At 45.9% G+C, this 576,716-nt stretch overlaps 1 protein-coding gene, 1 long non-coding RNA gene and 3 pseudogenes across 7 annotated transcripts; 1 reads left to right on the top strand and 4 right to left on the bottom strand.

The window, feature by feature from the left end:
• Positions 1-68,939: 68,939 nt before the first annotated feature.
• On the bottom strand, positions 68,940-69,045 carry LOC141160306 (U2 spliceosomal RNA; annotated as a pseudogene).
• Positions 69,046-73,253: 4,208 nt separating this feature from the next.
• On the bottom strand, positions 73,254-73,351 carry LOC141160372 (U2 spliceosomal RNA; annotated as a pseudogene).
• A 905-nt stretch (positions 73,352-74,256) lies between these two features.
• On the bottom strand, positions 74,257-74,357 carry LOC141160382 (U2 spliceosomal RNA; annotated as a pseudogene).
• Positions 74,358-262,867: 188,510 nt separating this feature from the next.
• LOC141156709 (uncharacterized) lies at positions 262,868-321,676 on the top strand. Its single transcript, XR_012247704.1, has 3 exons — positions 262,868-263,007; positions 263,550-263,685; positions 321,449-321,676. It is a non-coding gene; the product is annotated as an uncharacterized lncRNA (long non-coding RNA).
• On the bottom strand, positions 294,124-507,705 carry PLA2G4A (phospholipase A2 group IVA). 6 transcript variants are annotated; one of them, XM_073642987.1, is made up of 19 exons: positions 507,516-507,705; positions 456,137-456,755; positions 405,097-405,209; positions 397,673-397,754; positions 397,209-397,357; positions 396,176-396,289; positions 395,758-395,795; positions 395,427-395,571; positions 394,523-394,659; positions 389,141-389,363; positions 381,383-381,497; positions 372,419-372,556; positions 370,565-370,654; positions 338,403-338,468; positions 337,767-338,009; positions 330,507-330,691; positions 302,843-303,038; positions 300,086-300,243; positions 294,124-294,419 (listed from the first exon to the last, which is right to left on the bottom strand). In XM_073642987.1, the coding sequence occupies exons 3-19, from the start codon at positions 405,127-405,129 to the stop codon at positions 294,297-294,299; spliced, it is 2,235 nt and encodes a 744-aa protein (XP_073499088.1). In that variant the 5' UTR covers positions 405,130-405,209; positions 456,137-456,755; positions 507,516-507,705; the 3' UTR covers positions 294,124-294,296. The 6 variants fall into 6 exon arrangements, with proteins under 6 accessions (XP_073499088.1, XP_073499089.1, XP_073499091.1 ...); XM_073642988.1 differs by lacking the exon at positions 456,137-456,755 and adding an exon at positions 446,671-446,728; XM_073642990.1 differs by lacking the exon at positions 456,137-456,755 and adding an exon at positions 405,616-405,742.
• Positions 507,706-576,716: the final 69,011 nt, after the last annotated feature.

The raw sequence follows: 576,716 nt of genomic DNA, 5'->3' as shown, positions 1-576,716 counted from the left end.
CCTTTCTTCCTTTCTGAACTCCTAGATTACTCTTTCATAGCCCCATAAAAATGTGATGCCAACAAAAGTGTCCCCCTTAACACAGTATGATACCCCGATGGTGACTTCCTCCTTTTTAGCCTCCACATGCACAGTGTAATGACCCTAATGTATCACATGAGCCATGTATGAGGGAGGTGGAGTCGGAATAATGGAAATTGAGGAGTCGGTTTGGCTTATCGACTCCGCAGCCCTGTATACCAGGATGGGAGAGCACACAGTATAATGCAGCCCACCATAGGGTAAAAGGCAGCCCCAGTCCTCCAGTATTATCAGTACTGACTGATTTACAAAAATATATAAATACATACTTACCACTCCTTATTCCCCGCTGCTTCAGTCTCTGCAGCGCGTCTCTCTCATCACGACAGCAGCTGGCAGCTCCACTGTCTGACACAGCGTGGTGCATCGTAGCAGCGTTGCCGCTGTTTGATTAACCGCCACCCACCGGCACTGTACTCAGTAATGGCTGCGTGTAGTGTGTTGTGCGGCTGTGCCTTGTAGTAATGCCGCAGCAGGGCCCACTCAAGCACAATTAAAGGTGTTGGCCATGTCTGAACACAGTGGCAGTGGGCGGCGGCGGCAATCAAACAGAGGAGCGTGGGGTACAGAATGGGGGAGACTGCTATGGGGTCCGCTGGCTCACGGGCCCCCTACGGCCACGGGCCCCATAGCAGTTATGTGGCCTGCCACCAATGGCGGTACGCCACTGTTGTACTCGTATGTATACATCCATATACACATCCATAAACACATACATATTCAGATACATAAAAATCTACACCCATATCCACACTTATATACAGATAACCAGATATACACACACATACTCACAGACACAGAAGTATACATACCTATATAAAAATATAGATACATATTTCTACATAAAACCACCTAAACACCAGTGTTCCTGTGTGACCGTCACAATAGAGACACTGCTGCGTTCTACAGATGTCACATTATCAATACAGCGTCTCTAGTCCGACACGCTAATAATTCAAGTCACAGTAGCGTTCTCTAATAAACCGCGGGTTTATTGGCAACGTTGATGCGTCGTGGGCGTGGTTACCGACGTTCATGCGTCGTGGGCGGGTCTAACGACGTAGTTGCGGCCTAGCTTATTAAGAGCATTATGGCATCCAGGGTCAGGGCATCTCCTTGGGGTGACGCTGAGGTGTGCTACCTTGTGGAGCACCTGGATGCACTTGATTATGAGTGCCATGTGCACTCTGAGCATCCAGTGCTCCATAAGCGGGCGGTGCTGCAAAGGATCGGTCGGGGCCTGGTCCAGAGATTTGGGGTGCAGCGCTCTGCGACACAAATCCGGAAAAAGCTGGCGGACCTGAAATATAGGTCTGCCGACCGAATTGTCAGCATCCGGTCACGGACCCTGCCCCGCCGTGGTGAGTGGTTTTAAAATATGTTAACACAATATATGGCAGCACATTAGTTACAACTGCAATTACCTTAGGTATCTAATGTTATTTGTTTTCCAGCGCCTGCAGCCCCAGAGCCCCCAAGGGAGTCACCTCCAGCCCTGGAGCCCCAGCAGCATTCCTCTACCAGCTCGCCAGCATCACTCCGTGATATAGGTGCAGCTTCATCTTTCGGTAATGCTTTCACATAAAATACGGTCCATACAACTTGGAAAGTATAGGGCTGTCATGTACTATTAAGTGTTGTGTCTTTCTCTAGCCGGTGGTGCCAGGGGATCCGGGTGGTCCTTAAGCTCGTCATCATCCGAGCAACCTGAAAACCGTAAGTGTTAAATACCAAACATGTACCTGATAGGCTGTGTGCCCACGATGCATTTTTTAAGGTGTTTCTGCAGCGTTTTTGCTGCTGTGGAAACGCATTAAAAGCGCATGGTAGAAGGTCTGCCATGTTCCCCAATGATAATCCGCATGTGCTGTGCACATGCTGCGGAAATTTCCGCTGCACATTATCATTGCGGAAAAAAACACAGCACTACCAATTATTTTGCATAAGGGGGTTTTTTTGCGCCGCCATTGACTTGCATTATAATGCGCCAATTCCGCAATACTGCATCTGTACTTGCGTAATTAGCGCGTTCTAATGTGTGGATGGTACCCGGGAGTGGTGCATCGTGGGCACATAGCCTTAATTTGATGAATGTACAGAATTATTGGACTTTTAAGTTTAACTATTACCTCCGTAGAAATCCCAACACTACAAGATCTCCTGGCGTCACAACGGAGACTGAGTGAAGAGATCCACCAGCACGGAGTGATGCTGGCAAGATTTGTGGCAGCCCATGACCGTCACGGCAGCCAATAAATTCTTTTTTGTTATGTAGTTGATATTATTTGGTTGGTTATATTTTTTATATTTTTATAAAAAAAAGTTAGTTTATATCCACTATTGTCTACACTTTGTTACATCTAATCCTATCCTGTGAGATACTGCCTGAAGAGTTGTGTATCTAATCCTATCCTGTGTGATACTGCCTGACGGGTTGTGTATCTAATCCTATCCTGTGTGATACTGCCTGACGGGTTGTGTATCTAATCCTATCCTGTGTGATACTGCCTAAAGGGTTGTGTATCTAATCCTATCCTGTGTGATACTGCCTGACGGGTTGTGTATCTAATCCTATCCTGTGTGATACTGCCTGACAGGTTGTGTATCTAATCCTATCCTGTGTGATACTGCCTGACAGGTTGTGTATCTAATCCTATCCTGTGTGATACTGCCTAAAGAGTTGTGTATCTAATCCTATCATGTGTGATACTGCCTGACGGGTTGTGTATCTAATCCTATCCTGTGTGATACTGCCTGACGGGTTGTGTATCTAATCCTATCCTGTGTGATACTGCCTAAAGGGTTGTGTATCTAATCCTATCCTGTGTGATACTGCCTGACGGGTTATGTATCTAATCCTATCCTGTGTGATACTGCCTGAAGAGTTGTGTATCTAATCCTATCCTGTGTGATACTGCCTGACGGGTTGTGTATCTAATCCTATCCTGTGTGATACTGCCTGACGGGTTGTGTATCTAATCCTATCCTGTGTGATACTGCAGTGCAGGGGCAGTAAAGCCCACTCAAAAGTCGGCTTTCACACCCTCCTGCTTATTGATGTTATCAGCTGAAGTTGTGTAGGGGCAGGAAAGCCGTCTGAAGTAGGCTTTCATTGCCGCCTACTTATTGATGTTATCAGCTGAAGTTGTGTGGGGGCAGGAAAGCCGTCTGAAGTCGGCTTTCATTGCCGCCTACTTATTGATATTATCAGCTGAAGTTGTGTGGGGGCAGGAAAGCCGTCTGAAGTCGGCTTTCACAGATGCCAGCTAATTCAAGAAGAAGAGAGAAGAGGAAAGAATAGGAACATAGTATGAAAACTATAAGGAAGACCTAACATGTTGATCCAGAGGAAGGCAAAAAAAAACCATGCTCCGTTTTGGGGAAAAAAATTCCTTCCTGACTCCACATACGGCAATCAGACTAGTTCCCTGGATCAACGCCCTATCAAGAATCTAGTATATACAACCTATAATCTGAGTCAGACTCATGGTGCATGGTATGGCAGATCATTGCCATACCGTGCACCATGACTATGACCCCAAAGACTAAAAGAAGGGAAGTAGGAAGAGGAGGGGAAGAAGACCAGCTGTGAAGAAGACCAGAGGACACAGGGAGAAGACAGAAGACAGGTGATAAAGCCTGGAGCCGGAGGAGGAGAAGGGGAGGAGGTGATCACCAGCGGAGAGCAGGGATGGGAATAGACGGTAGATAATGGAGGGGAGGGAACGGAGATTGGGAAGGGATCGGAGGGCAGGGGTGAGGGGTCCCACCCTCGGGAAGAGGTAAAGCAGAAAATAAGGCAACAAAAAAACATTTTTATTTCAATCAGGGTGAGATCAGAGGGCAGGGGTAAAGTTAAAAAAGAGGACAATAAACCTTTTTTTTATAAACAAACAAAAATGTGAACAATTTTAACAATTTAAATAAGTATTAAATTAACAATATTTACAAAATGATAAAAAAAAATTGAAATGAAACATCACTACAGTTCTTCATATCTATTACCTGTATTTGTGTATCCGTGCCTGGGGGAAACAAAAGAATCAGAACACATGGGATACTGTGGGGGGGGGGGGGGCAAGGCTTTGTGGATGCCGGATCCTCTGCACTGGTGTGCTGCGAAGTGGGTCCGGCATATGGGTCCAAGAATGTTGTTGAAAATGGCCAGGGTCAATCAGAGTATGTACATTAGACGTTTCATTAAGTTCACCGGCTGCCGCTTTATTTAAAGTCTCAAACATGACCCTTTCTGCATGCGCCCTCTGTCGGTCATCCAGCCTCTGTAGTCTCTCGCCAGCATATGTTGCAAAGCTGTCCCGCTTGGCCTGGGTCTGCAGAAGTAGAATCTTGTTCGCCAGAGATACTAGATCTGGCGATGGCGGCAAGCTGGCCTTTCTTTTCCTTGATTTTCTTTGTCGCCGAGGCACAAGGTCTTCACTTGTAGAGGCCATAGGGTCTTCATTCACCGATGCCATAGGTTCCTCATTCCTTGACATAACACTCGCCTCCTCCATACCACGTTCCGTAGCCGAGATGTCGTCATCTTGCCGATGGTGCTGTGGGAACACAAAATTAAAGTTAAGATTTGGTTACAACATCCAGCAGGTATGTTATGACCAGCATGGGTACACGTGCACTAAAAAACAAATATGAGGGGCGGCTAAACTATGGCATGTACATTGAAAGTATAAATGCTATTTACAGGGAAGCAAAGAAGGTACTTATATCTTCAACAGGGGAGTCAGTCCGTATGTCGGGGTCTTCTTCCGGGGTCGGCCGCATCGTACACGCCATTCGCCGAGGTAGCTCCTGGTCACGGGTGAAGGCAAGCAAGTCATAATACCATAATGTCGGCACATAAACCTCATCTGTGCCGGTACCTGACTTCTTTGATTTCTCCACCCGGTTGAGTTCTTTCTTATATACGGTGCGTAGACCCTGGATCTTTCTCTTCACCAGCTCTTCATCCACCTTCTCGTTGGGGCCATGCCTTTTAAAGAGGGAAATCAATTGCTGGTAGGCCTCCCTCTTTTTCTCTCTATTGCAGTAGTCTGTTGATTTTATTTGCCAAAGGCACGGCATGGAGCGGTAGAGGTCAATCATTTCCCTCACAAACTCTTCACTTTTGAAAGCCATCTGAAAAGGATAGCAATACAGTGAGCATACATGAAACATTTTAAAACAAAGTAAAAAGTACTACACACCATTTGCTGACTAAAAATGGCCTCCAATGTATAAGCAAATGTATACTTGTTGGGTGTGACAAAAATCCACTAAAATAACTTACCGTGGAAACAAAGCGATACAGTGCCTGAAGAACCCAAAAGTCAATGTTCAGTCACAGCTGAAGAAAATCCACAAATGAATGGAATCACAGCAGTAGAACGCAACTAGGATCCAAAAATCAGGACGCTGACAAGGCTTCAACAAATCCCAGATGGACGAAAGTTGCCCGGAGAACACTGCTACGATCCGAAAGCAGAGCGCAGATAGGAACAAGGGAGCGGAATTGCCCCAACGTCGCCTTTTTTAAACCCGGCCGCCAATCAGAACGCAGTAGCGTCCACCAATCGGAGATGAGTGGGCGCGGAAAGGTAATTTTATGCACGCCTTTCTGTCACAGTACAGTCCCTCAAAGTGTGTATCGTTGAGTGTGGATCGTTGAAATAGCTGCTGTGTGACAGCGTCCCAGCGACCAACGAGATCGTTAGTTAGATCACTGGGGCGGCCGAAATCGTTGGCAAGTAATACATGTTTGACGGCTCCCGAACGATCTCTCCAGCGATCTCAAAACTGTGACGTAGTAACGATCTCGCTAGCGATCTCGTTATGTGTGACAGGGCCTTAAGTGCCCTTAATTACATAAGAATTTTGTCTATTTGTATTCCAGATAAAATTAATGTTCCTGTTGAACATCTGATTGTTTCTCTTCCTCCCAACTGTCAACCCTCCCGTCTCCTTCTCTACTCACCCCCTCCCCTCTTAACTCCCCAAACGGTACGATCTGTTTACACAGATAGATATCTTCCGCTTCCTCCAAGGACATAGATTTCTCAAACAGCCAGAATTTTCGCTGCTTTCAGATCACCTCCACGCTCCCCATCTCCACTTAAAGTGCCTATCCAGCTGATCCAAAAACTTGTAGATCTACACTTCTGTAAGTATGGCTTGTGTTAAGATTTTGTGTTATAATGTTGGGGGAATTAACTCCCCTTCTAAACGAGACCAAGTCATTAAATAACTAAAAAAAAATAAATCTGATTTCTGCTTAATGCAAGAAACACATTTTAGAGACGAACATATACCTTCCTTTCCCAACACACCCTTCTCCAAATGGGTACATAGTCCCTCCAACTCAGGAAAGTCGAAGGGAGTTAGTATTGGTGTAAATAATCAAGTCCCATTTACTCTTCTTGATCAGCTGAGAGATAAAGATGGCAGATGCATCTTTATAAAAGGTAAAATTGGTTCCACCCCTATCACCATTGTGAACATATATGCACCAAACAATGACCAGATTAACTGGCTTATTGAAACTATCAATATTTTACAAGACTTTTCAGAAGGGATTCTTGTGCTAGGAGGAGATCTAAATATCGCCTTAGAACCAAATATTGACACTTCTTCAGGGAAATCAGCTTTCTCTCAGAAAGCGCTTACCAAGCTTAAACACAAACTTCAAAACTCACACTTAGTGGACCTCCAGAGACTTGCTAACCCCAACAAGAAGGACTATACCCATTTCTCAGCCCCTCACAACTCATATCAAAGGATAGACTATATTTTAGTCCAATCACATCATGTAGGCCAATTTTCTAATCCAAAGATAGGATCCCACATATTCTCAGATCACTCTCCGATAGAAGTCTGCCTGACTATCCCTCATCTACTGTAGAAAGAATTTAGTTGGAATCTGAATGAATATATTCTCAAAGATACAGATAATTGTATAAAAATTACCCAAAAACTAACTGAATTCTTTAAAATTAATGATAATGGAGAAGTCTCAACTCAAACAATATGGGAAGCCCATAAAGCATTCATTCGGGGTGAATTTATCTCACTGGCTGCTCACGTTAAAAAAAAGAAAGAGAAAGAACAACAAGAACTTCTTAATAAAATTCAACACATAGAAAAACAACATAAGCAATCTCTGCTTCTTTCCCAACACTCTCAACTTAGCGAACTTAGAACCAAATTATGCAACCTCCTAAACTTACAATCTGCTGAAAACTACTTATACTCTAAATCCAAGTATTACGCCCATGGCGACAGACCGACTAGGTTTATGATGGCACAGATCAAACAGAGGAAAGCAAAATCATTTATATCACGATTGAAATCCGACACTGGATCTACTGTCTTTAAAACAGAAGAGATAGCATCCGAATTTAAAAAATACTATGAGAAACTATACAACCAAGAAGCACTCTCCCAAGAACCAATTGGAGATAAAAGAACTAGAATCCAAAATTTTTTTAAAACAATTTCTCTTCCGCAGATCTCCGAGTCTCACATAAATACCCTCTGCTCCCCAATCACAGAAAAAGAAGTGACTGATATAATAATCACAGCTCCAAAGAATAAACCCCCTGGACCAGATGGTCTCTCCTCTCTCTACTACAATGAATTTGGCCAAACACTTCGACCTCATTTAATAAAACTTTTCAATGATGCCCTTAATGGTATTCCTCTCCACCCACAAACACTTTCTGCCAAAATCTCTATAATCCCAAAAGATGGTAAGGATAATACTCTATGTAGCAGTTATAGGCCCATATCCCTATTAAACACAGACCTAAAATTATCTGCTAAAATCCTTGCTAACAAGCTTAGAGCTCTACTTCCAGACATTATTAATGTTGACCAAGTTGGTTTTGTTCCTGGTAGGGAAGGTAAAGATAACATCCACCGTGTAATCCAACTAATACATCTCTCCCGGTCTACATCCTCACCTTTAATTCTGCTGGGTACGGATGCAGAAAAAGCATTCGACCGTGTTGATTGGCTGTTCATGCGTGAAGCGCTGACAGCATTCAATATCCCCAAACAATTTATAGAAGCAATCTTCTCGATGTATAGCAAACCAACTGCAAAGGTACTTGTTAATGATAACTTGTCCACATCCTTTAACATTTCAAATGGTACCAGGCATGGATTCCCACTCTCTCCACTCCTCTTTATTCTGACATTAGAACCTTTTCTACAAAAACTTAGAGAGGAAGAGAAAAGGCGTTAAATGTGCAGGTACCGAACACAAAGTTGCTGCTTACGCAGATGATCTACTTATCATGACTTCTAACCCGAAAACATCTGTTCCAGTTTTCTTGACATTGCTTAACGAGTACGGTGCGCTATCTAATTTCAAAGTGAATCTCAGCAAATCTCAAATTCTAAACATAAATATCCCAGAATCAAAAATACTCAATTGGCAATCGGGTCTCCCTTTATTTGGTCCCTCCCCTCAATTTGTTTTCTTGGGGTCGTAATCTCTCCAAAGTTACAAGAACTTTTCAAACTGAATTCTCCTCCGCTACTACAGAATATCTCGAGACTTATTCCCAACAGGAACATCTCATATATCTCCTGGTTAGGCAGGAAAAACCTACTTAAATGTATGATATGGCCTAAATTAACTTATCTAATACAGGCTTTACCAATCCATCTACCTAATTCTTTTTTCACAGACACTCGGAGACTCCTCAACCATTTTCTTTGGCACAACCAAAGACCTATACTTCCTCCACAAATACTATCCCACCCCCACTCTGAAGGAGGTATTGATCTACCAGATCTAAAAGTACTCCAACAAGCCACCCATCTTCAAAGAATCGTAGATTGGATCAGACACCCACCGCAAAAGCTATGGATTAAAGTAGAAGAAACAAATCTTAAATTCCCCCTTAGACAACTCATTTTTTCAGCTACAAATAGTATTAATCATGCGCTAATTAAAAACCCATTTACCACTACAACCTATAAAATTTGGTCGAAATCTCATATTAGACAAATAAGCTCTCCTTCCCCCCCCCCCCTTCATCAAGTAAGGGACCTTACACTCTCTCACTCTCCTGCTCATAATGCCACAATACATAATTCAATACGTAACTTAACAACACCACTTCAGGATGTTAGAGACAATGGGGTTATTCCCTCCATTGCTGAGCGTAATCAACTGTTGGACACAACCTTTTTCCACCCCTTCATTTATCAGAAATTAATTTCCAACCTTAACTTATTATTTAAGACTCCTAATTATAACAGGGAAATGACTGACTTTGAAACTCTTATTGCAACAAAGAACCCTAGAAAAAAAACGCTATCCATACTACAAAAACAATTATGCTCAGCTAGAATCTCTGATAAACTTCCATTTATCTCGAAATGGGAGCTAGACTTGAACAGATCCTTCTCCCCTTCTGAGTTAAAAAAATACTATGGGCACCCAAAACTACCTCTAGATGTATCAGAATACAAGAGAATGGCTATAAAGACCTCTCCAGGTGGTATATGACTCCGTCAAAACTCCACAAATTCAACAGAAAACTCAACCCTAACTGCTGGAGATGCTCCTCTGAAGTGGGCACCATGCTTCATATGTGGTGGAACTGTCAAAAAATTAAACCCTTCTGGATAAAAATAATCCAGGTTGTGAACAAAATTTTAAATTTACAACTTTCAGATTCACCGGAAGTCTGTCTACTTTTCCTGTTTCCACATAATATCACTAAATCAAAACAAACTCTTCTTTTTCTTTTTAAAATCTTTTTATTAACTTTTTCCAAAGGTAAAGAGTACAACAAAACCTTATCATTGTAATAATGAAACAACATCTATAGGTAATCAGTATATAGCGCAGATATACATAACAGACATTTTTAATAACTGGTTGTTATTCTTTTATAATGAAATATTAATTGATGTATCAAAGAAAGCAACAAGAATGAGAGAGTTGAGGGGATGGGGGGAGGGAGGAAGAGAAAAAAAAGGGATTACATCTTAGAACAGGATTATTAGGTTTTCAGATTTATGTTGGGTGGGTTAAATTTTTAGTTATTTGGGAATGGGTTAGTCAGTGAGTTATCTTTTGAATCCGTACGTGAGCTTAGATCAGGCGTTACTATTTCCTAGAGAATTAACGTTCTTATAATTGGACATATGGTTTTCAAACATTGTTTCTGGTTAGAGGAGGGAAGCAACAACTGCATCCTTAGTTAGGAGCATTTTTGAAAGAAGCGGTGCCTTGGGGATCATATCACCATGAAGAGAGAGTGTTTCCTAATTTCCCAGGCTGTTAATTCCTCCAGTCTATATACCTGCTCCACCTTCTGTTTCCACTGGTCCAACGTAGGGGGGGTGTCTTGATTTCCACATTGTGGGTACTGACAGTCTAGCAGAAGCCAAAAGATGCCTTAGTAGAGAGATTTCTTTTCTGGAGAGGTCATCTGGAAACAGATGGAGCAGACATATCTCCGGCAGAACAGGTAAATTAATCTTAAGGACCTGCGAAACAACTTTGAGGACATTTGTCCAGTATTTTTGGATAATGTTACAGGACCACCAAAGATGAAAATACGTGCCTGATTCCAAGAGGCATCTCCAACATCTGTGGTCATACGAATTATCAAATTTGTTGAGTTTGATCGGCGTCATGTGCCATCTAGTGAGGATTTTGTAACCACTTTCTTGCAATCTGACAAATTTAGATGAAAGTTTGGGGGCAAGAAGAATTTTTTGGGTTTCTATCTCAGAAAATGTTTCACACATATCTTTTTCCCACTTCATAATAAAGGGGTGTTTTTTTGGTACATTTAGGGAGGTTATCTGTTTGTAGGAGGTAGCTACAATCGTTTTTTGTGGCTTAACTTGGGTTAGTAGTGCCTCAAACCACATAATTTGTCTGTTAATATCCTCTTTTAGCATGATATGTTTGTATTGTGGTAAAAAACGGTGGTACAGGAGGGGTTAAGATTCTCGACGTTCAGTTTTTCACTTATTTCTTGGGTCGTGGGTATCAGTCCCGTATCCGTTAGGGTATGTAGCATGGCATCGGACTTTCGTATTGTTTGGGGTATTGTTTCGTTCAGTTCTGGTGTGTTAGATTGGAAAAGATCTCTGATTCGCATCAGCGGTGAGGGGAAGGGGGCACATGCTTCTCTAATGTGTTTTAATGACCACATTTTTTGTGTGACTGGAGTGAAAGGGTTCGATAGTTGAAAATTAAGAGACTTTTCTGGTTTGGAGAATATAATTTGTCTTTGAGGAAAGGAGACATTTTCCTCCTCTATTTGGACCCACAGCTTATTTTCTGGGCTCCTCACCCAATCAACTATTCTTTGCAAGTATATGGCTTGTTAATAGTATAATGGGGATGGGAAGTCAATGCCTCCATTTTGATGGGATAAGATGAGCACCTGCTGTGAGATTCTAGGTTTTTTCTTGTTCCAGATGAATTGCGAGAGAACTCTTCTGGTTTCCTTAAAAAAGGAGCCAGGTAAGTGTATGAGGAGAGACTGTAATAGGTACGTGATTTTTGGCCATATTATACATTTCATGAAATTTTTCTTACCCAACCAGGACAGATAGGGGGCATTCCAAGAGGACATTTGTTCATCAATTTTGGATAGTAAGGGTGGAAAATTATCTTTATATAAGTCTTTAAGGTTGGGGGAAATTTTAAAACCCAGGAATCGGATTGTAGAAGACTAGTGATGAGCGAGTATGTTCTGTTAACCCTTTCGCCGAGTATGCTCGGGCGAGCACCGAGTAGTTACAGCTGCTCGGTGTTATGTTTGAATCACTCCCATGTGCATGATTTGCGACTGTTTGACAGTTTTAATACATGTGAGGAATGTGTAAGAAATAGACATTCCTCACATGTATTAAAACTGTCAAACAGTCGCAAATCATGCACACGGGAGTGATTCAAACATAACACCGAGCAGCTATAACTACTCGGTGCTCGCCCGAGCATACTCGGCGAAAGGGTTAACAGAACATACTCGCTCATCACTATAGAAGACCAATTAAAGGGGGAGTTTTGGATTATTTTTGTTTTCACATTTTTTTTAAGCTAATATCTAAGGCTTGAGACTTGTCCATGTTAATTTTGAAGTTGGATATATCTTTGAACCTATCCAGTATATCAAATATGATTGGCAGGGCTTTTTGGGGATTGGTTATAAACAGTAGCAGGTCGTCTGCATAAGCTGCAGCTTTATGTTCCTTCTCCCCATATAACACACCTTTAAATCCCGTCTTCTCTCTTAATTTTTGTAGCAGAATTTCCATTGTGAGAATAAAGAGAAGGGGCAAGAGGGGGCATCCTTGGTGGGTGCCATTTGTGATATTCAATGGCGGGGATAGTGAACCATTAACCAGGACTCTTGCAGATGGGCTTGTATAAATTGAAAAAACAGTGGCTATGAACTGTTCAGGAAAGTGAAAAGCTTTCATAGCTTCTTGAATAAATACCCAATCGACCCTGTCAAAAGCCTTTTCGGCGTCAGTACTAAGTAGCATGAGTGGTGTAGAGGTGGACTGTGCATAATGTATTAGCTGGATAGTTCTATACATATTGTCCTTGCCTTCTCTGTTGGGTACAAAACCCACCTGGTCAGGGTGAATAATATTAGGCAGAATTTTCCTTAACCTGGAGGCCAGTATTTTTGCGTATAGTTTGAGATCCGTGTTGAGGAGAAAGATCGGCCTACAATTACCACATGAGGAAGGATCTTTATTTTCTTTTGGGATTATTGTAATGGTGGCTGCCAGGGTTTGAGTATGTAGCGGGGTGCCTTCTAGTGCTTCATTGTATAGTTTTGTCATGTAAGGTAGTAATTCTACCCTGCAGGTTTCGTAATAAAGGGGGTGAGGCCGTCAGGACCCGGACATTTATTTTTTGGGGATGAAGATATGGCTTCTGAAATCTATTGCTCTGAGATGGGTGTGTTTAAAATTTTAGCTTGGTCTTCTGAGAGAGTGGGAAGAGAGATGTTTCTCAGAAAAGAGGTTGTATTCTCTTTTTTTGAACTGTTGTTAGAGTCTGGTGATTGGCGGTCAAGGTTGTACAATCCTTCATAGAACTTTTTAAACTCAAGGGCTATATCCTCTGTCTTATACAAGGTGGCATTTGCACTGTTCTTAATTCTGTTGATAAAGGATCTTATCTTATTGCGTTTTAGTTGGGCTGTCATAAATTTAGTAGGTTTATCTCCATGAGCATAATATTTAAATTTATTGTGAAGATAGTTTTCTGCAGATTGCATATTCAGGAGGTTGCATAGTTTTGTTCGTACTGCAGTTAGTTGGGATAGATGATCAGGGTCTAGATTTTTTTATGTAATGTTTCAAGTTTATTTATTTCTTCTAGTAATAATGTTTCTTTTTCTCTTTCTTTTTTTTGGTAAGCAGATATTGCTCTGATCTCTCCTCGTATATAATATTTGTGGGCTTCCCAAAGAGTTTGGGACGAGACTTCACCATTGTCGTTGTGCCGAAAGTATTCAGTCAATTTGTCTTTTATTCTGATTATATTTTTGTCAGATTTTAGTATAATATCATTCAATCTCCAATTATTTTCTGCTTTTTGGATAGAGAGGACAGTGAACGTAATCTAAGTAGGAGAGTGGTCCGAAAATATATGGGTTTTAATTTTTGGGTTTATGCAATATTTTATATATGATGTTTGGAGCATTAGGTAGTCTGTCCTTTGGTATATTTTATGTGGGGCCGAGAAGTGTGTATAATCTCTCTCTCTAGGGTGTGCTAGTCTCCAAACGTCAAGCAGTTGGGCAGCTTGTAGTCTCTTTTTAAGTTTTATAAGTGCTTTGCCTGATATAATGGATTTTCCTGTAGAAGTATCTATCTCGGGTTCCAGAGCAACATTAAAATCTCCCCCAAGTATCAACATTCCCTCTGAGAACTCAATAAGAAGTTCCAGGGTAGCGATCAGCCAAGTGATTTGATTTGTATTCGGTGCATATATATTAACTAACGTGACACGTGTATTCCCCAAAAGTCCTTTGACAAAAATGATTCTCCCCTCTTCATCAGCGTAGCTATCTGTTAGTGTAAAGGGTGTTTGTGAGTTTATGCCTATACTTACTCCCTTTAAGTTCCCAGATGGGGATGAACTGTGAAACCAGGGAGAGAAGAAAGTCCTGGATAGATCAGAAATATGTAATTTCCTGAAATGTGTTTCTTGGAGTAGACAAATGTCGATTCTCTCCTTTTTGAAATATTTAAAAATCTGTCCTCTTTTAGAGGGAGAGTTTAAGCCTCTGACATTGTATAATATGAGTTTGACTTGGGCCATAATTAGGGAGGGGGGGTTGTACGGGCGACTCTATTAATACGCTCACTGATAGAAAGGAGATGGCGGGATTTAATCTGTAGACTCTGAAAACCCATATTGGTTGGGAGTGGGGTTAAGGGTGGAGATTTAAACAAGGGAACTTTTGGATGTAGGAGAAAAAGCAGAGAGTTGGCTAGAATATTAGATAGATTTATGAGAGCAAGGTAATTACATGGATGTAACAGGCATCCTAAAACGGAATCAAACAACATTTAGAGTTTGCGAACAAGAGGTAACATTAATTGGTAGAACTCTGCTTTATGCAAAGACAAGACTACAAGAGATGAAGAGGACCTTTTAAGGGATCCTCTTCCTCTATTCCCAGTCCTGTAACTTTTCAGGTCTATTACAAAGTAATACAAAAAGAGAAAACAGAATTAATATCTTCTTCAGTGTAGAGACTGCACACCGCATACAGTGATAACTAATTAAAGTTGTTATGTAAGTATTAAACATGATGCAGTGTTAGAGCTCGCAGTCCAAATTCCTATGGTGTGAGTCCAAAAGTCTCTACTAATGAGAAGGTAGTACTAAGAACCAAGTACAGTTTATGTAAGGATACTGGAATTCAGGTTTGGTCCGGAATTATCCGCTTTGGTGTAAGTTTGCCGACTTTTTTCTTTTGTCTTCCCTCTTTGTTTGAAGGGACCATTTCCCAGGGAGTTGGTGGAGTAATCGGCAAGGTAGTAGTTAAGTCCTAGATGGTAGACCAGTCTTCTATTTGTAGGTCTGGTAGATCAAGTATGGTCAAGACGGTTTGGAGATCTTGTTTGGTGCGAATTTGGAGCCTTTGGCCTTCAAATGTAAAGGCAATCCCAAAGGGAAAAAGCAATGAGTATATTATCTTTTTTTCTCTTAGTACCTCAGTGAGTGGTTTCATAATTCTCCTCTTTTGTAACGTGTGAGGAGATATGTCTTGGAAGATATTAATTCTGGAATCTTCAAAAAATAGTCTCTCGCTGTTTCTAGCTTTTTTGAGAATGTCTTCTTTGGTTCGGAAGCTCAGTAATCGGCAGATAATGTCTCTGGGTGATTCTGAGGGTTACGGTTTTCTTCTAAGCGCCCTGTGCGCTCTTTCAATAGTAATTTAGCCTTGGTAGTTGACCCCAAGAATTGAGATAAACAGGTTTTTAACTGTGGTGAGCAGGGATTCCGACGGGACCGACTCTGGCAGGCCTCTTATTCTGAGGTTATTACGACTGCTTCTATTTTCCTGGTCCTCCAGGGCAACATAGGCTAAATTAAGATGTTGTTGGCATTTTTTAAAGTTCTTGATTACTGCAGAAGAGAAACTACAGAGAGCTTCCTTAGTGTTCTCTAGGGATTCGACTCTTGCACCAATCTGACCCAAATCTTGTTCAATGTCCTGGACATCCTTTACAAGTGGGCTAAGGCATTTTTAAGCGATCTTTGTATAAAGTAGCGGGAAACTGGAGGCTGGTCCCCGGACATATCCTCCTGATCACTTTCATCTGTATCTTTCATAAGTACGTTAGGACGTTAGGACTCTCTGCAGTTCCTCTATTTAGGGTGTTTTTACTAATAGGAAGTTGTTGTGTAGATTTTTTGATGTATTTATCCATGTCTCTGCTAGTTGAGGACTTCTGGACATTAGAGGTGTCTTTCGATGGACCTCCACCTATCTTGACCATTTTGGTGTATAGAAGAGATATTTATACTCAGTTCAAATATATGTTGTCCTTCTTCTTTTTCCCTGTTATGTGTTATTTTTTCAGAGTGTCTACCATTTTGGTAATTTTACATTCTATTTAGTATTTTGTCCATCAGATAATGTTGTTGAGTATATATATAGCAGGTATAGGTTTAACAACGGTGTAATGATTGGACACTGTATTTCAGGGTGTATATGTGGCACCATGCTACTACAGGTACCACAGGACCCAAAAGGGTGCATGGATGGACTTCTCCACAAGTGGCCCTCACTACAAACAAACACTTCCACCCTTCCACCCCATACCACCAGAGGGAGCCCTGTTAGGGATATATATACGGAGGGTGGAGTTAGGGAGTGAAGTAGCAACACGTGAGCTGTTGTGTACCGAGGGCCGAGGCGAGGAGAGAAGAGAGAGGAGTTGAGGGGGGCAGAGGAGCATTACAGGCTCACTACAAGACACAATCCGGACACCGGGTCCGCACCTACAGGGTCCTCTATACCCAGTATGGAATACTGGCATACCAGGAGGCTTCCAGACCCCTGATCATCCTGAAGCTACCATCAAATACAGGACTAGGAGCCACGAAGGCCCCGGCGTCCAGGGATAGTGGTTGCCAAGGAAAAGTCCTACTACCAAGCGGTCAGGTGAGAGAGCAACACAACACAGAAGCTAGGCTAAGTTCCAGGCTGGCCAGAAGCTTAGGAAGAGGAAGACACAGATCAGGAGGCCTTATACCCGCTCACTGGGGAGAAGTCCAGAAGTGCACCCTTCCTAGCAAGTACCCTGGACCATACATGCCATTACACAAGTAAAGGTACTGAAGCGAATCCCCTATGTGCATGTCCATCATTCCCCCTGACCCGACCGGGCCATCTCTCACCTGCATCCCATCCATCAACCCTGCCCCGGGGGCCCGCTCCACTTGTGGGGAGCAGAAACATCCCAGCTGCCATCCCATCACCCCCGGAGGTCGGCAGCAGCGCTGGTAACTATTACCAGAAACCACAGGTGGCGTCACGAGACAAACTGTCAACACTAAAACCCCTTTTAAAGAGTGACCCAGAGGATGGGCCCAGGAGCCGACTGTCGCGACATCCCAAGGAGGTAAAGGCCTGGGTAATGAGTCTCCCCCATATATCCCCCCTGGGCGAGTCACACTCTTCCTGGTGTCACGAACAGGATTTTGTGCCCGTTGCCACCGGGTACTGTGTGCTATATTTGAACTGTGTTTGAACTGTGGTGAACATCGCCGCCATTACCGCATCGCCACGTGGGAAGAAGAGGGGTGTAACCGCGGGAACCAGAGAGGTGTGACCTTTGGTAGAGTGCGAAGCTCAAGCCCCGCCTCGCGCTCTGATTCAGCACCAGGAAGCGTCAGGTCCTGGAAGGAGACCATCGTCTGCGGAGCTGCGGCCTACCTGAATAAGAAAGAGGAGGTAGGCTACGGTTTACTAGGGGGTGCGCAACCATGGCCGACGACCAGCAAGATGCTGGAGCACCGGTTAATGCTCTCAATGCTCAACTCGGCAGGGGTCATTACCCCAGTGATACCCATGGCCCTGCCGTACGTTCCCGGAGTGAAATGGCTTCCCCAGTATGATGGCAAACCAAACACCCTGTCTGGATTCAAAAGGAAAATATGCGGTGTACTGGACATGTACTCAATGACTGGTAAACAGAGAGCAGCTGTTGTGCTGGGAAAATTGACTGGTGCCGCAGAGCGGGAAGTTGAAGCCTGGCCAGCCACAGACCAGGAATCAGTATCTATCATATTTAAGAGACTGAAAACTGTCTTTGAAAACCGCACTGAAACAGATCTTCGGATGAGGTTCTACCACTGTACCCAGAAATCTGAGGACAGTATCCGGGACTATGCCTGGCGTCTACAAGAGGCACTGCGGGTTCTGAAACAGGTTATTCCAGCCAGCATACATGATGAGAACAAAATGCTGACAGAACAATTCATCCAGGGGTTAACGTCCCAGGAGGAGAGCCGAACTGTACGGTGGTGGGCCTTGGATCATCCAAATGCCACCTTTGACACCCTGAAGGATATGGCAATTAAGGGCCTTCAGCCCCTGGAAACATCAGATAATGCTATCCATCGTTACCAGGGTGGGGCCACCCCAGTGCCCACAGCATTCACTGCCCCTTCATTAGCGGCTGAGACAAAAGTGCAAACAGCGCCCCCTAGCGAGCTTGACAGCCTGCGCTCTGAAGTGTGTCAGCTAAGTAAAACCCTGACCACTGTCCTGAGCGCCCTGCAGCTACAGATGGAGCCCGAGCCGGAAGGAAGGATCCTACTCGCCAACTGTCCTGAGGATGTCCCCTGCATGAGGAGAAGAAGGAGGACAACGAAACCCCGTGGGAGGTCCAACGACCATCGTCGCCCTCCAGGAGAACTCATCTGCTACCGTTGCCACAAGGCAGGCCACACCGCGCGGATCTGTCCTTTAAACGGGGAAACCCTGGGGCCAAGGGCCGACACCCAGGAGTAGATCAACCAGGCCCATCAAGCTGGTATGACCAGTTCATAGGAGGAAGGCCTTTCCTATCCATCATGCTGGAAGGCATAGCAACACCTGCACTACTGGACTCCGGCTCACAGGTAACCATCATAACTGATGTCCTCTACAAAAGGTACTAGTCCATAGATGACCTCCACCCGCCAGACCCAAATCTCTCTGTGTATGCCTCCAATGGCCTTCCTCTTAACCTAGTAGGGGTTAAGGACGTGACAGTGAAGGTGGGGAGAGTGGAACTAAAGGACCAAGGACTGATTGTCATAGAGTCTAACCCTGGTGATACAAATCCATATATGATACTTGGCACAAATGTTGTTGGTAACTGTTTGGGAGAAGTGTTGCTTTTACTCCAACAGATTGCTGACACTGCCAAACCAGGGCAGAGGAAGGTGCTCCAGAAGGAAATTCGCGCCCTCCTGTACCAGCAACAGGTAAAACTAACAGGTGGTGAGATTGATAATGTACGGGTGACAGACCCGATACCCATTGTGATTCCCCCAATGAGTGAAATGCTGATTTGGTGTAGGGCAGCAATAGGTCTCAAGGGACAGAACTACCAGGAGGTAGTAGAGCCCATCAACTCAGAGCACAGACCTACACTCCTAACTGCTAGAGGGGTAGATGATGTACGCAATGGGAGGGTACCCGTACATCTTCTAAATTGTGGGGAGGAGGAAGTAAAATTGCCACAATACGCCACTGTTGCCAGACTGTATACTGTGAATAATGACGCCATATACACAGTGGAATCCTTGACCTCACCGGATACAGTGGAGGACAATGACTCCGAAACTCAGCTGGAGAAATGGTGTCAACAGCTCCATGTTGGGACTGACGCCACTCCTGTCCATCAGAAACACGGTGTTTACAGAGTGGTTCAGGAATATGAACAGGTGTTTAATAAACACCCACTTGATTTTGGAAGGGTTAAAGGGGTACAACACAACATACCCACCGGTAACCATCCACCCATTAAGGAGCGTTACAGACCCATACCACCAGCACATTACCAAAAAGCCAAAGAAATGTTGCATGACATGAAAAAGGCAGGGGTAGTAAGGGATAGCTGTAGCTCCTGAGCAGCTCCCCTGGTCCTGGTCAGAAAGAAGGACGGTAGCATGAGGATGTGTGTAGATTACAGACAAATTAATCGAATAACACATAAAGATGCATACCCTTTGCCCCATATAGAGCAATCTCTGGCTGCACTAAAATCTGCCAATTATTTCTCTACATTGGATCTCACTAGCGGGTACTGGCAAGTCTCTGTTGCTGAGTAAGACCGGGAGAAGACAGCCTTCACCACTCCGATGGGATTGTGCGAATTCAACAGCATGCCATTTGGACTCTGCAATGGACCCGGAATGTTCCAGAGCTTGATGGAGTGTTGCTTCGGACACCATAACTTTGAGATAGTGCTGCTATAACTGGATGACGTTATAGTTTACTCGAGGACATATGAAGACCATCTAAAGCACCTGGCGGAGGTATTTGAGGCATTGTCCCGGTATGGGATGAAACTAAAACCTTCTAAGTGCCACCTGCTCAAACAGATGGTTCAGTACCTGGGACATGTAGTCAGCTCAGAGGGAGTAGCACCAGACCCGGAAAAGGTCACTGCCATCCAGAAGTGGCCCAAACCAAGGAACATCAAAGAAGTACGTCAATTTCTGGGACTGGTCGGGTACTACAGGAGGTTCATTAAGGACTATACCAAAAAGGTGGCACCTCTACAAGATCTCCTGGTAGGACAGTCCAAAAGAGGCAAAAGTTCCCCATTCCAGTGGGGCAAAGAGCAGACTGAGTCCTTTGCATCAATGAAGGAAGTCCTAACCGGTGAGGAAATCCTGGCTTACCCCGACTACAGCCAACCTTTCCTGTTGTACACCGACGTCAGCAATGAGGGACTGGGAGCTGTTTGTCCCAGAAGCAAAACGGCAGAGAAAAGGTAATTGCCTATGCCAGTAGGAATCTTCACCCTACTGAGAGGAACCCAGAGAATTACAGTTCCTTCAAGCTGGAGTTCCTGGTCTTGGTCTGGGCTATCACTGAAAGATTCAAGAATTAACTAGCCTCAACCAAATTCACAGCCTTAACCGACAATAATCCCTTGACACACGTGGAGACAGCCAGGTTGGGAGCCATGGAACAGTGTTGGGTGGCCAGGCTGTCGAATTATCAGTTCACAATCAAGTACTGGGCAGGTCACAAGAACACCAATGCTGATGCTCTGTCAAGAATGCCCCACCAGTCAGACACCGAGGATGAAGTGGATGACCTAAAAGAAGGTGAATTACCTGCTTTTCACAGAAGCGGAGTGGTCCACGAGCAACCCGCCTCCAGAAGACGTCATGGTAGGACGCTGAATCCTTTACCTCATCACAGCTGGAATGAGACCCAGGACAGTGACCCGGTTGTCAGCCTCATCAAAGGACTGATAACCCAAGAAGGTTCTCACCTGAAGAAGGATGCTCCTCCACAAGCCAAAACCTGTGGAATGAGAGAAGCCGGCTGTTCATCTACAGAGAAAAGCTGTACAGAAGGTATGTCAACCCCAGAGCCCATGAAATGGTGTGGCAGATTGTTGTACCCAGGACGGATATCCAGATGGTGTTAGAGGCCTACCATGACCAAGCAGGTTACTTTGGCTGGAAGAAGCTGGAAACCCTGCTGAAGGACCGGTTCTATTGGGTTGGAATGCGGAGCTCCATAGAAAGATAGTGCGGGAATTGTGGGCCCTGTAACCTCAGAAGGAAAGACTACGGCAGCCAGAAAGCACCCTTTCAGTCCATCAAAACAACTCAGCCCCTGGAGATAGTCGCTGTGGATCACGTCAAACTGTCGCCCAGCAGATCAGGCTATTCCTATGCCCTGAAGATGGAGGATCACTATTCCCGGTTCCTGGTGGTAGCCCCTGTCAAGGATCTGACAGCAGAAACTGCAGCAAGAACGTTCCAAGCCTACTTCTGCAGACCCCATGGATATCCGGACAAGATGCTAAAAGATCAAGGCCCTGCTTTTGAAGCTGAGCTATTCAAGGAATTCTGTCACCTGTATGGATGCAAGAAGATCTGGACTACACCATATCATCCGCAAACCAACGGTGTGCGAGAAAATGAATAACATCGTTATAGACCTGTTAAAAACCCTACCTTTGGAAGGGAAGAACCAGTGGCCACAAAAACTACCTGACCTAGTGGACCTGTATAACCACATACCTGTGAGTTCTACTAATTGTACCCCAGCGTACCTCATGAGAGCAAGACCTGGAAAATTGCCCATGTACCTGGAGCTCGGAGAAGTAGAACCTGCTGCAGATACGTCCACTGAAGATTGGGACACAAGTCGGCAAGAGCAGTACAGGAAAGTACAGGCCTGTGTTGAAGACAGTCTAAACAAGGTGAGGGAAAGACAAGAAGAGCAGTAAAACTAGCACGCACCAGCAGAACCCTTGGCGCCCGGAGAGATAGTGCTAAAGCGGAAAAGAAGAGGTCACAAGCTCGATGACCAGTGGGAAAGAGAGCCTTACACAGTGTTGATTTCAAAATTTGACAACACCAAAACCTGCCTGATCAGCAAGGATGGAGGTAAAACAACAGCAACAGTCTCAAGAGACCACTTGAAATTGTGCCCAGGTCTACTGAAGACATCGGAGGAAGAAGCACCTCTTGTAATACCGGAGAAACCCAAGGAAAATATACTTCATACAGTTCTAAGAGACTTCCCTGCGGACTGGACTCAACTTGATAGAGCAGTAATTATACCAGTAATACACTTCTGTCAACCACCAGAAGAGCCTCCACCACAAGACGAACCTGTGAGCGCCCTAGAAGAACCTGCTCAGGAGCAAGAAAAGTCCACAGTAAGAGGAGGATCACCCGTTAAGGCAGAGCATGAAGGCCCAGTAAACAGTGTACTTGCCAGTCCCATAGAGAGATTGAGGCAGTTTTATAATCTACCAGCACATACACCTGATTGGTTAACAGAGAATGCATGCACAGACACCAGTATCACCCCAGTGCTACGAAGGTCCACACGCAGCACACAAGGCCAAATCCCTGCCAGGTATAGGGAATAAATACAAAATGCCTATATTGTAAATAGTTACCCAGTTGGGTATTGCCTACGTTATTTATTTGTGTGAACTGAAAATATGTGCCTTTAGTTACCCGTAAGGGTATGAAGACTGTAGGTTATGGACGGTGAATAACCGAAAAACTTTCCATTGTAAATACACTGTGTTCCAAATTATTATGCAAATAATATTTTCTCAGATTTTCCCAAATTACCTATATGAATTGCAGTCATTGTAATTTTCCAGTCAAATAACTATTAGAGTACAATTGAAAGGTTTTTGTACTGACTGTAACATGGTTATTGTTATTGCTGTTATTATTATTGTTATTATTGTTACCTGTTTTAAAATGCTTCTGTCCAGAAGTATGAAATTGTACACTACAAACAAACACCTCCACCCTTCCACCTCATGCCACCAGAGGAAGCCCTGTTAGGGATATATATACGGAGGGTGGAATTAGGTAGTGAGACAGTGTGATGGCACTTAGACCAGTGAAGAAGCAACACGTGAGCTGCTGTGTTCTGAGGGCCCGGAGTGTGGCCGAGGCGAGGAGAGAGGAGTTGAGGGGGGCAGAGGAGCATTACAGGCTCACCCCAAGACACAATCCGGACACCGGGTCCGCGCCTACAGGGTCCTCTATACCCAGTAGGGAATACCGGCATACCAGGAGGCTTCCAGACCCCTGATCATCCTGAAGCTACCATCAAATACAGGACTAGGAACCATGAAGGCCCTGGCGTCCAGGGATAGTGGTTGCCAAGGAAAAGTCCTACTACCAAGCGGTCAGGTGAGAGAGCAACACAACACAGAAGCTAGGCTAAGTTCCAGGCTGGCCAGAAGCTTAGGGAGAGGAAGACACGGATCAGGAGGCCTTATACCCGCTCACTGGGGAGAAGTCCAGAAGTGCACCCTTCCTAGCAAGTACCCTGGACCATACCTGCTGTTACACCAGTAAAGGTACTGAAGCGAATCCCTTGTGTGCGTGTCCGTCATTCCCCCTGACCCGACCGGGCCATCTCTCAACTGCATCCCATCCATCAACCCTGCCCCGGGGGCCTGCTCCGCCTGTGGGGAGCAGAAACATCCCAGCTGCCATCCCATCACCCCCAGAGGTCTACTGCAGAGCAGGTAACTATTACCAGAAACCACAGGTGGCGTCACAAGACAAACTGTCAACACTAAAACCCCTTTTAAAGAGTGACCCAGAGGATGGGCCCGGGAGCCGACTGCCACGACATCCCAAGGTGGTAGAGGCCTGGGTACTGAGTCTCCCCCATATATCCCCCCCTCGGCGAGTCATATAGACACAGTTGTAATGCATGAAAACAGCCACAAGATGTCACCCTATACCTGTGTAATGTTCCTTGATGGGCAGATTGTGGACAAAGTCTGTGCTCTCCCTTTTTTTTTGTAATAAAAGGATTGAGCAGAAAAGTTGAAAGTTAGGGATTAATCCCCAGTTCAATCAGGACAGTAGCTCACTGTTTTTTTTTTAGGGATAGGTTGATGCCTGGCTATTTCTATCTCCTTTGAAGCAGAGAGTTTTTAACCCCCCAATTCCCAGTGAACAATAGGTTCCTCACTTCTTTGTGAGGGAGGTAGAGGAGGAGGTTTTACTCAGGGCTGCCTCCCTATGTCGCAGACCTCTGTGGGGTATGTGTCTTCTTGGGAGAGGAAGTAAAATGGCCATAAAATATAGATCCCTCCACCACCTGAGAGCTCACACTTCTCCCACTCACCGGGGCTTTCTGACTCCTCCGCAGGTCTCCGGAGTCGGTATCTCCCGCGATCAGCAGGAAACCTCCGTTCAACTCCTCCTGGAGGCACGTGCGGCGCCGGTCTCAGAAGAGGGGAGGAAGGACGCTGCAGGCGGGAATATAGCTGCCGTCGTCTCCAACCTCGATAGCCTTGGAGGTGAGTCCCACTGAGCCACCGGCAATATCCACCCATCGTGCGCGCTGTTGTCTGAGCTGCACCGCCCGCTTCACTAAACTTGTGGACGCAGGATAGGTGAGAGAGTGCAGTGGAGCGGGGGGGGGGGTGAATGGCGCCGGAGCACCCGCCTGTGTTCCTCACCCTCTTCACTCACCCGGTCCGCGCACCTCTATAGTGGCGTCGGTATCTGCGGTCCTCGTCCCTGGAAATCAAGGCATGGTAGTCCTGTTTTGTCGCTGGTCCAGGGAAGGCAGAGGGAAAGAGGGCCTCCGTGGAGGGAAGTAAAGGACCGCGGCTCCGTGTCTTTTACAGTTCCGACGGTTCTGTTCACGGGACCGGGGAAAAAAAGGACGAGCACCGCACAGCGATGTTAGGCTCGGTCCCTTAGTATCAGAGGGGAGGAGGGAGAGCCTTTTTTAAGATATTTAGGGCTCCAAATCAGTAAAAAAAAAAGGATGATTTTAGAGGAGCTGAGGCGACACACATCCTCTCAGCCTCAAGCTCAGGCCACGCCCCAAAACAAACTCTTCTTAAACAGCTCCTCACCTCTGTCAAAATCCTGGTGCCCTCTATGTGGAAATCTGACAAAACCCCAAATATTTTACTTTGGGAAAATAAAGTGGAGCAAATATACAGACTTGAAGAACTGGTTAGCTGGGAAGAATAAAAAGCATAAACAGTTCTCGATGTCATGGCGTCCTTGGCACAGATACATTACAGATCGCACAACATTAGCTCAGTCAACTTAAACCGTTAACTTAACCCAAGCCAACCTCTAACCTACTATTCCTTTAAAAATCCCCAAATTACCTTTGCTTTCCCTTCTTTCAGTCTCTCTCCCCCCCTTCTATCCTTTCTTGTTTTTTTCCCTACTTATTTATTCTCAGGTTTTCACATTAAATTTTCATGATATATTGTCATCATATTTGTAGCATCGTCGTCTCTGCCCCCTGCTAGGCAGAGATGCCGTTCCCCTCACCTCTCTGCTCCGTGCTCGGCGTCCTCCTCCCACGCTGCTTCCCAGGCACTGTGCTTAGGGCGCGCGCTCCCTCTCTCTTAAAGGGGCCGCGCGCGCCGTCCTAAGGAGTCCCCGGCCAATTGCCGGAGGATCTCCCATATATAAGGCACCTCCTCCAAAATGGAGGTGCCCGAGCAAAGTTGTTTGCACTGTGTCTTCCTGTGCTTCAGCCCTCAGGTCCCGCTGCTAGCCTGACTTCTCGTCCTGCCTGCCAGCCTGTTATCCGTCAGTTACCTGCCTGTCACCTGCCTTGTCTGTCAGACCGCTCACCTGGGAGCGTCCACCAGTTACCTGCCTGTCACCTGCCTCGTCTGTCAGACCGCTCACCTGGGAGCGTCCACCATTTACCTGCCTGTTACCTGCTGTCTCCGTCAACCCGCTCACCTGGGACCGCCCGCCAGCTTCCTGTCAGGTATCCGCCTCGTCTGTCTGCCCGCTCTCCTGGGAGCACCTGCTTGCTTTCTGCCAGCCTGCCTGGAGATCCTGCCGTCACTTGCTGTGACCACCTGCCTGTCTACCCAGAGACTGTCCCCGTCACTTGCCGTGACCACCTGCCTGTCTACCCAAAGACTATCCCCGTCACTTGCCATGACCACCTGCCTGTCTACCCAGAGACTGTCCCCGTCACTTGCCATGACCACCTGCCTGCTTACCCAGAGACTGTCCCCGTCACTTGCTGTGGCTACCTGCTTGCCTTCCCTGGGAGTCACCCGCTTCCTTACAAGGACTTCCCCTTTGTATTGCATCTCAGAGGTTCCACCTCCTGGCCTCGTTACAGCTTGCTCGGGCCATGGAACCCGGTGGCACCCAAGCTCCCTCACTCTCGGACCTATGCCATGAACTATCCCGTCAGAGGTCCCAACAGGAGTCCATCCTGAGTCACCTGCGTAGTGTTAACTCCCGCCTGGACACACTGACTGCCTCATCGGGAGCTGCTTCCACTCGCACAACTACAACCCCGGCAGCGTCGCTGCCCATCAATACCATGGCATCCCTTCCCGGTCCCCGCCTTTCCGCCCCGCCTCGTTTTGGTGGAGACCCCGGCCTGGCATGGGGCTTCATTAACCAGTGCACTCTGCACTTCGAACTTTTGGCACACCAGTTCACCACCGACCGGGCCAAAGTGGCCTTCATCATGTCCCATCTCACTGGGGAGGCACTGGCCTGGCTAAATCCTCTATGGGAGAGAGGAGACCCCCTGGTGTCCAACTTGCCAGCCTTTCTCACGGCTTTCCGGAAAGTCTTCGATGAACCAGGACGAAAGACCTCTTCTGCCTCCTCTCTACTACGCCTCCGCCAAGGGAGTCTCACCGTGGGCCAATATGCCATACGGTTCCATACCCTTGCTTCCGAGCTTGCCTGGGATAACGAGGCTCTGGTGTCCATCTTGTGGGAGGGCCTATCCGGCCGGATTAAGGATGAACCACCCTGCATGACTTGGTGACACTTGCTACCCGGATTGACATCCGGTTCCTGGAGCGTACCAAAGAGGTCACCCGTGAGAGGAAGTTTCCCCGCCTTGCTCCTACTTTCCAGAGACCCGTCTCTTCATCTGTAACTCCCCGGGCGCACTCGCCAGAGCCCATGCAGGTCGACCAGACCAATATAGTCAAAACCCTTCAAGAGTCACGCCGTGCCGAGGGGAGCTGTTTCTACTGTGGCAGTAAGGAGCACCGGATCCGTTCCTGCCCAGAGAGGCCGGGAAACGCCTGTGTCTAGGATCGCTCAGAGAGGTCGTCCTAGACAAGAGTAAACCCTCTCCATCTCTGATGCTGTCGGTCTCTATCATCTGCGGGGAGAACCGTTACTTTGAACTAGCTCAACTTGATTCTGGAGCTGCCGGAAATCTCATTTCTCAGTCCCTGGTAGAAAAATACCGCATTCCCACTAAACCTCTGGCTGAACCCTTATCTGTTGCCTCCGTGGATGGGGGTCTATTACCGCAAACCATCCAACTCATCACCGAACCCATAACTCTGCAGGTGGGAATGCTGCACTCTGAGAGGATCTTCTTCCATGTTCTACCTGGACTCTCTCACGTCCTTTTGTTAGGCCTACCTTGGCTCCAGAGACATGCACCTGTGCTGAATTGGCAGACCGGAGAAGTCCTACACTGGGGGCAGGACTGCCATAAGACTTTTTTAGTTCCTGTTCGTCCTGCTCATCCCTCTCCTTCTCCAGCCAATCTACCCGGCCTACCGGTCCCTTATTGGTCTTATGCTGATGTTTTCAACAAGAAAGAAGCAGAGACATTACCCCCTCATAGACCATACGATTGCCCAATCGACCTGGTACCCGGCGCTACTCCACCCCGTGGGCGTATTTACCCGTTGTCCGCTGCCGAGACCCGGGCCATGTCTGAATATATCGAGGAAAATCTGGCCCGGGGATTTATCCGGAAATCTACCTCCCCGGCGGGAGCAGGCTTCTTCTTCGTTAAAAAAAAAGGATGGTTCACTCCGTCCCTGTATTGACTATAGAGGTCTTAACCGGATCACGGTGAAGAATAAATACCCTCTTCCGCTCATTCCTAAATTATTTGACCGTCTGAGGGGTGCCAGAATCTTCACCAAGCTGGATCTCCGTGGGGCGTATAACCTGGTCCGTATCCATCGGGGGGGGATGAATGGAAGACGGCATTCAACACCCGGGACGGCCACTGTGAATACCTCGTAATGCCCTTCGGCCTCTGTAAAGCTCCCGCCGTCTTTCAAGAGTTGGTCAATGACATCTTCCGTGACCTTCTCTACTCCTGCGTGGTGGACATCTTGATCTTCTCTCCGGATCTTCCCACACACAGGAGGGACGTTCGTCAAGTCCTGCTCAGGCTCAGGCAAAACCACCTCTACGCAAAATTTGAGAAGTGCCTCTTTGAGCAGACCTCGCTTCCATTTCTGGGCTACGTCATCTCCCAGACCGGCCTACGAATGGATCCTGAGAAACTTTCTGCCATCCTGAAGTGGCCCCGACCGGAGGGGTTGAAGGCTATTCAGCGGTTCCTGGGCTTCGCCAACTACTACCGCCTCTTCATTCCGCACTTCTCTTCCCGGACTGCCCCTATCTCCGCGCTCACCCGTAAGGGCGCTAGTCCCAAAGAATGGCCGCCCGAGGCAGAGGAGGCCTTCCTTTCTTTGAAGCAAGCTTTCTCCTCCGCTTCTGTGCTGCACCGTCCAGACTGCAACAAACAATTCTTCTTAGAAGTAGATGCTTCCTCCTCCGGAGCCAGAGCGGTACTCACCCAAAAGTCGTCATCCGGGAGAATGGTAACCTGCGGCTTCTTCTCCAAACTCTTCTCCTCGTCTGAGCGCAATTATTCTATAGGAGACCGAGAATTGTTAGCCGTTAAGTTGGCACTGGAAGAGTGGCGTTACTTGCTCGAGGGGGCTCTTCATCCGGTAATCCGGTGGTCCTTGTTCTTCGCCCGCTTTTATTTCATTCTTCATTTCCGCCTGGCAGACAAAAATATCAAAGCCGATGCCTTGTCCCGATCCTTTCTGTCCTCCGATCTTGAGGAGGAGCAAAAGCACATCATCGACCCCGCCAAGGTAATGCAGGTGGCCCCCGTGGATCTGAATCATCTTCCACTCGGTAAGACGTTCGTGACAGTACCTGATCGTGAGAAGGTTCTGCACTGGGGACATTCGTCTAAGCTAGCCGGCCATGCTGGCCAAAAGAAGACCCTCCAGCTTATTACCCGGCATTACTGGTGGCCTACCCTGCGCAAGGAGGTAATAGACTTTTGTCTCGGCCTGTGCGTCCTGCGCTCCCAACAAGGTTCCTAGACATCTGCCAGCCGGCCGCCTTCTGCCTCTTCCCATACCTGCTGCCCAGTGGCAGCATATATCCATGGACTTTATAATGGATCTCCCTGTCTCTGCTGGTTGTACGGTCATTTGGGTGGTCGCTGACCGCTTCTCTAAGATGGCTCACTTCATTCCCCTGCTGGGTCTTCCGTCTGCATCTGAGTTGGCTAAGGACTTTATTCATCATATTTTCCGTCTCCATGGTCTTCCTCTCCACATCGTGTCCGATCGAGGGGTTCAGTTCACCTCTCGCTTCTGGAGAGCCACATGTAAACTGCTGGGGGTCACCTTGGACTTATCTTCTGCTTATCACACACAGTCCAATGGTCAAGTAGAGCGGGTCAACCAAATTTTAACCAGTTACCTCCGGCACTTTGTTAATGCCCACCATTCCGACTGGGTGGATCTTTTACCATGGGCCGAATTCTCCTATAATAATCACGAGAGTGAATCCTCTTCCAAATCCCCATTTTTTACAGTCTACAGTCAACATCCCCGGATCCCGTTTCCCGTCTCCACCTCCGTGGACAACCCGGCCGCGGAGTCTCTTGTTAGCAAATTCTCCTCCATTTGGGAGAGTACTAGATCCGCACTTCTTCAGTCCTCCGAGCGGATGAAGAAACAGGCTGACAAAAGACGTCTGGATCCGCCCCAATTCCGTCCTGGAGATAAAGTCTGGCTCTCGTCCAAATATGTCCGGCTCAAGATTCCTTCCTACAAGTTAGGGCCCCGGTTCATCGGCCCACTGGAAGTTATCAAGCAAATCAACCCGGTGGCCTATAAATTGAAACTCCCGGCCAACTTGCGGATCCCCAACTCCTTCCATGTATCTCTCCTCAAACCCGTGGTACTTAACTCTTTTTCCAAGTCTACAGGTACGCCTCCTGCTCCGGTCTCCGCTGAAGACGAGTTTGAGGTAGAGAACATTCTGGCCATCAAGAGGGTAAGAGGAAAGACCTTTTTTCCAGTGGATTGGAAGGGGTTTGGTCCTGAGGAGAGAACATGGGAGCCCCGGGAGAACATCCATGCCCCGCTCATCCTTGATAAATTTCTCTCTGGCCTAAGAAAGGGGGGGCCTAAAGGGGGGGTACAGTAGCATGGGAGTCTCTGCCCCCTGCTATGCAGAGACTCCGTTCCCCTCACCTCTCTGCACCGTGCTCGGCGTCCTCCTCCCGTGCTGCTGGCAGCGCGCGCTGCTTCCCAGGCACTGTGCTTAGGGCGCGCGCGCGCTCCCTCTCAAAGGGGCCACGCGCGCTCCCTCTCAAAGGGGCCGCACGCGCCGTCCTAAGGAGTCCCTGGGCAATTGCCAGAGGATCTCCCATATATAAGGCACCTCCTCCAAAATGGAGGTGCCCGAGCAAAGTTGTTTGCACTGTGTCTTCCTGTGCTTCAGCCCTCAGGTCCCGCTGCTAGCCTGACTTCTCGTCCTGCCTGCCAGCCTGTTATCCGTCAGTTACCTGCCTTTCACCTGCCTTGTACATCCCTAATTGATCCCAGTCCATACACCTATATATAAACAATTGGGTTTTGTACTTGTATATATATACTGACTGTATCCCCATATTTAGAATGACGTCCATGTTGGCTGGAGCCGTGCAGTGTACATCTTGCACAATGTATGCATTCCGTGAGCAAGCGCTCGAGGATCCATACTGCTGCGAGAGATGTGAGCATATCGTGCACTTGGAAGCCCAAATTCTGGATCTAAGTGCTCAAATAGCGATACTGAGGAGCATCGACAACATGGAACGGAGTTTGCTGCTCACCGAGCAGACACTCAATGGGTCAATACTGGGGGTGGAGCATAGAGGGGAAGTGAAGGCTGGACAGGCAGGGAGCTGGATAACAGTTAGGAGGGATAGAGGGAAGAAGTATAGGAAGGCTGGTTCAGAACCGGCATTATTGGAGCACGACAGATCCTCTGACCACCGGGGGAGTGTATGCTCCAGTAATGAGGGGGAGGGGGGAAGTGAAGGGCAGGTAAGACAGGTTCTGGTAGTGGGTGACTCTATTATTAGGGGGACAGACAGGGCAATCTGTCACAAAGACCGGGATTGCCGAACGGTGTGCTGCCTCCCTGGCGCTCGAGTCCGGCACATCGCGGATCGGGTTGACAGGTTACTGGGTGGGGCTTTCGAAGACCCAGCGGTCATGGTCCACATCGGCACCAATGACAAAGTGAGTGGTAGATGGAGGGTCCTTAAAAATGATTTCAGGGACCTAGGTAGGAAGCTTAGGGCAAGGACCTCCAAGGTAGTTTTCTCAGAAATACTACCAATCCCGCGAGCCACACAGGAGCGCCAACGGGAAGTTAGGGACGTGAATAAGTGGCTAAAGAGTTGGTGCAAGGCAGAAGGGTTTGGGTTCATGGAGAACTGGGCCGACTTCGCGGTCGGCTACAGGCTCTACCGTAGGGACGGGCTGCACCTCAATGGGGAGGGTGTAGCGGTGCTGGGGAGAAGATGGCTAATAGGTTGGAGGAGTTTTTAAACTAGAGACGGGGCGGGGAAACCAAGGAAATAGGTGGGATGTGAGGCAAGCAAGGGGGAAGGGGAGAAGTGAATATAATGAGGGTGGACAGGGGGGTGGGCATAGTACAGTTAGATCGTTAGAGAAGAATAGGATGCTAAATAAACCCAAAGTTTTATCTTGCATGCTGACCAACGCAAGAAGCCTGACCAATAAGGCGAATGAGCTGCGGGCGCTTATATCGGAGGAGAGGTATGACATCGTAGGTATAACAGAGACTTGGCTAGATGATAGCTACGACTGGGCGGTAAATTTATTAGATTATAGTTTATTTAGAATGGACCGGAAACATGGGAAAGGCGGAGGAGTCTGCTTATATGTAAAGTCATGTCTAAAACCCAGACTAAGGGAAGATGTAGGAGAGGGAGAAGAGGGGGTCGAGTCCATGTGGGTAGAGATAGAGGGGGCAAAAAATAATAATAAAATATTACTGGGGGTCTGCTATAAGCCACCAAATATAACAGAGGAGAATGAGAATCTGCTATTAGGACAAATAGACAAAGTAGCAAAACATAATGAAGTGATTGTAATGGGGGATTTCAACTACCCGGATATTGACTGGGAAACAGAAACCTGTAGATCTCAGAAAGGAAAAAGGTTCTTGACAAATATTAAGGATAATTATCTCTCCCAACTAGTGCAGGAACCAACGAGAGGGAAGGCCGTGTTGGACTTAATATTGACTAATAGGCCTGATAGAATAACTGAGGTACAGATAGGGGGGCACCTAGGTAATAGCGATCATAATATTATGGACTTCAAAATGCCCTTCAGTAGGGTTATCAATAAGGGAACAACAAAAACATTAAACTTTAGGAGGGCGAAGTTTGATCAGCTGATAGAAAACCTTCAACTTATTGACTAGGACAAAGTACTTAATCAATGGAATACGAATAGTAAATGGGAAACCTTCAAAAGAATTCTGAACACTCAGTGCGAGAGGTATATACCATATGGGAATAAAGGGGCCAGAAATAAGAGGAAACCAATATGGTTGAACAAGAACGTAAAAGGGGCGTTAAATAGCAAAAAAGAGGCATTCAAGAGATTAAAACAGGAAAACAGTAAGGAGGCACTAATGTGTTACAAGGAAAAAACGAGAACCTGTAAAAAACAAATAAAAATAGCGAAGGAGGAAACAGAGAAACGTATTGCTAGGGAAAGTAGATCAAATCCCAAACTGTTCTTTACGTATATAAATAGTAAAAGGATTAAATCGGATAATATTGGACCGATAAAAAGTGAGGAAGGCAAAATCATAGAGAAAGATGAGGATAAAGCTAATCTATAAAATAATTTTTTTTCGACAACTTTCACAAAGGAAATAGAACTAACAGGAGAAATGAGAAGTGACAAGCTTAATCCTCCACTAAGTATGACTAATCTAACCCAAGTTGAGGTACAGAAACGCCTCAGTAACATTAAAATAAACAAATCACCAGGACCTGATGGCATACACCCACGGGTACTAAGGGAACTAAGTAATGTGATAGACAGACCGTTATATCTTATATTTAAGGACTCTGTTGAGATTGGGTCTGTACCACTTGATTGGCGACAGGCGAATGTAGTGCCAATATTCAAAAAGGGAGCGAAAAGTGACGCCGGAAACTATCGGCCTGTGAGTCTGACGTCCGTTGTGGGCAAAATTTTTGAAAGCTTCATTAAAGAGGCAATTATGGAGCATCTTGATGCTAATAATCTTTTAATCCCGAACCAACATGGATTCATGAGGGATCGCTCCTGCCAAACAAACCTGATTGACTTCTACGAGGAGGTTAGCTCTCGAGTAGATCACGGGGAACCAGTGGATGTCATGTATCTCGACTTCTCAAAAGCGTTCGATAGCGTGCCACATAATAGGTTGGTATACAAAATGAGAATAATGGGGCTGGGGGAAAATGTCTGCAAATGGGTAGCTAACTGGCTAAAGGATAGAAGGCAGTGGGTGGTTATAAATGGAATATACTCAGATTGGGTAAGCGTCACTAGTGGGGTACCACAGGGGTCTGTACTAGACCCAATGTTATTTAATATCTTTATTAACGACATAGTCAACGGGATAAATAGTAAAATATCAATATTTGCAGATGACACAAAGTTATGTAAAACAATTAATACAAAAGAGGACAGTGCAGATCTACAGAGGGATTTGGATAAGCTGGGTAGGTGGAGCATTAAATGGCAAATGAGGTTTAACGAGGAGAAATGTAAGGTCATACATATGGGAAGGAAAAATGGAAGTCACCAGTACTCACTGAATGGAAAATCATTGGGGAATTCAGAGATGGAGAAGGACTTGGGCATCTTGATTGATAGCAAACTAAATTGGAGTGCCCAAAGTCAGGCCGCTGCTGTAAGGGCAAACAGGGTAATGGGATGTATCAGAAGAGGTATAGCTGCAAAGGATGAGAACATTGTTCTTCCACTGTATAAAGCACTGGTCAGACCACACTTGGAATACTGTGCTCAGTTATGGGCCCCAATATATAGAAAGGATATAAATGAGCTTTAAAAGGTACAAAGGAGGGCAACAAAATTAATAAAGGGAATGGAGGGACTGCAATACCCAGAGAGGTTGGCAAAACTAGGACTATTCAGCCTGGAAAAGAGAAGGTTGAGGGGGGACATAATAAATGTGTACAAATATGTTAGGGGACAGTATAGAGATCTTGCCCGGGATTTGTTCAAAAGGAGGGATATTACGGTAACAAGAGGGCATTCACTAAGACTGGAAGAGAAAAGGTTTCAGCACCAGCATAGGAAGGGGTTCTTTACGGTAAGAGCAGTGAGAATATGGAATTCACTGAGTGAGGAGACGGTAATGTCGGATTCACTACACCAGTTCAAGCGGGGACTGGATGCATTTCTAGATACCAGGCAGATTTCAGCGTATACTTAAAAATAAAATAAAATAGTAGGTTGATACAGGGATTTATTCTGACTGCTGGTTTCAGAGTCGGGAGGGAATTTTTCCTCAGGTGAAGATTGGCTAAATCATTTGGGGTTTTTGCCCTCCTCTGGATCAACTTTAGCAATTACAGAACTAACAGGTCGAACTTGATGGACGCAAGTCTTTATTCGGCTTTAAAAACTATGTTGTCTCTCTGACCGCTCACCTGGGAGCGTCCACCAGTTACCTACCTGTCACCTGCCTCGTCTGTCAGACCGCTCACCTTGGAGCATCCACCATTTACCTGCCTGTTACCTGCTGTCTCCGTCAACCCGCTCACCTGGGAGCGCCCGCCAGCTTCCTGTCAGTTATCTGCCTCGTCTGTCTGCCCGCTTTCCTGGGAGCACCTGCTTGCTTTCTGCCAGCCTGCCTGGAGATCCTGCCGTCACTTGCCGTGACCACCTGCCTGTCTACCCAGAGACTCTCCCCGTCCCTTGCCGTGACCACCTGCCTGTCTACCCAGAGACAGTCCCCGTCACTTGCCGTGACCACCTGCCTGTCTACCCAGAGACAGTCCCCGTCACTTGCCGTGACCACCTGCCTGTCTACCCAGAGACTGTCCCCGTCACTTGCTGTGACCACCTGCCTGCTTACCCAGAGACTGTCCCCGTCACTTGCTGTGTCTACCTGCTTGCCTTCCCTGGGAGTCACCCGCTTCCTTACAAGGACTTCCCCTTTGTATTGCAGCTCAGAGGTTCCACCTCCCGGCCTCGTTACAATATTAAGTGATCACAGTTTCGGACTATGGTATATTTAAGATAATTAACTGCTCTTCTCTATATCCATCTATATATCTGTAACCTTCTGTTGATTGTCTGAATCTGGTGAATACTGTTCAATTGTTCTTTGCATTCTATATGATAAAATTCTATTGAATTGCTTATCAAATATGTGATATTGCTCAAATTCTTAATCCTCTTTATAAAATTCTAATAAAAAGATATTTAAAAGAAAAAGAAAGGAGAGAGTCTCCCATAGTGTTGGCCTATGCAGTGAATGCAAGTGCTGCCAAAATTTGGGAAAAACCCCACTAAGAATTTAAAGACATATAGAGCAGGGTTACAGTAACAACAAATTCCCATTAGAAAGGAGAGAGTCTGCTATACAGTTATAGGGTATGCAGTGAGTCCAACTGCTGACCAATTTTAGGAAAAAAAAACACTAAGAATTTAAAGACACATAGAGCAGGGCCACAGTAACAAGGTACGACATGTTCCCATTAGAAATGAGAGAGTCTGCTATACAGTTATAGGTTATGCAGTGAGTCCAACGGCTGACCAATTTTAGGAAAAAAACCCACTAAGAATTTAAAGACACATAGAGCAGGGCCACAGTAACGACAAATTCCCATAAGAATGGAGAGAGTCTGCTATACAGTTATAGGGTATGCAGTGAGTCCAACGGCTGAATAAATTTAGGAAAAACCCCACTAAGAAATTAAAGACGCATAGAGCAGGGCCAGAGTAGCGACAAATTCCCATTAGAAAGGGGAGAGTCTGCTATACAGTTATAGGGTATGCAGTGAGTCCAGCGGCTGACCAAATTTAGGGAAAATCGCCCTAACAATTTAAAGAGACATAGAGCAGGGCCACAGTAACAACAAATTCCCATTAGAAAGGAGAAAGTCTCCCATAGTGTTGGCCTTTGCAGTGAATGCAAGGGCTGACAAAATTTTGGAGGCACTTCAATGCCCTTGGAAGAGACATGGAGGAGGGCCTCATAAAAAAATGTTCCCATTAGAAAGGAGCGGGCCTCCTATACTTGTAATGCCCGTGCACAAGTGTATAGGCTGACAAACATTTACCCCTGGGGGTTTTACATGAACATATTGTATAATTTTTTTTATTTTACGGGCATCATAAACACCCTTTAAAAAAATCATGTGTGTGTTTCATCACGGACCACAGTCACCCTGGTGATATGGTGGTGGAGGATGAGGAGAACGAGGAGGACAAGAGCAAATAGCCAAAATCAGGAAGCGTATACCCATGTGTGGGTGTGAAAAGGTGCATGGGAATATACCTCCCAAGAAAAGACACTGGATTTGAGTTTATGTTACTCTGCTATCATTCGGTGGTGTTGAGAAGTCTGGCCCAATCCAGCCCTTGTTCATTTTTATAAGAGTCAGCCTGTCAGCATTTTCAGTTGACAGGCGCATGTGCTTATCAGTTATAATTCCACCAGAGGCACTAGGGACCCGCTCTGATAAAATGCTGGCGGCAGGGCAGGCCAGGACCTCCAAGGCATAGAGAGCCAGTTCATTCCACATATCCAGCTTGGATACCCAAAAATTATAAGGTACAGAGGAATCACAGCGGATGTTGGTACGGTCGGCAAGGTACTCCCTCAGCATCTTCCAAAACTTTGCACTCATTATGAGAGTACCCCGCGCCTCAGGACCTGTGCGATGGGAGGATCTGAGAAAACTCTCCCAGAACTTTGACAGTGTTCCCCTGCCTCTGCTGGATTGAAGTTGTGTCTCTCTCGCCTGTATTCCTTGGTTGTCCAACGAAGTGTGCCCTCTGCCGTCAGCGTTTTCAGATGGGAATTTTTTTAATAGTTCTGCAACAAGGGCCTTCTGGTACATCCACATTTTTGTAGACGTGTCTGCATCAGGAATAAGAGATATAAAGTTCTCCTTGCAGCGTGGGTCTAGAAGAGTCACCAACCAGTAATGACTGTCAACCAAAAATTTGAGAACGTGAGGGTCATGGGAAAGGCAGTGTAACATAAAGTCAGCCATGCGTGCCAGACTACTAACAGGCAAGACTTCCGTATCCTCACCAAGAGGATGACTGACCATGCTCTCCTTCTCCTCCTCCTCTTCTCTGTCCTCTGGCCATCTACGCTGAACAGACGGTATGACAGCTGTGCAGGCAGTACCATCTATAGTGCATGAAACTAGCTCCTGTCCTTCCTCCTCCTCCTTCTCCTCTTCCTCATTGTCACACAATCCACATTAGGATGAGATGAGGCTTGGCTGTGTGTAATCATCCTGTATGGTTCCTTGCTCCATCTCATCGTGCTCCGCCTGCAATGCATCCTCTTTGATTGTGAGCAGAGAGCGTTTCAGAAGACAGAGAAGCGGGATGGTGACGCTAATTATGGAGTCATCGCCGCTCACCATCTTAGTGGAGTCCTCAAAGTTTTGGAGGATGGTACATATGTCTGACATCCATGTCCACTCCTGAGGTCTTATGTGTGGAGTCTGAACTGAATACCGACGGCCTTGTTGATGCTGGTACTCAACAACTGCCCTCTTCTGCTCACAAATCCTTCCCAACATCTGCAGTGTAGAGTTCCAATGCGTGGGGACATCACACACCAGTCTGTGAGCCGCAAGCTGCAAACGCTGCTGAAACACGGCAAGGGCGGCGGAAGCTGTAGCTGACTTTCTAAAATGGGTACACAGGCATCGTACTTTAACAAGCAGATCTGGCAGCTCCGGGGAGGATTTGAGAAACGTCACTAGTGTGGTGTGTGGGCGCTGGTAGGTGGACCTAGATTTACCTGCCGCAAAGGATAGTCAACCTACCACGGGTGGACGAAATTGGAAAAGATCCAATGTACAAACAAAATGGAAGTGATCCTGCGCTGGTATAGTTTGGCCGTAATAGGTGGGGTTGGAGGGGGGGTTTAGGGGGAGGGTAAAATATTCTGATGCAGAGTTCAGTTTTAAAAGATATATTTTATTTTCAATTTAGTATCACATAAAGTATCATATAAAATCATCACAGGATGTAGTAAAAGATTAAAAACTACAATTAAAATTGGTTGGTCCTTTGTGGTAGGGGTTCTTTGTGGGTACCTTGTGGTATTGGCATGTTTTGCTTATTAGCCAGTTGTGATCTGGATGTTTTCTAGGTGAAGAAAAAGATAGTTACAAGGGTTTTTTCGTGAACCTATGGTTCCTATGGCAATGGGTTAGATGTCCTCCTAGTTGGGGGGGAAGGTGATTTACCTGTTGTCGGTCCAGGTGGAATTCACGGTGAAGATGAACAGGGTTGATCTAGACGGGTATTGTTTGTGCCTTCGTTTTGGACACCAAGATTAGGAGTTGCTGTAGGTAAATGTGAAGTGTACGTTAAAATTTGGAAGTAGAGTGTCACAGGAGTCAGGGTGTATTGGTTTACCTGTAAGAGGACTTTTGTAGATTCCCAGGATGTACGTGAGAGTTTCGGCAGTGTAGGTTGTTGTTTTGCCGGTCCTGGATCATAGGCCGCTTTTTGCGCTGGGATTACCTAAAAGGTACTGGTTGAAGATAATTAATATATACCGTGGAAAGGCAAATGGTATGGGTCATAAATAATGCCGGTGGGGTAATTTAATGTTACCTCTTGAGTTTAGATGCTTGACGATATACTTTGCCTTTTTGACTCACTAATGGTAGTAGCCGTGGTCAGGAAAGCAGTGTGTGTGCTAAGGTTTTGTGCACTTGGAGTCTGCTTGTCCTTTTAGCTCACTAGTAGTAGTGGTCACAGTCAGGAAAGTGGTTACAGATGATACTGTACCCTAGGTAAAAGTATTTTGCATAGGTAGCGTTGCTGGTGTACAGTCTAGTACATATGCAGTGTGTGCACTCTATAGTTTAGTCCTTGTGGGAGTGGAGCTCCGTGACTTAAAGTTAGTTGTCTGTCAGGATGAGTCCCACTGACAGAGAGTGGTTAGCGTCTTGCAGGTAAGATCCTAGGAGTCTCCGTTGGCAGCGGAGGTAAGGAGGGCAGTAGAGGAGGGGAGAAGAGGGGGGGGGGGATGAGAGGAGCGCAGGGAGTATGACAGGGTCCCGGCCAGAGACCAGCTGTGCTCCCTTGCGCTCAGCGTCTTCCGTCGCCAGCCTGCGGAAGGCGGGAAAGACCTGTGGCAGGCGTCTCGTGATAGCACAGCAGGACCTGCATGACGTCAGAGCACGTGACGGCGCGCATGTGACCGTGGTTAGGTGGACTTTCCCGGTAACTGCGTTGTTGAGGGCACGGCTGTAGCGCCGGCGTCCCTGCCCTCTGCTAGACAGGGACGCTGTTCCCCTCACCTCTCTGCTCCTAACCCGGCGTCCTCCTCCCGCTCTGCTGGCAGCGCGCGCTCCTTCCCGGCCACTGTGCTTAGGGCGCGCGCGCTCCCTCCCTCTTAAAGGGGCCGCGCGCGCCGTCCTAAGGAGTCCCCGGCCAATGGCCGGAGGACTTCACCATATAAAAGGCACCTCCTCCAAAATGGAGGTGCCCAAGCAATGTTGTTGCACTGTTCACTACTCTGCTTCAGCCCTCAGGTCCCGTTGCCAGTTACCTGCCAGATTCCTGCCAGTTTGCTGTCTGATTCCTGCCTGATATTCTACTTACCTGCCTGCTAGCCTGAGGTCCGACGGTCTGCCCTCCAACTCCTGTCAGTCTGTCTATGGACCAGCTTGCCCGCTCACCTGGGAGCGCACATCAGCTACCTGCCTGCTAGCCTACCTGGAGGCTCCGCCGTCACGTGCTGTGACCACCTGCCATTCCAGAGACTCCTGCCCGCTCACCTGGGAGCGCACACCTGTTACCTGCCTGCTAGCCTTCCTGGAGGCTCCGCCGTCACGTGCTGTGACCACCTGCCATTCCAGAGACTCCTGCCTGCTCACCTGGGAGCGCACACCTGTTACCTGCCTGCTAGCCTACCTGGAGGCTCCGCCGTCACGTGCTGTGACCACCTGCCATTCCAGAGACTCCTGCCCGCTCACCTGGGAGCGCACACCTGTTACCTGCCTGCTAGCCTACCTGGAGGCTCCGTCGTCACGTGCTGTGACCACCTACCATTCCAGAGACTCTCGCTTGCTCACCTGGGAGCACACATCAACCATCTGCCTGCTAGCCTACCTGGAGGCTCTGCCATCACAGGTCGTACCTACCCTTTACCCAGAGACTGCCCCGGTCACTTGCTGTGACCTCCTGCCTGTTCATCCAGAGACTGCCCCGGTCACTTGCCGTGACCTCCTGCCCGTTCATCCAGAGACTGCCCCGGTCACTTGCCGTGACCTCCAGCCCGTTCTCTCAGAGACTATCCCGGTCACCTGCTGTGACTGCCTGCCCGTCTTCCCTGGTCGCCACCCGCTCCCTTACAAGGACCGCCCCCTTGTATAGTAGCTCAGAGGTTCCGCCTCCCAGACCCGTTACAGTTTGCTCGGGCCCTGGAACCCGGTGGCACCCAAGCTCCCTCGCTCTCTGACCTGTGTCATGAACTGTCCCGTCAGAGGTCCCAACAGGAGTCCATCCTGGGTCACCTGCGGAATGTCAATTCTCGCCTGGACTCTCTGACTGCTCCGCCAGCAACCTCCGCCAGTGCCATGACTCGCAATCCGGCAGCTCCGCTGCCCACCAATACTGTGGTATCCTACTCCGGACCCCGGCTTTCTGCACCTCCTCGCTTCGGAGGCGACTCCGCCCAGGCTCGGGGCTTCATAAATCAGTGCACCCTGCACTTTGAACTCCTGTCCCACCAGTTTAACTCCGACCGGGCCAAAATTGCCTTCATCATGTCCCATCTCACCGGGGAGGCCCTGGCCTGGCTAAATCCTCTATAGGAGAGAGGAGACCCCCTGGTGTCCGACTTGCCTGCCTTTCTCACGGCTTTCCGGAAAGTCTTCGACGAACCCGGACGGAAGACCTCATCCGCATCATCACTGCTACGCCTCCATCAGGGAAGTCTCACCGTGGGCCAATATGCCATACGGTTCCGTACCCTTGCCTCGGAGCTGGCCTGGGATAACGACGCTCTGGTATCCGTCTTCTGGGAGGGTCTGTCCGGCCGTATTAAAGATGAACTTGCCGGTCGGGACATTCCTACCACCTTCGATGACCTAATAACTCTTGCCACCCAGATTGACCTACGGTTCCAGGAGCGTGCCAAAGAGGTCACCCGTGAGAGGAGGTTTCCACGTCTAGCTCCTACTTTTCAGAGACCCGTCACTCCCTCCGTCTCTTCCCAGGTACACTCTCCTGAGCCTATGCAGGTCGACCAGACCAAGATGGTCAAAACCCGTCAGGACTTACGCCGTGCCGAGGGGAGCTGCTTCTACTGTGGCAGTAAGGAGCACCGGATCCGTGCCTGCCCGGAGAGGTCGGGAAACGCCTGTGTCTAGGTTCGCTCAGAGAGGTCGACCTAGACAAGAATAAATCCTCTCCATCTCTGCTGTTGTCAGTCTCAATTGTCTGCGGGGAGGAACGTTATTTCGAACTAGCCCAACTTGACTCTGGAGCAGCCGGGAATCTTATTTCACAGTCCCTGGTAGAGAAATACCACATCCCCACCAAACCTCTGTCTGTACCCTTGTCTGTTGCTGCCGTGGATGGGGGTCTCTTACAACGCCCCATCCAACTCATCACCGAATCCATTACTCTGCAGGTGGGAATGCTGCATTCTGAGAGTATCTCCTTTCATGTTCTGCCTGGACTCTCTCACGCCCTCTTGCTAGGCCTACTTTGGCTCCAGAGACATGCACCCGTGCTTGACTGGCAGACCGGAGAAGTCCTTCGCTGGGGACAGGACTGACATAAGACCTGTCTGGTTCCCGTCCATCCCGTCCGTCCTTCTCCTACCCCAGCTAATCTACCTGGACTTCCGATTCCTTATTGGTCTTATGCTGATGTCTTTAATAAAAAGGAGGCAGAGACACTACCCCCTCATAGACCATACGACTGCCCTATCGACCTGCTACCTGGTACTACTCCTCCCCGTGGGCGTATTTATCCATTATCCGCTGCTGAGACCCGGTCGATGTCCGAATATATTGAGGAGAATCTGGCCAGGGGATTCATCTGGAAATCTACCTCCCCGGCGGGAGCAGGCTTCTTTTTCGTCAAAAAGAAGGACGGCTCTCTCCGTCCCTGTATAGACTATAGAGGCCTTAACCAGATCACGGTGAAGAATAAGTACCCCCTTCCGCTCATTCCGGAGTTATTTGATCGTCTGAGGGGGGCTAGAATCTTCACCAAACTGGTCATCCGTGGGGCGTACAACCTGGTTCGTATCCGTCAGGGGGGTGAATGGAAGACGGCATTCAACACCCGGGACGGCCACTATGAATATCTGGTAATGCCCTTTGGTCTCTGTAACACTCCTGCCGTCTTTCAAGAGTTGGTCAATGACATCTTCCGGGACCTTCTCTACTCCTGCGTAGTGGTGTACCTGGACGACATCTTGGTCTTCTCTCCGGATCTCCAGACTCACCGGAGGGACGTTCGTCAGGTCCTGCTCAGGCTCAGGCAGAATCACCTCTTCGCTAAATACGAGAAGTGCCTCTTTGAGCAGACCTCGCTTCCGTTTTTGGGCTACATTATTTCTTAGACCGGCCTACGAATGGATCCAGAGAAACTGTCTGCCATCGAGAAATGGCCTCGACCGGAGGGGTTGAAGGCCATTCAGCGATTCCTGGGCTTCGCCAACTACTACCGCCTCTTCATACCACACTTCTCTTCCCGGACTGCCCCAATTTCCGCGCTCACCCGTAAGGGTACTAATCCCAAAGAGTGGCCGCCCGAAGCAGAGGAGGCCTTTCTTTCCTTAAAACAGGCCTTCTCTTCCGCCCCGGTGCTGCATCGCCCGGACGGCAACAAGCAGTTCTTCCTGGAAGTTGACGCCTCCTCCTCTGGAGCCGGAGCGGTACTTACTCAAAAATCATCTTCCGGGAGGATGGTAACTTGCGGCTTCTTCTCTAAACTCTTCTCCTCCTCAGAGCGCAATTATTCCATAGGAGACCGAGAGTTATTGGCCATCAAACTGGCATTGGAGGAGTGGCGTTACCTGCTCGAGGGGGCTCTTCACCCGTTTATAATTTACACTGACCACAAGAACTTGGCTTACCTCCAGCATGCCCAGAGACTTAACCCGCGCCAAGCCCGGTGGTCCTTGTTTTTTGCTCGCTTTGATTTTGTTCTTCATTTTCGCCTGGCTGACAAAAACGTCAAGGCGGACGCCTTGTCTCGATCCTTTCTGGTGTCTGATCTCGAGGAAGATCCGAAACACATCATCGATCCCGCCAGAGTAATGCAGGTGGCTCCCGTGAGTCTAAATCGTCTCCCTCCCGGAAAGACGTTCGTATCTGTACCTGATCGGGAGAAGATCCTTCACTGGGGTCACTCGTCTAAACTGGCTGGCCACGCGGGTCAGAAAAAGACCCTCCAGCTTATAACCCGGCACTACTGGTGGCCTACCCTGCACAAGGACGTAATAGACTTTGTTTCTGCCTGTGTGTCCTGCGCCCGCAACAAGGTTCCGAGACATCTGCCAGCCGGTCGCCTCCTTCCGCTTTCTGTACCTGCTGCCCCCTGGCAGCATATAGCAATGGACTTTATAACTGACCTCCCAGTCTCTGCCGGTTGTACGGTCATTTGGGTGGTCGCTGACCGCTTCTCCAAGATGGCTCATTTCGTTCCCCTGCCAGGCCTCCCGTCTGCACCCGAGCTAGCTAAAGACTTTATTCGTCACATCTTTCGTCTTCATGGCCTGCCCCTCCACATCGTGTCGGATCGTGGGGTACAGTTCACCTCACGCTTCTGGAGAGCCACTTGTAAACTGCTAGACGTCACCCTGGACTTCTCTTCCGCTTACCACCCACAGTCCAATGGTCAAGTGGAGCGGATCAATCAGAACCTGACCAGTTACCTCCGGCACTTCGTTAATGCCCATCATTCAGACTGGGTGGATCTCCTACCATGGGCCGAGTTCTCTTACAACAATCACGAGAGCGAATCCTCCTCCAAATCCCCGTTTTTTGTAGTCTTCGGTCAGCATCCTCGGATTCCTTTTCCTGTCTCCACCTCTGTGGACAACCCGGCTGCGGAATCTCTCGTTAGCAAATTTTCCTCCATTTGGGAGAGTACCCGATCCGCACTCCTTCAGTCGTCCGAACGGATGAAAAGACACGCTGACAAAAAACGCCTGGATCCTCCACAATTTCGTCCTGGAGATAAAGTCTGGCTCTCATCTAAATATGTCCGACTCAAGATACCTTCTTACAAGTTAGGGCCTCGGTTCATCGGTCCTTTGGAGGTCATCAGTCAGATCAACCCGGTGGCCTATAAATTGAAACGACCGGCCAACTTACGGATCCCTAACTCCTTCCATGCATCTCTCCTCAAACCTGTGGTACTTAACTCTTTTTCCAAGTCTACAGGTACGCCTCCTGCTCCGGTTTCTGCTGAGGACGAGTTTGAGGTAGAGAACATTCTTGCCACCAAAAGGGTAAGAGGAAAGACCTTTTTTCTAGTAGATTGGAAGGGGTTTGGTCCTGAGGAGAGAACGTGGGAGCCCCGGGAGAACATCCATGCCCCTCTCATCCTAGCTAAATTTCTGTCTGGCCTAAAAAAGGGGGGGCCTAAGGGGGGGGTACTGTAGCGCCGGCGTCCCTGCCCTCTGCTAGGCAGGGACGCTGTTCCCCTCACCTCTGCTAGGCAGGGACGCTGTTCCCCTCACCTCTCTGCTCCTAGCCCGGCGTCCTCCTCCCGCTCTGCTGGCAGCGCGCGCTCCTTCCCGGCCACTGTGCTTAGGGCGTGCGCGCGCGCGCTCCCTCCCTCTTAAAGGGGCCGCGCGCGCCGTCCTAAGGAGTCCCCGGCCAATGGCCGGAGGACTTCACCATATATAAGGCACCTCCTCCAAAATGGAGGTGCCCGAGCAATGTTGTTGCACTGTTCACTACTCTGCTTCAGCCCTCAGGTCCCGTTGCCCGTTACCTGCCAGATTCCTGCCAGTTTGCTGTCTGATTCCTGCCTGATATTCTACTTACCTGCCTGCTAGCCTGAGGTCCGACGGTCTGCCCTCCAACTCCTGTCAGTCTGTCTATGGACCAGCTTGCCCGCTCACCTGGGAGCGCACATCAGCTACCTGCCTGCTAGCCTACCTGGAGGCTCCGCCGTCACGTGCTGTGACCACCTGCCATTCCAGAGACTCCTGCCCGCTCACCTGGGAGCGCACACCTGTTACCTGCCTGCTAGCCTACCTGGAGGCTCCGCCGTCACGTGCTGTGACCACCTGCCATTCCAGAGACTCCTGCCCGCTCACCTGGGAGCGCACACCTGTTACCTGCCTGCTAGCCTACCTGGAGGATCCGCCGTCACGTGCTGTGACCACCTGCCATTCCAGAGACTCCTGCCCGCTCACCTGGGAGCGCACACCTGTTACCTGCCTGCTAGCCTACCTGGAGGCTCCGCCGTCACATGCTGTGACCACCTACCATTCCAGAGACTCTCGCTTGCTCACCTGGGAGCACACATCAACCATCTGCGTGCTAGCCTACCTGGAGGCTCTGCCATCACAGGTCGTACCTACCCTTTACCCAGAGACTGCCCCGGTCACTTGCCGTGACCTCCTGCCCGTTCATCCAGAGACTGCCCTGGTCACTTGCCATGACCTCCTGCCCGTTCATCCAGAGACTGCCCCGGTCACTTGCCGTGACCTCCAGCCCGTTCACTCAGAGACTGTCCCGGTCACCTGCTGTGACTGCCTGCCCGTCTTCCCTGGTCGCCACCCGCTCCCTTACAAGGACCGCCCCCTTGTATAGTAGCTCAGAGGTTCCGCCTCCCAGACCCGTTACAACGGCTAATGTTTTGGGACACGTGCTTGTGTAATGTGGGGACAGCACACCGGGAGAAATAGTGGTGGCTGGGGACCAAGTACCAATGGACGGCTGCCGCTATCAGGTTGCGGAATGCTTCAGTCTCCACCAGCCTACAAGGCAACATTTCGAGCGCAAGCAGTCGAGAAATGTGAGAATTTAGTAGTGTGGCCTGTGGGGCGTTGGCTGCATATTTGCGCTTGAGTTCCAAGGAATGGGGTATGGACAACTGAACGCTGCTCTGGGACAAGGACCTGGACATGCTTCCTGATGCTGCTACTTGAGAGTGTGCAACGACAGGTGCAGGGCAGGAGGCATCTTCGCATGCACCATGAACAGGGGATTGGCTTGCATTCACAAAAGTGGAAGAAGCAATGGTGCCACCTGCAGACACTATTCCTGGCCCCTGGGGTTCGGCCCACAAAGTCGGGTGCTTTGCTGCCATGTGCCTGATCATGCTGGTAGTGGTCAGGCTGGTCATTTTGCCACCCCTGCTGATGCTGGCCTTGCAGGTGGTGCAAATGGCCTTTTTGGGGAGATCGGCAGAGTCTTTAAAAAACAACCAGACTCGGGAAGACCTAACAGTTGTACTGGCAACTTCTTTCGTGTTGGTGTTACGGGGAACGGTAGCCTGCCTTCTGTCTGCGGCCACCACACTGCTTCTTCCTGCCTGTTGGGGTGCTCTGCCTCCCTCCCCCTGTGTGCTGCTGTTCTCACTCTGCATGTCCTCCTGCCAGATTGGGTCAGTTACTATATCATCCACCACCTCGTCTTCCACTTCTGCACCCTGGTCCTGCTCCTGCCTTTCTGGCAATTGTGTCTCATCATCATCCACCTCTTGTGACACTTTCCCACCATCGCCTTCGTGTGACCGTGGACGCTCAAATATTTGGGCATCACTACACTCGATCTCCTCTTGCCCCGCTTCAAGTGGACCAGATGAGAAGCCCGAATCTATAAATGGAAAAGTGAACAGCTCTTCAGAGTGTCCAAGTCTGGGATCAGTTGTCTCTGGGTACTCGGCATGGTGGGAGGAAGGAGGATCAGGGTGAGGAATATGTGGTCCAGACTCACGGCTACTGAGGCTTGACCGTGTGGAAGGCAGGGTGGTGGCTTAGTGACTGGAAGCATTATCCGCTATCCAACCAACAACCTTTTGCACTGCTCTGTTTTCAATAGTGGTGTGCTGCGGTCCCCTAGAAATTGGGACAGGATGGTAAGGCGAGAAGATGTGGGTGTTGTTGTGGCACAATTTCAGCTTGCCCACGGTCTAGTCCTCGGCCTCTGCATGCATCATTACCATCACGTCCAGTTCCCCAACCCTTGCCATGTGACTTGCCCATTTTAAATGGAGGACAGTATCTTCCACGCTCACTACAAATGACTGAGTTTGGAGAGAACTTATATGTGATCCGTGTGATGGAGAAAACAGATAGTTTCAAATAGCTGGCCTGTAGGTAAGTAGTTTGAACAGCAAACTGCTGTGAATTGCTTCAGTGACACACTAAAGGCAATTTTTAATGGAGGCCAGAAATGGCAGTATTTTCTGGCAACGTATATGTGATCCATGTGATGGAGAAAACAGAGTTTTAACTACCTGGCCTGTAGGTAAGTAGTTTGAACAGCAAACTGCTGTGAATTGCTTCAGTGACTCACTAAAGTACATTTTTAATAGAGGCCAGAAATGGCAGTATTTTCTGACAACCTATATGTGATCCATGTAACGGAGAAAACACAGTTTTAAATAGCTGAATTTCTAGCGCTGTAATATGGAAAGGACCTGGCTGTATTCTGCAGTGCCAACAAGCAAATGGCACAGAAAAACAGTGTTCTCTGGATTGCTTTTTAAGCAAATAATGAGGATTAAGATCCAAAGAAAAGTATTCCTGGCCCCTGAGACCTGGGCCTTTGTATAGAAATATCTAACAGCAGCAGAAGGCAGAATTGGAATGGAGCCTCTTGTGCTATATGCATTGCAGTCTGCTATATACCCTGCCTGCCTGCCTATATAAACTGCCTGCCTCATATCTCTGCAGATGGATTAGTAAGTCCTCAAAAGGCCTGTTTGTTAAGATGGATATGTGTAATGTACGGTTTTTCTCCCTACACTACCTAATACACAAGCAAATCTCTCCCTGACGCAGCAGCACCTCTCCCTACACTGTATGATTCCGGAGTGACTGTGACGAGCATGGCGGCGCCAGGTCTGATATAGACCCGATGACGCTATGTGACCAGCCAATCACTGTAATGCCACAACCAACATGGCTACAGCATTACAGTTAGTGGCAGGCAATCCCTGCATGTTCATTGGCTCTGTAAAGAGTGCCAAACATGCAGGGAGGAGACCCGAGCTCCCGCCGAGCAACCCCCGGAAATACCCGGCGAGCGCCGAGCATCTCGAGCAGTGAGATGCTCGGCGAGCACCGAGCAGTAGCGAGCATGCTCGCTCATCACTAATAGGGACAAAGACTCCCCTTAGGAACACATGTTGTTCATCAATAGACACCTTTAAAACCCACAACTTTACTGCTTGTTGCAGCTGCAGCCCACGCACGCATTTTTAATCTGCATAAGTCTGCCTATTTCTCCCCTTCCCCCTGCTGTCCCACAGGCCTCAAGACAAGGGGATGGGGAGAGGATTACTAATTAGTGAACAAACAAGCAAAGGTCCACCTCCTTCCTAGTCTGCAGGCTCCCTGCAGACTGAAGCTGACTGCAGCAGCACAGCCAGATAAAGGCCAGGAGCCCATTATGACACGTGCAATGATGTTCCATTCTTCCATTCTTGCATTATTCCATTGTTCTATTGTCCCATTCTCTTGCATTATTCCATTGTTACATTCACTCATTACATCTATTGCAAGTAATCTATCTGCCTGGGTGAAAACTAGTGTTGAGCGAGCATGCTCGACACTGCTCGGTACTCGCCCGAACATCTCACTACTCGGGATGTTCGGCGAGCACCGAGCATTTTCGCGTTACTCCGGCGGGAGCTCGGGTCTCCGCCCTGCATGTTTGGCGCTCTTTACAGAGCCAATGAACATGCAGTGATTGCCAGTCACTGTAATGCCGCAGCCATGTTGTTTGTGTGCATTACAGTGATTGGCTGGCCGCACAGCGTCACCTCGAGTATTTAAAATCGGGCGCCGCCATCTTGGACACAGTCGCCCGGGATCAGACAGTGTAGGGTCAATGCAGCTGGGTTAGGGAGAGATATAGAGTGCAAAATAGGTAGTGTAGGGTCTCTAAAGCCTGCCAAATCAAACAAACAGTCCTTCTCATGACTAATATCCATCCCAGATATCAGGCAGGCAGGCAGGCTGTATAGGAGACGCAGTGGTTATACCAACAAACAGTGCATTACAGTCCTGTGTGCTCCTGCTGGTCAAATTGCTAGACTTATCCCCCGGTCTCAGGGGCCAGGAAAAATCCTTTTTTTTTTCATCTAAATCTTGTATTTTTTTTTCCTCAGTCAGACTGTACAAATACGCGTCGTATTAACCTTTTGGTATTCCTACCACCCCCACAAAAAAAAATTGAGTGTGTCTGTGACTGTTCAGACACCAATATATCTGTTTAAAAGATTCTGGTGTAGGCCACATACATATAACTGTGGTTTTGCAGTTCCACGGTTCAAATCTGTGTATTATCCAGCTTTTGGCCTTTTTTTCCGTAAAAAAAAAACAGTAATAGTGTCTCCCTGACTGTTCAGACACAAATATATCTGTTTAAAAGATTCTGGTGTAGGCCAGATAACTAGAACTGTGGTTTTGCAGTTCCACGGTTCAAATCTCAGTATTATCCAGCTTTTGGCCTTTTTTCCGAAAAAAAAACAGTAATAGTGTCTCCCTGACTGTTCAGACACAAATATATCTGTTTAAAAGATTCTGGTGTAGGCCAGATTACTAGAACTGTGGTTTTGCAGTTCCACGGTTCAAATCTCAGTATTATCCAGCTTTTGGCCTTTTTTCCGTAAAAAAAACAGTAATAGTGTCTCGCTGACTGTTCAGACGCAAATATATCTGTTTAAAAGATTCTGGTGTAGGCCAGATAACTATAACTGTGGTTTTGCAGTTCCACGGTTCAAATCTCAGTATTATCCAGCTTTTGGCCTTTTTTCCATAAAAAAAACAGTAATAGTGTCTCCTGAGCGTTCAGACACAAATATATCTGTTTAAAAGATTCTGGTGTAGGCCACATAACTATAACTGTGGTTTTGCAGTTCCATGGTTCAAATCTCTATATTATCCACCTTTTTCCCTTTTTTACAAAAAAAAAAAAAAATTGTCTCGCTCAGTGTTCAGACACAAATATATCTGTTTAAAAGATTCTGGTGTAGGCCAGAGAAATAGAACTGTGGTTTTCCTCTTCCACGGTTCTAATCTCCTTTTTATTACCTTTTTTCCATTGATAGTGCGAGTGTAAGTTATTTTACTTCATTTACAATGGGCAAGGCGCGTGGCAAGGGACGTGGAACTTGACGTTCTGGTGATGGTGCATGTAGAGGAGGGGGCCGTGGCCAAGGTGAAAATGTGCCACAACCAACAGCCACATCTTCTCGCTCCCACTTCTTGACCGAATTACTAGGGAAGCACACTACAACACCAGTATTGCGAACTGATCAGTGTGAACAGGTCATTAATTGGATAGCAGATAATACTTCCAGTTTTCTGGGCACCACCACCTCCGGTCTGTCTTCCACACGGTCAAGTTTTAGTAGCCGTGAGTCTCGACCGCATACTCCTCCTCACCCTGATGCTCCTTCCTCCTACATTGCCGAGAGTCGTCAGACAGCAAATGATCCCACAGTTGGACACTCTGAAGAGCTGTTCACTGGTCCATTTCCATATTTGTGCCCCTCGCCTGCTCCCCTTGTAGTGGTGGGACACTAGATCCCATGTAGCGATGCCCAAATATTTGAACAGCCACGGCCACAGGAAGTTGACGCTGGCAATTTGTCACAAGAGGTGGACGATGACGAGACACAATTACCAGGAAGTGAGGAGGAGGATCGTGGTGCGCAAGTGGAAGAGGAGGAGGTGGTGGATGATCTAGTAACTGACCCAACGTGGCAGGAGGACACGCAGAGCGAGGCCAGCAGCACACAGGGGGAGGGAGGCAGAGTACCACAGCAGGCAGGAAGAAGCAGTGTGGTGGCCGCACACAGAAGGCGGGCAACAGCTCCCCGTAACACCAACATGAAGGACATTGCCAGTATAAGCGGTAGGTCTTCCAGAGTCTGGAATTTTTTTAAAGACTCTGCTGATAACCCCAAAAAGGCCATTTGTACCACCTGCCATGCCAGCATCAGCAGGGGTGACAAAACTACCAGCCTGACCACCACCAGCATGATCAGGCACATGTCAGCAAAGCACCCGACTTTGTGGGGCGAACCCCAGGGTCCACGACCAGTGTCAGCGGGTGTCACCACTGCTTCTTCCGCTGTTGTGCATGTAAGAGAACCCCATGTTGTGCGTGCAAGGCAATACCCTGTCCATACTGCTTGCAAAGATGCCCCCTCCTCTAAGTCTTCACTTGTTATGGCAGTTTCTCAAGAAACAGCATCAACGTCCACGTCCCACCGCAGGGTTCAATTGTCCATATCCCAGACCTTTGATCGAAAGCACAAATTCGTAGCCAACGCCCCACAGGCCACAGTCCTAAATTCGCACATTTCACGCCTGCTTGCATTGGAAATGATGCCTTTTAGGCTGGTGGAGACGGATTCCTTCCGCAACCTTATGGTGTTGGCCATCCCTCGGTACTCGGTCCCCAGCCGACACTATTTTCCCGGTGTGCCATCCCCGCACTACACAAGCACGTGTCCCAAAACATCTGCCGTGCCCTCAACAACGCAGTTACTGGGAGAGTCCACCTGACAACGGACATGTGGACAATTGCTTGTGGCCAGGGACGGTACATCTCCCTGACAGCACACTGGGTAAACATAGTGGAAGCCGGGACCCAGTCGGACCTTGGGACGGAACACATCCTCCCTACACCGAGGATTGCGGGCCCTATGTCAGTCAGAGTTGCCCCACAGTGTACAGCTTCTGCGCATCATCCTCCTCCTCCTCATGTTCTGCCTCCATCTCAGATATCACCACATCAGTTACAAGCTGGAAGGACTGCAGTACTGCCTCAGCCAAGTGGCAACAGGCTGTGCTGAAACTCATAAGCTTAGGTGATAAACCTCACACTGCTTATGAGTCGTGGACAGATGTGAAAGAGCAGGCAAATCTGTGGCTGAGACCGCTGAAGCTACATCCAGGCATGGTCATGTGTGACAATAGCTGTAAACTGGTGGAGGCTCTGAGGAGAGGCGAGATCACACACGTACCATGCCTGGCTCATGTGCTTAACCTCGTGGTTCAGGAGTTTCTTAAATCATACCCCGAGTTGCCAGATCTGCTCATCAAAGTACGCCGCCTGTCAGCTCATTTTCGGAAGTCGGCTACAGCTTCCTCCGCCCTTGCTGTGTTGCAGCAGCGTTTGCAGCTTCCGGCACAGCGAATGGTGTGTGATGTCCCCACACATTGGAACTCTACCCTCCACATGTTGCAAAGGATTTGTGAGCAGAAGAGAGCAGTTGTGGAGTACCAGCTGCAACAAGGCCATCGATATTCAGGTCAGACTCCACACATAAGACCTCTGGAGTGGACCTGGATGTCTGACATATGTAACATCCTGACAAACTTTGAGGAGTCCACCAAGATGGTGAGTGGCGATGAAACCATCATTAGCGTCAGCATCCCACTTGTCTGTCTTTTGCAATGCTCTCTGCAGAGAATTAAAGAGGAGGCATTGCAGCCAGAGTATGATGAGATGGATCAAGAACCCGTAACGGGTGATTACACACAGCCCAGCCTCATCTCATCCCAACGTGCATTGTGGGACAATGAGGGAGAGGAGGAGGAAGAACAGGAGCTGGTATCTTGTGCTGTAGATGGTAGTACCTGTACAGCTGTCATACAGTCGGTTCAGCATGGGTGGCTTGAGGTCAGGGGGGGGGGGGAGGAGGAAAGCATGATCAGTCGTCATCTTGGTGAGGACACGAAAGTCTTGCCCGCTACCAGTCTGGCAACCATGGCTGACTTTATGTTACGCTGCCTTAACCGTGACCCTCGAGTTGTCAAAATGTTGGGTGACAGTCATTACTGGTTGGTGACACTTTTAGACCCCTGCTACAAGGAGAACTTTCACTCTCTTATTCCTGAGTAGTGTTGAGCCACCCCCGTAGTGTTCGAGTTCGGTTCGGTTCGTCGAACACCCGTGTGTTCGCCGAACTGTTCGTCGAACTGTTCGTCGAACACCTTTGAACACCGTTAAAACCAATGGCAGGCAAACAAAAACACATAGAAACACATAGAAAACACCTTCAAAGGTGTCCAAAAGCTGATAAACTGCTCAGAAGACATAACTAACACATGGAAAAGTGACAAGTACATATAGTCATGCGAAAATAAAAGAGGTGGAGGAGTAAAAGGAGGGGGAGACACAGATATAGGCATGTCATGCCCTTCTAAAATCCAAAAAGTGAGAAGCCGACACGGCCAGTCCGCTCCTGCCCGTGCCACCTCCGTGTCGCCGGGTTTGTGCCAGAGCCGCGGTGAACCCTGACGGCCAGCCCCCCTCTCCCAATACTGGTGCCTGTCCGCTGGTGGGTCGAGCGAGCCCCCCTGTGGTGGAGGCAGCTCTAAGCTTTTTAATTTAAATTGTCTCTCTAATTTGAATGAATACACTTTAAATCCATTTACAAGGATCTATTGGAGGGCAAGTCTCATGCCAGCAGCCGCGGTAATTCCAGCTCCAGTAGCGTCCACTAAAGCTGCTGCAGTTAAAAAGCTTTTATAAGGATCGAGCTCGGCTGTCCACCGCAAGGCATCCTACTGCCAGTCCCAGCCCCTATGCCTTTGGGTGCCTCCTGATGCTCTTCACTAAGTATCCCATGGTCCCGAAGCATTTCCTTTGAAAAAATTAAGTGTCTAAACTACAGGTGGTGTAGCTTGCTTAACAGCCGGGATAATCCACTGACTAGCAGACACTGCTACTAGGCACAAAGTATTTCCTGGGCTAGATGCAGTTAAAAATTTGTAATTAGATACTCTCGTTGGATGCTGAGAAAGCATTCCATAGAGTCTCCTGGCACGCCATATATGATTCTCTTAAAAAGCTTGGGGTAGGGGTCTAGGGGACCCTTTTATAGCCAAAATCACAGCCCTGTATCGCAATACGTCACCTAGGCTGAAGATAAATGGAACTGTAGCACCCTGAGGGCTCGGTTGCTACAGACGTATTGCACCTCACCCAGAGGTGTGATATCTCACTCTCAGGTAAGGATGGAGTGTGGATCAGGACCCGACACCTGCATGCATTACACCACATTGCCGTGGGGCAGGGCGACCAATATGCCCCTGAGATGGGCACGACAGTCCCTGTCCCTGGCTGGAGTGGGGGGAGGGAACACTGAGGAAGGGGAACCCTGTAGTGCAGGAGCAGGGAGGAAGCAGTTCCTGGGTGCATTGAGAAGGGAGTATAAAAGGTGGGCACCATCTTAGTTCAGTGCAGAGAAGTCTGAGCAGAAGTGGCAGGGAGCAGGGGCTCTGCATGAGCTCTGCTCCGGAGGCGGGCCTAGTAACAGAGGCCCAGGCCTGGAAGAGGGAGAAGGAAGGAAGAGGAGCGGAGAAGGCTCCAGGAACGAGGAATGAAGGGATCCCAGGGGTGCGGACGGGCGAGTCGCCACCGCACGCCCGAATCCACCTGCGTGGAGGGGTCAGGCCAAAGGGGAGACCGGTCCCCGAACTAGTGGAGGCAGGAAACGAGCCTCAGCTAGAAACCGGAGGCTCTGACATTTTATGTGGCGCAGCCCCTCGCTACACCCGCTAGGAAGGCACCACATAGGGTCAGGGAAACTGGCGCCAAGTTTACCAAGAGGAGGCCCGAGGCAGCCGGACAGAAGTGTTGGTAAGAAAGGCCAGACAAAGGACACACAAAGGGGGTCCTGTGAAGTGCTCCAAAGTTATCTGGGAGTTGTCTGAGCCCCTCACCTGGTGAGCACAGTACGACGTGGGCAGCCGTTACCTGCAGACGTGGTCTGGATAATAAGAACTGTGAGTAAAGGCCCTGGACTGCATCACTGACTCCGTGTCGTTACTGCTGCTGCCCTGCACCATCACCCCCATCCTCCGCATACACTGCCCTGAGGCTATACTCCTCCCGTGGGGAGTTATGCTACGCTCTGCTGCACCCACAACACCAGCCTCAGCGGTCTGCCCTGTAGCGGCGGTTCACTCTGACCGCAATCCACGGGTGGCGTAGTCGGACATTTAAACATCAAAACCACATAAATAGTTCCGCCACTGGTTTGACCGCCCTGAGCCACGGAACCGGGTCGCCGCCACGAAGACTACAACCACCAGCATCCACCAAAAAGGGTCCGGCTCCGGGTGTCCCAAGGCCCAGGGGGTGCGTCAGAACATTTTCATCACCTTTCACAATCACCAATGGGACAAGGCAGGGATGTCCTCTGTCCCCTCTCTTATACATCCTAGTGACGGAGCACCTGCTCTCATCAATTCGCCATAACCCCAATATTAGGTGGATTGAGGTGGGAGGCACCGAGTACAAGTGCTCTCTATTTGCTGATAATGTCCTAGTATATATCACTCAATCACATATATCCATCCCTGCTGTTATGGCTGAAATAGATCACTTTGTTACATGGTAAAATTTTAAAATCAATGCAGCGAAGTCTGAGGCCCTCGATGTCTCCCTCCCCAAATCCATATAGGATTCCATCCAGTCCAACTTTCCCTTTGCCTGGCCCTCACAGGGTATCAAATACTTAGGAATTCCTATTCATAGAGACCTCTCCCATCTATGTTATCTTAATTTTGGGCCCTTTATTGAACAATTCCATACAGACCACGGTTGGCAAGTTAGAACTGTAAGATTCACTACGTGAACCACTGGTGTTTTGTGGAAAAGCACATGTACACTGCGTTCCAAATTATTATGCAAAAAGTGTTTAGGAGTGATAAGGGAAGAATTTGTTTGTTTGTCAGTTAAACTCACTGATGGTGATGTGTGTCAGGGCTCTTTATATCACTGTAAGCAATTGCAGACACCTGTGCTAATTAGTTTGGCAGGTGTGTCCAATGAAAGGCAAGACTACTTAAGAAGGCTCTCTCACATTATTAAGCAGCCTACATTTTCTGACAAAATGGGAAAGAAAAAGGATGTGTCGGCTGCTGAGAAGCAACAAATTGTGGAGTGTTTAGGTCAAGGCATGACTACAATCAACATTGTGCGATGATCAGGATGAAGTGTCTTGGCAATCAAGAAGTATGTAGCTGATTCACAGTACACACGTGTGCGTGCTGATAAGGGAAAATTGAGGACTCTTTCCTACAGGCAATTACGTCAGGTTAAAAGAGCAGCGGCAAGAAAGCCTTGTCATAGCAGCAGACAAGTTTTTGAAGCTGCTTGTGCCTCCAACGTCCCCCGAACAACAAGATGCAGGGTCCTTCAGAGGTTTGCAGCTGTGCATACGCCATCCTGTCGACCTCCTCTATCCACTTCACACAAGCAGAAACGGCTCCAGTGGGCCAAACATTACATGAAGACTGATTTCAAAACTGTTTTGTTCACGGATGAGTGCCGTGCAGCGCTCGATGGTCCAGATGGATGGAGTGGAGGATGGCTGGTTGATGGACACCCCACGCAAACACGGCTACAGCGCCAACAAGGAGGAGGTGGAGTAATGTTTTGGGCTGGAATCATGGGGAGAGAGATTGTCGGCCCCTTTAGGATCCCTGAAGGCGCTAAAGATGAACTCCATAATGTATGTGGATTTTCTCAAACAGCACTTCCTGCCATGGTTCAAGAAGAAGAACCGTGTATTTCACAGCAAGATCATTTTTCTGCATGATAATGCACCATCTCATGCTGCACATAAAACATCTGCATCTCTGGCTGATATAGGCATAAAAGGGGACAAACTTATGGTGTGACCCCCATGCTCCCCTGACCTCTACCCCATTCAGAACCTTTGGAGCATCATTAAAAGGAGTGTCTATGATGGCGGGAGGCAGTTCACATCTAAGCAACAGCTCTGGGAGGGTATTCTGTCCTCATGCAAAACAATTGAAGCAGAAACCATCCAAAACCTGACAAATTCAATGGACGAGAGAGTTCAGAAGCTCCTTTCAAACAAGGGGTCCTATGTGAAAATGTAACATCACCTAGAATAAAGTTTTGAGTTGAAAACTGTTTGATTTCAGTTTCTAACAACCTGCTAATGCTTATAATTTCAAAAATGACCATTTTTTTGGTCTTTATTAAAATGAAAAGGTTGATCGAAAAGTTTGGGGGATCTAAGAGTGTGGCAACCCAGTAGTCATGATTACTTCGAATTCTGACAATATGAGGGTCATGCTGCAGGTAGTGCAGCAAGAAGGCACTTATGTGTCTTGCGCATCTCGGAGCCCCAAAATTATTTTCCGGGCTAGATGCAGCTAAAATTTATTTTTAATTTTAAATCTGGTGGAGCTTATTATAGATGGCCTAATAGGATCAGTGCTGCACACTGCTACAAAGCCCAAATTATTTTCCAGTCAAGATACAGATAAACATGATTAGTAATTTGAAAGCTTAAAACGGTTGGTAGGGTGATTTTAACCAATCATCAAGCTTTTACTCTCCCCAGGATGACACAGGGGTAGAAAAGTCGTTTCGGATCCATGATTTGTTCATCTTTATGAACGTGAGTCTGTCTACATTATCAGTGGAGAGCCGCGTGCGCTTATCTGTCAGCACACCACCAGCAGCGCTGAACACACGTTCAGCCAGAACGCTGGCTGCGGGGCATGACAAGATCTCCAAGGCGTAAGTGGCTAGCTCTGGCCATTTATCCAGATTGGAAGCCCAAAAAGAGCAAGGGTCCAGTGACACAGTCGTGGCTTCAATGTTTACTTGGAGATACTCCTGTACCATCGTCTCTAGGCGTTGACTATGTGTCAGACTTCTTGTCTCCTGTGGCCTTGCAAAGGATGGGCTAAAAAAGTGGTGAAATGATTCCGCAAAATTGATGTTACCAGCAGATACTGTGGTTCTGTTACGGTTTGAGTGCTGAACACTTGACGGTCCCACGGTTGGCAAGTTGGAACTGTGAGATTCACTACGTGCACCACTGGTATTTTGTGGAAAAGCACATGTAAGATTCTGCAACAGTCTCTGCTGATACTCCTGCATGCGTGCATCCCTTTCTATGGCAGGAATAATTTCTGCAAATTTACTTTTGTACCGGGGATATAACAGTGTGGCAACCCAGTAGTCAGGATTATTTCTAATTCTCACAATTCGAGGGTCATGTTGCAGGTAGTGCAGCAAGAAGGCACTCATGTGTGTTGCGCATCCAGGAGCACCAAGTCCCTGTTGTGTTGGTGGCGAGGTAACAATCATGCTTCCTTCCTCTGTCCTCTCCCCCCAACCTCGCACAACAGAAATGTGATCAAGCTCTCCCTCATCTGATGAGTCTTCCATCAGTTCGTCCTCCACTTCTTCCTGGGCTCCTGCACCTTCCTCACTAGTTTGGCTGCTACCATGCGCCCTGGTAAAACCATCTCCCCCACCCTCACATGCCTGCCGCCTTGGTGCTGCCGACCGTCTGGACCTTGCAGATGTTAGCCCTTCCGCATACAACTCCTCCTCCTCTACTTCCTCCACCTCCACTTGTGCCACCACCTGACTCCGAATTCTGTTTAACATGTGCTCCAGCATGTAAATCACCGGAATAGTCATGCTGATAATGGCATCGTCAGCACTAAACATCTTCGTCGCCATTTCAAAACTGTGCAGAAGGGTGCATAGGTCCCTGATCTGAGACCACTCCTCCAGCGTGATTTGCCCCACCTCTGAATCTCGTTGGCCCAGGCTATACGTCAGAACGTATTGCACCAGGGCTTGTCGGTGCTGCCACAGTCGCTGCAACATGTGCAGAGTTGAATTCCACCGGGTAGGCACATCGCATTTTAGCCGGTGAAGTGGCAGGCCCAACGACTTCTGTAGAGATGTAAGTCGCTGAGCTGCGGGATGCGAACGGCGGAAGTGAGCACACAGCGACCGTGCCCTCTGCAGAAGGCCATCTAGTCTGGGATAGTGGGCTAAAAATTGCTGGACAACCAGGTTCAACACGTGAGCCATACAAGGCACGTGTGTGACATTGCCCCGGCGAAGGGCCGCACCTAGGTTTGCAGCATTGTCGCACACGGCCTTCCCTGGTTTCAGGTGCAGTGGAGACAACCATTCATGAAATTGGTTCTCCAGAGCTGACCACAACTCCTCAGCTGTGTGACTCACATTTCCCAGACATTTCAAAGTAAAAACCGCCTGATGACGTTGAGCCCTACTGCCAGCATAGTAAGGAGGTGTGCAGGATCCCTTCTGCGCAGTTAGAAAGCTTGTGGCATGACCAGACAGGCTTTGGGTGCAGGTGGAAGACCGAGAGGAGGTTGAGGAGGCAGAAGCAGTGGAGGAACTTTGACATAAAGAGGATTGACGCACAACTCGTGGGGACGGCAAGACTTGGACAGCAGCCCCTCGTCCTGCTGTCACCATAGTTACCCAGTGCCCAGTCAGCGACATGTAACGCCCCTGTCCATGCCTACTCGTCCAAGTGTCTGTGGTGAAATGCACCCTGTCACACACAGAGTTTCTCAAAGAAGCGGTGATGTTGTATGCGACATGCTGGTGGAGCGCAGGCACACCTTTCTTTGAGAAGTAGTGCCGACTGGGCATCTGGTACTGGGGCACTGCGACGGACATAAGGTCTCGAAAATCCTCTGTGTCCACCAGGCGGAAAGGCAGCATTTCTGTAGCCAAGAGCTTGCAGATGGTGAAATTCAACCTCTTAGCTTTCTCATGGCTAGGAGGAAATGGTCTTTTACTTGTCCACATCTGAGGGACCGAGGGCTGGCTATTGTGCTTAGACGGGGTTGATAAGGGTGTCCCCGGCAAACTGCCGGTCTGTGAGGAAGATGCAGGCGGACATGTTAGGTTGCCTTGATCCAAAGGTGGTGCTATCGATGTCGGACAGCGCTCAACACCAGCTGGTGTTACCACCTCCAAAGAAAATGATGACCTGCCAATCACGCTGGCTGTTGCGGGTAAAGAGGTGGCAGGTCTGCGCCCCAAAACAGGTGTGACTGCTGTCCCCCCAGTCACAGAGGATGAAGAGGCCGCGGATGCACAAGATATGGCAGACGGTGGTTGGCCCGGCCGGCTAGGCCGCATTGTAGCACACTGAGCTTCCCACTGCAACTTATGCTTCATGTCCATGTGCCGGTTCATGCATGAAGTACTCAAACTATGTATTTTTTGGCCTCTACTTAGCTTTTGCTGACAAATGTTACAGATAACACGAGTTGGGTCATCTTTATCGATCTGAAAAAATGCCCAGGCTAAGCAAGGCTTAGCACCCATGCGACCTGAAGAGCCACCACGACTTGTGGTGAGAGGCAGAGTTGTGTTTGAGGATGCAGTTGTTGACGTGCTTCCAGTACTACGTCTCTGTCCAGGAAGGCGCAACCTGACCTCGTCGTCACTAGCATCTTCCTCCACCTCCTCTGCTGACCTCATCTCTTGGCTGACTGTGGGTTGACAGTAAGTGGGATCTCCAACCTCATCATCATCACCCTGTGTATTATCACACCCGTCGTCCTCAGAGCCAACCTGTTCCTGCCCTGACAAAAAACTAAAGTTGTCGCTCCAATCAGGTATTTGAGTCTTATCATCGTCTTCCTCATTGTCTCCACCAACAGGAGTTACAGTTTGGGAATGAAGGTCTACATTATGGTCAGAACCTTCTGCGTCTGGTCCTGGATCCGACTCATAAAGATTCTGGGCATCAGTGCAGATCATTTCCTCGTCTGGATTCACAGAAGCGCTGGAGTCGACCTCTGATTCCCAGGCTATAGTATGAGTAAACAGCTCTGCAGACTCAACCATCTGTTCTACCTCATACTCAGACGGGCAGCTGGAGATTTGGGAGCTGTGAGGAAGCAAGTGCGATTTGGGTGACACCTTTGAGGACTGGAGTATTTGTGATGTTGAAGTTGATGTGGAGGAGAGCCCACTTAAAGGAGCACTTGATATCCGTTGAAGCACCTGCTGTTTTTGTGCCTCATCTGGAATTTGTAGCGATTGGCGTGGCCGTAAGAAAGGGATCTTATCACATTGTCCGCTAAAAGAAGTAGACATTTTAGTTTGGCTGGAAGATGGTCTTTCTTCTGCAGATGTTACTGTTGCTTTAACACCTACCCCACGGACACAACCTTTTTTCCCCTTCCCAACACGCCTATTCCCCTTTCCACCAGCAGCAGGCCTTTTTCCACTCATTTTGGTGGTTAACTAATTCACAACTCTGGAGTTGTTTGCACAAAAAAACAATGGATGGTAACCGAGCAGAGCTGAGTGGCCAAACTGTGGTATTAGGCCAAAACTATTGGCTGGGTTAGATGCAGAAAAAAATTATATTCAATTTGCAACCTGATGGAGGTCAGTATAGATGGACTAATACAACAAGTCCCACACACAGCTAGAAGCCCAATATTTTTTCAGAGGTAGATGCAGAAAAAAATATATTCAGTTTGCAACCTGATGGAGGTCAGTATAGATGGACTAATACAACAAGTCCCACACACAGCTAGAAGCCCAATATTTTTTTAGAGGTAGATGCAGAAAAAAATATATTCAGTTTGCAACCTGATGGAGGTCTGTATAGATGGATTAATAGAACAAGACCCACACACAGCTAGAAGCCCAATATTTTTTCAGAGGTAGATGCAGAAAAAAATATATTCAGTTTGCAACCTGATGGAGGTCAGTATAGATGGACTAATACAACAAGTCCCACACACAGCTAGAAGCCCAATATTTTTTCAGAGGTAGATGCAGAAAAAAATATATTCAGTTTGCAACCTGATGGAGGTCAGTATAGATGGACTAATACAACAAGTCCCACACACAGCTAGAAGCCCAAATATTTTTTCAGAGGTACTGTAGATGCAGATAAAAATTATTTTGAATTTGCAACCTGATGGAGGTCAGTATAGATGGACTAATAGAGAAAGTCCGACACACTGCTAGAAGGCCAAATATTTTTTCAGAGGTACTGTAGATGCAGATAAAAATTATTTTTAATTTGCAACCTGATGGAGGTCAGTATAGATGGACTAATAGAGAAAGTCCGACACACTACTAGAAGGCCAAATATTTTTTCAGAGCTAGATGCAGAAAAAAATTATATTCAGTTTGCAACCTGATGGAGGTCTGTATAGATGGACTAATACAACAAGTCCCACACACAGCTAGAAGCCCAATATTTTTTCAGAGGTAGATGCAGAAAAAAATATATTCAGTTTGCAACCTGATGGAGGTCAGTATAGATGGACTAATACAACAAGTCCCACACACAGCTAGAAGCCCAAATATTTTTTCAGAGGTACTGTAGATGCAGATAAAAATTATTTTGAATTTGCAACCTGATGGAGGTCAGTATAGATGGACTAATAGAGAAAGTCCGACACACTGCTAGAAGGCCAAATATTTTTTCAGAGGTACTGTAGATGCAGATAAAAATTATTTTTAATTTGCAACCTGATGGAGGTCAGTATAGATGGACTAATAGAGAAAGTCCGACACACTACTAGAAGGCCAAATATTTTTTCAGAGCTAGATGCAGAAAAAAATTATATTCAGTTTGCAACCTGATGGAGGTCTGTATAGATGGACTAATACAACAAGTCCCACACACAGCTAGAAGCCCAATATTTTTTCAGAGGTAGATGCAGAAAAAAATATATTCAGTTTGCAACCTGATGGAGGTCAGTATAGATGGACTAATACAACAAGTCCCACACACAGCTAGAATCCCAATATTTTTTCAGAGGTAGATGCAGAAAAAAATATATTCAGTTTGCAACCTGATGGAGGTCAGTATAGATGGACTAATACAACAAGTCCCAAACACAGCTAGAAGCCCAAATATTTTTTCAGAGGTACTGTAGATGCAGATAAAAATTATTTTGAATTTGCAACCTGATGGAGGTCAGTATAGATGGACTAATAGAGAAAGTCCGACACACTGCTAGAAGGCCAAATATTTTTTCAGAGCTAGATGCAGAAAAAAATTAGATTCAGTTTGCAACCTGATGGAGGTCAGTATAGATGGACTAATAGAATGATGCTATGCCCAAAAGATTTTACTTCACTAGGTGCAGTAAAAAAATTGGTATTCTATACACAGGTGGTATATCTTGCAACACAGATAGGCTACTCCACTGACTAACACACTCTGCAATAGGCCAAAAAGGATTAGCTTTGCTAGATTCAGCCAAATGCTGTGAAAAAAACTTGCACAGCACTGGCACAGACCTGCCTGGCAAAAACTGATAGGAACTGATGTAACCTAGTCCTGAAAAGGACTCCAATTACAATTAGTCTTTACTCCCACAACCTATCTATTTAAGAGCACAGACCTGCCTGATAAAAGTCGTAGGAAATGCTGTAACCTAGTCCTTAAAAGGACTGCAATCACAACTATTCCCTACTCCCAAGCTATCTGTATATTTGTGCGAAAATTGGCTTGAAATTAACAAGGTATAGCGCATACAGCAACAGCGGTGCCGTCTAACACGCAGCTGCAGCAGTGAGAAAATGGTGGCGACGGGGAAAATGGCTTGGTCTTATAGGGCAAGGACATGTGACATACACTGCCAATGACACATGCCCTTGCTTGTGTGAAAAAAAACACTTCGCTCCATGTGTGCGCTGCTGATAGGCTGACAGATTGCACCTCCCCACTGTAAATGCGGGAAAGAGAAAAAAAAATGGAGATCTTCATTGTTCCTGCAGAGATCCATCCCCTGCCCCTCCCCCCACCCCGCTGTACACTCAAACTGCGTATTAACATTAATTTTCATCATTACTGAGAAAAAATCCAGTTATGATTTTGGTGCACGAACAGTTATCGAACATAACCTCGAACAGCCGAATTTTTCTCAAATTGTTCGTGTTCGCCGAACGGCTCGAACACCGCCCAAAACAGCTCGAATTTGAGATTGGCGAACAGTTCGAGTAGAACAACGCTCATCTCTATTCCTGAGGTGGAGAGGTCTACAAAAATGAGGCAGTACCAGAAGGCCCTTCCTGCAGAACTGTTAAAAAAATTTCCTTCTGAACACTCTAGCGGCAGAGGTCACAGTTCGTTACCCAACCAAGGAGAAAAGGCAAGAGAGACGCAACTCCAATCCAGCAGAGGCAGGGGAACACTGTCAATGTTCTGGAACAGTTTTCTCAGACCCGCCCAGCTTACAGGCCCTGAGGCGCGGGGTACTCTCACAAGAAGTGGAAAGTTTCAAAAGATGGTGAGGGAGTACCTTGCCGACTGTACCAGTGTCCTCCGTGAATCCTCTGTGCCTTTTAATTATTGGGTATCCAAGCTGGACACTTGGAATGAACTCGCTCTGTACGTCTTGGAGGTTGTGGCCTGCCCTGCCGCTAGCGTGTTATCGGAGCATGTTTTTCGTGCCGCTGGGGGAATTAATACTGATAAGCGCACTCGCCTGTCATCTGACAATGCTGACAAGCTGACCCTTATCAAAATGAATAAGGGCTGCATTGGGCCAGACTTCTCATCACCACCAAATGACAGCAGAGTAACATAAAGTCAAATCCACTGTGTTATTTCGGGAGGTGTATTCCCATGCACAGCTTCACACCCACACATGGGTATACGCTTCCCCATTTCGGCTGTATTTTGCTCTTCTCCTTATTCTCAGCCTCCACCACCACTATACCACCAGGGTGACCTTGGTCCGTGTTTCCAGCATTGCAAGTTCCTCCCTCCTAATTTTTGGCAGCATTTGCTTGGAAGGCATAGGCAAAGACAATGGGAGACCCACTCCCCAATAATGGGAATAATGTTTTTAAGATGCTGTACTGCATGGCTCTTCCAAGGGGTATTAAAATCGTCCTGTTAAGCTACAGCGACCTCCACCATTCTTCCAAGGGGCATTAAAACCATCTTGCACTGCGACCTCCACGTCTCTTCCAAGGGGCATTAAAACCGTCTTGTTAATCTACTGCGACCTCCACGTCTCTTCCAAGGGGCATTAAAACCGTCTTGTTAAGCTACTGCGACCTCCACCTCTTCTCCAAGGGGCATTAAAACCCTCTTGTTAAGCTACTGTGACCTCCACCACTTTTCCCAGGGGCATTGATGTTGTGTTTTTATTCCACTGTGATCTCCACATGTCTTCCAAGGGGCATTAAAGCCGTCTTGTTAAGCTACTTCGAACCTCCACGTCTCTTCCAAGGGGCATTAAAACCACCAGGGTGACCGTGGTCTGTGTTGCCAGCATTGCAAGTTCCTCCTTCCTAATTTTTGGCAGCTTTTGCTTGGAAGGCATAGGCAAAGACTATGGGAGACGCACTCCCCAATAATGGGAATAATGTTTTTTAATATGCTGTACTGCATGGCTCTTGTTTGCCAGCCTTGCAAGTTCCTCTGTCCTAATTTTTGGCAGATTTTGCTTGGAAGGCATAGGCAAAGACTATGAAAGACCCACTCCCCAATAATGGGAATAATGTTTTTAATATGCTGTACTGCATGGCTCTTGTAAGGGCATGAAAACCATCTTGTTAAACCACTCTGAACTCCACAGCTCTTCCAAGGGGCATTGATATTGTCTTTTTATTCCACTGTGACCTCCACTACTCTTCCAAGGGGCATTAAAACTGTTTTGTTAAGCTACTGTGACCTCCACGTCTCTTCCAAGGGGCATTAAAACCGTCTTGTTAAACCACTCTGCACTCCACAGCTCTTCCAAGGGGCATTAAAATCATCTTGTTAAGCTACTGTGACCTCCACCACTCTTCCAAGGGGCATTGATATTGTCTTTTTATTCCACTGCGACCTCCACCACTCTTCCAAGGGGCATTAAAACTGTCTTGTTAAGCTACTGTGACCTCCACGTCTCTTCCAAGGGGCATTAAAACCGTCTTGTTAAACCACTCTGAACTCCACGACTCTTCCAATGGGCATTGCATTTCTTCCTAATTTTAGTTAGCTTTTGCTTTTCAATGCATAGGCGAACACTAAGGGAGACCCACTCCCCAATAATGGGTAGAAGGTTTTTAGTATGCTGTAATCCACGTCTGTTTCAAGGGGCATTGCATTTCCTCATAATTTTTGTAAATCCTTCCATTCACTGCTTAGGCCAACAGTGTACAGGAGACCCAGTTGCTATATATGGAAAAAACGGTTTAGTTAAGGCCCTCTGGCCTCCATGTCACTTCCAAGGGGCATTGGAGTGCCTTGAAATTTTGGTAGGCATTGCCCTATAACTGTGTAGCCGAACCGCTCCTTTTGGTACAGAAACATATCCTACAAGACATGTGTGGTTGACAGGCCTGATATTGTGAATGGTCCTTGTTCCTCCTGCTCTTTCTCCTTTGCCACCACCTCATCCATCATTCATCACCTGAAGCTTTGTTTTAACGGGAGTCTTAGAACTGGGGTAGTAGCAGGAAAACATCCAGTAATTCTCGGAGGAGGTAGGATATGCGCCAAAACGCTGACCACCTCAGGCCTATGCGCTACTACATACATGCACTTGCATTCCAAGGAACAGAAAGCTAAGGAGATGGATGGCCTCATGATCATGAATAATTTACTTGTTGTGTAGGAGGCCGACCACTGCTGCTGTCTACCTTCTGAACTTTGTGTTGAAGCCTGATTGACCCAGGACCCGCAATCCTCTATGTCTGGAGGACGTGTTGCATCCCAGTTGAACTGGGTCCTGGCTTCCACAATATTAACCCAGTGTGAAGGCGTCAGTCAGATGGACCATACCAGGCCACATTCACTTGTCCACATGTTTGTGGTTAGGCTGTCCTTCAAATAAGGGCGGCTGGGGACCATTTATGGACACCTGGCCGCCCCCAGGCGGCTGGGGACCGTGTGTGGGCACTCGGCCACGGGGCGGCTGGGGACTGAGTATGGACACCCGGCCGCCCCCTGGCGGCTGAGGACCAAGCGTGTACACTTGGCGATTGGGTGGCTGGGGACTGAGTATGGATACCAGGCCGCTGACGCAGCCATGACATGGTGGCCAGATACTGCCTCCACAAGCCTAAAAGGCCCAATTTCAAGTGCAAGCAATCAAGCAGTATGGTATTGCATCCTGAGGGTGGGTGGGTGGCAGGCTGCATACTTATGCTTGCATTGCAAGGAATGGGGGAGGTACAATTGAACACTGCCCTGGGACAAGGACTTGCACAGGGATAGTTGCAAGTCCGCATCTTCTTATGCGGCAAGGATCACTTCTGATGGGCACACTTTTAGGCAGTGACCTGGGTGTCAGAGATGCTTCCAGGGGTCTTCCCCATGCTGTTCCCATGTCTTTTCAGCACTGTACGCATGTGTCACACAGCACATGGCCAGATAAGGTTGTAAAATGTTAAAATGACATTTCCCGGTGAATGCATTTGTCACGGTTGAAAGCAATACAAAAGTGCAAAAACGCATAAAAAATGCTACTTGTGAACATAGCCCAAGGTGTGGAGGAGTATTTTTATTTTTGGTTATTTATTTTACCTTATACACAAGTCTTTACCCTAGAAAGGATGTTCCTTAACATATTTCACAGGAAAGCACTTTCAGTTTCGTTTTTGAACGTTTTATTGTGAGCCCGTAAAAGTGGCTTAATACCTCTGACCACGTTGTTGACAGCAGTGACCTGGGGGTCAGAAATACTTCCTGGGGCGATCCCCATGCTGTCCCCATGTCATTTGAACACTGTCACTATCGTTTTGGGCACTTTTTAGGCTTTCTACAGACTGCCGGGGGTGCCTCCGCAAAAATGCTCGGGTCTCCCATAGACTAACATTGGGCTCGTTGCTCGGGTCGAGCACCCGAGTATCACGGTGAGCTCAGCCCGAGCTTCGAGCACCCGAGCATTTTATTGCTCGCTCAACACTAGTGAAAACCAATAAGATGCTCTGATTGACAGACATAGGTAGCACTTTAAAACAACATCTCAGACCAAACTTTTTTATATCTTTTATTTCATCCACAGATAGAAAATGAAAGAAGTCAGTGCTCCACCAGAGGGAGCCAGCATTTCACTAAAGAAATCGTAGTGGCCCCCCAATTTTTTTTAAATGCGTGGTACTTAGCAACACCCAACTGATGGGACAGTTGTGTTATAAGAGTAGCAGCTGATAACAAGGCCACTGACTAGGTATATGGTGTGTGTGCAATGGTGTAGCAAAGGACAAATGCATTATTGCAGTTTATCTCAAGAAAGAAGGGATAGATAGATAGATAGATAGATAGATAGATAGATAGATAGATAGATAACATTACAATACAATATGTTGGTAAAAGCAAAGCACATATACTAAATGAGAACAGATACTACACTTGATGTTAGCCAAAAGGCCGAGAAGCGATAACCTGTTACCTGAATTGGTTTTGGTCTATAACGGCACCCTGGCTTCAAGATGGCACCCATTGTAGGAATAGGGACAAAGACTCCCCTTAGTAAGACATGTTGTTCATCAATAGACACCTTAAAACCCACAACTTTACTGCTTATTGCAGCTGCAGCCCACGCTCGCATTTTTAATCTGGATAAGTCTGCCAATTTTCACACATACTCCCCTCCCCCCCGCTGTCCGACGCGCCTCAAGACAAGGGGATGGGGAGAAGATAACTAATCTGTGAACTTATAAGCAGCCGCCCACCTTCCTCCTAGTCTGCAGGCTCCCTGCATACTGAAGCTGACTGCAACAGCACAGCAAGATAAAGGCCCGGAGTCCATTATGACACGTGCAATTATGTTCCATTCTTGCATTATTCCATTGTCCCATTCACTCATTACATCTATTGCAAGCAATCTATCTGTCTTGGTGAAAACCAATAGGATGCTCTGACTGACAGACATAGGTAGCACTTTATCCCATTTCCGAACTTGTCAGTAATAGTACGTAGCTGTGCCCTGGGATTTATGGACCAGCTACGTATTATTACGCGCGCTGCGATCGCGCCCGCACACAAGCGGTGCAGGGTGATCGCCGCCGGGTGTCAGCTGATTGTCACAGCTGACACCCGGTGCTATGTGCAGGGAGCGGTCCCGCACCACTCCCGGCACATTAACCCATGCAATGCTGCGATCAAAGTCGATCGCAGCATTGCGGTGGCAAGGGGGGAGGTAATCGTTATACTCACCTCTCCTGCCGGCATCCAGCAATGTCTGCGGCAGCTTCCGGATGTTGCCATGATGACCCGATGTCATCATGACAACATCCGGGTCTCCAGGAGGCAGGACGTTACTTTGGTCATGCGCAGTGCACGACCAAAGTAATGTCTCCCCTGTGTGCAGCGCTGACAAGCTGCATGGCATAGGGAGCTGCTGCTCTCTATGCCATGCAGCCGATCAGGCTGCAAAAAGTGAAAGTCCAATAGTGGGACAATGTGTAAGAGTAAAAAAAAATAGAAAAGTTAAAAAAAAAATAAAAAAAAAATTGTAAAAATATAAAACAAAAATGAAAAAAATAATCCCCAAAAAATAAAAATATATTGAACCCATAATATTTATTTATTATGAAAAAAAAAAATAAACCAATAAAAGTACACATATTTGGTATCGCCACGTCTGGAACGACCTGACCTCTAAAATTGTCCTACTAGTTAACCCCTTTAGTGAACATGGTAAAAAAATAAATAAAAAACATGCTTTATCATCATACCGCCAAACAAAAAATGGAATAACACGCGATCAAAAAGACGAATATAAATAAAAATGGTACCGCTGAAAAAGGCATCTTGTCCCGCAAAAAACAAGCCACCACTCAGCTCCATCTTCTGAAAAATAAAAAAGTTATAGCTCTCAGAATAAAGCGATACAAAAAAAAATATTTTTTCTAGAAAATTGTTTTTATTGTGTAAAAGCGCCAAAACATAAAAAAACTATATAAATGTGGTACCGCTTTAAACGTACTGACCTAAAGAATAATGCTGCATTATCAATTTTACCACACGCAGAACGGCAGAAAAAAAAGCCAAAAAACTTCCTGAATTGTTGGAATTTGTTTATTTTGCCTCCCAAAAATCAGAATAGAAAGCGATCAAAAAATGTCACGTGCCTGAAAATGGTACCAATAAAAACGTCAACTTGTCCCGCAAAAAACAAACCATCACATGACTCTGTCGGCCAAAATATGGAAAAGTTATAGCTCTCAAAATATGGTGGTGCAAAAACTAGTCTTTGCAAAAAAAACGTCTTTTAGTGTGAGAAAGCTGATATGTATCTGGTATCGCTGTAATCGCACCGAACCGAAGAATAAAGTCGTCTAATCACTAATACCACACGAGGAATGGTGTAAAAAAATAAACTCTAGGGTTAGGGTTGTGCTAGGGTTAGGGTTGTGATAGGGTTGGGGTTGGGCTAGGGTTAGGGTTGGGCTAGGGTTAGGGTTGGACTAGGGTTAGGGTTGGGCTAGGATTAGGGTTGGTGTTAGGCTAGGGTTAGGGTTGGGGTTAGGGTTGGGGTTAGGATTTCGGTTGGGGTTAGGGTTAGGGTTGGGGTTGGGGCTAGGGTTAGGGCTGTATTAGAGTTGGGGTTGGGATTTTTTCAAAAGTAAAGAAAAAAAATGATGACAATATGGCGACTAGTGTTGAGCACAAGTGCTCGCTACTTGAGTTTGCATCGGGTGCTCGGGTATGCGCTGAGCATCGCGGGTGTTCGAGTGACATGCTCGAGTCTCTGCCCCATATGCTCGCCATTTTTTTGGGGTGTCTAACAACCGTGAAACATGCAGGGCAGGGACTCAAGCATGTCACTAAAGCACCCACAATACTTGGTGCATACCCGAGTACCCGATGCAAACTCAAGTAGCGAGCAATTGCGCTCAAGACTAATGCCAACTTATTCAATATGATGACCTAATTTTATTAATTTCTGTCATACGTTTGGGTTCAAAATGTACACTATACCCCTTGATAAAATCCTTGAGGAGTCTAGTTTCCAAAATGGAGTCAATTGTGGGGGGTTTCCACTATTTTGGCACAACAGGGGCTCTCCAAACGCAACATGGCGTCTGCTAATTAATCAAGCAAATTTTACATTCAAAAAGTCAAATGGCGCTCCTTCCCTTCCGAGCCCTGCCTTGCGCCAAAACAGTGGTTTTCTCCCACATATGGGGTATCGGCTTACTCAGAAGAGATTGCACTACAAGATGCATGGTGTAATTTCTCCTGTTACCCTTATGAAAATGCAAAACTGGGGGCTGAACACATTTTTGTGGGAAAAATTAGAAAATTTTATTTTCACAGCTCCATGTTATGAACTTCTTTGAAGCACCTGGGGGTTCAAGGTGCTAACTATACATCTAGATAAGTTCCCTGAGGGGTCTAGTTTCCAAAATGGTGTCACTTGTGGGAGGTTTCCACTGTTTAGGCACATCAGGGGCTCTCCAAACGCAACATGGCGCCGCTAATTATTCAAGCAAATTTTACATTCAAAAAGTCAAATGGCGCTCCTTCCCTTCTGAGCCCTACTGTGTGCCCAAACAGTGTTTTTTCCCCACGTATGGGGTATCTGCATGCTCAGGGGAAATTGCTCAACCAATTTTGGGGTCCATTTTTTCCTGTTACCCCTGCAAAAATAAAAAAAATGGGGTCTAAAGTAACATTTTTGTGAAAAAAGTTAAATGTTCATTTTTTTCTTCCCCATTCCAAAAATTGCTGTGAAGCACGTGAAGGGTTAATAAACTTCTTGCATGTGGTTTTGAGCACCTTGAGGGGTGCAGTTTTTATAATGGTGTCACTTTTGGGTATTTTCTGTCATAAAGGCCCCTCAAAGTCACTTCAAATGTGATGTGGTCCCTAAAAAAATGGTTTTGGAAATTTTGTTGGAAAAATAAGAAATCGGTGATCAACTTTTAACCTTTATAAAAAAATACTAATAAAAAAAAATGTTGTTTCCAAAATTGTGCTGATGTAAAGTAGACATGTGGGGAATGTTATTTATTAACTGTTTTGTGTAACATATCTCTCTGATTTAATGGCATAAAAATTCAATATTTGAAAATTGTGAAATTTTCAAAATTTTTGCCAAATTTCCAATTTTTTCACAAATAAACGCAAGTGATATTAAAGAAATTTTACCACTATCATGAATTACAATATATCACGAAAAAAATATCTCAGAATCAGTGGGATCCGTTGAAGGAGTAATTACCTCATAACGTGACAGTGGTCAGAATTGTAAAAATTGGCCTGGTCATTAACGTGCAAACCACCCTGGTGGGTAAAGAGGTTAAAACAACATCTCAGACCAAACTTTTTTTTATCTTTTTTTTCATCCTCAGATACAAAAATTAAAGAAGTCAGTGCTTCACCAGAGGGAGAAAGCATTTCACTAAAGAAATCGCAGCGGACCCCACATTTTTTTTAAATGCTTTGTACTTAGCGACACCCAACTGATGGGACAGTTGAGTTAAAAGAGTAGCAGCTGATAACAAGGCCACTGACTAGGTATATGGTGTGTGTGCAATGGTGTAGCAAAGGACAAATGCATTATTGTAGCTTATCTCAGGAAGGAAGGGATAGATAGATAGATAGATAGATAGATAGATAGATAGATAGATAGATAGATAGATAGATAGATAGATAGATAGATAGATGGATAGATAACATTACAATACAATGAGAACAGATACTGCACTTGATGTTAGCCAAAAGGCCGAGAAGCGATAACCTGAATTGGTTTTGGCCTATGACTGCACCCTGGCTTCAAGAAGGCACCCATTGTAGGATAGGGACAAAGACACCCCTTTGGAAGACTTGTTGTTCATCAAGAGACACCTTAAAACCCACAAATTAACTGCTTGTTGCAGCTGCATCCCACGCATACATTTTTAATCTGCAAAGTCAGCCTATTTTCACACATTCTCCCCCCCCCCGCTCTCCCACGCGCCTCAAGACAATGGGATGGGGAGAGGATAACTAATTAGTGAACAAACAAGCAGGGGTCCACCTTCTTCCTAGTCTGCAGGCTCCCTGCAGACTGAAGCTGACTGCAGCAACACAGCCAGATAAAGGCCAGAAGCCCATTATGACACATGCAATGATGTTCCATTCTTCCATTCTTGCATTATTCCATTGTTCCATTGTCCCATTCTCTTGCAATATTCCATTGTTCCATTCACTCATTAAATTTATTGCAAGCAATCTCTCTGCCTGGGTGAAAACCAATAAGATGCTCAGATTGAAAGACATAGGTAACACTTTAAAACAACATCTCAGACCAAACTTTTTTATATCTTTTTTTTCATCCACAGATAGAAAATTAAAGTAGTCGGTGCTCCACCAGAGGGAGCCAGCATTTCACTAAAAAAATCGTAGCGGCCCCCAAATTTTTTTTAAATGCGTGGCACTCTGCAACACCCAACTGATGGGACAGTTGAGTTAAAAGTGTAGCAGCTGAGAACAAGGCCACTGACTAGGTATATGGTGTGTGTGCAGCCGTGTAGCAAACGACAAATGCATTATTGCAGCTTATCTCAGGAAGGAAGGGATAGATAGATAGATAGATAGATAGATAGATAGATAGATAGATAGATAGATAGATAGATAGATAGATAGATAGATAGATAGATAGATAGATAACGTTACAAAAAATATATTGGTAAAAGCAAAGGACATATACTAAATGAGAACAGATACTACACTTGATGTTAGCCAAAAGGCCGAGTAGCGATAACCTGAATTGGTTTTGGCCTACGACTGCACCCTGGCTTCAAGAAGGCACCCATTGTAGGGATAGGGACAAAGACTCCCCTTAGGAAGACATGTTGTTAATCAATAGACACCTTAAAACCCACAACTTTACTGCTTGTTGCAGCTGCAGCCCACGCTGGCTTTTTAAATCTGCATAAGTCAGCCTATTTTCACACATTCTCACCTTCCCCCCGCTTTCCCACGTGCCTCAAGACAAGGGGATGGGGAGAGGATAACTAATTAGTGAACAAACAAGCAGCCGTCCACCTTCTTCTTTGTCTCCAGGCTCCCTGCAGACTGAAGCTGATTGCAGCTGCACAGCCAGATGAAGGCCAGGAGCCCATTATGACACATGCAATGATGTTCCATTCTTCCATTCTTGCATTATTCCATTGTTCCATTGTCCCATTCTCTTGCATTATTCCATTGTTCCATTCACTCATTACATCTATTGCAAGCATTGTATCTGCCTGGGTGAAAGCCAATAGGATGCTCTGAGTGACAGACATAGGTAGCACTTTAAAACAACATCTCAGACCAAACTTTTTTATTTCTTTTTTTTCATCCACAGATAGAAAATTAAAGAAGTCAGTGCTCCACCAGAGGGAGCCAGCATTTCACTAATGAAATCGTAGCGGCCCCCAAAGATTTTTAAATTCGTGGTACTCAGCAATAGAGATGAGCGCTGTTCGAATCGAACTGTTCACCAATTTCAAATTCGAGCTGTTTTGGGCGGTGTTCGAGCCGTTCGAAGAACCCGAACGATTTGAAAAAAATCCGGCTGTTCGAGGTTATGTTCGATAACTGTTCGTGCACCAAAATCATAACTGGATTTTTTCACAGTAATGCTGATAATCAATGTTAATACACAGTTTGAGTGTACAGCGGGGTGGGGGGATGGGCATGGGATGGATCTCTGCAGAAATAATGAAGATCTCCATTTTTTTTTCTCTTTCCCGCTTTTACAGTGGGGAGGTGCAGTCTGTCAGCCTATCAGCAGCGCACTCACAGAGCGAAGTGCTTTTTTTCACACAAGCAAGGGCATGTGTCATTGGCTGTTTATGTCACATGTCCTTGCCCTATAAGACCCAGCCATTTTCCCCGTCGTCACCATTTTCTCACTGCTGCAGCTGAGTGTTAGACGGAACTGCTGCTGCTGTTAGCGCCATATTGTGTAACTGAATTGCAAGCAAATTTTCTCTTAAATAGACAGAAAGGTTTAGGGAGTAGGGACTAGTTTGTAAATGCAACCCTTTTGAGGGCTAGGTTACAGCAGCTCCTAGCACTTTTAGCAGGCAGGTCTGTGCTCTTAAATAGACAGATAGGTTGGGAGCAGTGACTAGTTGTAATTCCAGCCCTTTTGAGGGCTAGGTTACATCAGTTCCTATCACTTTTTGCCAGGTATGTCTGTTTTAGTGCTGTGCAAGTGTTTTTCACAGCATTTGGCTAAATCTAGCTAAGCAAATCCTTTTGGGCCTCTTGCAGTGTGTGTTAGTCAGTGGAGTAGCGTATCTGTGTTGCAAGCTACACCACCTGTGTATGTAATACAAATTTTTTACTGCACCTAGCCAAGTAAAACCTTTTGGGCATAGTAGCAGTATGTGGTACTCATTGTATTAGGCCATTTATACCAAGCCCCACCAGCTTTGAAATTAATAATAATTTTTAGCTGCATCTAGCCCGGAAAATAATTTTGAGCATAGTAGCAGTGTGTGGTACTCATTCTATTAGGCCATCTATACTAAGCTCCACCAGCTTTCAAATTCCTAATAATTTTTGGCTGCATCTTGCCTGGAAAATAATTTTGGGCATATTAGCAGTGTGTGGTACTCATTCTATTAGGCCATCTATACTAAGATCAACCAGCTTTCAAATTCCTAATAATTTTTAGCTGCATCTTGCCTGGAAAATAATTTTGGGCATATTAGCAGTGTGTGGTACTCATTCTATTAGGCCATCTATACTAAGCTCCACCAGCTTTCAAATTCCTAATAATTTTTAGCTGCATCTTGCCTGGAAAATAATTTTGGGCATATTAGCAGTGTGTGGTACTCATTCTATTAGGCCATCTATACTATGCTCCACCAGCTTTCAAGTACCTAATAATTTTTAGCTGCATCTTGCCTGGAAAATAATTTTGGGCATATTAGCAGTGTGTGGTACTCATTGTATTAGGCCATCTATACCAAGCTCCACCACCTGTGTATCTAATAAAATTGTTTTACTGCTTCTAACCAAGCCAATCCTTTTGGGCTAGTACCACAATTTGGCCACTCAGCTCTGCTCAGTTTCCATCCATCGCTTTTTGTGCAAACAACTCCAGAGTTGTCAATTAGTTAACCACCAAAATGAGTGGCAAAAGGCCTGCTGCTGGTGGGAAGGGGAATAGGCGTGCTGGGAAGGGAAAAAAAGGTTGTGTCCGTGGAGTAGGTGTTAAAGCAACAGTAACATCTGCAGAAAAGAGACCATCTTCCAGCCAAACTAAGATGTCTACTTCTTTTAGTGGACAATGTGATACGATCCCTTTCTTACGGCCACGCCCATCGCTACAAATTCCAGATGAGGCACAAAAACAGCAGGTGCTTCAACGGATATCAAGAGCTTCTTTAAGTGGGCTCTCCTCCACCTCAACTTCAACATCACAAATACTCCAGTCCTCAGAGGTGTCACCCCAATCGCACTTGCTTCCTCACAGCTCCCAAGTCTCCAGCTGCCTGTCTGAGTATGGGGTAGAACTGATGGTTGAGTCTGCAGAGCTGTTTACTCATACTATAGCCTGGGAATCAGAGGTGGGCTCCAGAGCTTCTGTGAATCCAGAAGAGGAAATTATCTGCACTGATGCCCAGAATCTTTATGAGTCGGATCCAGGACCAGATGAAGAAGGTTCTGAGCATAATGTAGACCCTCGTTCCCAAACTGTAACTCCTGTTGGTGGAGACAATGAGGAAGACGATGATGAGACTCAAACACCGGATTGGAGCGACAACTTGAGTTTTTTGTCAGGGCAGGAAGAGGTTGGCTCTGAGGACGACGGGTGTGAGAACACACAGGGTGATGATGACGAGGTTGCAGATCCCACTTACTGTCAACCCACAGTCAGCCAGTCGATGAGGTCAGCAGAGGAGGTGGAGGAGGATGCTAGTGACGACGAGGTCAGGTTGTGCCTTCCTGGACAGAGACGTAGTACTGGAAGCACGTCAACAACTGCATCCTCAAACACAACTCTGCCTCTGACCACAAGTCGTGGTGGCTCTTCAGGTTGCATGGGTTCTAAGCCTTGCATAGCCTGGGCATTTTTTCAGATCGATAAGGATGACCCAACTTGTGTTATCTGTAACATTTGTCAGCAAAAGCTAAGTAGAGGCCAAAAAATCCATAGTTTGAGTACTTGATGCATGTACCGTCACATGGATATGAAGCATAAGTTGCAGTGGGAAGCTCACTGTGCTACAATGCTGCCTAGTGGGCTGGGCCAACCACCGTCTGCCCCATCTTGTGCATCCGCGGCCTCTTCATCCTCTGTGACTGGGGGGACAGCAGTCACACCTGTTTTGAGACGCAGACCTGCCACCTCTTTACCCGCAACAGCCAGTATGATTGGCAGGTCATCATTTCATTTGGAAGTAGAAACACCAGCTGGTGTTGAGCGCTCTCCTACATCGAGAGCACCAACTTTGGATGAAGGCAACCTAACTTTTCCGCCTGCATCTTCCTCACAGACCATCAGTTTGCCAGGGACACCCTACTCAACCCCATCTAAGCACAACAGCCAGCCCTCGGTCCCTCAGATGTGGACAAGTAAAAGACCATTTCCTCCTAGCCATGAGAAAGCTAAGAGGTTGAATTTCACCATCTGCAAGCTCTTGGCTACAGAAATGCTGCCTTTCCACCTGGTGGACACAGAGGATTTTCGAGACTTTATGTCCGTCGCAGTGCCCCAGTACCAGATGCCCAGTCAGCACTACTTCTCAAAGAAAGGTGTGCCTGCGCTCCACCAGCATGTCGCACACAACATCACCACTTCTTTGAGAAACTCTGTGTGTGACAGGGTGCATTTCACCACAGACACTTGGATGAGTAGGCATGGACAGGGGCGTTACATGTCGCTGACTGGGCACTGGGTAACTATGGTGACAGCAGGACAAGGGGCTGCTGTCCAAGTCTTGCCGTCCCCACGAGTTGTGCGTCAATCCTCTTTATCTCGAAGTTCCTCCACTGCTTCTGCCTCCTCAACCTCCTCTCGGTCCTCCACCTGCACCCAAAGCCTGACTGGTCATGCCACCCGCTTTCTAACTGCGCAGAAGGGATCCTGCACATCTCCTTACTATGCTGGCAGCAGGGCTCAACGTCATCAGGCGTTTTTTACTTTGAAATGTCTGGGAAATGTGAGTCACATAGCTGAAGAGTTGTGGTCAGCTCTGGAGAACCAGTTTCATGAATGGTTGTCTCCACTGGACCTGCAACAAGGGAAGGCCGTGTGCGAAAATGCTGCAAACCTGGGTGCGGCCCTTCGTCGGGGCAATGTCACACACGTGCCTTGTATGGCTCATGTGTTGAACCTGGTTGTCCAGCAATTTTTAGCCCACTATCCCGGACTAGATGGCCTTCTGCAGAGGGCACGGTCGCTGTGTGTTCACTTCCACCGTTCGTATCCCGCAGCTCAGCAACTTACATCGCTACAAAACTCATTGGCCTGCCACTTCACCGGCTTAAATGTGATGTGCCAACACGGTGGAATTCAACTCTGCACATGTTGCAGCAACTGTGGCAGCACCGACAAGCCCTGGTGCAAAACGCTCTGACTTATAGCCTGGACCAACGAGATCCAGAGGTGGGGCAAATCACACTGGAGGAGTGGTCTCAGATCAGTGACCTATGCACCCTTCTGCACAGTTTTGAAATGGCGACGAAGATGTTTAGTGCTGACGATGCCATTATCAGCATGACTATTCCGGTGATTTACATGCTGGAGCACATGTTAAACAGAATTCGGAGTCAGGTGGTGGGACAAGAGGAGGTGGAGGAAGTAGAGGAGGAGGAGTTGTATGCGGAAGGGCTAACATCTGCAAGGTCCAGACGGTTGGCAGCACCAAGGCAGCAGGCATGGGAGGGTGGGGGAGAGGGATTAACCAGGGCGCATGGTAGCAGCAAAACTAGTGAGGAAGGTGCAGGAGCCCAGGAAGAAGTAGAGGACGAACTAGCGATGGGCATGGAAAACTCATCAGATGAGGGAGACCTTGATCACATTTCTGTTGTGCGAGTTGGGGGGAGAGGGCAGAGAAAGGAAGCATGATTCTTACCTCGCCACCAACACAACAGGGACTTGGTGCTCCTGGATGCACAAGACACATGAGTGCCTTCTTGCTGCACTACCTGCAACATGACCATCGAATTGTCAGAATTCGAAATAATCCTGACTACTGGGTAGCCACACTCTTAGATCCCTGGTACAAAAGTAAATTTGCCGAAATAATTCCTGGCACAGAAAGGGATTCAGGCATGCAGGAGTATCAGCAGAGACTGTTGCAGAATCTTACATGTGCTTTTCCACAAAACACCAGTGGTGCACGTAGTGAATCTCACAGTTCTAACTTGCCAACCGTGGGACTGTCGAGTCTTCAGCACTCAAACCGTAACAGAAACACAGTATCTACTGGTAACAGCAATTTTGTGGAATCCTTTCACCACTTTTTTAGCCCATCCTTTGCAAGGCCACAGGAGACAAGAAGTCAGACACATAGTCAACGCCTAGAGATGATGGTACAGGAGTATCTCCAAGTGAACATCGAAGCCATGACTGTGTCACTGGACCCTTGCTCTTTTTGGGCTTCCAATCTGGATAAATGGCCAGAACTCGCCACTCACACCTTGGAGATCTTGTCATGCGCCGCAGCCAGCGTTTTCTCTGAACGTGTGTTCAGCGCTGCTGGTGGTGTGCTGACAGATAAGCGCACGCAGCTGTCCACTGAGAATGTAGACATACTTGTGACACCCCAGGGGTCTGGTTGCCACAGTAATAGAGATATTATGTCTGAGAGCAAGTGGGAGGTTTCTCTGGTCAGGAGCCCTAAGCATGCAACACGGCCCACCCAGACCTGGGAGGGGAGGAATCTGCCCTTATAAACTGGGTCTGGGGCCGGATTAGGGTAGACAGAGCCTGCAGAACAAGCAGAGCAGTCAGAACCTGGAGAGGGAAAGTGACAACAGGAGCTCTGTAGGAGCAGGAGCGAGTGCCAGAGGCTGGAAGCTAGAGAGCTCGCCTTGGCTGAAGACACTAATACCGGACACGGAGTCCGAGGCTGTGGGGACATCCAAGTCCAGCAGCAGAATCCAACCGGCAGGGGATTCCATGTCCCCTGGCCTTAGAAACCCGAAGGCACGGTCACAAGCAAGGGACCAGCACCGCCATCGTGAAGTGAAGGCTAACGGAAGGCCCCAAGTCACCGGCCATACGGGTGAGCACCACACGGTATACTCAGGGACGTGGGCTACTTCTACCCGCATAGAGCAAGGTAGCCAGGAAAGAGTGCAGATAGTTGAGGAGGCCTACAACTCCACCTGGCCAGGGGAGATCCTGCTTGCTCACAGACTGACCAGGCCCCTACTGCTAACCAGTACTCCCGGGAGGGTCTGCTATATATAACATCAGTAAAGACCCTGAACTGCACCACACGTCTCTGTGATTCCTTGCCGCACCAGCACCATTACTACTGGGATGCTCACACCATCACTCCCATCAACCACATTAGCTGCCCTGAGGCAATACTTCTCCCGTGGGGAGTTATCCCATACTCGGCTGCGCAAACAACATCAGCCTCAGCGGTCGGCAGCGCAGCGGCGGTCCCCACTGACCGCAATCCACGGGTGGCATAGTCGGACATTGTTCTTACCTATAGACTGCCACTGGTTTGACCGCCCTGGGCACGGACCGGGTCACCGCCACGGAGAACTACAACCCCCAGTATCCCAGCGATCCGGCTCCGGGTATCCCCCTGCACAGCACAGGCCCAGGGGGCGCGTCAACTTTGGCGTAGTCGGCAGGATTTCGTGCCCGCAACCACCGGGTACTGCGTGCCTGAAAAAGACTTTTATACTTACCTGTAGTGAAGTTTCCCGCTGTCCGGAGCCGTTTCCCGCCATCGGACGCCATCTTGGACCGCTTCCCGCCGTCTTCTGCCTTCTTCCCGCCATCCGCAGCTGCTTCCCGCCTTCGGACGCCATCTTCGGGACGCCGCGCAGGAAGAAGAGGGGCGTGGACGACGAAAGCGCGCGAGATCCGAAGCTCCGCCCCACGCTCCGCCCCACGATCCGACGCTGCGTAAGGTCCTGGAAGGAAGGAAGAGCGACGCTGACGTCATCGGAGCGCGACGCCAGGTCCTCAACCCCGACGATCGACTGCGGAGCCACGGCCTACGGAAGAAGAGCATCGCAAGGTAGGCCACGATCCACTAGGGGGAAAGAAGGATGTCGGACACCGAGGGGAGCTCCACCGCCACACCGGCCGCCAGCGCAACCGCTGCTGCGGTCATGCCTTTCACCATGCCCTATATCCCGGGGGCAACCTGGCTACCCCAGTACTCAGGGGAGTCACATACCCTGAGTGAATTTAGGGAAAGACTTGATAGCCTCTTCCAGGTATACCCCCTCACGGAAGAGCAAAAAGTGAGCATCCTGGTGGCCCAGCTAATCGGGGCAGCCCAAAGGGAGGTAAAGTCCTGGTCACCTGGGAAGAAGAGGACTGTCAGAGAGATACTAGCCCGGCTGAAAGACACGTTTGACACCCGCACCTCAGCCGAGATAAAACTAAGATTTTATGGGCGCAAACAACGGGCACATGAAAGTATAAGAGACTATGCTCTAAACCTACAAGAGGCCCTGAGAGCCATTAAGCAGGCAGACCCTGACAGAGTGGGAAATGAAGACAAGCTGTTGGCTGAACAATTTATAGAGGGTCTACTGTGCAATGCCCACCGAACCCAGTTGCGGGCAATGGCCTTACAGGACCCTGACCTGGACTTTGCACAGTTCAAGGACAGAGCCATCCGGGTGCTCCGAGAACCGGCACCAGGTGGGGCTGTGACCCACAGGCGCCCTGCTATCACTTATCACCAGGAGACGGTGCCCTTGTCTGCAGGGCCTGTGGGAGCTGATGCGCAGGCTTTGAACAATGACCCGGCAACAGACCTGCACCACCAGGTCCAAGAGCTGACTAAGAGCGTTGCCGCGCTAACCAGAACTGTGCAGTCTTTACAGGTCTCTTCTCCAGAAAAGATCCAGCTGGCATCCGGACCGGAGGACGTCCCGTGGCGCCGACTGAGGAGGACCCCACCGGCCAGAGGAAGACCCAGCGACAGATACAACGAGGACGGACGACCCATCTGCCGCCGCTGCAATCAACCCGGACATATGGCAAGGTACTGTCATTTAAACGGGCACAACCTGGGGTAGAGGGCCAACCCCCAGGCATAAGATCATCAGGCCCATCAAACTGGCGTGACAAATACGTAGGGGGATGTCCGGTCTTGCCTGTGGTACTGGATGGCATTCCTATGAGTGCCCTACTAGACACTGGGTCACAGGTCACCACCATCCCGTACATGCTCTTCAAGCGGTACTGGAATGACTCAGACATAACCCGCTACCCAAATGACGACCTGAGCATTATAGCCAGCAATGGTCAGCCCGTGCCACAGAGAGGATTTAAGGAAATGACCATCAAGGTCGGTAAAGTTGAACTGCCGGCACAAGGACTTATCATTGTGGACATTGACCGTCGCGAGAGTCACCCAAAAATCACCCTAGGTACTAACGTAATTGAAAACTGTCTTGCAGAGGTGATTCTTATTTTTCAGCAGGTTGCCAAGAACGCCAGTTCCAGCCAGCAACGTGTGCTCCAAAAAGAGATCCTGGTGAGATAGGTAGCGTGAGAATGTGTGACCCGTTCCCTATTGCCATGCCCCCAAAAAGTGAGATGATGATTTGGTGCCGGGCAGCTATTGGTCTAAGAGGTAGAGACTACCAAGCAATGGTAGAACCCGTCTACTCAGACAGTAGGCCCACCATTTTGACAGCACGGGGGGTGGTCGATGTACGCCATGGGAGGGTGCCCGTCCGCATCATCAATATCGGGGAGAGAGAAGTATACCTGCCCCGGTATGCCACGCTAGCTAAATTGTTCACCATCAACCAGAACTCTGTACAGGCCGTGGAACCCTTGCCTCCATCTCAACCAGAGGAAGGTAACGGCTCTAAGAAACCAATGGAGGACTGGTGTCAGCAACTGCATTTGGGTACTGACTCCGCTCCCTCACACCAAAAACAGGGAGTCTATCGGGTGGTTCAAGAGTACGAGAGAGTGTTTAGCAAACACCCGTTAGACTTTGTGCGAGTAAAGGGGGTAGAACATCACATCCCCACGGGAGACTATCCTCCCATAAAGGAGAGATACCGACCCGTACCCCCTGCACACTATCAACACGCCAAGGGGATGCTAAAAGACATGAAGGAGGCTGGGGTAATTAGGGACAGCTGTAGCCCCTGGGCAGCTCCACTAGTCTTAGTGAAAAAGAAAGACAACACCATGAGAATGTGTGTAGACTACAGGAAGGTCAACCGTACCACACACAAAGATGCGTACCCATTACCAAGGATAGAAGAGTCCTTAGTTGCATTAAAATCTGCTAACTTCTTCTCTACTTTGGATCTCACTAGCGGGTACTGGCAGGTTCCTGTAGCAGAGGCGGACCGGGAGAAGACCGCATTCACCACCCCGATGGGACTCAGCGAATTTAACTGTATAACGTTCGGGCTCTGCAACGCACCAGGAACCTTCCAACGATTGATGGAATGCTGTCTGGGAAACCGGAACTTCGAGACGGTCCTATTATACCTGGACGACGTCATCGTCTATTCCAAGACCTATGAGGACCATCTGGAACACCTGGCAGAAGTGTTTGAAGCCCTGGGAACTATGGCCTAAACGTAAAACCCTCAAAGTGTCATCTACTGAAGCCAAAGGTACAATACCTGGGACACGTGGTGAGTGCTGACGGAGTAGCCCCCGACCCTGACAAGATCACCGTGATTAAGGACTGGCCAAGACCATCCAGCATAAAGGAAGTGCGGCAGTTCCTCGGGTTGGTAGGCTACTACCGAAGATTCATTCCCGGTTTTACCAAGAAGGCAGCTCCTATGCAGGACCTCCTGATAGGCCTGTCCAGGAAGGCCAAAAACCAGAAGCCACCCTTCAAATGGGAAAAGCTGGAAGAGGAGTCCTTCCGCCAGCTGAAGATGGCCCTCACGGGGGATGAAATCCTGGCGTACCCTGATTACAGCCAGCCCTTTATCCTCTACACGGACGCAAGCAACATCGGGCTAGGAGCCGTACTGTCCCAGATCCAGCAGGGGAGAGAACGGGTAATTGCTTACGCCAGCCGAAAACTGCGACCCACGGAAAGAAACCCTGAGAATTACAGCTCGTTCAAGCTAGAGTTCCTAGCAGTGGTGTGGGCAGTAACCGAACGTTTCAAGCATTACCTTGCCTCTTCCAGGTTCACCGTGTACACGGACAACAACCCGTTGACACACCTGGACACTGCAAGACTGGGTGCCCTGGAGCAGAGATGGATGGCCCGCCTGTCCAATTTTGAGTTCACCATCAAATACCGGGCAGGACGCTCCAATACCAACGCGGACGCCCTGTCCAGGATGCCAAACCTACCTGACGAAGGGGAGGATTCAGAAGAATTGGAAGAGATCGAACTCCCTGCGTTTCACCGTCATGGGATTACCCAGTATTCCCACCGTGTAAGGGGCCAGCGATCTGCTACGTTCAACCCCTTACCCGACTACAACTGGGCGGAGACGGAAGACAGTGACCCCGCAGTCCGTCTGGTGAAGGAGATGCTGACCCAGGCTGACGCCCGCCTGGACCCAGACACTCCGGAAGAGACCAAGCAACTGTGGACGGAGAAGAGCAGACTGTTTCTCTACAAGGAGAAGTTGTGCCGCAGAATGGTCAATTCCCGGACACATGAGCTGATCTGGCAGGTGGTGGTACCGAGACGGGACGCAGCTATGGTGCTGGAGGCCTACCACAATGGGGCAGGGCACTTCGGATGGAAGAAGCTGGAGTTCCTGCTGCGTGAACGGTTCTACTGGATAGGCATGAGAGGAGCCATTGAGAGGTGGTGTAGAGACTGTGGCCCGTGCAACCTAAGAAGAAGGGACCGTGCCAGCCAGAGGACTCCCCTGCAGCCCATCATCACCAGGCAGCCGCTGGAACTGGTCGCTCTGGACCATGTTAAACTGGCTCCAAGCAGAAGCGGGTATGTCTACGCCCTAACCATCGTGGATCATTACTCCCGGTTCCTGGTGGTGGTCCCTGTCAAAGACCTGACGGCTCAAACAGCAGCTAGAGCCTTCCAGCTGCACTTCTGCCGCCCACACGGGTACCCGGACCAAGTGCTGACGGACCAAGGACCAGCCTTCGAAGCAGAGGTCTTCCAGGAGTTCTGCAACCTGTATGGCTGCAAGAAGATAAGAACAACACCCTATCACCCCCAAACCAATGGACTCTGAGAGAAGATGAACCAGGTGGTGATAGATCTGCTAAAAACATTGCCCCTGGAAGAACGCAGTCTGTGGCCTGAGAAACTGCCCGATCTGGTGGACCTGTATAACCACATCCCGGTAGGTTCCACCAACTGTACCCCGGCTTACCTAATGCGAGCAAGACCTGGATATGGGAGTCCTGATACCCGAGGACACCTCGCCAGAAGCAGACTGGGATACAGAACGGCAGCAACAGTACCGGAAAGTACAAGAGAGCGTCGAGCGAAGTCTCTGTCAATCAAGAGAAAGGCAGGAGAGAACTTATAACCAACATGCTCCCGCTGTTCCCCTGGTACCTGGAGAGCAGGTCTTGAAATAAAAAGGCGGCTCCATAAGTTGGACGACCAGTGGGAAAAGGACCCATACACCGTACTGCCCTCAAGCCACCATAATCCGAAGGTGTACGTCATCAGCAAGGATGGAGGAGAGACCACAGCCACTGTCTCCAGAGACCACCTGAAAAAGTGCCCCGAGAAGTTGCAAAGCACGGATGAAGATCAGGAAGACCCTCAACCCGTAGAGGAAAAGGAGGAAATGATCACCACTGTACTCGGAGACTTTCCCCGGTCCTGGACACAAGTAAACAATGCTATTGTGGTGCCCGTCCTCACCTTTCTCCAGCCAGCCCCTCAAGTGCCTACAGAAGACCAGGTAGAGCTGGAAGAGCAGCCGGCCCAGGAGGCAGAAGAGTCCACACCAGCAGCACAGGAGGATCAACCCTCTGCTAGTAGTGAGCCTGCCGTGCCCCTAGTGAGCCAAAGAGTGTGCAGACAGCTGCCCAGCTTACCCATAACACCTTCTACACCCTGTAGTGCAGGACCAGTTAGTGAGCTCCGTAGGTCCACTAGAGTCACTAGAGGTCAAATGCCCGCTCGCTGGAGAATCTAAACTAATGCACTGTGAATTTATCTGTTTTACTGTTTATGGTTTATGTTTGTTGCCTGTTATTAATTATGTTTCTCAGTTACCCTGCAGATTTTTATGGACTAACAGGTTATGGACGCTGGATAACCGGAACATTCTTGTAGATAGTTGCACCTTGGTGCCTCTTGTGAAGACGGCCGCGGAAGAGAAAACCTGTCTGGCGTGGCCTACTTGTGGCCCAAAGTAGCTAGCTCCAGCCTTGCAGCCACGCCCAAGGACAACGCAAGGGGTTTGCTTTGGACAGGTCCCCTACTTCGCTTAAAGCTTCACCTTGGGTGATATGGACACCCGGTTGCGGACACACCGTAACCTTTAAAGAACTAAAGCTTCTTGTAAATATGTTATTGTGTTATTGTTATACCCTGTATTTATGTTTCTTTAAAAAAATGTGTTTAGTCCCGGAGTACTAAAATTTACTAGGGGGTAATGTGACACCCCAGGGGTCTGGTTGCCACAGTAATAGAGATATTATGTCTGAGAGCAAGTGGGAGGTTTCTCTGGTCAGGAGCCCTAAGCATGCAACACGGCCCACCCAGACCTGGGAGGGGAGGAATCTGCCATTATAAACTGGGTCTGGGGCGGGATTAGGGTAGACAGAGCCTGCAGAACAAGCAGAGCAGTCAGAGCCTGGAGAGGGAAAGTGCCAACAGGAGCTCTGTAGGAGCAGGAGCGAGTGCCAGAGGCTGGAAGCTAGAGAGCTCGCCTTGGCTGAAGACACTAATACCGGACACGGAGTCCGAGGCTGTGGGGACATCCAGGTCCAGCAGCAGAATCCAACCGGCAGGGGATTCCATGTCCTCTGGCCTTAGAAACCCGAAGGCACGGTCACAAGCAAGGGACCAGCACCGCCATCGTGAAGCGAAGGCTAACAGAAGGCCCCAAGTCACCGGCCATACGGGTGAGCACCACACGGTATACTCAGGGACGTGGGCTACTTCTACCCGCATAGAGCAAGGTAGCCAGGAAAGAGTGCAGATAGTTGGGGAGGCCTACAACTCCACCTGGCCAGGGGAGATTCTGCTTGCTCACAGACTGACCAGGCCCCTATTGCTAACCAGTACTCCCGGGAGGGTCTGCTTTATACCATCAGTAAAGACCCTGAACTTCACCACACGTCTCTGTGATTCCTTGCCGCACCAGCACCATTACTACTGGGACGCTCACACCATCACTCCCATCATCCACATTAGCTGTCCTGAGGCAATACTTCTCCCGTGGGGAGTTATCCCATACTCGGCTGCGCAAACAACATCAGCCTCAGCGGTCGGCAGCGCAGCGGCGGTCCCCACTCACCGCAATCCACGGGTGGCGTAGTCGGACATTGTTTTTACCTATAGACTGCCACTGGTTTGACCGCCCTGGGCACGGAACGGGTCACCGCCACGGAGAACTCCAACCCCCAGCATCCCAGCGATCCGGCTCCGGGTATCCCCCTGCACAGCACAGGCCCAGGGGGCGCGTCATACTCACGTTCATAAAGATGAACAAATCATGGATCCGCAAGGACTTTTCTACCCCTGTGTCATCCTGGGGAGAGTAAAAGCTTGAGGATTTGTTAAAATCACCTCACCAACCGTTTTAAGCTTTCAAATTAATAATAATTTTTAGCTGCATTTAGCCCGGAAAATAATTTTGGGCCTGTAGCAGTGTGTGGTACTCATTCTATTAGGCCATCTATACTAAGCTCCACAAGCTTTCAAATTAATAATAACTTTTAGCTGCATCTTGCCTGGTAAATAATTTTGGGCCTGTAGCAGTGTGTGGTACTCATTCTATTAGGCTATCTATACTAAGCTCCACCAGCTTTCAAATTAATAATAATTTTTGTTCTCTCTGAACGTGTGTTCAGCGCTGCTGGTGGTGTGCTGACAGATAAGTGTACGCGGCTGTCCACTGACAATGTAGACAGACTCACGTTCATAGAGATGAACAAATCATGGATCCGCAAGGACTTTTCTACCCCTGTGTCATCCTGGGGAGAGTAAAAGCTTGAGGATTTGATAAAATCACCTCACCAACCGTTTTAAGCAACTCTGGGGCAATTGATGCCACTTAAGTGGTATGTGTGCCACAAATTTTTGGAAAAAATGGAGATTGGCATCGTCAATTACAGGTGGGTTGGGTCTTCCCCCCCCTTTTAACCGTAAGAAACTACATACACTATGGCTTGGGGTAACACAGATGGTTGAGTCTGAAGAGCTGTTTACTCAGAGGTCTGCTCCAAAGCTTCAGTGTCTGCTAGTCAGAGTAGTAACCCAGCTGCAAAGCAATCTGCACCGCCTGTGTATCTAATAATGATTTTTAGCTGCATCAAGCCTAGGCAGACTGTGGTGACTCCCAACCAAACCCAGACGCTCAGCCCCCTACCGCCCCCCTTTCATTGACAATACAATCATGTAACTCTTACAACTGGATGGGTGAGGATTGGTCACAGCTTTATTAACTGTTTATACTCATTACATTAGAAAGGCATTTTATTTCTAAAATAATTCAGCTTGCTGCAGCATGTCCTTTGTCTCCAGTCTCCACAACGGCAAGTTGGCCAACAAGTGTTACTCTCCAACATGTCATTTCTATTTACAGGCTACGGAGGATCCTGCGCACTCATATGCAGGACTCTGACCCCCATCCATCACTCTTAACACTTCTTCCACTCCGTCCTGGAGTCCTGACAGGAATATGTCCTGTCCAATATCCATTAAGTGAACACAGTCAGGCCGTATGAGGCCTGCTTTATCTCCTTCCAGTTGTCCTTCTCTGTCGCTTATAAATTTTGGCATCCAAATATTTGTTAGCCATCTTGTCCATTCGATGGCCGTAATGTCTCGGGCACCTTGCCATACCGCGCTCGGCATAATCTCTGACTATTTTTGTGAAAAATTCTCTGAAGCGCTCAGTGTCTAGTTTCATTATTGCCATTAGTTATGCGCTCTTGTGATAACCTAGGTCGTTTCCCCCGGCCTGTATAACTAAGATGACCGGACCTCTTGCCTCTCTCCCTACCTTGATTAACTCCATTAGTACCCGTGGCCATTGCCGGCCTCTAATACCTCTCCAGTTGAAATATGTGTTATGAAACTCTAATTTCCTCTCGCCTGGTCGGACTTTCGCCATTTTTTCTGCCCAATATATATACGAGTGGCCTATCACCCACACTGTTGGCTTAGCGTCACCTGTAAAAGAAACAAACCACATTAGGATAACAAGTCCGGTCTGTACTGTATATAATAATAATCTATAAATGATCATTCATAATGATACTTCAAATCATGTCTGATGTTTAAACCCGCTGGTACACGTGTATTTAAAGTATAAATCCACAAACTTTCTCTATTAAGGAGCTTTCTCCTATAATCATCCACCAAATCTCCACCAGTCGCCACGGCCCATGGAGGGGACACCACAGTCAGTGAATCATTCCTTATTTAGTATAGAGTCTACCAATACTTTGGGCATATTAGCCCAGCTGCGAAGCAAGCTGCACCGCCTGTGTATCTAATAATAATTTTTAACTGCATCTAGCCTAGGCAGACTGTGGGGACCCCCAACCAAACCCAGACGCTCTGCATCTAACCCAGCCAATCATTTGATAGTATTGCTAGTAGCAGAGTCGCATGGGCTCTAAACCTTGCATAGCCTGTGCATTTTTCAGATAGATAAAGATGACCCAACTCGTGTTATCTGTAACATTTGTCACCAAAAGCTAAGTAGAGGCCAAAAAATCCATAGTTTGAGTACTTCATGCATGAACCGTCACACGGATATGAAGCATAAGTTGCAGTGCGAAGCTCACTGCGCTACAATGCAGCCTAGCGGGCCGGAACAACCACCATCTGCCCCACCTGTGTCATTCTGGGGAGACTAAAAGCTTGAGGATTTTGGAAAATCACCTCACCAACCATTTTAAGCAACTCTGGGACAATTGATGCCACTTAAGTGGTGTCTGTGCCACAATTTTGGGAAAAAACGGAGACTCTTTTTGGAGTCCCCTTGCTGTGTTTTACATGACGTTGCCATCGTCAATTCCAGGTGGGTCGGGTCTCCCGCCCCCCTTTTAACCGTAAGAAGCTACATACAGTACAGACCAAAAGTTTGGACATACCTTCTCATTTAAAGATTTTTCTGTATTTTCATGACAATGGAAATTGTACATTCACACTGAAGGCATCAAAACTGTGAATTAGCACATGTGGAATTATATACTTAACAAAAAAGTGTGAAACAACTGAAAGTATGTCTTATATTCTAGGTTCTTCAAAGTAGTCACCTTTTGCTTTCATGACTGCTTTGCACACTCTTAGCATTCTCTTGATGAGCTTCAAGAGGTAGTTACCGGAAATGGTCTTCCAACAATCTTGAAGGAGTTCCCAGAGATGCTTAGCACTTCTTGGCCCTTTTGCCTTCACTCTGCGGTCCAGCTCACCCCAAATCATCTCGATTGGGTTCAGGTCTGGTGACTGTGGAGGCCAGGTCATCTGGTGTAGCACCCCATCACTCTCCCTCTTGGTCAAATAGCCCTTACACAGCCTTGAGGTGTGTTTGGGGTCATTGTCCTGTTGAAAAATAAATGATGGTCCAACTAAACGCAAACCGGATGGAACAGCATGCCGCTGCAAGATGCTGTGGTATCCATGCTGGTTCAGTATGCCTTCAATTTTGAATAAATCCCCAACAGTGTCACCAGAAAAGCACCCCCACACCATCACACCTCCTCCTCCATGCTTCACGGTGGGAACCAGGCATGTAGAGTCCATCCGTTCACCTTTTCTGCGTCGCACAAAGACACGGTGGTTGGAACCAAAGATCTCAAATTTGGACTTATCAGACCAAAGCACAGATTTCCACTGGTCTAATGTCCATTCCTTGTGTTCTTTAGCCCAAACAAGTCTCTTCTGCTTGTTGCCTGTCCTTAGCCGAGGTTTCCTAGCAGCTATTTTACCATGAAGGCCTGCTGCACAAAGTCTCCTCTTAACAGTTGTTGTAGAGATGTGTCTGCTGCTAGAACTCTGTGTGGCATTGACCTGGTCTCTAATCTGAGCTGCTGTTAACCTGCAATTTCTGAGGCTGGTGACTCGGATAAACTTATCCTCAGAAGCAGAGGTGACTCTTGGTCTTCCTTTCCTTGGGCGGTCCTCATGTGAGCCAGTTTCTTTGTAGAGCTTGATGGTTTTTGCAACTGCACTTGGGGACACTTTCAAAATTTGCCCAATTTTTCGGACTGACTAACCTTCATTTCTTAAAGTAATGATGGCCACTCGTTTTTCTTTACTTAACTGCTTTTTTCTTGCCATAATACAAATTCTAACAGTCTATTCAGTAGGACTATCAGCTGTGTATCCACCTGACTTCTGCACAACACAACTGATGGCCCCAACCCCATTTATAAGGCAAGAAATACCACTTATTAAACCTGACAGGGCACACCTGTGAAGTGAAAACCATTTCCGGTGACTACCTCTTGAAGCTCATCAAGATAATGCCAAGAGTGTGCAAAGCAGTTATCAAAGCAAAAGGTGGCTACTTTGAAGAACCTAGAATATAAGACATATTTTCAGTTGTTTCACACTTTTTGTTAAGTATAAAATTCCACATGTGTTAATTCATAGTTTTGATGCCTTCAGTGTGAATGTACAATTTTCAAAGTCATGAAAATACAGAAAAATCTTTAAATGAGAAGGTGTGTCCAAACTTTTGGTCTGTACTGTACACTATGGCTTAGGGTAACACAGATGGTTGAGTCTGAATAGCTGTTTACTCATACTATAGCCTGGGAATCTGAGGTCTGCTCCAAAGCTTCAGTGTCTGCTAGTCAGCGGAGTAGCCACCGCCTGTAGATCTAATTACAATTTTTTTTTTCAAATTCAAATTTTTTTTTATTTTTGTGCTGAAAAAGTACAAGAAAATACAATATACATAGTAAAAGGGGTAGTATAACTATAAATCTATGCATAACGACAGTACATTGGGGGGTACTGGGAGGGTTTTCCATCAATATCCAGATCAAGCATGTATTTTTCCATATGAAAGATAGAGAGAGAGGGAGCGGACCACGGCAGACCACCAATCAATAGAGTGCGATTATGATCATTGTTGTGCCGACATCACGGATAACTTTAGTTGGGGGCTAGATGGTAGGCGTCAGAGTTTTGCAAATCAATCCAATGCCTCCAAATCACACAGTATCTATCAACATCAGCCGGTGAGATGGCAATCAGATGCTCCATCCTATTAAGGAGGGAGATCTCCGCAAACCATTCCTGCACAGTGGGTGGGTCTCTGCTTTTCCAGTGTCGTGGAATGACATTCTTAGCCGCCTGTATTAGGTAGCATATTGATGACCTTTTATAACTACGTTTACTTATTGGTAACATTGATAAAAGGAGGGCTTCTGGAGTATTAGGGATAGTCAAACCAGTTATTTTCTCAATCATGGGAACCACCTTTGCCCAAAATACATTTATTATAGGGCATGCCCACCATATGTGTGACATTGTCCCTTCCCCCTCCCCACATCTTCAACATCTATCTGAGACCACTGGATACCATCTATGATGGACTGCTGGTACCCGGTACCATCTAGAGATAATTTTGAAGGAGGTTTCCTGAGCTTTGGACCCTATTGAGGTTTTATGTGTTAGGAAGAAACATTTATCCCATTGTGAGTCAGAGAAGGACTTCCCCAGTTCCCTTTCCCATGCACCGCAGAATCCTGGCCTATTGTCAGTTACCTGGGCAATGAGGAGATTATACAGTAGGGAGATGGAGTGTGTAGGAGGTGACAATGATAGGCTCAATTTTTCAAAGTTTGTGAGATCTCTATGAAGATGTGTGCGCTTCTTCACAGTTGAATAGAAGTGTTGTAACTGGCTATATTCAAAATTAGCCTTCGGGGAAGTGGCTCTTTCCTGTAACAAGTCATTGAGGGGGAGCAGCGAAGTATTGGAGATAACATGAGAAAATAATATCGGATGGGATTTATTTGAACTGAGAAATCTATTTGCAGATAGTCCTGGTGGGAAATCTGGATTATCTGAAATCGGAAGCAAGGGGCTTTCGGGGTCGATTGAGGATAAGCTTTTTTTGGGGGATCTCAAAGCCAAAGCAGTGGCATAAGTACTATATGACATGAGGCCAAGAGAGGGGACAATTAAATGGGCGCACCACGGGAGAGTGGTAAGAGCTTTAGGGCAAATGGATTGAGCTATTTTAACCCACAATTTCCCCTCCGAATGATGGAAGAAGTCCAGGATTCTAGCGTGTACTGCTGCCATGTAATACCTTCTACAATGCGGAAGGTTAAGGCCCCCTTTTGTTTGTGTCTAATCAGAACATCCCCCCGAATGCGTGGACGCCCACTTGCCCAGATAAATCTGCAAAAGCTACTGCGTAGTCTTTTCCAAAAATTTGAGGGAATTACCACAGGAATGGTTTGTAAGAGGTATAAGAGTTTAGGTAGGACATCCATTTTTAGTATATTTATTCTGCCGAACCAGGAAACATCCTTCACCGGCCAAGAAGTAAGATCTCTATGGAGTTGTTCAATAAAGGGCCCAAAATTAAGATACAATTAAAATAGATGGGCGAGGTCTCTATGAATACGTATTCCTAAGTATTTGATACCCTGTGAGGGCCAGGCAAAGGGAAAGCTGGACTGGATGGAATCCTGTATGGATTTGGGGAGGGAGACATCGAGGGCCTCAGACTTCGCTGCATTGATTTTAAAATTTGACCATGTACCAAAGTGATCTATTTCAGCCATAACAGCAGTGATGGATATGACGCGCCCCTGGGCCTGTGTCGCGCTGCGTTGCGCACGCGGGAGCTTACCCGGAGCCGGATCTGTTTAGGGTTGTAGTCTCGTGGCGGTGACCCGGTCCGTACCCAGGGAGTCAAACTGGACGGCAGTCTGTTAGCGGTAGAAAATGGTTGATGACTACGCCACCCGTTGAATGCAGCCAGGGGGCTGCTGCTGCAGGGCAGACCGCTGAGGCCGGTGGAAGGATGGTGCAGCGTGATAGTATAACCCCCAACGGGAGGGGTATGGCCTCAGGGCAGCCGACGTGGATGATGGGGGTAGCAGGAACCACTCAGAGACGGTATGGTAGCGTTCAGGGTCTTTACTGGTAACAACGATAGACCCTCCCGGAGTACTTGCTAGCGAACGGGGCCTGGTCAGTCCTTGAGCAGATGGGATCTCCCCTGGCCAGGCGTAGTTGTAGGCCTCCCAAGCTGACTGTACTCTTCTGGCTACCTTGCTAGAAGCTGATGTAAGTAGCCCACGTCCCTGAGTGTACCGTGTGGTGCTCACCCGTATGGCCGGTGACTCGGGGCCTTCTAATGGCTTCCGCTCCACGATGGCGGTGCTGGTCCCACGCGTGTGACCGGGCCTTCGGGCTTCTGGGCCAGGGGACCTGAAATCCCCTGCCTGACGGATTCTGCTGCTGGGTAGAAGTTAGTCCCCACAGCCTCGGACTCCGGGTCCGGTAAAGAATCTTCTTAGTCAGGGCGAGCTCTTTAGCTGCCAGCCCCTGACTCCTTGTGACTCTGCTGCTTCCTATGCTGCTCTTGTCTCTACTCTTCCTGGACTCCCTACCCTGCCTCAGCCCCGGGTTTATACAGGGGAAGTTCTTCCCCTCCCAAGGCTGGGCAGGAGGTGTGGCATGCACAGGATCCCTGACCAAAGGACCTCCCACCTGCTCTCAGACGTAATATCTCTATCACTGTGACAACCAGACCCCTGGGGTGTCACACTCCCCCCTAGTGAAATTTAGTACTCCGGGACTAAACACTTTTTAGAAAAATATAACAAGGTATATCAAAGAACAATAAAATACAATAAGGAAACACAATAAGATGGTCACGGATGTCCGCAACCGGGTGCAGTCTTTGAAGAAAAGCAAAGGTGTCCATTTCACCAACACAGGGAGACGTAACCAGGTAGGGGTCTGTCCTACCCCGAGTCCTTAACAGTCTCTAGTCCATCCTGGGTTACGCTCCAACTATATACAAAGGATTCCCGGTAAATCCACCGAAGACTCCTAAAAACAACTAGAAACACAAAATTACACACAAGCAACAATAAACAGGTAAACATTGTAAAACAACTTAAACATTTAGATCCTCCAACGTGCGGGTAACTGGCCTCTAGTGGCCCTAGTGGACCTACGGAGCTGACTGTCTGGCCCTGAACTACAGGGTGTAGGAGCTGTCAAGGGTAAACTGGGCAGCTGTCTACCGGCTCTTTGTCTCACTAGGGGTACGGCAGGCTCACTATAAGCAGAGGGTGGATTCTCCTGTTCCGCTTGGGTGGAGTCTTCTGCCTCCTGGACCGGCTGCTCTTCCAGCTCTACCCGTTGCTCCGTAGGTTCTTGGGATGATGGTTGGAGGAAGGTGAGTACGGGTACCACAACTGCACCATTGACTTGAGTCCAAGACCGAGGGAAGTCCCCGAGCACGGTACTAACCATATCTTCCCTTTCTTCCACGGGTCGATGGTCTTCCTGTTCCTCCTCAGGGTTCCTCAGTTGTTCGGGGCACTTCTTCAGGTGGTCCCGGGATACAATGGCTGTGGTTTCCCCTCCGTCTTTACTGATGGTACAGACCTTCGGGTTCTCGTGGCTTGAGGGCAGTACGGTGTACGGGTCCTTCTCCCACTGGTCGTCCAACTTGTGGAGCCGTCTCTTCCTCTTCAAGACCTGCTCTCCGGGTACCAGGGGAACAGCGGGAGCATACTGGTTGTAAGTCTTCTCTTGTCTTTCCCTAGCCTGACAGAGACTTCGCTCCACGCTCTCCTGTACTTTCCGGTACTGCTGCTGCCTCTCTGTGTCCCAGTCCGTTTCTGGTGAAGTGTCCTCGGGCGTCAGGACTCCCATTTCCAGGTCAACAGGTAACTTACCAGGTCTTGCCCTCATTAGGTAAGCCGGGGTACAGTTGGTGGAACCTACCGGGATGTGGTTGTATAGGTCCACCAGATCGGGCAACTTCTCAGGCCACAGACTGCGTTCTTCCAGGGGCAACGTTTTTAGAAGATCCATTACCACCTGGTTCATTTTCTCACAAAGTCCATTAGTTTGCGGATGGTAGGGTGTCGTCCTTATCTTCCGGCAGCCATACAGATTGCAGAATTCCTGGAAGACCTCCGCTTCAAAGGCAGGTCCCTGGTCCGTCAGCACTTGGTCCGGGTACCCGTGTGGACGGCAAAAGTGCTGCTGGAAGGCTCTAGCTGCTGTTCGAGCCGTTAAGTCCTTGACGGGGACGACAACCAGAAACCGGGAGTAATGATCCACGATGGTTAACGCGTAGACGTAGCCACTTCTGCTGGGGGTCAGTTTTACATGATCCAAGGCTACCAGTTCCAACGGTTGCCGGGTGACGATGGACTGCAGGGGAGTCTTCTGGCTGGCCCGGTCCTTCCTTCTCAGATTGCACGGGCCACAGTCTCTGCACCACTTCTCGATGGTTCCCCTCATGCCTACCCAGTGGAACCGCTCGCGCAGCAGGAACTCCAGCTTTTTCCACCCGAAGTGTCCAGCTCCGTCGTGGTATGCCTCCATCACCATGGCTGCGTCTCTTCGTGGCACCACTACTTGCCAGAGTAGTTCATGCGTCCTGGAGTTAACCATTCTGCGGCACAACTTCCCCTTGTAAAGGAACAGTCGACTCTTCTCTGCCCATAGTTGTTTGGCTTCCTCTGGAGCGTCTGATTCCAGGCTAGCCTCCGGGCGAGTCAGCATCTCCTTCACCAGTCGGACGGCAGGGTCGCTGTCTTGCGTTTCCGCCCAGTTGTAGTGAGGTAAGGGGTTCAACGTAGCAGCCTGCTTACTCCTTACCCGGTGGGAATACTGGATAGTCCCATGACGGTGGAACGCAGGGAGTTCAACTTCTTCCAGTCCCTCCGGATCTTCTCCTCCGTCCGGCAGGTTGGGCATCCTGGACAGGGCGTCCGCGTTGGTATTGGAGCGCCCTGCCCGGTATTTAATTGTGAACTCGTAGTTGGACAGACGGGCCATCCACCTCTGCTCCAGGGCACCGAGTCTTGCCGTGTCCAGGTGTGTCAGCGGGTTGTTATCCGTGTATACGGTGAACCGGGAAGAAGCGAGGTAATGCCTAAAGCGCTCGGTGACTGCCCATACCACGGCCAGGAACTCTAGCTTAAATGAGCTGTAATTTTCGGGGTTCCTTTCGGTGGGTCGCAGTTTTCGGCTGGCATAGGAGATTACTCGTTCTCTCCCCTGCTGAATCTGGGACAGTACGGCTCCTAGCCCGATGTTACTGGCGTCGGTGTAGAGGATGAAGGGCTGGCTATAGTCCGGGTACGCCAAGATTTCATCCCCCGTGAGGGCCATCTTCAGCTGGCGGAAGGACTCTTCTTCTAGCTTTTCCCATTTGAAGGGCGGCTTCTGGTTCTTGGCCTTCCGGGACTGGCCTATCAGGAGGTCCTGCATAGGTGCTGCCTTTTTGGTGAAACCGGGAATAAACCTTCGGTAGTAGCCTACCAACCCTAGGAACTGCCGCACTTCTTTTACGCTGGAGGGGCTTGGCCATCCCTTAATTGCGGTGATCTTATCGGGGTCAGGAGCCACTCCGTCAGTGCTCACCACGTGTCCCAGGTATTGCACCTTTGGTTTCAGGAGGTGACACTTGGAGGGTTTCACCTTTAGGCCGTAACTCGCCAGAGCTTCGAACACCTCCGCCAGGTGTTTCAGGTGGTCCTCGTAAGTTTTGGAGTATACGATGACATCGTCCAGGTACAACAGGACCGTCTCGAAGTTTCTGTGGCCCAGACAGCACTCCATTAATCGTTGGAAGGTTCCTGGGGCGTTGCAGAGTCCGAACGGCATGCAGGTGAACTCGCTAAGTCCCATCGGGGTGGTGAATGCGGTCTTCTCCCGGTCCGCCTCTGCTACAGGAACCTGCCAGTACCCGCTAGTGAGATCCAAGGTAGAGAAGAAGTTAGCAGATCTTAAAGCAGCCAATGACTCCTCTATCCTTGGTAAGGGGTACGCATCCTTGTGTGTGATACGGTTGATTTTCCGGTAATCTACACACATCCTCATGGTGTTGTCTTTCTTTTTGACTAAAACTAGTGGGGCTGCCCAGGGGCTACAGCTATCCCGGATTACCCCAGCCTCCTTCATGTCTCTAAGCATCCCCTTGGCGTGTTGGTAATGTGCAGGGGGTACGGGTCGATACCTCTCTTTTATGGGAGGATGATCTCCCGTGGGGATGCGGTGTTCTACCCCCTTGACTCGCCCGAAGTCTAACGGGTGTTTACTAAACACTCTCTCATACTCTTGAACCACCCGATAGACTCCTTGTTTCTGGTGTGAGGGAGTGGAGTCAGTACCCAGATGTAGTTGCTGACACCAGTCCTCCATGTCTTTCTTAGAGCCGTTACCTTCCTCCGGGTGAGATGGAGGCAAGGGTTCCACAGATTGTATAGAATTTTGATTAGTGGTATATAATTTGGCTAGCGTGGCATACCGGGGCAGGTACACTTCCCTCTCCCCGATATTTATTATGCGAACGGGCACCCTCCCATGGCGTACATTGACCACCCCCCGTGCTGTCAAAATGGTGGGCCTACTGTCTGAGTAAACTGGTTCTACCATTGCCTGGTAATCTCTACCTCTCAGACCAATAGCTGCCCGGCACCAAATCATCATTTCACTTTTTGGGGGCATGGCAATAGGAAAAGGGTCACACATTCTTACGCTACCAATCTCACCGCCGGAGAGTTCCACTTGTTGCCGTTGCATCAGTGCCCGGATCTCTTTCTGGAGCACCCGCTGCTCGCCGGAGCTGGCATTCTTGGCAACCTGCTGTAAAAGGAAAATCACCTCTGCAAGACAATTTTCAATTACATTAGTTCCTAGAGTTATTTTTGGGTGACTCTCATGTTTGTCAATATCTACAATGATCAGTCCCTGTGCGGCCAGTTCGACTCTACCAATTTTGATGGTCACCTCTTTAAATCCGATCTGTGGCACGGGCTGACCATTGCTGGCGATGATACTCAAGTCGTCGTCAGGGTAGCGGGTAATATCCGAGTCATTCCAGTACTGCTTGAAGAGCACGTACGGGATGGTGGTGACCTGTGACCCGGTGTCCAGTAGGGCACTCATGGGAATGCCATCCAGTACCACAGGCAAGACTGGACGTCCTCCCACATATCTGTCGCGCCAGTTCGATGGGCCTGGTGATCTTTTTCCTGGGGGTTGGCCCTCTACCCCAGGTTGTGCCCGTTTAAAGAACAGTACCTTTCCATATGTCCGGGTTGATTGCAGCGGCGGCAGATGGGTCGTCCGTCCTCGCTGTATCGGTCACTGGGTCTTCCTCTGGCCGGTGGGGTCCTCCTTGGTCGACGCCACGGGATGTCCTCCGGTCCGGATGCCAGCTGGATCTTCCCTGGAGTGGAAACCTGTAAAGACTGCACAGTTCGGGTTAGCGCAGCAACGCTTTTAGCTAGCTCTTGGACCTGATGGTGTAGGTCTGGAGCCGGGTCATTGTCCAAAGCCTGCGCATCAGCTCCCACAGGCCCTGCTGACAAGGGCGCCGCCTCCTGGTAGTAAGTGGTAGTGGGGCGTCTGTGGGTCACAACGCCACCTGGTGCCGGTTCTCGGAGCACCCGGATGGCTCTGTCCTTGAACTGTGCAAATTCTAGATGAGGGTCCTGTAAGGCCATTGCCCGCAACTGGGTGCGGTGGGCATTGCAATATAAACCCTCTATAAATTGTTCGGTCAACAACCTGTCCTCGTTTCCCACTCCATTAGGGTCGGTCTGCTTAATGGCCCTCAGGGCCTCTTGTAGGTTGAGTGCATAGTCCCTTATACTCTCATGCGCTCGCTGCTTGCACCCGTAGAATCTAAGTTTAATCTCGGCTGAGGTGCGGGTATCAAAGGTGTCCTTCAGCCGGGTTAGTATCCCTGCGACAGTCTTCCTCCCAGGTGGCCAGGATTTTACTTCCCTTTTGGCTGCCCCAGTTAGTTGGGCCACCAGGATGCTCACTTTTTGCTCTTCTGTGAGGGGGTACACCTGGAAGAGGCTATCCAGCTTTTCTCTAAAGTCATGCAGGGTATGTGACTCCCCTGAGTACTGGGGTAGCCAAGCTGCTCCCGGGATATAGGGCATGGTGAAGGGCATAACTGCAACAGCGGTAGCGCTGGCGGGGGTTGAGGCAGTGGAGCTCTCCTCCGTATCCGACATCTTCCTCCCCCCTAGTGGACCGTGGCCTACCTTGCGATGATCCTGTTCCGTAGGCCGCGGCTCCGCAGTGGATCGTCAGGGTTGAGGACCTTCCGTCGCGCTCCTGTGACGTCGGCGTCTGCTGGGCTCCTTCCAGGACCTTACGCAACGTCCGGACGTGAGGCGGGGCTTCAGTTCTCGCGCGCTTTCGGAGTCCACGCCCCTCTTCTTCCCGCGCGGCGTCCTCAAGATGGCGTCCAATGGCGGGAAAACTCCACGGATGGCGGGAAGAAGGCTGAAGATGGCGCCGGATGGCGGGAAACTTCACCGATGGCGGGAAGAAGGCTGAAGATGGCGCCGGATGGCGGGAATCTTCACCGATGGCGGGAATCTTCACCACTGGTAAGTTTGAACAGTCTTTGCTTTTCAGGCACGCAGTACCCGGTGGTTGCGGGCACGTGATCCTGCCAACTACGCCAAAGTTGACGCGCCCCTGGGCCTGTGTCGCGCTGCGTTGCGCACGCGGGAGCTTACCCGGAGCCGGATCTGTTTAGGGTTGTAGTCTCGTGGCGGTGACCCGGTCCGTACCCAGGGAGTCAAACTGGACGGCAGTCTGTTAGCGGTAGAAAATGGTTGATGACTACGCCACCCGTTGAATGCAGCCAGGGGGCTGCTGCTGCAGGGCAGACCGCTGAGGCCGGTGGAAGGATGGTGCAGCGTGATAGTATAACCCCCAACGGGAGGGGTATGGCCTCAGGGCAGCCGACGTGGATGATGGGGGTAGCAGGAACCACTCAGAGACGGTATGGTAGCGTTCAGGGTCTTTACTGGTAACAACGATAGACCCTCCCGGAGTACTTGCTAGCGAACGGGGCCTGGTCAGTCCTTGAGCAGATGGGATCTCCCCTGGCCAGGCGTAGTTGTAGGCCTCCCAAGCTGACTGTACTCTTCTGGCTACCTTGCTAGAAGCTGATGTAAGTAGCCCACGTCCCTGAGTGTACCGTGTGGTGCTCACCCGTATGGCCGGTGACTCGGGGCCTTCTAATGGCTTCCGCTCCACGATGGCGGTGCTGGTCCCACGCGTGTGACCGGGCCTTCGGGCTTCTGGGCCAGGGGACCTGAAATCCCCTGCCTGACGGATTCTGCTGCTGGGTAGAAGTTAGTCCCCACAGCCTCGGACTCCGGGTCCGGTAAAGAATCTTCTTAGTCAGGGCGAGCTCTTTAGCTGCCAGCCCCTGACTCCTTGTGACTCTGCTGCTTCCTATGCTGCTCTTGTCTCTACTCTTCCTGGACTCCCTACCCTGCCTCAGCCCCGGGTTTATACAGGGGAAGTTCTTCCCCTCCCAAGGCTGGGCAGGAGGTGTGGCATGCACAGGATCCCTGACCAAAGGACCTCCCACCTGCTCTCAGACGTAATATCTCTATCACTGTGACAACCAGACCCCTGGGGTGTCACAGATATATGTGGTTGAGTGATATATACTAGGACATTATCAGCAAATGCAGAGCACTTGTACTCGGTGCCTCCCACCTCAATCCCCCTAATATTGGGGTTATCGTGAATTGATGAGAGCAGGTGCTCCATCCATCACTAGGATGTATAAGAGAGGGGACAGAGGACATCCCTGCCTTGTCCCATTGGTGATTATGAAAGGTGATGATAATGTTCCATTTATCTTCAGCCTAGCTGACGGATTGCGATACAGGGCCATTATTTTGGCTATAAAAGGGTCCCCTACCCCAAGCTTTTTAAGAGAATAATATATGGCGTGCCAGGAGACTCTATAGAATGCTTTTTCAGCATCCAACGAGAGTATCTAATTACAAATTTTTAACTGCATCTAGCCCAAGCAATACTTTGGGCCTAGTAGCAGTGTCTGCTAGTCAGCGGATTAACCCAGCTGTTAAGCAAGCTACACCACCTGTAGTTTGGACACTTAATTTTTTCAAAGGAAATGGTTCGAGCCCCCGGGACACTCAGTGAAGAGCATCGGGGAGGCACCCCAAGGCACAGGGGCTGGGACTGGCGGTAGGACGCCTTGCGGAGGACTGCCAAGCTCGATCCTTATAAAAGATTTTTAACTGCAGCAGCTTTAGTGGACGCTACTGGAGCTGGAATTACCGCCGCTGCTGGCATGAGACTTGCCCTCCAAAAGATCCTTGTAAAAGGATTTAAAGTGTACTCATTCAAATTAGAGAGACAATTTAAATGAAAAAGATTAGACCTGCCTCCACCGTAGGGGGGCTCGCTCGACCCTCCAGCGGACAGGCACCAGTATTGGGAGAGGGGGGCTGGCCGTCAGGGTCCACCGCGGCTCTGGCACAAACCCGGCGACACGGAGGTCGCACGGGCAGGAACGGACTGGCCGTGTCGGCTTCGCACTTTTTTGGTTTTTGAAGGGCATGACATGCCTATATCTGTGTCTCCCCCTCCTTTTACTCCTCCACCTTTTTTCTTTTTGCATGACTATATGTACTTGTCACTTTTCCATGTGTTAGTTGTGTCTTCTGAGCAGTTTGTCAGCTTTTGGACACCTTGGGAGTGTTTTCTTTGTGTTTCTATGTGTTTTTGTTTGCCTGCCATTGGTTTTAACGGTGTTCGAAGGTGTTCGACGAACAGTTCGACGAACATACGGGTGTTCGGCGAACCGAACCACACTCGAACACTACGGGGGTGGCTCAACACTACTCAGCAACACCCAACTGATGGGACAGTTGAGTTAAAAGAGTAGCAGCTTATAACAAGGCCAATGACTTGGTATATGGTGTGTGTGCAAAGGTGTAGCAAACGACAAATGCATTATTGCAGCTTATCTCAGGTAGGAAGGGATAGATAGATGGATAGATAAGATTGCAATACAATATATTGGTAAAAGCAAAGCACATATACTAAATGAGAACAGATCTTTTGATTTCGCTATCCCATTTGCAAGGATAAAACCGTTTATTTAAAACTTACATAAAATTGCATACATTTGCATAAATTAAATATATTCACAAAAAAATACAATATTTTATAGCATAAATCATAAATTATATAGACTTTTAAGACATAATAAAACAACAAAGATACATATCATTGTATTCCACAAATTTACATGCCATTTGTTTGATAAAATCACATTCTTTTTCTTACCCAATAAATAATAAATATACATTTCACTTAGCCAGAAACCCAAAACATCATCCACTGATAACTAGTGTTGAGCGAGCACTAAAATGCTCGGGTGCTTGAAGCTCGGTCCGAGCTCGCCGTGATACTCGGGTGTTCGACCCGAGCAACGAGCCCAATGTTAGACTATGGGAGACCCGAGCATTTTTGCGGCGGCACCCCCTGCAGTCTTTTTAAAGCCTAACAAGTGCCCAAAACGATAGTGACAGTGCTCAAATGACATGGGGACAGCATGGGGATCACCCCAGGAAGCATTTCTGACCCCCAGGTCTTTGTTGTCAATAACGTGGTCACAGGTATTAAGCCACTTTTACAGGCTCATAATAAAACGTTCAAAAACGAAAGTGAAACTTTTTTCCTGTGAAATATGTTAAGGCATTTCTTTTCCAGGGTAAAGACTTGTGTATAAGGTAAAATAAATAACCAGAAACAAAAATACTCCTCCACACCTTGGGCTATGTTCACACGTAGCATTTTTTATGCGTTTTTGCACTTTTGTATTGCTTTCAACCGTGACAAATGCATTCACCGGTTGCCACCAATCGAAATTGGGCCTTTTAGGCATGTGGAGGCAGACGAAGACCACCATGTCATGGCTGCCTTGGCTGCCCTTTTATCCATACGCAGTCCCCAGCCGCCCGGCGGCCGGGTGTCCACGCTCGGTCCCCAGCCACATGGGGGCGGCCGGGTGTCCACACTTGGTCCCCAGCCGCCCCGCGGCCGGGTGTCCACAAACGGTCCCCAGCCGCATGCGGGCGGCCGGGTGTCCATAAACGGTCCCCAGCCGCCCCTATTTCTCCTGTTACCGACCCACACACTTTTCTTAGACTGGCCTGCTTTAGGGCAGCATTGGACAAGCCCACCAGAGAACCCGACTCCTCCGGTGGGCCCTGGCTTCTCCATCAGGGGAGTTGAGAGTGCCAAGGTGAGGAGCATGTTGATGATAGAAGTTAGCATCTCCTTTGTTTTCTTGGAATGCAAGCGTAAGTGTGCAACCTGTCACCCACCCACCCCCAGGCTGCAATACCATACTGCTAGCTTGTTGCACTTGAAATTGGGCCTTTTAGGCATGTGAAGGCAGACGCCAGCCACCATGTCAAGGCTGCGTTGGCGGCCCTTTTATCCACACTCGGTCCCCAGCCGCCCTGTGGCCAGGTGTCCACACACGGTCCCCAGCCGCATGGGGGCGGCCGGGTGTCCATAAACGGTCCCCAGCCGCCCCGATTTCTCCACGGAACATCCCCACAGACTTTTCTTAGCCCGGCCTACTTTAGGGCAGCATTGGACGAGCCCACCAGAGAACCCGACTCCTCCGGTGGGCCCTGGCTTCTCCATCAGGGCAGTTGAGAGTGCCAAGTTGAGAAGCATGATGATGATGATAGAAGTTAGCATCTGCTTTGTTTTGTTGGAATGCAAGCGTAAGTGTGCAACCTGCCACCCACCCACCCTCAGGCTGCAATACCATACTGCTAGCTTGCTTGCACTTGAAATTGGGCCTTTTAGGCATGTGGAGGCAGACGACTGCCACCATGTCATGGCTGCGTTGGCGGCCCTTTTATCCATACTCAATCTCCAGCCGCCCGGCAGCCGGGTGTCCACGCTCAGTCCCCAGCCACCAGGGGGCGGCCGGGTGTCCACACTCGGTCCCCAGCCGCCCCGCGGCCGGGTGTCTACACACAGTCCCCAGCCACATGGGGGTGGCCGGGTGTCCATAAACGGTCCCCAGCCGCCCCTATTTCTCCTGTTACTGACCCACACACTTTTCTTAGACTGGCCTGCTTTAGGGCAGCATTGGACGAGCCCACTAGAGAACCCGACTCCTACGGTGGGCCCTTGCTTCTCCATCAGGGGAGTTGAGAGTGCCAAGGTGAGGAGCATGATGATGATAGAAGTTAGCATTTGCTTTGTTTTCTTGGAATGCAAGCACATGTATGTAGTAGCGGCTAGGCCTTAGGTGGTCAGCGTTTTGGTGCATATCCTACCTCCTCCGAGGATTGCTGGATGTTTTCCTGCTACTATCCAAGTTCTATGACTCCCGTTAAAACAAAGCTTCAGGTGATAAATGAAGAATGAGGTGGTGGCAAAGGAGAAAGAGCAGGGGGAACAGGGACTATTCACATCAATATCAGGCCAGTCAACCACACATGTCTTGTAGGATATGTTTCTGTAACATAAGAAGCGGTTCTGCTACACAGTTATAGGGCATACAGTGAGTGCAATGCCTACCAAACATTTCGAGGCACTCCAATGCCCCTTGGAAGTGACATGGAGGTCAGAGGGCCTTAACTAAACCGTTTTTTCCATTTATAGCAACTGGGTCTCCTGTACACTGTTGGCCTAAGCAGTGAATGGGAGGCTTTCCAAAAATTATGAGAAACTGCAATGCCCCTTGAAACAGACGTGAATTACAGCGTACTAAAAACCTTCTACCCATTATTGGGGAGTGGGTCTCCATTAGTTTTTGCTTTTGCATTGAAAAGCAAAAGCTGACTAAAATTAGGAGGAAATGCAATGCCCGTTGAAAGAGTCGTTCAGGTTAGAGGTAATTATAAACAACATTTCAATGCCCCTCGGAAGAGACGTGGAGGTCACAGTAGCTTAACAAGACGGTTTTAATGCCCCTCGGAAAAGACGTGGAGGTCGCAGTAGCATAGCAAGACGCTTTTAATGCCCCTTGGAAAAGTGGTGGAGGTCGCAGTAGCTTAACAAGACAGTTTTAATACCCCTCACAAGAGACGTGGAGGTCAGAGTGGTATAACAAGACTGTTTTAATGCCCCTTGGAAGAGATGTGGAGGTCAGAGTGGTATAACAAGACGGTTTCAATGCCCCTTGGAAAAGACATGGAGGTTGTAGTAGCTTAACAAGACGGTTTTAATGCCCCTCAGAAGAGACGTGGAGGTCCCAGTAGCTTAAAAAAATGCTTTTAATGCGTCTGAGAAGAGACTTGGAGGTCGCAGTAGCTTAACAAGACGGTTTTAATGCCCCTTATAAGAGCCATACAGTACAGCATATTACAAACATTATTCCCATTATTGGGGAGTCGGTCTCCCATAGTATTTGCTCATGCCTTCCAAGCAAAAGCTGCCAAAAATTAGGATGGAGGAACTTGCAATGCCCCTTACAAGAGCCATGCAGTACAGCATATCACAAACATTATTCCCATGATTGGGGAGTGGGTCTCCCATTGTATTTGCTTATGCCTTCCAAGCAAAAGCTGACAAAAATAAGGACTGAGGAACTTTCAATAATGGCAACACGGACCATGGTCACCCTGGTGGTATAGTGGCGGTGGAGGCTGAGGATAAGGAGAAGAACATAAAACAGCCGAAATGAGGAAGTGTATTCCTATGTGTGGGTGTGAAGCGGTGCATGTGAATACACCTCCCAAAAAAACACAGTGGATTTGACTTTATGTTACTGTGCTGTCATTTGGTGGTGATGAGAAGTCTGGCCCAATCCAGTCCTTGTTTATTGTGATAAGGGTCAGCTTGTCAGCATTGTCAGTTGACAGGCAAGCGCGCTTATCAGTTATAATTCCCCCAGCGGCACTAAAAACACGCTCCGATAACACGCTAGCGGCAGGGCAGGCCAGGACCTCCAAGGTGTACAGAGCAAGTTCATTCCAAGTGTCCAGCTTGGATACCCAATAATTAAAAGGCACAGAGGAATCACGGAGGACGCTGGTACGGTCGGCAAGGTACTCCCTCACCATCTTTTGAAACTTTCCACTCCTTGTGAGAGTACCCCATGCCTCAGGGCCTGTAAGCTGGGCGGGTCTCAGAAAACTGTCCCAAAACATTGACAGTGTTCCCCTGGCTCTGCTGGATTGGAGTTGCCTCTCTCGCTTGTACGCCGTGGTTGGTAAATGAACTGTGACCTCTGCCACTAGCGTGTTCAGATAGGAACATTTTTAACAGTTCTGCAGCAAGGGCCTCAGGAATAAGAGAGTGAAAGTTCTCCTTGTAGCGGGGGTCTAAAAGTGTCACCAACCAGTAATGACTGTCACCCAACATTTTGACAACGCGAGGGTCACGGTTAAAGCAGCGTAACATAAAGTCAGCCATGCGTGCTAGACTGGTAACGGGCAAGACGTCCGTGTCCTCACCAACATGACGACGGACCATGCTCTCCTCCTCCTCCTCCTCCTCCCCCCTGTGCTCAGGCCACCCACGCTGAACCGACGGTATGACAGTTGTACAGGTACTACCATCTACAGCGCATGACACAAGCTCCTGTTCTTCTTCCTCCTCCTCCCCCTCCTCCTCCTCTCCCTCATTGTCCCCCAATGCACGTTGGGATGAGATGAGGCTGGGCTGTGTGTAATTGACCGCTACGACTTATTGATCCATCTCATCATATTCTGGCTGCAATGCCTCCTCTTTAATTCTCTGCAGAGAGCGTTGCAAAAGACAGACAAGTGGAATGCTGACGCTAATGATGGGATCATCGCCACTCACCATCTGGGTGGACTCCTCAAAGTTTGTCAAGATGGTACAGATGTCAGACATCCAGGTCCACTCCTGAGGTCTTATGTGTGGAGTCTGATCTGAATATCGACGGCCTTGTTGCAGCTGGTACTCTACAACTGCTCTCATCTGCTCACAAATCCTTTGCAACATGTGGAGGGTAGAGTTCCAACGTGTGGGGACATCACACACCAGTCGGTGAGACGGAAGCTGCAAACGCTGCTGCAACACAGCAAGGGCAGCGGAAGCTGTAGTTGACTTGCGAAAATGAGCTGATAGGCGGCGTACTTGGACAAGCAGATCTGGCAACTTGGGGTACAATTTAAGAAACCGCTGAACCACGAGGTTAAGCTCATGAGCCAGGCATGGTACGTGTGTGATCTCGCCTCGCCTCAGAGCCGTCACCAGGTTACGGACATTGTCACACATGACCATGCCTGGATGTAGGTTCAGCGGTCTCAGCCACTGATCTGCCAGCTCTTTCACAGCTGTCCACAACTCACAAGCAGTGTGAGGTTTCTCACCTAAGCTTATGAGTTTCAGCACAGCCTGTTGCCACTTCGCGGAGGCAGTACTGCAGTGCTTCCATCTTGTAACTGATGTGTTGATATCTGAGATGGAGGCTGAACATGAGGAGGAAGATGATGCGCAGGAGCTGTACAATGTGGGGGCAACCCCAACTGACTTAGGGCCTGCAAACCTCGGTGTGGGGAGGATGTGTTCCGTCCCAAGGTCCGACTGGGTCCCGGCTTCCACTATGTTTACCCAGTGTGCCGTCAGGCAGATGTACCGTCCCTGGCCACAAGCACTTGTCCACGTGTCCGTTGTCAGGTGGACTCTCCCAGTAACTGCGTTGTTGAGGGCACGGCAGATGTTATGGGACACATGCTTGTGTAGTGCGGGGATGGCACACCGGGCAAAATAGTGTTGGCTGGGGACCGAGTACCGAGGGACGGCCACCACCATAAGGTTGTGGAAGGATTCCGTCTCCACCAGCCTAAAAGGCAGCATTCCAATGCAAGCAGTAGTGAAATGTGCGAATTTAGGACTGTGGCCTGTGGGGCGTTAGCTGCAAATTTCCGCTTTCATTCAAAGGTCTGGGATATGGACAATTGAATGCTGCGGTGGGACATGGACATGGACTTTGATGCTGTTTCTTGAGAAACTGCCATAACAAGTGAAGACTGAGAGGAGGGGGCATCTTTGCATGCAGTATGGACAGGGGATTGCCTTGCACACACAACAGGGGGTTCTATTGCATGCATAACAGCAGAAGAAGCAGTGGTAACACCCGCTGACACTGGTCGTGGACCCTGGGGTTCGCCCCACAAAGTCGGGTGCTTTGCTGCCATGTGCCTGATCATGCTGGTGGTGGTCAGGCTGGTAGTTTTGTCACCCCTGCTGATGCTGGCATGGCAGGTGGTACAAAAGGCCTTTTTGGGGTTATCAGCAGAGTCTTTAAAAAAATTCCAGACTCTGGAAGACCTACCGCTTGTACTGGCAACGTCCCTCGTGTTGGTGTTATGGGTAACGGTTGCCCGCCTTCTGTGTGCGGCCACCACACTGCTTCTTCCTGCCTGTTGGGGTACTCTGCCTCCCTCCCCCTCTGTGCTGCTGGCCTCACTCTGCATGTCCTCCTGCCACGTTGGGTCAGTTACTAGATCATCCACCACCTCCTCCTCTTCCACTTGCGCACCACGATCCTCCTCCTCACTTCCTGGCAATTGTGTCTCGTCATCATCCACCTCTTGTGACAAATTGCCAGCGTCGACTTCCTGTGGCCGTGGCTGTTCAAATATTTGTGCATCGCTACATGGGCTCTCCTCTTCCACCACTTCAAGCGGAGCAGGTGAGGGGCATAAATCTGGAAATGGACCAGTGAACAGCTCTTCAGACTGTCCCAGTGTGGGATCAGATGCTGTCTGACGACACTCGGCATGGTGGGAGAAAGGAGCATCAGGGTGAGGAGGAGTATGCGGTCGAGACGCGCGGCTACTAAGAGTCGACCGTGTGAAAGACAGGCCGGAGGTGGTGGTGCCCAGGTAACTGGAAGTATTATCTGCTATCCAATTAATAACCTGTTCACACTGATCAGTTCGCAATACTGGTGTTGTTCTGTGCTTCCCTAGTAATTCGGTCAAGAAGTGGGAGCGAGAAGATGTGGCTGTTGGTTGTGGCACATTTTCATCTTGGCCACGGCCCAGTCCTCTGCACGCACCATCACCAGAACGTCCACTTCCACGTCCCTTGCCACGCGCCTTGCCCATTGTAAATGAAGTAAAATAGCTTACACTCGCAATATCAATGGAAAAAGGGTAATAAAAAGGAGATTAGAACCGTGGAAGAGGAAAACCACAGTTCTATTTCTCTGGCCTACATCCGACTCTTTTAAACAATCTGAACAATCAAAGAGAAAATATTACTGTTTTTCTTTACGGAAAAAATACCAAAAGCTGAATAATAGAGATTTTTTACCGTGGAACAGCAAAACCACAGTTATAATTTACTGGTGTATGTATATCAGACTTTTTTAAATATATATTTGCGGCTGAACAGTGAGCGACACACTCAAACTGTTTTTTTTAGATACAGATGGCCCAAAAGTGGATAATACAGAGGTTTGAACCATGGAACTGCAAAACCACACTTGTATTTCTCGGGCCTACACCAGACTATTTTCAACAGATATATTTGTGTCTGAACAATCAGGAGACAATATTATTTATTTTTTATGGCAAAAAATGCCAAAAGCAGGATAATAGAGATTTTTTACCGTGGAACAGCAAAACCACAGTTATAATTTACTGGTGTATACCAGACTATTTTCAACAGATATATTTGTGTCTGAACAATCAGGAGACACTATTATTTTTTTTTACAGCAAAAAATGCCAAAAGCAGGATAATAGAGATTTTTTACAGTGGAACAGCAAAACCACAGTTATAATTTACTTGATTATACCAGACTTTTTAAAATATATATATATTTGCGGCTGAACAGTGAGCGACACACTCAAACTGGCTTTTTTTAGATACAAAAGCCACAAAACTGGATAATACAAAGATTTCACCCGTGGAACTGCAAAACCACACTTCTGTTTCTGTGGCCTATACCAGACTCTTTTCAACAGATATGTTTGTGTCTGAAAAATCAGAGACACATTTTTTTTGGGTGGGGTGGGGGGGACACCAATAGGTTAATAAGACGGGTATTTGTACAGTGTGAAGGAGGAAAAAAAAAAGAGGATTTAGATGAAAAAAAAGGATTTTTCCTGGCCCCCGAGACCTGGAGCTAAGTCCAGCAATTTCAGAAGCAGGAGCACACAGGACTGTAATGCAGCGTTTGCTGGTATAACCACTGCGTCTCCTATACAGCCTGCCTGCCTGCCTGATATCTGGGATGGATATTAGTCCTGAGAAGGACTGTTTGTTTGATTTGGCAGCCTTTACAGACCCTACGCTAACTATTTCGCAGGATAAATCCCTCCCTAGCTCAGCAGCGCTGTCCCTACACTGTCTGATCCCGGGTGACTGTGTCCAAGATGGCGGTGCCCGGTTTTAAATACTCGAGGTGATGCTGTGCGGCCAGCCAATCACTGTAATGCCCACAAACAACATGGCTGCGGCATTACAGTGACTGGCTGGCAATCCCTGCATGTTCATTGGCTCTGTAAAGAGCGCCAAACATGCAGGGCGGAGACCCGAGCTCCCGCCCGAGTAACCCGGAAATGCTCGGTGCTCGCCGAACATCCCGAGTAGCGTAATGCTCGGGCGAGTACCGAGCAGTGTCGAGCATGCTCGCTCAACACTACTGATAATACATCATTTTTAAAAACCAATATGTTTCGGGCCTTCCAGAGAGCGAGTTTGGCGCAATTCAGTGTCTTCCATGCCATTGTTTTTTGATCCCCTGTCGGGCATCCCATTAAGTCCATAAATGACAGCAGTATAGTCCAAGTCCTGGAGATCTGCCACTCTGCCCAGCAGGGGGAATAATCTTCACCAGAATGTCTTCGCAAAGTCACAAGTCCATAATAAAAGTCTGACTGTCTCCTCTTCTTGGCATCCGTTTCTTGGGCAAATGGCAGATCCCAAAAATCCCCTTCTGTACTGGAATGCCCGACAAGGAAGACACTGATGTGCACAGCTTCAGACCATATCTTTCAGCACATTAAAAAGATAATTTACATTAATCATTTTCCATATATTTACAGTTTGTTCATCATTATCATTCCCAATATCACATAAAACCTCCTGTTTACAAAATTCTTTAATCAATTTCTTACTATTTCTTATTTCTTCAACACTTTTTCCCTCTAGATTAAAATTTTTTACTATTTTCTCTAAAATGGCATAATGCTTTGGTAGATTAAAAGCGTATGGGGAAGATAAAACAGTCTTAAACCACCCAAACCTTCTCATAAAAAACCAGCATTAAAGCGCATAAAAAAGGACCTATAGTTATCTTTAAAAAGGGAATTAAAACAGAAACAGAAAAATTTTCTTAAAAGGAACCTGTTAAAATCTGGAAAATCTTTGCCTCCTTTGGTTTTATCACTTTCTCTCTCTTTAGTTTCTCCATTTTTGAGCTCCAGAAAAGGTAAAACAAACTAGTAATTTTTTTCAACATATTCTTTGGTGGAGGGAACACCAGACTAAGATATAAAAGGAGGAGTAAAATCACCATTTTTATAATCAACACCTTACCCTCCATGATTAATTTTCTCAAATTCCACATGCTTATTTTTGTGTTCACCTTCTGGGCTACTGATTCCCAATTGTTAAGACCATCATTTAATTCATTAAAAGAAACACCTAAAATAGTAATAGAACTTGTTACCGGAATGTTTACATTGTATAAAACCATATCACCAATATTTAAAATATTACATTTATTAAAATTAACCTTAAAACCAGATCCTACGCAGAAGGACTGAATCTGTTTAAGAGAAAATTGTAAAGATGGTGAATTACGACATAAAATTGCTACATCATCCATATAACCAATTATTTTTGTTTCTAGATTTTCCCACCAGGTAGAGGTACACCACAAATTTTCTTATCATTACGGATTGTACATAAAAGAGGTTCTAAGGCACAGATGAAAAGTAATGGTGATAAGGGGCACCCCTGCTTCACCCCAGATTTTAAAAGAACATCCTGCGTTTTAAAACCATTAACAACAATTTTTCTTGTACAATCTTTATAAAGGCTTTAAGAGACAATAAAAAACATTCTGGTATACCCAATTTCTCTAAAACCTTAAAAATATAAAAATGAGAGACCCGATCAAAAGCTTTTTCAAAATCAATAGATAAAATGGCCATCTTCCCTTTTCTGTTTTTAACATCCTCAATACAATCTTTAACCAAATTTAAATTATCCCAAATACTGCGTTCCGGTATCCCACACACTTGATTTGAGTGAATTATTTTTCCAATTACCTTCTTTAGACGATTTCCACAAATTTTTGCCATGATTTTATAATCGCTATTTAAAAGGGTTATTGGTCTCCAATTCTTCAGGTCTGTTTTATCTCCTTTCTTATACAGTAAAGAGACTTCACCTTTTTTCCAAGAAGTTAATAAAACCTTTTTTAAAAAAACTTCAGTAAAAAGATAAAACAAATCGTCTTTTAAAACATCATAAAAAGTCACATAAAATTCTATGGGGATACCATCAGAACCAGGTACTTATCCGGTTTTAAAACTCTTTATGGTTTCTAAAATTTCCTGTTCTGTTACATCCTGGGATAAAAACTCTTGTGAATCAAGGTCTAAATAGGAGGTTATTTTTTCCAGGGAATTGTGCATTATCTTTTGATCGATTATTTTATTATTAAAAAGATTTGAAAAATATTCATGGACTTCATCTAATATTTCTTTCATATTTTTTCACCATCTATATTTTCAATACAAGTTTTCTTATCTCTAATTTTATTAAAAAAAATACCTGGAGCATTTTTCATCCACTTCCACATGTCTGACTCTGGAAAGGAATATCAGCTCTTTCCCTTTTTGCTCTAGACATCTTGTAATCCCTTCTTTTAATTTTAGAATATCTATTTCCACGTCCAACTCATTTGCTTTGAGTTTATATAAGGTTTGGAGACGGATATTTAAATTATTATAAAAATCTTATTTTTCTTTGGCTTTATTTATACTTTTTTTAATAAAAAAAATCCTTAATTTTTATTTTCATTTTTTCCCACCAAAAGCTCATTGACATATTAGGATTTTTGTTTTTTTTACATTTTTTATAAAAACTAATAAAATCTGATAAAACCTGGGGATCATTTAAAAGAGATATATTCATTTTCCAAGATTTTTTTTACCACTTTTCTTATTTACACTTGTTTTTATATTAAAATATAGCATTTTATGGTCAGAGAAAATATTAGTTTGGGCCTCACATTTAACAGGCAATATATGTTCTGAACGGAAAATAAAATCTATCCTCGAGTTACAGTTTGCATTGCTCCAGGTGAAGCCGGCCTCCTCTGGAGTAGATTTATTACAATCTTTATAAATGTCTGTTAACCTGTAATCATGGATAATATTACTTAACATGCCAAAGGTCTTATCATAATTTCTATTCACAGACTTGGTGAGCCGACTTTCACCTTTTAAAATACAGCTAAAATTATCAGCTAGGATAAAAGGTTCAGATGTATTAATAAAAAGAGGTACAATCTCCAACATTTTTGCCCTTTCATTTTTATCCTGAGACCCATAAAAATTTAAAAACTGACACTTCATATCATTAATAAAAGCTTTAACCAATAAAATACGCCCTGGTAAAATTTCTTGAATAAAATCAATACGAACATCACCTTTAAAAAGCATAGCTACCCCTGCCGATCCCACAGCATTAGACCCGGACCAGACAGACGGGCCTAGCTTCCAGTCTTCCTCATATTTTTTATAGGACAAGGTATGTGGGATATTGCACTCCTGAAGAAAAAACACAGATGCCGTTAAACATGAAAGAAAATTAAAAAGCGTTATTCTTCTATTTCTGGATTTTATAACCCTCACATTTAGGAAAAAACCAAGTAGTTCAGCCATCACACAGAATAGGTTAGGATGTTATATCACAAGGAAAAAAAATTAAAACCTATCCGTTGAACCGGCCAGACCTGCCCTGTCAGGTTTAATAAGTGGGATTTTTTGGCTTATAAATGGGGTTGGGACCATCAGTTGTGTTGTGCAGAAGTCAGGTGGATACACAGCTGATAGTCCTACTGAAAAGACTGTTATAATTTGTATTATGGCAAGTAAAAAGCAGCTAAGTAAAGAAAAACGAGTGGCCATCATTACTTTAAGAAATGAAGGTCAGTCAGTCCGAAAAATTGGGCAAACTTTTAAAGTGTCCCCAAGTGCAGTTGCAAAAACCATCAAGCGGTACAAAGAAACTGGCTCATATGAGGACCGCCCCAGGAAAGGAAGACCAAGAGTCACCTCTGTTTCTGAGGATAAGTTTATCCGAGTCACCAGCCTCAGTAATAGAAGGTTAACAGCAGCTCAGATTAGATACCAGGTCAATACCACACAGAGTTCTAGCAGCAGACACATCTCTACAACAACTGTTTAGAGGAGACTTTGTGCAGCAGGGCTTCATGGTAAAATAGCTGCTAGGAAACCACTGCTGAAGACAGGCAACAAGCAGAAGATACTTGTTTGGGCTAAAGAACACAAGGAATGGATATTAGACCAGAGGAAATCTGTGCTTTGGTCTGATGTGTCCAAATTTGAGATCTTTGTTTCCAACAACCGTGTCTTTGTGCGACGCAGAAAAGGTGAATGGATGGACTCTACATGCCTGGTTCCCACCGTGAAGCATGGAGGAGGAGGTGTGATGGTGTGGGGGTGCTTTGCTGGTGACACTGTTGGGAATTTATTCAAAATTGAAGGCATACTGAACCAGCATGGCTACCACAGCATCTTGCAGCGGCATGCTATTCCATCCGGTTTGTGTTTAGCTGGACCATCATTTATTTTTCAACAGGACAATGACCCCAAACACACCTCCAGGCTGTATAAGGGCTATTTGACCAAGGAGGAGAGTGATGGGGTGCTACACCAGATGACCTGGCCTCCATAGTCACCAGACCTGAACCCAATCGAGATGGTTTGGGGTGAGCTGGACCACAGAGTGAAGGCAAAAGGGCCAACAAGTGCAAAGTATCTCTGGGAACTCCTTCAAGATTGTTGGAAGACCATTTCCGGTGACTACCTCTTGAAGCTCATCAAGAGAATGCCAAGATTGTGCAAAGCAGTCATCAAAGCAAAAGGTGGCTACTTTGAAGAACCTAGAATATAAGACATATTTTCAGTTGTTTCACACTTTTTTGTTAAGTATATAATTCCAAATGTGTTAATTCTTAGTTTTGATGCCTTCAGTGTGAATGTACAATTTTCATAGTCATGAAAATACAGAAAAATCTTTAAATGAGAAGGTGTGTCCAAACTTTTGGTCTGTACTGTATGTATATATATATATATATATATATATACACTTGTATATAGTAGAGATTGTGTATAATTGTATTTATATATATTTATAGTAATAATTAAAAGTCAATTAATTGATAAATTAGAATCTCATATATAAATTAAAGTAGCAATATTTTTAATTACATTACCACCAATATATGTATATGATATTCAAATAATTCTGTTTCTGTATGAATTTGATATTTAATATTATGTTTTATATTTCCTTAGAGTTTTCATTCCAAAGCAGGATTTCATCAAACAACTCTAAAATGGATGCATTTCTTTATTCACACAGGAAGTTGGAAAAAATTGCATGAATTTATGTGTATAACATTTTAAAATTAGTGTTGAGTGAGCATGCTCGACACTGCTCGCTACTCGCCCGAGCATCTCACTACTCGGAATGTTCGGCGAGCACCGAGCATTTCCGGGTTACTCGGGCGGGAGCTCGGGTCTCGGCCCTGCACGTTTGGCTCTCTTTACAGAGCCAATAAACATGCAGGGATGGCCAGACAGTCACTGTAATGCCGCAGCCATGTTGTTTGTGGGCATTACAGTGATTGGCTGGCCGCACAGCGTCACCTCGAGTATTTAAAACCGGGCGCCGCCATCTTGGACACAGTCGCCCGGGATCAGACAGTGTAGGGTCAGTGCTGCTGAGTTAGGGAGAGATATATAGTGCAAAATAGGTAATTTAGGGTCTCTGAAGCCGGCCAAATCAAACAAACAGTCCTTCTCAGGACTAATATCCATCCCAGATATCAGGCAGGCAGGCTGTATAGGAGACGCTGTGGTTATACCAACAAACACTGCATTACAGTCCTGTATGCTCCTGCTGGTCAAATTTCTAGACTTCTCCCACGGTCTCAGGGGCCAGGAAAAATCCTTTTTTTTTCATCTAAATCCTGTATTTTTTTTTTCCCTCAGTCAGACTGTACAAATATGCATCTTATTAAAGTTTTGGTATCTCCCCCTCCCCCAAAAAAAAAAAAATTGAGTGTGTCTGTGACTGTTCAGACACCAATATATCTGTTTAAAAGGGTCTGGTGTAGGCCAGATAACTAGATCTGTGGTTTTGCAGTTCCACGGTTCAAATCTCAGTATTATGCAGCTTTTGGCCTTTTTTACATAAAAAAAACAGTAATAGTACCTCCCTGACTGTTCAGACACAAATATATCTGTTTAAAAGATTCTGGTGTAGGCCAGATAACTAGAACTGTGGTTTTGCAGTTCCATGGTTCAAATCTCAGTATTATCCAGCTTTTGGCCCTTTTTCCATAAAAAAACAGCAATAGAGTCTCCATGACTGTTCAGACAAAAATATATCTGTTTAAAAGATTGTGGTGTAGGCTAGATAACTAGAACTGTGGTTTTGCAGTTCCACGGTTCAAATCTCAGTATTATGCAGCTTTTGGCCTTTTTTACATAAAAAAAAACAGTAATAGTACCTCCCTGACTGTTCAGACACAAATATATCTGTTTAAATGATTCTGGTGTAGGCCAGATTACTAGAACTGTGGTTTTGCAGTTCCACGGTTCAAATCTCTGTATTATCCTGCTTTTTGGCCTTTTTTCCGTAAAAAAAACAGTAATAGTGTCTCGCTGACTGTTCAGACACAAATATATCTGTTTAAAAGATTCTGGTGTAGGCCAAATAATTATAACTGTGGTTTTGCAGTTCCACGGTTCAAATCTCTGTATTATCCTGCTTTTGGCCTTTTTTCCGTAAAAAAAAAACAGTAATAGTGTCTCGCTGACTGTTGAGACAAAATATATCTGTTTAAAAGATTCTGGTGTAGGCCAGATAACTAGAACTGTGGTTTTGCAGTTCCACGGTTCAAATCTCAGTATTATCCAGCTTTTGGCCTTTTTTCCATAAAAAAAAACAATAATAGTGTCTCCCTGACTGTTCAGACACAAATATATCTGTTTAAAAGATTCTGGTGTAGGCCAGATAATTATAACTATGGTTTTGCAGTTCCACGGTTCAAATCTCTGTATTATCCTGCTTTTGGCCTTTTTTCCGTAAAAAAAAACAGCACTAGTGTCTCGCTGACTGTTGAGACTAAATATATCTTTTTAAAAGATTCTGGTGTAGGCCAGATAACTAGAACTGTGGTTTTGCAGTTCCACGGTTCAAATCTCTGTATTATCCTGCTTTTGGCCTTTTCTCCGTAAAAAAAAACAGTAATAGTGTCTCGCTGACTGTTCAGACACAAATATTTCTGTTTAAAAGATTTTGGTGTAGGCCAGATAACTAGAATTGTGGTTTTGCAGTCCCACGGTTCAAATCTCAGTATTATCCAGCTTTTGGCCTTTTTTCCATAAAAAAAAAACAGTAATAGGGTCTCCCTGACTGTTCAGACACAAATATATCTGTTTAAAAGATTCTGGTGTAGGCTAGATAACTAGAACTGTGGTTTTGCAGTTCCACGGTTCAAATCTCTGTATTATCCTGTTTTTGGCCTTTTTCCGTAAAAAAAAACAGTAATAGTGTCTCGCTGACTGTTCAGACACAAATATATCTGTTTAAAAGATTCTGGTGTAGGCCAAATAACTATAACTGTGGTTTCACAGTTCCACGGTTCAAATCTCAGTATTATTCTGCTTTTGGAATTTTTTCCAAAAAAAAACAGCAATAGTGTCTCCCTGACTGTTCAGACACAAATATATCTGTTTAAAAGATTCTGGTGTAGGCCAGATAATTCTAACTGTGGTTTTGCAGTTCCACGGTTCAAATCTCTGTATTATCCTGCTTTTGCCCTTTTTTCCGTAAAACAAAACAGTAATAGTGTCTCGCTGACTGTTCAGACACAAATATATCTGTTTAAAAGATTCTGGTGTAGGCCAGATAACTAGAACTGTGGTTTTGCAGTTCCACGGTTCAAATCTCAGTATTATCCAGCTTTTGGCCATTTTCCATAAAAAAAAACAGTAATAGTGTCTCGCTGACTGTTCAGACACAAATATATCTGTTTAAAAGATTCTGGTGTATGCCAAATAACTATAACTGTGGTTTTGCTGTTCCACGGTTCAAATCTCAGTATTATCCTGCATTTGGCATTTTTTCCATAAAAAAAAACAGTAATAGTGTCTCCCTGACTGCTCAGACACAAATATATCTGTTTAAAAGATTCTGGTGTAGGCCAGATAATTCTAACTGTGGTTTTGCAGTTCCACGGTTCAAATCTCTGTATTATCCTGCTTTTGGCCTTTTTTCTGTAAAAAAAAACAGCACTAGTGTCTCGCTGACTGTTGAGACTAAATATATCTTTTTAAAAGATTCTGGTGTAGGCCAGATAACTAGAACTGTGGTTTTGCAGTTCCACGGTTCAAATCTCTGTATTATCCTGCTTTTGGCCTTTTCTCCGTAAAAAAAAACAGTAATAGTGTCTCGCTGACTGTTCAGACACAAATATTTCTGTTTAAAAGATTTTGGTGTAGGCCAGATAACTAGAATTGTGGTTTTGCAGTCCCACGGTTCAAATCTCAGTATTATCCAGCTTTTGGCCTTTTTCCAATAAAAAAAAAAAACAGTAATAGGGTCTCCCTGACTGTTCAGACACAAATATATCTGTTTAAAAGATTCTGGTGTAGGCTAGATAACTAGAACTGTGGTTTTGCAGTTCCACGGTTCAAATCTCTGTATTATCCTGTTTTTGGCCTTTTTCCGTAAAAAAAAACAGTAATAGTGTCTCGCTGACTGTTCAGACACAAATATATCTGTTTAAAAGATTCTGGTGTAGGCCAAATAACTATAACTGTGGTTTTGCAGTTCCACGGTTCAAATCTCAGTATTATCCTGCTTTTGGAATTTTTTCCAAAAAAAAACAGCAATAGTGTCTCCCTGACTGTTCACATACAAATATATCTGTTTAAAAGATTCTGGTGTAGGCCAGATAATTCTAACTGTGGTTTTGCAGTTCCACGGTTCAAATCTCTGTATTATCCTGCTTTTGGCCTTTTTTCCGTAAAAAAAAACAGTAATAGTGTCTCGCTGACTGTTCAGACACAAATATATCTGTTTAAAAGATTCTGGTGTAGGCCAGATAACTAGAACTGTGGTTTTGCAGTTCCACGGTTCAAATCTCAGTATTATCCTGCTTTTGGAATTTTTTCCAAAAAAAAACAGCAATAGTGTCTCCCTGACTGTTCACATACAAATATATCTGTTTAAAAGATTCTGGTGTAGGCCAGATAATTTTAACTGTGGTTTTGCAGTTCCACGGTTCAAATCTCAGTATTATCCTGCATTTGGCATTTTTTCCATAAAAAAAAACAGTAATAGTGTCTCCCTGACTGCTCAGACACAAATATATCTGTTTAAAAGATTCTGGTGTAGGCCAGAAAATTCTAACTGTGGTTTTGCAGTTCCACGGTTCAAATCTCTGTATTATCCTGCTTTTGGCCTTTTTTCTGTAAAAAAAAACAGCACTAGTGTCTCGCTGACTGTTGAGACTAAATATATCTTTTTAAAAGATTCTGGTGTAGGCCAGATAACTAGAACTGTGGTTTTGCAGTTCCACGGTTCAAATCTCTGTATTATCCTGCTTTTGGCCTTTTCTCCGTAAAAAAAAACAGTAATAGTGTCTCGCTGACTGTTCAGACACAAATATTTCTGTTTAAAAGATTTTGGTGTAGGCCAGATAACTAGAATTGTGGTTTTGCAGTCCCACGGTTCAAATCTCAGTATTATCCAGCTTTTGGCCTTTTTTCCATAAAAAAAAAACAGTAATAGGGTCTCCCTGACTGTTCAGACACAAATATATCTGTTTAAAAGATTCTGGTGTAGGCTAGATAACTAGAACTGTGGTTTTGCAGTTCCACGGTTCAAATCTCTGTATTATCCTGTTTTTGGCCTTTTTCCGTAAAAAAAAACAGTAATAGTGTCTCGCTGACTGTTCAGACACAAATATATCTGTTTAAAAGATTCTGGTGTAGGCCAAATAACTATAACTGTGGTTTTGCAGTTCCACGGTTCAAATCTCAGTATTATCCTGCTTTTGGAATTTTTTCCAAAAAAAAACAGCAATAGTGTCTCCCTGACTGTTCACATACAAATATATCTGTTTAAAAGATTCTGGTGTAGGCCAGATAATTCTAACTGTGGTTTTGCAGTTCCACGGTTCAAATCTCTGTATTATCCTGCTTTTGGCCTTTTTTCCGTAAAAAAAAACAGTAATAGTGTCTCGCTGACTGTTCAGACACAAATATATCTGTTTAAAAGATTCTGGTGTAGGCCAGATAACTAGAACTGTGGTTTTGCAGTTCCACGGTTCAAATCTCAGTATTATCCAGCTTTTGGCCATTTTCCAAAAAAACAAACAGTAATAGAGTCTTCCTGACTGTTCAGACACAAATATATCTGTTTAAAAGATTCTTGTGTAGGCTAGATAACTAGAACTGTGGTTTTGCAGTTCCACGGTTCAAATCTCTGTATTATCCTGTTTTTGGCCTTTTTTCCGTAAAAAAAAACAGTAATAGTGTCTCGCTGACTGTTCAGACACAAATATATCTGTTTAAAAGATTCTGGTGTAGGCCAAATAACTATAACTGTGGTTTTGCTGTTCCACGGTTCAAATCTCAGTATTATCCTGCATTTGGCATTTTTCCATAAAAAAAAACAGTAATAGTGTCTCCCTGACTGCTCAGACACAAATATATCTGTTTAAAAGATTCTGGTGTAGGCCAGATAATTCTAACTGTGGTTTTTCAGTTCCACGGTTCAAATCTCTGTATTATCCTGCTTTTGGCCTTTTCTCCGTAAAAAAAAAAACAGTAATAGTGTCTTTCTGACTGTTCAGACACAAATATATCTGTTTAAAAGATTCTGGTGTAGGCCAGATAACTAGAACTGTGGTTTTGCATTTCCATGGTTCAAATCTCAGTATTATCCAGCTTTTGGCCCTTTTTCCATAAAAAAAGCAGGAATAGAGTCTCCATGACTGTTCAGACAAAAATATATCTGTTTAAAAGATTGTGGTGTAGGCTAGATAACTAGAACTGTGGTTTTGCAGTACCACGGTTCAAATCTCTGTATTATCCTGTTTTTGGCCTTTTTCCGTAAAAAAAAACAGTAATAGTGTCTCGCTGACTGTTCAGACACAAATATATCTGTTTAAAAGATTCTGGTGTAGGCCAAATAACTATAACTGTGGTTTTGCAGTTCCACGGTTCAAATCTCAGTATTATCCTGCTTTTGGAATTTTTTCCAAAAAAAAACAGCAATAGTGTCTCCCTGACTGTTCAGACAAAAATATATCTGTTTAAAAGATTCTGGTGTAGGCCAGATAATTCTAACTGTGGTTTTGCAGTTCAACGGTTCAAATCTCTGTATTATCCTGTTTTTGGCCTTTTTTCCGTAAAAAAAAAACTGTAATAGTGTCTCGCTGACTGTTCAGACACAAATATATCTGTTAAAAAGATTCTGGTGTAGGCCAATTAACTATAACTGTTGTTTTGCAGTTCCACGGTTCAAATCTCTGCATTATCCTGCTTTTGGCATTTTTTCGATAAAAAAAAACAGTAATAGTGTCTCCCTGACTGTTCAGACACAAATATATCTGTTTAAAAGATTCTGGTGTAGGCTAGATAACTAGAACTGTGGTTTGGCAGTTCCACGGTTCAAATCTCTGTATTATCCTGTTTTTGGCCTTTTTTCCGTAAAAAAGAACTGTAATAGTGTCTCGCTGACTGTTCAGACACAAATATATCTGTTTAAAAGATTCTGGTGTAGGCCAAATAACTATAACTGTGGTTTTGCAGTTCCACGGTTCAAATCTCTGTATTATCCTCCTTTTGGCATTTTTTCCATAAAAAAAACAGTAATGGTGTCTCCCTGACTGTTCAGACACAAATATATCTGTTTAAAAGATTCTGGTGTAGGCCAGATAATTCTAACTGTGGTTTTGCAGTTCCACGGTTCAAATCTCTGTATTATCCTGCTTTTGGCCATTTTTCCGTAAAAAAAAACAGTAATAGTGTCTCGCTGACTGTTGAGACAAAATATATCTGTTTAAAAGATTCTGGTGTAGGCCAGATAACTAGAACTGTGGTTTTGCAGTTCCACGGTTCAAATCTCAGTATTATCCAGCTTTTGGCCTTTTTCCATAAAAAAAACAGTAATAGTGTCTCCCTGACTGTTCAGACACAAATATATCTGTTTAAAAGATTCTGGTGTAGGCCAGATAATTATAACTATGGTTTTGCAGTTCCACGGTTCAAATCTCTGTATTATCCAGCTTTTGGCCTTTTTTCCATAAAAAAAAAACATTACTTGTGTCTCGCTGACTGTTGAGACTAAATATATCTTTTTAAAAGATTCTGGTGTAGGCCAGATAACTAGAACTGTGGTTTTGCAGTTCCACGGTTCAAATCTCTGTATTATCCTGCTTTTGGCCTTTTCTCCGTAAAAAAAAACAGTAATAGTGTCTCGCTGACTGTTCAGACACAAATATATCTGTTTAACAGATTCTGGTGTAGGCCAGATAACTAGAACTGTGGTTTTGCAGTTCCACGGTTCAAATCTCAGTATTATCCAGCTTTTGGCCTTTTTTCCATAAAAAAAAACAGTAATAGAGTCTCCCTGACTGTTGAGACACAAATATATCTGTTTAAAAGATTCTTGTGTAGGCTAGATAACTAGAACTGTGGTTTTGCAGTTTCTCGGTTCAAATCTCTGTATTATCCTGTTTTTGGCCTTTTTTCCGTAAAAAAAAACAGTAATAGTGTCTCGCTGACTGTTCAGACACAAATATATCTGTTTAAAAGATTCTGGTGTAGGCCAAATAACTATAACTGTGGTTTTGCAGTTCCACGGTTCAAATCTCTGTATTATCCTGCTTTTGGCATTTTTTCCATAAAAAAAAACAGTAACAGTGTCTCCCTGACTGTTCAGACACAAATATATCTGTTTAAAAGATTCTGGTGTAGGCCAGATAATTCTATGTGTGGTTTTGCAGTTCCACGGTTCAAATCTCTGTATTATCCTGCTTTTGGCCATTTTTCCGTAAAAAAAAACAGTAATAGTGTCTCGCTGACTGTTGAGACAAAATATATCTGTTTAAAAGATTCTGGTGTAGGCCAGTTAACTAGGACTGTGGTTTTGCAGTTCCACGGTTCAAATCTCAGTATTATCCAGCTTTTGGCCTTTTTTCCATAAAAAAAACAGTAATAGTGTCTCCCTGACTGTTCAGACACAAATATATCTGTTTAAAATATTCTGGTGTAGGCCAGATAATTATAACTATGGTTTTGCAGTTCCACGGTTCAAATCTCTGTATTATCCTGCTTTTGGCCTTTTTTCCGTAAAAAAAAACAGTGCTAGTGTCTCGCTGACTGTTGAGACTAAATATATATTTTTAAAAGATTCTGGTGTAGGCCAGATAACTAGAACTGTGGTTTTGCAGTTCCACGGTTCAAATCTCTGTATTATCCTGCTTTTGGCTTTTTCTCCGTAAAAAAAAACAGTAATAGTGTCTCGCTGACTGTTCAGACACAAATATATCTGTTTAAAAGATTCTGGTGTAGGCCAGATAACTTGAACTGTGGTTTTGCAGTTCTACGGTTCAAATCTCAGTATTATCCAGCTTTTGGCCTTTTTTCCATGAAAAAAAACAGTAATAGAGTCTCCCTGACTGTTCAGACACAAATATATCTGTTTAAAAGATTCTTGTGTAGGCTAGATAACTAGAACTGTGGTTTTCCAGTTCCACGGTTCAAATCTCTGTATTATCCTGTTTTTGGCCTTTTTTCCATAAAAAAAGACAGTAATAGTGTCTCGCTGACTGTTCAGACACAAATATATCTGTTTAAAAGATTCTGGTGTAGGCCAAATAACTATAACTGTGGTTTTGCAGTTCCACGGTTCAAATCTCAGTATTATCCTGCTTTTGGCATTTTTTCCATAAAAAAAAACAGTAATAGTGTCTCCCTGACTGTTCAGACACAAATATATCTGTTTAAAAGCTTCTGGTTTAGGCCAGATAATTCTATCTGTGGTTTTGCAGTTCCACGGTTCAAATCTCAGTATTATCCTGCTTTTGGCCTTTTTTCCGTAAAAAAAAACAGTAATAGTGTCTCCCTGACTGTTCAGACACAAATATATCTGTTTAAAAGATTATGGTATAGGCCAGATAACTAGAACTGTGGTTTTGCAGTTCCACGGTTCAAATCTCTGTATTATACTGCTTTTGGCCTTTTCTCCGTAAAAAAAACAGTAATAGTGTCTCGCTGACTGTTCAGACACAAATATATTTGTTAAAAAGATTCTGGTGTAGGCCAGATAACTAGAACTTTGGTTTTGCAGTTCCACGGTTCAAATCTCAGTGTTATCCAGCTTTTGGCCTTTTTTCCATAAAAAAAAACAGTAATAAAGTCTCCCTGACTGTTCAGACACAAATATATATGTTTAAAAGATTCTGGTGTAGGCTAGATAACAAGAACTGTGGTTTTGCAGTTCCACGGTTCAAATCTCAGTATTATCCAGCTTTTGGCCTTTTTTCCATAAAAAAAAACAGTAATAGAGTCTCCCTGACTGTTCAGACACAAATATATCTGTTTAAAAGATTCTGGTGTAGGCCAAAGAACTATAACTGTGGTTTTGAAGTTCCACGGTACAAATCTCAGTATTATCCTGCTTTTGGCATTTTTTCCATAAAAAAAAACAGTAATAGTGTCTCCCTGACTGTTCAGACACAAATATGTCTGTTTAAAAGGTTCTGGTGTAGGCCAGATAATTCTAACTGTGGTTTTGCAGCTCCACGGTTCAAATCTCTGTATTATCCTGCTTTTGGCCTTTTTTCCGTAAAAAAAAACAGTAATAGTGTCTCCCTGACTGTTCAGACACAAATATATCTGTTAAAAAGATTCTGGTATAGGCCAGATAACTAGAACTGTGGTTTTGCAGTTCCACGGTTGAAATATCTGTATTATCCTCCTTTTGGCCTTTTTTCCGTAAAAAAAAACAGTAATAGTGTCTCGCTGACTGTTCAGACACAAATATATCTGTTTAAAACATTCTGGTGTAGGCCAGAGAAATAGAACTGTGGTTTTCCTCTTCCACGGTTCTAATCTCCTTTTTATTACCCTTTTTCCATTGATCGTGCGAGTGTAAGCTATTTTACTTCATTTACAATGAGCAAGGCGCGTGGCAAGGGACGTGGAACTGGACGTTCTGTTGATGGTGCGTGTAGAGGATGGGGCCAAGGTGAAAATGTGCCACAACCAACAGCCACATCTTCTCGCTCCCACTTCTTGACCGAATTACTAGGGAAGCACACTACAACACCAGTATTGCGAACTGATCAGTGTGAACAGGTTATTAATTGGATAGCAGATAATACTTCCAGTTACCTGGGCACCGCCACCTCCAGTCTGTCTTCCACACGGTCAAGTTTTAGTAGCCGTGCGTCTCGACCGCATACTCCTCCTCACCCTGATGCTCCTTCCTCCCACCATGCTGAGTGTCGTCAGACAGCAACTGATCCCACAGTTGGACACTCTGAAGAGCTGTTCACTGGTCCATTTCCATATTTGTGCCCCTTGTCTGCTCCGCTTGAAGGGGTGGAAGAAGAGATCCTATGTAGCGATGCCCAAATATTTGAACAGCCACGGCCACAGGAAGTCGACGCTGGTAATTTTTCACAAGAGGTGGACGATGACGAGACACAATTGCCACGAAGTGAGAAGGAGGATCGTGGTGCGGAAGTGGAAGAGGAGGAGTTGGTGGATAATCTAGTAACTGACCCAACGTGGCAGGAGGACAGGCAGAGCGAGGCCAGCAGCACAGAGGGGGAGGGAGGCAGAGTACCCCAACAGGCAGGAAGAAGCAGTGTGGTGGCCGCACACAGAAGGCGGGCAACAGTTCCCCGTAACACCAACATGAGGGACGTTGCCAGTACAACCGGTAGGCCTTCCAGAGTCTGGAATTTTTTTAGAGACTCTGCTGATAACCCCAAAAAGGCCTTTTGTACCACCTGCCATGCCAGCATCAGCAGGGGTGACAAAACTACCAGCCTGACCACCACCAGCATGATCGGGCACATGTCAGCAAAGCACCCGACATTGTGGGGTTCTATGACCAGTGTCAGCGGATGTCACCACTGCTTCTTCCGATGTTGTGCATATAAGAGAACCCCATGTTGTGCGTGCAAGGCAATCCCCTGTCCATACTGCATGAAAAGATGCCCCCTCCTCTCAGTCTTCACTTGTTATGGCAGTTTCTCAAGAAACAGCATCAACGTCCACGTCCACGTCCCACCGCAGCGTTCAATTGTCATGGTCATGTGTGACAATGACCGTAACCTGGTGGCGGCTCTGAGGCGAGGCGAGATCACACACGTACCATGCATGGCTCATGCGCTTAACCTCGTGGTTCAGCGGTTTCTTAAATCGTACCCCGAGTTGCCAGATCTGCTCGTCAAAGTACGCCCCCTGTCAGCTCATTTTCGCAAGTCGGTTACAGCTTCCGCCACCCTTGCTGTGTTGCAGCAGCGTTTGCAGCTTCCGGCACACCGACTGGTGTGTGATGCCCCCACACATTGGAACTCTATCCTCCACATGTTGCAAAGAATTTGTGAGCAGTAGAGAGTAGTTGTGGAGTACCAGCAGCAACAAAGCCGTCAATATTCAGGTCAGACTGCACACATAAGACCTCAGGAGTAGAGATGAGCGTTGTTCTACTCGAACTGTTCGCCAATCTCAAATTCGAGCTGTTTTGGGCGGTGTTCGAGCCGGTCGGCGAACACAAACAATTTGAGAAAAATTCGGCTGTTCGAGGTTATGTTCGATAACTGTTCGTGCACCAAAATCATAACTGGATTTTTTCTCAGTAATGATGAAAATTAATGTTAATACGCAGTTTGAGTGTACAGCGGGGCGGGGGGAGGGGCAGGGGATGGATCTCTGCAGGAACAATGAAGATCTCCATTTTTTTTTCTCTTTCCCGCATTTGCAGTGGGGAGGTGCAATCTGTCAGCCTATCAGCAGCGCACACACGGAGCGAAGTGCTTTTTTTCACACAAGCAAGGGCATGTGTGATTGGCAGTGTATGTCACATGTCCTTGCCCTATAAGACCAAGCCATTTTCCCCGTCGCCACCATTTTCTCACTGCTGCAGCTGCGTGTTAGACGGCACCGCTTTTGCTGTGTGCGCTATACCTTGTTAATTTCAAGCCAATTTTCGCACAAATATACAGATAGCTTGGAAGTAGGGAATAGTTGTGATTGCAGTCCTTTTAAGGACTAGGTTACAGCATTTCCTACGACTTTTATCAGGCAGGTCTATGCTCTTAAATAGATAGATTGTGGGAGTAAAGACTAATTGTAATTGGAGTCCTTTTCAGGACTAGGTTACATCAGTTCCTATCAGTTTTTGCCAGGCAGGTCTGTGCCAGTGCTGTGCAAGTTTTTTTCACAGCATTTGGCTGAATCTAGCAAAGCTAATCCTTTTTGGCCTATTGCAGAGTGTGTTAGTCAGTGGAGTAGCCTATCTGTGTTGCAAGATATACCACCTGTGTATAGAATACCAATTTTTTTACTGCACCTAGTGAAGTAAAATCTTTTGGGCATAGCATCATTCTATTAGTCCATCTATACTGACCTCCATCAGGTTGCAAACTGAATATAATTTTTTTCTGCATCTAGCTCTGAAAAAATATTTGGGCTTCTAGCAGTGTGTGGGACTTTTTCTATTAGTCCTTCTATACTGACCTCCAGCAGGTTGCAAATTGAATATAATTTTTTTCTGCATCTAGCTCTGAAAAAATATTTGGGCTTCTAGCGGTGTGTGGGACTTGGTCTATTAGTCCATCTATACTGACCTCCATCAGGTTGCAAAATTAAAAATAATTTTTTTCTGCATCTAGCTCTGAAAAAATATTTGGACTTCTAGCAGTGTGTGGGACTTGGTCTATTAGTCCATCTATACTGACCTCCATCAGGTTGCAAATTAAAAATGATTTTTTTCTTCATTTATCTCTGAAAAAATATTTGGGCTTCTAGCAGCGTGTGGGACTTGTTCTATTAGTCCATCTATACTGACCTCCATCAGGTTGCAAATTAAAAATAATTTTTTTCTGCATCTAGCTCTGAAAAAATATTTGGGCTTCTAGCAGTGTGTGGGACTTGGTCTATTAGTCCATCTATACTGACCTCCATCAGGTTGCAAATTAAAAATAATTTTTTTCTGCATCTAGCTCTGAAAAAATATTTGGGCTTCTAGCAGTGTGTGGGACTTGGTCTATTAGTCCATCTATACTGACCTCCATCAGGTTGCAAATTGAATAAAAAAAATTTCTGCATCTAGCTCTGAAAAAATATTTGGGCTTCTAGCGGTGTGTGGGACTTGGTCTATTAGTCCATCTATACTGACCTCCATCAGGTTGCAAATTAAAAATAATTTTTTTCTGCATCTAGCTCTGAAAAAATATTTGGGCTTCTAGCAGTGTGTGGGACTTGGTCTATTAGTCCATCTATACTGACCTCCATCAGGTTGCAAATTAAAAATAATTTTTTTCTGCATCTAGCTCTGAAAAAATATTTGGGCTTCTAGCAGTGTGTGGGACTTGGTCCATTAGTCCATCTATACTGACCTCCATCAGGTTGCAAATTAAAAATAATTTTTTTCTTCATTTAGCTCTGAAAAAATATTTGGGCTTCTAGCAGTGTGTGGGACTTGTTCTATTAGTCCTTCTATACTGACCTCCAGCAGGTTGCAAATTGAATATAATTTTTTTCTGCATCTAGCTCTGAAAAAATATTTGGGCTTCTAGCGGTGTGTGGGACTTGGTCTATTAGTCCATCTATACTGACCTCCATCAGGATGCAAATTAAAAATAATTTTTTTCTGCATCTAGCTCTGAAAAAATATTTGGGCTTCTAGCGGTGTGTGGGACTTGGTCTATTAGTCCATCTATACTGACCTCCATCAGGTTGCAAATTAAAAATAATTTTTTTCTGCATCTAGCTCTGAAAAAATATTTGGGCTTCTAGCAGTGTGTGGGACTTGGTCTATTAGTCCATCTATACTGACCTCCATCAGGTTGCAAATTGAATAAAAAAAATTTCTGCATCTAGCTCTGAAAAAATATTTGGGCTTCTAGCGGTGTGTGGGACTTGGTCTATTAGTCCATCTATACTGACCTCCATCAGGTTGCAAATTAAAAATAATTTTTTTCTGCATCTAACCCAGCCAATAGTTTTGGCCTAATACCACAGTTTGGCCACTCAGCTCTGCTCGGTTACCATCCATTGTTTTTTTGTGCAAACAACTCCAGAGTTGTGAATTAGTTAACCACCAAAATGAGTGGAAAAAGGCCTGCTGCTGGTGGAAAGGGGAATAGGCGTGTTGGGAAGGGGAAAAAAGGTTGTGTCCGTGGGGTAGGTGCAGAAGAAAGACCATCTTCCAGCCAAACTAAAATGTCTACTTCTTTTAGCGGACAATGTGATAAGATCCCTTTCTTACGGCCACGCCAATCGCTACAAATTCCAGATGAGGCACAAAAACAGCAGGTGCTTCAACGGATATCAAGTGCTCCTTTAAGTGGGCTCTCCTCCACATCAACTTCAACATCACAAATACTCCAGTCCTCAAAGGTGTCACCCAAATCGCACTTGCTTCCTCACAGCTCCCAAATCTCCAGCTGCCCGTCTGAGTATGAGGTAGAACAGATGGTTGAGTCTGCAGAGCTGTTTACTCATACTATAGCCTGGGAATCAGAGGTCGACTCCAGCGCTTCTGTGAATCCAGACGAGGAAATGATCTGCACTGATGCCCAGAATCTTTATGAGTCGGATCCAGGACCAGACGCAGAAGGTTCTGACCATAATGTAGACCCTCATTCCCAAACTGTAACTCCTGTTGGTGGAGACAATGAGGAAGACGATGATAAGACTCAAATACCTGATTGGAGCGACAACTTTAGTTTTTTGTCAGGGCAGGAACAGGTTGGCTCTGAGGACGACGGGTGTGATAACGCACAGGGTGATGATGATGAGGTCGGAGATCCCACTTACTGTCAACCCACAGTCAGCCAAGAGATGAGGTCAGCAGAGGAGGTGGAGGAAGATGCTAGTGACGACGAGGTCATGTTGCGCCTTCCTGGACAGAGACGTAGTACTGGAAGCACGTCAACAACTGCATCCTCAAACACAACTCTGCCTCTCACCACAAGTCGTGGTGGCTCTTCAGGTCGCATGGGTGCTAAGCCTTGCATAGCCTGGGCATTTTTTCAGATCGATAAAGATGACCCAACTCGTGTTATCTGTAACATTTGTCAGCAAAAGCTAAGTAGAGGCCAAAAAATACATAGTTTGAGTACTTCATGCATGAACCGGCACATGGACATGAAGCATAAGTTGCAGTGGGAAGCTCAGTGTGCTACAATGCGGTCTAGCCGGCCGGGCCAACCACCGTCTGCCATATCTTGTGCATCCGCGGCCTCTTCATCCTCTGTGACTGGGGGGACAGCAGTCACACCTGTTTTGGGGCGCAGACCTGCCACCTCTTTACCCGCAACAGCCAGCGTTATTGGCAGGTCATCATTTTCTTTGGAGGTGGTAACACCAGCTGGTCTTGAGCGCTGTCCGACATCGATAGCACCACCTTTGGATCAAGGCAACCTAACATGTCCGCCTGCATCTTCCTCACAGACCGGCAGTTTGCCGGGGACACCCTTATCAACCCCGTCTAAGCACAATAGCCAGCCCTCGGTCCCTCAGATGTGGACAAGTAAAAGACCATTTCCTCCTAGCCATGAGAAAGCTAAGAGGTTGAATTTCACCATCTGCAAGCTCTTGGCTACAGAAATGCTGCCTTTCCGCCTGGTGGACACAGAGGATTTTCGAGACCTTATGTCCGTCGCAGTGCCCCAGTACCAGATGCCCAGTCGGCACTACTTCTCAAAGAAAGGTGTGCCTGCGCTCCACCAGCATGTCGCACACAACATCACCGCTTCTTTGAGAAACTCTGTGTGTGACAGGGTGCATTTCACCACAGACACTTGGACGAGTAGGCATGGACAGGGGCGTTACATGTCGCTGACTGGGCACTGGGTAACTATGGTGACAGCAGGACAAGGGGCTGCTGTCCAAGTCTTGCCGTCCCCACGAGTTGTGCGTCAATCCTCTTTATGTCATTTTTCCTCCACTGCTTCTGCCTCCTCAACCTCCTCTCGGTCTTCCACCTGCACCCAAAGCCTGTCTGGTCATGTCACAAGCTTTCTAACTGCGCAGAAGGGATCCTGCACACCTCCTTACTATGCTGGCAGTAGGGCTCAACGTCATCAGGCGGTTTTTACATTGAAATGTCTGGGAAATGTGAGTCACACAGCTGAGGAGTTGTGGTCAGCTCTGGAGAACCAATTTCATGAATGGTTGTCTCCACTGGACCTGAAACCAGGGAAGGCCGTGTGCGACAATGCTGCAAACCTGGGTGCGGCCCTTCGCCGGGGCAATGTCACACACGTGCCTTGTATGGCTCACGTGTTGAACCTGGTTGTCCAGCAATTTTTAGCCCACTATCCCAGACTAGATGGCCTTCTGCAGAGGGCACGGTCGCTGTGTGCTCACTTCCGCCGTTCGCATCCCGCAGCTCAGCGACTTACATCTCTACAGAAGTCGTTGGGCCTGCCACTTCACCGGCTAAAATGCGATGTGCCTACCCGGTGGAATTCAACTCTGCACATGTTGCAGCGACTGTGGCAGCACCGACAAGCCCTGGTGCAATACGTTCTGACGTATAGCCTGGGCCAACGAGATTCAGAGGTGGGGCAAATCACGCTGGAGGAGTGGTCTCAGATCAGGGACCTATGCACCCTTCTGCACAGTTTTGAAATGGCGACGAAGATGTTTAGTGCTGACGATGCCATTATCAGCATGACTATTCCGGTGACTTATATGCTGGAGCACATGTTAAACAGAATTCGGAGTCAGGTGGTGGCACAAGAGGAGGTGGAGGAAGTAGAGGAGGAGGAGTTGTATGCGGAAGGGCTAACATCTGCAAGGTCCAGACGGTCGGCAGCACCAGGGCGGCAGACATGTGAGGGTGGGGGAGATGATTTTACCAGGGCGCATGGTAGCAGCCAAACTAGTGAGGAAGGTGCAGGAGCCCAGGAAGAAGTGGAGGACGATCTGATGGAAGACTCATCAGATGAGGGAGACCTTGATCACATTTCTGTTGTGCGAGGTTGGGGGGAGAGGACAGAGGAAGGAAGCATGATTGTTACCTCGCCACCAACACAACAGGGACTTGGTGCTCCTGGATGCGCAACACACATGAGTGCCTTCTTGCTGCACTACCTGCAACATGACCCTCGAATTGTGAGAATTAGAAATAATCCTGACTACTGGGTTGCCACACTGTTAGATCCCCGGTACAAAAGTAAATTTGCAGAAATTATTCCTGCCATAGAAAGGGATGCACGCATGCAGGAGTATCAGCAGAGACTGTTGCAGAATCTTACATGTGCTTTTCCACAAAATACCAGTGGTGCACGTAGTGAATCTCACAGTTCCAACTTGCCAACCGTGGTCTGTATGGAATTGTTCAATAAAGGGCCCAAAATTAAGATAACATAGATGGGAGAGGTCTCTATGAATAGGAATTCCTAAGTATTTGATACCCTGTGAGGGCCAGGCAAAGGGAAAGTTGGACTGGATGGAATCCTATATGGATTTAGGGAGGGAGACATCGAGGGCCTCAGACTTCGCTGCATTGATTTTAAAATTTTACCATGTAACAAAGTGATCTATTTCAGCCATAACAGCAGGGATGGATATATGTGATTGAGTGATATATACTAGGACATCATCAGCAAATAGAGAGCACTTGTACTCGGTGCCTCCCACCTCAATCCACCTAATATTGGGGTTATGGCGAATTGATGAGAGCAGGTGCTCCGTCACTAGGATGTATAAGAGAGGGGACAGAGGACATCCCTGCCTTGTCCCATTGGTGATTGTGAAAGGTGATGAAAATGTTCTGACGCACCCCCTGGGCCTTGGGACACCCGGAGCCGGACCCTTTTTGGTGGATGCTGGTGGTTGTAGTCTTCGTGGCGGCGATCCGGTTCCGTGGCTCAGGGCGGTCAAACCAGTGGCGGAACTATTTATGTGGTTTTGATGTTTAAATGTCCGACTACGCCACCCGTGGATTGCGGTCAGAGTGAACCGCCGCTACAGGGCAGACCGCTAAGGCTGGTGTTGTGGGTGCAGCAGAGCGTAGCATAACTCCCCACGGGAGGAGTATAGCCTCAGGGCAGTGTATGCGGAGGATGGGGGTGATGGTGCAGGGCAGCAGCAGTAACGACACGGAGTCAGTGATGCAGTTCAGGGCCTTTACTCACAGTTCTTATTATCCAGACCACGTCTGCAGGTAACGGCTGCCCACGTCGTACTGTGCTCACCAGGTGAGGGGCTCAGACAACTCCCAGATAACTTTGGAGCGCTTCACAGGACCCCCTTTGTGTGTCCTTTGTCTGGCCTTTCTTACCAACACTTCTGTCCGGCTGCCTCGGGCCTCATCTTGGTAAACTTGGCGCCAGTTTCCCTGACCCTATGTGGTGCCTTCCTAGCGGGTGGAGCAAGGGGCTGCGCCACATAAAATGTCAGAGCCTCCGGTTTCTAGCTGAGGGTCGTTTCCTGCCTCCACTAGTTCGGGGACCAGTCTCCCCCTTTGGCCTGACCCCTCCACGCAGGTGGATTCGGGCGTGCGGTGGCGACTCGCCCGTCCGCACCCCTGGGATCCCTTCATTCCTCGTTCCTGGAGCCTTCTCCGCTCCTCTTCCTTCCTTCTCCCTCTTGCAGGCCTGGGCCTCTGTTACTAGGCCCGCCTCCGGAGCAGAGCTCATGCAGAGCCCCTGCTCCCTGCCACTTCTGCTCAGACTTCTCTGCACTGAACTAAGATGGTGCCCACCTTTTATACTCCCTTCTCAATGCACCCAGGAACTGCTTCCTCCCTGCTCCTGCACTGCAGGGTTCCCCTTCCTCAGTGTTCCCTCCCCCCACTCCAGCCAGGGACAGGGACTGTCGTGCCCATCTCAGGGGCATATTGGTCGCCCTGCCCCACGGCAATGTGGTGTAATGCATGCAGGTGTCGGGTCCTGATCCACACTCCATCCTTATCTGAGAGTGAGATATCACACCTCTGGGTGAGGTGCAATACGTCTGTAGCAACCGAGCCCTCGGTGCTACAGTTCCATTTATCTTCAGCCTAGGTGACGTATTGTGATACAGGGCCGTGATTTTGGCTATAAAAGGGTCCCCTAGACCCCTACCCCAAGCTTTTTAAGAGAATCATATATGGCGTGCCAGGAGACTCTATGGAATGCTTTCTCAGCATCCAACGAGAGTATCTACTTACATATTTTTAACTGCATCTAGCCCAGGAAATACTTTGTGCCTAGTAGCAGTGTCTGCTAGTCAGCGGATTATCCCGGCTGTTAAGCAAGCTACACCACCTGTAGTTTGGACACTTAATTTTTTCAAAGGAAATGCTTCGGGACCACGGGATACTTAGTGAAGAGCATCAGGAGGCACCCCAAGGCATAGGGGCTGGGACTGGCACTAGGATGCCTTGCGGTGGACAGCCGAGCTCGATCCTTATAAAAGCTTTTTAACTGCAGCAGCTTTAGTGGACGCTACTGGAGCTGGAATTACGCGGCTGCTGGCATGAGACTTGCCCTCCAATAGATCCTTGTAAATGGATTTAAAGTGTATTCATTCAAATTAGAGGGACAATTTAAATTAAAAAGCTTAGAGCTGCCTCCACCACAGGGGGGCTCTCTCGACCCACCAGCGGACAGGCACCAGTATTGGGAGAGGGGGGCTGGCCGTCAGGGTTCACCGCGGCTCTGGCACAAACCCGGCGACACGGAGGTGGCACGGGCAGGAGCGGACTGGCCGTCTCGGCTTCTCACTTTTTGGATTTTAGAAGGGCATGACATGCCTATATCTGTGTCTCCCCCTCCTTTTACTACTCCACCTCTTTTCTTTTCGCATGACTATATGTACTTGTCACTTTTCCATGTGTTAGTTGTGTCTTCTGAGCAGTTTGTCAGCTTTTGGACACCTTTGAAGGTGTTTTCTATGTGTTTCTATGTGTTTTTGTTTGCCTGCCATTGGTTTTAACGGTGTTCGAAGGTGTTCGACGAACAGTTCGACGAACAGTTCGGCGAACACACGGGTGTTCGACGAACCGAACCGAACTCGAACACTACGGGGGTGGCTCAACACTACTCAGGAGTGGACCTGGATGTCTGACATCTGTACTATCTTGACAAACCTTGAGGAGCCCACCAAGATGGTGAGTGGCGATGACACCGTCATTAGCGTCAGCATCCCTCTTGTCTGTCTTTTGCAATGCTCTCTGCAGAGAATTAAAGAGGAGGCATTGCAGCCAGAGTATGATGAGATGGATCAAGAACCCGTAACGGGCGATTACACACAGCCCAGCCTCATCTCATCCCAATGTGCATTGGGGGACAATGAGAGAGAGGAGGAGGGGGAGGAGGAGGAGGAGCATGAGGAAGAACAGGAGCTGGTGTCATGTGCTGTAGACGGTAGTACCTGTACCACTGTCATACCGTCTGTTCAGCATGGGTGGCCTGAGGACAGGGGGGAGGAGGAAGAGGAGGAGGAGAGCATGGTCAGTCATCATCTTGGTGAGGACACGGAAGTCTTGCCCGTTACCAGTCTGGCACGCATGGCTGACTTTATGTTACGCTGCCTTAAACGTGACCCTCACGTTGTCAAAATGTTAGGTGATAGTCATTACTGGTTGGTGACAATTTTAGACCCCCGCTACAAGGAGAACTTTCACTCTCTTATTCCTGAAGTGGAGAGGTCTACAAAAATGGGGCAGTACCAGAAGGCCCTTGCTGCAGAACTGTTAAAAAAATTCCCATCTGAACACTCTAGCGGCAGAGGTCACAGTTCGTTGCCCAACCAAGGCGTGCAGGCGAAAGAGACGCAACTCCAATCCAGCAGAGGCAGGGGAACACTGTCAACGTTCAGGGACAGTTTTCTGAGACCCGCCCAGCTTACAGGCCCTGAGGCGCGGGGTACTCTCACAAGGAGTGGAAAGTTTGAAAAGATGGTGAGGGAGTACCTTGCTGACAGTACAAGCATCCTCCGTGATTCCTCTGTGTCTTTTAATTATTGGGTATCCAAGCTGGACACTTGGAATGAACTCGCTCTGTACGCCTTGGAGGTCCTGGCCTGCCCTGCCGCTAGCGTGTTATCGGAGCGTGTTTTTAGTGCCTCTGGGGGAATTATAACTGATAAGCTCACTCGCCTGTCAACTGACAATGCTGACAAGCTGACCCTTATCAAAATGAACAAGGTCTGGATTGGGCCAGACTTCTCATCACCACCAAATGACAGCAGAGTAAAGTAAAGTCAAATCCACTGTGTTATTTCGGGAGGTGTATTCCCATGCACCGCTTCACACCCACACATGGGTATACATTTCCTCATTTCGGCTGTATTTTGCTCTTCTCCTTATCCTCAGCGTCCACCACCACTATACCACAAGGGTGACCGTGGTCTGTGTTGCCAGCATTGCAAGTTCCTCCATCCTAATTTTTGGCAGCTTTTGCTTGGAAGGCATAGGCAAAGACTATGGGAGACCCACTCCCCAATAATGGGAATAATGTTTTTAATATGCTGTACTGCATGGCTCTTGTTTGCCTGCATTGCAAGTTCCTCCGTCCTAATTTTTGGCAGCTTTTGCTTGGAAGGCATAGGCAAAGACTATGGGAGACCCACTCCCCAATAATGGGAATAATGTTTTTAATATGCTGTACTGCATGGCTCTTGTAAGGGGCATGAAAACCATCTTGTTAAGCTACTCTGAACTCCACGTCTCTTCCAAGGGGCATTAAAACTGTCTTGTTATACCACTCTGACCTCCACGTCTCATCCAAGGGGCATTAAAACCGTCTTGTTAAACCACTCTGAACTCCATGTCTCTTGCAAGGGGCATTAAAACCGTCTTGATAAGCTACTGTGACCTCCACCACTCTTTCAAGGGGCATTGAAATTGTCTTTTTATTCCACTTCGACCTCCACCACTCATCCAAGGGGCATTAAAACCGTCTTGTTAAGCTACTGTGACCTCCACGTCTCTTCCCAGGGGCATTAAAACCGTCTTGTTAAGCTACTGTGACCTCCTCCACTCTTCCAAGGGGCATTGATATTGTCTTTTTATTCCACTGCGACCTCCACCACTCTTTCAAGGGGCATTAAAACTGTCTTGTTAAGCTACTGTGACCTCCACGTCTCTTCCAAGGGGCATTAAAACCATCTTCTTAAGCTACTGTGACCTCCACCACTCTTCCAAGGGGCATTAAAACAGTCTTGTTAAGCTACTGTGACTCCACCACTCTTCAAAGGGGCATTGATATTGTCTTTTTATTCCACTGCGACCTCCATCACTCTTCCAAGGGGCATTAAAACCGTCTTGTTAAGCTACTGTGACCTCCACCACTTCTCCAAGGGGCATTAAAACCGTCTTGTTAAACCACTCTGAACTCCACGTCTCTTCCAAGGGGCATTAAAACCATCTTGTTAAGCTGCAGTGACATTCACCACTATTCCAAGGGGCATTAACACTGTCTTGTTAAGCTACTGTGACCTCCACGTCTCGTCCAAGGGGCATTAAAACCATCTTGTTAAGCTACTGTGAGCTCCACCACTCTTCCAAGGGGCATTAAAACTGTCTTGTTAAACTACTGGGACCTCCACGTCTCTTCTAAAGGGCATTAAATCAATCTTGTAAAACCACTCTGAACTCCACGTCTCTTCCAAGGGGCATTAAAACCGTCTTGTAAAGCTACTGTGACCTCCACAACTCTTCCAAGGGGTATTAAAACCATCTGGTTAACCTACTGTGACCTCCACCACTCTTAACAGGGGCATTAAAACCGTCTTGTTAAGCTACTGCGACCTCCATCACATTTCCAAGGGGCATTAAACCGTCTTGTTAAGCTACTGTGACCTCCACCACTCTTCCAAGGGGCATTAAAAATTTCTTGTTAAGCTTCTGTGACCTCCATGTCTCTTCCAAGGGGCATTAAAACCATCTTGTTAAACTACTGTGACCTCCATCAATCTTCCAAGGGGCATTAAAAGCATCTTGTTAAGCTACTGTGACCTCCACCACTCTTCCAAGGGGCATTAAAACCGTCTTGTTAAGCTACTGTGACCTCCACGTCTCTTCCAAGGGGCATTAGCAACGTTTTGATACGCTACTGTGACCTCCACCACTCTTCCAAGGGGCATTGATATTGTCTTTTTATTCCACTGCGACCTCCACCACTCTTCCATGGGGCATTAAAACCGTCTTGTTAAGCTACTGTGACCTCCACGTCTCTTCCAAGGGGCATTAAAATTGTCTTGTTAAACAACTCTGAACTCCACGTCTCTTCCAAGGGGCATTAAAACCGTCTAGTTAAGCTTCTGTGACCTCCACCACTCTTCCAAGGGGCATTAAAACCATCTTGTTAAGCTACTCTGACCTCCACCACTCTTCGAAGGGGCATTAAAACCGTCTTGTTAAGCTACTGTGACCTCCACTATTCTTCCAAGGGGCATTAAAAATTTCTTGTTAAGCTACTGTGACCTCCATGTCTCTTCCAAGGGGCATTAAAACCATCTTGTTAAGCTACTGTGACCTCCACCAATCTTCCACGGGGCATTAAAAGCATCTTGTTAAGCTACTGTGACCTCCACCACTCTTCCAAGGGGCATTAAAACCGTCTTGTTAAGCTACTGTGAACTCCACGTCTCTTCCAAGGGGCATTAACAACATTTTGATACGCTACTGTGACCTCCACTACTCTTCCAAGGGGCATTGATATTGTCTTGTTATTCCACTGCGACCTCCACCACTCTTCCAAGGGGCATTAAAACCGTCTTGTTAAGCCACTGTGACCTCCACGTCTCTTCCAAGGGGCATTAAAATTGTTTTGTTAAACCACTCTGAACTCCACGTCTCTTCAAAGGGGCATTAAAACCATCTAGTTAAGCTACTGTGACCTCCACCACTCTTCCAAGGGGCATTAAAACTGTCTTGTTAAGCTACTATGACCTCCACGTCTCTTCCAAGGGGCATTAAAACCATCTTGTTTCGCTACTGTGACCTCCACCACTCTTCCAAGGGGCATTGATATTGTCTTTTTATTCCACTGCGACCTCCACCACTCTTCCAAGGAGCATTAAAGCTGTCTTGTTAAGCTACTGTGACCTCCACCTCTCTTCCCAGGGGCATAAAAATCATTTTGTAAAGCTACTGCGACCTCCATCACTCTTCCAAGGGGCATTAAAGCTGTCTTGTTAAGCTACTGTGACCTCCACCACTCTTCCAAGGGGCATTAAAACCATCTTCTTAAGCAACTGTGACCTCCACCACTCTTCCAAGGGGCATTAAAACTGTCTTGTTAAGCTACTGTGACCTCCACGTCTCTTCCAAGGGGCATTAAAACCAACTTGTTTAGCTACTGTGACCTCCACCACTCTTCCAAGGGGCATTAAAGCTGTCTTGTTAAGCTACTGTGACCTCTACCACTCTTCCAAGGGGCATAAAAATCGTTTTGTAAAGCTACTGCGACCTCCACCACTCTTCCAAGGGGCACTAAAGCTGTCTTGTTAAGCTACTGTGACCTCCACCACTCTTCCAAGGGGCATTAAAACTGTCTTGTTAAGCTACTGTGACCTCCACCACTCTTGCAAATGGCATTAAAGCTGTCTTGTTAAGCTACTGTGACCTCCACGTCTCTTCCAAGGGGCATTAAAACCGTCTTTTTGAGCTACTGTGACCTCCACAACTCTTCCAAGGGGCATTAAAACTGTCTTGTTAAGCTACTGTGACCTCCACCACTCTTCCAAGGGGCATTAAAACTGTCTTGTTAAGCTACTGTGACCTCCACGTCTCTTCCAAGGGGCATTAAAACCATCTTGTTTAGCTACTGTGACCTCCACCACTCTTCCAAGGGGCATTGATATTGTCTTTTTATTCCACTGCGACCTCCACCACTCTTCCAAGGGGCATAAAAATCATCTTGTAAAGCTACTGCGACATCCACCACTCTTCCAAGGGGCATTAAAGCTGTCTTGTTAAGCTACTGTGACCTCCACGTCTCTTCCAAGGGGCATTAAAACCATCTTGTTAAGCTACTGTGACCTCCAACACTCTTCCAAGGGGCATTAAAACCGTCTTGTTAGCTACTGTGACCTCCACCACTCTACCAAGGGGCATTAAAACTCTCTTGTTCTGCTAATGTGACCTCCACGTTTCTTCCAAGGGGCATTAAAACCGTCTTCTTAAGCTACTTTGACCTCCACCACTCTTCCAAGGGGCATTGATATTGTCTTTTTATTCCACTGCGACCTCCACCACTCTTCCAAGGGGCATTAAAAAACTGTCTTGTTAAGCTACTGTGACCTCCACCACTCTTCCAAGGGGCATTAAAACCGTCTTGTAAAGCTACTGTGACCTCCACCACTCTTCCAAGGGGCATTAAAACCATTTTGTGAAGCTACTGTGACCTCCACCACTCTTCCAAGGGGCATTAAAACTGTCTTGTTAAGCTACTGTGACCTCCACCACTCTTTCAAGGGGCATTAATGCTGTCTTTTTAACTACTGTGACCTCCATGTCTCTTCCATGGAGCATTAAAACCGACTTGTTAAACCACTCTGAACTCCACGTCTCTTCCAAGGGGCATTAAACCCGTCTTGTTAAGCTACTGTGACCTCCACCACTCTTCCAAGGGGCATTAAAAGCATCTTGTTAAGCTACTGTGACCTCCACCACTCTTCCAAGTGGCATTAAAACCATCTTGTTAAGCTACTGTGACTTCCACGTCTCTTCCAAGGGGCATTAACACCGTTTTGATATGCTACTGTGACCTCCACCACTCTTCCAAGGGGCATTGATATTGTCTTTTTATTCCACTGCGACCTCCACCACTCTTCCAAGGGGCATTGATATTGTCTTTTTATTCCACTGCGACCTCCACCACTCTTCCAAGGGGCATTAAAACCATCTTGTTAAGCTACTGTGACCTCCACGTCTCTTCCAAGGGGCATTAAAACCGTCTTGTTAAACCACTCTGAACTCCATGTCTCTTCCAAGGGGTATTTGAACCGTCTAGTTAAGCTACTGTGACCTCCACCACTCTTCCAAGGGGCATTAAAACCATCTTCTTAAGCTACTGTGACCTCCACCACTCTTCCAAGGGGCATTAAAACCGTCTTGTTAAGCTACTGTGACCTCCACGTTTCTTCCAAGGGGCATTAAAACCGTCTTGTTAAGCTACTGTGACCTCCACCACTCTTCCAAGGGGCATTAAAACCATCTTGTTAAGCTACTGTTACCTCCACGTCTCTTCCAAGGGGCATTAAAACCGTCTTGTTAAACCACTCTGAACTCCACAACTTTTCCAAGGGGCATTAAAACCGTCTTGGTAAACCACTCTGAACTCCACAGATCTTCCAAGGGGCATTAAAACCATCTTGTTAAACCACTCTGAACTCCACAGCTCTTCCAAGTGGCATTGAAATGTTGTTTTTAATTACCTCTAACCTCCATGACTCTTATAACGGGCATTGCATTTCCTCCTAATCTTAGTCAGCTTTTGCTTTTCAATGCATAGGCGAACACCAAGGGAGACCCACTCCCCCGTAATGGGTAGAAGGTTTTTAATACGCTGTAATCCACTTCTGTTTCAAGGGGCATTGCAGTTCCTCATAATTTTTGGAAAGCCTTCCATTCACTACTTAGGCCAACAGTGTACAGGAGACCCAGTTGCTATAAATGTAAAAAACGGTTTAGTTAAGGTCCTCTGACCTCCATGTCACTTCCAAGGGACATTGGAGTGCCTCGAAATTTTTGGTAGGCATTGCACTCACTGTATGCCCTATAACTGTGTAGCCGAACCACTCCTTTTGGTACAGAAACATATCCTACAAGACATGTGTGGTTGACTGGCCTGATATTGATGTGAATGGTCCCTATTCCTACTGCTCTTTCTCCTTTGCCACCACCTCATCCATCATTCATCACCTGAAGCTTTGTTTTAACAGGAGTCATAGAACTGGGATAGTAGCAGGAAAACATCCAGCAATCCTCGGAGGAGGTAGGATATGCGCCAAAACGCTGACCACCTCAGGCCTAGGCGCTACTACAGACATGCGCTTGCATTCCAAGGAACTGAAAGCTAAAGAGATGGATGGCCTCATGATCATGAATTATTTACTCGTTGTGTAGGAGGCCGACCACTGCTGCTGTCTACATTCTGAACTTTGTGTTGAAGCCTGATTGACCCAGGACCCACAATCCTCTATGTCTGGATGACGTGTTGCATCCCAGTGTCCAACTGTGTCCCGACTTCCACAATAGTAATCCAGTGTGAAGGCGTCAGTCAAATGGACCATCCCTGGCCACATTCACTTGTCCACGTGTTTTTGGTTAGGCTGTCCTTCAAATAGGGGCAGCTGGGGACCATTTATGGACACCCGGCCGCCCCCTGGTGGCTGGGGACCAAGCGTAGACACCCGGCCGCCGGGCGGCTCGGGACCGAGTATGGATACCCGGCCGCCGATGCAGCCATGACGTGGTGGCCAGATTCCGCCTCCACATGCCTAAAAGGCCCAATTTCAAGTGCAAGCAAGCAAGCAGTATGGTATTGCAGCCTGGGGGTGGGTGGGTGGCAGGCTGCATACTTGCACTTGCATTGCAAGGAATGGGGGAGGTACAATCGAACACTGCCCTGGGACAAGGACTTGCAAGTGGATAGTTGCAAGTCCGCATCTTCTGATGCAGCAAGGATCACTTCTGATGGGCACACTTTTAGGCAGTGACTTGGGTGTCAGAGATGCTTCCAGGGGTCTTCTCCATGCTGTTCCCATGTCTTTTCAGCACTGTATGCATGTGTCACACAGCACATAGCCAGATAAGGTTGTAAAATGTCAAAATGACATTTCCCGGTGAATGCATTTGTCACGATTGAAAGCAATACAAAAGTGCAAAAATGCATAAAAAATGCTACTTGTGAACATAGCCCCCGGGGTGGAGGAGTATTTTTGTTTTTGGTTATTTATTTTACCTTATACACAAGTCTTTACCCTAGAAAGGATGTTCCTTAACATATTTCACAGGAAAGCACTTTCAGTTTAGTTTTTGTACGTTTTATTGTGAGCCCGTAAAAGTGGCTTAATACCTCTGACCATGTTGTTGAAAGCAGTGACCTGGGGGTCAGAAATGCTTCCTGGGGCGATCCCCCCATGTAATTTGAGCACTGTCACTATCGTTTTGGCCACTTTTTAGGCTTTCTACAGACTGCCGGTGGTGCCGCCGAAAAATTGCTCGGGTCTCCCATAGACTAGCATTGGGCTCGTTGCTCGGGTCGAGTACCCGAGTATCATGGTGAGCTCAGCCCGAGCTTCGAGCACTCGAGCATTTTAGTGCTCGCTCAACATTATTTAAAATAATAACAATATAACTAGTTGAACTATATTATGTGTAACACTTATTAATTAATTCTTTTGTGCTGCTAATATTTTCTGTGCATGGAGTGATTTGTGCTTTGTAAATAAAGTAACTTACTGCATGACGTGCGACAGCTACAGCCTTTGAACTTTGAGCAAATAGTATGAATTTCCATTCATCCTATCCAGGGGCGGAACTACCGCCCGTGCAGCCGGTTCATTGAACGGGGGCCCCGAGGGAGAGGGGGCCCCTCCAGCCTCCAGCAGGGCCGCCATCAGGGCATGTCTGCCCTGACTCCAGTGTGGGGCCCAGCCGGTAGGGGCCCCTTTGGAGCCCCGTTGGGGGACCCCTCTTGTTAGTCTCTCTCCTCATGGGGCCCCCGGCCCCATGCTAAGCGCCGGGTCCGGGACATCTCAGCGCTGCGCTGCGCTCCTGCGGCAGCTCCTTCATGATTCCCCTGATTTCCGGTCATGTGACGGCACCGTCACATGGCCGGAAGTCAGGAGAACCTGCTGTCAGCGATTTGGACGAGCGCCAGGATTCTGCAGGGATCGCATGGGGGTAAGTATAACAAGTTTTGTTTTTTTCAAAATACAATTTACTAGGAGTGGGGGGAATGGGAGGTGTGTGTGTGTGTGATAAGAGATGCACATGGGGGGAGGGGAGATGATAAAAGATGCACATGGGGTGGGGGGGATGAGAGAGGTGCACATGTGGGGGGAGGGGGATGAGAGAGGTGCATGTGGGGGGAGGGGGATGAGAGAGGTGCACGTGGGGGGGAGATGATAAAAGATGCACATGGGGTGGGGGGGATGAGAGAGGTGCACATGTGGGGGGGGGGAGATAAGAGATGCACATGGGGGGAGATAAGAGATGCACATGGGGGGGATAAGAGATGCACATGGGGGGAGATAAGAGATGCACATGGGGGAGGGGGATAAGAGATGCACATGGGGGGATGAGAGAGGTGCACATGTGGGGGAGGGGGATGAGAGATGTGCACATGTGGGGGGATGAGAGATGCACATGGGGGGGATGAGAGATGCACATGGGGGGGATGAGAGAGGGGCACATGGGGGGGAGGGGGATGAGAGAGGGGCACATGGGGGGGTGGTGAGAGCTGCACATGGGGGGGATGAGAGAGGGGCACATGTGGGGGAGGGGGATGAGAGAGGGGCACATGTGGGGGAGGGGGATGAGAGAGGGGCACATGTGGGGGAGGGGGATGAGAGATGTGCACATGGGGGGTGGTGAGAGCTGCTCATGGGGGGATGAGAGCTGCACATGGGGGAATTGGGAGTAGGGGGATAATGAGCTGCACATAATGAATGTGGGGTGGGGGAGAGTAAATGATAAATGACGATGGGGTGGGGAGAGCACGGACATGATATAATGAATTGGGGCAGGGGGTGCATGTAAATAATGAATGCAGGGAGCAGGAAGTATAGAGTAGAGGTTCTAATTAAATTATATATTAAGTGCCTATTTACAGTTAATGGGGGCACCGTGGTGGATTACAATTTATATTTGGAATGGTAGGTTGCATAATAACTAACCATATATTGATGGTGGATGCACGTCTGTATTCAGCTGCGTAATGTAGAAGTTGGGGAATGTGCTCTAGATAACTGTGTTATTTTATGCAGAGACGAGTCCTGGCTGGAAGACGTGATGGCGGTCTGTGCTGGATGAAGGAGAAAAGCGTAGCTGAAGGACTTCACCTAGAGACGTCACCAGTGAGTCAGTGCATTACATGTACACTTACACTATATACTATGTACCGGGCTCCTGTGTATAATGTCACTGGTGATCACTGTATTACCTGTACACTATATACAGAGCTCCTGTGTATAATGTCACTGGTGATCACTGTATTACCTGTACACTGACACTATATACAGAGCTCCTGTGTATAATGTCACTGGTGATCACTGTATTACCTGTACACTGACAATATATACAGAGCTCCTGTGTATAATGTCACTGGTGATCCCTGTATTACCTGTACACTATATACAGAGCTCCTGTGTATAATGTCACTGGTGATCCCTGTATTACCTGTACACTATATACAGAGCTCCTGTGTATAATGTCACTGGTGATCACTGTATTACCTGTACACTGACAATATATACGGAGCTCCTGTGTATAATGTCACTGGTGATCCCTGTATTACCTGTACACTATATACAGAGCTCCTGTGTATAATGTCACTGGTGATCCCTGTATTACCTGTACACTATATACAGAGCTCCTGTGTATAATGTCACTGGTGATCACTGTATTACCTGTACACTGACACTATATACAGAGCTCCTGTGTATAATGTCACTGGTGATCACTAGATTACCTAGACACTTACATTATACATACCATGTATAGAGCTCCCGTGTATAATGACACTTATGGTAATATTAGTAATGTGGTGGTAATATTAGTAATGTGGTGGTAATATGTGTGGCAGTTTTTCTCCCTTCTGTGTGGTATTATTCGGTCACTATGTTGTGGTAATATGTGGTCTGGTGATGGTGTGGCGGTATTCCCTGTATGTGGTATTATTGGTCATTTTAAAAAAAAATGTATATGACACATTCCCTTAAAGAAAACTAAATAAAAATATATCTAAAAAGAGTATTGGATATTTTAAGAAAATTTTAATAGGTTAGAGTAGGGCCCGCCCAGAAGAGTCTACCTTATCGTGGTGGCGGCTTTAAAAATCTTTTGGCCAAAACAAAAGCTGTTGGCTATGTATGTGGCACCGTCACATGGCCGAACGTCAGGAGAGCCTGGTGGCAGCGACGTGGACGAGCGCCAGGATTCTGCAGGGATCGCATGGGGGTAAGTATAACAAGTTTTATTTTTCTTAAATACAATTAATTAACTAGGAGTGGGGGGGATGAGAGATGCACATGGGGGGGGTGAGAGATGCACATGGGGGGGTGAGAGATGCACATGGGGGGGATGAGAGATGCACATGGGGGGATGAGAGATGCACATGGGGGGGATGAGAGATGCACATGGGGGGGTGAGAGATGCACATGGGGGGGGTGAGAGATGCACATGGGGGGGATGAGAGATGCACATGGGGGGATGAGAGATGCACATGGGGGGGATGAGAGATGCACATGGGGGGGATGAGAGATGCACATGGGGGGGATGAGAGATACACATGGGGGGGATGAGAGATGCACATGGGGGGGATGAGAGATGCACATGGGGGGGTGAGAGATGCACGGGGGGGGGTGAGAGATGCACGGGGGGGGGGATGAGAGATGCATCCGGGGGGTGAGCTGCACATGGGGGGGGTGAGAGCTGCACATGGGGGGGTTATGTTTACATAACTTTGTTGCCTTATGAAGCGCAGGGGGGGGCCCCCAAAAATTTCTTGCACAGGGGCCCACTACAGTCTGTGTCCGCCCCTGATCCTATCTTTAGTTGGTGTAATTTAAACCTGTTAGCCAGTAAAAAAAAAAGAATCTAAGACATTTCTATCTTTGCAAGTCAAGAGCATTTTTTTTTTCAAGCGTCCTAAATTTCAGAAAATCTTATATTATATTATATGTACTTGAGCAATATTCAAAGACATATTAAAATATTAAATTTAATAGTTTACAATGTGAATTGATAATTACGATACAAAAAGTTTGGGTTAAATAGATATATATCTATAACTTTATATGTGGAATGTTTGAGTTGAACTAATCTGTGAATGTCAGAGCGAAATAGCAGCTGTTCATTTACTTCATCTGCTGAGTGTGATTTGTGTGACAGAGGACTCATGTATGTTTGAAAAAAAAAACGTTTCTTTATGTGAAGGTACAAAAATACATTTAATTCTGAGAAAATTATGATACATAATTAAGTATTATCTACATAATATATATATTTCTATATTTCTTTAGTAATTATTATTTCTTGATTTAGCTAATAGTGGATAAGGACAATCACACATCAAAATGGTTTATAAAGCAAATTTATATTTAGAATAATTTTTCCAAATGATAGTCTTATAGTATTCAAGGATATTATTTTTTAATGGTTACCTAAATAGGTTCACACCTTTTCAGACAAATATATGCTACACATTGATATGAAATGTATGCAAAATATTTATAGAAGAATAATTATTGTTAATTTAGTTCTGATATATAAATTATTTTATAAAATAATATTTTTTGGTATTAAACGGGAAAATGTGTTTTTTGACCCTGATTACATAATCACTTTTGATCAATACTTATTTTTCACACATTTTAATGAAGAAGAAATATTAATAAGGTACAATGGTGTAATTAAGAAGGGTATTACATTCAAAGTCGCATAATTTAATAATTTTTTGGTAATGCAAGGTTATGACAAATATGAAATCATCCAGATAATGGAAATATAAGGGTATATTTATGGAGAATATAATTACTCTGCATTGGTCATTAACATATAAAGGCCTTTTTTTTATTTTTAGTCTTAATTTTATTTTTCAATTTTGCATTTTATTCTTACTTTTTTCTTATTTTTCCATTTTTCATTTTTAATTCTCTTTTTATTTTATTTCAGTTCAATTTCTCAATTGAGAAAACACATTAATATTTAATAAAGTAATGTCTAGTACAAGAATATTGCTTCATTAAATATAATGATATGGTTCCAATAAAGAAAAATGTTTTAATTTTCTGAGTAAACACAACAAGTCATTCTTATATTCATTCATTCATTCATATATTTATTCATGGTTCATGAGTATACATTCTTTGATATTATTGGTTTAATAAAGATATAAATATTTGTTGTTTCAAAACAAACTGACACCTACGGGTTGGAAAAGGTAATTACACCTATGACATAAAAATATTCTATCACATGAAGAACTTGATTAATAATGAATTACTATCTATTATTGTTTTATTATTCCAAACATAATTTATTTAATATTTTGATAATAATTAGATGGATAGTATTGATTGCTATGGTACGCTGTGATTTTATAGGTTAGGAAAATTGCCAGATTTGGTACCAGATTAGGGAATGAAGACTTCAATCAAGACATCGCAATTATGAATTCTGTCTTAATAAAGTCTTTTTATAAATCAAAGAGATTCTCAAAAGTTATAAGAAGAAGCAACTGATATTTGGAAGTCTCAGAAGGTAAAGGTGTTGTGAATGCTGAGTGTTATAATAGACTGTGTCAAATACATACAACGCATTCACACCACTGATAACCAGGACTTGCAGAGGACGATGATCCTATATGAACTGGGTTGTGTTCAAGTTTTCATCAGGTTCCAGTGGTTTCTTATCACCTGCAACTCTTCAATAAAAGCTGGTGAACAGGTAATTGTCAGGATTCTGCCAGCCTGACATATGTGTCCTGTACATTAAGGACTGAGTACTGGTTATGGTACTATATAAAGCAGCGAAGTGTCAAGTTAACCCTTGACACGGAGGATTCCAGAATTATCCAAAGACAATCCAACGTAAGTCCAGGTGACACTGCACAAATATTAAAGCTACATTTCATCCATGGACTTTGTTTTCTTATCAATTGACACACATGCTCTTTATAATAAAGAGTATAGTTTATGGACTGTACAACAATGAATACAATTACGGACTGTACAATATCTACACACTATAATTTATTTCAAAGGAATTTTCATCTAAAGACTGTGTTTTAAAAGAACCAAGAAGAAGAGGAGACAAAGACCCGATGACATCAGATGATGACGGTTGGATTATTGTTTCGATTTAGATTTAGGGAAGTCTAATTATACATGTTAAATGAATATTAGTCACGGCTTACCATAACATGAATTTACATCATTATGCTATTGGATACATATAACAATAATCCGATATTGATATTATTATTACTAATATTATTATTAATATTATTATGGACATTAAATATATTGCCAAGGAAGAAGAAAAGAAAAATGATCCTGTTATCCTAATGATGAACCTATTTACTTTGAGGATTTCAGTTGATGTCTGTCATCCTAAAAAGGGGAAATTGTTAAATATTAATTACAGATATTCATTTTATTCTTAATTCTGTACCATATATTGCATAAGATTGCATCAGCCATCGTGCTAGGGTTTTTAGATGACATGCGCTATTTGTGTATTTTTAGTTCAGTACCATAAGTAGAAAAGCAGCTGGTATGACCGGCTATATAACCCCATTTTACAGACGGGGGGGCGCTCTTGCCATTTTACAGGACACTGGACGCGGATCTTTGTGTGAAGGAAACAGCTGCTGATGTGGGCCCAAGGAGACATGTCCTTTACCCGGACACAGGGTGTCATCCGGACACACGTGCTGGACACAGACAGATGCAATCTACCATCCAGGATCCCAGGGAAACATGGGTGAATCTCAACAAATAAGCTAATTATGGACAAATGGACAATCACTTTGTAACTATTTAATTATTTTAAGTAACTAATGCAATCATTCTTTTTAATGGACAATCCAAGAATATATCAATACTTTTTTTATAAGAATATCGTGATATAGTCTGTAATCGATCGCATCTGATAAGAAGTCCTTGATAGAAAAAATACAGAAATAAGTATTTTTTTACAGTGGTGATGGTAGCAAACAGACTGGAAGCATTATCTGTTACCAACCAACAACTTTTTCACACTGGTCTGGCTTCAAGAATGGTGTTCCGTGGCCCCCTAGAAAATGGGACTGGAAGGTAGGTCGACATGATGTCCGTGCTTGTTGTGCTCCCTCAGAAGGCACAGTTTCACCTTGTCCATGGCCTAGGCCTCTGCATGCACCATCAGCATATAGTTCACTTCCTTGTCCCTTACCACGCAACTTACCCTTTTTAAATGGAGTATAATATTTGGCAGCTTGCAAAAAATGTCAGGATTATTACCGCAGTAACATTTGATCACGTCTGATGATCAATTTTTTATGCAGTGACGGTGTAGCGATACTATTGGTCAGTGACCAAGTGTGGATATGTTTTGAAAGCACAACTAAAAACAAATAGCGCTGTTACCCGATTAAGTAGTAAGAAAACAGAAAGAGGATTGCTCACCTTTTTGGGTTGTGAAATGCACAATACATGTAGTAGGTACACTGCTCAAAAAAATAAAGGGAACACTCAAATAACACATCCTAGATCTGAATGAATGAAATATTCTCATTGAATACTTTGTTCTGTACAAAGTTGAATGTGCTGACAACAAAACCACACAAAAATCATCAATGGAAATCAAATTTATTAACCAATAGAGGCCTGGATTTGGAGTCACCCCCAAAATTAAAGTGGAAAAACACACTACAGGCTGATCCAACTTTAATGTAATGTCCTTAAAACAAGTCAAAATGAGGCTCAGTATTGTGTGTGGCCTCAACCTGCCTGTATGACCTTCCTACAATGCCTGGGCATGCTCCTGATGAGGTTTCAGATGGTCTCCTGTGGCATCTCCTCCCAGACCTGGACTAAAGCATCTGCCAACTCCTGGACAGTCTGTGGTGCAATGTGACGTTGGTGGATGGAGTGACACTTGATGTCCCAGATGTGCTCAATTGGATTCAGGTCTGGGGAATGGGAGGGCCAGTCCATAGCTTCAATGCCTTCATCTTGCAGGAACTGCTGACACACTCCAGCCACATGAGGTCTGGCATTGTCCTGCATTAAGAAGAACCCAGTGCCATCCGCACCAGCATATGGTCTCACAAGGGGTCTGAGGATCTCATCTCGGTACCTAATGGCAGTCAGGCTACCTCTGGTGAGCACATGGAGGGCTGTGCGGCCCTCCAAAGAAATGCCACCCCACACCATTACTGACCCACTGCCAAACCGGTCATGCTGAAGGATGTTGCAGGCAGCAGATCGCTCTCCACGGCATCTCCAGACTCTGTCACGTCTGTCACATGTGCTCAGTGTGAACCTGCTTTCATCTGTAAAGAGCACAGGGCGCCAGTGGCGACTTTGCCAATCCTGGTGTTCTGTGGCAAATGACAAGCATCCTGCACGATGTTGCGCTGAGCACAACCCCCATCTGTGGACGTCGGGCCCTCATACCACCTTCATGGAGTCGGTTTCTAACCGTTTGTGCAGACACATGCACATTTGTGGCCTGCTGAAGGTCATTTTGCAGAGCTCTGGCAGTGCTCCTCTTGTTGTTCCTTGCACAAAGGCGGAGGAAGCAGTCCTGCTGCTGGGTTGTTGCCCTCCTACAGCCCCCTCCACGTCTCCTGGTGTACTGGCCTGTCTCCTTTTAGCGCATTCAGCCTCTGGACACTACGCTGACAGACACAGCAAACCTTCTTGCCACAGCTTGCATTGATGTGCCATCCTGGATGAGCTGCACTACCTGAGAAACTTCTGTGGGCTGTAGAGTCCGTCTCATGCTACCACGAGTGTGAAAGCACAACCAATATTCAAAAGTGACCAAAACATCAGCCAGAAAGCATTGGTACTGAGATGTGGTTTGTGGTCCCCACCTGCAGAACCACTCCTTTATTGAGGGTGTCTTGACAATTGCCAATAATTTCCATCTATTGTCTATCCCATTTGCACAACAGCATGTGAAATTGATTGTCAATCAGTGTTGCTTCATAAGTGGACAGTTTGATTTCACCGAAGTTTGACTTACTTGGAGTTATATTCTGTTGTTTAGGTGTTCCCTTTATTTTTTTGAACAGTGTATAAAGCAGGGCTGCAGGCAGCACTGAATCCATAGAGGGATACACAGCGGAAAGCCAGAGAGGATAGGAATGGTGCAAATTAAATCCGCACTCCTCCACACATGGATAAGGAATCAAAGGTCCAATTGGCTATATACCTGAGGAAGTGGACAGGACATTCACGAAACGCATAGTTTTTTAGTCTTAAATTAAAGATCGAATTTGATTGAACTTTTGATTCCTTATCCATGTGTGAAGGAGCGTGGATTTAATTGCCACCATTCCTATCCTCTTTGGTTTGAACGCACAACTGGCACACTTTAAATGGAGAATAATATTTGTCAACTTCCAGAAAAATTCAGGATTATTACAGAATTAATATTTGGCCACCTGAGATGATGGACAAGTTTCTCTGCTTGCACAATACAGCAATCCTATTCAAATCAACCAAATCTGGCTGTATGCTGTTAACAAGCAAATAGAGCAGTAAAAATTGTATATTAAATTGCGTTTCACCAAAATTATCAGGATTAAGAGCAAAAAGAATATTATTAGCCCTGATATCTAGGGTTATTGATATGAGTTTCAGCAGCAGAAAGAACGTGGAATGGACCCTATTCTGTAATATACTAGGTCTCCACAAACTCTCCCTAACTACTGCTATCAGCAGTATTAATATTCATCAGAATGATCCCTTAGAAGGACTGATAGTGTAGATGAAATTAATAATAGTGGTGTGGAATCCCTGTTTAAAATAAGCTCAAATTATCTCTCTTGCTCAGCATCAGCTCTCCCTACTCTGCCTGTTTGACAGGTAGACTGTGATGAGCATAGTGTCCCGGGTCTTATATAGACCCGATGACGCTATGTGGCCAGGTAATCACTGTAATGCCACAATCAACATGGCTACAGCATTATAGTGACTGTCAGCCAAACATGCGTGGTGGGGACTTGAGCTCCCGTCTGAACATTCAAAACTACTCGCCGAATGACGAGCATCTCGAGCACTTTGATGCTCGGGTGAGTAACTTTTTCACATAGGGCCCAGTAGGTTTGGATTTCTTGTTCCTTAATAATAAAGACCTTCATTTAAAAACTGAATTTTGTCTTTACTTGTGTTCTCTTTGTATAATATTTAAATTTGTTTTGTGATTTGAAACATTTAATTGTGACAAGCATACAAAATAGTAAGAAATCAGTAAGGGGGCAAACACTTTTTCACACCACTGTTTATGGCTTTTTTTGAACTGGGATTGTATATCAATATTTTTATAATCAGAAATCAATGATTTTTACACTGACCGCTTGTGATGAGCGAGCACTAAAATGCTCGGGTTGAGCAAATTATAATGCTCGGGTGCTTGAACCGAGCAACGAACCCAATGTAAGTCAATGTGAAACTCGAGCAGTTCTCCGGCGTTCCCCCCCCGAAGGTCTGCAGGGGGCCTAAAAACTGCCCAAATCGATGGGAACAGTGCTCAAATGACATGGGAACAGCATGGGGAAGGCCACTGGAAGCATCTCTGACTCCCAGGTCATTGCTGTGAACAATGTTGTTGGAGTATTACACCACTTTTACGGACTCACAATATAACATGCAAAAAACAAAACCAAAATAAATTTTCCTGGAAAAAATGTTAAAGAACATTCTTTCCAGGATAATGACTTGCATATAAGGCAAAATAAATCACCCCCTAAAAAATGATCCTCCACACCTTGGGCTAAGTTCACACGTAGCGTTTTTGATGTGTTTTTGCACTTTTGCATTGCTTTAAACTGTGAAAAATACATTCACCGTTAAATGACATTTTAACATTTTACTACCTTTTCTGCCCATGTGGTATGTGAGACATGATCAGACCCATCCTGTTTCATTTATGAAGGAGGGAACGTGAAAGTCACGAAGCCTATTTTTATAGGGCCATGAGGAGGCCCTTACTACTGTTAAAGGGCCAGTAGTCAGCCCTCATTATTGTTACAGGGCCATCAGCTGGCTATGATTTGTTGTTCCCATTATTAACCCCTTTTTGAAGTAGGGTGTAATAATACGTACCTGCGCTCTGGGCCTTAATGACCAGGTACATATTATTACGCCTCACTGATTGTGTCCGCACAGAGGCTGTGCTGGCATGATCGCCGCCAAGTATCAGCTGATTCTAACAGCTGACACCCAGTACTATGTGCCAGGAGAGGTCCTGCACCGCTCCCGGCACATTAACTCCCGAAATTCTGTGATCAAAGTCGGTCGCAGCATTGCGGGAATAGGCAGAGGTAAAAATGCCCCTCTCACCTTGGATCGGGACCCCACGCTGTGTGCGTGGGGTCCCAATCTTTGTCATGGTGACCTGATGTCATCATTACGACATTCAGGTAGATCATGTGCAGTGGACGATCTAACTTGTGCCTGCAGGGCTTACAGCCTGCATAGCACAAGGATGCTGATGCATCCCTTTGCTATACAAGCAATCAGCCTGCAAAAGCAAAAAGTCCCATAGTGGGACAAAGTGTAAACGTGTCAGAAAGTGAAAAAAAAAGTGAAAAAAATAATAAAAATATTTGAAAAAAATGAAAAAATAATTAAAAAAATAAAAATATACTGTACCCATAAATAAATATTACTATGAAAAAAAAAAAGATAAACATACACATATTTGATATCGACGAGTCCGGAGCGACCTGACCTATAAAACTGTAGCACTAGTTAACCCCTTTTCCTGGTATGCTGAGCAGCTGCTAATTTATCCACAAGCAGCTCCCACAATGCCCCTCACATTATGGTTTAGTATGCCCTATAAATTTAGAAGCAGCATAAGGGGTGCACGCGTGTGGGGTTGCATGCATGCGTCCTCTTGCGCAAAGTGTCATCTGGCGCTAAGTGGCGCTAAGTGGCAGTTACTATAGAGGCAGTTAGTGAGGGCAGGAGTCAGGTAACCCACACTTTACTGCTTACTCTCTTTAAACTATGTTTGTTTTCACTCTCTCCCCTGTAATCCTCCACTTTCTACTAACCCCCCTAATCCCTACACCTAGTAATGAACTCTTCATCTCTCCCTCTATCCTCCCCATCCAGCTCACCTCCTCCTTGGAACTCTTCCTCAATATTCACTCCTGTGTCTCCAAACACAGACAGCCACCTCATGCCCTCTCCTGCTCCAACCTGCTAACACTTTCCCTGCTACTTCTCACTGCCGGCGACATCTCTCCAAATCCTGGTCTTCCTCATCACATCCCCACAGTCACTTCCACCTCCTATCCACAAACTATCTGCTAGAACCCTCCTGTAAGTTTTTTTCTATTTTGTTGGTCACATGACTTTCTGCCTATATAATCCAGCTCCGCCCTTCTGGCCTTGCTGGACTTCAGTGTTACATTTACTCTTAAGCTAGCCCGGTGCCTTGTACCTAACTCTGTAGTTTGCTTGGTCTTTGGACCACTAGTACTTTTTGTTTGTTTGTCTTTGCTCTGCTACAATTTCTGCTAGGAGGTGTCCAACTATATCCCAGTCCTTAGTTCTTGTAGGGACCCCTCCCTTATATCTATAGGTCTGCGTTCAGACTAGCCGAGGACTTAGGCGGGTCTGTTCACAAGGAACAGGTCCCCCGCTGCATCGTATGGAATCAGCTTAGTCCTATTGTAGGGACAGTTTTCCTATCTTTCCTTAGTGCTTGTAGCAGTTCATAACAGTAAGTTCAGCCCAAAATAAAACACTCTAAGGAAAGTAATCCAGATATCAGCATGGTGTCGGTTCAGGAGTTGGCTCATCGCCTGCAGGGACTGTCTTTGGAGGTGGCCGAGCTCCAGCAACACGTGAGTAGCTGTCCTGGAGCGCATTTTGTCGAACCGAAGGTAGGACTGCCAGATATTTTTTATGGTAAACAGCAAGATTTTTTTTCCTTTAAAAACGCTTGTTTATTATATTTTCGTTTAAGAACCAGATCCTCGGGGAATGAATCACAGCGCATTGGGTTTATAATGTCACTTTTGCGTAAAGAACCACAGGGATGGGCCTTTTCTCTACAACCCAATGATCCGTGTTTTAGATCTGTGGAAGATTTTTTTTCTGCTATGGGGTTGTTGTATGATGATCCTGATCGAGTCTCATCTGCTGAAACGGAATTAAGACGTTTGAAGCAGGGATCAGGTGATGTGGAAAATTATTGCACGTACTTCAGAAGATGGTCGGCCGAAGAGAAATGGAATGGCTCAGCATTAAAATGTCTGTTTCTTGCTGGTCTAGGTGAAAGGGTTAAGGATCTGCTGATTTCCTTCCCAAAACCGGGAACCTTGCAGGAGGCAATGCAATTAGCTATACGTGTGGACAGGAGACTGCGTGCTAGGATTAATGAGGAGAAATCTACTGCTATGGCAGCTCCTAGTTTTCAGAGGGTCTGCTCAGAAGGTGGAGAACCGATGGAGATTGGGGCGATGTCACCCCACTCTCAGGAAAAAGACCACAGGTTTGCTAAGGTTTGTTTTTATTGCGGTAAATCTGACCACTTTATTAAGAACTGTGTGCTTTGTTTGAACAAAGAAAAAAAAAAAGAGGTCAGTTACGCCCGTATAGCTTGTTTAAACTCAAAAGGAGTATTTCTTTCTGGAAGCACCTCATTCCAGGAGGAGTTGATTGAATTTCGGGTATTTGTGGATTGTGGTTCTACACTCAATGTGATTGATAAGGGATTTTTGGAAAAATTTTAATTAGAATCCAAACTTTTGTCATCTCCTATTTCTGTGGTTGCTGTTGATGGCTCTCCCTTGAAATGTATTACTCACAAAGTTTTTGAATTTCCCCTCACCATTAATGGTATTCACCAAGAGAATTTGGATTTGGCGGTATTAAATAAATTGCCTTCTCCAGTGGTTTTGGGGTTACCTTGGTTAAAATTGCACAATCTTGTACTGGACTGGTCTACCAATGAAATTAAGTCTTGGAGTCCTAAGTGTTATGATAAATGTTGTAACAGTCGCATTGCTGCTGTGGAAAGAGGGGAATTACCTGTACATATTCAGGATTTTTGGAGGGTTTTTTCTGAGGAGGAGTCGCAAGTTTTGCCTCCTCATAGGGACTATGATTGTACTATTGAGTTTGTCCCTGGAGCTACTCTTCCCCAGAGTCGCTTATTTAATCTTACTATCCCTGAGAGAAAGGCCTTGGAGGAATACATACAGACAAGCTTGGCCGCCGGTCACATTAGACCTTCTAAGTCACCTGTGGCTGTTGTTTTTTTTTTTGTTAAAAAAAAGGACTGCGGTATACGTCCATGTCTGGATTTTCGCAAAATTAATAAAATTACAGTACGCAATTCCTACCCACTGCCATTAATTCCTGAATTGTTCAACCAGTTAGTGGGGGCCAAGTGGTTCTCTAAAATTGATCTCCGGGGGGCATACAATTTGTTACGTATGAAGGAAGGTGATGAGTGGAAAACAGCTTTTAACACTCCGGTGGGTCATTTTGAGAATCTGGTTATGCCTTTTGGTCTTACCAACGCACCAGCGTTTTTTCAGAACCTTATTAATGACATCCTAAGACCGTTGATCGGTAAGAATGTGGTGGTGTATTTGGATGACATTTTGATTTATTCGCCGGATCTGGAGTCTCATTGGTAGAGCGTACGTGAGGTATTGCAGTTGTTAAGTGACAATTCACTTTTTGCTAAGCTGGAGAAATGTGAGTTCGCTGTGCAGAGAATTAGTTTTTTGGGCTACATTATCTCCAGCGAGGGCTTTGAGATGGACCCGGTGAGGGTTCAGGCGGTGCAGGAATGGCCTAGGCCTATTGGTTTGAAATCGATACAGAGATTTTTGGGTTTCGCCAATTATTACAGAAAATTCATTAAGAATTTTTCTATAATTGTTAAGCCACTGACCGATCTCACCAGGAAAGGTGCGAATACGGTCCAGTGGACTACTGAGGCCATTGAAGCTTTTGTGTATCTCAAGGAGAGGTTCAGTTCTGCCCCCATCCTTATGCAGCCTGATGAGACCAAGCCTTTTTTGGTCGAGGTTGATGCTTCTTCAGTGGGGGTCGGTGCTGTTTTGTCTCAGGAAAACAAGGATGGAGTACATTCCTGTGCTTTTTTTTCAAAAAAAATTTCTGAGACCGAACTTAATTACGATGTCGGTAATCGGGAATTGCTGGCGATTAAACTCGCATTCGAACATTGGCGTCATCTCTTGGAAGGTGCTAAATTTCCCTTTCAGGTTTTCACTAATCATAAGAATCTGATCTATCTTGATACTGCCAAGCGCTTGAATGCCCGTCAGGCTTGGTGGGCACTTTTTTTTTCGCGGTTTAATTTTTCTGTTACTTATATCCCGGGTGCCAAGAATATAAAAGCTGATGCTTTATCTCGCAGTTTTTCTCCCATGGTTGGTACCGAGGAGGAGGAGAGCATTTTACAGGAAGGTGTTGTGATAGCACAATTGGACTCCATTTTGGAAGATGGGATTCTGAAAGCCCCGGAGGAAGCCCCATCTAACACTCCCCATGGGAGGTTGTTTGTGCCTAGGAACTTTAGGAGAGATTTGTTAGTGGAGTGTCGTGAGTCTCGGTTGGCAGGTCATCCAGGAATTTCGGAGACAAAGAGACTTGTCGGTCGCAGTTTTTGGTGGCCTGGGTGGCAGAAGGAAGTCATTAAGTGGGTGCGTCAATGTACTGTGTGTGCTTGATCTAAGTCTTCACATGCTCCTGCTGCGGGGTTGCTTTGCCCTCTGGAGGTTCCTAGTGCACCTTGGACGCATCTTGCTATGGATTTTATTACTGACCTTCCTGCCTCTGAGGGTTTCACTGTCATCTGGGTGGTCGTGGACCGTTTTAGCAAGATGTGTCACTTGGTTCCTTTCATCAAACTGCCCTGTGCTAAGACACTCGCTAAGGCTTTTGTTAAGGAAATTGTCAGGCTCCATGGCGTTCCAACCGACATTGTTTCCGATAGGGGACCTCAGTTCGTGGCTCGTTTTTGGCGTGCCTTTTGTGACAGGTTGGGAGTTCATTTCTCATTTTCATCTGGATATCATCCTGAGTCTAATGGACAGACAGAAAGAAAGAACCAGGAAGTTGAACAGTTTTTGCATTGTTTTGTGGCTGACAATCAAGAGGGGTGGTCTGAGTTTCTGCCACTGGCTGAATTTGCTCTTAACAACCATACATCCTCTTCTGCTGGGTGTTATTTTTTTGTTGTACTGGGAGACATCCGTCGTTTGGGTCATTCTCCAAATTGGTATCGGCTGTGCCGGAGGAGGAGAATTTTTCCGGTGATTTGGAGAGAGTTTGGACTGATGTACGTTGTAACCTTCAAGAGGCTAACAAAAAATCCAAGAGGTACTTTGACAGGAAACGTCAAGAGGTTTTGTTTACGGTTGGTGACATGGTTTGGTTGTCCTCTAAGAATCAGCAGTTGAGGATTCCTTCTAAGAAATTGGGCCCGAAGTTTGTAGGGCCGTTTAAGGTGCTTCAGGTAGTTAACCAATCTGCTGTTAGGTTGGAGGTTCCTACCTCCTGGAAGATTAATCCGGTGTTTCATGTTTCCTTATTGAAAAAAGCTGATGTTTCGGATAGGGACGCCACTGTCACAGTTCCTCCGGTGGTGGAAGGCGGTGAATATGAAATTTCTCGCATTCTTAATTCTAGATGGCATAGAGGGAGATTACAGTATCTCGTCGCTTGGAAAGGTTTCGGTCCCGAGGATAACTCCTGGGTAAGGGCGGATGATGTCTCAGCTCCTAGACTTGTCGGAGCGTTTCACAGGAGGTTTCCTTATAGACCTGGGCCTGGAGGATCCTCATAGAAGAGGGGGTACTGTTAGAACCCTCCTGTTAGTTTTTTTCTATTTTGTTGGTCACATGACTTTCTGCCTATATAATCCAGCTCCGCCCTTGTGGCCTTGCTGGACTTCAGTGTTACATTTACTCTTAAGCTAGCCAGGTGCCTTGTACCTAACTCTGTAGTTTGCTTGGTCTTTGGACCACTAGTACTTTTTGTTTGTTTGTCTTTGCTCTGTAACAATTTCTGCTAGGAGGTGTCCAACTATATCCCAGTCCTTAGTCCTTGTAGGGACCCCTCCCTTATATCTATAGGTCTGCGTTCAGACTAGCCGAGGACTTAGGCGGGTCTGTTCCCAAGGAACAGGTCCCCCGCTGCATCGTAGGGAATCAGCTTAGTCCTATTGTAGGGACAGTTTTCCTATCTTTCCTTAGTGCTTGTAGCAGTTAATAACACTATCACAAACTCTCGCAACCTTTCTAATACCCATTCACCCAGTCCCCACTTCCCTAGTCGCACTAACAGGAGCTCTATAGAACACTCGCTACGTCCGCAACAAACTTTCCTACATTCAAGATCTTTTCATCACTGACAAATTTTCCTTGCTCGCCATCAGCTAAACCTGGCTCACCCCCTCTGACACAGCCTCTCATACAGCGGATTGCACCTTCCCCACACCCCCAACCCAGCGGAAATCATGATGGAGGCATAGGTTTTCTCCAGTCCGATACCTGCGCCTTTACCCAAAATTCACTGCCGCCCTCCATTACTCTCCCCTCTTTTGAGGTGCACTGTGTGTGCATCCACTCTCCCTCCAACTGGCTGTCGTTTACCGCCTCCCATGTCCAGCCACCTCTTTCTTTGACCACTTAACCACCTGGCTGCTTCATTTCCTTTCCACTGATATCTCCACTATCATCATGGATGATTTCAACATCCCCATTGACATATCCCACTCATCTGTCTCTAAACTCCTATCCCTCACTTCCTCCTTCGGCCTTGCTCAATGGTCTTCCGCAGCCACTCACAAAGATGGCCACACCCTGGACCACGTCTTCACCTGCCTCAATTCCCTATCCAACTACTCTAACTCTCCTCTCCCTTTTTCTGACTACAACCTAATTACATTCTCTGCCCTCTCTTCTCCAGGTCCACATTCCCCACTTCACAAGCTTGCACACCCTCGCAGAAATCTCAAACACCTTGACCTACACTCATTCTCTGAATCACTCCTCCCTCTTACAGACATAAATTCCTTACACGATGCAGATGTTGCTGCTGTTTTATATAACCCCACAACAGCTGCCACTCTTGATTCGGTCGCCCATCTCACACATACCAAAGCTCGCACAATCAATAGGCAACCCTTTAACACCCACCTGACTAAAAAACTGTGACGGGCCTCCAGGGTTGCTGAGCAGAGATGGAAAAGATCCCACTCCAACGAGCACCTCATCACATTCAAACAATCTCTCACTATTTTCAAGACCTCACTCACAGCAGCAAAACAAACCTACTTCTCATCTCTCATATCCTCCCTGTCTCATAACCCCATACAGCTATTCAACACTTTCAATTCTCTCCTCCATCCCCCAGTGCCTCCTCCCTCTTCTCTCATCTCAGCTGAAGAATTTGCTTCATTCTTCAAGCAGAAGATTGGCAAAGCTTTTGCCTAAAGTCCCCCAGCCATTCCTCATATCCACTCAACCTTCCTCCTCCAAAACCAACTTCTCCACCATTACAGAAGATAACGTTTCCTCTTTACTCCCAAATCATACCTCACCACCTGTGAACTTGACCTAATACCATCCCACCTCATCCCTAACCTTACCATAGTCTTCATCCCAACGCTAACCCACCTCTTCAACCTGTCATTAACAACTGGTCTCTGCCCCTCATGTTTCAAACATGCCTCAATCACACCCATCCTCAAAAATCCTCCCTTGACCCATCCTCTCTGACTAGCTATCGCCCCGTATCACTTCTCCCCTATGCCTCAAAACTACTGGAACAACACGTCCACCTTGAACTGTCCTAACACCTCTCCTCCCGCTCCCTCTTCAACCGTTTACAATCTGGCTTCTGACCGCATCACTCCACTGAAAGTGCCCTGACTAAAGTCACCAACGACCTACTAACTGCCAAATCCAAGCAACGCTACTCCGTCCTCCTCCTCCTGGACCTGTCATCTGCCTTCCACACAGTGGACCATTTCTTCTTACTTTAGACTCTCTCATCTCTTGGCATCACAGACTTGGCCCTATCTTGGATCTCTTCATACCTAACAGACTGGATATTCAGCGTCCCCCACTCACACACCACCTCCTCATCTCGCCCCCTATCTGTCGGTGTCCCCCAATACTCAGTTTTAGGGCCCCTGCTCTTCTCCATCTACACCACTGGCCTAAGACAGCTCATAGAGTCTCACAGCTTTTGGTATCACCTCTATGCTGATGTCACACAGATCTATCTCTGGACCCGATATCAACTCCTTACTAACCAGAATCCCACAATGCCTGTCCACTATTTCATCATTCTTCTCTGCTAGATTTCTAAAACCTAACATGGATGAAACTAAATTCATCATCTTTCCCCCACCTCAGTCAACCCCCCCATCCATCAAAGTTAATGGCTGCCCCTCTCCCCAGTCCCACAAGCTCGCTGGTACTGGTAACCCTGGACTCTTATCTCTCCTTTAAAACACAAATCCAAGCCCTTTCCACTTCCTGCCGACTCCAACTCAAAAATATCTCCTGGATCCACATATTCCTCTGGAAAGACTCTGCAAAAACCATAGGGCACGCCCTCATGCTCTACCTCCTCGACTACTGCAACCTCCTGCTCTGTGGCCTCCCTTCTAACACTCTCGCGCCCCTCCAATTTACCCTAAACTCCGCTGCCCAGCTAAGCCACCTGTCACCCCGCTATTCACCGGCCACTCCCCTCCCTCAATCCCTTCACTGGCTCCCTATTGACCAGAGACTCAAGTTCAAGATGCTTATCTTGGCATACAAAGCTATCCACAACCTGTCTCCTCTATACATCTGTGACCTAGTCTTCCTGTAATTACCTACATGCAACTTCTGATCTTCACAAGATCTCCTTCTCTACTCCCCTCTTATCTCCTCTTCCAATAATTGCATACAAGATTTATCCCATGCATCCTTCCTACGCTGGAAGTCTACCCCAACATATCAGACTCTCGCCTACCGTGGAAACCTTCACAAGGAACCTGAAGACCCACCTCTTCCGACAAGCGTACAACCAGCAGTAACCACTGCTCCACCATACTGCTGCATGACCAGCTCCACCTTCACCTACTGTATCCTCACCCATCCCTTGTAGATTGTGAGCTCTCGCAGGCAGGGTCCTCTCTCTTCCTGTACCAGTCGCTGACTTTGCTCAGGATTATTGTGTTTTTTGCAATGCATAACTCCTTTTTCACATGTAAAGCATCATGGAATAAATGGCACTATATTAATAAATAATAATAACATGGTAAAAAAAACGATGCTTTATCATCATACCACCAAACAAAAAATTTAATAAAACACAATCAAAAAGACGAATGTAAATAAAAGTGGTACGACTGAAAATGTCATCTTGTTCAACAAAAAACAAGCCGCCATACAGCTCCATCAGCTGAAAAATAAAAAAAGTTATAACTCTCAGAATAAAACGATGCAAAAAAATACTTTTTTCAATAAAATTGTTTTTATTATGTAAAAGTGCCAAAACATAAAAAATATATAAATATTGTACCTTTGTAAACGTACTGACCCAAAAAATAAAGCTGCCTTAACAATTTTACCACACGTGGAACGGCATGAAAAAAAAAAAAAAACTATTCCTGAATTGTGGGTTCATGTTTATTCTGCCTTCCAAAAATTGGAATAGAAAGCGATCAATAAATGTCACGTGCCCGAAAACGGTACCAATAAAAATGTAAACTTGTCCGGCAAAAAACAAGTCCTTGCATGACTCTGTTGGCCAAAATATGGAAGAATTATTGCAAAAACTAGTCTTTGCAAAAAAGGCATCTTTTAGTGTATGACAGCTGCCAAACATAAAAACTCAATATGAATCTGGTATTACTGTAATCGCACCGTCCCGAAGAATAAATTAGTCTAATCATTTATACCGCATGAGGAATGGCGTAAAAAATTAACTCTAGGATTAGATTTATGGTTAGGGGTAGGGTTAGGGGTAGGGTTAGGGTAGAGTTAGGGCTGGGTTAGTGTAAGGTTTGGGGTTAGGGTTGTGTTAGTGTTGTGTCGGAGTTGGAATTTTTTAAAAAATAAAGAAAAAAATGCTGACAATATGGCGACTAGTGTTGAGCGCAAATGCTCGCTACTTGAAATAGGGCGAAGCCCCACGTATTTTTTTTTTAAATTATTTCATGAAATTCATGAAATAAAAAAAATTGAAGTGGGGCTTCTCCCTATTTTTGTGTCCAGCCAGGTACAGCAGGCAGGAATGGGCTGCCCCCAACCACCAGCTGCCTATTTGTACCTGGCCGGACACAACAATATAGGGAAGCCCTTTTTTTTTAATTATTTCATGAATTATTTCATGAATTTTAATGAACTCAGCTCACTCATGCACGTCACTGACAGCTTGGGAAAATTCTCCTGCTCTTGCACTTGCCGTGAGAGCAGGAGAATTCTCTCACGCTCACCGCATGCGCAGGAGAATTCTCCCACGCTGTCAGTGACGTGCATGAGGTGAGCTGAGTTCATTGGACATGAACTCGGCTCACCTGGATGCCGTCACAGCCAGACACTGAGGAGCGCAAGCATGCCTGCGCTTCTCAGTGCCTGCGGCATGGCAAGCTGGATGGCAGCTTTCAGCTGCGATGCAGCCTGTCATGTCAATGCAGCAGAGCTGGAGCCATCCTGGGAACCATGGAAAGGTAAGGATGATGTTTGTTTATTATTTTATTTTTATTGCAGGAGATCGTTGGCTTCAGCTGGAATGGAGCGTGATGGCAAGTATGGTTTAATTTAGAACAATAAAGAATTGTGTCTTTATTTCAATTAAAGGACTTTATTGGTGTTTCTAGCCTGGGAGGGGGCCAATATTCATGGCACCCTTTCTGGGCTATTAATATCAGCCCCCAGCTGTTTGCTAGCTATTAAAATAGGGGGACCCCATGTCATTTCTTTTGGGGTCCCCCATTTTAATAGCTAGTAAAGGCTAGGTATTCAGCTGGGGGCTGATATTAGTAGCCTGGGAAGCTCAGTGAGTATTACCCCCTTCCCAGGCTTCAAACATCTGCCCCAGCCGTCTGCTTAACCTCCGCTAGAGACTAAAATTACGGGGAACCCCACGCCAATTTGTTTTTTAATAAATCCTTTATTTTAACACTAAATGACAAGTACAGTAATCAACACTATCACTGTACTTATTATATATGTGACTGACATGTTTCTATCTATCTAATCTATGTGTGATGCTCTATTCTTTCTGTTCTAAATTGTCGGGTACCCATGCTGAATTGCCGGCCAGCTTTTTTAAAGAGACAGTGCATGAAAACACTATTATTTTTTTTAATAAATCCTTTAACACTAAATAACAAGTACAGTAACCAACACTGTCACTGTACTTCTTATATATGTGACAGACATGTTTCTATATATCTAATCTATGTGTGATACTCTATTCTTTCGGTTCTAAATTGTCGGGTACCGGTGTATGCCGCTGCTGAATTGCCGGCTTTTCATTTTTCACTGTGAGCACTGTTCCCGTTGATTTGGGTAACCACTGTAATGCCACAACCACCATGGCTGTGGCATTACAGTGAGTGGCAGACAATCCATGCTTGATGTGAAAAAATCCAGTTACGCTTTTGGTGCACGAACAGTTATCGAACATAACCTCGAACAGCCGAATTTTTTGCAAATCGTTCGCGTTCGTCGAACGACTCGAACACCGCCCAAAACAGCTCGAATTTGAGATTGGCGAACAGTTCGAGTCGAACACCACTCATCTCTACTGTCTACCCGGAGCACCCGTCTGGCTATCTGCTGAACCAGTCTGCTTAACTACCCGGACCACCCATCAGCCTTCCTGCCATGTTCATCCGCTGTTCCGGTCAGCTCCTGCCATCTGACCCGTGGGAGTCACCTGCTCTCACAAGGTCGGTCCCAGAGTGGCACCTGGTCCCCCTGCTTATTCCCTCCCTGGTTCACGGAGTCGATAGAGCCGCCGTGCTACCTTGGTCAGGCCGAGTAGGCACTTAGTCACGCCCCTCTGTTCCCTCCTTGCATCGAAGCACAGAGGTTCCACCATCCAGACTCATAACACAGATGAACAAATAGGTGAAAAACCTGGACCTATATAATTTAGATATAGTTGCAAAAAAATATATAATATATATCACACAAAACTCCAGCAGGTAAGTGTACAACGTCAGATGTATGAAAATCCATTAAATGTAAGTAAGTAAACAACGTTTGATACATATATGGTTCACCACATGTAAACAGCAGATATAGACAGAGCAGCATATCCAGTAATTTTATACAGGGCAATTAAATGTCAATAGTATCCTTGTGGAACCGCGTATGTTGCAATAAAAAAGCCTATACTAGAACTACCTAATATGTACATAAGAGGAGACCATATTTACCAGGGAGCGTACGTCTGAGGTCCAGGCACCCACCACACACCCGACGCGCGTTTCGCACAGGAAATGCTTCGTTCAAATACTTATTTTCCATCAAAATATGAAAAAAAATTCTTTCCAAATCAGACAATGTGATTTTCAGGATTTGTTTTCTCATTTTCTCTCTCATAGTTGAGGTCTACCTATGATATCAATTACAGGCCTCTCTCATCTTTTTAAGTGGGAGAACTTGCACAATTGGTGGCTGACAAAATACTTTTTTTCCCCACTGTATACTCATGTCTGGGTGTGAAGAGGTGCATGGGAATAGACCCCCCCCCCCCAAAAAAAAAGTCACTGGATATGTTCCGCTGCTATTATCCAGTGGTGATGAGAGGTCTGGCCCAATCCAGCCTTTGTTCATTTTGATAAGAGTCAGCCTGTCAGCATTTTCAGTTGACAGGCGGATGCTCCTATCAGTTATAATACCCCTGGTGGCACTAAAAACCTGCTCTAACAAGACGCTAGCAGCAGGGCAGGCCAGGACCTCCAAGGCTTAGAGAGCCAGTTCTTGTCATGTGTCCAGCTTGGATACCCAATAATTCTAAGGCACAGAGGAATCACGAAGGACATTGGTACAGTCGGGATGGTAATCCTTCAGCTTCTTCCGAAACTTTTCCCTCCTTGTCAGAGTACCCCATGCATCTGGGCCTGGGCGCTGGGAGGGTCTGAGAAAACTGTCCCACACCTTTGACAGTGTTCCCCTGCCTATGCTGCATCATATTTGTGTCTCCCTTGCCTGTACGCTTTCGTTGTCCAAGGAACTATGACCTCTGCTGCCAGCGTTTTCAGATGGTAAATTTTTTAATAATACCGCAACAAGGGCCTTCTAGTACTGCAACATTTTACTAGACTTCTCCGCTGCGGGAAGGAGAGATAGAAAGTTCTCCTTGTAGCGTGGGTCTAGAAGTGTGACTAACCAGTAATTACGGTCGGCCAAAATGCATACAACGCAAGGGTCTCGGGAAGGGCAGAGGAACATAAAGTTAGTCATGTGTGCCAGACTGGTAACAGCCAAGTCTTTCCTGTCCTGACCAAGAGGACGACTGTTCATGCTCTCCTCGTCATCCTTCTCTTTCTCCCTTTCCTCAGGCCATTCACGCTAAACATACGGTATGACATTTGTGTGGGTAGTATCGTCTGTAGCACAGGAAATCAACTCCTGTTCCTCCTCCTCCTCTTCCTCCTTTTCATTTTCACCCAATTCGCATTGGGATGAGATTAGGCTGCGCTGTGTGGCATCACCCTGTATGGTTCCTTGCTCCCTCTCTTCATGCGGCACCTGCAATGTCTCCTCTTTAATTGTGAGCAACAAGCGTTTCAGAAGTCAGAGAAGCGGGATGGTGACGCTAATTATGGCATCATAGTAGCTCACCATCTTGGTGGAGTCCTCAAAGTTTTGGAGGATGGGCTGTATAGTTCCTTCTCCGCCTGCAATGCCTCCTCTTTAACTGTGAGCACTTAGCATTTCAGCAGACACAGAAGCGGGATTGTGAGTCTAATAATGGCGTCATCGCCGCTCACCATCTTGGTGGAGTCCTCAAAGTTTTGGAGGACAGAACAGATGTCAGACATCCATGCACACTCATCAGCTTTTATGTGCAGAGGCTGACCTGAATAGCGACGGGTGTGTTGAAGCTGCTACTCAACAACTGCCCTCTGCTGCTCTCAAATCCTTCCCAACATCTGCAACATGGAGTTCCAATGCGCGGAGATTAGTGATGATCAAGCGTGCATTTGTAGGGACCGTGTAAAATATTATCCTCCTTTTACAGTTAGGCAGCAGTTTGTTGGTGAAGTTAAGACATTTGGTTGCTGCCAATTATAGGAAACTACAAGGCCGATATTTAAAACCGTGGGCATCCGCCAGACGTATCACATATTAACGCAGTACAAATCCAGCCATTTGTAGGGACCATGAAAAATATTATCCTCCTTTAACAGTTAGGCAGCAGTGTGTCGGTGAAGCTATTGACACATGGTCACTGCCAATAATAGGAAACTACAAGTCCGGTATTTAGAACCATGGGCGTCCATCAGACGTATCACATATTACCGTGGTACAAATCCAGCCATTTGTAGGGTGAAGCCATTGTCACGTTGTCGCTGCCAATAATACGAAACTACAAAGCCGGTATTTACCTAAGGGAGAAAAAAAGATATGCAAAAAACGGGGATCTCACATGTAAATAATTACAAATAACAATATTTTATTAGCATAAATTTGATACAGACAACATAGACAATTAAAAACAATTAAAAACAACCCAAAAATTCATTGAACCAGCCCAATGATAAGGAAGAGATTCATCCCATACCATACAACAGGTGTAATCCAATAATAAAGACAGTAATTGATCTAGATGCCAAAAAAACAATCATAGCATGTTAAACATTGCAACAGAGTCACTGGTATGATCTATGAGGGGAGGTATGTGTCGCACAGGTTGCTAGCCTGTGTGAACTGAAACCAATGGACTTTCTGCCATCATGTTATATGCTGGTGGGTCAACTCACTTAAAGGGCGTGGTTTTAGGGGAACGACATAGTGATGGGAGGGACGTCATTCCCCATACCTCCACTTCCGGGTGTGGCTGAGCAATGTTTAAATGTTCAGTCCGTTTTTTTTTCTCTGTGTTGTGTTTGGAGAGGCAAGGTCTCCAGACTGGGCAGAAATAGCTCAGGAGGGAGCTGAAGGCTGGACACAACTTGTTTGAGCGACCCGCACACACATATATGGACTGTGCTATAGTTTATCTTTTGTTTTGTTGTTTAACCAAATAAGGCTGTGTTCATTTTGCTGAAGTGCAGAGCTTTATGCTATTAATAAAGCCTGCAAAGAAAACCTGGGTTCCTGAGTCTTCTTCCGGAGGTGGCCGAGAGAGGCATCCTACTACAGTTTGTGTGAGAGTGCTGGCAAGATTCCAGGAACACGTGTACCTGCCACAAAAACATGTGGATGTCCTGGGTGAAGGCCGCCAGCTAGCCAGAGATGTCCGGCAGCATGGAGGAACTCATTAAGCACCTGGTGCAGAGCCAACAACAAATGCACCAGCAGCACTTGCAGAGCCAGCAGAGCATGAAGCAGAGCCAGCAGTGCATGCAGCAGCACCAGGAGACAACCAAGCTGTTGCTGCAACGGATCCAGTTGCAGCAAATGTCACAGCAGCAGTACCAGCAGGAGCAACAAAAGCACCAGCAGGAGCAGCAACAGCATATACAGCTTCTGACTTACGCCATCCAGGGCAGAGCAACAGCCCCACCCCCAGGGCCGACTGATGATTCCCATGTCAAGAAGGCGGTAAGACGTGCCATGCAGAAGATGACCCCCGGGGATGATGTAGAAGCCTTTCTGACAGTCTTTGAGAGGGTGGCTGATCGGGAAAGACTTCCACAAGAACAGTGGGCAGAGGTTCTGGGGCCATATTTGTCAGGTGAACCCCAAAAGGCATATTACGACTTGGCACAGCAGGATGCCAAGGAAAGACAGAGATCTTAGCATGCCTGGGAGTGAATATGGCGGTGAGAGCACAACGAGTCCACCACTGGGCGTATGCCAGCGACAAACCCCCTCGCTCGCAGATGTTTGACCTACTGCATCTTGTTCAGAAGTGGTTGCAGACAGAGTCCTCCTCTCCGGCCCAGATGGTTGAGTGGGTAGTGATTGATAGATTCGTGCACTCCCTTCCCAAGTCGATACAGACTTGGGTTGCCCAGGGCAATCCCCAGAACGCAGATGACTTCATCTGTCTGGTAGAGAGGTATCAGGTGTTTGAGAAATCCCTCGGGAAACCGGATATAGTCACTTCTCCGTACTGGGATACCCAAAAGGGGGCGGGTTCACCACAGAAGGGGTCTAGAGCCACCACTGGGGGGCGTTCTACTCCCACTGAAGGTGCCACAAGAACTGTTGTTAAAGATATAGTCTGTTAGTGGTGTCACAACCCTGGACACGTAGCCACCCGGTGTCATATGTCCCCTGAGCCCATGGACTGCAGCCTAGAAAGACGGGGTTCCTATTATGCTTATCCAGCCTGCAGTGTGGACTGTCGACCCGGCAAGGGGCCGCAGGCATTTGCCGTATCCATTAATGGAGTAAAGGTGCTTGGACAGTTGGACTCTGGGAGTCAGGTGACTATAATCAGAGCTACCCTTCCCCACCTGTTGATCCCTTCCAAAACTGTGGGCGTTCGGAGCATCCATGGCGACGCCAAGGACTATCCCCTTGCCACAGTGACAGTGGGAATAGACAATGGTGCCCAGTCCCACGAGGTTGGGGTGGTTTGGGACCTCATACATCCCGTCATACTGGGCCATGATTTTTCTTTATTTTTGGACTTGTGGGGTAAGGGAACCAGACTAAGTAGCATGGGGAAAAAACAGGTCCCGGGAGAAGAACCCCTGACGACGCCTCAAGTGGATGAGTTCCCACTGTGCATCCTTGCCGGCGATGAGGGCGAGACGGTGACCGAGGAGGCCGACCTCCCTGAGTTAGATGTGTCTGGAGAAAACTTTGGGACTGCGCAAGTTCGGGACCTGACCTTAAAGTGGGTGTTTGACCAGGTTACTGCATGTAATGGTGTTGCCCAAGAGTTGGGGGCCAATACCAAGTTCCCCCACTTTGCAGTTCAGGGGGAGTTGCTATATCGGGTGGCTAAACTAAGGGGACCAGACCATACCGACGGAGGGTACTGGATATGGTACACTCACATATTCTGGGGGGACACCTAGGGGTGGAAAAAACTCAGGAGAGAATAGTGAAGAAATTTTATTGGCCAGGATGTTACCGGGAGATCTTAAACTATTGTAGGTCTTGCCCCACCTGACAGATTACCGCGCCCACCTCCCACTTCCGTAGCCCCTTAGTTCCCTTTGAGAGGATTGCCATGGACCTCGTGGGGCCTTTAGTTAAATCGGCCCTGTGCCACCCATATATCTTGGTCATCATGGACTATGCGACCCGTTACCCTGAAGCGGTACCCTTAAGGATCTTGTCCAGTAGGAGCATAGCTCGGGAACTTGTCCACATTTTTGCCAGGACCGGCCTGCCAAAGGAAATCCTGACGTACCAAGGAACTCCATTCATGAGCAAGGTGACGAAGGAGCTGTGTAAAATGCTTCGAATTACTCAGCTGCAAACCTCCATTTACCATCCGCAGACCGATGGCCTAGTGGAGCGCTTTAATAAGACTCTGAAAGCAATGCCCATAAAGGTCGTCGAGAAGGATGGTCGAGACTGGGACTACCTGCTTCCGTTTCTACTGTTTTCCGTCAGGGAAGTTCACTAAGCCTCCACTGGCTTCTCTCCATTTGAGCTTCTTTATCGCTGGCATCCAAGGGGTCTCCTAGATATCGCCAAGGAAACCTGGGAGGCCGTGGTCACACCCCACCGGAGCATCATCGAACATGTCGCCCAGTTACAGGAGAGAATGGCGAAAGTGATGTCCATCATGAAGGAACATCTCCTCCGGGCACAAGAAGCCCAGGCGAAGGTGTATAACCGTTTGGCAAGGCTGAGACAGTTCCAGCCTGGGGATCGTGTTCTGGTTCTCATTCTGGTTCTCCTTCTCACTCTGAAGCTGTAACGGATTCTGGAAGCACGCTGGAAGGTGATCTCGGATGAGGTAAAGAGGATGTTAGACCACGGGGTAATAGAGGAGTCAAAGAATGGGTGGTCGAGCCCAATCATCCTCGTGCCAAGACCCAATGGAGAATGGAGGTTTTGTAATGACTACCACCGACTGAATGAGGTATCCAAGTGTGCCGCATACCCGATGCTCCACGTCGACAAACTCATCGAGAGGCTTGGACCAGCGAGGTACATCGCCACTCTTGACCTGATGAAGGGCTACTGGCTGATCCCCATGTCCCAGACAGCCAATGAGAAGACAGCATTCTCGACACCTGATGGGTGCTTTCAATATTCTCGGATGCCGTTTGGATTACAGGGGGCTCCAGCCACCTTCCAGAGGGCTATGGATCGTATCCTAGCCCCACATAAGAAGTATGCCGCAGCCTATCTTGACGACATTGTAGTCTTTAGCCCAGACTGAGCTAGTCACCTACCTAAGCTACAGGCTGTTCTGGATGCTCTAAGGAAGGAGGGATTTACTATAAATCCGAAAAAATGTGCCGTCGGAAAAGAGGAGGCCAAGTACTTGGGCTATGTCGTCGGGAGAGGCGAAATAAAGTCGCAAGTTAATAAAGTGGAGGCAATCCAGACCTGGCCGAAACCGCACTCTAAGAAGCAAGTGAGAGTGTTCCTGGGAATGGTGGGATATTACCTGCGGTTTATCCCAAATTTTGCCATGATGGCCGCGCCACTTACAGATCTCCTAAAAGGCACCAGATCAACTATGGTGAACTGGACGGAGATAACAGAGACCACGTTTTAACTGTTGAAGTCAGCACTGTGTAGACAGCCGGTCCTGATCGCACCAGACTTCAAGAAAGAGTTTGTGGTCCAGACAGACGCTTCAGAAGTTGGTCTAGGAGCCATACTCTCTCAACAGATAAATGGGGAAGAGCATCCCATTCTCTATCTGAGCCGGAAGCTTTCGTCCTGTGAGAAAAACTACTCAATAGTAGAAAAAGAGTGTTTAGCCATAAAGTGGGCTGTAGATACACTAAGATGCTACCTGCTAGGCTGGAAGCTTAAGTTGGTGTCAGACTACGCCCCGTTGAGATGGTTGAGGGAAAAGAGGGGTAAAAATGCTAGGGTAACTAGATGGTTCATAGCTCTTCAGGACTTCAACTTTCACGTAGAGCATAGGCCCGGAAAGTTACACGGGAATACTGATGCCCTTTATAGAATTCCCTGTCTGGTATCAGAAGGTGCACAAACCCCCGGCTTTGGGCAGAGGGGGGGAATATGTGACAGAGTCACTGGTATGATCTATGAGGGGAGGTATGTGTTGCACAGGTTGCTAGCCTGTGTGGACTGAAACCAATGGACTTTCTGCCATCATGTTATATGCTGGTGGGTTAACTCACTTAAAGGGCGTGGTTTTAGGGAAATGACATAGTGATGGGAGGGACGTCAATCCTCATACCTCCACCTCCGGATGTGGCTGTGCAACGTTTAAATGTTCAGTCCTGTTTTTTTTCACTGTGTTGTGTTTGGAGAGGCAAGGTCTTCAGACTGGGCAGCCATAGCTCAGGAGGGAGCTGAAGGCTGGACACAACTTGTTTAAGCGACCCGCACACACATATATGGACTGTGCTATAGTTTATCTTTTGTTTTGTTGTTTAGCCAAGTAAGGCTGTTAATAAAGCCTGCAAAGAAAACCCGGATTCCTGACTCTACTTCCAGAGGTGGCTGAGCAGGGCGTCTTACCGCAACATATACATAGATGATAATTCAAGGTGACTAGATGGCTAAGTGGCCAACCCTAAGCCCAATAGCATAATGAAGTATATCAGTACTAAAGGGCAAATGCATAAATAAGTATATCCGGAGCCCGTATAAAAAACCCACAGGTCCAAACAAGGTACATATGCAGAAATCAAGAAATGCAAAGCCTATAGGGGATGTACCGAGCCAAATAGGGGTGCTGCAAAGCAACAGCCCAAAAAAGCAAAAAGGCCAAACCGCAAAGCTGTAGTACTGCCAAGGGAAAAATGCTTGGAGGGTAAATGGTGAAGCAAGTTGTGTTAAAAATAGCCAAAATGAGGCCAAATACACCACCTGTGTAATGAAGTATGGTAGGGTGTAGAGAAAACCCCACGCGCATCGCTAACAACACATGTAGCTTCTTCAGGGGTTTGGGGATGAATAATATCAATGCCACTGCCCATATTTATGCTTAATAGAGAATCATTTACATGATTGTAATTATGACCTACCGTGCACGACCCAGCAAACCAGAGATGCGGCGTTCCAGGAAGTGCAAATCATGGTCACATGTTGGGCGCTCATCCAAAAAGGTGAGCGGCCCCATCAACGCAGAAGGGAGGGCTGAAGTATGTACACAGAATGTGTTTTCGCATGCGTTCCCGGTCCCTGCAGTGACCGGAAGTCACAACAAGCGGAGTGCAACACCAAAGTTGAGTCCCAAATGCTGCGCACCGGACTAAAATCAGGCAAGCACTACGCATGCGCACCCATATAATAGCTCAAAAGGCGCACACAGAGAAAAAAAAACTTAAGTAAGTGAACAGGATATACTGTGCATGCGCGCTCTGTCCATTAATACAACTATATAGAGTCAAAAAGAGAGAGCGTTATGCGCGCATACATGTCCACAAGGTGTGGCACAAAAAAATTGGGACAAATCAGGGATAAATAAGACCAGACAAACACTATGCATGTCTGCCAGGGAACTGATGCGAATTTTTACGAATAAAATGACACACATACTGTATATCAGCTCCAACATATGCTGGGAGGAATCAGTCACTAATTGAATAAACACCCCCCCAAAGATATATAAAGACGATTGCAGAAAATTCAAGTACAAACGCAACCATTGGTAAGTATAGTGTACCAGGTCAGAGTACAAAAAAAAGGGGACCCAAGACCCAATATACAGTAATTTTTAGCATATGAATGATTCCAAACCATAAGTCATATTTGATGACACCCATAAGTCATAAAACAACAATTTATTTGCTGAGTATGTGGGGGTGGCGAAGATCTTCTAATCAGAGCATAGAAATAGAGTTCCCATACAGACAGTGCTCCTATATATACCGCACAAAATATCCAGCAGTATATAGTGAGCCAAGCAAATGTTGGAGGTGCACGTCGAGCTAGCTTTGAACAAAGAAAAGGCGGGTGTTAAGGTCGGCCATCTAGACAATTCCAGTAAGCAAATAAAACGTATTAATTTCAAGTCCATGAAATGAGTTACCACCGTGATAAACGCCAAAAAATCACGGCCAGGAACTGTCGAAATCCAATGAATATTTTCTTTGCATCTGAGGTAGGCTGTTAGCAAAGGGAAGGCAATTGTGTTAACTGACTCATGTAGGAATGAAAGTAAAATAAGTGAAGAGAAGTTATATGGTCAATACAGAGCAATATTCAAGTTCAAGTCTCCCTATAGAAACCTACATATAATAATTCCTCATTAATACCAAAAGGAACCAAGGTGTTGAGATCGTAGATCCACGTGGATTCACGCCGCAACAACTCCTTTGTCACAGAACCGCCCCTGATATTAATGTTAACTATATCAATGCCCAAAACCCTAAGCCCCGTAGTGCAACCACCATGATGTTGTAAGAAGTGGGATGCCACCGGCAAAATGGCCTTACCTTTGTCCTTGTCGCTCCATGCAGTAATAATATTAGCTACTGTATATGTTGTTGGACTCGGCTCCTTGGTTCCTGTGTTGTTTGACCTATGTAGAGCTTAGCGCATGGACAGATTAATGCATAAACTATATTACGTGTGCGACAGTTAAAGTAGGCCCGCGAGCAAATGGGCTCAGAGCAAGTGGTGAGAGTAACACTTCCAGTTGCTACCATATGTTGGCACACCATACAAGCCCCACAGGGAAAGGAACCAAGGAGCTTTACCCCTCTATTTAGTGTCCTTTTTGGCCGTCCATAGTGACTACTTGTTAAATGATCTTTAAGGTTTCTTGCCCTCTTAGCTATTAATCTTGGCCTAGTCAGGATGAAAGTCGATAGTTTTGGGTCACTGAGAAGAATGCCCAATTTTTTTGTAGTATCCGGTAAATATCACCCCACTGGTTGTTATATGGGCTGATTATGTTAACAGTCCGTAGGGGTTGACGCACCCGAGGCTTCAATGCCTCTGCTCTATCAATTTCCCTCACATGTCGATATGCCTGGGAGACAATTCTACGGGGGTAGCCCCTTGCCAGGAACCTGTCCGTTAGATCCAATGCTTGTGCCTTAAAGTCCACAGATGAGCTGCTGTTACATCTTAATCTCCAAAATTGTCCTTTGGGTATACCATTCCTTTGATGTTGTGGATGGAAACTTTTGTAGTGTAATAGGCTGTTTCTAGCTGTAGATTTCCTATACAACGAGGTCGTTAATGTTGTCCCAGATTTCATCAATTTGAGATTCAAAAAGTCCACTGCAGAGGGAGAAGAGTGACACCTAAGTTTTATATTCTAGTTGTTGTTATTCAATTCCTTAAAAAATGGTCACACTCATCCAGGGCGCCAGTCCAAAGGAGAAAAATATCGGCAATGATTCGAAACCATCTACTGACAAATTTCTTAAAGTCTGGTAAGTTATAGACCACTGTCGCCTCCCAATGTCCCATATATAAATTAGCATACGCTGGCGGGCATCTGGCTCCCATTACAGTCCTTGAAGACTGCCTGTAAAACACCCGATCGAAGGTGAAATAACTCCTCTCCAGGACAAAACGTAAAAGGTCAAGGAGAAAGGAATCATGTCTCCTATGTCTCGTCGCACATTTATCAAGGAAATATGACACATCCTTCATACCTCTATCATGGTCGATGCTCGTATATAAAGCCTGTACATCCATGGTCACAAGGATGGTCTTGGTCCCAACATTCAGATTTTCTATCTTGTGGATAAGATCCGATGAATCCCTTAAATAGGAACCTTTCATAAGGACAAACGGTTGCAAAAAATAATCAAAGTATATACAAGGTCTCTCAAAGAGGCTGCCTATACCCGACACTATTTGCCTCCCCGGTGGTTGTTTAATGCATTTATGTACCTTTGGCAACATATAGAATGCAGGTGTCACTGGATGGCGCGTAGTCAAAAATTCAAGTTCTCTTTTCTTCAGAATATTATGTCGGAATGCAGCCAATAGAAGCTTGTCCAATTTGTCCTTGAAGAAAAAAGTGGGGTCAGATGGCATAACCTGGAAACAGAAGCTATCGGCAAGTTGCCGTCTCGCCTCTAAGGTATACATTCCCTTTGGCCATATAACAATGTTGCCCCTTTTGTCTGCCTCCTTGATAACAAAGGTGTCATTCCTCTTTAGATTGTTTAGTGCTTTTCTCTCCTTTGCACTCATATTGTTTTGTGTATTAGCATCCAGTTTCAAACTACGAATATCCCTACTGACATTCTCAAAGAAAATTTGCACTGGGGGAAAAAGGGTAAACACTGGTGTAGCTTGTGATGGCAATCGCAACAAAAATCTACCCTGTTACCTACAATAAATCCGCTTCATTCTCCTCCAACAGTTCAAGCAGATCACAAAAGACTTGCCTGTCATTGTCAGGCAGGGTATCGATTACTGATGGTTTGTGATAAAGCAACTTGAGCATAAGCTGTCTGCAAAATAAATAAAGATCTTTAGTCAACTCAAACTTGTTGAGGACATTCATGGGGGAAAAGGAAAATCCCCTGGAAACAACTGTAATCTCCAGGGGTGTAAGCACATAATCTGAAAGACTGATGACTTGAAGGTTACCTGATTGTGTGCTTTCTCCAGAAACAGGTCCTAGTACCTCCTGTTCCTCCTCGTATTCCTCTTGTAAGTGGAGGACCACTTCTTGAACTTCCGATCTCTCTTTTTTGCATTGATGTTGCTTTCTTCTACCCCTCCTACTGCGCCTTCGGGATCGCTTATTTCCGAGGATAAAAAATCACTTGAAGAACAATCAGTCCTGAGGTATAGGGTTGATCTGTGTGTGCGAGTCTTACCAAAGCGTCTCCTATTACAATGATGTGTCCACCTATAAGCCTTCCCATTCTCAAAATCAGCCTTGTCTCTTTTGATTTTTTTTTTGCCTAATATTAAGTCTTTTTCAAATTGTTCTATAGTCATTTTAAGACGTTGTTTGAAAGGGGTAACAACCTTCTGTGCGTCAAAGGTAGCAAGTTTGGCCTCCTTAGCCTTGATCTCCTCTTTAATGCGTCTCATGGCAGCCTGGTCATGCTCAATCAGCATGTCCAAAATGATAGTTGAACATTTCCGCAAGCCAGTTTCCCAGGTCTGTTTGAATCTATCATCAAATTCCCAAGAGGAAAAAATTTGGACCCGTAAACGCCGTGGTATAAAACCATGTTTGCCATATTTCTCCAGACTTCTAACGTTCCAACACGTTTAGTCAGATTTTTATGCAAATTTGTAATGTCAATGGAAAGTTTATAAAATCCATCATCATTACTTACACCTTCCACCACAGCACCACCTGTGCCAAATATATCAGAACACTGGTCACGCCAACGACCTTCTCTAGTCTCCAAATCCATGAAAACTATTAATCAATTGGTGTGTCTCCACTAAGAAAGGGATTGTATGGAGCAATCCCAAAAAAGACAAATGATTAAACAAGGGAGTGGGCACCACTTCGCTATAACAGGAGAGCAACCCAATGCATATGAACCATGAAAAATACCAAAGGGAGAAAAAAAGATATGCAAAAAACAGGGATCTCACATGTAAATAATTACAAATAACAATATTTTATTAGCATAAATTTGATACAGAAAACATAGACAATTAAAAAGAATTAAAAACAACCCAAAAATTCATTGAATGAGCCCAATGATAAGGCAAAGATTCATCCAACCAGCGGAAAGGACCGCGTAAAATATTATCCTCGTTTTATAGTTAGGCAGCAGGGTGTCAGTGAAGCAGTTTTCATGTGGTCGCTGCCAATAATTGGAAACTACAAGGCCGAAATTTAAAACCATGGGCGTATATCAAAAGTATCACATATTACAGCGGTACAAATCCAGCAATTTGTATGGACCGTGTAAAATATTATACTCCTTTTACAGTTAGGCAGCAGTGTGTCGTTAAAGCTATTGACACATGGTCACTGCTAATAATAGGAAACTAACAGGCTGGTATTTAAAGCCGCGGTTGGTCATCAGACATATCACATATAACTGTGGTACAAATCCAGCCATTTGTAGGGACCGTATAAAATATTATCCTCCTTTTACAGTTAGGCAGCAGTGTGTCGGTGAAGCTATTGACACATGGTCGCTGCCAATAATAGGAAACTACAAGCCCGTATTTAAATCCATGGGCATCTATCAGACGTACAGTATACCATATTACCGCAGTACAAATCCAGCAATTTGTAGGGACCATGTAAAATAGTATCCTTCTTTTACCATTAGGCAGCAGTGTGTCGGTGAAGCTATTGACACATGGTCGCTGCCAATAATAGGAAACTACAAGGCCGGTATTTAAAACCGTGGGCGTCCATCAGACAAATCACATATTACTGTGGCACAAATCCAGCACTTTGTAGGGACCGTGTAAAATGTTATCCTCCTTTTACAGTTAGGCAGCAGTGTGTCGGTGAAGCAATTGACACGTGGTCGCTGCCAATAATAGGAAACTAAAAGGCCGATATTTAAAACCGTGGGCAGCCGTCAGACATATCACATATTACCGCAGTACAAATCCAGCCATTTGTAGGGACCATGTAAAATATTATCCTCCTTTTACAGTTAGGCAGCAGTGTGTCGGTGAAGCTATTGACACGTGGCTGCTGCCAATAATAGGAAACTACATGGCCGGTATTTAAAACCGTTGGCGTCCGTCAAACGTAGCACATATTACCGTGCTACAAATGCGGCACTTTGTAGGGACCGTATAAAATATTTTCCTCCTTTTACAGTTATGCAGCAGTGTGTCGGTGAAGTTATTGACATGTGATCGCTGCCAATAATAGGAAACTACAAGGCTGGTATTTAAAGCCATGTGCACCCATTAGACGTATCACATACTACCGTGGTATAAATCCAGCCATTTGTAGGGTGAAGCCATTGTCACGTGTTCACTGCCAATAACACAGGTCTACAAAAAAGTATTTTTTGTAATCAGTGCAGTTGACCTTGTCTTTTTCTGAATCATTTTTTTGTTCTGATTTCAAAAATGTATATAGTTTTTCTGTAGCAGGCATAGTTTCCATGGAGCAGCATTATAATCATAAGGTATAGGAAATATACTGACGTCATTAAGAAAACAGTAATCTGCATATCAGAAAAAAATGCTTGACCTTAAAAAACAGTTTTTATTGAACCACAATAATTTCACATGCAAAATAGAAACCAAAATATGAGTAAAGATTAAAAGTCCTTGACATTAGACTGTCGTTGATATGATTTTTCAATGTTGTCCCTATATAACATCCAACAGTTATCTGCCATCATTGAGTCATTCCAAAATCCCCGGTAGCGATGTTCCATTACTTTAATGTCCTGGTGAAACCGCTCGCCTTGTTCATCGCCTACATCCCCAAGATTTGGAGGGAAGAAATCTAAATGTGAATGGAAAAAGTGTATTTTCAGAGACATGTAACATCCAAGACACTCGTATGCATTTTCCAGTTACTCAACACCTTCAACATATTCTGGAGATTTATTTTTTCCCAAGGAATTTTTACAGATACACTTGAAGCTTTTCCAAGCTCTCATTTCCTTATCATTTCGAATTCCTTCAAACACATCATCTCTCATAAGCGCTCTTATGTGAGGACCAACAAATACCCCTTCCTTCAGTTTTGCTGGTGAAATGCTGAAGAATTTCTGTGAAATGTACTGGAACCCTTGTGAATTTGTCTTTGCCATAGCTTTGACCAAGTTTTTAATCAATCCTAGATTTATATGTAGTGGAGGAAGAAAGATTTTTGTTGGAGCAACTAAAGGATTATGCTGTACATTGTGTCTACCTGGAGCATAGATGTTCTCTGTCCCCAATCAGATTGAACATAATGCTCTACTGCATTTCTACTGTCCCATAAACTCAAGAAGCAACAACATTTTGTGAAACCTCCTTGCATTCCCATTAGCAGACCAATCACTTTCAAATCTCCACTGATATTCCATTGATGATTCTTACCTATAATATAACGCTACAAGCGTCCCTCTGTCTGGAGCCTCTATAGACTGCGCATGCGCGACGTGCAGTCTGGCTCCAGACAGAAGAACGCATGGAGCCGTTACAGGTAAGAGGAGTGCATGGCGCTGGAGATCGCGGTATGCGTATACAATGAACGCATAACGCGATCTCCGGCGCCATAATTACATACTTACCTGACCGGGAGCAGCATTGCCGTGGTGCCTCTCTTCTCGCCGGAGACCTGGGCAGGAGTGAAGGCGTCGGAGTCGGCGCATGCGCATTGCACTATCCGGCGCCATTTTACTGAAGACACATTTGCAGAGTGTCTTCAGCAAAATGACGTCGGACAGCGCGGTATGGGCACAAGCGTACTCCGGCGCCACACTCCTCCCCTGGCCTCCAGCAGAACAGGACACCACAGCGCTGGAGCACAGGGAAGAAAGGCGAGTATAAGTGGGGTTTTTTTTGTATGTGTGCAGCATGAAAGGGATGAGGGGTGCCATACATACCAGGATTGAGGGATGAGGGGGCCACACATACCAGAATTGGGGGATGAGGGGGCCACACATACCAAGATTGGGGCATGAGGGGTACCATACATACCAGGATTGGGGGATGAGGGTTACCATACATACCAGGATTGGGGGATGATGGGTACCATACATACCAGGATTGGGGGATGAGGGGTACCATACATACCAGCATTGGGGATGAGGAGTACCATGCATACCAGGATTGGGGGATAAGGGGTACCATGCATACCAGGATTGGGGGATGAGAGGTACTGTGGTGCCCCTGAGGGTTCAGTCACCACAGAGATACTGCACCTCACCCCGAGGTATGGTGTCTCCCTTCTCTCAGGTAAGGAGGGAGTGCCGCACGGAACCCCAACCACCTACATCCAACACCACACTGCTCCAGGCCGGCTGGAAGGGCAAGACGCAATGTAGTTTTCTGCTGAGCCCTGGCCCTGGATGGAGTAGGGGGGAACCCAAAGGTAGGGGGAACCAATAGTGGGTGTGGGTGGAGGAAACAGTTACATGGAGCACATATACAGTAAGTATATAATAGGAAGCCATATTAGGTCTAGTGTTCAGTTCAGTTAGTCAGTTCAGTACTGCCTGGGAGCAGAGGCTCAGTCAGAGCTCTGCTCCACAAGTTAGGGCCCAGGATAGAGGCCCCGGAGGGGAGCAGGCTCCATTCTACTCAAAGGATCCCAGGGGGTACGGCGCGTGCAGAACGGCACCCGTACGCCCCGCTCCTGCCAGGTGATCAGGAGGGATCGGTTGCTACATTCAAAACCCCAGGGGGTCAGGCTTGTCCCGGATCCGACGTACAGGAAGGACTGCAGCATACCAGAGCGGGAATGAGAGTGAGCAGCGTAGGGCAGTGGTGAGAAGGACCGAGTCTGGAAAAGGTCAAGATCGGTACATATGAAAGTGGGGTTCCGCCAGGCATTCCTAAGTTTGCTGAGAAAGGACTGAACCCCTGCCCGGTGAATGCAGCGCGACGAGGGAGGCCTTCACCTGTGCACTTGTGAATTGCCTAGGACTGTAAGTAAAACCTTGGATGACTGCCAGGCAACTGCCTCTGTCTATCTCTTCACAGGCGCTAATATTCCTCATTGCACTACAATGCCCAGCGCATCCATCCATCTATTTATTACACCGTCCTGAGGCCTGCTCCACCTGTGGGGAGCTGTACCATCTTAGTTGCCTTGTCACCTGCCTCAGAGGACTGCTGCAGCGCTGGTGACCTTCACCAGACACCACAGGTGGCGTCACTAATTTTCAGAACTTTTATTAGCAAATGCTACCCCTTTTGTGCACTGTCCGACCTGGGCCAGCCACCGTGATATATATATACTGTCCCCAAGCAGTAAGGCCCACGGGGGCGCGACATCCCAACTGGCGTCACGAACAGGATGCGTGACCAGCCCGTACCAGCGGGTGAAGTGTGCCTAAACAGTTGTGTTGTGATACTGAATGTGGTGCCCGCCCCAGAACAATGGGCGCCATTGTCTGCATGTCAAAAGACAACAAAATGGAGCCTCCCATCGTGGGCCGGGTCCCAGAATGGCGCCGAAAGCAGGCCCTGCCCCTTGCAACAGTGACTGTCCGCATAGATTTGTCCGTCAAAGCAGGGTGGCCGTCACGGGGAGTGACCGACAGCAAGTGGCCATGGGACCAGCCCCAAAAGAAGAAAGGAGGCGGAGAGAAAGAATGGAGACAGGGGGTGGTCTCCACCTGTCTGGTCAGACCGCACAAGGCAGCCGAGATGGAAGCACGCAAAAGCCCAACCTCCGCCTCAGGCCTGCTGTTGCAGAAAGTGACCCCCCTCACCCAGGAGGGAGAGAAGATGTCCCCGGAGGACGTGGAGTTCCTAGAGAGTGAGGTTCTGGAGCTGGGCCAACAAGTCGAGCAAGCCCAGCAGGCAGCGGTCGCCCTGTGGAAAAGTGAGCTGTTGGATGTCAGACCGGATGCCAGCAGCCGCACACCAGCCCCGGCGGAGCTCGCCGAAGATCAGGAGGCCGTGCGGAGTCCAGGAGCAGGTAGGAGAGAATCCCCAGCCCCGGGCGCTGCCAGCGTCGACCTGCTCCTGGGCCTCCTTCCCCCGCCCTCGCCATTTGCCGCCGTGGCCTGGTGGGAACAAGTGTGCAGCCTGGAACCTTCACCCCCGGGCACGAAACCAAAAGGCCACCCACCTGGAGCCGTTCCGGAACTGCTGCTCCTAGGCGCTGCACCGGAAGATGACCTATATAGCACCCCTCCGGAACCTTTAGTTCGGGCCTACTATTAGAGGCCCTTCCGCCGCCTCCGCCTCCGGCCCTGGCATGGATCTATAGTGCGCCGTCTTCGATTGGTCCTCACGGTATGAAGACCAGCAGCCCTGCCCACTTCTACCAAGGCCAGCACCCCTGGTTGCCTGCCCCGGCGGAGAAGAGATATGCTGGGACAATCGGGGGGGGACCTGATGGGGTTCTTCCAGGAAACAGAGTCCGCCGCCCAGCAGAGGAAGGAGTTCTGCCGGCGGGAGCTCCGGCAGCTTGAGAGGGAGCGACGCGCGCGGGGGGAGCGCAGTGAACGCCTGGAGGCCCGAGACAAGGCCGCCAAGGCACAGACCTGTCAGGCGGAGACAGCCAACCCCAGCCCCCATGAGGAAGGCCTCATCGTTAAATTTAACCTCCAGGCTGGATGGGGCTTCATCCGAAGTCCTGAATTTAATATGGACATTTTTGTGAACCGGCAGGATGTGGAGCGCAGTTTGGAAGAAGGCCATCCCGACCGGAACCTCCACCCTGGGGATCACGTCACGTTCACCCGGCATCATGGTGAACATGGCTGGTATGCCCTGCAGGTGTACCGCGTCCCCAAAGATAGTCCCCTGCAGGAAGTCCCTCGTAACCCGGCTGGGTCAGGGAAGCATCAAGAATACCCCAGGAGGGGTCCCCAGTACTAGGCTTAGTACTGGGACTGTGCATACATATATATATATCCACCCGTTTGGGTGCTGCATTATTGTTTGTGTTTTCTAGTGTGAAAGTTAAATAAAGTTTTCTATAAATACCCGTCAGGGTACACAGGCAGAGGACTGTGAGCAGCCGGACATTGACTTTGTATATAGTTTAGCACTTCTTAAAGTGCACCCTCTTGGTTTTATACTTAAAACATAGTACCTCAGAACAAAAACCCGTTTGGCGTGGCAGAAGACGAGGTCCAGTATCTGGATCATCTATGCCCTGCAGCCAAGCCCAGGGCCTACGTTGAGGGTTTGGAGCGGGTCCCTCATGCTACTACTGTTGCACCCTGGTGCAGGAACTTTCTTGAAAAAGTGCTCTTATAATTAGAGATGAGCGTTGTTCTACTCGAACTGTTCGCCAATCTCAAATTCGAGCTGTTTTGGGCGGTGTTCGAGCCGGTCGGCGAACACGAACAATTTGAGAAAAATTCGGCTGTTCGAGGTTATGTTCGATAACTGTTCGTGCACCAAAATCATAACTGGATTTTTTCTCAGTAATGATGAAAATTAATGTTAATACGCAGTTTGAGTGTACAGCGGGGCGGGGGGAGGGGCAGGGGATGGATCTCTGCAGGAACAATGAAGATCTCCATTTTTTTTTCTCTTTCCCGCATTTGCAGTGGGGAGGTGCAATCTGTCAGCCTATCAGCAGCGCACACACGGAGCGAAGTGCTTTTTTTCACACAAGCAAGGGCATGTGTGATTGGCAGTGTATGTCACATGTCCTTGCCCTATAAGACCAAGCCATTTTCCCCGTCGCCACCATTTTCTCACTGCTGCAGCTGCGTGTTAGACGGCACCGCTGTTGCTGTGTGTGCTATACCTTGTTAATTTCAAGCCAATTTTCGCACAAATATACAGATAGCTTGGGAGTAGGGAATAGTTGTGATTGCAGTCCTTTTAAGGACTAGGTTACAGCATTTCCTACGACTTTTATCAGGCAGGTCTGTGCTCTTAAATAGATAGATTGTGGGAGTAAAGACTAATTGTAATTGGAGTCCTTTTCAGGACTAGGTTACATCAGTTCCTATCAGTTTTTGCCAGGCAGGTCTGTGCCAGTGCTGTGCAAGTTTTTTTCACAGCATTTGGCTGAATCTAGCAAAGCTAATCCTTTTTGGCCTATTGCAGAGTGTGTTAGTCAGTGGAGTAGCCTATCTGTGTTGCAAGATATACCACCTGTGTATAGAATACCAATTTTTTTACTGCACCTAGTGAAGTAAAATCTTTTGGGCATAGCATCATTCTATTAGTCCATCTATACTGACCTCCATCAGGTTGCAAACTGAATATAATTTTTTTCTGCATCTAGCTCTGAAAAAATATTTGGGCTTCTAGCAGTGTGTGGGACTTGGTCTATTAGTCCATCTATACTGACCTCCATCAGGTTGCAAATTAAAAATAATTTTTTTCTTCATTTAGCTCTGAAAAAATATTTGGGCTTCTAGCAGTGTGTGGGACTTGTTCTATTAGTCCTTCTATACTGACCTCCAGCAGGTTGCAAATTGAATATAATTTTTTTCTGCATCTAGCTCTGAAAAAATATTTGGGCTTCTAGCGGTGTGTGGGACTTGGTCTATTAGTCCATCTATACTGACCTCCATCAGGTTGCAAATTAAAAATAATTTTTTTCTGCATCTAGCTCTGAAAAAATATTTGGGCTTCTAGCAGTGTGTGGGACTTGGTCTATTAGTCCATCTATACTGACCTCCATCAGGTTGCAAATTAAAAATAATTTTTTTCTTCATTTATCTCTGAAAAAATATTTGGGCTTCTAGCAGTGTGTGGGACTTGGTCTATTAGTCCATCTATACTGACCTCCATCAGGTTGCAAATTAAAAATAATTTTTTTCTGCATCTAGCTCTGAAAAAATATTTGGGCTTCTAGCAGTGTGTGGGACTTGGTCTATTAGTCCATCTATACTGACCTCCATCAGGTTGCAAATTAAAAATAATTTTTTTCTTCATTTATCTCTGAAAAAATATTTGGGCTTCTAGCAGCGTGTGGGACTTGTTCTATTAGTCCATCTATACTGACCTCCATCAGGTTGCAAATTAAAAATAATTTTTTTCTGCATCTAGCTCTGAAAAAATATTTGGGCTTCTAGCAGTGTGTGGGACTTGGTCTATTAGTCCATCTATACTGACCTCCATCAGGTTGCAAATTAAAAATAATTTTTTTCTGCATCTAGCTCTGAAAAAATATTTGGGCTTCTAGCAGTGTGTGGGACTTGGTCTATTAGTCCATCTATACTGACCTCCATCAGGTTGCAAATTGAATAAAAAAATTTTCTGCATCTAGCTCTGAAAAAATATTTGGGCTTCTAGCGGTGTGTGGGACTTGGTCTATTAGTCCATCTATACTGACCTCCATCAGGTTGCAAATTAAAAATAATTTTTTTCTGCATCTAACCCAGCCAATAGTTTTGGCCTAATACCACAGTTTGGCCACTCAGCTCTGCTCGGTTACCATCCATTGTTTTTTTGTGCAAACAACTCCAGAGTTGTGAATTAGTTAACCACCAAAATGAGTGGAAAAAGGCCTGCTGCTGGTGGAAAGGGGAATAGGCGTGTTGGGAAGGGGAAAAAAGGTTGTGTCCGTGGGGTAGGTGCAGAAGAAAGACCATCTTCCAGCCAAACTAAAATGTCTACTTCTTTTAGCGGACAATGTGATAAGATCCCTTTCTTACGGCCACGCCAATCGCTACAAATTCCAGATGAGGCACAAAAACAGCAGGTGCTTCAACGGATATCAAGTGCTCCTTTAAGTGGGCTCTCCTCCACATCAACTTCAACATCACAAATACTCCAGTCCTCAAAGGTGTCACCCAAATCGCACTTGCTTCCTCACAGCTCCCAAATCTCCAGCTGCCCGTCTGAGTATGAGGTAGAACAGATGGTTGAGTCTGCAGAGCTGTTTACTCATACTATAGCCTGGGAATCAGAGGTCGACTTCAGCGCTTCTGTGAATCCAGACGAGGAAATTATCTGCACTGATGCCCAGAATCTTTATGAGTCGGATCCAGGACCAGACGCAGAAGGTTCTGACCATAATGTAGACCCTCATTCCCAAACTGTAACTCCTGTTGGTGGAGACAATGAGGAAGACGATGATAAGACTCAAATACCTGATTGGAGCGACAACTTTAGTTTTTTGTCAGGGCAGGAACAGGTTGGCTCTGAGGACGACGGGTGTGATAACGCACAGGGTGATGATGATGAGGTCGGAGATCCCACTTACTGTCAACCCACAGTCAGCCAAGAGATGAGGTCAGCAGAGGAGGTGGAGGAAGATGCTAGTGACGACGAGGTCAGGTTGCGCCTTCCTGGACAGAGACGTAGTACTGGAAGCACGTCAACAACTGCATCCTCAAACACAACTCTGCCTCTCACCACAAGTCGTGGTGGCTCTTCAGGTCGCATGGGTGCTAAGCCTTGCATAGCCTGGGCATTTTTTCAGATCGATAAAGATGACCCAACTCGTGTTATCTGTAACATTTGTCAGCAAAAGCTAAGTAGAGGCCAAAAAATACATAGTTTGAGTACTTCATGCATGAACCGGCACATGGACATGAAGCATAAGTTGCAGTGGGAAGCTCAGTGTGCTACAATGCGGTCTAGCCGACCGGGCCAACCACCGTCTGCCATATCTTGTGCATCCGCGGCCTCTTCATCCTCTGTGACTGGGGGGACAGCAGTCACACCTGTTTTGGGGCGCAGACCTGCCACCTCTTTACCCGCAACAGCCAGCGTGATTGGCAGGTCATCATTTTCTTTGGAGGTGGTAACACCAGCTGGTCTTGAGCGCTGTCCGACATCGATAGCACCACCTTTGGATCAAGGCAACCTAACATGTCCGCCTGCATCTTCCTCACAGACCGGCAGTTTGCCGGGGACACCCTTATCAACCCCGTCTAAGCACAATAGCCAGCCCTCGGTCCCTCAGATGTGGACAAGTAAAAGACCATTTCCTCCTAGCCATGAGAAAGCTAAGAGGTTGAATTTCACCATCTGCAAGCTCTTGGCTACAGAAATGCTGCCTTTCCGCCTGGTGGACACAGAGGATTTTCGAGACCTTATGTCCGTCGCAGTGCCCCAGTACCAGATGCCCAGTCGGCACTACTTCTCAAAGAAAGGTGTGCCTGCGCTCCACCAGCATGTCGCACACAACATCACCGCTTCTTTGAGAAACTCTGTGTGTGACATGGTGCATTTCACCACAGACACTTGGACGAGTAGGCATGGACAGGGGCGTTACATGTCGCTGACTGGGCACTGGGTAACTATGGTGACAGCAGGACAAGGGGCTGCTGTCCAAGTCTTGCCGTCCCCACGAGTTGTGCGTCAATCCTCTTTATGTCAAAGTTCCACCACTGCTTCTGCCTCCTCAACCTCCTCTCGGTCTTCCACCTGCACCCAAAGCCTGTCTGGTCATGCCACAAGCTTTTTAACTGCGCAGAAGGGATCCTGCACACCTCCTTACTATGCTGGCAGTAGGGCTCAACGTCATCAGGCGGTTTTTACATTGAAATGTCTGGGAAATGTGAGTCACACAGCTGAGGAGTTGTGGTCAGCTCTGGAGAACCAATTTCATGAATGGTTGTCTCCACTGGACCTGAAACCAGGGAAGGCCGTGTGCGACAATGCTGCAAACCTGGGTGCGGCCCTTCGCCGGGGCAATGTCACACACGTGCCTTGTATGGCTCACGTGTTGAACCTGGTTGTCCAGCAATTTTTAGCCCACTATCCCAGACTAGATGGCCTTCTGCAGAGGGCACGGTCGCTGTGTGCTCACTTCCGACGTTCGCATCCCGCAGCTCAGCGACTTACATCTCTACAGAAGTCGTTGGGCCTACCACTTCACCGGCTAAAATGCGATGTGCCTACCCGGTGGAATTCAACTCTGCACATGTTGCAGCGACTGTGGCAGCACCGACAAGCCCTGGTGCAATACGTTCTGACGTATAGCCTGGGCCAACGAGATTCAGAGGTGGGGCAAATCACGCTGGAGGAGTGGTCTCAGATCAGGGACCTATGCACCCTTCTGCACAGTTTTGAAATGGCGACGAAGATGTTTAGTGCTGACGATGCCATTATCAGCATGACTATTCCGGTGATTTACATGCTGGAGCACATGTTAAACAGAATTCGGAGTCAGGTGGTGGCACAAGAGGAGGTGGAGGAAGTAAAGGAGGAGGAGTTGTATGCGGAAGGGCTAACATCTGCAAGGTCCAGACGGTCGGCAGCACCAAGGCGGCAGGCATGTGAGGGTGGGGGAGATGGTTTAACCAGGGCGCATGGTAGCAGCCAAACTAGTGAGGAAGGTGCAGGAGCCCAGGAAGAAGTGGAGGACGAACTGATGGAAGACTCATCAGATGAGGGAGACCTTGATCACATTTCTGTTGTGCGAGGTTGGGGGGAGAGGACAGAGGAAGGAAGCATGATTGTTACCTCGCCACCAACACAACAGGGACTTGGTGCTCCTGGATGCGCAACACACATGAGTGCCTTCTTGCTGCACTACCTGCAACATGACCCTCGAATTGTGAGAATTAGAAATAATCCTGACTACTGGGTTGCCACACTGTTAGATCCCCGGTACAAAAGTAAATTTGCAGAAATTATTCCTGCCATAGAAAGGGATGCACGCATGCAGGAGTATCAGCAGAGACTGTTGCAGAATCTTACATGTGCTTTTCCACAAAATACCAGTGGTGCACGTAGTGAATCTCACAGTTCCAACTTGCCAACCGTGGGACCGTCAAGTGTTCAGCACTCAAACCGTGACAGAACCACAGTATCTGCTGGTAACATCAATTTTGCGGAATCATTTCACCACTTTTTTAGCCCATCCTTTGCAAGGCCACAGGAGACAAGAAGTCTGACACATAGTCAACGCCTAGAGACGATGGTACAGGAGTATCTCCAAGTAAACATTGAAGCCACGACTGTGTCACTGGACCCTTGCTCTTTTTGGGCTTCCAATCTGGATAAATGGCCGGAGCTAGCCACTTACGCCTTGGAGATCTTGTCATGCCCCGCAGCCAGCGTTCTGTCTGAACGTGTGTTCAGCGCTGCTGGTGGTGTGCTGACAGATAAGCGCACGCGGCTCTCCACTGATAATGTAGACAGACTCACGTTCATAAAGATGAACAAATCATGGATCCGAAACGACTTTTCTACCCCTGTGTCATCCTGGGGAGAGTAAAAGCTTGATGATTGGTTAAAATCACCCTACCAACCGTTTTAAGCTTTCAAATTACTAATCATGTTTATCTGTATCTTGACTGGAAAATAATTTGGGCTTTGTAGCAGTGTGCAGCACTGATCCTATTATGCCATCTATACTAAAGCTTCACCAGATTTAAAATTAAAAATAATTTTTAGCTGCATCTAGCCCGGAAAATAATTTTGGGGCTCCGAGATGCGCAAGGCACATAAGTGCCTTCTTGCTGCACTACCTGCAGCATGACCCTCATATTGTCAGAATTCGAAGTAATCATGACTACTGGGTTGCCACACTCTTAGATCCCCCAAACTTTTCGATCAACCTTTTCATTTTAATAAAGACCAAAAAAATGGTCATTTTTGAAATTATAAGCATTAGCAGGTTGTTAGAAACTGAAATCAAACAGTTTTCAACTCAAAACTTTATTCTAGGTGATGTTACATTTTCACATAGGACCCCTTGTTCGAAAGGAGCTTCTGAACTCTCTCGTCCATTGAATTTGTCAGGTTTTGGATGGTTTCTGCTTCAATTGTTTTGCATGAGGACAGAATACCCTCCCAGAGCTGTTGCTTAGATGTGAACTGCCTCCCGCCATCATAGACACTCCTTTTAATGATGCTCCAAAGGTTCTGAATGGGGTAGAGGTCAGGGGAGCATGGGGGTCACACCATAAGTTTGTCCCCTTTTATGCCCATATCAGCCAGAGATGCAGATGTTTTATGTGCAGCATGAGATGGTGCATTATCATGCAGAAAAATGATCTTGCTGTGAAATACACGGTTCTTCTTCTTGAACCATGGCAGGAAGTGCTGTTTGAGAAAATCCACATACATTATGGAGTTCATCTTTAGCGCCTTCAGGGATCCTAAAGGGGCCGACAATCTCTCTCCCCATGATTCCAGCCCAAAACATTACTCCACCTCCTCCTTGTTGGCGCTGTAGCCGTGTTTGCGTGGGGTGTCCATCAACCAGCCATCCTCCACTCCATCCATCTGGACCATCGAGCGCTGCACGGCACTCATCCGTGAACAAAACAGTTTTGAAATCAGTCTTCATGTAATGTTTGGCCCACTGGAGCCGTTTCTGCTTGTGTGAAGTGGATAGAGGAGGTCGACAGGATGGCGCATGCACAGCTGCAAACCTCTGAAGGACCCTGCATCTTGTTGTTCGGGGGACGTTGGAGGCACAAGCAGCTTCAAAAACTTGTCTGCTGCTATGACAAGGCTTTTTTGCCGCTGCTCTTTCAACCTGACGTAATTGCCTGTAGGAAAGAGTCCTCAATTTGCCCTTATCAGCACGCACACGTGTGTACTGTGAATCAGCTACATACTTCTTGATTGCAAAGACACTTCATCCTGATCATCGCACAATGTTGATTGTAGTCATGCCTTGACCTAAACACTCCACAATTTGTTGCTTCTCAGCAGCCGACACATCCTTTTTCTTTCCCATTTTGGCAGAAAATGTAGGCTGCTTAATAATGGGAGAGAGCCTTCTTAAGTAGTCTTGCCTTTCATTGGACACACCTGCCAAACTAATTAGCACAGGTGTCTGCAATTGCTTACAGTGATATAAAGAGCCCTGACACACATCACCATCAATGAGTTTAACTGACAAACAAACAAATTCTTCCCTTATCACTCCTAAACACTTTTTGTATAATAATTTGGAACGCAGTGTACATGTGCTTTTCCACAAAACACCAGTGGTTCACGTAGTGAATCTTACAGTTCTAACTTGCCAACCGTGGTCTGTATGGAGTTGTTCAATAAAGGGCCCAAAATTAAGATAACATAGATGGGAGAGGTCTCTATGAATAGGAATTCCTAAGTATTTGATACCCTGTGAGGGCCAGGCAAAGGGAAAGTTGGACTGGATGGAATCCTATATGGATTTGGGGAGGGAGACATCGAGGGCCTCAGACTTCGCTGCATTGATTTTAAAATTTTACCATGTAACAAAGTGATCTATTTCAGCCATAACAGCATGGATGGATATATGTGATTGAGTGATATATACTAGGACATCATCAGCAAATAGAGAGCACTTGTACTCGGTGCCTCCCACCTCAATCCACCTAATACTGGGGTTATGGCGAATTGATGAGAGCAGGTGCTCCGTCACTAGGATGTATAAGAGAGGGGACAGAGGACATCACTGCCTTGTCCCATTGGTGATTGTGAAAGGTGATGAAAATGTTCTGACGCACCCCCTGGGCCTTGGGACACCCGGAGCCGGACCCTTTTTGGTGGATGCTGGTGGTTGTAGTCTTCGTGGCGGCGACCCAGTTCCGTGGCTCAGGGCGGTCAAACCAGTGGCGGAACTATTTATGTGGTTTTCATGTTTAAATGTCCGACTACGCCACCCGTGGATTGCGGTCAGAGTGAACCGCCGCTACAGGGCAGACCACTGAGGCTGGTGTTGTGGGTGCAGCAGAGCATAGCATAACTCCCCACGGGAGGAGTATAGCCTCAGGGCAGTGTATGCGGAGGATGGGGGTGATGGTGCAGGGCAGCAGCAGTAACGACACGGAGTCAGTGATGCAGTTCAGGGCCTTTACTCACAGTTCTTATTATCCAGACCACGTCTGCAGGTAACGGCTGCCCACGTCGTACTGTGCTCACCAGGTGAGGGGCTCAGACAACTCCCAGATAACTTTGGAGCACTTCACAGGACCCACTTGTGTGTCCTTTGTCTGGCCTTTCTTACCAACACTTCTGTCCGGCTGCCTCGGGCCTCCTCTTGGTAAACTTGGCGCCAGTTTCCCTGACCCTATGTGGTGCCTTCCTAGCGGGTGTAGCGAGGGGCTGCGCCACATAAAATGTCAGAGCCTCCGGTTTCTAGCTGAGGGTCGTTTCCTGCCTCCACTAGTTCGGGGACCGGTCTCCCCCTTTGGCCTGACCCCTCCACGCAGGTGGATTCGGGCGTGCGGTGGCGACTCGCCCGTCCGCACCCCTGGGATCCCTTCATTCCTCGTTCCTGGAGCCTTCTCCGCTCCTCTTCCTTCCTTCTCCCTCTTCCAGGCCTGGGCCTCTGTTACTAGGCCCGCCTCCGGAGCAGAGCTCATGCAGAGCCCCTGCTCCCTGCCACTTCTGCTCAGACTTCTCTGCACTGAACTAAGATGGTGCCCACCTTTTATACTCCCTTCTCAATGCACCCAGGAACTGCTTCCTCCCTGCTCCTGCACTACAGGGTTCCCCTTCCTCAGTGTTCCCTCCCCCCACTCCAGCCAGGGACAGGGACTGTCGTGCCCATCTCAGGGGCATATTGGTCGCCCTGCCCCACGGCAATGTGGTGTAATGCATGCAGGTGTCGGTTCCTGATCCACACTCCATCCTTACCTGAGAGTGAGATATCACACCTCTTGGTGAGGTGCAATACGTCTTTAGCAACCGAGCCCTCAGGGTGCTACAGTTCCATTTATCTTCAGCCTAGGTGACGTATTGCGATACAGGGCCGTGATTTTGGCTATAAAAGGGTCCCCTAGACCCCTACCCCAAGCTTTTTAAGAGAATCATATATGGCGTGCCAGGAGACTCTATGGAATGCTTTCTCAGCATCCAACGAGAGTATCTAATTACAAATTTTTAACTGCATCTAGCCCAGGAAATACTTTGTGCCTAGTAGCAGTGTCTGCTAGTAAGCGGATTATCCCGGCTGTTAAGCAAGCTGCACCACCTGTAGTTTAGACACTTAATTTTTTCAAAGGAAATGCTTCGGGACCATGGGATACTTAGTGAAGAGCATCAGGAGGCACCCCAAGGCATAGGGGCTGGGACTGGCAGTAGGATGCCTTGCGGTGGACAGCCGAGCTCGATCCTTATAAAAGCTTTTTAACTGCAGCAGCTTTAGTGGACGCTACTGGAGCTGGAATTACCGCGGCTGCTGGCATGAGACTTGCCCTCCAATAGATCCTTGTAAATGGATTTAAAGTGTATTCATTCAAATTAGAGAGACAATTTAAATTAAAAAGCTTAGAGCTGCCTCCACCACAGGGGGGCTCGCTCGACCCACCAGCGGACAGGCACCAGTATTGGGAGAGGGGGGCTGGCCGTCAGGGTTCACCGCGGCTCTGGCACAAACCCGGCGACACGGAGGTGGCACGGGCAGGAGCGGACTGGCCGTGTCGGCTTCTCACTTTTTGGATTTTAGAAGGGCATGACATGCCTATATCTGTGTCTCCCCCTCCTTTTACTCCTCCACCTCTTTTATTTTCGCATGACTATATGTACTTGTCACTTTTCCATGTGTTAGTTATGTCTTCTGAGCAGTTTGTCAGCTTTTGGACACCTTTGAAGGTGTTTTCTATGTGTTTCTATGTGTTTTTGTTTGCCTGCCATTGGTTTTAACGGTGTTCGAAGGTGTTCGACGAACAGTTCGACGAACAGTTCGGCGAACACACGGGTGTTCGACGAACCGAACCGAACTCGAACACTACGGGGGTGGCTCAACACTAATCCTGAGCAAGTGCTGACGGACCAAGGCCCAGCCTTTGAAGCTGAGTTGTTCAAGGAGTTCTGCCATCTATACGGGTATAAGAAGATAAGAACTACACCGTACCACCCACAAACCAATGGTCTCTGTGAGAAGATGAATAACATCATCATCGACCTGCTAAAAACCATACCACTTGAGGAGAGAAATCAGTGGCCAGACCTACTACCTGACCTAGTAGATCTGTACAATCACATACCAGTAAGTTCCACCAACTGTACTCTGGCATATCTCATGCGAGCAAGGCCAGGAAAGCTGCCCATGGACCTGGAGCTTGGTGTTGTTGAGCCTGAAGCTGATATGACCACTGAGGACTGGGACACAACCAGACAGGAGCAGTACAGGCCTGTGTCGAGGACAGTCTCACGCGGGTGAGAGATAAGCAGGAGGCGCACTACAACAAAAACGCGCCTGCAGAAGCCTTCACACCTGGTGAAGTAGTATTGAAAAGGAAAAGACAAAACCACAAACTTGATGACCAGTGGGAGAGAGAACAATACACTGTGTTACAGTCAAGATTTGATAACAAGAAGACCTGCTTAATTAGTCGAGATGGAGGAAGAACGTCTGCAACAGTGTCCAGGGATCACCTAAAGTTGTGTCCAGACCTGCTAAAGCCTCAAGAAGTGCCTCTCGTTATCCCGGAAGAGCCTAAAGAAGCAGTGATACACACTGACTTAGGAGATTTCCCGTCAGATTGGCCCCAACTAGGAGGAGCAGTAATCATTCCAACACTCCAATTCTACGATCAGCCAGAAGACCCTCCACAGCAAGATGAACCTGTAAGTGCTGCAGAAGAGCCTAGTGCTGCAGAAGAGCCAGCTCAAGAAGTATCCCGGGACGAAGGATCCCCGGCAAGAGCAGAGCCAGAGGGCCCAGCCAATGGTACGCTTGCTAGTCCCAGAGAGAGGTTAAGGCAGTTTTACAACTTAGTCACACGCAGAACTGGTAGAGTAACTGACAATGCAGACTCTGACACCACACAGACTGCCACACTACGCAGATCAACACGTAGTACTAGAGGTAAACCGCCTGTCAGATACACTCAGTAAGATAGTTACCCCTGGGGTATTGTGTATGATTGTACAGAATTATTGTGCATTTTCATGCATATGCATATTACTTTGTGCTTTGCCTAATTACTTCCTTAATTATCTAACAACTTCGTGGCTGAAGACTGTGTGCAGCCCAAAAACTGCTTCTTGTATATAATTGCGCTCCCTGGAGTGCCCCTTTTAGGTGACCTCAGAAGCAAAACCTGTCTGGAATGGCTCTCCTGGAGGTCCAACTGGGGATCTTCATGCCCTGAAGCCACCCCAGGGCCTACGTTGAGGGTTTGGGGCAGGTCCCCCAAACCAACAAGTACTCTACCCTGTGAGATGGACATCCTGTCTGGGAACCTCACCATAAGAGACTTGAATTCTGAGGACACTTTGTACCTGTTTATGTTTTTGTTATGCAACGTTTAAGAAAAAGGCCTCCCATAAAGGGAAGAGTTATTGTATTGTTCATGTTTTACTATTGTTGTTTTAAAATGTACTTCAGCCCAGGAGTGCTGAGCTTTGCTAGGGGGGAATGTGACGCCCAGCTGCGCTTGGTATCACAGATCCTAAAAGTGTTCATTGATGGAATCCTCCACAAGAGGCCCCCATAAACATTCACACATCTCCACCTTCCACCTCAGACCAGCAGAGGGAACCTGTTAGGGATATAAAAAGGGAAGGTGGAGCCAGGCAGTTTAGTCTAGTTTAAGAGTACAGAGTGATTCAGCAGTTCCTCTGAAGAGTTCCTGCAGAAGTCTGTCTGCAGAGGTAGGCCAAGCTAGACTCAAGTATCTCATAATAGTGAGCTTTAGGTGTGCCGGCGCCATAAGATCGGTGAAGCGCGGCAAGCTGCCGTTAGTGTGAGTAGCCTAGTGAGGGCCCGAGCGTGGCCGAAGGCGAGTGGAGAGTTAGTACAAAGGGGGCAGAAGAGCTTAACCAGCTCACCCCGAAGAATTTACCAGACACCGGCTCCGAGCTTACCGGGATCTCTACGACCCAGTAAGGCATAACCGGAATCCCTGGAGAACTACAGGTCCCAGGTTCACCAGAGAGTTGATACGTATCAGAGCCAGGAGACACATAGGCTCCGTAAGCTAGGAGCGTGCACTCCAAGAAAAGGCCCTACCACAACGTCAGCTGGTGCAGGACAGAGATAAAGTTAGGCCTAGCTCCAGGCAGGTCAGAAACTTACTACGCAGAGGCAAGAAACAGGAGGCCCTACACCCGCTCATTGGGGAGGATCCTGATATGCACCCTTCACTCTACAGTGCTCCGGGATGTGCCTGAATTACCACCAGTAAAAGGTACTGAAGCGACTACCGTGTCCGTCCCCGTTCTTGCTCAGACCCAGCTGGGTCTCGCCTGTCCTGCATCCCCCTCTCCGTACGCTGCCCTGAGGCCTAGCTCTACCTGTGGGGAGCTATACCATCGAGCTGCCTTATCACCGGCCTCAGTGGACTGCCGCAGCCCTGGTGATTCTCACCAGAAACCACAGGTGGCGTCACGAACTTTCATAAAATTAATAAACAACCCCTTTTTAAAGCTGACCCCAGGGTACGGGCCCGGGAGCCGACCACTGCGACATCCCCAAGGCCCAAGTCATCCCCATCCCCTGGGCTAGTCACTTAAATGTCCATGATCGGTGTCAACACTGATTATGGCTGATGCAGCAAGTTGTCAGATAAAGTGTACAGGTGACAGTTACAGGATTGTCACCTCTTGGGGAACGCTAGTCTCTTTTATCTCAGGTCAGTAAAAAGACGTCTATTGGTCACTAAGGGGTTAATTGCATCGTATAGTAAATAATGCTAAATGAAGAGGCCTGGTGGAATGGTGGAAGCCAAAGTTGGACCATACTTACTATTGATTGGTGTTGGTCCCAGTGCCTGGGATTTCATTCATACAATATTCCACGTAATAATGACAGAAAATCCATTGTGTTTACTCATTGGCACATACACATTGTCTACAGACTCAGAACTGCATTGCAAGATTTTTCACCAACAAACTAAATAACCTTAAAGTGGGTTTCTCAAACAGTTTAGCAGCATTTTCCTTTTCATTTTTTGGAGAGTTTACTTTTTCCAATTCTAAGGAAACAGTTGGCAGTTAAAAAGGTATAATAAAGTAAGGAAAGTAAATGTTTCATATATACACATTTTTAGAGTTGGAGGCATTGTTTATCAAAACATGGTATATGCTATTTTTTTCAAAGGTTCCCAAAAAACTAGAAATTTAAATAACTAGAAATTTGAAATAATGCTTCCAGTAAAAGAGCCAGTAGATGGCACTATTGCTCCACCGGGACTTGATCTACAACACATGGTTCCAATTCAAGAGGAAGTGAAATAAAACTGTTTTTATTTCGCTATGGAGACATTTCATTCTAACACTGCTGTACATATCATTAGCCTGAGAGAAGTAGGTTTTAATCCAGAATATCCTGTTTGGAGAGGCACAGAGCCCTGCTCAGTAAAGTGGTCATATAAATCAACAGAAGACATATGCTTTTTAAATACAATGCTCTTACTTTTTAAAATAATCTGCATGTTTTCTTTGATAGAAAGTGTGAGAATACACAGCACATGGTAGCTTTCTGCACATTCGCAAATCCGTCATTATGTTTCCCCTGTCCGTCGCTGAAAGTCCCCATCATTGGCACATAACAATCAGATCTGGACCATGGATCAATGGAAGAAATTGGCAGGGTCTTCTGAGTCTCGTTTTCAATTACTACTGCCAGGATGCACAATGGGAACAGAGTCTGAGGTTGATTAGTTTGAGGTCTGGTCGATAGTCTGAATTTCTTACAGGTTTTGTCTGGAGTCCAAATGAATCTGTCATCTAAATTGATTGCGATTTTAAACTGAGGTTTTATTGACAGGTCTGGTCTTGGGTCAGATTTAATTAGAGGGTCAGCTCAGAAGTATGAATTTATTTTGGGGTCTGATGTGAAATGTTCTGCTAAGAATGTGTGTGATATCATTATTCATGGTTTTTTTCACCCCCTAGATTTTTTTCCCAGAGAGCAGCCCATGGCAATACACAGCATATTAATAAATAAACCTTAAACATACCCATATCTAAAGATACTTAATAAATACACAGAACACAACGACTTAATGAAAAATATTTGGCCAGAGTCTTTATTAAAAATTCTTTAATACATAGATAACAGAACTTCATCAAATCATGTAACAATCTACTTAATACCAAAGCCAAAGCTGAAGCCTGTTTACCCTTTACAATACGTGTTGTCCATTCAGTTCCCTGAGATCTGACTTCCCAATTAAAAAAGCAGTGGGGAGGGAGGGTGGTGAAGCGCTTCCAATATGGCAGTGTCGAGGACAGACACAGTGCCTCAGTGCTGCCATCTTTTATGCCCTTTAGCTCCCCATATTTACCAATACTTCATCCTATCAGCGGACATCGCAGGGGTAGAAACACAATCCTCCCCTGTGACGTATCGCTGACTGGCTAATATCTACAGCCAATCCATAACTTTCTTTCTTCCCATGTAAGAGTGGGAAAAATTTGGCGGGAAAAATGTTTTCCCGCTATTTAACCCTTCAGGACAATAATACAAATGCCTGGTAAAGCCATGTATTCCCCTCCTGATAGTCCGGCTCTGCTTTTACAGCAGATGAGCAGCAGGTCAGCAGCTCATAAAAAGACAAATTGCAACAAAGTAAATTGCAAGTGGAAAGAGTCTACAAGAGTGAGCATGGCAAATTATGGAGCTTTGCACTTACTCTTCTATAACATAGAGCAGGGGTATAACTAGAGGGGGCATTCGGTGCATGTGTCCTGGGTGCTGTGTGCCAGGGATAGTGCCATTATGCCATTTTGCCTTGACCACCATATTTATAAACACAGTAGAACCATCAAACTTAGAGGACCCACCTCCAGGTCTACAGTGACTAGTTTTGCTCTTAATTTATTCACCTGCTGGCCTAAGTATTTGACTTTTTAGTTTCATAAAATATGTCATATGAATCCAGAGATTTTGACCTTTTGATTTAATGTCACCAATATTCATTTTTATGGTCTATACTAAACGGGTGGCACTCACAGATTAATTTTCCAGAGCAACGGAAGGACATGTCCCCAGAAAATCCTATGAGCAAAGCCTCCTATGTGAAGACTTTAAAAATGTGCATATTAGCTGAAATTAGAAAAAGGCTCATAGCTTTACTATATGGCAGATTTTAAAAACGAAAATGCTGAACACTCTGCAGGGATATAATAAGAGCAAAAACTATGACAATGGCCGACTGCTGAGTTAGACAATGAGGGACTGGAAATCTAACAAGCATCAGAGGAAGGCTGCACCAACAGGAAACCTCTCAAAGTAAAATTGTGCCAGCTTGTGCTTGCTATACCACACGACCAGGGCCAGATTAGCAATACTGGCAACTCCTAGATGGGCTGATTCAGCAATGTGCAGCTATTCTTTTAACATTATTCTTGGATAATGGTAATAATTGCTGCGGAGCAGAGAGCTAATGGCTCCCTGATCTATCACTTATCCAAGCAGGCCATAGGCAGTTTCCAACTAGGGAGGCCAGCACCTCACATGGGACATCAGGCAGCATGGGCTGGGGACTCTAGTGAGGAGGAAGGCACCACTGCTTAGCATGGGAGTGGGGTGAGTAGATATCATATTTTTTATATTCTTTGCTGAAGCACAATGAGGGGCAATAGTGAATCAATAAAGAGGCACAAGGGGGGCTTTAGTTCTACAAAGAGGCCCACGGAGGGAAGCAATTACTGCAAGGAGGCTCAGAGAGGCATTATTAGTGTCTACCACACTGTTTATAGAAGTATTTGGTTTGTATAGAGGTAGGGGAATGTGAGGGGGGTGCTGCAAAAGTGATGAGTCAAAGGTGTTTATGTCTTAAATTTTGCAGAGATTAGTCATGTATGGAAGACGGTGTGGCATTCTGTGCTGAATTAAAAATAAAAGGGAAAATTAATGACTACAATCAGCCAGAACTGGATTTATTAGTACTGTATACATGTACACTGCATGGTCTGCAGAGCACCTATAGATCTGTTATTTACCATTTATATGGTCACTTTGTGGTTGTTGTAATATCAGTTCTAGTACAGTAGTTTTGATTAATGATCAGAATCATGGTATTATCACTACTGTATATGAAACATGGGCGAGGGACAGCCACAGGAAAAGGGGTACAGCAACAATCAGCAGACACACACAAATATTTAATAATATACTATAAATATTTACTAAACAGTTTATAGAAAAAACAAAGAAAAAGAAAAGATGGTAGGTAAACAGTGAATAAATAACAAATATGATGACATCAATTCCTCTCAATAACACTGAATAAGAGTATTCACAAGTACAGTTAACAGAATTAACAGTTATATGGCAGCAAATAATACTTGCGATTAACCCTTTCTATACATAAACCTACATAAAGTTATTTATATATGCGCATATATATATTCAGATGTAAGATGGTACCGGTACGTCCTGGGACCGAATTGGACAGTTCCTTGCTGAGCTGAGTCCTGAATAATCAGAAACACTGACTTGAATCTCTTAGAAAATGCCGATCTCCCTAACGCAGGGCTTCGCTAAGTCCTTACATCTAAGTCCTCATGTGACCTAGCCCAAGATGCTGTGTCCTTTGATGTCCTCACCAGGTCGGCTCATGTCAAGCAGAACGACGAGTCCCAGAGTCACCGAAAACAGATACAGAGTTGCACCGCTCTTTCCAGATTTTTTTCCAATGATTTGTAACTTTACTGTCCTTGAACTGCCATAGCAACAGTCACCAACTGCCAAACCTCTGTACTGCAACTCTAGCCTCTCCGCTGCCCTCTACTGGCCAGATCATATATTACAGTAGTGATAAGAGGTAAGTAGAGATGGAGATCTTGGTAGGATGGTTGCGTGCAGGTAACTAGTACAGGGAGACTAGGTCACACATGTATGGAGGAGACAGATTTTCGATGGCTTGGTATGCCAAAGTTATCCTTTCACCTGGAGTCTCTGAGAAACAGGGAGCAAACGCAGGGATTGACAGAGGGGGGAAGCTTGGGAATAGTGGGATGACAGGCCAGCACAGTTTAGGATAGATTGAAGGGGTGCGAGAAGAAAGGCCACAGAGTAAGAGCTTGTAGTAGTCGATGCGTGAAATGATGAGAGCATGCACTGGTGTTTTTCTACATCCATGGTCGAGGAATCTGTGGATCCCTGAGATACTTTGCAGTTGGAGTCAGCAGCAAGTGGAAAGGGCTTGGATCTGACGTTTGAAGGACAGATCAGAGTCAAACTTGCGGGACTGGGGAGAGTGGGCAGCCATTCACTTTGATGGATAGGTCAGTTGGGAGGGAGTGAATGAGATGGTGGAAAGATGATGAATTCTGTTTTATCTTAATTTTTACAAATCTAGCACAGAAGAAAGATGAAATAAAGGACACACATTGTGTGATTTGTTAGTAAGGAGGTGATATCAGGTCCAGAGAGGTAGATCTGTGTGTCATCAGCATAGAGGTGATACTGAAAGCTGTGAGACTATGAGCTGTTCCAGGCTGAAGGTGCAGATGGAGAAAAGCCTGATCCCTACAACTGACGCTTTGGGGACACCGACACATAGGGGGTGAGAGGAGGAGGTGGTGTGTGAGTGGGAGACACTGAATGTCCTGTCGGTTAGGTATGAAAAGATCCAAGACAGGACCAAGTCTGTGATGCCAAGAGGTGAAAGTCGGTAGTAAGAGGGTATGGTCTACTGTATCGAAGGCAGATGACAGGTCTAGGAGGAGGAAGACCGAGTGGTCTGGTTTGGATTTGGCAGTTAGTAGGTCATTGGTGACTTTAGTCAGGACAGTTTCAGTGGAATGGTGAGGTCGGAAGCCTGATTGTAAGCGGTCAAAGAGGGAGCAGGAGGAGAGATGGGAGGACAGTTCAAAATAGACGTGTTGATCCAGTAGTTTGGAGTCATAGGGGAGAAGTGAGATGGGGCGATAGCTAAACATAGGATAGGTCAAGAGAGGGCTTTTGGAGGATGGGTGTGATCGAGGTATGTTTGAATCATGAGGGGAAGACGCCAGTTGTTAGTGACAGGTAGAAGAGGAGGGTTAGGCTTGGGATGAAGACTGTGGTACATTGGGTCTTGAAGAGTAAAGATGATCTTCCGTGATGGCGGAGAAGCTGGTTTTGGAGGAGGAGAGTTGAGTCGCTATGAGAGAGAAGGGGCTGTTCGGACTTTAAGCAAAAGCTTTGACCTATGTTGTCAATCTTCTGCTTGTAGAATTAGGCTAAGTCTTCAGCTGAGATGAGAGGAGAGGAGAGAGAGGGGGAAATGGTGGACAGAGGAGGGACTTGAAAGTACTGAATAGCTGTTTAGGGTTGTGAGACTTGTATGATATGAGAAAAGAGAAGTAGGTTTGTTTTTCTGCAGTGAGCAATTGTGCAGCATTTTTAAAACTTCTGTTACTGGACTCCACTCCCTTACTTTGGCAGTCGCACAGCGGTACACCTTGTAGATGAGGGGCAGGAAGAACATATGCTCCAGTAGATGACAAGCGCTGCATCAAGTGGCTTCTGCTCCTCTTCCTCCATCATAACATCACACACAGTACAGTCCTCAGAAGTGGCATACCAATTACCCTTGTTTTCACCCACGTCACAACTCTCCAACCGGCCAACTGACTGTGGCAAGCACAGATGGCGAGTCTGCAGAACTGTTCACACAATCTATTCTGGGGAATCCGAAGTCTGATCCAAAGCTTCACACACTCAAGAGGGGGAAAGCATGTGTAGCGATGGCCAAATTTTCTTTCAGTTGATCTGGGCCCGGATGAAGTAGGGTCCGAGAAGAATCCAAACCCTCGTCACCAAACGTTAACCCCTGGTGGTGGGTATGGATGCAGTGGCGTACCGTCAATGGCGGCAGGCCATGCCACTGCTATGGGGCCCATGAACCCGGGGGGCCACGAAGCAGCAGAGGAACAAGGAGGATAGGTGAGTATTCTATTTTCCTGGGGGGGTTGCGGAGGCGGAGGAGCGGAGCACACGCAGTAGCCACTGCTGCAGCTACCACGTGTGCCCACTGCTAAACGGTAATGAATATTCCCTCTTCTCTGCTCCCATGGGTGTGGATAAGAGGGAATATTCATTCTCTTTAGTAGCGGTGCATATGTGGTAGCTGCAGCAGAGGCTCCTGCTGACAGTGTCTCCTACTAAAGAGAGTGAATATTCACTCCTCTCCATGCCCATAGTCCCGGCATGGAGAGGAGTGAATAATCCGGCAGCAGCAGCTCAAATCAGTGTCTGAGAGTGCTCACTGCTCAGATGCCAACATGAGCTGCTGGCAGACAGGACACAGCGCTGGGGAAGAGGTGGAAGGAATGTGAGTATAAGTGTTTATTTTTTTATGTGTAAAGTGATTGGGCCATACATACCAGGATTGGTGGGTGAGGGGGGCATACATACCAGGATTGGGGGATGAGGGGACCACACATACCAGGATTGGGGGATGAGGGGACCACACATACCAGGATTGGGGGATGAGGGGGCCACACATACAAGGATTGGGGGATGAGGGGGCCACACATACAAGGATTGGGGGATGAGGAGGCCCTACATACCAGGATTTGGGGATGAGGGGCCATACATACCAGGATTTGGGGATGAGGGGGCCATACGTACAAGGATTGGGGGATGAGGAGGCCATATATACCAGGATTGGGGGGATGAGGGAGTCATGCTTGCCAGGATTTGGGGTTGAAGAGGCCATGCATACCAGGATTGGGGGATGAGGGGACCATACATACCAGGATTGGTGGATGAGGGGGCCATACATGCCGGGATTGGGGGATGAGGGGGCCATACATATTAGGATTGGGGGATGAGTGGGCCATAAATACCAGGATTGGGGGATGAGGAGGCCATATATACCAGGATTGGGGGATGTGGTGGCCATGCATACCAGGATTGGGGGATAAGGGGGCCATTCATACCAGGATTGGGGATGAGGTGTGCCATGCATACTAGGATTGTGGGTGAGGGTGCCATGCATACCAGGATTGGGGGGTGAGGGGTGCCATGCATACCAGGATTGGGGGTGAGGGGTGCCATACATACCAGGACTGGGGGATGAGTGGGCCATGCGTACCAGGATTGGGGGATGAGAGTGCAATGCGTACCAGGATTGGGGGGTGAGGGGTGCCATATGTACCAGGATTGGGGGATGAGAGTGCAATGCGTACCAGGATTGGGGGGTGAGGGGTGCCAGTCGTACCAGGATTGGTGATGAGGGAGCAATATGTTTCAGGACGGGGAAATTTACCAGTAGCTGCTGCATTTCAGACCCTAGGTTTATACTTGAGTCAATATGTTTTCCCAGTTATTTGTGGTAAAATTAGGTGCCTCGGCTTATTTAAAATATACGGTATTTTAACATTAGTGAGTACGTGGTGCCCATAATAGTGCAGGACTGTGGGGTGCATTATGCTATATAGGGGCTGCATTTTACCCTATGGGATGTGTAATATGCTAGAAGAAGGACTATAGGGAGTGCATTATATTCTATGGAGGTCCATGGGAAGTTCATTATACTATATGGAGGATTAAGGGGGGCACATTATACTATATGTAGGGTTATGGGTGGCGTATTATACTATATGGAAGGCTATGTGGGGCCATTATAAAATTTTGAGGGCTATGTGGGGGGCCATTATACTGTATGAAAGCAATTAGACTGTGTGAAGGTTTGTGTGGGATCCATCATACTGTTTGGAGGGCTAGTGAGTGCCATTATACAGTGTGAAGGTTTGTGTGGGGTCCTTCATACTGTGTAAGGGCCATTATACTGTTTGGAGGGCTAGTGCGGGCCATTATACTGTATGGGGCGCTGTGTGGGAGTCACAGTTGGGGGATCATACTGTGTTGGGGTCACCATACTTTGCCTTGGGAGTTGAAGTGGTGTACAATAGGGTCATAATACTAAACATGTGGAGGCTAATGTGGAGGAATGCACCATGGGGGTATTATACTGTGTTTGGGGGGACACTTTTATTGGCATCATACATTATGGGGGCAATGAAAGAGGAATCTAAGACTTCAGCAGGAGGAAAATTACTATGTAAAGGCTGCAAAGTTGTGAGATATACTCTTCTGTGACACAGACAAATATTTTTTTTTTGTTGGGGGGGGGGGGGGGGAATTAAAGCTTCTGCTATGGGGCCCCACAAAAATTAGTGGCAGACACCAGTAAAGTGGCATCAATTTCAACAGAGTAAAAGTAGTTTAATGGAGACAGAAACCTCTTCCAGTATAGCCAACCCAATAGATGGAGACACAATCAAGAGTGTCCATATTTAAAAAAATGAGGGCCTAAAATCACCAAAGTGGCATCAATTTCACTAGAGTTTAAGTAGTATAATGGGGATCGACACAGCTTCCACTACAGCCAACCCAACAGATGGAGACTCAATCAGGATCCCCCACATTTCCAAAAAATAGTGGCAAACACCAGCAAAGTGGCATGAATTTCACTAAAGTTAAAGTAGTATAATGGAGACCAACACTGCTTCTACTACAGTCAACCCAATAGATGGAGACCCAATCAGGATTTTCCACATTTCCAAAAATTACTGGCAGACCCCAGCAAAGTGGTATTAATTTCACTACTGTTGAAATTGTAGAATTAGGAACGACACGTCTTCCCCTAAAGCCAACTCAGTAGACGGACACTCAATCAGAAGTGTTTATATTTCCCTAAATTAGGGCCTAACACCACGAAAGTGGCATGAATTTCACCAGAGTAGAAGTAGTTTAATGGAGACAGAAACCTCTTCCACTACAGCCAAACCCAATAAATGGAGACCCAATCAGAATTCTCCACATTTCCAAAAATTAGTGGCAGACACCAGCAAAGTGGCATCAATTTCACTAGAGTTTAAGTAGTACAATGGGGACCGACACCGCTTCTAATACAGCCAACCAAGCAGAACTGTTCACATTTTAAAAAAATTAGGGCCTAAGACCACCATTTCCGTGGCCTACTGATTGGAGATGGTGGAGGTCAACCTCTTAGCTTTGTCATGTGTAGCAAGAAACATTCTTTTACATGACCACAACTGCGGAACCAAGGGCTGGCTGCAGTGTTGAGAGAGGGCGGAGTACGGTGAAACGGACAAACTGCGAGACCATGAGTAAGGTGCAGGCAGAGATGTTACATTGGATTAAGAAACATGTGGTGTGCTCAAGTGAAACAAACACAGCAGGCATGTGCACTTCTGTTACAGCTGACGGGCTCTTGTCTCGCCCAGGGGGGATATAGGGGATTCGGTACCCGGGCCTTGTACCTTGTTTAGGATGTCACGGCAGTTGGCTCCCGGGCCGGTACTCTGGGGTCTCTCTTGAAAAAGGGGTTTTTGGTTGGTAACAGTTTTTGTCTCGTGACGCCACCTGTCGTTTCTGGTAACGGGTACCAGCGCTGCTGCAGACCTCCGGGGCAGGTGTTAGGGCAGCTGGGTTGGTGCGGCTCTCCACAGGCAGAGCACAGCCCCGGGGCAGTGTAGGTGCAAATGGTGATGCTGGGAGTTGTAGTGCAGAAGAGATGGCGCAGCATAAATAACTGACGGAGGCAGGGGAGTGCAATCATACGAGTTTACTCACAGTTCTGTTTTAGTTCCTCAGGTACACCGTACGGGTGTCAGCCTCCCACGTTGCACTGCGCCTACCAGACAAAGGGTTCAGCACTTTCTCAAGTATATCAGGAGCGCTTGACAGAACCCCGCTTTTGTATATTCCTTTCTAGACCGACTTCCCGCGCTGGGTCTTCTCCCTCCTGCCCTGCGCTTCCCCACACAAAGTCCGGATCGGGTACTCTGAAGTCCCTCTGGGTAACGTGGAGTTCTCGGACCTATTTGGTGCCCTTCATGGCTGCTAGGGTGAGGTTGTGGCAACTGCACCATGGAAGTGAAGATGCCTCCGGTTTTTCCAGCCGAGACCTGGAGTAACACGGCTGGTCCAGGGACCGGTTTCCTTCTTGCGGCCTGATCCCTCTGACACTTGGCAGACTCGAGCGTACGGGTGGCTTCCTGCTCCTTCCGTACCCCTGGGATCCCTTTTGTTACCGGAGCGTTTCTCCTCTGCTCCCCTCCTGGGCCTCTCTTACTAGGCCCCATTCATGGAGCAGAGCTCCTGAAGAGACTCTGTTCCCCTCCTCTCCTTACTACTCACTGACTGAACTCTCCAACTAAGATGGCTTCCCTATATATATCTCCTATAATGGTGCTTCCCTATTCTACATCCTTCACCCATACCCACTACTAGTTCCCCCTCTCTTTGGTTCCCCCCACTCCAGCCAGGGACAGGGCTGCAGAAGAAGTACATAATGCCCCTCCAGCCGGCCTGGAGTAGTGTAGTGTTGAATGTGGGTGTTGAGGTCCCGGGCAGCACTCCCTCCTTACCTGAGAGAAGGAGACAACACACCTCTGGGTGAGGTGCAGTACCTCTGTGGCGACTGAACCCCCAGGGGCGCCACACTCTCACTCAGCCTGACTGGAGCGATTATACAACCGTAGGTTCTGTGGTCGGGGACCTGCGTGACAATACTTGACACGGTAACAGAGGAGGAGGAAGACAGCTAGACAGCAAGTGTTGGAATCCCCAAGGCTTGTGGGACAAACCTCTGTATCTAGCACTTCCTCCAGATCTTCTGCATCCTCCACCTCCTTTAGGGCCTGCACTTGCGCCCTCAATCTCTGCTTTTCTGAGACACATGTTCCAGCAGTGCAGAGAGAATCCCCCCACCTCCGTACTGCGCAGCCAAGTCTCACCGCAATCAGGCAATGTTAAAATTAATTTGCCTTGGAGATCGCAGTCATACAGCTGAAAAGTTGTGGACAGCTCTCCAGGCCGAGTTTGAGCAATGGCTGTCTCCACTGAACTTGGAGCAAGGGAAGGCCGTGTGCGATAATGTTGCAAACCTGGTGGCGGCCCTACGATGAGGCAACCTCAGACACGTGCCTTGCATGGCTCGCATCCTCAACCTGATAGAACAGCAATTTCTCTGTCAATATCCGGGCCTGGATGCGCTGCTGCAGAAACCACGGTCTCTGCGTGCTCACTTAAAACTATAAAAATGAGCAGGATCTTTAGTATAAAAGCCAGACTACTAGACAACAAGCAAACTCCTTCATGATTACAGAGGCCACCATCTCCTTAGCTTGCTGATACTTTTCTGTGGGAATGAGCTTGTCTCCAATCAGCTAGGAATATCCAGTGAATGGCACACCACGGTTTGGTATTACCACCCAATACCAGAAGCAAAGCCATCCACAATTTCCGTACCTAAGGAATCTTATTTGGTAGACTGGCTAAGCAAACATTAGTTTCTCACAAAGGAGCTGAAGACACTGAGTGGCAGTAGGTGCAAGTTTCTCCAGCATGTCCAGTTTGTTATTGTTAGATATCAGAGGGAGAACATAGCTGGGCTTTGCCTAGGTGCCATATTGCATCTTAAGTCTTATAGACCCTGCACTTGTGGCCTTACATTCTACAGGATGGTGGGGAAAGAGACAGTAGGTTGTGGAGTTGCATTAGCTCCGGTGGTGTTGAGGTGAGGTGGCAGAGAGACAATGGCAGGCTGTAGGCTGTCTTGAAGAGATGGGTTTTCAGGTTGGGTCTGAAGGATCCGAATGTGGTGACTAACCGAACGGGATGAGGCACAGAATTCCAAAGGATGGGGGATATTTGGTAGAAGTATTGAAGGTGATTGGATGAGGAATAAATAAGTGTGGAAAAAAGGAGGTCTTGGGAGGACCCGATATTACGTAAGGGAATATATCGGAAGATTAGTTCAGAGATGTATGGAGAAGAAAGGTTATGGATGGCTTTGTACATCGGTGTTAGTAGTTTGAACTGGATATGCTGCGCAATTGGGAGCCAGTGAAAGGATCTTATAGATTGCTAGAGCCAGTCCACAGTAAAAAAGCAGCCATAGAGTGTCTGGGAACCTTCCCCCACACTTTTCTTAGCCAGTGATGCTTCTCGGCAGTGTTGGACGGGCCCACCACAGAACCGGAGAATCCTCCGGTGGGCCTTGGCTCCTCCTTCAGGGGAGTTCATAGTGCCGAGGTCGTGATAATGATACAGGTTGTGATGATGATAGAGGCCACCATCTCCTTAGGTTGCTGCTGGTACTTTTCTATGGGAATCAGTTTGGCTCCAGCCAGCCTGGAATATTTCCAGTGAACTACGGCACAACGCCATGGTATTAGCAGTGCCCCCATTATCAGTAGCGAAGCCATACACAATTTTCTTCTCAGGAATTTAATTTGGAAGACTGAGTGGCTGCCCAAATACATTATTTTCTCACAAAGGAGCTAAAGATACTCAATGCCAGTATGTGCAAGTTTCTGGACAGCTGCTTGCACATGAAATTTTGTCTTTTAGGCTCGTGGAGGCTGAAGCTTTTCACAACTTTATGGCGAGGGCGGCCGGGTCTCCAGCCGCTACTATTTCTCCCGGTGTTGTCCCCACCTTCCACAAGCATGGGTCCCAGAACATTATCCGTGCCCTCTCCAGTGCTCTTACTGGGAAGGATCACCTAACCACAAACACATGGGCAAGTGAATGTGGCCAGGGACGGTACGGAGCCAGTCCAAATTATAAAAGCAGCCATAGAGTGTCCGGGAACCTTCCCCCACACTTTTCTTAGCCAGTGATGCTTCTTGGCAGTGTTGGACGTGCATCATTGCCGCTCACCATCTTGGTGGAGTCCATAAAGTTTTGGAGGATGGCACAAATGTTAGACATTCATGTCCACTCATCAGTTCTTATGTGGGGAGGTTGACCTGAATACCGATGGGCATGTTGAAGCTGGTACTCAACAACTGTCCTCTGCTGCTCACAAATCCTTCCCAACATCTGCAACATTGATTTCCAACATGTAGTGATGTTGCACAACAGTCGGTGAGATGGAAGCTGCAAATGCTGCTGAAGCACTGCCAGGATGGTGGAAGTTATAGCTGACTTTCAGAAATGGGCACACACGCATTGTACTTTAACAAGCAGCTCGGGTAGATTTTGAGAAACTGCTGAACCACTAAGTTGAGCACATTTAGTGCTCTCTCATTACTAATGTGTGCCCCTGTATGGAGAACAATATCAGCACCGAAAAATTAAAAGATGAAATATAGCCTGCTTTATATACATCGGTACTATGAAAACCATTTCGATTATATCTTGTGTACCCCTGTGCCAAAAATATCTGCACCAAAGAATTTACTTCACTAGAGTAGAACTAGTATAATGGTGACCGACAACTCTTCCTGTACAGTCAAACCTAATAGATGGAGACCCAATCAGGTTTCTCCAGATTTCCAAAAATTAGTGGCAGACAGCTGTAAAGTGGCATCAATTTCACCAGAGTAAAAGTAGTTTAATGGAGACAGAAACCTCTTCCACTACAGCCAAACCCAATAGATGGAGACACAATCAGGAGTGTTCACTAGAGATGAGTGGTGTTCATCAATCTCAAATTCGAGCTGTTTCGGGCGGTGTTCAAGTCGTTCGACGAACTCGAACGATTTGCAAAAAATTTGGCTGTTCGAAGTTATGTTTGATAACTGTTCGTGTACCAAAAGCGTAACTGGATTTTTTCACAGTAATACTGTTAATCAATGTTAATAGACAGTTTCAGTGTAGAGTGGGCGGGGGGAGGGGCAGGGGATGGATCTCTGCAGAAATAATGCCGATCTCCGTTTTTTTTTTCTTTCCCGCATTTACAGTGGGGCGGTGCAGTCTGTCAGCTTATCAGCAGCGCACACACGCAGCAAAGTGCTTTTTTTTCACACAAGCAAGGGCATGTGTCATTGGCTGTGTATGTCACATGTCCTTGCCCTATAAGACCCAGCCATTTTCCCCGTCGCCACCATTTTCTCACTGCTGCAGCTGAGTGTTAGACGGCACCGCTGCTGCTATGGGCACTATACAGTATGACTGTGTGAATTGCGAGCGAATTTCCAGTTACATAGAGAGATAGGTTTAGGGAGTAGGGACTAATTCTATTTGCAGCCCTTTTGAGGGCTAGGTTACAGCAGTTCATAGCACTTTTTGCCAGGTAGGTCTGTGTCAGTGCTGTGCAAGTGTTTTTCACAGCATTTGACGAAATGTAGCTCAGCCTATCCTTTTGGGCCTGTAGCAGTGTCTGTTAGTCATTGGAGTAGCCTATCTGTGTTGCAAGCTACACCACCTGTGCATCTAATAACAATTTTTTACTGCATGTAAGCCAGCCAATCCTTTTGGGCCTGTAGCAGTGTCTGGTAGTCAGTGGAATAGCCCATCTGAAGCAAGCTACACCACCTGTGTATCTAATAACAATTTTTTACTGCATCTAAACCAGGAAATCTTTTGGGCCTAGTAGCAGTGTCTGGTAGTCAGCGGAGTAGCCCACCTGTGAAGGAAGCTACACCGTCTGTGTATCTAATAACAATTTTTTACTGCATCTAACCCAGGAAATCTTTTTAGGCCTAGTAGCAGTGTCTGTTAGTCAGCAGAGTTGCCCATCTGAAGCATGCTACACCACCTGTGTATCTAATAACAATTTTTTACTGCATCTAACCCAGTAAATCCTTTTGGGCCTAGTAGCAGTGTCTCGTAGTCAGCGGAGTAGCCCACCTGTGAAGGAAGCTACACCGCCTGTGTATCTAATTCTAATTTTTTACTGCATCTAACCCAGGAAATTCTTTTGGGCCTAGTAGCAGTGTCTGGTAGTCAGTGGAGTATCCCATCTGAAGAAAGCTACACCACCTGTGTATATAATAACAATTTTTTACTGCATCTAACCCAGTAAATCCTTTTGGGCATAGTAGCAGTGTCTCGTAGTCAGCGGAGTAGCCCATCTGTGAAGGAAGCTATACCACCTGTGTATCTAATTCTAATTTTTTACTGCATCTAACCCAGGAAATATTTTTAGGCCTAGTAGCAGTGTCTGGTAGTCAGCGGAGTAGCCCACCTGTGAAGGAAGCTAGACCGCCTCTGTATCTAATTCTAATTTTTTACTGCATCTAACCCAGGAAATCAATTTGGGCCTAGTAGCAGTGTCTGGTAGTCAGTGGAGAAGCCACCTGTGAAGGAAGCTACACCGCCTGTGTGGCTAATTCTAATTTTTTACTGCATCTAACCCAGGAAATCCTTTTGGGCCTAGTAGCAGTGTCTGGTAGTCAGTGGAGTAGCCCATCTGAAGCAAGCTACACTACCTGTGTATCTAATTCTAATTTTTTACTACATCTAACTCAGTAAATCCTTTTGGGCATAGTAGCAGTGTCTCGTAGTCAGCGGAGTACCCCACCTGTGAAGGAAGCTACACGACCTGTGTATCTAATTCTAATTTTTTACTGCATCCACCACTGCAACCTCCACCACTTTTCCCAGGGGCATTGATATTGTCTTTTTATTCCACTGCGACCTCCACATCTCTTCCAAGGGGCATTAAAATTGTCTTGTTAAGCTACTGCAACCTCCACCACTTTTCCAAGGGGCATTAAAACCGTCTTGCTAAGCTACTGCGACCTCCACCACTTTTCCCAGGGGCAATGATATTGTCTTTTTATTCTACTGCGACCTCCACCACTTTTCCAAGGGGCATTAAAACCATCTTATTAAGCTACTGCGACCTCCACGTCTCTTCCAAGGGGCATTAAAACCATCTTGTTAAGCCACTGCGACCTCCAGCACTTTTCCCAGGGGCATTGATATTGTCTTTTTATTCCACTGCGACCTCCACCACTTTTCCAAGGGGCATTAAAACCATCTTGTTAAGCTACTGCGAACTTCACGTCTCTTCCAAGGGGCATTAAAACCATCTTGTTAAGCTACTGCAACCTTCACGTATCTTCCAAGGGGCATTAAAACCGTCTTGTTAAGCTACTTCGACCTCCACTTCTCTTCCAAGGGGCATTAAAACTGTCTTGTTAAGCTAATGCGACCTTCACCTCTTTTCCAAGGGGCATTGATATTGTCTTTTTATTCCACTGCGACTTCCACCATTCTTCCAACGGGCATTGCATTTCCTCCTAATTTTAGTCAGCTTTTGCTTTTCAATGCATAAGCGAACACTAAGGGAGACCCACTCCGCAATAATGGGTAGAAGGTTTTTGGTATGCTGTAATCCACGTCTGTTTCAAGGGGCATTGCAGTTCCTCATAATTTTTGGAAAGCCTTCCATTCACTGCTTAGGCCAACAGTGCACAGGAGACCCAGTTGCTATAAATGGAAAAAACGGTTTAGTTAAGGCCCTCTGACCTCCATGTCACTTCCAAGGGGCATTGGAGTGCCTCGAAATTTTTGTTAGGCATTGCACTCACTGCATGCCCTATAACTGTGTAGCCGAACCGCTCCTTTTGGTACAAAAACATACATCCTACAAGACATGTGTGGTTGACTGGCCTGATATTGATGTGAATGGTCCCTGTTCCTCCTGCTCTTTCTCCTTTGCCACCACCTCATCCATCATTCATCACCTGAAACTTTGTTTTAATGGGAGTCATAGAATTGGGATAGTAGCAGTAAAATATCCAGCAATCCTCGGAGGAGGTAGGATATGCGCCAAAACGCTGACCACCTCAGGCCTATCCGCTACTACATACATGCGCTTGCATTCCAAGAAAACAAAGCAGACGCTAACTTCTATCTTCATCATCATGCTCCCCACCTTGGCACTCTCAAATCCCCTGATGGAGAAGCCAGGGCCCACCTGAGGAGTCTGGTTCTCTGGTGGGCTCGTCCAATGCTGCTCTAAAGCAGGCCAGGCTAGAAAAGTGTGGAAGAACTTTCAAGGAGAAATAGGGGCGGCTGGGGACCGTTTATGGACACCAGGCCACCCCCAGGCGGCTGGGGACCGTGTGTGGACACCCGGCCACGGGGTGGCTGGAGACCGAGTATGGACACCTGGTCGCCCCCTGGCGGCTGGGGACCAAGCGTGGACACCCGGCCGCCGGGCGGCTGGGGACTGAGTATGGATACCTCGCTGCCGAAGCAACCATGAGGTAGTGGCCAGCTTCGGCCTCCTCGAAACTAAAAGGTCCCATTTCAAGTGCAAGCAAGCTAGCAGTATGGTATTGCAGCCTGGGGGTGGGTGGGTGGCAGGCTGCCTACTTGCGCTTGCATTGCAAGGAATGGGGGAGGTACAATTGAACACTGCCCTGGGACAAGGACTTGCACGGGGATAGTTACAAGTCTGCATCTTCTGATGCGGAAAGGATCACTTCTGATGGGCACACTTTTAGGCAGTGACCTGGGTGTCAGAGATGCTTCCAGTGGTCTTCCCCATGCTGTTCCCATGTCTTTTCAGCACTGTATGCATGTGTCACACAGCACATGGTCAGATAAGATTGTAAAATGTTAAAATGACATTTCCCGGTGAATGCATTTGTCACGGTTGAAAGCAATACAAAAGTGCAAAAACTCATAAAAAATGCTACTTGTGAACATAGCCTAAGGTGTGGAGGAGTATTTTTGTTTTTGCTTATTTATTTTACCTTATACACAAGTCTTTACCCTGGAAAGGAAGTTCCTTAACATATTTCACAGGAAAACCGTTTCAGTTTCATTTTTGAACGTTTTATTGTGAGCCTGTAAAAGTGGCTTAATACCACTGACCACGTTGTTGACAGCAGTGACCTGGGGGTCAGAAATGCTTCCTGGGGTGATGCCCATGCTGTCCCCATGTCTTTTGAGCACTGTCACTATCGTTTTGGCCACTTTTTAGGCTTTCTACAGACTGCTGGGGGTGCCGCCACAAAAATGCTCGGGTCTCCCATAGACTAACATTGGGCTTGTTGCTCGGGTCGAGCACCCGAGTATCACGGTGAGCTCGGCCCGAGCTTCGAGCACCCGAGCATTTTAGTGCTCGCTCAACACTAATAGTAACATAGTCTTCCTTCAAACTTAAAACTAAGTCCATCTAGTTCAACCCATAACCTAACATGTTGATCCAAAGGAAGGCATAAAAAACCCATTTGGCAAACACTAAGCTCCACATTGGGAAAAAAAATCCTTCCTGACTCCATACGGCAATTAGACTAGTTCCCTGGATCAACGCCCTATCAAGGAATCTAGTATATATAACCTGTAATATAATACTTTTCAAGAAAGGCATCCATGCCCCACTTACATTTTAGTAGTGAATCACTCATTACAACATCATGTGGCAGAGAGTTCCATAGTCTCACTGCTCTTACCTCTCGTTATCCCGGAGGAGCCTAAAGAAGCAGTGATACACACTGACTTAGGAGATTTCCCGGCAGATTGGCCCCAACTAAGAGGAGCAGTAATCTTCCCTGTAATCACCTTCTACCCACAGCAAGAAGAACCAGTAAGTGCTGCAGAAGAGCCAGCTCAAGAAGTATCCCCGGACGAAGGATCCCCCGTAGGAGCAGAGCAAGAGAGCCCAGCCAATGGTGAACTTGCCAGCCCTGTAGAGAGGTCAATGCAGCCTTGTAGCCCCTCCACACCTAGTACTGACACATTGGGAGGTAGAGCACCTACTAGTGCCTCACGCATTCCAGTACCACGCAGGTCCATGCGTAGTACTAAAGGTCAACCCCCTGTCAGGTATAATCAGTAAATAGTTAGACTTCTGACAAGTGTAGATAGTTGCCCCTGGGGTACTAAATAACATTGTATTGTATTATATTGTGTACTTTCTTATATGTATGTCTTTATTAATTTGTGATTTGCCTTGCAAATGGACAATTCAAGTGATATGGACACTTTGCCTAATTATTTCCTTTGTTATACCCATACAGAACTTTGAGGCTGAGGACTATGTGCAGCCCAAAAACTATTTCTTGTAAATAATTGCACTCCCTGGAGTGCCCTTCTAGGTGACATCAGAAGTAAAACCTGTCTGGAGTGGCTCTCCTGGAGGTCCAACTCGGGATCTTCATGCCCTGCAGCCACCCCAGGGCCTACGTTGAGTGTTTGGGACAGGTCCCTCAAGCTACCAAGTACTCTGCTCTGTGAGATGGACATCCTTTCGGGGAACCTCACCAAAAGAGACTTACATTCTGAGGTTGCTTATGGTCTATATGTATATATCTGTTTATGGTTATATGCAACGTTTAAGAATGTGTAGCACCCTGAGGATTCGACTGCTACAGGGGTATTGCACCTCAACCCAGAGGTGTGATATTCCACTCCCGGGTAAGGATGGAGTGTGGAACTGAGCTCAGATAGACTGCATGCACTACACACATCCCACTTCAGAGGAGCAGGCCGACGGTACTCCCACTTAGAAATGTGCAGGTACAACCGAGCCTGTTCCTGGCTGGAGTGGGAGGGGGGTGGTACATCCCATGTAGTGTAGGGGCAGATAGGGGGAGCAGTCTGGGTAGTGTTAGGAGCTCATTGGGTGCTGGTCACCTGAGCTCACACATAGAGGGATATATAAGGAGGGCACCAACTTAGATCAGGGTCAGACGCTGAGAACAAGTCAGTTGGAGAGAGAGAAGGAAACAGCAGCCCTGGAGAGAGAGAGAGGAGAAAGAAAGAGAAAGACCCAGAGGGGGAAGACTGAAGGGACCCAAGAACCCAAATTAGAGCACCGGGTGAGGAGTCAGCACAAGGGTACCGGAACCCAAGCTGGTGGGGGCAAAAACATCCCTAGCCAGAGACCGGAGGCTGTGGGCAGCATCTGCCACGGCCACCCACTACATCCACCCTGAAGGCATACCACATGGAGGGTCAGGGAACCTAAGGCCAAGGTTTGCCCAGCAGAAGGCCCGAGGGAGCTGGACCTAGGTGGATCACTGGTGGGGACGGCTGAAGAAAGGACAGAGGGAGAGCTCAGGGCCACGCTCCGGACTTGTTTGGGGGTTGGTCGGATCCAGGACCTGGTGGACGCAGCACGGCTCGGGTGGTCACTAACAGCTGGAGTGACCGAAACATCCGCAGTAAGTAAACTCCCTTAACTGCACAACCCGAGTCTGTCTTCATTGCCGGCTGCACCGCACCACCACAACCCCCATCCTCTGCGCCTGTCCCCTCTGAGGCTATACCCCTCCCGTTGGGGGTTATCCCACCAAGCTGCACATCCACCATCAGCCTCAGCGGACCCTGCTGCAGCGGCGGCCACAGTGACCGCATTACAACGGGTGGCGTAGTCGACACAAAAGAACTCTTATAACATCAGTAAGGACTGCCACATAACACTTAGCTTGACGCCCTGGGCACGGGACCGGGTCACAGCCGCTCGGAGACTACAACCCCCCATCTGATCCGGTGCCGGGTATTCCCCTCAAAAAGGAATATGTCCCAGGGGGCGCGTCAAATGTGCCTCCCATAAAGGGAAGATTGTTAATGTTCATGTTTATTCTAAATGTACTTCAGCCCGGGAGTGCCCACAGCATACACACACCTCCACCTTCCACCTCAGACCACCAGAGGGAGCCTGATAGGGATATAAATAGGGAAGGTGGAGCTAGGCAGTTCAGTTCCTCTGAAGAGTTCCTGCAGTAGAGAAGCCTAAGAGAGGTTCAGTCTGCAGTGGAGCTCAGTCTAGTTTAGAGAACTCAGCTAATAGTTCAGCAGTGGAGCACGAGGCTCCTGCTAGCTAGATTCAGGGAACTCAGTTGGAGCTTATGGTGTGCCGACGCCATAAGAGCGGCAGAAGAAGCAGTCACCTATCTGCCAGTGTGTATAGCCTAGTGAGGGCCCCGAGTAGGGCGAAGGCTAGAGGAGTGAGTAGCATTGGGGGCAGAGAAGCTTTACCAGTTCACCCCAGAAACATATACCGGACACCGGGTCCGCGTCTACAGGGCCGTATATCCCCCCGTAGAGACAACCGGAGACCCCTGGAAGACTTCAGGTCCCAGGATCACCCAAGAGCTGATAAATAACAGAGCCAGGAGTCGCAGAGACCCCGCAAGCTGTGAGCGTGTACTCCAAGAGAAGGCCCTACCACAAGGTCAGCCGGTGCAGGACAGAAACAAAGTTAGGCCTAGCTCCAGGCAGGTCAGAAACTTACCACACAAAGGCAAGAGACAGGAGGCCCTATACCCGCTCACTGGGGAGGATCCTAATATGCACCCTTCACCCTACAGTGCTCCGGGATGTGCCTGAATTTCCATCAGTAAAAGGTACTGAAGTGACGATCGTGTCTGTCCCTGTTCTTGCTCTGACCCGGCTGGGTCTCGTCTGTCCCTGCATCCTTTCTCCACCCGCTGCCCTGAGGCCTAGCTCCACCTGTGGGGAGCTGTACCATCAAGCAGCCTTATCACCGGCTTCAGTAGACTGCCGCAGCGCTGGTGATCCTCACCAGAAACCACAGGTGGCGTCATGAACTTTTATTTAGTTGTCCACCCTTTTCAGAAAAAGAGTGACCCCAGGGTACGGGCCCGGGAGCCGACCACCGCGGCATCCCTCAAACTAACAACAAGGCCCGGGCGCCAAGTCATCCCCATCCCCTGGGCTAGTCATCTACATAATAGAATGTACCACATGTAATATAATGTATGTTGGTTCCACTACTAAGAAATTTAAAACGAGAATGAGGGAACATTTGTATGATATAATTCATCCGTCAAATAGTAGTATCTCAAATGCATCTAGACATTTTGTAAATTGTCGTAATAGACAAACAGACAGCTTTTCAACTTATGCAAACGAACATCTACCGTGACATATTCGCAGGGGCAATAGACAAAACACTTCACAACAGAGAAGCCTATTGGATTTTTGTTCTGGACTCCAGGGTCCCTTTAGGCTTAACTTTTAGAAGATAATTTATGTTACATTACTAACTTGGTATTGTTTTTCATTTAATAATGTTTCTATTATTTTACTTATTTTCATTCCTTTTTTCAATATTACCTCATGTTATATTGGAAACCCAGTATACTTTGATACACACCTGTAGCACTTCTTACTAATGGCATTATACTACACTAGCTATTGAACCACCCGTTCTACGCCCGGGTGGCTCCCCTCATCCCCGATCCCTGTATGCGTGGCTCCCCTCATCCTCGATCCCTGTATGCGTGGCTCCCCTCATCCCCGATCCCGGTATGCGTGGCTCCCCTCATCCCCGATCCCTGTATGCGTGGCTCCCCTCATCCCCGATCCCGGTATGCGTGGCTCCCCTCATCCCCGATCCCGGTATGCGTGGCTCCCCTCATCCCCGATCCCGGTAAGCGTGGCTCCCCTCATCCCCATTTCCGGTATGCGCGGCTCCCCTCATCCCCATTTCTGGTATGCGTGGCTCCCCTCATCCTCATTTCCGGTATGCGTGGCTCCCCTCATCCCCATTTCCGGTATGCGTGGCTCCCCTCATCCGCACTTCCAGTATGCGTGGCTCCCCTCACCCCCATTTCCGGTATGCGTGGCTCCCCTCATCCCCATTTCCGGTAGGCGTGGCTCCCCTCAGCCCCAATCCTGGTTTAACGTGGCACCCCTCATCCCTATCCTGGTGTGTATGGTATCCCTCATCCTGGTATGCATGGCACCCTATCCCTCATTCCCAATCACGGTATGCGTGGCACCCCTCACCCCAATCCCAGTATGCGTGGCACCCCTCACCCCCCAAATCCTGGTATGTGTGGCAACCCTCACCCCCCAATCCTTGTATGTGTGGCCTCCTCAACACCCCAATGCTGGTATGTGTGGCCTCCTCAATCCCCCATTCCTGGTATGTGTGGCATCCACAATCCCCCATTCCTGGTTTGTGTGGCCTCCTCAATCCAAGTATCCTGGTATGTGTGGCCTCCTCAATCCCCTAATCCCTAGTATGTGTGGCCTCCAGAATCCACCATCCCTGGTATGTGTGGCTTCCTCAATCCCCCATCCGTGGCATTTGTGGCCCCCTCAATCCCCTAATCCCTGGTATGTGTGGCCTCCTCAATCCCCCATCCCTGGTTTGTGTGGCCTCCTCAATCCCCCATCCCTGGTATGTGTGGCCTCCTCAATCCCCTAATCCCTGGTATGTGTTGCCTCCTCAATCCCCCATCCCTGGCATGTGTGGCCCCCTAAATCCCCTAATCCCTGGTATGTGTGGCTTCCTCATCCCCCATTCCTGGTATGTGTGGCCTCCTCAATCCCCCATTCCTGGTATGTGTTGCCTCCTCAATCCCCCATTCCTGGTATGTGTGGCCTCCACAATCCCCCATTCCTGGTATGTGTGGCCTCCTCAATCCCCCATCCCTGGTATGTGTGGCCTCCTCAATTCGCCATCCCTGGTATGTGTGGCCTCCTCAATCCCCTATTCCTGGTATGTGCGGCCTCCTCAATCCCCCATTCCTGGTATGTGTGGCCTACACAATCCCCCATTCCTGGTATGTGTGGCCTCCACAATCCCCCATTCCTGGTATGTGTGGCCTCCACAATTCCCCATTCCTGGTATGTGTGGCCTCCTCAATCCATTTATCCTGGTATGTGTGGCCTCCTCAATCCCCTAATCCCTGGTATGTGTGGCCTCCACAATCCCCCATCCCTGGTATGTGTGGCCTCCTCAATCCCCCATCCCTGGTATGTGTGGCCCCCTCAATCCCCTAATCCCTGGTATGTGTGGCCTCCTCAATCCCCCATCCCTGGTATGTGTGGCCTCCTCAATCCCCCATCCCTGGTATGTGTGGCCTCCTCAATCCCCTAATCTCTGGTATGTGTGGCCTCCTCAATCCCCTAATCCCTGGTATGTGTTACCTCCTCAATCCCCCATCCCTGGTATGTGTGGCCCCATAAATCCCCTAATCCCTGGTATGTGTGGCTTCCTCATCCCCCATTCCTGGTATGTGTGGCCTCCTCAATCCCCCATCCCTGGTATGTGTGGCCTCCTCAATCCCCCATTCCTGGTATGTGTTGCCTCCTCAATCCCCCATTCCTGGTATGTGTGGCCTTCTCAATCCCCCATTCCTGGTATGTGTGGCCTTCTCAATCCCCCATCCCTGGTATGTGTGGCCTCCTCAATCCCCCATCCCTGGTATGTGTGGCCTCCTCAATCCCCCATTCCTGGTATGTGTGGCCTCCACAATCCCCCATTCCTGGTATGTGTTGCCTCCTCAATCCCCCATTCCTGGTATGTGTGGTCTCCTCAATCCAAGTATCCTGGTATGTGTGGCCTCCTCAATCCCCCATCCCTGGTATGTGTGGCCTCCTCAATCCCCTAATCAATGGTATGTGAGGCCTCCACAATCCCCCATCCCTGGTATGTGTGGCCTCCACAATCCCCAATCCCTGGTATGTGTGGCCTCCTCAATCCCCCATCCCTGGTATGTGTGGCCCCCTCAGTCCCCTAATAGCTGGTATGTGTGGCCTCCTCAATCCCCCATCCCTGGTATGTGTGGCCTCCTCAATCCCCCATCCCTGGTATGTGTGACCTCCTCAATCCCCTAATCCCTGGTATGTGTTGCCACCTCAATCCCCCATCCCTGGTATGTGTGGCCCCCTAAATCCCCTAATCCCTGGTATTTGTGGCTTCCTCATCCCCCATTCCTGGTATGTGTGGCCTCCTCAATCCCCCATCTCTGGTATGTGTGGCCTCCTCAATCCCGCATCCCTGGTATGTGTAGCCTCTTCATTCCCCATTCCTGGTATGTGTGGCCTCCTCAATCCCCCATTCCTGGTATGTGCTGCCTCCTCAATCCCCCATTCCTGGTATGTGTGGCCTCCTCAATCCCCCATTCCTGGTATGTGTGGCCTCCTCAATCCCCCATCCCTGGTATGTGTGGCCTCCACCATCCCCCATTCCTGGTATGTGTGACTTCCACAGTCCCCCATCCCTGGTATGTGTGGCCTCCATAATCCCCCATCCCTGGTATGTGTGGCCTCCTCAATCCCCCATTCCTGGTATGTGTGGCCTCCTCAATCCCCCATTCCTGGTATGTGTGGCCTCCTCAATCCCCCATTCCTGGTATGTGTGGCCTCCTCAATCCCCCATTTCTGGTATGTGTGGCCTCCTCAATCCCCAAATCCTGGTATGTGTGGCCTCCTCAATCCCCCATCCCTGGTATATGTGGCCTCCTCAATCCCCCATCCCTGGTATGTGTGGCCTCCTCAATCACCTAATCCTGGTATGTGTGGCCTCCTCAATCCCCCATCCCTGGTATGTGTAAAGAGAGGAGAGAACAAGGCGCAATGGGTGACTCAGTATTGCAATAGTTAGAGGGGTGTGGGGATGGCTACTAACCTTATGAAGTTGTGCACCTCTGCACAACCCCAGTGTAAAGCTCCACAAGCTCCGCTCTGTTGGTGCCTGTCATCTATTTCCAGCGGCGTTCACAGATCCTGATCTCTCGGTGGTGGATCACGTGGTCAGGTTAGTAGCATGTAACGCCGAGATGGACGCCCAGCTTCACCAACACCCCCGGCAGCGTTCCGGAGGGGTTAGGGCAGCGCAGCTTGGAAAACCAGGGTGGTAATTCTAATTAAATTGCTCCCACAGGTGAAAGAACAATAGATTAAAGGCAGCTCTACTGCACCCCAACAGGGGGAAAGGGACAATCAGTGAATATGAATAGCGGTACCAGAGCGCCAATAACAGGGCAAAAATATTAAAAGGACTGATTTATTAATACACACAACGCGTTTCGGTGGGCACAGCCACCTTCATCAGGTGTGACAAGCATGGGGGATGGAGGAGGCCACACATACCAGGGATGGGGGATGGAGGAGGCCACACATACCAGGGATGGGGGATTGAGGAGGCCACACATACCAGGGATGGGGGATTGAGGAGGCCACACATACCAGGGATGGGGGATTGAGGAGGCCACACATACCAGGATACTAGGATTGAGGAGGCTACACATACCAGGATTAGGTGATTGAGGAGGCCACACATACCAGGGATGGGGGATTGAGGAGGCCACACATACCAGGGATGGGGGATTGAGGAGGCCACACATACCAGGGATGGGGGATTGAGGAGGCCACACATACCAGGGATGGGGGATTGAGGAGGCCACACATACCAGGGATGGGGGATTGAGGAGGCCACACATACCAGGGATGGGGGATTGAGGAGACCACACATACCAGGGATGGGGGATTGAGGAGACCACACATACCAGGGATGGGGGATTGAGGAGGCCACACATACCAGGGATGGAGGATTGAGGACACCACACATACCAGGGATGGGGGATTGAGGAGTCCACACATACCAGGGATGGGGGATTGAGGAGGCCACACATACCAGGGATGGGGGATTGAGGAGGCCACACATACCAGGAATGGGGGATTGAGGAGGCCACACATACCAGGGATGGGGGATTGAGGAGGCCACACATACCAGGGATGGGGGATTGAGGAGGCCACACATACCAAGGATGGGGGATTGAGGAGGCCACACATACCAAGGATGGGGGATTGAGGAGGCCACACATACCAGGATACTAGGATTGAGGAGGCTACACATACCAGGATTAGGTGATTGAGGAGGCCACACATACCAGGGTTGGGGGATTGAGGAGGCCACACATACCAGGGATAATCAGTGAATATGAATAGCGGTACCAGAGCGCCAATAACAGGGCAAAAATATTAAAAGGACTGATTTATTAATACACACAACGCGTTTCGGTGGACACAGCCACCTTCATCAGGTGTGACAAGCAGCAAACAATTGATCCTTATATACATTTGACTAGGTATACAATTACTTAAAAGGGGTGGGGCCAGATACAGAGTAATACCTCTATATTAACCCCTTGAGTTCATATATGCTCAATAGAGTAAAAAGGATTGTTATAAATTAATGCCTAATGAAGCATATAGGGTTCTTATAAAAAGGATTCGCTGTATAAAAACTTGTGAATCCTATAATCATAATACTTCATAGGATATATTGTCATCTACCACCCTATATTTTATATTATAAAAAAAAATAATAATAATTTTTACATACAACATAAAACAATGTATAAATATAAAGTTATAAAATTACAATCAGTTTCTATCATTATAATTAGGGAAAGTAGACGAAGAAAGGAAAGAGAAAAAAAAAAAAAAAAATCCCCCCCCCCCAAAAATAAATAAATAAAAAAATTTCTTAATTTTTTCTCTCATGTATTGGGTTTACAGGCAATTAAAAAATTCCTAGATGAGGACCCTAACTTACAAGATCCTCAAAAAAACTTTTTATTGAGGGGTATAACTTTCATTCTTGAGAACAATGTATTTTCTTTTGAGGGGGTGATGTATCGGCAGCTGAGGGGCTGCGCGATGGGGACGAGGTTTGCCCCCAGTTATGCAAATCTATATATGGGGGCATTCGAGTCTATCCACATCGCGCAATCCCTCGGCGCCGATAAACCCATCGCTATGTACCGCCGCTTTATAGATGATCTGTTTATCATATGGAGGGGAAATACTGTGGAGGCTGCCAAATTTATTGATGAATTAAACTCTAACGACTGGGGTCTTTCCTTTACCTCTACCATATCTGAGAGTAATATTCAATATCTTGACCTTCAGATAAATATAGACAATTCGGGTAAAATATCCACATCTACCCACTTTAAGGAAGTGGATGTGACGCGCCCCTGGGCCTGTGTCGCGCTGCGTTGCGCACGCGGGAGCTTACCCGGAGCCGGATCTGTTTAGGGTTGTAGTCTCGTGGCGGTGACCCGGTCCGTGCCCAGGGAGTCAAACTGGACGGCAGTCTGTTAGCGGTAGAAAATGGTTGATGACTACGCCACCCGTTGAATGCAGCCAGGGGGCTGCTGCTGCAGGGCAGACCGCTGAGGCCGGTGGAAGGATGGTGCAGCGTGATAGTATAACCCCCAACGGGAGGGGTATGGCCTCAGGGCAGCCGACGTGGATGATGGGGGTAGCAGGAACCACTCAGAGACGGTATGGTAGCGTTCAGGGTCTTTACTGGTAACAACGATAGACCCTCCCGGAGTACTTGCTAGCGAACGGGGCCTGGTCAGTCCTTGAGCAGATGGGATCTCCCCTGGCCAGGCGTAGTTGTAGGCCTCCCAAGCTGACTGTACTCTTCTGGCTACCTTGCTAGAAGCTGATGTAAGTAGCCCACGTCCCTGAGTGTACCGTGTGGTGCTCACCCGTATGGCCGGTGACTCGGGGCCTTCTAAAGGCTTCCGCTCCACGATGGCAGTGCTGGTCCCACGCGTGTGACCGGGCCTTCGGGCTTCTGGGCCAGGGGACCTGAAATCCCCTGCCTGACGGATTCTGCTGCTGGGTAGAAGTTAGTCCCCACAGCCTCGGACTCCGGGTCCGGTAAAGAATCTTCTTAGTCAGGGCGAGCTCTTTAGCTGCCAGCCCCTGACTCCTTGTGACTCTGCTGCTTCCTATGCTGCTCTTGTCTCTACTCTTCCTGGACTCACTAACCCTGCCTCAGCCCCGGGTTTATACAGGGGAAGTTCTTCCCCTCCCAAGGCTGGGCAGGAGGTGTGGCATGCACAGGATCCCTGACCAAAGGACCTCCCACCTGCTCTCAGACGTAATATCTCTATCACTGTGACAACCAGACCCCTGGGGTGTCACACTCCCCCCTAGTGAAATTTAGTACTCCGGGACTAAACACTTTTTAGAAAAATATAACAAGGTATATCAAAGAACAATAAAATACAATAAGGAAACACAATAAGATGGTCACGGATGTCCGCAACCGGGTGCAGTCTTTGAAGAAAAGCAAAGGTGTCCATTTCACCAACACAGGGAGACGTAACCAGGTAGGGGTCTGTCCTACCCCGAGTCCTTAACAGTCTCTAGTCCATCCTGGGTTACGCTCCAACTATATACAAAGGATTCCCGGTAAATCCACCGAAGACTCCTAAAAACAACTAGAAACACAAAATTACACACAAGCAACAATAAACAGGTAAACATTGTAAAACAACTTAAACATTTAGATCCTCCAACGTGCGGGTAACTGGCCTCTAGTGGCCCTAGTGGACCTACGGAGCTGACTGTCTGGCCCTGAACTACAGGGTGTAGGAGCTGTCAAGGGTAAACTGGGCAGCTGTCTACCGGCTCTTTGTCTCACTAGGGGTACGGCAGGCTCACTATAAGCAGAGGGTGGATTCTCCTGTTCCGCTTGGGTGGAGTCTTCTGCCTCCTGGACCGGCTGCTCTTCCAGCTCTACCCGTTGCTCCGTAGGTTCTTGGGATGATGGTTGGAGGAAGGTGAGTACGGGTACCACAACTGCACCATTGACTTGAGTCCAAGACCTAGGGAAGTCCCCGAGCACGGTACTAACCATATCTTCCCTTTCTTCCACGGGTCGATGGTCTTCCTGTTCCTCCTCAGGGTTCCTCAGTTGTTCGGGGCACTTCTTCAGGTGGTCCCGGGATACAATGGCTGTGGTTTCCCCTCCGTCTTTACTGATGGTACAGACCTTCGGGTTCTCGTGGCTTGAGGGCAGTACGGTGTACGGGTCCTTCTCCCACTGGTCGTCCAACTTGTGGAGCCGTCTCTTCCTCTTCAAGACCTGCTCTCCGGGTACCAGGGGAACAGCGGGAGCATACTGGTTGTAAGTCTTCTCTTGTCTTTCCCTAGCCTGACAGAGACTTCGCTCTACGCTCTCCTGTACTTTCCGGTACTGCTGCTGCCTCTCTGTGTCCCAGTCTGTTTCTGGTGAAGTGTCCTCGGGCGTCAGGACTCCCATTTCCAGGTCAACAGGTAACTTACCAGGTCTTGCCCTCATTAGGTAAGCCGGGGTACAGTTGGTGGAACCTACCGGGATGTGGTTGTATAGGTCCACCAGATCGGGCAACTTCTCAGGCCACAGACTGCGTTCTTCCAGGGGCAACGTTTTTAGAAGATCCATTACCACCTGGTTCATTTTCTCACAAAGTCCATTAGTTTGCGGATGGTAGGGTGTCGTCCTTATCTTCCGGCAGCCATACAGATTGCAGAATTCCTGGAAGACCTCCGCTTCAAAGGCAGGTCCCTGGTCCGTCAGCACTTGGTCCGGGTACCCGTGTGGACGGCAAAAGTGCTGCTGGAAGGCTCTAGCTGCTGTTCGAGCCGTTAAGTCCTTGACGGGGACGACAACCAGAAACCGGGAGTAATGATCCACGATGGTTAACGCGTAGACGTAGCCACTTCTGCTGGGGGTCAGTTTTACATGATCCAAGGCTACCAGTTCCAACGGTTGCCGGGTGACGATGGACTGCAGGGGAGTCTTCTGGCTGGCCCGGTCCTTCCTTCTCAGATTGCACGGGCCACAGTCTCTGCACCACTTCTCGATGGTTCCCCTCATGCCTACCCAGTGGAACCGCTCGCGCAGCAGGAACTCCAGCTTTTTCCACCCGAAGTGTCCAGCTCCGTCGTGGTATGCCTCCATCACCATGGCTGCATCTCTTCGTGGCACCACTACTTGCCAGAGTAGTTCATGCGTCCTGGAGTTAACCATTCTGCGGCACAACTTCCCCTTGTAAAGGAACAGTCGACTCTTCTCTGCCCATAGTTGTTTGGCTTCCTCTGGAGCGTCTGATTCCAGGCTAGCCTCCGGGCGAGTCAGCATCTCCTTCACCAGTCGGACGGCAGGGTCGCTGTCTTGCGTTTCCGCCCAGTTGTAGTGAGGTAAGGGGTTCAACGTAGCAGCCTGCTTACTCCTTACCCGGTGGGAATACTGGATAGTCCCATGACGGTGGAACGCAGGGAGTTCAACTTCTTCCAGTCCCTCCGGATCTTCTCCTCCGTCCGGCAGGTTGGGCATCCTGGACAGGGCGTCCGCGTTGGTATTGGAGCGCCCTGCCCGGTATTTAATTGTGAACTCGTAGTTGGACAGACGGGCCATCCACCTCTGCTCCAGGGCACCGAGTCTTGCCGTGTCCAGGTGTGTCAGCGGGTTGTTATCCGTGTATACGGTGAACCGGGAAGAAGCGAGGTAATGCTTAAAGCGCTCGGTGACTGCCCATACCACGGCCAGGAACTCTAGCTTAAATGAGCTATAATTCTCGGGATTCCTTTCGGTGGGTCGCAGTTTTCGGCTGGCATAGGCGATTACTCGCTCTTTCCCCTGCTGAATCTGGGACAGTACGGCTCCTAGCCCGACGTTACTGGCGTCGGTGTAGAGGATGAAGGGCTGGCTATAGTCCGGATACGCCAAGATTTCATCCCCCGTGAGGGCCATCTTCAGCTGGCGGAAGGACTCTTCCTCTAGCTCTTCCCATTTGAAGGGCGGCTTCTGGTTCTTGGCCTTCCGGGACTGGCCTATCAGGAGGTCCTGCATAGGCGCCGCCTTTTTGGTGAAACCGGGAATAAACCTTCGGTAGTAGCCTATCAACCCTAGGAACTGCCGCACTTCTTTTACGCTGGAAGGGCTTGGCCATCCTTTGATTGCGGTGATCTTATCGGGGTCGGGAGCCACTCCGTCAGCGCTCACCACGTGTCCCAGGTATTGCACCTTTGGTTTCAGGAGGTGACACTTGGAGGGTTTCACCTTTAGGCCGTAACTCGCCAGAGCTTCGAACACCTCCGCCAGGTGTTTCAGGTGGTCCTCATAAGTTTTGGAGTATACGATGACATCGTCCAGGTACAACAGGACCGTCTCGAAGTTTCTGTGGCCCAGACAGCACTCCATTAATCGTTGGAAGGTTCCTGGGGCGTTGCAGAGTCCGAACGGCATGCAGGTGAACTCGCTAAGTCCCATCGGGGTGGTGAATGCGGTCTTCTCCCGGTCCGCCTCTGCTACAGGAACCTGCCAGTACCCGCTAGTGAGATCCAAGGTAGAGAAGAAGTTAGCAGATCTTAAAGCAGCCAATGACTCCTCTATCCTTGGTAAGGGGTACGCATCCTTGTGTGTGATACGGTTGATTTTCCGGTAATCTACACACATCCTCATGGTGTTGTCTTTCTTTTTGACTAAAACTAGTGGGGCTGCCCAGGGGCTACAGCTATCCCGGATTACCCCAGCCTCCTTCATGTCTCTAAGCATCCCCTTGGCGTGTTGGTAATGTGCAGGGGGTACGGGTCGATACCTCTCTTTTATGGGAGGATGATCTCCCGTGGGGATGCGGTGTTCTACCCCCTTGACTCGCCCGAAGTCTAACGGGTGTTTACTAAACACTCTCTCATACTCTTGAACCACCCGATAGACTCCTTGTTTCTGGTGTGAGGGAGTGGAGTCAGTACCCAGATGTAGTTGCTGACACCAGTCCTCCATGTCTTTCTTAGAGCCGTTACCTTCCTCCGGGTGAGATGGAGGCAAGGGTTCCACAGATTGTATAGAATTTTGATTAGTGGTATATAATTTGGCTAGCGTGGCATACCGGGGCAGGTACACTTCCCTCTCCCCGATATTTATTATGCGAACGGGCACCCTCCCATGGCGTACATTGACCACCCCCCGTGCTGTCAAAATGGTGGGCCTACTGTCTGAGTAAACTGGTTCTACCATTGCCTGGTAATCTCTACCTCTCAGACCAATAGCTGCCCGGCACCAAATCATCATTTCACTTTTTGGGGGCATGGCAATAGGAAAAGGGTCACACATTCTTACGCTACCAATCTCACCGCCGGAGAGTTCCACTTGTTGCCGTTGCATCAGTGCCCGGATCTCTTTCTGGAGCACCCGCTGCTCGCCGGAGCTGGCATTCTTGGCAACCTGCTGTAAAAGGAAAATCACCTCTGCAAGACAATTTTCAATTACATTAGTTCCTAGAGTTATTTTTGGGTGACTCTCATGTTTGTCAATATCTACAATGATCAGTCCCTGTGCGGCCAGTTCGACTCTACCAATTTTGATGGTCACCTCTTTAAATCCGATCTGTGGCACGGGCTGACCATTGCTGGCGATGATACTCAAGTCGTCGTCAGGGTAGCGGGTAATATCCGAGTCATTCCAGTACTGCTTGAAGAGCACGTACGGGATGGTGGTGACCTGTGACCCGGTGTCCAGTAGGGCACTCATGGGAATGCCATCCAGTACCACAGGCAAGACTGGACGTCCTCCCACATATCTGTCGCGCCAGTTCGATGGGCCTGGTGATCTTTTTCCTGGGGGTTGGCCCTCTACCCCAGGTTGTGCCCGTTTAAAGAACAGTACCTTTCCATATGTCCGGGTTGATTGCAGCGGCGGCAGATGGGTCGTCCGTCCTCGCTGTATCGGTCACTGGGTCTTCCTCTGGCTGGTGGGGTCCTCCTTGGTCGACGCCACGGGATGTCCTCCGGTCCGGATGCCAGCTGGATCTTCCCTGGAGTGGAAACCTGTAAAGACTGCACAGTTCGGGTTAGCGCAGCAACGCTTTTAGCTAGCTCTTGGACCTGATGGTGTAGGTCTGGAGCCGGGTCATTGTCCAAAGCCTGCGCATCAGCTCCCACAGGCCCTGCTGACAAGGGCGCCGCCTCCTGGTAGTAAGTGGTAGTGGGGCGTCTGTGGGTCACAACGCCACCTGGTGCCGGTTCTCGGAGCACCCGGATGGCTCTGTCCTTGAACTGTGCAAATTCTAGATGAGGGTCCTGTAAGGCCATTGCCCGCAACTGGGTGCGGTGGGCATTGCAATATAAACCCTCTATAAATTGTTCGGTCAACAGCCTGTCCTCGTTTCCCACTCCATTAGGGTCGGTCTGCTTAATGGCCCTCAGGGCCTCTTGTAGGTTGAGTGCATAGTCCCTTATACTCTCATGCGCTCGCTGCTTGCACCCGTAGAATCTAAGTTTAATCTCGGCTGAGGTGCGGGTATCAAAAGTGTCCTTCAGCCGGGTTAGTATCCCTGCGACAGTCTTCCTCCCAGGTGGCCAGGATTTTACTTCCCTTTTGGCTGCCCCAGTTAGTTGGGCCACCAGGATGCTCACTTTTTGCTCTTCTGTGAGGGGGTACACCTGGAAGAGGCTATCCAGCTTTTCTCTAAAGTCATGCAGGGTATGTGACTCCCCTGAGTACTGGGGTAGCCAAGCTGCTCCCGGGATATAGGGCATGGTGAAGGGCATAACTGCAACAGCGGTAGCGCTGGCGGGGGTTGAGGCAGTGGAGCTCTCCTCCGTATCCGACATCTTCCTCCCCCCTAGTGGACCGTGGCCTACCTTGCGATGATCCTGTTCCGTAGGCCGCGGCTCCGCAGTGGATCGTCAGGGTTGAGGACCTTCCGTCGCGCTCCTGTGACGTCGGCGTCTGCTGGGCTCCTTCCAGGACCTTACGCAACGTCCGGACGTGAGGCGGGGCTTCAGTTCTCGCGCGCTTTCGGAGTCCACGCCCCTCTTCTTCCCGCGCGGCGTCCTCAAGATGGCGTCCAATGGCGGGAAAACTCCACGGATGGCGGGAAGAAGGCTGAAGATGGCGCCGGATGGCGGGAAACTTCACCGATGGCGGGAAGAAGGCTGAAGATGGCGCCGGATGGCGGGAATCTTCACCGATGGCGGGAATCTTCACCACTGGTAAGTTTGAACAGTCTTTGCTTTTCAGGCACGCAGTACCCGGTGGTTGCGGGCACGTGATCCTGCCGACTACGCCAAAATTGACGCGCCCCTGGGCCTGTGTCGCGCTGCGTTGCGCACGCGGGAGCTTACCCGGAGCCGGATCTGTTTAGGGTTGTAGTCTCGTGGCGGTGACCCGGTCCGTGCCCAGGGAGTCAAACTGGACGGCAGTCTGTTAGCGGTAGAAAATGGTTGATGACTACGCCACCCGTTGAATGCAGCCAGGGGGCTGCTGCTGCAGGGCAGACCGCTGAGGCCGGTGGAAGGATGGTGCAGCGTGATAGTATAACCCCCAACGGGAGGGGTATGGCCTCAGGGCAGCCGACGTGGATGATGGGGGTAGCAGGAACCACTCAGAGACGGTATGGTAGCGTTCAGGGTCTTTACTGGTAACAACGATAGACCCTCCCGGAGTACTTGCTAGCGAACGGGGCCTGGTCAGTCCTTGAGCAGATGGGATCTCCCCTGGCCAGGCGTAGTTGTAGGCCTCCCAAGCTGACTGTACTCTTCTGGCTACCTTGCTAGAAGCTGATGTAAGTAGCCCACGTCCCTGAGTGTACCGTGTGGTGCTCACCCGTATGGCCGGTGACTCGGGGCCTTCTAAAGGCTTCCGCTCCACGATGGCAGTGCTGGTCCCACGCGTGTGACCGGGCCTTCGGGCTTCTGGGCCAGGGGACCTGAAATCCCCTGCCTGACGGATTCTGCTGCTGGGTAGAAGTTAGTCCCCACAGCCTCGGACTCCGGGTCCGGTAAAGAATCTTCTTAGTCAGGGCGAGCTCTTTAGCTGCCAGCCCCTGACTCCTTGTGACTCTGCTGCTTCCTATGCTGCTCTTGTCTCTACTCTTCCTGGACTCACTAACCCTGCCTCAGCCCCGGGTTTATACAGGGGAAGTTCTTCCCCTCCCAAGGCTGGGCAGGAGGTGTGGCATGCACAGGATCCCTGACCAAAGGACCTCCCACCTGCTCTCAGACGTAATATCTCTATCACTGTGACAACCAGACCCCTGGGGTGTCACAGATGTAAATAGCTATCTTGAATTTGACAGTGGCCATCTACCCAGCTGGATTAGAAATATTCCATACGGTCAATATTGGCGCGTCAGAAAAAATTGTACACATGATTCGGATTTTTTTCTGGAATCTAAGGTTTTACAAAAACGTTTTAGAGCTAAGGGATACCCCCAGAAATTATTAAAGGATGCTTTCTCCAAAACTAGATCCCTATCACAGAACTTGTGTATCAACAAATCCAAGAATACCAGCCAAGAGCCATACAACGATTTCAGTTTAAATCTGATTACTACTTATGGTAAACCTACGCAAGTGTTATCCAGTTTATTAAAAAAAATACTGGTTCATTTTAAGCAATGATCCAATATTAACTGGTCATTTACCGGAATTTCCTCATATCATATATCGGAGGAGTGAAAATCTAGGAAACTATATAGCCCCTAGCAATACAACAATTGGTAGAAGACCGAACCATTTAAATTCAGCTCCTATTAGCAATAATGGATGTTATAAATGCAACGTCCCTAAATGCTTATGCTGTCAATCCATTGATAACGGAGCTAAAACATTCGTCTCTGCGGTCACTGGAGAGATATATCCCATTCGCTTTAGACTTACGTGTCAGTCCTCATATGTGATCTATCTGCTCCAGTGCACCTGCGGCCTGCAATACATTAGCCGCACTATCCAGGAAATGCACTCCAGATTAAATAAACATCGCCAAAATATTAGAAACGGCTTTCCCCTACATAGTGTTTCTAATCATTTCTTAAAAGAACATCAAAAAAATCCTAATAACCTAAAACTAACTATCATTGATCATATAGTTGATACACACCCTGATAGACTAAATCGTCTCATTACACGTGAAAATTATTGGATTTTCAAAATGGGAACCTTGTCTCCTGAAGGTTTGAACCTTAATATGGAGAAGACAACTTTTTAAATAATTGTTTTTATATTTTAGCAAATTTATTATATATATCTTTTATATGGAGGAGGAGGGGGGAGGAGAGAGAGAAGGAGGGAAGAGGGGAAAGGAGAGAGGGAGGGGAGGAGGGAGGAGAGAGAGAAAAGAGAAAAAAATTAAGAAATTTTTTTTTATTTATTTTTTTTGGGGGGGGGGGGGCGGATTTTTATTTTTTTTTTCTCTTTCCTTTCTTAGTCTACGTTCCCTAATTATAATGATAGAAACTGATTGTATTTTTATAACTTTATATTTACACATTGTTTTATGTTGTATGTAAAAATTATTATTATTTTTTTTATAATATAAAATATAGGGTGGTAGATGACAATATATCCTATGAAGTATTATGATTATAGGATTCACAAGTTTTTATACAGCGAATCCTTTTTATAAGAACCCTATATGCTTCATTAGGCATTAATTTATAACAATCCTTTTTACTCTATTGAGCATATATGAACTCAAGGGGTTAATATAGAGGTATTACTCTGTATCTGGCCCCACCCCTTTTAAGTAATTGTATACCTAGTCAAATGTATATAAGGATCAATTGTTTGCTGCTTGTCACACCTGATGAAGGTGGCTGTGTCCACCGAAACGCGTTGTGTGTATTAATAAATCAGTCCTTTTAATATTTTTGCCCTGTTATTGGCGCTCTGGTACCGCTATTCATATTCACTGATTATCCCTGGTATGTGTGGCCTCCTCAATCCCCCAACCCTGGTATGTGTGGCCTCCTCAATCCCCCAACCCTGGTATGTGTAGCCTCCTCAATCCCCCAACCCTGGTATGTGTAGCCTCCTCAATCACCTAATCCTGGTATGTGTAGCCTCCTCAATCACCTAATCCTGGTATGTGTAGCCTCCTCAATCCTAGTATCCTGGTATGTGTGGCCTCCTCAATCCCAGTATCCTGGTATGTGTGGCCTCCTCAATCCCCCATCCCTGGTATGTGTGGCCTCCTCAATCCCCCATTCCTGGTATGTGTGGCCTCCTCAATCCCCCATCCCTGGTATGTGTGGCCTCCTCAATCCCCCATCCCTGGTATGTGTGGCCTCCTCAATCCCCCATCCCTGGTATGTGTGGCCTCCTCAATCCCCCATTCCTGGTATGTGTGGCCTCCTCAATCCCCCATTCCTGGTATGTGTGGCCTCCTCAATCCCCCATCCCTGGTATGTGTGGCCTCCTCAATCCCCCATCCCTGGTATGTGTGGCCTCCTCAATCCCCCATCCCTGGTATGTGTGGCCTCCTCAATCCCCCATCCCTGGTATGTGTGGCCTCCTCAATCCCCCATCCCTGGTATGTGTGGCCTCCTCAATCCCCCATTCCTGGTATGTGTGGCCTCCTCATCCCCCCAATCACTGCACACATAAAACAATAAACACTTATACTCACCTTCCTTCCTCACCTCTGCTCCATCGCTGAGTCCCGTCTGCAGAAGCTCATGTCGGCATCTGAGCAGCGCGCGCTCTCAGACACAGAGGTGAGCTGCTGCCGACACATTCACTCCTCTGCACTGACAACAGGAGTCGGGGCTCAGCGCTCCTCCGTGGCCGCTACTAAAGAGAATGAATATTCTGTCTTCTCCACGCCCATGGGAGTGGCCTCAGAGGGAATATTCATGTCCCTTTAGCAGCGGGCACATGTGGTAGTGTGCTCCGCTCCTCCACTGCCGCAACCCGCTCCTCTGCCGCCGCCACCTCCTTCTCACCTATCCTCCTCGTTCCCACGCTGCTTGGGGCCCTCACGGGCCCCCTCCTGGCGGGCCCCATAGCATTGGCTGTCTTACCTGTAATGGCTGGATGCGGTCTTCTGTCTGGAGCCAGACTGCACGTCACGCATGCGCAGTCTATCGAGGCTTCGGACAGAGACACGCTTCTGCCGTTATATTATAGATATTAATCTTACTTTCAAAAAACCTATTATTTACCACACTCAATAAACATGACATACGCAGATTTGGTTGGAAAAATTTATGGCCACGGCCTTTATTAAAAATTCTTATACTTAAAAAGCATAACTTTAATAAAACTCTTATAACACCGCAGCTTAGCCATAAACTCAAGCCCGTTTACCTTACCAATCTGCTGTCCATTCAGTCTCCTGAACGACTAACCCCAAATGGCCATCGTGACTAAAAAGACACGCATGGCCCCGCCCCACCAAGGGCCAACTCAACCATTGCTTGTAAATTTAGGTTGAATATGTCAAGACCTACATCAGATAGGTGAACACAATCAACCTGAAAAAGGCCTGGCAATCCTCCTTCCAAATCCACGTGTCTAAATGAAAACCTACCAATTAGTGGCATGAATTTACTCAAAGACCTGTTTAACCTTTTACGCATTTTTTCACAAAACTTCAGATCCACTAACCTAACCCACAAAAGCCTGGAAATAACCTCAGAAAATATAATCTTAACATTATAAAATGACTTTAACTCTAACAAACTCTTCTTGATATGGAATAACAGGTCAATAGTGCCCAACTTCCCAATGTCTTTTCCTCCTTGGTGTACGATAATGATGTCAGGGGCCGGAGCTCGAATATCCATTAGGGTCACTTGATCCAAAAGACCGTCCCATCTTTGTCCACTAATTCCAAACCAAAAAAATCTCACTTTATCAGAAGACAATGTCTCCTCCTCTTGCTCCTGGCTCCGGCGCGCAGGATCGCGCCGCCGGATGACGTCATCAGGGCTTCCAGCTCAGCGGCGGTGATGCGCTCCTCCAGCGCTTCCTGTTCTCCGTTCAGTCTGCGGGCGGCACTCGGTCCGGGCACATCTCCCTCATCCTGTTCCAGGCATCGACGGATCCACGCCAGGGCACCTTCCTCCCCCATCTTGCGGCACAGCTCCTCCATCAGGGCGTCCATGGTGACACAGGCACGGTGAAGGCAGCAGCACTAGATGAGCAGCGTCTGAGGACTGACACTCTCCTCAGGTGCTGCCATCTTTAATACCCTGCATCACCAATGTTTAATAAATATTAGGACCCTATCAGCAGCTGTAACACAGGGAAGAAGTAGTCTTCCCCCTGCGACACCTCACTGACAGGCTGGCTACCTGAACCAATCCCCAGCATGGCGGGAAAAAACACAGCGGGAAACCATTCCAGCCACTTAACCCTTTCAGGAGAGGAAAGCAATACATAATAATGCCATGCATTCCCCTCCTGAAGGTCCAGGTCTTAACATTATGTCAGCATTTAAGGTATCCTCCCTTTTGCTTGACTCACATTCATACCAAGTCTATGAACATGGTTGACATTCAAAATGCATCTGGTAGCAACTACATTTTTATTCCCTTGTTCCCCCACCTTTTCTATTATGGACTATAGTTCCACATACTTGTAAATGTGTGCCAAGATATTTACTGTTTTTTTTTAATACAATTTTGAAATAAAGAAATCAACTCTTTTTAACCATTACCTGGCATCCTGGGAGCTGGATCATTCTTCAGCACCAAAAAACACAATAAATAGATGAATCAGACGGAGTACATTTATAGAATATATGTGTCAGGACCATAATATCGCGAAACCCAGTAAGCAGGGAAACAAAGAGGTATCATAACATGCCTATGACAGGACAAAAACCCATAACAATATTACAGAGGGCTCCTATTCCTATGTCTCCAAAAGAGAGAAAGTGTGAACCTTATTGCAAGATGATGAATTGTGAGCTGGGTTCCATGGCTGCAAGGTAACCCTATGTAAAGCCTCAGGGCGTAAAGTGCACCACAAGGCTGGTAATACTCACAAATACAGATGTCAAAATAATACACCACCTAAAAAAATAGAAAGGCAGGAGCTAAAAGAAGTTAGGTCCAAGGTTCACAAAGTAAGTTAAGGGGAGCTGTGGCACCAAAATGCTCAACGCGTGCCGCCACTAAACAGTGGCTTCCTCAGGGGCCTATGGTTTGACTGAATATGTCCAAGTATATATAGTAATCTAATTAGTACTCATATGAGGCAGGTGAACGGCTTACTGGGAGGGACTCCTGCATTCATGATCCATGAAGTAGTGCATGCATACTGAGACTCAAAGAATCTGACATTCGGCGAATATTGCATATGGGCAGTAAAAATCTATACATCGCGCAGGTGGCATCACCAGATGATACAAGTAAATGCGTGTGCACACTGGAATCTCCATCAGCACGCTTCATACCAAATCTAACGCGCATATGCTAGAGCTTATTTGAATGCCATACTACGTACGCATGATGTAAGAAAAGAAAAAAAAATGAAAATGCATAAGTTCAGCGGCACACGAGTGCATAACGAAATGTTGATGAGAGTTGTGGTATCAAAAGGGCACATACACGTATAATACGCAGACGCAACAGTGCTTTCATAATATGAATAAAGGCAAACGATCACCATGTTGAGACCAAATCACCACATGAACTTTATCACAAAGAAAATATTCCTGAAAACGAATTAAAGTAAAAAAGGGTATATCAGACCATAATTTAAAAAAGGAAGGAGACAGAAGTAAAAAGTATAAGGGTGCAAACAAACAGCCATTGATAAAAAAGGTGAGTTGGTTGTCAGACAGTGACAACACTCATATCCGTGATGATGGGATAAGCCCTATAAAAGATGCCTTGTGTCTTGAAGTGCATAAATGGAAGTTTATCAGACCATAATTCACAAAAGGAAGAGGACAGAGGTAAGGCTGTGTGCCCACGATGCGTGTTTGGTGCGGATTTGCAGCGTGGAAACACTCCAGAAATGCATTGCATGCCTTATCCCATGACTTCCTATGACATTCTGCAAGTTCTGTGCACATGGTCAGGATTTTTTCTGCACGGATTTTACTCGCAGAAAAAATCCGGACATGACCAATTCTTGTGCATTTCTGCATGTGTATTTGCCTATACAATGCATTGGAAAAACGCATGGTAAATACGTATGCAAAAACGCATCAAAAACGCGTCAAAAACGCCAAGGAGATGCAGAAATGCTCAGGAAAATTTCTGCTTCATTTCTGCATTGTGGGCACTAAGCCTAAAAAGTATAAGGGTGCAAACTAACAGCCATTGATAAGAAGGTGAGTTAGTTGTCATACAGTGACAACATTAATATATCCACGATTGTGGGATGAGCCCTATAAAAATACAGGGACATATAATGTAATCTGCACTGATAACATAGAAAAATAAATAAAACAAACAATGAGTTTAAAAATCATTTATAGTCATCAATCATATCACAAAATGGTTTAAAAAAAAGGTGCTGACCACATAAATAGACACAAGTAAGAGGAAAAAGTCCGTAATAAGGAATCCACGGCATTCAAGTGAGAGTGAAGACTGAAAAGAAAAATTCCAGAGGCGTGTCCACCGAAACTTTGAATAAAAAGAAAGCAAAAAATAAGTACAAACAAACACAAAGATATACGCAAAAATATATAAATAATTACAGCTGCTTTCTAGAAGCCTGTGAATAGAAGCTCTTCATTGAGCCCATGTGGAGCCAGGCTTTGCACATTGTGAATCCATTTGGATTCAAATCGTAAATGACAATTGGTGATGTTGTCACTCCTAACATTCAACTGAATGAACTCAAGACCAAGAATCCTTAAACCACTAGTGCAACATTGGTGCCTGTTGAGAAAATGTGAGGCTACAGAAAATCTAGTATTACCTTGATTTCTTGATCTTTTGCAGCAATAGAAATATTAGAGATATGCTGCTGAATCCTTCTCCTGTCCTGAGTTCTTGGATAGTCTGGCCCACACATATCAAGCGACACTCACAGATGATGGCATAAACCAAATTGCGAGATCTGCAATTAAAATAGCCTTTGGGCTTAATCTTGTAAGGAGAAATAGGGAGGGATACACCATCCTGACCTATGGTGTATGGACAAATAGCAAATCCACCACAAGGATACGTTACAAAGATTTTTGACTCCCTATTTAACTTCTGTGTTGGCAGTCTAATATAACTATGGCTTAAATGGTCCTTCAAATTCTTTGCACATCTAGCAACAACAATAGGTTGCGAGGAAATGTGGGGGGTCAGTTTGGGTTCACTTAAAAGTATACCCCAATTCTTTGTCAAAATATTGTGTATGTCTTTCCACTGATAATTATAAGTGGTAATTAGATTTATAGATTTTCTGCTGGTCCGAGGGCAAGTTTGAAGCAATTTTACACGATCATTTTTTTGACAAATTGGAAAGCTCTGGAGAAGTTTGTGTGGATAGTCTTGATTCTTAAACCGGGTAGTTTAATCCTTAGCTTGTACTTGAAAGTCATTTGTGGAACTACTGTTTCTTCTCAATCGAAGAAATTGACCCTTAGGAATACTGTTCTTCAAGTGACGGGGATGGAAACTGGAATAGTGTAATAAATTGTTGGCTGATGTGGGTTTTCGATGTAGAGAAGTGATAATACATCCATCTTCTGCAGGTAACTTGAGATCCAGAAACTCTCAACTGACAATGTAGAAAAGTTTGAGATTGGTACAACATTCAATGTATTCCTATTCAGTTCATCAATGAAAGTTTTGCAATCTTCGGAAGTTCCTGTCCAGACAAATAGAATATCATCAATGAATTGGAACCATTTTACCACGTTTTTGATTGGTCTACCCCTTGGAAACCTAAGTCTCCTTCCACCACCCAAGAAATAAATTATCATAAGACGGTGCGCATCGTGTGCCCATTGCGGTGCTGGATACCTGTCTGTAGACAAGAATCCAAAGACGAAATAATTCTTATACAGAACAAAATGTCGGAGGTCCAATATGAACGAGTCATATTTTCTGTCACCCGTCAAACTCTTTATGCAGTTTTGGGAGCATATAGAATGTTGGCACTACCGGTTGTAGGGTCATCAGAAATTTCACTTCTTTTTTGTCAAGAATATCACCTTGCAAGGCTTTGGTAAGAAATCGATCCAATCTAACCTTAAAAATGGAAGTGGGGTCGGATGGCAAAGGTTGATAACATAAGAAGGTTTTCAATTGACTCTTTGCCTCTTCAACATAGCGGTCAATGGGCCATAAAACAATATTACCACATTTATCAGAATCACGGATAATAAATTCATTATTGGTACTCAGTCTTCCTTTGATTTCTAGTTCGTCCCTGCTCAGATTGTTGTTTCTATGTGGGTTCAGTTTCAAGTTTGGCATGTCTCTATTAGAGATGAGCGGTGTTCGACTCGAACTGTTCGCCAATCTCAAATTCGAGCTGTTTTGGGCGGTGTTCAAGCCGTTCGGCGAACACGAACGATTTGAAAAAAATTTGGCTGTTCGAGGCTATGTTCGATAACTGTTCGTGCACCAAAATCATAACTGGATTTTTTCTCAGTAATGATGAAAATGAATGTTAATACGCAGTTTGAGTGTACAGCGGGGCGGGGGGAGGGGCAGGGGATGGATCTCTGCAGGAATAATAAAGATCTCCATTTTTTTTTCTCTTTCCCGCATTTACAGTGGGGAGGTGCAATCTGTCAGCCTATCAGCAGCGCACACACGGAGCGAAGTGCTTTTTTTCACACAAGCAAGGGCATGTGTCATTGGCAGTGTATTTCACATGTCCTTGCCCTATAAGACCAAGCCATTTTCCCCGTCGCCACCATTTTCTCACTCCTGCAGCTGCGTGTTAGACGGCACTGCTGTTGCTGTGTGAGCTATACTTTGTTAATTTCAAGCCAATTTTCGCACAAATCTACAGATAGCTTGGGAGTAGGGAAGAGTTGTGATAGCAATCCTTTTAAGGACTAGGTTACAGCATATCCTACGACTTTTAGCAGGCAGGTCTGTGCTCTTAAATAGATAGGTTGGGAGTAAAGACTAATTGTAATTGCAGTCCTTTTCAGGACTAAGTTACATCAGTTCCTATCAGTTTTTGCCAGGCAGGTCTGTGCCAGTGCTGTGCAAGTTTTTTTCACAGCATTTGGCTAAATCTAGCGAAGCTAATCCTTTTTGGCCTATTGCAGAGTGTGTTAGTCAGTGGAGTAGCCTATCTGTGTTGCAAGCTACACCACCTGTGCATAGAATAACAATTTTTTTACTGCACCTAGTGAAGCAAAACCTTTTGGGCATAGCATCATTCTATTAGTCCATCTATACTAACCTCCACCAGGTTGCAAATTGAATATAATTTTTTTCTGCATCTAGCTCTGAAAAAATATTTGGGCTTCTAACAGTGTGTGGGACTTGGTCTATTAGTCCATCTATACTGACCTCCATCAGGTTGCAAATTGAATATAATTTTTTTCTGCATCTAGCTCTGAAAAAATATTTGGGCTTCTAGCAGTGTGTGGGACTTGTTCTATTAGTCAATCTATACTGACCTCCATCCGGTTGCAAATTCAATATCATTTTTATCTGCATCTAAACCATCCAATACGTTTGGCCTAATACCACAGTTTTGCCACTCAGCTCTGCTCGGTTCCCATCCATTGTTTTTTTGTGCAAACAACTCCAGAGTTGTCAATTAGTTAACCACCAAAATGAGTGGAAAAAGGCCTGCTGCTGGTGGAAAGGGGAATAGGCGTGTTGGGAAGGGGAAAAAAGGTTGTGTCCATGGGGTAGGTGTTAAAGCAACAGTAACATCTGCAGAAGAAAGGCCATCTTCCAGCCAAACTAAAATGTCTACTTCTTTTAGCGGACAATGCGATAAGAGCCCTTTCTTATGGCCACGCCAATCGCTACAAATTCCAGATGAGGCACAAAAACAGAAGGTGCTTCAACGGATATCAAGTGCTCCTTTAAGTGGGCTCTCCTCCACCTCAACTTCAACATCACAAATACTCCAGTCCTCAGAGGTGTCACCCCATTCGCACTTGCTTCCTCACAGCTCCCAAATCTCCTGCTGCCCATCTGAGTATGGGTTAGAACAGATGGTTGAGTCTGCAGAGCTGTTTACTCATACTATAGCCTGGGAATCAGAGGTCGGCTCCAGAGCTTCTGTGAATCCAGGCAAGGAAATGATCTGCACTGATGCCCAGAATCTTTATGAGTCGGATCCAGGACCAGACGCAGAAGGTTCTGACCATAATGTAGACCCTCATTCCCAAACTGTAACTCCTGTTGGTGGAGACAATGAGGAAGACGATGATGAGACTCAAATACCTGATTGGAGCGACAACTTTAGTTTTTTGTCAGGGCAGGAACAGGTTGGCTCTGAGGACGACGGGTGTGATAACACACAGGGTGATGATGATGAGGTTGGAGATCCCACTTACTGTCAATCCACAGTCAGCCAAGAGATGAGGTCAGCAGAGGAGGTGGAGGAGGATGCTAGTGACGACGAGGTCAGGTTGCGCCTTCCTGGACAGAGACGTAGTACTGGAAGCACGTCAACAACTGCATCCTCAAACACAACTCTGCCTCTGACCACAAGTCGTGGTGGCTCTTCAGGTCACATGGGTGCTAAGCCTTGCATAGCCTGGGCATTTTTTCAGATCGATAAAGATGACCCAACTCGTGTTATCTGTAACATTTGTCAGCAAAAGCTAAGTAGAGGCCAAAAAATACATAGGTTGAGTACTTCATGCATGAACCGGCACATGGACATGAAGCATAAGTTGCAGTGGGAAGCTCACTGTGCTACAATGCGGCCTAGCCGGCCGGACCAACCACCGTCTGCCACATCTTGTGCATCCGCGGCCTCTTCATCCTCTGTGACTGAGGGGACAGCAGTCACACCTGTTTTGGGACGCAGACCAGCCACCTCTTTACCCGCAACAGCCAGCGTGATTGGCAGGTCATCATTTTCTTTGGAGGTGGTAACTGTAACGGGTCTGGGAGGCGGAACCTCTGAGCTACTATACAAGGGGGCGGTCCTTGTAAGGAAGCGGGTGGTGACCAGGGAAGACGGGCAGGTAGTCACAGCAGGTGACCGGGACAGTCTCTGGGTAAACGGGCAGGTGGTCACGGCAAGTGACCGGGACAGTCTCTGGGTAAACGGGCAGGAGGTCACAGCAAGTGACCGGGGCAGTCTCTGGGTGAACGGGCAGGAGGTCACAGCAAGTGACCGGGGCAGTCTCTGGGTGAACGGGCAGGAGGTCACAGCAAGTGACCGGGACAGTCTCTGGGTATAGGGTAGGTACGACCTGTGACGGCTGAGCCTCCAGGTAGGCTAGCAGGCGGATGACAGATGAGTGCTCCCAGGTGAGCAGGCGAGAGTCTCTGGAAAAGCAGGTGGTCACAGCATGTGATGGCGGAGCCTCCAGGTAGGCTAACAGGCGGATGCAGATGAGTGCTCCCAGGTGAGCAGGCGAGAGTCTCTGGATAAGCAGGTGGTCACAGCTTGTGACGGCGGAGCCTCCAGGTAGGCGAACAGACAGGTAGCAGATGAGCGCTCCCAGGTGAGCGGGCAAGCGGGTCCATAGACAGACTGACAGGGGTAGGAAGGCAGACCGTCAGACCTCAGGCTAGCAAGCAGGTAGGAGGAATGTCAGGCAGGAAACAGACAGCAAACTGGCAGGTTTCTGGCAGGTAACTTGCAGGTAACTGGCAACGGGACCTGAGGGCTGAAGCAGAGTAGTGAACAGTGCAACAACATTGCTCGGGCACCTCCATTTTGGAGGAGGTGCCTTATATATGGTGAAGTCCTCCGGCCATTGGCCGGGGACTCCTTAGGACGGCGCGTGCTGCCCCTTTAAGAGGGAGGGAGCGCGCGCGCGCCCTAAGCACAGTGGCCGGGAAGGAGCGCGCGCTGCCAGCAGAGCGGGAGGAGGACGCCGGGCTCGGAGCAGAGGGGTGAGGGGAACAGCGTCCCTGCCTAGCAGAGGGCAGGGACGCCGGCGCTACAGTACCCCCCCCTTTAGGCCCCCCCTTTTTTAGGCCAGAGAGAAATTTAGCTAGGATGAGAGGGGCATGGATGTTCTCCCGGGGCTCCCACGTTCTCTCTTCAGGACCAAACCCCTTCCAATCTACCAGAAAAAAGGTCTTCCCTCTTACCCTTTTGGTGGCCAGAATGTTCTCTACCTCAAATTCGTTTTCAGCGGAAACCGGAGCAGGAGGCGTACCTGTAGACTTGGAAAAAGAGTTAAGTACCACAGGTTTGAGGAGAGATACATGGAAGGAGTTAGGGATCCGCAAGTTGGCCGGGAGTTTCAATTTATAGGCCACCGGGTTGATCTGGCTGATGACCTCCAGAGGACCGATGAACCGAGGCCCTAACTTATAGGAAGGAATCTTGAGCCGGACATATTTGGACGAGAGCCAGACCTTATCCCCTGGACGGAATTGAGGAGGATCCAGACGTTTTTTGTCAGCATGTCTTTTCATACGCTCGGATGACAGAAGGAGTGCGGACCGGGTGCTCTCCCATATGGAGGAAAATTTGTTAACAAGAGATTCCGCAGCCAGATTGTCCACCGAGGTGGAGACGGGAAATGGGATCCGAGGATGCTGACCGAAGACAACAAAAAACGGGGATTTGGAGGAAGATTCGCTCTCGTGATTGTTGTAAGAAAATTCGGCCCATGGCAGGAGATCCACCCAGTCTGAATGGTGGGCATTAACGAAGTGCCGGAGGTAACTGGTCAGGTTCTGATTGATCCGCTCCACTTGACCATTAGACTGTAGGTGGTAAGCGGAGGAGAAGTCCAGGGTGACATCTAGCAGTTTACAAGTGGCTCTCCAGAAGCGTGAGGTGAACTGTACCCCACTATCCGACACTATGTGGAGGGGCAGTCCATGAAGACGGAAGATGTGGCGGATAAAGTCTTTAGCCAGCTCAGGTGCAGACGGGAGACCTGGCAGGGGAACGAAATGAGCCATCTTGGAAAAGCGGTCAGCGACCACCCAAATGACCGTACAACCGGCAGAGACGGGGAGATCAGTTATAAAGTCCATTGCTATATGCTGCCAGGGGGCAGCAGGTACTGGGAGCGGAAGGAGGTGACCGGCTGGCAGATGTCTCGGAACCTTGTTGCGGGCGCAGGACACACAGGCAGAAACAAAGTCTATTACGTCCTTGTGCAGGGTAGGCCACCAGTAGTGCCGGGTAATAAGCTGGAGGGTCTTTTTCTGACCGGCGTGGCCAGCTAGTTTAGACGAGTGACCCCAGTGTAGGATCTTCTCCCGATCAGGTACTGATACGAACGTCTTACCGGGAGGGAGACGATTTAGACACACGGGAGCCACCTGCATTACTCTGGCGGGATCGATGATGTGTTTCGGTTCTTCCTCGAGATCAGACGCCATAAAGGATCGGGATAAGGCGTCCGCCTTGATGTTTTTGTCAGCCGGGCGAAAATGAAGAACAAAATCAAAGCGAGCAAAAAACAAGGACCACCGGGCTTGGCGCGGGTTAAGTCTCTGGGCATGCTGGAGGTAAGCCAAGTTCTTGTGGTCAGTGTAAATTAATACCGGGTGAAGAGCCCCTTCGAGCAGGTAACGCCACTCCTCCAATGCCAGCTTGATGGCCAATAACTCTCGATCTCCTATGGAATAGTTGCGCTCAGAAGAGGAGAAGAGTTTGGAGAAGAAGCCACAAGTTACCATTCTCCCGGAAGACGATTTTTGGGTAAGTACCGCTCCGGCTCCAGAGGAGGAGGCGTCAACCTCCAGGAAGAACTGCTTGTTGCCATCAGGGCGATGCAGCACCGGAGCGGAAGAGAAGGCCTGTTTTAAGGAAAGAAAGGCCTCCTCTGCTTCGGGCAGCCACTCTCTGGGATTAGTGCCCTTACGGGTGAGCGCGGAAATTGGGGCAGTCCGGGAAGAGAAGTGCGGTATGAAGAGGAGGTAGTAGTTGGCGAAGCCCAGGAACCGCTGAATGGCCTTCAACCCCTCCGGTCGAGGCCACTTCTCGATGGCAGACAGTTTCTCAGGATCCATTCGTAGGCCGGACTGAGAAATTATGTAGCCCAAAAATGGAAGCGAGGTCTGCTCAAAGAGGCACTTCTCATATTTAGCGAAGAGGTGGTTCTGCCTGAGCCTGAGCAGGACCTGACGAACATCCCTCCGGTGAGTCTGGAGATCCGGAGAGAAGACCAAGATGTCGTCCAGGTACACCACCACGCAGGAGTAGAGAAGGTCCCGGTAGATGTCATTGACCAACTCTTGAAAGACGGCGGGAGCGTTACAGAGACCGAAGGGCATTACCAGATATTCGTAGTGGCCGTCCCTGGTGTTGAATGCTGTCTTCCATTCATCCCCCTGATGGATACGGACCAGGTTGTATGCCCCACGAAGGTCCAGTTTGGTGAAGATTCTAGCCCCCCTCAGACGATCAAATAATTGCGGAATGAGCGGAAGGGGGTACTTATTCTTCACCGTGATCTGGTTTAGGCCTCTATAGTCTATGCAGGGACGGAGAGAGCCGTCCTTCTTTTTAACAAAGAAGAAGCCTGCTCCCGCCGGGGAGGTAGATTTCCGGATAAATCCCAGGGCCAAATTCTCCTCAATATACTCGGACATAGACCGGGTCTCAGCAGCGGACAATGGGTAAATACGCCCACGGGGAGGAGTAGTACCGGGTAACAGGTCGATAGGGCAGTCGTATGGTCTATGAGGGGGTAGTGTCTCTGCCTCCTTTTTATTAAAGACATCAGCATATGACCAATAAGGAATCGGAAGTCCAGGTAGATTAGCTGGGGTAGGAGAAGGACGGACGGGATGAACGGGAACCAGACAAGACTTATGACAGTCCTGCCCCCAGCGAAGGACTTCTCCGGTCTGCCAGTCAAGCACGGGTGCATGTCTCTGGAGCCAAGGTAGGCCTAGCAAGAGGGCGTGAGAGAGTCCAGGCAGAACATGAAAGGAGATACTTTCAGAATGCAGCATTCCCACCTGTAGAGTAATGGATTCGGTGATGAGTTGGATGGGACGTGGTAAGAGGCCCCCATCCACGGCAGCAACAGACAAGGGTACAGCCAGAGGTTTGGTGGGGATGCGGTATTTCTCTACCGGGGACTGTGAAATAAGATTCCCGGCTGCTCCAGAGTCAAGTTGGGCTAGTTCGAAATAACGGTTCTCCCCGCAGACGATTGAGACTGACAGCAGCAGAGATGGAGAGGATTTATTCTTGTCTAGGTCGACCTCTCTGAGCGAACCTAGACACAGGCGTTTCCCGACCTCTCCGGGCAGGTACGGATCCGGTGCTCCTTACTGCCACAGTAGAAGCAGCTCCCCTCGGCACGGCGTAAGTCCTGACGGGTTTTGACCATCTTGGTCTGGTCGACCTGCATAGGCTCAGGAGGGTGTTCCTGGGGAGAAACGGAGGGAGTGACGGGTTTCTGGAAGGAAGGAGCTAGACGTGGAAACCTCCTCTCACGGGTGACCTCTTTGGCACGCTCCTGGAACCGTAGGTCAATCCGGGTGGCAAGAGTTATTAAATCATCGAGAGTGGTAGGAATGTCCCGACCGGCGAGTTCATCTTTAATACGGCCGGACAGACCCTCCCAGAAGACAGATACCAGAGCGTCGTTATCCCAGGCCAGCTCCGAGGCAAGGGTGCGGAACCGTATGGCATATTGGCCCACGGTGAGACTTCCCTGACGGAGGCGTAGCAGAGACGATGCGGATGAGGTCTTCCGTCCAGGTTCGTCGAAGACTTTCCGGAAAGCCATGAGAAAGGCAGGCAAGTCGGACACCAGGGGGTCTCCTCTCTCCCATAGAGGATTCAGCCAAGCCAGTGCCTCCCCCGTGAGATGGGACATGATGAAGGCTACTTTAGCCCGGTCGGAATTAAACTGGTGGGACAGGAGTTCAAAGTGCAGGGTGCACTGGTTTATGAAGCCCCGAGCCTGAGCGGAGTCGCCTCCGAAGCGAGGAGGTGCAGAAAGCCGGGGTCCGGAGCAGGATACCATGGTATTGGTGGGCAGCGGCGCTGCCGGGTTGCGTGTCATGACTCTAGCGGTGGTTGCTGGTGGAGCAGTCAGAGTGTCCAGGTGTGAGTTGACATTCCGCAGGTGACCCAGGATGGACTCCTGTTGGGACCTCTGACGGGACAGTTCATGACATAGGTCCGAGAGCGAGGGAGCTTGGGTACCACCGGGTTCCATGGCCCGAGCAAACTGTAACGGGTCTGGGAGGCGGAACCTCTGAGCTACTATACAAGGGGGCGGTCCTTGTAAGGAAGCGGGTGGTGACCAGGGAAGATGGGCAGGTAGTCACAGCAGGTGACCGGGACAGTCTCTAGGTAAACGGGCAGGTGGTCACGGCAAGTGACCGGGACAGTCTCTGGGTAAACGGGCAGGAGGTCACAGCAAGTGACCGGGGCAGTCTCTGGGTGAACGGGCAGGAGGTCACAGCAAGTAACCGGGGCAGTCTCTGGGTGAACGGGCAGGAGGTCACAGCAAGTGACCGGGACAGTCTCTGGGTATAGGGTAGGTACGACCTGTGACGGCTGAGCCTCCAGGTAGGCTAGCAGGCGGATGACAGATGAGTGCTCCCAGGTGAGCAGGCGAGAGTCTCTGGAAAAGCAGGTGGTCACAGCATGTGACGGCGGAGCCTCCAGGTAGGCTAACAGGCGGATGCAGATGAGTGCTCCCAGGTGAGCAGGCGAGAGTCTCTGGATAAGCAGGTGGTCACAGCATGTGACGGCGGAGCCTCCAGGTAGGCGAACAGACAGGTAGCAGATGAGCGCTCCCAGGTGAGCGGGCAAGCGGGTCCATAGACAGACTGACAGGGGTAGGAAGGCAGACCATCAGACCTCAGGCTAGCAAGCAGGTAGGAGGAATGTCAGGCAGGAAACAGACAGCAAACTGGCAGGTTTCTGGCAGGTAACTGGCAGGTAACTGGCAACGGGACCTGAGGGCTGAAGCAGAGTAGTGAACAGTGCAACAACATTGCTCGGGCACCTCCATTTTGGAGGAGGTGCCTTATATATGGTGAAGTCCTCCGGCCATTGGCCGGGGACTCCTTAGGACGGCGCGCGCGGCCCCTTTAAGAGGGAGGGAGCACGCGCGCGCCCGAAGCACAGTGGCCGGGAAGGAGCGCGCGCTGCCAGCAGAGCGGGAGGAGGACGCCGGGCTCGGAGCAGAGGGGTGAGGGGAACAGCGTCCCTGCCTAGCAGAGGGCAGGGACGCCGGTGCTACAGTAACACCAGCTGGTGTTGAGCGCTGTCCGACATCGATAGCACCACCTTTGGATCAAGGCAACCTAACGTGTCCGACTGCATATTCCTCACAGACCGGCAGTTTGCCGGGGACACCCTTATCAATACAGTCTAAGCACAACAGCCAGCCCGCGGTCCCTCAGATGTGGACAAGTAAAAGACCATTTCCTCCTAGCCATGAGAAAGCTAAGAGGTTGAATTTCACCATCTGCAAGCTCTTGGCTACAGAAATGCTGCCTTTCCGCCTGGTGGACACAGAGGATTTTCGAGACCTTATGTCCGTCGCAGTGCCCCAGTACCAGATGCCCAGTCGGCACTACTTCTCCAAGAAAGGTGTGCCTGCGCTCCACCAGCATGTCGCACACAACATCACCGCTTCTTTGAGAAACTCTGTGTGTGACAGGGTGCATTTCACCACAGACACTTGGACGAGTAGGCATGGACAGGGGCGTTACATGTCGCTGACTGGGCACTGGGTAACTATGGTGACAGCAGGACAAGGGGCTGCTGTCCAAGTCTTGCCGTCCGAACGAGTTGTGCGTCAATCCTCTTTATCTCAAAGTTCCTCCACTGCTTCTGCCTCCTCAACCTCCTCTCGGTCCTCCACCTGCACCCAAAGCCTGTCTGGTCATGCCACAAGCTTTCTAACTGCGCAGAAGGGATCCTGCACACCTCCTTACTATGCAGGCAGTAGGGCTCAACGTCATCAGGCGGTTTTTACTTTGAAATGTCTGGGAAATGTGAGTCACACAGCTGAGGAGTTGTGGTCAGCTCTGGAGACCAATTTCATGAATGGTTGTATCCACTGGACCTGAAACTAGGGAAGGCCGTGTGCGATAATGCTGCATACCTGGGTGCGGCCCTTCGCCGGGGCAACGTCACACACGTGCCTTGTATGGCTCACGTGTTGAACCTGGTTGTCCAGCAATTTTTAGCCCACTATCCCGGACTAGATGGCCTTTTGCAGAGGGCACGGTCGCTGTGTGCTCTCTTCCGCCGTTTGCATCCCGCAGCTCAGCGACTTACATCTCTACAGAAGTCGTTGGGCCTGCCACTTCACTGGCTAAAATGCGATGTGCCTACTCGGTGTAATTCAACTCTGCACATGTAGCAGCGACTGTGGCAGCACCGACAAGCCCCGGTGCAATACGTTCTGACGTATAGCCTGGGCCAACGAGATCCAGAGGTGGGGCAAATCACGCTGGAGGAGTGGTCTCAGATCAGGGACCTATGCACACTTCTGCACAGTTTTGAAATGGCGATGAAGATGTTTAGTGCTGACGATGCCATTATCAGCATGACTATTCCGGTGATTTACATGCTGGAGAACATGTTAAACAGAATTCTGAGTCAGGTGGTGGCACAAGAGGAGGTGGAGGAAGTAGAGGAGGAGGAGTTGTATACGGAAGGGCTAACATCTGCAAGGTCCAGACGGTCGGCAGCACCAAAGAGGCAGGCATGTGAGGGTGGGGGAGATGGTTTTACCAGGGCGCATGGTAGCAGCCAAACTAGTGAGGAAGGTGCAGGAGCCCAGGAAGAAGTGGAGGATGAACTGATGGAAGACTCATCAGATGAGGGACAAAGAAAATGACGGCACTTCCACTACAAAAACTAGGTGTGAACAGGTGCTTACTAAGAGCAGCTACCTCCATAAATAATGAACAAATAAAGTAGCACACTGTAACACTGAGTATATAGATATGAAATATGAATACCATAACTGCTGTAGAAAAATAGAAATAAATGAAAAAATTTTTTGAAAATTTTTTAGCGCATGTAAATATGAAGTATGGAAAATGAATAGCATTACTGCTGTAAATAAATGAGAAATCTTAGCGCATAATTTGGCCAATTCATGTGTACCTGACAGCCGCGGTAAGGCGTTTCTCGATGTCAGGACCTATCAATGTGAATACCTCTCTAAGAGACCTCCGTCTGCTCATGTGTGGGAAAGACAGATCCTGATGCATTTAAAACCACCTGCGGCATGGGGGTGGGGGTGGAGTGCTCAGGCAACGCTCAATCTAGTAACAAAGAAAATGACGGCACTTCCACTACAAAAACTAGGTGTGAACAGGTGCTTAATAAGAGCAGCTACCTCCATAAATAATGAACAAATAAAGTAGCACACTGCAACACTGAGTATATAGATATGAAATATGAAATATGAATAGCATAACTGCTGTATAAAAATAGAAATAAATGAAAAATTTTTTTTCATTTATTTGATTTGATTTCTCATTTATTTACAGCAGTAATGCTATTCATTTTCCATACTTCATATTTACATGCGCTAAAAAATTTTCAAAAACTGTTTTCATTTATTTCTATTTTTCTACAGCAGTTATGCTATTCATATTTCATATTTCATATCTATATACTCAGTGTTACAGTGTGCTACTTTATTTGTTCATTATTTATGGAGGTAGCTGCTCTTAGTAAGCACCTGTTCACACCTAGTTTTTGTAGTGGAAGTGCCGTCATTTTCTTTGTTACTAGATTCAGCGTTGGCTGAGCACTCCACCCCCACCCCCATGCCGCAGGTGGTTTTAAATGCATCAGGATCTGTCTTTCCCACACATGAGCAGACGGAGGTCTCTTAGAGAGTTATTCACATTGATAGGTCCTGACATCGAGAAACGCCTTACCGCGGCTGTCAGGTACACATGAATTGGCCAATTTATGCGCTAAGATTTCTCATTTATTTACAGCAGTAATGCTATTCATTTTCCATACTTCATATTTACATGCGCTAAAAAATTTTCAAAAAATTTTTTCATTTATTTCTATTTTTCTACAGCAGTTATGCTATTCATATTTCATATTTCATATCTATATACTCAGTGTTACAGTGTGCTACTTTATTTGTTCATTATTTATGGAGGTAGCTGCTCTTAGTAAGCACCTGTTCACACCTAGTTTTTGTAGTGGAAGTGCCGTCATTTTCTTTGTTACTAGATTCAGCGTTGACTGAGCACTCCACCCCCACACCCATGCCGCAGGTGGTTTTAAATGCATCAGGATCTGTCTTTCCCACACATGAGCAGACGGAGGTCTCTTAGAGAGGTATTCACATTGATAGGTCCTGACATCGAGAAACGCCTTACCGCGGCTGTCAGGTACACATGAATTGGCCAATTTATGCGCTAAGATTTCTCATTTATTTACAGCAGTAATGCTATTCATTTTCCATACTTCATATTTACATGCGCTAAAAAATTTTCAAAAATTTTATCATTTATTTCTATTTTTCTACAGCAGTTATGCTATTCATATTTCATATCTATATACTCAGTGTTACAGTGTGCTACTTTATTTGTTCATCAGATGAGGGAGACCTTGATCACATTTCTGTTGTGCGAGGTTGGTGGGAGAGGACAGAGGAAGGAAGCATGATTGTTACCTCGCCACCAACACAACAGGCACTTGGTGCTCCTGGATGCGCAAGACACATGAGTGCCTTCTTGCTGCACTACCTGCAACATGACCCTCGAATTGTCAGAATTCGAAATAATCCTGACTACTGGGTTGCCACAATGTTAGATCCCCGGTACAAAAGTAAATTTGCTGAAATTATTCCTGCCATAGAAAGGGATGCACGCATGCAGGAGTATCAGGAGAGACTGTTGCAGAATCTTCCATGTGCTTTTCCACAAAACACCAGTGGTGCACGTAGTGAATCTCACAGTTCCAACTTGCCAACCGTGGGACCGTCGAGTGTTCAGCACTCAAACCGTAACAGAAACACAGTATCTGCTGGTAACATCAATTTTGCGGAATCATATCACCACTTTTTTAGCCCATCCTTTGCAAGGCCACAAGAGACAAGAAGTCTGACACATAGTCAACGCCTAGAGACGATGGTACAGAAGTATCTCCAAGTAAACATTGAAGCCATGACTGTGTCACTGGACCCTTGCTCTTTTTGGGCTTCCAATCTGGATAAATGTCCGGAGCTCGCCACTTACGCCTTGGAGATCTTGTCATGCCCCGCAGTCAGCGTTCTGTCTGAACGTGTGTTCAGCGCTGCTGGTGGTGTGCTGACAGATAAGCGCACGTGGCTCTCCACTGATAAGGTAGACAGACTCACGTTCATAAAGATGAACAAATCATGGATCCGAAACGACTTTTCTACCCCTGTGTCATCCTGGGGAGAGTAAAAGCTTGATGATTGGTTAAAATCACCTCACCAACCGTTTTAAGCTTTCAAATTACTAATCATGTTTATCTGTATCTTGGCTGGAAAATAATTTGGGCCTTGTAGCAGTGTGCAGTACTGATTCTATTAGGCCATCTATACTAAGCTCCACCAGATTTAAAATTACTAATCATGTTTATCTGTATCTTGCCTGGAAAATAATTTGAGCTTTGTAGCAGTGTGCAGTACTGATTCTATTAGGCCATCTATACTAAGCTCCACCAGATTTAAAATTAATAATCATGTTTATCTGTATCTTGGCTGGAAAATTATTTGGGCTTTGTAGCAGTGTGCAGTACTGATTCTATTAGGCCATCTATACTAAGCTCCACCAGATTTAAAATGAATAATAATTTTTAGCTGCATCTAGCCCGGAAAATAATTTTGGGGCTCCTAGATGCGCAAGACACATGAGTGCCTTCTTGCTGCACTACCTGCAACATGACCCTCAGATTGTCAGAATTCAAAGTAATCCTGACTACTGGGTTACCACACTCTTAGATCCCCCACACTCTTCGATCAACATTTTCATTTTAATAAAGAACAAAAAAATGGTCATTTTTGAAATTATAAGCATTAGCAGGTTAGTAGAAACTGAAATCAAACAGTTTTCAACTCAAAACTTTATTCTAGGTGATGTTACATTTGCACATAGGACCCCTTGTTCGAAAGGAGCTTCTGAACTCTCTCGTCTATTGAATTTGTCAGGTTTTGGATGGTTTCTGCTTCAATTGTTTTGCATGAGGACAGAATACCCTCCCAGAGCTGTTGCTTAGATGTGAACTGCCTCCCGCCATCATAGACACTCCTTTTTGATGATGCTCCAGAGGTTCTGAATGGGGTAGAGGTCAGGGGAGCATGGGGGTCACACCATAAGTTTGTCCCCTTTTATGCCCATATCAGCCAGAGATGCAGATGTGTTATGTGCAGCATGAGACGGTGCATTATCATGCATGAAAATGATCTTGCTGTGGAATACACGGCTCTTCTTCTTAATCCATGGCAGGAAGTGCTGTTTGAGAAACTCCACATACATTATGGAGTTCATCTTTACCCCTTCAGGGATCCTAAAGGGGCCGACAATCTCTCTCCCCATGATTCCAGCCCAAAACATTACTCCACCTCCTCCTTGTTGGCGCTGTAGCCGTGTTTGCGTGGGGTGTCCATCAACCAGCCATCCTCCACTCCATTCATCTGGACCATCGAGCGTTGCACGGCACTCATCCGTGAACAAAACAGTTTTGAAGTCAGTCTTCATGTATTGTTTGACCCACTGGAGCAGTTTCTGCTTGTGTGCAGTGGATAGAGGAGTTCGACAGGATGGCTTACGCACAGCTGCAAACCTCTGAAGGACCCTGCATCTTGTTGTTCGGGGGACGTTGGAGGCACAAGCAGCTTCAAAAACTTGTCTGCTGCTATGACAAGGCTTTTTTGCCGCTGCTCTTTTAACCTGACGTAATTGCCTGTAGGAAAGAGTCCTCAATTTGCCCTTATCAGCACACACACGTGTGTACTGTGAATCAGCTACATACTTCTTGATTGTGCGATGATCAGCATGAAGTGTCTTGGCAATGTTGATTGTAGTCATGCCTTGACCCGAACACTCCACAATTTGTTGCTTCTCAGCAGCCGACACATCCTTTTTCTTTCCCATTTTGTCAGAAAATGTAGGCTGCTTAATAATGTGGGACAGCCTTCTTAAGTAGTCTTGTCTTTCATTGGACACACCTGCCAAACTAATTAGCACAGTTGTCTGCAATTGCTTACAGTGATATAAAGAGCCCTGACACACATCACCATCAATGAGTTTAACTGACAAACAAACAAATTCATCCCTTATCACTCCTAAACACTTTTTGCATAATAATTTGGAACACAGTGTACATGTGCTTTTCCACAAAACACCAGTGGTTCACGTAGTGAATCTTACAGTTCTAACTTGCCAACCGTGGTCTGTATGGAGTTGTTCAATAAAGGGCCAAAAATTGAGATAACATAGACGGGAGAGGTCTCTATGAATACGAATTCCTAAGTATTTGATACCCTGTGAGGGCCAGGCAAAGGGAAAGTTGGACTGGATGGAATCCTGTATGGATTTGGGGAGGGAGACATCGAGGGCCTCAGACTTCGCTGCATTGATTTTAAAATTTGACCATGTAACAAAGTGATCTATTTCAGCCATAACAGCAGAGATGGATATATGTGATTGAGTGATATATACTAGGACATCATCAGCAAATAGAGAGCACTTGTACTCGGTGCCTCCCACCTCAATCTACCTAATATTGGGGTTATGGCGAATTGATGAGAGCAGGTGCTCCGTCACTAGGATGTATAAGAGAGGGGACAGAGGACATCCCTGCCTTGTCCCATTGGTGATTATGAAAGGTGATGAAAATGTTCTGACGCGCCCACTGGGCCTTGGGACACCCGGAGCCGGACCCTTTTTGGTGGATGCTGGTGGTTGTAGTCTCTGTGGCGGCAACCCCGTTCCGTGGCTCAGGGCGGTCAAACCAGTGGCGGAACTATTTATGTGGTTTTGATGTTTAAATGTCCGACTACGCCACCCGTGGATTGCGGTCAGAGTGAACCGCCGCTGCAGGGCAGACTACTGAGGCTGGTGTTGTGGGTGCAGCAGAGCGTAGTATAACTCCCCACGGGAGGAGTATAGCCTCAGGGCAGTGTATGCGGAGGATGGGGTTGATGGTGCAGGGCAGCAGCAGTAACGACACGGAGTCAGTGATGCAGTCCAGGGCCTTTACTCACAGTTCTTATTATCCAGACCACTTCTGCAGGTAACGGCTGCCCACGTCGTACTGTGCTCACCAGGTGAGGGGCTCAGACAACTCCCAGATAACTTTGGAGCGCTTCATAGGACCCCCTTTGTGTGTCCTTTGTCTGGCCTTTCTTACCAACGCTTCTGTCCGGCTGCCTCGGGCCTCCTCTTGGTAAACTTGGCCAGTTTCCCTGACCCTATGTGGTGCCTTCCTAGCGGGTGTTGCGAGGGGCTGCGCCACATAAAATGTCACAGCCTCCGGTTTCTAGCTGAGGGTCGTTTCCCGTCTTCCCCTTTGGCCTGACCCCTCCACGCAGGTGGATTCGGGCGTGCGGTGGCGACTCGCCCGTCCGCACCCCTGGGATCCCTTCGTTCCTCGTTCCTGGAGCCTTCTCCACTCCTCTTCCTTCCTTCTCCCTCTTCCAGGCCTGGGCCTCTGTTACTAGGCCCGCCTCCGGAGCAGAGCTCATGCAGAGCCCCTGCTCCCTGCCACTTCTGCTCAGACTTCTCTGCACTGAACTAAGATGGTACCCACCTTTTATACTCCCTTCTCAATGCACCCAGGAACTGCTTCCTCCCTGCTCCTGCACTACAGGGTTCCCCTTCCTCGGTGTTCCCTCCCCCCACTCCAGCCAGGGACAGGGACTGTCGTGCCCATCTCAGGGGCATATTGGTCGCCCTGTCCCACGGCAATGTGGTGTAATGCATGCAGGTGTCGGGGTCCTGATCCACACTCCATCCTTACCTGAGAGTGAGATATCACACCTCTGGGTGAGGTGCAATACCTCTGTAGCAACCGAGCCCTCGGGGTGCTACAGTTCCATTTATCTTCAGCCTAGGTGACATATTGCGATACAGGGCCGTGATTTTGGCTATAAAAGGGTCCCCTAGACCCCTACCCCAAGCTTTTTAAGAGAATAATATATGGCGTGCCAGGAGACTCTATGGAATGCTTTCTCAGCATCCAACGAGAGTATCTAATTACAAATTTTTAACTGCATCTAGCCCAGGAAATACTTTGTGCCTAGTAGCAGTGTCTGCTCGTCAGCGGATTATCCCAGCTGTTAAGCAAGCTACACCACCTGTAGTTTGGACACTTAATTTTTTCAAAGGAAATGCTTCGGGACCCCGGGATACTCAGTGAAGAGCATCAGGAGGCACCCCAAGGCATAGGGGCTGGGACTGGCGGTAGGACGCCTTGCGGTGGACTGCCGAGCTCGATCCTTATAAAAGCTTTTTAACTGCAGCAGCTTTAGTGGATGCTACTGGAGCTGGAATTCCGCGGCTGCTGGCATCAGACTTGCCCTCCAATAGATCCTTGTAAAAGGATTTAAAGTGTATTCATTCAAATTAGAGAGACAATTTAAATTAAAAAGCTTAGAGCTGCCTCCACCACAGGGGGGCTCGCTCGACCCACCAGCGGACAGGCACCAGTATTGGGAGAGGGGGGCTGGCCGTCAGGATCCACCGCGGCTCTGACACAAACCTGGCGACACGGAGGTGGCACGGGCAGGAACGGACTGGCCGTGTCGGCTTCTCACTTTTTGGATTTTAGAAGGGCATGACCTGCCTATATCTGTGTCTCCCCCTCCTTTTACTCCTCCACCTCTTTTCTTTTCGCATGACTATATGTACTTGTCACTTTTCCATGTGTTAGTTATGTCTTCTGAGCAGTTTGTCAGCTTTTGGACACCTTTTGAAGGTGTTTTCTATGTGTTTCTATGTGTTTTTGTTTGCCTGCCATTGGTTTTAATGGTGTTCGAAGGTGTTCGACGAACCGAACCAAACTCGAACACTATGGGGGTGGCTCAACACTAGTCTCTATAGACTGGCTCAAAGAAAATCTGTATTGCTGGAAATCATGACAAGGAAGGTATTGCTTGTGAAGGCAACCTATGAGTGAATCTCCTTCTTGAAAGGTTGTGTGGTCTCTCCAACATACCAGAGACCGCACGGACATTTTATGAGATATATAACAAATGAAGAATCACATATGTGAAATCCATTTATCCAAAATCACATATGTGAAACATATGGGAACAATGTTTCCCAGCTTCTCTTTCAGGTGCTTCAAAGTGTTCCAGCACCCTAACGGGGTGGTAATCGTATTTTAAAATTAAAAGAAAGTGTCCTTCTGGATTTTCAAACTGAACACTTAAGAACCGAATAAGCTCAATAGGGAATATGAGGTTATATACTAAAGTCTCCTATTATGTTATAGGCTATTATGTTCTTTTTTGAAGTCCTTGTAAGTTTAAATATCTTAACTTAATTAGCTTGTTTTGTTATATCTACACACTGCTATAAGTATAGTCTACTAATGTGACTCATGTTCACAGGTTCGCTTAGAGCCTTCAAAGATATTTGCTCCTGTTTCCTCCCCCGCCTGTTCCCCCCCCTTTTTTTCCCTTTTATGCCTATCTTTTTCCCTTTTCTTTATATTATTTAGTTAGTCATCCTTTTCGTTTATCCCTCTTGCCCCTGTTATTTGTATTCATTTCCCCTATTTCCTGTGGTGTTCCCACCATGTGATCTTTTGTCATTTGTCTACAGCACGTCTTGGTTTTCACTGCACAGGTGCACGGTGGAACACAATCCACCCCTCGCTTTCATCGGGCACTGATGCGTCACTTCCGGTATACGGCGGTGGCGTCATTTCCGGTCTACGGTGGAACGCAGACCAAGCCTCGATCCCCGGCTGCGGTGGTGCACTGATTTGAATCACGATTTTATACACACATCACCTCCATCTGTGGCACCACTGTCCACTGTCCCCTCCCCTTCTGATGCATATAAGGTGGGATGTATTTCCCATACAAGCACACACAAACACATTTCCACTTTGCTGCACTGCATGCGTGACTGTGTGTGTGCTTATGTGCGTGACTGCATGTGCACGACCGTGTGTGTGCGTGACTGCATGTGTGTACAAGACTGCATGAGTACTGTATCTAGGAGGCTATGTGAGGGCTCATACTGTATCTAGGAGGCTATGCGGGGGTTTATACTGTATCTAGGGAGCTATGCGGGGGCTCACTGTTTCTAGGAAGCTATGTGGGGGCGCATACTGTATATAGGGGGATGTCAGCATACTTAATTGTGCTCAATATTAAGTCATACAATTATTGCAAAAAAATAAGTATAATTAATATATTAATATTGAGCAAACTTAATTTCAGACTATTGATTTGGTCTCTACAACAGTCACAGTCTCTCATGTGGCCACTTGGGAAAATTAATCTCCCACCACTGATCTATTTTAAATAGTGCTATGTTATGGATAGTGCTGTTCATAAGGGTAAAATTCGCTACCCTGTCTCTGTATTTTTCCATCTACAGATGTGCACCAGAGCACCTGTGTGTTACTCACACGACCCATCACATGATTTATCAAAGAGGATGTGTGGCGCCCCTGCGGGTTCAGTCGCCACAGTGGTGCTGCATCTCACCCAGAGGTGTGGTATCCCACTCTCAGGTAAGGATGGAGTACTGCCTGGGACCCAAACACCTGCATCCAACACTACAGTACTCCAGACCAGCAGGAGGGGCAAGATGCGCTGTTCTTCTGCTGAGCCCTGTCCCTGGCTGGAGTGGGGGGAACCAAGAGAGGGGGAACCATGTAGTGGGTGTGGGTGGAGTAAGAAGATTAGGGGAGCACTAGAGAAGAAGGATATAAAAAGGAGAAGCCATCTTGGGAGTTCACTTCAGTCAGAGGAGGAGAGTGTGTGGAGCAGGAGCTCAGCAGGAGGGCCTAGTGAGAGAGGCCCAGGACAGACTAAAGAGAGGAGAGGAGTGAGCAGAAAGGCTCCAGTAAGACATAAAGGATCCCAGGGGCACAGGCAGTGTGGATGCCACCCGTGCGCCCGAACCCACCAGGAGTGGAAGTATCAGGTCGCAGAGAGGGGAACGGCCTCTAAACTAGCAGAGTTCTTCAAGTCTCAACTAGATAACCAGAGGGTGCAGCATTTCAGGTGCTGCAGCCAAAAGCCACATCTAAATCTCCAAAAAGGTGGCCATAGAGGACCTAGGGAACAGAGAAGACGTCGCCCGACAAGGTCCTCCGTCACTGACTTAGGACACTGGGTGTGAGGTGCAGGGAGATGGCCAGCAGGAACACACAGAACGGGGTCCCTCTAAGTAAGCTGGAATTGCCTGAGGGTTTGCTGAACCCCTCCCTGAGTAAGCACAGGACGACGTGGGAAGTTACCCTGGCCCTGGTAACTTGAAGTCTAAAAATCATGAGTAAAACCCTGAAGACTGCACCCCACTGTCTCTGCGAATTCTTACGGCGCCATCATCCCCTGCACCACTCTACACACCTACTTCATCTATAACATTCCTGTAACGCCCTGGAGCTAAGCTCTACCTGTGGAGAGCTAAACTAACTCTGCTGCACTAACATCAGCGCCAGAGGACCTGCTCCGCAGCGGCGGCTCCCTTTTTCCGCACACCACAGGTGGCGTCACAAACTTTATATAAAAACTATAAATCCCCTGTAAATAACCCCTTTTATTGACCGCCCTGGGTCACGGACCGGGTCACTGCCACAGTGACATCCCCTGCACCGACCGGCCCGGCACCGAGTACCCTACGACCCAGGGGGCGCGTCAGATGATGTGACAATATCACATGATACATTGGTAGAGGGAGGGGCGGCACGCTTTCTAAATTTCCCAGGGCCCTATCTACTCTTAATCCACCTATGGTCATCTTCCACTTATCTATACTGGAAAAAAAACACTCCTAAAAAGATGCTACCAGGAATACAGGAAGAACAGCGACTTTTTTTGTGCAGCAGACTGAAGGACGAGGAGGATTAGGTGGATGTGGAGACCATTATGCCAAGCTTGGGCAGATGACGAGGATGACAGGTGTCACATTGATGCGGATGATGCTGGCTATGATGACCATTCAGTTCAGAAGGGTGCAGAAAGTGAACAAATGGTGCCCTAGGTCATGCTGGCAAGCTGTATATTTTATTGATTGTGGTATGAGGGGTGTATCATTGGGCAAAAGGCTTCCAATTAGATGCCATGCTTTTAGATCATCACTACAAAAAGAAAAATGGCAATTTTTTTTCTGGCTTCTGACAGTCAAAATTGTCACATTTCCACTATAAACTATGCTTTCAACGCTGCAAAGCTTTTCCTGAGCAAGCACCTGACACCCACACGTCTGACCGAAAAAAACCCTCTCAGTTCCATGCCTGTTCTGGTATTAGGACAACAACAAATATCTAATGAAGAAGCCATTAAACTATATACGACATGAGGGACCAGATTTTTAAGCCACTGTGTCTACCAGGCCCACATCAATAGAACAGCCAGATTGAGTCCATTCTCCTACGGACACCATAAGCCCCATGATGGACTTCTAGGTCAGCAGACTGGACTAGTGGCAAGAACGAGCCTGGTTTGCAATGAGTGTAATGTCTTTGCAGCCTTTTGTGAACGCTGAGGGGATATTGGGTTAGCACAGTGGCTCAGTGGTCAGCAATGTGGCAAGAAGTTTGTATGTTCTCATGGTGTTTCATTGGTTTTCTTACACACTCCAATAACATATTGATAGGGAATGTAGATTGTGAGCCTCGAAGGGTACAATGATGTTAATGGTTGTAAAGCGCTGTGGAATTAATGGCACTATATTAGAGAGTAAATCAAATATTCAGTACAGCAAGTAGCTTAGTCACGCAGGTGGACCAGATTGATGTCCACAATTGTGGATAATGTTACATTTGTCAAAATAAATTAGTCATGGTTTAGTGCGGATTTTTTTTCCACCCAAGTCTGATGCCAGTGATTAAATCAGCACTATCAGCCTGACTGCGGATTGTCTTTTTCCATACTGTTATGCCGCCACAAGTACTGATGTCCCTACTCAGCCAGGCATCTCCTACCTATTCATTGCAGAATATCTATATTGTAATATCTATATTTCTCATGGTCTGTTCCTTACTATTTTATATTGTGATGTTTCTGACACTGCCAATAGACACCCACATATTTCCTGCCTGTCCATTATGTGCTATAGCTGTGCTGGAGCTGCTAGTGCTGGCCTTGCACAGCGGATATCTTCTTGCCTGACCCAACATATTCGATACTGTGTGGTTGCTGTTGCCACCACAAATAGTCACACAGCTCTAGTTTCTGCTTGTCCATTGTTTTCGGCTTTTAGCTATACTGCACTGATGCTGAACACCCTTAGCCTTTATAAAAGGTGAATAAACCTAAAACTGCTCCCACAAAAAGTGATAATGACTTCGTAAAGAGCCATGGAAATATGCCTCACTTTCCAAACCGAAAACCTGTTCCTGCTCAAAAAAAGGAATACTTTTTGGAGGACTTTTTGAAAGCTACAGCTTCCTCATTTAACAACAAACCTGTGGCTACTCACACAGGGATACATTTTTAGACCATCCATTGTCAAGAAGCCATTGCTTCCTCTGTGTACACAGCTTTTATATTAATACAAGCATCTGTCCGCAAGATATTAATCTTTTTAAAGGGGTTTTCCCCACAAAGAAAAGTTGATTTTAATCAATAGAGCTTGGAATATATAATAATAATTTGCACAATTGTATGTGTTTAAAAAAAGGGTTCCTGTGCTGAGATAATCTTATAAATGTGCCCCTGCTGTGTACTGTGTAATGGCTGTGTCTGACCATACAGGGACATGGTCTGATCATACCACAGCTCCTGGGCAGGGGAGGAAGAAAAAAGAAGTATACAGCTATTATAGCACGGGGTCACAGCTGATTCTTTCTTTGAAATAAAACATTGTTTAAAAACAGGCAGTGAAATGTTTTACTTCAAAGAAAGAATCAGCTGTGACCCTGTGCTATAATATCTGTATACTTTTTTTTTTTCCTCCCCTGCCCAGGAGATGTGGTATGATCAGATCATGTTCCTGCATGGTCGGACACAGTCATTACACAGTACACAGCAGGGGCACATTTATAAGATTATCTCAGCACAGGAACATTTTATTTAAACACATACAATTGTGGAAGTTGCTAATTTTCCAAGATCTATTGATTAAAATCAACTATTGTTTGAGGAAAAATCCCTTTAACCATTTTACCTATTTAAAAAAAGTCTTGCAGTACAGAATGTTCTTAAGCAGCCTCTCAGCTGCCAAAAAGGTCCATTTATCTATAGCCATATATATTAAGGTCACTGACATTACAGCCCCGTTTGCATTAAAGAGATTGAGGTCTCCTAGGACTTAGGCTGTGTGCCCACGATGTGTTTTTTAAGCGTTTCCGCAGCGGCAAAAACGCTACAGAAATGCTTAAAAAACGCATGGTAGAAGGTCTGCCATGTTCCCCAATGATAATCCGCATGTGCTGTGCACATGCTGCGGAAATTTCCACTGCGGATTATCATTGCGGAAAAAAATGCAGCACTACCAATTATTTTGCGTAAGTGCTGCGTTTTCACCGCCATTGACTTGCATTAGATCGCATGGATTACGCATCACTGCATATGCAGATGTGCATTCCACGTGTTCCAGTGTGCGGATGGTACCCAGATCTAGTGGAGCGGAGACTCTCCTCCGGACCTGGGTATCCTAGAAACTGTAAAAAAAAAAAAGAATAAAATAAAAAATAAATATGATACTTACCTTCTGACGGCCCCCGGTGCGCTCCTCCTCCCTTGCCGGCAGATCGCAATGGACTGGAGGACCTGCGCTGACGTCATAGTCATGTGACGGGACACGCGACGCTGACGTCGGCAGGTCCTTCAGTGCAGTGTACCGCGTTCTGCCGGCAGTCAGCACCGAGCGAAGCAAGACTGCGGGGGCCATCGGAAGGTAAGTATAAATTTATTTTTTATTTTTTTACATTCTTTGACGGCCCCCGCTGTGCTTGTCTTCGTTTGCCGGCAGCTCGCGATGGACTGGAGGACCTGCGCTGACATCATAGTCATGTGACAGGTCACGCGATGCTGAAGTCGGCAGGTCCTTCAGTGTACCGCGATCTGCCGACATGGGAGAATGGAGGGAAGCAAGACACTGAGGGCCATCGGAAGGTAAGTATAGATTTATTTTTTTATTTTTTGACATTCTCTCGGTCACACTATATAAATCCATGCCGGTTGCATGGATTTATATAGTGTGACCAAGTTGTCAAGCACTTTCCAAGTGATGCTAAAATCGCTTGGAAAGTGCTTGTCAACCCGCATGTGGAAATGCATGTGAAGAACGCTTCACAAACGCTTCTACCTGGCAGGAAAAACGCATGTAAAATCCGCATGTACAATCCGCATGCGTTTTTTTCTGCCAGGGAGATGCAGAAATGCTCAGGAAAAATCCGGAGCATTTTTGCATCGTGGGCACATAGCCTAACGCTGCTTTTCAGGGCAATTGGAAGCTTTGCAGTACTTGCACTTTGTGGCAAAACAAGTCGCTGCAAGTCACTTTTTTTTAGTAAAAAGTAACAAAACATAGCTGGCAACTGCATATTTCAAAGTATCCACTCTTCTGTAATAAGTTATTTCACAAACATTAACTTATCAGCTAATAAAAGTAAACTTCATATTATGTTGACAACTTTCATGATCAAAGAATGTGATTGGGATTACTTATGGCTTTGAAGTACAACATAACCTCTAAACCCCTCAATGAAGACGATTCATTTGTGCCATTTACTATGCAAAAAAAAAAAAAAGTTTCATGTTTCTGTTATTAGTCATTCTAAACTGAGAATCCCAATGAGGAAGTCATAAACAAAGATTACGCCCTCACTAAAACACGAGGAAACTTGAGGGTTATAAGATCTTATGTTGAACTAAGAGGATTTAAAAGCATACAATCTACGTACATGTCTAAAAATAGCATACCCCACGTCACTGCAGCCTTCATCCTGAAAAGAGCAATTATTCAGACATTGTAATATAAATGACTGTTAAAACATGTCCATGAATTTACTAGGAAAAAAATATATATTTGTAAGGTGAAAGCAACGAACTCAGCTACATATAAAAGGTAAATACAATACCCTTAAAGGGAATCTGGGGCTAGACTCTTTCTGTCTGGACCATGGGCAGCATGAAGCAGAGCTTCGCTGCATAATAGCAGCCAGGTATATTTTATTCAAATGCTTCTGCGTTTGAGAAAACAGTTTGGTCTAGTCTGGTCTCTCTCTATAATCCCCAGGGTTTCAGTGTGGTCCCTGTCCAGCTTCTCCCCACCCAGCTCGAGTTCAGTGACTAGTCTCTTCCATGTGCGTACACAGGCAGAGACCGGCTTTTCAAACTATCCTTTCTCTAAAGCGCCACAGCATTTCAGAGTAAGATACACCTAGCTGCGCCATTTCAACGTAAAAAAAACACCTAGCTGCGCCATTTCAGAGTAAGATACACCTAGCTGCGCCATTTCAACGTAAAAAAAACACCTAGCTGCGCCATTTCAGAGTAAGATACACCTAGCTGCGCCATATCAGAGTAAGATACACCTAGCTGCGCCATATCAGAGTAAGATACACCTAGCTGCGCCATTTCAGCGTAAAAAAACACCTAGCTGCGCCATTTCAGGGTAAAAAAACATCTAGCTGCACCATTTCAGAGTAAAATATATGTAGATCTAAATGTGGGGAACAGAGCGCACAATAGGGTGATACCCTATGGAGGGAGATTAAGAGAGTGCTGGTTACACTCACCTGATGGAGTTGTGACAGGCAGATGATGATGATGATGATGATGGGTTTTTAAAGGCCCAAAATGGATGCCAGTTACATAGGGAACACCCACAGGAATACTTAAACCAATGGGGAAATTAGGAAGGGGAGGGACGTTCAACTGGCAATTTCAAATAGATTAAAGTTGGGGGAAAAAAAAAAGTACCATCCTTAATACTGATAAAATGTGAACAGTTGAATGATTGCAATGTGGGAGAAGTGGGATAAGAACCCAGAATGGGGCAGTGATTAGAAGCCAGTGAGTGAATATTTAACAGGGGAGCCACCGAGGTAAATGTGGGAAAGGGGACAAAGGAAAGAGGGGAAATGCACATATAAATGGTACCACATAAATAAAAGACAAATTGTTGAGGGGAAGCAATTGGAGTGTAGGAGAAATGTGATTAGAATCTGGGATTTGGCAGTGTATATGACGCGCCCCCTGGGCCGTGGGGTACTTGGCAGCCGGGCCTCTGGTTGCTGGGGGATATCACGGTAGCTGGCCCGGTCTATGACCCAGGGCGGTCAGTAAAAATGGGGTATTTATAAGGGATTTAAGTGTTCGTGACGCCACCTGTGGATTGCGGCTAGAGGGAGCCGCCGCTGCGGAGCAGTCCTCTGGAGCTGGTGTTACGGCAGCAGGGATAATGTGGCTCTCCACAGGTAGAGCTAGCTCCAGGGCAGCGTGGGGTGTAATGGATGGTGGTGCAGGGGAGAGACGGTAGGACAGTCCCGGAGGAAAGACGGACACTCACACGGGGGTAAGCTTCAGTACCTTTACTGGTGATGTTGCAGGCACGGTCCAGGGTACTCCAGGCGAAGGGCACACTTTTGGACTCTCCCCAGTGAGCGGGTATAGGGCCTCCTGATCCGTTGCTTTATTCTCTAAGCTTCTGACCTGCCTGGAGCTAGGCCTAGCTTGGTTACTGTCTCTCTTTGCACCTGCTGACCTGGTGGTAGGGCCTTCTCTTTGGAGATCACTCTCCCTGGACACTGGGACCTCCGTGACTCCTAGCCCTGGTACTGTAATCAGCGTTGGTGAACCTGGGACCTGAAGTCCTCCAAGGGTTTTGGTGGTTACTTCTGGGTATAAAGGGTCCCCGTAGACGCGGACATGGTGTCTGGTACATATATCGGGGTGAGCCTGGTATGCTCCTCTGCCCCCTCGCTACTTCTTCCTTCTCCTCTCGCCTTCGGCCCACTCAAGGCCCTCACTAGGCCTTCACACGTGCTGTAGGCCTTGGCTCGCCTAAGCACAGCAGCCAGCTTGCTGCCTCTTCGCTGCTCTCTGAGCGTCAGCACGCTCTCAGACTCTCTCAGTCTGACTCCAAACTCTAACTCAAACTGACTGAAGACTCAACTGGGCTGCCTGGCTCCACCCTCCCTATATATATCCCTAACGGGCTCCCTCTGCTGGTCTAAGGTGGTAGGGTGGAGGTGTGTGAATGTGTGAGGGCCTCTTGTGGAGAAGTCCATCCATGCACCCTTCTGGGTTCTGTGGCACCAATGCGCAGCAGGGCGCCACATATGGACATCAGAAGGGCAACATTTAACAGAGGAGCCATCTAGGTGGATGAGGGAAAGGTGATACAGAAAAGGGTATTATACTTATAAATGAATAAAAAGGACAAAAAGTGTTGTAAAGACTGCAGTTTGGAGTGCAGGAGAAACCGGATTTGAACTCAATATGAGCCATTGAATAGGGGCCAGAAAGTGCCGCGGAAGGTGTAGTGAGACTAATGGATATAAACTAACAAAAAAAAAAAAAGAGTTAAAAAGGGGGAAGAAAAATGAAATGGGGATAATAATTTTCATAAATACAAAATCATGGACAAGAATAATAAAACAATAAGCAGGGAATAATTTAAAATAAAAAAAAATTAAAAAATGAATTTTCAAGAATGGATAAATTGGATCCAAGATCATGTGCATATTGATTATTTAGGATAAGACACATTGTGATATAGAATTACCGTTTATCCCGGCATTGCGCATTGGTACACGGTAAGAATGCAACAGGCATCTCTATCACACCAATTGAATCCATTTCCCTTGATCTCCCAAACCCTATGGAACCTTGAAGAGAAAAGAAAAATATTGGATATACATGATCAGCACCCTTAAACCCTATGGACTCAATGAAATTACTGAGATTTTTATTTAATTATTTATTTTATTCTATTTTACCTCTACACAGTCATTACATATGGTCACAGATCCTTTTTCTTATGCATTTTAATACCCTTCTAATTGTTATTTTAATATTAATTTCTATTAATATTCCCATTTTTAATTCTATATCACAATGTGTCTTATCCTAAATAATCAACATACACATGATCTTGGATCCAATTTATCCATTCTCGAAAATTCATTTTTAAATTTTTTTGGTTTTAAATTATTCCCTGCTTATTGTTTTATTATTCTTGTCCATGATTTTGTATTTATGAAAATTATTATCCCCATTTCATTTTTCGTCCCCTTTTTACCTCTTTTTTTTTCCCAACTTTAATCTATTAGAAATTGCCAGCTGAACGTCCCTCCCCTTCCTAATTTCCCCATTGGTTTATGTGTTCCTGTGGGTGTTGCCTATGTAACTAGCATCCATTTTGGGTCTTTAAAAACCCATCCATTCTCATGCTGTACACATTTGTTATTTTTACTTGAAAAAGACGCCGGTACGGCATTGAAACGGGTTGTTAATAAAAAGCCTTTTCATCATCATCATCATCTCTGAAGAATTAATTTAATTCAGCAGCGCAGCCCACTTATGTGTTCATCCAACTGGATTCAATTTCAGAGTAAAACACATTTCGCTGCAGCATTTCAGAGTAAAACACATCTAGTTGCACCATTTCAGAGTAAAACACATCTAGCTGCACCATTTCAGAGTAAAACACATCTAGCTGCGCCATTTCAGAGTAAAACAGTCAACTGCGGTTGAGCAGCCAAGCTCGGATTCATTCTGCCTGTGGTTCAGGCAACAAATCTAGTGACAGGTTTCAAAAGTGTATGCCTATAATGCTCATTTAAGGGAACCTAACATTTTTGTAGAAACATTCCAGTATTGACATTGAGGAGATAAACAGCAAGGAGAATTTTAAGACCCTGTTCCTTTACTAAAGGAGGCATATGGCTATAGGCGGACCCTGGAGAAAAGGAACGCTTCTGTCAAGAGGGGACTATATGTACAGAGGGTTGTGCCATGATCAAAAGTATATTTTAATCAATAGGTCTTGGAACAATAATCAGTTCCCCAATTGGATGTGTTTAACCCCTTTAAAGCCCAAGACGTATTAATACGCGTCTGTGCCCTGGGCTTTAAGAGCCTGACCCGTATTAATATGTCATTGCGATCGCGCGCGCACACAAGATGTGCGGGCGCAATCGCCGTCGGGTGTCAGCTGATTGTCGCAGCTGACACCCGGTGCTATGTGCAGGGAGCGGTCCCGCACCACTCCCGGCACATTAACCCCCGCAATGCTGCGATCGAAGTCGATCGCAGCATTGCGGTGGCTAAGGGGAGGTGATCGGTATACTTACCTCCTCTTCCAGCCTCCAGCGCTGTCTGCCGCGGCTTCCCGGATGTTGCCATGACGACCCGATGTCGTCATGACAACATCCGGGTCACCAGACAGCAGGAAGATTTTTTGGTCGTGCGCAGTGCATGACCAAACTATCTTCTCCCTGTGCAGCGCTGACAGGCTGCATAGCACAGATATGATGCTCCATTCCTGTGCTATGCAGGCGATCAGAGTAAAAAAGTAAAAGTCCCATAGTGGGACAAAGTATAAAAGTAAAAAAACTGTCAGAAAGTGAAAGAAAAAAATAAATTGTAAAAATATTAAAAAAATAATAATAATAATAATAATCCACCAAAAATAAAAATATAATGTACCCATCAATAAATATTATTATGAAAAAAAACAAAATAATAAAAGTACACATATTTGGTATCGCCGCATCTGGAACGACCTGACCTATAAAATTGTCCCACTCGTTAACCCCTTCGGTGAACATGGTAAAAAAAAAAAAAAAAAGCAAAAAACAATGCTTTATCATCATACCGCCAAACAAAAAAATGGAATAACACGCGATCAAAAAGACGAATATAAATAAAAATGGTAACGCTGAAAATGTCATCTTGTCCTGAAAAAAACAAGCTGCCATACAGCTCCATCAGCAGAAAAATAAAAAAGTTATAGCTCTCAGAATAAAGCGATGCAAAAAAATAAATTTTTCTATAAAATTGCCTTTATTATGTAAAAGCGCCAAAACATAGAAAAACTATATAAATGTGGTACCGCTGTAAATGTACTGACCCGAAGAATAAAGCTACCTTATCAATTTTACCACACGCAGAGCAAAATAAAAAAAGAAAAAAAGAACAATTCCTGAATTGTTGGTTTTTGTTTATTCTGCCTCCCAAAAATCAGAATAGAAAGCGATCAAAAAATGTCACGTGCCTGAACATGGCACTAATAAAAATGTCAACTCATCCCGCAAAAAATAAGCCATCACATGACTCTGTCGGCCAAAATATGGAAAAATTATAGCTCTCAAAATATGGTGCTGCAAAAACTAGATTTTACAAAAAAATGCGTTTTTTAGTGTGTGACAGCTGTCAATCATAAAAACCCGATATGATTCTGGTATCTCTGTAGTCGCACCGACACGAAGAATAAAGTCGTCTAATCACTTATACCACACGAGGAACGGCGTAAAAAATAAACTCTCGGGTTAGGGTTGTGCTAGGGTTAGGGTTGGGATTGTGCTAGGGTTAGGGTTGGGCTAGGGTTAGGGTTGGGTTAGGGTTGGAGTTGGGGTTAGGGTTGGAGTTGGGGTTAGGGTTGGGGCTGGGGTTAGGGTTGGGTTAGGGTTGGGATTTATTTCAAAAGTAAAAAAAAAGATGAAGATATGGCAACTCGTGTTGAGCGCAAGTGCTCGCTACTTGAGTTTGCATCGGGTGCTCGGGTATGCATTGAGTGTCGGGGGTTCTCGAGTGACAGGCTCGAGTCTCCGCCCCATATGCTTCATGGCCAAAAAAACCTTGCCTGCCATGCATGAGCGATCCCCGCATGTCTTTTCGGGGGTGTCTAGTAACCATGAAACATGCGGGCGGGGACTCAAGCATGTCACTCGAGCACCCTTGATACATGGTGAATACCTGAGTACCCGATGCAAACTCAAGTAGCGAGCACTTGTACTCAAGACTAATGACAACTTATTCAATATGATGACCTAATGTTATCAAATTCTGTGTCGTACCTCTGGGTTCAAGATGTTCACTATACACCTTGATAAAATCCTTGAGGGATGTAGTTTCCAAAATGAGGTCACTTGTGTAGGGTTTCCACTATTTATGCACATCAGGGGCTCTCCAAACGCGACATGGCATCCACTTTCGATTCCAGACGATTTTGCGTTCAAAAAGTCACACAGTGCTCTTTCCCTTCTGAACTCTGCCGTGCGCTCAAACACTGTATTTTCCCCACATACGGGGTATTGGCATACTCAGGAGAAATTGCACAAAAGTTTTTGGGGTCCATTTTCTCCTCTTACCCTTGTGAAAATAAAAAAATTGGGGCTAAAACATAATTTTTGTGGAAAAAGTTTGATTTTTTATTTTCACGGCTCCATGTTATAAACTTCTGTAAAGGACTTGAGGGTTCAGGATGCTCACAACACATCTAGATAAGTTCCTTGAGGGGTCTAGTTTCCAAAATGGTGTCACTTGTGGGGGGTTTCCACTGTTTAGGCACATCAGGGGCTCCCCAAACGCAACATGGTGTCCGCTAATTATTCAAGCAAATTTTACATTTAAAAAGTCAAATTGTGCTCCTTCCCTTCCGAACCCTGCCATCCACCCAAACAGGGTTTTTTCCCCAGAAATGGAGTATCTGCCCAGGGGAAATTGCACAACAAATTTTGGGGTCCATTTTTTCCTGTTACCCCTGCGAAAATAAAAAAATTGGGTCTAAAGTAACATTTTTGTGAAAAAAGTTAAATGTTCATTTTTTTCTTACCCATTCCAAAAATTCCTGTGAAGCACCTGAAGGGTTAATAAACTTCTCGAATGTGGTTTTGAGCATCTTGAGGGGTGCAGTTTTTAGAATGGTGTCACTTTTGTGTATTTTCTGTCATAAAGACCCCTCAAAGTGACTTCAAATGTGATGTGGTCCCTAAAAAATGATTTTGTAAATTTTGTTGGAAAAATGAGAAATCGCTGGTCATTTTTTAACCCTTATAGCTCCCTAATAAATAAAAATTTTGGTTCCAAAATTGTGCTGATGTAAAGTAGACATGTGGGAAATGTTATTTATTAACTATTTTGTGTGACATATCTCTCTGATTTCAGGGCATAAAAATTAAAATTTTCAAAATTTTCATTTTTTTCACAAATAAACGCAAATGATATCGAAGAAATTTTACCACAATCATGAAGTACAATATGTCACGAAAAAACATTCTCAGAATCCTGGGGATCCGTTGAAGCGTTCCAGAGTTACTACATCATAAAGTGACAGTGGTCAGAATTGTAAAAATTGGCCTGGTCATTAATGTGCAAACCACCTTGGGTTGTAAAGGGGTTAAAACAAATGTCCCTGTCCCAAGATAATCATAAAAATGTCCCCCAGTTTAATGGCTGTATCCAACCATGTAAGAAAGAACAAGTTGGATATACCACATCTCCTGGGCAGGGGAGGAAGAAAAAGCATATACAGACATTACAGCCAATTCTTTCTTTGAGGTAAAATATCGTTTAAAAACAGGCAGTGAACTGTTTGCCTAACAGAAAGAATCAGTTGTGATCCAATGCTGTCCTGTCTGTATACTCTTTTGATTCCTCCCCTGCCCAGGAGCTGTGGTATGATCAGACCATGTTCCAGTACGGTCAGACACAGTCATTACACAGTACACAGCAGGGGCACATTTATAAGATTATCTCAGCACAGGAACATTTTTTTCTTTTAAACGCGTTCAATTGTGGAACTTATTATTCCAAGATCTGTTGATTAAAATGTACTTTGCTTGTGGCACAACCCCTTTAAGTGGCAGACATATTGAGCATACTGTTTATATACAAATAAATACGACTATATATCCAAAGACAAAATGTTGACCGTCTAGAAAAAAAAATCCCACCTTCCCAGTTTATCACATTAACATGTATTTTGATTTAGAAACGTATTTAAAAAATATTCAATACAAATATATTTGTTACATGAAAACTTTTATAAAACATTGTCAGAGATCTAGAGGTTAAGGGGTATTCCCATCTCCAAGATCCTATCCCAATATGTAGTAGGTGTAACAAAAAAAATATTAGCAAATACCTCCAATTAGAAATGTAGTATATTTTTTCTGATTCGCTATGTCTCTTTCCTCATGTGCAGACATCGCAGGACCTTGGGTATTATTACACCTACTACATATTGGGATAGGCTCTTGGAGATGGGAATACCCCTTTAAAGATAGGGAGATATATATAGAGTAGATAGATACAGATTATATATATATAATTTATTATTATAGCGCCATTAATTCCATGGCACTTTGCATGTGAAAAAGGGGTATACATAGCAAACAACAAGTACAATAGTTTGGACAAAGACAAGTCGCCGACTGGTACAGGAGGAGAGAGGACCCAGCCAGCGAGGGATCACAATCTAGAAATATATTATAAGTATACACTACTATATATACACTACTCAAAAAAATAAAGGGAACAGTCAAATAACACATCCTAGATCTGAATGAATGAAATATTCTCATTGAATACTTTCTTCTGTACAAAATTGAATGTGCTGACAACAAAATCATACAAAAATCATCAATGGAAATCAAATTTATTAACTAATGGAGGCCTGGATTTGGAGTCACCCTCAAAATTAAAGTGGAAAAATACACTACAGGCTGATCCAACTTTGATGTAATGTCCTTAAAACAAGTCAAAATGAGGCTCATTATTGTGTGTGGCCTCCATGTGCCTGTATGAGCTCCCTACAATGCCTGGGCATGCTCCTGATGAGGTTACGGATGGTCTCCTGTGGGATCTCCTCCCAGACCTGGACTAAAGTATCCGCCAACTCCTGGACAGTCTGTGGTGCAACGTGACGTTGGTGGATGGAGCGAGACTTGATGTCCCAGATGTGCTCAATTGGATTTAGATCTGGGGAATGGGCGGGCCAGTCCATAGCTTCAATGCCTTCATCGTGCAGGAACTGCTGACACACTCCAGCCACATGAGGTCTGGCATTGTCCTGCATTAGGAGGAACCCAGGGCCAACCGCACCAGCATATGGTCTCACCAGGGGTCTGAGGATCTCAGCTCAGTGCCTAATGGTAGTCAGGCTACCTCTGGCGAGCACATGGAGGGCTGTGCGGCCCTCCAAAGAAATGCCACCCCGCACCATTACTGACCCACTGCCAAACCGGTCATGCTGAAGGATGTTGCAGGCAGCAGATCGCTCTCCACGGTGTCTCCAGTCAGTCACATGTGCCCAGTGTGAACTTGCTTTCATCTGTGAAGAGCACAGGGCGCCAGTGGCGACTTTGCCAATCCTGGTGTTCTGTGGCAAATGTCAAGCGTCCTGCATGGTGTTGGGCTATGACCACAACCCCCATCTGTGGGCGTCAGGCCCTCATACCACCCTCATGGAGTCGGTTTCTAACCGTTTGTGCAGACACATGCATATTTGTGGCCTGCTGGATGTCATTTTGCAGTGCTCAGGCAGTGCTCCTCCTGTTCCTCCTTGCACAAAGGCGGAGGTAGCGGTCCTGCTGCTGGGTTGTTGCCCTCCTACGGCCGCCTCCACGTCTCCTGGTGTACTAGCCTGTCTCCTGGTAGCGCCTCCAGCCTCTGGACACTTCGCTAACAGACACAGCAAACCTTCTTGCCACAGCTCGCATTGATGTGCCATCCTAGATGAGCTGCACTACCTGAGCAACTTCGGTGGGTTGTTGAGTCCGTCTCATGCTACCACGAGTGTGAAAGCACAGCCAACACTCAAAAGTGACCAAAACATCAGCCAGAAAGCATTGGTACTGAGATGTTGTCTGTGGTCCCCACCTGCAGAACCACTCCTTTTTTGAGGGTGTCTTGATAATTGCCAATGATTTCCATCTATTGTCTATTCCATTTGCACAACAGCATGTGAAATTGATTGTCAATCAGTGTTGCTTCCTAAGTGGGCAGTTTGATTTCACAGAAGTTTAATTTACTTGGAGTTATATTCCGTTGTTTCAGTGTTCCCTTTGTTTTTTTGAGCAGTGTGTGTATATAATATATATATATATATATATATATATATATATATATATATATATACAGTACAGACCAAAAGCTTGGACACACCTTCTCATTTAAAGATTTTTCTGTATTTTCATGACTATGAAAATTGTACATTCACACTGAAGGCATCAAAACTATGAATTAACACATCGAATTATATAGTTAACAAAAAAGTGTGAAACAACTGAAAATATGTCTTATATTCTAGGTTCTTCAAAGTAGCCACCTTTTGCTTTAATGACTGCTTTGCACACTCTTGGCATTCTCTTGATGAGCTTCAAGAGGTAGTCACCGGAAATGGTTTTCTCTTCACAGGTGTGCCCTGTCAGGTTTAATAAGTGGGATTTCTTGCCTTATAAATGGGGTTAGGACCATCAGTTGTGTTGTGCAGAAGTCTGGTGGATACACAGCTGATAGCCCTACTGAATAGACTGTTAGAATTTGTATTATGGAAAGAAAAAAGCAGCAAAGTAAAGAAAAACGAGTGGCCATCATTACTTTAAGAAATTAAGGTCAGTCAGTGCGAAAAATTGGGAAAACTTTGAAAGTGTCCCCAAGTGCAGTTGCAAAAACCATCAAGCGCTAAAAAGAAACTGGCTCACATGAGGACTGCCCCAGGAAAGGAAGGCCAAGAGTCACATCTGCTTCTGAGGATAAGTTTATCCGAGACACCAGCCTCAGAAATCGCAGGTTAACAGCAGCTCAGATTAGAGACCAGGTCAATGCCACACAGAGTTCTAGCAGCAGACACATCTCTTCAACGACTGTTAAGAGGAGACTTTGTGCAGCAGGCCTTCATGGTAAAATAGCTGCTAAGAAACCACTGCTAAGGACAGGCAACAAGCAGAAGAGACTTCTTTGGGCTAAAGAACACAAGGAATGGACATTAGACCAGTGGAAATCTGTGCTTTGGTCAGATGAGTCCAAATTTGAGATCTTTGGTTCCAACCACCCTGTCTTTGTGCACGCAGAAAAGGTGAACGGATGGACTCTACATGCCTGGTTCCCACCGTGAAGCATGGAGGAAGAGGTGTGATGGTGTGGGGGTGCTTTGCTGGTGACACTGTTGGGGATTTATTCAAAATTGAAGGCATACTGAACCAGCATGGCTACCACAGCATCTTGCAGCGGCATGCTTTTCCATCCGGTTTGCATTTAGTTGGACCAACATTTATTTTTCAACAGGACAATGACCCCAAACACACCTCCAGGCTGTGTAAGGGCTATTTGACCAAGAAGGAGAGTGATGGGGGGCTACGCCAGATGACCTGTCCTCCACAGTCACCAGACCTGAACCCAATCGAGATGGTTTGGGGTGAGCTGGACCTCAGAGTGAAGGCAAAAGGGCCAACAAGTGCTAAGCATCTCTGGGAACTCCTTCAAGATTGTTGGAAGACCATTTCCAGTGACTACCTCTTGAAGCTCATCAAGAGAATGCCAAGAGTGTGCAAAGCAGTCATCAAAGCAAAAGGTGGCTACTTTGAAGAGCCTAGAATATAAGATATATTTTCAGTTGTTTCACACTTTTTTGTTAACTATATAATTCCACATGTGTTAATTCCTAGTTTTGATGCCTTCAGTGTGAATGTACAATTTTCATAGTCATGAAAATACAGAAAAATCTTTAAATGAAAAGGTGTGTCCAAACTTTTGGTCTGTACTGTATATATATATATATATATATATATATATATATATATATATATACACATACATACACACACATTTTTTATTGTATACCTTTTTTTTTATATATATATATACATCAATAAATGTTACATTTTATGGCACTCTAGTTCCTGTGTTGTACATGTAGGTTATATATATTCCCCAACATATACAGTCATATGAAAAAGTTTGGGCACCCCTATTAATCTTAAGCTTTATGTTTTATAAAAATTGGTGTTTTTGCAACAGCTAATTCAGTTTGATATATGTAATAACTGTCGGACACAGTAATGGTTCTGCCTTGAAATGAGGTTTATTGTACTAACAGAAAATGTGCAATCTGCATTCAAACAAAATTTGACAGGTGCATAAGTATGGGCACCTCACCAGAAAAGTGACATTAATATTTAGTAGATCCTCCTTTTGCAAAAATAACAGCCTCTAGTCGCTTCCTGTAGCTTTTAATGAGTTCCTGGATCCTGGATGAAGGTATTTTTGACCATTCCTCTTTACAAAACAATTCCAGTTCAGATAAGTTTGATGGTCGCCGAGCATGGACAGCCCTCTTCAAATGATCCCACAGATGTTCAATGATATTCAGGTCTGGGGACTGGGATGGCCATTCCAGAACATTGTAATTGTTCCTCTGCATGAATGCCTGAGTAGATTTGGAGCGGTGTTTTGGATCATTGTCTTGCTGAAAGATCCATCCCCTGCGTAACTTCAACTTTATCACTGATTGTTGAACATTATCGTCAAGAATCTGCTGATACTGAGTGGAATCCATGCGTCCCTCAACTTTAACAAGATTCCTGGTGCCGGCATTGGCCACACAGCCCCAAAGCATGATGGAACCTCCACCAAATTTTACTGTGGGTAGCAAGTGTTTTTCTTGGAATGCTGTGTTTTTTTGCCGCCATGCATAACACCTTTTTGTATGACCAAACAACTCAATCTTGGTTTCATCAATCCACAGGACCTTCTTCCAAAAAGAAATTGGCTTCTCCAAATGTGCTTTTGCATACCTCAGCCGACTCTGTTTGTGGCGTGCTTGCAGAAACGGCTTCTTTTGCATCACTCTCCCATACAGCTTCTCCTTGTGCAAAGTGCGTTGTATAGTTGACCGATGCACAGTGACACCATCTGCAGCAAGTTGATGCTGCAGCTCTCTGGAGGTGGTCTGAGGATTGTCCTTGACTGATCTCACCATTCTTCTTCTCTGCCTTTCTGATGTTTTTCTTGGCCTGCCACTTCTGGCCTTAACAAGAACTGTCCCTGTGTTCTTCCATTTCCTTACTATGTTCCTCACAGTGGAAACTGACAGGTTAAATCTCTGAGACAGCTTTTTGTATCCTTCCCCTGAACAACTATGTTGAATAACCTTTGTTTTCAGATCATTTGACAGTTGTTTTGAGGAGCCCATGATGCCACTCTTCAGAGGAGATTCAAACAGGAGAACAACTTGCAAGTGGCCACTTTAAGTAGCTTTTCTCATGATTGCATACACCTGGCTATGAAGTTCAAAGCTCAATGAGGTTACAAAACCCCAAAAAAGTGCTTTAGTAAGTCAGTAAAAAGTAGGTAGGAGTATTTAAAACAAGAAAATGATAAGGGTGCCCATACTTATGCACCTGTCAAATTTTGCTTGAATGCAGATTGCACATTTTCTGTTAGTACAATAAACCTCATTTCAAGGCAGAAACATTACTGTGTCCAACAGTTATTACATATATCAAACTGAAATAGCTGTTGCAAAAACACCAATTTTTATAAAACATTAAGCTTAAGATTAATAGGGGTGCCCAAACTTTTTCATATAACTGTATATACTTGTACATACAACTGAACTAACAGTCCCTCTGAGGACTAATCCAGCTGCATATATTCAGTGGTGATAGCAGGTGTTAAGCAGGGAGGTAGTGTATGTGGCAGACTGCAGTGAATGATACAGCACAAGATGGTCCATTGAACGTCCTGTTAGTATAGGTATTCCACAACATATATATCCATCTGAACTAACAGTCCTTCTGAGGACTAATCCAGCTGCATATAATCAGTGCTAGGCAGGCAGTCAGGTTATGTGGCAGACTGCAGTGAATGATACAGCACAAGATGGTCCATTGAACGTCCTGTTAGTATAGGTATTCCACAACATATATATCCATCTGAACTAACAGTCCTTCTGATGACTAATCCAGCTGCATATAATCAGTGCTAGGCAGGCAGTCAGGTTATGTGGCAGACTGCAGTGCATGATACAGCACAAGAGGGTCCATTGAACGTCCTGTTAGTATAATATTCCACAACATATATATCCATCTGAACTAACAGTCCTTCTGAGGACTACTCCAGGCAGTGTATGTGGCAGACTGCAGTGCATGATACAGCACAAGAGGGTCCATTGAACATCCTGTCTACTGCTCCTGTAATAATTGCAGATATTTAAGATTTTTTTTTATCTTAATCGTAGTTATTTGCTTAAAAGCAATCCGTTTGCTTGTTCTCACTGCAGAATAAAGCCAGATCTGTTCAATATTTCAGAGATAAAAATCCAGAAATTTGAACTGAACATGGAAAATATTGGCCTCCTTGTACATTCTGATTGCAGTGTGTCGGTCAAGCTATTCACACTAGGTGTCACTAGTTGTCTGTGAAGAATAGCATTATTACAGGCCTGCTATTTAAAACCGTGGTTCTCTGTCAGACATTTCACATATAAGACTGTTCTAAAATCAGTCATTTCTTCCATTTCCATTCTGTTGCAGTGTGTCGGTCAAGCTATTCACACTAGGTCTCTGTGTACAATAATATTAGTAAATTACAGGCCTGCAATTTAAAAGCGTGGTTATCTGTCAGACATATCACCTATAAGACTGTTCCAATATCAGCCATTTCTTCCATTTCCATTCTGTTGCAGTGTGTCGGTCAAGCTATTCACACTAGGTGTCTGTGAAGAATAGTATTAGTAAATTACAGGCCTGCTATTTAAAACCGTGGTTCTCTGTCAGACATATCACATATAAGTGCGGTTCAAATCCAGCCATTTGTAGTGAACATATAAAATATTGTCCTCCATTTATAGATTGTAGCAGTGTGTCAGTGTACACCATTTTACAGCTCCATTTGCTTGTTTGCAGAATGCAATTAGTTTTTTTTACTTTTAGTCATATTACTGTATTGTGGAAGCAGAGGAACTTTTTTCAAAGATCAGACGCACGTGATCCATATGACTGCTGTAATAATACAGAAATTTTGTGGAGCGTGCCAAATATTCCACTACTTTTAAAGTCAGCCACCTGTGTTTTGTTGAAGCAATTGACACTTAGTTGCTGACAAATACCATTCTATTAGGCGACTGTCTGAAACCGTGGCCATCAGACGTTATCCAATATGACTGCCCTAATAATCCAGCAATTATTGTGAGGGTGTCAAATATTACACTCCATTTAAAGTATTGCAGTTGAGGGTTTAAACCTATTCTCAGTTGGCCGCTGACAAATAGCGTATCTGTGAACAATGTTGTCAGCGTGTTACGTCACTTTTGCAGACTGACCAAAAAAAACATATACAAAGAACAAGCTAAAATGGAAAAAATGTTAAGAAACATTGTTTCCAGGGTAATGACTTGTATATAAGGCCAAAGCAATAAAAAAAAATAAAGTTATGGACTGTGGAAGATGTTTATGCGACCAGAATGAACACTCATCTGTAGCTGGTGATGATACCACCTAGCAGCAGAATCTTTTCCTATTGTAAATGCATCTAACATTGTTATCAATAGGGAATAGAATAGATTTTAAATTTTTTTTGGCAGCACCAGCAGAACGCAGTATAAGGTAATAATACCTGGCTGGATCGGTATAATACGCTATCCATACTGTGATACTTCACATGTAAAAGAATTTCAGATAAGACAGTTAATATTCTAGAATATAGAATCTATTTGAATTGTCCTTCCCATTATTAAGGAGTGTGTCTCCTATACTGTTATTGCATATGCAACAATTTCAAGGGCTGCCAAAAATTAGGACGCACTCCAATACACATTTGAAGAGACATAAAAAAAAAAAAAAAATAAAATAAAAACACAGTAGGATGTTTCTTTAGTATAAAAACCAGACTCGCCAATGTAACCTCAATGTAGTCACATTGTTCAGCTCCTGCACCTCCTCCTCCAGTTTAGCCTACATCTCCGAAATGACTACATCAGTCACAAGCTGAAAGCACTGCAGCACTGCCTTGGCCAAGCGGCAACATCCTCTGATGAAGATAACATGCTTAATGCTTAGGTGACAAACCACCCACCCCTGCAGAGTTGTTGAAAGCTGTAACACAGCAGCCTGATCTGTGGCTCTCACCGCTGAACATACAGCCAGGCATGGTCATGTGTAACAATGGGCGGGACCTGGTGGCGGAGAAATGACAGCCTGAGTAGATACAGTTTCCCTCTTTGCCAGTACTTTCACCGAGCTAAAGAATATGGCTGTGGGGAAATACAACTCTCACTGAGAAGCAGTGTCAGACTGAAAAACATTGGGCTTAGCAGAGGATTTGATTCTGAGGGCCCACCTTTTTCCCCTGCTCAAGAGCCCCATAGCAGCTGCAAAGTTTGCGCTATCATGAAATCTCCTGATGGAGAAGCCAGGGCCCACCCGAGGATTCTCTGGTGGGACCGTCCAACCCTGCCGAGAAGCAGCCCTGGCTAAGAAAAGTGTGTGGGAAGGTTCCCGGACACTCTATGGCTGCTTTTTTACTGAGGAGGAAACCCACGCAAACACAGGGAGAGCATAAAAAATCCTTGCAGATGTTGTCCTTGCTGGGATTTGAACCCAGGATCCCAGCACTGCAATGCTTCAGTGCTAACCACTGAGCCACTGTGCTGCCTTCACCCTCTGATATCTAGCAGGCTGGAGAAACTTGCACCTACTGCTACTATGTATCTTCAGCTCCTTTGTAAGAAACAAATTTATTTGGGCAGCCACTCAGTCTACCAAATAAAATTCCTGAGAAGGAAATTGTGGATGGCTTCGCTACTGGTACTGGGGGCAGTGTTAATACTATGGCGTCGTACCATAGTTCACTGGAAATATTCCAGGCTGGTAGGAGGCAAGCAGATTCCCAACAGAAAAGTACCAGCATTAATGTTCTGGGACCCATGCTTATGGAAGGCAGGGACGACAACAGGAGAAATAGTGGCGGCTGGGGAATGAGTATGGAGACCTGGCCACCGCCATGAGGTTGTGGAAAGTTTCCGCCTCCACGAGCCTAAAAGGCAATATTTCAAGTGCAAGCAAGCAGTCCAGAAATGTGACAGTTTAGTATTATGGCCTGTGGGTGCGTGTGTGCTTGGTTGGCTGCATACTTGCGCTTGCATTCCAAGTAACACAAAGCTAAGGCGATGGATGATCGGACCATCATGAATAATTTGGTCGTTGTCTAGGAGACTGAGCACAATATTAACCCAGTGACATGCGTCAGTGAGATGTATCATCCATGGCCACATTCACATGTCCACGTGTTTATGGTTAGCCGGTCTTTCTCACTTAAGTGCACTGGGGAGGGCACGGGTAATGTTCTGACACCTGCGCTTTTGGAAGGCGGAGATGATACCGGAAGAAATAGTGACAGCTGGGAACCGAGTATGGACACCCGGCCGCTGCCACCATGAGGTTTTGGAAACCTTCTGCCTCCAAGAGCCTAAAAGTCAACATTTCAAGTTAAAGCAGTTCAGAAATGTGGCAGTTTAGTATTGCAGCCTGTGGATGGGTGGTTGGCTGCATAATTGCGCTTGCATTCCAAGAACTGTGGTAGGGACAACTGAATGCTGCAAAGGGACAAGGAGGTGGACGATGATGGTTGCAAGTCTGCAATGACAGGTGCAGATCGGGAAGCATCTTTGCATGCGCCATGGACAGGGGATTGGCGTGCATATGTGACGCCCCTGAGGGTTCGGTCGGCAAAGAGGTACTGCATCTCACCCAGAGATGTGGCATCTCACTCTCAGGTAAGGAAGGAGTACAGCTCAGGACCCTAACACCTGCATCCAACACACACCACTCCAGGCCAGCAGGAGGGGCAAGATGCCTCCCACGTACTTGCTGAGCCCCTTTCCTGGCTGGAGTGGGGGGGGGAACCTAGCTGGTAAGGGGAACCACATAGTGGGTGTGGGTGGAGGAAGTAGTTAAGGGGAGCACATAGAAGGAAGGTATAAGTAGAGAAGCCATTTTAGAAAGACAGTTCAGTAGTGAGGAGGAAAGTGACAGGAGCAGAGGCTCTGCAGGAGCTCTGCTCCAGAGGTAGGCCTGGACAGTGAGACCCAGGTCAGAGAGGAAGGAGAGAAGAGAGGAGAGGGAGCAGGAAGACTCCAGGAACCAGAAGAAAGGACCCTAGGGGTACGGGCCGTGCAGAAGGCCACCCGTGCGCCCGCATCTACCGGGAGGTGGAGGGGTCAGGCTGCATACAGGGAACGGGGTCCCTCAGCTAGCAAAAGACTGTACGTCTTAACTAGAAACCGGAGACTGCAGTATTTCAAGTCCTGCAGCCAACATTCCATACCAGTCTCACCAGGAAGGTAGCTATATAGGACCCAGGGGACGGAACAGACGTCGCCCGCAAAGGCCCGCAGGTACTGGACTGGGACACTTGATATGAGGTTCAGAGAGAAGACACAGAAGGTGGTCCTGCTATGCACTCCGGAGTTACCTGGGGGTGGATTGAGCCCCTCCACTGAGTAAACGCAGCACGGCACGGGAAGTTACTTTGACGTCTGTAACTTGGACTGCAATAACCGTAAAGACCCAGAGGACTGCACCACCTTGTCTCTGTGTTTCTTGCTGCCCCATCACTCCCTGCATTATAACGCTCAGCACAACCAACAACATCTACACTGCCCTGTAGCTAGCTCTTCCTATGGAGAGCCACACCATCCCTGCTGCAGTAACATCAGCTTCAGAGGACTGCTCCGCAGCGACGGCTCCCTTTAGCCGCATTTCACAGGTGGCGTCACGAACTCTATAAAAACACTATAAATCCCCTATCCAATACCCCTATTATTGACCGCCCTGGGTCACGGACCGGGTCACCGCCACTGTGACATTCCCCCAGCATCTACCGGCCCGGCACCAGGTACCCCACGACCCAGGGGGCGCGTCACATGCACAACAGTGGAAGAGGCAGTGTTGTCACTCGCAGACACTGTTTCTGGACCTTGGTGTTCAGCCCAGCTAGTCAGGTGCTTTGCTGTCATGTGCCTGAGGATGCTGGTGGTGGTCAGGCTGGTAGTTTTGGTGCTCTTGCTGATGCTGGCCTTGCATATGTTGCAAATGGCCTTTTTGGGGTTATCTAAACAGTCTTTAAAAAATAACCATACTAAGGAAGACCTAACAGTTGTACTGGCAACTTCCGTCGTGTTGGTGTTCCAGGGAGCAGTTGCCTGTCCTGTATCTGTGGCCACCACACTGCTTGTTCCTCCCTGTTGTGGTGCTATGCCTCCCTCCCCGTGTGCTGCAGTCCTCGCTGTACATGTCCCCTTGCAAGGTTGGGTTAGTGACTTCATCGTCCACCGCTTCTGGTCCTCCTCATGACTTTCTGGTCCATAGTGTCTCATCATTATCCACCTCTTGCGACAGTATTTGCACTTTCCCGCCGTCACCTTCGGGTGACCATGGCTGCTCAAATCGCTACATATGATTTTCTGCTGCCCTGCTCAAAGCTGGCCAGTCGAGAGACCCAAATTTATTGATGGAAAAGCAAACAGCTCTTGGGGTAACCCTGGACTCTAATCTCTATTTCAAACCACATATCCAAGCTCTTTCCACTTCCGAGCGGACTGAGCGAGAGGCCAGAATCTATAAATGGAAAGATGAACAAAACAGCTCTTTGGAGTGTCCAAGTGTGGGATCAGTTGTCACAGGGCACTCGGAATGGTGGGAGGAAGGAGGATCAGGGTGCGGAAGATGCCGACTCCAAGTAAAAAATGCTCCTGGATCTGCACATTCCTCCACCACGAATCTATAAAAACACCAGTGCACGCACTTATCTCCCTTCTCGATGACTGCAACCTCCTGCTCTGTGGCCTCCTTTCTCAACACACTCTCGCATTCTTCCAATCTATCCTCAACTCTGTTGCCCAACTAATCCACCTGTCCGCTCGCTATTCCCTGGCCTGCCCTCTCTGTCAATCCCTGACTCCAGTTCAAAACCCTAACCTTGGCATGCAAAGTTATCCACAACCTGTCTCCTCCATACATCTGTGAGTCTCCCCGTACTTACCTGCACGCAATCTCCGATCCTCACAAGATCTCCTTCTCTACTCCCCACATTCGCATACAAGATTTCTCCTGTGCATTTCCCCTTATCTGGAACTCTCTATCCCACCATTTCTGACTCTCGCCTACTGTTGAAACCTTTAAAAGGAAAGCTGAAGACCCACCTCTTGCAACATGCTTACAACCTGCAATAACCCTTGCTCCACCACACCGCTGCAAGACCAGCTCTATTCTCACCTACTGTATCCTCAAACATGCCTTGTAGATTGTGAGCACTCGCGAGCAAGGTCCCCTCTCCTGTACCAGTCGCTGTGACATTTTTGTAGTTGTTTTCGTGATGCATACCCCTTTTTCACATGTAAAGCACCATGGAATAAATGGCGATAAAGTAATAATAATGTGATCCAGACTCACATCTACTGAAAATGGACCATGTGTAACACAGGGTGGTGGTGGCAAACTGACTGGAAACTATCTGCTATCCAACCAGCTACCTTTTTACACTGCTTGGGCTTCAATAGTAGTTTTCAGCGGCCCCCTAGAAATTGGGATAGGAAGGTAGTTAGACATGACGTAGGTGTTTGGTGTGCTCCCTCAGCAGGCACAGTTTCATCTTGCCCACAGCCTCTGCATGCACTATCACCATCACGTCTACTTCCCAGTCCATTGACAAACTCCATTTAAAACGAGCAAGGTGTAAGATTTGTCTATTATTACCGCAGTAATATAGGAACACGTCTGATGAGATGACCACGGTTTTATGCAGTGCCTGGGAATCAGAAATGCTTCCAGGGGTCTTCCCCATGCTGTTCCCATGTCACACACACCACATGGCCAGATAAGGTTGTAAAATGTTAAAATGACTTTTCCCGGTGAATGCATTTGTCACGGTTGAAAGTAATGAAAAACCGAATCAAAAACGCTACGTGTGAACATAGCCAAGGTGTGGAGGAGCATTTTTGTAAATTTATTTTGCCTTATATACAAGTCATTACCCTGGAAAGGATGTTCCTTAACATTTTTCCCAGGAAAATCCACTTTGATTTTGCTTTTGTATGTTTTATTGTGAGTCCGTAAAAGTGGGGTAATACCGCTGACAACATTGTTGATAGCAATGACCTGGGAGTCAAAAATGCTTCCAGGGAGTCTTCCCATGCCATATGAGCACTGTTCCCATAGATTTGGGCAATTTTTAGGCCCTCTGCAGACCGCCGGGGGGGGGGGTGGAGGAGGGGGTGTGCTGCCGGGAAAACACTCACGTTTCCCATAGACTTACATTGGGCTCGTTACTTGGACCGAGCACTCGAGCATTCCAATTTGCTCGACTCGAACAACGAGTACCCGAGCATTTTAATGCTCGCTCATCATTAATAGAGAATACATACATACAATATTTTCTCAGATTTTCCCAAATTACCTATATGAATTGCAGTCATTGTAATTTTCCAGTCAAATAACTATTAGAGTACAATTGAAAGGATTTTGTACAAACTGCCTATGATAACAGTATATTTTTAAAAAAATAAACTCAAACTGCACTCAAAATGCATGTTCCAAATTATTATGCACAGCAGAGTTTTCAACCTTTGCATTTTAATAAAGAACAAAAAAATGGTCATTTTTGAAATTATAAGCATTAGTAGGTTATTACAAACTGAAATCAAACAGTTTTCAACTCAAAACTTTATTCTAGGTGATGTTACATTTGCACATAGGACCCCTTGTTCGAAAGGAGCTTCTGAACTCTCTCATCCATTGAATTGGTCAGGTTTTGGATGGTTTCTGCTTCTATTGTTTTGCATGAGGACAGAATACCCTCCCAGAGCTGTTGCTTAGATGTGAACTGCCTCCAGCCATCATAGACACTCCTTTTGATGATGCTCCAGAGGTTCTCAATGGGGTTGAGGTCAGGGGAGCATGGGTGCCACACCATAAGTTTGTCCCCTTTTATGCCCATAGCAGCCAGAGATGCAGATGTGTTATGTGCAGCATGAGACGGGGCATTATCATGCATGAAATGATCTCGATGGTCCAGATGGATGGAGTGGAGGCTGGCTGGTTGATGGACACCCCATGCAAACACGGCTATGGCGCCAACAAGGAGGAGGTGGAGTAATGTTTTGGGCTGGAATCATGGGGAGAGAGATTGTCGGCCCTTTTAGGATCCCTGAAGGGGTAAAGATGAACTCCATAATGTATGTTGAGTTTCTCAAACAGCACTTCCTTCCATGGTTCAAGAAGAAGAACAGTGCATTCCGCAGCAAGATCATTTTCGTGTATGATAATGCCCCGTCTCATGCTGCACATAACACATCTGCATCACTGGCTGCTATGGGCATAAAAGGGGACAAACTTATGGTGTGGCACCCAAGCTCCCCTGACCTCAACCCCATTGAGAACCTCTGGAGCATCATCAAAAGGAGTGTCTATAATGGCTGGAGGCAGTTCACATCTAAGCAACAGCTCTGGGAGGGTATTCTGTCCTCATGCAAAACAATAGAAGCAGAAACCATCCAAAACCTGACAAATTCAATGGATGAGAGAGTTCAGAAGCTCCTTTCGAACAAGGGGTCCTATGTGCAAATGTAACATCACCTAGAGTAAAGTTTTGAGTTAAAAACTGTTTGATTTCAGTTTGTAATAACCTGCTAATGCTTAGAATTTCAAAAATGACAATTTTTTTGTTCTTTATTAAAATGAAAAGGTTGAAAACTCTGCTGTGCATAATAATTTGGAACGTGCATTTTGAGTGCAGTTTGAGTTTTTTATTGTTTTTTTTAAATATACTGTTATCATAGGCAGTTTGTACAAAAACCTTTCAATTGTACTCTAATAGTTATTTGACTGGAAAATTACAATGACTGCAATTCATATAGGTAATTTGGGAAAATCTGAGAAAATATTATTTGCATAATAATTTGGAACACTATATATACATACATAAATCTCTCCATCTATATCTTCAAAGCAACTGTTAACTTCAGTTGAGAAATGCATCGCCTTTAAGTACAGACACCATAATTCGGCTTGATGACATTGCTACAGAACATTATGTAGGGTACTATAGCTACATTGTCTTCAGATTGTAATATCTCCTATTTTGTAATATCTCCTATTCCAGTATTTTATTATTCAAGACTTTGTGTAATAATATCCTTGAAAAATTAAATATAAATCTGTATATAGTATACATTTTATCAGTGTTGCCTATATGAAAGATTTAAAATGGAAGCTAAAACACGTAGCTCCCAACAGTCCCGCTTTCCGTGGGACTGTCCCACGTCCCATCACAGCTCCGCTGTTCTCCCAGCTGTGGAGGGTGGTGGGGTGGTTTGTGGCTTTGGAGCAGCGGGCACAGGGAGTAGCTGGCAGCTATGTAGAACAGGATAGGGGGTCCATACATACCGGGACTGGGTCTGAGAGGGGCCACGCATACCAGGACTGGGTCTGAGAGGGGCCACGCATACCAGGACTGGGTCTGAGAGGGGCCACGCATACCAGGACTGGGTCTGAGAGGGGCCACGCATACCAGGACTGGGTCTGAGAGGGGCCACGCATATACCAGGACTGGGTCTGAGAGGGGCCACGCATATACCAGGACTGGGTCTGAGAGGGGCCACGCATATACCAGGACTGGGTCTGAGAGGGGCCACGCATATACCAGGACTGGGTCTGAGAGGGGCCACGCATATACCAGGACTGGGTCTGAGAGGGGCCACGCATATACCAGGACTGGGTCTGAGAGGGGCCACGCATACCAGGACTGGGTCTGAGAGGGGCCACGCATACCAGGACTGGGTCTGAGAGGGGCCACGCATACCAGGACTGGGTCTGAGAGGGGCCACGCATACCAGGACTGGGTCTGAGAGGGGCCACGCATACCAGGACTGGGTCTGAGAGGGGCCACGCATACCAGGACTGGGTCTGAGAGGGGCCACGCATACCAGGACTGGGTCTGAGAGGGGCCACGCATACCAGGACTGGGTCTGAGAGGGGCCATGCATACCAGGTTTGGGGATGAAGGCAGTCTGCTGAATTCCCCTCATTACCAGCGCTGCTCTGACAACTCCTCCTGCCAGGGGAGAAAGAAATATTAAATGGGCGGTTTGGCAAGTGGCCTGGGCGTGGCAAAAATTTTCAGTGGCGCGCTATACGTGCCGCATGATCAGTCCCTCTTTCTCTTCTTCAAAAGTAGGGAGGTATGGCTATTGTATTTCCCTTTCCGCAGCTTTCAGAACCTGTACTTTCTCTTATCTCTGTAAATGTTCTGTTTCATGTCCCTAGAAATATACTCCCAATCAATCAGTAAGTAGCAGATCGTGAGAAGGGGCACAAGGTACGTAGATGCAGCTTTCCTCAATCAGTGGCATTGAATGATATGAGAGGGAAGGGGCGCAAAAAAAGGGTAAATGAGCCAGATGTCAGATCAGATGGCATCCAGAGTCCTGAGCGGAGCATTACCACAAGGAAAATCCTGTTTGATCTGTAGGCATGGAGGGTGGAGAGAGAAAATATGGTGGGCTCAGAACAGCATTTCTGGTTTTCTACTCCTGGGAATAGCACTTGGATGATCGCATTGACTTATTATAGGGTTCATCAGGCTGGGTTTTTTTTTTATTGCAAATATGTGCTGGAGGCTTTTGTTTGGAGCCTAAATTATAGCTTCCAACGCAAGTGTAAACCGTAAAAGGCATGCAAAAATAGAGGAGAAGGTTTGGCTTGAAAAAGGCTGTTCACAGCCGAAAGTTGTCACACCAGATGGGCTAATAAAGTCCTCTTTTTTTCATCTATTTTTGGAGTACTGCTTACTTTTCTTATACATGAGAATATACAGTAGCTCGCTGGACCTGTCAGATTAATTTATTTTTCTGTCAGGAAGTGGATCAGGATCTCATACCCGATAATGGTAATGGTGATGAGACTTGTGGCGTAAAGATTAATTCACTATAAGATAAATGATAATAATGAAAACAAATTAGTCTTTTAATGTTCATTAACAATTTGCTTATTTCCAATACAAAAAGGTACAGTAAGAATGAGAATTCTAAATATAACTTGTAGATAGGATGATAAATAATGACGGCTTTTTTACACACATGTAGTAAACGTGGCTTCCTTCCGCATCCACGTACAACAGAATACATCTCCCTTTATACTATTGTCACAGTATGTTGGACAACTCAGCTTTGCGGTTTGCTCTTGTTAAAGAATTTCCGAGCTTCAACATCACTTAGTGACACGGAACATCGAGACGGATGCAGCCTCCTGTACTCGATGCTTTCTCCAATAGCTTCCTTTATCACCTGCAAAAGACAGAATGTACAAATTAGAGCAACACTTAGGAATGATTTTTCCCTGTCTGCTATAAGTTCTCTACTATTAGTTAACTTTATACCAGGGTTCTTCAGTTTTAACCCATGCCACAGTTAACTTTAATTAAAGGGAATCTGTCAGCAGGTTTTTGCTACCTCATCTGAGAGCAGCGTAGTCTAGGCAAAAAGACCCCGATTCCAATGATTAATCACTTTGTGCCATAATGGTTGCACCCAGTAAACGGAGTTGTTAGATGTAGAATGCAACAGAGCGGAGTTAGCTGCCCCCACCCACCACCCACACCAGGCTCTGTATGTACACAGTCTATAGACAGTGAGCTGCTTATCACAGGACGAGGCTACCAGTCGCATGCACAGCAGACCTGGCAGTGATAAAACCTTCAGTGTAATTAAACAGTGCACAGTTAGTTGAGGTAGCAAAAACATGCTGACTTATTCCCTTTAACTCCTTGTTTTTAGATTTTTCATCTAAAGCACCAACACATTGTCCAGCATGCCCATTTGCTGCACTAATCAATGAAGGGCCATTATCAGTCCTTTAAAAGTACTCATTTACTGTCAAAGATTAAAATGAGCTATGAGTTTTTGAAATATTTAGAGACTCTAATCCATCACCAGGTTTTTACTACGTTATCTGAAAGCAGCATGATATAGGGGCAGAAACCCTTTTTCCAGCGATGTGTCACTTGCTGGTCTGCAAGCTGTCGTTTGGATACAATCAATGCTTCCTCTGCTGCAGATCTACCAGTTCTCTGCATGCCGAGCCCTCTATAACCCCCCGCACACACCACTGATTAGCAACTTTCAGCCTATGCACAGTGTACACAGAAAGCTGACAATCAGGGGTGAGGATGGGGTTATAAAAGAGCAGTTGACCAGGAGGCACCAGACAGTGTCTGTAGTGATAATTGTGGAAACAAGGGTCAGTGGGTGCTCTCGTCCACTGGCTCGGCTGTCTTTAGAAACTAGTAGTAGTACACTAAGACAACACAGGGTGAGGGCACCACACTCCAGTAACACTCTATTGGATCACCAGTCAACAACATATACAGTGGCAACCAAAAATGTTGCATTTTTTTTTTTTTTTTAAAGTGTGATTACTTCTGTCTGGTTGTTGTGATACCATTTTCCTGGTGATTTTATTAACCCGGAAGCAAATGGTTATCAGATATAAGGAAGAAAATTGCTTGACATTATTTTATCACTTTGTGTGTTAGTTTTCAACATTTGCTGAGCCAATGTTTTGCATATTTTGTCAAGTGTAATCGAATTTTGCCTACAATTTTATTTTTTGTTATGTGTGTGTTTTTAGGTTAAAACATAGCAAAGACAAAGCCAAATTTACCACCAGATGTCAGGAACCTTATTATTCTGAAAGTGAAGTCAGACAAAAGCCAAAAAGAGGTAGCTATGGAATACACCTGTTCTCAGAGTCAAGTGTCACATATATTAAAGAAAGAAAAAAAGGTTATGGAACAGCTGACAAATCTAGAAGGGGACGACCATGGAAAAATATTTCCATAGCTGATCACATTGTGAAAAAGTCAGTAACTGATGTCCATAACAGTGCTGTACAGATTTCACACGAAACGAAAAATATAAGGTCAAGGTGAGTCGCCAAACTGTGGTGCGACGGCTAGAAGCAGTAGGGTTGAATGCAGAAGTTTCAGTCAAGAAGCCTTTCATCTCTGCAAAGAACCGGAAGGTCCGACTTGAGTTTGCCAAAGAACACAGCCAATGGAAAGAGACAGATTGGTCTAAGGCGTTGTGGTCGGACGAATCCAAGTTCAATCTGTTTGGTCGTGATGGCAAGCACTATATATACCGCCAAAATGGAAAATGTAATAATGTAAGGTACACCATGCACCTACAGTGAAAACAGTGAAACATAGCGGTGGCAATGTCATGGTTTGGGGTACTTTTCTGCATCTGCCATTGCCCCTCTGCATAGAATTGATGGAAATCTGAATGCTACCATGTTCAAGGATATACTGGAGAATGTAATGCTGCCACACGGTAATCCCAAAAGTAGGCAGGGGATGGAAATTCCAGCAAGACAATGATCCTAAGCACACATCTAATTTAGTCAAAAATTGGTTAGAAAAGATAAATGTTCGCCTGTTGTAATGGCCAAAAAAAAAAAAAAATCACCTGATTTATACCCTATAGAGCAGCGAGTTGGGGCCCGTACCCATAGAAATAAAGATGAATTGTTTACAGATTTGTAAATGGAATGGAGCGAGATCCCTCAAGATGTCTTGAATACCCTTAGTGGCTGCAATGCCCCATCGTGGTGCAGTAATTAAAGCAAGAGGTTATGCTACAAAATACATTTTGGCTAAAATTAAGATCTTGCATGATGACAACTTCATGCACTTTCAATTAATCACCAGGAAAATGGCATCACAACAACCAGACAGAAGTAATCACACTTTTTAAAAAAAAAAAAATACAAAACTTTTGGTCACCACTGTAGTACATTCCCAGCAAGTATACAAGATGGTGCAAATCACAGTCTCACATTTCCGCTGGCTCACCAGGAATTAGAACCTAAGCAATGATAGGGCATCCAGGGCCGACTACCCCAAACCAGTAGCACCCCGCTTTTGTCGGACACCCTTAGAGATGAGGTAACGGCAAGCTTAGGAAGCTCACAGAAGTATGTGGCCAACTGACAGGATTGTCCCAACCTGGGTTCTTCAAATGACTTTGTGGTCTCAGTGATGGGCAATGGAGCAGATCTGTATTCTACCAGCTGGAATCATGGTTCCTGAGCTGATGTCCTGTAAATTCACACATGTGACAAGAGCAGGGCCCTCTTATAACCCACATCTCTCATTTCAGGGCATTGTCCCACAGTACTGGGGGAAGCAATCCCTCATTGTTCGATTAGGCTGCAAATTTGTCCTACAAGTTTTGAAGACTAGTACACCATAGGGGGCTGATGCAATACGTAAATCAGCAGGCATGCCACAAATTGTCCAGAGACCCCTGTTGTATGTTAGTCTCACATGAAACAATGGCTCATGTTCCTTGACGAACTGAAAAAAAGAACGGTATGTCTCGCATAATCGAGAATAATTTACCCCCGCACCAGTGGCCAGATTGATGCGGTGTGCTCACAATAATCTCCTACATTTATTGAAACAACACACAGCCTAGTATGTGACACATTAGCATGGTGTAGGGGATGTAAGCCTGATTCCAGCGATCTCAGATTACGTAGCAAAAAACTTGCGGAGATTCCCTTTAAATAGGGTAGTACAAAAATAGAAGACAAACAAAAAGGCAACTAAAACCTTGTAGGCCTAGAGGTCAGAAACAGCATTTCAAGAGTATAAAGATCTCAATGTAAAAAATAAATCAAGCTAGCAAAATTAGCGACAGAAAAACAAAACCACAAATGACATAAAATTGTATATGCGTGTTGGGTGGGGGTGGAGGGGAAAAAATAAAAGCTTGAGATATTAAACAAGTACTTTTGTTTCATGTTCACCAATGAACTCACTGCCTAGTATCACTCAAGGCAGAAATCAAAGCTTTGTGTTTATACTGTACATTTACAAGTGATTATCAGTGGTGAGGGTGGGATTACACAAAGCAGGAGGACTACATGGCCCAGGACAACTAGTCCTTTAGTGGTAATCTCCTGCTGATAAAGCACCGTTTTTATTAAAAGAGCAACACACATCCCAGTAAGTGACACATTGCTGGTATCCGGCTCTTTGCCAGCAGTTTTTTGCTATGTAATCAGAGAGCAGTATGATGCAGGGTGTAACATACCTGGTGGCGGGATTGCATGGTGCACCATCTCTCACTATGCAAGATCGCAAACTTGATCTTCAGTCCAGTCTGCTAGCCTGGCTTCTATTCATGCTGTCTGTTTGTCTCTGTTCTGACTGCTTACGGCGTCGGCCCGGTTACTTCCTGTTTTTCGTAGCTGCTGTGGGCACACCCCTAATGCGTCCCCAGCCTATTGCTGTCTGTCACTGGATATTTAAACCAGCTCCACCGTGAAGCTGGTACCTGAGCAACTATTATCTTCAGAGGGCTTCTTGCCTCTGATGAGCCAGGTCCTGTTCTGTTTTTCTTGCCTGTCCACCTTCCTGGTGGCTGTATTCCCAGGCCTGTCTGAACACGCTCCTAGCCTGTTCGTCCAGCCTTCTGGGGGCTACATAACCAGACCTGTTATCTGTGTCTTCTAGCCTGTTTGTCCGCCATTCTGGGGGCTGCATACCACGACTCACTCCTGTATCTCGCTTCAGTGTCAGTTCCTCTCTGAACACTCTCCTAGCCTGTTACCTGTTTTTTTTATGTCTGTACCGTTCCTTTTTCTGCGGGGTCTGAACCTGCACCTAACTCCTACTCGTTGTCGCTGTACTTACGTTTGTGAGTTTGGAGTCCACTCGCTACTTCTTTGCAAGTACCTTGTGTGCATCTGGTTCTGCCTTTCCCTTCCAGTCCTGCTCTGTCTTTGCTAACCGCTTTGGCGGTTTCCCCCTTGCTTACCACCCCGGCGGTTTCGCTCTGCTCGGCCATGTCCACCGCACCTGCGGTTTTCGCTCTGCCCAGCCCTGTCCACCGCACCAGCAGTTTCGCTTTACTCTGCCTGATTACCGCATCTGTGACTCTGAACCAGTCTCCCAGTCTGTACTGGACCCTACCCAGCCTGTGCTCTAACCTGCCTGTTCCTGTATTCCCCGGTGTGGGTCAACAGCCGTGTCCGGGGTCTGACCTGGAGTCGCACCTGGTCCCTCTGCTCGATTCCTCCCTGGTGCACAGCGTCGTAGCAGTCGTGCGACCTGGGTCGGATCGGGTTGATATTTAGTTACGCCCCTCCAGGCACTCTACGGTTCATGGCACAGTGGGATCACTAATCACGCACACGCCAGTCAGTCCGGGCGTGTGCATAACATAGGGGCAGTTATACCATATGTCACGTTAATGGGAGCCTATGGTTAAGATCAACTTTTTCAACAAATGCTTTCCCTGACACATGCTAAGACATTATTGGAGTATTGCCTTTATTTATTTTTTTTATAAGTCACTGAAGTGCATGTATCTGGGGATAAAAATCACTTTTCCATTTTGGTTTCATTAATGTTGCTGCACTGTTTTGCCTTAACAGACTTTCTTTCCTTGCAACACATTCAACTTTGATGTGGTCTGGGGTCATAAATCAGCTAAGGGGCATTCAGAAAATGCAGATAAAAGACTTAGCTTGATGACAGATTCTCAGTTAACCCATTTTGCAGCCAGCAATAGGTAGTGTACCACGAAAGCTATGGAAGGCAAAAAGTGCAACATTTGTAATGAAACCCAATTAAATAAATGTATTTTAGCCAAAAATACATGTAAGTAATTAAAAGAAAAACTGTCCCCAGAGATTGACAACCCTATCACTAGTATGGGGCTGCCCATTTTAAAATAAGTAGCCACATTAAAAAAAAAAAAAAAAAAAAAAAAAAAAAAGGGACAGATCTTTCTATATCCCTATCGGGATGTACAGTCAGTCTTCCATTTTGCCAATTGGTGGGGGATTGTGGTCAAATTTTGTCCAGGCACTGGACAAAGCAGCAATCTAATTTAAGAAATTTTCTAGAAAAGTAACAGTTGTGTCAAAATGTCATGCATACATTTATGTTGTTGAGGGTATTGAACTCCATTAGGTCATGCAGCCTTTTAAATGCCTCATTTGGGTATTGGAAATTAAATGTTGAGAAAGGAGTTTCAGGGTCATCAAAAATGTCAAAATCTGCAAAATCTCTTTCTTCATCAGTTTCTCTAGGGACACCTGAGAAAATATATATAGAAAGCTTATGTTAGCAGAAAAATATATAGAATGCAACACAGAAGTCTAGTGAAAAGTAAGCATTAAAAGTGTATATTTAAACACATTATTACATTCCACATCCATTGTTTTGCAGGGATAATATTTAAGTGGGTTGTCTGAAAGCAAGTAGATTTCATACCAAACATCTAAAAATTTAATATAACCACTGTAAAATATATATAGCAAATTATATCTGAATTTTATCCATGGGACTTAAGAATCTGACAAGGTTATCTAGTAAACTGTAGATTTTCTAATAATGTTGGATCTGTGTGGGCTGTTCTTCCCTTGAAATAATGCCAGTTCAGCCAGGGTCACATGACCGTAGATTGCCTCATTCTAGAGAATCAAGCAGATTATGCCAAGGACACTCTGATCAGAGTTTGCTCTGAGTGTCATCTGATTCTCTCGGAAGTTAGAGTCGGAGCACACTGAGGAGGAGATTGAGAACTTAATTTCTCCATTCTTTTAGTCCGCAGAAATCAGACTGTACTTGGATGGCATCCGAGTGCAGTCTGATGATTTCCACGCTTACATAGAATTGAATGGGCAAGTCTCGTCCAATTTCCATTGCAAATCGTAGCATGCACTATTTTTTTTTTCTCATGCAGAATCTGTATGAGAAAGAAAGAAGAAAAATCCATATTCAGCACTGGCCCATTACTGTGTATATCATTAGGCAAATTAATACGGTGGTGTGAGCGAGCCTTTAGTGAAACTCTACTAATTCTTTAGTACATGGCACAGTGAAAAATCAATAAGAAAGTTTTCTGAGACACATCCTACCAGTGGAATAACTAAAGTCTGATGGGCTCAGATGCAAAATTTGGACCTGGGCCCACACCTGCATATTGTTCAGATGTTTGGGTCCTTGTAGAGTTCTAGATCCAATAAATGCGTGTTTGCCCATCATGGAATAATATCACCCATTCTGGCTAATTTTTGTAATTTCACCCATCCTGAGCCCCCTGCTATAACATTTTCCCCCATCCTTCCTGGTATAATGCCATCCATACTGGTATAGGGTCCTCCGCAGGGCCGGCGTCAGCACCCGGCACACCCGGGCAAGTGCTGGGGCCCTGAGCAGACGGGGGCCCACTCGCGGTCGGGCACCCCGCCAGGCTATGGGTGGAGGAGAGCGGTGCCAACACCCGCCCTTCTCCCCCCGCTTGCTCAGGGCCTCGGTGGCCGGATACTTACCTCTCCTTGTGCCTCCGTAGAGCCGCTGTCTTCCTGCTGTGCGCTCCCTGTGACATCTCAGGTCAGAGGGTGCAGTGACATCTTTGCACCGCGCCCTCCCCTGAGCCGTCACAGTTAGCACAGAGCGGGAAGACGCTGGTGACGCTGGAGTCGGGACCTGAGCAGCAGCAGCTGGAGAGGAGGAGTGAAGGGTGTGTGGGGGAGACAGCCTGCATGGAGCATTATATGGGGGATCAGTATCCTGTACGGAGCGTTTTATGGGGGCCAGTATTCTACATAGAGCGTTTTATGGGGGCCAGTATTCTGTGTGTAGAGATTTGCCAGTTTCTGAGCTATTGTGCAATTTACAATAGATATCACTCATGTATTTTAAGAAGTGAAATCTTTGGCATTGAACTAATATAATTTCTCTTCGGTATCTGTGAATCATGAATCGTGGTATGTGTTAAAGGAGCCCACTGAGACTTTTGCCCAGGGCCCAGAAAAACCTGGAGCCGGCCCTGATCCTCCGTGCTTCCATTCTTCTCCAGCACTTTTTAAATAAAAACAATTCTACTCTCCTTCCCCCTCTGCACAGCGTACTCTTCCACAGCCAGTGCAGGAGCTGGCATCGGACTTTGGCTTGGCAGCATGGGCAACACATGATGTCACTGCAAGGCACATAACTGGCATGTCTACATCAGCTGCCGGCGTCTGATTGGCTGGCGGAGTGTATTGCAGTGCATGGAGACTGCAGGTCTGTGCGCTGCAATATATTTCACCTGAATGTGCATCTGAAGACATGTCAAAGTGAAAAATTGACGGGCCCCCCTCCTGCACAGGCGCAGTCACAGAGGGCATTACGCACTGCATCTTACAGGTCTCATGCTATAAAAAGACAAAGTAAAAAAATATAATATAATATAATATAATATAATATAATATAATATAATATAATATAATATAATATAATATAATATAATATAATATATATATATATATATATATATATATATATATATATATATATATATATATTGTCAATTAATTTTATATTTGTTTAAGCAACATGACATTTTATGGAGATTATAACATATCAACATAAATAGTTGATGCTGGGTGTGTTGGTTAATGGGAAATAAGCAAAGGATTGATGTGTATTTATATTTATCTTACTTAAAAACTTTTCAGTACTGCTTCTATTTGACATGGAGGTAGACATACACGAGATCATGACCTTTGAAACGCTTCTCAGCCGACATTGAAAAAAACAAAAAACAAAAACACACATCTTATCCAGAACATTAAGTCACTATTATTTAGAACTGACTGGTAGAGGATATGTTGAAATAGGGGAAAATAACTCTTTCCATGAACATACCTGGTGCTTTGAAGTCTCTAAATTGAATGTTAGCCAAAACAAAATGAATCACAGTGGGACAATCTTTTTCCACGGATGGGTTCTTAGGTCGAAATACGTAACACTCCTTCAATCCTTCTCTATCAAAGACGTGAGGATCTATCTTCGGAAAGGGCAGTTTATTCATACGTGCCCACTTTTCAGCAAGTAGGAGTTCCTGGAGCGGAAGTGAATATTTCAGATATTTAGAATTCCGCAAAGAAGTCAAAAGTTCTCTACAACAAAAATCATTGATCCAGTGAAACAATTCCTGCAATTCCTGTTTAACTCGCATAAAATATTTACCTTTTGCCATCACAATTTAAAAGTAACCTTTTTTAGGGAAATAAAATGGAATAATCTTTTTCGGTTTTAGCTCCGTATTTCAAACAAAAATGGTTACAAATTAGAAAACAATTTCCTTCATGTCTTTCACTTGAGAGGACAAAAAAGTAGCCAGATTTATCTCTGTATACAGTGGCTTGCGAAAGTATTCACCCCCTTAGCATTTTTCGTGCTTTGCTACCTAACAACCTGGAATTTCACTTTTGAGGGTTTGCGCAAGTTCATGTAAAGAACGTGCCTACAACTGAACTTTTTTTTTTTTGCGAAGCAAACAAATAAGCAAAATAACTGAAAACTTCAGTGTGCATAACTATTCACCCCCTAAAGTCAGTACTTTATAGAGCCTCCTTTTGTGGCAATTACAGCTGCAAGTCGCTTTGGACAAGTCTCTGAGCTTTCCACATCTTGCCACTAGGATTTTTGCCCATTCCTCAAGGCAAACCTGCTCCAGCTTCAAGTTAGATGGTTTCGTCTGGTGAACAGCAATCAAGTCTCCCCTTAAACCACTTGAGTGTTGCTTTAACAGTATGCTTTGGGTCATTGTCTTGTTGGAAGGTGAACCGTCATCCCAGTTTCAATTCACTGACAGACCAAAGCAGGTTTTGCTCAAGAATATCCCTGTATTTCACACCATCCATCATCCCCTCCACTCGGACCATTTTCCCTGTCCTTGCTGCCGAATAACATCCCCACAACATGCTGCTGCCAACACCTTATTTTACTGTGGGGATGGCGTTTTTCGGTTGATGCGCTGTGTTGGATTGGCGCTGGACATAGTGTTTACCTTGGTGGCCAAAAAGTTCAATTTTGGTCTCATCTGACCATAGCACCTTCTTCCATACGTTTAGAGAGTCTCCCAAATATCTTTTGGCAAACACACACAAAAATTGTAAGGTTTATTTTGAAAGTAAAGGCTTTTTTTCTGGCCACCTCTATGGAGTGTATGGCGGATTGTGGTCTTATGGCCAGACACTGCAATCTCTACTTGGGAACTTTGCAGCTCCTTCAGGGTTACTTTTGGTCTCTGTGCTGCCTCTCTGATTAATACCCTCCTTGCACGGGCTGAGAGTTTTGGTGAGCAGGTTTGTTGTGGTTCTCTTGGCAGAGACTTTTACTTCTCAACAACTTGACTTGTGTAGAGATCTACTTGGTCTTCATGGCGTTTGGTTAATGGTGTTGCAGCCTCTGTGACCTTTCAGAAAAGGTGTATATATACTGACAGACCATGTGACACTTCAATTGCACACAGGTGGACTTCCTTTCACTAAGCATGTGTCTTATGAAGGCAATTGCTTGCACCAGAAATAATTTAAGGGTTCATAGCAAAAAGGGGTGAATACATAGGCACATGCCAATTTTTAGTTATTTGAAACCATAAATTAAATTTATAAGAATAAAGTATTTTTCTCACTTCGCTAACTTAGACTATTTAGTGCTGATGCTTCAAACATATCGAATTACAACAATATTTAAAACAAAGGTTGTAATGTAGCAATAGGTAAAAAGCCAAGGGGGTGAATACTTTCGCAAGCTACTTTATATGCCGTGTTTTGTTTTTAAACAGTAATACATAGTTCCAGATATTCAGATAGTAAATATAGTAAAGTCAATCGTAAGAAAAATAAATCAGTCCCCAAATAGATTGGTTAAGTTCGATGAATGGAAGCAGCTGTTGGCCAGCTCCTAGATAAAGATACATGTATTAGATGAACGAAGGCTTCTAGCATCCATGAAATAAGTCTTTAAAACTTAATTTTATTGGAGGACTCCTTAAAAATCACATTACAAATATATGTTTTTTTTTTTTTGAATGCATGACTAACTTTTTGATAAATACCTCCTTGGTATATGCAAGCCCCCCAGAGAATGCTGTGAGCAAGGACTCCTTGGTAAAAGCTATAAGAAGTAGTATTACATGAAATGAGCCATACAGCTGGATGCATGTAATTGATTAATTGGAACTAAATGAAATGACCCATTTAACTGAAGCCATATGGTGGATTAACAAACACACACACACACACACACACACGATTGCTCAGGGAAGAAAGCAGAAGAGCAAAAACTGGTCACTTGTTCTGGTGATCGGTACTCTTAAATGTTAATTTTGTATACTGTAAACTACATTAGCTAACTTGCCACACCATCTCTTTAGAGTATATTCCTACCAAATTTGTAAAGGTTATTCAGTAGCTGTCAGAAATTACAACCTATGGCAAAAAAGTCCCCATTAGCCCCTTCAAGACATATGACATTTACGTTATTAGTAGTGTCCCTGCCTTTGATGCGGGCCCGCATGCTGAGCCCACATCTTTCCCCACACGTCAGCTGATTTAATCAGCCATCAAGTGCTTTTAACAGCCGTGGGTGGAGTGAAGCTCCGCCCATGGCTGTTAACCTGTTAAATCCCACTGTTAATCTCTGACAGTGGATTTAACACACACCGGCAGGGAGTGAGTCATTCCATGCTCCCATCAGCATGCCCGTGACAAGATCGTGGGGCACCGATGGGTGGCCCGACAGCCGAGGGTCTGCTGATTACCTCAGTGCTCATCATTTCCTTCCTTCATGGCTGGCGTTCATAGAAGATTGTGATTTCTGCTATACATATTGTTGATTCAATAGGGGACTTTAAAATCCAGTAAACCGTTTAAAAAAAAAAAAGTTTAAAAACTATGAAAAAAATGCCCACAAAAGTTCAAGGCCCCTTTTGCCAAATTGAAAACAACAATGAAAAAAAACAAAAAAAAAAAAACATGTTTAGTATACAGTCATGGCCAAAAGTTTTGAGAATGACACCAAAATTATATTTTCACATGATCTGCTGGCCTCTGGTTTTTATTAGCGTTTGTCTGATGTTTATATCACATACAGAAATATAATTGCAATCATATTATGAGTACCAATAGGTTATAATGACAGTTAGAATGAGTTAATGCAGCAAGTCAATATTTGCAGTGTTGCCCCTTCTTCAAGACCTCCGTAATTCTCCCTGGCATGCTTTCAATCAAATTTTGGACCAAATACTGACTGATAGCAGTCCATTCTTGCATAATCAATGCTTACATTTTGCCAGAATTTGTTGGTTTTTGTTTGTCCACCCGTCTCTTGATGATTGACCACAAGTTCTCAATGGGATTAAGATCTGGGGAGTTTCCAGGCCATGGACCCAAAATCTCTATGTTTTGTTCCATGAGCCATTTTGTTATCACCTTTGCTTTATGGCAAGGTGCTCCATCATGCTGGAAAAGGCATTTTTGGGCGCCAAACTGCTCTTGGACGGTTGGGAGAAGTTGCTCTTGGAGGACATTCTGGTACCATTCTTTATTCATGGCTGTGTTTTTAGGCAAGACTGTGAGTGAGCCGATTCCCTTGGCTGAGAAGCAACCCCACACATGAATGGTTTCAGGATGCTTTACAGTTGGCATGAGACAAGACTGGTGGTAGCGCTCACCTCTTCTTCTCCGAATAAGAAGTTTTCCAGATGTCCCAAACAATCGAAAAGGGGATTCATCAGAGAAAATGACTTTGCCCCAGTCCTCAGCAGTCCACTCCCTGTACCTTTTGCAGAATATCAGTCGGTCCCTGATGTTTTTTCTGGAGAGAAGTGGCTTCTTTGCTGCCCCTCCTTGAAACCAGCCCTTGCTCAAAGAGTCTCCGCCTCACAGTGCATGCAGAAGCACTCACACCATCCTGCTGCCATTCCTGAGCAAGCTCGGCACTGCTGGTAGTCCGAACCCGCAGCTAAAACAGTTTTAAGATACGGTCCTGGTGCTTGCTGGTCTTTCTTGGGCGCCCTGGAGCCTTTTTGACAACAATGGAAGCTCTCTCCTTGAAGTTCTTGATGATGCGATAGATTGTTGACTAAGGTGCAATCTTTGTAGCTGCGATACTCTTCCCTGTTAGGCCATTTTTGTGCAGTGCAATGATGGCTGCACGTGTTTCTTTAGAGATAACCATGGTTAACTGAAGAGAAACAATGATACCAAGAACCAGCCTCCTTTTAAAGTGTCCAGTGATGTCATTCTTACTTAATCATGACTGATTGATCCATTAACACAGGTGTGGGTGTTGATGAGGACAGGGCTGGCGATCAATCACTAAAACGATGTTTTAAGGCAGGACTGCAATGATGTTGAAATGTGTTTTGGGGGATAAAGTTCATTTTCTGTGCAAATATTGACTTTGCAAGTACAGTAATTGCTGTTAAGCTGATCACTCTGACATTCAGGAGTATATGCAAATTGTCATTACAAAAAACGAAGCAGTAAACTTTGGAAAAATTACTATTTGTCTCATTCTCAATACTTTTGGCCATGACTGTAGTTGCGTTTAGAAATGTCTGATCTATCAACGTAAAAATTAATTTAATCCAATTGGTAAATAGTGTAAAAAAAAATCAAATGTCAGAATTACTTTTTTTGGTCGCAGAAACATGAAAAACAATGCAATAACAGGTGATCAAAACATTGCATCTACCCTAAGGTAAACGAAAAATCACCTAGGGATGAAGGTGCTAAGGTTAACAGCCTGCAATTGGCATTTGTATCAAGGTGTTTAGCGTAGCTAGGTGCTGCCCTAGGTACGATATTAAAATTGTTTGGCAGAATAGGGGGGAGTGAAAGTGAACTTACATTCAGGCCACCTTCAAGGGAATTCTCTTTGTCATCCCTCATTTTCTAGTGGAGGTTTGTCACCTGAAGTTGTTAACCTATCACTGTGTATGGACTACAATAAATGACCCAGAGGAGTCCTATTATATACTATATATTCACTGGTTGAGGAAGCAAACCCTCTTAAACAGAATCCTAAAACTTAACTTCAAAAACTCCTGCCTTTAACCTTGAAAAGGGGCAGGTAGTGCCCTCCAACTACCAATGAGGTTTCCAGCACAATAGATGACAAAAAGAAAAACAAACAAAACATTTATCTATACAGAGATAGTTTATATAATACTATATAGGTCCACATACCTCAGCTGAAATTAGAGCTTTGTTACATTTAAAAAAATTTAAAAAAAATAGACCAAGAGGAATCATTCCCGAACTTTCCACCTTTAGCGTCACCCATAAGCTGTACAAATCTATTGAGAAACAATCTGAAATCATTTTGGAGGTGGAAAATAAAATACTAAAAAAAAAAAAAATGTGATTGTATAACTGAACACCCTGCAATATTTAGGGATATGGTTGTGTTCAGAATTAGCCATCATTCACAGCAATTCTGAAGTTTAGCTGATCTAGCAGGATTTCCTGAACCTTTTCTTAGTTGAATATTACAGCAAAAGTCAAGGTCTGTAAACCACTTGCAACACGACAAAAGGATTGTGACATTACCTGGAACTGGACATCCCTCAAAAACACCAAGGTTACTTACTGGTAGCCAGTTTTTCCTGAGCCCATGACAGCAAACCTTGAGAGAGGATCCGCCCCACCAAGGACAGGAAACAGTTTGAAATAAAAGGGCGGCACCTCTCCCTCGCTTACATAGTTACATAGTTTATAAGGCCGAAAAAAGACAAGCGTCCATCCAGTTCAGCCTATTTCCTGTGCACTGCAGCTATTCCGCAGCGTTGATCCAGGGGAAGGCAAAAAACAAAAAAACCATGCGGTATAGGCCAGTTTACATCATTGAGGAAAAATTCACTTCCCGACACCAATCTGGCAGTCAGATTAAATCCCTGGATTAATTAACTATCACTAAGCATAAGATGTAATTTTATTGTTCTCAAGAAAGGCGTCCAGGCCTCTCTTGAATTCATTAAGTGAGTTGGACATCACCACTTCCTCTGCCAGAGAGTTCCAGAGTCTCACGGCTCTGACCGTAAAGAATCCCCTTCTATGCTGGTGCAGTAACCTCCTTTCCTCCAGACGCATAGTGTGCCCCCCCGTCTTTGTCACCATCCTTGGTATAAACAGGTCATGGGAGAGATCTCTGTACTGCCCCCTGATGTATTTATACATGTTTATGAGGTCTCCCCTAAGCCTTCTCTTTTCCAACGTAAATAGGCCTAATTTTGACAACCTCTCTGGGTATTCTAGTCCCTCCATTCCCTTTATTACCTTAGTCACCCTCCTTTGTACCCTCTCTAGCTCCAATATGTCTTTCCTGAGCACCGGAGCCCAGAACTGTGCACAATATTCTAAGTGCGGCCTTACCAGCGCTTTATACAGAGGAAGAACAATGTTCTCATCATATGCCCCTATTCCTCTTCTGATGCATGCCATGACTCTATTTGCCTTCGCAGCTGCTGCCTGACACTGGGCACTCCAATTTAATTTGCTATTAACCAAGACGCCCAGGTCCTTCTCCATGTCAGATTTCCCCAACGGTTTCCCATTTAATATGTATGGGTGACTGCTGTTTTTCTTTCCCATGTGCATGACCTTACATTTATCGGCATTGAACGCCATTTGCCATTTTTTGGCCCAACTCCCCAATTTATCTAAATCCTCCTGTAGCTGTGCCCTATCCTCATCTGTATTAACTACTTTACAAAGTTCAGTATCATCTGCAAATATTGCTATTTTACTATGCAACCCTTCCACTAGATCATTAATAAATATATTAAATAATATAGGGCCCAAGACAGACCCTTGAGGCACCCCGCTAGTAACCCTGACACCCCCTGAGCTTACTCCATTGATAACCACCCTCTGCTTTCTATCACTCAGCCAGCTATTTACCCACTTGCACACATTATCCCCCAGACCAAGCACTCTCATTTTATATACCAACCTTTTGTGTGGCATGGTATCAAACGCTTTGGAGAAGTCAAGGTATACAACATCCACTGACTCTCCCCGGTCCAGCTGTGAGCTCACCTCCTCGTAGAAGGCGATCAGGTTTGTTTGGCAGGAGCGATCCCTCATGAATCCATGTTGATATGGAGTTAGACAGTTATTATCATCAAGATATTCTACAATAGCATCTCTAAGAAATCCTTCAAACAATTTACCCACAACAGACGTTAAGCTGACTGGTCAATAGTTCCCAGGGTCACTTTTAGACCCCTTTTTGAATATTGGTACCACATTTGCTTGGCGCCAGTCTAGTGGGACAGTCCCTGTCCATAAAGAGTGCTTGAATATAAGATACAGCGGTCTGTCTATCACATTACTTAATTCTTTTAGTACCCGGGGGTGTATGCCATCTGGGCCTGGTGACTTGTCTATTTTGATATTATTTAGGTGTTTCTGAACTTCCTCCTAGGTTAGGTGGGTGATATTTAGCGGAGGGTTTACTTGATCACTCTGCATTTCCTCCGATAAATTGTTTTCTTTTGTGAAAACAGTGGAGAAGCTATTGAGTAGGTTTGCTTTAACCTCATCGCCCTCTATGATTTTACCCAGGTTATTTTTCAATGGGCCAACTCCATCAGTTTTAATCCTTTTACTGTTTATATAGTTAAAGAACAGTTTGGGATTCGTTTTACTTTCCTTGGCAATTAGTCTCTCAGTCTCTTTTGCTATTCTTATTTGTTTTACAGATTTTGTTTTTTTCCCTATAAGATATTAGCGCTTCCTCGCTGCCTTCTTGTTTAAGTTTACCGAAAGCCCTTTTTTTGTTTTTCATTGCCCTCTTGACTTCCTTATTTAGCCACATTGGCTTCCTCCTATTCCTAGCCCTTTTATTCCCATAAGGTATGTACCTTCTACAGTGACCATGTAGGACTATTTTGAAAATTTCCCATTTTCTATCCGTGCTCCTATTACTAAAGATACTACCCCAGTCTATAAGGTGAAGGGCATCTCTTAGCTGATCAAACTTTGCCCTCCTGAAGTTCAGTGTTTTTGTGACTCCCTTGCTGGGCACCCTACTGAAGCACATGTGGAATTGTATAATGTTGTGGTCACTATTTCCCAGGTGCCTCCCGACCTGCACCTCAGTTATTCTGTCTGGCCTGTTAGTTAATATTAAGTCTAAAAGGGCCGTCCCTCTAGTTGGTTCCTGCACAAGTTGTGACAAATAATTGTCTTTGATAATTGACAGAAACCTGTTTCCTTTCTGAGATCTACAGCTTTCGGTTTCCCAGTCTATATCGGGGTAGTTGAAGTCCCCCATAATAACCACCTCTTTATTTTTTGCTACTTCGTCTATTTGTCTCATTAATAGACTTTCCGTGGCTTCTGCTATATTTGGTGGTTTATAACAGACTCCTATAATAATTTTATTATTGTTTTTTGCCCCATGTATCTCCACCCATAAGGACTCGACCTCCTCATTTCCCTCCCATACATCCTCCCGTATTGTAGGCTTTAGACACGTCTTTACATATAGACAGACTCCACCCCCTTTCCGATTTCTTCGATCCCTTCTAAACAGACTGTAACCCTGTAAGTTAACTGCCCAGTCATAGCTTTCATCTAACCAGGTCTCGGTTATTCCCACTATGTCATAGTTACCTGTAGATATTTCTGCTTCCAGTTCATCCATCTTGTTTGTCAGGCTTCTGGCATTTGCTAGCATGCAGTTTACACGATTTTGTTTTGTTCCAATCTTCTCCCTGTGGATTGTATTAGAAATTTTCTTACCTCCCTTCCAAGTATCTTGTCTTGGACCTTCTTTGTCACACTTCATATCTTTCATTAGTATGTTCTCTGGTTGCGTGTTCGTGTCTGGCGTTTTTCTTCCCATCCCCTCTTCTAGTTTAACGCCCTCCTGATGAGTGATGCCAGTCTCCTGGCGAATGTGTGTTTACCGGGTTTGTTGAGGTGTAGTCCGTCTCTGGCAAGGAGTCCGTCATAGAGGTAATTCACACCGTGGTCCAGGAATCCAAATCCTTGTTGTCTGCACCATCGTCTCAGCCAGTTGTTCACATCAAGGATCCTCTTCCATCTCCTGACGCCATGCCCGTCTACTGGAAGGATAGAAGAAAAAGCTACCTGCGCATCCAGTTCTTTTACTTTCTTCCCCAATGCTTCAAAGTCCTTGCAGATTGTCGGTAGGTCCTTTGCAGTGTCATTGGTGCCAACATGTATCAGAAGAAATGGGTGGACATCCTTGGAACTGATGAGCTTCGGTATCCTATCGGTAACCTTCTTGATCTTCGCCCCTGGGAGGCAGCATACTTCTCTTGCGGTTATGTCCGGTCTGCAGATAGCTGCTTCTGTTCCTCTCAGTAGTGAGTCTCCCACCACCACCACCCTTCTTGGCTGTCCTTTTTCTTGTCGCTTCTGGGCGTTTCTAGGTGCCCTTTTCTTTTTTGCTTGCTGGTAGTTCCTCATCCTTAGGTGTGCCATCTTCGTCCTCCACAAGTCCTTGGAATCTGTTTCTCAGTTGTGTGGTTGGTGGTGTCTCCATGGTCTTCTTGCTTCTTTTGGTCACTTGCCTCCACTTGTCTGCCTCTGGAGGTTCTCTGACGCTTCCTTCACTTTCCGTGACCAGTAGTGACGCTTCTGTTCTGTCCAGGAAGTCTTCATTTTCCTTGATGAGTTTTAATGTCGCAATTCTTTCTTCCAGTCCCCGCACCTTTTCTTCTAAAAGAGCCAGTAGTCTACACTTCTGGCAGGTGAAGTTGGTTTCAGCTTCTGATCGATCTGTGAACATGTAGCACATGTTGCAGCTCACCATGTAGGTTGTCACATCTGCCATGCTGCTCCTTGTCCCTGCTGACTTGATGTCTGTCTTCTTTCTTGTGATACCCTAGGACAAACAAATTAAACGGCGCGCGGTTTGGCGATGCTGTACCCAACGATCTTCTAGCTGAAGGAGACTCTTCGCTTTTCCCAGAAGGCACCTGGAATATGCAAATTGTCCTCTTCAAGCTTCAATCCCTGGTTTGGCGATGCTTTCCAAGCAGCTGGTCCCGGCTGTACCCAACGATCTTCAGTTGTTTACTGAGCATCGAGAGGACCTCCCTAAATAGGTTAGGCATATAACCAACACCCACAATATACATATACACACCACCCAAAACAGTGCACACCAGGGTGTGAGAAATATAGAAAAAATAGGGGGGGGGGGGGAAACTACAGGTGCAGTCATGGGCTCAGGAAAAACCGGCTACCGGTAAGTAACCTTGGTGTTTTCCCCTCCCCCATGACAGCACACCTTGAGAGAATTTTGGAGAATTTATGAGCACCCTAGGGAGGGACCAAAGCCTGAAGTACCCTTCTCCCAAAGGTGAGATCAGAAGAGGACAGATCCAACCGATAGTGCTTAAAGAAGGTGGATGGTGTAGACCAAGTAGCAGCCCTACATATCTGCTCGATCGAGACGTCTGCTCGCTCTGCCCAGGAGGTTGCGACGGCTCTGGTGGAATGAGCCCTCACATTGTCCGGGGCTGGAACCCCTGTGGACGTATAGGCTAAGCAAATGGCCTCCCTGAGCCACCTAGAGATGGTACCCTTGGACACCCCGTGACCTTTCCTACACCCTTGAAAGGCCAGGAACAAAGAATAAAGAATAGTCTTTCCTACACAGACTAGTCATGTGAATGTATTGTAGCAGGGACCTCCTAACAATAAGGCTATGGAACCTGACTTCCCCTGGGTTCTTGGGATAGCTGCAGAATGAGGGTAGCACAATCTCCTGACTACGGTGAAATCTAGATACCACCTTGGGAAGGTATGCTGGATCTGGCCGCAAGGTGACCCTATCCTCAAAGATCTGTGTGTAAGGAGGATTAACAGAGAGGGCCTGCAGATCACCCACCCTACGGGCTGACGTTAAGGCCACTAGGAGGATGGTCTTAAGGGTGAGAATGTTTGGAGAGACCTTGTGTAGGGATTCAAACGGTTCACTGGTAAGAGCGTTCAAGACTAAATTCAGGTCCCAAGGAGGAACACCCATGGACCTAACTGGTCCTGCTTTGGCACAGGACTTGATAAACCTTGAGATCCACTTATTCCCAGCCAGATTACAATTATAGAGTGCTCCCAAAGCTGAAACCTGAACCTTAAGGGTCCCTGTAGCTAGACCCAGGTCCCGCCCCTTTTGCAGAAATTCCAGGATCCCTCTGATCGGAGGTTTGCTCGATAACGGGACATCTATAAACTTTAGGAATTGACCCCAAACCCTGCTATAAATCTTAGTTGTAATTGGTTTTCTGCTCCCCAATAAAGTAGAAACTAAGCCTGGTGAAAACCCCTTGCTACTCAATAGTGACCTCTCAAATTCCATGCCAAAAGATGAAACCCCTTGGCCTGGGCATGGAATACTGGTCCCTGCATGAGAAGGTCCGGCCTCTCTGGTAGAATCCAGGGATCTGACAGACATTAGCCGAAGCAGAGAGAACCAAGGCCTCTTGGGCCAAAAAGGGGCTATCAGAATCACCCTGGCGCCTTCCTCCCAGATCTTCCTCACCACTACTGGAATCATCACTAATGGCGGAAAGGCATAGGCCTTCCTGAACCCCCAAGGAATCTGGAGGGCATCTACGGCATGGGATTTTCTGCCGGATTTAGGGAGCAAAATCTCTGCACCTTCCTGTTTGCCCTTGTGGCGAACAGGTCTATGTCTGGCTGCCCCCATAACTGGACAATCTGATGGAAGACCTCAGCTGATGCAACACTTCCGTGACCTCTAGGAGCTGACTGGAGCAGTGGGCTTCTAATTTCCCTATTATCAAGAAGTCGTCTAAATATGGCACGATCACTACATTCTTGATCCGTAGGAAGGCTGTCACTTCTGCTATTAGTTTCGTAAATATTCTCGGGGCAATGGAGAGGCCAAAGGGTAGGGCAGCAGACTGAAAATGCCTCAGCTCCCCCTGAATAAACAGGGCTACTCTCAGATATTTCTGATACTCTGGGTGGATTGGGACGTGATAATATGCGTCCTTCAAGTCTATTACAGCCATAAAGCAGTTGTGATGCAAGAGCCTCACTGCCGAGCTTACTGACTCCATCTTGAAAGTCTGGTTTTCTACTACTTGGTTCAGACTTCTGAGGTTGATGATGGTCCTTAAGGACCAGTTTGTTTTTTTTATCATGAAGAGTGGGGAATAGAACCCCTTCCTTCTCTGTGGTGTCGGTACTTCGAGAAGGACCCGCTTCCCTACTAACTCTAATACTTCTGTTTCCAGGGGTAACTGTTCTTCCTGGACCTTTCGTAGGGGGATAACCACAAAGGTCCGCCAGGGAGTCTGGCTGAACCGGATCTTCAGGCCCCCACTGATAATTCTCAGAATCCAGGGGGTTTGTTGTAACCGCCTCCCAAGCTGGAAAAAAGTGGGAAAGCCTTCCACCCACTTCCAGCCTGGAATCATTGGGAGGATCTCTTTGAACTTGAGGATGGTCCTCCAAACATGTAGCCCGACTCCTTTTTGGTCTTGGCTTCCCATCTCCTTTTGTCTCCTGGAGGACGACCCCGATTAAATTTCCTCCTCCGAAAACTAAATCTTCTTGGTTCCCCCGAAAATCCTGGGAACCCTTTGCTTTTATCGCCTGCTTTTTCTAACAGGACTTCTAATTTTTGGCCAAACAAGAGTCTACCGTCACACGGGAGGGAGCACAGCTTCTGTTTCGAAGGTAGGTCGCCTGGGCAACCTTTGAGCCACAAGGCCCGCCTGGCTGCGTTGGATAGTCCCACTGCCCTACCTGAAAGCCTGACAGAGTCTGCTGAAGAGTCGGCCAGGAAGGCCAATGCTGTTTGTATTAGAGGTAGATCCGCAAGAATTGCCTGTCTGGAGACCTTTTTATTTTTAAGCTGGTCTTCCAGCTGTTGGAGCCACACCATCAAGGACCTCGCCACACAGGTGCTAGCCACCGCTGGTTTTAGGCCTCCTGCCGCCGGCTCCCACGTGTGGCGCAGGAAGGAGTCTGCTCTTTTATCCAGGGCGTCTTTTAGGACGCCAGAGTCCTCCAAGGGCAGGGAAGATCTTTTCGATGACCTTGCTACAGTCCCGTCCACCTTGGGGATCTTATCCCAAGGTTCCGCGTCCTTCTCCTCGAAGGGGTACCTTCTTTTGGAGAAGGATGGTAAAGCCCCTGATCTCTCTGGTCTCCTCCACTCCCGGTCAATGAGGCCCTGAATCTTACCGTTAACCGGAAATGAGCGTCTCTTTTTCTCTCCCACCTGGCTATCCTGGTCAGCCATGTTTCAGAAGCGTACCACGCTTCCAGGATAGCCCCCCCCCCCCTTAAAAATAGGGCCATTCAGCCTCCTCCGGTCTGTGGGCCCTCCCCCTTCCTCAGGCCGGAGCTCCATCGAAAAAAACCCTCCGGCCTGGAACGCTCCGATGGGCGCCGCCATCTTGGATCGGGCGCCGCCTCCTGACGCCACCCAGCGTGCCCTGCGCCGTGACGTCAGGCGCGTCACACCCGGAAGCGCTCCACACTGCAGGGGGAGGACGGCGCCGCGGTCTCCGGAAGGACAGAGCCTGCCTCACCGCGTGCGCCCCGCTCGGCGCAGAAACCCCAGGGGAAGCTGCGGACGGCGCTTCTAGGATACTGAACCCGGTGCACAGGCCAGTGCCCGCTCTTCCACACCGGGACAGCCCCAGATAAGTCTTCTTTTCTTCCTGAGACAGGTTCCCATCAAGGACAGGAAACCAACTGAAGCGAGGGAGAGGTGCCGCCCTTTTATTTCAGACGGTTTCCTGTCCTTGGTGGGGCAGATCCTCTCTCAAGGTGTGCTGTCATGGGGGAGGGGAAAATGTAATTAAAAGACCAGAAGCAAATTGGTTCATGATGCTGCCAAGAGGCCTACAACAGAGGAGCTGCAGGAATTTCTGGCAGGTACTAGTGGTGTACTGTATGTGACAACAATCACCCTTATTCATCATAGGTCTTGCCTGTGGGATAGGTTGGAAAGACTTAAGAAAAACTAAAATCCAATTTTGGCTATGTTTTGCCAAAACATGTAGGAAAATGTGTTATGGTCTGATAACAAAAGGTTGAACTTTGTGATCATAATTCAAAAAAAAATAAATAAAAAAAAGTGTTTGGTGCAAAACCAATATTGCACATCACCAAAAGAATAAAATACCCAGTGAAACATTGTGTAGGCAGCATTATGCTTTGAGGTTGCTTTGGAACAGTTGGAACTGCTGCTTTAATCAAGGTGGAAGAAATAACTGGACAATGCTACAGAATGCTAGTGCCATATAAAATAACCCCTTTGAGACATGTGTCCAGGTGGCAGTAATGTTATACAGCTGGCAGCTGCCTCTAACAGCTAACTAGCTACAATCTTTTCTGTTTAACCATTTTAAAATGTCAATATGTGGCAGAAACATTTAATGTATGGTGATCTACATGGAAAGTTTGTTTAGGCATCCATACCACCCTTCTACTGGGTCGTCATGGGCTGTCAAAAGGTTGTGGTTGCAGTATGGGGTTTATTAAACGCCTCTGCCATTGCCCTCTCGCTAAACACTTGTGGCTGTGCTTCAAGCATAAAATCCTAAACAATTATTAAACAGCCATTTAAAAATTAACCCATATGGTCAACGAGAGGGGGAGAAAGAGAGGGGGAGAAAGATAAAGAGAGCGAGAGCCCATTCCTCCCGACAAAACTGGTGTAACTGATCCAGGTTTGTAGGTCGCCTTGCTCGCACCTGTCTTTTCAACTTTGCACATAAATTTTCAATAGGATTAAGAGCAGGGCTTTGTGATGGCCACTCCAAAAAATATTGACTTTGTTATCCTTAAGCCACTTTGTTACCACTTTGGCAGTATGATTCAGGTCATTGTCCATTTGGAAAACCCATTTCCGCCCAAGCTTTAGCTTCCTGGCTTATGTCTTGAGATGTTGCTTTAGTATAGCCACAATCTTTTCTCATGATTAGTGATGGGCGAACCCGTGACTGTTCGGTTTCGGCTAATTGAGCCAAACGCAAAACAGTCTATTAAAAGTTCGGGTACCAGAGAACAGTTTTGGAAAGGGAAGAGAAAAAAAAATTGCCATTTGGATATATTTAAAAAAAATGCTAAATAAAAAGACATTTGTTTTAACTATTAGAGTCTGTGGAGCTGGATCATCGTCTTTCCTATTACCAGAGAACAGTACCCGAACAAGAATAAGGACCCCATTTATGTGAATGGGGGAGCCGAATATACCTGGTTTCCCGAGCTGTAATTTGCGTGACAGGGCAGGAAACACAAGCTCTGATCCGCGGTAATCGTATTACCGCGGTCAGAGTGCTGTGGGATCATGCTGGCATGCGTCAGCATGATCCCACAGATGTGACAGTAACCTTCGGTAAATAGCTTACCGCGGGTCTTGGGCACTGGCTGGCGGTACTACTACCACCATCAGCAGGCGCCCACTACCATAGGAAATAGCTACCGCAGGAGTCACTGGATGGAAGCAGTAGTTCTCACCAGCAGTGTCTTGCTGAAAGTAAAAAAAACAAAAACAATGGTAAAAATCAATAAAAAATTAAAATAAAAAAAAAACAAAAACAAAATTTACTCACCTTACACCTAATCCCGAAGCCTATGATCATCTGTAATAAAGGTAAAATAAACCAACCTCATCCTAACCTGACCGCCACATTCCAGATATTGAGGGTCCCACAACGATCTCATGAATAGAACAGACACATTGAAAAATGTGACCACTCTATTCAGCAGCCGGCAATACACCGACGCTCAGTGGCGGCAAATGAGGTTAGCGCATGCTCTGTGAGAATTTTCCCACACTCACGCGGACGTCAATGAGTTGAACGGAGTTTATGTAACATGAACTCAGCTCAGCTTATTGATGGCCCTGCGTGTCACTGAGGAGCGCAAGTATGCTTGCGCTCCTCGGTGTCTCTGCAGGATGGCAGGCTGGATAGTGGCGTCCAGCTACAATCCAGCCTGCCATCTAGATGTAGCGGAGTTGGACATGTTATGGGACACATGGAATCTGTTCTTCACGTTGGAAAGGTAAGGAAGAGGTTGGTTTATTTTTATTGCTGGTGACAATGGTTTTAGGTGGAATGGGCATGATGGTAAGAAGTAGAGTTTAATTAAGAATATTAAAAAGGTGTGTGTTTATTTCAAATAAAATATTTTATTCACAGTGTGGGTATCTTTGTTTTACATTTCACTTCCATGGGGATGTCTTAAAGACTCCTCTCCATTACTAACCTGGGCTTGATGTCAGCTGGCATTATAAGCCGACATCAACCCCAACCCTATAACCCCACTGCCACCGCTTCAGGGCAGTAGGCAGAGCGAGGCTAAATGCCAGAATTGGCGCATCCTATGGATGCGTCATTTCTGAGGCGGCTGATGGCGGCTTTTTTTTTTAGCATCGGAGGGGGCCAATATTCATGGCCCCTTCCTAGGCTATTAATATCAGACCCCAGCTCTTTGCATAGCTTTCGCTGGCTGTTAAAATAGGAAGACCCCACCTCAAGCTCTATGGATATTACCCCCTTCCCAGGAAAATTCTCACCGAGCATGCGCTAACCTCATTTGCCGGCACTGAGTGTCATTCTATTGCCGGCTGCTGAATAGAGTGGTCACATTTTACAATGTGTGTTCTATTCATGGGACCCTCGATATTTGGACTGCAGCAGACAGGTGAGGATGAGATTGGTTTATTATTTTACCTTTATTACAGGTGATCATGGACTTCAGGATTAGGTGTGAGTATAATGTGTTTTTTTTTATTTTATTTTTTTATTAATTTTACCATTTTTTTATTTTCAGCACAGGCATTGCTGGTGAGAGACTACTGCTCCCATCCAGTGGTGCCTGAGCTCGCTATTTCCTATGGCAGTAGGCGCGGGCTGATGGTGGTAGTACCATCAGCCAGGACCTATGACCGGCGGTAAGCAAATTACCACAGGTCACCGTCACAGCTGTGGGATCATACCGACACCTGTCAGCATGATCCCACAGCGCTCAGACTGTGGTAGTGCTATTACCGCAGATCAGAGCCTGTGTTTCCTGTGCTGTCATGCAAATGACAGTGTGGGAAACACCTGAGGAAGTCAGTGTTCGGCGTCCGTGCCCGAACAGTAGGTGTTCGGTACGGACCCCGAACTTTAGTGTTCAGGTTCGCCCATTACTACTCATGATGCCATCTATTTTGTGAAGTGCACCAGTCCCCTAATCATGTGTCAATAAAATATTCGCATTTTGCTGTGAGATCCCCGTTTCGTTGCATAGATTTCTCTTGTTGCTCATATAGTGTTTTTCATGCAGTGGGTTGATCTCTGGACTGAGTGGTGTTCACTTTTACTTCTTGTTGCAGTCCCTCCTGCAGCAAAACAACCCCACAACATGATGCTGCCACCTCCCGTGTTTCATAGTTGGGATGGTGTTCTTAGGCTTCCAAGCTTCTCCCTTTTTCCTCCAAACATAACGATGGTTATTATTAGTGTTGAGCGAGTATGTTCTATTAACCCTTTCTCAGAGCATGCTCGGGCCGAGCTCAGAGTATTTACAGCTCCTCAGTGATCTGGTTAAATCGCTCCCATGTGCATGATTTGCAACTGTTTGACAGCTTTATTACATGTGAGGAATGTCTATTTCTTACACATTCCTCACATAAAACCAGGCAATGTGAACTGAGGTCTAAGATGGTAGACATGCAAGAAAGACCTTAGTTCACATTGCCTGGTTTTTTGTCTTGTTTGCATTCTGTGCAATTTAAGGGTGTGGCATCCCCTTTGTTGAGCTGACTGGTATATATGTAGCTTACCACGGGCCTGGGTGGTCTGGAGTTGGGACCCGGTCCTATTTGTCTACCCTTTTATATGCATTACTTCAACTTTGATATACAGTAAGGTTTTTAATATAGGCAGTATAGGTACCGTCCCAATTTAGGGTCACCTTGCCGCTGGTGGGACGGCTTGTATACTTTTTTTGATCAAAAATAGTTCACTAAGTACCCTATATTTATTATGCAACTTTGCTTTACATTTATATATAATGATGGTAGGGTATGAGATATATTTTTGTCTTTTGTCTTTTGTAGGTTTTACATTCCTCACATGTAATAAAGCTGACAAACAGTTGCAAATCACGCACACGGGAGCAATTTAACCATATCACCGAGCAGCTGTAAATACTCGGAGCTCGGCCCGAGCATACTCGCTCAACCCTAGTTATTATGCCCAAAAAGTTCATTGGAGACCTGTCCTGTGGTCTGATGAAACTAAAATGGAAGGTCTTTGATCTTGTGTTCATTTGCGAACATTAATCTGGCTTTTTTATGTTTTTTTTTGAGTAATGGCTTTTTCCTGGCAGAGCAGCCTTTCAGCCCATGTTGCTATTGTACTCATTTCACTGTGGATATTGACACAATCTTACTAGCTTCCGCCATCATCTTTACAAGGTCTTTTGCTTTTGTCCTTAGGTTGATATACACGTCGGACCAAAGCACGTTCATCTCTGGGACACAGAACTGGTCTCCTTTCTGAGCGATATGATGGCTAACTTGTGTGTGCAGGGCTAACAGCCTACAAAAAATGAAAGTCCCATAGTGGGACAATGTGTAAAAGTGAAAGTTAAAAAAAATAAATAAAATTAAATAAAAAATATACTGTACCCATTAATTACTACTATAAAAAAAAAAAAAAAAAAACCCACACTACACATTTGTTATCGCCGCGTCTGGAAAAAAAACTGTCCCTTTAGCGAATACGGTAAAAATAAAAAACGAACCAAAAGGATGCTTTATCATACTGCCAAACAAAAAATGGAATAAAACGCGATAAAAAACCTGAATGTAAATAAAAATGGTACCGCTGAAAATATCATCTTGTCCTGCAAAAAACAAACAAAAAAACACAAGCTGCCACACAGCTCCATAAGCTGAAAAAAAAAAAAAAAAAGTTATAGCTCTCAGAATCAAACGATGCAAAAAAAACAACAAAAAAACTTTTCTATAAAATAGTTTTTGTGTAAAAGCGCCAAAACATAAAAACACAATATAAATGTAGCATCGCTGTAAACGTACTGACCCAAAGAATAAAAGCAGCCTTATTAATTTTACCACATGCGGAACGGCATAAAAAAAAAAAATCCTGAATTATTGATTTTTGTTTATTCTGCCTCCCAAAAGTTTGCACAGAGTATCGCGGGTGCTCGAGTGACATGCTCGAGTCTCTGCCCCATAGATTTTGCGACTCTTTACAGCTAAAAAAAACCGCGGGGATTGCCTGCCATGCACAGGCAATCCCCGCATGTTTTTTGGGGGTGTCTAACAACCATGAAACATGCGTGGCGGGGACTCTAGCATGTCACTTGAGCACCCGCGATACATGGTGCATGCTCGAGTACCCAGTGCAAACTCCAGTAGCGAGCAGTTACGCTCAAGACTAATGACAACATTAAGTCAACATATTGCTTAAGTTATCAAATTCTGTGTTGTACCTCTGGGTTCCAAATGTTCACTATACCCCTTGATAGAATCCTTGCGGGGTCTAGTTTCCAAAATGGGGTCACTTGTGGGGGGTTTCCACTGTTTAGGCACATCAAGGGCTCTCCAAATGAGACATGGCGTCCACTAATTATTCAAGCAAGTTTTATATTCAAAAAGTCAAGTGGCGCTCCTTCCCCTCCGAACCCTGCTGTGCACCCAAACAGTGGTTTTCCCCCACATATGGGGTATCGGCAAACTCAGGAGAAATTGCATAACAAAATGTTGCAATTTTTCCAGTTACCCTTATGAAAATGCAAAATTGGGGCTGAAAAATTGGAAAAATTTTAAAATTTTATTTTTACGGCTCAATACTATAAACTTCTGTTAAGCACCTGTGGGTTCAAAGTGCTCACCACACATCTAGATAAGTTCCCTAAGGGGGTCTAGTTTCCAAAATGGTGTCAATTGTGGGGGGTTTCCACTGTTTAGGCACATGAGGGGCTCACAAAACAAGACATGGCATCCGCTAATTATTCAAGCAAATTTTACATTCAAAGAGTCAAATGGCGCTCGATTCCTACCAAGCCCTGCAGTGTACCCTAATAGTTTTTTTTTTTTTTTAAATCACATATGGGGTATGGGCATGCTTAGGAGAAATTGCACAACAAATTTCATGGTCCACTTTTTCCTGTTACCCTTGGGAAAATAATTGGGTTGAAAGAAACATTTTTGTGAAAAAAAAAAAGTTAAATGTTCATTGTTTTCTTCCACATTCCAAAAATTCCTGTGAATAACCTGAAGGGTTAATAAACTTATAGAATGTGGTGTCACTTGGGTATTTTCTGTCATAAATGCCCCTCAAAGTCACTTCAAATGTGATGTGGTCCCTAAACAACGGTTTAGTAAATTTTGTTGGAAAAAAGAAAAAAATCGATGGTCAAATTTTAACCCTTATAACTTCCCAACAAAAAAAAATTTGGGTTCCAAAATTGTGCTGATGTAAAGTAGACGTGTGTAGTGTTATTAACTATTTTGTTTGAATTTAAATGCCTTTAGATCAGAGAGATATGTCAAAGTTTGAAAATTGCGAAATTGTCAAAATTTTCACAAAGTAACAAGTGATATCGAAGAAATTTTACCACCATCATGAAGTGCAATATGTCACGAAAAAAACAAACAGTCTCAGAATCAGGGGGATCAGTTGAAGTGTTCCAGAGTTAATTACCTCATAAAGTGATAATGACCAGGCTAATTTTTACAAATCTGACCACTATAGTGCAAACCACCTTTGGGGATAAAAGGCATAGTAATCTTAGTGTTTGTAAACTCTTGACTTTGCAGGAAGTAATAAAAATGCCTTAAAATGTTCTCGCTCTCTCATTATTCTGGCATTTGGCAAATATTAAAAATTCTAGTAATCCTAACTGAGCTAAAGCGGGAAAGGTTTATTCTGATTTCATGTCAGATATTGAGAAAACCATGCATATGTGTCTTTATTAGTGTCGAGCGATACCTTCCGATATCAGGAAATATCGTATCGGATTGGATCGGGCCGATACCCAAAAAGTATCGGATATCGCCGATTCCGATACCGGAAACCAATGCAAGTCAATGGGACACAAATATCGGAATGAAAATAAACCCTTTCTTTCCTTGTAGGTTAATTCTACATGAAGGAAAACAACTAAGAATAATGTAGAATGACATGAAAAACCGGCAATTCATCAGCGGCATACACCGGTACCCGACAATTTACAACAGAAAGAATAGAGCTTCACACATAGATTAGATAGATAGAAACATGTCAGTCACATATATATGAAGTACAGTGACAGTGTTGATTACTGTACTTGTCATTTAGTGTAAAGGATTTATTTAAAAAAATAATAGTGTTTTCATGCACCGTCTCTTTAAGAAAGCCGGCCGGCAATTCAGCATCTGTACCCGACAATTTAGAATAGAAAGAATAGAGAATCACACATAGATTAGATAGATAGAAACATGTCAGTCACATATATATGAAGTACAGTGACAGTGTTGATTACTGTACTTGTCATTTAGTGTAAAGGATTTATTTAAAAAAATAATAGTGTTTTCATGCACCGTCTCTTTAAGAAAGCCGGCCGGCAATTCAGCATCTGTACCCGACAATTTAGAATAGAAAGAATAGAGAATCACACATAGATTAGATAGATAGAAACATGTCAGTCACATATATATGAAGTACAGTGACAGTGTTGATTACTGTACTTGTCATTTAGTGTTAAAATAAAGGATTTATTTAAAAAAAAATTGGCGTGGGGTTCCCCTTAATTTTAGGCTCTAGCGGAGGTTAAGCAGACAGCTGGGGCAAATGTTTGAAGCCTGGGAAGGGGGTAATACCCACGGAGCTTCCCAGGCTACTAATATCAGCCCCCAGCTGAATACCTAGCCTTTACTAGCTATTAAAATGGGGGAACCCCCCCAAAAAAAATAACGTGGGGTCCCCCCTAATTTAATAGCTAGCACAGGCTAGGCAGACAGCTGGGGGCTGATATTAATAGCCCAGGAAGGGTGCCATGAATATTGGCCCCCTCCCAGGCTAGAAACACCAGCCGTCAGCCGCCCCAGAAATGGCGCATCCATAGGATGCGCCAATTCTGGCACTTAGCCTCGCTCTTCCACGCTGCCCTGGTGCGGTGGCAGGGGGTAATAGGGTTGGGGTTGATGTCCGCTTATAATGCCAGCTGACATCAAGCCCAGGTTAGTAATGGAGAGGCGTCTATAAGACACCCCCATTACTAACCCCATAGTCAAAGTTAAAAGAAAACACAAACACCCAGAATAAAGTCCTTTAATTGAAATAAAGACACAATTCTTTATTGTTCTAAATTAAACCATACCTACCATCACGCCCATTCCAGCTGAAGCCAACGATCTCCTGCAATAAAAGTAAAATAATAAAGCAACCTCATCCTTACCTTTCCATGGTTCCCACGACAGCTTCAGCTCTGCTACATCGAGATGACAGGCTGGACCGCAGCAGAACGCTGCCATCCAGCCTGTCATCCCGCAGACACTGAGAAGCGCAGGCATACTTCCACTCCTCAGTGTCTGGCTGTGACGGCATCCAGATGAGCCGACAATGAACTCGGCTCACCTCATGTACGTCACTGACAGCGTGGGAGAATTTTCCTGCACTCAGCGCTTCAGCGTGAGAATTTTCCCACGCTGTCAGTGACGTGCATGAGGTGAGGTCATGTCCAATGAACTCGGCGCACCTCATGCACGTCACTGACAGCGTGGGAAAATTCTCACGCTGAAGCGCTGAGTGCAGGAGAATTTTCCCACGCTGTCAGTGAGGTGCATGAGGTGAGCTGAGTTCATTGGACATGACCTCGGCTCATCTGGATGCCGTCACAGCGAGACACTGAGGAGCGCAAGCATGCCTGCGCTTCTCAGTGTCTGCGGGATGACAGGCTGGATGGCAGCGTTCTGCTGCGGTCCAGCCTGTCATCTCGATGTAGCAGAGCTGAAGCTGTCCTGGGAACCATGGAAAGGTAAGGATGAGGTTGCTTTATTATTTTACTTTTATTGCAGGAGATCGTTGGCTTCAGCTGGAATGGGCGTGATGGTAAGTATGGTTTAATTTAGAACAATAAAGAATTGTGTCTTTATTTCAATTAAAGGACTTTTTTCTGGGTGTTGTGTTTTTTTTAAATACTTTACTAGAAATTCATGGTGGTCATGTCTAATATTGGCGTGACCCCATGAATTTCGGGCTTAGGGCCAGCTGATAATGCCAAGCTGGCCTTAACTCCTTTATTACCCAGTGAGCCACCGCACCAGGGCCCTGGATGAGTTGGGTACAGCGCCAGAAGATGGCGCTTCTATGAACGCGCCATTTTCTGGGGCGGCTGCGGACTGCAATTTGCAGCGGGTGGGGCCCAGAAAGCTTGGGCCTCCCTGCGCTGCAGATTCCATCCCCCAGCTGCCTAGTTGTACCTGGCTGGACACAAAAATAGGGAGAAGCTCCACGTTTTTTTTTTTTTTTAATTATTTCATGAAATTCATGGAATAATTAAGAAAAAAAGGGCTTCCCTATATTGTTGTGTCCAACCAGGTACAAATAGGCAGCTGGTGGTTGGGGGCAGCCCGTTCCTGCCTGCTGTACCTGACTGGACACAAATATAGGGCGAAGCCCCACATAATTTTTTTTTAATTATTTCATGAATTTCCTGAAATAATTAAAAAAAAATTGACGTGGGGCTTTGCACTATATTTGGGTCCAGCCAGGTACAGCAGGCAGGAACGGGCTGCCCCCAACCACCAGCTGCCTATTTGTACCTGGTTGGACACAACAATATAGGGAAGCCCTTTTTTTCTTAATTATTCCATGAATTTCATGAAATAATTAAAAAAAAAAAAAAAAAACGTGGAGCTTCTCCCTATTTTTGTGTCCAGCCAGGTACAACTAGGCAGCTGGGGGATGGAATCTGCAGCGCAGGGAGGCCCAAGCTTTCTGCCCCCCGCTGAAAATTGCAGTCCGCAGCCGCCCCGGAAAATGGCGCGTTCATAGAAGCTGGATGCTGTACCTGGCTGGCATACAAAAATATGGCGAAGCCCACGTCAAAAGTTTTGGGAAAAATTAATTAAAAAATAAATAATAATTTAGGGACTGCATCTTTATTAACTCCTCAAATGTCATTTAGTGTTAAAATAATGGATTTATTTTAAAAAAAAATGGCGTGGGATCCCCCATAATTTTAGTCTCTAGCGGAGGTTAAGCAGACGGCTGGGGCAGATGTTTGAAGCCTGGGAAGGGGGTAAAACCCACGGAGCTTCCCAGGCTACTAATATCAGCCCCCAGCTGAATACCTAGCCTTTACTAGCTATTAAAATGGGGGACCCCCCCCAAAAAAAATGACGTGGGGTCCCCCCTATTTTAATAGCTAGCAAAGGCTAGGCAGACAGCTGGGGGCTGATATTAATAGCCCAGGAAGGGTGCCATGAATATTGGCCCCCTCCCAGGCTAGAAACACCAGTCGTCAGCCGCCCCAGAAATGGCGCATCCATAGGATGCGCCAACTCTGGCACTTAGCCTCGCTCTTCCACGCTGCCCTGGTGCGGTGGCAGGGGGTAATAGTGGTGGGGTTCATGTCAGCGCCAGCTGCCATGAAGCCCAGGTTAGTAATGATGGGCGTCTATAAGACACCCCCATTACTAACCTACAAAGTGTTAAAAAGAAAAAACACACTACACCCAGAAAAAAATAATTTATTTGAAATAAAACACACAATTTTATTTAATTCTTAGTTTACTAAAAATAATAGTTACCTGTCCACGTTCCTGCGCTGATCTCCCATGCACAGCTGTCACATCTGGAGATGGTGACAGCTGTGCATGGCTGCTCTAAGCTCACGCTGCCGGGAACACGTCCGCTCCCGGCAGCGGGAGCCACTGACTGAGGTCACCGGAGTGCATTCAGGCAGCGCAGCTCCGGATACCTCCTTTACGGCACTGCTGTACCGTGGGAATTTCTCACGATACAGCAGGGCCGTAAAGGAGCTAACCGGAGCAGCGCTGCCTGAACTCCGGTGAACCCTTACGGCCCCGTCATTCTAGCGGCGGCAGCGGTTCAGAGCGGTCACATTCTATGTGGCTGCTCTGAACTGGAGATCTTCGTGGGACACTCGTGGACTGCTACGGCGGAGTAAGGATAAGGTTGTGGTTTATTATTTTATATTTTATTACAGGAGATCGATGGCTTCGGGGAATTAGGTGTCTAGGTGAGTATAGGTGTAGTTTATTTTTTACTTTATTTTAGGTGGCGATCGGCGGGGACAGGTAATGTATGAACTAATTTCTTTTAGGTAACCACTGGCCACCAATGACATGTATTTAACATTTATTGGGGACACAGTAGGGCAATTTAAATAGCAGGATCAGTCTGATGGGAACTACTGCTCCCATCGAGCTGATCCTGCTGGCAGGAGTGGACGGGGGACAGACATAGGCCGATGGGAGTAGTAGTGTCACATCGGCCTATGTCTGCCTGCATGCACACACACCGCGCACACACACCCGCAGACACCGCACACACTCGCAGACATCGCACAGACACCGCGCACACCCGCACAAACATCGCGCACACACCCCGCACACACACTAATCATGACGGTCTGATCGTCTGGGAGGTGAGGCTGACCTGTGCGGCCGTGGGAAAGTTCATGTGAGTTCATGCAGTCAAGCATGAACTCGCATGAACCCTCTGAGGGCACCGCGGCTAATTCAAATGAACAGCTGATCGGCATCAGCTGATTCCCGCTGGTTATTTCAAATGAACAGCTGAGGTAAGCGCAGCACAGAACGGGAAAGCCGGCGGTGAAGTCTTTTCACTGCCGGCTTCCCCGCCCGGGTCCTTCACTCCCCGCTCCTTGGAGCTGCGCTCCCCGCCCGGTCCTAACTTACGATCGGGATGGGAGGTGGCGAGGGGAGCGGAGGATCGGGGTGGGAGGCTGCGGGGAAGCAGTATGGGGCTGTGTGATTGTTTAAAAGCCGGCGGCTTTATACCGCCCGCCGGCTTTTAAACAATCAGGAGAATTCTCCCCCGCTGGGATGGCATTCTGATGACAGGCTGGATCGCGCTGCCATCCAACTTGTCATCCTTCACAGACACTGCAGAGCGCAGGCATTATGGGAACTTCCGATTCCGGTATCAGATATTGTAAAAGTATCGGAATTAAGTATCGGAATTCCGATACCGCGAATATCGGCCGATACCCGATATTACAGTATCGGAATGCTCAACACTAGTCTTTATATATAGTGGATGCAAGCTTCTGGTTTCAACTGTATACATACATAAATACATACATACCGAGGGGGTTTTACTCAGGTGCAGAGACACTCACACCGTGAATAAAATATTTTATTTGAAATAAACACACACCTTTTAATATTCTTAATTAAACTACTTCTTATCATCACGCCCATTCCACCTGAAGCCATTGTCACCTGCAATAAAAATAAACCAAACTCATCCTTACCTTTCAGACGTGAAGAACAGATTCCAAGTGTCCCATGACGTGTCCAACTCCGCTACATCTAGACGACAGGCTGGATTGTAGCTGGACTCTACTATCCAGCCTGCCATCCTGCAGAGACACCGAGGAGTGCAAGCATACTTACGCTCCTCAGTGACACGCAGGGCCATCAATAAGCGGAGCTAAGTTCATGTTACATGAACTCTGTTCAACTCATTGAAGTCAGTGTGGCGCCCCTGCGGGTTCAGTTGCCACAGAGGTACTGCATCTCACCCAGAGGTGTGGTACCCCAATCTCAGGTAAGTAGGGAGTACTGCCTGGGACCCACCCACCTGCATCCAACACTACACCATTCCAGACCAGCAGGTGGGGCAATATGCACTGGCTTATGCTGAGCCCTGTCCCTTGTTGGAAGTGGGGGGAACCATGTAGTACGTGTGGGTGGAGGAAGCAGAACAGGGGAGCACTTGAGTAGGAGTATAAAAGGGGGTAACATCTTGAAACAGTCAGTCCTACTCAGGAGAGCAGTGGAGTCAGAGTCCAGTTGGACAGAGGGGTTCAGTCTGAGGAGGAAGTCTGAGAGGAGAAGGAGCTCTGTAGGAGCTCTGCTCAGGAGGAGAGGGCCTAGACGGAGAGGCCCAGGAGGACAGGCTGGAAGAGGACGGGAGCAGAGGGAAGGCTCCAAGAGGAACAGAGGGGATCCTAGGGGCACGGGAAGTGCGGATGCCACCCGTGCGCCCGAATCTACCAGAGCGTGGAGGGATCAGGCCGCAAAGGCCTGAGCAACAATCCGGGTTACATCACAGAGGACAGCCATCTTTGTGATACATACCTCCCATACACTGTGTGCCCGTTAGCCACCTTACAATTCATACACACATATTTAGTATTATATAGTACGCATGCTTGAATGAAATTATGTGTATTTAAGCATTACACCCAAAATTGATAACTAATTCACAAGTGTCCATACATAGCGTTCAGCTAAATACATGCTTGAATTAAACATTGATATTATCTATTACCTTGAAGGGGGGGCTTGAATCACTAGGTCTAGCAGAAAAATCAAAAGAAATGATAAGATCAACTCCTCGCTGAGGCCTTAGGATTATTGGGTATGGAAGATTGAATGTCAAACCACTGTCAACAATGTGTATTTTCTTGCTTTTTACATCCAGAGGTTCATAGATCTGTTCAAACTCATCAGGATCTGTAATAAATTTGAACATGTTTAGCTATTAGTTACAAATCTTAAGAGGTTTAAATTAAACATAAAAATTAGACGACACAAAAGGACCATTTATTTAAAACACACACACACACACACACACACACACACACACACACACACACACACACACACACACACACTTCAAAATGCACAGCAAGGAATGTCAAGAAAATATGTAAAAGTGATTCCTAGACATTGATTTCCAAACCAAACATTCTGCTAAACTGCCTGGTGCAAGTGTACATGTCCTACCACAAAATCCCATGTGTATATGGATGGCAGAGTGATTCAGTCAATCTGTGCACTAGTACATCTGACCCATGTCCCAGAACTGCACTTTTCAATCTGGATCCGATAACTGGCATGGTAGATTAACGATCAGCATCATAATGAGCTTTAAGTACTAATTCAGTATTTTAGTTTTAATTTCCCCATCCATTAGCTGTTCAGTGTATGCATGAAACCATAAAAATACGAATTGGTCCCCGTCTTCGGTCTTTTCCAGCCCTGCTCCAGTATCATATGATTGCAGTTTTGACCAGCTGGGTCACAAATCATTTCTGTATGGACTTGAAGCCACTTTCTCAGTCCGAGACTCCGTTCCTTTCTTAGAACAGGATCTCGCAGACTGGCATTAATGGTCCGTTGTGCAAGCCAAAAAGAAAAAAGCTGTGGTCATTTCATGCAGGAAGGAGACTGGAGCAGTGCTGGAAGTGGCAGAAGACAGTGACTGGTTAGTGTTTTGGTGCACACAATGAAGATACATTACTGATAGCTGGGGAAATAAACACTGGAATTGTACTGCAACCCCTACACAAACTTGGACATATGGATACCTCATAGCTAAAATGCATCACTGACTGAGCATTGCATTAAGGTGATTGCATTAAGGTGCCGGCTGATTTTTAGGGCACCAGGACTCGTTGCCACGGGCATTAAATTTCCTGTAACACTGAGGTCCAGCCTACAATTGGCGCTTTAACAGCATTGATCTTTGGCTGGTGTTAGGAGACTGCAGCGCTAACAGCCCCAGCACTGATTGGGTCGACCGGCGTCATTGTTCCAATCCAACCAGTTAATAGAGATGCGGTCTGCTTTCAGTGACAGTGACCGCTCTGCACTCCCTCATTCCAGTTTGGAAACTACTGTTCTGCTCCCACAGAATATTTTAGCCCATGCCATCACTGCTGCTGTACCTCAAAAAAGAAGAAGCATTCCTGATCCTTCTCCCAGCTTTTTCCTAATCCACCACAATCATTCTCTCCCTTCTTCCCCTAAGCCTTCTCCCAGCTTTTTCCTAATCCACCACAATCATTCTCTCCCTTCTTCCCCTAAGCCTTCTCCCAGCTTTTTCCTAATCCACCACAATCATTCTCTCCCTTCTTCCGCTAAGCCTTTCCCCACCCTCACCCTTCTGCTGCCAAGGCACTGATCAGTACTTGATCGCTCAATTTTTGGAAGTTTTTCTCTTGTGCATGCGTCCTGCAGCCGCAGAGCACTGATCAGTGATGGGGGTTGTTTTTGCGTGAAAAAACAAACTTATTTCAGGTTAGCACTTAGCTGATACGACTAGATTAGGGACAGAAAAAATATACCATCGTAATCAGTGTCTACTACAGTATTTTTACTGAATATAGTCAGGATTAGTATCAGAGTTGCAGGTGCGCAGTATTTTTTTTTTTTTTTTTTTTTTATAGTGACATCCATTTAGTAAAGTTTAAATTTTATCAAATTTTTATATTCCTTTTTATTATTTTACACCAAACACATGCACACACAAAATTTGGTATACATACCACACATGAAAAAAAAAGTCCCGCTCAACCCAAATCACAGTATTCAGCCGAGGAGGCATATGCCTTCCTTGCCACGGAAACAAAATCGTGAGCGAGAGGATGCCACATTCCTTTATTTTCCTCCTCCTCTTTCTCAAGTGATACTGAACCGCCACACAGATGCCCCAGGCCAGAAAATGAATCAGCATGCACCATTAGTGACCCCCTATAAACCTCACACCTAAAGACTATGCGCCCCAGATACCTGATTTTGTAGTGCAATCAGGAATCAAATTGAACACCAGTGTCTTCACAGAAATCGACATTTTCAAGGTTTTTTCTCTGAGGATTTTGATAAGGTCATGGTGGCCCAGATAAATTTGTACGCCCAACAGTTTTGGTCCAAAACCCCATTTCATCATTTTATAACTGGACCTCTGTAGACGGATTGGAAATTATGTTTTGGAGCCTCGTCCTTCACATACGGTTAGTGAAGAAGCCAGAATTTTGGCAATATTGGAGTGTTGATATTTTATACAACACTCCCCTACAATGATAATGCACAATATCCTCCCCGAGAGGACCCCAACTTTGACTGACTTTTCAAAGTTCGATCGGTAACTGATCACTTCAGCAACAAGTTTGCTGAGGTGTACATTCCCCAAAAAGACATTTGTGTGGACAAGTCCCTAATACATTTCAAGGGGAGGTTCAAATTCAAGCAATAACTACCCAGTAAGAGGGCCAGATATGGAATTAAACTCTACAAGCTGTGAGTATCACAGGGTACACACACAGATTTAGGGTTTATGAAGGGAAGGATACCTGGATTCAACCCCCCCAAATACTCCCTCCCTCTGTCCTGTCCTGAGAGTAAGAGGGAAAGTTGTGTGGGATTTGGTGCACCGCCTGCTGGATCATCTCTACATAGATAAGTTTTATACTAGCATCCCTCTCTTCAAACCTCTCTGCCAGAGCTACCGCAGCCTGCAGTACTGTCTGTAAAAATCAGAGCGGACTCCCTAGGATGTCAATTGGGCAGCTGCTCAGAAAGGGTGAGAGCAGAGTCCAACATAGTGACAACATGCTGGTGGTCAAGTACAAGGACAAGAGGGATGTTCTTTTTTTGACCACAATACATTTTGATGGTAGCACCCCCTCCGCTGTACAAGGTTCCTCTACACAGGTCCCCAAGCCAGACTGTGCCCTGGGGTACTATAAAAATATGGGGTGGGGAAGTTGATCGCTCTGATAAAGTCCTCTAGCCCTACAGTACCATGTGAAAAGCTAAAGTGTGGTTCAAGAAGCTGGCCGTGCACATAATACAGATGGCAATGTATAACTGTTTTGTGCAATCACGATGTGCAGGCCAGACTGGTACATTCCTTCATTTCCAAGAGGTAGTGATCAAGGCCCTCATATTTGGAAGTCAAGAGGGAGCGGGCCCAGTACTTCTAGAACTGAAGGTGCCTGTACCATATCAGGGCAACATTTTCCAGGTAAGGTCCCTAAAACTTCAAAGGCAGGCCGCAAAAAAGGTGCATAGTGTGTTACAAAAGGGGATACAAAAGGACAGCACTTATTGTCACGGGTGTGTCAGGTGTGACAGACAATCCAAACAAAGACAGCAGCTGACAGCACCAGCTTACTGAGGACGTCCGTTCAGCATACAGAAGGAACCCACTTGGAAAAACATTAATAGAGGAACAAAAGAACAGCATCCAATCCAGGGTGTTGAATTCAACTCATGTATTTATTCCGCCATCAAAAACGTACAACGTTTCAACCACAGTTTGGTCTTTATAAAATATTTGATAAGGACCAATCTGTGGTTGAAACATTGTACGTTTTTGATGGTGGAATAAATACAAGGTGTGAGACCGTTGCTCTGGACCAGGTCACTGCGTTTTGCATTGCAGACGCCTTCTTGATCCTCTCATCTCTGTAATATAGTTATGTCCTTCTTCCTTTAGGACCTAGCAGTTACCTCAACCTTCTGCTGCTAATTGAGCATTTTTAACTACCAAGCAAGGGTGTGTCAGTTTTTCCAGAGAGGCGCCGGTGATAGTTCTATGGACCTCTGTGCTGGCTTGGAGCACTAGCAGTTGGCTAGTTTCTTCTCTGGTGCCTTGAAGGACAGTTGGCGTTATCTCTCTGGTGCCTGCTCAAGCCAAGTGTATCCCCTTTGTTTGTCTACCTTGTTGTCTTTAGTTTGTAGTGGGGCCTGACTAGTGCTCACCCTGTCCCCTCTCCATCTAGGGTCAAGCTTTAGGGACATTCAGGGGTGAGGTTCCTGCTCGGCGATGGGTGTAGAACCTATATATGGACAGTAGGGTAGGCAGGGTGATATTAGATCTGCCTAAGGGTCTCCACTCCCCCTTTCCCTAGTGTTTGGGCTTCCTGCCCCTCTTCCCTTTGTGTTGCACTTAGTCTTTCACTCACCTTGCGTGACATTATCAATGCGACACCTGCCCCGACAAACCCGACCTTTGTATAAAATGCTTCAAACTGTACCACACATCCATGGGCTACTAAATTTATTTCTGACTTACACAACTCGCATATGCCACGACATAAAATTCACATACCAGGAAAACATTAGAATTCCAATATAGGGTCACTTGTGGAGGGTTTACAAAGTTTAGGCACACAATAAGCTCTCCAAACGTGACATGGAGTCAGCTCTTGATTCAAGGCATTTTTACATTTATAAAGTCAAACGATGCTCCTTCCCTTCAAAGCCCTGCTGTGCGCCCAAACAGTAGTGCTCCCCCCACATATGGGGTATCGGCATGCTCAGGAGAAATTGCACAACTAATTTTGTGGTCCATTTTGTTCAGTTACCCGTGTGAAAAAAAAAAATTGAGGCTTAAAGTAAAATGTTAATATTTTTCCTTCCACGTTGCTTTAATTCATGTAAAGCACCTGAAGGGTTAATTAACTTTTTGAATGTGGTTTTGAGGACTTTTGAGGGATGTAGTTTTTAGAATGGTGTCACTTTTGGGTATTTTTTTTTGTCATAGGCCCCCTAAAGTCACTTCAAATGTATTTTCGCTGCGTCCAAAGTGCTGCATTCTAATCAAGCAGTAAATCAGCACGTGTTCACTGAACCATACGGATTTAACGCATCCAATCCATTGTGGAAATTTTTGTTGTGTAGACTAGCGTCTACGCAACAGAAATGGACATGCTATGGCTCCTAAAGCCGCGTCGCCGGCAAATAGAAGCACAGTGGGCATGGGATTTCTATAAATCCCATCCACTGTGCTTGTACTGTACAATGCAGCAGTTTGGATGCAGCGCAGGTGAGCTGTGTCCATACAGCTGCTACTCCGGATCGTGGGCTCGTACTCTTACAACTCTCACACTGAGAAACACTAGCTATGGTGGGGCGTGTTACTCTTTTTTAATTCGATTTATCTGGAATAGTTTATAAAGTGATATTTTTTTATTTTTTTCATATGCAATTAGCAGACTACTGTTTGCCCTCAGTCCATCAAAAATCAAAAGTATAAAATACTTGTGCCAAACAAGACTGCCGAACCTTTGACCCTTTTAGGCAGAGCTCATTTTGGCATTAAACACACCAAGAATCTTTTCATCTTTGCTGTATCACATACAGAGAGCCATAACTTTCTAATGCTTTATTGTACGATAGATGTAGGAGGGCTTCATTTTTGTGGACTAAGTTTTCAATGCAATGATTAAGGACATAACTCTGAAACACGTTTGCAACTTAAATCTTGTATGTTGTATTCAGAGTTGTTTTATTGATATACAATAAAAAAATGCATTTTAACAAGGCATGCCTGACCTACATAATATGGAAGTATCAATTTTATCAAGTATCAAATTTACCCAAGTTTTCAGTTGCACCATTTTGGGGGTATATTTAACTTATTGATTAATTAACTTTTAGAGCAGGAAAAAATAGATAATCCTCCACATTAAAATCGGTGGGGATCCAACACCCAAAACCCCAACTAATCAGTGGGGTCCAACACACAGGACCCCAGTAAAGCAGTTATAAGCTCCAGCTGCAGCGTACTGCAGAACTGCCCTAGCCTATGGATAGGTTATCAATATGTGTGACTAGACAATGCGTTTAAGGACCATGTGATCTTTAGTTTTTGTTCTCATTTTTTCGTATCCTTCTTTCAAGAGCTATAACTTTATTTTTTTTTTATATTTGAATTCACAAAAAGGTGACTGGGATCTCCACTTTCAACTTGTGCTCAATACAGGAGGGCACTTCCCATGTTGGCACGTCATCAGTGCTATGTGTGAAGGGATGCGTTTGGCTCATTCAGTAAAGTAAGCCACAGTCTCTGCCATGGCTGATGCATAGACTGGCTTGCTTAGATTTTAAAAGGAGCCAGAAAGACATCTGTCGCAACAAGAGTTGGTCTGTACATTTGCACCAAAAGATTGGACAGAAATTTCATTCATGAATATTGACAGACAACATTGCCTGAAATATAAAATTTAGGTCATGGGAGGATATGACTACTTATTTATGTAAAGACTAGCTTAACAACATCCTGAATTACCTATAACTCTGGCTTTGCAAAGTAGGGGAAATATCATCCCATTGCTTTGCAGCCACTAGTTAAGACTCTGTCCAGGCCTGGATTCGTTGAAGCACCAGTGACCGCGAAACATCCGTTGTCCTTTTGCTTGGCCTTCACCATCCTGCATCCATGTTTTAATATATTTCAATAAAAGGTGTTTATGGGACAGAGATCCACCTCTTCACATTTTTGTAGCTTCATGTAAGTTCTACACATGCGGAGTATCACAAATAGTGCCAGTTTATTTCTTTTGTACTTCTATAGTAGATACATGCCAAGGCCTGAGGAAGACATCTGTCTGATGTGGAAACTAGTAGCGCTTATTCTTTTAATAAATTTTGGAGCTATTTCTTGCCTGTGTCATACTCAGCAGTCCTTATATAACCCTTTAATTTTTAGACTTCCTATCTGATACATGGTGATTCTTGGACAGTACCATCATATGGGGCAGCTGCGCGGATTCGTTCCATCTTTGGATTTGAAATAAGGCTATGCCTAGCATCTGCACATCCCTCCAAGGGGAGCATACTACCATATGGCCCATCAACCCTCACCACCTCCACTTTATTAAAGAATTTCTGCACTATGGAGCACCCTGTCTTTTTATTCTCATTATAGGCTCATAAGCTGATCAGTATCTCTTATGTTGCTTGAACATCATGGGCCAAAGAAAAGATAATAGACGAACATTTAATTAAATTTAGTCACCTGCAACTGCAAGATCAGTCTCATCATCATCCACAGATTCCTGGGTAGTCAAATGTACTAAAGGTGACAAAGGATAGGATGTGTTTAAGTTTAGGCCCAGCATGAAGTTGTGCACTTTGCCAGCTCTTCCTTCCCGAGTGTTGAATAGGGCACTGTCACCAACCAAGGCCATCAACATGCGCTGCACCCAACTTGCTTGACTGTTTCTTTGATATTCCTCTTCAGCTTCAGTATTTTCACTACCTAAATTAGATTAGGAGTAATATACAAAGATAAAGCAGTTATGTCATTAATCTAAGGCAAAAACTTTGGTGCAATACAAAGTATCGTATGGTTAACTTCACTGTAAATACAGAAAAGGTGAGAAGAATTACGTAACAATGACAAAAAGTAGACAGTTTTATCATTTGGCCACCAAATAAGCTTTCCTTTTCTCAGTGATTGCTAAAATAGAAAAAATACATACAAGAATATGGGCTTGTCCATGGTGAGCAGACAAAGCAGTATGTTCGTTTATAAGAGGTCTAGCCAAGACAACTTGCTGCTGGTAGCCCTAGAGGCTATTTGGCAAGTGCCCACTTAAGTAACAGATTATCTTCAGAAAATGAGTTTCAAGGAAATGAAAGATTCCATTACCTTTTGGTTCTTGCTGTTCATCGTCACTGTCATGGTCGTCAACTATGTGCTTAGGTTTAATGTTTTCTAGTAGAAAAAAGAAACAAATTACTGACGGCATAGCCTTAAAATTGTGGGATGCCACAAACAAATTTTTAATTAATTACATTAGTCCTTCTATGAGACATCTACTGAATAAAACCAAATAGATTTGACAGTTGGAGGAGGTCGTTACCAGCTTCGACTTTATACAAAGCTCTGTTCACACTAGAAATCACAACACTTCCCAACTTTGCAGACAACACCTGCAAATTTCACAGGAGATCCTCTAGAAACTATATATAAAATATATTTTATTGAGAAATCGATATAAGTAAATTCAAAAGTGAATACAATGTATATTAAAATTAATTAGATTTAGAAATGTGTGGCGCCCCTGAGGGTTCAGTCGCCACAGAGGTACTGCATCTCACCCAGAGGTGTGGTACCCCACTCAGGTAAGGAGGGAGTAGTACCCGGGACCCACACACCCACATCCAATACACTCCACTTCAGTAGGGAAGGGCGAGTTTGCTCCTAAGGGAGAGCACAGTCCCTGGTCCCTAGCTGGAGGGTGGAACTAGGTAGAGGAGGTGGGTGGAGGAAGTAGATCAGGGGAGCACAGACAGGAAGAGTATAAGAAGGAGGGGAACCATCTAGAAGCAGTCCAGTACAGAGGAGAGAAGCGCAAAGGAGCCGGTCACCATAGTCCGTGGTTGTGGGACACTGAAGGCCCAGCAGCAAAATACAGAGGGCAGGAGACTGCAGGTCTCCTGGCCCCACAAGACGCCCGGCGACACAGCAGCACCATAGGGCCCAGCACCGCCACATGGGAGCGACACTTAAGGAAGGCCCGAGCTGCCTGCCATACGAGTGAGGAAAGAGATTAGTTACTTACCGGTAACGGGATTTCTCGGAGACCATGACAGCACCATGAGAGAGGGAATCCACCCACCAAGGACAGGAAACCTACAGGCTTAAAAGGGGGCGGCCCTCCCTCTCGCCTCAGTTTGGATTACAGAGCATTGAGAGGACCGCCCGGTTAGTAGACATAGCAACATAATCATGAAACAAACAGTATATACATTTTCTTACAACACCAATGTGTGAGAATAAAGAATGAAAACAGATAAGAAGTGCTCCCAAAAAGTGGTGAAGGGAGGGAATATAAGGGTGCTGTCATGGTCTCCGAGAAATCCCGTTACCGGTAAGTAACTAATCTCTTTATCGGTCGACCATGACAGCACCACGAGAGAATTGCAGAGATGAAGATTCTAGGGAGGGACCACCGCTTGGAGCACCCTTCTCCCAAATGTGAGGTCAGACGAAGCACCCAGATCTAGTCTATAGTGCTTATAGAAGGTAGATGGAGAAGACCAGGTAGCTGCCTTATATATGTCCTCCATTGAGACGCCAGACCTCTCTGCCCATGACGTTGCCACTGCCCGGGTAGAGTGAGCTTTAAGGCCACGCGGTGCTTCCTCTCTGCTGGATACATAGGCTAGCGTAATGGCCTCCCTAATCCATCTAGCCATGGTGGATCTAGAGACCTTAAGCCCCTTCCTAACCCCCTGATAGGAGATAAACAAGGAACTCTCTCTCCTAAAGGGCTGAGTGACAGCAAGGTACCTAACCACACACCTTCTCACATCTAAAGCATGGAAATCTGCTTCTCGCTGATTACTAGGGTTCGGGCAAAAAGAGGGTAATATTACTTCCTGAAGTCTATGAAACCGGGAAGCTACCTTAGGCAAGTATGCTGGACCTGCTCTAAGAATTATTCTGTCAGCCAGGACCTGGGTGAAGGGAGGGCCAGAGGACAGAGCCTAAATATCACCAATCCTCCTAGCAGATGTTAGGGCTACAGGAAGCACTGTTTTGAGGGTAATAGATCTCAGGGACCCAGAATCTATCGGCTCAAAGGGTGACCCAGCTAACGTTTTCAGAACCAGGTTTAGGTCCCATGGAACGACATTAGTTTCGGTAACCGGCCTGGACCTACCTACTGCTTTTATAAAGCGGGAAATCCAATAGTCTTCTGCGAGGACAGAGTTCTAGAGAGCACCTAGTGCCGACACTTGGACCTTCAAGGTGCTCGTTGCTAACCCCAGCTCAAAGCCCCTTTGTAGGAACTCTAAAATCTTCCCAATTGGCGCTCCCTTATCCACTGAAGATTTAGAAAAGGATAAAAACTTGTTCCAAATTTTTGCATAAATTTTGGTAGTGACAGGCTTTCTACTACGTAATAAAGTAGATACTAGACTCTGGGAAAACCCTTTTAGTTCTAGCAGGGACCTCTCAAATTCCACGCCGTCAAGTGGAGGCCCGGAGCTCGCGGATGGAGCACTGGACTCTGGCTGAGGAGATCCGGAACTTCGGGCAGGACCCAAGGGTCCGAGATGGACATGTTCCTCAGGCATGAGAACCAGGGCCTTTTGGGCCAAAAGGGGGCAATCAAGAGGACCCTTGCCTTGTCCTCTCTGATCTTTCTTAGCACCATAGGCAGAAGGTTTAACGGTGGGAAGGCATAGGCCAGACTGAAGTTCCAAGGGATTTGGAGAGAGTCTACTGTCAGGGGCCTTTCTCTCGGATCTAGGGAGCAAAAAACCTTTGTCTTCCGGTTTTGCTTTGTGGCGAAGAGATCCACCACCGGAAGACCCCATTTCAGGACTAATAGGGAAAAAATGTCCTGTTTTAGTTCCCATTTGCCTTGCCTTAAAAAATGACGGCTTAAGAAGTCTGCCTTTGAATTTTCTTTCCCTTTGATGTGGAGGGCTGTCAGAGAGGAGATGGCGTTCTGAGATCTGAAAGAGATGATCCGCCACTCTCATTAGCGATCCAGCACGAGTACCCCCCTGATGGTTAATATAAGCTACTGCTATATTATCGGACAGGATCCTAATGTTCTTATTGTGAAGGAATGGTAAGAAATGATTAACAGCCCTATCAACTGCCAGTAGTTCCCTGGTATTAGAGGAAAGAGCTCTCTCAGCGTCCGACCAGAACCCCTGGGCAACCATATCCCCCAAGTGAGCTCCCCATCCATGTAGACTTGCATCAGTTGTAATTATTTCAGATATTCTGACCACCCAGGAAACTCCTTGAGATAAGTTTTCTAAATTCACCCACCACTGTAGAGAGTCAATAGACCGAGGAGATAAGAACATCCGTCTCTCCAAGTGCCCACGTAACGAGACCTCATTCTGTAGGACGTCCCACTGTAAGACTCTGGAGTGGTATTGTGCCCACATTACCCCCGGCAGACAAGATATTAGGGTACCAAGTAAGGACATTGCAGCCCTAAGGGACATGACCGGGTTCGCAAGAGCTCCTTCCACCAGCCTTTTGACCCTCTGTTTTTTGGCTTCTGGAAGGAAACACATCTGGAGGTCTGAGTCTAGCATGATACATAGGAACTGCTGTACGCTCGAAGGGACTACCCTGGATTTCTCCAGATTTAGAATCCAGCCCAGGTCTTCCAGAATAGAGGAGACCAATTTAAGATGGGAGACACATTGAGAGGCTGAGTCCCCAATGATCAAAAAATCATCTAAGTAAGGGATAATTAACACATTTTGTTCCCGTACATGAGCCATCACCTCCGCTATCACCTTCGTAAATACTCTAGGGGCTATAGCGAGACTGAATGGCAAGGCCGCAAATTGGAAATGTTTGATTTCATCCCCTATGACAAAGGCCACTCTAAGGTATTTTTGGAAGCTTCTGTGTATAGGTATATGGTAATATGCGTCCTTTAGATCCAAAACTACCATGTGACAGCCTGAAAACAATAGTTTTATAGTAGACTTAATGGACTCCATTTTAAAGATGGGAATTAACAAAAATTTATTCAGGGCCTTAAGGTTAATAATACACCTAAAGGATCCGTCAGGTTTAGTGACCAAAAATAAACGGTGAGTAGAACCCCAGTCCCTTTTCTGCTATCGGGACCTCCACTAAGATGGCCTTATGGACCAGATTCAGGACCTCCACTTGTAGGGCCATCTGCTCCCGTGTTGAGGACCGGTTTGGGGTCCGGACGAACCTCCCACGATGGACTCGCTGAAAGTCGAGTCTCAGGCCGGAACCTACCAGACCAAGGATCCAATTATTAGAAGAAATATTTGTCCAGGCAGATAAGAAGCCCAATAACCTCCCCCCTACCTGGGCCGTGAGTCATTGGCTAGCAGAAGAGGATCCGAACAGGAGCCCTTTACCTTTCGGTCTACGGTCTTCCCATTTATCCTGACCCTTCTGGCGCTTATTAGGTAGAAACCTTCTTTTCTGAAAAGGACGTTTGTACGTGGGGGCAGATAGGTTAGGAAAGCCCCTTTTTGTGTCACTTGCTCTATCCAGTAGCTCATCCAGAACCGACCCAAAAAGATGTCTCCCTTCACAAGGGATAGCGCAGAGTCTTGTCCTCGCATGAATGTCCCCCAGCCAACATTTTAGCCACAAGGCTCTCCGGGCCGAGTTAGACATGGCGGCCGACCTTGCTGCTAATCTGACAGAATCTGCCGATGCGTCCGCTAGAAAGGCTGCCGCCCCCTGAAGAAGACATGTCCGCCAAGATTTCCTTCCTGGGGGTATTGTTTTTAAGATGGGCTTCAAGCTGGTCCAGCCAGATCATTAGGGACCTGGCGGTACAAGTAGCTGCCACCGTGAGTTTTAGAGCTCCCGCCGAAGTCTCCCAGGTCCCTCTAAGGAAAGAATCAGCCTTTCTATCCAGGGGGTCTTTAAGAGCTCCCATATCATCAAACGGAAGGGAGGAACTCTTGGAGGCTTTGGAAATGGCCACATCTATCTTGGGGGCTTTTTCCCAGGAGGAAGAGGCCGATTCCTCAAAGGGGTACTTCCCTTTAAAGAATGGAGGTAGAGTGCCCTTCCTTTCCGTTTTTTTCCATTCACTAAGGATTAAGCCCTGAATCTTTTCGTTCAACGGAAAACTCCTTCTCTTCCTTTGACCCAGCCCCCCGAACATAACGTCCTGGACTGACTTCTCCTGCCTGGCCTCTGTGATGCCCATAGTGGACCGAACCATTTTAATCAATCCGTCCACTTCACCAAGGGGGAAGCAATTTTGTCCCACACCACTATCAGAGGAGGAAGCTGAGGAAAAGGCTGCACTATCTGAATCCGACTCATAGGGAGAGGATAGGGGGTCATCCAAGACTAAGGGGATCTCACAGTCCGAGTTCACTTTCTCTTTAACTCTCTTGGAGAGGACCTTGTGAATCTCTGTTTTAACTAAGGTTTTTAAACCAGAAGTTAGAGCAAGACCCTCTTCTGCCAGTGTCTGGTTTATGCATAACTGACATACCCTAAAAAGCGATCAGTCAGGAAGAAGAGACTTGCATAGTGCACACGGTATATGCCTTGCCTTGGCGGTACATTTCTTCCCCTGTTAAAATTTAGAAGGGGAGAAGGGATAACCTATTACTAAGTGAACTTACTCAAAGATCACTTACCCAGGCGGCTCAGGAAGAAAAAACAGCTGGTACCGGATTGGAGGAAGGACCCTTCTCAGCCGGGGACCTTCCCTAGAGGCTGCAGATTCGTCCGTTCTACCGGAGGTATGGTGACCAGACCTAGACCCCGAGCTCAGTTTTCCTGAGGACCGGCTACCAGAACCATGTGCACGATGCGTTTTTTGGGGCTTCCCAGACAGCTGCTGAGATGGTGGAGATGGTGAAGATGGCGGCTGCTCCACCTGCTGCTGCTGCAACTGGACACCTTCAGACTCCATAATGAAAGAATGAAGCTTTGGGAAGCACTGAGCCATGTTACCTGATAGTTTAAATAGGTATTGACTCCTCCCCTCTAGCAGCGCATCAGCACACTCTTTCCATTTTTTATTTTTCGAAATTCACGCTCTTGACACCGGCACATGATCACCGAGTCGCGGTGACGTCAACGGGCCGCGACTTACCGAAACCCGGAAGTACGCGCCGCACGAGCTTCACGCGAGGACGCATGCTGTCAGCGCTCCCTCAGGTAAGCCGCGCTTTAGCGATGCACCGCGCTGCGTTCACCCAGGGCAGGGCGAGGGGACACAATCGCCTTGGCCCTCGCCCTCCCTCCCCATACTTACGGAGGGTGATGGTGGGCTGTCACCCCCACTCGGGATGCAGACCCCACCGCACTTTTGGGGCTCAGCCAGGGCCTACACTCCTACGGGAGGCGCACCTGGCTTGAGGCAGAAAAGGGGATGCCACCCCAGACAGGGGCACAGCCCAACTGCAAAAGGAATCCCCAGTGCTCAGGATGCTGTGCCTCTCCCATATAGGGGAACACGAGCATAGGCCAACGCTGGGGCTGCCGTCCCCAGACAGGGGCGCAGGATCGACAGCCGTCGCCATCCACGTTCTTTCGCCTGCGACCGGCTTCCTCCATCAAGGGCAGGAAACCAAACTGAGGCGAGATGGAGGGCCGCCCCCTTTTAAGCCTGTAGGTTTCCGGTCCTTGGTGGGCAGATTCCCTCTCTCGTGGTGCTGTCATGGTCGACCGATAAAAAGACGTTTTACTTAGGGACTAGGGCCACAGCAAAGCTTCAAGCAGCAGGTCCAAAGATTAGCGCAGAGGGAAGGCCTACAACTCCACCTGGCGAGGTGGATCCCAACTTGCTTCCAGGCCGCCCGGACCTCCACTACCAGCTAGTACCCGTGCCCCTGTCACTAACTGCGCCATCACTTGCATTACACCGCACCAACAATATCTACCTCATAAAATCACCATCTACTGCCCTGGAGTTAAGCTCTACCTGTGGAGAGCTGACCCAACTCTGCTGCGTCACCATCAGCTCTAGAGGATCTGCACCGCAGCGACGGCCCCATATAGCCACATACCACAGGTAGCATCATGAACATTATCTCTATAAAAACTTTATTCCCTTTTACTTTTCCCCTTTAATTGACCGCCATGGGTTACGGACCAGGTCACTGCCACCGTGACATCCCTCAGCATCGACCAGCTACCGAGTACCCCACGGCCCAGGAGGTGCGTCATATGTATTATTTTATATATTATTTATTTAATTACAAATGTATCCAAGACTATATTGAAAAAGGTTTAATCTACAGCCACTGTTCCTGTGCATTTGATATCTGGGGTCTACAATCATCTCCAGAATTTAGAATGCATATATGATTTAGGGGGAAAAAAACAATATAAAATGAGTTAGAAAGGCTTTGGTTCATTTTGAAAGATATTCCACACCGAATGGATTTCCAGTGTCAGTCATGCAAAATTAATAGGTGGCTGAAGAGACAAATGTCTCACATGCTCTACTTGAGTTTATGTAGGGTCTTGACCAGACAGGCTATAGGTCAGTTCTAGATGTAGGACATAGTGTTTACCTTGGTGGCCAAAAAGTTAAATTTTGATCTCATCTGACCACAGCACCTTCCTCCATACATTTGGAGTCTTCCACATGTCATATGGCAAACTCAAAACGAGCCTTACACAAAAAGATTGTAAGTAAAGACTTTTTTCTGCCCACTCTTCCATAAAGGTCACCTCTATGGTGTGTTTGACTTATTGTGGTCGTATGGACAGATACTCCAATCTCTGCTTGGGAACTCTGCAGCTCCTTCAGGGTTACCTTGGAGATCTCTTTGGTCTATAAGGTGTTTGGTGCCTCATGCTTAATGGTGTTGCTGCCTCCGTGTCCTTTAAGAAGAGGTGTGTATATACACTGACAGACCTTGTGACACTTCGATTGCACACAGGTGGACTTCCTTTCACCAAGCATGTGACTTATGAAGGTAATGGCTTGCACCAGAAATAATTTTTAGGGACTTCATAGCAAAATGGGTGAATACATATGCACATGCCAATTTTAAGTTATTTGATCCCATAAACTTAATTTATGACGATATTTCTCTCACTTCACTAAGACTACTTAGTGCTGATGCATCACACACAAATCTGATTATAAAAAAAATGTAAACACAGGTTTTAATGTAACAAAATAGGTAAAAAGTCGAAAGGGGTGAATACTTTTGCAAACCACTGTATAAGCCAGAACCAGTTATGTAAAGAGAAAGCAGCACCATTATTTTATGATCTGAAAGCAAGTCTTAAAGGGAAGGTGCCATAAAAAAAATCTCAACAATTGAAAAAATGTAAAGTATTAATGTTTTATATTTTTAAAAAATATGATTTTTAATGAAGTAAAATAAGAAAAAAATTGGTTTTAAAAGGTTTGGTATTTAAACTTTTAAACACTGGGGGAGCAGCGGCTGAAATTTGTCATGAAACCCTAGTGTACAGCTAGCTCACATTACAACTGCAGTAAATTGGGGCTGGATCTGCCCACATGTTTGATGTCGCTCCTCTCCTCCCCTTCTGGGTGTTTGTAAAAAGAGAAGAAAGGATGAATTTTAGGATCACAGTGCAGAACCAGTTTGTTGGTGACTGCCAGTGATACTGACCAGTACAGTGTCAATGAGGCTGGTCGGCAACACAGATTCTGTTAGTGCTGCTCGCTGTATCATAAACTGGGGTTAGATACGTGGAGTGCATCACGTGCGCGATTAGATATGCTTAGAGTAACACGCTGGGGTTAGATACAGGGCTAAGTGTAGTGTATCACATGATGGGATTATATATTGGGATCAGCGGAGTATCACTCAGGATGGGATTAGATACGCAATATCTAAAGTAAGAAGTGACCCTGCTCCGTCCACTTCTATGGGAGCATTGGTGTAATGCGTGACCCTGCTCCATCCACTACCTTACTGCAACCATAGAAGTGGACGGAGCAGGGTCACGCATTACACCACTGCTCCCATTGAAGTGGACGGAGTGGGTCACATTACAACCCCACTTTGTCCACTTCTATAGGATCAGTGGTGTCATGTGTGACCCCACTCTGTTCACTTGTATGGGAGCAGTCATGTAATGTGTGACCTCACTGTCTATTTCTATGGGAGCAGTGGTGTATTAGAATAAACGTCCTGTAAAATATACAGTTTCACAAGCCCCTACATATAATAAACTTGCACCATTTAGTGCCTTTCATGTGGCACTAAAGCGTGTTTACCCTAATAAATGAAAAAAAAAAGCCACATGGGTTCCCAACTATGTTTGGTAACCAGGCAAGGTAAAGCAGATAGCAATGGGCTATTATCATCAGGCTGAAAAGATACCTTGTATTTGGGCCCTTTACAGTTTAAAACTAGTAGCTCATAGCTGCCCCAGAATTAGCGCATCACATTAGATACACCAATTCTGGCGCTTTTCCCGCCCCTTCCCGATTTCCCTGGTGCAATGGCAATCGGGCTAATAGCATTGGGGTTGATGACAGCTATGAATTGTCAAATATTGAGGAAATTGGAGTTGGAACCAGCTCAACACACTGGAGTAATTAAAAATTCACAAAATCTTTATTGGAAATCCTTTAAGAATAAAACGGATAAAAGATTGGGCATCTCAGACAACAAAGCAATAAAGAGGGGTGGTGTGTACAACAGGAATCAATCCATACACGTTTTGAGCTACATGGCTCTTGAACACTTGAAATTGTCAAATATCACATCTAGCATCAAGCCCTGTGGTTAGTAATGGAGAGGAGTTTATCAGACACCCTCATTACTAACCCAATAATGAGAAAAAAAGAAAAAAAACACCCACAGAAAAATACATTTTATTTGAATAAAGACTGGCCAACACCTTCCCTGGTTCACCAATTTATTTTTGAAAAAAAAAAAAAAAAAAAAAAAAAAAACCCATGCAGGTCTGACGACTATATCCGAATCAGACGTCCAAAGGCTATGGAGCCTTGTTCAGAGACCGACGAGCCATAGGTTGTAGCAGCAGCACTCTGGGTCCCGCTGTGCTCCACGAGACCCAGTGGCTCTGATGAGCAGTGAAATCAGTAACTACACTGCTCATCAGTCACCGAGTCCTCTGTGTAATGGCGCCATACAGTGCCCCACAGCATATGCCCCATCCCATCCTGAGTACATGGCCCCGCATATTCAATGCAAAAAAAAAAAAATAACCCACAATAAAACACTTCTACTCACCTTCCACACACTCCCACGCAGTGATGTCTGTGTGCTCTGAAGAGGTCAGCAGTGAGCGGTGATAACAGCCAACAGGCTGCGATCACCGTTCCCCGCGACCTTCATTCCTGGCGCCTCATATCCCTGGCAGCTCCTGTCATCTCACGCACTGACTGAGCAGTGGGACAAAACAGGGAAAATGTGCAGCTCGCAGCTTACACTACGGATTCCACAAAGATGGCCGCAATCTCATTCCAGAGCTGTGACCTGGACAGCCCAGGTCGCAGCTAGAAGCAGAAGGAGGGGACTCTAATGTTAGAGATGTGGTCGGACTCAGACCACAGTCTTATACCCATGGCTGCCGTAAGTGAAGTGTGGAAGAGTCCTGCTTAGACTCTTATACACCTGACTCGCCCCCTGGGCTGTGGGGCACGCGGCTCAGGGTGGTCAGGCCAATGGTAGTCTGCTACGTGATGATGATGATGTCCGACTACGCCACCCGTGGATTTGCGGTCATTAGGTACCGCCGCTGCAAGGCAGACCGCTGGGGCTGATGGTGTGCAGCTGAGATGGTGTGACTCCCCACGGGAAGAGTGCAGCCCCAGGGCAGTGTAGTGGATGGTGGGAGTGATGGTGGTGAGAGTCCCAGTACCGGTAGTGCTGGAGGCGTGAAGGAGCACACAGACAACAAGTCACAGTCCAGGGTCTTTACTCACAGTTCATTTGTTCCGGGTCACTTCTATACAGGTAGTGACCGCCCGAGCCGTGCTGCGTCCACCAGGTGTGGGGCTCTGTCAACTCCAAGGCAGTTCAGAGCATGGCACAGGACCCCCTTTAATCCTTTCTCTGGCCTGCCTCACCAGTGACCCACTTTTGTCCAGCTGCCGCGGACTTGTGCGGTTAAACGTGGGCCCCGTCCTCCGCTGTCCTATATGGTGCCTTCCTAGCAGGTTTGATGAGGTGTCGCACCAATAGATGATCACGACGACCGGTCTTTGGCTAAGGGTTGTTTCTCCTCCACCAACTTGGGATCCGGTACCCTTAATCTGCCTGACCCTGCACCCTGGATTCTCGTGGGTTCTTAGGGTCCCTTCCACCTTCTTGTTCCTGAGCCCTTCTGTTTCTCCTTCTCTTTCTCTGTTCCTTTCTGTTCCGTTCTCTTGGAGCTGAGATGAGCCAAAATCCCAGCTCCCCTTCTCCTCCTCCTCGGCCTCTCACTAGGCCCTCCTGGAGTAGAGCTCCTACAGAGCCTCTACTCCCTGTCTTCTCCTCTGGCTGAACTGACCCAGAATTAAGATGGTGCCCACCTTTTATACCTCCCTCTGACCATGAGCCCAGGTGACCAGCAACCAATGAGCTCCTTCCTACGCTCAGGAACCAACCCCTATCTGCCCCTACAGCACTGGGTGTTCCACCCCCCTCCCCACTCCAGACAGGGACATAGTCGGTCGTGCCTGCACTTCTGTCTAGTGGGAGCACAGTTGAGCTGTCCCTCGGAAATGGGGTGTATGTGCTGCATGCAGCTAACTGAGCCCTGGTCCACACTCCATCCTTACCTGGGAGTGGAATATCACACCTCTGGCAGAGGTGCAATACCCCTGTAGCGGCCGAACCCTCGGGGCGCTACACACCCACCTCATGAAAATAGCAGCCCCCACAGTAGCTAATGTAAAAATTAAATAAAAATAAAAACTAATAGTGGTACATTTCATTTTGTATTAAAAATAATAGATTCCATAATCAATAATTATTAATATAAAATTAAAAATCACAGCACCCTCCCTTTAGGGAAATGGCTGACAAGCTCCCAGTCTGCGCATGTGCCGGCTTTGGCGCGTATTTTCCTGTAGATCACAGCTTTAGGAAGATGGCTGCAGCCACCGGAAAAGCAGCACACGCCTCTCGGCCTCACCGCCTACAGCCAGACACCGACCCCGCAGAATCTCACCTCCTGAGGGAAAGAACGGAGGAACCTGCTTCCTACGATCACGCTCCACCAATGCAACTCCCCGATACGTTCGGACCACGAGACGCATCCCCTACCCCAATTTTCCTCCCAAATTTGTGTAAAAATAAAAAAAAAGTGCCTTATGGTCCAAAAAAAAACAGTAAATAATGATGGTTTCCTATGAAGCCCATCATGTGGCTGTGAGAACCAAGAGAGCAGGCTTGTGGTGTTAAATGCCACTATTTGTATTGATAGTGGCATTTAAATAGTTAAACAGTAGCAAGCTCCAGAACGGATTGCCGGCTGTATAAAAAAGCCAACACCTGCAGTTTGTGAAGGGCTCAGCCACTGAACCTGCTCCATACACCCACACCCAGTGTGTGATGTACATCATGTGCGTGAAAATTACTGTGACCCCTTCCTGACAAGTAACATGGAAAAAATTAGGCATTTCTAAGGCAACAAAAGACGTAGTTACTTACTTGTAATGGGATTTCTTAGAGCCCATGACAGCACCACGGAGAGGAGATCCACCCTTCAAGGACAGGAAACCTACAGATAAGAAGGGATGTACCTTTCTCCCACATCAGTTTACAGAGCACGAAAGGACCTCCAGGTTAATAAGCTTCATAATAATGCTATATTGTGTTAATCAGGAACACCATGTGACTATGTATAAACTACAAAAGTAATTGTGCACACCAATGTGTGAAGGGAGGGAATATGTCGTCATGGGCTCTGAAAAATCCCGTTACCGGTAAGTAACTACGTCTTTCTCCTTCCCCCATGACAGTACCATGGAGAGATTTACAGAGAAATGTAACATTAGGGAGGGACCACTGCTTCCAGAACCCTTCTACCAAAAGTAAGGTCTTTAGAAGAGGCCAAGTCCAGCCGATAATGATTAAAGAATGCAGAGGGAGATGACCATGTAGCAGCTCTACATATCTGTTCTATTGAAGCCCCAGCTCTTTCAGCCCAGGAGTCTGCTACTACTCTCGTCGAGTGAGCCTTCAGATTCTCCGGGGTGACTTCCCCACGTGAGGAGTATGAGAGGGTGATGGCGTCTCTAATCAATTGCACCAATGTACATTTAGAAGCTTTCAGGGACCCCTTTCGAGGTCCCTGAAAGCACACCGAGCCCTGTCCTTCCTACACTCCTGTGTGGCCGCTAGGTACTTGATTAGGCACCTTCTGACGTCTATGCAAGTCCCTTTCGCTCTTGTTTTTGGGGCTGGGGCAAAAAGAAGTGAGGGAGATCTCCTGAGACCTATGAAAACATGACGCCACTTTTGGTAGGTATGCTGGGTCTGTTTTAACCCCTTCATGACCGGAGCATTTTCAGTTTTTGCTCCTTCTTTTCTGGCTCTGCACTTTATTTTTTGTTCAATATAGCCACGTGAGGGCTTATTTTTTGCGAGACGAGTTGTACTTTTAAACGACCTCACTGGTTTTATCATATTGTGCACTGGACAACGGGAACAAAAAAAGTGCGGTGAAAATTACAAAAAAAAAAAAAAATGTAATAACCTAGAGAATAATAATGGCAGGTCAGTCAGAGGAATTGCAAGTTAGTAGACACCAAACCTGTATAGTTTCTTTATTTAACCACTTCGCACCAGAGCCTGTTTTTGCCTTCGTGACCGGGCCAATTTTTTCAATTCTGACCACTGTCAATTTATGAAGTAATTACTCTGGAACGCTTCAACGGATCCCCCTGATTCTGAGATTGTTTTTTCGTGACATATTGTACTTCATGATAGTGGTAAAATTTATTCGATATCACTTGCGTTTATTTGTGAAAAAAATCAGAAATTTGGCGAAAATTTTGAAAATTTTGCAATTTTCAAACTTTGAATTTTCATGCCCTTAAATCAGAGAGATATGTCACACAAAATAGTTAATAAATAACATTTCCCACATGTCTACTTTACATCAGCACAATTTTGGAACCAAAATTTTTTTTCCTTAGGGAGCTATAAGGGTTAAAAGTTGACCAGTGATTTCTAAATTTTTCCAACAAAATTGACAAAAACATTTTTTTAGGGACCACATCATATTTGAAGTCACTTTGAGGGGTCTTTATGACAGAAAATACCCAAAAGTGACACCATTCTAAAAACTGCACCCCTCAAGGTGCTCAAAACCACATTCATGAACTTTATGAACCCTTCAGGTGCTTCACAGGAATTTTTGGAATGTGGAAGAAAAAAATGAACATTTAACTTTTTTCACAAAAATGTTACTTTAGACCCATTTTTTTTTTTTTTTTCACAGGGGTAACCGGAAAAAATGGACCCCAAAATTTTTTGTGCAATTTCTCTTGAGCGCGGTGATACCCCATATTTGAGGGAAAACCACTGTTTGGGCGCACTGCAGGGTTCGGAAGGGAAGGAGCGCCATTAGACTTTTTGAATGTAAAATTTGTCTGAATAATTAGCAGACGCCATGTTGCGTTTGGAGAGCTCCTGATGTTCCTAAACAGTGGAAAGCCCCCATAAGTGACACCATTTGGAAACTAGACCCCTTAGGGAACTTATCTAGATGTGTGGTGAGCACCTTGAACCCCAAGGTGCTTCACAGAAGTTTATAATATTGAGCTGTAAAAATAAAATTTTCACATTTTTCCCACAAAAAAATGTTTTTCATTCCCTAATTTTGCATTATCATAAGGATAACAGGATAAATTGCACCATGAAATTTGTTGTGCAATTTCTCCTGAGTACGCCGATACCCCATATGTGGGGGAAAACCACTGCTTTGGTGTATGGCAGGGTTCGGAAGAGAAAGGAGCGCTATGTTGGCTGGGATAGGTTGCAGACACCATGTCACATTTGAAGAGTCGCTGACATGCTGAAACAGCAGAAACCCCCACAAGTGACCCCATTTTGTAAACTACACCTCTCAAGGAATTCATCTAGGGAAGTAGTGAGTATTTAATTTTTTAATTTATACCATTGGGCAGTGAAAAAAGCATAATTATATTTTTACCACAAAAAAATGTTTTACCCTCAGATTTTACATTTTCACACAGGGCAATGGGTAAAAATGGTGCTGAAATGTGTCACACAATTTCTTCTAAAAGTGGCAATACCCCTTATGTGGCTGTATCGTACCGCTTAGCCATACGGTGAGATCTGGGGGGGGATGGAGTGCTATTTGACAATTGGAGAACAAATTATTGTAGAATAGGCATTTGGATTTGGGAGCACAACATTTTCTGAATTTCTTTTGGGGGGCAAGGGCCTTTTCGCTTTTCCAGAGCCTTTCTGCTACCAGTAACTTGGAAGTCCCTTATATTTTTAACAGATGACGGACCTGAGTGGGGACTAGCTTTTTTTGAGGACTGAGTTGAAGCTTTTATTGGGAACATTTTACGTAACATTTATCCGGCGCTCTAGGCTGAGCACTTACATCGGGGTTTCCATCTAAATTTCCAAGTGATGTAATTCAGATGAAACCCCTGCGGGATCCATTCACTGTAATGAGGCAGCAGAGTTACTCTGGACTCCGTCTGGCCTCTGTTTAGCGGTGTCTTTTTTTCAGAAGTGCACAAAACTGGCCAACCGCACTTTTATGCACGCCTAAAACAAATGACACCGTGGGATCCCAGGCTAGACGGCATCCACAGTGGCCTATATCTGCCTCATTACTGGTAATCTTCCGTCATGGGTTCTGGCTGAATCACGTATTTCAGAGATTTACACGGAAACTCTGGGGTAAGTGCTCAGCGCAGAACGCAGGATAAATGTAAGGCTCTGCGCCTTACTGCGATCTTTGGGAGACATAATAAACTAATCAGTAGCAGGTGAAGAATTGGTTTTATTTATTTTTTACGCCGTTCCTCGTGTGATATAACTGATTAGATTACTTTATTCTTCGGGTCGGTGCGATTACAGAGATACCAGATTTATATTGGGTTTTTATGACCGACAGCTGTCACACACTAAAAGACGCTTTTTTTTTTGCAAAATCTAGTTTTTGCGTCGCCATATTTTGAGAGCTATAATTTTTCCAGATTTTGGCCGACAGTCATGTGACGGCTTGTTTTTTGCGGGACGAGTTGACATTTTTATTGGTACCATTTTTGGGTACGTGACATTTTTTGATCGCTTTCTATTCCGTTTTTTGAGAGGTAAAATTAACAAAAACCAACAATTCAGGAATTGTTTTTTGAGGGTTTTTTTTTTATGCCGTTCTGTGTGTGGTAAAAGTGATCAGGCAGCGTTATTCTTCGGGTCAGTATGTTTACAGCGATACTACACTTACTGTATATTTTTTTATGTTTTGGCGCTTTTACACAATAAAACCATTTTATAGAAAAAATATTTTTTTTGCATTGCTTTATTCTGAGAAGTATAACTTTTTTATTTTTCGGCTGATGGAGCTGTATGGCGGCTTGTTTTTTGCGGAACAAGATGACATTTTCAGTGGTACCATTTTTATTTCCATTTTGCTTTTTGATCACATTTTTTTCCACTTTTTGTTTGGCGATATGAGGAAAAAGCATAGTTTTTTGCTCCGTTTTTTATCTATTTTTATTACGGTGTACACAGAAGGAGTTAATAATTGTCAAAGTTATAGCTTGGGTTGTTTCGGACGCGGTGATACCAAATGTGTACTTTTTTTATTTTTGCATAAATATACGGATTTATCGGTTTAATATTTTATTTATTTTGTAATTTTTTTTTTAACAGTTTAAAAACATTTTCTTACTAAGTAAAAAAAAAAAAAAAAAAAAAAGTCCCTGTATGGGACATTAATTTTTATTTTTCTGATCACTGATCTCATGTAATGTAATAGACATGTATTACATTACATGAGATCTTCCCTGACAGTTTCACAGTCAGTCTCCTGCCTGGCTTCAGCTGCAGGCTGAGCCAGGCAGGACACCATATATGGCAGATCTGGAGGCGGTCATGTGACCTCCAGCTGCCATAGCAACGTCAGGTCCTAGAAGGTTTAAGGGGGCCGTCGGAGAGGTAAGTGGACGACCCCCTCTCCTCCTGCTGTCTTCTATATGCCGCGATCACTATAGATCGTGGCATATAGAAGACAGCAAAGGGTTAACATCACTGGGACCTGATCCAATCAGGTCCCGATGATGTTCCCTGTCAGAGCTATCGCTCTGCACCGCTCCCGCAGCGCTTGCAAGACCCTGGGGGTCCTGAGCGCTGCGGGACCACCCACCGTTTTTAAACGTCCGCGCTGCACAGAGCCCAGGCAGCGCGGACGTTTATCTACAGTGGGCGGTCGGGAAGCGGTTAAGTGGTGAAAAAAAATTCCAAAGTTTGCGGAAAAACAAAACAAAAAAAATAAATACCTGTAGCGTCTCCATTTTTTGGGATATCGGTCCGGATGAGGGCTTATTTTTTATGCGCCGGGCTGACGTTTTTATTGATACCATTTTGGGGTAGATCCGCTGCTCTGATTGCCCGTTATTGCAACGTTGCAGCTGCCGAAAAAAAAAAGTAATTCTGGCGCTTGGAATTTTTTCTCTCACTACACCGTTTACCGATCGGATTAATTCTTTTTTTATATTGATAGATCGGGCGATTCTGAACGCGGCGATACCAAATGTGTGTATGTGGGGTTTATTTTTTATTATTTTAAATGGGGCTAAAGGGGGGCGATTTAAACACACACTAATATATTATATATATATATATATATATATATATATATATATATATATATATATATATATATATATATATATATATATATATATATATATATATATATATATATATATATATATATATACATATATATACATATATACACACATACACATACATACACACACATATACATATATACACACACACTTTTTGCTTGCTTCAATAGTCTCCATAGGAGACTAGAAGCAGCAGCTGTCCGATCACCTCTACTACATAGAGGTGATGAACATTTCTACTACGGTGGATCTGTTTATGTGCTATGAGCGCCGACCACTAGGTGGAGATCATAGCATTCTTTACATGACAACCACAGGGGTCTCCTGTGGTTTCTAAATGCCCTTTTAGAGAGCTTTCGGCTCCTACAATCTCCCACTGCAACTCTCTGGTATGTATCCGAGTCCACTGACAGCCGGAAAACAGGCAGTCAAGGAACCCAGGAGGGACATAGCTTTTCGTGAAGATATCGACGGGTGATCCTTTACCCGAGAAGCCTGGGCAATGATCTTTTTAATCTTCCCAGCCGAGAGACATTCTTGATTTTTCGAATCTAGTATGATGCCTAGATATTCCTGTACTTGGTTCGGCTCAGTTCTGGATTTTTCTAGGTTTAACCCCTTTAAAGCCCATGACGTATTAATACGCGTCAATGCCCTGGGCTTTAAGAGCTTGACCCGTATTAGTACGTCATGGCGATCGCGCACACAGGCTGTGCGGGCGCGATCGCTGCCGGGTGTCAGCTGATTGTCACAGCTGACACCCGGTACTATGTGCAGGGAGCGGTCCCGAAGTCGATCGCAGCATTGCGTTGGCTAAGGGGAGGTGATCGGGATACTCCCCTCCTCTACCGGCCTCCAGCGCTGTCTGCTGCGGCTTCCCAGATGTCATGACAACATAGGGTCGTCATGGCAACAACATCCGGGTCACCAGACAGCAGGAAGATTTTTTGGTCATGCGCAGTACATGACCAAACTATCTTCTCACTGTGCAGCGCTGACAGCCTGCATGGCACAGGGATGGTGCTCCATCCCTATGCTATGCAGGCGATCAGAATAAAAAAAAGTGAAAGTCCCATAGTGGGACAAAGTAAACAAAAAAATTTTTTAAAAAGTCAGAAAGTGAAAAAATAAATAAATAAAAATAATCCACCAAAACTAAAAATATAATGTACCCATCAATAAATATTATGAGAAAAAAAAAAGAAGAACACACAATAAAAGTACACATATTTGGTATTGCCGCGTCCGGAACGACCCGACCTATAAAGTTGTCCCACTAGTTAACCCCTTCAGTGAACACTGTAAAAAAAAATAAAAACGAAGCAAGAAAAAAAAAAAAAATGCTCTATCATACCGCCAAACAAAAAAATGGAATAACACGCGATCAGACGAATATAAATAAAAATGGTACTGCTGAAAACGTCATCTTGTCCCGCAAAAAACAGGCCGCCATACAGCTCCATCATCCGAAAAATCAAAAAGTTATAGCTCTCAGAATAAAGCGATGCAAAAAAAATAATTTTTTCTATAAAATAGCTTTAATTGCGTAAAAGCGCCAAAACATAGAAAAACGATATAAATGTGGTACCGCTGTAAACGTACTGACCCGAAGAATAAAGCTACCTTATCAATTTTACCACACGCGGAGTAAAATAAAAAAAAATGTAAAAAAATAACAATTCCTGAATTGTTTGTTTTTGTTTATTCTGCCTCCCAAAAGCTGGAATAGAAAGCGATCAAAAAATGTCACATGCCTGAAAATGGCACCAATAAAAACGTCAACTCATCCCGCAAAAAACAAGCCGTCAAATGACTGTCAGCCAAAATATGGAAAAATTCTAGCTCTCAAAATATGGCGATGCAAAAAGTAGATTTTACAAAATGTGTGTCTTTTAGTGTGTGACAGCTGTCAATCATAAAAACCAGATATGATTCTGGTATCTCTGTAGTCGCACCGACCCGAAGAATAAGGTCGTCTAATCACTTATACCGCACTAGGAACGGCGTAAAAAATAAACGCTAGGGCTGGGTTGGGGTTGTTTTTTTTTTCAAAAGTAAAAAAAAAAAAAAGACGATATGGCAACTAGTGTTGAACGCAAGTGCTCGCTACTTGAGTTTGCATCGGGTGCTCGGGTATGCATTGAGTATCGCGGGTGCTAGAGTCTCCGTCCCATATGCTTTGCGGCCAAAAAAACCTCGCTGGGATTGCCTGCCATGCATGAGCGATCCCCGCATGTCTTTTTGGGGGTGTCTAGTAACCATGAAACATGCGGGCGGGGACTCAAGCATGTCACTCGAGCACCCTTGATACATGGTGAATACCTGAGTACCCGATGCAAACTCAAGTAGCGAGCACTTGTACTCAAGACTAATGACAACTTATTCAATATGATGACCTAATGTTATCAAATTCTGTGTCGTACCTCTGGGTTCAAGATGTTCACTATACCCCTTGATAAAATCCTTGAGGGGTGTAGTTTCCAAAATGGTGTCACTTGTGGGGGGTTTCCACTGTTTAGGCACATCAGGGGCACATCCGCTAAATATTCAAGCAAATTTTACAATCAAAGAGTCAAATTGCGCTCCTTCCCTTCCAAACCCTGCCGCGCACCCAAACAGTGGTTTTCCCCCCACATATGGTGTATCTGCTAACTCCGTGCAATTTCTTCTGTTATCCTTATGAAAATGCAAAATTGGGGGCTGAAAAACATTTTTGTGGGAAAAATGTGAACATTTTATTTTTACGGCTCAATGTTATAAACTTCTGTGAAGCACCTGGGGGTTCAAGGTGCTCACCACACATCTAGATAAGTTCCCTAAGGGGTCTAGTTTCCAAAATGCTGTCACTTGTCAGGGGTTTTCACTGTTTAGGCACATCAGGGGCTCCCCAAATGCAACATGGCGTCTGCTAATTATTCAGACAAATTTTACATTCAAAAAGTCTAATGGCGCTCCTTCCCTTCCGAACCCGGCAGTGCGCCCAAACAGTGGTTTTCCCCTCAAATATGGGGTATCACCGCGCTCAAGAGAAATTGCACAAAAAATTTTGGGGTCCATTTTTTCCGGTTACCCCTGTGAAAAAAAAAAAAAAATGGGTCTAAAGTAACATTTTTGTGAAAAAAGTTAAATGTTCATTTTTTTCTTCCACATTCAAAAAATTCCTGTGAAGCACCTGAAGGGTTCATAAAGTTCATGAATGTGGTTTTGAGCACCTTGAGGGGTGCAGTTATTAGAATGGTGTCACTTTTGGGTATTTTCTGTCATAAAGACCCCTCAACGTGACTTTAAATAGGATGTGGTCCCTAAAAAAAATGGTTTTGTAAATTTTGTTGGAAAAATGAGAAATCGCTGGTCAACTTTTAACCCTTATAGCTTCCCAATAATAAAAAAAAAATTTGGGTTCCAAATTTGTGCTGATGTAAAGTAGACATGTGGGGAATGTTATTTATTAATTATTTTGTGTGACATATCTCTCTGATTTAAGGGCATAAGAATTCAAATTTTGAAAATTGCAAAATTTTCACAAATAAAACGCAAGTGATATCGAAGAAATTTTACCACAATCATGAAGTACAATATGTCACGAAAAAACAGTCTCAGAATCAGGGGGATCCGTTGAAGCGTTCCAGAGTAATTACCTCAAAGTGACAGTGGTCAGAATTGTAAAAATTAGCCTGGTCATTAACGTGCAAACCACCTTGGGTTGTAAAGGGGTTAAAAGCCAACCTAAGCTGATCAAGGAATCCATGACCCTCGATAGTTGGTCCTTGCAATGCTGGAAAGAACTGCCTGTTATCAGAAAATCTTCCAGGTATGGGACAATCAGTACATCTTGTTCTTAGGTGTGCAGTTACCTCTGAAATTATTTTGGTAAAAACCCTTGGAACTATGGCTAGGCCAAATGGGAAAGCCATATACTGGTAGTGCTTGACTACCCCCCCGATGGATATTGATACCCTGAGAAACTGATAATCTTTGTGGATCAGGACATGGTAGTAAGCGTCCTTCAGGTCCAGAACAGTCATAAAACAGTCCTGAAAACAGTATTTTTACGGACGTCTTTCACACCATTTTGAAGGTTTGAACCTTCAACAGTCTGTTCAATTTCTTGAGGTTTACAATCATCCTGTCAGTCCCATCCGGTTTTCTCCTCAAGAACAGAGGGGAGTAGAATCCTTAGTCTCTTTCCTGGGCAGGGACTTCTTGAAGGACTGATTTCTCTATCAAACCTAGAACCTCCTGCTCTTTGGCTAACTACTCTACGTTTGAAGATCCTTTGGGAGCCACTATAAAGTTTGGACGGGGGTTTGAGTGAAATTGGAATTTCAGCCCTGATTTTATTAGGTTTAGGATTCTGGGACTGTTGGTTAGGCCTTCCCAGGTTGGGAGAAATAAGGATAGCCTTCCCCTCACTCGGGAAAAGCCCTCATTGGGCAGGCTTCCTATAATCATCGGGAGGTCTGCTGAACAGGAACCCCTTGGTCTTCCTCCTTTTATCCTACCACTTATCCTGGTCCCGGGGGGGATTTCTACGGATATATCTTACTCCGAAAAGATTTCCTATATGAATTGTTGAACAGAATAGGGAACTTTTTTTTTTTTTTTTTTTTATTTTATTATCCTTGGCTTTGTTTAGGATATCGTCCAGAGTAGGACCAGGCAAAAATTCACCCTGGTGCATAACCTCGACTTTGTTGGACATCTCCCGGCCAACATTTAAGCCAGATGGCCCGCCAGGCTGCATTAGAAAAACTAGCTGCCCCGGCTGCTAACCTGACCGAGTCAGCGGAAGCATTACCAAAAAAGCAGCGGCTCCTCTCATTAAAAAGGGATGGAGTCTAAAATAGTATCCCTAGATGTTTTCTCCCTTAGCTGTGCCTCTGGCAGATCCAACCAGACCATCAGGGACCTAGCTGTCCAAGTGGTTGCCACCACGGGATTTAATCCTCCCCCTGGCGGCTTCCCATGGACCTTTCAGGAAGGCGTCTGCTTTTTTGTCCATAGGATCTTTCAATACACCCATAGCCTCAAAAGGGGAGTGAAAATTTCTTGGAAAACTTAGCTACAGCCACAACCAATTTTGGCGCTTTTTCCCCCTAAAGGGACATACCGGGTCATCAAATGGATATTTTCTCTTCGGGAATAAAAGGCCTTTCCTTTCTGGTCTTTTCCACTCCTTTTTAAATTAAAGAGTGGACTTCATCATTAAGGGGAAAAGATCTCCTCTTTTTTTGTTCCAGGCCCCCAAACATAATATCCTGGACAGATCTTTTGGGACGGGAGTCTACCAGCCCCATAGTTGCCCTGACGGCCCCGATGAGACTATCAGTCTCCTCTATGGGAAAGCAGCTATGCCCGCTTCCAACTCTGGATTGAGGATGACTAAGAACTGGACAGCTCCGAATCCTTGTTATCCCTAGAGCTACTGGATCCAGAGCCTGGGGACACATTTGGGTTTCTTCTGTCCCCCCCTCCTCTTCCCAAAGCTATCTCCTACTTGTGACTTTATAAAGGATTTTAATTCTGAAACAAATTTTGGGGTTTCTTCACATATGGTTCGCTCTATACAAGAGCTAGAGTTTTTTTTCCCCCCTGTAGTGGGTAACTCTTCTGTGCAAAGTGCACAGGTCTTGTGTTTAGTCTTGGCTGCACTTTTTCTTCCCTAATGAGAGAAGAGAAAAAGGGGCCCAATTACAACAGTCACAAAGATCACTCACCATCCTGAAGGAAGAAGAGGTACCGAGTTAGGAGGAGAAACTGCTTTGGTGGATGAGTTCTCTCTCGGGTTTGATGCCGCAATGATGTCCTTGCTGTGCTGGGACGATCTGCCGGAACGCCCGCTTCTGCTGATACCACGCTCGTGATAACGGGAAGGGTCCTCCTGACATCCCGTTTATTTATCCCACTTTCACCTTTGCAGCTGCAGCAACTGAGGTGATCCCGCCCGAGCGCTGTCAGAAGTACTCTGTTCCTGCTCACTATCAACTATTTATACTTGGTGCTCCCCCATCTACAGCACTTCTGCTGTGCACATAACTTTTTTTTGTTTTGTTTATACACTGGTGGTCCTGAATCCCGGAAGGGGTGGAGCGCATTCAGCGGCCGGAATCCCAGTCAGGCACTGCGGCGCGCCGCATCATGGGACACCACGTCATAAGGCCGCGCCCAGCCAGCACAATGGAACCCGGAAGTTCCTGCGCACTGCTTACCAGCGCCGGCCGTGAAATACCAGGGGGAAGCAGCATCTCAAGTCCTCCGCTGCCTACCCCCGCATACCCTAGAGGCCCACTGACCCCAGCGGTGGTGCTTCAGGACACCGCGCCCGCCGAGGCAGGGAACCGCCGCTGCCTGAATGACAGTATTAATACTATTCCACTTGAGGAAATTTAAGTTAGAAAAATATATAAAAAAAAAAACAGTACTGGACCAACCCTTTAGAAAACTCATAGCCTATTTTTAGGTCATCAATATTAGGGATCGATTGAGGTGTTGTAACGTGGTACGGGACAGTAGCTGTGGGCGAGGTACTCATTTTAAACCCTGGCACGTTACATGAAATAAGGGTCCTGGTTGGGTGTATGGACTTGTGCTGTGAGGTGCTGCACCAGTGCAGGCTGCATGTAACCGGTGACGCTCGTTTGCCTGGACCAGGTGTTGGACCTTTCAAGAAGGGGACTGATTGAGCACTCCACCCCTAAACCTCAGGCAGTTTTAAGTACAGCAGGATCTTACCTTCCCATACACAAGCAGACTTCAGTCTCTAGAAGAGGATTCACATTTGGTAGGTTCCTGGCAACAAGAAACACCTTACCACGGCTCCAGGGTACACCTGAATTAGCCAATTTATGCACTAAGATTGCTCAGTTATTTCTATTTTCAAGAGCAGTAATGCTATTCAAATTTCATATATTCCATGTTTGCATACTTAGCGTTGCAGATTGCCACTTTATTTGTTAATTATACATGGAGATGGCTACTCTTCGTAAGCACCTGTACACAACTGTTTTCAGTTTTTGAAGTGACGATCAGTCTTAATAGTTCAAGAAGTGAGACCACCAGTTGAAAAACTTTACGCAACCATAACTGGGAAGGGATTATATACAGAGATAGCAGAAGAAGATCTCCATTAATATTTATTTCACAATATGCAACATTTTTACTCAGTTACAGTTCCCCTGTCTCATCACTTTTTCACAACTGCTCACCAATTCACCACAGCCCAGCTCAGCACTACAGTCCAGCTAGTAAGAGTCCTTTACTTCCCTGGAGGGGAAAGAAGACTCTGAACCATGGGTTGAGTATAGTGCCAGTATGGTCTACTTATCTTTTCTCTTTTTCTGAAACTCTAGAACTTCTGCCCAAGGCACTCTTAGTCCCAAGTATTATGTCCTGTCCAGTTACCTTTAAGAGTTGTAAACTCTGGTCGTACTGCGAGGCGTCCTTTCCCAGGACCAGTCTCCAGTAATTAACTGTCATTTACCTAGTTTCTGCTTCTCGTCACGCTATCCCTTTTTCTTGGTCTCCTTTCAACTTTGACACCCACGAACTGTGTCACTGCTCATTCTGAACCTTAGGTCCTCTTACTACACACTCTGGGCCCTTTCTGACTCACTAAGAGGAAACTGTCTCTTTCAGCGTTTCCCCTCCCACTCTGGGAAAGTCCCAAACTTAAGTCTAATTGTCCGGTTAACTGGGCAGAATACAGCCTCGTCACCGATAACACATATCACTGTTCATATTACACAAAATTAGCATTACACATGTTCAAGGGGGAGGATGTGGGCAATATGTTCATCTCCTTACAGTGCGACACCTGACACTCCTGCCGATCCCCTGTTCAGATACCGGCAGCGACCAGATGTGATCTGTTGTGGAGCAAAACAGCACAACTCCATCATCAACTGTATAGGGGCCACAACAGGATAGTGCACATCTGCCCCTATTTATCTGACTACGTGAGGATGTGCAGTACTAGGTGCTCCATGCTAATATTGAGTTACAAGAGAAACGTGACATCCAGTTTCAAAAGACCGTAAAGTCAGCAAATTCAATAGCAATAAAAAAAACTAAAAAAAAAAAAAAAACAAGCTTTTAAAAACTGTAAATAAAGATGGTAAGTTAATATACTGCTGGCTCGCTGTGAAGAGTTGAAAAAAAAAAAGTTACAAGCACAGAGAATATGAAAGCTAGTTGCTAATGTGGCGCCCTGCTGCCCATTTGTGCCACAGATCCTAGAGGGGTGCATGGACAGATTCCTCCACAAGAGGCCCTCATAGCATTCACACATCTTCCACCTCAGACCACCAGAGGGAGCCCGTTAGGGATATAAATAGGGAAGATGGAGCTAGGCAGTGCAGTCCAAGTCTGGGAGAGAGTCTAGTCAGTCTGGAATCTAGAGCCAGGAGTCGCAGTCTAAAGTCTGCTGCAGCCAGAGAGGTTGTGAGTCCAGCTCAGACTCATTGAGCTCAGGTTAGTGAGCCTAAGGCGTGCCGACGCCGTAAGAGCGGTGAAGAGTAGCGAGGCCTACTGCCAGTGTGAAGCCTAGTGAGGGCCCTGAGCGGGGCCGAAGGCAAATGGAGTAAGCGAGCTACATAGGGGCATAAGAGCTTAGTCAGCTCACCCCAAGACCATATACCGGACACCGGGTCCGCAGGGATCTCTACAACCAGCAGAAACTACCGGAACCCCTGGTGAACTACATGTCCCAGGAACACCAAAAGCTGACTGGTATACCAGGGTCAGGAGTCACTGAGGCCCAAGAGACCAGGCAGTGTGAACTCCAACAGAAGGTCCTACCACCAGGTCAGCCGGTGCAAGACAGAGACCAAGTTAGGCCTAGCTCCAGGCAGGTCATAAACTTATCAGGAAAAGGCAAGAAACAGGAGGCCCCACACCCGCTCACTGGGGAGAGTCCTGAAATGCACCCTTCACCCTACAGTGCCCTGGATCGTGCCTGAAACACCACCAGTAAAGGTACTGAAGTGAACTGTTGTGAGTGTGCCTATTCTTCTTCCGACCCGGCTGGGTCCCCACTGTCCTGCATCCCTTCTCCTACGCTGCTCTGAGGCCCCACTCCACCTGTGGGGAGCCGCACCAACTAAGCTGCCTGACTTCTGGCCTCAGAGGACTGTAGCAGCGCTGGTGATCCTCATCAGACACCACGGGTGGCGTCACGAAGTATCCCCTTTCCCATACACCTTTCCCCCCAATTCCTTGCTTAAGAGTGACCCCAAGGTACGGCCCCAGGAGCCGGCCACCGCAACATCCTCCCAAAAAACAACAACAAGGCCCGGGCGCGTCATCTCTTCCTGGCGTCACGAACAGGATCCTGTGCCCGCTGCAACGACAGTGTTGTGCCCGTTGCCACCAGGGACTGTGCGCCTTTAAATCAAAAACTGTGTTTAACTGTGGCAAAGATTGCCACCATTGTTGGGCCGCCGAGCGGGAAGAAGTGTGTAACCGCGGGAAACAGGTGTACCTGCTGAAGCGCGTAAAGCCCCGGACACGCCCAACGCCTCGACGTCAAACCAGGAAGCGCCAGGTCCTAGAAGGAGCCCCGGTGAGCGCTCTGACGTAGGACGCAAGGTCATGAAGGGGGGTGCCAGAATGTCCAAAGAACAGCACAACGCCAGAATGCGGGTTAGCCGCCCTGATCATCAACCCGCACTCGGCGCCGAGCAGGGCGAAGCAGCCACTCCACCAGCAGGGCTTGTAACCCCTGCCATACCAATGGCCCTACCGTACATCCCTGGAGCGAAGTGGCTCCCCCAGTACAGCGGCAAACCAGATACCCTGTCTGGATTCGAAAGGAAAATATGCGGTATACTGGACATGTACTCTATGACCGGCAAGCAAAGAGCCGCTGTTGTATTAGGACAATTGACTGGTGCTGCGGAGCGAGAAGTAGAAACCTGGTCGGCCGCAGACCAGGAGTCAGTGTCCGCAATCTGTAAAAAGTTACAGACTGTCTTTGAGAATCGTACCGAGACAGACCTCCGGATGAGGTTCTACAACTGCTCTCAGCAACGGGAGGACAGTGTTCGGGACTATGCCTGGCGTTTACAAGGGGCCCTGCGAGCTCTGAAACAGGTTAGTCCAACCAGCATCGATAATGAAAATAAAATGCTGAAGGAACAGTTTATCCGGGGACTGAAGTCTCAAGAGGAGAGCAGGACTGTGTGTTGGTGGTCCCTGGATCATTCAGATGCCACCTTTGACACCCTTAAGGACATGGCTATAAAAAGACTGCAGCCCCTGGAAACAACCGCTATCCAATGTTACCAGGGTGGGGCCACCCCAGTGCCTGCAGTGTCCACCTTTTCCCCGGTGGCTGCTGAAGCCAAGGTTCCAGCAACGTCCTCTAGTGAGCTGGACAGCCTGCGCTCTGAAGTGCGTCAGTTGAGCAAAACCCTGACCACTGTACTGAGTGCCCTGCAGCTGCGGATGGAGCCAGAGGCAGAAGGAAGGATCCTGCTAGAAGACAGCCCTAAGGATGTCCCCTGGATGAGAAGGAGGAGGAGGAAAACGCCACCCCCTGGGAGGACCAGTGACCAACGCCGCCCGCCGAGGGACCCTGTCTGCCACAAGACCGGTCACGCCATCCAGAGCTGTCCTTTAAACGAGAAAACCCTGGGGCCGAGACCCAGGAGTAGACCCCCCAGGCCCATCAAACTGGTACCGCAGGTTCGTGGGAGGAAGACCTTTCCTGTCCATTGTGCTGGATGGCATTGCGACACCCACTCTGCTGGACACAGGATCTCAGGTAACCATCATACCCGATGTCCTCTACAAAAGGTTCTGGTCCATAGACTAACTTCACCCGCCAGATCCCAATCTTTCCCAATTCACTATTAAGTACCGGGCGGGCCGCAAGAACGCCAACGCCAATGCCCTGTCCAGGATGCCTCACCAGTCGGACACTGAAGAGGAAGTGGATGACCTGGAGGAGATTGAACTACCTGCCTTTCATCGGAATGGAATGGTCCACGAGCAACGAGCCTCCAGGAGGCCTCGCGGTAAGACGTTAAACCCCCTGCCTCACCACAGCTGGAAGGAGACCCAGGACAGCGACTCTGTTGTCAGCCGTATCAAAGAGCTGATAACCCAGGAAGATTCCGCCCTAGAGAAGGAAGCGTCTCTACAAGCCAAGCAGCTGTAGAATGAGAAGAGCCGGTTGTTCATCTATAGAGAGAAACTGTGCCGCAGGTACGTCAACCCTAAAACCCATGAGATGGTATGGCAGATAGTGGTGCCCAAGACAGACATCCAGAGGGTGTTGGAGGCCTACCACGATCAGGCGGGGCCCTTTGGCTGGAAGAAGCTAGAAACCCTGCTGAAGTGTCGGTTTTATTGGGTAGGAATGCACAGTTCCATTGAGAGGTGGTGCCGGAATTGTGGACCCTGTAGCCTCAGAAGAAAAGACTACAGCAGCCAGAAGGCACCCCTGCAACCCATCAAGACAACTCGACCCTTGGAGATCGTGGCCCTGGATCATGTCAAGCTGTCACCCAGCAAGTCAGGATATTCCTATGCCCTGACCATGGTGGATCACTACTCCCGGTTCCTGGTGGTCGCCCCTGTCAAGGATCTGACGGCAGAGACAGCAGCGAGGATGTTTCAGACGTACTTCTGCAGGCCCCATGGATAACCGGAGCAGGTGCTGACGGATCATGGCCCAGCCTTTGAAGCCAAACTGTTCAAGGAGTTCTGCCATCTGTACGGGTGTAAAAAGATCCGGACTACACCGTACCACCCCCAAACCAACGGTCTCTGTGAAAAGATAAATAACAGTCATCGACCTGCTGAAGACCTTACCACTAGAGGAGAGAAATCAATGGCCAGACCTACTACCTGACCTGGTAGATCTGTACAACCACATAACTGAGTTCCACCAATTGTACTCCAGCATATCTCATGCGAGCCAGACCTGGGAAGTTGCCCATGGACCTGGAGCTTGGTGTAGTAGAACCAGTAGCAGATATGTCCACTGAGGACTGGGACAAGACCAGACAGAAGCAGTACAGAAGAGTACAGGCCTGTGTCGAAGACAGTCTCACTCGAGTAAGGGACAAGCAGGAAGCCCACTACAATAAAAGTGCGCCCGCAGAACCCTTCACACCAGGAGAAGTTGTGTTAAAGAGGAAAAATGAGAAACCACAAACTTGATGACCAGTGGGAGAGGGAACTGTGTTAAATTCAAGATTTGATAACAAGACGACCTGTTTAGTTAGCAAAGACGGAGGAATAACGACTGCAACGGTATCTAGACACCATCTGAAGTGGTGTCCAGACCTGCTAAAGCCCTAAGAAGTGCTTCTCACCGTACTGGAGGAGCCTAAAGATGCAGTACTCCCTACTGACTTAGGAGATTTCCCAGCAGATTGGCCTCAACTAGGAGGAGCAGTAATACCTGTGATCCACTTCTTTCAACAGCCAGAAGACCCTCCACAGCAAGTAGAGCCTGTAAGTGCTTCAGAAGAGCCTGCTCAAGAAGAATCCCTTGTTGGAGCAGAGCAAGAAGGCCCAGCCAATGGTATACTTGCCAGTCCTGTAGAGAGGTTAAGGCAACTCTGCAGTTCCCCAGCACTTAGAACTGACAGAATGGGAGGTAGTGCAAATACTAGTGCCTCACGCATCCCAGTACCACGTAGGTCGACACATAGCACACGAGGTAAGACCCCTGTCAGATACAGAGAGTAAAGAAGGAAACTGACAGTGTAGATAGTTGCCCCTGGGGTATTATATTGTGTATTTTCATGTATATGTATTTATTAACTTGTGTTTTGCCTTATAATGGACAATTTAAGTGAAATGGACACTTTTCTTGTTTGCCTCTAACTACCTGTAAGGGTACCTAAAGAACTTTGTGGCTGAGGACTGTGTGCAGCCCAAAAACTGCTTCTTGTAAATAATTGCACTCCCTGGAGTGCCCCTTTAGGCAACCTCAGAAGAAAAACCTGTCTGGTGTGGCACAAGCGGAAGTCCAACTCAGGATCACCATGCCCTGCAGCAACCCCAGGGCCTATGTGGAGGGTTTGCTTTGGACAGGTCCCTCAAGCTACCAAGTACTCTACCCTGTGAGATGGACATCCCGTCGGGGAACCTCACCGGAAGAGACTTGAAATCTGAGGTCGCTTACTGAACTGTGTATACCCATTTATTATTTATAATGTTTTATATGTAACGTTTAAGCAAAGTGCCTCCCATAAAGGGAAGAGTTATAGTATTGTTATAAAAAGGACTTCAGTCCGGGAGTACTGAGCTTTGCTAGGGGGGAATGTGGCGCCCTGCTGCGCATTTGTGCCACAGATCCTAGAGGGGTGCATGGACGGATTCCTCCACAAGAGGCCCTCCATAGCATTCACACACCTTCCACCTCAGACTACCAGAGGGAGCCCGTTAGGGATATAAATAGGGAAGATGGAGCTAGGCAGTGCAGTCCAAGTCTGGGAGAGAGTCTAGTCAGTCTGGAATCTAAAGCCAGGAGTCGCAGTCTAAAGTCTGCTGCAGCCAGAGAGGTTGTGAGTCCAGCTCAGACTCATTGAGCTCAGGTTAGTGAGCCTAAGGCGTGCCGACGCCGGTAGAGCGGTGAAGAGTAGCGAGGCCTACTGCCAGTGTGAAGCCTAGTGGGGGCCCCGAGCACGGCCGAAGGCAAGTGGAGTAAGCGAGCTACATAGGGGCATAAGAGCTTAGTCAGCTCACCCCAAGACCATATACCGGACACCGGGTCCGCAGGGATCTCTACAACCAGCAGAAACTACCGGAACCCCTGGTGAACTACATGTCCCAGGAACACCAAAAGCTGACTGATATACCAGGGTCAGGAGTCACTGAGGCCCAAGAGACCAGGCAGTGTGAACTCCAACAGAAGGTCCTACCACCAGGTCAGCCGGTGCAAGACAGAGACCAAGTTAGGCCTAGCTCCAGGCAGGTCATAAACTTATCAGGAAAAGGCAAGAAACAGGAGGCCCCACACCCGCTCACTGGGGAGAGTCCTGAAATGCACCCTTCACCCTACAGTGCCCTGGATCGTGCCTGAAACACCACCAGTAAAGGTACTGAAGTGAACTGTTGTGAGTGTGCCTATTCTTCTTCCGACCCGGCTGGGTCCCCACTGTCCTGCATCCCTTCTCCTACGCTGCTCTGAGGCCCCGCTCCACCTGTGGGGAGCCGCACCAACTAAGCTGCCTGACTTCTGGCCTCAGAGGACTGTAGCAGCGCTGGTGATCCTCACCAGACACCACGGGTGGCGTCACGAACTTTCCCCTTTCCCCCAATTCCTTGCTTTTAAGAGTGACCCCAAGGTACGGCCCCGGGAGCCGGCCACCGTGACCCCCCCACCCCAAAACCAACAACAAGGCCCGGGCGCCGAGTCGTCCCCATCCCCTGGGCGCGTCACTAACAGACAGTTTGGAGATATTACAGTGTAATGTCTATATTTAATAACTGGAAAATTTATTTTTTCACCATCTCATTTTCAGCATGAGAACACAAATGTTACTGTGGTTACCTAGTTCTTCTTCCATTGTGACACCTTTAGCTTGGTTGGAAACTCCAAGAACTCTATTGAACAATATTGAGAAGGCACTACCCCAGACACCTAAAAAAAGAACAAAGCAAAACAAATTCTAGAAGAAAAATAAAACATGTCTTGACAAAATTATAGGGTCCATATTAACCACAGCGCAGCTGGTTTCCCTGGTGGCTTTTAAACTATGTATAATGATAATATTATTAAAATATATTAATACACAAATATGAGCCCCCCATTATAGTGACTGATTTTAGCAGTTACAATGCAATTATTCAACATGGGAAACGTTTTTTTGGTCTTAGATATGCAGGGACAGAGACACTGATTCCAGGGATGTGCCAATTACTGGGGTGCTGCTGCAGTTTTGATAGAATCCCCATTTTGTCTGATGTAGATGTAGGATAGCTAAGACTTCTAAGCTGTGTATAACCCTGTCCACACCCCTGATTGGCAGCTTCCTATACACTGAGAATTATCAGCAAGCTGCCAATCAATGGTAGGGGTGGTGTTACACAGATTAGCCTGACTGGCTTGCAGGTGAGCTGTAGTACAGCAGTGTTAATCTCTGGCTAATAAAAAAAACACTGATTATACTGAACAGTCTAATAAGTGACATCCCTGGAATCACTCTTGCCCTATATTATGCTGCTCAGCTTTAATAGCAAAAACCTGATGACAGATTCCCTTTAAGTTACAGCAAGATTCCAGTCACAATTTTGGTAGTCGAGACAGAGAGCAGTGACTTTATATAGTGTATGGATCCTCTGACTTTCACATAAGGGACGCTGACCATAAGCCCAGATTTTTTTCTATTATCCAGTCTTTGAGAGTTCACGCTCCAAACATGTGAAGATCAGATGGTCTAGTTTTCAGCCTACATCTGCAAAGCATTATTAATTTTAATTATCGTATTTTTCGGACTATAAGACGTACTTTTTTCCGCCAAAATTTTGGAGGAAAGTGTGGGGGTGCATCTTATATTCCAGATGTACGGTCCGGCTGTGGATGATTGTGGGTGTAGGGGGAGACTGTAGAGGCGGAGGAGCGGGTCACAGGAGGCAGGAGCTGCCAGCTGCAGCCAACACTGTCCGCTGTTAAAGAAAATGAATATTCACTGCTCCCCATGCCCATGGCTTTCTGCAGCGGCTGCGGCTAACAGTGTGCCCGCTGTTAAACATTCACTGCTATCCACTCCCATGGGTGTGGGGGGTAGTGAATATTCATGCTCTTTAATAGCAGGCACACATGATTGTTGAGCTGCTGCAGGAGCCAGCGGTTGCAGCTGACACTGTGCGCGCTATTAGGAGAATGAATAGTTACTTATCCCCACGCCCATAGTCCGGATGTAGGGAGCAGTGAATATTCGAGCAGCTAATCCCAGCATGTGAGGGCGCATGGCAGTGGTGTCATGCGCTGCTTACACGCTGAGATTAGCTGCTGGTATCGGAACAGGATGCAGCGCTGGAGCAGAATGATTCTCGAACCCCCCCTCCGGGTGATGGGGATGGGGGTGCCATGCATACCCGGGTGGGGATGAGCGCGCCATGTATAAACAGGAAGATGGGGGGGGGGGGGGGGGGACGACGACACACCTACATAATATTTATGTATCAGAAAGCAGGATATGCGTACAGAATTGGGGGACATTACTCCGATAACAGTGTCAGCAGCAGACCCCCTCCCTCTTAACAGTGCATCATGACAACATTTTTTGCTTCAATTTTTTTCTATTTTGCTCCTCTGTAACCTAGGTAAATTTACCTAGTAAATTTGAAAAACAATCTATATGAAATAATATATTAAATATTGGTTTTCCTATGAATTACTTACCCATTAAAAAGTGTAATGGATATTCATCATATTTCTTTATAACAGTACCCATATAAAACTTGCTTCCAAAAAGCTCTGGAGACATAAATGTGCCATACTTTGCCATTCCAATCTCATGTGGAGTAAATTCCACCCAATCTGCAAAATTAAAAGAGAAAGAAGATTTTGTAATGGTTACATTATCGAGCAGAAGACTTGCAAAACTAAAACAACAAGTGGCTACTAGTGTTAAGCGAGCATGCTCGACACTGCTCGGTACTTGCCCGAGCATCTCACTACTCGGGATGTTCGATGAGCACCGAGCATTTCCGGGTTACTCGGGTGGGAGCTCGGGTCTCCGCCCTGCATCTTTGGCGCTCTTTAGAGAGCCAATGAACATACAGGGATTGCCAGCCCGTCACTAATGCCACAGCCATGTTGGTTGTGGGCATTACAGGGATTGGCTGGCCGCACAGAGTCACCTCGAGTAATTAAAACCGGGATCCGCCATCTTGGACACAGTCGCTCCGGATCAGACAGTGTAGGGAGAGTGCTGCCGAGTTAGGGAGAGATTTATACTGCAAAATAGGTAGTGTAGGGCCTCTAAAGCCTGCAAAATCAAACAAACAGTCCTTCTCAGGACTAATATCCATCCCAAATATCAGGCAGGCAGGCTGTATAGGAGACGCAGTGGTTATACCAACAAATACTGCATTACAGTCCTGTGTGCTGCTTTTCAATTTGCTAGACTTAGCCCAGGTCTCAGGAAAACTCTTTTTTTTTTCCCTTCATCTAAATCCTCTTTTTTCCCCCTCAGTCAGATTGTACAAATACCCGTCTCATAAACCTTTTGGTATCCCCCCCCCGAAAAAAAACAAACAAACAAACAAAATTGAGTGTGTTTGAGTGTTCAGACACCAATATATCTGTTTAAAATAGTCTGGTGTAGGCCAGATAACTAGAACGGTGGTTTTGCAGTTCTACGGTTCAAATCTCCTTTTTATTACCCTTTTGCCATTGATAGTGCGAGTGTAAGCTAATTTACTTCATTTACAATGGGCAAGGCGCATGGCAAGGGACGTGGAACTGGACGTTCTGGTGATGGTGCGTGCAGAGGATGGGGCAGTGGCCAAAGGTGAAAATGCACCACAACCAACAGCCACATCTTCTCGCTCCCAGTTCTTGACCGAATTACTAGGGAAGCAAACTAAAACACCACTATTGCGAACTGATCAGTGTGAACACGTTATTAATTGGATAGCAGATAATACTTCCAGTCACCTGGGCACCACCACACGGTCAAGTGTAAGTAGCCATGAGTCTCGACCGCATACTCCTCTTCACCCTGATGCTCCTTCCTCCCACCATGCCGAGTGTCGTCAGACAGCAACTGATCCCACAGTTGGACACACTGAAGAGCTGTTCACTGGTCCATTTCCATATTTGTGCCCCTCGCACGCTCTGCTTGAAGTGGTGGAAGAGGAGATCCCATGTAGAGATGGCCAAATATTTGAACAGCCACGGCCACAGGAAGTAGACGCCGGCAATTTGTCAGGAGGTGGACGAGGACGAGACAATTGCCACGAAGTGAGGAGGAGGACCGTGGTGCGCAAGTGGAAGAGGAGGAGGTGGTGGATGATCTAGTAACTGACCCAACGTGGCAGGAGGACACGCAGAGCGAGGCCAGCAGCACAGAGGGGGAGGGAGGCAGAGTACCCCAACAGGCAGGAAGAAGCAGTGTGGTGGCCGCACACAGAAGGCGGGCAACAGTTCCCCGTCACACAAGGGACGTTGCAGGTACAAGCGGTAGGTCTTCCAGAGTATGGAATTTTTTTAAAGACTCTGATGATAACCCCAAAAAGGCCATTTGTACCACCTGCCATGCCAGCATTAGCAGGGGTGACAAAACTACCAGCCTGACCACCACCAGCATGATCAGGCACATGTCAGCAAAGCACCCGACTGTGGGGTGAACCCCAGGGTCCACGACCAGTGTCAGCGGGTGTCACCACTGCTTCTTCCACTGTTGTGCGTGTAAGAGAACCCCCTGTTGCGCTTGCAAGGCTATCCCCTGTCCATACTGCATGCAAAGATGCCCCCTCCTCTCAGTCTTCACTTGTTATGGCAGTTTCTCAAGAAACCGCATCAACGTCCACGTCCCATCGCAGAGTTCAATTGTCCATATGCCAGAGCTTTGAAAGAAAGCGCAAATTTACAGCCAACGCCCCACAGTCCTAAATTTGCATATTTCACGACTGCTTGAGTTGGAAATGCTGCCTTTTAGGCTGGAGGAGACCGAATCCTTCCGTAACCTTATGGCGGTGGCAGTCCCTCGGTACTCTGTCCCCAGCCGACACTATTTTGCCCGGTGTGCCATCCCCGCACTACACAAGCACGTGTCCCAAAACATCTGCCGTGCCCTCAACAACGCAGTTACTGGGAGAGTCCACCTGACAAAGGACACGTGGACAAATGCTTGTGGCCAGGGACGGTACATCTCCCTGACGGCACACTGGGTAAACATAGTGGAAGCCGGGACCCAGTCGGACCTTGGGACGGAACACATCCTCCCTACACCAAGGATTGCGGGCCCTGTCAGTCAGAGTTTCCCCCACAGTGTACAGCTCCTGCGCATCATCCTCCTCCTCATGTTCAGCCTCCATCTTAGATATCACCACATCAGTTACAAGCTGGAAGCACTGCAGTACTGCCTCAGCCAAGTGGCAACAGGCTGTGCTGAAACTCATAAGCTTAGGTGATAAACCTCAACTGCTTGTGAGTTAGGGACAGCTGTGAAAGAGCAGGCAGATCTGTGACCGAGATCATTGAACCTACATCCAGGCATGGTCATGTGTGACAATGGCCGTAACCTGGTGGTGGCTGAGGCGAGGCGAAATCACACACGTACCATGCCTGGCTAATGTGCTTAACCTCGTGGTTCAGCGGTTTCTTAAATCGTACCCAGAGTTGCCAGATCTGCTCATCAAAGTACACCGCCTGTCAGCTCATTTTCGCAAGTCGGCTACACCTTCCGCCGCCCTTGCTGTATTGCAGCAGCGTTTGCAGCTTCCGGCACACCGACTGGTGTGTGATGTCCCCACACGTTGGAACTCTACCCTCCACATGTTGCAAAAGGATTTGTGAGCAGAAGAGAGCAGTTGTGGAGTACCAGCTGCAACAAGGCCGTCAATATTCAGGTCAGACTCCACACATAAGACCTCAGGAGTGGACCTGGATGTCTCACATATGTACCATCCTGAGAAACTTTGAGGAGTCCACCAAGATGGCGAGTGGCGATGACGCCATCATTAGTGTCAGCATCCCACTTGTCTGTCTTTTGCAACGCTCTCTGCAGAGAATTAAAGAGGAGGCATTGCAGCCAGAGAATGATGAGATGGATCAAGAAGCCGTAGCGGGAGATTACACACAGCCCAGCCTCATCTCATCCCAACATGCATTGGGGGACAATGAGGGAGGAGGATGAACAGGAGCTGGTATCATGAGCTGTAGACCGTAGTACCTGTACAACTGTCAAACCGTCGGTTCAGCGTCGGTGGCGGGAGGAGGAGGAGGAGGAGGAGGAGGAGGAGGAGGAGGAGGAGGAGGAGGAGGAGGAGGAGGAGGAGGAGGAGGAGGAGGAGGAGGAGGAGGAGGAGGAGGAGGAGGAGGTGGCGGCATCATGCACTGTAGACGGTAGTACCTGTACAACTGTCATACCATCGGTCCAGCGTGGGTGGCCTGAGGACAGGGGGGAGGAGGAGGAGGAGAGCATGGTCAGTCGTCATCTTGGTGAGGACACGGAAGTCTTGCCCGTTACCAGTCTGGCACGCATGGCTGACTTTATGTTATGCTGCCATAACCATGACCCTTGCGTTGTCAAAATGTTGGGTGACAGTCATTACTGGTTGGTGACACTTTTAGACCCCCACTACAAGGACAACTTTCACTCTTATTCCGGAGGTGGAGAAGTCTACAAAAATGTGGCAGTACCAGAAGGCCCTTGCGGCAGAACTGTTAAAATTCCCATCTGAACACGCTAGTGGCAGAGGTCACAGTTCATTGACCTACCAAGGTGTACAGGCGAGAGAGACGCAACTACAATCCAGCAGAGGCAGGGGGATACTGTCAACATTCTGGGACAGTTTTCTGAGACCCATCCAGCTTACAGGCCCTGAGGCGCAGGGTACTCTCACAAGGAGTGGAAAGTTTGAAAAGATGAGGGAGTACCTTGCCAACCATACCAGCGTCCTCCGTGATTCCTCTGTGCCTTTTAATTATTGGGTATCCAAGCTGGACACTTGGAATGAACTCGCTCTGTTATCGGAGCGTGTTTTAGTGCCGCTGGGGGAATTATAACAGATAAGCGCACTCGCCTGTCAACTGACAATGCTGACCCTTATCAAAATGAATAAGGGCTGGATTGGGCCAGACTTCTCATCAGCACCAAATGACAGCAGAGTAAAGTAAAGTCAAATCCACTGTGTTATTTCGGGAGGTGTATTCCCATGCACCGCTTCACACCTGGGTATACGCTTCCTCATTTCGGCTGTATTTTGCTCTTCTCCTTATCCACTATACCAACAGGGTGACCGTAGTCAGTGTTGCCAGCACTGCAAGTTCCTCCATCCTAATTTTTGGCAGCTTTTGCTTGGAAGGCATAGGCAAAGACTATGGGAGACCCACTCCCCAATAATGGTAATAATGTTTTTAATATGCTCTTCCAAGGGGTATTGAAATGTTGTTTTAAATTACCTCTAACCTCCACGACTCTTTCAATGGGCATTCCATTTCCTCCTAATTTTAGTCAGCTTTTGCTTTTCAATGCATAGGCGAACACTAAGGGAGACCCACTCCCCAATAATGGGTAGAAGGTTTTTAGTACGCTGTAATCCACGTCTGTTTCAAGGGGCATTGCAGTTCCTCATAATTTTTGGAAAGCCTTGCATTCAATGCTTAGGCCAACAGTGTACAGGAGACCCAGTTGCTATAAATGGAAAAAACAGTTTAGTTAAGGCCCTCTGACCTCCATGTCACTTCCAAGGGGCATTGGAGTGCCTCAAAATTTTTGGTAGGCATTGCACTCACTGTATGCCCTATAACTGTGTAGCCGAACAGCTCCTTTTGGTACAGAAACATATCCTACAAGACATGTGTGGTTGACTGGCCTGATATTGATGTGAATAGTCCCTGTTCCTCCTGCTCTTTCTCCTTTGCCACCACCTCTTCCATCACCTGAAGCTTTGTTTTAACGGGAGTCATAGAACTGGGATAGTATCAGGAAAACATCCAGCAATCCTCAGAGGAGGTAGGATATGCGCCAAAACGCTGACCACCTCAGGCCTAGCAGCTACTACAGACATGCGCTTGCATTCCAAGGAACAGAAAGCTAAGGAGATGGATGGCCTCATGATCATGAATAATTTACTCATTGTGTAGGAGGCAGACCACTGCTGCTGTCTACCTTCTGAACTTTGTGTTGAAGCCTGATTGACGCAGGATCCGCAATCCTCTATGTCTGGAGGACGTGTTGCATCCCAGTGTCCAACTGTGTCCCGGCTTCTACAATATTAACCTAGTGTGAAGGAGTCAGTCAGATGGACCATCCCTGGCCACATTCACTTGTCCATGTGTTTGTGGTTAGGCTGTCCTTCAAATAGGGGTGGCTGGGGACCAAGCATGGACACCCGGTCGCCGGGCAGCTGGGGACTGAGTATGGATACCAGGCCGCTGACGCAGCCATGACGTGGTGGCCAGATTCCGCCTCCACATGCCAAAAAGGCCCAATTTCAAGTGCAAGCAAGCAAGCAGTATGGTATGGTGGGTGGGTGGCAGGCTGCATACTTGCGCTTGCATTGCAAGGAATGGGAGAGGTACAATTGAACACTGCCCTGGGACAAGGACTTGCACGGGGATAGTTGCAAGTCTGCATCTTCTGATGCAGCAAGGATCACTTCTGATGGGCACACTTTTAGGCAGTGACCTGGGTGTTAGAGATGCTTCCAGGGGTCTTCCCCATGCTGTTCCCATGTCTTTTCAGCACTGTATTCATGTGTCACACAGCACATGGCCAGATAAGGTTGTAAAATGTTAAAATGACATTTCCCGGTGAATGCATTTGTCACGGTTGAAAGCAATACAAAAGTGCAAAAACGCATAAAAAAATGCTACTTGTGAACATAGCCCAAGGTGTGGAGGAGTATTTTTGTTTTGGGTTATTTATTTTACCTTACACACAAGTCTTTACCCTGGAAAGGAAGTTCCTTAACATTTCACAGGAAAACCGTTTGTTTCATTTTTGAACGTTTTATTGTGAGCCCGTAAAAGTGGCTTAATACCTCTGACCATGTTGTTGACAGCAGTGACCTGGGGGTCAGAAATGCTTCCTGGGGCATCCCCCATGCTGTCCCCATGTCATTTGAACACTGTCACTATCGTTTTGGGCACTTTTTAGGTTTTCTACAGACTGCCGGGGGTGCCACCGCAAAAATGCTTGGGTCTCCCATAGACTAACATTGAGCTCGTTGCTCGGGTCGAGGACCCGAGCATCACGGTGAGCTCGGCTCGAGCTTCGAGCACCTGAGCATTTTAGTGCTCGCTCAACACTAGTGGCTAACAATAATGCAAGACTAGGGGGATAACATTTGCATCACAGCACTGTACCCAATGTACCCTACATGATAACGCAACGGCTGTCACCAGTCAGGGGTGTTTTCAGCTGTTCAGCTGCTTCTTTAAAAGAACGCAAATTATAACATTTTTCTCCAACTTATTGAAGTCACAAGTACACAGACAAATGCATATCTGAAAAACTGCACCCTCTTTGGCACCTTGGGACCTGCCTTCAAAAGACATACAGGAGGAGTGAGAAAATTGAAAAATTATACCATATCAAGTGCTAAGGTATGCTTGTCATTGTACAAATCGGCGTAGGAAACATTGATGTTTTTTAGCTTTATTTAAAAAAACTCCTCTGACGACGACTATATCTTAAGTTATCTCAGTTATAAATCTATGCATATCCACACACCATGGAGTAACACAAGTCACAAAGTATATACTATGTAGCTTCTCGCTTTAATGGCACACATACTTATGGCGGGTAAGGTGTAGAGAAACAGACACCAGTAAGTATATGAGAAGCAAACAACAGATTTAACAACTAGTCACAATATATAGCTACACTAGTTACTTTTTATTAGGCGTTTAGTCAGTCATTACTATATTTGCAATCATTTGCTTAATACGCCAGAAGTAAATGTTTTATGAAATTATTCAACAACTCCTATGTCATAATTATTATTGGTTTCCTGCTTGCGTCTTTACAGCGAATTAAGACAAAGTAAATACAGCCAAGAGCCATTAGCCTAGGTTGGATCCTAAATAGACATTTATGGGATAATGCACTTTTAAATGGAAATTGTTCAAAAGTTTTAATGCACAAATAAAACCAGTAACAGGCTGGCAAGGCAAGTTCTTTTTTTTACTGATTCCACTTGTTTAAATTTAGGAAATCACGTACGTCATTAGCTTCAGTAAGTATGCTGTAAAGTCGTGAAGCGCGTCAAACGCAAGCAGAAAATCATGGTAAGAAGACAGGCATATTGGAATAATGTAGCGCTCATTGCATTAATGTACAATTTAAACCCAAGAGTGAGATGAGGGCCAAATAGGTTGTGCGTGCCATCATAAAAAGCAGTCTACATATATCATTTTGAACATTTTACTAATTTAATTGAGAAGTCTATGACATTAGATATTTAGTACATGTTGTTGCCACTAGTTGGCAGATCTGTATGCAGAAACATGCAACTGCTATCAAAAAGAAACAATACACAAAATAGAAAGAAAAAAAAAAAATACAAATCAATGAAATCCAGCTGCAGCACTTGCACAATTAATACAGCTCCTTCAAACATTAGATCTGTGGTGTGCAGAGAGTCGTCCCCTACCAGTATGACATTCATGGCATCCTGGTAAAGTTGTTTAAGCAGATACATGGGCAAGTAAGACTATATTCACAGAACATGATGCATGTGCCAAAATGATAGAAACCACAAATAAATAAGAAGGTCAAGTCATCAGAGTTCATAGGGTACCAATGGCATTTCTAGTGGGGCATTAAGACTTGTGTGAACAAAGTGTAGGGGCACAGAATGCAAGACACATACTGTGCCTAGTCCATTTCAGAAGAAGCTTCATAAAAATATGGCAAGTTATTAGCCATCCAGGATACAATTCAGCATACTTCTAGTAGGAAACTTTCCAGAACACAAAGTCATGTCATTTTAGATAAGGCAATATTTCTGGCCTTTATATGACTTGCATCCTGCATTTTTCACCAATTTTACCATCTGTTCTCTCCATATCTAATTTTCAGTTGTCTGAGCTAGTGGGTTGAGAATAGCTGCCATGTCTCCAAGCCAAAAGTACACATACAGGAGAGAAGGAATCCCTCACAGGTCTATGTAGCATACCTTTAGTTGCAGTAGTGAGGACATTACAAACCTATACTCCGTGTAGCTGTGAATCCAGCACTGGCATGAAAAAGAAAAAATAAAACAAAAAATACAATACACTAGAAATCAGCTGCAGGGGACTGTGTTTGGCATTTGCTTCTCTCACTCTGCTACTCCCTCTTCCTCCCAGCTCTATTATCACTATAGATTTAATTTAACAGTGGTTACATGATCCCTCAATGAGCATGTAGACCACCCTAATCAATATGAAATTTTGCTTTATTGCAGAGTAAATAAGGAGTTGAGAGGGCAGAGAGATTTTATTGCAACAGTGACCATATAAAGGTTGATAACAATTCAATTGTAATATAACTGACTCCTTATGCTCGTATTAAAGCCTTCTATCTGAACATCAAATATTCATAGCTTCCATTTTTCTCTGCTCTGTGCATACTTAGCTTGTGTGAATTCTGTTTATAAAAGGGTCACTGAAAATCTACTATAACAGGCAGATATCCAGAAATCTTACCAGCAAACATCAGCTCTGACACATCAGGCTTCACATGAAGACATGTAAACAAGGGCAATGGACACTGACCATCACTTATTTTTTCCTGCATGTTCGTCAACTTGCTGTGCATTCTCTGTTACAAGAAAAAAAAAACACATCAATAAAAAGGTCAACTGGAATACAGACAGGGTACAGCACTCAAAAGGGGAGATTAAAAGTCAATTTGCCCCTACATCAATATTAGAAAAAAGTCTATTTTTAAATAAGGTTTTCAGGATCAGAGTAGTTTTATAACACTCTACCTTTGACTAATCAGCTTCTTGAGGGGACTACCATGCTCTATCAAATCCTTCATTGTTTAGAGTTCATGGCTCAGTATTTTTTGGCAGTCGCCTCTTCATTTTGTACATACAGTAAACAAATACTGGCTGTGGTGGGTATTGGATCACTGTCCTATTCATTAAGTGAGATAACACTAATACCCAGCATAGCCGCTACTAAGTATATAGCATATAGGTAGATATAGCAATGTAAACAAAAGGGGCATGGCCCCTTCAAACAATTGGTCAAAGGTGAGCCAAGAGTTAAGCTGGCTGTATAGATGGTTGAGAGAGTCCTCCAGTGTATGGGACAGTTGGCTGAGATAACACAGGAACTCTTGGCGGTTGGTTTTCTATGAGAAAGCAACCTGCTGACACATTGGCCAGAAGCTTATCTTATGGAGAACAATGCAATCTGCAGTCCAAAATCAGACATGCGTAATCAATATCTCTCCTGACCATCAGTTGGCTGGCAGTCGTCAATATTGGCAGGGTCATCTGACTTCATTCTAATGTGTATAAATGCCCAACAAACTGATATTGATGGCCTATCTTAAAGAGGATAGCTCAATACTGAAGGTCCTTGAAATCCTGAGGATAGCTCATCGATACATAACCGTGTGGGTTTGACAACAGAACGATCAGCTCTATCCCACTGCAGCAGTACACTGGATAGAGAACATAGTTAGCATGGCTCCAAATACTGTATAATGACCATTCTTGGTTGCTGTTCCCTTCTATAGGAGCTGAGCTTAAGTAACCAAGAATAGCTAGTAAAGTATATGTCCATTTAGGGCTCTGTACACAGTTTACTATTGCTGTAGCTCAACTTCTCTGATCGGAGGGGGTGCCAGAGGTGGAATAGGCCATAAATAATGCAAGCCAGAAAAAAAAAAAAAATCAATTCACACTGCAATTTCAATGTGCGTTAGAGATCTACAATGGATCTCCCCTTATATATACTTCTGACATATGAACCCTGAATGCCTATGCAGTAGTATATGTCACTGTGAAGAATATGGGGGAGATTTAATGTCATACCCATTAACTATCATATCCGGTCCAAGATTACAATCCTCCTTCAGCATGTGTAGCTGTAACAGGACACCTGACTCAGCAGGTGGACCAGCCTCCTCCTCTTTAAAAGGGAAAAAGTCCCACTCAACTTGAACCAAGACCTTCATGATGGAATGACTTCTTGCGGAATCCTTGCTGTGCAACAGCTTCATTCTAATTTCCCAGATGAGAATTTCATAAGGAGATTATGGAGGTAAAATCGTACATCGTAGATGTACACCGGTTACATTTTAGAGATCTCGGGAATGGACCGAATGTCTGCCTGGGTCTCGATGTGCTCTAGCACACTGGGGAGATACACAGATGGCTAATAGAAGCCAGGTAGAAAAGCCTGCTTGTTCTCTAAGCAAAACAGGGGCCTGGCAGGTTCCGACGGCACCATAACTGCTGCTCTATGACCTTCCGTTGGGAAGTTATGATTCATCATAGGTTTTAGAGTTTCAGCTATAAAAACCCAGGGTAGCGGGGATTAAGACCATCTTGGGGGGGGGGGGGACGGGAAAGGAAGTGACTGACCAAGGGGTTTAACGCTTGCATAAGGCCATGTGGCTGTCTCTTCTGCTTAGGATTGCTGTGCACTTCTACCTGAGGGGGGCATGTCACTGGAAGGAACTGGATACAGCTGGCACGCCACATCCCCCATGTGGTCCAGCTCACAAGGCCGAAAATCAAGCCGGTAACTGACATGTTTCATCTGCTTATATCTTTTGTACTTCACCTGTATTTGCATATCTGATCATTGTATAAGTATAACCATTGTGTTTTGTCTAGTATGCCCTTAATGTGATTAAGTATCTAATTTAACCTTGGGCTGCTCTTTTATCTGAATCCACACGTCTGTGTTCTCGGTTTAACTTCACATGCTACTGGAGCTAGTTTCTTGACAGATATAAATCGCATTAACGGTCTGGGCTTATATCCAACGAGGAACTGGTGGCAGTCCTACCAGGCTGGCATCATTTAGTTTCACTGGTGCTAGTGAAAGGGGCCTCTCAGCCTGTCAGAATTGTGAGAAAGAGTGTGTCATGTCAGCGGCTGCATGGGCCACACTCACTCCCCATGCGTCCCTGCGCCCATGTAGACAGGAGGTGTCTGTTAAACGGTGCCAAGCTAACCTTGGGGGAGTGCGGAACGTCACGATGGTGAAAGTGGAGAGACCATACTGCGTGATCCCTCTGACGTAATAGTGATGTTAGGCGGGGCTGCAAGGTGCATCACATATTGGTGGCAGTGGTTGGGTGTGTGTGATCTCTCTGGTGTCATCCTTCAGTCACCTATTAGCTTCTATTAAAAAATGTAAACCTTGTGGTATTATATTTTTGTGCATGATGCCCTAAAAAATGAACAATTCAGCACAAAGAAGGTATACCAACAAGAAATATTAGGACATCACATTATCCACATAGTGCTAGGAGATGCTTCAAAATAAAACCACACAATTCATTCCAAGAGACAAGTAAGGGAGAGATCAGTGTGTTCTCTATAAAATCTAAAAATAAAAAAGTCTATAAGACAAACATGGTACAAGGAATCACTGAAATAAGATGGACATGCATCCACCCCTAGTATTACACAATGCCCACACATCCAGATCACTGAGGAGGGTCTTTCTCTGCAGTGATTACCTAGATGCCATCATCTTGCATCAAGAATATGATCTACAATTAATTTGCACACCGATCTTTACGAACTTACACAACGGTAATATTTTATTTTCAGGATGAATACATGTTATTTCTACCAACTTGGGACTGTTTTTACTTTTGCACAGTCACTTTAGTTTCTGATGACTTTGCTGTCTATTCCTCAACATATACGGCAAATGAACCTTGCAAATTTGTGAATATATCCTGAGGATTACATTAATTATTTACTCAATAAGAAGTTGATTTACATCCTGTTCTAGTTTACATGACGTGTGTTTGCATAAAGACATTATAATTTTAGACACTGAATGCCATTAAATATAGTTACACCAAGTACTGCAAATCCATTTAGTTCATCTTCCTGCCTAATTTGCCCATGACAGGTAGTTTAGTTCAGCATTAACATTTCACTGCTACTGTTATCACCATTGTGAATCATTAACCATAGGATTTGCAACAAACAAGGCACTATTCATAGTTCACACTTCCACTTCCTCTTCTTGTTCCTATTAATCCTCTAAACATTAAAGGGGTTTTCCCACAAACAAAAGTTAATTTTAATCAATGGCCGTGTCTGACCATGCAGTGACATAATCTAATCATACCACAGCAGGGGAGAAAGCAAAAGAGTATACAGACAGGACAGCATTGGATCACAGTTGATTCCTTGTTTGAAGTAAAACATTGTTTAAAAACAGGCATAACATTTTTATTTAACTCACAAAAAGAATCATTTGTGATCCCGTGCTGTAATATCTGTATACTCTTGCTTTCTCCCCTGTCCAAAAGGTGTGGTATGATCAGACCATGTTCCGTAGACTGTCAGACACAGCCATTGATTAAAATTAACTTTTGTTCGTAGGAAAACCCCTTTAATAGTCCCAAAGTTCATCTGTGTGTGAGCATGTCAACTGCCCAAGATAATTAAAGTAGATCCAGTCAAAAAAAAAAAAAAAAAAAAAATCAAAACACACACCCCTCTACATACGTACACCCACAACACAAATGACATCTTTAGAGGTCCAAAATCAAAATACAACGTATGCCTGACATTTGAGACCTGCATGTGTTCAATAATAGAAAAAAAAAATCCTAAACGGGTTCACCTTGTCGCTGGTGGGATAGCTTTCATACTATTTTTGATCCAAAACAGTGTTACTAAGAACCCTATTTTATTTAAATGCACTTGCTTTTTATTTACAGAAGGGTTTATTTTTCATTTTGCTTCTTGTAGGTTTTTATGTGTTCCATCAAGCAGATTTAAAAAAATATATATCAGTCGTCTGATCCTTTTCCATATTTTCCTTTTATTGTATTTCTACTTTTCTCTTCTGGTTCTTCTACCACCACAGCGACTGCACAAATCTACAATTCATTTCATGTTTCTGCAGATTTCAGCAACAACATACATATATTTCCTTTTTAGTTATTGAAGTTACATCACGTTGACTTGGATTTCCTGGTTACTGCACAATGCCACAAGCCTTGGTTTTTAAACACTTTGTGTTCACTTCTTTGGAATATATTTAATGCAGTTCGGGCAATCACAATGACTAGGCAAAATCTAAGCCAACAACTCTACACTGATTTAATTAAAAGGATCTCAGGGTTTTTTTTTTTTTTTTAAATAGAATATAATAATGGCAGAATAAAAAAATATATCTTAAATTCCCATCTATTCAGTGCCACCGCATTGGTGGAAGTTGCTGACTATGCAATTAGCTGCAGCCATTACACAATGGATAAGTCATCACTCCAGGATAAAGCAACAGGATTGATGTTCCTATCAGACTAGAGGCATTGCAGTGGCTGGGAATTTAGCTTTTGATAAACCTTTTAAAGAATGGTGGTTGATCCCTTTGATAAAACGGCTTTGATCGACACAATGTCCCAAGATCAGTAAAATTAAAACTGGCATAATTCCAGGAATATTAGGGGGTTCATCACATTTTCAGCAGGGGTGCAGCAATAATGGTCTCAAATTCAGCTGAAAACTATTGCGGCACAGAGACCTGCTGGCTTCCGGCACTGCAATACACGTCACTGGCCTACAAGAGGTCCGTAGCTGACGATGGCACTGCCTGTGACTGGCAGTGCCATCATGCGTCACCCATAGCTGGCACTGGAGTCAGCTGTCGACCTCTGCACCACATTGTAGGGGCAGAGGAAGGCAAGAATTTTTTTTTTTCTTATATAAAAAGAAGGGTGTTGGAGAAGAGCAGCAGAATGGGAGAAATTACTGGAAGGGGACAAACAAGGGGGGGGGGTGCCATTACATGGGGGGAGGGGGTCAAACATGTCTTTATAGGATCTAGAACACTACAAGGGCCCAGACATCTGTCCGACATGCAGTAGAAGCCCCAGGTCCAAATTTTGTACCGGAGCCCGTCGGACTCTAGTTACGCCACTGATGTCCAGAGGACAGTTGGTAATGCATGCCAGACCAGGACCTCGATGGGATTTTCCAGATTTCTAGTTGAACAATTAAAATTCTGCACTATTTACTTTCATGCTAGTGACACCAACAGAGTTGTACAGTCATGGCTTAAAAAACACTAGCCCACATATTTAAGTAATTAGCCATTGTACGCCAAGCAAATGGTGACATTAGTGGCAAGTTTATTAAAATAGATTACTAAATCAAGTGCATTAGGAACAGTCGTACATTTGTGTCACCAATTTGCCTTTGTTAAACTAGTCTAAAAAATACAGCTAAAAAAAAATGCCAATTTTTCAGGGTTTTTTTTTTTTTTTTTTTTTAAACATTATGTTGGTCACACAATATAAATCCATGCCAGTTGCATGGATTTATATTGTGTGACCAACTTTCAAGCACTTTTCCGAGTGATGCTAAAATCCCTTGGAAAAGCACGTGAAAATCGCATGCTAAAAAACGCTTGACAAACGCATGTCCCTGGCAGGAAAACGCATGTACAATCCGCATGCGTTTTTTCTGGCAGGGAGATGCAGAAACGCTCAGGAAAAATCCAGAGCATTTCTGCATCGTGGGTACATAGCCTTATTTTTGCACCAAGCGGGGAAAATAGATGGGGATGCCCAAATATGAAGCGGGACCGTGCTTTTGGAAGTTGCGTAGCAGGACAGAATATCCTTGAGGAAGGAAGGGCCAGAAAACAGACATAATGCAGGTGGTTCAAACTGACTGCTGCATCGTACTGTAACCAAAATTGAACTGAAGGAGTTAAGTAAAATGGTTTTGTTAAGAAAGAATTGAAAGTCTGAGCTTGTGTGCGCCTGCCTCTCAGAAAGCGACCGAGTATCAGAGGACGCCCTCAACGGAAAACGTAAGTGTTATCTACTATACACAGCCCACATGAAGAATAGGACTACATCTTTTATTTGTGAGGTGCCAGGGTGTGGGAGGAGAACAGCAGCCTCTTGCCACAACTACCACCCTGCACCCCTCTCAATAAGACTCACTTTTTTCCCCCAAATTTGAGAGGAAAATGGGAGTGTGTCATATATAGTCCCAAAGTAGTTTTGGGGAGTGGGGGTAGCGGCTGTGGAGCGGGGTCATAGGAGGCAGGAGCAGAGTCACTACTGCAGGAAGCATGGGACACAACCCACTTGGACATGCAAGTTGCTCTGTAGCTACTTCTCTTTGAGTTTAGATGCATTAGTCTATGGGAGATTCCTGGTAGAGCCCATATAATATATATATATATACCCACTTGGGCCTTGAGCTTACAGGGCTGTTTATAGCTTATACAGGTACTTACATTTTCCATGGTCAAACATCAATGTCAACCATATATGTTAATGTCCCTCTATTTGCATTGTGCAACACGTGTTGATTCATTGGGACCTTTTTGTTTATTGACAACCATGCTATAGTGTATGTATAATATATTGACTATTATGTCTTTACAAGTCTGATATCCATGTGAAGGAGACTTATGGTCCTCCATTGTCTATACTCTGTAGAATTGTTTTTATATTTTTGCAATACTTAAAGATTTATTTTAGGGGCAATAAGCATTTTACTTTCACATGCCTGATCCAGATGACTGGTTAAAAGTTTTCCCAGATTCCTTCTCTAAAACCTAGGTGCCTCTTACAGTCTGGTGAGTTTTATAGTCTGAAAAATACAGTACATACATTCCTAGCAAGACAATTACAGGCTTCATCTTCACCTCCATCTGCTCCAACTTAAAGGAAACCTGTCACCATGAAAATGCAGTAATCTCCTGGCACCATGTTGTAGAGCAAAAGGAGCCATGTAGATTGATATATGATTTTGTGAGTAAAGAGTCAGTAAATCCTGGGTTATAATCATTAAATCCTCTGATCTCTCTGGGACTTTCGGTGCAGTGTGCGGTCCTATCAGTGATTGACAGCTTGTATTATAAGTGTAGTACATACAGAGAAAGCTGTCAGTCACTGATGGACCGTCCACTGGGCCAAAAATCACAGAAGGTAGCAGTTTAAGGGATTTTTTTTTCAGAACTATGTATCACTCTGCTCAGCTCCAGTTGCTCTATGAAGGCCACGTTCACATGTTCAGTATTTGTAAGCCAAAACCAGGAGTGGAAAAATCATAGGAAAAGTATAATAGAAACAAGTCACCACTTCTGCATTTATCACCCAATCCTGATTTTGGCTTACAAATACTGAACAAGTCCTTGACATGGTGCCTGTAGATTAGTCTGCATTTTCATGCTGACTGGCTTCCTTTAACTGCATTAAATAAAGACCTACAAGAAATGACTTACATCTTGGATAAGTGTCTCCCCAATGAGCATGGAAAAAACATCAGTGAAAGTCACAGGCTGCCCAGAGCTCTTCTTCTTCCATAAAGCTTCAACATAGCGTTTGATTTTCTGAGGAGTCAGTAAGAGGAGGGGGCTGTAACTGACATTATGCATTAGCTCTTGATTGATTTCCTTTGGACCTTTTTTTGGGAATTCAGGGTGGGAATAAAGTGTAGACATATACCTGCGATACAGTATGAGAAAGTTCATAAATGTTAACATTTTAGAAAAACAAAAAAGCCCACCCAAAAGGGGTTTATCTAGTTAGAAAAGACATGGTTTTCCCCATAAAACTACCACACTTATTTATAGCAGCACAGCCCCATTTAAACAAGCATCAAAACCAGACAGACACAAGACCAGTTTCTAGACAAGAATTTATACAAAATAAAAACACTATTTGCACATAGTGAAATTAGTGGAACAAAATATATTAAAACAAACCACATACAGTAACACTAAAATAATGTATGCCTAATCAAAAGTAATAAGTTAGTCTTTAAACTTGCAGTTGATACGCCATCCTGTTGTAGTATTACTATACGCAGGTCCGATTCCTATGTTAAGACTGAGGCACAGTTTGCCTGAATCCTGTAAAATCCAAAAGTGAAGCTTTTAGGGCTTGTGCACATGTTGCAAATTTGGTGCGTTTTTGCCATGCAGGTTTTCTGGACAAACCTGAAGCAATCCTGATGCCAGCAAAGTGGATGAGAAACCTGAAGTGTCATGCGCACGTTGCTTATGTTTAATTTGCAGATTTGGTGCAGAAAATAATCAGCAGTGTCAATTCTCTGCGTTTTTGCCCTGGGTTTTTAGTCATCGACTTCACTCAAATCAGTCAAAAACAAGTGTTTTTTTGCATACTTATTTTTCCTGCCAAGTGATGCAGAAAATACATACCACTAGTCTCTCAGTAGTGACCTGCGGGCAGCAAGAAATTTCTCCAGATCCTGCCATAGATCTTTGTGGTGATTGCCTTCCTACTCTGGAGTAAGATGGAAATTAGGTTATGAGAAAATCCCTTGTCCCTTAACAGCGATCTCTTAAGAGAAAGGAGATTGGATATTTCAAATGGAAGAACAGTTTTATCACCTCCATCAAGGAATTTGATGGAGATCCTTCCTGATGAGTAAAGCCCCCGTCTCACATAGCGAGATTGCTAGAGAGATCGCTGCTGTGTCACGGTTTTGGTGACGCAACAGCGACCTCACCAGCGATGTCGCTATGTGTGACACTTTGCAGCGATCAGGCCCCTGCTGTGAGGTTGCTGATCGCTGCAAAGTGTCCTGGACCATTTTTTGGTAGTTGCTCTCCCGCTGGTCAGCACACATGAGCTTGAGGAAAGGAAAAAAAAAAAAAAAAAAAAACCACACATTCTGACGCAGTTTTAGGAGTTTTGTTTTTAGTGTTCATCAAGTGGTGTAAATGATCTGGCAATAGTTTTATATAATTATAGTAATCGCAAACTTGTCCAGTTTGTTTTGTTATTTTGGCGGTCAAAAAAACAAAAACAAAATGTGAAGTTTGTAAAAAAAAATTTGAGAAAAACTCAGCAAACCAGAGAATGAAAATAGATATACAGTAGTGTCCAAAAACCATAAGTTAAACTAATATAAACATTGTGCTTATTTCCATGCATTGGGAACATTGCACACGGTTTTCGAATTCAAAACATGAAGAGAAATGTACTGTATATAAATTTGTAACTACTTTACAGAAAATAGCAAAAAATGAACATTGGGCTGTTGTAAAAAAATGCAGTGTCTGCATTTGTCTTTACAAACTCACAATATGAAGAAAAAACAAAACAAAAAAAAAAACAGTGGGACTTTGCGGGGACTTCTTGCTAAGAGATTAGCTTCACACAGGCGACTTCTAACTGTCACAGTACTCACAGGTAACTTGAGACTGTCTTTGATCATCCTGGAGCTGATCACTGTCTGAGCCTGTCATTCTAGCTATTCTTCAATCAATTCGAATGATAGTCTTCTGTTTTCTTCCACGTCTCTCTGGTTTTGCTTTCCATTTTAAAGCATTGAAGATCATTTTAGCTGAACAGCCTATCATTGTCTGCTCTTTAGAAGTTTTATCCTCTCCAATCAACTTTGCAATCAAAGTACGCTGTTCTTCTGATTAATGTCTCGAACGACCCATATTTCTCAGAATTTCAAGGAAAAATGCATGTACAACATGTGCTGACTTCACCCTTATATAAGGACTGCCTGATTCACACCTGTTTCTTCACAGAATGATTGACTTCACTAATTGAACTCCACACTGCTATTATTTTGAACACACAGCCATTCAATTAATTATTTAAATACACATACTCAAAAACATGCAGATCATGGATGAAGAGTCTTGGTTTTCTTAGAATCTACTGCACCAACTGGTAAATTGTTTGCCAAGTGGTAATATAATTTATACCAAAAACAGTGATTAATCTGGTTAGTCATATTGGACTGCTATTATTTTGAACACTACAGTATTATATATCCATCAATGACCAGTAGAAATATAAAACTCATTATATATTGCATGAAAAAATAAAAACACAAAGCAGCAGAACTGCTGAAGCATGATGTAGAGACAGAGACCCAGGCACCAGAAATGTGTTATTTACTTGAGTGGCCTGCTGAAGTTTTGAGAAAAAAAAAAGTTTAAAGCCTTTGTTCAGACATCAGTATTTTTTCAGGTTTACAAAAAATGGCTCCAGTGTAATCAGTGTTTTAGAAAGATCAGAGTCTCCGTTCTTACTCTTAGTGATTTTCAGCTATGAAAAAAATAAATTAAAAATTACAAGTCATCTCCTATTCATTGCAATGTTAAACATTGACAAGGATTGAACGGTTTTGGCATCTGTGTGCCGTTAGTGGTTTTTACAAACCCAAAAGACTTGTATGGGCGATTTTCTTTTGTCACTCAGATAAAAAAAAAAAAAAAAAAATGGATGTGTCCCCATGAATCTTTTGCAAGATCACAGTCTGCAAAAATCAGACATGTGTGGACTATAATGGGTGAAGTGTGTGACGCGCCCCCTGGGCCATGTTTGGGGAATACCCGGAGCCGGATCCGTTGGGGGTGGTAGTCCTCGTGGCAGTGACCCGGTCCGTGCCCAGGGTGTCAAACTAAGTGGCGATGTTTTTAGTGGCAGATGTGATATTGTTAGACTACGCCACCCGTTGAATGCGGTTACGAAACCGCCGCTGCAGGGCAGACCGCTGAGGCCGGTGGTACAGTTGTGCAGCGTGGGTAGTATAACCCCCAACGGGAGGGGTATGGCCTCGGGGCAGCGGACGTGGATGATGGGGATAGCGGATTTGCACGCAGGCACCAGGAACCACTCAGACGGTGCGGTGTAGTTCAGGGTCTTTACTGGTGGCAAAGGTAGACCCTCCCGGGAGTACTGGCTAGCGATCGGGGCCTGGTCAGTCCGTGAGCAGACAGGATCTCCCCTGGCCAGGCGGAGTTGTAGGCCTCCCCACTAATTGTACTCTTCTTGGCTACCTTGCTAGAAGCGGGTAAAAGTAGCCCACGTCCCTGAGTGTACCGTGTGGTGCTCACCCGTATGGCCGGTGACTCGGGGCCTTCTGGTAGCCTCCTCTCCACGACGGCGGTGCTGGTCCCTTGCGTGTGACCGTGCCTTCGGGTTTCTTGGCCAGAGGACCTGAAATCCCCTGCCGGTCGGTTTCTGCTGCTGGGTATGGAACAGTCCCCACAGCCTCGGACTCCGTGTCCGGTGAGATCTCTTCAGCCAAGGCGAGCTATTTAGCTTCCAGCCTCTGGCACTCACTCCTGCTCCTACAGAGCTCTTGTCACTTTCCCTGCAACTGCTCCACACCAGACCAGACTGTGTCTCTGTCTCTGTCTGTGTTCTCCTCCAACCCTACCTCAGCCCCAGTTTATATAGGGGAAGTGCTTCCCCTCCCAGGACTGGGCAGGAGGTGTGGCATGCTTAGGATTCCTGACCAGGAGACCTCCCACCTGCTCACAGACGTAATATTGCTATTACTGTGGTAACCAGACCCCTGGGGTTCCACATGTGCAAACTGTGGAAAATCACAGACAGAATATGTATGTGAAAAATGGAAGTCTGAATGAGTCCCCAGCAGGAAGCCACCACCAGAGGACTAGTAAACCTACCACCACATAGTCCTCCATATTCATGAGCTCTATATCTATAATATATCAGTAGATACGTCCCTCTGTCCAAAGCCTCTATAGACTGCGCAAAAGCGACGTGTCTGCACAGTCTGGCTCCGGCAGACCGCATCCAGCTGTTACAGATAAGAGGAGTGTATGGTGCCGGAGAACGCGGTATGCAGTCATTGAATGCATACCGTGATCTCCAGCACCATAAAGGTATACTTACCTGACCTGGAGGAGTGTTGCTGCAGCGCCTCTGTTCTGGCCGAGGCCGGTGACAGACTGCGGCGGAATCGGTGCATGCGCCCTATCCGGCGACATTTTCATTTGCAGTGTGTCTTCAACAAAATGGCACTGGACAGAGCATTATGGCCACGCGCGTACTCCAGCGCCACACTCCTCCCCGGCAGAATAGGACGCAGCACTGGAGAACAGGGAAGAAAGGCGAGTATAAGGGTTTGGTTTTTTGTATGTGTGCAGCGTGATGAAGAGGAGGGGCTATGAATGCCATGATAAGGAAGAGGAGGGCCATACATTCCAGGATAGGGATGAGAGGGGGGGGGGGGGGCATACATACCAGGATTGGGGGGGGAGTGAGGAGGCGCAGTGCAGTGTGGGCACATGTGTTCTCTGGCGCCACACTCCTCCCCCAGCCTCCGGATGGGGGAGCATATACCAATAAAAATGCTTGCCGCCCGGGCATAGAACGGGTTCAATACCTAGTAACCCTATAGCCCCATCCCCACTAATGATTATATCAGAGATGGCAGCTCAGCAGAGAACTGTTAGATCTGCAGCAGTTGAGAGTGATTTTATCAAAACTGCAGCAAGCAGCCCATTAAATGATATCAGCATGATATAGGGGCACAGACCCCGCTTCCAGCGAGGTGTCAGATGGTATACCAAAAACCTAGTTACGAATTCCCTTTAAAGGCCAATTATATATGCAATTTAAATATTTTCTGTAGGTCATTAATATATTTTGTTAACCATCTGATACTATAACAGGGATGTTTCACCATCATATTATACAGAATGTCATATGTAAAATACATGCAATAAATAGAAAATATAACAAAAAACACATCACTGCAATAAGCAGATGCTATAGCAGTTATTAAAAAGCTAAGTCGACGTAATTTAAGATAAAACACATTTCTAAGAATGTTTAATATATCTAAATTCCAAAGAAATTACCATGTAGATCCAGATAATCCAGCAATATATGTGACACAGTCCAGAATACCGGATTCATACAAAGCCTTCATCACCCCAGAAAATCCAACCATAGCACGGAATCCACCTCCAGAGCCAAGAACAGCAATTACTGGTACCTAAAAAAGAAATTAAAATAGGATTTCCCAGTGAGCAAAAATAGAACAATCTACTCTCGCCATGAAAACGAGCTGGATCATCTACACATTTAATAGGGCTGCTAAAAAGATACATGAATATAGATCAGTGGAACTCATGCCAAGAGGAAATGCACTTGGATAATTACATTAAACAGTAAAGTTTATTTAAATAATACACCAACTATGCAAACAGAATTACTTTTAATGCACAGTATTAATGTTTGAGATTTTCCATTAACCCCTTCACCCAGTTTTCACCTTAATGACCAAGCCAAATTTTACAATTCTGACCACTGTCACTTTGGGAGTTAACTCTGGAACGCTTCAATGGATGCTCCTGATTATGAGACTGTTTTTTAATGAGATTTTATTTCAAGGTAGTGGTAAAATTTCTTTGATTTGACTGCAGTTTATTTGTGGAAACAAAAAAAATAGCAATTTTCAAACTTTGGTTCTTTTATGCCCTTAAACCACTTTCCCAGAGAAGAGGGAAAAAAAAAAGAAAAAATATACAGTAAAGTATTTTTAAGGGCATAAAGAGACCCCAAATTTACATTTATATTTTTTTGTTATCAAGTTAAAATTTCTCAAGTCTAAAATCTGCAGCAACCTCAAAATATGCAACGCTCCCTCCAGCATGTGAGTCTTAATTAGCAAAAGGAACATGAGCAGCTGTGGTTAGGAAAATACATATCCCTACTGTCCAATTACAGGTGCAAAGTTCTTAACCGCCGTGAACAACCTACATCTCTAGAAGTGGAATACAAGTCTTTACTCTGCTCAGGTCCCAATAATTTCTTCATTCCTTCGATAACCACAGGTTTACGTTTCTGACGGAAGATCTTTTCGTGATCGCACAGAGCCATGCTGAACCTCAGGTCAGTGGACGAGCTGCATTGAAACAGGAAAAAAAAAAAAAAGTTTGTTCTGAAAAAGTAAACAGCTCAATACAATGTAATAATGCCTGGGATAGCATATCTATAAGAAGCAAAACATCAAATTAGTGTTATTTGATAAAAAAAATATATAATCCAAATAAACATCTTAAAGCACTAAAATATCCTGATGGATGCATACCATTCTTCTAGCGAGAATCCAAGGAAGACTGTGGTAACCTAATATGGAAGAAAAAAATTGTATCACTAACTTTAAAAACTTTTACGATTCACATATAACCAGAAAGAAGAATAAAAATATACAAGGCTTTGCCCATATCTGTATTGGAGTCTTAGTGGCCAATTCTGTCATATTTAACTAGTCTGCTGCGCATGTTTGTTTCCTTCTCGCTTTATGTTCAGAACAGCTAATACAAGGAATCATTTCTCAGTATTTCAATAATCATTAAATATCGTGCGGATGGGAAGTAGAATGTACTTAGCTAAAAACTATACATGTTCCAAATGTAATCCAGCAGTGTCTGAATACTGCCTTATGTCAACACTATATTTTACTGGTCATTTTTTTTTAACAAATATAATTTTGTCATGTTTGTTACCCTATTAAAGGTAAAAGGAACTTCTGTTTTCTCTCCGGGCTTCAAGGATGTGATCTTGAATGTTGCTGTGCCCAGAGTTTCATCCATCACATAATTAGCATCCATCAAGGTCACCTAGGAAAAACAAAGTGGTCCTCAAAACTTAAATATCAAAACTGTTGCAGAATGTCTGGGATCATCAGATAATACTGCTGTACCCCTAACGGCAATCATTGGCTTGGAGCAGTCATGTGAGGTAGACCGCATATCATGGTGCTTGTGCTACTGTGAGCAGCCTGCATGACCTAAACATACTATTAGGTCCTGCAGCATCTCCAGACTTGTCTCCCATTGAGCACATCTGCGATGTCATTGGTCAACAAAAGAAGCTGTCAGCAGTGGATCTTAATGATTTACTAATACAATCATTAATAATCTCATTGATAGTAGCATGGTGGGTAAGTACAGGGATTTCTGCATGTGGTGCTGATACTGAATAAAAGCGTTATGCAAATGAAAAAAAATTTTCAAATCAGTAACTCGTATATCCCTAATGTGATTTCCAGACTTCCACGATATTTCCTTCTTTGTGCAAATTCAATGTGAAGCATTGTAAGTTACAGACCTGTAGGTGACAAGACCAATATAAAGATTCTGATCTTTCACAAAGACACAAAAAAAAAAAAAAAGTCAAGGGGGCCCACTTTGAACTCCAAAGCAGGAGGAATTCTGCATTATGACGAGTTATGGGAATGCAAAGGGCCCCATGTACTGTTCTGGCAGTCTCGCTTGTGTCCTCTGCTGTTATGTCCCTCACAAGTCACAGGAGGTTTTGTCCAGCTCAGCATTTTCTTACCAGAATTTAATATAGGAAAACAAATGACCTTTCTTAAAATAAATATAACAAGGATTCCTTTAGCAAATTGTGAAATTCAGTTTTTTTAAAGAAATGTAACATTTGCATACAAGAACATGCTGGTACTAGAAGAGAGTAGTTCAGCCACGCTCAGCCTTTTTATGTGGAATTATCAGCAAGACAGGACATTCACTATACCTCCAAAACATTATCCTGATTTGGATCCAAAATAAATTCAAAAGCCTCATTCCAAACTGGATTAACATCATTGTTGATATGTTTTGTTCTTTTTCTGCCATCTGGTGCTAATGCAATATATAGTTCCACATAAGGGTCAGGAGTGTCCACTGTAAAAGGATAAAGATCCACATGTAAGTCTACAACTACAATCATTGCTTATAACAGAGTGGCAGGTTTGTTTTTTTATGGATGACCATGATGGGTCACAATTCTTTCATTTTGATACATTTTTCTCTTCTCCATTGTCAAATGTACAATCAATTAAAAAACAAACAAACAAAAAAAACCCTAATGAGTACTGTATATTAATTTTAAAAATTGCAAAATAGATGTGAGCTATAAAGTAGGACCAATTGTAAATGTTACCAGGAGTAGCATTTACTACTGGAATAGGGGGAAAAAAGTGAATAAATGTTACTTACGCATATCACCGAAGGTTCCTTTGGTAACATTTGTGGCTTTTAGGACAGTTACTCTAAATCTGTGTGAATACTGATGTTCAACCTGTGATGGTAAAAGTTGTAAGATAATGAGGTTTTGATAAATGACAGTACACCTAAAAGTGCATTGGAAATAAAAACAGGAAAAGTCTATTAACCATTTTATATCATTTACATTCCCATAACGTAAAAACACAGGCGCATATTTTCTTAGAATTCTATGGGTCACTTACCTGGAGCCACGCTGCAGCGGGCGGCAGGGAAAGCCAGAGACGGATAATACGAAAAGCGTATGAGTAATGCGCGATTACAAAAGGTGCTGGGCAGTAGGGTGTAGGCACTACATCAAACCAGGGACAGACATAGTGCAATACAGCTTAACCACTTAAACATATACATTTTACAAAAAGGCTACGAAGTTATAAAGAAAGCCCTTGTGCCCTGCTTGTTGCCTTTACCAATATCACTGAATTCAGATTTTTTTCCCCACACACTTTGACGCACCTTACTTACAGTGGCTGCTAAATTAGCATTATTTGAAATGATAGGAACCTTTCGCCAACCCATTGTTGTCAGTGCAGATGGAGGACTTTTGAAGGCCCCCATTGCGGCAATATTAGTCCTCCGATAAAACACAGCTGAGCTCAATAGAAGAACTGGGATTTCACTATATATTGTAATACTATGGTATTGCAATATATAATATAAATGATCAAGTGATCACAAGTTCCAGTCCCCTAAGGAAACTAAAAAATAAAGTAAAAAACTTAAAAAAGTTTAAAGAAAAAAAAAAGTTAATAAAAATTGGAATCACACCTCTTTCCCTCCATAAAAATAAAGCTTTTATTTATTTTTTTTTATCAAACAAACACTTGCATTGTTGTGTCCAAAAAGTCTGGTCTACCAAAATATAAAATCATTGAAACCACAGGTTAATAACTAGAAAAAAAAAAAAAAATAATAATAATAAGAAAAGCTAGAGTTACATTTGTTTTGTTTTCTTCAACACTGCACAAAAGGGTCAGATTAACAGTTTCGCGATACAAAGATTCTAATGCTCTGAGAAGAAATTCAATTAAATGATAACATACCTGTTGAAAACACTTAGCATATGATCTATCGGAGCGAACCAAAAATTTACGATACTGAACACAGGGTTCTTCGTTAATATTCTGATCGGGCTGTATGAAGCCCACTACCACGTCACAGCGAATCTCTTAAGGTAGATTCAGCATTTCCCATGCTCTATCCGTTCTCTACGCCTACCTATAATAGTCTATGGGAAGTTTACACATGTATTTTCGTGGACTGAGAAGTTTGCACAAAAACAAGGAAACCTGTCCGATTTTGATCCAAGTCTTGGATCAATCTCAGCAATTCAAGTCTATGAAAAAACAAAAACAAAAAAAAAAACAAAAAAAAAACAAAAAAAACCACACCAAGACAGCAATCAGATGCCATGTTGTTTATTTTTCAAGGACTATACAATCAGAAAAGATTGAGAAACAGTCATTATTTCCTTCCTCCTTCCATCTGAGAAAAAAAAAAAAATTCTTCTACACAAAAAAGGGTCTGATGTCTGAATGAGCTCTTAGACCACGTGCATGCATTAAGCGTTTGGGGAGTTTTTTAAAGCAGTAGTTTTAAACCAAAACCAAGAGTGGGTGAAAAAGTGGTGACATATTTCAGTTATACTTTTCCTCTGATTGTTCCTCACCTGGTTTTGGCTTACAAATACTGAATGTATGTGCGTGGCCTTAGTGGGTCCCTAACATTCACCACCGCCGAAGCAATACCACACCAGAAAAGGGTGTGGCCCAGGTGTCTGGCAGCCCCCATACTGCAAGGCAAAGACCCCAGAGCTCCAAGCCACACCACCCCCAGGCACAGCTCCAAGTGAATAGATAAAAAAAGCCTCACCTGCCACATGGTCGAAGACAAACTACTGAGGGCAAGACAGGCAGTACCCCTCTTGCAGAATCCTGATTATTTAAAAACACTTGGGCCAAAAGTGAGAAGAACTGGTACCAAGTAAATAAAAAGAGAGGTGCCCACCTATGCAATACACTATAACGATAGAGAGAAAGAAAGAAAAAAAAAATGGACTGCACATATAAACCTTATCCAATGATTTATAGAGGCTAAGCACTCCGCCCATTAGACCCAGATGGTTTTTTTTTTTTAATTAGTAAGAGACTCCAAGAGGAGCTTTGCCTATTTGAGTCTCAGCTTTTTGTCTGACACCATGTGGAAGATGGGTTGTTTTTTTAATTATTATTTTTAAAAAAACTCTTTTTACTGGGTGTTGTACCTGTTGTTCTTTTCTCTTTCTACAATTATGCTATATTGCATAGCCTTTTTTTTTTTTTTTTACTTTGTGCCAGCACGCCTTCTATTTGGTTCAAGTGTTTTTTTTATATTCGCAGCAGACAGCAAGAGGGGTACAGCCTAACTTGTGCTCTGCTTTTAGTCTGAGACTATGTGGATAGTGAGTTTCTGTGTTTTTTTTTAACTCTGTGGAGTGGTGTGTCCTTGCAGCATGGGTGCTGTAAGGCACCTGGGGTGCTGCCCCTGCTAGTGTGGTGTTTCCACAAGGATCACTGCACCCTAAGGTCTGGGACCCACTAAGAGTTTCACTGTGACATGGCAGTTGGCTTCATATAGTGAGAACAGAATGTTAACAAAGAACCTCTAATTCAGTTCTGTAACTGTTTACTAAGCAGCAATATTTCCATGTATAAATTTTGGATTTGTGATCCATTTCTTTTTCTACAGTTATGTTGTATAAATGATATTTTGACAACTCGCAGTAGGGGCAGATTATTGCCATAATGTAAAAAACTGAATGTGGCCTTAAAGAGGATTTATTTATTTATCTCACTTATATAATGCCATTAATTCCACAGCACTTTACAGACATTATGGGCACTGTTCCCATTGGGGCTCACAATCTAACTTCCTGATCATTATGTCTTTACAGTGTGGGAAAAAACTGGAAAACCCGGAAGAAACCCATACAAACTCCTTGCAGATGTTGTCCTTGGTGGGATTTAAAACCAGGACCCCAACACTGCAAGGCTGCAGTGCTAACCACTGAGCCACCATACTGTCCTTCATATATGATCCTTCATAAAATATATGCACACTTGTGCAGATAGCCTGTCCCAGGACCATGAATGTAATAGAAGATGCATCCACAGGGCAGAGTTCTTGTCCCAAGACAACTTCAATCTGGAATAATAGTTGTAATAAAAAGGCAGCAGCTATTTTGAATGCATAAATTACTCAGGCCAAACCAACGTGGAGGCAATGTTTGAGAATTGCCCCACTAACCTACTTTCATAGACATTAATGGAATTTTTCCTAAGCCTTTGCAGGCTTTTCTGATACATCACACTGTACATCCCTCAACTGCACTTCAATGTGAACTGTGAATACAGTAGGAGTTGCCGGCCAAAGGTTGGTGAAGCAGGAACATCTGAGCCAAACGTGAAGGTCAGTATAGCAGGAGCTACATAATATATTCTAATCTATATTGATATTAACCTCTTAAGGACCGAGCCACTTTGTAGGTTAATGACAGAGTTTCATTTTTTAAATCTGTCCACTGTCACTTTATGAGGTAATAACTCTGGAACGCTTCAATGAATCCCGCTGATTCGGAGAATATTTTTTTTGGTGACACTGTACTTCATGATAGTTGTAAAATTTCTTCAATATGACTTGCATTTATTTGTGAAAAAATCGAAAATTTGGCAAACATTTTGAAAATTTAACAATTTTCAAATTTCTAATTTATATGCCCTTAAATCAAAGAGATATGTCACACAAAATAGTTAATAAATAACATTTCCCACATGTCTACTTTACATCAGCACAATTTTTGAAACATATATATATTTTTTTGTTAGACGGGTTAAAAGTTGCCAGCAATTTAAAATTTTTCCAACAAAACTTAGAAAACCATTTTTTTAGGGACCACATCACATTTGAAGTGACATTGAGGGGTCTATATGAGGGTATGTGCACACGGTCCGGATTTGCTGCGTTTTTATGCAGCGTCAAAACCTCAGTGTCCAGATGTTACAGCATAGTGGATGGGATTTCTAGAAATCCCATGACCACTATGCGTTTTTGTGCACCTGCCGATCACCTGCGGAAACTGACATGAGGCGCCTTTTTTCAGACCGCAGCATGTCAATTTATCTTGCGGAAACGAATACGGTTTTTCCCATAGACTTGCATTAGTTGAGGAAAATTCGCATGCGTAAAATCTGCATGTGTGTTTCAATGCAAAGACGCTATAAGATGATCAATAAAGTTTGTTTTAAAAAAAACTATTCTCTAAAACTCTGCAAATTTCAACATGAAGACATGAAAAACGCATGCATAAAAACCGCATCAAAAAACACATACTGCATGTAAAAACCGCACCAAAAACCGCAAGTATCCCAATTTGCATATTAGGTGCGGAAATGGTGCAGAAATTCTGCAGCGTCAAAACCGCAGCAAATCCGGACTGTGTGAACATACCCTATGGGTATGTGCAGACAGTGTGTTTTTTTTGCATTTTTGATGTGGTAAATCCGCGCGGAATTGGCCCCAAAAACGCATTGCAAACCTTATCCCAGAATTTTCTATGAGATTTTGCAAGATCTGTGCACGTGATCAGGATTTTTCATTACAGAATTTCATGTGCATTAAAAGAAGCAGCATGTCCATTCTTTGTGCGTTTTTGCCTGTGTTTTTCCTATACAATGCATTGGAAACAACGCATGGCAAATCCGCAGGCAAAAACGGATGAAAACTCATCAAAAACGCTTTGGATTTTCCACAGTGTTTTTGCTGCCAAGAGGTGCAGAAACGCTGCAGAAATTTCTGCAAGCAAATCCTGATTGTGAGCACAAAACCTATCTCTTTTTTTCCACAAAAATTTTACTTTTGACCCATTTTTTTTTATTTTCACAAGGATAACAGGAGAAAATGGACCCCAAATTTGTCATGCAATTTCTCCTGAGCATGCCAATACTCCAGATGTGGGAGAAAATTACTGTTTGGGTGCACGGCAGGGCTCATGTGGGAAGGAGCACTGTTTGATTTTTTGAACACAAAATTGTCTGGAATTGAGAGTGGACGCCATGCCGTGTTTGGAGAGCCCCAGATGTGCCTAAGCAGTGGAAACGCATCACAAGTGACTCCATTTTGTAAACTAGGCCTTTAAAGGAATGTATCTAGATGTGTGGTGAGAACCTTAAACTCTCAGGTGCTTCACAGAAGTTTATAAATTAGACCCATGAAAATAAAAAATCAAAATTTTCCCACAAAAATTTTTTAGCCCCAATTTTTTTTTATTTTCACAAGGGTAACAGGAGAAAATGGACACCAAAATTGGTTGTGCAATTTTTCCTGAGTACGCTATGTGTGGTCAAAAACTACTTTTGAGGCACAGTGCAAATCCCAGAAGGGAAAGAAGCGTCATATTGGCATTTCGATTTTGCTGGAATGGTTTGAGGGTGCCATGTCACATTGGCAGAGCCCCTGAGGTGCCAGAGCAGTGAAAAGTTACGTCATTTTATAAATTACACCTCTTAATGAATTCATTTAGGGGTGCAGTGAGCATATGGACACATGTGCCTCACAGAAATTTATACTATTGTGCGGTGAAGAAAGTTAATTACATTTTTTTCCACACCACCGGATCACAGGCCAGACAGAGCCCACAGTGTCTCCATCTGCCTCATTATAGGGAATCTTTGGCCGGGGGTTCTTTCTGAATCACAAATTTATGAGATTTACACGGAAACCTCAGTGTACGTGCTCAATGCACAGCGCAGGATAAATGTGAGCCGAGTCTTACTGCGATCTTTGGGAGGCAGAATGAACAAATCAGGAGCAAGTGAAGAATTAGTTTTATTTTATTTTTTTTATGCCGTTCCTCATGCGCTATAAGTGATTAAACGACTTTATTCTTCGGGTCAGTGCGATACCAGATTTATATAATTTTTTATGTTTGGCTGCTGTCACACACTAAAAGACACTTTCATTTTGCAAAAACTGTTTTTTGCATAACCATATTTTGATAGCTATAATTTTTCCATATTTCTGTCATGCGAGGACTTGTTTTTTACTGGACGAGTAGATGTTTTATTGGTACCATTTTCAGGTACATGACGCTGATTGATCGCTTTCTATTCTGATTTTTGGGGAGTCAGAATGAACAAAAGCCAGCAATTCAGGAATTGTTTTGTTTTTTTTTTTATGCCGTTTTGTATGTGGTAAAATTGATAAGGCAGCTTTATTCTTCGGGTCAATATGATTACAGCGGTACCACATTTGTAATTTTTTATATTTTGGCGCATTTACACAATAAACACATTTATAGAAAAAAGAATTCTTTTTGCATCTCTGTATTCTGAGAGCTATAACTTTTTTATTTTTCCGGTGATGGAGCTGTATGGCGGCTTATTTTTTGTGAGACAACATGACATTTTCAGCGGTACCATTTTTATTTACATTCGTCTTTTTGATCGCTTTTAATTCTACTTTTTTCTAGCGGTATGATGAACAAGAATAGTTTGCTATATATTTTTTTTACGGTATTCATTGAAGAGGTTAACTAGTGTGACACTTTTATAGATAAGGTTGTTCCAGACACGGTGATACTATATATGTGTACTTTTTATTTTTTCTGGCATAAAAATATGTATTTATTAGTGTGATTTTTTTAAAAATATATTTTGTTTACATATTTTTATTTTATTTTTACTTTTTTAGTTAGCCTCTTTATGGGACTTTCACTTTTTTTTCTTTTTTTGCAGGTATAATGCATTGCAATTCGCCAGCATTGCCATGCATTTTACCTATACTGAAAGTTTTTAGAGCATGCTGTAAACATGGTCTAAGAAGCGCTCCGTAGCTTGGTGACCCGGGGGTCAGCACCTCCTGTGAGATCATGTTGTGATCACAGCCCTCTGTGTGTGGGGACCAACGGCATGGGTCCCAGCACCTGCTACTGACTGCTGTCGACACTGAACTGTCACTGCGCGTTTACACGCAGTGACAGTTCAAAGTCATAATGGGCATAGCACGTCATGATGGAGGAACTGACACCTGCTCATGACGTCCTCTATCCGTCATCGGTTGTTAAGGGGTTAATATGCAATATAGATCAACATTTTCAGCACATTTTTTTATGCATATCAAACTACCACATCGGGAGCTACAGTATCAAGTGTTCTGAAAAATGTCTGATACATTTATTGGCTTTATTGACATCCATGTGCCCTATTTTATGTTCATGCTTTTTTTTTCTTGAAGGTTTACAGTTTTATGTTTACCTTTTGTATAATTCACAGTTCAGTATTGCGGCATGGAAAATACTAAATGGAGAAGGGAGACATACTTACTATTATGTTCTGATAGGGATCTATGCATGCCATGTGGAGGAATCTGTGGCCACAGCGTTACAAGGCTTTTTTTATATATATTATTCTTCTAAAGTAAGACTGGATTGACGATCCTAAATAAATAAGAGTTGAAAAATATTACTGTAATGAGCTATTGATCATGACATAGTATGGACGATTCACACCATTAAAGACTTCTCATCCTATTACTAAAATTCCTAGTACCATGAACCCATCCGGCCTTAATAATCACACATGGGAGACAATATTTTTGGATAAAATTGGCCACAGCGGCCAATTATTTTTCTTACAGTGCTGATTTTTGAAAGCGTCATCAAGAGAACAGTTAACAGGTAAACCCCTTCAAATAATAACTGTATTAAATGTGCATTAAAAAATACCCTATGTGAACACACAACATACAATTTACTTAATTCAAAACAATAGAAACTTTCTCTTCCTTATTCAAAATTTCATGCATTAAACATGAATTAATCATCAAGAGATTGGTCACAATACCTGTGTAGGTCATATAGATCTCACCCTACTTCATGATCCCTACTTGGGCCGCGGAGGTTGGCATCCTAGGGTCACTGCAGTGGTGCCCCCGCTCAATGTCGGCTTTCCTTATAATTCCCTTACCTGTCTAATAACAGAGAAAATGAAGGGGACTGAAGTAAATTTGTGAGTCTACAAAAATATAATAAAAATTATTTAATGGACACAACGTTATCCATATAAAGAGTTAATACCACTTCAACCAATCTCAATTATGTTCATTAAACCAAACTACCTCTAATGGATTGGCCCTAAGGACTACTTCAGTGTTGGTCGTGATCAGTCAAATATTATACAGCACAGAGAATGGCTTACACACTATACGGCCTACACTAGACCATTCTCTTGATCATAAATTCATGTTTAATGCATGAGATTTTGAATAAGGAACAGAAAGTTTCTATTGTTTTGAATTATGTAAATTGTATGTTGTGTGTTCACATAGGGTACTTTTTAATGCATATTTAATAAAGTTATTATTTTAAGGATTCACAGTGGCTATTTATTTAACAAATAATATAATAACAATAACCGTTGTGAATTAACGGAAAAAAGAGGAAAGTCCTTGGAGCTACCAGATCTGGCACACTTTAAACAATTAATCAAATTAGAAATATCTTTACTCTCAGTCGTGAAACCCAAACTTGAGAGTACCACACCACGGTCAGTGGTAAAATAACGCCAACCACCGGCTCCCAGGGTCCACCCCCATCCAGAGCCCCACTAAGTGCCAGGTCAGCCATTATTAATTTCATCCTGAAGGGAACCATCCATCTGATTCCACCACCAAACAATTTTTTACCCCAACTCCAAGGACCCCCCCCAACCCCCTCCGCCACGGCAACCCAAAATGTCAATAACTTTCAAATTTCACTTAAGTTTAACTTTTTATATTCTTTGTAACACTAACGCAAATAAAGAATTCAAACAGGGTGCGCAAGCGGGACTCTTCACATTGAGGATTCCCTAAAATGGCCTCCTTCCCGCAATTTTCTTTATATACACCCCCCATAGTCCCTCCCCTTTTACTTTCATATTCAAATCCAATAACCACCTATCTCCTACCATTTTACTCATGATCCAATCCCGGTCATGTGGGGCCTACGCTAACATGTTCAGCTCCAACCCATTCTTTCAGTTAAATCTCAGAGTACATGACGCCCTCACCAAATTGGTAACGATAGGCTTTTATGTCAATGAGTATCAGAACTATAAAAATACAAGAGAATAATAAAATTACATGCAAATAAATCTAAGTGTACATCTTGGGCTTCTTTCACACATCAGTTCTATGTGGACGAAAGATACAGGTTTTTCACATATCAGTGATTTCTTGCAGACTGAGTGGTCTGTGCAAACGGTTTGACAGATTTAATACATGTGAGGAATGCCTGTTTTTCCAGCATTCCTCACATGTATTAAATCTGTCAAACAGTCGCAAATCATGTTCAGTGAGCAACGAAAACTTAAAGCCCGAGCATTCTATAAATACTCGGCCGAGCATACTCGGCGAAAGGGTTAACAAAACATACTCGCTCATCACTAGTTCCCAGTGAACACCAGATCACATATATAGCCAGCAGCTTTTGTTTTGGCCAAAAGATTTTTAAAGCCGCCACCATGATAAGGTAGACTCTTCTGGCCGGGCCCTACTCTAACCTAATAAAACTTTCTTAAAATATCCAATATTCTTTTTAGGTATATTTTTATATATTTTTCTTTAAGGGAATGTGTCATATACATTTTTTAAAATGACCAATAATACCACATACAAGGAATACTACCACACCATGACCAGACCACATATTACCACCACATAGTGACTGAATAATAGCACACAGAAGGGACAAAAACTGCCACACCATGACTAGACCACATATTACCACCACATATTGACCGAATTATACCACACAGAAGGGACAAAAACCGCCACACCATGACCAGACCACATATTACCACCACATTGTCACCGAATACTACAATACTGATCGTTAATAAAATAACACAATACTAATATTACCATAAGTGCCATTATACACAGGATCTCTGTACATGGTATACAGTGTATAATGTAAGTATACAGGTAATCGCTGGGTTCTCCTGATTTCCGGTCATGTGATGGCGCTCACGCGCCGTCGCATGTCCGGAAGTTAGGAGAAGCATGAAGGAGCTGCTACAGCTGCGCAGCTCCGGTAAGGAACCCAGCGCCCTAAGGCGGCGCCCGCCCCGGCCCTTGGGACTTTATTACGGCATGGGGCCTCATGAGCAGACGCACAAGAGGGGGGCCCCAACTGGGCCCGGGCGTCCCCTCTGTACTTCTGCTTGCGGGGCCCCAAACAGCAGTAAGGTCAGTAATGCCCTGATGGCAGCCCTGGCTGTGGCGGAAGGGTGTCACTAGTCCCGCCCACCCGTGTCACATGACCGAGGGTCTCCGATGGGTTGGGATGACAACCCGGGGTCTGCAGGAGACCCCTGCCCAGCGGTCTGCGCTCATAGCAAGTGAGCATTTCTGCTACACACAGACAATCTGATAATCACCTGTGTGTAGCAGATGATCGCTGCTTCTAGTCTCCCAGGAAACTACTGAAGCAAGTAAAAAAATATGTTTTTAAAAATATATATAAAAAAAAAGTTTAAAACACCCCCCTTTAGCCCCATTCAAAATAAAACAATTTAAAAAATATCAAATACACACATATTTAGTATCGCTGCATTCAGAATTGCCCAATTTATCAATATATTAAAAGAATTAATCCAATCAGTAAACAGCGTAATGAGAAAAAGAATCAAAAAACAGAATTACGTTTTTTTGGTCGCCACAACATTGCAATAACGGGTGATCAAAACACTGGATCTAACCCAAAATGGTATCAATAAAATGTCAGCTCGGCACGCAAAAAATAAGCTATCACCCGGCCCCAGATCCCAAAAAATGGAGACTCTACAGGTCTAGGAAATGGCAACTTTTTTTTTTAACAAACTCTGCATTTTTTTTTACCACTTAAATAAAAAAAACCTATACATGTTTGGTATCTACGAACTCATAATGACCTGGAGAATCATAATGGCAGGTCAGTTTTACCATATAGTGAACATGGTGAAAAAAAAACAATTTTGAAATTGCACTTTTTTTGCAGTTTCACCGCACTTGGAATTTTTTTCCCATTTTCCAGTACACAATATGGTAAAACCAATGGTGTCATTCAAAAGTACAACTCGTCCTGCAAAAAACAAGCCCTTACTTGTCCATATTGACCAAAAAATAAAAAAGTTATGGCTCTGGGAATAAGAAGAGTTAGAAACGAAAGCGCAAAAACGGAAAAAGGCGGCGGCGTGAAGGTGTTAAAGGGGTTGTCCAGGCTTGAGGTTAATATCAGACTTTTGAATTCTGAACAGCACCAGCACTGCACACTGTGAGGATTCTTCAGTGTTGAGAGCGGTTTGTGTACTCCTGGCCAGATTCCAACTAGAGGTGTCCAGCCTTGCTCAATACACTTGCAATCAGTAAGGCTGCGCTCATCTATTCAGCACGCGACCGCTTGCATGCAAATTACAAACTTGCAGTCACATGACCGTCTGCTCCCGACACTGGAGAATCCGCACAGGCACTGTGAGGATTCAAAAGTCTGATATTAACCTCAAGCCTGGACACTACTAGGGCGACCTTTTCTTGATCTAAATGTTTAGCACTGGTAAAATAAAAAGCCTATATTCACCTCCCATGCTGGCGCTGTTCCAGCAGTGTCGGTACTCTCATGCAGTGTTGTAACACGTGACCCCGGCACTCAACCAGCGCTGGTGTCACTGTCTCCACCTTTGTATGAATTGAAGTCAGACTTCAGCTTCAGCCCGGACTTCTCTTCATACTCAATTCGCACGAAGGCGGGGACAATGATGTCGGCGTTGATTAGGTGCAGGGCTCATGTGTCACAACAACCACATGGGAGCCCTGGAAATATCGAGTGCCAACCCGCTGAAATGGCGCCAGCACGGGAGGTGAGTATAAGTTTTTTTATTTTATCAGGGCCAAACATTTAGAGAACAAGAAGAGGTTGTCATAGTAGAGGACAACCCCTTTAAGACAAAAATAAATTTTATTATATATTAAAGGGCTTGTCCACTATCTGGGGACCTTTTTTAAAATAAAGTAGACCCCCTTGTAAATTAAAGATACCTTATAACCACCTCTCTTCCTGGCAAAGTTCCAGTGATGTCGGCGGTAAGATTCTTGGGGCTCATATGGCATAACGTCAATCAGTGACTGCTGTTACGCTGCTGCACTCTCACTACTTTGATTTATCCAAGGTTTGGACAAGGGAAGTGAGAGCGCAGTGGTCTAATAGCAGCCGCTGATTGACTGCAGGGCTCACGTGGCATGACATCACATGAGACCTGGCGCCAACAATGCTGGAACAATGCCAGCACCGGAGGTGAGTACGGACTGTTTTTATTTTACAAGGTGGAATATAGTAATTAAGAAGGGGTTGTCTGAGTAGTGGACAATTACTTTAAGGGCAGAGACACACTGTCGTATAACTTGTGCGAGGATCGCATTGCACTGAATGGACTGACCGGCACCTCGCGTGACCTGAACGTGACAGCATGATGGATTTCTATGCAGCTGTCAAGGTCAGGAGTGGTGCTGGCCAGTACGAGGTTTACAATGCGATCCTTGCACAAGAAATATGGAAGTGTGTATCGGCTCTATCTCTACTGCCCAGTATTCAGTTGTCTCTCCACACTCAATGTCATATCAGAAGGCAGAGTGTACCTCAACATTAGGGCTACGTTTACACGTGCGTATGCTCTGTCAAGTGAGAGAAGCGGGCCGATTATGCTAATGACACTCAGATCAAACTCTGATCCGAGTGTCATTGCAACACAGGAACGGAAAACATAATTTCTCCATCTTCTCATTGCCAGCGTCAGACTGCGCTTGCATAACACCTAAGTGCAGTACGATGTTTCACTTGCACCCACACAAGTCTATGGGTGCGCATGATCTGAATATCGGATGCACTCACAGCATGCCCTGAATTGGCATGAGAAAATAATCGCAGCTCTGCACTGCCCCATAGTGTAACATTGGGCTGAGTGCTATCTTATAAAACATCAGAGAGCACTCGGCCATGTTATACGCCAGTGTGAGCGAACCCTTAGGCTATGTTCACACACGTTATGCTTTTTCCTGCTGCAAATCTGCGCTAACTTTTCTCTGGCAGGAAAACAGCTGCATAAAAAACGCACGATTTTTGCTGCATATTTGCTGCGTATTTTTGACCACCCATTACTTCCTATCGGTGAAAAAACGCAGCAAATACGCAGCAAGAATGCAGGTGCGTTTTCAGCTGCAGAATCGCTGAAAGAAGTACGCAAGCAAGGCAGAAAATATGCAGCAAACAAAAAGCAACATGTGTGAACATAGAATTCTGGTTTCTCATAGACTTTGCTGGTACTGCAAAAGGCAGCTGAAAATTTGCATACAAATCTGCTGCAAAATACAAAGCAAAAAAAACGTGTGTGGACATAGCCTTATAATTATAAAAAGGCTTGTGTGTTTTTTGCAGGTTTAGACACATTGTGCTTTGTCTGGCCTCAGTGTCGGCAATGTCCACCCTTCTGAGGTGGGCACGAGTGGTAGCTACCATGCGACATTGTGCTTTATCTGACCTCACTTTTAACAAAGTGACTGTCTGCTTCATTAACTCCTTAAGGACAGAGCCAATTATGTCCTTAATGACCGGGCCAAATTTTACAATTCTGACTAGTGTCACTTTATGAGGTAATAACTCTGGAACGCTTCAACGGATTCCACTAATTCTGAGATTGTTTTTTTCATGACATATTGTACTTCATGATAGTGGTAAAATTTATTCGATAAGACTTGCGTTTACTTGTGAAAAATTTTCAAACTTTGAATTTTCATGCCCTTAGATCAGGGAGATATGTCACACAAAATAGTTAATAAATCACATTTCCCAAATGTCTACTTTACATCAGAACAATTTTGGAATGAAATTTTTTTTTTTTGGATGTTATAAGGGTTAAAATTTGACCAGAGATTTCTCATTTTTCCAACAAAATTTACAAAACCAATTTTAGGGACCACATCACATTTGAAAATAACTTTGAGGAATCTATATGATAGAAAATACCAAAAGTGACACCATTCTAAAAACTGCACCCCTCAAGGTGCTCATAACCACATTCAAGAAGTTTATTAACCCTTCACGTGCTTCACAGGAACTGAAGCAACGTGGAAAGAAAAAATGAACATTTAACTTTTTTTTCACAAAATGTTTACTTCAGACCCAATTTTTTTTATTTTTACAAGGGTAATGAGAGAAAATGGAACACAAAAATTGTTGTGCAATTTCTACTGAGCACGCCGATACCACATATGTAGGGGAAAACCTCTGTTTGGGCGCAAGGTAGGGTTAGAAAGGGAAGGAGCACCATTTGACTTTTTGAATGTAAAATTTGCTCGAATAATTAGTGGACATCATGCCATGTTTGGGGAGCCCCTGATGTGCCTAACCAGTGGAAACCCCCCACAAGTGAAACCATTTTGAAAACTAGGCCTCTCAGGGAATTTATTTAGATGTGTTCACTACACATCTAGATAAGTTCCTTGAACCCCCAGGAGCTTCACAGAAGTTTATAACATTGAGCCATAAAATTAAATTTTTCACATTTTTCCCACAAAAATGTTTTTCAGCCCCCAATTTTGCATTTTCATAAGGGTAACAGGATAAATTTCCCCATACCATTTGTTGTGCAATTCCTTCTGAGCAAGCTGATACCCCATATGTGGTGGAAAACCACAGTTTGGGCGAACGGCAGGGTTTGGAAGGGAAGGCGCGTCATTTGACTTTTTGAATGTAAAATTTGCTTGAATAATTAGCGGATGCCATGTCATGTTTGGGGAACCCCTGATGTGCCTAAACAGTGGAAAACCCCAACAAGTTACCCCATTTTGGAAACTGCACCCCTCAAGGATTTTATCCAGGGGTATAGTGAGCATTTTGAACTCACAGGTACTACACAGAATTTAATAACATTAGGTTGTCATACTGAAAATGTTAATTTTTTTCACAAAAATGCAGTTTTAACCCCAAATTTGTAATTTTTGCAATGGATAATAGAAGAAAACGGACCCCAGAATTTCTAATGCTATTTCCCCCGAACGCGATGATGCCCCATATGTCATCAGGAATTACTGTTAGGCCACACGTCAGGGCTGAGAAGGAAGGAGCGCTATTTGGCTTTTGGAGCATAGATTTTGGTAGAATAGTTTGTGGGCGACATTTGCAGAGCCTTAGGGTGCCAGAACAGCAGAAAAATCCCCAAAGTGACCCCATTGTATAAATTACACATCTCAATTAATTCATCTACTGCTGCAGTGACTATTCTGTAACATCCTTTATTCTGGAGAATTGCAAATATGCCAATTTAGGGCCCATACATTGTGCCCCCATAAAGTGTAGGGCCCCCATACATTTCTCCTGGTGACACACACCCCATAAATTAAGTGCTCTCCCAACTACAATAATGCCGAGCATGTGGCCGCTTACTGCTGTCTTTTTTCTACCAGTAACGTGGGACCTCTTGTAGTCCCAGTGACAGATGACAGACCTGAGATGGGGCTGGTTTTGTGTGGGATAAATTAGGGGTTTTTGTGGTAACATTTTGGGGTACATAATTTTTGATTGCTTCCAGAATAAGACTGGATCGCCAGTCTACACTGAGCACTTATGACGGGGTTTCCGTCTAAATCCCACAAAAATACTATTCAGTCAAAACCCCCAACGGAACCACCCAGCACAAAGAAGCAGATGGAGAAACTTTGGAGTCCGTTTGACGTCTGCTCCGGTGGTCTCCATCTTTTTAGGCACACACAGATCTGTGGTTGTCCACACTTGTGCGCTAAAAATAAGCCTAAAATGATGGTATGCCGCCGGAACAGAGACCAGTCCAAAGGTACTCCATCTGGGCTTTTTGTCTGAATTGTGGTTTTGGTGAATTTACACGGAAACCCCAATGTAAGCGCTCAGCGGAGAGCGCAGGATAAACGTGAGCCGAGCCTTATTCCGATTTTTTGGTAGGCAGAATGAAGAAATAGAAAGCAGTACCATAATAGTTCTTACTTTTATTTTTTCGCGGTTCACAATGCGGTGATAAGGCAAATTTATTCTTCTTGTCAGTGCGATTACAGCGATACCAGATTTATATTGTTTTTTTTTAAAGGTTTTTATATATTTTTTTATGACTTGCTATTTTTACAGAATAAAAACAGTATTTTACAAAAAAGAAGTTGATTTTGCATCGTCACCTTCTGAGAGCTGTAAATTTTTTATTTTCTTGCCGAATGAGCTTTATTATGGCTTGTTTATCAGTACGGTTTGGCGTTTTTATTTATATAATTTTTTTTACATACGACTTTTTGATCGCTTTTTATTCACTTTTATTGTGAGTCAGTATGATAAAAAAGCGCCATTTTTGGCTTTTTTTTTTTTTTTTTTTTGGCATTCAACAAACGAATTAAATAACATAACCGTTTTATAGAGCGTGTCTTTCCGGACGCGGTGATACCAATTATGTGTACGTTTTTTCGTTTATTCTTGTTTTATCACAAACGTTGCGTTTTGAGCGGTGAAACGGATTTTAATGATTTGTGTGCAAATTTTGTGTGTTTTTTTTTTACTTTTTTACATATTTTATTTAAATTTTTTTACTTTTCACCAAGTCCCACTGTGGGACATTTATAATTTTCACTTTCATTGCTGATCTCATACACTACAGCACTCCTATACTGCAGTGTATGAGACCTGTCAGTGAGTCACTGAACTCACTGACTCTGACTGTGAGATCTAGCTTATTATCTGGATCTCACAGACCACCGTACCCTGGGATCACCACATGATCTCAGGGTACCATGGTAATCATCGGGACCTGCGATTCTCATAGCGGGGGTCTAATGGTTACTAAGGGGGTCTTATGACCCCCTGGTAATTGGTATTTAAAGGGTTAATCGGCCCCGATCGGCATAGAGAAAGGCCGGGGCCGATACTGCAGGGTGTGAGCTGTCACACACAGCTGATACCCGCAGGAATCGCCGCTGCCAGGTGGTGCTATATTCTCATTTCACAGCGATGCCTTTTCACGGTGCTGTGGAATAAGTACTCTAAATGACCACCGTAAAAATGCATTATGGTGGTTGTTAAGGAGTTAAAGGAGTTGTCCTGTACTTTTTTCAATTGACCCGATGTATTTAGCATGTGCCCATAAGTGTTTTTGTAATTACCTTTAATTGTATTTATTGCCTGTGAGTTGCGCTATAGCTGGCCGCTCACAGGCATCACGCGACCCCCGGCTGCAGCCGGCTTTGACATGCGGGCGTGACTCAGTGCTGCATTCCACGGTGAGTGATGGTCTGTGGGCGGGGTTACCCCGCACGTCACACCCAGCATCCATTGCGCGCTTTCCCTCTCCTCATTCATTGGGAAAGCGCGTGGTGGATGCTGGATGTGATGCACGGGGTAACCCCGCCCACAACCCAGGATCCACCGCGGGGACTGCGTCACTGATGTCACACCTCACTTGACGAGACATCAGTGGAAGAAAAAGCCGGCTGCCGCCGAGGGTCACGTGGTGCCTGTGAGCAGCCAGTTATAGCGCTGAAAAAAGTCCTGCACAACTTCTTTAAGGTCAACAGCCCCATCACAGGTTATGCTATTATCCTGTTTTTCAGGGCTTCAGACAGAAGCCCTGATGGATCAACTGACGTGTGGCAAAAACACAACGTGAACATAGCCTTAATGTGACAGGCCCATGCTCTTTTAAGTCCAAAATTGCACAAATAATAATAACGTGCTGCTGATTAACCCCTTCACCCCAAAGCCTGTTTTCACCTTCCTGACCAGGCCAATTTTTTAAATTCTGACCAGTGTCACTATATGAGTTAATAACTCTGGAACGCTTCAGCAGATCCCGGTGATTCTGAGAACGTTTTTTCGTGACAAATTGTATTTCATGATAGTGGTAAAATTTCTTTGATATGATGTATGTTTATTTTTGAAAAAAAACGGAAATTTGGCGAAAATTTTTAAAATTTTGCAATTTTCAAACTTTTAATTTTTATGTCCTTAAATCAAAGTCATATCACACAAAATAGTTGATAAATAACATTTTCCACTTGTCTACTTTACATCAGCACAATTTTGGAAACATAATTTTTTTTGTTAGGAAGTTATAAGGTTTAAAAGTTGACCAGCGATTTCTCATTTTTCCAACAAAATTTACAAAACCATTTTTTAAGGGACCACATCACATTTGAAGTGACTTTGAGGGGTCTATGTGACAGAAAATACCAAAAGTGACACCATTTTAAAAACTGCACACCTTAAGGCAGGGTTCCCCAACTCCAGTCCTCAAGGCCCACCAACAGGTCATGTTTTCAGGATTTCCTTAGTATTGCACAGGTGATGGAATTATTGCCTGTGCAGGTGATGCAATTATCACCTGTGTAATACTAAGGAAATCCTGAAAACATGACCTGTTGGTGGGCCTTGAGGACTGGAGTTGGGGAACCCTGCCTTAAGGTGCTCAAAACCACATTCAAAACGACATTCAAGAAGTTTATTAACCCTTCAGGTGATTCAAAGGAATTAGTGGAATGTGGAAGGAAAAAATAAACATTTAACTTTATTTCACAACAATTTTACTTTAGACCAATTTTTTTTTTACTTTTACAAGGGTAACAGAAGAAAATAGAAAATTTGTTGTGCAACTTTTCCTGAGCACACCAATACCCAATATGTGGGGGAAAACAACTGTTTGGCCGCACGCCAAGCCATTTGACTTTTTGAATGTAAAATTTGCTGGGCTACTGATGAGCCTAAACAGTGGAAACCCCAAGTGACACCATTTTGGAACCAAACCCCTCAGTGAACTTATCTAGATGAGTAATGAGCACTTTGAACCACCAGGTGCTTCACAGAAGTTTATAACATTTAGTTGTGAAAATAAAAAAAATAAAAAGAATTTCCTGCAAGAATATTTTTTGCACAAAATTTTGCATTTTCACAAGGATAACAGGAGAAAATGGACCCCAAAATTTGTTGTGCAATTTCTCCTGAGTACGCCGGTACTCCATATGTGGTCGAAAACTACTTTTGAGGCATAGTGCAAAGCTCAGAAGAGAAGAAGTGCCATATTGGAGTTCAGATTTTGCTGGACTGGTTTGAGGGTGCCATGACACATTGGTAGAGCCCCTGAGATGTCAGATCTGCCGAAACCCCCATAAGTGACCCCATTTTACAAACTACACCTCTCAATGAATTCATCTAGGGGTGCAGTGATCATATTGACACCACAGGTGTGTCACAGAATTTTATACCATTGGGCAGTGAAGAAAAAATAATTACATTTTTACCACAAAAAAATTGTTTTAGCTCCAGATTTTACATTTTCACACTGGAAAATCTGTAAAAATGGCACCACAATTTCAGCTGAATGGAGAAATACCCCATATGTGGCTGTACAGAACTGCTTAGCCACACGATGAGACTCGGGAGGGACGGAGCGCTATTTGCCTCCTGGAGTGCAGATTTTCCTAAAATTGTTTGTGGACTCCATATACAGAGCCTCTACATGCTAGAAGAGCAAAATCCCCCTCAAGTGACCCCATTTTGGATATTATACCCCTTTGTGAATTTATCTACAGATGTACTGACAATTTTGACTCCATGGATGTTTTCCAGAAACAAGCAGCAGTTGATGTTGCTAGGTGAAGGTTGCAAACTGCCGTTATAGTGACCAGTACGCTGTAGCGACCAGTATGTTGTAGTGACCAATACCACTGGAGCTCAGAAGAGAGTTTGACATTTGGATTTGGGAGCGCAGAATTCGCTGGATTTGAAGGGCGAGGAGCCATTTTGTTTTTCCAGAGCCTTTGTGCTACCAATAATGTGGAAGCCCCTATATTTTTGTTAACTGATGATGGACCTGAGTGGGGACTTGCTTTTTTTGTGAAAAGAGTTGAAGCTTTTATTGGGAATATTTTACGTAACATTTTGGATCAAGTTTATCCTGCGCTCTACATTGAGCACTTATATCGGGGTTTCCATCTAAATCTTTTAGTAACATGATTCAGAAGTCCCCAAGGGATCCATTCACTATAATGAGGCAGCAGAGTTACTCTGGACTCCATTTGACCTCTGATCAGCGGTGTCCTTTTTTTCAGAAGTGCACAAAACTATGGCCGATGGCACTTTTATGCATGCCTAATAATAAGACGGACACAGCCGGATCATAGGCCAGAAGGTGTCCACAGTGTCTACATCTGTCTCATTACAGGGAATCTTCCACCGGGGGTTCTGTCTGAATCACGTATTTCACAGATACACACGGAAACCCTGGCATATGCACTCAGCGCAGAGTGCAGGATAAATGTGAGCAGAGCCATACTGCGATCTTTGGGAGGCAAAACGAACCAATCAACAGCAGGTGAAGAACTGGTTTTATTTATTTTTTATGCCGTCCCTCATGCGGTATTATTGATTAGATGACTTTATTCTTCGGGTCGATATGATTACAGCGATACCAGATTTATATCGGGTTTTTATGATTGGCAGCTGTCACACAGTAAGACGCTTTTTATTGTAAAAACAAGTTTTTGCATCGTCATATTTTGAGAGCTATAATTTTTCCATATTTCTGCTGACAGAGTCTTGTTTTTTGCGGGACGAGTTGACATTTTTATTGGTACTATTTTCAGGCACATGACATTTTTTGATCACTTTCTATTCCATTTTTTGGGAGGCAGAATGAACAAAAACAAGCAATTCAGGAATTGTTTTTTGGGGATCTTTTTTACGCCGTTCCGCGTGTGGTAAAAGTGGTAAGGCAGCTTTATTCTTCGGGTCAGTACACACTAAAAACTATCTTACAGAAAAGCATAGAATAGTTTTTTTAAAAACTATTTTATGGAAAAAAATATTATTTTGGCATCACTTTATTCTGAAAGCTGTAACTTTTTTATTTTTCCACTGACTGAGCTGTATGGCGGCTTATTTTTTGCGGGACAAGATGAAGTTTTCAGTGGTACCATGTTTATTTACATTTGTCTTTTTGATCATGTTTTATTCCACTTTTTGTTCAGCGGTATGATGATGCATAAACAGCTGGAATTTAGTAATAAAACTTAACTTTTAATTAAATATAATAAAAACTACTTCATATATCAAAGTGCTCATGGTGCCAATGCTCTATATAAAAAACGATCTCACCCAGGGCTTAATACTTCAAACGAATTCAGGGTACCAGGTATTTCATTCAATTGCTGGAATTCAAATAATGTTCCCTTGCCCAGAAAAGTCTCCCGCTCTCAAAAGGGCAGTACCCAAGTGTGGCCTGCTTTAATGCAAATAACCCCTAAAAAAGAATTGCCCTCCCAACGCATTTCCGCTTCAACATCGGGGCTTCATCAGTGGAGTAAACTTCATAATAAATCAGTGGTAGATCACCGTCCAGCACTGAATGGGGCAAAAGCTTAGAAACTATCAAAATGTTCATAGCTACATTTAAGTAGCAAAATTCAAGTGCTGCAGTGGCAAACACATGGTTAACCTTACAGAGTGCGGCGAGGTCAGAGAAAAAAAAGGAGTAGTTTTGCCCCATTCATGTCACTGGCACTATTGACAGCGGCATTAGAGGGGTTAAACGCCCGCAATCGGTGCTAGCACCAATCTTGGGCGTTGCTGCAGGGTGTCAGCTCTCACATAGAGCTGACACCTACATGTGATCGCGGCAGTGCTCAGCGTGATCACTGTGCCGTACATATACTGCTCTTAGCAGGAAAGCAGCTCCCGAAGAGCAGTACATGTACGGTGCATGTCAGGAAGGGGTTAATTGGGGCAATTAAAGCGGCTATCCGTGACTTTTGTATATTTTTTCTTAAGGGGCTAAGAATTTACAGGCAGGAAGTTACTAATACCTGCCTGTACTGCCCAGCACCAATCTCTGCCCACACAGAGTGGTCACGGATGCTCCTGCCAGTGATTCTGCGGCTTCATTTGACCTCACTGTTAACAGAGGTGAGGGTAACGCTTCTCAAGAGTTCAGCAGACATGCAGAACAATGAGGTGACTGTATACTCTAATTGCTCCTGTTAACCAAAAGCACAATATTTTTACTTGTCATGTAAAGTGCAGCTTTTACATACAGGTGTATCTCACAAAATTAGAATATCATCAAAAAGTTCATTTATTTCAGTACAAAAAGTGAAACTCATATATTATATAGAGTCATTACAAACAAAGTGATCTATTTTAAGTGTTTGTTTCTGTTAATGTTGTTGATTATGGATTACAGCCAATGAAAACACAAAAGTCATTATCTTAGTAAATTAAAATAATTAACAAAAAACACCAGCAATGGCTTCCTAGGTGTTTAAAAAGGTCCCTTAGTCTGTTTCAGTAGGCTTCACAATCATGGAGAAGACTGCTGACTTGACAGATGTCCAGAAGGCAGTCATTGACATACTCCACAAGGTCCCAGAGTTCCAATTTTCATTTGGAAATCAAGGTCCCAAAGTTTGGAGGAAGAGTGGAGAGGCCACAATCCAAGCTGCTTGAGGTCTAGTGTGAAGTTTCCACAATCAGTGATGGTTTTGGAGCCATGTCATCTGCTGGTGTCGGTCCACTGTGTTTTATCAAGACCAACGTCAGCGCAGCCGTCTACCAGGAAATTTTAGAGCACTTCATGCTTTCCTCTGCCGACAAGCTTTTTGGAGATGGAAATTTCATTCTCCAGCAGGACTTGGCACCTGTCCACACTGCCAAAAGTACCAATACCAGGTTTAAAAAACAAACTCGCCTGACCTTAACTATGGGGTATTGTCAAGAGGAAGATGAGAGACACCGGACCCAACAATGCAGATGAGCTGAAGGCTGCTATCAAAGCAACCTGGGCTTCCATAACACCTCAGCAGTGCCACAGGCTGATCGCCTCCATGCCACGCCGCATTGATGCAGTAACTGACGCAAAAGGAGCCCTGACCAAGTATTGAGTGCATTTACTGAACATACATTTCAGTAGGCCAACATTTCCAATTTTAAAATAATTTTTCAAGCTGTTGTTATAAAGTATTCTAATTTACTGAGATAATGACGTTTGTGTTTTCATTGGCTATAAGTCATAATCATCAACAATAACAGAAATAAACACTTTAAATAGATCACTCTTTTGTAGTGACTCTACATAATACATGAGTTTCACTTTTTGTACTGAAAAACTGAAATAAATTAACTGTTTGATGATATTCTAATTTAGTGAGATGCACCTGTAGTGTAGATTTAGGTGACAGATCTGGTTTAAAATAAAATGTTGTAGTCTAAAATATTATTTAAAAAGTAACAAAACTGAGTTTACATTTATATTTTAATTCATTACTTGCAGGAAATATTTATTTTTTTCTGTTAACTGTATATAAAACAATGTGATCGGCAATGCTGAATGGGTGTGGCTGGGGCATGGGTATGGGTGTGGTTAGGAGCGTGATTTAAAAGTTTCAAACGTTGTCCCGCTTTTCCTTCTTTAAATGTTGGGAGATATGCTTGATTACTTCAAAAATTGCAATGCAAATTGGAGGTTGATATATAAAATCCAGATGTTTACATTTTTCCCAATAGGTTTTATTCATATGAAGTTGTATTTCTATTGATTGCTTGTCTGTCAGTGCAAATGAATAATTTTATTAAATGACAAATCTAAATAGTATTTTAATACAAAATAAAAAAAAGATATATGAAATAGCCAGGAGCTGACACATACTGTGATGCCACCTTTCCATTTAACCTATTACACAAAAGAGCTATGCAGACAGTCTCCTTACTCATACCTAGATCTATGTCTGCGTTCTGAAATAAAAGTAATTACTTGATGCGTTGTTGTATTTGGGCTGAAGACAATACTGCAGCATGATCAGAACTTACTGCAACTGTACAAACCAGCCAACTGACAAAAAGATCCAGAAAAAGTCCTTAAGAATATGCAAACCTAAAAAAAAATATATCAGCATGTATACTAGATTCAGACAGCAAAGAATTGCTCTATCCTGATCTGGGAATGTTTTATTTACTTTTCGGGTGGCAGCTTTTTGTCTTTATGTTTTAAAGCCGAATATGGACATAGAGGATTAATGGAGCCCAGATGGATTCTCCTTTACATTACTCATATATGTACATGCTCACATATTTTGCAATGATTATTCTGATTGCACAATTTTTAGAATGTCACATATGGGAAATGCAGGGTTGCCATATGCTAAAATAACTAGAATAATTCTAGTCAAGTATTATGAATATATTTTGAACTGATGGCTCAGATTTCTGGAGTCTGAAAAAAATAAAACATCCTGAAACTGTTCTGATTGCCATTCCAAGTGGTGAAATATCAACACATCAATGGCAAGAACCTGAGCCTTAAAACAGAGCAGTCTATGTGCAAATTTCACATTAAAGGGGTTGGCTAATTAGATTGATAAAAATGCAAAGTGCATTTAAATACAAGCAATGTTGTAATTTACCTTATTCAAAGTCCTCTCCATTTACAAAAAGGGAAGTGGAATGTTTTTTAATTCTATAGTTTATAGCTTGTCGAGGCTGCCTCTGAGAAAACCGATTTCCTAGGCAAGAAACGCGGCAAGTTGTTTGCTGTACAAGCCGTTGGTGCTCCTGCAAAGCTGCTTCTGTTATCAGCATCATAGTGCACACAGCTTATCCATGCCACCATTCTGAACTGTCAATCATCAGTAGCGCAGGGCCACAAACAAGCAGGCATAGATTGACTGTAGATTAAAAGTGCTACAACCCCTTTAACTTTTCAATTAAGTGTTGACAAACCTTCACTTGCCATAGAGCATCTCTCTACAGGTCTGACATTCAAACAATACGGACAGCGTCAAACTGCCCTCTCATTATGAGGCCTTCCTTCACTTTTAGTTACAATGTTAAATGGGTTGTCCAGGTTTGGCACAAAGGTCTGCTTTATCTCTATGTGACTGCAGACTTGTGAATAGTTGTAAGCCATGTATCGGGTTGGGCTCCCCAGGATACAGCAAAGTCACGAATGAAAACAACGAGTCTAACACCAGTCCAACCACTGAAAACATTTTTCTTTAATTTGTGGATAAACGTAACCAGAAAGAGGAGAAAAATTCAAAGAGGTGCACAAACACTTAGCCAGGAGACCGAGACCCTTGTGCTGTACAGCGTGGCGCCCTGCAATATGTGCCAACTATACTCACTATATCTTTGCCTACTGCATCCTCACCCATCCCTTGTACATTGTGAGCCCTTGCGGGAGGGTCCTCTCTCCTCCTGTGCCAGTCAGAGACTTCTATTGTCTAAGATTATTGTACTTCTTTTTATTATGTATACCCCTTTTTACATGTAAAGCACCTTGGAATATATGGCGCTATAATAATAAACAATAATAATATTGGCGTGCCTGAATATCCCAACCGCCTATTACCTGATAATACCTTGGATTCTGGAACAATGGGATGGGTGTGTAGTACGGGCTGGTCTGCAATAGAGCACAACAGTTTACAACTTACAGTGAATTACCTCTATTTCCCAACCACATATTCCTGTTCCCCAATATGCCTACAGGAAACCCTGAAGAATGGTCCTTTCGCAGCTACACCGAGAACAACCGAGCAAATAACAAAATGCAGCACCTGCTTAGCCGGAAAAGAAGTTTAAAGAGCTCGAGCAAATATTACACAACTTTAATGTTTTGAAGCTCCCTTCTGGGCCAGCTGAAGTATGGCCTGAAGTCTGTTGAGTGCCTCGACAGGTGTGAATTATAACTTTATGGCAAACATGGAACCCTTAATGATGAAGAAATTGGTGATGTAACAGCTGTGAGGGAAATATATATATACAGATCCCCGGGCTCTGTACTTAGGGTGCATGCTCCCTCTCTCTTAAAGGGGCCGCGTGCGCCATCCTAAAAAGTCCACGGCCAATGGTTGGAGGACTGCCCCCACTTAAGGCACCTCCTCCAAAATGGAGGTGCCTGCGCAAAGTTGTTGTTTGTGTGCTTACACGCTCTCCAGTCCTAGCCGTGCCCGCCAACCTTTCTATCAGCCGTGCTCGCTATCCTGTCTGTCAGCTGTTCCCGCCATCTTGTCTATCAGCCGTGCCCGCCAGTCTACCTACCAGCTGTGCCTGCCAGCCAGTCTACCAGCCATGCCCATCTGACAGCCAAGCCTGCCTGCCTACCTGCGTTGCCTGCCTGCCTATCAGCCATGCTCATCTGTCATCCCTGTCGGCTTCGGCCTTCAGTCCCGTGGGAGTCGCCTGCTTTCACACGAGGCTGGTCCCGGAGTGGCACCTGATCCACCTTCCCGGTCCCTCCTTGGTTCATGGAGTCGATTAAGCCACCATGTAGCCAGGGTAGGTCCGGGTAGGCACTTAGTCACGCCCCTCTGGTCCCTCCTTGTATCACAGCACAGAGGTTTCACCACCCGGACCCGTAACAGTTTGCACAGGCCATGGAATCAGGTGGCTCCCAGGCTCCTTCGCTCTCTGACCTGTACCAAGAGGTCTCCCGCCAGAGATCTCAACAGGATACTATCTGTCCTATCTGTGGACTGTTATTGCCCACCTGGATTCACTATCCACCCTGGCTGTGCCCGCCTCTAACCAAGCAGCATCAGCTTTGGCGGCACTTCAAACCAGCGGCACTGTGGCACCCGGCTTAGGACCCCTGCTATCTGCTCCACCACATTTCGGCGGTGATCCCGCTCTATGTCGGGGCTTCATCAACCAGTGCACGCTGCACTTCGAGCTCTTGCCTCATTAGTTTGGTTCTGACTGGCCAAAGTGGCATTTATCATGTCTCATCTCACCGGAGAGACGTTGGCGTGGCTCAACCCCTTATGGGAGAAAGGGGATCCCCTGTTGACGAATCTTCAGGCTTTTCTTGCAGCTTTCCGCAGGGTTTTTGATGAACCCGGCCGTATATCCTCGTCTGCCTCCTCTCTTCTTCGTCTTCACCAAGGGAGTCTCACTGTGGGCCAGTAAGCAGTGCGGTTCCGGACCCTCGCGTCTGAACTGGCCTGGAATAATGAGGCCCTGGTGTCTACCTTTTGGGAGGGCCTTTCTGGATGGATCAAGGATGAGCTAGCCGGTCGTGACATACTCTCCTCTCTGGACGACCTGGTGTCTTTGGCCACACGACATCCAGTTCCAGAAGCGTTCTAAGGAGGTAATTCGTGAGAAGAATCCTTTGCGCCTTGCACCTACCTCCCTAAGGCCAGTCTCCCTACAAGCCTCTTTTTTGGCATCCTCCCCTGAAGCTATGCAGGTAGACCAGGTTAAGATGGGCAAGTCTCGCCAGGAGGTCCGCCACGCTGAGGGCAGATGTTTTTACTGTGGCAGCCAGGAACATCTAATCCGCTCTTGTCCAGAGAGACAGGGAAACTTCAGTGCCTAGGATCGCTGGGAGAGGTTATCCTGGGCAAAAATTCTTCCTCTCTATCCATGATTCTGTTGGTATCGATAACCTGCGAGAAGATAAACTTTTTCGAGACTCCCTATCTTGAATCCGGTGCCACTGGGAATTTTATCCAACAGGCCACTGTGGAGAAGTATCAGATCCCTATTCAACGTCTTGCGGATCCGTTAGCAGTTTCCTCGGTGGATGGGAAGATTCTTTCAGAGTCCATTTTGTTCGTCACCGAGCCTATAGCTCTTCAGGTGGGAATGCTACACTCTGAGAAAATCTCCTTCTATGTGCTGTCCGGCCTCTCTCATCCTTTGTTGCTAGGTCTGCCCTGGCTACAGAGACATGAGGCAGCCTTGAACTGGAGCTCGGGTGAGGTGCTCCGCTGGGGTCAGGAATGTCATAACACCTGCTTGGTTCCTCTCCGCCCAGCTCGACCTCCGTCCACTCCAGCTAACCTACCTGGCTTGCCGGCACCTTACTGGTCTTATGCGGACATCTTTGACAAAAATAAGGCTGAGACACTACCTCATTATAGGCCATATGATTGCCTCACCGACCTCATCTCTGGTGCTTCACCTCGTCATAGTCGAATCTATCCTCTGTCGCTGGGTGAGACCCGTGCCATGTCTGAGTACATCGAAGAGAATCTTGCTAGGGGTTTTATGCAGAAATCCACCTCTCCGGCTGGTGCTGGGTTCTTCTTCGTCAAGAAGAAGGACGGCTCCTTTCATCCTTGTATTGACTATAGGGACCTAAATCAGATTACTATCAAAAATAAGTATCCCTTGCCTCTCACCTCAGAGTTGTTTGACCACTTAAAGGGCACGAAGATCTTCACTAAACTCGATCTTCGTGGCGCGTACAATTTGATCCGGGAGACGAATGGAAGACGGCATTCAACCTTCGAGATGGCCACTACGAGTACCGCGTGATACCCTTCGGTCTCTGCACCGCGCCTGCCATCTTCCAGGAGCTGGTGAATGACATCTTACAAGATCTCCTTTACTCTTGCGTGGTAGTGTACCTGGACGATATCCTGGTGTTCTCTCCTGATTTGCCTTCACATCGGGGGGACATTCGACAGGTATTGCAGAGGCTCAGGAAGAATCGTCTGTATGCCAAGTTTGAAAAATGCGTCCTTGAACAGACTTCTCTTCCATTTTTGGGATACACAATCTCGGAGACCGGACTTAGGATGGATCCCGAAAAAGTGTCTACCATCCTAAAATGGCCAAGACCTGAGGGGCTGAAGGCGATTCAGTGGTTTCTGGGCTTCACTAACTATTACCTCCTCTTCATTCCTCATTTATCTTCCCGGACTGCTCCCCTCTCTGTGCTGACCCGCAAAGGGGCTAATCCCAAGGAACGAAAGTCTGAGGTGGAAAGTGCCTTCATGTCCTTGAAGCAAGCTTTCTCGTCTGCCCTGTTGCTACACTGTCGAGATTGTAACAAACAGTTCTTCCTGGAGGTTGATGACTCTTCCTCAGGGGCCGGAGAGTACTCACGCAGAAATCCTCGTCCAGGCGAATGTTGAACTGCGGCTTCTTCTTCAAGCTCTTCTCTCCTTCCAAGCGCAATTACTCCATTGGAGTTCAGGAACTGCTTGCCATCAAATTAGAACTGGAGGAGTGGCGCTTCTTACTAGAAGGGGCTCTGCATTCGGTGGTCATCTAAATGAACCATAAGAATCTTGCCTACTTGCAGTCTGCCCAAAGACTAAATCCGAGTCAGGTCAGATGGTCTCTGTTCTTTGCTCCGTTTCAACTTCACTCTCCATTACCGCCTGGCAGACAAGAATATTAAGGCTTCCTGGATTCCTGGACCACGGTGTGAATTACCTCTATGACGGACTCCTTGCCAGAGACGGACTATACCTCACCAAACCCAGGAAACACACATTCGCCAGGAGACTCACAACACTCATCAGGAGGGCGTTAAACTAGAAGAAGAGGGGATGGGAAGAAAAATGCCGGACACGAACATGAAACCAGAGAACATACTAATGAAAGATATGAAGTGCGACAAAGAAGATCCAAGACAAGATACTTGGAAGGGAGGTAAGAAAATTTCTAATACAATCCACAGGGTGAAGATTGGAACAAAACAAAATTGTGTAAACTGCGTGCTAGCAAATGCCAGAAGCCTGACAAACAAGATGGATGAACTGGAAGCAGAAATATCTACAGGTAACTATGACATAGTGGGAATAACCGAGACATGTTTAGATGAAAGCTATGACTGGGCAGTTAACTTACAGGGTTACAGTCTGTTTAGAAGGGATCGAAGAAATCGGAAAGGGGGTGGAGTCTGTCTATATGTAAAGACGTGTCTAAAGCCTACAATATGGGAGGATGTATGGGAGGGAAATGAGGAGGTCGAGTCCTTATGGGTGGAGATACATGGGGCAAAAAACAATAATAAAATTATTATAGGAGTCTGTTATAAACCACCAAATATAGCAGAAGCCAAGGAAAGTCTATTAATGAGACAAATAGACGAAGTAGCAAAAAATAACGAGGTGATTATTATGGGGGACTTCAACTACCCCGATATAGACTGGGAAACCGAAAGCTGTAGATCTCAGAAAGGAAACCGGTTTCTGTCAATTATCAAAGACAATTATTTGTCACAACTTGTGCAGGAACCAACTAGAGGGACGGCCCTTTTAGACTTAATATTAATTAACAGGCCAGACAGAATAACTGAGGTGCAGGTCGGGGGGCATCTGGGAAATAGTGAGCACAACATTATACAATTCCACATGTGCTTCAGTAGGGTGCCCAGCAAGGGAGTCACAAAAACACTGAACTTAGGGAGGGCAAAGTTTGATCAGCTAAGAGATGCCCTTCACCTTATAGACTGGGATAGTATCTTCAGTAATAGGAGCACGGATAGAAAATGGGAAATTTTCAAAACAGTCCTACATAGTCACTGTAGAAGGTACATACCTTATGGGAATAAAAGGGCTAGGAATAGGAGGAAGCCAATGTGGCTAAATAAGGAAGTCAAGAGGGCAATGAAAAACAAAAAAAGGGCTTTCGGTAAACTTAAACAAGAAGGTAGCGAGGAAGCGCTAATATCTTATAGGGAAAAAAACAAAATCTGTAAGAAACAAATAAGAATAGCAAAAGAGGAGACAGAGAGACTAATTGCCAAGGAAAGTAAAACGAATCCCAAACTGTTCTTTAACTATATAAACAGTAAAAGGATTAAAACTGATGGAGTTGGCCCATTGAAAAATAACCTGGGTAAAATCATAGAGGGCGATGAGGTTAAAGCAAACCTACTCAATAGCTTCTTCTCCACTGTTTTCACAAAAGAAAACAATTTATCGGAGGAAATGCAGAGTGATCAAGTAAACCCTCCGCTAAATAGCACCCACCTAACCCAGGAGGAAGTTCAGAAAAGCCTAAATAATATCAAAATAGACAAGTCACCAGGCCCAGATGGCATACACCCCCGGGTACTAAAAGAATTAAGTAATGTGATAGACAGACCGCTGTATCTTATATTCAAGCACTCTGTATGGACAGGGACTGTCCCACTAGACTGGCGCCAAGCAAATGTGGTACCAATATTCAAAAAGGGGTCTAAAAGTGACCCTGGGAACTATAGACCAGTCAGCTTAACGTCTGTTGTGGGTAAATTGTTTGAAGGATTTCTTAGAGATGCTATTGTAGAATATCTTAATGATAATAACTGTCTAACTCCATATCAACATGGATTCATGAGGGATCGCTCCTGCCAAACAAACCTGATGGCCTTCTACGAGGAGGTGAGCTCACAGCTGGACCGGGGAGAGTCAGTGGATGTTGTATACCTTGACTTCTCCAAAGCGTTTGATACCGTGCCACACAAAAGGTTGGTATATAAAATGAGAATGCTTGGTCTGGGGGATAATGTGTGCAAGTGGGTAAATAGCTGGCTGAGTGATAGAAAGCAGAGGGTGGTTATCAATGGAGTAAGCGCAGGGTGTGTCAGGGTTACTAGCGGGGTGCCTCAAGGGTCTGTCTTGGGCCCTATATTATTTAATATATTTAATGATCTAGTGGAAGGGTTGCATAGTAAAATAGCAATATTTGCAGATGATACTAAACTTTGTAAAGTAGTTAATACAGATGAGGATAGGGCACAGCTACAGGAGGATTTAGATAAGTTGGGGAGTTGGGCCAAAAAATGGCAAATGGGGTTCAATGCCGATAAATGTAAGGTCATGCACATGGGAAAGAAAAACAGCAGTCACCCATACATATTAAATGGGAAACCGTTGGGGAAATCTGACATGGAGAAGGACCTGGGCGTCTTTGTTAACAGCAAATTAAATTGGAGTGCCCAGTGTCAGGCAGCAGCTGCGAAGGCAAATAGAGTCATGGCATGCATCAGAAGAGGAATAGGGGCATATGATGAGAACATTGTTCTTCCTCTGTATAAAGCGCTGGTAAGGCCGCACTTAGAATATTGTGCACAGTTCTGGGCTCAGGTGCTCAGGAAAGACATATTGGAGCTAGAGAGGGTACAAAGGAGGGTGACTAAGGTAATAAAGGGAATGGAGGGACTAGAATACCCAGAGAGGTTGTCAAAATTAGGCCTATTTACGTTGGAAAAGAGAAGGCTTAGGGGAGACCTCATAAACATGTATAAATACATCAGGGGGCAGTACAGAGATCTCTCCCATGACCTGTTTATACCAAGGATGGTGACAAAGACGAGGGGGCACACTATGCATCTGGAGGAAAGGAGGTTACTGCACCAGCATAGAAGGGGATTCTTTACGGTCAGAGCCGTGAGACTCTGGAACTCTCTGGGAGAGGAAGTGGTGATGTCCAACTCACTTAATGAGTTCAAGAGAGGCCTGGATGCCTTTCTTGAGAACAATAAAATTACATCTTATGCTTAGTGATAGTTAATTAATCCAGGGATTTAATCTGACTGCCAGATTGGAGTCGGGAAGTGAATTTTTCCTCAATTATGTAAATTGGCCTATACCGCATGGTTTTTTTTGCCTTCCCCTGGATCATCGCTGCGGAATAGCTGCAGTGCACAAGAAATAGGCTGAACTGGATGGACGCTTGTCTTTTTTCGGCCTTATAAACTATGTAAGGCTGACGCGCACTCTCCCATTCATTCCTGTCTACCGATCAAGAGAAGGAGCCTCTACATATCATTGACCCCTCCGGAATAATGACTGTTGCGCCGTTTGACCTGTCTCTTCTTCCTCCTGGTAAGACCTTTGTGGCGGCTTCGGATAGGAGGAGGGTCTTACTCTGGGGTCATTCGTCCAAACTGGCTGGACATGCTGGCCAGAGGAAGACGTTTCTGCTTATTTCCCGACATTATTGGTGGCTACGTCTGCGCAAGGATGTTGCGGATTTTGTCGCGGCTTGCTCTTCCTGTTTCCGTAACAAGACACCAAGGCAACTTCCGACTGGTCGGCTTCTTCCTCTACCCGTGCCTTCTGCTTCTTGGCAACACATGGCTATGGATTTCATCACGGATCTTCCTGTATCGGTCGGTTGTACTGTCATATGGGTGGTCGCTGACCGCTTCTCCAAGATGGCTCACTTTATTCCCCTGCCAGGTATTCCCTCTGTGCCTGTGCTGGCTAAAGACTTCATCTGTCACATCTTTCATCTCCACGGCCTACCTCTTGATATTGTCTCGGATAGAGGAGTTCAGTTTATTTCTCGCTTCTGGAGAGCCACGTGCACGCTGCTGGATGTCACATTCGATTTCTCTTCGGCCTATCATCCTCAGTCTAATGGCCAGGTGGAACATATTAATCAGATCCTCACCAGTTTCCTTCGGCACTTTGTCAACGCTCACCATAGCGACTGGGTAGAACTTCTGCCTTGGGCCGAATTTTCTTACAAAAACCATGTGAGTCCTCTGCCAAGTCTCTGTTCTTTGTGGTGTACGGTCAGCATCCCAATATTCCGTTTCCTGTCTCTTCTTCTGTGGACAATCCTGCTGAGAAGTCTCTTGTCAGAGACTTTTCAGTGATTTGGGAGGACACTAAATCTGCGCTTCTACAGTCCTCGGAGCGGATGAAGACGCATGCTGATAAGAGACATATGGCTCCTCCTCTATTCCGTTCGGGAGACAAGGTCTGGCATTCCTCCAAATATGTCCATCTCAAGATACCATCATACAAGTTGGGTTCATCGGTCCTTTCGAAATTCTGAGCCAAATTAATCAAGTGGCGTACAAGTTGAGACTCCCTGTCTCGTTACAGATCCCCAATTCCTTTCATGTGTCTATCCTCAAACCAGTTGTCCTCAATTTTTTTCTCTGACGATCCAGGTACCATTCCAGCTCCAGTCTCCGCTGAGGACGTCTTTGAGGTAGAGAACATTTTGGCCATCAAGAGGGTAAGAGGAAAGACTTTCTTTCTTGTGGATTGGAAGGGGTTTGGTCCTGAGGAGAGGTCTTGGGAGCCCATGGAGAACATTCATCCTCCTCTTCTTCTAGAAAAGTTTCCAGCGGACTTGAAGAAGAGGGGGCGTAGAGGAAGGGGTACTGTAGCTCCGGTGTCTCTGCCTACTGCCTGGCAGAGACGTCGATCCACTCACCACCACGGTCTCGGTCTGGCTTTCCCCGCTCCTCCTCTAGCCGCCCTGCGGTATCCACCCGGGGTGCGTGCACCGTACGCAGATCCCCGGGCACTGTACTTAGGGTGCGTGCGCGCGCTCCCTCTCTCTTAAAGGGGCCACGTGTGCAGTCCTAAAAAGTCCCCGGCCAATGGTCGGAGGACTGCCCCTGTTTAAGGCACCTTCTCCAAAATGGAGGTGCCTGTGCAAAGTTGTTGTTTTTGTGCTTACACGTTCTCCAGCCCTCAGGTCCCAGCCGTGCCCGACAGCCAGTCTATCAGCCGTGCTCATCTGTTTTCCCTGTCTGCTTCGGCCTTCAGTCCCATGGGAGTTGCCTGCTCTCACATGAGGTTGGTCCTGGAGTGGCACCTGGTCCACCTTCCCGGTCCCTCCTTGGTTCACGGAGTTGATTAAGCCGCTGTGTAGCCAGGGTTGGTCCAGGTAGTCACGCCCCTCTGGTCCCTCCTTGCATCACAGCACAGGGGTTCCACAACCTGGACCTGTAACAATAACTAGTTAAGGCTGCATCCAAATTATTGTCTCTACACTCTTACTGTTCGAGATGCTCAGCGAGTACTTCCGGGATGCTCAGGCGGGAGCTCGGGTCCCCGCTCTGCATGTTTGGTGCTCTTTACACAGCAAGTAAACATGTAGGGATTCCTGCCACTCACTGTAATGCTGTAGCCATGTTGGTTGTGGCATTACAGCGATTGGCTGGCCGCATAGCGTTATCAGGTCTATATAAGACCCGGTGACCCTATGATCGTCACAGTCTACCCCAGAAACAGACAGAGTAGGGAGAGGTGCTGCTGAGGGAGGGAGAGAATTGGCGATTTATTAGTTAGGTATAGGTATTCCACAGCAAGATATATATCCGTCTGAGTCTGTCTTCCAAGGACTACTCCAGCTCCATATATTAATCCTGGTTATAGCAGGAGTTAGGCTGCTAGAGTTTGTGGACAGTGTATAGAGTAGAATAGGGTCCATTGCACAATCGGTCTGCTGCTGTTACAGATATCCATAGCCCTAGATATCAGGGTTAATATTCTTTTTGCTCCTAATCCTGATTATTTTCTTAAAAAGCAATATAATACACCATTTTAAATGCTCCATTTGCTTGTTAGCAGAATACAACCAGATTTGGTTGATTTTATTCGCATTGCTGTATTGTGGAAGCAGAGAAAATTGTCCATCATCAGACATGATCCGATATTACTGTCATAATAATACAATTTGTGGAGCATGCCAAATATTATACTTCACTTAAAGTCTGCCATCTGTGTGTTGTGCAACCTATTCACACTTGGTCGCTGACCAATAGCATATTACAAAGCCACTGTCTAAAATCGTGGTTATCAGATGTGATCTCATAATACTGCGGTAATAATCCTGAAATTTTTGGGAGCGTGTCAAATATTGTACTTCATTTAAAGTCTGCCAATTGTGTGTTGCTCCAAACTATTCACACTTGGTCACTGACCAATATCATACTACAAGGCCAGGGCCTAAATCTGTGGACGTCAGATGTATCAGATATTTCTGCGGTACTAATCCAGAAATTTTTAGAGAATGTGTCAGATATTGTATTCTACTTAAAGTATGGCAGCTGTGTGTTGTTGAATCTATTCACACCAGGTCGCTGACCAATACTAAGTGTACTACAAGGCCAGTGCCTAAAACCATGATCGTCAGACGTATCAGATATTTCTGCGGTACTAATCCAGAAATTTTTAGGGAACATGTCAGATATAATACTCCATTTAAAGTCTGCCAGTTGTGTGTTGTTGAACCTATTCACACTTAGTTGCGGACCAATACCATATCTCTAATGCCACTGCCTAAAACCGTGTCCATCACACGTGTTCCCATATTACAGCGGTAATAATCGTCTCATTTTTTGAAGCGTGCCAAATATTACACTACAGTGAAAGTTTGCCAGTTGTGTGTTGTTCAAAACTATTCACACTTAGTTGCTGACCAATACCATATCTCTAACACCACTGCCTAAAACCGTGGTCATCAGACGGGATCAAATATTACTGAGCTAATAATCGAGATTTTTTTGGGAGTGTGCCAGATATTACACTCCATTTAAAGTCTGACAGTTGTGTGTTGTTCAAACTTATTCACACTTGGTCGCTGACAAATAGCATATCTGTGAACAATGTAGTCAGAGCATTACGCCATTTTTACGGACTTGAAATAAAACATACAAAAACAAAGCTAAAATGGATTTTCCTGGAATAAATGTTAAGAAACATTCTTTGCAGGGTTATGTCTTGTGTATAAGGCCAAATAAATAAATAAAAAAAAAGGTATGGACTGTGGAAGAGATTTATGCGACAAGAATAAACACTAATCTCGAGCTGATGATACCACCTAGCAGCACCTGTCCCTATTGTAAATGCATCTAACAGCGGTATCAATAGGGAATAGAATAGATTTGTATTTTTTTTGCAGCACCAGCAGCACGCAGTGTAAGGCAATAATACCTGACTGGATCAGTGTAATACGCTATCCATACTGCGATAGCTCGCCCGGAAATGAATTTCAGATAAGACAGGTACTATTCTAGAATATAGAATCTATTTCAATTGTCCTTTCCATTATTAAGAAGTGGGTCTCCTATACTGTTATTGCGTATGCATCAATTTCAAGGGCTGCCAAAAATTAGGACGCACTCCAATACACATTTGAAGAGGCATAAAAACATATATATATATATATATATATATATATAAAAACACAGCAGAATCTTTAATACAAAAACCAGACTCGCCAATGTAACCTCAATGTAATCACATTGTATAGCTCCTGCACTTCCACCTCCTCTTCGGCCTCCATTTCCAAAATGACCACATCAGTCGCATGCTGGAAGAACTGCAGCACTGCCTCGGCCAAGCGGCAACAGGTTGTGCTGAAGATAATATGCTTCAGTGACAAATCGCACAACGCTGCAGATTTGTTGAAAGCTGTAACAGAGCAGGCAGATCTGTGGTTCTCACTGCTGAACATACAGTCAGGCATGGTCATGTGTGATAATGGACGAAACCTGGTGGCGGCTCTGAGGCTTGACAACCTTGCACACAAATGGTTGGCCAATGTGAGCAGCCAGTTCAGCCTGCGAGCCTCAGATATGGCTCAACTCTGTGAACAGGAAAAATATAGCTAGATTCAACGAGTGGATGAGGAGCTCTAATGTATCACTGGTGCAAGAGAATGGACAAAGGAAATATGGTGTCCCCCCTCCAGGTTGGGTTGGAGAAGCTCCTCCACATGGTTCTGAAATTTTTATTGGCAATGTTCCTCAGGAAGATGCATTTATACCCCTCTTTCAGTCTGTGGGAAAGCTGTATGAGTTTTGCTTAATGATGACCTCAGTGGCCTAAACCATGGCTTTGCTTATGCAAGTTATTTCTGAAAATGCATAGCAGATCAGGCCATTGCCCAACTCTGTTGTCATGAAATTCAAGGCGTAAAGATTTTTGTGTGTTGAAACACCGAGAAGTGTGAGCTGATGTTGGATAGGCTGCCATTCCTTATGGAACAAGCTGTATTAGAGGACATCCTGGAAGAAATGACAGCAGGAATAGATAAGGTTTCCCTTTATGCCAGTCATTTCACCGACCTAAAGAATATGGCTGTGGTGAAATACAGCTCTCACCAAGAAGCAGCCCTGGCTAAGAAAAGTCTGTGTGAGGCTGTGTGCCCATTATGCGTTTTTTAAGCGTTTCCACAGCGGCAATTTTGCTGCATAAACGCTTAAAAAACGCTTGGTAGAAGGTCTGCTATGTTCCCCAATGATAATCCGCATGTGCTGTGCACATGCTGCGGAACTTTCCGCTGCGGATTATCATTGCAGAAAAATCCACAGCACAACCAATTGTTTTGCAGAAGCGCGGCGTTTTCGCCGCCATTGACTTGCATTGGAACGCATGGAATCCACATCACTAGATCTGTACATGCAGATTCCATGCGTTTCAATGTGCGGATGGTACCCGGGCTTGGAGAAGAGGAGACTCTCCTCCGGACCCGGGTACCATAGTACCTGCAAAAAAAAGAATAAAATAAAAAATAAATATTATACTTACCTTCTGATGGCCCGCAGTGTCATTGTCTCGGCTTCCCGGCAGCTCGGGGTAGACTAAAGGACCTGCGGTGACGTCATTTAGTCATGTGACGGGTCACGCGACCGCTGACGTCGGCAGGTCCTTTAAGCTACCGCGAGCTGCCGGCAAGCCGAGACAAGGAGACCGGGAGCCATCAGAAGGTAAGTACACTGCTCAAAAAAAACCACATCCTAGATCTGAATGAATTAAATATTATCATTGAATACTTTGTCCTGTACAAAGGTGAATGTACTGACAACAAAATCACACAAAAATCATCAATGGAAATCAAATTTATTAACCAAAGGAGGCCTGGATTTGGAGTCACCCCCCCAAAAATTAAAGTGGAAAAACACACTACAAGCTGATCCAACTTTGATGTAATGTCCTTAAAACAAGTCAAAATGAGGCTCAGTATTGTGTGTGGCCTCCACGTGCCAGTATGACCTCCCTACAACGCCTGGGCATGCTCCTGATGAGGTTGCGGATGGTCTCCTGTGGGATCTCCTCCAAGACCTGGACTAAAGCATCCACCAACTCCTTGACAGTCTGTGGTGCAACGTGACGTCGGTGGATGGAGTGAGACATGATGTCCCAGATGTGCTCAATCGGATTAAGGTCTGGGGAATGGGCAGGGCCAGTCATAGCTTCAATGCCCTCATCTTGCAGGAACTGCTGACACACTCCAGCCACATGAGGTCTGGCATTTCCCTGCATTAGGAAGAACCCAGGGCCAACCGCACCAGAATATGGTCTCACAAGGGGTCTGAGGATCTCATCTCGGTACCTAATGGCAGTCAGGCTACCTCTGGCGAGCACATGGAGGGCTGTGCGGCCCTCCAAAGAAATGCCACCCCACACCATTACTGACCCCCTGCCAAACCGGTCATGCTGAAGGATGTTGCAGGCAGATCGCTCTCCACGGCGTCTCCAGACTCTGTCACGTCTGTCACATGTGCTCAGAGTGAACCTGCTTTCATTTGTGAAGAGCACAGGGCGCCAGTGGCGACTTTGCCAATCCTAATGTTCTGTGGCAAATGCCAAACGTCCTGCACGGTGTTGGCTGTGAGCACAACCCCCATCTGTCAACGTCAGGCCCTCATATGACCCTCATGGAGTCCGTTTCTAACCGTTTGTGCAGACACATGCACATTTGTGGCCTGCTGGAGGTCATTTTGCAGGGCTCTGGCAGTGCTCCTCCTGTTCCTCCTTGCACAAAAGCGGAGGCAGCGGTCCTGCTGCTGGGTTGTTGCCCTCCTACGGCCCCCTCCACGTCTCCTGGTGTACTGGCCTGTCTCCTGGTAGCGCCTCCAGCCTCTGGACACTACGCTGACAGACACAGCAAACCTTCTTGCCACAACTCGCATTGATGTGCCATCCTAGATGAGCTGCACTACCTGAGCAACTTCTGTGGGTTGTAGAGTCCGTCTCATGCTACCACAAGTGTGAAAGCACAACCAACATTCAAAAGTGACCAAAACATCAGCCAGAAAGCACTGGTTCTGAGATGTGGTCTGTGGTCCCCACCTGCAGAACCACTCCTTTATTGAGGGTGTCTTGATAATTGCCAATAGTTTCCATCTATTGTCTATTCCATTTGCACAACAGCATGTGAAATTGATTGTCAATCAGTGTTGCTTCCTAAGTGGACAGTTTGATTTCACAGAAGTTTGATTTACTTGGAGTTATATTCTGTTGTTTAAGTGTTCCCTTTATTTTTTTGAGCAGTGTATAATATTTATTTTTTACCATTCTTCGGTCACACTATATAAATCCATGCCGTTTGCTTGGAAAGAGCTTGACAACCTGCATGCGGAAATGCATGTGAAGAAGGCTTCGCTTCCGCTTGTCCCTGGCAGGAAAAAAGCATGTACAATCCGCATGCGTTTTTTCTGCCATGGAGATGCAGAAACGCTCAGGAAAAATCCAGAGCATTTCTGCATCATGGGCACATAGCCTGAAGGTTCCCAGACACTCTATGGCTGCTTTTTTACTGTGGACTGGCTCCAGCAATCTATAAGACTTAAGATGCAATCTGGCACCTTGGCAAAGCCCAGTTCTGTTCTCCACTGATATCTAACAAACAGGTCATGCTAGAGAAACTTGCACCTACTGCCGCTCAGTGTCTTCAGCTCCTTTGTGAGAAATTTATGTTTGGGCAGCCAGTCTACCAAATATAATTCCTGAGATATGGAAATTGTGGATGGCTTCGCTTCTGGTACTGTGTGCTAATACCAAACCATGGCGTGACATTCACTTGGTATTCCTGGCTGGTTGCAAACAAACTCATTCCCACATAAAAGTACCAGTGTCACAGAACGATAAGGGGATGACCGGCGGATGGCACAACACACTGATGCAATGGGATATAGAGGGGGAAGGAGGGTCCTAGCGGTAGTGAACAAGGGAAGGGACACCTCGTGACACCAACCTGTGTCTGTCTCTAAACTCTACATTCGTCCCTAAATGGGTCCTTCCCCCATTGTGCGATCACTAAGCCATCGCTGACCCTGAACGTAACCTGGCTAGTGCGCAGGTCAGTGAGACACTAGTCTCACCACTACAGTAGGACAACACAAGGAAGGTAAGCCAAACAATGTGAAGATAACAACATAAAAATACACTTATCTCTTCAATAGAAAACTTCACCGCTGCAAAAGCAACGAACACCACAGCTTCTCCAGAGACTGGCTCCTTCAAAGAGGTCAGCATAGAACAAACTATAACCGGCAGTCAACTGATGGATCATATGGCTATTTAAAGGGAGGTGGGAGTGGCACTAACCAACATCAGCTGACCATTAACAAAAGGCTGCAAGCAAGAGAATAACATTAACCCTTACTGGACCAAAAGGAAAAAACTACATTTAAATTACAGCATAACCAGAGCTGCCATGAATCTCCAAATTATTTGTGACAACCAGCAAGTTAAGGAGATGGTGGCCTCTATCATCATGAAGGAGTTTGCGCGTTGTCTAGAAGACTGACCACTGTTGCGGTCTACCTTGTGAACATTTGTGTTGAAGCGTTATTGACCCAGTGCCTGTAATCATCGGCATCGGGAGGACGTGTTCCATCCCAGGGTTCGACTGGTTCCCGACTTCCACAATATTAACCCAGTGTGCCGTCAGTGAGATGTACCGTCCCTGGCCACAAGCACTTGTCCATGTTTCTGTGGTTAGGTGGTCCTTCCCTGTAACTGCGTTGGTGAGAGTACGGGTAATGTTCTGGAACCCGTGTTTGTGTAAGGTGGGGACAGCACACCGGGAGAAATAGTGGTGGCTGAGGACTGAGTACCGAGGGACAGCCGCCGCCATGAGGTTGCAGAAAGCTTCCACCTCCACGAGCCCAAATGGCAAAATTTCTAGTGTAAGCAATTGAGAAATGTGGCAGTTTAGTATTGTGGCCTGTGGGTGGTTGCATATTTGTGCTTGCATTCCAAGACTAGGGCAGGGAAAACTGAACACTGTGTCGGGACAAGGAAGTGGACAAGGTTGCTGACTGATGGTTGCAAGTGTGCAATGACAGGTGCAGGGTGGGAGGCATCTTCGCCTGCATAATGGAGGAGGCTTGGCGTACACATACAACAGGGGAAGAGGCAGTGGTGTCACCTGCAGACACTGTTTCTGGACCCTGGCATTTGGCCCATCGACTTCATCGTCCGCCACCTCGTCTTACATTTCCGCACCCTGGTCCTCCTCCTGACTTTCTGTCCATTGTGTCTCATCATCAGCCACCTCTTGCGACAGTAATTGCACTTTCCCACCGTCACCTTCAGGTGAACATGGCTGCTCAAATATTTGGGCATCGCAACATGCGATCATCTGTTGCCCTGCTTGAAGCAGTCTGAGCCAGAGGCCAGAATCTATTAATGGAAAAATGAACAGAACAGCGCTTCAGAGTATTCAAGTGTGGGGTGAGTTGTCTTCGGGTACTCAGCATGGTGGGAGGAAGGAGGATCAGGGTGAGGAATATGCCGACTCCAAGTAAATAAAATCTCCCGGATCTGCACATTCCTCAAACAAGAATCTGAAAAACACTAGTGCATGCCCTCATCATCTCCCACCTCAACTTTTTCAACCTCCTGCTCTGTGGCCTCCCTTCTAACACTCTCGCACCCTTCTAATCTATCCTAAACTCTGCAACCCGACTAATCCACCTGTCCCCCCGCTATTCCCCCGGCCTCTCCTCTCTGTCAATCCCTTCACTGGCTCCCCATTGCCCAGAGACTCAAGTTCAAAACCCTAACCTTGGCATGCAAAGCCATCCACAATCTGTCTTCTCCATACATCTGTGACCTAGTCTCTCGGTACTTACCTGCACGCAACCTCCGATCCTCACAAGATCTCCTTCTCTACTCCCCTCTTATCTCATGTTCCCACAATCACATATACAAGATTTTTCCCATGCATCTCCACAACTCTGGAACTCTCTACCCCAACATATCAGACTCTCGCCTGTTGAAAATTTCAAAAGGATCCTGATGACTTACCTCTTCTGTCAAGCGTACAACCTGCAGTAACCCTCGCTCCACCATACCGCTGCATGACCAGTTCTACCCTCACCTACTGTATCCTCACCCATCTCTTGTAGACTGTGAACCCTCAAGGGCAGGGTCCTCTCTCCTCCTGTACCAGTCGACACCACATTTTTGTTCAAAATTATTGTAATTGTTTTTGCCATGTATACCCCTTTTTTACATTTAAGGCACTATAATAATAAATAATAATAATAATGTGGTCCAGACTCACGGCTACTGAGACTGGACCGTGAGGAAGACCGGGTGGTGGTGGTGGCAAACTGACTGGAAGCATTATCTATTTATCTGCTATCCAACCAACAACCTTTTCACACTGCTGCCACACCCCCCCCAGCACCATAGGACACGCTGCCTCAGATCTCATTCATATGGCACAAGGTAATAAAAATTTCATAGGGCTATTGTTCCAGACCTGATAATGACGATATGTCTCAGTGTAAATTCTGAATCTATTGCCTATTATCGATGACCTTTTATCTTATGCCATATGCTACATGCATTTTTGCTACTTCACTTTCACTATAAGGCTATTTCCTTGAATATTATACTACTCCTTGTCATTGATGCTTTTTATGTGAAGGTATTTCTTGGAATGATCTATGCTAGGTCTTTTCCATCATATATTACCTAGCTGCCAGCATATACCTACATCTATTATTTTGACCTATGCTGGTTCAGGGATGTTAGTCTCTTTGCAGGTTTGATACTCTTATCCTGCCTTCATAGCCGTCCTCTCTCTCCCCCACCCCCCCCTCTTCTCTTACTTTTTTCCTATTTTATGTTTTTGTGCAAAAAATTTTTAATACTATTTAATAAAATTTACATTTTATGATATAAAAATCCCTCTTTTGTTATTTTTGGGTCGACTAACAAGTGAATTAAGATATAATTAACCATTATAGGTGTCTTTTTCTCCTTATATTTAACTCTTTCTCTTCCCAAAATGTACTATATATCGGTTTTTCAAACCTTTTCACACTGGTCTGGCTTCAACAGTGGTATTCCGCGGCCCCCTAGAAAGTGGGACAGGATGCTAGGCCGACATGATGTGGGTGCTTGTTGTGCTCCCTCAGCAGGCACAGTTTCATCTTACCCATGGCCTCAGCGTGTACAATCACCATTACGTCCACTTCCCCGTCCACTGCCACAGGCCTTGCCCATTTTAAATGGAGTTTAATATTTGTCATGTTGCCAAAAATGTCTGTATTATTACAGCAGTAATACATGATCACATCTGATGACCACAGTTTTAGGCTGTGACCTGGAATGCAGAGATGCTTCCAATGGTCTTCCCCATGTTGTTCCCATGTCATTTCAGCACTGTATGGATGTGTCTGATCATGTCTCACACACCACGTTAAAGTTACATTTACTGGTGAACATATTTTCCACCGTTTTAAAGCAATGCAAAAGTGCAAAAACGCATCAAAAACACTACATGTAAACATAGCCCAAGGTGAGGAGGAGCATTTTTTTTTTTTGCCTTATATACAAATCATTACCCTTGAAAGAATGTTCCTTAACATTTTTTTCCAGGAAAAGCCATTTTGGTTTCATTTTTGTATGTTTTACTGTGAGTCCGTAAAAGTGGCGTAATACTCTGACAACATTGTTCACAGCCGTAACCTAGGAGTCAGAGGTCTTCCCCATGCTGTTCCCATGTCATTTCAGCACTGTTCCCATTGATTTGGCCAATTTTTAGGCCCATTCCAGACCTCCGGTGGTGGGGGGACATCGAAAAAATGCTCAAGTTTCCCATTGATTTACATTGGGCTCATTGCTCGGGTCGAGCACCCGAGCATTACGATTTGCTTGACCCGAGCATTTTAGTTCTCGCTCATCACTACTCTACACCAAGAATATACATCTGCCTACTCTTATTCCAGGAACTCAGAACCACAGGGTGGTCTTCTGGGAGAATACTGAGAGATGTCAAACTTAGCTCCTGGATCCTGGCTTCAAAGGGGTTAGCAAATTGTTTGTAACTGGGCAGAACATTTCCTATTGACTGCATAGAGAAGAGTGGCGGGTACACATGATATTTGAAATGCACACTCACTGTCCAATTACCAAACAGCAATTTTTAAATTGTCCAATCAGGTGGTCCTGGAAATAAGAGCCTATGGTCAGGATTATAAAAAGCTGGGTGGCACAAAGCTGTTCACATGTTGAGGCTGCAGATGCTGCTTGTGATACATAATTTGTTTTCTCCTTCCTCCAAGGAAACAGAACAATAGGTATTTCTCCTTTTTCATTTTATAACTCTTTTGCATATGTCATTTTATTTTCATCTTTTATTGTAAGCACTGTATATTGTAAGCACTGTATATAAGCTTAAAATCTTTAAGCTTGATCCTTGTATGCTCTAAAAAATCCATAGCCTCACAGAGTGTGTGACCCTTTTGATTGTCTGACAGTAACATATTATGGGGACTCATCACCCCATGTGTTTGAGGAGTGGTGGCAGCAGCTGTTAAGAAACTGTGGTTTGCTGAATGTGTCAGGGTGTGATTTATGCTCACATTATAGCCTAGAACAGAGGTTGAGTGCTGGATTGAGTAAGAGGAGATAAATTAACCCTTACAGGCGCACTACATTTCATCTGCTGACAAGTGTGTACGTGACAACAGCGAAGCTGAAGGTCCTGGATCTTGGAAGTATTTGTGGCCAGAAACGGTCAATTTGCCTAACCATAAGCTCAGTCTCAGTCTATTTTGGTGCCAAAATTTGGAGAGATGCGTGCACAGTTACTCACAGCGGTGACTCAGTGGGCCTTAGTTATCTTACCGACCTGGGCCTGCTCCAGACAAATAACTGTTGCATGCGGACAGATGAGGGCCCAATTTGACAGGCGAGCGGTACCGCTGATGACTTTGACTTGACTCAGCAGCATTCAGCATTGCTCGTGTTGGGTCCTGGCCTTTTCCTGTATTTCAGCGGCGTTGCTGACAGTAATCTCTTATCTGGTAAGGATATGGTCACAGGCACAATTGGCTCCACACCACCGTGGCTCTGATCCCGGTGGGATGTCATTGGATCTTGGATCTCTCTTCGGAACATCCTCTCTCTGTCTTCAGTAACTCTAAACTGCCTCCAAGATGGCCACCCCTCTCCTTCCTGTGACGCACATCCAACTGTCTCTGACCCTGCAGTCTTATTCTGTACAACAGTACCAACAAATGTAGGCAAGAAAGCAATGTGAAATCACCCTAATGTACAGAGTTGATTGCTTTTCACCATAATGCCTCATGCATAATCCACATGCATTTTTCCTGCCAGGGAGATGCAGAAAAAATCAGCAGCATTTCTGCATCATGGGCACTTAGCCTTAAACCCACTATTCCTGAGTATTATGTCTGTGAAGAAAACACCAAAAGTGATTATTTTCACGGCGAGAGATGCGATGCTGCATACAGAGGAAATCCCCCTAGCAGTCATAAGCAAAGACCTCCCGACTTCAACAACGCGACAGGCTTCCACAGATTGCCGATAAAGGAGGAGAGAAACATTTCCTTACCAGGAATATTTTCTGATTCACCTTTATAAATCCACAACACTTCAGAGTGTTTACTCTGCAGGTAGACAGCGATCTCCAGTAATAATTTATTTGGAAGACACATAGCACCGCAACTCGGGTATACCCCTACCCTCACAGCTGATATAAACAGGGTCTAGAGCAGGGGTCTCAAACTCGGCTGGGTATATGGGCCGCACATGGAAAAAATTTGAATTTGGGGGGCCGCATTCTTTGTTTAATGTGACATTTTTAGTGATACCATTTTTTTTTTGTATACACCTTTTGAACATTTTTTCCGTGTTTATTTTTTTATAGCTTGGGTCGTTATGGATGTGGCGATAATAAACCTGCACTTTTTTGTGTTTACTTTAGTTTACATATAAAACAGCATTTTTAGTGCCCAATATTTTTTCATGCTTCATTTTTATTTTTTTGATTTTTACAATTTTGTTTCCCCCAATTGGCCACATTCAGTAATATTGTCTTACAATTAGCATCATATAGTAATAATGGCAAACATCTTGTAGTAATGTGCCCCATCCAGGTCCCCATCTTGTGGCTATGTGCCCCATCCAGGTCCCCATCCTGTGGCTATGTGCCCCATCCAGGTCCCCATCCTGTGGCTATGTGCCCCATCCAGGTCCCCATCTTGTGGCTATGTGCCCCATCCAGGTCCCCATCCTGTGGCTATGTGCCCCATCCAGGTCCCCATCTTGTGGCTATGTGCCCCATCCAGGTCCCCATCCTGTGGCTATGTGCCCCATCCAGGTCCCCATCCTGTGGCTATGTGCCCCATCCAGGTCCCCATCTTGTGGCTATGTGCCCCATCCAGGTCCCCATCTTGTGGCTATGTGCCCCATCCAGGTCCCCTCTTGTGGCTATGTGCCCCATCCAGGTCCCCTCTTGTGGCTATGTGCCCCATCCAGGTCCCCTCTTGTGGCTATGTGCCCCATCCAGGTCCCCTCTTGTGGCTCTGTGCCCCATCCCGGTCCCCATGTTGTGGCTCTGTGCCCCCTGTGCTGTTCTTCACACACATAAAATAGAAAAAAAAAAAGATGATTCTCACCTGTCCTCCGTTCCCTCGGCGGCCTTCCTGCAGATGTGGCCCGCAGGCACCACAGAGTCTGACCCCTTGACGATCCCGACCTGGTCCAGGAGGAGCCGCCGACAACAGCGCTGCATTGCCGCACAGAGACTGTCTCCCAGCACTGCATTTCCAATGCCAGCCGCCGGCCAATCAGAGGCCAGCAGCTGATAGCTGCGTATGGCAATGACGTCATACTCGCTGCGCCGACACGCAGATATCAGCTGCTGGCCTCTGATTGGCCAGCGGCTGGCATTGGAAATGCAGTGCTGGGAAACAGTCTCTGTGCGGCAATGCAGCGCTGCTGTCGGCGGCTCCTCCTGGACCTGGTCGGGATCATCAAGGGGTCTGTGCCTGCGGGCCGCATAAAGCAGCCTCAGGGGCCGCATGCGGCCCGCGGGCCGCATGTTTGAGACCCCTGGTCTAGAGTCTTCCTAAAGGATTTGGGTCACTAAAAGGAGAGATGCAAAACAAGAGACTACCTGTATTAATACCAATATCACAAAGATTCTATATATTATTCACCTGACTATTTACCTGATTTGAAGCGCTGATTCAATAACTGAGGATATTAAGGTCCTGATTTCTGGTATTCTTGTCATAATACAGGCATAGAAGGGCAAAGGGCTTGCTCTAAAAATACTAAGACTTCAGCTTTTAATTTGTCCCTTCATTGAATATACAGCTATACAACATATAGCAAGTGGCTTCAAGAGCAGATAATCAATATCTTTCTGAAAATTCTCCAGGTCTGATTTCCAATCTATCATAAGTAACTTGCAAAGCACTGGCACAGTATACAAGCAAATTTAAAAGCAAGTATTTACAAATCCCTAACTAAGTCTTCAGAGGGGTAACTGCAATGTCAGATTACAGTTTACAGTAAATATGGAGAAAAACTGACTCAGAACCAAGGCTGGGATACCCTCCTCCAGTAAACTCCCAATGCCAAATACAAAGCCAAAATAGCCAAGAGAAAAATATTCTAATGCAACAACTAATAATCCAGAGGATTTTATCAAAGGTACAACTCCTACTGAATCTAAACCCTTAAGTTTAAAAAGAACAAGAAGACAAATGATACAAAACCAAAAAGCTTTACTTCTTATAGCTCCATAGTTAAAGAAGGTACCTTTGATAGAGAGTTTAAATTTGGATCGAATACGGACCCCTCTCTGAACATATTATTTGCAAAAAATACCAGCTCACCTAATCAGCTCAGATTCTTTCCACAAGAAAGGGAACAGTTATCCTCTGAGGATATGGATACGTCCGTCAAAACAAAATGCAAGAAAACTGGCACATTGGGATTCAGAGAAACAACTCCTCATCCTGACTCGGAAGATGATCAAGACACTGATGACCTTTCTCTGACTCAAAGCCCATATAAGAACAAACCAAGACAGGAACAAGATGCCACTAAGGACCCAAATAGCGACATCAGACCCAAGATATTTACCAGAATAGATGACTTTCAAACATGTGAAAGAAATGTCTCTGAGAACTTTATGAGAGATCTTGCCAAAGCACTGAATGACAACATGGAAATGGGATTTGAAAGACAGGCACGGCTATTTGAATCTAGCCTAAAAATAATTAATCAGAAAATAGAAGAAAATTCTAAAAAATTGACTCGGTGGAAAAAAAGACTAAAGTACTTACCAAAGAAAACCAGGAAATGAAGACAGAAATTCTTTACCTCTGTACAAAATTAGCCAATCTAAAAAATCGAAATATGAGGAATAACATCAAATTGAAGGGATCCCCGAAAACATCACTCAAAATAAATTTCTGCATTTCTACAATACGAAAGAAAAATAGATTTTAAAAAAAGCAGCTACCAGAGACCCCTGCAGTCAGATTAAAATATTTGCAGACTTATCAAAAGATGCCAGATCAGTGAGAAGATCTTTCCATGAAATAATCACTGTATTTTTCGGACTATAAGACGCACTTTTTCCTCCAAAATTTTGGAGGAAAGTGGGGGGTGCGTCTTATAGTCCGAATGTATGGCTGTATATGGTGGCTGTATATGTATATGATGGCTGGGGGTGGTGGGGAGTGTGGGGGAGCGGCAGTGGTAGAGGAGCGGGCACAGGAGGCAGGAGCCGCCTGCTGCAGCCTACACTGTGCCTGCTACTAAAGAAAATGAATATTCACTGCATATTCCCATGGGTTGTAGTGAATATTCATGCACTTTAATAGCGCACATAAAGGCCGCCGGCAGCTGCAGGAGCCGTGCTGCGGGTACATTGTGAGCGCTATTAGGGAGAATGAATGGTAACAGCTTCCCACGCACACAGTCCTGGCGTCGGGAGCAGTGACCCTTCCGGCACAGCATCTCGCAGTGTGAGGGCACCATGCGCGGCTCACACTGTGAAATGCTCTGCTGGCAACAGAGAAGGACGCAGCGCTGGAACACAGGGAAGAAAGGTGAGCAGATATGTTTTTTTGTGTGCAGAATGGGATGGGGGGTGCCAAGCATACCAGAAAGAGGGATGGGGATCAGAGGTGCCATGCATACCAGGATGGGGTTCAGGGGTACCATGTATACCAGGATGGTGGATCAGGGGTGCCATGCATACCAGGATGGGGATCAGGGGTGCCATGCATACCAGGATGGTGATCAGGGGTGCCATGCATACCAGGATGGGGATCAGGAGTGCCATGAATACCAGTATGGGAATGAGGGGTGCCATGCATACCAGGATGCGGATGGGGGCAACGTATAACAGGAAGGAGGGGCCATATATACCAGGATGGAGGATATTAATTAACATAATTGGGGGACATTACACCTATACCAGTGTCAGCAGCAGACCCCCTCCCCCATAACAGTGCATCATGACCACATTTTTTGCTTAATTTTTTTTTTCTATTTTCCTCCTCTAAAACCTATGTGCGTCTTATGGTCCGGTGCATCTTATAGTCCGAAAAATATGGTAATACCCTACGCCAAATGGGTATTACATCCAAAACGGGATTTCCAACTAAACTGTTGAGCACATATAATGGTAAGACTATCCCTATCCTCAGTCCCCAGGAAGGACTCAGCTTTATTTCTTCTATACAAAAGGAACAGATCAGGACTCTAAACGTTTAAAATGAACCTGGAACTTTCATTAAAGCTCCCTTTTGAATGAAGAACTGCCCTGTGGATTACAATACTTCACAAATCTGGAAGTGACTTTATAAGGTCTGGTTCATCATAGTACTGGTCCATCGTTGGAAACCTTTTGAATTGATACAAGACTATTTATTTCCCCTTACTTTGTATGGAACTCTTCTTACTCTATAATAAGATGGCTTACTGGATCTTATCACAAACTTTTCCCCGAAAGGAAGCAAACCCACCAGGAGAAGTGGGCTCCTTCAGGAGAACTTTGTTGGATAAGTATATTATTAGTACCTAAGTTAAGTCTACTGCTTATGAAACTTACTTTGTAACTAATTTACCAGTGTTTATATTGTTTCTATTTCTGTAGTTCTATTTTCACATTTGTTATCTTGTTTTATTTAGACACTAAATTTTAGATATTTCACGGTAACCTCTTCTAAATTACATACAGGTTTTTCTCAGAAATCTAAACAACTACCTTTAAATATGGACACCAAGATCCTCTCCTATAATGTTAGGGGTATAAATAGCCCTAAGAAAAGGTTTTTGACTTGGACAGAAATTAAAAATAGTAATGCAGACATAAGTCTACAGGAGATGAAACTAGTGAGAGAAAAGCACCCCAAATTCATCCATAAAAATTACCCTCACATCTTCAACTCCTTAAATGAAAGGAAAAAAACAGGGGTGACTACAATCATAAAAGACTCAGTATCATTTAAGTTAGAATCCGAATATTTTGATACTGAAGGCAGATATCATATTTTGGCATGCTATACAAATAATCTTATTCAAAGACTACAAGAAATAAAAAAAGAGATATCCTAATGTTAGGTAATTTTAATCTACTAAAAAAAAAGGGATAGTTGGTTCAGCGTCTCGAAAAATAATTATTTCTTTATTTTTCATCCATTAAAAACTTGCAAAAATTGCAAAGGTTGCATAGACAGGGTAGAGGGAGCAAGAGAGAAACCATGTATCACTATTGACTGTCTTTTTTTTTTGAGCATATTCTGGTGTGGATCCACCTGGTTCCGTGTAAGCTGGATTATAAGTACTGCGTGAGCTGGCTTTCCTTTTACTATATGTGATTTTTAATCTACTCCCCGATGCAATTTTAGATTCAACTTCTCTCTCCCATTCCGCCTACAGAGCTTTAAAGAAGTGGCTCCAAGAAAACAAACTTCTAGATACCTTTGGATGTATAAAAACGTCATCTATAGAATTTGCATACTATTCTGAGGTCCACAAAATATCTTCCCGGATTGACTTAATTCTGACGGATATATTTACTATTTCTAAATTTAAAAGGATCATAATAAACCCAAAGACCTTCACTTACCACTCATCAGTTTTAAGAGTGATCTCCCTGGGCCCTCCCACTTAAGCCAGCTTACTTTGGAAGTGCAATTCTTTTTTAATTCAATCCCCTATCTATGAAAGTGAAATTGAAACAGAGATAAAGAACTATTTTAGGGAAAACACATATCAAACAATGTGTCCTTTCATAACTTGGAATGCACATAAGGCGGTTTTAAGAGGAATTCTTATGAAATTGTCTTCTATAGACAAAAGGAAAAAAAGAGAAAAAAATAAAAATTTACAGGATGAATTAAAAATTAAGGAAGAATCTCAACAAAATTTACCTTCTCCATCATCGGGTATTCGTTTAGAAATTTTTAAAATCAGAGAAGTCATCAAAAAATTATAGTTCTCAGAATATGATACATTCATTAAAACAATGAAGACAAACTACCATATATATCTAATAAACCCCAAAATGTATGGCCAATAGTCTTAAACATTTATAGAACAAAAAACAGGATAAACAAAACTAAATCAGTAGATGGCAATACAAAAATACACCCTAAAGATATAGTGGAATTCTTTGCAGAATTCTACTATAACTTATACAATTTAAAAGAAAATCCACTGAATTCTCTACAGACTAAAGAATATAATAATACATATTAATAATAGTTCTTGCCAAAGTAAATCTTCCTACTATTACACAGGAATGTTTAAAACAACTAAATGCTTCTATTTATGAAATGGAAATAACAGATACAATTAAAAAGCTGAAACAAAAAAAATCACCATGCCCAGATGGATTTATTAATGAATATTATACAATTTTTCCTCCCTTCTGGACCCACATCTAGCTAAAATCTTCAATAAGGCTTAAGACACAGGCACCTTTCCACCTGAAATGCTACAAGCCATCATTACCCTTATACCAAAATCGAAGGGAGACCCGGAACAGCTCAAGAATTATAGACCGATTTCTCTTATAAATTCAGATATAAAAATATTTTCTAAAATTTTATCAAACAGACTACAAAAAATTTCACTTTAATAGTGAAAAATGACCAATTTGGGTTTCTAGAAGGTCGCCAAATATCAGATGGAACCAGAAGAACTTTGAACATAATAAAAATGATGAATACATCAAAAGATCCCTTCTATACTCTTAACGCTCGACGCTGAAAAACGGTTTGACAGAGTTAACTGGGCTTTTCTAGAATCTACACTAATAAAATTTGGTTTTAATAGTCAAATAATCAAAACAATAATGGCACTGTAGTCAAGCCCCATAGCAAAAATTTATGCCAACAACCATCTCTTTAAGATCATACTGATTACTAATGGAACCAGAAAGGGTTGTCCCCTGTCCTCATTACTCTTGTCATGGGGCCCTTAGCTGAAATGATTAGATTGAATCCAGCCATAAAAGGGATCCATACTACTAGATGTCAATACAAAATCAGTCTATTTGCAGATGACAATTTATTGTCCCTTACTGACCCATCTGTTTCAATTCAAGAAGTCCATATAGCTTTAGACAAATATGCTAAAGCTACATACTTCAAGGTCAATGTGGAAAAGTCGAAAATACTTTATTTCTACACAGATGCTACTATAAAAAATAACATAAAAAATACCTCAGACTTTGAATGGGAGGACAAGTCAATAACTTACTTAGGAATTTTGCTCTCCAGAAATCTCAAAACAACTATAGATATGAATATGGAAAAAATATTAATACCATAACAAAGGATCTAGACAGCTTTTCCAATCTCGAAATGACCTGATTAGGAAGAGTAGTTTCCTTTAAAATGATTAGTCTCCCTAAGATCCTATATATTTTTTGGGCTATTCCGTTACCAATCCCAACTAATTATATCCTCAAGCTGCAATCTAAATTAAACAATTTTATTTGGAGACAAAAAAGGGTGAGAATTTCAAAATATGCACCAATGAAAAATAGATCTGGGGGGGTTTGGGCCTTCCAAACTTGATATGCTACTACTACACTAACCTTATTAAACAAAGTCAAACATGGCTAAAAACCGACTCACACTCAGCATAGTTAGATTTGGAGCTAGCACTCATCCTCTTTACGAGTTAATAGTAAAACATATTATTAATCCACGCTTCCAGATACATCTCATCCCATTTTCTCAGCCACCATCCTAGCTAGGAAAAAACTGGCAAGTGTGGGGCTGAGTCACTTTTTACGACCAAGCCATGAAACGGGATAGTCAGGGTGTCCCAAGTCAAAGCCAGGAGGGTATGACATAAACAGAGGGAAGAGATAAAGGTATAGTCAGATAACATTCCGTAGGTCAAAATAGCGGATCAGAGCAGAAGGGGTTAAACAGACGGCTAATCAGAACAAGGTCCAAGGTCAGGCAACAGAAGATCAATACACAGAACACTAGGCACAGAGAAAAAAACCTCACACAAGCTGAATGTACATCTGGCAGAGGTCTGGGAGAAACAGCCCAGTTAAGTAGACTGGCAGTAACCTGGAATAATGAATACCTGGAAATAGCCAGCGCCTCCAAATCCCAGACTGGACAGCCGAGCTGTCAATCAACACACTGACAGCTTCAGCATGCCCCCGTTACCAGATTGGAATGGCCGAGCTGTCAATCAAAGTACTGAAAGCTTCAGCACACCCCTGTCCCAGATTGGACAGCAGAGCTGTCATTAACTGCATCTCAGACACACTGTGGGATAGAACCGTGACAGCAAGACCCATTAAAAAAACCACAACATTTTAACAAATTAAAAATTTACCCCTTTTTTAAAATTTTGAATAAAACCAGCAAGTTGGTCTCCTTTTAGGGATAAAAAAGGTTAAAGATCTGCATGATGGGAATAGCTTTATCCCCTTTGCGGAACTTAAACAAAAATATAAAATGCTAAATAAAAATTTCCTACATCTCCTTCTTATTAGGGAAACAATCCAACAATTGTTACTAAACAAGCCCCCCTTATCAAATGTAATTGGCAAGCTCCTAGGTAACTTAAATTTCTTTGGAAAACTAGAAATATTTATGACTTGCTTAACAATGATACATCTTTTGAAAAAAACATCTACATGTTGAGATGAGAAAAAGATTTAAAGAAGACATTTACGCCAGAACAAAGGCAGAAAAACATGGGATTAACCTATTCTTCCAATTATTGTATGTTTCTTCATGAGTCATATTATAAATCGCTTATTAAATGGTACTTTTCCCCAGTAAGACTAGTTAAAGAAATTCCAAATTTTTCCCCACAATGCCTGAGGAACTGTAATCAGAACAGCGACATATTACACATTTTCTGGAAATGCCCTAAGATAAGGAAGTTATGGAAGGAAGTGTCCTCTTTGGTTAATCAATTACTAATCAAGATATAACTATTACTCCTCATTTGGCACTTCTATCACTTGATATGGAGACTGTTAACCCCACTCATAAACATATTTTAACTCACCTTTTCTTGGTGATCAAAAATTCCATTGCTGCTTTTTTGGAAAAAAGCAAATATCCCTAGAGTGTCAGACATTATTCAGAAAGTTATGCTACAGAAAACCTACGAAAATACCCATACTATCGCTAACAATATGCTCAAAAGACATCACTAAAAATGGGAAGTGTGGATCAACAACTTTCCTCAAAGACTATATTGGAAAATATACCTGTATTAGCAAGTATTGTAAGTTTAGCACTTGCTTGACCGTGAAAATTCTTCAAAAATGTTATTGTTGTGTGTTTATTTTTGCATTATATATACCATGATTGCAATATATCTTATGATGTATGTAAATTTTGATGTACACACGTGGTCAAAATTGTTGGTACCCCTCGTTTAATGAAAGAAAAACCCACAATGGTCACAGAAATAACTGCAATCTGACAAAAGTAATAATACATTAAAGATCTATGAAAATGAACAAATAAAAGTCAGACATTGCTTTTCAACCCTGCTTCCACAGAATTTAAAAAAAAAATTAAACTCATGAAATAGGTCTGGACAGAAATGATGGTACTCTTAACTTAACCCTAGAACGCATGACCATAAAAATCTACACTTTCACATACCTGGGAAAGGCCCGTGTGCAAATAATAAATAAATGACCAACTGGAAATGACAAACAACTATATACCTGAGGAATACCTAGAGTTTCAAAATTCTAACTAAAGAAATCTTGCAGAAAATAGAAAACAATTAACAGGGCGGGCCTGTGAGGCCCAAGGTATGCGTTCTAGGGTTAATATTTTGTTGAACAACCTTTTGAGGCAATCACTGCAATCAAACAATTCCTGTAACTGTCAATGAGCCTTCTGCACCTCTCGACAGGTATTTTGGCCCACTCCTCATGAGCAAACTGCTCCAGTTATCTCGTGTTTGAAGGTTGCCTTTTCCAGACAGCATGTTTCAGCTCTTTCCAAAGATGCTCAATAGGATTTAGGTCAGAGCTCATAGAAGGCCACTTCAGAATAGTCCAATGTTTTCCTCTTAGCCATTCTTGGGTGTTTTTAGCTGTGTGCTTTGGGTCATTATCCTGTTGCAAGACCCATGACCTGTGTCTCAGACCAAGCTTTCTGACACTGGGCAGCACATTTCTCTCTAGAATCCCTTGATAGTCTTGAGATTTTATTGTACACTGCACAGATTCAAGACACCCTGTGCCAGATGTAGCAAAGCAGCCCCAGAACATAACAGAGCCTCCTCCATGTTTCACAGTAGGGACAGTGTTCTTTTCTTGATATGCTTCATTTTTCCGTCTGTGAACATAGAGCTGATGTGCCTTGCCAAAAACTTCCATTTTTGTCTCATCTGTCTACAGGACATTGTCCCAGAAGCTTTGTGGCTTGTCAACATGTAGTTTGGCAAATTCCAGTCTGGCTTTTTTATGATTTTTTCAACAATGGTGTTCTCCTTGGTCATCTCCCATGAAGTTCACTTTGGATCAAACAACGACGGATGGTGCAATCTGACACTGATGTTCCTTGAGCTTGAAGTTCACCTTTAATCTTTTTAGAAGTTATCCTGGGCTCTTTTGTTACCATTCATATTATCCGTCTCTTTGATTTGTCATCAATTTTCCTCCTGCGGCCACATCCAGGGAGGTTGGCTACAGTCCAATGGATCCTAAGTTTCTGAATAATATGTGCAACTGTAGTCACAGGAACATCAAGCTGCTTGGAGATGGTCTGATAAGCTTTACCTTTAACATGCTTGTCTATAATTTTCTTTCTAATCTCCTGAGACAACTCCTTCCTTTGCTTCCTCTGGTCCATGTTGAGTGTGGTACACACCATGTCACCAAACAGCACAGTGAGTATCTGTAGTCCTATATACAGACCCATTGACTGATGTGATGCTAATTAGTGGACAAAACTTGATCTTACATGTCCCTTTTGTCACATTATTTTCAGGGTACCATCATTTCTGTCCAGGCCTATTTCATGAGTTAAATTTTTTTTTTAAATTCTGTGGAAGCAGGGTTGAAAAGCAATGACTGACTTTCATTTGCTCATTTTCATAGATTTTTAATTTATTATTACTTTTGTCAGATTCAAGTTATTTCTGTGACCATTGTGGGTTTTTATTTCATTAAACGAGGAGTACCAACAATTTTGACCACGTGTGTAACTACACTTTAAGTTCTAATTTTTCCCTTCTCCTTACCCCACCTTTTTCTATCTAATTTACTTAAGTAAACAATTTTTTTTTCTCCGTACTATCTTTCCCTCCCCTCTATCTATATTTGTAAATAGTTAAAAAATTCAGTAAAAATTATTGAAACACAAATACTGATGTAAAATACTGACCAAATACTGACCGTGTGAATGTGGTCTTAGATGACAAAATGGAAGCAAAAACAGTTTTAGTTGACAAATAGTCTCTAAGGGTATCAACAAGAGAAGTCAATGGTACCCATATGAAACTATACTTGTACAAGTAATACCTCTTGGTCACATTTAAAGTCAGGAATAAATCTAATACATTCCTACATCATTCAAGAGTATAGAAACTAGAAAGGAAGGTAGTAAAAGGAAATATAGAGTCAAGAAACAAGAAGCCAGATGTATTAATGAATAAAGAAGGTACAGAGGATTCCAATCCTTACATGGTAACTGATCAAGCACATCAGACTTTATATAATAGATTGGAACAGAGCAAAAATAGTTTTATTGAAACAATAGGACATATATCACAATTAGTGAAGACCTTCAATACACAAGTATAAATACACCTACAAATTATATAACAAAAGGGTTGGTAGCATTCCACTGTTGAGAGCATGCAGGTGTTCTGCAAAACCCATTTTGGTGTACTGATTTCACATTGGGCTCCTAATAGCAGATCATTATTATTATTTATTATTATAGAGCCATTTATTCCATGGCGCTTTACATGTGGAAAAGGGGGTATACATAGCAAAAACAATTACAATATTCTTAAACAAAAACGCAACGGCAAACTGGTACAGAAGAAGAGAAGACCCTGCGGGTGAGGGCTCACAATCTACAAATAAATTACTTTTACAAACAAAAATATGTTTGAGCACATCTTAAATAAGAAAATAATTATTAACAAAACTTTACATTATATAGCGTGAAATAGCAATCATTTGAAGAACCGTTGTGCATCAGATATCCAGTCACATGTATAATTCTCACAATAACACAATTGTAATATAAAGTAGCAAAAAAAGAGACCACATACTATAATTTATTAGCTTGGCTGCTGATTCTATCCATTCAGTTGTGTTGAAACACAATAATCTGAAGGCCAGTTCTCGCCATTCCTCTCTGTTTCTTTACAGCTTATTTCAATTGCTTGATATTCATTCCCATGTCATTCTTGATAGTATCCAGCAATATTTGGTCTTCCCTGTTTCCTTTTACCACTGACCATTCTGAGTTGCATTATCTTTTCTAATGAATTTGCCCTCATTACATTCCCAAAATAGGTCTGTTTCTGTCTTGTGATTTTGTTTTACAGGGATAATTCTGGGTTTATATAATCAAGAAAATCTTTGTTGTTGATCCTAGCTGTCCATAGGATTCGTAGAGGTCTTCTCTTGCACCACAACTCAGAGGTATCAATTATTCATCTGTTTGCTTTCATGCATGTCCACATCTCACACCCATAGGTAGCATTTGGGACCAGAATTGAAGTAATCATGCTTTTTTTGACTGTGAATGACACATCCTTGTCTTCCATATTTGGTCCATGCTCACCATGGCTGCATGCCCCATGCTCTCACTTTCTTCTTTCAACTTAGCATTAGCATCAGCTTCTTCAAGTACTGTTCACTCTCTGCCATCAGGGTTTCTATCATCTGCAAATTTTAGAAAAATTATTTGAATGTTGGGATGAAAATGGGTGGAATAACCATCAGCAATGTCCTGCTTCCTCATCAATTACTTCTGCATAAAGGTTGAAAAGAAAAAGGCGTGGTGATACATCCTTATATTCAACCCTTTTTGATCTTGAACCATTCAGTACCTCCTTACCTGGTTCACACTGTAGCTTCTTGGTCAACTGTTACATAATATGGGCTCACTGGTTAAGGTAAATAATCTAAGCTCAAGGTCCAGGTAGGCATATGGGCCACGGGCATCAGTGCAGCAAGCGGGTTAGGCATGCAGGACACAAAAAGCAGATAGAAAACCATTAACAGAAGTCCCGAAATCCGCAGCAAAATTGCAGAGTTACTGAAGACCTCAGAAGGAATGCAGAATTACTGAAGACCTCAGACAGACTGCAGTTACTGAAGACTGCACGCAAATTGCAGAGGTACTAAAGACCGGAAGTCGCAGGCAGACGAGAGGCGTCATGGAGACTGCAGATAGGTAGCAGACAAAACTCCAGAGTTCTAAGAAAGTCCAAATATCAAGGAAGCCTAAGGTGGCTAGGAGATGTCCTGGATACCACCACACATGCAGCAAATTTCATAGAAGACTGGGAGCAGGTAGCAGACAGAACTAAGGTGTCACGGTACTGTTGCAGGATTTTTCAGAGAAAGGGGCTCCTTCCCTATCCCTCATGCTAGAGGGCGGCCTAATCTATCACTGTCCCCCGGATAACCCTGGAAGGTGGAGATGCCGGAGTCACGTGCCTAGCTATGCTCCTGACTAACCCTTATCTGTTCCCTCCCACACCCAGGAAGGTGTGAGGCCAAAGTGTATAGGATTACACTAACCGGACAGACAAGGGAAGGCAGACAGGGATAAATGAAAAAACTGCAATCATACAAAATAAAATCGCCAAACAACAGAGTGAGGGTAAGGTAGGTGAAACCATATAGGAAAGCATGAGGATGAACACGCAAACAAACTCCACGCAGAAATCTCCAAAACAACTCACCAAACCAAGCAGAATGAACTATCACTAGTATGAGGGGAGTGTCCAACACGGAACAGCTGAGGCAATCCATGATGGAGAGCTCCAGCAGAACTGATTAACCCTAGCAATGTAATTTCAAAGAAAACCTACACTGATGGTGAAGCAGTACTAACCAATACAGGAGTTCGGGTAACCAGACGCTGCAATCTTCTGGCCCACCTCTGTCACGGTATCCCCATGACATATGGAAGCTGCAGTCAGATAGGAGAGATCAGAGATCTAGCCAGTTAGCAATGGTAGTGAAAGCTGCAAACATGTAAGTCAGGGACTGGAAACCACCGGCATCTTGGAGACTATGGACAGGAATTGTGCATAGATAAGCTAAAAGACATATTAGAAAGTCTTAATTCCAAGATCCAGGTGTGTATCTTGGGAGCACTTATATAGGCCTAGGAAATAAACACATGGGGGCACACCGGGCTACTTGCAAAGTCCAACATGGAGCACAAGAAAGTATAGTGGAACAGGGTGAGAGAAGAAAAGTTTGGATCTGAGACAGGTGCATAACCTCGGCGTACAGTGACTTGGTCAACCTAATTGGGTGCGCCAACACTCCTACCCCACTCAGTGCTTCCCAAAGTTAATCATCCTCAACACTGTCAAAATCTTTGGTACAATCAATGAAGCAAAGGTAGAGCTTCTTCTGGTAATTCCTCATTTTTTCTATGATCCACCTCAGGATTGTGAGGTGATCAGGGGTTTCTCTTGCCTTATGAAATGCAGCATTTGTGTCAGAAAGTTCTCCATCAAGGATAAGTTTTTCTGAATGATCTTTAGAAGAACCTGCTAATATGGGGAGTGGGGGGTCAGGGCAGTGGCTTAATTTTTGGCACATTCAGTTTCTTCGGCAGTGGTATAAAAAATTATCCTTTCCAATCGTTTGACCACATACATGTCTTCCAGATGTTCTGGTATAGTTCTGTCAGTGCAACTCTTGAGGCTGATTTTGTGTAGCTCTCCAAGGATAATATCAAAGCCAGATGCTTTGCTGTTTGACACCCAATACACTTCACTTTCCAATAAGTCTAATAAGTCTAGTTCTGGTTCGTCTTGGCCGCTGTGCTTCTCATGGTGGTCAGTGTTGGCACTGACATATAATTCCTCTCAATATTCTTTGCAATTCTGCTGGTCGCCAATTTCATTCCCATTATGATATTTGACGGTAGTCTGGTGTTCTTAGAAAAGCTTCAGTAGCTTCACCGAGGCAAATAATTCCCTGGTGTGGCTCCTCTTAAAGGCTTCATCGAGATTCATGCATCAGGCATTCAGGAGGTTGTTCTTGTCCTTCCTAGCTTCTTTTTGTAAGGTGGTATTGAGTCACCTCACCTCATTTAACCTGCACTTAGCCTTGGCCTTCCTCCTCTTAGTACATATCTGGATCAGGTGGTTGCAGTTAACCAATTCCAACCAATTATTGCCTCCTTGAACCTGTTACTCACTTTGACTGCATGTTGGTTTCCCCCTCTTGTCTTTTCCTTGTCCTGATTAAAGAAGATGTCAACTACTATAGAACATGCCCCCCCAGAAGTGAAACCTATATAGGGATGGTAGGGTAGGCAGGATGATATTAGATCGGCCTAGGGGTCTCCACTCCCCCTTTCCCTAGTGTTTGGGCTTCCTCCCCCTCTTCCCTTCGTGTTGCACTTAGTCTTTTCCACACCTTGCGTAACATTATCACCGGCCGTGCATAAAAAAGAAAAAAAAACTGACGCATGGTTTTATTTGTGTGGTTTTTTTACGGGTGTGGTGTTTTTTTTTCTTTCTCACTTGGTTCATGGATTCAGTTGCAGAGCAGCTGCCCAGGCTGTCTCTGGAAGTGACTGACCTGCGCTATGAGGTTCATCAGCAGCAACAGTGGCAGCAGGTCCCTAATATTGGGGTCTCTGCAAGTAGGCCGGTCCAGCTTGAAGCCAAGGTTGCCCTTCCAGACAGGTTTTCAGGAGGTAGGGACAAGTTTTTTGTGTTCAAGGAAGCTTGCAAACTGTATTTTGAACTTCATCCTTACTCCTCTGGAGGTGTGGAGCAGGGAGTGGGGATTGTGATCTCACTACTGCAAGGAGATCCTCATTCCTGGGCTTTCTCTTTGCCGCAGGGTTCAGTTTGTCTGTGGAGGGGTTTTTCGGGGCTCTAGCACTCATCTATGATGAACAACCTAAGAAGAGGGACACATCAATAAAATATAGAGTAAAATGTAAAGTTTATTATTCAGATACAATAAAATCAGGTAAAGAAAATTAGGTAGGGTGTTCAGAAAAAGAGGGAGCTTCTGGGGGTCCCAAATATTACTACAAATAGTATATAGCCCTCCTATTACAAATACCAAGGAACATCAGTACAGTTCAAGACAATGTATATATGTACCAATAATATATAACAGCATATAACATCATATGATAAAGTGCAAAGTGCAGATTTGCAGTCAGTTCATCTATTACATACATTCAATTCATCAGTGTATAGCACTGATCATTGTGATCATCATATACACTTTGCACTTTATCATATGATGTTATATGCTGTTATATATTTGGGACACCCATAAGCTCCCCCTTTTTGTGAACACCCTACCCTAATTTTTCTTACCTTGTTTTATTGTATCTGAATAATAAACTTTACATTTTACTCTATATTTTATTGACGTGTCCCTCTTCTTAGGTTGTTCTAATTATAGACACACAATTTACCAACAGATGTTGGGTTATATCGCTTGGTACTCATCTATGATGACCCTGACCGAATATCCTTGGCTGAGTCCAGGCCGCATCGCTTTCAGCAGGGTAATTGGTCCGTGACGTAGGGCAGCATGGTGGCTCATTGGTTAGCACTGCAGCCTTGCAGCGCTGAGGTCCTGGGTTCAAATCCCACCAAGGACAACATCTGCAAGGAATTTGTATGTTCTCCCCGTGTTTGCGTGGGTTTCCTCCGGGTTCTCTGGTTTCCTCCCACATTCCAAAGACATACTGATATGGAATGTAGATTGTGAGCCCCAATGGGGACAGTGCCACTAATGTCTGTAAATTGTCTGAATTGTAAAGCGCTGCGGAATATGTTGGCGCTATATAAATAAAAAGATTATTATTATTATAGCTCTGAATTCTGCAGATGGGCAACTGATACAAAATGGAATGACCTGGCTCTCAGAAGCCAATTTTGTCAGGACATTACTGAAAGGTTGAAAGATGCTTTGGCAGTGTATGAAACCCCAGAGTCCTTGGAGGCTGCCATGTCTTTGGTCATACATGTTGATAGACTTCTTCGGGATAGGTGGGTGAGACCACCTTCTCCAGAGCCCTCTTTTCGGGGTAATGCCCCTTTGCCGGGGGAGCGGTCTGGGAGTGAACCAGTACTGGGGGAACAACCCATGCAGTTAGGGGGTGCCTATGCATCGTACGTTTCCCTGAGATTCGCAAAAAAAGGCGTGGTTTTTTTTGTGTGGAAAAAAGGGAAATTTTATTAGGGCCTGTCACTTGATTCCTAAGCAAAAGGAAACCCGATTAAGCCTTGGTAGTCTAGAGTTGGATAATCAACCTGCGGTTCTCGGTTTGTCCTGACAGCACAGGTGGTGCTAGAGCAAGACAGAAAATTTCTGTGTTTGACAGTGTAGCTGGAGTCAGCATGGTTGATGCTGAGTTTGTGAAAACTCATGGTCTTGCTTGCTGTACTTTAGCTAAACCCATTTCCATCTTCACCATTGACGGATTGTACATAATGTAAAATTGAGGTTGGGGTCGGTTCACTGTGAGATAATCCCATGCTATGCCCAGGAATGTTCTTCCCACTCCAATTGTAATTGGTCTACTGTGGTTGGTGAACTGTAATTTGTTGGTGGATTGGCAATCCAGAGGGATCATTGAGTGGGGAGATTACTGCCATGAGAACAGTTTAAACATTTCCCTTTCTACAGTCTTTACAGATACCTTACCTGCATTTTTGTCTAGTTTTGAGGAGGGGGTGTCAGGATTTGCCTCCTCATCGTGCATACGACTGTCCTATTAACCTGACCCCCGGAGCTAAACTACCAAAGTCCAGACTGTATAATCTTTCTGGCCCTGAGAGACAAGCCATGAAGGACTTCATTGCGGAAAGGCTGGAGAAGGGACATATCAGACCCTCATCTTTGCCCGTGGCGGCAGGGTTCTTCTTCGTGAAGAAAAAAGATGGCAGTCTACGTCCCTGTTTAGATTTCTGGGAATTAAATCAAATTACCATCTGAGATCTATACCCTCTTCCTCTGATTCCAGATTTGTTTAGCCAGGTTGTGGGAGCTAGGGTGTTCTCCAAGTTGGATTTAAGGGGAGTCTACAATCTGGTTAGAATCAGAGAGGGGGATGAATGGAAAACAATGTTCAATACCCCTGAAGGGCATGTCGAAAGTCTGGTTATGCCTTTCGGTTTGACCAAAGCACCTGCGGTGTTCCAACATTTCATTAATGATATTTTCCATCATTTGGTCGTCAGGTTTGTGGTGGTCTATCTGGATGATAATTTGGTTTACTCACCTGATTTTGAGACACATTGGGGGCATGTTAAACAGGTGCTTCAGATATTAAGGGATAACAAACTATATACCAAACTAGAAAAATGTGTTTTCGCTGTCCAGGAGGTGCAGTTTTTGGGGTACCTATTGTCATCTTCAGATTTTCGGATGGATCCGGAGAAGATCCGTGCTGTTCTTGATTGGGACCATCCCGAGAACCTGAAGGCTCTACAGTGTTTTCTGGGCTTTACTAATTTTTACCGAAAATTCATCCAAAATTATTCAGTAATTATGAAACCCCACACTGACATGACAGGGAAGGGGTCTGATCTTTCTATATGGTTGGATGCCGTCCTGCAGGCTTTTCATCCCTAAAGAGCTGTTTTGTCACTGCACCTATACTCAATCAACCCAATGTTTCCCAACCCTTTATTGTGGAAGTTCATGCATCGGATGTGGGGGTTGGGGCTGTGTTGTCTAAAGGTCTGTCCCCTGGTAAATTACATCCATGTGCTTTCTTTTCTAAGAAATTATCTTCGGCTGAAGGAAATTATGATGTGGGTAACAGGGAACTTTTCGCAATTAAATTGGCATCTGTCCATCCTATTACTGTTATCACAGACCATAAAAACCTGTTATATCTTCAATCCGCTAAATGTCTCAACCCTAGGCAAGCTAGATGGTCCCTGTTAATTACTAGGCTCAATTTTGTTGTCATTTTCTGTCCAAGGGTCAAAAACGTCAAGGCTGATGCTTTTTCCCAGATCTTCCCTGGTGGTAGTGACCATGAGGACCCAGCCCCAATTCTGCAGAAGGGGGTAGTCATTGCGGCATTGTACCCTAAACTGGAGGGTGAGGTGTTGGAGGCTCAGGGGCACGCCCCTGCCTCCTGCCTTTCAGGAAGGTTATCTGTACCATCTAATCTGCGCCACAAAGTAATTAGGAAACATCACAACTCTGTGCTTGCTGGTCATTCAGGTGGTAAGGCAATTACGGACCTCCTTTCTCATCGTTTTTGGTGTTGCATCGGGATGTGACTGAACATGTGTCTGCTTGTAGTATTTGCGCAAGTTCTAAAGTATCGCATACCCGTCCGTCTGGTGCTCTTCTTCCGATACCTATTCCTAGCAGGACATGGACACACTTGTCCATGGATTTTATTACTGACCTACCGGTATCTGAAGGGAAAAATGTGGTTTTGGTGGTTGTAGATAGGTTCAGTAAAATGGTTCACTTTGTCGCATTATCGGCACTTCCGAATGCCAAGACACTTGCTCAGGTGTTTATAAACGAGATCTTGAAGCTTCACAGGGTTCCCTCCGATGGGGTGTCACAGTTTCCAAGTTGTGTAAAGCGTTCTGTTCTCGACTGGGGGTGCAACTGTCCTTTTCATCTGCCTTCCATCCTCAGTCAAATGGGCAGACCAAACGCATTAACCAGAATCTGGAGACTTACCTTAGGGGTTTTGTCTCCGAAAACTAGGAAAATTGGGCATATTACGTACCACTGGCAGAATTTTCTAATAATAATCATCGCTAAGAATCTACCAGCAGGTCACCGTTTTTTGGTGCATACAGTTTCCATCCACAGTTTGGTACTTTTAGTGAGGGAGGGGCTTCGGGAATTCCTGAGGAGGAACGTTTGGCTTCATCACTCTCCTCAGTGTGGTGGGAGGTTGTGCGTAATTTGAAGATCATGGGAGACAGGTACAAACATATGGCTGACAGGAAACGCTCGCCAGGTCCGGACCTGAGTGTGAATGACTTTGTGTGGTTGTCTACCAAAAATATCAAGTTGAAGGTTCCTTACTGGAAGCTGGAACCTAGATTTTTGGTCCATATTAGTGATGAGCGAACGTGCTCGCCACTACTCGATACTCGCCTGAGCATCATGGTGCTCGACAAGCTCGGCGCATATTTCCGGGTTGCTTGGGAGGGAGCTCGGGGCCCTGCCCTGTATGTTTGGTGCTCTTTAGAGAGCCAATGAACATACAGAGATTGCGTGACATGCATTGTAATGCAGTAGCCATGATGGTTGTGGGCATTACAGTGATTGGATGGCCGCATAGTGTCATCGGGTCTATATAAGACCTGGTGCCGCTATGCTCGTCACAGTCTACCCCGTAAACAGGCAGAGTAGGGAGAGCTGCTGCTGAGTCAAGGAGAGATTTGCTTGTTTATAGTTAGTATAGGTATTCCACAGCATATCTATATATCTATCTGAACTAACAGTCCTTCTGAGGACTAATCCAGCAGCATATATTCAGTTGTGATAGCAGGAGTTAGGCAGGCAGGCAGGGTATGTGGCAGACTGAAATGTATATAGCACAAGAGGGTCCATTGCATGTTCTGTCTGCTGCTGCTGTTGTTACAGATATTTGTAGACATAGCCCCAGGTATCATGGGCCAGGACTAATTAGTAAGTTTTTTTTTAACTTAATCCTGATTATTGGCTTAAAAAGCAATCCAGAGTACACCATTTTTCTACTCCATTTGCTTGTTAGTACTGCAGAATACTGCCAGATCTTTTCCATCTTACAGCGATGAAAATCCAGACATTTGAACTGAATATGGAAAATATTGGCCTCCATTTCCATTTTGTTGCAGTGTGTCAGTGAAGCTATTCACACGAAGTCGCTGTGAAGAATAGTATTAGTAAACTACAGGCCCGCTTTTTAAAACAGTGGTTCTCCGTCAGACGTATCACATATAAGTGCGTTCCAAATTCAGCCATTTCTGGCCTTCATTTCCATTTTGTTGCAGTGTGTTGGCAAAGCTATTCACACAAGGTCACTATAAATAATAGAATTAGTAAACCACAGGCCCACTATTTAAAATCGTGTATGTCCGTCAGACGTATCACATATAACTGCAGTTCAAATCCAGCCATTTGTAATGAACGTGGAAAATATTGTCCTCCATTTAAAATGGGCAAGGTGCGTGGCAAGGGATGGGGAAGAGGACGTGATGGCATGCAGAGGCTGAGGCCGTGGGTAAGCTGAAATTGTGCCACAACAAACACCCACATCTTGTCGCTTGACCTTCCTGTCCCAATTACTAGGGGACCAAACAACACCACTATTGAACACAGAGCAGTGTGAAAAGGTTGTTGGTTGGATAGGAGATAATGCTTCCAGTCACTTTGCCACCACCACCACCCTGTCTTCCACACGGTCAAGTCTCAGTGAGTCTGGACCGCATATTCCTCATCCTGATCCTCCCACGATGCAGAGTGCCGAGATACAAGGGATCCCACACTTGGACACTCAGAAGAGCTGCTCACTTTTCCATTTATAGATTCGGAACTCTCGACCGGCCAGCTTCAAGTGGGTAAAGAGGAGAACGAGTGTAGCGATGCTCAAATATTTGAGCAGCCACGGTCACACGAAGGCAACGGTGGGAAAGTGCAATTACTATCACAAGAGGTGGATGATGATCAGACACATTTGCCAGAAAATTAGGAGGAGGACCAGGGTGCGGAAGTGGAAGATGAGGTGGTGGATGAAATAGTAACTGACCCAACCTAGCAGCGGGACATGCATAGCAAGAACAGAAGCACACAGGGGGAGGGAGGCGTAGCACCACTACAGACAGGAACAAGCAGTGTGGTGGCCACAGACACAACGTGGGAAAGCGTTCCCCATAACTCCAACACGACGGAAGTTTCCAGTACAACTGTTAGGTCTTCCCGAGTCTGGTTGTTTTTTAAAGACTCTGCAGATAACCCCAAAAAGGCCATATGCACCACCTACCGGGCCAGCATCAGCAAGGGTAGAAAAGCTAGCAGCCTGACAACCTCCAGCATGATCAGACACATGGCAGCAAAGCACCCGACTAAGTGGGCCGAACCCCAGGGTCCAGAAACAATGTTTGTGGGTGACATCACTGCTTCTTCCGCTGTTGTGCGTGCACGCCAATCCCCTGTCCGTGGCGCATGCAAAGATGCCTCCCGCCCTGCACCTGTCATTGCATACTCTCAACTAGCACCATCAGCAAGTATGTCCACATCCTTGTCCCAGCACAGTGTTCAGTTGTCCCTTCCCCAGTCCTTGGAACGGAAGCGCAAATATGCAGCCAGTGCCACACAGGCCACACTACTAATTTCATACATTTTGCGAATGCTGGCGCTTAAAATGTTGCCTTTTAGGCTCATGGAGACAGAAGCTTTCCACAACCTGATGGTGGCGGTTGTCCCTCGGCACTCAGTCCCCAGTCGCCACTATTTCTCCCGTTGTGCCGTCCCCGCAATAAATGAGCACATGTCCCACAACATTAGCCGTGCCCTTGACAACGCAGTTACTGGGAAAGTCCACCTAACCATGGACACGTGAACAACTGCTTGTGGGCAGGGACGACACATCTCGCTGATGGCACACTGGGTTAATATAGTGGAAGCCGGGACCCAGTTGGACCTTGGGAAGGAACACGTCCACCCGACGCTGAGGATTGCGGGCCCTGGGTCAATCAGGGTTGCCCCCACATTCTACAGCTCGTGCACCTCCTCCTCCTCCTCTTCAGCCTCCATCTCCGAAATGACCACATCAGTCACAAGCTGGAAGCATTGCCTCGGTCAGGAAGAAACAGGTGGTGCTGAAGCTAATATGTTTGGATGACAAACCGCACAATGCTGAAGAGTTGTGGACAGCTCTGAAAGAGTAGGCAGATCTGTGGCTGACACAGCTGAACCTACAGCCAGGCATGGTTGTGTGTGACAATAGCAGGAACCTGGTGGTGGCTCTGAAGCGAGGCAAGCTCACACATGTATCATGCCTGGCCCATGTTCTTAACCTCGTGGTTCAACGGTTTCTCAAAACTTACCCAGATCTGCCAGATCTGCTTGTCAAAGTACACCGCGTGTATGCCCATTTTAGAACGTCAGCTACAGCTTCCACCGCCCTTGCTGTGCTTCAGCAGCGTTTGCAACTTCCAGCTCACCGACTTTTTCTAGGAAATAAGTGGCCAGATCCTCACTGCTGAGGTTGGTGATGGAGGCTTGTGCTTTAGGTTTCAGGAGGGAGTTTAAGGTTTCAAAAAGTGGTTTTGGATTGTTCGACAGTGTAGTGATGAGGGTGGTGAAGTAGGATTGTTTAGCTAGATGAAGGGCAGAGTTATAGGTTTTGAGCATGAATTTATAGTGGATGAAATCCTCTGCTAAAAGTGATTTTCTCCACTGACGCTCAGCACACCTTGAGAAACGCTGAAGAAAGTGTATTTGCATCGTGTGGCAGGGCTACCGTTGTCTGTGTCAGGTTTTTCTGCGCATATAACATGCTGCTTCATCTAGGGCATTCTTCAGTGTATTATTGTAGTGTGACAATGCTAAGTCTGGACAGGAGAGGGAGGAGATGGGAGCTAAAGATGTGTGTAGATTGTCCATAAGCTGCTTGGTATTAATAGTACGTGTATTCCTATAAGCGTGGTATGTGGGGCTTTCCTGGGTGAGGAGACAGTTCTTGACAGAGAAGGAAAGAAGATTGTGGTCTGAGAGCGGGAGAGGGGAGTTAGTAAAATTATGCAGCGAGAGCAGAGACGGGAGAAGACCAGGTCCAGAGTATACCCATCTTCATGTGTAGGAGAGTTGGTAAACTGTGAGAGGCTGAATGAGATTAGAGAAAGTAGATGAGAGGCACATTGGGACAGGGGATCATCAATGGGGATGTTAAAGTCTCCAATGATGAGGGTGGGGATGTCACAGGATAGAAAGTGAGGAAGCCAGGTGGCAAAGTGATCCAGGAACTGGTGGGAGGAGCCTGGAGGGTGATGCACAACCGCCACTCGCGGGGAGAAGGGTTTGAAGAGTCTGACGGTGTGGACTTCAAAGGAAGGAAACATAAGTGAGGGAACCGGGGGGGATGACCTGGAAAGCACATTGTGATGAAAGGAGCAAATCAACACCTCCACCCTGTCTGTTTTCAGGTCTGGTGGTATGTGAAAATTTCAGCCCACCAAACGAGAGAGCAGCTGCGGCAGTAGTGTCTGACTGCTGGATCCAGATTTGTGTAATAGCCAGAAGGTTAAGGGAATTAGAGAGGAAAAAATTGTGAATGTAAGTTAGTTTGTTATACACAGACATCTGTACCATTCTCCAAAACTTTGAGGACTCCACCAAGATGGTGAGAGGCGATGATGCCATAATTAGCGTCACCATCCCGCTTCTTTGTCTTCTGAAACACTCTCTGCTCACAATTAAAGAGGATGCATTGCAGGCGGAGCACGATGACAAGTGGATTGGGTGACAATGAAGAAGAGGAGGAGGATGAAGAACAGGAGCTAGTTTCCTGCGCTATAGACGGTACTACCTGTACAACTGTCATACTGTCTGTTCAGCGTGGATGGTCTGAGGACAGGGAGGAGGAGGATGAGGAGGAGAGCATGGTCAGTCATCCTCTTGGTTAGGACACGGAAGTCTTGCCTGTTAGCAGTCTGGCACACATGGCTGAGTTTATGTTACGCTGCTGTCACGCAGCGTGTGGGAAAGACTTAGTGCAACACAGAGGGAAGAGGGAATGGGAGCCCAGACACCAGTGAAAGGTGGGAGTGGAGACCTCCTAGTCTGGTCTAGTGTTACTCTGTCTCAACTACCGTCCCTATCCCTGGCGTATGGCTAAGGCTAGGGAAGGGAGGAGATGAGCACTAGTCGATCTCGACTAAACTCTATAGACAACAAGGGTAGACAAACAGGGGGGGATTGCTTAGCATTAGGCGACTGGAGCCAAATGCGCACATGGCCTCAAGCTCCAGAGAGGACGAAGTAATGCTCTTGCTAAAGCCTCACAAGTAGTAATGAATATCACCGGCACCTCCCTCTCGAACACACCCAGGTATTTGTACACTCAGGCCAGGGAGCTAATTAGCCAGAGGGAGGTAGCCGCTGGGTCCTAGAGACAGCCAGCCTCTAAGAAGATGTCTATAATGCCAAACGTAGAGATCTCCTGCAACCAACTTCAGGGCGAACGTCTGTCACCTCTGACATACCCGTGACAGTACCTTCCCCTCTACGAGTGGCCTCCGGACACTCAGGACCAGGTTTCTCAGGAAAAGAGGTGTGAAATGAGTGAACCAATCTGGGAGCGTTCACCTCTAATGCTGAAATCCACATCCCCTCCTCTGGACCATAGCCTTTCCAGTGCACCAAGTATTGTAGAGAATGACGTTGGAGACGAGAATCTACAATCCTCAAAATCTGGAACTCCAGATTACCATCAACCATTACTGGGGGCGTTAGTAGAGGGAGGGCTCAAGAGGTTCCACATATTTTTTAAGTACGGACCTATGCAACACGTTGTGGACTTTAAGGGCCTGAGGAAGTTCAAGACGAAACGCTGCTGGATTAATGACGGCGGTTATTTTATAGGGACCAATAAACCTAGGTCCCAGCCTCCAAGAAGGAACTTTCAATCTTATATTCCTGGTAGACAACCACACAAAGTCGTTCACATTCAGGTCCGGACCTGGCAAGCGTTTTCTGTCAACCATACATTTATATCTGTCTCCAATGATCTTTAAATTACTCAGCACACCCTGCCATACCGAGGAGAGCGACAAAGCAAACCGTTCCTCCTCAGGAACTCCTGAAGCTCCTTCCCCACTAAAGGTACAAAACTGTGGGTGATAACTGTATGCCCCAAAGAACAGTGACCTGCCAGTGGATTCTTGATGATGATTATTAAAAGGGTTGTCCAGTACTTTTAAAAATATGCCAATTTGTTTTAATGATAAACAGAAGCTTCTTTTTAATTACCTCCTGGTGCTGTTTCTGCCTGTGAGTGGCGCTATCGGTGGCAGCTCACAGGCAGCACGTGACCCCCCGCTGACGTCACATCAAGTGAGGCGTGACTCAGCGCTGGGGTCCCCGCAGTGGCTTATTGGTTGTGGGCGGGGTTATTCCCCGCTTCACACCCAGCATCCACCTCGCGCTTTCCCAATGAATGGGGACAGGGAGAGCATGCGGTGGATGACGGGTGTGACGCGCGGGGTAACCCCGTCCACAACGCAGCAGCCACCGGCGGAACGCGGAAGAGGGACCCTCGGCTGCAGCCTGGACTTTTTGTAATGTCAGCGGATGTCAGAGCTGGCTGCAGCCGGGGGTCACGTGCTGCCTTTGAGCGGCCAGCGATAGCGCCGCTCACAGGCAGAAACAGCACCAGGAGGTAATTAGAAAGAAGCTTCAATTTATCATTAAAACGCATTGGCATATTTTTAAAAGTACTGGACAACTCCTTTAATGGCAAATTCTGCCAGTGGTAGGTAGGATGCCCAATCCTCCTTATTTTTAGAAACAAAACACCTGAGGTAGGTCTCCAAATTCTGATTGACACGCGCGGTCTGTCCATTCAAGTGAAAGTGGAAGGCGGAGGAAAAGGACAGCTGCACCCCCAGTCGAGAACAGAATGCCCTCCAGAACTTGGAAACAAACTGGGTCCCCCGGTCTGACACCACATTGGAGGGAATCCAGTGAAGCTTCACGATCTCATTTATGAATACCTGAGCAACTGTCTTGGTATTTGGAAGTGCAGGTAATGCGACAAAGTGAACCATTTTACTAAACCTATCTACAACCACCAAAACCACTGTTTTGCCTGCAGAAACCGGTAGGTCAGTAATAAAATCCATGGACAAGTGTGTCCATGGCCTATTAGGAATAGGTAGCAGAAGTAGAGTACCAGACAGACGGGTATGCGAAACCTTGGAACGCGCGCAAATACTACAAGCAGCTACTTGTTCAATTACATCCCGATGCAACCCCGGCCACCAAAAACAACGAGAGAGGACGTCCTCGGTTGCCTTACCACCTGGATGCCCAGCAAGCACAGAGTTATGATGCTCCTTAATAACTTTGTGGCGCAAATTAGATGGTACAAATAACTTTCCTGAAGGGCAGGCGGCAGGGGCATCCCCCTGTGCCTCCAACACCTCACCCTCCAGTTCAGGATAAAGTGCCAAAATGACTACCCCTTTCTGTAATATTGGAGCATGGTTCTCCCTGGTCACCACCACCAGGAAAGCCCCGGGACAAAGCATCAGCCTTGACATTTTTGACCCCTGGACGAAAAGTGACAACAAAATTGAACCCAGTAAAAAACAGGGACCATCTGTCTTGCCTAGGGTTGAGACGTTTAGCTGACTAGAGATATGACAGGTTCTTATGGTCAGTAATAACAGTAATAGGATGGACAGCCCCCTCCAACCAATGTCGCCATTCCTCAAACGCCAATTTGATCGCCAAAAGTTATTACCCATGTCATAATTTATCTCAGCCGAAGATAATTTTTTCAGAAAAGAAGGCGCAAGGAGGTCATTTACCAGGGGACGAACCCGGAGACAACACAGCGCCAACCCCAACATCCGACGCATCAACCTCCACAATAAAGGGTTGAGAAGCATCGGGTTGACAGAGTTTAGGTACAGCGGCAAAATGATTCTTTAAGGAAGAAGAAGCCTGGAGGGAAGCATCCGACTATTTGGAAAAATCAGACCCCTTCTAAGTCATGTCAGTAAGGGGTTTCACTATTACAGAGTAATTTTGGATGAATTTCTGGTAAAAATTTGTAAAGCCCAGAAAACGTTGTAGAGCCTTCAGGTTCTCGGGACATTCACAGTCAAGGACTGCATGGATCTTCTTCGGATCCATCCGAAAACCTGAAGATGACAACAAGTACCCCAAAAACTGCACCTCCTGAACAGCGAAAACACAATTTTCTAGTTTAACATAAAGTTTGTTATCCCCTAATATCTGGAGCACCTGCTTAACATGCCCCCGAAGAGTCTCAAAATCAGGTGAGTATACCAAAATATCGTCCAGATAGGCCACCACCAACCCCCCCACCAAATGATGGAAAATATAATTTATGAAATGTTGGAATACTGCAGATCCATTGGTCAAACCAAAAGGCATAACCAGACTCTCGAAATGTCCTTCCGGGGTATTGAACACTGTTTTCCTTTTTTCCCCTTCTCTTATTCTAACCAGGTTGTAGGCTCCCCTTAAATCCAACTAGGAGAATACCTTAGCTCCCACAACTTGGCTGAACAAATCAGGAATCAGAGGAAAAGGGTATGGATCACGGATGGTAATTTGATTTAATTCCCGGAAATCTAAACAGGAACGTAGACTGCCATCTTTTTTCTTCACAAAGCAGAACCCTGCCTCCACGGGCGAAGATGAGGGTCTGATATGTCCCTTCTCCAGACTTTCCGCAATGAAATCCTTCATGGCTTGTCTCTCAGGGCCAGAAAGATTATACAGTGTGGACTTCGGTAGTTTAGCTCCGGGGGTCAGGTTAGTAGGATAGTCATAAGCATGATGAGGAGGCAAATCCTGACACCCCCTCTCAGGAAAAACATCCTCAAAACCAGATAGAAAAGCAGGTAATATTTCCGTAGAGACAGTAGCAAGGGAAATATCTAAATAGTTCTCATGGCAGTAATCTCCCCATTCAATAATCTCTCCAGTTTGCCAATCCACCAACGGATTATATTTAACAAGCCAAGGGATACCCAAGACAATCGGTGTGGGAAGATTGTCCAGAACATAGCAAGGGATTATTTCACAATGAACTGACCCCACCTTCAGTTTTACACTATGTACAATCTGAGTAAATGCTTTCTGTGCAAGTGGCGCCAAGGCAATGGCAAAGATGGAAATAGGTTCAGCTAAAGCACAGCAAGCAAGACCATGAGTTTTCACAAACTCAGCATTAACCATGCTGACTCCAACTCCACAGTCAACAAACACAGAAATGTTCTCGGTTTTGCTTTCTAACACCACCTCTGCTGTCAGGACAAAGCAGGAACTGCAGTTTGGCCACAAAAGCACCCCTTGTTTATCCAACTCCAGACTACCAAGAGTTAATTGAGTCTCCTTTTGTTTAGGAATTGAAGGACAGGTCCCAACAAAATGTCCCTTTTTCCCACAAAAAAAACATATGCCTTTTTTCTTGCGAATCTCTGGGGAGATGTATGATGCAGAGACACCCCCTAACTGCATGGGTTCCTCCACCGCCCCTAGTACTGGCTCCACCCCAGACCGCTCCCCCGGCAGAGGTACACAACCCCAACAAAAAGGTCCCGGAGAAGGTGGTCTCACCCATCTATCACCAAGGCGTTATCAAGATGTATGGCCAAAGACATGGCAGCCTCCAAGGACTGAGGGGTTTCATATACTGCCAAGGCATCTTTGTGTCCACTCGCTACTTCATAGTAAGTACCTTGTGTGTATCTGGTTCTGCTTGTCCCTTTTCCCTTCCTCCGTATCTTCCTCCTGTGTTCTAGCCATCATTCTGTATTTTCCAGTCTGTTCCATGTGAACAGAGCCCTGTCCTCTCTGCCTGCACCATCGGCCCTGTTCGGCCCTGACTTGCCCACCGCTCCGGCGGCTTCCCTCTGCTCTGCCTTACCCACTGCTCAGGCGGCTTCTCTCTGCTCTGACTTGCCCACCGCTCCGGCGGCTTCCCTCAGCTCTGCCTTACCTACCGCTCTGGCGGCTTCTCTCTGCTCTGCGTTGCCCACCGCTCCGGCAGTTCCGCTCTGCTCTGCCTTGTCCACCACACCTGCGGTTTCGCTCTGCTCTGCCTTGTCCACCGCACCTGCGGTTTCGCTCTGCTCTGCCTCGTCCACCGCACCTGCGGTTTCGCTCTGCTCTGCCTTGTCCACCGCTCCGGTGGTTCTTCTCTGCTCTGCCTTGTGCACCACTCAGGCGGTTCCGCTCTGCCCTGCCTTGCCCACCGCACATGCGGTTTTCGCTCTGCTCTGCTTGCTCACCACACCAGCAGTTCCTCTCTGCTCTGCCTTGTCCTCTGCTCCGGCGGTTTCGCTTTACTCTGCTTGTCTACCGCATCTGCGGCTCTGTACCTGTCTCCTAGTCTGTACTGGACCCTATCCAGCCAGCGCTCCAATCTGCTAGTACCTCCCTGTCTGCACTCCAGCCGTGCTTGCCAGTGCCCACCTGTCTGCATACCAGCCGTGCTTGGCAGTGCCCACCTGTCTGCATACCAGCCGTGCTTGCCAGTGCCCACCTGTCTGCATACCAGCCGTGCTTGCCAGTGCCCACCTGTCTGCATACCAGCCGTACTTGCCAGTACCCACCTGTCCGCATACCGGCCGTGCTTACCAGCATCCACCTGTCTGCATACCAGCCGTGCCTGCCAATACCCACCTGCCTGTATGCCAGTCTAACCTGCCTGTTCCTGCATTCCCCGGTGGGGGTCAATAACTGTGACCGGGGTCTGACCTGGAGTCACACCTGGTCCCTCTGCTCGGTTCCTCCTTGGTTCACGGAGTCGACTGAGCCGCCATGCGACCTTGGTCGGATCGGGTTGATACTTAGTTACGCCCCTCCAGGCACTCCTCGGTTCATGGTACAGTGGGATCACTAATCACGCTCACGCCAGTCAGTCTGGGCGCGAGCGTAACAACCAGTTCAATGTCACACAGGGTTCTAGCAGCAGACACATCTCTACAACAACTGTTAAGAGGAGACTTTGTGCAGCAGGCCGTCATGGTAAAATAGCTGCTAGGAAACCACTGCTAAGGCCAAGCAACAAGCAGAAGAGACTTGTTTGGGCTAAAGAACACAAGGAATGGACATTAGACCAGTGGAAATCTGTGCTTTGGTCTGATGAGTCCAAATTTGAGATCTTTGGTTCCAACCACTGTGTCTTTATGCGACGCAGAAAAGGTGAACGGATGGACTCTACATGCCTTGTTCCCACCGTGAAGCATGGAGGAGGAGGTGTGATGGTGTGGGGGTGCTTTGCTGGTGACACTGTTGGGGATTGATTCAAAATTGAAGGCATACTGAACCAGCATGGCTACCACAGCATCTTGCAGCGGCATGCTATTCCATCCGGTTTGCGTTTAGTTGGACCATCATTTATTTTTCAACAGGACAATGACCCCAAACACACCTCCAGGCTGTGTAAGGGCTATTTGACCAAGAAGGAGAGTGATGGGGTGCTACGCCAGATGACCTGGCCTCCACAGTCACCGGACCTGAACCCAATCGAGATGGTTTGGGGTGAGCTGGACCACAGAGTGAAGACAAAAGGGCCAACAAGTGCTAAGCATCTCTGGGAACTCCTTCAAGATTGTTGGAAGACCATTTCCGGTGACTACCTCTTGAAGCTCGTCAAGAGAATGCCAAGAGAGTGCAAAGCAGCCATCAAAGCAAAAGGTGGCTACTTTGAAGAACCTAGAATATAAGACATATTTTCAGTTGTGTCACACTTTTTTGTTAAGTATATAATTCCACATGTGTTAATTCACAGTTTTGATGCCTTCAGTAAAAATGTACAATTTTCAGAGTCATGGAAATACAGAAAAATCTTTAAATGAAAAGGTGTGTCCAAATTTTGGGTCTGTACTGTATGTGGTGTGTGTGTGTCAGTACTTTATTTAGAGTGTGTGTGTCAGTGTGCTTGGTGTAAACTTTTTTTTTTCTGAAAATAGCGAGCACGAGTGCGGATCGTTGAACTATGTCACCGATCAGTGAACTATGTCACCGATCAATGCTTGGTGGCTGCTGAATGTGCGCATGGATGTGGTGTAAATGAGAGAGGAAAGTATAAAACAGCGAGCATGAGTGCAAATCAGTGATCTATTGTCACTGATCAGCGCTTGGCCGCAGCAGAAAGCACGAAAAAAAAAAACTGACAAAAGTCGAGCGATCAAGTACTGACCAAGTACTGATCAGCACTTGGTGGCAGAAAGGCAGATGGGAAGGGAGAAACAGGGAGAGGGGGATTTGGGTGGATGAGGAGGGATCAAAAAATGCTACTTACAGTTGTCTTCTGTTAGATGTCTTCTGTAGCAGGAGCAATTGTGGTGTCACACCACGCTTCTGTGGCACTATAAGACCACAGCAGGATGCAAAATAGGACAGCACGACGGCCCTCTACAAAAGAAAAAAGGTTAGTGGAAAAAAAACGTTCGGCGGATAGATGCACGCACGGAGGTGGTGCAAAGTGGGAGGGGGGATAAAAAATGGAGGACAAAAATAAGTCCTGGAAAACAGCGAGCACGGACATTGATCAGTGACGTAGTCACTGGTCAGCGCTCGGCCACTGCAGGATGAGCGAAAAAAAAAATTGCCAAAAAATGAGCGATGAAGTATTGAACAGCGCTCGGTGGCAGAAAAGAGGGATGGGGGGGGACGGTAAAAAGAGAGGGGGGAGGGGGGTAAAAAGAGTAGAGGGATTAGGGTGGATGAGGGGAGAGCAGAGATGGACTTACCAAAGTCTTCTCTGTTCTTCTTTCAGCAGGATCAGGAGCAGGATCAGCAGCAGGATCAGCAGTAGCAGGAGCAGACCCCAGCAGGAGACCAAAGACCCGAGCAGACCGGAGCAAGAAATCCAGGCTACCAGAGCAGGAGACCCAGGAGACAGAAGACCGGAGCAGGCAGGAGAAAGGGCCTGTGGTGTCACAGAGGCTTCTGTGGCACTACAAGGCCCAGCACAGAGAGATCAGACATGTGACCACCCTGTAGAAATCCTCACCAACTGTGAGGAGCTGCAGGGTGGTCACAGGAGGGTGATAGGGCGGTGACAGCCAGGTCACAGGCCGGTGACCCCTCGGTCAGGCACTCTGATTGGAGCGATCGATGTCATAATCGATCGCTCCAATCAGAGCCAGCCGGGGCCTGTGCACACATCACAGGGGGTCATGGGGCAGTGACCAGCCTTTGAGCTGCCTGTCACCGCGCCGTGACCGCCCATTCACCGAACGGTCGCTCTCTGATTGGTGCGATCTATGTAATCAGTGATCGCACCAATCAGAGCGAGTTGGGGCCAGGGCTGGGGTTACTAGGCAACAGCCTAGGATTGGTGCTATTAGGAGCGCCGATCCTAGGCTGCACATCACTGTTTCAGGCAATCTGATTGCCTGAAACAGTAAGAAATGCTGTGATTGGTTGTTTAGAATTGAACAGCCAATCACAGCGATCGTAGTTGCAGGAGGGGTGCGGCAACACCCCCCAGAATGGCAAGAAATTTAATGCGATCTTCGGTCGCAGGACCGCATTAAAGATCGTGCGTAATAGTACATAGCTGGTCCATAAGGCCCAAGGCGCAGCTACGTACTATTAGTGACCTCGTCGTAAAGGGGTTAAAGCACAAATTTACTACTGCACCACTCCAGCAATTTTTATTTTTTATTTTTTTTATTTTACTGCTGGAGTGATGCCATTAATCTAAGTTCCCTGCACCTAATACCATACTTACCAGCAGTTGTCTTCATCTGTTCTTGGCACCGCTCCGGTTGATCTTCTGCAGGTTATGACCTACCGGATCTTTCCAGTGTCTGCTGGGAGAGCTGGAAGTCACAACTCAATGTTCGTCTATGAGAGCTAGAGTGAGGCTCTTCTAGACTTGCATTGAGAGCTTGTGACCATTAGCTCTAACTTCCAGTCAGTCAGAAGTTGCGATCAAAAGTAGCGGACTGGGACTAGAGCGACGCCGGGAATGTCTGAAGACAGCAGCTAGTAAGAATAATACAAGGGCCAGGGAATTTAGATTAATGGCACCATTGCATCACTGTATATAAAAAACACTGGAGTGGTGCTTTAGTGGTTGCCTCAGGAATGTTCTGCTGAATGCAGTTAGGCAACTCATCAAAATCCACTGCCTGCAGCTCCCTTTGTAATTGCAAACCAATAACGTCTCTGATATGCTCCATGGGAGACAAGTCTGTATATGCTGCAGGCCAAGGTAACACATTTAGGCCATGCAGGCTGCTCAAAGTAAGGACCAGTGAGAAATCCCATAACTGTAGGCCTCTTAATGGTGTTACCCATGTGGTCTCATCAGCTTCTGCATTGTATGTGAAATTAGCCATCATATACCAGCCCTAAAGATTAAATGTCACTCTTACGCCGGCCACACGCACACCATCTAAGCGCCGCCCTACTCACTGTGTGTTTCGCTCTGCTCCAATCAGTACCTGACCACCACTTTGAGTTGCCTTATGCAGGTTGAGATTTCTGCTAATAACGTAAAACTAAAATCCTCAATAATCCAAACCTCCCATGCCAGTCTCCAAGACTTCTCGCTAGCTGCTGCCAATTCTTTGGAATGCACTAACCCAGGACAATTCGATTAATTCTTAGTACCCACAATTTAAAGCATGGGTTAAAAATGCATTTCTAAGGCAGACTGGCCTATAGCCTCACCTCACTTATCTAACTATCCTCCATGCACTTAACAGCCCATTGTGTCTGTACTGTTCACATACTGGCTGGTGACCGGTTCATGCATACCCTATCATATTATGGCTGTACCATACAATATAAGCAAATTCTATCATTTACCTTTCGTGTCTCCTCTATTTCTTCAGATTGTAAGATTGCGAGCAGGGACCTCATTCCTTTTGGTTTCTGATTTATGTTTATTCTGTAACGTCATTATTGTCTGTACAAGTCCCCTCTAAAATTGTAAAGTGCAGCGAAATATATTGACGATATAAAAGTTATTATTATTATTATTATCATAGGGGGGTGCCGACAAACTTTGCAAGAATTTGTATCTACTCTGACCTGCAAAGATCTGATTCCCCAGCCTAACACCTACTAGCAGGTGATACACCAGTCGACTCCGCCCTACATTCCTCACTCAAATGCTGGTTCCTAGCCTGCCAGCACCTTGTTTAAGCATATCTCTATATTTTGTCTCCGTTATTGACCCAACCTGTTTACCAGCTCTGTTTGACTTCTCCATCCCTGACTCTTGCTTTGTTCTGTGAACCGGTGCTGCCTGCCCTGAACTCAGACCATGTGAGTACGTTTTTGTCTTGCCCTCCTGTATCTCCTATCTGCGCCTCTGACCCTCAATCCTGGGGACTGCCCTGGGGTGGTACCTGTTGTCTACCGGCAGCCCAGCCCATACTTTATGCTTTGCATGACATTGGGCTACAAGTCAGAAATCCAGATACTGGTGTTCCAGGAGCATTTAATCTCATTCCACTTCTCTCAAAGGCTGTCTGTTACGGGTCCAGATGGTGGAACCACTGTGCCATGGTACAAGGAGGGACCAGAGGGGCGTAACTAAGAGCCTACCCGGGCTGACCCTGGCTACACGGCGGCTTAGTTGACTCTGTTAACCAAGGAGTGACTGGGAAGGGGGTCCAGGTGCCACTCTGGGACCGACCTTGTGTGAGAGCAGGCTACTCCCACGGGACTCACAGCCAAAGCAGACAGACACGGCAGATGGGCTGGCAGATGAGCACAACTGTTAGGCAGGCAGGCAGCGTAGGTAGAAATAAATAAAGTCCGATTAAATAGGACAACATTCACACGGGTGGGCACCACCAATTGCACAATCAGTCAAAAAAGGAAGGGGAAAGGGAGGAAAAAGGTTGTGAATAAAAATTAACTTTTATTGATTATATAAAATCTCTATGAAATAGACCATACATCCTGTAAGGATGTATATAGGGTCACTGCTAGATATATATCAATTGAATAGCTGTGACCCTGTAAATCCTGGAATATATAGGACAGCAATAGAATTATGTGGTTCCATAACCAAAGTCCCTTTAATTAAATGGTTGGGTGATATATCCAACTAGGATTCTAAATTATGCCTATCCCCAAGATATATGTACAAAATAGTAACATCTATACTATTTGTCGCGGGAAACTATATATATTGAAAGCACCTGCTGCAATCCTCATATACAGGTCAAAAATTCCCTGTGGATCGCTATCATATAGAGTCACTATTAATTGTGCCGATGTAATGAGAGCTGACACGCCGTTAGTAGAGATCGCCCCTGTATTACATGCGATCATATAAGTCAGTTATGCGGGGACATGAGTCTCAATCACCACAGTGATCACACAAGGCAGGCTGTAACGCTTTGTCGCTTGGATGGATGAACACACGTCCACACAATAACACCTGACAGGGAGCAGTGCGGTCTCCCAAACTGATCGCGTGCACATGGTGCTCACGCGGTCAGTATAGCTAGAGACAATCAATCTCCGGAGAGACGCTACAGCAATCTGCTATTCATGTCAACTGGCATGCCAGAGACATAAGCGGTACCCCCGGCGAAACGCGCGTCAGGGACGATTTGTCCTGTGAATATACATGCGACAGCATTACTAGACTCTCTATGTCCGGTCCCCATGTGCCGCTCATGTCTCTGGCATGCAAGTTGACATGAATAGCAGATTGCTAACGCCAAAATAACTAAAGCAACAACCAACTACATGGTCCAAGTTGAGAATTGCCAAGACTTTATTGAAAACATATAAAAGACACAAAGGCACAAAAATAAATAAAAACAAGGCACACCACATATGCTAAAAAGGTGGAGCACCTGGACCTAAATAATGTGTGAAGTAACCAATATATCATTCATGTAGCTGCAGCAGGTAAATATATAACAGCCAGTATATGGTATGATAGAGCTATACATATTAGACCTTCCCTTGAGAAAGCCATCCATACTCTACGTGAAAAGCGTGTCGGGAAGCGGTATATATTAGACTCTTTGGCGCCACATGCACACAGGGTAAGCTATGTTACTTTTTATTCATAACGCTGGATTGTCCTTTTGTAGATAGTAACTTTGGCTATATGCCTTTTCTACATTGCCATTATGGCCGATATATAGTTGTAACACTGTTTTCTTATTAACAGGCCATACTTAAGGTTCAAGCACTACATGTAACTTTAGTTTGACGATCCAGTTAGTCTTTACATTATGTGACATACGATAGCCCCCCTGATTTTTGTGGCGTCATTGCTGCTATTCTTTCCATTTTTCTCCTGCTCATATTCATTTTAAATGTATTGTTGATTTGTACTTGTTAATAGAGTCTTTACAAATTTTCTTACTCGTTGTAAAAAACTCCTTATTTTTTGTATTCCACATATTAGAGTAGTTAGGCAGCATAAAATACATAGATGGCAAACCACATATAGAGAGTTAATAAATATAAATACATAAATGCATAGAGTAATTCCAACTAAACGTGAATATAAATAAATATAGATAAGTAGCTATTTTGTACACAATGTTCAAGTAAAGCTGTATATATAGAAAAATAATCCCTATAGGGACTACCCAATATAACCATAGAAGATAACTATAATTACCAAGGAGCGTAGGTCAAAGGTCCAGGCACCCACCACACACCCGACGCATGTTTCGCACAGGAAATACTTCGTCCAGGGGTTATCATCTGTGGTGTGGCTTGTTTTTTATTTATTTTTGTGCATTTGTGTCTTTTATATGTTTTCAATAAAGTCTTGGCAATTCTCAACTTGGGCCATGTAGTTGGTTGTTGCTTTAGTTATCCTGGTGTTGCTGATGGTGAATTGGGCCCAAATGATTTATTGGTGTTTATTTTTTTTATGAATAGCAGATTGCTGTAGTGTCTCTCAGGAGCTTGATTGTCTCCAGCTATACTGACCGCGTGCGCACCACGTGCACGCGATCAGTTTGGAGACCGCACTGCTCCCTGTCAGGTGTTATTGTGTGAATGTGTGTTCATCCATCCGAGGCGTTACAATCTGCCTTGTGTGATCACTGTGGTGATTGAGACTCATGTCCCCGCATAACTGACTTATATGATCGCATGTAATACAGAGACGATCTCTACTAACGGCGTGTCAGCTCTCATTACATCGGCACAATTAATAGTGACTCTATATGATAGCGATCCACAGGGAATTTTTGACCTATATATGAGGATTGCAGCGGGTGCTTTCAATATATATAGTTTCCCGCGACAAATAGTGTGGATGTCACTATTTTGTACATATATCTTGGGGATAGGCATAATTTAGAATCCTAGTTGGATATATCACCCAACCATTTAATTAAAGGGACTTTGGTTGTGCAACATAATTCTATTGCAATCCTATATATTCCAGGATTTACAGGGTCACAGCTATTCAATTGATATATATCTAGCAGTGACCCTATATACATCCTTACAGGATGTATGGTCTATTTCATATTTTATAGAGATTTTATATAATCAATAAAAGTTAATTTTTATTCACAACCTTTTTCCCCCCTTTCCTCTGCCTTTTTTGACTGATCAGGCAGCGCAGGTAGACAGAAAGGCTCGGCTGGCGGGCACAGCTGATAGACAGGCTGGCGGGCGTGGCTGATAGACAAGCTGGCGGACACGGCTGATAGCGGGCACGACTGATAGATAGGCTGGTGGGCACGGCTGATAGGCTGGCGGGCAGCACTGGGACTTGAGGGCTGGAGAGAGTGTTTAGCACACAAAACAACAACTTTGCACAGGCACCTCCATCTTGGAGGAGGTGCCTTAAATAACGGAAGTCCTCCGGCCATTGGCTGGGGACATCTTAGGATGGCGCATGCAGCCCCTTTAAGAAGCAGGGAGCGCACGCCCTAAGCACAGTGCCAGGGGATCTGCGCGCGGTGCGATTACCCCGGGCAGGTGCAGCGTGGGAGCCAGTCAGAGGAGAGGAAGAAGCCAGACCGGGGCCGCGGTGGTAAGGTGATCGGCGTCTGCAGAACAAGATGGCAATAGAGGTTTACCCACTACAGCAATGAGTCTCACTTTTGTTTTGGATGCAATGATAGCCAGAAATTGGTCCAGAGACCACATAGGCAACACCATAAAGAGGTCTTTATGGGGGAATGTGAATATGTCTAAGAAGCAAACTTTCAACACTATAATGGCAGTAAAAAAAATAGAACTCCCTCCATTATTGATGTAGACAATTTTTAAAAACAAATACATTGTAAAGTTGATTCTTATCACATAAACTTTGCAATTTTAGCCATTTATCGCAATGAGAATAACTCTTTACATTTCTCAAGTAATGTGTGTGCATATGTAGATTTAAAAGACTAGAAAAAATAAGACAAAATGTGGCAGAGTTTCATTTATAGGCAAACATTCTTTTTATAGTATCATAGGTTCACCTTTTGGTCCATCAAAAGTTAATCTATATTTCTCTTTAAAACAACTGTTCATTTTATGGGTGCAAATGAATGGAAAACACTTCCGGACGCTTGATTGAAGCAGCTTTAACTGGATTGAAGTACATAGACTTATAAATATAAAAAGTGTGAAAAAATGTATTTTTTGACCAGTGTTTTCACATGTGCTATTGTTTAAATACCAATGTTAGTTTTACATTAATAGGGTGACTTTTTAGTAGGTTTCAAATATGTAAAAAAAAATACCAAACATGTTGGTAAAAAGCTTATGAAAAAGCCCAAACTGGTGTGTGCGAGTACGAGTATGTAACACACCTTCTCATTTAAAGATTTTTCTGTATTTTCATGACTTTGAATATTGTACATTCATCAAAACTATGAATTAACACATGTGGAATTATATAGTTAACAAAAAAGTGAAACAGCTGAAAATATGTCTTATATTCTAGGTTCTTCAAAGTAGCTACCTTTTGCTTTGATGACTGCTTTGCACACTTTTGTCATTCTCTTGATGAGCTTCAAGAGGTAGTCACCGGAAATGGTCTTCCAACAATCTTGAAGGAGTTCCCAGAGATGCTTAGCACTTGTTGGCCCTTTTGCCTTCACTATGCGGTCCAGCTCACCCCAAACCATCTCGATTGGGATCAGTTCTGGTGACTGTGGAGGCCAGGTCAGCTGGCGTAGCACCCCATCACTCTCTTTCTTGGTCAAATAGCTCTTACACAGCCTGGAGGTGTGTTTGGGGTCATTGTCCTGTTGAAAAATAAATGATGGTCCAACTAAACGCAAACCGGATGGAATAGCATGCCGCTGCAAGATGCTGTGGTAGCCATGCTGGTTCAGTATGCCTTCAATTTTGAATAAATCCCCAACAGTGTCACCAGCAAAGCACCACCACACCATCACACCTCCTCTTCCATGCTTCACGGTGGGAACCAGGCATGTAGAGTCCATCCGTTCACCTTTTCTGCGTCGCACAAAGACACGGTGGTTGGAACCAAAGATCTCAAATTTGGACTCATCAGACCAAAGCACAGATTTACACTGGTCTAATCTCCATTCCTTGTGTTCTTTAACCCAAACAAGTCTCTTCTGCTTGTTGCCTGTCCTTAGCAGTGGTTTCCTAGCAGCTATTTTACCATGAAGGCCTTGCTGCACAAAGTCTCCTCTTAACAGTTGTTGAAGAGATGTGTCTGCTGCTAGAACTCTAAGTGGCATTGACCTGGTCTCTAATCTGAGCTGCTGTTAAGCTGTGATTTCTGAGGCTGGTGACTCGGATAAACTTATCCTCAGAAGCAGAGGTGACTCTTGGTCTTCCTTTTCTGGGGCGGTCCTCATGTGAGCCAGTTTCTTTGTAGCGCTTGATGGTTTTTGCAACTGCACTTGAAGACACTTTCAAAGTTTTCCCAATTTTTCACACTGACTGACCTTCATTTCTTAAAGTAATGATGGCCACCTTTTTTTTCTTTACTTAGCTGCTTTTTTCTTGCCATAATACAAATTCTAACAGTCTATTCAGTAGGACTATCAGCTGTGTGTCCATCAGACTTCTGCACAACACAACTGATGGTCCCAACCCCATTTATAAGGCAAGAAATCCCACTTATTAAACCTGACAGGGCACACCTGTGAAGTGAAAACCATTTCCGGTGACTACCTCTTGAAGCTCATCAAGAGAATGCCAAGAGTGTGCAAAGCAGTCATCAAAGCAAAAGGTGGCTACTTTGAAGAACCTAGAATATAATACATATTTTCAGTTGTCTCACACTTTTTTGTTAACTATATAATTCCACATGTGTTAATTCATAGTTTTGATGCCTTCAGTGTGAATGTACAATTTTCATAGTCATGAAAATACAGAAAAATCTTTAAATGAGAAGGTGTGTCCAAACTTTTGGTCTGTACTGTATACATATTTATATTAATATATATATGTATATATATATATATTTACAGCGACATGTAAAAGTTTTGGCACCCCTGGTCAAAATTACTGTTATTGTGAGTTGAACAGTTAAGCAAGTTGAAGATGAAATAATCTCTTGTATTTTTATGTAATGTTCCAATACACACAAAGGAAATAAATATGTGTATAGTGCCAACACTTTTGGCCATGACTGTATGCAATTTTCATACTAACAATCACATGACAACCAGTTTTTTTTCCTGTTTTAATGAAGCAAGGCTTTTAGTATTTCACTGGACATTGAGAGGAGTGTGAAGAGGAGCTACACGTGACTGTAAATATGAAAATAACATATAAGTGGTCACATGACGACTACTCAAACCACTTGAGCTGTGTATAGGAGGGGGCGTCAAACTGAATTCTTGCCCTGGGTCCCAGAAAACTTAGATCTGCCTCTGCCTGAAGGATACTACGTGTTAAGCTCACGCCCGAACTGACTGGCATGTGCGTGGTTAGTGGTCCCACTGGGTCACGAACCGAGGAGTGCCTGGAGGGGCATGACTAGGGGCCTCACCAGATCCGACCACGAACACACAGCGGCTTAATCGACTCCGTGATCCGAGGAGGGACGTGGGAGGTGGCCCAGGTGCTACTCCAGGTCAGACCCTGGTCACAGCTGTTGACCCACACCGGGCAAAGCAGGAATGGGCAGGTTGGGCTGGCATGCAGATAGGTGGGTACTGGCAGGCACGGCTGGTATGCAGACAGGTGGGTACTGGTAGGCACGGCTGATATGCAGACAGGTGGGTATTGGCAGGCACAGCTGGTATGCAGACAGGCAGGTACTGGCAGGTAGGAAAGCAGGCTGGATAGGGACCAGTACAGACTGGGATACAGGAAGAGAGCCGCAGGTGCGGTGGACAAGCAGAGCAGAGCAGAAGGTGCGGAGGACAAGCAGAGCAGAACCGCAGGTGCGGAGGACAAGCAGAGCAGAGCAGAACAGCAGGGGCAGAGGACAAGCAGAGCAGAACTGCAGGCGCGGAGGACGAGCGGAGCAGAGCAGAGCAGAACCGCAGGCATGGAGGACAAGCGGAGCAGAGCAGAGGGGAACTGCAGGCACAGAGGACAAGCGGAGTAGAGAAGAGCGGAACAACAGGCGCGGAGGACAAGTGGAGCAGAGCGGAACCGCAGGCGCGGAGGACAAGCGGAGCAGAGCAGAGCGGAACCGCAGTCGCGGAGGACAAGTGGAGCAGAGCGGAACCGCAGGTGCGGAGGACAAGAGGAGCAGAGCGGAACCGCAGGTGCAGAGGACAAGAGGAGCAGAGCAGAGTGGAACCGCAGGCGCGGAGGACAAGCGGAGAAGAGCAGAGCGGAACCGCAAAGTGCAGGCAGACAGGACAGGGCTCTGTTCACATGGAACAGACTGGGAAACACAGGAAGATAGCTAGAACACAGGAGGTAGATACGGAGGCAGGGAAATGGGACAAGCAGAACCAGATACACACAAGGTACTTGCAATTAAGTAGCGAGTGGACACAAAACTCACAAACAGAAGTACAGAAACGAGTTGGAATTAGGTGCAGGTTCAGACACGGCATGAAAAGAGAAGAATCGGACATAGAGACAAACAGGTAACGGGCACGGACACAGTTCAGACAGGAACTGAACCTGGAACAAGATACAGGAACGAGCCTGGATACTCAGCCCCCAGGGTGGCGGAAATAGACAAGAAGTCACAGATACAGGTAACGGGCCTTGGTACTCAGCCCCCAAGGTGGCGGAAACAGACAAGATTCAGGACAGGACATGGCAACTCAGTTGCACAGAACACACTGAAAGAAAGCGTTGCTCAGGCACCTTCCACTGGGTGGGGGAGGTTTAAGTATCCAGTGACTCACAGCAATAGGCTGGGGATGCATTAGGACTTCGCACACTGTAGCTTTAAGAATCAGGAAGTAACAGAGCCGCCGCCCTAAGCCAGCAGACAAGAGACATGCACACATCAAGCAGAGGAGTACAGTGCAAAGCCTGGACTGATAGGTAAGTTGGCAGTCTTGTATGGTGGGAGATGGTAAGCCATGCCAGCACGCCACCAGGGATGTTACAGTACCCCCCCCTTTACGCCCCCTCTTCTTCACGCCTGGAAGGATTTTCTGCAGAGAAGTTGGAGGCCAATCCTTCACAATGGATTCCCAAGGCTTCTCTTCAAGAAGACTACCTCTTCTGTCCACTAGAGGGAACGAGACTGGTCTCACCATCCTGGTGACTAAGATGCTTCGTCCCATAGAACCATCCTCAGCATCAGATGAAGTGGACGAAGTACCAGGAACAGGGTGTAGAAAAGTCTCTCGCCATTTGTAAATATCAGGTAGCACCCCGGAGGATTCAAGAGACAACTGGAGGTCCTCCGCCTGGTTGGAGGGGCGCAGAGACTTGGAGGTAGCCACTGCCTTGATGGACTTATTGCCAGACTTATTAGAGATGGAAGATCCTTGCTTCGGGACCATCTTCTGTCTGGTCTCTAAGATGACATATCTACGAGGCGGGGCGGTACCTGAAGCCAGATCATTGGTACAATCATCGAGGCTGGGTGGGGACATCGCCTCCGCTTCCCTTCCTTCGGAGACTTCAGCGCACAGCAAGTCAGGGACTAGCAGATCTGGTGAAGAAGAAGACATTGCTGACTGTCCTGAAGGTATGGGGACTGGACATCCCTTGTACCTCAGCAGTTCCCCAGGAAACACCATGCAGGATCTCTAGACCTGAGTGGGCACTAGAGCTCTCGGCTCAGGACGACCTGTGGGTAAACCAGACAGCACCTGGTATGTGAACTTCTTCATGTGTAATGCTCCAATCTGGAGCTTAATTTGTACAGACATATTTTGACTGTTTCTGAGTAGGGCTTGTCCTACCTCTGACAATGCCCAAACCGGATTCTGGAGTTGTCGGACGGGGATCAGACACCGACTCTTCACGGCTTTCAGCCCGAAACCTCCGGTTAATCTGAGGCCTTAACTTGCCACGGAGACAGTCATGGTCATCTGTGGAGAGGAAACACTAACGCCAAGGGCAGCCTCTCCTACAGGCCTAATGTCTTGGGACCCTCCAACCTTCGCTGGACAAAGACCGTCAGGGTGTCCCAAACAATCGCAGTGGTTCCGCAATCCGATTTTATGACTGATTTCCGGCATCTGCTTCGCCTGACGAACATGGTCAACCTTCATGGGTTCTGTGCGAGTAGCTGCCTCCACAGGTTGGGAAACAGAAGATCTTTGGGAGGACAGAACCTGACGTGATGGTTTACCTCTATGCCTTGCTCGTCTGGACTGCCTCTTGAGGTTGGGAAGGGAAGTATTCTGGGAAGCATTGTCATCCTCTGTGGATTCTGCGTGGGCAGCAGCCTCTTCAGGCTGGGGAACTGGTGGGCTACCTACATGCATCACCCATCTGGACTGCTACAGGATATTGGGAAGGGAAGCTTTAGCAGAAGATTCAGGGTTAGGGTCATCGAAGACCATTAGAAAGGCCACCAGGAAGGCCTGCAGGTCAGAGACGATAGGATCCCTTGCTTCCCATAGGGAGGTGATCCAATTCAAGGCATCACCCACTAGGTAGGACATCAGAAATTATACTTTAACCCGATTGGTGGAAAAATAGTGAGCATAAAATTTGAAATGCAGCATGCATTGCTCCACAAACGCACGGCTTTGTTTTGGATCCCCATAGTACCGTGGTGGATCCGCAAGTACAAGTGCTGATAGCTCCATTTGGGCTGGTGTATAAATCACCTGGACCTCAGGTTGAGAAAAAAAATTTTCTTGGTGCATGTATTCACCAGACAAGGATTCAAATGTCTCCGAGAGCGAAGGACCGTGGGACTCAACGGGGACCATGGCCTGAGCAAACTGTTACGCTCACGCCCGGACTGACTGGCGTGAGCATGGTTAGTGGTCCCACTGGGCCACGAACCGAGGAGTGTCTGGAGGGGCGTGACTAGGGGCCTCGCCAGATCCGACCACGAACACACGGCGGCTTAATCGAATCCGTGGTCCGAGGAGGGACATGGGAGGTGGCCCAGGTGCTACTCCAGGTCAGACCCCGGTCACAGCTGTTGACCCACACCGGGGAATGCAGGAACGGGCAGGTTGGGCTGGCATGCAGACAGGTGGTTACTGGCAGGCACGGCTGGTATGCAGACAGGTGGGTACTGGCAGGCACGGCTGGTATGCAGACAGGTGGGTACTGGCAGGCACGGCTGGTATGCAGACAGGTGGGTACTGGTAGGCACGGCTGGTATGCAGACAGGTGGGTACTGGCAGGTAGGAAAGCAGCCTGGATAGGGACCAGCACAGACTGGCATACAGGAACAGAGCCGCAGGTGCGGTGGACAAGCAGAGTAGCAGGCACGGAGGACAAGCAGAGCAGAGCCGCAGGCGTGGAGGACAAGCAGAGCAGAACCGCAGGCGCGGAGGACAAGCGGAGCAGAGCAGAACCGCAGGCGCAGAGGACAAGCGGAGCAGAGCAGAACCGCAGGCGCGGAGGACAAGCGGAGCAGAGCAGAACCGCATGCGCAGAGGACAAGCGGAGCAGAGCAGAGCGGAACTACAGGCACGGAGGACAAGCGGAGCAGAGCTGAACCGCAGGTGTGGAGGACGAGCGGAGGAGAGCAGAGTTGAACCGTCGGTGCGGAGGACAAGAGGAGCAGAGCAGAACCGCAGGCGTGGAGGACAAGCGGAGCAGAGCAGAGCGGAACCGCAGGTGCAGGCAGACAGGACATGGCTCTGTTCACATGGAACAGACTGGGAAACACAGGAAGATAGCTAGAACACAGGAGGTAGATACAGAGGCAGGGAAACGGGACAAGCAGAACCAGATACACACAAGGTACTTGCAATGAAGTAGCGAGTGGACACAAAACTCACAAACAGAAGTACAGAGACGAGTTGGAGTTAGGTGCAGGTTCAGACACTGCAGGAAAAGGGAAGAATCGGACATAGAGACAAACAGGTAATGGGCAAGGACACAGTTCAGACAGGAACTGAAAATGGAACAAGATACAGGAACGAGCCTGGGTACTCAGCCCCCAGGGTGGCAGAAATAGACAAGAAGTCACAGGTACAGGTAACGGGCCTGGGTACTCAGCCCCCAGGGTCGCGGAAACAGACAAGATTCAGGACAGGACCTGGCAACTCAGTTGCACAGAACAAACTCAAAGGAAGCATTGCCCAGGCACCGCCGACTGGGTGGGGGAGGTTTAAGTATCCAGTGACTCACAGCAATAGGCTGGGGACGCATTAGGACTGCTCACACTGTAGCTTTAAGAATCAGGAAGTAACAGAGCCGCCGCCTTAAGCCAGCAGACAAGAGACACGCACACAGCAAGCAGAGGAGTACAGTGCACAGCCTGAACTGATAGGTAAGTTGGCGATCTTGCTTGGTGGGAGATGGTAAGCCATGCCACGCCACCAGGGATGTTACACTGCGAATGATAGGTTTGAGACATCGACATCATGACCTTATGATGTACAGTAACCTCCCAGACTTGAAAGCGGCCATAAGTCTTGTCTTATAGTGAAGAAGTCAGTAGATGCGGTTTGCCAGAGAATTGAAAGAAGAGGACCATATGGAAAGTGGCGATCAGCGGGGTGGCCGGAGTGGTAAATGGTGAGCTAAGCATTATTTCGTTTTTGCGCCACTGTTCCAAAGTGCATACATATCTGTGTTAGGAACAAAGCTACACAACGTATCTTGTTTGTAACCCTGTACTGTCTGTATATGCCTGTACCTCCTCACTTCTTTTCCCTTTTGCATAAAACTGTATGTGAAAGTCTGTATTTGTTGAATACAGATTTTATCCGTGAATTGAAAATTATGAGAATGAATTATCAGTCCAGGAAGAGAAAGAAGTAGATTTCTCTGATATAACAGCAAAGTGCACTGTGGCTCTGTGTTTAGCACTGCAACCTTGGGGTCCTGAGTTCAAATCCCACACAGGAAAACATCTTCAAGGAATTTGTATGTTCTTTCTATATTTGCGTGGGTTTCCTCCAGATACTCCGGTTTCCACCCACATTCCAAAAAAAACATACTGATAGGGAAACTAGATTATGAGCCCCAATTTGGACAGTGATGATTATGTCTGCCCAATACACAATCTAAGTGCAGTATCAAAGTGTACTGCAATGAATTGAACCAGAAGGGAACTGAAGGCAACTGGATACTTAGTCACAGTAAACAATGTTTCTGTTTGTTTCCACTCTCAGCCCCATAGTCCTCCACTTCCTACAAACACCCCTAATCCCTACAACTAGTAATGAACTGGTTATCTCTCCCTCCATTCTCCCCATACACTTGACCTCCTCCTCAGATCTGTTCCTCAACATACAACCCTGTGTCTCTAAACACAGACAGCCACTTCATGCCCTCTCCTGCTCCCACCTACTAACACTTTCTCTGGTCCTGGTCCTCCTCACCCCTTACCCACAGTCGCTTCTATCTCTCATCCATGATCTATCACAAAAACCTTTCTAACCTTATACCCATTAGTTCACCCAGGCCCCACTTCCCCAGTCCCTCTAACAGGAGCTCTATTGAACGCTCGCTCTGTCTGCAGCAAACTTTGATACATCCTTGATCTTTTTATTACTAACGAACTCTCCTTCCTTGGCATCACTGAAACCTGGCTCACACCTTGATCCATCCTTTGTGTCCAGCTATCTCTCCATATCACGTCTCCCCTATGCCTCAAAACTACTGGAACAACACGTCCATCTTGAATAGTTCTTTTACCTCTCCTCCTTCTCCCTCTTTGACCGCTTACAATCTGGCTTCCGACCGCATCATTCCACTGAAACTGCCCTGACTAAAGTCACCAATGACCTACTAACCGCCAAATCCAAGCGACACTACTCTGTCCTCCTCCTCTTGGATCTGTCCTCTGCTTTCGACACAGTGGACCATTCCCTCTTACTACAGATTATCTCATCTCTTGGCATCTCAGGCCTGGCCCGATCCTGCATCTCTTCATACCTAACAGACCAGACATTCAGCGTCTCCCACTCACACACCACCTCCTCATCTTGCCCCCTATCTGTCGGTGTACCCCAAGTTTCAGTTCTAGGACCCCTGCTTTTCTCCATCTACACCTTCGGCATGGGACAGCTCATAGAGTCCCACGGCTTGTAATATCTTCTCTATGCTGATAACACACAGATCTACCTCTCTGGGCCCGATATCACCTCTTTACTAATCAGAATCCCACAAGGTCTGTCCGCTTTCTTATCCTTCTTCTCTGCTAGATTTAAAAAACGGAGAGGCAGAACAAAAAGACTGATTATATCAGACACAATGAATACCAGGTCACATAAATTATTACAGCAAGGGTAAACTAGACGATTAATACTTAACTTTTAATAAACTAAGTTAAATAGGATTATATATAAAAGATCAATAGAAAGGAGATAGCAACGGTCTGTACCCAAATAGAGCTAAAACCATGTCAGGTCAGGGACCCAGGTCTCCTAAATAGCAGGAAGGTAGTGTTCGAGCGGGGATATAATGAATGCCCGGAACAGAACAATGCCTGCCAACAGTGTCCACCCAATCTTGGATGGACAAGAGGAAGTCACATTAATGATGTTAGTATACACACATAACCAGAGTACACATAAAATTGCACAACATAACATAGTGCTAAAGGGCTAGAAAAAGGAACGTCCTCACCCGTGAGTTGTAAGGCATCTACGGAACCAGGAGAGTTCTCTAAAGAGAGAAGGCAAATCGGAAACCAGGGAAGAGGCGTTTATATCTGCCCCTAATAACTCCCTATGCAGTCTGTACTGCCCTAACACCCCTTGGTCCTGCCCTTACAAGACCAGTCCACATCTAGCCACTGCACTGTAAGGCATCTATGGAACCAGGATAGTTCTCCAAAGAGGGAAGGCAAGTCAGAAACCAGGGAAGAGGCATGTATATCTGCCGCTAATAACTCCCTATGCGATGTGTACTGTGGGACTACAGGGAAAGCACAGGGCTTAACAGTGCAGTGGCTAGATGTGGACTGCCCTTGTAAGGGCAGGAGTAAGGGGTGTTAGGGCAGTACAGACCGCATAGGGAGTTATTAGGGGCAGATATACTTCCCTGGTTTCAATTTCAATTTTTGCAACAGGAAATCTAGAACTGGCCCTAATTTCATGGATTAAAAAACCAAAGTAGCAACACAAGGGTCAGTGGGTACTCTCGTCTGCTGGCCTGGCTGTCTATAGAAAGACAAAATGGACCAGGGCTCATTTCTATGAATGCCCATACTCCTTCCCCATGGGCAGAACACAACTCAGACAACACAGGGTGAGTGTATCACACTCCGGTAAGACTTTATTGGGTCACCAATAGTTAACACCATATATTTCATTCCCAGCAAGATCACAAGATGATGTAAGTGACAGAGTCTCACCCTTCCACTGACTCGTCAGGGATTAGAACCTCAGTGACTTCGAGGCCTCCAGGGCCAACTATCCCAATCAGCAGCACCCCACTTTTGGTGGGCACCCACTGAGAGAAGGTAGCGGCAAGCTTAGCAAGCTGACCGAGCATAGCAAGGTATGTGGCCAGGTGACCTAATCTGGGGTATCCACACATATTTGTGGGCTCAGTGTTGGGTGGTGGAGTAGTTCTGTAATCCACCAGCTGGAACCATGGTCCCTAGGCTGAAGTCAGGTAGAATCACACCAATGACAGGAGCAAGCCCCTTTTTATATCCCTCAGCTCCCATTCCAGTGCACTGTGTCCCACAGGATTGGTGGGAGATAATTATATTCGTTCCCTCATTATTCACTAGTTCATTTAGACTGCATAATTGTCTTTCAAGTGATGCAGACTAGTACACTGCAGGGGGCTGATGTAATCCCTAATCAACAGGCATTCCAAAAATTAGCATACAAAAAGGGGCACCGGACAGTCTCACATGAAACAATGGCTCATGTCCTTTGATTTGCTGTACAAAGGAATAGTACATCTGGCATATTTAAGAATAGTTCACTTCCAAGAAGACAGATTTTCCTCAATAACAATGAGCCGAAATCTCGAGCCATTTTATTGAAGCCCTGCACACAGGACACCGACTCACATTGAGCAAGCTCCGCCCACACAATGATGGCGGCAGCGCGGAATTTTAAAAAGGAGGCAAGTCACTGAATAATCAGTGACCTGCCAAGAAGCAGAGTAGGCTGGTGGGGGGTGGAGAACAAAAAGAAGACCCTGCCCCCGCATCCCACCCCGAAGCACACAAGACATCATTTTATGAAAACTTTACAATGTAAGTATTAAGCAGCCACTGAGCGGATCCCTTCATATTAGGCAAAATCTTGTAAATTCCTTACCGCAGAGGTACGGCTGTAATTTTTTCAGGGCCCAGACTTTGGCCAGGCATTCTTCTTTATTGTGACGTATGTCCTCTCCAGGTCCAACGGCTTCCGAGAGAGATAGGACATCAGATGTTCCAGACTGTCAGCTTCTACTTGGCTGAGTACGGCTCCCAGTGCCAGCTGGGTTTTCAACCGGAGAAATGCAGAGTACTCGTATTTTGGGGGTGAGGTCAGTGAGGGGCTTTGTTACTATACTGTATTTGGGAATAAACTTTCAATAATAATTTGCAGTCCTTAAGAATGATTGGACCTATTTTTGGACAACTGGCTGGGGCCTCTGGGTAAATGGCTTCTACTTTTGTGGGTTCTGGAAGAACGCACCCACTCACTTTCCACCCAATATCCAAGGTATAGCACCTCTGCCATACCCACCTGGCACGTGTCGGCTCAGATGGTGAGCTGGGCTCTGGCTAACCTCTGCAGCACCTAGGACACGTGCTGTGCTGTAGATGCTCTTCCCAGGTGTCGCTGAAGATAGCAATGTCATCTAGGTAGGCCTGGGCATACCCCTGACATCTCTCTAGTAGCTGGTCCACCATCCTTTGGAAAGTAGCCGGGCATTCTTCATCCCAAATGGCATGCTGGTGACCTCATACAGGCCAAAAGGTGTGATGAACGCGAACTTCTCTTGAGTTTCTTTCATGAGTGGTATCTGCCAGTATCCCTTGCTCAGATCGAGGGTAGATTTAAACCGAGATCCCCCTAACCGGTCCAGTAGCTCAGTCACCTGAGACATGGGATAGGCATCTGTAACAGTAACCTCACTGAGTCACCTATAGTCCACACAGAAGCGAGTACTGTTGTCTTTGTCTTTCTTGTGCATAAACACTACACTGGCAGGCTATGAGCTATGGGAAGGAATTATGACCCCCATATTCAACATGTCATCCACTTCGGCCTTCACCATTGCCAACATTGAAAGTGTCACCCAGTAGGAGGGTTGTCTGAGTGGAGTGGCTGCCTGTGTTGACATGATGCCGGACCAGGGTTGTTCGACCAGACCTACTTGTGAACAAGACTGCAAGCAGGTTTGTTAACTGCTGCTTCTGCGATGGACCAAGTCGCTCCCCAATGGGACACTTGTTACCCCCATTCCCCTTTTGGAGTCCACCAATAAGTCCGAGATCTGGCCCATATCTGGGTCATCTAAAAGGGGATAACAAACTGCTAAATTGGTGACCTCCCATTCCTCATAAGCTTTTAGCCTATTTAAATGGTAGCTCCGTTCATGAACACCTGCTTGATCCAGGGCCATGGTGTAGTCAGTATTCCCGCATTTCCTGGTAATGGTGAATGGACCCAACCACATGGCTTGCAGCTTGTTTTTGCGTACCGATACTAGTACTAGAACCTTCTATCCACAGACAATTTCTCAGAGTTTGGCATCCTTGGGCTAAGGCCATGAGGTAACTCATCTTTTCACTAAACTTTTGGACATAATCCAGGATGGGAACCTCTTGTGTGGGGAAGGTGCCCTCCCAACTCTCTCATAGCAGCTCCAAAAGCCCCCATACTTTTCGGCCATACAGCAATTCAAAGGGGGAGAAGCCAGTAGAAATCTGTGGCAACTCCTGCTAGAAGAAGAGGAGCTGCTGCAGGTTATTCTTCCTGTCTCCCCCCTCAGAGTCCACATACCGGCTAATGAGCTGTTTGAGAATTGCATTGAAGGACTCACACAGCCCGCTAGTTTCAGGGCGGTAGGGGGTGGTGCACCTGGGCGGACCCCATGTTTCTCCCACAGGGCCTGAATCAGCTTGCTTTGGAACTTGGCCCCCTGATTGGTCATTAACACCTGCGTTGACCCTGCTCTACTAGAGATGTCCAGTAGAGCTTGAGCCACGTGCTTCGCATCTATGGATGACAAGGCAATGACCTCCGTGTAGCGGATGGTCAAATGTGGATGAGGGTGAGGATGAACATAATTTCCCCTGCAGCTGGGGATGGCTAAGGTGCCTACTAATTTGATATCAACTAATTTGATGGCAACTCTCATTTATCAAAGGCATGGATTGGAGCAGGGGTGCTCCACCCATCCACTGACACACGGGACTAGAGGCTCTGTATTTTTGCCCCTCTTGAGGGACCCTCAGCCAAAAGCTACACAGCAGGGCTTGGGTCTTGTTGACCCTCATGTGCCCAGCTGCAGGGACATCATGGGTCAAGAGCAGGAGTTGGGGTTGGTACTGCTGGAGTACCAGGAGCTGATGGACATGGGTCCAGGGTTTCTCTGTGTAGGATGTGGGCTTTTCCTGATATAAGAGCCCCTTCTCCCATCTATACAATTCCCCCTGATTTCTTTCCCCATATTGGGCAGCCATACTGTGGTCAAGCTCTAGGGTGGGGTCAGTGAGTTGGGCTTCCCTAAACTCCTTCCAATCTATCTCCCCCCAGTCAATGGCCACAGTCTGGTCAGGTATACGCACTGTCACCGGCTCAGAGAAGGATGTTGCAGGCTTGAAATGTGGGTTATCCTCGGAAGGGGTGGCACAAGGATCCGCATCAGGGTGCTGCTTGAGTTGGTTGCAGGTGATGACTGTGAAAAACTGGCTGAACAGCCCTTGTCTATCTTTCCCCAAAATAACAGGTGTGGGGGGGCTGTCCATGAGCCCCACTTTCACCTGTCCCTGGTCAGTCCCCCAGTCCAACTGCACATGAGCCAGAGGGATGTCCAAGTGTTGACCCCCAGCCAGGAAAATGGTCACTTGGCAGCTAATGGTATTCTAGGAGGACAATATCTGGGCTGACCAGGGTGATGAAAGACCCAGTGTCCCAAAGTCAATGAGCCTGAATGTCACTGACCTTGACAGGCTGGATGTGGCGATGGAGGTTGGCTGCTGTAAAGTGGCCAACCTTCCGTAGAGTGTGGACAGGATATATCACTTCCTCTACCGCTGGTGTATCCCAGGGGTAGAGTCCCTCAGACCCTGATGGCTCGTCTCGGAAGACGTTGACTGGCTGGGCTGGCAGACGGGCTCCAGGCATGTGGCCTAGGCCCTGAAAACCATCTATAGCCATGTATCCAAGGTACCCACACGTATAACAGCGCTGTTGGTTGGGCAAATCACGAGCCCTGTTTGTAAACCATTTATCGGGTCTCCAACAGGGTCGATTGGCCGATGAGTCGGACTGCTTGCTCTAGGGTGTCGAGCTTCTGGTCAACTACCCTTTCTCGAATTTCTGGGGTCATCTTCTCCATAAGTTGCTCGAACACGATCATGTCTCGGAAGGCAGCAGCAGGGTGGACAGTCCAACCATCGAGATATCCGTTTCGGTGCTGTCGAAGTTGACTTCCAAATTTTACTTAGGAGGCCCACTGGCGAGACAATGTCTGGAACTTGGTGCGATATCTCTCGGGGTGATGGTAAAAAAGGACAAAAATAGTCCCATATTCCAGGCAGTCCCAAAACCCAAGCGATCGGACTGCATTCTGAGCGCAGCCAGTCAAACTAGTCCACAAGTACCATAGTGTGAAAAAGTGTTTGCACCCTACCTGATTTCTTATTCTTTTGCATGTTTTTCACATTTAAATCTTTCAGATCACAAAACAAATTTAAATATTAGACTAAGGTAACACATGTAAACATAAAATGCAGTTTTTAAATGAAAGTTTTTATTATTAAGGTAAAAAAGAAATCCAAACCTACAGGGCCCTGTGTGAAAAAGTGATTGACCCTTAAATCTAATAACTAGTTGGGCCACCCTTAGCAACAACAACTGCAATCAAGCGTTTGCGATAACTGGAAATGAGTCTTTTACAATGCTCTGGAGGAATTTTGGCTCACTCATCTTTGCAAAATTGTTGTAATTCAGCCACATTGGAGGGTTTCCGAGCATGAATCGCCTTTTTAAGGTCATGCAGCAGCATCTCAATCGGATTACAGTCAGGACTTTGATTAGGCCACTCCAAAGTCTTAATTTTCTAGCATGTTTTGGATCATTGTCCTGCTGCATAACCCAATTGCGCTTCAGCTTGGGGTCACCCACAGATGGCAGGACATTCTCGTTCAGGATTTTTTGGTAGACAGCAGAATTCAAGGTTCCATTTACCAGAGCATTTCATCAAGATCCAGAAGCAGCAAAATAGCCACAGACCATCACACTACCCCATCATATTTTGTATATGCTGTGTTACTTCTACGCCAGATGTAATGGAACATGCACTACCGTTCAAAAGTTTGGGGTCATTTAGAAATTTCATTATTTTTGAAAGAAAAGCACTTTTTTTTCAATGAAGATAACATTAAATGAATCAGAAATACACTCTATACATTGTTAATGTGGTAAATGACTATTCTAGCTGCAAACGTCTTGTTTTTATTGCAATATCTATATAGGTGTATAGAGGCCCATTTACAACAACCACTACTCCAGTGTTTTAATGGTACATTGTGTTTGCTAACTGTGTAAGAAGGATAATGGATGTTTAGAAAACCCTAGAAAACCCTTGCACAAGTATGTTAGCCCAGCTGAAAACGGTTTGGCTGATTTGAGAAGCTATCAAATTGACCTTCCTTTGAGCTAGTTGAGAATCTGGAGCATTACATTTGTTTGTTCTATGAAACTCTAAAAATGGCCAGAAAAAGAGAACTTTCATGTGAAACTCGACAGTCTATTCTTGTTCTTAGAAATGAAGGCTATTCCATGCGAGAAGTTGCCAAGAAACTGAAGATTTCCTACAATGGTGTGTACTACTCCCTTCAGAGGAGAGAACAAACAGGCAGTAACCAGAGTAGAAAAAGAAGTGGGAGGCCCTGCTGCACAACTGAGCAACAAGACAAGTACATTAGAGTCTCTAGTTTGAGAAATCGACGCCTCACAGCTCCTCAACTGGCAGCTTCAATAAATAGTACATGCAAAACGCCAGTGTCAATGTCTACAGTGAATAGACGACTCCGGGATGCTGGCCTTCAGGGCAAAGTGGCAAAGAAAAAGCCATATCTGAGACTGGCTAATAAAAGGAAAAGATTAATATGGGCAAAAGAACACAGACATTGGACAAACGAAGATTGGAAAAAAGTTTTATGGACAGACAAATCAAAGTTTGAGGTGTTTGGATCACATAGAAGAACATTTGTGAAATGCAGAACAACTAAAGATGCTGGAAGAGTGCCTGACGACATCTGTCAAGCATGGTGGAGGTAATGTGATGGTCTGGGGTTGCTTTGGTGCTGGTAAAGTGAGAGATTTGCACAAGGTAAATGGGATTTTGAATAAGGAAGGCTATCACTCCATTTTGCAACGCCATGCCATACCCTGTGGATAGCGCTTGATTGGAGCCAATTTCATCCTACAACAGGACAATGACCCAAAACACACCTCCAAATTATGCATGAACTATTTAGGGAAGACGCAGGCAGCTGGTATTCTATCTGTAATGGAGTGGCCAGCGCAGTCACCAGATCACAACCCCATTGAGCTGTTGTGGGAGCATCTTGACCTTATGGTACACAAAAAGTGCCCATCAAGCCAATCCAACTTGTGGGAGGGGCTTTAGGAAGCATGGGGTGAAATTTCTCAAGATTACCTCAGCAAATTAACAGCTAGAATGCCAAAAATCTGCAATGCTGTAATTGCTGCAAAGGGAGCATTCTTTGACGAAAGCAAAGTTTGAAGGAGAAAATTATTCTTTCTAATAAAAAACATTATTTCTAACCTTGTCAATGTATGGAAGATATTTTCTATTCATTTTGCAACTCATTTGATAAATAAAAGTATGAGTTTTCATGGAAAACACAAAATTGTCTGGGTGACCCCAAACTTTTGAACAGTAGTGTATACCTTCCAAAAAGTTAAACTTTTGTCTTGTTAGTCCACAGAGTATTCTCCCAAAAGTCTTGCGATCATCTAGATGTTTTCTGGCAAAACTGAGACGAGCCTTTATGTTCTTTTTGATCAGCAGTGGTTTTTGTCTTGGAACTCTGCCATGCATGCTATTTTTGCCCTGTCTCTTTCTCACTGATCTTATCTAATGCAAGTGAGGCCTGCAGTTCTTTGGATTTTGTTGTGGGGTCTTCTGAGACCTCTTGGATGAGTCGTCGCTGCGCTCTTGGGGTAATTTTGGTCGGCTGGCCACTCCTGGGAAGGTTCACCACTGTTCCATGTTTTCACCATTTGTGGATGATGGCTCTAACTGTGGTTCGCTGGAATCCCAAAGCTTTAGAAATGGCTTTATAACCTTTTTCAGACTAATAGATCTCAATTACATTGTTTCTCATTTGTTCTTGAATTTATTTGGATTGCAGCATGATGTCTAGCTTCTGAGGATCTTTTGGTCTACTTCACTTTTGTCAGGCAGGTACTATTTAAGTGATTTCTTGATTGGGGACAGATGTGGCAGAATCAGGCCTTTGTGTGGCTAGGGAAATTGAACTCAGCTTCCAAAAGATGTGATAAACCACAGTTAATTTATGCTTTAAGGGGAAGGATCATTTTTTCACACAGAGCCCTGTAGGTTTGGATTTCTTTTTCCATTAATAATAAAGACCTTCATTTAAAAACTGAATTTTGTGTTTATTTGTGCTATATTTGTTTAATATTTAAACTTGTTTTGTGATCTGAAACATTTAAGTGTGACAAACATGCAAAGGAATAAGAAATCAGGAAGGGGGCAAACACTTTTTCATACCACTGTATTTGGCCCAATCAGCTGTGGGCACTTGGTGCATCAGCATCGGGGTCTCAGAACTTTTTAGATGTTCATCAACCTCAGTGCTGGACTAAATTACTGATTAAATAGTGAAAGGTCTCTGTAGTGGATATGATTTCATTGGTGATGGATCATCATGGAAGTAGGGTCCGGCACTGGCGGTAGGGGAACTGGAACTCACAAAACTGAAAATTTTGCAACTTTGGCGTTCTTACATCAGGTTCACCCAGCTCCACCAAAATGGGGTCAGCTTTGGCGGAAAGTGGGCATGACATCACAGCCAGTCTAATTCAGGAGACGTAGGTGCATGTGACGCGCCCCTGGGCCTGTGTCGCGCTGCGTTGCGCAGGCGGGAGCTTACCCGGAGCCGGATCTGTTGAGGGTTGTAGTCTCGTGGCGGTGACCCGGTCCGTGCCCAGGGAGTCAGACTAAGTGGCGCTGTATCAGCGGTAGATGTAGGACGACTACGCCACCCGTTGAATGCAGCTATGGAGCTGCCGCTGCAGGGCAGACCGCTGAGGCCGGTGGTAGGATAGTGCAGCGTAGATGGTATAACCCCCAACGGGAGGGGTATGGCCTCAGGGCAGCCGACGTGGATGATGGGGGTAGCAGGAATCACTCAGAGACGATGCGGTGTGATTCAGGGTCTTTACTGGTGACAAAGATAGACCCTCCCGGAGTACTGGCTAGCGATCGGGGCCTGGTCAGTCCTTGAGCAGATGGGATCTCCCCTGGCCAGGCGGAGTTGTAGGCCTCCCAAACTAACGATACTCTTCTGGCTACCTTGCTAGAGGCGGGTATAAGTAGCCCACGTCCCTGAGTGTACCGTGTGGTGCTCACCCGTATGGCCGGTGACTCGGGGCCTTCTAGTAGCTTCCGCTCCATGACGGCGGTGCTGGTCCCATGCGTGTGACCGTGCCTTCGGGTTTCTTGGCCAGAGGACCTGAAATCCCCTGCCTGACGGATTCTGCTGCTGGGTAGGAGTTAGTCCCCACAGCCTCGGACTCCGAGTCCGGTAAGAAATCTTCTCAGTCAGGGCGAGCTCTGCAGCTGCCAGCCCCTGACTCCTTGTAACACTGCTCCCACAGAGCTCCTGTTGTTTCTTCCTATGCTGCTTCTCTTCTCTACTTCTGGCATGGCCCAGGAGCTGGGCCCAGCCGGAGCCACAGCTCCATGTCAGCCCTCCTGGCTGCACTCTCCCTCTGAACTCCCTAACCCTGCCTCAGCCCCAGGTTTATCTAGGGGAAGTTCTTCCCCTCCCAGGACTGGGCAGGAGGTGTGGCATGCATAGGATTCCTGACCAAGAGACCTCCCACCTGCTCTCAGACATAACATTGCCGTTACTGTGGAAACCAGACCCCTGGGGTGCCACATTCCCCCCAGTGAAATTTAGTACTCCGGGACTAAACATATTTTTAGAAAAACATAACAAGGTATAAACAATAATAATACAATAAGAAAAACACATAAAGATGGTTACGGCGTGTCCGCAACCGGGTGCAGTCTTTGAAGAAAAGCAAGGTGTCCATTTCACCAAAACAGGGAGACGTAACCAGGTAGGGGTCTGTCCTGCCCCGAGTCCTTAACAGTCTTTAGTCCGTCCTGGGTTACGCTCCAACTATGTACAAAGGATTCCCGGTAAATCCACCAAAGACTCCCATAAATTACTAGAAACACATAATTATTTACAGGATATGGCCGCTCTCAGTCCTCGGCCAGTGGGGATAAGGAATGGCTGCTCACAGTCCTCAGCCTGGTTTAAGATAGGGGCACATGGGGAACAATTCACTAATCCCAACGGGGACCATATTTTAATTAGCAGCAGTCCTTGTACCCTTACGGGTAACTATTTACAGCTCTTTATTCACGCTACTTCCCTTCAGTAGCTATGTCCTCTTTGTGCTCCCTCCTGAGGGTAGTCCTCAGACCCGTCCGGGTCCTCTTGGCTTTCCTCGTATTGGTAGTACTGCAGCTCCTCCTCGGTTAGCTGGGTTAGTATCTCTGCGACAGTCCTCCTCCCAGGTGGCCAGGACTTTACCTCCCTTTGGGCTGCCCCGGTTAATTGGGCCACCAGGATGCTCACTTTTTGCTCCTCTGTGAGGGGGTACACCTGGAAGAGGCTATCCAGCTTTTCTCTAAAGTCATGCAGGTTATGTGACTCCCCTGAGTACTGGGGTAGCCAGGCTGCCCCCGGGATATAGGGCATGGTGAAAGGCATGACCGCAACAGCAGTGGCGCTGGGGGGGGTTGAAGCGGTGAAGCTCTCCTCCGTATCCGGCATCCTTCTCCCCCCTAGTGGACCGTGGCCTACCTTGCGATGATCCTCTTCCGTAGGCCGCGGCTCCGCAGTGGATCGTCAGGGTTGAGGACCTTCCGTCGCGCTCCTGTGACGTCGGCGTCTGCTGGGCTCCTTCCAGGACCTTACGCAACGTCCGGACGTGAGGCGGGGCTTCAGTTCTCGCGCGCTTTCGGAGTCCACGCCCCTCTTCTTCCCGCGCGGCGTCCTCAAGATGGCGTCCAATGGCGGGAAGAAGGCTGAAGATTGCGCCGGATGGCGGGAAAACTCCACCGATGGCGGGAAGGAAGCGGAAGATGGCGCCGGATGGCGGGAATCTTCACCACAGGTAAGTTTGAACAGTCTTTATCAGGCACGCAGTACCCGGTGGTTGCGGGCACAAAATCCTGCCGACTACGCCAAAAGTTGACGCGCCCCTGGGCCTGTGTCGCGCTGCGTTGCGCAGGCGGGAGCTTACCCGGAGCCGGATCTGTTGAGGGTTGTAGTCTCGTGGCGGTGACCCGGTCCGTGCCCAGGGAGTCAGACTAAGTGGCGCTGTATCAGCGGTAGATGTAGGACGACTACGCCACCCGTTGAATGCAGCTATGGAGCTGCCACTGCAGGGCAGACCGCTGAGGCCGGTGGTAGGATAGTGCAGCGTAGATGGTATAACCCCCAACGGGAGGGGTATGGCCTCAGGGCAGCCGACGTGGATGATGGGGGTAGTAGGAATCACTCAGAGACGATGCGGTGTGATTCAGGGTCTTTACTGGTGACAAAGATAGACCCTCCCGGAGTACTGGCTAGCGATCGGGGCCTGGTCAGTCCTTGAGCAGATGGGATCTCCCCTGGCCAGGCGGAGTTGTAGGCCTCCCAAACTAACGATACTCTTCTGGCTACCTTGCTAGAGGCGGGTATAAGTAGCCCACGTCCCTGAGTGTACCGTGTGGTGCTCACCCGTATGGCCGGTGACTCGGGGCCTTCTAGTAGCTTCCGCTCCATGACGGCGGTGCTGGTCCCATGCGTGTGACCGTGCCTTCAGGTTTCTTGGCCAGAGGACCTGAAATCCCCTGCCTGACGGATTCTGCTGCTGGGTAGGAGTTAGTCCCCACAGCCTCGGACTCCGGGTCCGGTAAGAAATCTTCTCAGTCAGGGCGAGCTCTGCAGCTGCCAGCCCCTGACTCCTTGTAACACTGCTCCCACAGAGCTCCTGTTGTTTCTTCCTATGCTGCTTCTCTTCTCTACTTCTGGCATGGCCCAGGAGCTGGGCCCAGCCGGAGCCACAGCTCCATGTCAGCCCTCCTGGCTGCACTCTCCCTCTGAACTCCCTAACCCTGCCTCAGCCCCAGGTTTATCTAGGGGAAGTTCTTCCCCTCCCAGGACTGGGCAGGAGGTGTGGCATGCATAGGATTCCTGACCAAGAGACCTCCCACCTGCTCTCAGACATAACATTGCCGTTACTGTGGAAACCAGACCCCTGGGGTGCCACACATGCACTTTTCAGACGTGTGCAGCTCTTAATAAATCGGGTGCCTCTAAATCCAGCACACCTATCCCTTCCTTCCCTCTGCATCAAGACCAGTATGAACTTATATACAATAATATATGTATTTTCAAAATAAAAGTCAAACACATGCCAAAATTACACTCTTTTCCATGTGTATACACATCAGTAATATATATGTAACGTAAGTAAAAAAAAAATTGTATTGGAGACAGTGTCTTATCTTTCCTATTCCACAGTAGACAATAGAATTATTACACATTACAATTTGTCTTATGATGGCAAAAGAGAGGCCTTACTTACCAATACCAGATCACAATACCAATAAACTGCTGGATACACCCAGTGATATAAGGTTACGTTCCCATGATAAGCTTTTGGTATGTTTTTGACACTGTGTGTTTTTGCTGCGTTAAAACGCAGTGTCTTACAGTTCTAGCAATGTGGATGTGATTTATAGACATCTCATGTCCACTGTGCTTCATTTTAACGTTGTGCAAACTCTCAGTGCAATCCTCAAATCTGCAGCATGTAAATTTTTCATGCGGCTACGCTGCATTTTCAGTGCAAATTTTCCCCATAGACTGACATTAAATGCAGGAAATCTGCAGCAAAAAAAACCGCACATGCATTTTTAGTACATTTCCAAAAACACATGTAATTTGCACCTAAGTATACCAATAATGTTTTATTTAAAGCATGACACACCAAACAGAGACAAAAAAACGAAGCGTCAAAAATGCAATAAAAATGCATGTTAAAAAACGCACATAAAAACACAATGAAAAAACGCAAGTAAACTAATTTAAATAATAGGTGCAGAAATTGTGCTGAAATTCTGTAAAATTAAAAATGAACCAAAAGCTCATCGTGGGAATGTAGCCCAAGGTGGAGGCAGCACAAGTGCAAAATACCGATGAACAACCACTCGCACAGCTAGCATTTATGGAGGGGGTGGTTGCATGGTATTATAAGTGTGTGACTGGTGCCCTATACAAGCCTCTTTCATGTGCAGACATTTGGAGTGCACTATGCCATCATGCCCATACAATTCAATCAGGGCTTTTGTCACTATGGGGTATACTTGGGTAATGCTAGACAGCCCGCCTGATCTATTAGTATGAGCATAACCAATAGGCTGTTAGCAAAGCACAGTGCACTACACGTACGTATGCATGTGGCTGATGCCCAATACAAGCCTTATCTGTGTGCATCTATAATCAGTGGTGTACCGTGAAGATTGTGGGCACATATGCAAAATCTCCAACAAAGCCCCCAACTATTACATGTCTTTAAAGGAGCTGTCCGGTCCAAATAGATAAGTCATCCCTTATGCATCCCACCGGTGCATCCCACCCATTCGCCGGATTCTGACCCAGGACCGGAAGGTATGTATGCGTTATACATACTCCAGACCAGTGGGCGTGGCCTCGCTTTCATACACTTGTATGGACTGAGGCCATGCCCTTTAGTCAACGACACCAGCTGGGCAGCCACATCACTAGACAGGGCGCGGCCTTGCCCAATACAAGTGTGTGGAGCCAGGCCACGCCCACTAGATTCGCCCACTGGCCGGGAGTATGTATAACGCATACCTACCCTCCAGTCTCAGGTCAGAAACTGGCAAATCCTCACAGCGCACAGTGCGTGCATCGGGGGGATTCGTAAGTCTGCAGTCACACAAAGTGATTATTGATTTGGACCGAACAACCCCTATAATAGTATTGTTCTTCTCATTTGAGCGAAAAGGACCTTTGGGACCCCTATATGCCAGGATCTGGGTATGACTACACAGGGATCCATGCACCCATTATAGTTACAACCATTTATAAAACTTAGAAACCACCTAATGGCTGCTGCACAAATTTGCTTTGACTTTCAGGAGTGCCAGTTTAATGCAATTATTTTGGAATACTTTTAAAATGAACCATGTGATCATGAATTTGGCACATCACCAGCGTATTGTTTTGCTGTATAGTACTCCACTTTTCTGGTGCATTTTGATAAATGATCTATTGACCCGCAGTATGAAAGGAGCATCACACTAAACACTTGAAGTGACCACACAGAGTGGGGGGATTAAACTACATTACACTTCTATTGCTTAAGGTTTATGTATACATATAAATACATGTGAAACGATGATGATTAAAAACTGTCCTCATATGAAAGCAACAGGAAAAGCAGAAGCTGGGAGATAAATGATGTCAGTCAGTAATGAACACTCAGCTGAAGGCAGACAGGAAACTTTACCAAGAACATCGTGCTAACAGCTGCATGGCAGAGCATAGCCCTAACCAGTCATGTACAGAATGCCTAGTGACACTACTACACCCAGCAGACAGACTACTCTCACTAAAGGATCGAAACAAGTGGACACTTTCTAAAGGAAGTAACGCTAATTGCCTGATGAGAGGCTGCTGGCTCTCACAGTGCACAAGGGGTTAAACTGAAACAGTGAAGGAAGCTCCCAGCATACTACATCACCCAGCATCAGCTCTAGATTAATGATGGACACAATAACCTTATATAAACTCACCTGCAGTCTTCTTTCCCTGCGTAGAAGTCCCAGGCAGGGAAGTTAGAGTTCAAACTACAACTCCCAGTATGCTTTGCAAGTTGCAACAACTCAAGGAAATTGTTCAACAACTTTATCTGTAGATTTTGAGTTTTTCAGAGTGCCCGAACTCTACATGCAAGAGCTCCCCTTACCGGCAGCTATGTGCTTCATGGGGACAGATTGCTTGCTGCAGGCTAGTGAGGCTGGGTGCCAATGTGTGCTGCACAAGGGACTGGGAGGGAGGTGTGGGATTCACACAAGACACCCAGTTACAATCCTATTCTATGATTAAAGAGAACTTGTAGTTTATTATACATTGTAGTCATTCATAGTTCTCAGTATTGAAATTGCAGCACCAGGAAGAAGGAAAAGTCATGGAATTATCTGAATCACAGGATCAATTCACATTTTAAAGGGGTTGTACAGGTTTGGCACAAAAGTCTGAAGTCACTTTATATGACTGGAGACTGGTAAATCCTCACATAATGCTTAATGCTTTCTCTCAGGATTCTCCAGCACCAGGAGTGGGTAGTCATGTAACCGTAAGTATGCGAAATGCATACTTCCCACCACATTCCGACTAGACGTGCAGAAATACAGTATGTATATCGCATACCTGCAGTTAGGGGCAGGAAAACTAGGCGGTTGTCTAGTGCCCCCCACTCCCCCAGGCAGTGGCCGCTATGGGACCCATGAGTCAGAGGGTCCCGGGGCCAGCGCCAACTTTGGCCATACCCACACCCATAGATGCCGATACAGTTGAAAGCAATGATGGAGGAGAGCGTGAGGTGACGCTGCCTCTCCCATCATTCCCCCTCTGCGTCTGACGCAGCAGGCGCGATGATGTCACTTCATTGCACGAAACTCTGTGCCGGTCAGTGGAGCTGCTGCGTAGATGCTCTGCAGAGACCGGAGCAGCGGGGGAACAGGGAGAGGTGAGCATTGTGACGCGCCCCTGGGCCTGTGTCGCGCAGCGTTGCGCACGCGGGAGCTTACCCGGAGCCGGATCTGTTGAGGGTTGTAGTCTCGTGGCGGTGATCCGGTCCGTGCCCAGGGAGTCAGACTAAGTGGCGCTGTATCAGCGGTAGATGTTGGACGACTACGCCACCCGTTGAGTACAGCTAAGGAGCTGCTGCTGCAGGGCAGACCGCTGAGGCCGGTGGTAGGATTGTGCAGCGTGATAGTATAACCCCCAACGGGAGGGGTATGGCCTCAGGGCAGCCGACGTGGATGATGGAGGTAGCAGGAACCACTCGGAGACGGTACGGTGTAGTTCAGGGTCTTTACTGGTGACAAAGATAGACCCTCCCGGAGTACTGGCTAGCGATTGGGGCCTGGTCAGTCCTTGAGCAGATGGGATCTCCCCTGGCCAGGCGGAGTTGTAGGCCTCCCAAACTAACGATACTCTTCTGGCTACCTTGCTAGAGGCGGGTATAAGTAGCCCACGTCCCTGAGTGTACCGTGTGGTGCTCACCCGTATGGCCGGTGACTCGGGGCCTTCTAGTAGCTTTCGCTCCACGACGGCGGTGCTGGTCCCACGCGTGTGACCGTGCCTTCGGGTTTCTGGGCCAGAGGACCTGCAATCCCCTGCCGGTCGGTTTCTGCTGCTGGATAGGAGTTAGTCCCCACAGCCTCGGACTCCGGGTCCGGTGATAACTTCTCAGTCAGGGCGAGCTCTGCAGCTGCCAGCCCCTGACTCCTTGTAGCACTGCTCCCACAGAGCTCCTGTTGTTTCTTCCTATGCTGCTTCTCTTCTCTACTTCTTCTCTACTCACTAACCCTGCCTCAGCCCTAGGTTTATATAGGGGAAGTTCTTCCCCTCCCAAGACTGGGCAGGAGGTGTGGCATGCATAGGATCCCTGACCAAGAGACCTCCCACCTGCTCTCAGACGTAATATCTCTATCACTGTGGCAACCAGACCCCTGGGGTGTCACATTCCCCCCTAGTGAAATTTAGTACTCCGGGACTAAACATATTTTTAGAAAAACATAACAAGGTATAAACAATAATAATACAATAAGAAAAACACATAAAGATGGTTACGGCGTGTCCGCAACCGGGTGCAGTTTTGAAGAAAACAAAGGTGTCCATTTCACCAAAACAGGGAGACGTAACCAGGTAGGGGTCTGTCCTGCCCCGAGTCCTTATCAGTCTTTTAGTCCATCCTGGGTTACGCTCCAACTAATTGTACAAGGATTCCCGGTAAATCCACCAAGGACTCCTAAAAATAACTAGAAATACATAATTATTTACAAGCAACAAGAAAAACAGGTAACCACAAATAAAACAATTTATACATTTCAAATCCTCCAACGTGCGGGTAACTGGCCTCTAGTGGCCCTAGTGGACCTACGGAGCTGACTGTCTAGCCCTGAACTACAGGGTGTAGGAGCTGTCAAGGGTAAACTGGGCAGCTGTCTACCGGCTCTTTGGCTCACTAGGGGTACGGCAGGCTCACTATAAGCAGAGGGTTGATCCTCCTGTTCTGCTTGTGTGGAGTCTTCTGCCTCCTGGTGGTAAGTGGTAGTGGGGCGTCTGTGGGTCACAACGCCACCTGGTGCCGGTTCTCGAAGCACCCGGATGGCTCTGTCCTTGAACTGTGCAAATCCCAGATGAGGGTCCTGTAAGGCCATTGCCCGCAACTGGGTTCGGTGGGCATTGCAATATAAACCCTCTATAAATTGTTCAGTCAACAGCCTGTCCTCGTCTCCCACGCCGTCAGGGTCGGTCTGCTTAATGGCTCTCAGGGCCTCTTGTAGGTTCAGGGCATAGTCACTTATACTCTCATGTGCCCGCTGTTTGCACCCGTAGAATCTAAGCTTGATCTCGGCTGAGGTGCGGGTATCAAAGGTGTCCCTCAGCCGGGTTAGTATCCCTGCGACAGTCCTCCCCCCAGGTGGCCAGGACTTTACCTCCCTTTGGGCTGCCCCGGTTAATTGGGCCACCAGGATGCTCACTTTTTGCTCCTCTGTGAGGGGGTACACCTGGAAGAGGCTATCCAGCTTTTCTCTAAAGTCATGCAGGGTATGTGACTCCCCTGAATACTGGGGTAGCCAGGCTGCCCCCGGGATATAGGGCATGGTGAAAGGCATGACCGCAACAGCGGTGGCGCTGGCGGGGGTTGAAGCGGTGAAGCTCTCCTCCGTATCTGACATCCTTCTCCCCCCTAGTGGACCGTGGCCTACCTTGCGATGATCCTCTTCCGTAGGCCGCGGCTCCGCAGTGGATCGTCAGGGTTGAGGACCTTCCGTCGCGCTCCTGTGACGTCGGCGTCTGCTGGGCTCCTTCCAGGACCTTACGCAACGTCCGGACGTGAGGCAGGGCTTCAGTTCTCGCGCGCTTTCGGAGTCCACACCCCTCTTCTTCCCGCGCGGCGTCCTCAAGATGGCGTCCAATGGCGGGAAAACTCCACGTGTGGCGGGAAGAAGGCTGAAGATGGCGCCGGATGGCGGGAAAACTCCACCGATGGCGGGAAGGAAGCGGAAGATGGCGCCGGATGGCGGGAATCTTCACCACAGGTAAGTTTGAACAGTCTTTTTCAGGCACGCAGTACCCGGTGTTTGCGGGCACGAGATCCTGCCGACTACGCCAAAAGATGACGCACCCCTGGGCCTGTGTCGCGCAGCGTTGCGCACGCGGGAGCTTACCCGGAGCCGGATCTGTTGAGGGTTGTAGTCTCGTGGCGGTGATCCGGTCCGTGCCCAGGGAGTCAGACTAAGTGGCGCTGTATCAGCGGTAGATGTTGGACGACAACGCCACCCGTTGAGTACAGCTAAGGAGCTGCTGCTGCAGGGCAGACCGCTGAGGCCGGTGGTAGGATTGTGCAGCGTGATAGTATAACCCCCAACGGGAGGGGTATGGCCTCAGGGCAGCCGACGTGGATGATGGAGGTAGCAGGAACCACTCGGAGACGGTACGGTGTAGTTCAGGGTCTTTACTGGTGACAAAGATAGACCCTCCCGGAGTACTGGCTAGCGATTGGGGCCTGGTCAGTCCTTGAGCAGATGGGTTCTCCCCTGGCCAGGCGGAGTTGTAGGCCTCCCAAACTAACGATACTCTTCTGGCTACCTTGCTAGAGGCGGGTATAAGTAGCCCACGTCCCTGAGTGTACCGTGTGGTGCTCACCCGTATGGCCGGTGACTCGGGGCCTTCTAGTAGCTTTCGCTCCACGACGGCGGTGCTGGTCCCACGAGTGTGACCGTGCCTTCGGGTTTCTGGGCCAGAGGACCTGCAATCCCCTGCCGGTCGGTTTCTGCTGCTGGATAGGAGTTAGTCCCCACAGCCTCGGACTCCGGGTCCGGTGATAACTTCTCAGTCAGGGCGAGCTCTGCAGCTGCCAGCCCCTGACTCCTTGTAGCACTGCTCCCACAGAGCTCCTGTTGTTTCTTCCTATGCTGCTTCTCTTCTCTACTTCTTCTCTACTCACTAACCCTGCCTCAGCCCTAGGTTTATATAGGGGAAGTTCTTCCCCTCCCAGGACTGGGCAGGAGGTGTGGCATGCATAGGATCCCTGACCAAGAGACCTCCCACCTGCTCTCAGACGTAATATCTCTATCACTGTGGCAACCAGACCCCTGGGGTGTCACACATTGTATTTTTTTTTTAAACCAGTGAGTATGTTGTGGCCACAATACTGGAGGTCTGAGGAGTGTTCTGCCTAATTGAATGCACTTGGGCAAATCATTAAATCTGCTGCTGGCAAATCTCTTTACAATTGCCAGCAAGTGACATCCCAGATGTTCTCGATGTGAGACAAGTCCAGAGAAACTGCAGGCCATGGTAACATTTTTAGGCCATGGTAGCATGTTTAGGCATTGCAGGCTGCTCACAGTAGAATGAGCAACATGAGGACTGACTTTGTCAAAAAGTGGGTTGTTGAAAAACGCCGCCTGGGCTACTATTGGTTCCAAAATGTATTCATTTAGTACTGCAAGTAATATTGGATGTTACATACCAAGCCTAATTCATCTAGCAATGTCTATACGAACCATATGAAGGACATTGAACAACATTGGGCAACTAGCCAACTATAGGCGTTCCATTGACCTTATTACACTGCTTTCAAAGGCTATCAAGATGCAGAGCAAGACAGCAATTAAAGCTATGCGATGAGTCCCTCTGTTGTATTGAATGCAATTATGCAAGATTCAGAGATTGGTCTGGAGAACATGTGGGCAATGCCATGAAGAGACCTTCACGAGGGAAAATCCACACTAGCCCTACTCCTGGGATTTTGGAGTGTGGGGTTGAAAAATATTCAATTGTGGAGCCAGCAGCACTGCTATTTCTCCAAAGTGTCCCAAGAGCTGTTTTTCAACATGACAATGTCAGACTGCATGTTGTTCATGTTACTGTGAGTAGCCTGATTGGCCTAAACATACTAACATGGCCTGCAGCATCTCTGGACTTGCCTCCCTTTGAGCACATCAGGGATCTTGATGATTTGCTTGCACAATAGCATTCCACTTGGCAGAACATTGATAGCAGCCAAGGCATGTTTAAATGCTGGACACCATTTATTGTCCATAAAATGTAAATCATCGGGTTTTCATCATGGAGCTTAGAATTTTTTGCTGCATCTGCAAAAGAGGCTTTGAACAGAGCCTGCAATGCAGATGTGGCGCCCCTGAGGGTTCAGTCACCACAGAGGTACTGCACCTCACCCAGAGGTGTGGTGTCTCCTTCTCTCAGGTAAGGAGGGAGTGCTGCCTGGAACCCCAACACCCGCATTCAACACTACACTACTCCAGGCCGGCTGGAAGGGCAAGATGCATGTGCACAGTGCTGAGCCCTGTCCCTGGCTGGAGTGGGGGGAACCAAAGGTAGGGGGAACCAGTAGTGGGTGTGGGTGGAGGAAGCAGTTTAGGGGAGCACTATAGAGTGCGATATAAAAAGGGAACCCAACTTAGGGTGGCAGGACAGAACAGAATGAGGTCAGTCAGTGGTGTGGAGTGAGAGAAGTCAGTCTGGGAGCAGAGTCTCCTTATGAGCTCTGCTCCATAAGTAGGGCCCAGTCATAGAGGCCCAGGAGGGGAGCAGAGGAGTAGGCTCCTTTCTAGTAAAAGGGATCCCAGGGGGTACGGCGAGTGCAGGACGGCACCCGTACACCCCGAATCAGAAGACAGAGGGATCAGGCCGCAAGAAGGGGACCGGCCCCTGGACCAGTCGTGTCACTTCAGGTCTCGGCTGGAAAAATCGGAGGCTTCTGGCTTATATAGTTCAGTTGCCAAAGCCTCATTCTAATCTCTGTGAGGGTCAAGCAGGTCTGGGAACTCCAGTAAGACAGGAGGGACTTCAGAGCAATCGAGCGGGATTGAGAGTGGGGAAGCGCAGGGCAGGAGGGAGAAAGACCCAGCGTGAAGACGGTCTAGAGAGGAACACAAGAAAGTGGGGTTGTGTCAGGTGCTCCTAAACTCCCTGAGGAAGAGCTGAACCCTCGTTCTGGTGAACGCAGTGCGACGTGGGAGGCTGTAAGCTGGACAGTGCAACCTGACGAACTTAACAACTGTGAGTAAAGACTCGGATGACTGCACCGCACTGCCTCCGTCCATTATTTCACCTGCGTCATCTTCCCCCCTGCACTACAACGCCCAGCGCAACCAACAACACCTACACTGCCCTGGAGCTAGCTCTTCCTTTGGAGAGCCTCACCATCCCTGCTACAGTAACATCAGCTTCAGAGGACTGCTCCGCAGCGGCGGCTCCCTTTAGCCGCATTCCACAGGTGGCGTCACAAACACTTTACAAATTCCCTATAAATAATTTCCCTTTTTGTTGACCGCCCTGGGCCACGGACCGGGCCAGCCACTGTGATATCCCCCACCAGCATCCACAGGCCCGGCTGCCAAGTACCCCACGGCTCTGGGGGGCGCGTCACAGATATGAACACAGACTTGTATGTTTCTAAAAGGATAGGCCACCAATATTGAAGTTTATGAAAATGACGAAATATATTTATCACGCAGTGATCATGCGGGCTGATTCAATGCGGGTGTCAGCTCTATGTGAGAGCTAACACCCCGCAACAACACCCATGATCGGTGCTAGCACCGATCGAGGGCGTTTAACCCCTGTGATGCCGCTGTCAATAGTGACAGTGACATCACGGGGCATCGCAGAAGGAGTGAGCTCCTTCTGTGCTCCCATCAGCACAACGCGATGCAATTGCATTGTGCTAATGGTCTCCATGGTGACCCCGGGTCCCAAGATGGCTACGGGGTTCTTCAGGTTCCTTCAGAGAAGGTAGCCTGTGAGCTCCTGCTCAGAGCAGGAGCTGACACGCCTTCTCCCTGCCTGTCAGACGCTAATCTGATGCTCTGCAGTGCAGAAGCATTGCATAGAATCAGATCAGCAATCTGACAGTATAAAGATGATGTCCCATAGTGGGACAATGTGAAAAAGTAAGAAAAACTTAATAAAAATTGTAAAAATTTAAAAAAAATTAAAAATATTTATTTATGTAAAACAAAAATAAACAAAAAAATACACAGATTTGGTATTGCTCCATCCGGAACTCTCTGACCTATAAAACTATCCTACTAATTAATCCCTTCTGTGAACACTGTTAAAAAAGAAAAAAACGAGGCAAAAACTATGCTTTATCATCATACCGCTGAACATAGAGTGGAATAAAACGCGATCAAAAAGACGAATGTAAATAAAAATGGTACCGCTGAAAACGTCATCTTATCCCATCTTGTTACAGATGTCAAAATAAAGTGATGCAAAAATAATTATTTTTTCTATAAAATACTTTTTATTGTGTAAAAGCCCCAAAACAAAAACAAAATAAATGTGGCATCGCTGTAATCGTACAGACCTAAAGAATAAAGCTGCCTTATCAATTTTACCACACGTGGAATGGCATAAACGCCCAACAAAAAATCAATTCCTGAATTCCTAGTGTTTGTTAATTTTGCCTCCCTAAAATCTAATTAGAAAGTAATCAAAAAATGTCATGTGCCCGAAAATGGTACCAATAAAAATGTCAACTTGTCTTGCAAAAAACAAGCCCTCACATGACTCTGACGCTGAATTATGGAAAAAGTATAGCTATAATTTTTTCTGCATCTCCCTGGCAGGAAAAACGCATGTAGATTTTACATGCTTTTTTCCTGCCAGGTAGAAGCGTTTGTCAAGCATTTTTGCATGCATTTTCACATGCGGGTTATCAAGCGCTTTTCCAAATGATTTTAGCATCACTTGGAAAAGTGCTTGACAACTTGGTCACACTATATAAATCCATGCAACCAGTATGGATTTATATAGTGGGACCAAGTTAATGATTAAAAAAAGAATAAAAATTGTAAAAAATAAGAAAAAAAAACATTATACTTACCTTCTGATGGCCCCCAGTCTTCTCTCCGGTGCGTCCGGTGTCTTGGGTGGCTCGCGGTGGTGTTAAAGGACCTTCCATGACGTCATTTAGTCATGTAACAGGTCACGCGACCACCGACGTCAGCGGTCGTGTGACCTGTCACATGACTAAATGACGTCATGGATGGTCCTTTTTCACCATCGCGAGCCACCGGGAGCCAGGACGCACCGGAGAGAAGACCACGGGCCATCAGAAGGTGAGTATAATGTATATTTTTTATTTTACATTCTTTTTTTAGCAGGTACTATGGTACCCGGGTCGGGATGAAAGTCTCCTCTTCTCCAGACCCGGGTACCATCCGCACATTGAATCGCTTAATATCCGCATGTGCACATGTAGTCATGCGGATATTAAGCGATTCAATGCAAGTCAATGGCGGCAATTACGCCGCGTGTCTGCAAAACTAATGGACATGCTGCAGATTTTTCCGCAATAATAATCCGCAGCGGAAATTTCCGCAGCATGTGCATAGCACATGCGGATTATCATTGGGGACTGTGGGGCACGTATTACCAAGTGTTTTTTAAGCGTTTTCGGTGCGGAAATTCCGTGGCAAAAACGCTTGAAAAACGCATAGTGGGCACGCAGCCTAAAGAGCGCTGGATAAACGTGATCCAAAATGTTATGTAAAATGTTCCCAATAAAAGCTTCAACTCAAACTCAGGTCCGTCATCTGTAATTGGAAATATAGAAGGTTTCCACATTACTATTACAAAAAAGCACTATGCCCGACCCCCAAAAGAAATCCAGAGAATTCTGTGCTCCTAAATCCAAATGCCCTCTCCCTTCTGAGCCCCAGTGTGTCTAAATCACATTTACTGTCCACATGTTTGGTATTTCTGTAACGATGAGAGCCCGCCCAATTTATGGGGCATGTCTCCAGAAGCACGAGCTGGGCATAACCTACTGGTCACTACAATGTACTGGTCACTACAATGTACTGGTCACTACAATGGCAGTTTGCAATTTTCACTCAGAAACATCCAATACTGCATGTTTTTGGAATACACCCATGGAGTCAAAATCTTCATTACAACTGTAGAAAATTTCCAAAATGGGGTCACTTTAAGGGGATTCTGCTTTTCTAGCACTTAGGGGCTCTGTATATGGAGTCCGCAAACTATTCTAGGAAAATCTAGGAGGCAAATAGCGCTCATTCCCTCCCGAGTCTCTCTGTGTGATTAAGCAGTACTGTACAGCCACATATGGGTTATTTCTACATTCAGCAGAAATTGGGGGACAAATTCTGGAGCCATTTTTACCCATTTCCCAGTGTGAAAATGTTAAATCTGGGGCTAAAACAAAATTTTGGTGGTAAAAATGTAATTAGTTTTTCTTCACTGCTGTTATGATCTGCAACAAGTACTAAGGAAAGAAAGGGGAAAGCTATCCCTACATTAAGACCAAGCTGAATCCCTACGATGTAGAGGGCTGCCTGTTCCTTGCGAACAGACCCACCTTAGTCCTTGGCTAGTCTAAACGAAGACCTAATGCATAAAGGGAAGGAGTCACTAAAAGAACTAAGGACTGGAACAAAATGGGACTCCTCCTGAACAGAGAAAGTTGTTGCAGAACACAAAAAGATAAACTGACAAAAAGGTACTAGAGGTCCCAGAAGGACCAAGCGAACTGACAGAGATGAGCACAGAGCACCTGGCTAGGAAAACAGTCAAACAACACTGAAATCCAGCACAGCCAAAAGGGCGGAGCTGGAATATAAAGGCAGATGGTCACGTGACCGCAAAACACAAGATGGAAAAAACAAACAGGAGGGTTCTAAAGTACCACCTCTTTTATGAGGATCCTCCGGATCCTCCAGGCCCAGGCCTATCCGGAAACCTCTTGTGGAAAGCTCTAGCAAGCCTAGTAGCAGAGACATCATCCGCCCTTACCCAGGAGTTATTTTCGGGACCGAAACCATTCCAGGAGACGATATACTGTAATCTCCCTCTATGCCATCTAGAATTCAAGATACGAGAAATTTCATATTCGCCGTCTTCCACCACAGGAGGAGCTGTGACAGTGGCATCCCTATCTAATACATCAGCTTTTTTGAACAAGGAAACATGAAAAACAGGATTAATCTTCCAGGAAGTAGGGACATCCAACCTAACTGCAGATGGGTTAACAACCCGAAGCACTTTAAATGGACCCACAAACTTAGGACCCAGTTTTTTAGAGGGAATCCTCAACAGCAAGTTCCTTGAGGACAACCAAACCATGTTACCCACAGTAAACAAAGCCTCCTTACATTTCCTGTCAAAATACTTCTTGGACTTCTTGTTAGCCTCTTGAAGGTTGCAACGTACATTAGTTCAAACTCTCTCCAAATCACCGGAAAAGTTCTCCTCCGGCACCGCCGACCCCAATTTGGAGAACGAACCAAAAGACTGATGTCTCCCAGTACAACAAAAAAAGGAGAAAACACAGCTGAGGAGGATGTATTATTGTTAAGAGCAAATTCTGCGAGAGGCAGAAACTCAGACCACACCTCTTGATTGTCCGCCACAAAACGATGCAAAAACTTTTCTACATCCGGGATCTTTCTTTCAGTCTGTCCATTAGACTCAGTATGATACCCAGACGAAAATGACAAATGGACTCCCAACCTGTCACAAAAATCCCGCCAAAAGCGAGCCACAAACTGATGTCCTCTATCAGAAACAATATCCGTGGGAACGCCATGAAGCTTGACAATCTCCTTAACAATTGCCTTAGCGAGTGTCTTGGCGCACGGCAACTTAATGAATGGAACCAAATGACACATCTTACTAAAACGGTCCACGACAGTAAAACCCTCGGACACAAGCAGATGGGTAATAAAATCCATTGTGAGATGCATCCAAGGTGCACTAGGAACCTCCAGAGGGCAAAGCAACCCCGCAGCAGGAGTATATGAAGCCTTTGACGTAGCACCCACTTGATGACTTCTTTCTGCCATCCAGGCCACCAAAAACTGCGACTGATAAGTCTCTTAGTCTCAGAAATTCCTGAATGACCTGCCAACCGAGACTCATGACACTCCACAGACAAATCTCTCCTAAAGGTTCTAGGCACAAACAACCTCCCATGGGGAGTGTTAGATGGAGCATCATCTTGAGCTTTCAGAATCCCATTCTCCAAAATGGAGTCCAGTGCCGCCACCACAACTCCTTTCTATAAAATGCTCTCCTACTTCTCGGCACCGACCGTAGGAGAGAAGCTGCGAGATAAAGCATCGGCTTTAACATTCTTAGTGCCAGGGATATAGGTAACAGAAAAATGAATCCGAGAAAAAAAAAGTGCCCACCTAGCTTGACGGGCAATCAAGCGCTTGGCCGCATCCAGATAGATTAAATTCTTATGATCTGTGAAAACATGAATAGGAAATCTAGCGCCTTCCAAAAAATTACACCAGTGTTCAAACTCGAGTTTAATAGCCAGCAGCTCCCGATCTCCAACATCATAATTCAGTTCGGTTTCCGAAATTTTTTTTGAAAAGAAGGCACAAGGATGTACTCCATCCCTGTTCTCATGAGGCAAAACTGCTCCGACCCCCACCGATGAAGCATCGACCTCAACCAAGAAAGGCTTGGTCTCATCACGCTGCATAAGGATAGGGGAAGAACTGAACCTCTCTTTGAGATACTCAAACGCTTCAATGGCCTCAGTAGTCCACTGGACCGTATTCGCACCTTTCCTGGTGAGATCGGTTAGAGGCTTAACAATTACAGAAAAATTCTTCATGAGTTTCCTGTAATAATTGGCAAAACCCAAAAATCTCTGTATAGATTTCAAACCAATAGGCCTAGGCCATTCCTGCACAGCCTGAACCTTCACCGGGTCCATCTCAAAGCCCTCGCTGGAGACAATGTAGCCCAAAAAACTAATTTTCTGCACAGCGAACTCACATTTCTCCAGCTTAGCAAAGAGTGAATTATCACTCAATAGCTGCAAAACTTCACGTACACTCTGCCAATGGGACTCCAGATCTGGCAAATAAATCAAAATGTCATCTAAATACACAACCACATTCTTACCAGTCAAAGGTCTCAGGATGTTATTAATAAGCTTCTGAAAAAATGTAGGTGCATTGGTAAGACCAAAAGGCATCACCAGATCTCAAAATAACCTACCGGAATGTTAAAAGCAGTTTTCCATTCATCACCCTCCTTCACTCGTAACAAATTGTATGCCCCCCGGAGATCAATCTTAGAGAACCACTTGGCCCCCACTAACTGGTTAAACAAGTCAGGAATTAACGGCAATGGGAAGGAATTGCGTACGGTATTCTTATTAATTTCACGAAAATCCAGACATGGACGTAAACCCCCATCCTTTTTTTTAGCAAAGAAAAATCCAACTGCCACAGGCAACTTAGAAGGTCTAATGTGACCAGCAGTCAGGCTATTCTGTATGTACTCCTCCAAGGCCTTTCTTTCAGGGATAGTCAGATTAAACAAGCGACTCTTGGGAAGAGTAGCTCCCGGAACAAACTCAATGGCGCAATCATAATCCCTATGAGGAGGTAAAACTTGCGACTCCTCCTCCGAAAAAACCCTCCAAAAATCTTGAATAGGTACAGGTAATTCCCCTTTTTCCACAGCCGAAATGCAATCATTACAACATTTATCATAGCAATTCGGACTCCAAGACTTTATCACATTAGTAGACCAGTCCATGAAAGGATTGCGCAGTTTTAACCAAGGCAATCCTAGAGCGACCGGAGAGGGTAAATTATTTAATACAACCAAGTCCAAAATTTCTTGGTGAAGTACATTGATAGTGAGGGGAAATGCTGCAACCTCAATTCATTTCAAGGGAGTGTTATCAATTGCAATCACAGAAATAGGTGATGGCAAAGATTTGGATTTCAATTTAAGTTTCTCCAAAAACCCTTTATCAATCACATTAAGTGTTGAACCACAATCCACAAATACTTGAAATTCAATCAAATTTTCCTGCAAAGTAGTACTCCCTGAAAGAAATACTCCTGCAGAACGTAAACAAGCAATACGGGCATATCTGACCTTTATTTTTTTCTTTACTTAAACGAAGCTCACAATACTTAATCAAATGGTCAGCTTTACCACAATAAAGACACAATCCCTCGGCCAACCTCCGGTCTCTTTCCTGAGAGCGGAGCGACATCGCCCTAACCTCCATGGGTTCTCCGCCATCTGAGCAGATTTTCTGATGACTAGGACCTGGCATTACAGGAGTCTTTACCTCATTCTGCCTAGATCTCAGCCTCCTATCCACACGAACAGCTAATTGCATGGCATCCTGCAGAGTCTCTGGTGCGGGGAATGCAATTAGCAAATCCTTAACCCTTTCACTCAGACCAGCAAGAAATAGACATTTCAGAGCAGGATCATTCCATTTGACTTCTGAAGCCCACCTTCTTAAGTGTGTGCAATAATTTTCAACATCACCTGACCCCTGATTCAAACGCCTGAGTTCTGCCTCAGCAGATGAGATTCGATCAGGATCGTCACATAAAAGACCCATAGCAGAAAAAAATTCTTCTACCGACCTTAAGCATGGATCATTAGGTGTGAGACAAAAAAGGCCCACCCTTGTGGTTCATTGCGCAAAAGTGACATTATAAAACAAATGCGCTGTGATTCATTCCCAGAGGACCTTGGTCTCAAATGAAAATATAACAAACAAGCATTTTTAAAGGAAGAAAAATCTTGCTGTTTACCATAAAAAACATCAGGCAGTCCTACCTTGGGTTCCACAAAATGCACTCCAGAACAGCTACTCGCGTGTTACTGGAGCTCGGCCACCTCCAGAGACAATCCCTGCAAGCGTTGAGCCAAATTCTGGAAAGAAGCCATACTGATCTCTGAATTTCTTTCCTTTTAGTTTTTTTGGGCTGGACTTACTGTTATGATCTGCAACAAGTACCAAGGAAAGAAAGGGGAAAACTATCCCTACAGTAAGACTAAGCTGAATCCCTATGATGTAGCGGGCTGCCTGTTCCTTGCAAACAAACCCGCTTTAGTCCTCGGCTAGTCTGAACGAAGACCTAATGCATAAAGGGAAGGGGTCCCTAAAAGAACTAAGGACTGGAACAAAATGGGACACCTCCTGAACAGAGAAACTTGTTGCAGAACACAAAGAGATAAACTGACAAAAAGGTACTAGAGGTCCCAGAAGGACCAAGCGAACTGACAGAGATAGGCACAGTAGCACCTGGCTAGCTAAACAGTCAAACAACACTGAAGTCCCACACAGCTAAAAGGGTGGAGCTGGAATATAAAGGCAGATGGTCACGTGACTGCAAAAAACAAGATGGAAAAAAAACAGGAGGGTTCTAACAAGTGCCCTGTGGTGTCAATATGACCACTGCATCCCTAGATGAATTCATTGAGAGGTGTAGTTTCCAAAATGGGATCACTTATTGGGGTTTGGCTGTTCTGGTACCTCAGGGGCTCTACCAGTGTGACATGGCACCCTCAAACCAGTGCAGCGAAACCTGAACCCAATATAGTGCTTCTTCCCTTCTGAGCTTTGCACTGTGCCTCAAAAGTATTTTTTGACCACATATGGGGTATTGGCGTACTCAGGAGAAATTGCACAACAAATGTTGGGGTCCATTTTCTCCTGCTATCCTTGTAAAAATGAAAAGTTTTAGGGCTAAAACAACATTTTTATGGAAAAAATATATTTTTTTCATTTTCACAGATCAATGTTGTAAAATTCTGTGAAGCACCTGTGTAGCTCATCACACATCTACATAAATTTCTTGAGTGGTCTATTTTCCAAAATGGGGTCACTTGTGGGGGGTTTCCACTGTTTAGGCACATCAGTGGCTCTCCAAATGCGACATGACACCCGCAGAACATTCCATCAAAATCTACATTCCAAAATGTCACTCCTTCCCTTCTGAGCCCTGCTATGCACCAAAACAGTGTTTTTTCACCCACATATAGGTATCTGCGTACTCAGGAGAAATTGCGCAACAAATTTTGGATTCCAGTTTCTCCTGTTAACCTTGTGAAAATGCAAAATTTGGGGCTAAAAAACATTTTTGTGTGAAAAATGTTTTTATTTTTTTATTTTCACAGCTCAATGTTATAAACTTCTGTGAAGCACCTGGGGTTCAAGATGCTCACCACACATCTAGATAAGTTCCCTGATAAGTCTAGTTTCCAAATGGGTGTCACTTGTGGGTGGTTTCTACTGTTTAGACACATTAGGGGCTCTCCAAACGCGACATGGCGTCCGCTAATTATTCCATCAAGTTTTGTATTCAAAAAGTCAAATGGCGCTCCTTCCCTTCGAAGCCCTGCCGTGCGCCAAAACAGTAGTTTTCCTCCACATATTTGGCATCGGCGTACTCAGAAGAAATTGTGCAACAAATTGTATGGAGCGATTTCTCCTGTTACCCTAGTGAAAATGCTAAATTTGGGGCTAAAAAAACATTTTTGTGGAAAAATATGATTTCTTTATTTTCACGGCTCAACGTTATCAACTTCTGTAAAGCACCTGGGGGTTCAAGTTGCTCACCACACTTTTATATAAGTTCCCTGAGGGGCCTAGTTTGCAAAATGATGTCACTTGTGGGTGATTTCAACTGTTTAGGCACATCAGGGGCTTTCCAAGTGCAACATAGTGTCTGCTAATTATGCCAGTAAATTTTACATTCAAAATGTCAAATGGCTCGCCTTCCTTTCTGACCCCTGATGTGCTCCAAACAGTAATTTTCCCCCACATATGGGTTATCAGTGTACTCAGGAGAAATTTCAAAACAAATTGTATGGTGAAATTTCTCCTGTTACCTTTGTAAAAATGCAAAATTTGAGACTGAAAAATATTTTTTGTGGAAAAAATTAGATTTTTTTTATTTTCATGGCTCAACATTATAAACTTCTGTGAAGCACCTGGGGGTTCAATGTGCTCCCCACACATTTATACAAGTTCACTGAGGGGTCTAGTTTCTAGAATGGTATCACTTGTGGGGGGTTTCCGCTGTTTAGGCACATCAGGGGCTCTCCAAACGCTACATGGCGTCTGCTAATTATGGCAGCAAATTTTACATTGAAAAAGTCAAATGACACTCCTTCTGAGCCCTGCCGTGCACCCAAACAGTAGTTTTCCCCCACATATGTGGTATCGGTGTGCTCAAAAGAAATAGCACAACAAATTTTGGGGTCCATTTTCTCCTGTTACCCTTGTGAAAGTAAAAAAAAAGTTGGGCCTAAAGGAAAATTTTTGAGAAAAAAAAGTTAGTTGTTTATATTTTCCTTCCACATTCCATTAATTTCTGTGAAACACGTGAATTTTTAATAAACTTCTTGAATGTGATTTTGAGTACCTTGAGGGGTGCAGTTTTTATAATGTTGTCACTTTTTTGTATTTTATGGCATATAGACCCCTCAAAATAATTTGAAATGTGATGTGGTCCCTAAAAAAATGGTTTTGTAAATTTTGTTGTAAAATTGTTGAGAAATCGCTGGTCAACTTTTAAACCTTATAACTTCCTAACAAAAATAATTATGTTTCAAAAATTGTGCTGATGAAAAGTAGACATGTTGTAAATGCTATTGATTAACTATTTTGTGTGACATAAGTCTCTGATTTAAGGGCATAAAAATTCAAAGTTTGAAAATTGCAAAACTTTTGCCAATTTTCTGATTATTTTCACAAATAAACGTAAGTCATATCAAATAAATTTTACCATTATCATGAAGTACAATATGTCACGAAAAACAGTTTCAGAATAAGTGGGATCTATTTAAGTGTTCCGGAGGTATTTCCTCATAAAGTGACACTTGTCAGAATTCCAAAAATTGGCCTCGTCAGGAAGGTGAAAACAGGCTTCAGGGTGAAACGATTAAAAACTTCATTATGTTGATTATTACCGTATTTCATTATGTTGTTTTTTTCACCAATTTTGGGGCCCCATGTTAAGCAAATAATGGGCCTAATTTATAAAACTGTCTAAAGGAAAGATTCTTTGTTGCCCAAAGAAATCAATTATAATAATCTCTGCTTTCATTTTTTTAAACTGCTGTGGTAAAATGAAAGATCTCGGTGATTGTTTGTTATAGGCAACAAAGACAAGTTTTCTTTTAAACAGTTGTTATAAATTTGCCTCAATTGTTTTGCTACCTGTGCTTTGATAGTGTCTATTTTTTTAATAAAAAAACAACTAATGTAGTTTTAGGGTGAATAGCACACATGAGGTTCATTTTAATGGGATCTTATTCTGTTTTTGTTTGTCGTGTTTTTGTTTTTTTAACATTTTTTTTGTATGATAAAGGAAATGTGCATAGAAAATCTAAACAAAACCTGAAACGTATACTTGCCCTGGTACTAGTTTTTCAGTCACCAAACCAGTTTACTGTGAACGTGGTGTATTTAGAGCACATTGACTAGGAGGCCGCTTTCATGGTTTGGCTAAACTTCCTTTTTATCTCTAAAGATGGGTGAGGCTGCTTTAAGTTTTGAAATGCTCCCACCAGTTTAAACTTGTCCTCACTGGCATTTCTGGCATACAGTATATTTCTCCTAAGTTAACTATAGAGATAATGTTTAATATAATAAAATGTTAATTTTAATAAGGTCACAATTCATACTTTGCTGATTGATTAGTAAACAGATACCATAAAATCTTTTTAAATTTACATTCGCCATATTTGCCAGATTTTTTCCCAAAAAAATTAATGCACAGTGAATCAAATTGATGTGAATCTCAATTCTCCAAAGTCTCTAATTGGCCAGAAAATACATGTATAGCACTCTGAAATCTCCTAGCACTGTATTGAATGCCTTTTGAGCTCATGTAACATTACATTACAAAGCTCGATTTGCATTAAAGTGGACTCATGATATCTGGCTATGGGTATACAGTGGTAGCCAACAATTTTTTAATGGGAATTTGTTAGTAGCATCAACTTTCCTAAGTTGTCAATAGAGGCTTGCTGGTGATAGAAAGTTGAATGAAATGATAAATTGATATCTGCATTTTGATGTTTTATTCTAGAGTAATCCACATTTTTCTTAATATGTAAATGAGCTGTTAAAATCTCCCAAAAATCTGCCTCCAGAGCTTACTTTAAATTAAAAGGGCGTTACCATAGTGAGACAAGTAGATCACTAAAGCAGATTGTCAGCCATTACATGTCTCACATTGGTAATGCCCCATTTCATTTAAAATAAGCTCTGGAGGCAGATTATTATGCAGATCAGTGTCCTGTTCATAGGTCTTAACACCTAATTTACATATTAAGAAAAAATGTGGATTTATCTGAAATAAGACATCGGATCGCAGATATCAAGATATCATTTTATTCATGACCATATAGACAGCTTAGGAAGGTTGATCCCACTGACAGATTCCCTGTAAAAATAGACAGCACAGACTTTTCATGATTTTAAAATAATAAAAAAAAATTGCCCAAAATTCATCTTTCTTAGTTTTGTTATTAGGCACACCATTCTGTCATTGCATGCAAGTCCATGAGAACTACTGACATCCCCTACCAGGTGGCAACTCACCATTGTAGGCCTGTGGTCTGTTTCAAAGCTGATTGAACGTGCATTTTATAAATGATGCATTCAGGATCTTGGACTTGATGACAGCCTTTGATTCTTGTGGCACCAACAATGTGTCTGTGTGTCCTATCAACTTTGGATGGTACTTTCCATGGGTAACATGGTGTTTAGAATATGGAAAGAAAAAGAATCAAGGTTCTGTTCCTCGAGTGATTATTATTTCCATCCATGTGACTTGGTACCAGCAAATGAAACTTCTGAATGAAGAACCTGTATTGGAGAATTGAGTAGTTGTAATAGAAGAACCAGCTATAGATACTCCATCACCAGAAGAATTAGGAATGAGCAGACCCGTGGAAGTTCAGGTTCTGGTACCCAACCCAAACTTTAGTCCAAAGTTTGCTTTGGGTACCACTTGACCCAAACTTGAACCTAAACCCAAACCCGACCCGAATTTTGGGGCTGGAAAATTCTCTTTCTCTCTGTCCCTCTCCCTCTCTCCGTCCCTCCCTCATTGCAGACTTCACCCGGAACTCTGAATACTAAAACATACTTCCGGGAGAAGTCTGTGTTCGGAGTTCAACACCGCACACTAAGTGTCTGGTACCAACCCCAGACTTTAAAGTTTGGGTTCGCTCATCTCTATTATCTATTACTAATGTAAATTTAAATTCTGTTGAACCAATTTTTGTTATAAAAATTTTGGCCTTTTCTCCCCATATGTGTGCAGGGGCTACCTGTGTAATGCACCCAAGATTCTGCACCTCAAAAAAATTATTTATTTAAATAAGAATGAGGAGTACACTGAAACATCCCAAAAATTTATGTCACAGATGTTACAATTTTGTACCCTCTTTCAAACGGTAAGCAATACGTGGCAATCATCACTTACCAATGACGGATTTAAAAGTAACACAAACTCCTGTCTCTCCGCTGCATAATATCTTCACCTTATTTCTTAATGTTCCTTCTACAAATACTGCAATATCTATAGTGGTGAATTCCATCACATTTCAATTTCACAAATCCTGGCACAATTGAAATCCCAATGACCCTTCTAAGAATGAGTATAACTTTTTTTCTTTTATTTTTTTTTAAATAAATGTTGTACAATCACACTGAGGGAGTATGCCATGCAACAAGCATGTGTTACTTTGAGAGATACACTCCTCTTTATTCACCTGGTGAAGGCTTTTTTAAGTACAAACACGTTGTGCTATTTGTCTATTAAGATATCCTGTGTAAGTGATATATATATATATCATGATATCATGCCTCCCAGCTATGGGCTGGGGGAATTTAACTATAACAGCAGTTTAACCCTATTGTAGCCGTACATATAGATGGCAGCAGTAATCACTGGTATAAAGGCCAATAATCACATCCCCAAAATCCCAAGTTATGTCTGAAAATTCCTAAGGGCAGCTAGATAATAAATTATTCAAGGGAATGGGTAGTATGGAATTTTATATTTGTAAATAGACTATGTTCCATAAATACCAAACAAACCCAAATGTGTAACCCATGTGATATAGCAATGCTGCCTGCCAATAGGAGGGATTAACATAGGAGAAATGTATGATAGCAAATCATCTTACCCAGTAAGAGGCCAGGAGTGAACCAGTGATAATAGGCGCACAAAGGCAGCCCCCTGACGCGCGTTTCGCAGCCCGCAACGGCCGCTTCCTCAAGGGGAATGAGGAGGAATGGGAGAGTGGAGCTCTTATCGGCCATAGTGTCGGTCACGTGTGGCCTCACGTGACCGATCACCTGATTTGTAGGTAGGCTTGGCCTGGTGCTTAAGAACGGTGCATGCGCCGCTACCCCCCGCCCCAGGACGCGTGCCCACGTTGTCAGGAGCTAGTGCGCAAGCACGGGCGCACGGCACACAGAGTAACCAGGCGCCCGCGCGCGCACCAGCCCAGCACAGACAGCTGAGCGCGCGAACCACGACGGAGAGAGCGGAGCACGCGCAGAGCACCTAATGCATGCAGGCAGATCCAAAAAGTACAGTGCGCTCAGCTTTTGGGTCAGAAGACAACGTCCACATAAGTAAACAGTGTGTACAATATCTTAATGCAGCATATAGGATGTTCAGGTAAGACAATAATTTTCTCATGTCGCACTTTGAATGATCAATCCACCATCTTGATGCAGCACATAAGATGTTCAAGTTAAAGCAGTGAAGTTCTCATGTCGCACTTTAGATGATCAGTCCATCAGCATATATAGTCCAGGCCAATCATGAATATATGTCATTCGACACAGAGGACCCAATTCTCCGGACATACAATAAAAACTAAGACAAACAAAAGTTAATAAAAATAGGGAATAGCCCCATATAAGTATAAAAACACACATAATGCCAATGCGCAAAAGATATCTGAAACACAAAGCAAAAAAAGGGGGAGTGGATACAGAGGAAACTACATTGATTAGGAATCACAATAATTTCACAAAAATGAGGAAAACGACAGGGACTCATTAAGGCCATAGGGAGATAAAGTGCCCAACATGGTGATCCACTTCGCCTCTGCCCGTGCCAATGCCTTTCTCACATTACCTCCCCGAGCTCCCATGTGGACTACATCGATTCCACGGATGTTAAGGCACCCGGGGTCACAGTTATGGACCACCCTGAAATGTCTTGGGATTGTCTTCAATTCGGTGACATCAGCCACTGTCCTGGCGGCACCAATGTCCCGCACATGCTCACGCACACGTACTCGGAGTTCTCTAGAGGTCAATCCGATATATATCAGGGAACAATCGCAAGTTGCGTAATAAATCACATTGTTCGTACCACACGAGATATGATGTCTAATGTTGAATTGTCTTGTACAGTCCGAGGACGTGAACGTGGTGCAGCGCAGGACATTGGTGCAGGCACGACAGTGGCCACAGGGGAACATACCCAAAGTGGGACCACGGGAGCCAAAAGGGTTAGATTTTGTTGGGACATAGTGGCTAGAGACTAGGATGTCCTTTAGGTTATTAGACTGTCTAGGGGTCATTAGGGGATAATCCCCAAGAATTGGTCCCAGGGAGGTATCGGTCGTCAAAATACTCCAATGCTTCATCATTATGCTCCTCATATTATCCCACTCATGGTTGTAGGTGGATATAAATCTTATCTTTTTTTGCCAATCACCACTATTTTCATATTGTTTATTCGGATACAGTAAGTGATTCCTTGGGGTGCGTCTTGCTCGTTCGTAGCCTCGCTTAATGCATCTATTACTATAGCCACGTAGTGCGAATCTTGATTTTAAGTCAGTGGCTTGCTCCTCAAATCTATGGTCTGAAGAGCAGATCCGTCTCGCCCTCAGGAATTGCCCGACCGGGACGGCCCTGATTATTGTTGGATGATGTGCGCTACTGGCATGAATGAGGGAATTGGTTGACGTCGGTTTCCTATAGATGTCCGTCTGGAGGCAGCCATCATCATCCACCTCCAGACAGACATCCAGGAACTCAATCTTGCATGTATCATATTTGTGTGTCAACCGAATTCCCCACATATTTGAATTGAGCTGTGCCATAAAGCTCTCAAGCTGCCGCACGACCCACGCCAAAAAAACAAAATATCATCGATATAACGCAGCCAGCACAGCACATGGTTAGCGACCCCCACGCCCTCGTCGCCAAAAATCTGTCTCTCCCATGCACCCAGGAAGAGATTGGCGTACGAGGGCGCGCAGGCCGCCCCCATGGCCGTGCCGCGCCTCTGTAGATAAACATTGTCTTTAAACAGAAAATAGTTATGCGTGAGTACAAAGTGCAGCAGCTCGCAAATCAATTCTCACAAAGAACCGCCCAGGTCGGACGCCCCGAGGAAGAGACGGACCGCGTCCAGGCCAATAGTATGATCGATGCATGTATATAAAGATTCAACATCTACCGTGACGAGCAAGACCCCCTTATCCAGAAGGACGCCTTCGACCCGCGTAAGGACATCCGTCGTGTTCCTGACATATGAAGGCAATATTGCCACAATTGGTTTTAAATTCAAGTCAATAAATTTACAGACTGGTTCACACAGCCCATCCATGCCGGACACGATCGGACGCCCAGGCGGGTCCACGGCGTCCTTGTGGATCTTGGGCAGAAGGTAGAGGGTTGGCGTCTTCGGAAAGCGCACTGTCAATGCCTCCACTGTTTTTTTTAGATATAGTCCCCTCTTCACAAGCATGAGTGAGAATGGACTGGAGTGCGGAGGAGTAGGAATGGGTCGGATTGAAATATAATTTGCAATAAGTATTGCTGTCTTCCAGCTGTCTAAAGGCCTCTTTTTCGTATTTATTGCACGGCCAGATCATGATATTTCCCCCCTTGTCCGCTGATTTAATTACAATATCATCAAATGCTTTGAGTTGTTTACTTGCCAAGCGTTGTCGTGCCGTAAGATTATCAAATTTTCTTTTATTCGGCAGTTTTTTAAAATCCTCTATGACAGGCTTGGAAAAAATCTCAACTGCTGGACATAAGGACAGGGGGGGAAATCGCGTAGATCTGGGAATCGCACATTGAGACAACCCACCTGGTTGTAAGGTTAGGCCCATACTTAGGACCTCCAGCTGCTCAGTAGAAAGGACATGCGCAGATAAATTGACGACCTGTAAACCCCCCTGGGACTGACTCACCCGTTGTAGCGCCAGGCCCTTATTTTTGCTTGTCAATCTGGTTTGAATCCTCTTTATTCCTTGTGAGGATGTACCAGGAATGTCCGTTCCTTGAGGCCCACCATGTGTATCTTCAATTGAGGCAGCGGACGATACTGAGGTGGATCTGGACCTAGATTGAGATTTATTTCTCTGAAAGGGACGAGACCGTCCCCTCAAAATACCCCATTTGTACACTCTCTGTGATAGTTTGTCCTGTGCATCTCTCTGAAATTTTTTTGTTTTAGCTAATTGTGTTTCCTTTGCCCATTTTTGGGATAAGGCTTCAATGTCCTCATTTAGCTTTTTAAGAGAGTCTGTAGACATTTCATTCCTAAATGAGAGCTGTAGTTTCTCAATTTCAGTCTCAATACTGGATAATGATGTCTGGTTCATTTCGATTAATAGATTCATAAATCCAATCGAACATACATTAGAGTATTGTTCCCATCTATTTTTTACAGTGTCATCATCTACATTAAAGGAAGGAAATATTTGGACCCTCAACCCACGGGGTGTGAGTCCCTTTTCAATGTATTTCCTCAAAAAAGCAACGTTCCACCACAATCGAGTCCTTTTTCTAATTAAATCTTTAAATTCATTTATGAGTATAGATGTGGTGTTCCCCCCTGCTAGTGCTCCACTAGAGCTACCATCATTACAAATCTCATCAAGTTGTGAGAGCCAGGTCCCATCCTGAGCTCTGAAATCCATCTTGGGTCTGAAAAAAACTGTGAAAAACACAGAAATCAATAATAACAGCAGTTTAACCCTATTGTAGCCGTATTGGTGCATCTGGAAGAAGGTAATTTCCCTGAGCACCAAAATATGCCAACTCATATTACATATAATCAAAAAATGGCGAGAAAAAGTAGTTCTTTTGTATGCGTAAAAAGTTACAATTTTATTACATCAATATTAAAAATACACGAGACAATATAGATAGTATAAGTTAAAATTACATATAGATGGCAGCAGTAATCACTGGTATAAAGGCCTGGGGGAATTTAACTATGTACATATGCTGGCCCCTTAAGTACAGTGCACACAATGCACGCCACTGGGAATACAAACAGAAAGAAGACAGGGAGCACGCCGGGAATCATGTTGCGAGGCCGGGGCGGTGAGTATACCGGTGTCCCTGCATGGAGGGGGAAGGGGAACCATACAGGGGTGCTGGCAATAACGTTACACTCACGTTGCTGTTCAATTTGCTTTCCTTATGTAGGTGGGTGATTCTGTGCTATGTGCTGATGAAGAGACATAATTCAAAATGTGTTATAGAATGTACACTGCTTATTTTCTAACTATAAGAGCCTGCACGCTGCACTAGATTGATCTTCTGGCAACATGGAAAAGAATTTCAATACCCAAAAGACCTGCACATATTAATTGCTACCATTTTGAGACAACCACCAGTGCTTTTAGGCACTGTTGAGCCTACTACATCAAAATCAGTTGTGGCATCACCTACTCTGAAGCTTATCGAAAAAGAAGCAGATCTTCCCCCAAAAGGTCTTTTTGATGGATATCGGATCTCCTTTTTAATGCTATCTCCACCATCCTCCTCCTCTGATGACATCACCTCCTTGGCTCCCTGGTTGGTTCCCAATAATCAGCAGCATAATTCATATCTTTGCGCACTGTTGTCTTCATGTGGGAAACGTCTTGAGTTCACCGACCCCACGCCTGATTCCCACCTCAAGATTTTCCCTGACTTAGAGTGCCACTACTCCTGGCAGTGCCTCCTTACAGAACAGCTTTGAATGTTGTTCTCCATCTCCTCCTGCCCCATGTTATCTGAGTGCAAAGGCTGACTGTCCATCTCATCCAGTATATCAACTAATAGAAGTTGTTCTTGTGAAATATCTTCCTGAGCTCCTGGGGTGCTGTGAGTTAGGGGTCTAAAGAGCTGAACAGGTAACGGTGACATTGACAGAAATGAATCTTCTGTATTTCAAAGATTATATGTTGTGGTGGTTGCCTGTACAAAATTCTACTCAAAATTACTGTTTCGCTGTCAGAGGCAACATTATCCTCCTCTGACTGAAGTATATGATGTGCAATATATTCTATTTTGCTCTCCACTTCCTCCCCACAAATTCACTTTACAAATACAAGGGTGTACCAACTTTACTTGGTACTACTATTGTCAGAACGGCTATTCCTGTGTCAGCAAAGAAGGTAGTGATGCTGTTGCTAATGTGTCCAACATTTTTTGCTATGGAATTGGGGTTAATTTTATCTAGAACTATCGTTGCCAGTGCCACTTCTTTTCCTATATGTTATTGAGATGAATATAACAGTTACAAAAAAGTTTATCCACACTTATTCAACCCTGAATAAGTGTGCCACAGTGCTACAGGCTGATTGCCTCCATGCCACACCGCATTGATGGAGTAATTGATGCAAAAGGCGCCCCAACCAAGTATTGCGTGCATTTACTGAACATACATTTCAGTAGGCCAACATTTCGGATTTTAAAAACATTTTTCAAGCAGTTGTTAAAAAGTATTCTAATTTACTGAGATGATGACTTTTGTGTTTTCATTGGCTGTAAGCCATAATAATCAACATTAACAAAAATAAACACTTGAAATAGATCACTCAGTAGTGGATGACTCCTCCGAAACTCTTTTCCCATCTGCTCCATAATTTCTGTTATAAATAGGGACGAGAAGACCCTTGGAAGTTTGTGTTCAGTGGGTTCGGCTGAAATTGAGTATAAAGTTCAGTTCGGGCAGCCAAACTTGACCCTGGACCCAAACCCCATATAAGTCACTGCGGACCCAAACTTTGGTGCTGTAAAATGGCTGTAGGTTGGTCGTAGTAAGGGCTAGGGGGCTGAAAAAGGCAGCAAAATGGGGGTAAGAGCAGGACAATTGCCCTGCAAACAAATGTGATAGGAAAATTACTTAAAATAACATAGAGTAAAAAAATAAAAAATAATATTGAACCCGGAGGCAGAGGTCCAAGAAAAAATTAGCGGGGACCCATGACATTTTTAATAACCAGCAAAGGCAAAGCAGACAGCTTGAGGCTCATTATAATAGGCTAGGAAGGTCCTTGGATATTGGTCCCTTCCCAATAATAAGACCAGCTCACAGCTGCCTGCTTTCCCTTGGCTGGTTATAAAAATAGAGGAGACCGCACATAGTTTTTTAATATTATTTATTTATTTTACACAGTCAGGCCGGGTCATGTGGTGGGGCTGGAAGTGCCCACAGCCTTAAAACTCGTTTATTGGCTGCACTGCAGCCTTTCAATGAGCTTTATTTGGCTGCCGAACCCGAACAGTAACACGAACATACAATTAGAAGTCCTTGTTCGGTATTGGACACTAAGTGTCCGGTACAAACACCGAACTTTACAGTTAGGGTTTGCTCATCCCTAGTTATAAATGTAAGCCTCAACATAGTGTCATATCCTTCCTATATTTAAATTGGGTCTGTTGCATGTGATGTTGGGGTGTCTATTTCTTGAGACTTCTTGAGGAAACAGCATCTTGCATGAAAGTCTATGGGTACACTAGGGAATACATTGAAATACCTTTTTCTTAAAATATTGTAACTAGTGATGAGCAAGCACGAAAATGCTTGAGTACTCGTTGCTTGGGTCGAGCAAATTGGAATGCTCGAGTGCTCGGTCCGAGTAACGAGCCCAATGTAAGTCTATGGGAAACTTGAGCATTCTTCCGGCGGCTCTCCCCGGCAGTCTGCAGAGGGCCTAAAAATTGCCCAAATCGATGGGAACAGTGCTCAAATAACATGGGAACAACATGGGTAAGACCCCTGGAAACATTTCTGACTCCCAGGTCACTGCTGTCAACAATGTTGTCAGAGGTATTACGCCACTTTTACGGACTCACAATAAAACATACAAAAACAAAATCAAAATGCATTTTCCTGGAAAATATGTTAAGGAACATCCTTTCCAGGGTAATGACTTGTATATAGGGCAAAATAAATAACCAAAACAAAAAATGCTCCTTCACACCTTGGGCTACGTTCACACGTAGCATTTTTGATGCGTTTTTGCACTTTTACATTGCATTAGAAATGCATTCACCAGGAAATGTCATTTTAACATTTTACAACCTTATCTGGCACGTGGTGTGTGACATGGCAACAGCATGGGGAAGACCCCTGGAAGCATCCATGACTCCCAGGGCACTGCCTAAAACTGTGGTCATCTCACCAGACATTATCCTATATTACTGCAGTAATAATAGACATTTTTGGCAACGCGAAAAATCTTAAACTCCATTTAAAATGGGCAAGGTTTGTGTCAAGGGATGGGGAAGTTAACGTTATGGTGATGGTGATAGTGCACACAGAGGACGTGGGCAAGATGAAACTGTGCCTGCTGAGGGAGCACAACAAACACCCACGTCATTTCAAACTACCTTCCTGTCACAATTTCTAGGGGGCCGCGGAACACCACTATTGAAGCCAGAGCAGTGTGAAAAGGTTGTTGGTTGGATAGTGGATAAAGTTTCCAGTCAGTTTGCCACCACCACCACCCTGTGTTCCACATGGTCCAGTCTCAGTAGATGTGAGTCTGGATCATATTATTATTATTACACTTTATCGCCATTTGTTCCATGACGCTTTACATGTGAAAAAGGGGTATACATCGCAAAAACAATTGCAATAATCTTGAGCAAAAATGTGACAGCGATTGGTACAGGAGAGGAGAGGACCCTGCCCATGAGGGCTCAGACTACAAGGCATGGGTGAGGATACGGTAAGTGAGGATAGATCTGGTCTTGTAGCGGTATGGTGGAGCGAGGGTTACTGCAGGTTGTACTCATGTCGCAAGAGGTGGGTCTTCAGCTTCCTTTTAAAGGTTTCAACAGTAGGCGAGAGTCAGAAATGGTGGGGTAGAGAGTTCCAGAGAAGGAGGGATGCACAGGAGAAATCTTGTATGCGATTGTGGGAAGAGGAGATAAGTGGGGAGTAGAGAAGGAGATCTTGTGAGGATTGGAGGTTGTATGCAGGTAAGTACCGGGAGACTAGGTCACAGATGTATGGAGGAGACATGTTGTGGATAGCTTTGCATTCCAAGGTTAAGGTTTTGAACTGGAGTCTCTGGGTAATGGGGAGCCAGTGAAGGGATTGACAGAGAGGAGAGGCCAGGGCATATCTAGAGGACAGGTGGATTAGTCAGGCAGCAGAATTTATTATAGATTCAAGTAATTCAAGAGTGTTAGAAGGGAGGCCACAGAGCAGGAGGTTGCAGTCGTCGAGAAGGGAGATGATAAGTGCGTGCACTAGTAATTTTGTAGATTCGTGGTTGAGGAATGTGCGGATCGTGGAGATTTTGATTACTTGGAATCGGCATCTTCCTCACCCTGATCCTCCATCCTCCCACCATTCAGAGTGCCCTGAGACAACTGATCCCACACTTGGACATGCCGAAGAGCTGTTTTGTTCATCTTTCCATTTATAGTTTTTGGCCTCTAGCTCGGTCCTCTCGGAAGTGGAAAGAGCTTGGATATGTGGTTTGAAGGAGAGATTAGAGTCCTGGGTTAACCCAAGAGCTGTTCATTTTTCCATCGATAGATGCCTCTCTGCCAGCCAGCTTCGAGCAGGGCAATAGAAGATCGCATGTAGCGATTTGAAAAGCCATGGTCACCTGAAGGTGACTTTGGGAAAGTGCAATTACTGTCGCAAGAGGTGGATAATGATGAGACACAATGGATAGAAAGTCAGGAGGAGGACCACGGTGCGAAAGTGGAAGACGAAGCGGTGTATGATGCCACAACAGGCAGGAACAAGATGTGTGGTGGCCACAGACACAAGGCGGACAACTGCTCCCCGAGACAGCAACATGATGGAAGTTGCCAGTACAACTGTTAGATCTTCCCGAGTCTGGCTCTTTTTTAAAGACTGTTTAGATAACCCCAAAAAGGCCATTTGAAACATCTTCCAGGCCAGCATCAGCAAGAGCACCAAATCTACCAGCTTGACCACCACCAGTATGCTCAGGCACATGACAGCAAAGCACCTGATTAGCTGGACCGAACACCAAGGTCCAGAAACAGTGTCTGCTGGTGACACCACTGCCTCTTCCGCTGTTTTGCGTGCACGCCAATCCCCTGTCCATGGTGCATGCGAAGATGTCTCCCGCTCTGCACCTGTCATTGCAGACTTGCAACCATCACCGTCCATGTCCTTGTCCCTTTGCAGTGTTCAGTTGTCCCTACCACAGTCCTTGGAATGCAAGCGCAAGTATGCAGCCAATCACCCACCCACCCACAGGCCACAATACTAAGCTGACACATTTCTGGAGTCCTTGCACTTGAAATGTTGCCTTTTAGGCTTGTGGAGGTGGAAGCTTTCCACAACCTCATGGCGGCGGCGGTGGCCGGGTGTCCATACTCGGTCCACAGCTGCCACTATTTCTCCAGGTATCATCTCCGCCTTCCACAAGCATGGGTCCCAGAACATTATCCATGCCCTCTCCAGTGCACTTAAGTGGGAAGTATTGCCTAACCACAAACACATGGACAAGTGAATGTGGCCAGGGACGGCACATCTTATGGATGCATGTCACTGGGTTAATATTGTGCTCGGTCTCCTAGATTACGACCAAATTATTCATGATGATTGGATCATCCATTTCCTTAGCTTTGTGTTACTTGGAATGCAAGTGCAAGTATGCAGCCAACCACCCACAGGCCGCAATACTAAACTGCAACATTTCTGGACTGCTTGCTTGCACTTGAAATGTTGCCTTTTAGGCTAGTGGAGGCGGAAGCTTTCGAAAAACTCATGGTAGTGGTGGTCGGGTATCCATACTGGGTCCCCAGCCGCCACTATTTCTACCGGTATCGTCTCAGCCTTCCACAATGCCTTAAGTGGGAAGGACCGTTTAACCACAAACACTTGGAAAAGTGAATGTGGCTAGGGACGGTTCATCTCACTGACGCATTCCACTGGGTTAATATTGTGGAGGCCAGGACCCAGTGGGACCCTGAGATGGAACAGGTCCTCCCAACACAGAGGATTGCGGGCCCTGGGTCAATCAGGGATACTCCTACATTCTACAGTTCCTGCGCCACTTCCTCCTCCTCCTCTTCAGCCATCATCTCCATCACTTGATTCATTTTTTCAGGACATATTCCAGATTATTTACTTAATTTATTTACTGGATTATTGAGGCAGTCATATGGGATAACGTCTGATGGCCATGGTTTCAGGCAGTCACCTAACAGTATGGTATTTGTCAGAGACCAAGTGTCAATTGGTTCAAGAAAACACAGGTGGCTGACTTTAAAAGGAGTGGAATATTTGACACGCTCCGCAAAATTTCTGTATTACTACGGCAGTCATATGGATCACGTGCATTTAATCATTTAAAAAAGTTCCTCTGCTTCCACAATACAGTAATATAAATAAAACTAAAAAAATCTGTCTGTATTCTGCCAACAAGCAAATGGAGCTGTAAAATGGTGTACACTGACACACTGCTACAATCTATAAATGGAGGACAATATTTTCCACTTTCACTACAAAAAGCTGGATTTGAACCACCATTATATGTGATATGTCTGACAGAGAACCACATTTTTAAATAGCAGGCCTGTAGTTTACTAATACTATTCTACAGAGACCTAGTGTGAATAGCTTGACTGACACACTTCAACGAAATGAAAGGCAGAAATGGCTGATTTTGGAACACTCTTATAGGTGATATGTCTGACAGAAAACCACAGTTTTAAATAGCAGGCCTGTAATTTACTAATACTATTCTTCACAGACAGAAAAAGGAGGCCAAAATTTTCCAGGTTCAGTTCAAATTTCTGGATTTTTATTGCTGAAATATGGAACAGAAAGCAAATGGAGCAGAAAAATGGTGTACTCTGGATTGCTTTTTAAGCAAATAACCAGGATTAAGATAAAAAAATTGCCCTGGCCTCTGATATCTGGGGCTATGTCTACAAATATCTGTAATTATTACAGCAGCAGCAGACAGGGCATTCAATGGACCCTCTTGCGCTATATGCACTGCAGTCTGCCACATACACTGCCCACCTCCCTAACTCCTGCCTTGCACTGTTTCTATTTTGCTGGATTAATCCTCAGAAGGACTGTTAGTTCAGATGGATATATATACAGTGCCTACAAGTAATATTCAACCCCCTGCAGATTTAGCTGGTTTGATAAGATGCAAATAAGTTAGAGCCTTCAAACTGCAAACGAGAGTAGGTTTTATGAACAGAAGGATAAATCTTACAAACCAAAAAGTTATGTTGCTCAGTTGAATTTTATTAAATTTTAAACATAAAAGTGTGGGTCAATTATTATACAACCCCTATGTTTAATATTTTGTGGAATAACCCTTGTTTGCAATTACAGCTAATAATCGTCTTTTCTAAGACCTGATCAGGCCGGCACAGGTCTGTGGAGTTATCTTGGCCCACTCCTCCATGCAGATCTTCTCCAAGTTATCTAGGTTCTTTGGGTGTCTCATGTGGACTTTATTCTTGAGCTCCTTCCACAAGTTTTCAATTGGGTTAAGGTCAGGAGACTGACTAGGCCACTCCAACACCTTGACTTTTTCCCTCTTGAACCAGGCCTTGGTTTTCTTGGCTGTGTGCTTTGGGTCGTTGTCTTGTTGGAAGATGAAATTACGACCCATCTTAAGATCCTTGATGGAGGAGCGGAGGTTCTTGGCCAAAATCTCCAGGTAGGCCGTGCTATCCATCTTCCCATGGATGCGGACCAGATGGCCAGGCCCCTTGGCTGAGAAACAGCCCCACAGCATGATGCTGCCACCACCATGCTTGACTGTAGGGATGGTATTCTTGGGGTCGTATGCAGTGCCATCCAGTCTCCAAACGTCACGTGTGTGGTTGGCACCAAAGATCTCGATCTTGGTCTCATCAGACCATAGAACCTTGAACCAGTCTGTCTCAGAGTCCTCCAAGTGATCATGAGCAAACTGTAGACGAGCCTTGACATGACGCTTTGAAAGTAAAGGTACCATACAGGCTCCTCTGGAACGGAGACCATTGCGGTGGAGTACGTTACTTATGGTATTGACTGAAACCAATGTCCCCACTGCCATGAGATCTTCCCGGAGCTCCTTCCTTGTTGTCCTTGGGTTAGCCTTGACTCTTCGGACAAGCCTGGCCTCGGCACGGGAGGACACTTTCAAAGGCTGTCCAGGCCGTGGAAGGCTAACAGTAGTTCCATAAGCCTTCCACTTACGGATGATGCTCCCAACAGTGGAGACAGGTAGGCCCAACTCCTTGGAAAGGGTTTTGTACCTCTTGCCAGCCTTGTGACCCTCCACGATCTTGTCTCTGATGGCCTTGGAATGCTCCTTTGTCTTTCCCATGTTGACCATGTCTGAGTGCTGTTCACAAGTTTGGGGAGGGTCTTAAATAGTCAGAAAAGGCTGGCAAAAGAGATCTTTAATCCACACATGTGAAGCTCATTATTCTTGGTGCCTGAACTACTTCTTAATACTTTAGGGGGACCAAACAGAATTCTTGTGGTTTGAGGGGTTGAATAATAAATGACACTCTGAATTAACTTTTAACGTTTTAAAAAAAAAACAAAAAAAAAACAAAAAACAAAATTTGCTGCAGTGCATTTCCCACTTCCAGGCTGATCTACAGTACAAATGTCACAATGCCAAGTTAATTCCGCATGTGTCAACCAGCTAAATCTGCAGGGGTTTGAATACTACTTGTAGGCACTGTATATATATATATATATATATATATATATATATGTATATTGTGGAATACCTATACTAACAGGACGTTCAATGGACCCTCTTGCACTATATGCACTGCAGTCTGCCACATACCCTGTCTGCCTGCCTAACTCCTGCTATCATCACTGAAAATATGCAGCTGGATTAGTTCACAGAAGGACTGTTAGTTCAGATGGATATATATATATGTTGTGGAATATCTATACTAACTATAAACAAGCAAATCTCTCCCTGAATCAGCAGCACCTCTCCCTACTCTGCTTGTTTCCGGGGTAGACTGTGACGACCATAGTGTCGCCAGGTCTTATATAGACCTGATGACACTGTGCGGCCAGCCAATCACTCTAATACCACAACCAACTTGGCTACGGCATTACAGTGCGTGGCAGGCAATCCTGTTCATTGGCTCCCTAAAGAGCACCAAACATGCAGGGACGGGAACTGAGTTCCCGCCCAAGCAACCTGTAAATACTCGCTGAGCTTGTCGAGCACCGTGATGCGAGTACTGAGCAGTGGCGAGCACATTCGCTTATCACTAAATGTAAAGTGCATATTCTTAGCTGTGAGCATACATTTGCTGCTTGAAACCTAAAAAGCCAATTGAGTACGATTACACAATTTAATTGTTTTTATAGTGGCTAAAAAAAGCTAGTGGCTTAGATAAAAAGAAAGTCATTCCATTTCTTAATAAATGTAAACTTGTTTTCCTTTCTTTCTATTTTACTCTTAAAACATTTTCTCCAATGAAACAATGACCTTTTATAATGTGATTATGACTCTAGAATTAGATCCAAGCTGAAACAACTATGATATGACTAATGGTGAGTTTTTGTAGATTTAATTTATGGTGCAATTGCTTCTCTTACATACAATCTTTTAATGGAGTATTGCATGTGTAAAATCAGATAAACCAAGTTGTAAGACTTAGAGACGGAATTCCTGACATTTGTGACGATATCACAATCCCTGTAATGATAGAATCATGCAGGCTGACTTACTACATGCTGGCCACCATGTTTACAGGCGTTACTCCTTCGGTAAAATTGAAACGCCTATAACAATTGCATTATCTGTCTCTTTAATTTTCAAGGCTCCCATACATATGACTTTTGGTTATATGATTGACCCTCATTCTACCCTAAAACATCCATAACTACTTTAAACCAAGGTATTAGAATGGATACACAAAATGCATTAGTTTGGTTGGCAAAATGGTTGCAGCTTTATTTAAAGCACAAGGTTAAAACAATCACAGTAGGAGTCAGGTGATGTGTGAGGCCATTGAGATTAATGAATACTGTAAAATCCCAAGCTGTCTGACATATAGCACTAGGTCAGACTGCCATAAGCCACCTACTACTTTAGTGGCGTTGAAGTTCAGCTGTTTTCAGAGTAAAAAAAATAGATTTTACACTATGCTATAAGTCACCTAGTCCTTTATTGACGGTGAAATTCAGCTGTATGCAGAGCTTATGCATAGTAAAAAAAAATCTATTTTTTGCTGTGACTAACGTGATACAGCAGGCTAGATCTGAGTCTCAGATAGTCTGCGGAATATCTTGTACAGTATGTTATATAGGTCTCATCCACAGTAAAAAAATACTTTTTTCGATTCCTAACGAACGTTATACAGCAGAGGACATCTCAGTTTGAAATAGTTTGGAGAATATCTCGTATGTTATACAGGCCTCATTCACAGTAAAAAAAATAGTTTCATCTGTTCCTAAAGTTATACAGCAGGGGACATCTCAGTTTGAAATAGTTTGGAGAATATCTCGTATGTTATACAGGCCTCATCCACAGTAAAAAAATAGTTTCATCTGTTCCTAAAGTTATACAGCAGGGGACATCTCAGTTTGAAATAGTTTGGAGATTTCAAATTTATGTGAGTCCTTTCACACATTTTTTATACCAGCTTGAGCACCAGCACAACAGAGTACAAGTCTGACACGTGGCGAACAACTGGAGAGAATGGTGCACTCCTGATTGAATCTCTGTAGCATCGGCGTCTCTGCCCCCTGCCAGGCTGAGACGGTGTCCCTCTCACCTCCCCGCTCCCCGCGTGGCGTCCTCTTGCGCTCCTCTTCCTGCTGCTGCCTGCGCGCGCAGCTTCCCGGGCACTGTGCATAGGGCGCGCTCCCCTTCTCTTAAAGGGGCCACGTGCGCTGTCCTAAGGAGTCCCCGACCCATAGCCGGAGGACCTCCCATATATAAGGCACCTCCTCCAAAATGGAGGTGCCCGAGCAAAAGTTGATGCAGAGCAAACTTACCTATGCTTCAGCCCTCAGGTCCAGTGGCGAGCCTGACTACTGTTCCAGTCCGCCAGTCTGACTACTCTCCAGCCCGACAGTCTGCCTTCCGTTCAACCCACCAGTCTGTCTATGGGCAAGTCCGCCTGCTTACCAGGAAGCACCTGCCAGTTACCTGCCTGCTACCTGCCGTGCCTGCTAGCCCGCTCACCTGGGAGAACTCGCCTGTTACCTGCCTGTCACCTGCTAGCCTACCTGGAGGCTCTGCCTTCACTTGCCGTGACTACCTGTCTGCTAACCTAGAGACTTCAGCCTGCTCTGCCGTCACGTGCCGTGACCACCCGCCCGCTAACCTAGAGACTTCAGCCTGCTTGGCCGTCACTTGCCGTGACCACCTGATAGCCTACCTGGAGGCTCATGCTGTCACTTGCCGTGACTACTCGTCTGCTAACCTAGAGACTTCTGCCTGCTTGTTGTGTCCATCTGCTATAATGGTCAGCCCCAGTCTGCTGACCCGTGGGAGCCACCTGCTCTCTTACAAGGTCGTCCCCAGAGTAGCACCTGGTCCCTCTGCTCGGTCTCTCCCTGGTCACGGAGTCGTTAGCTGCCGTATGACCAGGGTCGGTCTGAGTTGATACTTAGTTACGCCCCTCTGGGTCCCTCCTTGCACCGCGGCACAGAGGTTCCACCACCCGGATCCGTAACAGTTTGCTCGGGCCATGGAACACGGTGGCACCCAAGCTCCCTCGCTTTCTGACCTATACCAGGAGGTGTCCCGTCAGAGATCCCAAAGGAAACCATCCTGAACTTCCTGAGGAGTGTCAACTCCCACCTGGACACACTGCCTGTCCCTCCTGCGTCCTCCTCGAGTCGTACGACTCCCGCTCCAGCAGTGCCGCTGCCCACCAATACCATGGCATCCAGCCCCGGTCCCCGGCTTTCTGCACCTCCTCGTTTTGGTGGCGACCCCACCTTAGCTCGAGGCGTCATAAACCAGTGCACCCTGCACTTTGAACTTTTGGCACATCAGTTCATCTCCGACAGGGCCAAAGAGGCATTCATCATGTCCCACCTCACTGGGGAAGCACTGGCATGGCTAAATCCCCTGTGGGAGAGAGGGGATCCCCTGGTGTCCGACCTGTCATCTTTCCTCGCTTTCCGGAAAGTCTTCGATGAACCAGGGCGAAAAACCTCTTCAGCCTCCTCTCTGCTATGTCTCCACCAAGGGAGTCTCACCGTGGGCCAATATGCCATACGGTTCCGTACCCTCGCTTCTGAGCTTGCATGGGATAACGAGGCTCTGGTGTCCATCTTCTGGGAGGGTCTTTCCGGTCGGATTAAGGATGAGCTAGCCGGTCAGGACATTCCTACCATCCTGGATGACCTGGTGTCACTCGCTACCCGGATTGACATCCGGTTCCAAGAACGCACCAAAGAGACCACCCGGGAGAGAAAGTTCCCCTGCCTTGCTCCTACTTTTCAGAGACCTGCCTCTCAACCAGTCACTCCCTGGGTGCACTCGCCCGAACCCATGCAAATCGACCAGACCAAGATGGTCAAATCTCGCCAAGAGTCACGTCGAGCCGAGGGGAGCTGTTTCTATTGTGGCAGTAAAGAGCACCTGATCCGTTCCTGCCCGGAGAGGCCGGGAAACTTCAGTGTCTAGGACCGCTCGGAGAGGTCGTCCTAGGCAAAAGTAAGCCCTCTCCATCCCTGACTTTGTCTGTCTCTATCTCCTGGGGAGAGAACTGTCTCTTTGAAATTGCTTATCTGGATTCTGGAGCTGCTGGAAACCTCATTTCCCAGTCCCTGGTAGAGAGATACCGAATTCCCACCAAACCTCTGGCTGAACCATTGTCCGTCACCTCCGTGGATGGAAGACTCCTTCCGGTGACCATCCTGCTCGTCACTGAGCCCCTCACCCTGCAGGTGGGAATGCTGCACTCAGAGAAAATCTCATTCCGTGTGCTGTCTGGACTCTCTCACTCCCTACTGCTAGGTCTACCCTAGCACCAGACACATGAACCCATGCTGAACTGGCAATCCGGTGAAGTACTCCGGTGGGGGCAGGACTGCCATAGGACCTGCCTGATTCCGGTTCGCCCGACTCGTCCTCCACCTACCCCAGCTAATTTACCCGGTCTACTGGCTCCTTACTGGTCCTATGCGGATGTCTTCGGTAAAAAGGAAGCAGAGACACTGCCACCTCATAGGCCATATGATTGCCCAATCGACCTGGTACCTGGCGCCACTCCAACCCGTGGGCGTATTTACCCGTTGTCGGCGGCCGAAACCCGGGCCATGTCTGAGTACATTGAGGAGAATCTGGCTAGGGGATTCATCCGGAAATCTACCTCCCCGGCTGGAGCCGGATGCTTCTTTGTCAAGAAGAAGGATGGCTCGCTACGCCCCTGTATTGATTATAGAGGACTCAATCAGATCACAGTAAAAAGCAAATATCCCCTGCCACTCATCTCCGAGTTGTTTGATCGCCTTAAGGGCGCCAGGATCTTTTCCAAGATGGATCTACGTGGAGCGTATAACCTGGTCCGAATCCGTCAAGGAGATGAGTGGAAGACGGCATTCAATACCCGGGACGGTCACTATGAATACCGTGTGATGCCCTTCGGTCTCTGCAATGCCCCCGCTGTCTTCCAAGAATTGGTCAACGACATTTTCCGTGATCTTCTTTACTCCTGCGTTGTGGTATACCTGGACGATATCTTGGTCTTCTCTCCGGATCTTCCCACACACCGGATGGATGTTCGTCAGGTCCTGCTTAGGCTCAGGCAGAACCACCTTTATACAAAATACGAGAAGTGCCTCTTCGAGCAGACCTCTCTTCCATTCCTGGGCTACGTTATCTCCCAGACAGGCTTACGAATGGATCCCGAGAAACTCTCTGCTGTCCTTAAGTGGCCCCGTCTGGAGGAGTTGAAGGCGATTCAGCGGTTCCTGGGCTTCGCCAACTACTTTCGTCTCTTCATTCCACACTTCTCTTCCCGAACTGCTCCCATATCTGCGCTCACCCGTAAGGGAGCAAATCCTAAGGTATGGTCGTCCGAAGCTGAGGAGGCCTTCCTCTCCTTAAAGCAAGCCTTCTCCTCTGCCCCGGTACTGCACCGTCCGGACTGCAACAAACAATTCTACCTGGAGGTTGATGCTTCCTCCTCCGGAGCCGGAGCGGTGCTCGCCCAAAAGTCTTCATCCGGGAGAATGGTAACCTGCGGCTTCTTCTCCAAACTCTTCTCCTCGTCTGAGCGCAACTACTCCATTGGAGACTGAGAATTGTTAGCCGTTAAATTGGCGCTGGAGTAGTGGTGCTACCTGCTTGAGGGGGTTCTATACCCAGTGATCATCTATACGGATCACAAAAATCTGGCATATCTCCAAAATGCCCAAAGACTCAATCTGCGTCAGACCCGGTGGTCTTTGTTCTTCGCCCTCTTCAACTTCGTCCTACATTTCCGCCCAGCGGACAAGAATGTCAAAGCCGACACCTTGTCCCGATCCTTCCTGTCCTCCGATTAAGAGGAGGAGCCTATGCACATCATCGACCCCTCCAAAGTGATGAATGTGGCACCCTTGGATCTGACTCGTCTTCCACCCGGTAAGACTTTTGTAGCAGTACCAGATCGTGAGAAGGTTCTTCACTGGGGTCATTCATCTAAACTAGCCAGTCATGCTGGCCAAAAGAAGACCTTCCTGCTCATCACCCAGCATTACTGGTGGCCTACCCTGCGCAAGGATGTGGTAGACTTCGTCTCAGTCTGTTCGTCCTGTGCCCGCAACAAAGTTCCCAGACATCTACCAGCCGGTCATCTCCTGTCTCTTCCCGTACCTGATGCCCCGTGGCAACACATTGCTATGGACTTTATTACAGACCTCCCTGTCTCTGCCGGTTGTACAGTCATTTGGGTGGTCGCCGACCACTTCTCTAAAATGGCCCACTTCATCCCTCTGCCCGGTCTCCCATCTGCATAAGAGCTAGCTAAGGACTTCTTCCTTCACATCTTCCGTCTCCATGGCCTACCCCTCCACATCGTGTCAGATCGAGGGGTTCAGTTCACCTCACGTTTCTGGAGAGCTACGTGTAAGATACTGGATGTCACCCTGGATTTCTCCTCCGCTTACCATCCACAGTCCAATGGTCAAGTGGAGCGGATCAACCAGATCCTTACCAGCTACCTCCGGCACTTTGTTAACGCTCACCATACTGATTGGGTGGATCTCCTGCCATGCGCCGAATTCTCCTACAACAACCATGAGAGCAAATCGCCTTCCAAGTCTCCGTTCTTTATAGTCTATGGTCAACATCCCCGGATTCCGTTTCCCATCACCGCTTCTGTGGACAACCCTGCCGCCGAGTCTCTGGTCAGCGAATTTTCCACCTTTTGGGAGAATACTAGGTACACACTTCTTCAGTCCTCCGAGCGGATGAAGAGACATGCTGACAAGAGACTTCTGGATCCGCCTCAATTCCATCCGGGAGACAAGGTTTGGCTCTCCTCCAAACACGTTCGGCTCAAAATACCCTCCTTCAAGTTGGGTCCTCGGTTCATCGGTCCATTTGAAGTCCTTAAACAAATCAATCCAGTGGCCTACAAGTTAAAACTCCTGGCCACCTTACGGATTCCCAACTCCTTCCACGTATCTCTCCTCAAACCAGTTGCCTTTAATTATTTTTCCAACAATCCAGGTTCTTCCCCTGCTCCGGTTTCCGCTGAGGATGTTTTTGAGGTAGAGAATATTCTAGCCACCAAAAGTGTAAGAGGAAAAACCTCTTTTCTGGTGGATTGGAAGGGGTTTGGCCCAGAGGAGAGAACTTGGGAACCCAGGGAGAACATCCATGCCCCGCTTCTCCTTGAAAAATTTCTTTCTGGCCTAAAAAAGAGGGGGCGTAAAGGGGGTGGTACTGTAGCATCGGCGTCTCTGCCCCCTGCCAGGCAGAGACGCCGTCCCTCTCACCTCCCCACTCCCCGCGCGGCGTCCTCCTGCGCTCCTCTTCCTGCTGCTGCCTGCGCGCGCAGCTTCCCGGGAACTGTGCTTAGGGCGCGCGCGCTCCCCCTCTCTTAAAGGGGCCGCGCGTTGTCCTAAGGAGTCCCTGGCCAATAGCCGGAGGACCTCCCATATATAAGGCACCTCCTCCAAAATGGAGGTGCCCGAGCAAAAGTTGATGCACAGCATACTTACCTCTGCTTCAGCCCTCAGATCCAGTTGCCAGCCTGACTACTGTTCCAGTCCGCCAGTCTGACTACTCTCCAGTCTGACAGTCTGCCTTCCGTTCAACCCGCCAGTCTGTCTATGGGCAAGTCCGCCTGCTTACCAGGAAGCACCTGCCAGTTACCTGCCTGCTACCTGCCGTGCCTGCTAGCCCGCTCACCTGGGAGAACTCGCCTGTTACCTGCCTGTCACCTGCTAGCCTACCTGGAGGCTCTGCCGTCACTTGCCGTGACTACCTGTCTGCTAACCTAGAGACTTCAGCCTGCTCTGCTGTCACGTGCCGTGACCACCCGCCCGCTAACCTAGAGACTTCAGCCTGCTTGGCCGACACTTGCCGTGACCACCTGATAGCCTACTTGGAGGCTCCTGCTGTCACTTGCCGTGACTACCCGTCTGCTAACCTAGAGACTTCTGCCTGCTTGTTGTGTCCATCTGCTATACCGGTCAGTCCCAGTCTGCTGACCCGTGGGAGCCACCTGCTCTCTTACAAGGTCGTCCCCAGAGTAGCACCTGGTCCCTCTGCTCGGTCCCTCCCTGGTCACGGAGCCGTATGACCAGGGTCGGTCTGAGTTGATACTTAGTTACACCCCTCTGGGTCCCTCCTTGCACTGCGGCACAGAGGTTCCACCACCCGGATCCGTAACAGTCTCCATCTGCTGGGTTGGCTGTAGTTGAAGAGGTATCATTCCTAATTCTACCATTCCTACTGTACTGAAATTGATGCCACATTGGTGGTGTCTGTCACTAATTTGGTGCAGATATTGTTCTCCACACAGGGGTACACAGACATGATAAACTCAAAACTGGTATAAAAAACAGACTAAATCTGAGGTTCACCATACTCCGTCCTCTCTCAGCACTGCAGCCAGCCCTCGGTCCCGCAGTTGTGGTCACGTAAAAGATTTTTTACTCCTACACATGACAAAGCTAAGAGGTTGAAGTCCACCATCTCCAATCTGTTGGCCACGGAAATTATGTTTTTAGGCCCTATTTTTTTTAAATGTGAACAGTCCTGATTGTGTCTCCATTTGCTGGGTTGGCTGTAGTAGAAGAGGTGTCGGTCCCCATTATACTACTTCTACTCTTGTGAAATTGATGCCACTTTGGTGGTTTTAGGCCCTAATTTTTTAACATGTGAACACTCCTGATTGAGTCTGCATCTACTGGGTTGGCTGTAGTTGAAGAGTTGTCGTTCCTAATTCTACAATTTCTACTGTACTGAAACTGATGCCACTTTGGTGGTGTTTTCCACTAATTTTTTGAAATGTGAAAAATCCTGATTGGATCTCCATCTACTGGGTTGGCTGTAGTGGAAGAGGTTTTGATCTCTATTAAACTACTTCTACTTTGGTGAAATTGATGCCACTTTGGTGGTGTTAGGCCCTAATTTAGGGAAATGTGAACACTCCTGATTGAGTTTCCATCTACTGGGTTGGCTTTAGTGGAAGAGTTGTCGTTCCTAATTCTTCAATTTCTACTGTACTGAAATTCATGCCACTTTGATGGTGTCTGCCACAAATTTTTGGAAATGTGGAGAATCCTGATTGGGTCTCCATTAGTGATGAGTGAGCACTAAAATGCTCGGGTACTCGTTGCTCCAGTCGAGCAAATTGGAATGCTCGAGTGCTCGATCCGAGCAATGAGCCCAATGTAAGTCTATGTGAAACTCAAGCATTTATACGGCGGCCCCTCCCTGAGGTCTGCAGAAGGCCTAAAAATTGCCGAAATCAATGGGATCAGTGCTCAAATGACATGGGAACAGCATGGGGAAGACCCGTGGACTGCTGTCAACAATGTTCTCAAAGTATTACGCCACTTTTACGGAATGACAATAAAACATACAAAAATGAAACCAAAATGGATTTTCCGGGGAAAAATATTAAGGAACATATTTTGATGCACTTTTGCACTGTTGCATTGCTTTCAATGGTGAAAAATAGATTCACCGTTAAATGTCATTTTAACATTTTACTACCTTATCTGGCCATGTTGTGTGTAAGACATGATCAGACACATTCTGTTTCATTTATCAAGGAGGGACTCTGAAGGTCACAAAGCCTATTTTTATAGGGATATCAGGCGGCCCTTACTATTCTTAAAGCGCCAGTATTCGGCCCTCACTATTGTTAGAGAGCCATCAGCCGGCTATGCTTTGTTGTTCCCATTATTAAGGAGTAGGTCTCCTATACTGTTCTTGCGTATGCAGTGACTGCTAGGGCTGCCAAAAATTTGGATGCACCCCAATACCCCTTTGAAGAGACATAGAGGTGGGCCTCAATAAAAAAATGTTCCCATTATAAAGGAGTGGGTCTCCTATAGTGGTAATACCCATGGAGTGACTGAAAGGGCTGCCTAAATTTGTGAAATACCCCAATACCAATTTGAAGACACATAGAGGTGGGCCTCAGTAACGACATGTTCCCAATAGAAAGAAGCGGTTCTGCTGTACAGTTATAGGGTATGCATTGAGTCCAATGGCTGCCTACATTTGGGATAAACCCCAATACCAATTTAAAAATACAGAGTAAGCCTCAGTAATGATATGTTCCCAATAGAAAGGAGAGGTTCTGCTATACAGTTATAGGGTATGCAGTGACAACAAAAGCTGCCAAAAATTTTGAATGCACTCCAATGCCCCTTGGAAGAGACGTAGAGGAGGGCCTCATGAAAATTTTTTTCCCATTATTAGGAAATGGGTCTCCCATACTGTTATTGCCTATGCAGTGAATGCAAGGGCTGCTAAAAATTTGGAGGCACTCCAATGCCCCTTGGATGATACGTAGATATGGTAGATATGGTGGTGGTGATATGATGGTGGAGGATGAGGATGAAGAGATGGAGGAGGACAAGAGCAAATAGACAAAATCAGGAAGCGTATACCCATGTCTGGGTGTGAAGAGGTGCATGGGAATAGACCTCCCAAAATAAAAAAACACTGGATTTGAGTTTATGTTACGCTGCTATCATTTGGTGGTGTTGAGAACTCTGGCCCAATCCAGACCTTGTTCATTTATTTAAGAGTCAGCCTGTAAGCATTTTCAGTTGACAGGCGGATGCGCCTATCAGTTATAATTCCACCAGTGGCACTAAAAATCCGCTCGGACAAAATTCTAACAGACAAAATTCTAACGGTAGGGCAGGCCAGGACCTCCAAGGTGTAGGAAGCCAGTTGATGCCACGTGCCCAGCTTGGATACCCAATAATTATAAGGCACGGAGGACGTTGGTACGGTCGGCAAGGTACTCCTTCAGCATCTTCCCAAACATTTACCTCCTTGTGAAAGTGCCCCTCGCAGCAGGGCCTGTGCGATGGGAGGGCCTGAGAAATCTGTCTCAGAACTTTGACATTGTTCTCCTGCCTCTGCTGGATTGGATTTGTGTCTCTCTCACCTGTACTCCTTGGTTGTTCAACAAACTGTGACGTCTGCAGCCTGCGTTTTCAGATGGGAATTTTTTTAATAATTCCGCAGCAAGAGCCTTCTGGTACTGCCCCATTTTATTAGGCCTGTCCACCGCGAGAATAAGAAAAGTGATAGAAAAGAGATAGAAAGTTCTCCTTGTAGCGTGGGTCTAGAAATGTCACCAACCAGTAATGACTGTCCCCCAAAATTTGGAGAACGTGAGGGTCACGGGAAAGGCAGCGTAACATAAACTCAGCCATGTGTGCCAGACTGCTAACAGGCAAGACTTCCATGTCCTCACCAAGAGGACGATTGACCATGCTCTCATCCTCCTCCTCCTTCTGCCTCTCCTCAGGCCATCCACGATGAACAGACAGTATGACAGTTGTGCGGGTAGTACCATCTATAGCTCAGGAAATAAGTTCCTGTTCTTCCTCCTCCTCTTCCTCATTGTCACCCAATTCACGTTGGGATGAGATGAAGCTGGGCTGTATGGAATCACCCTGTATGGTTCCTTGCTCCATCTCATCATGCTCCGCCTGCAATGGCTCCTCTTTAATTTAGAACAGCAAGTGTTTCAGAAAACAGAGAAGCGGGATGGTGGTGCTGATTACGGCATCATCGCTGCTCACCGTCTTGGTGGAGTCCTCAAAGTTTTGGAGGATGACACAGATGTCTGACATCCATGCCCACTCCTGAGGTCTTATATGTGGAGGCTGACCTGAATACCAACAGGTGTGTTGATGCTGGTATTCAGTAACTGGCCTATGCTGCTCACAAATACTTCCCAACATCTGAAATGTTGAGTTCCTACGCGTGAGAACATCGCACACCAATTGGTGAGCCAAAAGCTGCCAACGCTACTGAAAGATGGCAAGGGCGGCGGAAGCTGTAGCTTACTTTCTAAAATGCGGGCATACTTTGTCAAGCAGAACCGGCAGATTTGGGTAGGTTTTGAGAAACTGCTAAACCATGAGGTTAAGCACTTGGGCCAGGCATGGTACGTGTGAGCTCGCCTCGCTTCAGAGCCGCCACCAGGTTTCAGCCATTGTCACACACGACCATGCCTGGCTGTAGGTTCAGCGGTGTCAGAGACAGATCTGCCTGCTCTTTCAGAGCTGTCCACAACTCTTCAGCGGTGTGCGGTTTGTCACCTAAGCATATTAGCTTCAGCACAGCCTGTTGCTGCTTGGCCGAGGCAGTGCAGCAGTGCTTCCAGCTTGTGACAGATGTTGTCTTTCCCGACATGGAGGCTGAAGAGGAGGAGGAGGAGGTTCAGGAGTTGTAGAATTTGGGTGGGCAACTCTGATTGACCCAACGCCCGAAATCCTTGGTGTCGGGAGGACGTTTTCCATCCCAAGGTCCAACTGGGTCCTGGCTTCCACTATATTAACCCAGTGTGCCATCAGCGAGATGTACCGTCCCTGCCCACAAGCACTTGTCCACATGTCCGTGGTTAGGCGGATCTTCCCAGTAACTGCATTGCTGAGGGAACGACACACCGGGAGAAATAGTGACGACTGGGGACCGAGTACCAAGGGTCGGCCGCCGCCATCAGGTTGAGGAAAGCTTCCTTCTCCATGAGCCTAAAAGTAACATTTCAAGCACAAGCATTCGTGTGAGTTTAGTAGTGTGGCCTGTGGGCCATTTGCTTTTTATTTGCGCTTGCGTTCCCAGGACTGGAGTAGGGACAACTGAATGCTGCGCTGGGAAAAGGACGTGGTTGCTTATGGTGTTAGCTGAGAGTGTGCAATGACATGTGCAGAGCAGGAGGCATCTTCGCATGTGCCATGGACAGGGGATTGGCGTGCACGCACAACAGCGGAACAAGCAGTGGTGTCCACCGCAGACACTGTTTATGGACCCCGGGGTTCGGCCCACTTAGTTGGGTGCTTTGCTGCCATGTGTCTGATCATGCTGGCTGTGGTCAGGCTGCTAGTTTTGCTACCCCTGCTGATGCTGGCCTGGCATGTGGTGCAAATGGCCTTTTTGGGATTATCTGCAGAGTCTTTAAAAAACAACCAGACTCGGGAAGACCTAACTGTTGTATTGGCGACTTCCATCGTGTTGGTGTTAAAGGGAACAGTTGCCCGCCTTGTGTCTATGGCAACCATACTGCTTGTTCTTGCCTCTTGTGGTGTTATGCCTCCCTCCCCCTGTGTGCTGCTTAACTCACTCTCATTGTCACCTTGCCAGGTTGAGTCAGTGACATCATCGTCCACTGCCTCATCTTCCACTTCCACACCCTGGTCCTCCTCCTGACTTTCTGGCAATTGTGTCTCATCATCATCCACCTCTTGTGACAGGAATTGCACTTTCCCACCGTTGCCTTCATGTGACCGTGGCTGCTCAAATATTTGGGCATCGCTACACGCGTTCTCCTCTTGTCCCACTTGAAGTTGGCCAGGCGAGAGGCCTGAATCTCTGAATGGAAAAGTGAACAGCTCTTTGAATTGTCCAAGTATGGGATCAGTTGTCTCTGGGAACTCGGCATGTGGGAGGAAGGAGGATCACGGTGAGGAATATGCGGTCCAGACTCACGGCTCCTGAGACTTGACCGTGTGGAAGAAAGGGTGGTGGTGATGGTAGCAAAGTGACTAGAAGCATTATCTGCTATCCAATAAACAACCTTTTGACACTGCTCTGGGTTCAATAGTGGTGTTCTGCGGTCCCCTATTAATTGGGACAGGAAGGTCGGGCGACAAGATGTGGGTGTTTGTTGTGGCACAATTTCAGCTTGTCCGCGGCCTCGGCCTCTGCATGCACCGTCACCATCACTTCCACTTCCCCATCCCTTGCCATGTGCCTTGCCCATTTTAAATGGAGGATAATATTTTCCATGTTCACTACAAATGGCTGAATTTGTATAGCAGTTATTTGTGATACATCTGAGGGACACCCACGGTTTTAAATAGCGGCCCTGTAGTTTACTATTCTTCACAGCGACCACGTGTGAATAGCTTCTCTGACACACTACTACAAACTGTAAATGGAGGACAGAAATGGCTGAATTTGGACAGCAATTATATGTGATACGTCTGACGGACAACAACAGTTTTAAATAGCAGTCTTGTAGTTGACTATTCTTCAGAGTGACCACATGTGAAAAGCTTCACTGACACACTGCTACAAACTGTAAATTAAGAACAGAAATGGCTGAATTTGGACCACAGTTATATGTGATACGTCTGACGGACACCCACGGTTTTAAATAGCGGGCTTGTAGTTGAATATTCTTCACAGCGACCACGTGTGAGTAGCTTCACTGAGACACTGCTGCAAAATGTAAATGGAGGACAGAAATGGCTGAATTTGGACCACAGTTATATGTGGTACGTCTGACGGACACCCACGGTTTTAAATAGCGGGCTTGTAGTTTACTATTCTTCAAAGCGACCACGTGTGAATAGCTTCACTGACATACTGCTACAAACTGTAAGTGGAGGACAGAAATGGCTGAATTTGGAAATAACAGCCCTGTAGTTAACTAAAAGGCAAGAGGTCCAGCATGAGGACCAGAGGGACCCCCGAGGCCACGGCCGCGTTGGCTCCTACCCCCAGAGGTAGGCCGAGTACGAGCAAGGGTGCTGCAGTGGTGCCCCTTGATTGTGGCACCAAGGTGGCGAAGGAGTCTACGGTCAGCTATGGCTCCCGCATCCATGCGCACCTCTGCGAGTATGAGGACGCCTCTAGGAAGTTAAAATCCCTCTGGGGGGAGTTGAGGGTAGCTCAGGAGAGGTCCGAAAGGGCCTCTAGAAGCAAAAAGCCTGAGCTATCCTCCGCGGTCAGAAGGTTAAAGAAGACCATTCAGGAGGTGGAGAGCCGGAGGTGTGTCATCCTGGCCAGTAGCGGACCATTCCGGGAAAAACTCGAGAATGATGACCGGCTCAGAGCCATGGCCAGTGGATCTCTGGAGGGGTCACGGAGCTCCAGTCAGGTGGCGGTGGTGGAGGATGAGGGAGAGGAAGAGGACTGTGAGGAGGAGGTCGCGCCCTACCCGCCATCTGGTGGCCTGGTAAGTGATCTCCAGGCATCGTATAGCGAGATAGCCCCTGAGCAGATGGCTCTCCCGTCTGATTCTGGCCCTTAGGAGGGCAGCGGGAGCGAAGGGGAGGATGAGAAGGGCGGTAGTAGCAGCAGTGAGGGGGGCTGCCTTGTCATGAAGCAGATCAGGCAGTTCGAGTCCCCGGTACGTTTTAACCAGCTGATGTTCGGGGACGAGATCTGCGAGGATGAGGCAACCGGGAGGGGGATGAAGAGGAAGAAAGCAAAGAAAAAGCAAAAAACATCTTGTGTATAGAAATATGAAGAAATCCGACACCAAAGCAATATGTTCCAAAGCTTTATTCTAAAAAGTTCTTAGGTATAAAAACACAGGCCAACATTTTTTGGAGGTGGAGGGCTTAATCCAGCAAGGTCACATGGGTTGCATGTGATATTGAATCTTTTATTCTTGTATTCCACATGCCTAGGGAATAAAAGCGGTCTCTGAGATGTTGCAGAAATATTCAAATTATTCCTCGGACTTGATTTCCTTTGATTGTTTGGCACTTGACTTTCTATTAAGCCATAACTATTTTCTGTATGATAATAAATATTTTTTACAATGCCGGGGTGCCTCAATGGGCGCAAAATTTTCTCCGTCTTTTGCTAATTTGTTCATTTCTTGGTGGGAAGAGTCAAGTATTTTTTCAGCTGACAATCCTTTCCAGTCCAGTATATCACATTATGCTAGATATATGGACGATATGATCATTTTGTGGTCCACAGACGTTGCCAATGTTCCCCAATTTATGGAATATGTTAATGCCAACAATTGCAATCTTTTTTTTTACTTACAGGTGCAGTAAGGCAGAGATTAGTTTTTTGGATTTAAAAATTTCTGCAAATGTATCTGATGGTAAAGTAAAAACATCGACTTTTCGTAAGGACACCATGGGAAATACTATCCTCAGAGCTGATTCTTGTCATCCAAGACACGTAAAGGTTAATATTCAAAGGGGTGAGATGTATAGATCTAAAAGAAACTGCAGTGACCACGAATGTTATATCCAGGAGAGAAACGATATCTGCAGTAGACTCAAAAAAAGAGGTTATCAGTAGAGATGAGCGGTGTTCGACTAGAACTGTTCGCCAATCTCAAATTCGAGCTGTTTTGGGCGGTGTTCGAGTTGTTCGACGAACCCGAACGATTTGCAAAAAATTCGGCTGTTCGAGGTTATGTTCGATAACTGTTCGTGCACCAAAAGCGTGTCCTGCATGTCTGGCGCTATTTAGAGCACCAATCATGCAGGGATTGTCTGCCACTCACTGTAATGCCACAGCCATGGTGGTTGTGGCATTACAGTGATTGCCCAAATCGATGGGAACAGTGCCAACAGTGAAACATGAAAAGCCGGCAATTCAGCAGCGGCATACACCTGTACCCGACAATTTAGAACCGAAAGAATAGAGCTTCACACATAGATTAGATAGATATAAACATGTCAGCCACATATATACGAAGTACAGTGAAAGTGCTGCTTACTGTACTTGTCATTTAGCGTAAAGGATTTATCAAAAAAAATAATAGTGTTTTCATGCACCGTCTCTTTAAAAAAGCCGGCCGGCAATTCAGCAGCGGTACCCGACAATTTAGAATAGAAAGAATAGAGAATCACACATAGATTAGATAGATAGAAACATGTCAGTCACATATATATGAAGTACAGTGACAGTGCTGCTTACTGTACTTGTCATTTAGCGTAAAGGATTTATCAAAAAAAATAATAGTGTTTTCATGCACCGTCTCTTTAAAAAAGCCGGCCGGCAATTCAGCATCTGTACCCGACAATTTATAACAGACAGAATAGAGCTTCACACATAGATTAGATAGATAGAAACATGTCAGTCACATATATATGAAGTACAGTGATAGTGTTGGTTACTGTACTTGTCATTTAGTATTAAAATAAAGGATTTATTATTAAAAAAATTGGCGTGGGGTTCCCCTTAATTTTAGGCTCTAGCGGAGGTTAAGCAGACGGCTGGGGCAGATGTTTGAAGCCTGGGAAGGGGGTAATACCCACGGAGCTTCCCAGGCTACTAATATCAGCCCCCAGCTGAATACATAGCCTTTACTAGCTATTAAAATGGGGGAACCCCCCAAAAAAATGACGTGGGGTCCCCCCTAATTTAATAGCTAGCAAAGGCTAGGCAGACAGCTGGGGGCTGATATTAATAGCCCAGGAAGGGAGCCATGAATATTGGCCCCCTCCCAGGCTAGAAACACCAGCCGTTAGCCGCCCCAGAAATGGCGCATTCATAGGATGCGCCAATTCTGGCACTTAGCCTCGCTCTTCCACGCTGCCCTGGTGCGGTGGCAGGGGGTAATAGGGTTGGGGTTGATGTCAGTGTTATGCACACGCCCGGGCTGAGCGGCGTGTGCGTGTGATTGTAGTGATTCCACTGGACCATGAACCGGAGAGTGCCTGGAGGGGCGTGACTAAGTATCTGGCCGATCCGACCAAGATGGCACGACGGCATACGACGCCAGTGCACCAGGGAGAAACCGGGCAGAGGGACCAGGTGCTACTCCAGGTCAAACTCCGGACACGGGGGTTGACCCACACAGGGATTACTGGATCAGGCTGGTTAGGCTGGCGCACAGACTGGAGGGTATAGGCAGGCACGACTGGTATGCAGGCAGGCGGGTAAAGGCAAGCGCAGCTAGAGTGCAGACAGGGAGGCACTAGCAGGTAGGAACACAGGCGGGATAGGACCCAGTACACACTGGGACTCAGGAACAATACAGGTAGAGGGGTACAGGCAAGCACAGCTAGAGTGCAGACAGGGAGGCACTAGCAGGTAGGAACACAGGCGGGATAGGACCCAGTACACACTGGGACTCAGGAACAGGCAGGTTAGGCTGGCACAGACTGGTGGATATAAGCAAACACGGCAGGTATGCAGATGGGTGGATACAGGCGAGTATGCAGGCAGGGAGGTACTGGCCGAAAGGACGGGCTGGAGCACAGAAAGGTTAAGACCCAGTACAGACTGGGTCACAGAACCGCAGATGCGGTAGACAACCACAGCAGAGAGGGAACGCCCGAAGCGGTGGGCAAGAACAGAGCAGGACAGGACTGCCGGAGCAGCGGGCAGAAGCAGGGCAGGACCGGACTGCCGGAGCAGCGGGCAGAAGCAGGGCAGGACAGGACTGCCGGAGCAGCGGGCAGAAGCAGGGCAGGACAGGACTGCCGGAGCAGCGGGCAGAAGCAGGGCAGGACAGGACTGCCGGAGCAGCGGGCAGAAGCAGGGCAGGACAGGACTGCCGGAGCAGCGGGCAGAAGCAGGGCAGGACAGGACTGCCGGAGCAGTGAGCAAGGAGTCAGAGCAGGCTAGAACCGCCGGAGCGGTAAGCAAAGGAGTCAGAGCAGACTAGAACCGCCGGAGCGGTGAGCAAAGGAGTCAGAGCAGGCTAGAACCGCCGGAGCGGTGAGCAAAGGAGACAGAGCAGGCTAGAACCGCCGGAGCGGTGAGCAAAGGAGTCAGAGCAGGCTAGGCTGAGTAGGGGGGACAGGGCTCTGTTCACACGGAACAGACAGGAAGGGAAAGGCAGAGCCAGACACCCACAGGGTACTTGCAGTGAAGTAGCGAGTGGACCACAAACTCACAAACGGGAGTACAGAGACAACAAGCAGGAGTTAGGTACGAGTTCAGACTCTGCAGAAAAAGGAAGGGAACGGACATAGAGGCAAAACAGGTAAAGGATAGGAGAGAGTTCAGACTGGAACTGAGTGTACGGAGGAGACCGACACTGCAGCGGGATACAGGAGCGGGTCTGGGAATACGGCCCCCAGAGAGGCAGGACGAACAGGCAAGGAGCGTGTTCAGACAGGACAGACAAGATACAGGAGCGGGTCTAGGTAATCAGCCCCTAGAAGGCGAGAGGAACAGGCTAGGAGCGTGTTCAGACAGGTCAGACAAGATACAGGAACAGGTCTAGGTAATCGGCCCCTAGAAGGCAGGAGGAACAGGCTAGGAGCGTGTTCAAACAGGTCAGACAAGATACAGGAACAGGTCTAGGTAATCGGCCCCTAGAAGGCAGGAGGAACAGGCTAGGAGCGTGTTCAGACAGGCCTGGAAATACAGCCTCCAGGATAGGCAGACAAGAGAACACAGAACGGGACCTGGCACCTTCAGAGTGCAAGCACACACTGAAAGAAACACTATGCTCAGGCAGGGATAGATGGGAGCAGCTGAGCTATATACCAGGTGACAGACAGCAATAGGCTGAGGACGCACAAGGGGTGTGACCCACAGCAGGTACAAAAAGTAGGAAGTGATCGGGCGCCGCCCTTAAGCAGCAGAAACAGACACAAACAGACAGCATGGAGGGAAGCCAGAGAGACATTCTGGACTGGAGATCAAGTGCGCGCTCTTGCACAGTGGGAGATGGACCACCATGCAAGGACGCCGCCAGGTATGTTACAGTACCCCCCCCCCCCTTACGCCCCCTCTTCTTCAGGCCTGCCAGAATCTTCCGCAGGGAATTCGAGGACCAGTCGTTCACTTCAAGGAGATCACTTCCACTGTCCACAGGAAAAACTGATCTCATCTGGTTAGCTAGGATGCTACCTCCTATCCAGCCATCCTCAGCAACAGACGAAACGGGTGGAGTACCAGGAACAGCACACAAGGAAGTCTCTCTCCACATATTTTCAGGTGGCACCCCAGAGGGTACAGGAGACAACTGGAAGTCCTTCACCGGGTTGGAGGGGGACAGAGACTTGGGGGTAATCTCTGCTTCGAGGTACATCTTGTCAAGCTCACAGGAAGAAATAGACGGGTTATCAGGTACATAATGAGGAAAAGTCACTGTCTCTTTGTTATCTGGTGGTACCCCGGAGGATTCAGGAAACAACTGGAGGTCCTCCGCCGGGTCAGAAGAGTGCAGAGGCTCAGAGAAAACATCTGCTTCAGAGTACACTAGGTCGGACTCACTGGACGAAGCAGGCGAGGTATCGGGTACCGAGTATAGGAAAGTCTCTGTCCATTCACCACCAGGTGGCACCCCGAAGGGTTCTGGAGACAACTGGCGGTCCTCCGCCTGGTCAGAGGGGTGTAGAGACTCACGGGTAACCTCTGCTTCAGAGTACACTAGGTCGGACTCACTGGACGAAGCAAGCGAGGTATCAGATCTAGGATATAGGAGAGTCTCTGTCCATTCACCACCAGGTGGCACCCAGAAGGGTTCTGGAGACAACTGGAGGTCCTCCGCCTGGTCGGAGGGGTGTAGAGACTCGGGAGTAACCTCTGCTTCGGAGTACACTAGGTTGGACTCACTGGACGAAGCGAGTGAGGTATCAGGTACAGAGTATAGGAGAGTCTCTGTCCTTTCGCTACCAGGTAGCACCCCGAAGGGTTCTGGAGACAACTGGAGGTCCTCCGCCTGGTCGGAGGGGTGTAGAGACTCGGGAGTAACCTCTGCTTCGGAGTACACTAGGTTGGACTCACTGGACGAAGCGAGCGAGGTATCAGGTACAGAGTATAGGAGAGTCTCTGTCCTTTCGCTACCAGGTAGCACCCCGAAGGGTTCAGGAGACAACTGGAGGTCCTCCGCCTGGTCGGAGGGGTGTAGAGACTCGGGGGTAACTACCACTTTGGGGTACCCATTGTCAGGCTCACAGGACGAAGCGGACAAAGTATCGAGTACCGGGTGTAGAGAAGTCTCTCTCCATTTGTCATCGAGTGGTATCCCGGAGGATTCAGGAGGCAACAGGGGGTCCTCCACCAGGTAGTAGAGGTGCACAGACTCTGAGGTAACCACAGCTTTGGAGCATCCTTGGACATGCACACCGGTTAAAGTGGGTGAAGCATCTGATGCCGGGTGCAGGAAGTTCTCCTGTGTGGAGTCTGGATGGGCAGAAGTCTCTTCGGGCAGGAGAACTGGTGCACTACCCACGCACATTACCCGTTGGGGCTTCTACGGGATACAGGGAGATGAAGCTTCAGTAGGGACTTCAAGGTTGGGGTCAGGAGGTCTCAGGGAGGACAGACCCTGGCGTGACGGCTTGCCTCTATGTCTAGCACGTCTGGACTGCCTCTTGAGGTTGGGAGAAGTATTCCGGAAAGCGTAGTCACCCTGTGAGGATTCTGGGTGGGCAGTAGTCTCATTGGGCTGGAGGACTATTGCGCTACCCACACACATTACCCGTCGGGGCTGCTCCGGGATATTGGGAAGTGAAGCTTCAGCAGGGGCTTCAGGGTTAGGGTCCTCGAAGACCATACGAAAGGCCACCAGGAAGGCCTGCAGGTCAAGGACGACAGGATCCCATGCTTCCCATAGGGGGGTGACCCATTTCAAGGCATCACCCGCTAGGTAGTCAATCATAAAGGCCACTTTAGCCCAATCGGAAGGAAAATAGAGAGGGTAGGCCTTAAAGTGTAGCATGCATTGCTCCACAAATGCACGACACTGTCTTGGATCCCCATAGTAACGTGGCGGATCCGCAGGAACGAGAGCTGATAGATCCATCTGGACGGTGCGTAATTCGCCTGGAACTCAGCTAAGGGAAAAAAAAATATTTATTTATTTATTTTAATGCATGTATTCGCTGGAAAACTTCTCAGAGAGCGAAGGCCGTGGGGCTCAACGGGAACCATGGCCTGAGCATGCTGTTATGCACACGCCCGGGCTGAGCGGCGTGTGCGTGTGATTGTAGTGATTCCACTGGACCATGAACCGGAGAGTGCCTGGAGGGGCGTGACTAAGTATCTGGCCGATCCGACCAAGATGGCACGACGGCATACGACGCCAGTGCACCAGGGAGAAACCGGGCAGAGGGACCAGGTGCTACTCCAGGTCAAACTCCGGACACGGGGGTTGACCCACACAGGGATTACTGGATCAGGCTGGTTAGGCTGGCGCACAGACTGGAGGGTATAGGCAGGCACGACTGGTATGCAGGCAGGTGGGTAAAGGCAAGCGCAGCTAGAGTGCAGACAGGGAGGCACTAGCAGGTAGGAACACAGGCGGGATAGGACCCAGTACACACTGGAACTCAGGAACAATACAGGTAGAGGGGTACAGGCAAGCACAGCTAGAGTGCAGACAGGGAGGCACTAGCAGGTAGGAACACAGGCGGGATAGGACCCAGTACACACTGGGACTCAGGAACAGGCAGGTTAGGCTGGCACAGACTGGTGGATATAAGCAAACACGGCAGGTATGCAGATGGGTGGATACAGGCGAGTATGCAGGCAGGGAGGTACTGGCCGAAAGGACGGGCTGGAGCACAGAAAGGTTAAGACCCAGTACAGACTGGGTCACAGAACCGCAGATGCGGTAGACAACCACAGCAGAGAGGGAACGCCCGAAGCGGTGGGCAAGAACAGAGCAGGACAGGACTGCCAGAGCAGCGGGCAGAAGCAGGGCAGGACCGGACTGCCGGAGCAGCGGGCAGAAGCAGGGCAGGACAGGACTGCCGGAGCAGGGCAGGACAGGACTGCCGGAGCAGCGGGCAGAAGCAGGGCAGGACAGGACTGCCGGAGCAGCGGGCAGAAGCAGGGCAGGACAGGACTGCCGGAGCAGCGGGCAGAAGCAGGGCAGGACAGGACTGCCGGAGCAGTGAGCAAGGAGTCAGAGCAGGCTAGAACCGCCGGAGCGGTAAGCAAAGGAGTCAGAGCAGACTAGAACCGCCGGAGCGGTGAGCAAAGGAGTCAGAGCAGGCTAGAACCGCCGGAGCGGTGAGCAAAGGAGACAGAGCAGGCTAGAACCGCCGGAGCGGTGAGCAAAGGAGTCAGAGCAGGCTAGGCTGAGTAGGGGGGACAGGGCTCTGTTCACACGGAACACACAGGAAGGGAAAGGCAGAGCCAGACACCCACAGGGTACTTGCAGTGAAGTAGCGAGTGGACCACAAACTCACAAACGGGAGTACAGAGACAACAAGCAGGAGTTAGGTACGAGTTCAGACTCTGCAGAAAAAGGAAGGGAACGGACATAGAGGCAAAACAGGTAAAGGATAGGAGAGAGTTCAGACTGGAACTGAGTGTACGGAGGAGACTGCAGCGGGATACAGGAGCGGGTCTGGGAATACGGCCCCCAGAGAGGCAGGACGAACAGGCAAGGAGCGTGTTCAGACAGGACAGACAAGATACAGGAGCGGGTCTAGGTAATCAGCCCCTAGAAGGCGAGAGGAACAGGCTAGGAGCGTGTTCAGACAGGTCAGACAAGATACAGGAACAGGTCTAGGTAATCGGCCCCTAGAAGGCAGGAGGAACAGGCTAGGAGCGTGTTCAAACAGGTCAGACAAGATACAGGAACAGGTCTAGGTAATCGGCCCCTAGAAGGCAGGAGGAACAGGCTAGGAGCGTGTTCAGACAGGCCTGGAAATACAGCCTCCAGGATAGGCAGACAAGAGAACACAGAACGGGACCTGGCACCTTCAGAGTGCAAGCACACACTGAAAGAAACACTATGCTCAGGCAGGGATAGATGGGAGCACCTGAGCTATATACCAGGTGACAGACAGCAATAGGCTGAGGACGCACAAGGGGTGTGACCCACAGCAGGTACAAAAAGTAGGAAGTGATCGGGCGCCGCCCTTAAGCAGCAGAAACAGACACAAACAGACAGCATGGAGGGAAGCCAGAGAGACATTCTGGACTGGAGATCAAGTGCGCGCTCTTGCACAGTGGGAGATGGACCACCATGCAAGGACGCCGCCAGGTATGTTACAGTCAGCTTATAATGCCAGCTGACATCAAGCCCAGGTTAGTAATGGAGAGGCGTCTATAAGACACCCCCATTACTAACCCCATAGTCAAAGTTAAAAAAACCACAAACACCCAGAATAAAGTCCTTTAATTGAAATAAAGACACAATCCTTTATTGTTCTAAATTAAACCATACTTACCGTCACGCCCATTCCAGCTGAAGCCAACGATCTCCTGCAATAAAAGAAAAATAATAAAGCAACCTCATCCTTACCTTTCCATGGTTCCCACGACAGCTTCAGCTCTGCTACATCGAGATGACAGGCTGGACCGCAGCAGAACGCTGCCATCCAGCCTCTCATCCCGCAGACACTGAGAAGCGCAGGCTTGCTTGCGCTGCTCAGCGTCTCTCTGTGACGACATCCAGATGAGCCGAGTTCATGTCCAATGAACTCGGCTCACCTCATGCACGTCACTGACAGCGTGGGAAAATTCTCACGCTGAAGCGGTGAGTGCAGGAGAATTCTCCCACGCTGTCAGTGACGTGCATAAGGTGAGCTCATGTCCAATGAACTCAGCTCACCTCCTGCACGTCACTGACAGCGTGGGAGAATTCTCCTGCACTCAGCGCTTCAGCGTGAGAATTCTCCCACGCTGAAGCGCTGAGTGCAGGAGAATTTTCCCACGCTGTCAGTGACGTGCATAAGGTGAGCTCATGTCCAATGAACTCAGCTCACCTCCTGCACGTCACTGACAGCGTGGGAGAATTCTCCTGCACTCAGCGCTTCAGTGTGAGAATTCTCCCACGCTGAAGCGCTGAGTGCAGGAGAATTTTCCCACGCTGTCAGTGACGTGCATGAGGTGAGCCGAGTTCATTGGACATTAACTCGGCTCATCTGGATGCCCTCACAGAGAGACACTGTGGAGCGCAAGCAAGCCTGCGCTTCTCAGTGTCTGCGGGATGACAGGCTGGATGGCAGCGTTCTGCTGCGGTCCAGCCTGTCATCTCGATGTAGCAGAGCTGAAGCTGTCATGGGAACCATGGAAAGGTAAGGATGATGTTGCTTTATTATTTTTCTTTTATTTCAGGAGATCGTTGGCTTCAGCTGGAATGGGCGTGATGGTAAGTATGGTTTAATTTAGAACAATAAAGAATTGTGTGTTTATTTCAATTAAAGGACTTTTTTCTGGGTGTTGTGTTTTTTTTAAATACTTTACTAGAAATTCATGGTGGTCATGTCTAATATTGGCGTGACCCCATGAATTTCGGGCTTAGGGCCAGCTGATAATGCCAAGCTGGCCCTAACCCCTTTATTACCCAGTGAGCCACCGCATCAGGGCCCTGGATGAGTTGGGTACAGCGCCAGAAGATGGCGCTTCTATGAACGTGCCATTTTCCGGGGTGGCTGCGGACTGCAATTTGCAGCGGGGGTGGCCCAGAAAGCTTGGGCCTCCCTGCGCTGCGGATTCCAGCCCCCAGCTGCCTAGTTGCACCTGGCTAAACACAAAAACAGGGCGAAGCCCCACGTCAATTTTCTTTAAATTATTTCATGAAATAATTAAGAAAAAAAGGGCTTCCCTATATTGTTGTGTCCGGCCAGGTACAAATAGGCAGCTGGTGGATGGGGGCAGCCCGTTCCTGCCTGCTGTACCTGGCTGGACACAAATATAGTGCGAAGCCCCACTTCAATTTTTTTAAATTATTTCATTTCCTGAAATAATTTAAATAAATTGAAGTGGGGCTTCGCACTATATTTGTGTCCAGCCAGGTACAGCAGGCAGGAACGGGCTGCCCCCATCCACCAGCTGCCTATTTGTACCTGGCCGGACACAACAATATAGGGAAGCCCTTTTTTTCTTAATTATTTCATGAATTTCATGAAATAATTAAAAAAAAAGTACGTGGGGCTTCGCCCTATTTTTGTGTCCAGCCAGGTACAACTAGGCAGCTGGGGGCTGGAATCTGCAGCGCAGGGAGGCCCAAGCTTTCTGGGCCCCCCCCCGCTACAAATTGCAGTCCGCAGCCACCCCGGAAAATGGCGCGTTCATAGAAGCGCCATCTTCTGGCGCTGTACCCAACTCATCCAGGGCCCTGGTGCGGTGGCTCACTGGGTAATAAAGGGGTTAGGGCCAGCTTGGTATTATCAGCTGGCCCCAAGCCCAAAATTCATGGGGTCACGCCAGTATTAGACATGACCGCCATGAATTTCTAGTAAAGTATTTAAAAAAAACACAACACCCAGAATAAAGTCCTTTAATTGAAATAAAGACACAATTCTTTATTGTTCTAAATTAAACCATACTTACCATCACACCCATTCCAGCTGAAGCCAACGATCTCCTGCAATAAAAGAAAAATAATAAACCAACCTCATCCTTACCTTTCCATGGTTCCCACGACAGCTTCAGCTCTGCTACATCGAGATGACTGGCTGGACCGCAGCAGAACGCTGCCATCCAGTCTGTCATCCCGCAGACACTGAGAAGCGCAGGCATGCTTGCGCTCCTCACTGTCTCGCTGTGACGGCATCCAGATGAGCCGAGGTCATGTCCAATGAACTCGGCTCACCTCATGCACGTCACTGACAGCGTGGGAAAATTCTCACGCTGAAGTGCTGAGTGCAGGAGAATTCTCCCACGCTGTCAGTGATGTGCATGAGGTGAGCTCATGTCCAATGAACTCAGCTCACCTCCTGCACGTCACTGACAGCGTGGGAAAATTCTCCTGCAATCAGCGCTTCAGCGTGAGAATTTTCCCACGCTGTCAGTGACGTGCATGAGGTGAGCCGAGTTCATTGGACATGAACTCGGCTCCTCTGGATGTCGTCACAGAGAGACGCTGAGCAGCGCAAGCAAGCCTGCGCTTCTCAGTGTCTGCGGGATGACAGGCTGGATGGCAGCGTTCTGCTGCGGTCCAGCCTGTCATCTCGATGTAGCAGAGCTGAAGCTGTCGTGGAAACCATGGAAAGGTAAGGATGAGGTTGCTTTATTATTTTTCTTTTATTGCAGGAGATCATTGGCTTCAGCTGGAATGGGCGTGATGGTAAGTATGGTTTAATTTAGAACAATAAAGGATTGTGTCTTTATTTCAATTAAAGGACTTTATTCTGGGTGTTTGTGTTTTTTTTAACTTTGACTATGGGGTTAGTAATGGGGGTGTCTTATAGACGCCTCTCCATTACTAACCTGGGCTTGATGTCAGCTGGCATTATAAGCTGTCATCAACCCCAACCCTATTACCCCCTGCCACCGCACCAGGGCAGCGTGGAAGAGCGAGGCTAAGTGCCAGAATTGGCGCATCCTATGAATGCGCCATTTCTGGGGCGGCTGACGGCTGGTGTTTCTAGCCTGGGAGGGGGCCAATATTCATGGCTCCCTTCCTGGGCTATTAATATCAGCCCCCAGCTGTCTGCCTAGCCTTTGCTAGCTATTAAATTAGGGGGGACCCCACGTCATTTTTTTTGGGGGGTCCCCCATTTTAATAGCTAGTAAAGGCTATGTATTCAGCTGGGGGCTGATATTAGTAGCCTGGGAAGCTCCGTGGGTATTACCCCCTTCCCAGGCTTCAAACATCTGCCCCAGCCGTCTGCTTAACCTCCGCTAGAGCCTAAAATTAAGGGGAACCCCACGCCAATTTTTTTAATAATAAATCCTTTATTTTAATACTAAATGACAAGTACAGTAACCAACACTATCACTGTACTTCATATATATGTGACTGACATGTTTCTATCTATCTAATCTATGTGTGATGCTCTATCTTTCTGTTCTAAATTGTCGGGTACTGCTGCTGAATTGCCGGCCGGCTTTTTTAAAGAGACAGTGCATGAAAACACTATTATTTTTTTAAATAAATCCTTTACACTAAATGACAAGTACAGTAAGCAACACTATCACTGTACTTATTATATATGTGACTGACATGTTTCTATCTATCTAATCTATGTGTGAAGCTCTATTCTTTCTGTTCTAAATTGTCGGGTACAGATGCTGAATTGCCGGCCGGCTTTTTTAAAGAGACGGTGCATGAAAACACTAATATTTTTTTTAATAAATCCTTTACACTAAATGACAAGTGCAGTAACCAACACTGTCACTGTGCTTCTTATATGTGTGACTGACATGTTTCTATCTATCTAATCTATGTGTGATGCTCTATTCCTTCTTGTCTAAATTGTCGGGTACCGGTGTATGCCGCTGCTGAATTTGCCGGCCGGCTTTTTTAAAGAGAGTGTCTTCTGAGCAGTTTGTCAGCTTTTGGACACCTTTGCAGGTGTTTTCTATGTGTTTCTATGTGTTTTTGTTTGCCTGCCATTGGTTTTAACGGTGTTCGACGGTGTTCTAAGGTGTTCGACGAACAGTTCCTCGAACATCCCGGTGTTCGACGAACCGAACCGAACCCGAACACTACGGGGGTGGCTCAACACTAGTCTTTATTTCAATTAAAGGACTTTATTCTGGGTGTTTGTGTTTTTTTTAACTTTGACTATGGGGTTAGTAATGGGGGTGTCTTATAGACGCCTCTCCATTACTAACCTGGGCTTGATGTCAGCTGGCATTATAAGCTGTCATCAACCCCAACCCTATTACCCCCTGCCACCGCACCAGAGCAGCGTGGAAGAGCGAGGCTAAGTGCCAGAATTGGCGCATCCTATGAATGCGCCATTTCTGGGGCGGCTGACGGCTGGTGTTTCTAGCCTGGGAGGGGGCCAATATTCATGGCTCCCTTCCTGGGCTATTAATATCAGCCCCCAGCTGTCTGCCTAGCCTTTGCTAGCTATTAAATTAGGGGGGACCCCACGTCATTTTTTTCGGGGGGTCCCCCATTTTAATAGCTAGTAAAGGCTATGTATTCAGCTGGGGGCTGATATTAGTAGCCTGGGAAGCTTCGTGGGTATTACCCCCTTCCCAGGCTTCAAACATCTGCCCCAGCCGTCTGCTTAACCTCCGCTAGAGCCTAAAATTAAGGGGAACCCCACGCCAATTTTTTTTAATAATAAATCCTTTATTTTAATACTAAATGACAAGTACAGTAACCAACACTATCACTGTACTTCATATATATGTGACTGACATGTTTCTATCTATCTAATCTATGTGTGATGCTCTATCTTTCTGTTCTAAATTGTCGGGTACCGCTGCTGAATTGCCGGCCGGCTTTTTTAAAGAGACAGTGCATGAAAACACTATTATTTTTTTAAATAAATCCTTTACACTAAATGACAAGTACAGTAAGCAACACTATCACTGTACTTATTATATATGTGACTGACATGTTTCTATCTATCTAATCTATGTGTGAAGCTCTATTCTTTCTGTTCTAAATTGTCGGGTACAGATGCTGAATTGCCGGCCGGCTTTTTTAAAGAGACGGTGCATGAAAACACTAATATTTTTTTTAATAAATCCTTTACACTAAATGACAAGTGCAGTAACCAACACTGTCACTGTGCTTCTTATATGTGTGACTGACATGTTTCTATCTATCTAATCTATGTGTGATGCTCTATTCCTTCTTGTCTAAATTGTCGGGTACCGGTGTATGCCGCTGCTGAATTTGCCGGCCGGCTTTTTTAAAGAGAGTGTCTTCTGAGCAGTTTGTCAGCTTTTGGACACCTTTGCAGGTGTTTTCTATGTGTTTCTATGTGTTTTTGTTTGCCTGCCATTGGTTTTAACGGTGTTCGACGGTGTTCTAAGGTGTTCGACGAACAGTTCGACGAACAGTTCCTCGAACATCCCGGTGTTCGACGAACCGAACCGAACCCGAACACTACGGGGGTGGCTCAACACTAGTTATCAGGACTGGTCTCTTACCAGAGCAATTAAATCAGTGGAAAAAATTCCCCGGTTAGATATGGTGGGCAAGTGTAAAAATCAGCTGAGACAGAAAAAAAATAAAAAGCCGGCATTTGTAACAACATACAGAAAGGAATGTAGTCAGATTGAATCAATTATTAAAAAATATTTGCCAATGTTAAAAAGTGACCAAATCCTAGACAACATTCTGAAGGAAGGCTGCTTATTTTCAACTAGGAAGCTCCAACTTTGTCCAATCTTTTATCACCAAGTCTGGTGATGACAGGTTTGGGAAATAGAACATGGCTATCTACAAAGGGGTTTTTTAAATGTGGCAATAATAGGTGTGGTACATGTAGATATGCAGTGAATACTAAACAATTTCAGAAAATAGCGAAACCAGAAATGTTTAAAATTCTGAATTTTATCCACTGCACTAGCTCATATGTCATTTATATAATTACCTGCAATGTCTGAAATCTCTCATACATAGGCTGCACTGTGAGGAAATTGCGACAGCGTATTAATGAACATCTTCGTGATTCAGTGAATGGCGAAGCCTCTAATCCATCCAATGTATCCAAGCATTTTTTTCAAGTACATGGAGGAGATCTGAGGGGTTTCCAATTCTTTGGGATAGAAAGAGTCAACAAACTTAGGAGAGGTGGGGCTGGGAGACAGAAACTCCTGAGTCGGAAAACATACTGGATTCTGATGATGGAGACCGCCCACCCCACCGGCCTGAATAAACGCTCGGATTTGATTCTATTCTATTAGAACTGTTCACGAATCAGATTTATAGCACCTTGTTACAATATTGTCATTTGTTTTTAAACTTGTATATGTGTTCTGTATTGGCATTTTAAAATGTGTTTGATACAGAGGTTTTGTAAGTCATGTGACAAGGGAGGCGGGACATGTTTGCCCGGATAGTTAAAAATCCCCATAACCATACAGCTAGGTTATGATTAAGGGGCACATATAGCCCTGAAACGCGTAAACCAGTGTCCTGGGACGTTGCTGAATTAAGCCCTCCACCTCCAAAAAATGTTGGCCTGTGTTTTTATACCTAAGAACTTTTTGGAATAATGCTTTGGAACATATTGCTTTGGTGCCGGATTTCTTCATATTTCTATTGGACTCTTTGGGATTGCAGCCAGGCACAAAGGGACAGGTGAGCAAGAAAAAAAACCTTTTTTACTTATAAATTTGTGTATGTCCCCCTCTCTGGGGCCCCCCGATCCCATTGTGCGGCAGCCACTACCTATCCCGGCTCGGGCTCTGTTGTGGGTCCGCAGCGAGGGAGCGGGGAAACTGTAAGTCATGGCACGCAGAGCACCGCCTCTGTTTGCAGTAATGAAGGTGGTGTGTCGGATGTGTCTGACATGATGCATGGCACAGAGGGTGGCCTGGTGGCGGGCAGAACCTGTGGTGTTGCTCCGGCTGGGTCCCCTGTGAGAGAGGGGGCTGGCCTGGCACCTGGTGTGCCTGCTGGCATGCGGGGGGCGGCGAGTGTAATTGCAGCTGCCGCCCGCACTGCTGGTGGCACACCGGCAGCCGGGGCTGCATCTCCGGCGGGATGTGCTGGGAAGGTGTCTGGGTCCCCCACTCATGGATCCGTTAAAAAAACTGGATCACCTTTGGGGACCCAGGCACCCGGTAAGGCATCTGGCAGGGCAAAAAGTGTGGGGCTGGCGACTCCGGCAGAGCCGATTCATAGAAAGAAGGTGGTGGGGCCTGCTCCCCTGGCGGGGTCCGTGGTGAAGTCGGGGCCCCCGACACAAGGGCCCAGTAGTGGGTCGGCGCCGGGGGCTCTGCCGCCGGTGGACGCCGAGGGGGAGTGGCCTAGCCTGGGGCCGGCTGCCGGAGTTGCTGTGGCCAAGCTCTTTTTGGCCAAGGGAGTGACGGTGGGGGGTGCTGTGCCTCCGAGAACTGGTGCTGCTGGACCAGGGACCACTGAAAGTAGACCCGGCTCCGGGTCGGCTTTGGGGGTCCCGTCGTGGCCGTTTTTGGGGGGCGTGGCCTCAGAGGGCCGCACTGTGCTGCCAGGTGCAGGGGGCGTGGCTTTGCGGGGCCCACCCATGTAGGAGTAGCTCCAGAGAGCTGTGCTGCCGGACGCTGGGGGCGTGGCTTCCTGGGACGAGTCCGCACATGTGGGCGTGGCCACACCTGGGGCGGGGCTTAGCGGCGGCCGCTCCTGGAGCCGTAGAGACCGCAGCTGCGGTCAGCACCAGTGTGGGGGCTGCTGCTGTGGCTGATGCGAGTGCCTGTGTGTCGGGGTCCCCTTTGTCAGGGGGCTTACCTGTGGCAGGGGCTCAGGCAGTGCAGGTGTCCAGGAAAGCTGCAGCAGGGCTGGATGGTGCAGGGGAAGGAGCTACGCCTGGCTCTCTTCCTGCCAGTAAAGCAGGAAGCACCAGGTATACTGGGAGCAGTGGTGCTACATTGCTTAAGTCCTGCAGCGGAACCCCCCGGCAGGGAAGTCAAGGCCACCAGCAGGTGGCAGCATCAGTAATACGGATGGTGTGATTGTAGACACAAATGGGGATGGCGTGGGTATGAATGTGGCTGAGGATGCAAATGTTGGGGTGTCTGCGGTAGGGGGTGTGAATGGAGTGTCTGTTGGTAGCGGGGAGCACGGGGAGGGGGCTGGTCCATCTGCCCCCCCCGGCCGCAAGCCCCCGGAGTTTTGCGGGGGTGATGGCCGAGGCCTCGGGGTCCTCTCAGGGGGTCTCCTCGCCTCTGGACCTCAGGGACGGTGACTTGCGACGACGTTTTCTGGAGGCCCTCAAGAACGATCACGGTAGAGGGAAGAGAGGTGGACCTGGCCTTTTGGCTGGACAGGCACGGCCAGGCCGCCTTCCAAGATAAAAGGGAGGGGGAAACAGTGTGGTCCCTCCCAACAGCAGGGCAGGGGGTGGCTAGGAGGAATGTGGTCCGTCTTCGGTGGAGGGACAGTGAAGCGTGCCCACCTAGAGCGAAGGTCATGGAGCTCCTCCTGAAGATGGACTTCAGGGCGATTGACTTCTTTGCCCTGATCCATCCTTTTTGTACCTCCATCTTTGACATTTAGTTTTGTTGGGCTTAGTGCTTTTCTGGTCGAATTTTGAACTGGTGAAGGGGGAGCCCGGCTGGCGAGACTTTGCTGTACAGGCAGTGTCTCGCCAAAATGGCGTAAAGAGGGTGACCGTTCTAACAAATAATAAGCCACTCTCTGGGATTGATATTATGACGTGGCTTTCTCGTTTTGGGGAAGTCACGGAGATCCCAAAGAAGAACAGGGACGAGTTCGGCATTTGGTCAGGGGGCTGGACCTTCATGATGAAATTGAAGGTTTCAGGTGGTACTGTCACCCACATCCCCTCCTCGGCATTCCTGGGGAGGGACAGGAGACTGATATTCTACCAGGGGCAACCGAAGGTCTGCCACAGGTGCGGTGACCCCCGCCACTTCAGCGCGGGCTGCAAGGTGCAGAAATGTGCCTTGTGTGGCGGGGTAGGTCATCTGGCCGTGGCCTGTGGTGACATTAGGTGTCACCTGTGTGGTGATCTAGGTCACCCGTATAGACGCTGCCCCCGTTCCTTTTCCAACACCATCTCTGGTCAGGTGGGGGAGAGCCGTGGGGGGGTCCCCAGTGGTTCATCCTCTGCTGGAACTGGAGGCGCGAGTGGGAGGGAAGCTGAGGGGTTAGTGAGGAAAGGCGAGGCGAATACATCTGCCCGCCAGTGGCAACAGGTGGGGCGCCGAAGGGACAGGGGGCAGGATAAGCCTCAGGCGACTGGGGTGATGACCCCTCCCCGGAGGCTGCAGCCGGAGCCTCTGAGGCCCTGGGGGAGAAGGCGGTGAGCTAGGAGATCAGGAGGATGGAGAGGGAGGAGGCGGCTGCTTCCGTTAACTCCTCCCAGTATGAAAGTCTGGATGAGGAGGTGGTGGAGCAACCAAAAAAATCGGGTGACTAAAGTACCAGTAGTCGGAAGAAAAAGAACAGGAAAAGGGTAAAAGAATCTAAAGCCCCCCCCCCCCTCCTGACCGCTACGGTGCCTACGGAAGGCCTTACCGACTCCTCTCTGATCCCCCTCTCCAATCGTCTCCAAGCCCTCGATGACTCTGCTGTGTCGGAGGTCGGGGGTAAGGAGCTGGAGACAACATCTGAGGTGCCTTCAGAGGGCGGCGGGGGGGGGGACTGCCCGGGGTCCAGAGGCAAGGAAACCTGTGCTGGGAAGGAGGTGTCCAATGCTGGAGGGGCAGGCATGGACACCTCGGTATCCCTAAAGAGGAGGGGTGACTCGGGCTCCTCCTCAGACAGCGAGAGGAAGAAGGGGGGTACGGTGAAAAAGAAGGCCATCTAACTCAATCATCCATGATGGCAGAACCTACCCCGATGACTCCGGTGTTGATAAATGTCGCCAGTATGAAGTCAGATGCGGCCAGATTTACGGCCTTTGATTTTTTCACCCGAGTTGAGGCTGACATTTTATTTTTGCAGGAGACCAGACTAACGGACATGGGGGCCATTTATAAAGCAAAGAGGGAGTAGAGGTGTGGGCCCTCATACTGGTCTCTTGCGGCCGAGCCGTATAGTGGGGTAGCGGTCCTTTTTAAGGCCGCTTCGGTGGAATGCAGATGGGTGATTGAGGTAGAAATGGGGAGGTGCTTGGTTGTTGACGTCTTCATGAGGGGACAGGAGCTCCAGCTCATTAATATCTATGGCTTCAGTCTAAGTGGGACCGTAAATGTCTCTTCCTGAAGGTCAAGCCCTATCTTTTTACGAGCCGGCAGGTGGTCTTCGGTGGGGATTTAAACACTATAATTAGATCCTGTGATAGGGGAGGCCCTGGAGACCGGCTGGCTTATGATAGCATAGCCCTGAATAGCATAGCAAGTGATGCTCGCCTGGTGGATGTCCACATCTGGCACACCCCAGGTCACGGAGGTTTCATCTTTCATAGAGATAGCAGTAGGTCTAGGATAGATAGTTTTTTTTAAAGGAGGAGGCCGTCTCTTCTGCAGTGTCTGCTGTTGAGGTGGAATTCTCCGACCATTGTTTCATTTTCTTTTCCTTGAATGTTACAGAGACCTCCCCGGATGGGGAGAAGCCTATGGAAGCTGAATTCATCCCTGTTGGAAGAAGCAGATGTGAGACAATCCTTTGAGGAATTTCTTCAGAGCCAGGTACCTCTCTTGGGTCTCTGTAGTACTAAGTCTGAGTGGTGGGAGATCTTCAAAAGAAGGGTTGCAAGGTTCTTCCGTCAGCTCTCGAGCCTCAGGGGCCTGAACAGGTACCGCCTGTATCGGGATCTTGGGAGGAAGCTCGAGCAACTCTTCTCGACTGGAGGGGACCGCGAGGAAATCTCCAGGGTGAAGACCTTGCTCAAGGGGTGCCAGTATGATAGGCACACATCCTTGGTTTTTGAGAGGGATTTCGGGAGGTACCGCTCGCCCGACCCTTACAGGAACTGCAGGATGTCAGTGAATTGTATGGTGGTAATGGGACTGATCGACAGTACGGGGTCCCTGAATAGATCCAAATCAGGGATCCTGGAGGTGGTCACATCCTTCTACTCGCACCTGTTGGGGAGGAGGGAACCTGATAGGGATGAGATGTCGGTTTTCCTGGCTGAAACCATCCCTGAGCCAGGGGATGACCCCTTTCTTCATGTTTTGGCAGAAGCAATTAGGGAACAGGAAGTGAGAAGGGGCGATTGATGGACTCCGGCCCAAAAAGTCACCTGGTCCAGATGGCTTAACATCCGAGTTTTACAAGACTTTTAGGGACTCCTTGGTCCCCCTCTTGACTGAGGTGTTTAATGAATGTCTCTCCTCGGACGCTCTGCCCAATTAAATGAGGAAGTCAGCCCTGATTATTCTGTCAAAGGGTAAAGACTCGTCCTGTATTGAGAATTGGCATCCCATAGCGCTTCTCAATACGGACCGAAAGGTTCTGGCAAAGGTGCTTATTAATCGGTTGGTGAAATTCGCACCCCGGCTCCTCTCGGGGGCCCAGCACTGCTCTGTTCCAGGCCACAGCACATTTAGTGCTGTGCTCGGTGTCCGAGAGGCAGTGGAGCAGAGCAGGGCAGGTCACTGGAAGGGGTACTTGCTGTCCTTAGACTAGGCAAAAGCCTTTGACCGGGTTAACCATGAGTACCTCTGGTCTGTCCTTCTGAGGTACGGTCTGCCCGGGAGGTTTGTTGATTGGTTGAGAGTTTTATACAATGGGGCAGAGACTTTTCCGCTTGTGAACAGTTGGGTCGGACTCCCTTTTGAGGTGAAGTCTGGTGTCCGCCAGGGCTGTCCTCTGAGCCCACTGTTATACGTGTTTGCCATCGACCCCCTTCTAAGGAGGGTGGAGCGCGGACCGTTGGTGGGAGTCGGGATGGACCAGGTGGAGCCAGATGCCACCTTGAGGGTAGTGGCGCACGCAGACGACGTTTCCCTTTTTGTATCCTCGAGAGGGGAGGCAGATTGGGTCATGTCTGAGGTTGAGCGCTACTCGGTGGCATCCGGGCCTATGATCAACCGGGATAAGTGTGAGAGTCTCTGGCTGGGAAGGGGAG

The sequence above is a fragment of the Phyllobates terribilis genome, unplaced genomic scaffold, assembly GCF_046119375.1.
Source record: "Phyllobates terribilis strain yellow unplaced genomic scaffold, ASM4611937v1 Scaffold_8__6_contigs__length_399053987, whole genome shotgun sequence".
NCBI classification, from domain to species: domain Eukaryota; kingdom Metazoa; phylum Chordata; class Amphibia; order Anura; family Dendrobatidae; genus Phyllobates; species Phyllobates terribilis.
Note: the sequence above shows the minus strand (reverse complement) of the source record. Positions and strands in the feature narration are given on the sequence as shown.

What these genes read in the sequence shown, in the direction of transcription:
- PLA2G4A (XM_073642987.1), bottom strand. Translation starts at nt 405,129, where the DNA reads ATGGCATGCATAGATCCCTATCAGAACATAATA. An exon ending in TGAACAGCAAGAACCAAAAG is followed by an intron (nt 338,010 to 338,402) that starts GTAATGGAATCT and finishes AATCTAATTTAG; the next exon opens with GTAGTGAAAATACTGAAGCT. An exon ending in GACTGATCTTGCAGTTGCAG is followed by an intron (nt 330,692 to 337,766) that starts GTGACTAAATTT and finishes AATTTATTACAG; the next exon opens with ATCCTGATGAGTTTGAACAG.